The sequence below is a fragment of the Tauraco erythrolophus genome, chromosome 2 (genome assembly GCF_009769465.1).
Source record: "Tauraco erythrolophus isolate bTauEry1 chromosome 2, bTauEry1.pri, whole genome shotgun sequence".
Taxonomy (NCBI): domain Eukaryota; kingdom Metazoa; phylum Chordata; class Aves; order Musophagiformes; family Musophagidae; genus Tauraco; species Tauraco erythrolophus.
The window spans coordinates 88539122-89115837 of record NC_141466.1 but is presented as its reverse complement, the minus strand read 5'-3'; the positions used below and the strand labels follow the sequence as shown (position 1 = coordinate 89115837).

At 37.2% G+C, this 576716-nt stretch overlaps 1 protein-coding gene across 1 annotated transcript; it reads right to left on the bottom strand.

The window, feature by feature from the left end:
- Nucleotides 1–223535: 223535 nt before the first annotated feature.
- Nucleotides 223536–557485, bottom strand: RYR2 (ryanodine receptor 2). The gene is made up of 106 exons (XM_086626085.1): nucleotides 557396–557485; nucleotides 554437–554556; nucleotides 531367–531471; nucleotides 510084–510104; nucleotides 502977–502991; nucleotides 492479–492553; nucleotides 491652–491730; nucleotides 490422–490534; nucleotides 475418–475517; nucleotides 471917–472013; nucleotides 459720–459794; nucleotides 456159–456315; nucleotides 449271–449435; nucleotides 447626–447747; nucleotides 444409–444592; nucleotides 443575–443710; nucleotides 437639–437734; nucleotides 428176–428294; nucleotides 427642–427775; nucleotides 421335–421576; nucleotides 417619–417811; nucleotides 416481–416697; nucleotides 415104–415208; nucleotides 410952–411055; nucleotides 406819–406902; nucleotides 401303–401466; nucleotides 390552–390698; nucleotides 382970–383178; nucleotides 380873–381047; nucleotides 374374–374582; nucleotides 373130–373476; nucleotides 372172–372286; nucleotides 371139–371299; nucleotides 370293–370452; nucleotides 369939–370025; nucleotides 368970–369196; nucleotides 367264–368065; nucleotides 366517–366717; nucleotides 366288–366393; nucleotides 361989–362132; nucleotides 358991–359264; nucleotides 355995–356109; nucleotides 355272–355404; nucleotides 353985–354088; nucleotides 352459–352594; nucleotides 351590–351776; nucleotides 351042–351147; nucleotides 349658–349778; nucleotides 348204–348373; nucleotides 347000–347220; nucleotides 345588–345678; nucleotides 342258–342398; nucleotides 341278–341441; nucleotides 338888–338966; nucleotides 338151–338240; nucleotides 336876–337013; nucleotides 334631–334708; nucleotides 328840–328915; nucleotides 326937–327063; nucleotides 322595–322710; nucleotides 321243–321307; nucleotides 319105–319226; nucleotides 315801–315850; nucleotides 310729–310789; nucleotides 308838–309076; nucleotides 306464–306545; nucleotides 304456–304586; nucleotides 302395–302715; nucleotides 300785–301025; nucleotides 300282–300369; nucleotides 298587–298679; nucleotides 298098–298268; nucleotides 297085–297144; nucleotides 293768–293902; nucleotides 290704–290760; nucleotides 289072–289184; nucleotides 287380–287476; nucleotides 282909–283012; nucleotides 282253–282304; nucleotides 282062–282115; nucleotides 280327–280350; nucleotides 272917–273016; nucleotides 271906–271985; nucleotides 269798–269874; nucleotides 268391–268464; nucleotides 260302–260382; nucleotides 259212–259300; nucleotides 257454–257582; nucleotides 255919–256023; nucleotides 254245–254326; nucleotides 251808–253111; nucleotides 251356–251420; nucleotides 249367–249514; nucleotides 247707–247793; nucleotides 246673–246891; nucleotides 244128–244258; nucleotides 243438–243480; nucleotides 240675–240808; nucleotides 235754–235814; nucleotides 234256–234402; nucleotides 232295–232429; nucleotides 230384–230540; nucleotides 228465–228529; nucleotides 227081–227181; nucleotides 225523–225574; nucleotides 223536–223631 (listed from the first exon to the last, which is right to left on the bottom strand). The coding sequence occupies exons 1-106, from the start codon at nucleotides 557483–557485 to the stop codon at nucleotides 223536–223538; spliced, it is 14991 nt and encodes a 4996-aa protein (XP_086482211.1).
- Nucleotides 557486–576716: the final 19231 nt, after the last annotated feature.

Sequence of the window (576716 nt, the reverse complement as noted above, 5' to 3'; positions counted from 1 at the left end):
GGATGATCACCACCTGGAATGGAACCATTTTCTGTAAGGAAGGCATGAATTCTTCCCACAGCTGAATTTACTGAGGAAATAAAGACTACCACATGAATTTGAACATTGCTGAGTCTCTTTACTTTAGTGTTGCCTTCTTACAATGTTTTCTGATAAAAAGGTTCACCCCTAAAAGTTTACAGCAAATATCATTTCATCAGAGAGACTATGAGGCTGATTTTTATCTTTGTCTAAAATAGCACAAAGTTACTGTAGATAATTTGTTCTACCACTGGCCCTTTTCTGACAAATATTACTCATAAAAGGTCTTTTGACTACTACTTCCTATAGTATGTCTGGGGTAAAACATTTAAAGTGTCTGTGGCCTAATGCACCCTCACCACCTCTCAATGGATTTTTTTGGTGAGAATCCACCACCTCCTCTCAGCTGCTTTTGAGGGCAGAAGACTAAAATTTACAGAGAGAGGATTTTGAAATTCATCTCTGGAACATAACAACAGGTAACATATGTAACACTTCCTTTAGTCACTTATTTTGGAATATACAGTATATGAGAGCTGTCAGGCCTGGTAATTTTGTTAATCTTGTAGTTCTCCACAGATTTTAGAGGTTTTTTAAATACTGTCATTTAAACATTGTTTAAATAATAACACTGCAGGGGGGAAGGGAATATTTTCCAATTTCTGTTTGCAAACAACAGTCGCCGCATTCTGCCATGGATAGATGGAAGGGGGAAAAGGCAGATAAACTTCTCGCCATGTCAGCCAGTTCTGGGCATCAAAAAGTCTCAATAGCAAAATCAGAGCACAACCTAGATAGAGACAAGACAAGAATACCAGAAAGATGACTCCTCTCACTTCTTCAGTCTTCAAATGAATGTTCAGGCAATTCCCTTCACTGCAAGCTCTCCCCAGCCTGTGCACTGTCTGCAGCCCCTCTCACCAACCTGGGAGAGAGAAAACAAAGCGTATTTCCCCAAAAGAGCATGTGCTTCACAAGCTTCAGGGGATATTGCCGAGGCTGTATTCCCAACCTGCTCAACAGCGATATTCTCTCCAGCACTGCACCTTTCAAACATTAATGAACTGATCTTCACAAGCCCATTGCGAGGCAGGGAATCATTATCTCCCTCCTACAGATGGAGAACTGAGGCACAGCAAGATGTGAGCGATTTGCCTGGAGGAAATCCGTAGCAGAGCCAGAAACTGAGCCCAGACCTTTCAAATCACAGAGCACCATCCTCAGAGCATACAGTTCCAGTCTGATTTGCTGGGAAATTTATCAGGCGTTGTGCCTCTGGTAACCTCACCGTGCTCCTGCTGCAGTTCCCTGCCTCAAAGGCACAACGGAGTCCTGCATCTCTGTAGTCATTTCATTCATAGCAAATTCTGTTTTCGTGATGTTTGCATTACTGATATAATGAACTACAATTCCTTGTCCAAAAAGATAACATTGCAGTCAGACTTCTTTTTAAACAGGCTTGTTAGCCAGCAAATCATCATCTGGTACTGTTAAGCAGTACGGCTCGTTTTCAGAGATGTTTGTCACTGAGGTGATATGAATACATACTTACATGTGTATTAGCAGTTGGGTGACATTTCTAGATGTTACTGCAAACTCTGCTTTTTAGATTTATCAATACACTCAATGATTTCAACATACCATGTAACTTCACTGGTAAACTGCACCGAAATACACTGATTCAGTAACTACAAACTACTAATCCTAGTCTGTTAATTCTCACTGCATGAGAGGCACCACTTATATTTATACACCTAAGCCTAAAGATTCTGTATCAAAGGAGAAAATTAAAAAAAAATTTGAAGAAATAGTATGGTGACGACCAAACTGATGACTCATTTTTTAATGTTAGCATGCATTTGTAATACGTCATAGTTAAAGGACTTGTTATGATTCATTTACATTAAAAAATAAGCCCTTAGCCCTATGTTTCACAAAATAATTTTATTCTTAGAAGAGAGTAAAATGAGCAGTTACCAAAGAACTCTTGTGAAGTTTTAAAGATAGAGGAAAGGATGAAATATTTGAAAGCAAGTCAGGAGGATTTACTGGGGTGATACTTAATAGTACAAAAGAGAAAATATTAATCCTAACATTTATCCACTAGAAAAGATCATTAAAAGTTGGTTGCTAAAGAGTGAAACAATGGGAGCTCAAGACTAGTGGGTAGGCACACATGGGGTGCCAATAGGTCTCATAATAACATTAGTAAGAGGAAATGAAAAAGAATACAAATAAGATGGCAGGTCTTCTTGATCCTTCCTTAAGTAAGAGAGGATGTTCTGGTGCCACAGTATTGGATTGAATATTGGCAAACTCAGGTTAAATTACTCCATGGCTTTATTTGAAAATATATTTTAATGATTTCACAAAACAGAAGAGTGACTCTCTGCTCTTTTAGAAATGGTACTTTATCAGAGCACCCAGTGTGAGAGCAGATGTCAGCTCCTGCCCTTACTGCCTCGGGAGGCGGTTTGAGCGGCATAGAATCATAGAATCATAGAATCGTTAGGGCTGGAAGGGACCTTCAAAGGTCATCTAGTCCAACCCCCCTGCAAGGAACAGGGATATCTCCAACTAGATCAGGTTGCTCAGGGCCTCATCCAACCTGGCCTTGAACGTCTCCAGGGATGGAGCATCCACCACCTCTCTGGGCAACCTGTTCCAGTGTTCTACAACTCTCATGGTAAAAAATTTTTTCCTAATATCCAACCTGAATCTACCTCCCTCTATTTTAAAACCATTACCCCTTGTCCTATCACAACTGGCCCTCTTGAACAGCCTCTCCCCATCTTTCTTGTAGGCCCCCTTGAGGTACTGGAAGACCGCTATAAGGTCACCCCGGAGCCTCCTCTTCTCCAGGCTGAACAGCCCCAACTCTTTCAGCCTGTCCTCATAGGAAAGGTGCTCCAGCCCTCTTATCATCTTCGTGGCCCTCCTCTGGACCCTCTCCAACTGGTCCATGTCCTTCTTATGTTGGGGACTCCAGAACTGGACGCAATACTCCAAGTGAGGTCTCACGAGGGCAGAGTAGAGGGGGAGAATCACCTCCCTTGACCTGCTGGCCACGCTCCTCTTGATGCAGCCCAGGACGCGGTTGGCCTTCTGGGCCGCAAGAGCACATTGCCGGCTCATATTGAGCTTCTCGTCCACCAGTACTCCCAAGTCCTTCTCCTCAGGGCTGCTCACGATCCATTCTCCGCCCAGTCTGTATTTGTGCCTGGGATTGCCATGACCCAGATGTAGGACCTTGCACTTGGCCTGGTTAAACTTCATGAGGTTGGTACGGGCCCACCTCTCCAGGCATCACTGAGCCTGCAGCGATTCTGCCCTGGGGAGACAGGTGCTACCAACCTTTGTGCTCTGCCTTTGCATAAACAAGCATGAAACATTATTTATCATGCAATGCATAAAACATAATAAGTACATATGTCTGCATAAGTGTATTTCTATGTGTTTATACATGTAAGGAGATTTTTTTACATAGTCTAATAGGCATATATAGTTATATTGTCTGCATATATATACACATGCATGTACATAGACATGTATATACGTATACATACATATACACACATCATCTAAAAATATTTTCTGAAGCACGAGACAAAATTATATTCATTATGGTCCTACTTACTAGACTGAAATTTCCCCTTTTACGCTGTATAGCAGTTCCAATAGAAAGGACTGCAGGGGTTGTTTCAGAACAGTCTTTAATATATTTAACTCATGACAGAACATTCTGGTACCTGAGTTTCCCAGAAATAATATGACTGCTTGAGCTATTAGATCAAGGAGAAACATAACTGTCACTTCTTCTAGAAGGCTGGCAAATCAAGACTCCTTTTATTTGCTTTCATTTTTTGGCACTTTTAAGAAAATATTCCTTTTCAAGTTAAATAGAACACTTCATATTAGATGAAGTACCATACCTCATGGTCTTCCTTCAAGAAGAAGAAATTAGCAAAATATCTTTTGACTGGATTTTGTTTTTTAAACAGTTGTTTTGTTTTTACAGTGGAAATGAAAAATTTGTCTTTTCACAGGCTCACTGGTAATCACAGAAAACAGCCAAGTGCCACCATTGACAAGTTAAGTAAGACCACTCCACTCACTAAGAAAAATAGGAAACCTGATCAAAAAAGGGTTGAACAAGGAAGACTTCTTAAGCGAAAGAGAGAGAGTAATCGATGCAATGCAAGAAGAAACATTGCCTGTCATTTGTCTGGGAGGTCAGGGAAAGGATTGACTAAATTAATAGAAAGCAGAAGTCAGTGAGTCAGACTGCAGCAAGACTGCAGATGGAATATTGCTTGTGGGAGCAACATAAACCCAAGTTCACTTGGCAAAAGTGAAAACTGGGGTCCAGGACTGTAAGAAATCATCTCTGTATAGGGTGCTAAGAGATAAAACTACTGCAGGCAAAGCTGGACCACTAAGAAAAAGAGTTTTACTTGAGTTCCTTAACGGCCTTCTGCCTTCATATTCTGAAAAATGTCTCTGAAAAAATGTCTGCAGAATTGGTGTCCAAAAACCTTTTTTACCAGAACTCTGAGACACAAAACATGACATTTAAACAGAGAAACCATGAACATAGAGTCATGTTCCCTTCTTGTAAATAAGAAATCCAGGGAGGATTTGTAATTCATGGAAACAGCTGCAGTTATGGCAGAGCAACCACAAGAAGAAGATATCCTTAAATTGTACATAAAGTTTTCTGACCTCATTTTCATTTAATTAGAAAACTCGTTAGAAAATTTACGAAGAAAACATCGATACTTGGCACATAGACTGTAGCAAAAAGAAAGTAACGTGGGCATGGCAAACAGCCCTGTCAACTTTGGATTTCACATCCCCAACACAACAAGAATGCCTAACTCCTAAGCGCGAGTGCCCTACTCAGCACGATGGCTGAACTGCCCTCTGATCCTCAAATGTTCCTGGAACATTTTTATTTTATATAATCTTCATAGAAGAGTGCAATCTTAAGGGGTTTGAGTTACCACATTCAGACCCGTGCTATCACAGATATCTTGTCATGCAATGCTATTTACAAAGCTCCTTCTCAAAAATCCATTAAGATTTTTTCTCCTGTCCTGTTAGAAATCTTTCCCAGGATTTATTTTGGTGATTAGAAATTCCACTTTCTGTGATCAGTTCATACTAACTTGTTGCAGTTATCCTTTAATTTATACAGTTCTTTTATCTATCTTGGTCCTCCAGGAATCCAGTAGATGCTTTTTCTTCCCTCATATGTACACATGTATTTATAAACAGTAGTATTGATCTGGCTAGATTTAATTTCATGATTGTAAACAAACATTAAACTTCTATATTTCTATATATGTACTTACATCTTTGTTATATCTGTAAGTACACGTTCTTGCATGGCAAGGTCTCCACTGCTATGATCTATCAGAACCTTTCTGCACTTGTACAAGTTTTAAATAATGTTTCTGTGGCAAAGATGAGAAGAGCATAGTGTAAGAACAGCCATACTTGTTCAGACCATTTAATGTGTTGTCCAGTCTCCAGCTGTGGCTATCAGTGGCCAGCAACGGAAAAACAAGAAAAATGTTAATAGTTCTTTCCCCAGTTAAAAGACATTAACATTTGTTAGTCTTTCACTTGTCTTGCACTGCCTATTTGCAGCTATGGTGATTTCTTGAGTAAGTCACCTGCTTCCCACTTAGCAACCCTGAATATACATCGTTCAACCACTATACAGCCTGGTTGTCTCTTTCCCCAAAACATTCGATTTGAAGTTGTTAAGATATATATCGCTGTATCATTGCTTAAAGTCTTATTTCAAAGAAAATTGCATTTAAACATGGTGCTTAATATAATTTCAAGCAAAGGTTTTACACCATTTACATTTATTAAAAAAACACATTTGTATAATTTCAAACGGACTCATAGAACTGAGAAAGGATGACTCAAAATTTAGCCCAAGGTAGCTCAAAAGGTTTACAGAGCTTTTTTGACCCTTCACTGTTCTCCTCCACCTTATGAGTATAAAAGGTAGCATGTAAAGTGTCCTGCTTTCAAAAAATCAGTACAACATGAAGTTTTCCGATAAATAAAAGTCTTCCTAAAAGTGCAAAGCTTATTTCATGTTTTCCTGTCTTTACGTTTATCTCAGTGACCACATCATTAATATTTTAGGGTTTGTTCACTCTTTAGCTACAGCTGTAGAATGAAGATGCAGACAAATAGAGAAAGAACAAAGCTTTCTTTGCTCAGTAGATTCCTAGCAACAATCTGACATGTCAAGACTTTCTCTTGCCCAAATTGTTCTCTAAGCTATTTTTACAGAGTTATTTGAAATTCTTCTAGTGGTTTGTGGATTTGCCGCCGAAGATTTCGGTACGATCTTATATTTCCTTTTTTACTGGTGCCTGCCTGCATTAGAACACCCTTCCAAGATCCAAGGTACTTAAATGTTCTTGGTGTCTATATAAATGAAAAGGGCATAGCAGAGAAAAATAGTTTCAACTTTGCTCTTGCTGACAACATTTGAGCCCTGTTGTCATTACATATTGAGTTTGGAGCCAGCTGTCCTTAGCTAACCACAAGATCTGAATGTGGAGCAAGTTCTGGTTTGGTAATTTTAAAATGTCTTCTGTTTTTTTTATGACTCATGGAAGCAAAAATGGTTGTAGTGTTGACCAAATGATGTTCTGAGCAGAAAATGCCTTGGTAATTGGGGTAAAATTTGCTCTATAGGCTTTAGAGATGGAACTTAAATAACTTCAAATCTATTTGTACTTTGCTGTGCCAAATAATATTTTTTTTTTCATATAAAGCAGATAGTTTGAACCACATAATTAGGAAATAACAAGTACAAATAACATTATTATGTTTTAGGGTCAATGTTCTCTATGTTGAAACTATTCCTAGTGATGCATCTTTACAGTCAGACCTTCAGAGGGCACCTTGTAAGGCAGATGAATTGAAGTCTTTAAAAGTCATCAGTGTCACTCTTTTGTGAGACATTCCTTCCACTTCGTAGTAGAGGGCCCCTGCATCACACCTGGTAAAGAAGATGCTCACAGATAGTCTTTAGTTAACCCCATGACAGCAGTGAGTTCTTTCTGTCTTGAAGGAGGAATTCTCTTCTCCATACCATTATTTTCATCAAATGTGAATAAGAATCCGGTCTGGACAAATCACAGAGAGAGACGGTCAGTGTGAGTCTCTTGGATACATTTGTGAACCTGGGAAGAGGGAGGCAACCCTGGTTATTAACATAACATGGTAATTTTTAGAGTCAGAAAGGAAAAAGGTTACACTGATATTATGTAAAATCTAAGAATTCCATCTTAAAGATTGATACTCAACATGCTGCTTAAATGCTATCAGTGGTAATAGGGAAATATCAATTTTTGAAATAAATTTGTAATACAGGGAAAGGAAGCATGTGAAGTATCCTCACACCTTAACATCAATCCATGTGTAGTGGTTTTAGGCTGATCCAGCAACTAAAACTCACACAGTCTCTCCTTCTCCAGTAAAGTAGAGAGGAAAGAACAGAGGGACCCACCAACCATGGTCCTGGGCAAAACAGGCAGAGCTTTTCTCAAAGCAAAACAGTTTATTAATGATTACTTAGAAGGACAAAGGGAAACAAAAACCAATTACTTGAGAGGACAGAAAGAAACAAAACCAGATCTTAAAACCGACACCTTCCCCCCCCCCTTTCCTTTTCCTCCCGGCTCTACCTCCTCCCCCCAGCAGCACAGGGGGCAGGGACTGGGGGAGTGCAGGTCAGTTCATTCCGTGCTGTTACTGCTGCCTCTTTCTTAAAGGAGAAGGAGTCCTTACACCCTTTTCCCCTGCTCCAATGGATCCCCTATCCACGAGGAAAAATCCACAAACTTCTCCAGCGTGAGTCCAGCCCACTGGAGACAATCCTCCCCACAGATTGCTCCGGTGTGGGCTTTACCACAGTCTCGGGTACTTAGGGAGCTGTAGCCACTCGCTCCGGCGTGGGTCGTCACGAAGACTCCAGATGCCTCTCCGCCTTGTCGTGCACCCCAACACGACCATCCTCAGGCTCAGGCATCTTCTCCCCACGGGCTGCGAGTGGGTCGCTGCTCCACCGAGGCCGTCCTGGTTGCAGGGGGGCAGCCTGCTATCTCACCATCAGCCGCAGGGGAAAGTCGGCTCCGGCACACCTCCTCCCGCTCAATCCTCACTGACCTGCTGTCGATGCGGCTGTTTCTCTCAGATCTCAGTCCTCTCCAGGTGAACTCAGCCCAGTGGGCACCCCGGGAGTGGGGTGCCCCCGAGTTCCCCAGCTGGCTCCTCCGCCGCCATTCTCCGTGGGCGGCGCCGGCCCGACGCAGGCAGCTGCCCGGCCGGGAGCCAGGGAGCGGGGGCAGTGCCCTCCTCCCTTCTCTGCTCGATCCTGGGCGAAGCACCTTTTCCGGTCCCTTTGTCCTGACTTAAATAGGGCAATTCGCAGAGGCGCCCTATTGGCTCAACCCCGAGGGGGATGGCAGTCTGATCTGGTGGCCGGAACTAAGCCTAACCCGGTTCCAAAACCGGGGAGGTCGCAGGGAGCAAAACCCCTCTCCTGCCACCAGAACCACCCCCCCCCTCCACATCAAACCATGACACCATGATAAACTGGAACTCTTCAAAAAGAACAGCAAAATATGAAACAAAGTCAGTAAAAATGTGCCTCCTTTGAAAGAAAAAACAAGATTTCATATTTACCTTTGATATTTAGGATGAAATGGTAGAGATATTCCTAGAATTCAAAGAGCATATACAAAACCCAAAGGCTGCAATGCTAATTAATTCAAGCACTGTTTCTGTGCTTGGTGCTGCTGCTTCTATGCTACCACTGCTAAGTTATGTGCATTTAAAATGAATATATCATTTTCTGAACTGTTTGTTGGCACAATGCATGCAATACCTATTAGTGGTATTTCTTGACATGAGATAGCTGAACATAGTAGTAGCCTTAGCAAAGCACATCTTAATAGAGGAAAAAAGGAAAGAAACTTGAGAAAAACATTGTTATCAAAGGAGTAGTATTTCTAGATTTAATTTTCTTTGAAACATTAAAGGAAGAATCCAGTATAAAGTATTCACATGAATACTGTCTGAAGTTGTCTTAATATTAATACTACCTTGCACTCAGTATTTCTTATGTGATTAAAGGTTGCAAAATCAGGCTACAAATCAAGAAAAGGATAAAAAAAAGAAGTCAAAATGATCTAGACATTCTGTCCTCCTACTCAGTTTCTGCTGTGGTTGATGCCATACAGAAATGAGCAAAAAAATTTCTTACCTTCCAGGAAGGATGACAGAAAGCGAATGAGCTTATTTGCCAAATAAAATTACGAACAAATAGCTAGAATCAGTACAGTCATTAGTTTAGAATTAACGTAGATGGAGCAACCAGTTCTTTAAAGTCTCCAATACCAAACAACTATTGGGCTGACCACAATTTAAAGTTACATTCAAATTCCTCAAATTAACTCCATCTATTACCTTCTAGGTTCAAAGATCGTCTTTTACTGGTAGGTAGGTATCTCACGCATTTTTATAAGCCCTGGTACACCGAAAGAGAGAGAGAGAGATACTTGTATGATTCAGCTGAAGAAACAACTCTAGGCTTGTTATAAGATAGCTCTGGGTCCACATCGGAATTTTTCTCATATCAATATTTTAATGAAAATCCAGTATACATAACAGCAAATTTTAAATTACTTAAAATAATGTATTGTGCAGCTGCTATAGATGATAGGCTAACACCCATGCATCCTTACTACAGACAGCAGTCCAGGGTGACTGATATACTAATTATAGCTACAGTTTTGGAAAAGCAAATGGACCTTGAGCTTGACCATCCTATCAGTCACTCCCATTTTCCTTCAAAAATAGTTTGAGCCTATTCTTAATAATGCTGTCTGCAATTGCAGTTTCATGTCTTAACAGATTATCAGCTCTTCAGAATTTAAAGTTCTTTGACTACTGAAGATCTGTCCTAAATTTTGAAAAGTGCCTAGCCGAATGGTCATTTTGAAGCATTTTGCATGAAGAGATGTATATCAACTGATAAGAAATCTCAGCCACATTTAAATGACAATGGATACAGTGAGGAATACAGGAGCAAATGTTCCTGTTCTTCTCAACACATCTTTAAGGACAACTGACAATCTGCTTTATTTACATATGGCATTTCTTTAACGTATTTTTCATTCTCTTGATTGTCTGACAGTAATTTGTGCTTGATTTATGATATTTTGCGTATATTAAATGCTGAAAAAATAATTTGTATAATGCTTCTTCCTGAATGTTTCTGTGTCAAAATTATGGGACTATTCATCACATTTTCAACAGCATGCTTACTGTGGATGTCATTCAAAATGACAAAACTTCCTTTTTTGTTTTGCTGTTTTGTGATTGTATCTTCTATGTTTCCTCCTATAGACTGCATAGAATGACTGTATGCTGCAAGAAAACCAACCAAATACAAATATCTGTCCTATATGTGTGCATTACATTATATAACAGAGAAATATTACTAACGCGTGAAAATAGGCAGCTAAAAGTTCAGATAATCAGGATTAAGGATGCACGTTTAGTTACAAACGAGTTCTTTTTTTTGTGTAATGAAGTCATTAATTACAATATCACACAATGTGTGAGCCTTGCTTTGCACTGCAATCTACAAGAGAACAAGTGCTAAACCATTATTTTAAAAAGCTGATGAAAGCTCTGACTAAATTTGTGAGTTAATTTAACCAGGAATATGAACTGTAACCATACTTAACAATCTAGATACTTACTGAAGTACTTAGGTAAGTATTCTGATTTTAATTTCCATTGGACATTTACTGTTTGTAAATCGTGCCAAAATATGAATTTTACTCTCAAAGTTTGGTATTTGTCAGGCTTATCAAGTCATTGGAAGTGCATTCACAAAGACAGTCAAATAGAGCATGCAGTCTGGAAACCATCAGCTCCTGCATCACTTTTTCTGTTTTCATGTAGGCAGGAGATATAATTAGAAGACATACAGGAGAAACACGGGAGAAGTGAATAAATTTTTATGTCATAGGTATTAGCTATCAAAATGGCCTGTCATTCTCTGATCTCTACTAAATGCTAGATTTAGTATCTGGAGGTGCAATAAAGGCTAAGATAAATGGGTCCAAACCTTATGCTTTTCTGAAATGTGGAGCAATCAGAGCGGTATTAACCATAAGTGAGTCTAAAAATCACAAAACACAAACTCCACCTGTTGTCTGCATTGAAGCAGAAGTCTGGGAGCAAGGTTTGTGTTTTCTGTTTATAAACTTGAAAACATTATTAAAGGATACTTCTGCTGTCTTGAGGTGCTGACATACTAGGTCTGTAAAGTATTTGTCCAGTTATAAATCACGTAGTTAATTCAAAACAAAATGTTTAACTGAATCAAACACAGAAATAGCTATCAATATGAGCCAAAACTGTTAGACTCTCAGATACTTGTTAGACATGGGATGTGTTAGCTTTTTACGGAATAAAAATCAATGCTTCGTCTTTTATTTGCATTCACACTGGGCTTGTTCTGTTGTCATACAAGAAGGCACTTTGAAGTTATTAGGACTGTTTTTGCATGTTTCTACGTTTGCTGCTCTGGCTTTATTGAACTGCGGTCAGTAAAGTGTTTGACAAATTTTACAGAAGATTTCTGAATGCATAAGGTTCTGGACACACATTTTTATTTCTGGTAAATTTCAAGCAAACATTTTCGACAAATTGAAGTGCTCTGAAAAACCCTCTTTCTTAAGCGTTCAGTTTTCCTGAGTCATATTTGACTGGTTCATATAACCACTTGGAAAACCAAATGATAGAGCACTCTGGACTAGTTGCAGAGTGTGGACCAAATTAATTTTAGAGATGAAAATAAATAAAAGAAAACATGAGACAAGTTACTGAAAGTAACAGACTAACAGGAAAGCACTAAAGAATAGGGAGTGCTTTGCTTCAGAAGCTCTTCTCTTTTTGATGCAATGTATTAAGCAAACAAATATTATGTTACTCATGCAATTGGAAACATCCAGGAACACAGGAAGGATGTGCCTGTGAAAGTTTCATTAGTTATATCACAGTAACCATACTTTTATCATCTAGTGCTTAAAACTGTCTAAAACCATATGTTCTAACTTTCTTGGACTTCGATTTATTTACATATGTATTCAGACAGTGCTGCTTGTTTACTTTTAGGGGATTGTGACTTTCAACTGATGTTTGTGAACTATGGACCTCTCCACTTTGAAATTTTCCTACTAAACACAGTGAAAAGTATTTTCGCCTAATTATATGACTACATTGGTTCTGGTTTGACCCTGTGTCTCTGGACTAAAAGGCCTGAGTCTACCCTCTGTGTACAGTCTTATGTTTTGATCACCATCTGTGCTACGTAGACAGAACGTGAGGAATCTTTATTGCTAAACTATCTGAGTTTGACCTTTAACTTTAATTTTCTCGAGTTGAATTGAGGTTTACTGGAATTTATCATCTCTCAATACTGTGTCTAAGTCTTCTCAATAACAATAATGTATATGTATAAGTACCTATATAAAAGCTTAACACTTTAGAGTATCTGAGGCTGAAATCCTGCTGCTAGTCTGCCTCCAGCATGGACTCTGTCACTCTTTGAGTCCCACTGACTCCTGGGCTGCACAGCTCTCCTAGCCTGGCAGTGCACCAGCTGGCAGCTCCTGTACCTCTGCTGCCATGGACTGACCCACCTTCCTCAGCCTCACAAAGCATATCCCCAACATTATCCCGGACATTTTTTGTCTCCTCAGCTTGGCTGCCTTTCCTTTCCTTCCCTCCACGTTTCTTTTCTTTTTCTCTTGTCACAGACCTACCAATGTCCTAGCTGTTCTTCTTCCACCTTCCATCTTGCCTCAGAGACCTAGCTGCTCTCCTGATTTCTCTTTCACCCTCATTTATTTTCTCTCTCTTCTCACTAACTTCTCCATGTAGGGACACATGAACAGACACACCAGGTTTTAAATGTAAAACAAGCAAAAACTACGCTGTGATAATCTCTCACAGACTAACAGGCTATATATGAGAAACAAAGAAGCCAACTGGCACTTGTTTAGAAATCTGATACGTATTTCCCTCATTCATCGATGGGTAAATTTTTCACTCTGAAGGCCTTGATCCAAGGGCTGTTTCGTTTGGTCTTAGATTTTATAAATGACAACAGCTAGACTTACCACAGTTTAACCCATTCATGCATCCCTGCACTGCACCCCTTCTGTTCTTTACCTTGTCACACCTTATTTTTCACTCTTTTTAATACCTCGTATCAGCCCAGCTCCAGTTTTTCTGTAGCTATCATCCCATCTTTTGTCTCTCACCTGTAAATCTGCTCTAGTCACTTCCCCTGGAGACTTTATTTTCTAGTTCCATTCTAGGCTTTTTCCAATACATTTCAAACTCATCAAAAGCCTTTTTTTTGTTGTTGGAATCTGCATGGATTCATTTTCACCAAACTACAGAACCTGTTCAGCTTCATCCATCTGGACCTGTCAGCTATCTTAGTACGATCAGAAACCTCTTTTTAAAAATATTATTCTGTTGGTCCCCTTGACACCGTCTTCTGATTTTCATTCTCTTCTCTCTCCAACTGTTTCTTTGGCACAGCCTTTAGAAATTCTCCACTGTCTTTTTATCATTTTCATTGACAGCTTCTGGTTCTCCGTCTCTTCTACTTTAGTATTTTAATCCCTGAGAATGTCCAACCACAAAAATAAAAAAAGCGCCTTTATTCTATCTCTGATGTATTATCTCGGATTTTCACCTATTACCTTAAACTCATCATCACAAAAACAGACCTCTGTGTTGGGTCCATCAAATCATGTAGTGAAGGAAGATCTTGAATTTGACAATCACCAAAATAAAACAGCAGAATTTTTAGAATGTGTGTTTATGAAAAATAGGCCAATTGGACTTCCTTTTGCAGAGTCATAATTTAAAAAATTTAAACTGAAAAGTTTAGAAAATCAAACAATTTTTATCTTGTTGCAACACATATTGATGACTGCCAGTAGAAGCAAGAGATGGAAAAATAATCAGCCAGACATACTAGGTGGAATATTTTGAACTTCTGGGTGATGTCAAGCCTTATATTGCACTAGTAATCAGAGTCATGGTGGTCTCTGCAGATGAATCTTGGGAATTTAGACAGGGTAATTTAGGAGGTTGTTGTCCCATCTGTCCACCCCTCCTTTTTGCCAATACCACTGCCTTAACTGTTACGGAGGAAAGAAAAATGTGCCACCGGTTGACGTGTGATCTTTAACCACCAGCAAGGTGGGGATGATAGCAGCAAGACACACAAACACCTCTGCCTTCCTTTCCAACTGATGGTGAGGAGGAGGGTGGGTTACTAGGGGAAGAAGACTGTTTTAAGTCACTGTAGCTGTTTGCTTTCCTGAACTTGAGGCAAAATGTCACCATTTCTTTCTTTCACATCCTTCTCTGCTACCCTCAGATTGTCAGCATTGGGGATCAGTATGGAGGACAAAAAAAAAACAAACAAGGAGTCCATATGTGTGGTTTCACAGAATTGTTCACAGCCTGCTCTCCACCGAGGGGAGGAAAAATGCTGTATTTAGATATTTCATTTAGTGAGACATAACACTTGGAGTGTACTCTGTGCTCTCTGACCCGGGACGGTCCAGGCGAACCCGCATCCTGGCTGTGTCACCATGAGCAGCAAGTTCTGCTCTCAGCCTTTCCAGTGCAAGCAGATGCACGATACAGTCACCAGCAGACTATTAGTACGTAAAGTAATTATTTAAGTTGTATCTTTTACATGGCTTAAAAATAGTAATGACTAGCACACAGCACTAATTAAATCTAATTTCTTTATGTATTTGCTGTCACTAGTGATCACTGTTGAGGAATCTGTTATTTACCTGTTAAAACGGTTCTCCTGTTCTTGGCATAGAGAAGCACCAGATGAAAGGTTAATTTTTGCATGTTTAAAGTTCAGTGAGGGGAATGTAAGCATGGAAATGTATTTTGCCAGTGAGGCAGCAAAGCAATAGCAAATTCAGCTGCATAGCAATGATGTCCTTTACTCTTTTGACTAATAGGAATTCATCATGTCATGTACTGAAATACATTGTTTGAGTCATTCTCGTTAGGTTGTGTGATAAAAGCTTATCTGCACACCTTCAAAGAAGCACAGCGGCACAACTGTTAAAGAGTCCCTGGACTCTCGTGTTAAAGATTTTGGTATGAATCGAGTTCCTCCCTGCCTCCTTGACTCAGTTGTTCAGCTTTGTCTGTGCTAATTAACCATTCACTGCAAAATTGCCTCTGGAGATTATCCTGCAGTTATTCTCTCTCTTTGGCTCAACAGGTAATTAACTATATCATAAGAGTGAAACAGTTTCCACTCAGGATTTCTGCCTCCAAACATATTTATCTCGAATTTCCAGTTTGGCATACCTCCTAGCGTCACCAATCAAGTCACATGTCATGGTTTAACCCGGCCAGCAACTAAACCCCATGCAGCCACTCACCCACCCGCCCCCACCCCTGGGGAATGGGGAAGAGAATTAAAGGGGGAAAGGGAAGGAGTCTTATGGGTTGAGATAAGAATGATTTAATAATAAAAGTAAAATAAAATTAGAAGTAATAATTATAATAATATATGATATTATATAAAATGATAATGATATATACAAACAATGATGCACAGTGTAATTGCTCACCACTCGCTGACCAACACCCATCCCAGCAAGTGATCTCAAAACCACAATCCCAGAAGAGCAGGAGGCCCAAAAAGAAAGCAAGAGAAAAACAGAACTACAAGAGTCAGAGAGAGAGAGAGAGAGAGATCATAGTTCCTAGCCAACCCTCATCTATATATTAGGCATGATGTTACATGAGATTCATAGATTCATAGATTCATAGATTTCTAGGTTGGAAAAGACCTTAGAGATCATCGAGTCCAACCATCCCTAATCCCCATTAAACCATATCCTCAAGTAGATCATCCACCCTATTCTTAAACACATCCAGGGATGGGGACTCAACCACCTCCCTGGGCAGCCTATTCCAGGGGCTGACAACCCTTTCAGAGAAGAAATACTTCCTAACATCCAACCTGAATCTCCCCTGACTAAGCTTATGTCCATTTCCTCTTGTTCTATCACCCATCACTAATGTAAAGAGTCCTTCCCCTACCTCCCCACCATCTTTTCTCAAGTATTTATAGGCCGTAATCAGGTCTCCCCTCAGCCTCCTCTTCTCCAGGCTAAACAGCCCCAACTCCCTCAGCCTCTCCTCATAAGTTTTATTTTCCAGCCCCTTGACCAGTTTAGTCGTCCTTCTTTGGACTTGCTCCAGGAGCTCAATATGTCTCTCAAAGCGAGGGGCCCAAAACTGGACACAATATTCCAGGTGTGGCCTCACCAGTGCCGAGTACAGGGGCAGGATCACTTCCCTGCTCCTGCTGGTCACACTGTTCTTGATACACGCCAGTATCCCATTGGCCTTTTTGGCCACCTGGGCACACTGCTGGCTCATATCAAGCCGGTAGTCAACCAACACCCCCAGGTCCTTCTCCGCCAGGCAGCTCTCCAGCCACTCTTCCCCGAGCCTATAGCGATGCTTGGGGTTTTTACACCCCAAGTGAAGGACTCTGCACTTGGCCTTATTAAAGCTCATGCCATTGGCCTCAGCCCAACGATCCAGTCTGTTCAAATCCCTCTGAAGGGCCTCCCTACCTTCGAGCAGATCGACACAGCCTCCCAGCTTGGTGTCGTCTGCAAATTTACTGAGGGTACATTCAATTCCCTCATCCAGGTCATTGATAAAGATGTTAAACAGAACTGGACCCAGCACTGAGCCCTGGGGAACCCCACTGGTGACCGGCCTCCAGCCGGATTTAGATGGAATATTCCATTGGACAGTTTGGCTCTCAATTCTAAGGTCAAGTCATAAGCTAGAAGTTGCGGGCCCTTTGTCCCAGCCATACTCCCCCCAGCCTATTGTGCACACTGGCAAAACATGGGAAGCTTAAAAGTCCTTGATGTCTCAACATCAACTATAAGCATCAGGGAGCTGTCAACATTCTCATAACAAATCTCATACTAAATCCAAAACACAAAGCTCTTCTAGCTACTCAAAAGAAAACTAACTCTTTCCCAGACAAAACCAGGACACCATGGATGGAGAAGGTAACAAATTACCCTGGCACAACTAAGACAAACTCAGGACTTGGCTGAGCTTTTTAGAAGTACCTTGTGCTCCTCGAGTGCTGATGGGAGATGTAGGTTTCCTGGACAGGGATGCAAAAGTCTGACACAAACCAGTGAGCTAGTAGAGGGAAAGCACAAGGACCCTGCTTGAAGTCTTGCACCTCCTAGAAGAGACACAGGTTGATTCCTTGGAAACCTTTGGACTGGAGCTTCCAAGAGAGTGTGAAGATTGATTGCAAATGTGAGGAAAAAAAATTGGAGTGAAAACCAGCTGCATTTAGACATTTGTTGACCCTACTAGTCCTTCATTTAAGCCAGTGGAATAAACCAATCACCCAGCATGTGAGAAGTGAACTGTCAAGAATAGTAAATGAAAGCATCTGATAAATGATGTGTTGGAAGCAGCAAGCTAATGCTGCAAAGAACAAGGCAAACAACGTGGCTGAAAAGGAGAGCTTAGAGTTGGTCGTGGTTTTGAACAGTGTTTGTGCTTGCTTTCTCCAAGCATGTGTCATTATGAGAAATCAAAGGGTTCTGTTTATTCTCAGTGTTTCCCTTTGGTTCATTTTCGTTGTATCACATGATATTATGCTCATATTGCAGAGCTCCTCAAATAGGTCACACAGTTCAAATTACAAATTTGAAAGCAGAAGGTAGACACTGAAGGGGGTTTGCTATGATTGCTGGAACTTTAAAAAAAGAACTTTTCAGTTTTGTTTTAGCTTTTTTACTTTTTTCTAGTTAGAACCATTAAGCACTTAAGTGCCAATGCAAAGGAAAGTATTTTGAAGTTCAAGAGCTTTTTGATAAATGATGGAAGAGAATATTTAAACTACTCACGCATTTCCCCTGCAATCCAGTGCTGTTTGTACTAAACATATTATAATCACTAATCATGCATACAACCTTTTTCAGTGAGAGAAATCTAACACGCCAGAAAGGCAACATTATGAAGAGACAGACTGACTGTTTCGCATAACGAATGCTTGGCAGCCATTTTACTTACATCTAAAGTAATGTGTGATGCCTTGAAAATGTTGAAAGTGATTTCTTATACATTTGTTCTAGTAAAGATGGCAATATAAAATACAACAACATTAATAAAAGGCACTGAAGATCAAATAATCAAACAATCCACCTATCATGCTATGACTGCATTTCTGATTAGGAAACACAAGACGTGGCATGTGAGCTTTGACGCCTTTCAGGTTTCAACTTCTCTGTTTGTAACAAGCAATTTTTATGCTTCTGTATTACCAAAGCAAAGATGTTTTGACACATTACAATTCATTTTTTTTCCACAAAGCATCCTGAACACTCTTGGCACCTTTGCTTTAAAACTGCTGAATACCGTTATGTTATTTCTGTAGGATGGGTTATTAAGGCATTTTCTTGGTACATGACAAAGACCTTAAATTGTGGATGGGAGTCTAGTGTACAACATAGCTATAGTTGAGTTCACAGTCAGTATTTGTGGTGCCTACATTTTTCTTCAATTAAGTGAGATAAGAGGAGACTGTTTTGAAGAAGTGTTCTGCTTGGGTCTGTTATCCTGAAATTTAGATGTCCATAAAGACTGAAATTGAGCAAACTTCCCATTGCTCACTAATTTTATGCAAAGTTTTGGAGCTCTCTCAATTATTTTTATGTTTCAGTTACACCATAAAAATGGGTTGATGGTCTTCCTTAAATATTGATAGCAATAAAAATAGATAATTTTAAAAAAATAATTCATCTTAAATAAATAAATAAATTAAGCAAGCTTTGAGGAAACTATAACAAAGACTAACAATGGAAGATAATGTAATGTGCTATGTAAGTATCCTTGAATTCTGAATGAACCTGAATTCCGGTTGATTTTGCAAAAAGTAGTCAGCAAAAAGTAAGATCTAAATCAAAAGCAATATATTTTTAAAAACTAGAATATTCAATCTGATGGAACTGGAGTATTTCATTCCAGAAATACTGAAGAGCATCTTGGTTGTTTGCACTGGTAATCTTATATTTCAGTTTAAACTACACTATTCCCTCAAAATATTAACCTAAATAAAAAAAAAAATCCTGAAACAAAATAAAACAATTTGTTTGAAGTCACACAGAAGATACCTATTTTTTTTATAGATGTTACAGATTTTTCATTTCCTGAAGCCATATTATTCAAATAGAAGTAATAATATATTTCAATATATATATATTCTCTCTTCAATCAGAGAAACATCTGATTCAGCTATCTAGCATAAAAAAAAACACATAACAGTACATTCATCTCACAGTGATAGGTAGAAAAATTTAAAATATTATAGCAAAATCTCAGTATTCTGATACATTATGGTAAAGTACTGTCAGCAATTTGAGCATTAGAATAATCCATAATCACAACATGTATACCTATATCAAACAGCTTGTTCCTTGATCTCTAACAAAAAAAATATCACCAGTATTGGCAAATGACTATTTTAACATTACAGTAATGCACGATGACAAACTTCTTTGGTTTGCTCTCGAGTTGTTTGGAATGATTAATATTTTGTTATTTTTCTGAAACTGGGTATCATCATTATAACCTGCAACTTTAAAGAACCCACTACTACTCATCCATTGCATCTTTTTTCCATCATCTTACAAATGTGCAAATTAGAAACCTATAAACTGTGCCAACAGGTGTCTAAATGTCTCAACAGGCAAATGTCTTCAGAAAACGTCAGATGTTAAATGGAAGTATTACAACCAATACTAGTATCTTCGAAGTTCATCAAACTATTATTTGTACAACTATGTAGAAAAGGCTGCAGGTATGGGGGACATTTGTGAAAACTTAAGTATCGTTTGTAGGGGAAGTGATACTGGACAGCTGGAGGAATATGCAAATAGGGCCAATCAAAGGAATATTTCCACTTAAGAGTGGCTTGGAATGCCCGAGTAGGCCGAATCCCAGTTCAAAAGTGAAGACAGAAAGATGCAGATTTAGTCTGTTCACTAAACAGACCCACCTTAATCAGCTTTTTACTGAGCTCTGAAAAAGACGACATCCTGCAGACACTGTGCTCTTTTGAGTGCAAAGCAGATGGCCTTCAAACTTTTATTCAGACATTTATATGAGTAAGATTCATTCCCCAACATATTTTGTCTCTGTATTTTTGTTAGGCAACAGCTATATACAAGGAGAATCCATAGAATTTTATGAGGGAGAATAGGTATACTTTAGGTATTTGATGGGAAATAGGAGCCTTGTAAATAAAAAAGTCAAGGTTGTACAGCAAATTTAACACTGAAGTGGTCATAAGTGTAATAATTGTTTGTTTTCTGTGTTTTTTAAGTTTGGTTATGTAAGTCTGTGTCAGTATCTTTTGCACAAGCTAATACATAGATGAAAGAAAATAAGTAAAATTCTTTGTAATTCAAGTACAAGTCTCTCTTTCTCTGCAGCCCACCCCCACATACCTTTTGATTAATTGTGCAGAAAGAACACACACTTTACAAAAGAAAAACGTTGGCAAGCTCTGCCCTCAAGCTTTTCAGCAATTGTAATGATGATTAGCAGAAACATTGCAGGTGCATGATTCATGTGAAAGCATTAAGCAGCTCTCTGACTAGTAGTGCTGGAAGATTGGCCAAATCAATTCACTTATTCTCACACATGAATGATATTTTTATGCCTTTTTTTTTTTAATTTAGGGAGCAACAAACAAATCAGTAGTTGTTCAACAGAATAAGCATTAATATGTTACTTACAGAGAGAAGATTAATACTGTTGGTTGAGATTTTGTTCAGACAAAAAGGCTGCTGCTTTTTGGTCAGTCTGTGCGTAAAGTTATATACATTAGGGCAAAGAGAATTTTCTGGAGGGTTAGCTTCCTAAATTAACTCTTCCTTTTGAAAATACCTTCCTGTGTTCTTTTTAAATGAAATGAAGACTAATAAAAATACAGAGAGGAATTTAAATCCAAATACACTAAAATAGTTCAGTAGCAAAACCCTGCTAAATTCAAGAGGAATTATGTGCATCATTGTCAAGTCGTTGTTCCTATTTCCATTAACAGTCAAACCCTGCGATGACTTAGTGTTTATAAAAACAAAAAAGCTAATGCAAAAGCTCATACAGAAACTTTATAATCTCTCGTATAGATAGACTGACATAAGGGGAGAAACTGCCATTAAAGCTTTAATAAATGTTATATGGTCACATTCTGGGTTTTGACAAGAATGAAACAAACACCCTTAGGGAATGCATTATTGACAATCTTGAAGGGTATATGAAAGAATTATGAAACTTCCCTCTTTCCTTCTTTACTTTCATCAATAATTCAGATTAAGATGCCATGCCTTGATGCCGCCTCAGCAATATATCTAAATGCTGTCTTTATTTGTATTAACTTATTTTCATATTTGGCAGAACCTCTCAGCTGTGTATTTCTCTGCAGATGACTGAGATCTCAGCACACCAGTGCCATGAGATTTAAGCTGCAGAATTTAAACTTCCATCTTGCTGCCTAGACATTGAATAAGAGTTTGCTTCATCCTTAAAATGTCAGAAACCTGCCTGTAGTATGCATTCAGAAAGGATATGCTAGATGCTTTTCTAAACCAGCAGAAGTTAGTGCATCCTAGGAGGTGCTCTAACCTGCCAGGTTTCCAGAACTGTTCCCACCTCTGAGAGTTACTGAATGCACTCAAGCCTGAGTAATTGATTTAAGAAGAATTAGAAAAGAAGAGTTTTCTACTTACAGGAGATGAGCAACAGTGGGAGGTGACTACAGGACTGAAGAAGGTCCTCCTATAGATATAGGTTCCTCCTATACTTGAGGAATGTGGAAGAGGAGGAGCAATTTGTAATGTGGAAAAATGGGATGAGGAGAATTTTCTTTCCCCTTGCACCCTATCAACTTTGCCAATCTCTTTATATTGCCTAGAAATCACAAAAAAAACAGTGCGGCTGCATCCTACTACACTATTGACTTGTATCATCTACCCTTTACAACCCCGTCTTGTTCCCACTGAGTCCTCTCAACTATGCTCTCTCACTGCTTTACAGATAGAAAACTGAAAGTAGTCTAAGATGGGAAAATTGAAAACCATCTACACTTCTGCAAAGCTTCGAGGTAGCTGTGAATGCTGACAAAACAATTTTGCAGGAGCAACAGAAAAATACAGCAAGCTAGTGGTGTTTGGTTTTTTTCCTACAATCCCTGTGAAAAAGAGAACATCATCTTTCAATTTCATACAAAGAAATAAAAAAAGAATTCACTTTCATATTCACTTGAAGAGGGCAAGGGCATAAAAAAGTATCCGCATGATTAAAACCGTGAAGTTTTACAGAAACCTGCTGTGAAATGCAGATAAATTGCCTTATTTGACATAAGCTAAAAAATTTTGTAACAAAAAGAAAATTCACAGCAAAACAAAAATAAGGAAGCAGTCAGAGATGCCCATAGTTCTTTGAATATTCTTGCCTATTTTGATTCCACTTTTTCCACTGACTTAAATCCAAGTCTGTTTAAATTAAGCATTTGAATAATCACCTTATTGTCTTTATATTGCTGAGGTGAGGAGGTAAAAACAGATGAGTTTGTTCCTCTGCAGCTGATGTGCTCCCAAGCTCTCTGCACCCTCGTGTTCATCTTCAGGGTGAAAAATTCAGCATCTGCAGAGAAAGAGCTTCTTCTAAGGCTATAGCCAAAAATAGGCTTGAAAACATTGCTGACAGAGGGACAGTTAAGTATTGCTGACCCTCATGCTGCATGCTGTGATGTCTAGTATTACTCTAAAGCATCAGATATGCCTCATCAGAAATGTCATTTGTTCTATTAACCCAAGATATTTCTATTAGTCTTTTAAATCAATACCAAATATTGCATTGACTGAAATAATTTTTTTCAAGTAAAACTTTAATTACTTTAAGTTTCATGTTGTCCTTCAGGTTTTTGACAGAGCATCATACTGTTGTGGGACTAAATCTTCCTTCTGTCCAGCTGAGTAGAACATGAATTTAAAATTCCTTCTAACTACATAAATCAATGTTTTACTGCTCAAGTACATATTTGTAAGAGTAATAGTTCATTTAATGTTGAAAAGGCTGATTTTGACTCTGCTTGTTTTGGGTAAACTCTCTCCATCAGACACGCATATGCTCTGATCTCAGATCTTTAATGATTTAAACTTACATGTATTTGCAGAAAAGCTATGGGTTAGGTAATCTAATAGAAAGAGGCTTCACTTCCGAAAAGTCAATTTCCAGTCTAAATTTTCTTCTAAAACACATTCCACCTCCTTTCTGAATTTACCTATGAGAAAACATTTTTTTTTTTATAATGGAGTCATATTTTCAGTTATCACTTATGGTCATGGATGATAGTCACAAACAGAAATATACTATATAATTATTTTGAAATAGCCTACAATGGATGATATTATCAAAGCTTTTTTACATTTTAAATGTTTGAGGTTTGTCCACTTGGCTACTACATCATACTGTGATTGCAAGCTGAACTGTCATAATTTCTTCCTTTTCTTCTTGGGTTATTAATAAATGTCCCAATATCTGTCCTCTTCAGTGATAATGTAGACATAGAACCACTGTCACAGCTGGGGTTGAAACACAGGACCAAATTTAGCCCTTCAGCTGGCAAGAGTATGTTCTAGGTCAGGTCTGAATTAGGTCTAAACCTTTTATTGTAAGTCATAATGGGAACACTTATCTTTAAAAATAACAGAACTTTTAACTAAACGTGTTTCAAATAAGCCCTATTTTAGTTGCAAGACAGTGAGAAAGTAGTTCTCTTCTTTTTTTCAAAGACTTTCCACATCCAAGTCCAACTTTTCCTTAGCAAGTATGATACAAAACATGGAGGGGGAAAAAAAAGTGTAGGATTAAATAAATAATAAACCAGTGTTTTTTCTGACTTTCCTATGCCCTTTGTGCAGTTATTTTGTCAGTTCTGCACCTACTCTTTCCATTTTGACCATATGTCCCCAGTTCACTTTCGAGAGCATTAGGGAAGACAATATCTAAACTCTTACAAAAGTTGAGAGGTATGACATCTTCTGTGATTCACAAAACCACAAGTTGAGCAGTGTCACAGATGGAAAATTGATCAGCCCTCCGGAACTTATCTTATCTGTGTTGATTTTTAGACAGCTCCTTTTTTTGTTCTTTTAGGCATTTCTCATATATAGGCTATACCTCAAAGGTCTCTGACTGGAAAAGAAATTACTTAGTCTCATTCAGCTTGCAACATAACAGCTGAAGAGTGAACCTATTCAGAGGGAGATTTGCAAAGGCATGGCTTTCTGCTAGATAATAAATTCCAAATGTTCTAAACCAACCATAACTATCCACAACTTCAGTGAAGCCATTGTCTTGTCAAAAAAAAACATATTAAAATCTGTTGTAATTATTTGCAAGAATAAAACACTCCTATTGATTGTAATTTCATGCTGAGAAATCCTGTAAATGACGTACCGTCTTCCAAACAGCAAAACATTTCCACTTAGTTTAAAATTACAGATGAAGGTTCCAGCTTGAAAAAAGGACTTGTCTATTAGATAAGCTTCTCACATAATGAGATGGCATTTCTTTGAATAAATGACTTTCTAAAAGTGTCAGTAGTATCTGTCATTCAGATAGGTTGGTTGATGAAATATTCATGGGCATTTTGCAATAATCCTTAAACTCTGTAAGCCTTTTGAATTTGCAGTGGGTCAGCTACTGTATTCAGATTTGCTTGTAGCACTCACTGACTTCTTCCTGGAAGGGCTACAGGAAATGCTAAAGAAATCATGCCATTGGTAAGGTTTCATTATTAATCTTAAACATTGCAAATTGTCAATTTTCCCTAGTACATTTAACAAATTTATTTCTACCTCTGGTTTTAAATGTAAACAACCAGCTTTCACAGATCATATTGGCCATATTTTGACTTCTACATAAATTTACCCAAATATTCTCTGATAAGTCCATTTCAGACCATGAAATAATAGTGATGTAGGTTATTATTAATAAGATTACCATATGCTAGAGAATCTTGATGTTAGTAAAAAAATAACTCCTAATGTTAATAATAATGTTTTACCATAAAAATAACTCCACAGAAAGCTATATGCCATCCTGCTAGACCTTAAATAATTTTCTTATAAATCATTAGCTATTCAAATAGATGACCATTAGAACAGAAAATATACTTGCCTGTAGACCAGAATGGTTTATTTTTAAAAGGAGACCTGAATGAGATTGACATTTAAGATAGATTTGTACTGGAAAACTGTGTCTTGTTAAATATGTGTAACAGTTTATATTAGAAAATCTGGTTTTAATTTGCTTATAATTTAACCATAATTTAGTCATTAGATTTGACTTTTGTGTGATGGATTCTGAATTTGTCACCTTTCAGCATAAAAAAATCACACAGAAAATAGTACCGTGGGAAACATTGTTTTGTGCTCTCTTAAAAATTGAAGCAAATAAAAGTTCTGATAATCACTTCATCGAAAATCATCCTTTAGATCAACATATTCAAATTTGTCAGCAGGGCCACCTGGTAACGTAGGTATATGTGCTTTTTTACCCCCTGTTCCCATAGACACTTCAAATTAAGGAAAGGGTACAGATTCCTAAAGATGTGGGTTACTGTATAGTCACGAGGTGGGCTCCATATCCACACCTGGCATAGCTTCTCCCTGGACTTGGTAGCCATGACTATACTGGTAAATTAAACATGCTCATAACCATTCTCTGCAGAAGAATGTACACTGCAGAAGTGCAGAACAGACGAAATCCTGTTGAGCAAAACCTAATTTTGATGGCCAGACACTGTCCTCGAGTTCATAGAATTACCACTTGATCAGACTCTTGTGTCACCTCCATGGCCATGCTGGAGTCTCTTCCAAACTTACAATTTCCATTCTGGCGTGACTTAAAGGAGGTCTATTAGTCAACCGAAAGAATAGAGTGTGAATCTGGGGTGTACAAGACTCTAAACATCCTCACAACGCTTTTTTCCTGTAGGGAAGTTCATGGTAGCAGAGGGCTATGCACTTACAGAATTAAATAAGGAAAACTGTTTGGTTCGGGCGCCTGGGAAACCTACTGTCACATACCGAAAGCATTTGCCAAATATGCTTATTTTATTAGTCTACAATAGTATTGAAATAATTCGAGACACACATACCTGAACCTCCTTTCAAGCAGTCACAACTTCAGAGAAATTATATACTTTGCAGTCTTTCATTTGAACAGGTTCTACCTGTGAAGGAGGAAATACATCGGACTTGCAAATTCTCTCTTTTGATGGGGATTGTTGTAAGCTACCCTTTTCTGCCCAGAAATCATCATTAGAAAGGCAAAAAAAAACTTTTTGGGTAAGTATCTGATAGAAATAGAGAAATGTTTGTTCTGTGTCTGAAAATAGTTATACTGCAAAAGACATTATTTTGCAACACTATTTAAAACTTAACTTAAAGCAACTTCATCCCAGGGTGAAATAGCATAGTTATGAACCATAAATGGCTGAGTAACAAGCCTATATAAACTCTGACTTGTAGAAAATAAAGAGGTTTTAAACAATACATATATTCTCATAGTGTGCAAGTTAGTATGCTAAATTTACAGGCATTTTCCTTATAAGTGTCAGAACATGGCGAAACCTCACCATGTAACTACCATGTAGATGATAAAACTCAATTCTTATTTGATGCAAACTAGTGAAAATCCCTCTACAGTTGAGGGTCAAAAGTTAGCCTTTTCCATATCTGATGGAAACTTAACTTGGCTTCTGGATATTTTGTTCTTTTTAATCACAAGCTACACTCACTAGCAAAGTAAGCAATGGGTATCTCCCTCTCTGTCTCTTTTAAAAATAAACATCCATGATTTCTGTATACTAAGAATCAACATTTTTTTTTGCAGATTTCTGGCAATGTGATCGTGTTTAAAACATTTTGAGCCAGTAAATGTTTAGCAATTTTGGCTTTCTAAAACTGTTAGTGCAATTTCTCAGCCTTGTACTCTATACTTTATAGGCAAATTGACCAAGAAAAGTTTTCCTTTTCCTGCCTCACAGGTAAATAGAAAAACACTACTCCAGTTTTGAGGCATTTTGTCAACTGTTTTCCTAATTCATTTCCTCCCAGAGTCAGGCTGCTGTATGCATTACCAGTCATCCAGCTTCCAGCACTGCCTCCAAGGAAAGCAGACTCCTATCTTGCTGTCGCATCACACTAGATGGTCAGCTAAAATGACATGCAGCCGTGATTCTGTTATTTTCCCCTCTTATCAGTCTTTTAAAATCTTTCTGCTTAATAATGACTTCATGCATAACAACCTCACTGATATCACTTTGTAGCCCAGAAGTTAGGCATCCCTTACAGTTTTATTTAAATCTCAGAGACAAGTATTCAAAAAGACCAAGCCTCTGACACCGCTCTAAAGAATTATCAAACCTGCTTATTTCTAACTAAGTGAATCTCCTTTGCTTGTCTGAAACTTTAAATAAAGATGACTTTCAAAGTAAAAACACTTTGCAAAAAATACACATTGACAACTGAATGATGAAAAGCCCATTTAAGAAAAAAAAAAAAAAAAACGAAAAGAAAAGATCACAGTTCACTTGCTTTTTTATCTATTCTTCATGACAGAGATTTTGGCCAGCTGCCATTTGCTTTTTCCTCCTGTCCTGCAGTGACAGCAGACTTGCAGACAAACTGATTAGGCACAGCGAGAGATGCTTCTCCAGTTGCTCCCATTTTTCTTTCCACCTCAGGTGGAGTAGGAGACAAAGAATAACTTTAACAGGCAAGTGATGACACTGCTCCTGTGGCCCCAAGGATAAATCCTTTGCACAAGTCCCTTGTGCTACTAACCTATCCTTGAGGACTTGTTCAGCCATGTTTCACTTAATTTGCAATATTTTGTAGAACCCAAGGTATCAAACTTGAAATCTATGATGTTTTTCCATATTAAAATACTAATTTAAAAAATTAAATAGAGATAAGAGAAAATGGTTGTCAGAAGGAGAAAGGAAGTGAGGGAAAATACCTTTATTTTCGGGAGACCAAATTCTTTCTCCAGTTTCTGACAATATAAGTCATCGCTGGGTTCTCTAGAACATGATATAACAGAGAAAACATTTCTGAAAACACATTATCATTTTCTGTAGCACCAGGCAACTATACCTTTCAATGCCAGTGGGAGATAAAGGTTATCTGGACGAAAAATGTGTCATGCGATTCGTTTCCACATTGCTTTCTGTTTTTAAGATCTTACTTTCTCCTTCTGGCTCCTCTATGCCTATATAAGAACTGTATTTTGGATCAGATCATTGATTGTTCTGCATTCCAGAAAACAGAAACAAACGTCTTTCAGGAGTAGCCTTTAGGGATATATGAATGCCAATATCTTTCCAAATAAACTTCTGTAGTAGTCAAGCACCATATTTGCTGTTAGATGCCCTTCTAGGTCCATTTCTTTGTTCAAGTTATGATGCAAAATGGCTAAAGTAAGCAAGATGTATTCCAGGCAAGCACCTTGCATCCTTTAAATCTTGAAGGAACAGACCTCTCAGCAGTTTCTGAGGTTCAGTCGCATCAATGCCTTTGCCTCCATGTTCATTGCGGGTTTTCTGAGACAACATTTATAGGGAGAAAGACCATCTTTCAATAACTGGAAAATGGATAAAACTGTCCTGAGGCATTGTTCTACTATTCCATATTATACTAGCTCTCCTGTTCAGCTATAACTTTGTTGCCTCATCATCACTAGTTGAGTCTGACATTGCTTTTCTGTGTTGCACAGTGCTTCAACTCTACACTCAGAGTGTTTGGAGCAGGGATGGTCCTTTTCCAGTATTATCAGCCATGGTTCCTGTGGAGATATATTGATAATACAGCTATACACACTTAGGATTATCTTCGCAAATGCTTCTTGGAGTTTCACAGATCTAAATACAACTGATTACTTGGACACGTTTACACAGCATTAACTCATCTTCCAGACAGCTATCTAGGACTTAAAACAAACCAACCCTGTTCATTGCGGCACCACATCTCTAGTCTCTGGCCAGAGGAAGAGAAGACAGTGCCTTTGAAGACCATCCTCAGTGATGTGATGAGAGCAATCATTCACTGTGTGATGACATTTGTCATTCATTACAAAAATTGCTCAGAGTGCAAATAATCCCACAAAATGGGGAAGTACTTCATTATTCAGACCTGCTCACCCTCTTCTGTGAGTAGAAGTACTTAAAAAGTGGAATTTTTCTTCCATAAACATAGGTGCTTGAAAATTGAAAGTTCACCTCTACTAGTCACCCACACCTCCTCATTATTTGGAGGAGAGAGACAGGACATAGCAGCCCATCTCAAGACAGGCCCCACAGCAGGCTAGATGAGTTACCACCTAGGAGTAAGTTCCTTTCCCATGGCTACAGGCAGAGCATAGGATAATTGGAGTCTGACCACAGATGCCTTAATAACATGTCTAAATTAGACAGAATTGGACTGGACCCTAATCTCTTGGTTCATTACTTGTGTCTAGAAATGCTACAACTGTACAGAAAGAGAGCAGTAAGCATGTCCCTGCTCACAGGCACACACAACCAAGGTGCAGAATGATATTCAACAATCATCTGTACAAATAAAACCAACTTAGCTGTGTCACCCACATCAAACTGCAGAGAAATAACATTTGTGAAGATTCACAGAATGTTTTTGATTGCTGGTAAACATCTTCTGATAATTATTCAGCCAAATGAGAGACTAGATATATATAAAACTGTAGCTTATGAATGAAAAAAAAAAAAGGCAACTGTCAATTTCGGGAAACTTTAAACAGGAATTGCATTTTACAGCTGTAAATTGCATTTATATTATTTGAAAAGAGTTTGTGCCCTTCTATAATTGGGGCATGATTCAATGCCCCAAACTCCTCTTTCTGATACCTCACTAAAGATATCTTCTAAAAGAACTACTCAGCCAGTCATTACATAAAAAATATCTATTTAATGTGCAGCACGTTATCAACTAAATGTTTATATGATCACATTACTTCCTTTGTACAACTAGATGTACACAAGAGATGTGTGCTTTGAAACACTTGTCAGGAGCAAGGAGGGAAGATTCATTTGGAGTCTAAGAGCTAAAACTCCCTGAGACACCTTACCTCTACACTGTTCCACATGAAGAGAATGTGTTAATCTAGAATAACTATATTAGAATAATTATTCCTGTATATCTATTTAGTATTCTCCTAAAAAACAGCTTCTAGCTTTTCAGGTCTCCAGAGGCTTTCATTTATGTCCTTTCTCCACTCTGCCTCTTCTGTATGCATAGAAGTTACCTACCTAAGCAGTCTCTGCCACGGCACAGAGGCTATAGTCTCTCTCTCTATTCAAATGATAAAATAGCAAAACATTTCAGAATTTGGTCCACTTCTGCAAGAATTTTCATATCCTCTACTCTTGCTGGGTTTCACTTTAAATAAGTCAATAAATAAGTATGCTTGCTCACATTTTCCCTTTTCTGAAAGGACATTTCCAGCCAATGTGACAGATTTCATTTCCAGCTCTACCAACTCATTTTTGAGGTGTTAAAATTAGTGATTGCAATATTACTAATAATACTATAATAAGGGACATTTTTATTTAAATATGATCATTTTATTTTGTTAGTGAGGTTTGTTGGTATCAATTCAATCAATTCAGTGTTGGTATCTCACCTCTAGTTCTACCTCCAAGTACGATTTTATGAAATAACTATTCTGATAATCATCTACATAGCTTTGGCACTTTAACAACAGACAGACCAAGACAAAAGATACAGTACGTATCAGCAAAATAATTTCTGAAATGTCTAGTTTTTCAGGGCTTCCAACTAAGTCCTACTAGAACTGATTAAAGAAATAAAAAATGCTATTCAGATTATTTTTAAATACAGAAAATATACATTTTTTTCCACCATGCCTTGTTGAGAGAAAATAATTAAATGACTGCTGCCATTTACTCCTCTTGGTAGTTAGAATGTTGCTAATGTGAAAAAGGAACTTTCTGATGTATTAGAGCACAATTCTCAGTTCTGAATCCATTGAACTTCCTTTGGATATATAATTCTCCTAACTGAGGACTTAAAAACTAAGTTTATGATAGGATTCCAGAGACAGCAAGAATTGAGCCTATGTAATATTCCATATCTCATTTTGAGCCTTTTTTCCTCCCATGTTAGCTGTTAGCAGTGATAAAGAGAATTTGTAACCTATATTCAACTCTCACATGCAAATTTTATGTGATTAAATTTGAATTATGCAGAAATTTTCTGCACAGTCCTGTGAGATTCAGTGACAATTAATTAATCCCGGGAAGATATCATCCTTTGGGAAAGTATCACTGTCAAGACTACTTAAATAGTCAACCCATTTTTAAAGGTGAATGAAAAATATTCAAGCTCATGTAGGTTCTATTTAGATTTCTTCAGTTTACAGGAATAAAAGCCAGCTAAAAGTTATGAGTAAACATATAAAAACAGGTTTTAATTCATCCAGTCTACTTATAAACTTATTTTCTGCATTTCTTCTAGGAGAAGCACATCTAGCTAAAATGTTTAGCAAAGCAAGCACATGGCTAAAATATGGGGGACAACCTGTGGGAAAATAGCAAAATTTCTTGCTTTGCAAAGCACTCAGCTTGAGCCTATGTTTCCACTGGAAAAAAAAAAAATAAAGCTGGATTTAAACACATTCTCAGAGTTAAGCACTTGCTTGAGTGCTTCCCTGAATTGAAGCCAAATTGAGGGATATAAAAACCTAATAAAGAAGGAAACTCAGAACGATTTGAAATCCATCTAGCATGCACTCCTGGAGATTTTACGAAGCCTCATTTAATACCTATGTATTTCTGACACCAGTATGGTAACACCACAAAATAAACCTGTGAAAGTTAGGAAAATGAAAGTCTAAGACATAGATTGAGCATCTGAACTATTGCTTACTTCATAACACAGAAAGCCAAATCTGTCTCACGTGGGCTAGAAAAATCAGAATAGAAGGAGGAAAAAGTTGAATAGGAGATTTCACGAGAAGCATTAGAAAGAGAGGTTATACACCAGAGATGTTATAACCCATGAAAATGAAGTATTTCTTCTGTTTCATGGAACAAGTCATCTAATGAAGAAGTACCCATGTGATAATGACAGCTGATTTAAAGATCTGTGTGATTTTATGTTAGTTCATGTAATCCTGGTTATGTGGCATAATTTATTATTTTAAATATTCTGTTGTCAGCTAGAACATCTGCTGTCATTTGAAATGGCGTCTGTCCAATCTGAAAAGTTTGAAGTAGATGGAAGCAGCACACATCTTCAGCCACTTTCTGATACCAGCTTAAACAATTTTTTTTTCTCTCAAAGCAATATGCTGCCATGATGCTGCTTCACAGCAGGCCAGACACCATAGACAGCAGGCAAACAAAAAGAAAGAACACAATTGCTAAATTGTGAATCTCATGTTTATCTTTTAATATCCATATTTTACTGGTCAGTCACTGAAGGAGCCATAATTAAAGTTGTATAATCTCTTCCACTTCCACTCCCATTGGAGTTACTCACTTGTTTCCTAATGTGTCATCTCACATGGTAGAATTTCACAAGTTCTGTTTCTTTTGAAAGATTGGAGCACATGCTAAAAAGTACAACAGCTGCTGACAGTAATGGAAGTTGAGGGTGTCTGTTTAAGTTGGAAAGAATACAAACAAAAATACCTCTTCAAAAGTCATATTCAGTTCACAACCTGAGGCTAAAGCCAGAACTTGCAAAGCCCTGTAGGATCTCTAAATGCTTCCTAAGGAAGCAACACAGAGCATCTATGTTTCTTTGTGGATATCATGACGTTAGTTCAATGAATTATTATTCTGCATTTCCTAGGAATTAGAAACACTCCAGTAAAGATAGCTGTGCCAGTATTATACATTGAAGTTACAACCCCCCCCCCAAGCATATTACCTTCTTTTCAAGATGATGGTAGATATGATAGTTGGACAAAAAGTGTAAAAGGAATATGGTCAGCAGGTTGTGAAAATGAGTGTATCAGCAAGCACTAGGAGTGGCATGATATTTTCCCTCTTTCTAGGAAGATAAGAAGACATTTTGGGAGAGCTCCCATTCTTTTTCACAAGCTCATCTCTAGCATCTCTGGCTGTACTTCTGACACATTGTTGCCTGTCACAAGAGTCTTAATTTTACCAGGCTCCTCCTTGAGTTCAGAAAATCCCCACTGACATGGGCAGAAGAGATGCTTTTTTAATGCGAATCCAAACATTTCCATCTAAAAGTGCTAGCTGTGTGACCAAGTGCTTGTGCATTTGGGACAGCTACATGATGAACCCTGTGGAGCCATGGGCCAGTGGCCACTGCTGCAGGCATGGTCTCAGAGCCTGATCTCCGTCACCTTCGTGCACAGAGGGGTGCTGAACAGCACCCACGGCCATGTTCTCCTCATCGTGATACAGCTGAAAACACTCCACTTTTTTTGTGGAAAAATAGCCACATCAAGAATGAAAAATCACCCTCCAGCCGTACCAATTTCCCACTGCCCGACAGACACAGGGCAGTGTGAACTGTGTGGATAAACAAGCTCCAGCTGGGACTGGCTGAGCCCCTCAGAGTCCATCGTGACATGGGACTGAAGGCACAGACACTAAGTTAGTTTCTCAGTGAGTTACGTCTACACGCAAAATTCAGCATTATAATTAATGTTGTGATAGGACAAGGGGTAATGGTTTTAAAATAGAGGGAGGTAGATTCAGGTTGGATATTAGGAAAAAATTTTTTACCATGAGAGTTGTAGAACACTGGAACAGGTTGCCCAGAGAGGTGGTGGATGCTCCATCCCTGGAGACGTTCAAGGCTAGGTTGGACGAGGCCCTGAGCAACCTGATCTAGTTGGAGATATCCCTGTTCCTTGCAGGGGGGTTGGACTAGATGACCTTTGAAGGTCCCTTCCAGCCCTAACCATTCTACGATTCTATGATTCTATGATTATTCCCAGTAGCAATGCTTTCGCCCAGCTGGGAAAAGCTCATTTTATTCCAGGAAACTACTGCTAAACATGGCGCAAAGCAGCAAGCATAAAGGAGCATATCACACTCTGATTTCAATGGATATCAATCCCAAGTTAAAAGGGAGAAAAAGCAACTTTGACTGCGGTATAGTCATGATAACAATAAAAGACCATTCAATACTGATAGCAGTTTATACTAGATTGCAAGACACCCTAGAGCAAATTTCTTCGTGCAGCTTCAAATGTACTGAAACTGTACAACATATTTTTAGAAGTCCAGGAATATAAATACTTCTGCTCAAGAGAAATATAAGGAAGACTAACACTTTACAATGATTTTAAACAACATAAGAAATACTTTTCTTGCCACGCACTTTCACCAAAATATTTACAGAAATTTTTCTTTCTACAAACCTAGTTAAGCTTTTCTCCACATTGCCAGTATTCGAAAGGCTTTAAGGACATGTCACTTCCTGCAAATAAATTAGCTCCGTGAGCAAGTCAGAGAAATGATTAGCATCAAATAAATACCATGCTGTTCTCTTGATTATAGGGAAATCTGAATGAATTCATTTGAAAAGTCTCCTTGTGAGATACAGCAGGGGAGCGCAGCGGCAGAAATATGTTGAATAGCAGTAGAACAAGAGAGCTTTTGTGTTCCCCTGGAATATACATCATACCTCCAAAACAACCTCCAGGACAAGTTTCTCTATCCCTTTTAGTAAGCCATTAAGAAGATATTACAATACTTGTAAAATAATAATAATAAATGTGCATGAAATGGGGAAAAATGGGATACAGTCTAAAATAAAAAATAGTTCCTTTCATCCTTCCTTCTCTCTTGCATATTTTGACTAAACTAATTTGCCAATCGTAGTTTCTTAGCTTATACCCAAAAATATAAATCAACATATGCTGAAAAAGCTCGTGTCCAAGGTGAATTACACTGCACCAGTGCAGATTTATTCCTCATCAGCCTTAGCATTACTAAACCCTCTCCAGGAGGAGCTGTACTATATTTAATCAGAAAACACTCCAGAAGCAGATCTGGGGTGTCTGTGGTCTTCCAGGTATGTTTTAGTTCATTCAAATGTTCTTGCTGTTTCTCATTCTGTAAGAGAATTTGCAAGAGAAACATAAAGTCCTCTGCAGGTTTTTTTCTTGCTTTTTTTGTTTTATGCTGATTCCTTTTCATGGTCTTTCTTTGTTGTAAGAAAGGAGTGGCCAGAGACTCTCCACCTCTCCTCCTGGACTATGTAGCCCTTCCTTCTCCCCCGGCTCCTTCAGGTAAAGCCATTCAACTTGAAGAGGTGAAGTGGGTGTCAGTGAGACACAGAAAATCAAGAGGTTTTACAGACTCCATGGCTGAAAGAAGTTTTGCTCTACAAGAATTGCCTCCCTGCTGCAAAAAGCAAAGATGCTCTTTAGAAGGAGCTTGGGCCTCAAAGAAAGACCTGAGTAAAGTGAGAAGTTTTATGTAGCAGTCCATGGGTTTTTTTGTATGCTTTGGTGTCAGTGTCTATGTAAGAGTGAGTACTTTGTATACCAATCTTTGTATAGCAATCTTTTCTGACCACACATCCCGAGTGATCCCTAGTGGTTGTGACACTAAAACGTTTTAAAGTATACATATTCATGATTTCTTTCCCTTACTGCTACTTCTCAGCTGTTTTTGAGATAAAGCAAACTGAGCAGAGCCAAGATCAACCTGAGTGTAGCATGCCGAGAACTGCAATATTTCTTTTTCTCACCATTTGTTACTGCAATCCAAGGATAGAAATTACAAAGTTAAAGAATTTTCCTCAAAAAATAAATAAAAAAAAAGTAGATTACCTCACAAAAACAACAGTTTCCACAGATCTTTCATGCTCTGCCTGAGGAAAATCTTACTAACCTCATGGCAGAAAGGGTACCAGGATAGTAAAAATGACTCCATGTGCACAGTTCCTCTCCTTTAACTTCTGTCTGGGTTCTGCAGCTGAGCCTGGTCCCCTGGTAACAGCTCTAGCACAGGTCATCTGTACCAAGGGGGATGACAGGGTTGAAAAAGACAGGAGAAATTTATTAAAGACTCTCTAAATATTGCTCTTCTTTGTGAGCATTTGTAAAATGTCATGGACATGTTTTGCAGTCACCACTGGGAGAAGGCAGGGAGAGGAGAGGCTTGCAATTAGAAATGAGAACAAAACAGAGGTCTTCATGGCCTTGTTGTAGAACAGAAGCCAAAAAGCAAGAATAGTCCCACTGAACTACTTACAGAATAAAAATACTACTATGCTTTAATATTTCTCCATTTCATTTTCTTCCCAGTAGGAGCTGAAGAGCAGTGTGACAGTGTACAACAAGGAAAATTCTGTTTCTCTTGTTATTACGACTACTACATAGTAATTGGATGATAAGATAGAAAAGGTAATAGATATGGCAATGAAGAACACAGCTGTGGCAAAACAACTTCAGCATCATTTTGACATAAAACAATAACAATCTCCTCTTATTTATGATGTCAACAATGAATTATCCCTTGGCACAATTGTTACAAAACCAAACAATATTTTTTACTTCAGCTTCAGTTACTTGCATAATACATCATTATTTGCTAAGCTTGTCAAGTATTTTATAGGGACTAACAGTGATTTATAAATGCATCTAGATTAAAACAGATTTAATGCATTGAGCTAAATAATTCAGTGTACTCCATTTGCGGGTAACTAATATGAATTTATTTAAAAGAATCTCAAAAGGAAAATATGTAGAAAACCAAAAAGTAAACGAATCTAAATCTTGTGAATATTATATATTATCAGAATGCTAAATTAACTTGGGATTGCATCCTCATGTATAACTGTGGTTATGTGAATATACAGTGTGCTACATGCTGTGATCTGAAATCCTAATGCTTTCTGACCCCTGGATAAGCAGCAGGATTCATGCAATCAGGTGAAAGAGATGTAGTAGAGGAAGACAGCAAATATGAACTTTGCAGGGCTTTGATTTTTAAATGATGTAAAGCTTTGCTGTAAGGCATTCTAAATTCATTATTTCCACAGTATTCTAAAATTACCAATTGCTTGTTGGAGGCGTACATCTAGAATATACCAGGAGGTATGTTTGCATGATTCGTAGAGAAGGCCCCGGATAGGTGCAGCTGCGTGCCAGCAGACAGCTTGCGAGAGATCTAAGGATGAACTGAAGAGAAAGAACTTTCTTTTCCTCCTCTTAGTGCAACCTTTAAGCTGGTGTCCTTTTCTGGTGCAGTCAAAACCTCCTTTTTTTCAATCCACTTTCACCTGGGCTGTCAGTGAAATCTTCTCCAGGACCAGCTCCAGGTCTGACAAATGTTTGCAATGAGGACAGCCTCATTTGCCTTTGCCAAAAGTATTTCTTGAGTTAGATTCTCCCCAAAGCACTCGCTGAGGAGGATATTCCTCAGCTGTCACAAAAGGACCCAGCCATTCTGTTGCTGAATGGGTGGCAGTCACTTCCAAAAGAACAAGTGACACCATTTGAACCAATGAAAGAATTGCTAGATTTTCTTTCCCTTAAAATATTTGAAATATAAATATATATACAGATATATATACATCTCCTTCTCTGGGGATGTTGAAAACTTGCCTGGACGCGTTCTTGTGTGATCTGATCTAGGTAGTCCTGCTCCGGCAGGGGAATTGGACTAGATGATCCTTTGAGGTCCCTTCCGATCCCTAACATAATAATAATACTGTAAGAGATGCTTTTATTTGCTCTCTCTGTATGAAGTAAAAATTTACTTCAGCAGAATTTCAGAGGAAAGTGACAAAGACCTGTGGGGACAAGACGGAAGCACATTCAAATTCAGGTAGAAACATCTAACCAGGTTTTACTGGCAATTTATAGTGTCTCATCAGAACTTGGTGGCACTAGAAGAAATAAAAACTTTGAATCCTACCCTTTTAACCACTTAAATTAAACAAAGAAGCCCTTTGGGGGTTTGTAGGAATTAAAACCCTGACACTGAATTCATGTTACTGCAACAGGGTTTGTGGTATTGATTTTAAGGAAATAGGATTAGCCCTTGTTGCTTTTAAATGTTAGCTCTGATTATTAAAGCACAGGTGAAAAACAGAGGACAGATGAAAATATATACTAAGTATTTCTACCACAGTGTATTTGAAGAAATTTACAATTTTGAACTTTTTTTAGGCTTCACTTCAAAAATGTGGGAATATGCTTAAAGCAGAGATGACAGACTGCATCCCTGAAGGTAAAACAAGAGATGAGCACTAATGCATGGAGGTACTCAGTTTAGCTCTTCCCTCCACTCATGATGTGAAGGCATGGAATATATTTTGATTTTATTCTTTTAAATCCTTACAATATGGTTTGACCACAGCACCCTGAGCTTCACCGAGCTGCACAGGCTCAGAGACAGTAAAAGTCAGAAAGCACTGCTATTGTGCAATTGCATCTTTGATTTACAGACTGGAGAGACCTATCACATTTCTTTGCAAGGGTAAATGGGCATTATATTACCGTGTCCACATGAATATTCGTTATCTATTGCCTGGTTCCTGGGTCTCTCTTCTACTTGTGACCTCCTCCTCCTTCCTGCCAGGCTGGCTCTGAGCAGGGCATGCAGGCACGATGCTGTCTGGGTACCCAGGGTGGAGAGTACATGGGCACTTCAGACAAATTACAGAAATGTTTTTTGAAATTCATTGTCTGGAAATGTTTTCTCAGGAAACTGCAAGAGCTGGAAGTTTGTGAGAAACAAACCCAAAGTTAATGTGAATGTGGATGAACAGAATTCATTGTAATCTAATAGCTGTGGAAATATTTTGGCTATGTTCACTCAGTCTGTCAATCATCATGTCACCCAGATAAAAACAAGCTAATAATAAAGCCTCCAAAGAAGGAAAACATATTCAACAGTCTACACTAGTTTCAGAGACCAGTGTTATACTGTATTTCCACTTATTGTATTGTTTTAAATTCCTATTCATAAACTTCCTTAACATATGAAGGTTATAATTTAATAAGATGAATTTCAGATATTTGAATCCACACATGTGAGCATTTTGCACTTCCAGTTAGATTGTTGCTTTAGGCAACCGCTGACTTTCCCAGTGCCTACAGCATAAGCTGCCCATGGCTACCAGTAGTTGGCTGTGCTGCAGTTTCTTTGTTTCTATGAAATAGCAGTTTCACAGCAGACAAATCTACCTCAAATACCTACTTGCATGATTTTCTGCTTGTAGATGAACTTTGTAGACTAATTATTAAAAATGTTAAGGATGTATTAGTGCTATACAGTGAACTAGAATGATAAGCTGATGCCAAGTATGAATTGAGAAAAGTGATCTGACTGTCCCTCAAACAAGTGTCTTAAGAGTCCTGTATCTGCCTTTCCCTCTCTGGACTGTTCTGGAGTATAAGGTCTGGTCTTTGCCCAGTCCAGAGAGCTAACACACTGGGAAATGAACTGAACATGTACTGTGGCAAAATTTACCTGGTGGATCATAAAGGTCTTAGTTCAGTTCCTGTATCTTCTATAGGTCATATAACTCCTGTGTAAACAGGCCAAATAATCTATCTCATATAGTTCTTATACTCTGAGGTAGTGCAGCAGGAGAACTAACACTTTTGGAAGTCACTATATTTATGATGAAGATTTGGGCTGTGTTGTCAGCAAGGCTAAAAGATTTCTAATTGTCAGGGAAATAGGATCAGCATTATGCAGAGGTTTGCTTCTCCTATTAAGAAACAAGTTATAAAGAGGCCTTGGACAAACTGAAACACTTTAAAGAAGGTAGTATATGTGAAAGAGAAGAGAGAATGCTAAAGAAAAATGTTTTAGCAGTAGTGCTTTCTCCCCTGATCCCAAGAATGTTATTTCCAGAGAAATAAGAATTAATACACTATGAGCAAATGGTGAGACTCAGTCTTACATGGCAACAGAGAGGCAAGCGCTAGGACTTGTACTGGGCACTTCTTGTCTCAGCCCTTTCCCAGGTAACACTCCTCAGGAGGAAGAAGCAGACCAGTTCAGCTCACCGCAGCAGCCCATGCTCCACAAACAGGCACTACACTGCACCAGATGACATAGAAGTCAAGTGGCCACCACCCAGATGGCTCACTTTACCATCACAGGTTAGGAGCCCCTCCAGTTGGCCAACACAGACAAATTTCTAGCTGTCCCAGTTCAATTTCACCTAGCAAAAGGAGGTGGGATTTTTACTACATGAAGGCATTAAGGAGGAACTTCGGGACATGGTTTAGTGGTGGACTTGACGGTGTTAGATTTACAGTTGGACTAAATGATCTTAAAGGTCTTTTCCAACTTAAATGATTCACTGATTCTGTGATTCTATAAAAGCCTGCAGCAGGAAACAGGCAGAAATGTCTCAGCAACCTGAGCCGCTGCAGCACATCAAATGTTTTCTGTTTCTGAAGCACATTAATGCCCCCTGTTCAATCATCTCCCTTGAGAACTGCAACACTTTCGCTCTGCGGAAGCTCTGATAAGGTGCTCTCCCCGAGCAAAATACCTCTGTTGATGTTTCTCTGAAACGCATCAAAGAATAAATACACTGTCAACTCATTTTCACCAGGGCTCGGTGTGAAGGCTGACTTCCTCTCCCCCAGCTTAACTATGGAAAAAAAAAAGAAAACAGAAAGCAAAACCAAAATAAACAGACCCTCTTAGGCATGACTTTCTTCACACACTGGTACCAGAAGAATGAATCATAAAATAACAATGAAACCAGTCACAAATTGTATACAGTAAAAGGTAATGTTTGTTTATTTGCATACATTATGTAGTAATACCAGAAATAACTCCATTCTGTTTAGTTGAAAATAAGCCCCAAATTTAAATTTTATGGAGCCAATTAATAAGTCACTGATCAGCACACAGCTGGAAGCAAGATCTGTTGCCCTTTACTGCCTGTGCTGCGGTCAAGACACTCAATCAAACAAATGTTTATGAAAATGGCACTTGTGCAATCAAGCTCTCAGAAGAACTTCTGAAAGCAATTTCTAATGTTTTTGTTTATTTTCTGAAGAACTCTTTTATTCCAGCTCCCTCACAGAGAGCATTTTTCAGCCTTTAATGATTTCTAAACATCAAGCAGTCCTTTCATGTCTGGAATCTGTCTCAATTACTGGTCAAATCTGAGGCCTCACTAGGTCATATCTCACCCTCCATTTTCACTAACCAGCAAGAACAAAACAAGAAATAAAATGAGAGATATAACATTCTTGTCTGTATGCCTATAAAAATACCAACGCATATCAGTATCTTTGTTATCCTTGTGCCAACTACAACAGGTAGAATTAGATTTTCTCTATTTGCCAGTTTTACAGGGCCTGAGCTACAGTGTGATCACTTCCTGAATGTCCATGGTAGGTCTCATCTAACCAGGATAGTACTGTGTGCATTATAAAACTGAGTTTATGAACTTATGAACAGATGTAGAAAAAGTGGTGCTCTTAAACACAATACTTCTTCTTGTAAACCTAAAAGCTAAACAAAATGATCCAACTAACTAGAAAAAGTTTTCATAAAATCTCTTAAACATATATTCAGGTATCTGTTACAGGAGATGACACTATGGTTCTGATTAAACTAAAATTCCCATTCTGGGGATTTGCTTTGCAGTGATTCCAGGCTCTCTTGCTCCCCTAGTCCTAATACAGTTACCAACCATCCCTGTTATTGCATTTTTTCAGCGTGATTTGACAATGTTTTCTTCGGCTCTTCTCTGTGTGGAGGCAAGTTAATATCAAAGGGATGACAAAGAAATAATCACAGGCAGATTTTTGCTTGATGATTGGAACCGTGTTGCTTGCCTTTACTTCTTTTGGAGCAAGGCTTTGAATCCCAAGCAGCAGCTGGCGGCTGGCACGGTGCAGATGACCAGATGACAGCCTGTGCCCCAGAAGGCTTGCCGAGCCACTGTACACACATTGTCTTCTGGCCAACATGACGGTTGAAGAGGCTAAATCTCCTGACTGACCTCAGTTGCAAGATACTTTTAAGCCACATCTGCTGACCGACCTCTCTGAGGCAATCAGTCCACGATTTGCTTTAGTCCAAATGAGTTATGTTGGTTTAAGCAGTGAAAGCATAGTATGTACACAAGCAAAATCAGCTGAATTGGAGTGATTTTTAGAGCAAGCACACAAGCCACTCCAATGGCAATAGTGATTTCTGAGAGAAAACCTGAGCAGCTAGGGCAGTAACATAGATTATAATATTGCTGTCAGTTTTAATTTATATAAACAACTGTAAATAACCACAAATTGCCTTTAGAGCATGCGTGTGGGATGCAGCAGACTGAAGCTGTGACTGAGATGTCACCTTTGCCTCGATGTGTCAAGAGAGATCAGTACTTTCAAAGCAGCTAAGCCCTTCCCAGCCATGGCTTCAGTACCCGTTAAATTGACATTTCAGGGACTGGCACAGCACTTCCATGTAACACGCAAATCACCCCGTGCCAGGGGAACTCCCACACGCAGCGCAGAAAGGGCAGCATAACAGCAGGGACTATAGCCTGAAATTAGCTTACCAAATCCAGGGATCCAACTGCTCCTTTCCTGGCTATAAGTCAGCTCCACTTGCCTCTGGCCGCTTGCAGAGAAATGGTGAATGGCAGCCCTGGGTACAGCCTGTGGCTGGACACTTGTTACAGCAATGATGCTCAAGAGTAGTTTTGTTTCACATACCTGTAGCAGCCTTTGAAAGTCAGTCTGTCGTATCAAATTGACTATAAAGCAGGTGTCAGCTTTGTGTTGCTTGATGATAATGGTGGGGTTTTATTTTTTCCTTTAAAAATAATAGTAATAAAAACCTCATGCTGGCCCAGTTTCTCTCGTAGCTCCTGGCTGCTTTCTGTTGCTCCGACAACACAAACCAGCTGTACATTTAGGGAGCACCAAGCAGCCAGAGCATACCGATGAATCCGATTGCAGTACTTGGTCTGCTCTCAGTAAGGTATTATTTTCTATTTGCCAAGACTAACCTAGCCATAAACACAGAACATAACCATTTTGCCTGTGCTGTGGTACTTTTTAATCTTTGATCACATCTGCACCAGAAAAACTATTTTCTCTTCTTCACAGGAATCATTGAATCTCATATGTCTGAATTCTCTCATCTCCCATGTAGTTGCGTGATTATTGAAGAAGCATTTTACATTAATATAATGAACAAAGATTCAAAATCATAGCCTGAGCATTTTTCAATTAGCGGGGTCCAGGAGATCAAGGTTTCAATAGTTTGGCTGAACTGTTGAACCATAAACTTCTGGCAAAGAGATATATGCTTTCTTTGCATTTTTTTATATATATATATTAAAAATCTTCTAAGTGCACAAAAAAAGGAGGTCATTGGTGACAGCCAACATGGCTTCACTAAGGGCAAATTGTGCCTGACAAATCTGGTGGCCTTTTACAATGGGGTTACAGCATTGGTGGATAAGGGAAGAGCAACTGACATCATCTACCCGGACTTGTGCAAAGTCTTTGACATTGTCCCACAATGAGGGTGGTGAAACACTGGAACAGGCTGCCCAGAGAAGTTGTAGACGCACTATCCCTGGAGGTGTTCAAAGCCAGGTTGGATGAGGCTTTGAGCAACGTGATCTAGTGGAAGGTGTCCTTGCCCATGGCATGGGGGTTGGAACTAGATGATCTTTGAGGTCCCTTGCAACCCAAACTATTCTATGATTCTATGAAAATAAAATTAACATTAATATCTTGTCAACCAGCAGTCTCCAGACTTTTTGCAATAATAACTTACAGCTAGTCTAATACTGCTTAAACAGGGTAGATCATCCAATGCTTTTTTCTGCCCAGGAAGCATCCGACTTGTGCCATTTGTTCATCATTCATTTTGGACACCTCTGTCACTCCCTCCTCCCACTTTCCTACAGTTTCAGTTATCATTCCAATTTACCATCATCCCTGTCCTTTGTTCCCAGCTGTTTCTGGGCTCCTTCTCTTCCTGAGAAGTCACAACATCATATCCCTTTTCCAGAAGCAGCAACCTTCTTTCAGAGGGCAGGATTTCAGCTGTGATTGTGCTCGCCGTCTTCTTTCTGCTCACCCCCATTAGCCCCTGACTGGCCCTGTCCTTCCCATAGGAAGGAGACAGCTCCCTTTCCTGCTGGACGATACTACAGTTTTCCAAAATACCATGGAAAGGTAGATGTTTAACAGGGCTGCTAACTTTTAATGGAATTTAAGAGTGTAACTTCTCAGAGTAACTTTGGAAATACAACCCTGGGATGGCCCTATAGCTTCAACATCAACAAAGCGTTGTTTGATCTGATGTTCTGGTTCAGCCTTATAGTCTCCATCCCTGGAGAAGTTCAAGGCCCGGTTGGATGAGGCCCTGAGCAACCTGATCTAGTTGGAGATGTCCCTGTTCCTTGCAGGGGGGTTGGACTAGATGACCTTTGAAGGTCCCTTCCAGCCCTAACGATTCTATGATTCTATGATTCTATGACGTGACCGCTCCCTCTCTGTAAAGGCTGTGCTTAGAAGTTTAAGGAAAGGTAACTTCACAAGCTGAAGAGATCTTGGTAGATACTCGAAACAAGCTGCCTCACTATTTTTAAATAGTAAATATTTCAAGATCTTAAACTTTTTGAAACAGACAAACACACAGCCTGCCACCATGACCAGGGAGAACCAGCCATAGATTTTCTTTACCAGGAAGGTCAGGGTGGTTTCTGCTGCCAGCCATACAACAACTTATCCATGGAACAGCTGGATCCTACCCTGGCTTTGTACATAAAAGACATAAATTGTGAAGGAGACCAAGCACAACTCAAAAATAGAACAATGATGTTCACTTGCATTGTTTCTGCATTAAATAAACCGTGCTTTTAGACCCATGAGCTAAGTGTGGGGATACTCACCATTTGAACATAACCAGCTGGGAAACAGAACAGTCACAGTTTGCAATAGGCAAGAGGTTTCTCTTAGCTCAGGGGCCTCTTAATCCCTTGTACATGTCTTCACAGAGTTTCTGTAAGTCATTGCCCAAAATTACGATTTCTTTTCCATTTTGCACTTAGGTTGCCACAGCACATCAATGCACAGCCATAGCTCTTCCTCTACTAGACTCTGGTTTGCACGAAAGAGATGAGGTCACAGATCCTTTTTCCCTGAAGAAATAAGGCTATTAAATCCTACCCACATCTAGCACAGCATGTCACTGACTCAAATTAACTGTCCACCGCAAACAGTGGCTGAGACATCTGGCCATCTGGCCTCTGTGAGCAGCAAGTGGAAGCAGCTACTTTTTTTCTCATTTATCCTCTCCAGAGACCACCAACATCTTCATAGAGGAGGCGAGTGGCACGTCCTGCGTTCCACGAGTCCTTCCAGATCATATCTCCGTTATACCAACTGCAAATCTGTAAAGGGAGGAATTATTTTTGCAATTGCCATGAAAAGCAAGCATAAGTAAAAGAAGAAATTTAAAATATGAATTAAAGCAATTGCTAATGCAAGAGTAAGGAAATAAGTCTGCTTTCTCTGAAGTATCACACTTCTTTACTTTAAAGCTATGTCTGAGACACATCTTCCTCGATAGCAGACAATGTTGGACAAAAATTTTCCAGTTCTTCAAACAAGGGAATTCTTCTTATCAATGTCAACCTTAATTCAGTGACTTGGACTTAGGATAAAATACATTTGATCGAGCACATTTAACACATTCTTTATCACTTAATAATACAAAAATCTTGTTTCTGTCCTTTAATAATATATATCTAGTGTTTTTTCCCAACCATCTATTCAAGTTTCAATTACTGACTTAGCAAGTTTCACATTCCAGTCTTCATGTGTCTTAGTAAGATACGCATCACACTTGGTCTTTCATGGTGGGTCTGCTATTGGAAAGACCATTATCTCGGTTTGTTCAAATATGTCTGGATTTAGTAGGTGCAAAGACTTGATCATCCTTCCTCTTGGTCATCGTGCCAAAGATTGTCTGCAGATGCACTAGAACACACTGGGAACTTCGCAAGTCTTTGACTCTACTTTCCTAAGATATACAGGCTAGAAGTGTCAGGTGGGGCAGGATTCTGATGAAGAGGACGAAAATAAGACCTATGCAAGACCTTTAATGTGCAGAGAGTAAGCAAAAGTCTTACGTAAAGATGATGATCATCCCAAGCATACTTGCAATAAATCATGGAGTGTTGCAATATAGTTTCTGCTCAGAGATTGAATCCCAAGCCAGATGAATTAATGGACACACTTCACTAGATTAAGACCAGACTCTCCTTACTCGCGAGTGCTTTGGACTGTACCCCAGTTAACGTCTTTCTGCATCCATCATCCAACAGTGACACTTAGCAATGGATTTCTCAAAAAATCTCCCCTTCAGCAAAAATCTGACAAGCATTCTCCCCAGAGGGAAACTGTGGGAGATAAGAAGAGCAGCCTCCACATGTAACTGCAGCTGGTGAACCGATGAAGCTTTCCAGACTCACGACATAACACTGACCTGCCTTTTCCCTCCATTCATTCATACTCAAAATGGAAGGAACTTTGAACTGTCTACAAACATCAAAAACTTGTAAAATATTTTTCCATTCACTGCAGATAACTCCCTCATATGCCTGCCAGTGAGTATCCCATTGCCAGACGGATCATAGCTAGGGAACAAGGCAGACAGAAAAGCCAGTGTCCTGATGATTTAAGAGGGTGTGAAATACAGACAGATTAAGAGAAACTATCTCTCCCAAAGTGTTCTGACAAAGAGCAGGCATTGGAAGCAGCTTGGCTGGCTTGTCGAAATGCTGACAGTCCATCCCAGAAACAAAAATTACTTTAATGCAGTAATATTTGATGACATAATTGCACCAGAAGCAGAAAGCATAAAACACAAATAATAACTCAAAAGTATAGAGCTAAACCCAAATACAGTTAACGGGTAATTTTTATACTCTTTTCTCTAGTCCACAGCTTGTAAATTACAGTTATCTCTACTTTTCATTCTATAGCTTAAACAGCCTTTTTTTTCCCCCCTTTTTCTTTAATTCCTATCCCATTTCTAGAGCAACCTGTCTTCTGCTTAGCTTCATTGTTTGGTTTTTCATGGCTGGACTGTGCTCCAGGTCAGCATAGTAAAATCAAAAACGAATGCTCAGCTAACTTAAAAAATAATTTTCTTTGACTCAACTATACTCCTGCTGCTACTGTGGCCAGCAGCATAACCCCTGAAGACCTTGCCCAGCAGTAGCAGTTTCCTTATGTCCTGCTGTCCAATCCATTGCCAGTTACCAAACAGTATCACACCCTACCTGCTGCATCACAGTCTATCTAGCTTCCTTGATCCCAAGGAGCGTTTTTCCGGCTGTACCAGTTCTTGCTGGGAAACAATCTCTTGGAAGCAATACTATGGTGATATTTGTCATCATAGCCATTCAGCTTCCGTACTTTAAACTGGAGGGGCACTTTGCCAGTTGCTGATTCTGACCCAGTCCTACTCTAGTACCAAATAATTTTTAACATAGCTCCAAATCTAGACTTAAATCTTTCCATTCTTTTCCTAAACTTGCAGCTATATATTAACATCAGCACTGGTCCCATGCTTTGGCAATTGAACCTGAAATGAGTGAAAAACTCTATTTCCAATTCTGACAGTCTGTCTAGTTATTTCCCTGTCTCTGACAGATAATTTAGAAAGCCTGACTTACCTATTCTCTTTCTGCTAGGTAAACGAAAGGCAATTGAGATGAATCAGAATGTCAGAATAACAAAATCAAGGGAGAAGAAGAAACAAACCTTGAGAAAATAGAAAATTTGAGTTTCTTCAAGGAACTGGTCTATGAGCATGACCATCTTTACAGCAAATCCCAAGCAAAAGGGCTTTCCACAATTTCTGCTCGCTGGTCTATTACAGGCTGTGATTCACAGCTCCTCTTCTGGAGATTTGACATTCTCATAATTTTCTCATGAGCCTAATGTGTGAGAAATATTTTTTTGAGTGACTGTTCTATGTTTTCAAGGTTTGAAATGCAGCCTGACTAGACAGTGGGATTACTTCAATTCTTCCTTGACCTTTTCGGTTTTTTTTTACCAAAATATGTTTTTAAGTTGATCACTGCTTATTTTTTCTATGCAATTGCTGTATTGTTTTATTTCACTCCTACAAGCAGGCTGCTATGGTTATATTACTACAATACATCAGAAGCAGCAACTTGATTTTTTCTAATAACCACTTCAAGTACTTTTGGAAAGGAGAGTCAAGGAGGACTCTGGTTACAGAGACAGGTTCAACCTACTTTAACAGAAAACACCTCACAAAAATGTGTTCTGTGTAAACCAGGTTGCATCATGGAGACAGTTTTATGATAAAAACTGGGAAGAACTACACAAGCACATAGCAATATTTATCACTGCAACTTGGGAGTCAAAGCAATCAAAGCTATTATATGGTCACTACAACACATTTCACATCATATTTTAATCCATACTACTTAAAATGAAGTAATTTCCTACACACCTTATTGGCTAGATGGTGCTGTAGCATCCTCTTGCTTCAAAAGACTTCTATCTATTCATCTTTTTTATTTTCACCATGGTTCTCTTGTATGCGATAGTGGATGGACAGTTTTGTAATAGAGGAGGTCCTAATCTTGCATGGCTCTGTACTCTGTTGTATCTGATGCACACCTTTTACATTTGGCAATGCTGTCTGCACACTCAGGTAGGATAAAGAAGTGGTTTATGGACATGAATTTGAATTCTTGAATCTACTACAGTGCCTTTTGTTAGCATCTTCCCATCAGTGGACCTTCTGGAAAACAGCTTTTATACCACAGCCTGTACTATGTCATGGTTTAATATTTTAGAAAGCTGCTGTAACTTCCCTGATATTCATTACTCCTGACTAAATACTCTAATGAATATGCTGGATATTGTAACAGCTGTTTTCCCTCTAGTCCCTTAAAAAATCATAAAACAAATCTCTTGTTTATATCTTGGTCATTTTCCCTTCAGATTTCCAACTTTTAATTGTCTTTTTCATCCTTTCTTCCTTCAGCATAAGATTACTTTGCTTTTCTACTCCACCTTTGAGTATTTCCAAATAATCTAGAAACAATTTGTAATTGTAATACTAATGGTATGTTTTCTTTCTTCAGTGAAGTCATTATATCTCAGTCATTACTTTGACAAAAACAAATGAATAATCCTCTTACTGAGTCATCCAGCACAGCTCCTGTGTAGTCTTGCATTATGAAGAGGATGTTGTTATAGTGGTAACTTGATCCATCATACGGCATCCTCAGAAAACAAGCTGTTTGAAGAGCTTTACTTCTCTTAAAGAATTGTAGATAAGCTCAGCATTTCAAATGTGTATGAAAAAAATACCAACAGAAAAAAAATAACAAGTCAGAGAAGGGTAAACAGTTCTTCACATCCTTTCACAAAAGGTACTAAATAAGTTGGGGCAGCCTTTGTGTGAACATTATACAGTATACAAAACCTATACCTACAAAACATACGCGTGTTATCATTGATGTTTTGTGTGACCTCTCCCTTATCCATAAAAACAACAGGGAAAAAAAAAATCTTTTAGTAGAGTCAGTCCAAGTATGAGCTGATAAACAGATGATTACCTTCAAAGAAGAGCTGCTTCTCTCAGCTCCTGATACCAGTGTGGATTTCCATCATGCATCTGTCAGCAAAAAAGAAAAAAATAATCCAGACACCATATAATCTTCAGGAAATGCACTGCTATCTATTTAAAGTTATTTTGATCATGATGTGTTTTCATAAACTTGCATACGAAAGAAATATTACCATGTTACCCTAACCGTAAAATAGGTCTAGGCTGCTGTTCCTCACTTACATCATTCAGTGAAATGTAGTTGTTTTACCTGTCTGTAAAATGAGGGAGCATTTTTTAGCATATCTGTCTGTGTGATCACAGCCTCTGAATACGTCACATTTGTTCCAAACTATATTCCATCACATACTTTGTCAGCCTTTCCAAAATTTGCCTTGAGCTTCTGACATATAATACAACTGTGAAAGTTATTTCACTTTATTGTCTCCAGTAGAAGAAGAGAGAACAGAGCAAATCTTCTTTCATTTTTCAGTATCTTTGTGCGTCTTTAGAAGGTTGGGATAGTAGGTTTGGGGTCACGTCACTTTTTGCTTTTTGTTTCTGGCGTGCCGTGTTGCAACACATGATAGCAGCTTCATCAGAGGGAAAACACTTCTTAGATTAGCAGAAAAATTAGTAGAAGAATCAATAAAAATATGAACAAAATCTGTCTTCATTATGTTATTAAGTAGTCAGATATTTCTTTATTTTTTTTAGTTCTGTCATTATTTTCTCTTTTACCATTTTTTAAACTTAAATGAGTCTAGCTCTGTAAAAATGCTTTTTTAAAATAAGCGAGACTACAATGAACTTTTACTACAAAACACCTTTTTTACAAAATACGTCAAAACTGTAGAACTGTGAATTTTCTTGTCTTGGTACATTCTCTAGGAATTATTTGTTGTCTAGTGATAACATTTGTGCAGCTTCCACGATTCATAGAGTTTACTCCATCAGGCTATTTTTATACATAACAGACTATCACAAAACAATTATTTAGCCAAAGGAAACTAAAGTAACTTCTATTACAAAGACTATCTTCTAGTTTAAATGTTCTCTTTTGATGCAATTTTGGTTTTCACTTGCTTTGCCCAGTGCTGTATTATAGCTGTGAAACTAATATAGGTCAGGCTGTTTACCCAAAGAGAGGTGGTTCTCCTGAACAGCTCAACCATTAAATAAATGCCATGCAACCTTTAGTTTGCCGCAGATTTTAACACTACAATTTTACAAAGCTTGTTGTCTTAAAGACAGTGATTCGGTAAGCTATTCTTGACCAGTCCAACTGATACCGTAATTTAAATGTAGCTCAGATTTTATACGATACCAGTTCTGTAAAGGCTTCCAAGTGCCGTTCAGCTCACAAGATAGGGCAGGTAAAACTCTACAACGTACAGTATGATGAGCTACCATGGTAACAAACATAGGGCAAAAACCTGTAAAAACCTGACTTTGAGAGGTTGAGTATCTAAGATGCAATCATGAAGAAAAGGTAAGTACATTTTCAGCGTATTTTAAGATTCAGTTATATGTCTTATTTTCATTTTTGTTTTACAATTTGACTTGGAATTGAATATTTAAACTCGTAATAATGACAATTATAATCCAAATAATTGAGATTAATCTTGGAGAAGGTCCATGTATATTGAATATTTGAGTAAAGCTACCTGATAGCAAACTCTCTGAATCTATGGAAACTCTCTGAATATATGGAATATTTTTCCCATGTGAAATGAATCCAAGTCTGCCTTGTGGCATGTTTTAAACTAAATATAATAGCATCAAGACTATTCTGAAACTTTCCAAATACTGAATGACTGAATATACAGCTCAATAAAAAAGTACTTTGCAGTGATTTATGGCGTCAAATCTTTTTTAGCTACAGTATTTTTTTTTACAGGAACAGATCATAAAAAAAAATTGCTTCAGCATGTATCCATGATTCAATTTCTGGCTGCAGCATTTTTATATTCACAGAAGGAAAAAAAAAAGTTATTATCCCAAGTAAATAGTAGTTATTGCACTTCAAGTTGATATTTATTAAAGCAGGATTATTCCTCCTTCTCATTTGAGCAATTCTCTCTACATCAGTGGTAGCAAGGTCCAATAATTTTCCTGGTGAACAATATACCTGGTTGACCATGCCTTCCAGTGGGGTTTAGGGCCCACTTATTACAACACAGTGCTCCCAAATCCATTTGTTCATGTGTGGGAAGAAACAGGAAAGTTCACAGATAATGATGCATTTGGTAAACTTACACTGAAAAAACAAGCAGAATAATTCATTAAAACAATCTCTAGCTGCAGATGCAAAGGTAGTACTTAGTAATTACATTTAATTTAATTCAGACTGGTTTATGAGTCAATTACTCAGAAATCCGGCAAGGAAGAGAAATTGAGGTGATATGAAAGAGAATAATTCCACAAGTCTTTGCTCTTTTCTCTCATTATGGAATATATAGGATCAAATCACTAAACTGATATAAATTAGCATAACTTCATTGAAATCAGTGGCCTTATACTCACTTGCATCATTTGAGCCTGGAGTGGCTGGGATTTATCAATGCACTGGAACTAGCTACGTTTACAGTAAAAGTGTGATTTTATTCGTACAAATTGTTTTCGACATGTATAAATCAGAACATTGCTTCTTGGTTGTATGGATCACAAATCAAGTTACTGAAACATATAGTGATATTCCTGAGGACAATTTAAACAAGGTATTTTTCTTGATACTTTAAAACATAATTTTTCCAGTTTATAAAGGCAAGAAATTGCTTGCCATAATCCCAGTTGCTTTAGTGCCTGGGACTCTATTAATATTTAGCAGTCATTAGGGTAGTTTCAATGTTTAGCGACCTGGACTGGGTGCATGTCTATTGCACTCATGGTTATACAAAACATACTGAAATGTGCTTCCTATAAGTCCTCTAACAAGACAAGTGCACAGTTCAGTAGTGACTGTAGCCAACAGGAATCTCATGTCCTTGGGGTCAGTTCTTAATTCTGATACCAACTCAGTTTTTACATTTCTGAAAGATTTTATCCTCTCAGGATTGCTCCAAAGGACAGGTCTGAGGGAAGTCTTGCATATTGCAGGGAATATTCAGCACCAGCCCAACAGCTGATTCTAAAAACTTGACTTTTGCCCTTCCATATATGGGCTTAAAGAAATGCCCCATATAGCCTCATCAACATTTGAGCCAAGAGCCAGTAATTACTTTTCCTGAGGAGCACAGTCTCATTAATACTGAATAGTACTTCCCTTCTTTGTCCTGTACGACAGTGAGAAGTACAAATACAGACATGTTACAGCAGGCATCTCACCCACTTTGTAGGATGACTACAGCTCAGACTATATCCCAACAAGAATTTCCTCTCAACCTAACATTAACGAAATTTCAAATTCCTATTCCAGGAGAAGACATGTATTTCAACACTTGCTCTTTACCTAGACAAAATTTAGAATATCAAATGTTTTAATACAGTAAAAATTCCAATAGTCTTGGTTCAAGTATGCTGAAGTGTTTCATTTCAAAAGTGCGGAGCAAAAGAAAGCTTTCAGTTCAGTCCAGGACTGATGCACAACATTTCATTTTAATTATGTTAAATTGCAGTGCTTTATAGGAGTTGAAGTGCAAGCTACCTCATCAAACAGTCTCTCTGTAATTAAGCTCACCTCAGAGCATATAACATGACATTGCTCAGAAGGGAATTCTTTGTTATGTCCTGGGCTGTGTAGTCCTTTGGGAGTTCAGCTCTCAGGGAAGAGTGCACTCTTAAATAACACCCTGGGAATTGTTGGGAAATACCGTTCGATGTTAAACGTTTACAATTAACTAACCAATTCTTCTGATTTCGGTTGAAACAAAACAGTCCTTTTAATTTTCATAGTGTAAAAGCTCAGACTTTAGCAAAACTGCTATTGCTTTTTCCATCTTTATTTTTAAGAGAGAGCGTAACAATCTTTACTTCCTTCCTATCTATTTGGACATTAAATTACATTATCGAGCATGGCATCATACTAAACATTTAAAGATGAACAGATTTCAAAATTGACCTTTATTTTTCCCAGTTGGCATCTTAAAGAAGTGCAATGAAAAAGTAATGCAAGTGAGGCATTTAATTTCATATAGAAGAGACTATACAAAAAACACGCTAGAAAAATTAGACCTCTGAGCTAAAGAGCTGATTCACTTCCACTAACCCTATTCTTAGAGTACAATTCTATTTTTTTTACAGGCAATTTAAATGAATTTTGTTATTTTGCCTCTGAACATACCAGTCGTTTCTCATGTTGTGAGGAAAGAGGGAAAGCTGTATCTCTGAGGGCACCTACTCCCTCACAATATGTGTAATTTTGTTGTGAGACTACTGCTTAGCTTAGGACTTTACCAGCTTTTCAGGTGGAGGTAACTCTTCGTCGAGTTTGCAGCGAGCACAGCCTGATGGCTGCAGAGACTGATATGGATTTAGACACTGACAAAGACAAATAATGTGCCTCGTCAGCGAGAGCGCTACAATATAAAACAGAAGGTCCTTGAAAATCAGTCAGTCCCCAAACCCCAAGCTCCACTTGAGAGCTTTGACTTCTCTAGGTTAGTCTTGACTAGTTAAAAAACAATTGGATTATTCGTTCCATTTTAGTTTCTATTATATTGTCTATTACCATCTCTTAACCTTCGGTGCACATATCTGTACTACCTGACCTCTGTTTTGATACAGACAACTTTGTGTCGTGTTAGTTCACTGTCATGACATGCTGCTGTTGTGGTTTCCAGGTCTCCCTTTTCACCAGGGTCAGTAAATCCTGGCCACTGGGGAAAACTGTGAAATTACAGGAAGTTTCTGACAATTCCCATGGAATATTATTGAGCTTGAAGAAGAAAAGGTGTTCCACTCCATTCTCACAGGCAGAAGCACTATAGATTATACCTTCATTGATAAATGCATTTAAATTAACATGACACATTTAGCTCTGTCTCAAGGAGCATGCACAGTCTTTAACAAATAATCACTTCCTCCTGAAACAGGTGATTCATCTTCTGAATTTACCCCTCTGTAAGAACAAAAACTGAGGACAATGTACCAGTTTTCAAACTAAATCAGAAGGAAAAAATATTATTTCAAAACACTATGTTATTTAGCAAAACACTAACTAGAAACTTAGGTTTCTAGATCAGATCTGTGTTTTCACAACACTGACCTTCTGCTAGATAGAGCTTTAACAGATGAAATTTGGAAGCAGGCTTTCACAGTTTGTTCTCACCCTTGAATTCAAGGTAAGTAGATGAATAGTAATAACACTATCCTTTAATTTTTTACGCGTTGTTATTTGCAATCTTGAAGCACTTCAAATTTTATGTGGATTTCATAGTCCTGTTTTTTCAGCTGGAGATGTTGCAGTAAAATGTAATCATCGTGTATTTAACAACAGGGCTACATTTATGGTTCAGGTCTCTTAACTTCCTCTGACACAAATTCGTACTCCCAGTGATTTCCTACCTAAAGTAACATTAATATGTTACTTCAAAGAACTTGTTCTCTGAACAAATATTATGTTTTACGAAATTGCTCAAAGCACTTTTACATTTTAATGATTTCTAGCTCATATCTATTTTAAATAAATTTACATGCATTGCCAGGTAGTTATGACAATTACAATAGTTAGCTTTTATAATGAACAAAAATAACTTTTTTTCTGCTTCTCTTTTCAATTTCTTACATTTGACAGAAGAAAATAACAGAAGTTTTCCCCAAACCCTTCACATTTCTGAAAATAAGAAATGCTGATGATGTTTCAAATTACAAAAGAAGGTACAAAATTGATGAACATTGTTGCAGTTATTGTTAGTTTTTCTGACAGGAAAAAAAAAGAACTTTTGCTTAGGTTCAGTGTTTTTATCACTATTTAGATTACAGTGGGTGTAGTATAATCATGAATCAAACTCCTAAAAAGACAAATATAGAGTACAGCAATAAAATGAGGACAACACAGTAACTGCATAGCAATTTTTTAAATTTTCCTGCATTTAAATTTAAGTTTCTGTTACTCTCTTGACCATGTCTACAGACTTTTCATTAGTAGTAAAATGCAATTCATACCAATACCTCTGATCTTTTGCTGACCTTGTTGTGTTCCTCAACTACTCCCCTTAAACATGCCACTAAGTAAAACAGTACAAATGTCTGTATACTGTCATTTCCTCAAAGTGTTGTGTTGCCATTATTATAAATTAATACAGTCATGAAAATAACTATATAAGTTCCACAGGACAAGATACATTTCTATACTGAATATCTTCTTGACAGACTGAATGTATTTGGCTGTAAGGCAGCAGTAGATGTGCTTTACTGTGTAAGTACCTTCTCAATTATTTTAAGAGATAAATAAAACCAGCTCCATTAGCACCCGGCTTCAACTATACGTTCCTGAGACTCAGAGAAGCTTCCTCTGTTTTAAGTCATCCTGCATCTCACTTTAGGCTCTGTCTAATGTAAAATCAGCAGACCAGAGTCTGTTGGTAGATAGGAGGACTTACAATACTATAAAATATATCAGGGGAGAAACATGCTGTCAAGAAATCACTGGGAGCAGAGAGGGTGGTGCCTGAAAGAAGGTAGCTGGGATGGTCAGAGGGTGGAGCTATCCAAGCATATTTATGACTGGGAAGAAGTACAGATATAACAGAAAGCAACATCTGAAAGAGCCCATGCAAACTCCAGGTTCCTCCTTATCTCCTCATCATCTTTAATCACTGCAATTTCCCCTTTCCCCCAGTGCAGGGAGAGACAGATCCAAGGGCTCCCACCTTCTCCAAGAACCTATATCCCTGTCCTCAACCCTGCCTCAGCCACCCCCTCCTCCCAAAGAGCTCCAGCAGCTGCCACCTGAGATCCCGGCCCCTCTCCATGCTCTGGTCCCCTCCTTTATATTTATTCTGTTCTCAGTCTTCAGTGTGTTTCAAAATCTATAGAACACTGAACTTGTTAAGAAAAAAATTACAAAGGCTTAGTATCTGCTCCTCTGCCATTGACACTTTTGGGAAACTGGGTGCATATCTGCTTGTAACAATGCCTCAAGAATTTCAAAACCTGTATCAAGTGCCTCTCACGTACCTTACTGCCTATCGCTGTCACATAGCACCTTTCATGAGATAGCCACAAAGTACTTCTTAAAAGAAGAAAGAATTGTTTAGTCACTGTTAAAGGAAGCACAGTTTCTAGTCGCTTCCCTTATGTTCTGTTCTGGTTTTGACAGCAAGGTAAAAATTTACTGTATACAAGTGAAATACAATGGCGTGCAAAAAATTTGTTTCATTAAAATACCAGAATGTGAAGCTCAGAATGGAAACAGGAACTAAGATAAAGTTAAGGTGTCTTCACAGATGAAATCTGGCATTAAAACATCTGGTAGCCCCAGGAGATTGCTGCTGATGAAAATTACAGTGGAAGCCTGAAAGAATTATCACAACTCGCTACACAGCCGTAAATAAAAACTCATAAAGCAGAGCCAAACAGATGTTCTCTTCCTTCACGTACTTGCAGTTACTATATATCCAAATGTTATTACTAATACTTAGAAAGTAAGGATTACAAAGCAGCATGGAACGCAAGAATTCAAAAATAATTCCTTTGGCTCAGGATTATGCAGTTGAGCTCTGTGGACCATGTGGAGTTTTGGACCTGCTGCCCATGGAAAGGCAACAGGGCACAAATGGCCAGAACATGACAGTAAATCAGGGCACATATAGATCTTGCCATCAAGCCTGTGCGTCTACCATAAACTAGATCACCATTCAAACCAGTAGGCTACCACAAAAAGCAGAAAGTCTGGCATATTTGTTAAAACATGATTTAAAGATGTATATATCATACTAAAAGAAGAGATCATGAATGTAAAGAAAATAATAGAAATTATGTAGCTGGTGATCAAACATATTCACCAAATATTAGACTTACTATAGTCTCTCTGTTGCAAAGCACATTAACAGAGGAAATGAGTAGCTACATGCATTGAAAGTGTTCAGTCTAAAGCACTAAGCAGGAAAATTTATAATCTTTGTCACAGGCAAATGCTACCTGTTCTGATTTTAAAATTGTTGAAATGGTTGCTAACTTTTAACAAAAAGAAACAAGGAAGCAGACTGTGGTGCTTTGTTTCAAGACTTGTGTTGTCTATTATAAAGTGAGTGTTATACAAAAATTGCTAGGTAATCTTCTTGCAGTCCCTCTTCATTAGAGGGTGTACTGGTCAATATTTATCAGTACTGATTAAGCAAGCATTGAACAGTGAATTCTACAAAAAATCCATTTATTTTATTTCTGAAGTATGCTTCTAGGCAATGTGTCTTTGTTTTCCTCACTTGTTTACCTCTGCAACCTTTCTAACGTCTTTATGCCAAGTAGGAAACAAATAGCCTTGTTTGCAGATGTTGCAAGTCATCTTTATATATATTATCATTTAAGCAATTCCACTGAAGTAGTCCAAAGTTCTTTAATGTGCTGAATTATTATCTAAAGAGCACTGGGAGAACTTTGCAGCAGCAGGTATTAACCAGATGTAGCCTGGCAGAGCTTCCTCAACATGATTTGTGTCAGCTGAGCATCTCTTCCACATGTGTGCTTAAAAAAGGCTCAAAAATCTGAAAACATGTATTAAGGGCTTTTCTTACAATGTGGATCCACTTTTGATCTCATTGAAGTAGAAGCAGCTTATCTGATCCTTCTGGATCTGCATAACAAGTTTTCTCATGAGGCTTCCCAGCTCCCCAAACATCATCAGTGTTATCATTAGGAGCACAGCCTTTCTCACAGCACTTATGAACTTGCTTTGCTCAAGTCAGGAAGGGAGGTGCTATGAAAATGGAAAATAACACAAAATAGGGAAAGTGACTCACAATATATGGAGTTCTTAAAAGATCCTAGATGAAATAATAATAATAATATTAACCTTCACTTTCCAATAACTCAACCAAACCTTTTATTCAGGCTCATACTGAATTTATTTCTCACAAACTGGCTTCTGAATCACTGAGAATCACTGCATCTGCTATAATATGTCTTGCCTGATGACTTTGCTATGCTATGGAAACATATACCTCCCTATAGAATTTCCAGAGCTAGTGGAGAAAAAAAATAAAATCAGCTAAAGTAGAAACCACTTCAGTATTTCTTCCATTCTTTCCTCAAATGTGGCAATGGACGTCTCTTATGGACTTAAGCAGTGTAAATTCAAAGCTACTACTTGCTTGTCTTGTTTTCATATACAACTGTGTTGAGAAGATCAGGCAGTAAGGTTTTCACTTTCTTTTGATAGATATGTTAGCTGGGTTAAAGACATGAAGAAAGCAGGTAGCTAGAGACCACAAAGATGTAGTTAAATACTGAGGTGTCAATTATACTATTCCATATCAGTTTGTTTTGTTAATCGGTCACTTGCAACATTTCATTGCAGTGTTAACGAAATTTCCTGTAATATTTATTCTAACTGAAATTGTGCTCTCTCACCTGAATAATTCATGTGCAGATCTAGAGTTAAATCTGGATAAACCTGTAATGGGAAATTTCCAAGACAGTGAAGCTAGCTAAGATTAATATTCTCCTCTGTTGCTGCTGCAACAGCTTGTATCTGGTGCCTTCAAAAAGAGGCAGACCCAGGCAGCCAGTTTTGGAACAATGGTTTCCAATACATCTTTTCTCCCTGAGAACAGAGTTTTCTCCTTGTTCTTTTGCTCTTTTGAAAACCACAATGCCCTAACTTTCGCAAATTGTTAAGGAGTTCAATGCATTTGAAAAGTTTTTCTATCTTATTCTAACTGCAACTTACTACGCTTAGGGAAGATAAAACAGGTAGCAGATCATTGAAGCACATGCCTAACTTTAAGCACAAACCATTCCCTGGGACTAAAGGAACTGCTGAAAGATATAAATACCTGTGAGTGCCCTGAGGATTCAGGACTTGTGACCTCCTGCCTGGAAGTGCAGAGACATTTCCTTCTCACCTGGCAGGGATGCACAGGGACATATTCAAGAGCATTTGCAATCAATCCATTGACTTCAACGAAATGGCTAATGCTCTAAATTAGCTATCAGCTTGAATTCCTCTGTTGAAATGAGGCCAGACAAATTAAGAAAGATCTCTAGAGTATTTAATTAGACACCTCCATCTCTAGCTGTGTAACTCTTACAATTAGCTGAGCTACTGTGAGTGTCAGAGGCCTTTTCCACATTATCTACGGAGGGAACAAAGAGTGGAGAGTTTGAGATGTGGCCAAAAAGGCACACACACTGAATGCACATCTGTTTAGACCCAGACAAGAGGAGACAGGAGGCCCAAGGATGCGTGTTTGAACTCCTGTCCCTCTCACTAGGAAGAGGTCCTAACTCAAATCCAGAAATCAGGTGCACTGGAGACCCAGTCCATGGAGCCTCAAGGCCCAAGTTGAGTGTTAGACATCCCTGACAACTGCTAATCTCCAAGCTTCACCCATCTGTGCACTCAGCCTGGCACAGGACTGGAAATGTTTCGTGTGATGTTACATGGAGGTCCAGTAGGGGCGGGAGACAGTAAGAGCTGTGTCTGTGCAATACCTACCACAGCCGCCCCTGGGACGGTGCCTGCGGCTCCCAGGCACAGCTGTAACACACACCCACATCTGTTCTGCGCCTCTGTATATCTCAGCATGGAAAGCTGAAGTGTGGCTCTGTGTTTTCCCATGGCAAACTCAGCTGTATCTGTCAGAGCAGTGCGGAACCTGCAGTACTTTGAAAAACAGCAAAAGGTAGGAATCGCAAGAGTCGGCACTTCTCATATTTCTCTGACAAATTCCATCAATCATTCCATTGCCTAAGCCTTAAGGATTTGCTGGTTAAGGAAGAAAAAATTCTAGGGTGAGAAGATGACAATAAAGGAAAAAGGTTCTAAGTGGGGGAGAAAAATTGCATTTAGAAGCTAAAATAAGCTTCCTTCTTGTGCCTTCTGGGTCAGAGACATTCCTCTTCTGATCCCTAAGTTCTAGTGGGTTAGGGCCAGGCCATGAAATATATATTCTCTCTCCTCTCTTCCAACTCCCATCTGTCAGTCATCAAAAAAGAGCTGCAGATCAATTTCACTTACAGCGCTGCTCTTTAGCTTTTGAGACAGATCCTCTGGAGGATCCATACCCAAGGGGATGAGGAGGTGTTGATACCTGCCATGTTGCTTGCACAGCTTGCTTCAGTGGCCACACTCCAGAGTTCACAGTCTATCTTCCACTTCTACAACCTCAGAGGAAAGAGGATGGGATGCACAGAGAGCCCAGACTGTAACCGACTTCCCACAATTGTCTCATCCTTTCTCTTCATATCAGTGATATTTTTTAGCAATCGAGAACTTTCTAACACCACTTCTGTGGTTTAATTAGTGTTATGGGGAGTGTAAATGCCAACTTTTTGCAAATACAACAAATAGTCTTTCGATATTAGTACCATTTGTAGTGTAGAAAACTAAAGAGAATGGAAAAGTACTCACAGGAACTGAAATCTGTAATAAAATAGTAGTCGTTACAAGTTCTCATACATATAAATAACCATACTAATGAAGAATTTAATCCATATGCTTTCCTTTCAAAGTCTCATGCTTTGTTTGAAGCAGAATGAGCAACAAAAGAAAACTGGCAGCTCTTATTATGGCATCACATGTACTTTGTGAAAGAGGTCCAAAAATTGTTTCTCTATCTCAAAAAAAAAAAAAAAAAAAAAAGTACAGGAGGATAACATTTTATGAGTAATAATAATAATGGCCACCTATTATACTTTGCTTTTCATCAATAGGTATCAGTGTCAGACTTACTTTTCCTGTTTTCCAGAGGAGAAAATAAGGCACAGAGAGTAGAGTGACTGCCCCAAGTGATCCATCAGGCTGACACAACTTTGGAAATGAAATCCAAGTTTCCTGAATCCCAGCCCAGTGTTCTGTCCTTAGCAGTAAATGATTGGATATCTTAACCACCAGAGGACAACTTTACCCAATCATTCACACATCTCTGAAACGAAAGGCCCTCTGGAAAACACAAGGTATTTGCAGTTCAGCAGTTTCTGCAGTGTCTGACACTCCAAGTGTTTGCAAAGTCATTTTTTAGTACAACTTAGTGGTAAACTAGAGTGAGAAATGGCTGACCTCCACATGTATCTAGCCACTCTTTTACAGGCAACATTTTAATTCAATATTAATATTTAAAGTGCAACAACAAATTTGACAAATTAAGCACCTGTGTGAAATACACAAACTAAATTGTACATGAGAAATGCAAATCTGAGGCTGTGTGAGAAGAGATTGTAACAACAGTGTGATTTCGAAGATAGCACTGTTGAATCTTTTGGAAAAAATCTCTTTCTTTTCTTCATGAAAAGGTAACTTGTAGGCAGATGTCTCCACATTTTTAAAATCTGGAGACTCAATTACTTTACAGAGTAATTACTAGGTAACAAAATTATAATCACTGCCTGGACCATTAAACTTTGGTAAAGGTGACTGAAATAATCTCAGAAACCAAGAGCTTGTTTAGAGCACAGATATTAAGCAGCAGTAATTAAGTAACACAGTGGGAGTGTGAGTCCCAGGAGAAAACACGTTACAATGACTATTTTATTACACATCTTAATTACTTGTTACTATGCACTTCAGTTTTCTGCAGTAGAAGTCTGCCACCATGTCTGATCTCCAGAAGGCTGAAGCACTACACAGATGTCCTGAGCCCCTTCTCTGGTCCTGAGACCAGCTATCACAGTCTGGTCACATCCACCCAGGAATTGTAAACTCTTCCTGGAAATAGGACGGCCATATCCAAACTGCATAGAGTTAATAGCTCTTCCTAGATTAATTCCCAAACTGTCCCAGGATTTACGCGGGAGACTGTTAATTAACCACAACTGTGCATGGGGCTGTTTGAACAGTTTAACAGTGCAGACAGCCTGCTTCTGCACCTCTGCCTGTGCCCTGGCACTGTCTGTTTACTAGTCAAGATGGAGCCAATAATGACCTCCAGCAAAACCAAGATGTTTCTGTCAGATGCAAGGGACAAACGAAAAATAGACAAAGGATGGACAAAGAAGAATGACACATGGAGAGGAAAGATATGGCCAAAGCTCTTAACTGAGAAAGCAGTGAGTTAGCAGCATTGTAGATAAGTATGAGCAGCACAGAATGTAGAAGAGAGGATGCTGCAATAATCAAGTTAGGAAAGGATGAGGGATGGAGCTAGCTGGGCGGATGGAGCAATGTCAGCATTTTAGAGCTATTGGGCAAGAGGAATCTTTGATGTTCACGGACAGCCCGGGACAGGGGCTCAGCTGAAGACAATGCTGAGGTCCAGGGAAGGTGGTGCTGTTCCCAGTGAGCAGAAAGGACGCCATGGGGAGGGCTAAGGAGACAGTGTACTGTTGGCTATGGCACCACTAAGCTGGATCCCTGGAAGGCAGAGGCAAGCTGTGTGTTTAGCTTTCACACATGCCCTGAAATTCTTCTGTCCAGACTGATACCTGAGCAGCTGACAGAGAGACTTCAGAGGTGGTGAAGTCAGCAGCTAGGAAGGGAACTTGCAGTTTATCTTCCAGATCATCCAGGATGTACATGCTTCAGTTAGAAAGGAGACATAGAGGTCAAAAAAAGAAGCAAAAGTGTTTAATGAAGCTTCCCAGATCAAGAACATCACCCCAGTAAGGCACAATAAGCTGATCGTCTCCCTGTCCTGCTGATGTACTGGTGAGGCAGAGCTTCAATGCATCCAAGCTCAGAAGGATATAGTGGATGCTAAAATCATTAAAGCTGCTCTCTTTACCAAGAGTTTGGGGTGAGAGACTGTAGATTCTGCAGTCTCACAAGTACTGCTGATGACAGAAGCTATCAGGAGCCCCAAAAAGCCTCTGAGAAATGGTTTCAGAGGAGTCCCTCCACCTAATCATCATCTAAAGGATCGTGGAGGAAGGTAACAATCTCTATTACAATGGTCTAGCCAGCAGGATAGAATAACCAGAAAAGAAAGAGTCTTGTTTGTGTGAGCAGCCAAACCAGAAAAAATTTATAGATCTCAGCATAAACGCAGTCACTCTTTCACACATATATGACAGTATATGTGTGTGCATGCAAACTTAGATATGACTTGCATTTTGGAATTCATTTAGAAACCTGCATTTTCAAAGGCATCCAGCTCTGACAGGATACTTCTAAACTAGTAAATTCAACAGTGTCAGCATATTGGTACATAAGGGTAGCTTCTTTACGGCATAACCGCTGGAAGGTTATTACCAGGGTTTTGAATCAGGGGTGACTAACTCTCAGGCAGCTCAGAGACAATTTGAGTTTTCTGATGAGTCAGGGACTATCTGGGTACAGCCACTCTATTTTGAATGATGATAACATAATTTAAAGTATGGGCACAGGCAAAACATTTCAGTTGGTTTCAAGGCCAGGGAATGGGTCCTGGGACTATTCAGCATACTAGTCCAGATGTATACAGACCCACTCTCCTGGGATGAATAACAGGTTTGCTACTAGCAATTCTGCCGTATTTCTCAACAGAAGTCTAAAGCAGACAAACTGCATATTGGTGGCCAGAAGCATCATCTAGAAGTGTGATGCCGGTAGAGAAGAGTAGTGATATGATACATTCAGTTGGCCGACAGCTCACATTTTTCAGTTCTATGAATACTGCCATACACATGTAAACATTTGTGGAAAAAAAACATTATGACATTAAACTTTGCCTGGCAAAGTATGGTGCAAAAAATTTTACTCCCTTTCCCTGTAGTGATAGATAATCACATGGACAGGCAGCATGCTGGGGATTTCATTTGTCAAGTAGAGTTGCTAGGGAAAATGATCTGAAGGGCTGAGAAACTCCTGGAAGCACTTCATGCTATGGGGTGCCAAAAGAAGACAGGAGACTTAACAGCTGGATCCTGAAAGGGTCTGAGCCGGCGGCCAGCACATGACTCAAGGCTTGCTGTTATCTTTTCTCTCAACATGGAAATAGAGCATTCATGCTCTACTAAACTAGAAGTAACTAATGGTGTCTGTAATACTTGCTTCTAATATGTGTACTCTTTATTTTCATAGAATCATAGAATGGTTAGGGTTGGAAGGGACCTTAAAGATCATCTAGTTCCAAACTCCCTGCCATGGGCAGGAAAACCCTCCACTACACCAGGTTGCCCAAAGCCTCATCCAATCTGGCCTTGAACACTTCTAGGGATGGGGCATCTACAGCTTCTCTGGGCAACCTGTTCCATTGCCTCACCACCCTCTGAGTGAAAAATTTCTTCCTTATATCTAATCTAAATCTGCCCTCTTTCAATTTAAATCCATTGCCCCTTGTCCTATCACTACACGCCCTTTTAAAAAGTCCCTCTCCAGCTTTCCTGTAGGCCCCCTTTAAGTACTGGAAAGCTGCTATGAGATCACCTGGAGCCTTCTCTTCTCCAGGCTGAACAGCCCCAACTCTCTCAGCCTGTCTTCATAGCAGAGGTGTTCCAGCCCTCGGATCATCTTCGTGGCCCTCCTCTGGACCCACTCCAGTAGCTCTATGTCCTTCTTGTGTTGGGGACTCCAGAGCTGAACGCAGTATTCCAGGTGGGGTCTCACGAGAGCAGAGTAGAGGGGCAGAATCATCTACCTCGACCTGCTGGCCACGCTCCTTTTGATACAGCCCAGGATACGGTTGGCTTTCAGGGCTGCAAGTGCACATTGCCAGCTCATGTTGAGCTTCTCATCCACCAGCACTCCCAAGTCCTTTTCCTCAGGGCTACTCTCAATCCATTCTCTGCCCAGCCTGTACTTGTGCTTGGGATTGCCCCGACAATTTTATTTTATCTTGATACAGCTGTTTACCGGCTATAGCCACCAGTAACGACAGGAGTAACCGTGGCCTGATGCTCCCACATCTAAATGAAAATATCTACAAGTATGTGTCGATGGTAATAATGTTTCTGAGGTTGGAAAGTGTTGTAATGCATATGCATATAAAACGCTTATGTTCCTGCATGCCACATCTTTAAGCCTTGAAGGGCTCTGCTCTCTGATAGCTATTTTCCATGCTGTTTAGTACCAATCACTTTGCTATAGAGGAAAAACAGACACACTTCGCTTTCCTGGACAAGTCTGTGCTGCTCTGAAGTGTTTCACAGTCTCTACATACCTTCCAAAAGAAAAAAAATTTGTTTGCTTTTTGTCTCTGGAGAGGCATAAAACAACCTGATGGACAGACTTTCAAATGCCATTGATTGCATCAGTGTGTGTTTGTGCTTATAAATATCTGCAGCTACAAAACTAGAGATTGATCTGAGCTTCTCTTCAGAAACTGGGAAAAATTAGGATTAATCTGAATCTTACAATAAATAATGTATCACTTATTATCCTTTAGGAAAAAGGGTGACTTTGATTCAAAAACCTCATGTGTATTATATGCTTTGGTCTAAGAAAAACACTGTTATTTATAGAGCATTATGAAATAATGGTAATACAGAAGCTTTCAGGTGGCCAAGGAGGGATTTTTATGGCTCCAAAGCTTATTTATAATAAATATTATTTATTGTCCCTGTAAAAAGCTCTTATATTGTTACCATGCCTGATTTTTCTCAAGGATCAACATAACCATAAATATTTTTTTCCCTTTAATGTGCATTTGGAATGAAGTTCCTCCAAATGCAGATACTACATTATTCTCTCAGTACCCTTATGCTCCCTGTCCCCCACCCCTTCCCATCCCTAGATGCCCGATTGTGCATGCACAGAACCTTGTCTGTGGGCTGTCTTCCTCACTGGAGAGTGCTTCGGTGAGACAGAAATGTAGGAGCATACCAGGGAGAGGAAGGAGGCAAGTCAGAAAATGGGTTGCAGTGTTTTGACATGGCTACGATAAGTGCTCACACATGAAATGTAACAACAGTCCTGCAAAAGTCTTATATTCTGATTTCAAATTTGATTTGGTTTCAACTACCTCCTTCCCAGGAAGTTATGTGCCAAAACATTCTGCCAGCTTTACACGGGGCAGGATAGTTAAGCCTCTTTGTATTTTGAAAAAATAAAGTCATACTTATAGCCACTGCATGGTTTAACATGTAGTGAAATGTTCACCTATGTTTTTCTAGAGATATAATTCCCTGCTTCAGTAACATTTTTTTGTCCAGTGTGGGAGAACAGTCCAGCCTTCTCTCCTGTCTATACTTCATATGACCAGCTGGTAAAGTGATGAGAATGTACAGAGTTAAAGTACGCTGGTCCAAATCCTTTCCCTAAAAAGCCCATTGTCAGAGGAGAAGATAGGGCGAATACCTGTTCACCAGCTGGCAGATTTTTTTCTTACTATCTGCATTCAAAACATAATCTAGAATAAGAAAACTTATGTCTACCAATTGTGTGGCTATTTACAGGTCAAGGGCAGTTCCACTATTAGCCATAACATAACAGTCAGAGCTTTCCATACTCCAAACTAATCTCTTGCTTGGAGCAGGAGAAAAATCCAAATAACTGTGTCACAGCAGACAAAAAAAATCCATACCAAGACACCAAAAAAACACAGTGACTAATAGAGAGGAAAAAAATCTCTAAATTCAGAAACTATGTAATCTCCTAGTTGATTCACTGCTATCTTGGCAAACTTGTATGTTTGTTTCTGGTTATTTACATATATTTATGACCAGAAATTAGAAAAGCATGAGAATTATCTGGGAAAATAGACCTGCAAAGGACCGGGTGAGTCACCATGCTTTGTCCCATAATTAAAAGAAACAATGTCATAGTTTTTAAGTCCATATAGGTAGAGAAGGATAGCCATTCCCCTCACATACACACAAGCTACAAATGGAATTCATCATCCACAGCATGAGAGTCAAGCCCTCAGTGACTGCAATGCACAAAGGGAAGAGAGATTCAGAGGCTGGAGTCAGGGCTGCTTGCTGCCGGCTGCGGGTTCACAACTGGCCAACTCTGGAGGCTGCAAAGTGAGATGAGGCATCACCTCCTCCCCAGCACCATGCCTTTCCCAGTCAGGAACTAAAAATAAAGAAATCTGATAGAAGAAATGTTGTGTATTCCCGTGGACAGATAATTACTGCTACCACTGATGGAGAGTAGCAGTCTTAAGTGGGGACAGACATTTCAGCATTGCTGACAGGGCTAGATTTAGCATGAGCTATAGCCATTACCACCTAAACGCACCAAGCTGCAGAGAAAAAGAAAAAAACAAAACCCAAAAAACTGCAAAATCCTCTACAGAAATTCCTTGGTGTTGGAGCACTCGATTTCTCTCTTCCTCTTTACTGTCAGCCTAGGTGGCAACTTGTTTTGCAGAAACTTGAGGTACTGATCAGAAGTCAGGCATCTTTCAGGACTGAACACAGGTTGGAACATATAAATGACTGCAAGAGGTAAACAGAAGTATAAAGTTGATGTTCAAACCTGAAGGTGAGCCCCTGGGGACACAGTGTGAGGTGGGGGAATAGAGAAAAGCGCAGGCACTTCTCACTACCCAGCAGGTGTCTCCTGGGCTTTCCTACAGTTGCCGGAGAGACACAGGAAACTCCAGAGGCCCATTGAAAGTATTCTGAGTTCTGACTCTGAATTTCTCCTCGATATTCTGGGATACTTAGAGAGAACAATCATGCCATGGAGACCACGTTTTCTCCTGAACAAAAAACAGAAGTAATCCACCGAAGCCTGGAGATCTCTGGTTGTACCCCAGTCCATATGGCTGGGGTGCCTCACCTTCCTGCCAGGGAGCTCCTGCAATTCCCTGAACTCAAGAATTACTCCAGGAAGCAGTCCTGCAGTATTAGACCTACACATACAGTGTATGCTACTCAAAACATTAAGAGATAGAAAATTGTTTTTATTTCTGTGTTCAACAGCTCTCTGCATAAAGTCTATGGGGATGCAAGTGGGTTAACTTTGAACAAATGGAATGAAGCGGAGCCACAAACACATACTCCCACCCAATTTTAATGACTAATTCCAGTCCTTATTTGTTTTGCAGTCACAACCTAAACTGAGGAGAATTACAGATGGGGTGGCACCTGTTTGCTGGGTTCAAACGGCAGAACATAACACTATCCACCGGTGTTCTAACGAAATCTCATTCATTAAGTGTTCTCATTCCCAGAACTTGCAAAACAACACACACATAGATCACCTTCAGATTGTGCAAAATCCCCTGAAAGATATGTAACAAAGATATGCAAATATGACAGCCAATGAAATGACACTACTGTCTGAAAACAGATAAATTAACATAGTCTTTGGCAAATCCTCTTACTTGGGCAAATCTTATTTTTCAGACAAAGGAAATATCTCCTGTTGTTTTTTTCTTGAACAAAGGACTATCTCCAAAACCAAAATGCCTCTGCAGGCATAAGCACAGTATTTTTTTTAGCAATTGTAGCTAAATTTATTAGAGTCTTTTCTCTTCTGCCACATGTGCCAGTCATCCTGGCTGTTGTGACAGCACTTGGGGGCTGGAGAGACACACAAACTCAAGCACATAGATTGCTTTTTCTTTCAACTCAACTGGGTTGTGAATTGCTTGACCAGAAAATTGTCCAGTTCAGAAAAGAGGAAAGAAAAGAAAAAAAGAGACCCTTAACAGCCTCAGAAGAGAGAGAAGAGAATGCAAATAAAAGGTCCTTTCTAATAATAAAGAACTAGGGGGAAAACAAACAAACAAACAAACAGTTGTTTTCACCAGCTAAACTTGCTGCACACTCTCTGTCTTGAGGCAAAGCTAAGGGGTTCTGGTTTCATCAGGTTTTCCTAAGTGCCTGAAATTGGAGATGCTTCAGGAACAGACCCAACCCAAGCTAAAACAGAGGGGGCACAGAATCAGGGGACTACATCTGTATTATTTGGTGCAGGACTAAGTGATGAACTGTGTCCAGGCTCCCATTTTAGTGTGATCCCCGGAGTTGAAATATAAGCACATACACCCTGGAAAAGTACTGTCAGTAAGAGTGCGATTGCCAGAAAGCACTGGACTTGCTATGCCCGCACCAGCCTGGTTAAGCCTTTGTCTACATTGCCAATTAGTCTGCTTATGGTAAGCATTTGCTGGTACCTCTGCCATTAGCTGACAGTGAGCTGACTCATTCCCAAATAACCAACTTCAATTTCTTCTATCCAAGCAGCAACCTAGCCAAAAACAGAGGATAAAGGTAGCAGGCAGTGCCAGTGAGAAGGCTAAGCAAAGCCTAATGGCCATTTTCCTTCCCAGCTCCTGAGAATATCCACATCCAAAGCCTCTAACACTTGGCAGAAACCTTTCAACCAGGGATTTTATGATTTTATGACTTCCCAAGGAGTTTTGCCACTAGGTCAGTTTAATCTTATACACGCATACACATAGAAAAGACACATGTATAAACATACATATTTAAATAAAGTCAGGGCACACTGTAGAAGTTATTGGAGCTTTTTTATTATTTATTTATTGTCCTATTTTACTCATATCTAGTTTTATTTGATCACTTAGTCTTGAAAACGCCTCACTTTGTTGAAGACATACCATAATACCAGCAGTATGATACAGCCTTGCACTTTCTGCAGACATTCTATGACCTCGAATGTCTAAAAACTTAATCATCATATTTTAAAATGAACCCTTATCATGTGAAGAATTGCACAAGGAAGCAGTCTGCACACTTCAGATCTGCCAGAGAATGGTTATTCCAGGTTCTTGAGCTCATTTTGGGCTGAGAGAGACTTTAGAACTGGTCTATGTGATATCTGCTTCTGTCAATTATAGGTAAGAGGCTACATCACTGTACAAATTTCTTTCCCTTACCAACAACTTTCATTAAAATCCTTTGGTTTGGTATTAATAACATTGCTTCTACCTTCTTATAAAAAACCTATATGACAACAGACAAAACAGAAAGTAAGTTGGAAAAAATACAGAACTGCTTGGTTCTCAAAAAGCGTATTCTGGAAGTTCTTTATTAAGAAAGATCTGAACTAAGACCTGAAATGAAAAAATTCAAAATCTTCCACAGATACAACCTATGAAACTTTCTTTAGAAGAAATTAGAACAAGTTGTAATGGTTCTGCCATCTTTGTTGTTGCTATAGATCTGAAGGTCAAAACCACCTTTGTTGTTTCCTTACAGTAAAATGTTACACTAAACCTTCACCCACTTTGTTGATGCATGTAGATCACAAGCACTGAGAGCATAAGATGTAGGTCAGGCCCCAAGTGATCTAATCTGAAGTGCAGTTAGGTCAGTAGACCTACGTTCTTTGCCCTTTAAATTTGTAAAAATAAGACTATAAAATGAAATACATATATGTATACATCACTTTTCTAGAAGACACAAGAAGATCTAAAGTAATAATATTTTAGAAGAAAAATTTTGTTGATGAATAATAAAAAGAAATACTACTAGAAAGAGAAATGTGGTGGGAAAAAGGGTGGTTTGTGTGTGGAATGTCACCATAGGTGGAATAGGTGCTATAAGAGAAGATGTAAGATTAGGAGGAACTTACACGAATGGATTCATGTAAAATATACCAGACTGGCTGCATGTTCAATATGTCATGTTGAATCAGGCCATAACAAGCTCAGATTATGTGTTCAAGTAGAGACAGGGAATTGCAGTGACTAGAAGTAGAGGATAAGAAAGAGCAGAGACCTGACAGGACAGAAGCTGGCAGCCAGCGAACGAGTGTTGCTGGCAGAGAAGGCATTTGAAGGCAGGGCAGGTGGTTGGCATTGAGAAGACATGGAGGGACAAATCCATTACAAATTTTTATTTGCATTGTTTTGGATGCCTCCTTTGCAATATTCACTTTTCATTTACAAGGCTTTTGGGACTTGATCATTTCTTCTTAGTGTTTATGGGTTAGTTATTCCTCCCTTGAGCAATGCGTTTCTAAACTTAGTTAATTAGATATTTTTCCTGTTTTGCATGGTGCGTACTGAAGATAATAAATGACAGAAGAGATGCTGCCTTTAAAAGGAAAGCAGAAAGAAGAGAGAAAGGAAAGACGATGCAAAAAGAGGCAGTTAGTGTCATTGTCAGCGGTGAAAAAGAATAGCATCTAGAAAATCTATTTTTATCTGTTGTATAAGGTTCTAAATTTTCTGCAGTATTTTCAAACAAACAGTACCCAAGTTTTGGTGAGAAACTCATACTTAAAAAGCTATTGCATCTTATGTTGTAAAAAATGCCCAGAAGGGAGTATACATTTTATGAAATATATGACTGAGCCTTTAAATTTTTGAGTCAAAGAGAACAGTTATCAGAATCTCCAGGTAGTGAGATCAGTCTAGCATTCGTTATTTCCGTACAGTCAAAATATAACAGCAGGATAAAAATGAATTGGAATGCATTTACTAATGCAAGTAAATCGAGGTGAAATTTTGTGAATAGAACATAAATATTTTGTTTTCTTCATGTTCTTGATTGCTGCACTCAAACCTCACATTAGTAACAAATAATTTGATTCACTATATTAAATTTTCATTTTTATTTTCGCCATCTGGGAAATAACATTTTATTTATCCTAGTTTAGAAACTAGACTCAAAAAGAGAGTAAGAAAGAATCTTAACTTTGAAGCTATTTTTCCCAGTCTCATTCTCTTTTTGTCTCATATATCATGTTGTCTTTTCTTCATGTTCTCCAAAGATTTTCTGAAGTTTAGAGATCTCTTGTTTTTAGTTAATAATTTTGTTCCCACATGTAATAAACCTTTAAATTGAACTGAACTAAATTTTTTACAAAGATTTTGTGCACAGTTCATAAATAAATGTAGTGGTAGCATTCTTGCTTAAGTTAATCTTCTTGTCCACATAATTATTTTGCTTAGTATGGTCAAATCTAAACTAAATCAGCTCATTTAAGTGAAAGCAGAAAAATAAAATATTTACTTATTTTGTTCAGGTTAATAGATTCATGCTTATTTGAAAGAAAGCTTACAAATACCTAAAAAGCTAAAACTTGAATGACCAAGCTGGATTGTATCTACTTTAAAGTAGTGAGATTTGTAAGAAAACCTGCTTACAAACCAATGTCTCTATATGGCCCTAGTGAGAGAGTTTAATGCGATACAAGGCGTGTTATTATAAGTGAAGAGAGAAAGTTATCAAATCTGGACTGTGCAGCATGTAAAAGAAAATCTTTCTGCTAACAAGAACTAGTAACTTGTCACAGCCTTCACACAATTTGCTTGGCCAGTTCACATAAAACAGGGCAAACAGCAATGGTTAAAGGAAGGATCCAGGCCTGCATGCAGGAGGAATGTCTTCAGGCTTTCAGTTGAAAAAAAAAAGAGTACGATATATCTGGTTAATCATGTATTTGCCAGATAACCTATTCTTCTCATTCAGTCCTCTGTTATGTTACTGAAAGTTGTGAACATCATTTACTATCTGATCTTTTTTCACTGGAGCTTAGAATACTAAATCCACAACTAATCCATGTAGTTAACAACATCTATGTATACAGTATTGTACACCTCCTAAGTGATACTGTAAATAACAGAGCTAGTGTTGCATGAGAAGTTCTTTCCTTAAGCTAAGAAATCCTCATTATATATTAAATAGTCTCATTCCTCAGGCAAATTATCTACTGCTTTTGCCAAGTCTGTGACAATTGACCTCAGTGCCTACACTTACATTATTTTCATGCCAGATTACGCTATGTCCATAACATCCTCTTCCTTTTTCTTCAGGGAACATGTGGAATATGAAAAAAATTGACACATTATCAAAAACTGTCTTAAGGAAATGGGTCAAAATTCAAAGAAGAAATTGCAGATGAGAGCTTCCAACAGGGAAAAAAAAAGTATTCTGTCTAGCAGCAATTTAAAGAGAAGCCAAATTATCAGCATCCTTTCCCAAAGAATACCTAGTCTGAGCAGAGATCCATACAGCAATATAAATTGTGTTTCCAGTTGGACATTCAGGAAATTCTAATTGTTTTTTAATATAAAGGAGGTTATTTGGGGAACAAAAAACAAACCCACAATATTTTAAGAATATTTATCTTTGTAACAATGTCAAAACCAGTATTTTCACTTTTCTGTTTCTAAGGAAATACAGGACCCTTACCATTCACCCCAAGGATTCCTCAGAATCTAACAGCTTCCAAGCTGCTTAAACAGCAGAAAATTTCCTGTTAGTGTTATGTTTTACATTTGCGGTGTCACTGCTACTTGACACATCTGGCCAATGTCAAAGATTTCTCTTTCTGATATCCCTTGAAAAACACCAATCTGTGATTTAGTAGGTAAAGTACCTATAAAATGACCAAACTTCACTAAACAAGAGTGAAAAAGGATTTTGTGGTGTGTGCATACACTTGTCAACACAGGGAACAAGATATACAGCAGTTTCTTCAAGACGAATCACAAAAGTACAGGGCAGAAGAAAAACAAAGGATCTAAACAGAGTATCACTAGAACTTGGAAAAGCTGAAGTTGTCGGTACCATCTAAGCAGTATGTCAGCCTACCTTTCACCAGCTTTCCACGTCCTTCAGATGAGATGAGCTGCTCCAGTGGGTGGCTGATCTAGTTTAAGGACTGCTCCCAATGTTTCAGTGGGAATTATGGTATGGCACCCTATGAAACAGGTCAGGGGTTACTTCTCTGTCACCACCACTTTGGGTACACCAGCCTAAGTGTGCTTTGGTCTGGTCCCCCCAATTCTATGAAAATGAGCTGAGTTTAAAAACAGAAGTTCTACCATTCCAAGTGCTTAAATAATCTGCATTATTCTCACAGATCCTTAGTCTCTTAAACTGATTCATCTGTGAAGTACATTTGAGTTCCTTTTTAATCTTTGGTGAATTATTTCTTGACCACAGATTTTGGTCAAGAAATTTCTTGGATTTAGCAATTTTGAAAATCTTATGGCTAATGGCTAGATTTGGGTACTCTAGCAGAAATATTGTGCAAGCTGTCCTTATGAAATTTCATCTATTTACAACAAGGGAAGACGTACCATTCTGCCAATGCCAGTATGTCCCACTCTTTGAGGACAAAATATACTCTAGTGAAATGTCAACTGCATCAGAGCCAGAATATTAAAGAAAAACATCTATTCCACAGTTAAGAAGAGAAAGATAAATTCCATATATTCATCCCAGATCAGTCACTGATTCTTTTCATAAATGTGGGTGCTGTTGCTGGTTCGCTAGATGATCTATCAAATGGCCTGGAGCACCTTCCAGCATGACAGTTTCCCTCCAGCAGACACAGTGGCCGTGCAGCCCAGTAATGCAGTAGGAACAAGGCTGGTGCCTCCGGCTCTGCCCAGAGTTTGCTAAGGCTCAGTCCCGAGGGGCTCAATCCCAAGGGGCTCAGTCCCAAGGCTTGAGCTGGCTCTGTCTGTGCCAGCCCGCAGCTTCACTGCAGCTTGGCTTCGCTGTAAAAGCCATTCTCCATATGACAATCGCACCTATAAAATTCACCGTGTACTGTGCAATCAGAATGACCTGGACTTCCAGAGCAAGGAAGAAAGAATAGGGTGTAAAGTTTCTAATGTGTAAATCTGTGTTAGAAAATACATAAAAATGACCCCAAGCAGAATCTAGAGTGAGGACAAGGAAACCATCAACTTCAACACCATCTTCATCCCAGCAAAGGGCTCAGGATGTCGATGACTCGCAGTACTCCCCCAAATACACCCTGTCATCAACCTTAGAACACAGAGGGGCAGCAGAAAGAGAAACATAACACCAGGAAAAGGGTTAGATAAAAGGAAATATACAACAATTTTAACTTAATTTTTATTGTTGAAACCTTTTCTGTGCATTGGCATTCATTCATTTTTTTTTCTTTCTTTTGCTTAGATTTGCTTTAGTAGTAGTTATTTTATTAGAATGTTAAGGTTTCAGTTATATAAATTTTTAGCTTTATATGTAAAAGCTTTTCCTTTTTGACCCTAGCAAGACTTTGTGTGCAACAGCAGGTGAAAGAGACTTTCTGACTCAAATAGATGCTAACTAAAATTAGTAACACACCCTTTGTTACATTCATTGATTTGAGTAATCTGCCGTGATCTGCAAAGCAGGACTGCATTAAACAACTGTTTTCAACACAGATATCAGTCTGAATCACAAACTTATTTCTAGATTATTCCAACATGGTATTATGAAAATCTCAAACTGAAATGTGGATCCAAATCAACTGGCTCAAAGAAATGCAGATGTGTTGTGTGACTCAGTCAGCCCTGAACTTCACAGCTCAAACTTTCACTCCAGTTGTTTAATGTCATCATTTATAAGCTTCTGGATATCAGCACCAAGCATAGCAAGTGTGGCTATACTATGCTTAAAATAAAGGACTAAATCATCTGATGAAATGTAAAATTATAATTATAGTTAAGCAGTTTATTAGCATGAAAAAGTAAAATGCTATTGACCTTACAGAATATCAGAAAAGTAAGGTTTGCAGTGATAAACATTAGATAATCTCAAATAAAATCGACTTTCTCTGTCAAATCAACCTTGCTCTGAAGTGAACATAAACCATGAACTTTCCCCATCACCTTTTCAACCTCCTTCAGATAAATCCTGAATTTTGTTTACATACTATAATTGAATTGAAGACAAGTCCCTTTCTTGTATCAAAACAAATATCTCCTGGGAGCAATTAATGAGCAATCAGTTGCAAAGATTAGTGTTAGTTCATTTGTTACATGACATGACACACAACTCCTTACAGAAACCTATTGACCAACACACAGCGCTTGAGATCAATGCAACCTTTCCTCTTCCTCTCCCTGTAATTCCCAAGAGTGCATAGCAAGGACAGATTCCCATAGAAATCAGTTAGTAAAATAGCAGGCAGGATGCAGTTGCATTCTTTCTTAACAATCGTCTTTAGGAAAACAAATCTTTCAGCAGAGAAGCCTTAAAATATAGATCCTCTTACTGCAAAGGAAAACCTCAAGGTCTCTCCTCTTACAACAAAGGTCATGCTCACTCACCATTCAAGCAATGACAGCCAGGATTTGTTCTACTGGCCTGAGCTTAAGCTGGACAACGTGATCTTAAAAATGCCAGCCTGACCCAAAATCAAACCTCAGAAATTCACTCCCGGAGACCCTTGACATCCCATATCTTTGCAGCCTCTGGTTTCCAAAAAGCATGACAATAAACACAGATTATGGCACCTACCAGCTGTGTAGCACATAGTACCTCATTATTTTACCTGCATCAAGACACGGCACCAACAGACACCTGCCAGCAGTTCAACAGGCGTGGCTAAGGGCTGCACATCCATGCACAGCTGGACACCGCGCAGGTGGCCCTACACCTCTGCCCTCATACAGGCAAAACCAGGGCCCTCTCTCACCCTCTCCCTGAGGCTGCGTAAGTATCTTTCATGAAAAATGGAGACTGCATAGACCCCAACCACCACCTCTGATCACCTTCCAGTTCCAAAGAGACAGAGGTGAAAACTCTGGGGATGGGAAGCCGGCAGCAGCAAAGGCGAATAGCAGGTCAAAACAACGGATCCCATCCGTCTGGCAGTGAAAACAGCAGAGGACAATTCTTCTGTCTTTGTCATGTTACAGTGGCATGGGAGAAGTATTTAGCAGCAGCTTAGGGGTTTACAGCAACATCATGATTTGTAGCTATTTTAATGTGCCCAAGATTAGACCTTTAGACTGGCACAAAGTTTATACTTAATTGCAGCGGTATAAACTCCACCGATGGCACTTCTGTTTGAACATGAGGGCAAATGTTCAGTCTGTGGGGCCTATTTAAGTGTGATCTCCAGCTATGAGCTGGAGGTTTAGCTACTTGAGAGTTTTCAAGAGTACAAAGCTTGAGGAAGTAATAATGATGTTCTAAAGAGCAATGATACCCTCGTAAAAGTGCGGACCATGTGCTAATGAAATACCAGGCAAAAACCCAGTGCCTCAGGTCCTTCTCTAGCAAAAAAGAGCACAGTTACATTGATTTCTGTAATTTCTTTTGTTTAGCTATAGCCATTTACATCAGCTTGAGAAGCTGTCAATATAATTAATGCCTCTTAACTTCTTAAAGGCTGATTGATTTTCATGCAGTTTGTAAGTATTGAGCACTGCAGAGGCCAAAACAGTTCATTTTAGTGTCTGACCTTAGATCGGTTTTCAGGTCTTATTGTACTAAAGTTCACCGCACAATGGATCCATCTAAAAATCTGTCAATCCTAAAACCAGAGATGTTAGTAGTCACAACAGTATATGATAAAAAACACCCACTCATTATAGGTAGACTGGTGATTTTGTGTTAATGTCATTGTATGTAGGCTTTTGAAGAGGGACACCATAGAAGGAGCAACACTTTTAGAGCACAAAGACTGTGGATTGATGGAGCTGTGTAAAGTACATGGGAAAAAAGGAATGCCTACAATGTTGTAAGTAGAAAGCTAAACGCTCACTGGGCAGTGACTATTAAGCTTTACAAAGACAGATAAGCATCTTAATGTCTAAAAAACCAACTTACTCAGATATGTGATTCCAGGTGATTTTCAGAAACTTTTAATTATCTCTATAATACTAATTCCATAATCCACAGTTTAAAATATTTAGAAATTCTTGACAAGAGGGTTTATTTTATATAGGTTTTGTCATTCTTTTATAATTTTGTGATTCATTTCTCTTCTTACATCTAGGATTGTTACAGTACTAACAATCCTATAATACATTTATCCTGTGATAAGATTCTCAAGACATTTCTTATAAATGGGGATGCTGTCTATGAGAGAGTTGTCACAAACACAGGATGTCATTTGATAATCCCTTGATCTACGAAATTATCATTACGACAGCTTTCAACCACACTCAAATAAGTGAATATTTTTAAAGAGAAAAATAAAATTAATAGAAGACATTTGTCCTCAAAGATTTCTAACAGCTTATTAAAATGTCTTCTGTGTCCTGCTAGTCTTCATTACCAATGAGCATCTTGATGAGAAAGAAAATGTGCAAAGGGCATCCATGATGTGGATTAAATATGCTCAGGCCAAACCATTGGAATTAATTTCAAGAGCTTAAACGACAGACAACTCAACTCTGTGAGGAGTGAAAGATGAAAATAACCCTATCTGTAGTCTGCATTTTAAGGTAAAAATAAAAGGTTCTGTGGTAAGTCAGACTGAGTTTTTTGCCAAGTAGTGCCTCAAGCCTTCCACATCAGATCTTTCTGTTTCTCAGCCAGTGGAAGGAAAATAAAACAACTCAGACTCTACAGTACATTTCATTAACAAGTGAAATACGTACACAAATCAGCCCAAACAGTGCCACTGTTATTACAGTATCAACTGTTTCCCCAATCCAATTTATTTATACTCAATGAGAATTTATTGATCCTTAGGAGCTGTTTAACATGTGAACAAATCAAATGATCTGTTAATTAACCCAAACACTCTTAAAAATTCCAGATTACAGACTCTGGTCTAACTAGAATTAATTTTCTGAGCAGAGAGTTGTTAATGACAGATTATCTATAAATAAGATCACAAGTTTAAATAAAAGAGAGGTTACCCCAAAGTACAAATTTGCAAAAAATTGGAAATTCAAATGCCACATCCACAAACAGCAATGATGATCAGTACCTTGCAATTCTGGCATTCATCCAGTATTTTGTGTTATTTAAACAGAACAGGCATCTTAATTAACCTATTTCTGGTTTCCCTAGCACAAAGTGAACCTTGGGGATCATAAAATGGGAAGAGAGCATACACCAACATAGAAACACACCAGTGGCTATTTAAGAGATTGCAGAAACTGGCACAAGACTGTTCCCAGAAATACAGGTTTAAAAGGATCCGTGTCTCTGACAGGAATCAGCAGAGACCCAGCCAAGCTCTCCTAGCCCCACCATGCAGAGGGAAGAAAAGTAATGGTTCCAGCTCCAAATAGAACAGGGTTTACCAGAAAATGCTCTCTCCTTTTGGCATACAGACTCGTACTCAGTTCCCGTCACTGCCGTTTCTTTCTCTCTTGATCCACACAAGCCCTAGTGGGCAGTGGAGGCATTTGGCGTAAGGTCACTCTCTGCATCCCAGGCTTTCTTTCCAATGCTATTTTTGTTACCTTCGGTTTTTTAGCTTAAGAAAAGGTTTGTTTACACTCTACTAAAGATAGAAGAATATTCTGAAATAGGCAATGAAGGACATGTTGTGTTGGTCTTATCAGGCTTTCCACAAAGCATGGTGCTAGATATCAAAGAGCAGTGTGAGCATTATTATGTTTTTAATCAACCAAAATTCCAATGTTTTTCAGTTACCTGTAAAAGAAACAGACCTGTCAGGGTTATTTTAACCTTTAAGAACAATTAAATTAATTCCCAAATGTAAAACGTCCCCTTCAGATCAAACATTTGAAATCTTACTTAGCTTCAAAATTGGAACATTTCATCCAGGTTTCTTCCCCCCTACCTACCCTCAAAAACTTGGTGAAGTGAACCCCAGTTCACTAAATGCAAACGCATGTTTCTTTACTAGGAAAGTGCCACCTTCGCTCAGTGCCACTGCTAATTTCCTTGGAAATCTGGTTTAAAATGTCACATAAGGAGCTGCTGAATGCTGAGCTCCACAATGTGGGCTGAGCAAATGAGAACCTTCTCCTATGCACACAGAGGTGTCTGTGTATCATATGCCTGTGTTCACCCAAACCTCTGGGTTCTCTGTCTCTCCCTCTCTTGAGCCTTATTAGCAGAACTTTTAGATTAGCTTCAGCATTACCTGCCAGCCAAGTTTCTGTACATGTTTTTTAGTCCTCATTCAGCCTGTCAAAAAAAGGAAGCAACACTGAGAACTTTTGGGCTGATTTGAATATTCAAATCCATCATGCTTGGAGGAGCTTAAAAGTAGGCAAAAACAGTTGAATCTGTCCGCTTTACATTTACCATTAAAAACTGTGGGGCAGATCCTGAGAGAATGACGATGAAAACAACATAATTAGTCAGATTTAAACAACTAAGGGAGAAAACTTAAATGAGAGAAGAAAAAAACAACAGAATTAGTAAAGTTTCTTTTTGTCAGTAGTTATTCAAAACAGAGTTTAGCCATTTAGGTAGAACAGTAGAAGAAAGTTTTTATGCGTGTGTTAGCTCTTCTATGGATTAATAATTGGCTTCATTTTTCACAGGTATCCTAATATCTTTATTAAGCACTCAAAGGAAGTTTGGATGTTGTGAAAGCACCACTGCATTTCCATACCAAATGCCACTCCTGACCTTTGCTTCCCAGAAGGAAGGGATTTCTGTAAGTCACATAAAGGGCATAAGATTACTGTCACTTTTTAATTATCCAAGGAGGTGGCCAGCTGTGAAAATTGGGAAATACAATTTCTGAAGTGGGTGCTCCACAGAGGAGTAAGCGCTGTCCTGCAGCGCCAGTGGTGAATGCCACTAATGGGATGTGTGGTGGGATCCCGGGTTTTGCACACCTCGCCGCATGCAGACTGTGGTAAGGAGGTTTGGAGGTCATTGCTGCTCGACTAAGTGCCTCTGTACAATTGGACATTTTTCGGGAACAGGGAGATAAGCAGGTGGAATGAATAGGTTTAACTTTAAAACTACCTCTCTGTGTGTTTTCCATACGTCCTTTCTTCTGATGAGACAAAAATGAATGGAGCTGGCACATTTTCTGAAAGGCAGAAGACTGGAAAAAATCACGTAAAACTTCTCTGAAAGTTTTTAAACATTGGCACATTTGAAAGAAAGGAGAAACTGAACATGGTTTAATAAGCACCAGGATGACACAGCTACGTTAAACACTAGCAAGTCTTGCACCCCGGTAAGAGAAGATCTAGAGACAGACAGAAGACAATGTCAAATTTCCAAGATCCTGTTGTCCATTCTTCATGCATTTCTGGGGCAAAGGCATTACTTCAGATTAGATTTAATCTGACCCTTTTATCTGAATGCCCATTAATGGGGCACTTCTAGCTTAGTTTAACCAAAAGAGAACTCATTTGCAGACTTTGAAACCAGTCCTTGATGTGAGCCAAAATACCACAAATGGGGGAAAATGTAGAATTTTGTCTCCCCAAAAAATGTAGAATTTTGTCCCAAACGCATTTTTAATCCAAACTAAAACGCCTGTGTAACACCACTGAAACTATTCTGAGTTTTGCTGCTAAACAAGAATGAATGTGAATTACCAAACATAAAACCTACTTTGGTTTCTGCTTGCGTCACTGTTATTATCTTGCCTTATGACAGAAAATCATTATCAAGCTTCAGTTTTTACCTACTTTGCTGGTAAAATAATCTTTCCAAACTATAATAGCAGGTGTCACTGGGATAGCAGTACCTGATCAGGCCTCTTTCAACCTGGTGGCTATGTCCTAGTAAAACTTTAATCACTTTCCCATAAAACTTTTGCTTTTGAAAGGTATTAGCACATCAGAGATACAGCAGCTCTAAGTTGGCATTACTTCACTGAATCAAGGACAGATAAGAAGCTTGTCCAACATCTCCAGAGGATGTCACTCAAGAAATCTACCTACTCTTCAGTGTGGTATTGAATATCATTAATCATTTAAATAATTTCTATTATAAATGAGTGTCAATCCAGTGAGGAGTTATTTCATAGATCTAGGAAGAGTCAATATATTGTATCCCTCTTGCAGAACATTAATAGCTGCTACCAAAACATCGTGAACTCTGAAAAATGCCAGCACATTATTTGTCTCTGTTTAAAATTGTTTTGTTCGAAAACTGCTGACAACTGACCTATACCACTCACAATAAAACATTCATGTACTAAGTACCCCAGGACTAGGACCAAAAAAAGATACAGAGAAGACTACAAAATTACTATTGCCTCTTGCAGCAGACTTGATTTGTGCTGGCACTTTTGTCATTTTATAGTCAAAAAACTAGCCTGATGGCAGTGATATCGCCACTGACTGAGTGCTTTTCTAGAAGCAGCCATCTGTAAGGCATGTGAAGGCCCCAAGTAAATTCCCAAGACACAGTGTGATTAAATCCTGTGGGCAGGAATGCAGATGTACCTTTCCCAAGAGAAAATTATATGATGTACCAGCAGGCATCCCTAATAGTGACTGACAAAACCTTGTGTGCATAACAAGAACTGGCTTTTAACAGCAGATTTTGCAAATTGCACCAGTTTTGAATAGGTGCCATCTGTGCTTCTGTGCATGAATTCCGCTACTTCCCTATCCAAACGGTGAAATAACAAGATAAAATGTAAGTTATGGAACAAAGACACTAAGTAATCAAAGAGGATGAATCATCCTTTGACCTGTTATGGTTTTAATTAACACATCTTGCTAAAAGATGACTGAATTATATCTCTGACAGTACATTATGATAGAAAAAAAAAAAAATTGCTTTCCTCCATAAAACACATCATGTGTACTTTGCAGTAACAGAGTATCAAGGAATATTTCAAGTAAAAAAAGCATTGATACTTTTGCAAACAAATCCTTTGGGATTCCTGGGTTCAAGTTGGAATAACCAAACAGACTTGGATAAAATCGTCAACATGGAAGTTTGATTTAACTCATTTTGTTTATTTAGGCAATCTAAACTCAGTCATTTGATCCTTTTACCTCCAGTCTTATGCACTCATAAAAATGCAGGAAAAGCATGCAGACTGCTGTTATTCAAGACATTGTTATATATTGCCGCTGTTAATCCAGACAAAGAGATCAGTTGGGAAGAGGTTAAAAGGGAGATCATCCCCAGGCTCAAGGCCATACCAATGGTTAAGAGCTACCAGGGATTAATTTGATCCTGTGCTCTTATCACAGCAGTGCTGATCCAAGTTACTGTCAGAAGACCTCAGTTTCTGACAGGGATGTTATAAGCCACACTGAGCCATGCTGTGTAGCTACGAGTCCTGCACGACCCTAAGTTTATGCAAAGAGTTAAATCCCACTTTTTTTGGTGCTTTCGAGTCTGATTGATCTTGCAAGAATATAAATATTTTATTAAATTTTGCTATAGGAATATTGAACTGATTAAATGACACTGCAATAACAATAAAACCAAAAAATTGTAGGAACATATGTCCTTGCAATATAAGTATCAGCATTTGGATTAATATTACAGATAAACAACCAAATCATAACCAACATATAGAGTAACATAACAAATAACAGTGAAGGAAAACACGTGGACTGAGAGCAGGAAAATACAAAAACAGGTTCCAAAGTTGATACTTTGGCAGAGAAAAAAATAGTCCCCTCTAGGCAGTGTCTCTCTGGCACTCAGTCTGTCCCATACCAGATGAGATCAGTTTAACAAATGCATGACTACATGAACAACTGATAAGATTTATAATTATCCTGCTTACGGTTTTGTTAATCGTGTCGGTATCATTAGCTGTTATTTCCCAGATATGGAGGCTATAACCTGTTTCTCAGAACATTTTAACACTATTTTGAAATAATTTTTAGAGCTAATCATAAATGATACCCTAATAAATCAGTGCTGAAACTAATTGTAATTAATTCTAGTGTCATAAAGGTTCTTTTGTCCCAGGCTGGCCTTGGTGCCCACTAGCTGTGACACAAGGGGCTATGCATAGATTAATTGCTTCATTAGGAAGATTGCACTCACTCAGGAAAGTTTACCAAAAATCTTCTGGCATATGTTATGTAGAAGAGTTTAAAGCTAATTAGTAGAATGAATTGTGACACATTATCTTTTCTTGTTCAGTAATTTGGCTAGTGACTTCTCATACTGTTGATAAAGGTTCATGCTAGAGTGGAAGCTGCCTTCAGAAGCGCTTGTGCCTGTTGGGCACGTGTCTGAGAAGCTGGCAGCTCATTCATTAGGAGGTGGGTGCCTTGTGAGCTTTCCAAAACCAGTGCAGAGCAAACATTGATTTTCTGCAGTTCTTATAACTTCACAATTGTTTTTTTCTTAAGACATTAAATTATAGTATTTTTTGCCTCAAATTTGCATTCTTCTTAGTAACATTTATGCTTTATGCCACGTTAAAAATATTTCATTATAGTAAAAAGGGAATAGAAGAGCTATCTAAAAATAATTCAATAAGTAGGCCACACTTCTGAACTTACAAGCTGTACGCTCTTTCTTCCAACACATCGACTGCCAACAATTCTGGGAAATGTGTGCACATCTCATTTAATACCAAACCCTTATCTTAGTAATTTATAATAGTCAGGAACTAGAGAATGAGACATTTTCATAATATGCACAAGGATTTTAACTCGAATTAAATAATGGTCACAATTTAAATTTGCCTTCCTGTAAGTCACATTTAAATCAAAACCTGGCCACAGCAGAACCACGTCACAGCTGGAGGTGCCCAGATAGGATTTCCAAAGGGAGGATGGATCTCTCAAAGGTCTGAGAGAGAGATCTCTCAAAGGTCATCTGATGTGACCCCTTCAGCCGGTTTTTGTCACCCATGCCATGCACCTTAGGACAATGACATGGCATCAGTCAGTTATCGCAGACATCAGCATAAATTACAGCAGTTCACAGAGAAACTTCAGAAGTTGCAGCATGAGAATCAGTAAGTACCTTCTTAATAACTCCAGATACAAAACAGTGAGAAGAACTAGAGAACTCTACACAGGCAGAATTCTGGTTCAGCTGGTAGAGAGGGGAAAAAAAAAAAAAGAAAGAAAAGGGAAAAAAAAAGGCGAGGGAGTCAACAAATCTGAATATTCAAAAACTAAAGGCATGACAGCACAGACTTACAATGACACCACTCTTGCTCTCAGAGACCAGTAAAAAGCACCAGCTTACACTGCATGGATAACAGTGGGAGCTGTCAGCCTATCACCAAGTGGAAGAGAGCAATCTCCAAGAAACTGCCCATCGCCTCCAGTGATAATTTATTTTTAAAAAACAGCTGGAATTATTTCCTGATATACTTATGCAAACGTATTAAATAATCTTATTCCTGAGGCTTAATCCATGACTATGTTTTAGGAAGAAATACAAATCTCAGATAGGTCAAAACACACAGTATATCATGGTGAATAAATCTCACTGTAGAGCTACTCAGGAATATGGTCGATTCATTCAGCCCATCCCTCTAGCCTGCTGAAAGGTCAAATAAATGAGTCAAAAGCTTATTTAAAATAAATCTGTAAAAAAAGCCAATAGTGACACAAAGTTATGCATCAACCCCAGCAAAATTTTCAAGTCAATGTAGAGCATTACATTTAGCTTCCTGATTTTTTTTCCCCAAGTTTCCCACAGATGCTTCACACAGCATGTTTAGAGGGCTAAGTAGAAGTCGGTATAAGGCCGGATTCCCAGTCCACAATGTGGGATATCTGACTTGATAGGGAATGTCTGCCTGCGCATTTTCCAATCTCCCTGTCACTGTCATTAAAGGGACTTTCAGTGTTAAATTGTGCTCACAGGACCAAATTCAAGGAGTTCAGGAGTCTTTCCAGTAATTGCAAAGGATTTTAGGCCAAACATTTTGACCTGCACTTTTCAAACAGATTTCAAGGGCTGATTATTAGTCAAGCACTGGATATTTACAACAGAGTCATCCTACCTTCTGAAAATCTGACTCTTTAACCCCATGTGGCTCTAGAATTTAACCTCTTTTGAACAGTTGCTTCATAACAGGGATCTATTTTACTGTTCCTTATGTAACCAAAGTATTTCTACCTAAGATCGAAATGAAAAACATTATACATTTTGCTGAGTGCTTACCAGACCAGCAAGTGTCTCATGTCCCAGAAGTAATATTGACCTCTTCCAGAGCTGCATTTTCTATCTGCACAGCATGCTTCTCATGAATTTTGCTTTGTAGTTGAGTACTGAAATTGCATGTCATCACTACGATTCTTCCCTATAGAATGACTTTCAAAACAAGTAATGGAAATCTTCCTTGCAGATAAGAGACCCATAATTGACTTAGAAGAGGAACATTTGTATTTTACCCTTGTACCTGGTAAACTTCCTGGCACTTTTTGCTTGCAGCATAGATAGCGCAGTGATAGGAGCTGTTTCAGAAATCCAATGCTTCAACTTCAGTGCTCCCGTGTGGGATTTCATAGCATTTATGTCAAGCTGGTTGAGAGGTAGTGGCAGCTCAGCAGTTATTCTAGAAAAATATTCAGGAGGACAAAAAAATTATGCAATGGGGAAAATCTCTCTGTAGTTTAAAGCTAGGGTTTTGATTTTACTCTCATTTGCATCAGAAAAAGTTTTTTTTAAAGTGGCAGGAAAGTCGAAGGAGTGACTTTGCTATAAAGCTACAGTCATCCATTTGAGTTTCCACACAGCAACAATCCCTCATGTGTTCCTGTGATGGATGGTATTGGCCCAGTGCTGAGTATAAGGGAAAAATGGGGAACTAGGACAACACATTCACCAGCTGAATGACCTGAAATCCACCACATATTTTCAATGAATTAAGCTAAAGATTAAATTATATATATTTACTTCAGAAATGTGAATATGAAACAAAGCTATAAAGATTTTGTTTAGTTTTGATTAGTCGTGCACTGTCAATTACTTTTCAATACTTTGTTTGTTGTAATTTAAGATATTTTTACTTGCTGATTCTCACTTATTTTTAGAGCAGCATAAAGAAATTCTGATTTTCATCTTTTGGCAATGTATGACCAAACCCTGCCACGGTGCTTCACTCTTAAATTATCACCAGTCTCTTATCTTGAGGGACACTCCTTATTTTAAAGGACATCTCTCTTCCCATTTGTTTCACGTGTAGCAGGAACTCCCAAACAGTCAAACTTTTGCAGAGCCAGCTGAGTAATCACTGATTGCATTTTGTTTCCCTGTTTTCTCAGTCTTTCCACAAAATCAAACCACAGATAGATAAAGCAGTGAGGAGACAGAATTTCCTTCTGCGATTCCTAAAATTGCATTGAATTACATTTCTGAAATACAGAGTGAACATACCTGCATGTAGCCACATGTCACACTTTAATTCAGACCTCTACTTTTAATTTATATTCTAAGTAAGGTAACCATATTCCAGGAAAAAAGAAATCTAAAATGTTTATTAATATCTATGCAAACAGCAAAGACTCCCACTTACAGATATGACCACTATATGCAAGTTAGATCTTTCAAACACAGGGACAAAGCAGCTCTTTTGAGCAGAGACTAAAGCTTTTTAAGTCTAGTCCTCTCTGGGCACTTGAGAAGCCATCACCCAGGACCTGTGGGGACGTCAGACATGCAGGGCTTCGCCACACTGCTGCACTGGCTGCTCCAAACCGCAGGGAGAGAAGAGGGAGGGCCTCAGCATCAAGCCATGCAACCGGACAAAGAATAAGAAACAAGGTCTGTTTGACCTCTGGAAGAGGACAGGGTTACAGAGATCACCTTAAAAAAGCAAAATCTAGATCTCCTTAGATTCTACATGGAAAGGTCTGTGGGAGAAGCCACCAGTCACAGCAAATAACAAAAATAAAGGAAACATTATTTTTTAATTTAGAGGCTTAAAATGATCAGTCCTGCACATGCTGAAGTTTAGGACATGAAGCATCCACTGAAGAGCAAGGTACAGCAGAGGACCTTTACAGAATAAAAGCTCTTATCTAAAAACATGCCACGGAAAAGCAAGAGAGACAGAAAGAAGTATCATGCGAAGACATGCATTAACTCTTAGTATCTGACTGCACAGCTGTATTTCTAAATGAAGTAATCCTCAGCTGGTTGAGATGTCTTCTCTGAAAAAAAAAAAAAAGAAAAAAAAAAAGAAAAATACGATGTTGACTTTTAAGGCAACGCAAACTCCACAGAGAAATGAACCTAAAGGCTGGCTGTGGATGATGTGCAGGAGAGCTAGGAGGCATTCAGAGATCAACAGAGGTTCTGTGGCTGAACAAGGTGTCCCCATCAGGAAGGTGGCTCCTGCAGGGGCCAGCCCTACCCAGCTTGACACCTCCATAAGGAAATCCCCTGCGGCAACACCAGCATAAGCCTCAGCTGGATCTTCAGGTGAGGAGCACTCAGGGAGATCACATCCAGCCACTCACTCTCCCATAAGCATCAGCTCCTGATCCACTTCCAGCACTGGAGCTGCACCTCATCTTCCCACAAACTCTGTGTTGGCCCAGGAGTCTCAATCCAGTTTCACGCTCTAACTTTTTACATCCACAGCTATGTTGTGTGCAACTGTAGAAAGTGTCTTTCTCGTGACGTAAAAACACCTGAATAGCATGCAGACAATTTTTCAATATTGATTTCCTCCAGGTTCAAAATAACATCCGCATTTTATTTCATGTCAAAGCGTTGTTGTTTGTTTAAAAATCAAATCAAAAATGCACTGAAATGAAGCAAAACTGGTAAGTGCCACTTGGAATAATAAACTAGGTTTGTGATAGTTGTGTGTTTAAGGATAGCAAAAATATTTACTTTCAGAGGAAAAAAATCTGTTCACACTAAATGTCACTTGAAGTAAAATATTTTACTTTACTTTTGGTTTATTTTCATGGCTCTAATTCCATGAGCCCTTTTCTCCTTATATTCCAATTAGTTGGTTCAAAAGTATCTCTAAGTTGATTAAAAAGCAATCTCTGAGGTGCTGCTGTGTTGTGTCTGCCTTGTTAACTGACAACTGGGCATATAGAGAGGTATCGAAGGGGGAAAGGAATATAACATGTATAGCTACCTGCAATTCACATTAAAACTCGTCTATTTTCCATATAAAATTTCCGAACATCACTCTTAATGGTGCAACTCTAACTTCATCCTGAAGAAGAACAGGGAATCACACAGTCTGCATTCTCAATACAGAACATGTTTGCCCCCAAATGATCTTTTACTTGCTGCTTTCTTCGGCTGTATTTGCTGTTCGTTCTCTCCACAGTCCTGGCGATCCAGCTTCAGATTCTGTGAGAGTAAAATATTGCATGATGAGAGAAAACAATCTTTTTAACAACAAAGTGCACGTGAAATCATCGTTAGGACCTCTGCGGGTCTGATTCTCATCTCTGCTGACTCCAACTGAGCAACTTCTGCTGGTGCAAACAAAACCGAAATCCAGTAAAGTATCTCCGTAAGATACTTGAGATCTCCGTAAGATACTTGAGATCTCCGTAAGAGATCTTGAGAGCTCATTACTTCGGGATATGATTTGTTTTCCCCTGTATTGGACTAAATTAGCAAGCCCTCTTCCCGCAAATAATTTGCCTGCCTGTGCTGAGTACACAGGAATTGCTTGTTCCCCCTCGTGGGCCGTTAACATTTCTATGACAGCCTACATCGTGGTATTTTAATTTGGATAGCATTGAGCTGAACACAAGGCTTAATACTTGTCATAGCATCCCCAGCAGAACTTGACACCTACCTCCACTCTATTCTTGTGCCTTTTGGCATTTGCAATCAATATTTGTCTTGTTTGTCAGCCTGCTGCCATCAAGCTCGTTCATTACAAATCCACCCTGTAAAGAAACATTATGCAACAAAATTTGCTGTGAGTCTTACTTGTCCTAACAGTGATCCGGTAAAACAGCAAACCCAGTTTGCTATAATTTAGATAGGAGGGATGTTTCTCCTTCTAATTTAACAAACTTGAAAAAGTGCGCAGACTTTTGTTTTCCCCTTCAGTCATCTTCTCTTCCTAGTTCTTATGTAGCAGCAGAGAGGTGCCCAAACTTTTGCCCAAGTTATGCCTCATATCCTCTCATAAGGGCTTTCCAGAAGCACACAGCACTGCCAGTTTTCAACTTGTGACCAGATGTGTGCTTGTCCCAGAGCCAATGAGCACTTCTGATAGCCATTCATCCAGCCCTCATTGTGACATACTGTTATCTAATGAGCTGCTTGTTCATCTTTGAATGGTACAACTGCAACGTGGTCATGGGGAGGTGTACGTGTTGGGTCATGCTGCCATGGGCCACTGAGGGAACAGGGCAGAAAGGAATCAGCCGTCAGACAGCTGAACTGTTTGTGCAGACTGGATTTCGACCACTCTTCCCAGCAGCACAATGTCAGGTCCCAGTTTTGCAAGGAGAGAACATTTAACTTCTTGCACACACTTCTTCTCAACAAGCCACTCCAGGTGCCTCCCTAGACTGCTTAAAGAATGTCCAGAAGGCTTCCCATGTGGGCAGCTATGAGTTAATTGCCTCAGCGCAGAGGGAGGCTTAGCTATTGAAAATAAAATAATCTAAAAAACCTATTAAAAACTGGGAAGAGGAAAGGGCAGTTCTGCATTGGAGACTGATTTAAATATATTTTATTCTCTGGAGCTCAGCCACTTGTAAAGACAATACCTGCTCAATCTTTCCAAATTTAAGATACTAATCCTTACGAAAATTATGGGTATCCTCATAAAAAACTATACATCAGATCCTGCCCTTCTCTAGATTGATGTAGAACCACTGAGGATCCATATCATCTTTGCTGTACCCATACATCTTAAAAAATCATGTTTTACCTCCTCCTATACTGTGAAACCATACATTCAGAGCAGTAGTTGTCTCTCATGTCCTCCCACTAGTCAGTGTGAACGTTTACCACTCTCAACCAAAAGCTGTAGCTATGAATGCTATCCTGCTGCACCAGTGAAATCTTCTGGATCAACAAAACTCATCTCAAAAATGTGAAATTCTGCTTTTGTAACAAATACAGCACTGTCGAAAGGATCAAAAAGCAGTCAAAGATTAGAGTGAAAGACAATAGCATAGGTAAATTGGAAATGTAGTAGACTCAATAGTGAATTAAATCCCCTTCACCTCCTCCATTCTTTCCCAGATAGGTGGAAAATAAGAAGAGCATATAACAAAGCAACCATTGCTTCTTGTAAGAACCAAAATACTCACAATGGTGCAGCAAAACTGCAGTGCACCGATACTGAAAGTGCAGAAGATTATTACTATATACAGAAAGAACTAGTCAATCCTGAGGGCTGGCATAAACTGTGAAAGAACCTAATGTGTGTTTGAAACACACAGTGAGAACTTCTGCTGTGAGCTGCAGCCTTAGCAATCGGAAGCAAAGAAAGAGGAAAAGAATCTGCATGTAGTGATCAAGCACAGTGAAAACCATAAGGCTTCAGTGTGATACGAACTTGGAAAGATCAGTTCCAGAAGCCATTGCCAACATGTGCAGGAAGAGGAACCTTCAACTAGAAAACAAGTAGTGCATGTAGAATGAAAAGGTGGATAGTGGCTTTAAATTAGCACTGAAAACTGGAAGTGTTTCTGAATCACTGACATTTTTGAATAATTTTTCAATAGAATATGTGAAGGCAAAAATGGAATAAAATAAGTATTTTTTAATATGATATTGACCAATTTACAGAAGCAAGGTTCTTAGTTTGGATTCAAGCAGTTCTGTCTGGATGCCCAAGGTTTGTAATCAGGAAGCTTTGTGTTAACAGAAGAAATTTTTTCTCCAAAGCACCTGTAAAGTGGGTTGGAATGACTCAGTTCCGCACTTTTGTTACTCAGCCAAAATTCCTTTCCCTCTCTGCCCCTTCATTCCTTTGTGCTGCAGATCTGTCACATGGGGCCCTAGGGATGCAGAGGATACCTGCAAGTGACTGAGGAGCAGCTAATGAGATCCGGGTGGGGCCAGGACCAACAGCGGCCCAGCCACACTTATAAAAGAAGCCCATAGGGAGAGCTAGTGACCAAGAGGTAGTGTGTCAGCAAGGGTGTGGTGTGGAAGGGTGCTGAAGCTCTGCCAGCTCGACCAGGGAGCAATGGTACATTAGGAAACATTTCTTCATGGAAAGGATTGTCAAGCATTGAAGAGGCTGCCCAGGGAAGTGGTTGAGTCACCATCCCTGGGGGTATTGAAAAGGCTTGTAGACATGAGGCTTAGGGACATGGTTTAGTGGTGGGCTTGGCAGTGCTAGGGTAATGATTGGACTTGATGATCTTAAAGGTCTTTTCCAACCTAAATAATGTTATGACTCTCCGATTCTATGAAGTGCACTCACTGCAGTACATGCAGGAGTCAGCCCATATCCAGCCTGGTAAGAAGTTCTTGCTGTAAATAACTGAAGGGATTAACGACATGGAGTGTCATGCTCAGCAGTGTCAGGCTTAGACCATTAATCTAACACATGCTTCACTAAGACATGGAGCCTGTTATGGGTAAAATTTAACGTGAATATTTATCGATCACTGCAATACTTCTGTATTATTTTTAATTGCTAGTTTTCTTTGCAATTATAGTCACTAGAGCTGTGAAATAAGAAAACAACTAAGTAAAACTGGAACATCAGTTCAACTAATTAAAGTTTAAATTAGTGCCATCTCCGTGCCTTTTGCAGTTATTTACCACTCTAATACCTACAACAATAAAATCAAATTTAATCCATGAATCACACTGGATTATCTAGTGATAATCACAGCAATAAAGGAAAATGATACACAGTGGGAACTTGGTTCTCAGTACCAAACAAGCTATCAGCAATAAAATTCTAATGAATAATACACTTCATTACAGCCAAAATGCTGCTCCCCATCAAGAGTGCCATCAAATTATACATTACTGGCAATGGTATCTGAAAAGATGTATAATGGACATGAAATTCCAAGAAAAAGGTTGAGTTATTATCTGTATGTTGTTATTGCTGAAACATGATCATTTCACCTTTAGAAAGCAAAGAGCTCTACAACAGCAAGACTGAACTCTTTAAATAGTTCCCTGCATGTGGGAAAGTAAGTATAACCAAAACAGTGGATGATAAGAGTCAGTGTGTCGTGCTGGGTTTCTTCTCTTTCATTCATATTTAATTTTTCCTTTTAATTCTGGGATAAGTCAGGCTTCTTACAGATTTTTCCTCTCAACATAGAGGCCAAAAACCAAGCCTGCCAGAGGCTAAGATAATCTCTTGGCAACAGTGTCAGACTCCATTTTGTTCATTCTCCAACGAGTCCCATTATTTAGCAATTTTGAATGGACTATTTCCTAGCTTCAGCTAGACAGGATGAAGGTTATCCCACTGCCTTATCCCCTACTTTACTGCCCAGAGGTTAGGGTGTTTTTAACAAAGACAAAATGTAAGCCTCTCAGCGCTGGAGTACCTGAAACACCGCAGTCCCCATGCTGGGAGCTGTTTAGCCCTTGTTAACTTATTTCCAAGTGGATACTTCAGGACGTTTGCTGATTAGTGTGTATAGTCTTCAAATCATCCCTGAGCACTTAAGTCTCCCCATGCACATCCTGAAAGGATGAAGACACTTCCAGAAAAGGGATGAGATTTGTCACATCCTTTTGCATCGTTACTCCAGTAGCTACTAGCTTTAAACAAGCTCCTTACTCACCATACATCTTTAGGTCACCCATCTGAAGGGCTTAATTTTCCAGATGCATTGCAGTCTGAGTTTTGAATTCCACTTGAGCTTTTTTTTTTCTTCATTGGGAAGTACGCTGCAAACAACTGTAAGACAAATACAAAGCACTTCTTTCTTATCTGCTATAACTGATGTTTTATGACAAAGAAATGAGCAATGTATCACTCTTTAGACAGTTAGCTAAACTGGTGATGGAACAATCTCCATGCTTATAAGGAGGATTTGACCTCAATTAATGAATTATATTTTAAGCCATTACAGAACACATCTCCTACTGTGAATTACCAAACTAATGAGGTGCAAAAGTGACAAAATCTTAATTATCCCAAGAGCTGTGACAATTTTAATGAGGCAAACTGAGCACAGAGGAGAAGGCAGTATCACATGTCTTTCCTCTCTCTTTTGGGAATTACCTCTTTCAGGATCTGGCATAAGAGGAGTGATTGTGCAGATTGTTACACTGTTGGGTTATATTCTCTAATCACAGTGGGCATTTGTAGGAAGTTAAATTCAGAGTAAGAGAACACAAAAGCTGCTCATTAGGAAAATGCCTGCTATGCCCTTCATGTAGGAGTTAAGAGAGACGAGCACAGAAACTGCTATGTATATCAAATCCCACTGCAGAACACTGCCAGCCTGCCTGCTGGGGAAAGGGTCCTATGGCAACACCTGGCTGCCTTCTCCGGTCCATTGACCGCAGAGAGCTGAAGGTGGTGGCACTCCTCAGGTCCAACAGCTGTGTGGAAGGACTTGGGTCACCTGCCCAGCTGGTGGGAATTTATAGTTCACCTCCTGATTTACCCTGATTCCTGATGAGTTTGGCAAGTTTCTTTGGATGGGGCTTTGAATGCAGGGGAGGTGCATGTGGTAGAGGCTGAATATCAACACGCTGAAAAATTGCTGCTCAGCGTGCTGGGTTAAATCATTCTCCCACTTAGAACTTATCAGGAAAATCTGTATTACTGTAGAAAGTTATTTATTTGGCAGAACTGAAAGGTTCTTGTGTAAAAATATGCCAGTTTTTATGAAGAGAGTTTTTTTCAGGTTCAGCAATGGAAAACCAGGGGTGAATGAAGACCCAACTCCAACAGCGAAAGTTTAGAGCTGACTGCTGGGACGTACAAGGCTGGATCCCTGCCTCAGCCCCTCCAGCCCTGTTCAAAGAGACACACACATCTCTCTCCACTCCTTGGGACTCAGGCCTGCGCCAAGCTTCACCCAAGGTTTCTTCTTTGTTTTGTGCTGACTTCATGCCAGCCTTATGGTAATTAGGGACTTAGATTTCTTTTTCTTTAGGGCTGTTCGCATCACATTTTGCCGAACTAAGTATCAAAGTTGGAAAGAACAAACACCAAAAAAATGAAAGGGTGCTGAATTTCTTTATGTACTCAAATGAGCAAGAAGTGATTTTCAGACAGAATCTGTGCTACATAATAAATAAATAAAATAATATTTCACTATAGGATTATATTAAGGAAAAGAACATGCAAAAAGCTCCATATTTATTACTAAACCAGAAATATTTCTCATGTGTTCCCTAGGGAAACAAAGTATCTTTATAGTTCATTCCTTTATCAGAAAATTGAAGCAATTTGTAACATAAACTTACCCACTCTGAAGATTTAACAAGACTTTTGTTTGTGCATTTTCTTTAATATAATTTCTAAAACCTACATGTACCATACAATTTATACAAATAGCTCCTAGGGTTGAACTCATTTGATCAGCAAAATGAATTATCACATGCAAACTGAGAGAAAACTTAGTTGCTGACTGTAATCACTCTGATTGATAGTGGATTTCAGTCCTGCTATTTTTGCTAATGGTTCTAGCGTACATAGCACAAATGGGCTGATAAATGACAGATGTTTAGATAAATACTCCTCTATCAGACTAAAAGCTTAGCCATTGAACTCAATTAGAAAGAAAATATATCCTAACCTTCACTCTTAAAAACACAGAACCAAAACCTAAAAATACATTTTGTCTGAGGAAGAGATTTAATTCATTGTTTGATTTTGGTTTTGTTTCAATCTCCTTGACTGTTATAACTATAAAAACACTTATCATAACTTAACAGGCAAAATCTTGAAGGAAGGGGAAAGTTGGGAAACTGTCAATTGATAAAAATAAATAGAAAAATAAAAGAAAAAATCTAATTTTTTAAATTCAATCTAATATAAAGGTCTTTTCTGAACCTTGTGAAACAAAACTCAAAAAAGTATTTGCTAAATCCTTTTGCAATTTCAAGGCAAAGAAGATGCACATCAAAGACAAAGATAATCTCTAATTATCACAACTAACTTTCCCAAGTCTAATTATTCCTGCTAAGACAACTCATTACTTCTTTTGATCCTCTTGAAGTAGTAGGGAGAAAGCTTAAGATATATTGTTCTTTATCAAAAAGGAATTGAAATGTAATTTTCTTGATCTATTCCCAGTGGATTGAGAATCAAAACTAAAATTCTCCAAGCAACATACAATCTTAGAGAGCAATGTCATCTTGTATCAGAATTTAAAAAAGAAAAAATCATCTAAAAAGATTACAGAATTTCACTGCATTGTGTTGTTTCAGAGCCAGCAAGGTGGTGTCCAGCACAGCAAGCCAACATCCTTTTCCCCTTGCTGGGGAAAATACCAGAAAGCCAATCAGCCCGGGACACAGCTAAGACAGACTGCATACACTGCTGCTTTCTGGCTACTAGTGCAGGTGGTCAGCAGAGCACAGAATCTCAGGCATAGGCCGTGATGGAGCCTCCTGCCTCCACAGCAGCCCACCTGGCTGGGAGCAACAGGGTAGAGGAGCACCAAAACTTCCCCACGTAGGTGGAGAGGAAAAGAAACTCCAGGAAACCTGGGAAGACCGGAAACACATGAGGCAGTGGACAGGGACAGGGCACCTGTCTTCTCAACTGATTTTATTTGAAAGTTTGGACAGAATCAATAAATTCTCATGAAGCACTTTGGTTTTATCAGATTGGTATTTTTCAGTGAGCATTGCTGAGGTAAGGAAAACATGCAGGTTGAGCAGGAAGAGAAGTCACCACGGGCTGTGATATTCTTATAATGCTTTACACAGTTTGGCAGAGAGCATGTTCTAACTCTACTGCCTTAACAGTGAGTCTCCAAAAGAAAAGAAATATTCCTCTTTACATCCATTTGACCTCAGTTTGTGACATCAATTACAAAGTGAGGACCGGACAGCATACATATGTACTATCATGCCAGTATCTTTGAGCATGAGCCAAGCTGGACATTCTGCTTACTTCTTGCAGTCTGAGTTTCATATTGGCAGAAATGTCATCTCTCAGCTTCCCTGGAGAAGACAGTGGATGAGGAAGGAAACAGAAGGTAGAGGTGCCTATCAAGTAATATATATATATTTTTTTTTTTTTTTTTCAACCCTGAAAGCAAAGTAACTTACCCTTGTGCTGGTGATAGCTGCTGGTTCTCTCCTCTGCCAATATCCTGCCCTCTTGAAGTCTGTCAGCTTTGGGCAGGATCCTCTGCAGTCTGTCCTGTGGCAGGGCGCTCCTATCAAGCCATGGGAGGAGGCAGCAAGGGACTACAGATCTCCTTGTAATGTCAGAATTTATTTTTCCCTAGTGTAAAGTCTTTATAATTAGATCTAAACTGGACATGTCAAACTTGCTATAATAATTAAATCAATACAAGTACTCATCAGGCTTACTGTTAGGATCAGTAATTTAGAAAGCTTAGTATGGATACAGGTGCCTCAGTTTAGGAGACCTGTAAAGGGAAAGAAAAGGATCAGCACACATTTTCCCATGGTAAATAAAAACACATTCATATCTAAGAATACCCATGAAATGCCATAGATTATTACAGAAAGTATGCAACCCCTTCATTAATACATGAAAAAGATTCTTGAATTTGTACACTAATCAAGATAAGTACACCCATGTGAAGTTATTTTTTACGTATGAAGAATATAACATCAGATCATAATTATTCAGGGGCATCTCACAGTTCATTTACCTTTTGTGACACGAAGAAGAAGGTAGCCTTTGAGTTTATGTAAATATACACAGTCACTTACAAAGAGACTTAGCAGGAAATTTAGTCTAAACCCAGCACAAGGCTACTACTCCAGTGGGTGATGATTACCTCATTCTGAAGAGCACTTCTGTCCTCTGGAGAGGAAAAGTGCTATGTAAATAATATCATTTTATGATGATGGTTCCTGTTTTGTAGTAACAACCAGTCTTATTTCTTTTCTTTTCATGTAATCATGTGTTTTCTCTGTGTGAGCTACACAGCATCTGCAGATTCTAACTTTGAGAGGTCAGGGATTTGACACAGTCTGCTTCTGTGGGAGGTTTTTCTCAATTTGCATATGCTGGTATTGGCCTTTTCCTGCAGCCTAAGTAAGTGAGTCCAATTAAGGAGCCCTGCTGTGATCGATAAACACTGGAATTGTTGCAAGCATTTGGGGAATGAGATATGAGGCTTTCCAGCATGGAGCTTGTTTGGAGCTTGTTTGAAATGGAACAGAATGCAGTTGCTGAAAAGCCTATTTCTATAAAGGAAATGTCTGTTTATTAAAAAATATTGTGACTTGGGACTTTTTTTTTCTTTTATCATTTGAAAGATGTCACTCTTATGGCTGATGAAAGACTTTTTCAGTGCACTGTATGTTTGTAACAAATCGGGAACCAAATAAGAGGGCATATTAAAATGAGCTTGACAATAGCTTTTGGAAGGCCATTTAAATGCATTACCATATCCTCCAGTGTGAAAAAAAAATATTTCTAGCAATCATCTAACCTTTTTTGCTATTTGTTTTAACTATTCATTATAGCTACTAGCATGAATGGCATATTATGAAAGGACCAAATTGTTCAGCAATTGTAAGGATCAGACTTGTGTAAAATAAAGAAGGATAAGATTTTTTTCTTGTTTGTTCAAGAAAACTAAGTTCATTAATGTAATCCATGTTATCCTATGAAAAGATAGTAAGCTACATGGCTATGGGAGCCATATTTTCACTGTATTTTCAAGATATAGATTGCCTTCAGAAAAAGTCATAGCAGAATCATAGATTTGTTGGAACTCTGTCTGCACTGTACTTTTGGGCTTATGGAGGGGTATTTAAATTACCACATCTTTAGGTGGACTCTACACCCAAACCCTAAAGTCAGTAAGGGAAAAGATATGGCTGTTTTTACTACCAACAGACATATTTTTTAGATATTTAAAGATACAAGGCACAGAAATCAAAAGTAGAAGAATTTCAAGCAGCACAGAGCTCCTCTCAGGCCCCCTGCAAAGGATCAATTAATCATGCACAAATTCATACAGAATAAGCTTAGTTCAGCTTTTAAATTAATTCTAATGTTTTGTACACCTCCATCTACCTACCTGTGCATACATCTTTTCAAACTGCTTCTCCCAAGTGCCTGTGTATCACCTCCAGTAATGACATCAATAAATCTCAGAGATGATAGTTAGGAATCTCCCTGATGTCACTGTAAGTGATTCACTCTCCAGCAAGGACTGGTAGCCAACTAGCTGTCAAGCTGCTGCTGATTGCTTTAGCACAATGGAATAGGAAAGAATAAGCTTAGGAGAAATGGTTTAAATAAATCTCTTAAGTGTCATGAATACATTTTGCCAACAGATGACAATGTAACGTATGACAACTAATGGCATTAAAGAAATTGCACTTCAGGAGGCCAGATCCTCAGCCTTGGTGCAGTTTCTGTAGAGCTTTGATAGTACTGAACAAAAAAATTGCCTGAAGTGCAGTACATGCTTTTAGCAGGAGGGAGTATCTCTAGCCAAGACAATGCTGCAGTAAGTCCTTTCAGCTTTGCTATTTAGTTTGGAAAGTCCTAACATGGCATCTTCAATGTAAATCTAACATAAATCAGTCAGACCCTGGTTATCATCATTCATCTGACTGAGAATCTCAGGCCATTTTCCTCGGGTTAGTGTTGTTCTTAGTCACCTTTTATGGAGTGGGAAACAAATGCAGGGACAAGTGTACAATATCCCCTCTGGACCACAACATACTTTAGAAATTATATCCAGCTTTGGTTAAAAACACAGCCCTCACCCTGCTCTAACAACTTCGTTCCTTTTCACTCCCACTGGACAAATGGCTTGAAGTGTTACCAACATTATTTATTGGGGTAAATATTCTGTTATAGCTTACAAACCAAGTTCTGCAAGACACATCTGTGAACTCCGTACAAGACCAGTGTCATCCTGTAGATCAATTATCCAGCCACCACCGATCATCTCCCGAGCAGAGAGGTAAATTGGCTGACAAAAATCTGACACAAGCCTTTTCCTTGGTGCGATGCCATCACCACATCTTGTTCAGTCAAGGAAGACGATCATTTGCTGCTCCTGAAACAGGTGAGAGAAAATAGGCAGAGCAGAACTTAATTTCTTGCTCTACCAGCTGGTCAGCCCTGTCAAAAACTGAGACACCTGTGGGCATATTGCAGCAGAGCCTGATCTCAGCCAGATGGACTCGAGATTAGCTGCTTCCAGAATGAATTTTCACATAAATCTTGACCGAGTCCCATTTTAACCAAACAAGTCCTAAACTAAAATCCCCTTATGCAATCTAGGCCAAGACACCCCTCCTTTGGGCAAGAAAAAGTAAACAAAGCACGGCTTCCTTCACTTCCATTTTGCCAAGAGAGAGCTTTCTCCTTTGGCAGCAGCTGAGCACAACCGACTCTGGCAGCACCGCGGCCAGGAGGGCACACAGCTCGTGACCAGGTCTGCTGTGACAGAGCAAAGCACTTCTGGCAGGCATCGTTATCCAACACTCTTATTTTTCTGGCTGCATATTGCAAAACTGATACTTCTAAGAAGATAGACTGCTAAACAGCCCAGGCTGCCTACAGGAACATCAGCATCTTATGCAAGGGAAGGAAGTAGCTACAAAACAGCACCCTAACTACTGCTAGAAAAGCCTGGATGGGGGGTTTTGAAGGGAATATCTGCCTGGCCCTAGTCAGAAAGACTGTATGTTTGGGCCGTGTGAGCACTGGAAACAATGTGAGGACTTTCATTCAGAGTTCTGCCCCAGCTATTCCGCAGCACTAGCAAGGGCAAGAGCTCTGTTCATTCAGCCATGATTTGGAGCAGATTTTAAAGACTTCCCCTTCTCCATCACCTTCTTCCCTTTATTTCACCACTCTTCAATCACTCTGACAACCACTATTTTTGAGACTACGTTGAGAGCCGTGAGAGAACCCATCCAACTTAAAAATAACTTTTTACTGTTACTGCTTTGCTGTTATTTTTCAAACCTGGAGCAGTTCCCAAACAGATTCTTTGATTTTATTCTTATTTAAAAGTTAGGCTACTTTTAACTTTTTATGAAGATAAAAAATTAAGATAAATGCAAAGTAATTCTACTCTCAAATCAATATAAAATCAAAGTCATACTAACAAATCAAACACATTACTCTTGAAGTTATATAAATGTTGAGAAAGTAGCTCACTGTAAATAACAGTTAAAGAATTTAACTAACAGCTTAACACTGAGGCCAAAACTATTATTTGATATCTAAACCATGACCTTATTACCAATTATAATGTTTCAATTTGCATTCAGTAACTAACCTTTTCTTGCCTATACTCCAGCCTTCTAGTGACATAATGTTCACTTTGACAGAAGGCTCTTGATAAACATGCTTGATAACTCTTACTTGTCAGAAATTAAGGATGACAGATTCAAGTGTCTCAAATCCTTAAGCTATAGCAAACACTTCAGTGAATAACTTTTTTCAACTACTTTCAAGCTTTTCTAAAACTGAGAAACAATCTCTCAAGCAACATCTTCCTTATGGAACATCAACATTGAAAGCAAACTCTTGTTAGAAGCTAAAATGCTGAAGGGAAAGTGTGCCTTGAATATTCTGCTCAGCAGATTTCCCTATTCTCTCCCTCCTCACAACACAGGTATCGAGTTTGATTTGATCCAGTGCATTTCCAATGAGATATTCCCTGGCCAGGGATCAGTGTAGCTCTGAGCTGACCATGGGAGCTACACATGTAATGGAGAAGTGTGTGCCGCACTGACTGTTACTCACCTGCCTGGAAACCCACACCTGCCTAAGTCATTTGCAGCCTGAAAAGTCTCATCTAAGAGAGTATTTTTTAAATTTTTTGTTATATATTTTTAAATTTTTTTGTTATATATTTTTTTATTTTAAAAAGACTATCTTTAAAAGATATGGTGTCTCAAAACAGAAAAGGTCATACTAAATAAATTATTAATAAACTTTAGTGGAAATTGTCACAATCTGTGATCTGGAAACAAGCTATTCTTCATTCTGCATCCCCACATTGCCACAGGCCCTGTGATCTGCCCCTTCCCTTCCTCTGTCCAGGTTAAATTCTTCATCCCTTTGCATGGCGCTACTATACTAACACTGATAGAAAAAATAGGCACAAATGTGCAACTCCTTATCAATTATGTGGTAGATAATAAAAGTCTCTACAGCCTGACAGAAACACTAGACAAGTTAATGGAAGAGTGTGATATATGATATAAAAGCAACATCATCAAGCTCAAGAATTCTAAGCTAGGTGAATATCAGGAGAGAAATACACTTGAATTGCTCTTTATATTTTCTAGGTATCAGATTGCAGCTGTTCTTACATTCTTAGGTTACGTTCTCATGCGACAGGTCTAAGTAGTTAAATACTGGTTAAGATTGTGAATACAGAGACCTTGATCTCCTTTGTCACTAGAAAAAATAGTCAACAGCATCTATTATTCTTGTACTAAGCTGCAATGAAAGAAAAGTATTTCATTAAAGTACTAAATCTGCTTTGCATTTTAACTGTACATTGTGATTCCCTGTAAGTGTTGAAGCAGAGAGCTGGCAGAAGAACAGGACTTTCCTGCGCACTGTTCAACGGTGCTAGGGATGACACTTCAGTGGAGGAAACAAAATGTGTAATATCTGCTGTGTGCTTCGCTTATTATTGTCACTGATGTCAAATCCGGTTTCCTTTGGGAAAAACAGAGAGAGAAACACAAAGCATAGAGAAAGCAATGCCAAAGATGACAAAGCAATTTCTGCCTCTTAAACTGTGATATTTTCAACAGAGTTTTTGGAAAAACCTTGACACAGCACAGTTTTAGCAGCCTGCAAGACCTGACCTGACCTTCCCTGGGTCACATGGGTGCTGTTTAAGATATTTTAGTTGTTTACTTTTAGCTACTTTTATGGCCACAGGTTTAAAGAGGTGTTATAAACATTTCAACTCCCATGAGTGCAAAAGCCAGATTTTTTATTAAGTCTACAGTGAGCTTTAGGTCAAGGTGACCAATTAGGAAACAGATAAATCGAATGACAGGTCAAAGGACAAACAAGGGCAAGGACTCAGCTTTCACTTACGTGTGCTATTCGGGACTCTGAAGCAAATGGAGGGGGTAATCAGCAGCGTGATGCAGAATGAAGCAGGCTGCGGCTTCCTGAGGGGTGGAAGAGCAAAGACACACAGTTTTCAGCCCCAGCTCTCTTAGCCTTTCCTCCTATGTCAGATGCTCCAATCTCTTAATCACCTTCATGGCCTGTCACTGGACTCACTTCCCTAAGTCCATACAGATATGTCTTGTACTGAGGAGACCAGAACAGGACCCAGAACTCCAGATGTGTGTCACCAGTGCTGAGCAGAGGTGAAGGATCACCTCCCTCAACCTGCTAGCAACGCTAAGTCTAATGCAGCTCAGGATACAGTTGATCACCCTTGCTGCAAGGACACATTGCTGCTCATGTTCACGTTGCTGTCCACCAGGTCAGACACACGGTCTTTTTATGCAGAGCTGCTTTCCATCAAATAAGTGTGTATAGTTGCATGGGACTTATTCCTCCCCAAATGCAGAACTTGGTTCACCTGCATGACGTTCCTTTCAGCCCAATTCTCTAGCTTGTTGAGGTGCCTCTGAATGGCAACACAAACATCTGGTGTATCAGCCACCTCTCTCATTTTTATATTATCTGTGAACTTGCTGAGGGTACACTCTGTCCCATTGTCCACATCATTAAGATGTTGAACAGTATTGCCACAGTATTGACACCTGGGGAGCACAGCTAAGGACTGGCCTCCAGCTTGTCTTTGTGCTGCTCATCACAGAACTTCTAGCTCCACAGTTCATCAAGTTTTCAATCCACCTCACTGTTCATTTCTCTAGTGCATACTTCATCATTTTTTGAATGTTACACAGACTTGTGCATGTCCAATTTGTTTAAATGCTACTTAACATGGTCCTCTTCCAACAAGAGTAGCAATCCTTGTTCCAGGATCGTGAATGTCACCATCTCACAGTCACTGCAGCCGACGCTGACCCCAGCCTTCACATTCCCTACCAGTTCTTCCTTGTTTGCAAATGAGAGGTCCAGCAGAGCATCTCCCCTTGCCAGCTTCTCCTGCTATATTAGTAAGATGTCCTCAATGCACTGCAGAAACCTGCTGGATTACTTGTATCCTGCTACGTTGCCCTTCCAGTGGTATCAGCACAATGATAAAGTCCACGAGTTGGCTGCCATATTTTCCAGTTGTTAACTACACATGAATTTAGGCATATTGTTAAGAGATAGCTGTGTGTCAATTTGTTTATATAGCCAAGCCCTCTCCATTTTCCTGACTTCTTCAAGCAATTTCTCCCATTTAAAAAACAAAAGTCCTCCCAAACAAAGCCTCCTATATAAGTTCAGTACATGTTGGAAAGAATTTAAAAGTTTTTAGGATGTATGCAGTGATGCAGCTGCTGCATTGCTCCGACATGTATTTAGTCACTCATGATCTGTGGAATGATTTCTTCTTATGGCAAGACAGCTTTGATAGGTCAAGCACATAAAATAAGGAATTGTTGAGTGAGTGTTTTACACCATTTCATAGTTCTCTTTGATTGCTTTGAAGTCTGCATGAATATGACCCAAGAGATGGTTTGAAAATACTGTCAGTGCTGAAATTTAAATAGTAACAATTAATCTCTGTTGCCTGTTGGATAATATAGAAAGCTTACAGTATAGAAATTGAATATGTTTTCATTAATGGAATTCAAATATCAGTCAACATTGAGGCAGTAGTGCTTAGAATTTTGAATTACGCTGCTTACCAAGATACTTACCATTGCAATTCAGTCACATAAATATTTATATTACAGGAAATATTTATTTTGTACTCTTTGTAAATCTACCTTGCTGCTAATTAAAGGATGAGCAAAATAGTTACAAAAATATAGTAAAGCCACCAGCCATTCTCCCAGGTTTCAAGGTGTGTTTGCTGAAGTGCAAAATATTTTTATTGTTGTGCTAGTTTTGGCTTGGGTAGAGTTAATTTTCTTCGTGTAGCTGGTATGGGACTATGTTTTGGATTTGTGCTGGAAACAGTGTTGATAACACAGGGATGTTTTAGTTACTGCTGAGCAGTGCTTATACGGAGTCAAGGCCTTTTCTGCTTCTCACACCACCCCACCCAGCAGGTAGGCTGGGGGCTCACAAGGAGTTGGGAAGGGACACAGACTGGACAGCTGACCCCAAGTGACTAAAGGGATATTCCAGATCATATGACATTATGCTCAGTACATAAAGCTGGGGAAAGAAGAAGGAAGGGGGAGATGTTCTGAGTGATGGCGTTTGTCTTCCCAAGTTACCTTCCAAGTTACTATTACAAGTGATGGAGCCCTGCTTTCCTGGAGAAGGCTGAATGCCTTCCTGCCAATGGGAAGTGGTGAATGAATTCCTTGTTTTGCTTTGCTGGTGTGCATGGCCTTTGCTTCACTTATTAAACTGCCTGTATCTCAACCCACGAGTTTTCTCACGTTTACTCTTCTGATTCCCTCCCTCATCCCACCAGGAGGACAGTGAGTGAGTGGCTGTGTGGTGTTCAGTTGCCAGCTTGGGTTAAACCACTACAATTGTGCACCACTGTTTCTTTTGGTCAGAAGTGAAAAGAGGAGAACTTTATGGAATGTTTCTGGGCCACTTGGATTTCTGGCCACCACCCCAATTAGGTCTATGAAGCTGTCACTGGCTCTTAGCCTCCACCTTAAGGCCAAGCTCTGTGCTCCTGGTGATAAGCAGCCTTCTGCCCTCTGCCTGCCTCCCATGCCTCAAGGCTTTTCGACAATGGATGCTTGGAGCTACACTTACCTGTTCCATTTCCAGGAAAGTGCTAGCTCTTGTAGTTTTGTAGAACTCGAGGCACTCACTTAGGTGAGGGGAAAACTCATGCGGCGTATCAGTTAACAACTCTCTGGGTCCTCTATGTGATCCAGCCGACCAGAAAAAGACTGTTTCCTGGCTCCTTGTGCACTGCTGCTCCCAGTGGTTTTGCTGCTTCACTAACAGAACTCACAAGGCAGAATCTCATCACCAAAGGGACTGCTCTCACCATGAAAGTAGAAAGAGACAAAAAGCTAAATAAATTTATTCTGTTTTCTTAAATGAGGTCAGGCAGTCACAGTCATTAAACTCAGCCAAGGCATTAAAAAGAAGTGAGTTAGTCTCACTGGCCACATCCAATAATGAGAGTTGTGTATAACTAAGATAGACTTCTGAGCCATTTATCACCTTGAAACCTTATCACCATGTCTGTTAAAGTAAAGAGAAACTCCTTCAGTGGCTGTCAGTGAGGCTGTTGTCAACACCATTCAACAAACCTACATCAGCTTCCGTTTTTATTCCCGTCACAAGTTTTGTATAGGAATGCTGACCCAAAAGTCAAAATACAGAAATGACATTTAAGGAAAAAAAAAAAAAAAATCTTATGTCCTGTTAAGCTTTCTTTTTGACCATTATCTTCTATGTACATATTCTTAAGGGAACTTTAAAAACTGGATTTGATTCTTCTATTGAAAATCATAACAAATTGGTCATTGTTCCCACTTACATTTTAAAATGTTATAAAAAGATCTACCAGTAGTAATCATGATGAGTTTCCCCCTAGGCAATCAATCAGGTTTGCAATATAGCTACCAGCTGCTGGAGTAAAAAGTCTTGCCTGCCAGAATGGTATTTATTGATCTGGAATGAAAGACTATGTTCCCTCCATACGTCCTGAAGTTGGCTGATTAAGGACTTAGAGAAGAGAGACTCCTGTTGACCTGGCATCTCTACTACCAGCTGTCCCTCACTGCTGTCTTGTCTCAGATTTCTTATGGGTTTAAAACCAAATCACACCTACTTTAGACAAGTTACAGGCTAGGTTTTGCCTTTTACAATATTTTCCTAGCTTCTGAGAGACTTGGAAATAAAACAAAGGAAAATGAGAAATTACGTTTGTAGTGCAACCTGTCTTGTCCTTTTCAGTAGCATATTAGGACTTAAATGTCAAAAGACTGGACATTCACATATATTCTATAGAAACCATGGATAGCTTCCTTTACATAGTGGATTAATATATATGGTTTAGTACTTTCCACTAGCAACAAGGATGCAGTTTTTCATAGTCTTACTTCAAGATGTTCAACTATGAAAGTCAGCAAAACTGAACTATTTTACATAGTATTTATGTGCTCTGAAGTCCAAGCAAACATGGAACAAAAACACACCCTGAACATTGACTGCTGGGTTCCTGAGGTAAACATCTGGTGTCATATTAGACATGGCATATTTTGTTTAGACTCCAGTTCCACTCAAGGCAGACACAGGTATCTATAAGTCCTGAATGTCTATATCTGGATGCTTGAGTGTTAGCCAAAGGTTTTGAATAATGGAGAATATCCCAGGTGACTCTAGACAATATGTTTAAACAACTCAGCCTCATCTCTTGATTTGACCCACTACACCCATGTCTTGTATTGTTATTATTTTTTTCAATAACTCAGAATGATATAATATAGAATCGTTAAAAGGTTTTTTTTTGCTTCCTACACAATACTGTACAGATATTCGAGGGAAGACGAGTCAAAAATATTTTTTCTTGGCTACTGTTTTCTATTCAGAGACAAATTTCTGGGAATACAGCCATAGTACCTTATTAGAAGAAGTCTTATGCACCTCCTTCTAAATTTCTGTTGGAATTTGTCCAGGTCACAACTGAGAAAGAACTGTGCAAAAAAGGATGTGATTTTTGTCTATTAATTTTGGATGCCAAAAAAATGCTAACTAAAAAATAAAAGCACCATTAAATCCTACAGTTCTGCATAAATATGGCAGGAAAATAAAACCAGGGCTTTTTCACTCTGCCCTGACAACTATTTTATCCAGTACCTTTCTTATTCTGTAACCCAGATGAATCTTCTTGTCTCTTGGGTTCATGCAAAAGTTTTATTTTCTGCAGAATGAAGGCAACTATCTCCTTCCTTGTAAGGCAAAAAGGATTAAAAAAAAAGCAAAAAAGCAAAAAAAACCCTCACTCTTGTTACTGCACCTCAGTTTATGGTCTTTTTCCTTTGAAGGACAGAGATAAGGGGAGTGGATACCACTGGGGAAGAAGAGAAAGAGCTACAGCTCAGCAAGTTAAGCCTGCTGGTCTCCACCATCATGCCTGATGTACCACATTTCATAAATTGCACTCTCAGATCTCCATTTTTAAATGCACTTCAAAAAGCTCAGGACTAGAGCAGAAAGAGTAGAAAGAAGGTAGACTAGTTTGAAACTCATAGTTAAAATAAAAATAAACACTTGCCTAACTTCAAGCCTTTCCCTCCTTCCTGTTCATTGCACTTCTTCATGACAGACACTGTTTTTAAACCTTCATTGCACTGAATTCAGGGAAGTCTCCCCACTTGACAGCAGAGTCAGGATAAAGAGCTACCAAAATATATGTAGGTAATTTTAAGGTATTTCATACCTAGAGTTCATAATTGATTTGGAACATGGGTTCTCTATTTTCTCTTGACATGACAGGAACAACTGTGAATTTACCTCCCTACAAACAGGTCACAGGCACACAGGCAGCACACAGAACCCAGGTCTCCACGCTGAAAAATGCGGACTGTTTTCTGTCAGGTTCTAAAGCCTTCCACTTGCATTGACTGCAAGGACTGACAATCATCAGCATGTCAAAGAATTAACCCCAACTCATCACACTTTTTTGCATTCAAACTTTGATACTTCCACTCAATTATATCAGAAGGAATATCTAAACTTTACTCTTCAAAGGTAATGGTACTCTTATTTACAGACAAGACGGGTGAGAAGTTATTACATTTTAACATTCCATTTGAAAATTATTATTATTCATGGGCTTTAATTTAAAAGAATCTTGAACAAAATCAGAATAAGGGCTATCTAAATCAAATAAACTGCCATGTTGTATATATTTGTAGGGCCATACGTTCTATTGTAATTGCAAATTATTGCAAACATGTCTTCAGGTTACAGAAAGGTATTTCTGTAGGAAGATAAACTGAAATAAAGCTAGATGCAGCTAGAACAGTCCTTGTTTTGTTGTGGATTTTTTTTTTTTTAAATAAGTAAAATGCATCCTTCTTTATTGGCAATAATAATAATAATAGTTCCGACAGTGAAAGTGTAATTCAATTCCCAAAGCATAAATTTTTCCATTTAAAAATAACTGCAACAATTTGACTTCAACACAGGTCTGACAGAGGATTTGGGAGAGGCACATGACCTGCCAGAGTGGAGGCTGGAGGACAAGTAGGATGCCTTCAAGCCATTAGAGTGGCATCAAACACAGTGTTTAAGCAACTGAATTCCACTATGCCACTTAGTGCATCCACCTCAGTGGGAAGGGCTGCTTAAAATATAATATCTTCTCTGAGGTTTGTGATAAATAATAAAGGATATTAAAAGTCCATTAGAAATGAATCAGTGAATTTCTATTGACCTGAAAAGGCATTGAGACCATCTCATAAAAGTCATTGGTGGGCCATATTTGTTGTATTCTGATGTTGCTTCTTAGATTCATTGGCAGAACATAGCTATTTGTCTATATTGCAAGGAACCATTTTTTTTCAGCTGAGTAAATACTGAACAGCTTTTTGTACAAGGGGTTTGCAGACATGAGAGTAGAGGGTTAAAAAACCATGGCTACCAGATTAGATGATCAATTTTCAGTTATCTCAGATTAATGAACAAAACAAATTGGCCAAATTTGAGCATATATTTTCACATCTCTCTATGTGCAAGAATCTTTGAATCAAGGCTGGAAAGCGCAGCTAGTTCACCTTGTCATCTTTTAGCATTCACACGTATAATAAGAAAGGTAAAAAGCCAGGTTGATTTGAAAGAGGCCTTCTCCAACTGTCTGACTTTATCTCCTTATATTACTTTGCATTTGTTATACAGGAAAAATCATTAAGTATTCCCCATATAAATGAATATAAACCATAATCTGTAAATGACCAGAAACACTGAAAAGCATTTTTTTATACACACACCAAAAATTTTTGTAAAAGCCAGGCTATGAAAAATATACGTTATAATCTTTCACAAGTTTTACTCTGGTGCAATTATCTCCAAATAATATTTATTCTTAAAAGTTGAAAACACATACATTAAGCAAGAAACCTCATAATTTATTTCATATTTTATTAGGAATAGATTACTTCAAACCATTTCTTGATCTAATTTTGAAGTCATTGATTTGACAAATGAGTTTCATTTTGTGATGTTTCATAATCTCATCTCAGAATACTAGAAGAATTGCAAACCACTTGATACACAGGCCCGAAAATAACCTAAATACAATGCTTTTAAGAGAGGACAGTGAAAAGAAAATATCACCTGAGTGGTTTAATAATAATGAAAACAAATCGCAAAGCCCTCAGGAAAACTGTAACACTTTGCTCGCTGTTAGTCTTCTGTGTCTTTAGGACTGCAGGAATATTGTATTGGCTGAGAGTAAACATTAACAGTGATCCACTGACAATAGAATAGCAGGTGTTTGAGAAGAAAATGAGAGAGATGCTATCCCGAAGATATATGGTGTAATTTCTCTGTATGAAAAAATTTATTTTAATCCTCTTTCATTCTAGTCCAATAAAAAACCTGGAATTGCTTATATTGTGACAATGGAGGAATACCTCTTGAATACCTCTTCTAAACAAGTGAACTTACTTTATTCTCATGTTTAAAGCTGTGAAATGTAATTATGGCCTATCTATTAATGCTCTTTTTTTTTTTTTTTTTGAAACTTATTAAGTGGGCTAAATTATACTTGTAGGGAAAAGCAATTAAGCAGGCTAGCTACTCATGTTATGAAAGCATTTTCATTGTTCTATTGATTCTGCTTCATTCTATATTTTCTAGTAAAATCAGCTAATTTCCAATATTGCCAGTACTGCCAGCCTGAAAGGTTATCACTACCAGATGATTACCTTCTTTTTTTCAGTCCTTTTCCCCACTATAACCAGTTATCTGGGGAATCGTCTCTCCTCTTTGCCTCATTAAACATTTATTTTTTAAAGAATATAATGAAATATTTATTAAAAATAACATGCTCTTTGCTCTTTTCTTATCTCCTGCAAAGAAGATTCTTTTGTTCTCTTTTCTGACATGAAAAGCACAAGATGCAACTCAGTGGAAATTAACAATTACTCTAGTAATCCCATGTTGTTCTGTGTCACAGGGCTTTGACCTGCAGTGCTCAGTTGACCTTTTCCTCTGTGTTGTCTCCACAGTGAGTCTAAGTGTTACTGATCACATGGCTGGGAAGCGTCAGGTAGAAAGCCGTAATGAAAACAGCATCAGCTCTTTGATATTCTCTTCTCCTACGATGCATAAGCTGTGATTTCTTCATTGTACTCTCAGGGAGCACAGGAATGCTAGAGAAAAGGAATTTCCCTTTCCTCTCCTCTTCTCTCTTCTACTCTCCTTATGTTAACATTTTACTGAATCATCAAATGGAAAATCCAACATGGAATATACCACGTTGGCAGGGTTGGGATGGAATTTCTTCTAGTTGGATTTTGGTAAGATCCAAATTCTGGGACAGTTACAGGGTAATAGTTGAGAAAAGAAACATGGGGAAACTGAGCAGGCTCAGGAAAACAGAGGTGGCCTGCTTGCCTGTAGTCACAGCATGAGGACAAGGAGTAGCTAATCACATGTACTTCTAGCAAAATATCACATCAGCGGAGGAGGCAGAGCAGCAATGAACGTTTCTGCTGGTGGTCCAGATCCCACAGTATTATTCCTTTCCTGATCCCAAGCCTTCAGCTAGGTATATTTGCAATGCTATTTTTTATATAGTTTGGATTTATATGTCACCTCAACAGATTTCAACTAAACTCTTCCCTTTTTGAAATCAGACTACCCCTAGGTAGCAGGAGTAAGGTAATGCACAAATAGCCATCCCTCTCTTCAGTTTCAAATCCCTCCCCTCACTGCTACTTCAGCCCTTGGTTTGCCCAACATGCGAAACTTGAATTTTCTTAGACCTTCCTACAGTCTGTCCACTGCAAACCCCAGGTTATCCCCTCCCAGGCCATTTTTGCAGCCCTCCTCCTTTTGGGAACCTCCCTATATGCCCACAGTCAGTAGAAGAGGAATTAAAAGATCAGGTAGAACACTGTGGTAGTGACTTCCTCCTCAGCACAAAACACCTTGTTTTCTTCCTTTGTAGCAAAATCTGTCTCAGATTTTATCTGTCAGTCTCAGATGTTCATCATAAGTGGTCAGTACTGTCTAGGACACATTGGGTTGGTTGATCAGGAGTGCTTTTCTGAAGTAAATCTCAGGAGCTGGATTCTTTTTGGATTAAACTAACTGGAAAAAAAAACATTCAATACAAACTAGCTGTTAACGGGTATTCTATCCACACCTCCCGACTAGTGCTATTCCAAAGCAGAACCCTTGAAACACAGATATTGTGGACATTTCATTCTCAGTATCAATGGTATCACTTTTCTAATCTGCTCCTACTTGTTTACACTGCCTGTGAAAGGAGACACAGACAAGGTCTATGCAGAGTTTCAGGGCTGTAGGCTAAACAAATTTCTCTTTACTTCAAGAAGAGTCTCGCTGAGGTGGCAATAGATGGAGCGATGAATCTCTTGCAGAAACTGAATGTGTTAACGCTCATTTTTGTGGTTCGCACAACTTGCTAGGAGAGGAAAAGTTGAAGTGTAAGAAAGGAGTTCAAAGATCTGCAGTAATCAGTAACAAAAGCACAAAGTTCAGAGGAACAGTCCTATTGCCCCTTACCTGGGCACATTCAAGCTGTTGGAGAGTGACAACTGTGCTCATCAGCAAAATAAGAAATAGTTCATCAGAATCCAGATTACAGGGAATTCATTCCTTTTCATTTAATACCTAGAAAATCAAAGCAGAAGACTGAGGTTGTCTTTAAGGGAGCTTATTTTATGGGAATAAGACTGGCTACGGAAATCTTGATCTGAGAGCTCCTATAGTGTCAGTGATTACTTTCATTCCAACATACAAATGTTTATGGAAAACAAGATGGTCTCTTCCTCACATTTTTACACAAGACGAAGGCACTCTATGAATTGGCTACTTTTTACAATACAGCCCCACCAAAATCACTAACATTGCTTTCTGCCAATTCATTTCCCTCTGCTGTTCTCTTCACTCCAGCTTTGTTTCCATGTAGTCAGCATGTTTCTCTTCAAAAATCTAGTGTGACAGTTTGACCACGTCTTAAACAAGAAGCATATGTTGTTGAACCTTTCAGCACAGGCAGTAGTTAGCTAAAATAGATAATGTGAAGAGAAATAGTCTGTGTTTCTCCAAGGGAGCTAAGAAACAATTAAAGAGCCTTGACCCCATGAAATTAAAGCATGATTCTTTTCCATTTTATCTGCAGTGCTTCATCTACCATGACCAGATGCTACCATTCTAATCATATGCGGAGACTTAAATCGTATTTGAAGGGGACAAAAAAGAGAAAGGTTAGCCAAAAAGTTAAACATACTAAGGTTATCTTGATTTTAACACTCATATGTTTTGAAAGGAACATGCTATACCACAGTCAGCTTTGGAATTAAGTGTTAATTTCTACAGTTTTAAGGCAAGCAATATAGTAAATGGCTGTTGTGATTGGTCTGAAAGGAAAGTGAAGCTTTAATCAACTTTAAAAAATGAGCTTTGTGTCTACTCTTAGGTGAGTGTCTAAAACTCAAGTACAAAGTGAGCCAAATTCAAATGAAAATGTTATAAAATACTTCTAAATTCAGAACTAATTTTTGGAATGCAATTCCATGTCCTACAATGTCATGAAAGAGGACTATAACAATACTAAGTTATTAAGATTAGATAGTATTAAATACATTTTTCAACAGATCATTTTCCTAACAATGGTTACTCGTGTTCGTTTCCACAAAGTATACGGTAAACATCCCTTCTATTAGTATTTCTAGATCATTAATTCTATACAAGCTGTCTTATTCTCTGTGCAACACGACTTTTCTCATAAGCTTTATGTGAATGTAAGGCAAATATAATGCCTAGAAGATTTTAATTTGTCTCCAAAATGTTAATATCTACACAAATTATAAAAGGTCCCTTCATAGTACAAAACTCTTAAAAGTGTGCTAAACATCAGTGTTTTTAATTGGGCAAATGAAAAATAAATAACGTTTTACCTTGCCAAGTCTCCCTGGCTATGAATGTTAACATTAACACTTCTAAATCAGAAGAGATTGTTAGTCTACAATTGAGCCCACTTACCTCACAATGCAGTAAATAAATTGTGAAATAGCATGCATTATTAAGCTACAGATGGAGAGAAGCTCGTTGATATGGGGCACAGTGGCTTAATAGGTACTTTTGAAAAATCAGTACAAAGCTTTCCAAGTGAAAGATCTTTGCTTCGTTCCTTTAATGAGAGACAAAACTGAATTTCCACCAAATGTCTATTTCAGTTGCTGCATGCACAGGTCTCCAGAGTGCCGGCCTATTACCTCACGGACCCAGAAGTCTTTTTTTCATTAGTCAGCCTTGTCCTCCGAATCCCTTTCACGTGAGCTCAGGGTGCACTCTCTTTAATTTCAGTTTTCAAGTTAACATACCCCAAAGTGGTCTTCACAAAAGCTCTATTGAGCATCATTACATACTTGTACAGAAAAAAAAAAGTCTTCACAGAGTGCACCACTGCTAACAAAACTGTTCCTTCTGACTCTGGCGTCTCACAGCATGATGCCCTGGGGATGAACTGCTTCCTGCAATGCTCAATTGAGGTGAAAGCTATAGCTTAATAGGTTCATGAGAAAGTTAACCATGTATAACATCACAGACACACACTGTGGGCTTTGTAAGCACTTTAACTGCCTCTTTCCTTGCAGAGTTTTTACTGTTTATTAGGAGTTATCTCTGTACAGGTGGAAGAGCACTTGGGCAGATCACAAACGACTTCACGTCAGCATACATGACACAGACATAACAAACAGGGCTGAAGGAACTTCTTTGTGGGAAACAGTAACAATAGAATTCCGTACTGAGTCTTCAGTGGAAATGAGAAGTTATCCACACACACACACATAGAGTAGGGCTCTGCATGTTAGCATCACCCATCTTTGGTCACCAAATTTCTTGGTTAAATTTTTTACTAATATTTCTATTTAGTCAGTAGAAAAAAATATAATCTCCAGAGAGCAATTCCAAGGACATAAATTCAGCTCCTGCTTAGGTTCACTTTCAGTAAAGATTTACCCTTTCTATTGACCATCTGTGCAGTGTTGACTAGCCAAAACACTTAGCCAGCAAAAAGAAGGTGATATGAATATGCACAGCTCAGTTGCATCTTTCTGTACACACCAGATAGCAGAGTCTAGGGGCACTGCAAGAGTCCTGATGGCCCTAAAAAGAAGGGAGAGCAAAATCAGATGTGATCAGAAATTAGCATTTCTTTATGAACTTTTGCACTAAGGAAAAGAGGACTTGGAAGCTGTCTGGAAGATATTCTAATAATCTCCTCCCTATTAATCATCTTTATCATAAATAATGAATCAGAGTTTATTCTTTCACCTGGGGACCTCCTTCTATGAAATCATTAACAGAAGATAAAGTTGTTGCTTGCAAGCAGACAAAGAAGAAGTCTCAAACTAATCCAGTGCCTTATCAGGCTTTCCCTAACAACACAATCTCATTTTACAAAGCCCCAAATCCAATGCAATTCCTCTAAATGCACCCTGTGAAACGTTTCGTTTTCGTAATTCTGCAAGTCAATAAAAATGCAGACCTATCTGGATAGATGGCTGGTAGGGCCAGTCCTATATTTCAGAACACAGAAAAACCCATCCCTACTGCGTATCAGCTTCCATACTGTATCTTTGCCCTTACTGCTACTAAAAACAACACTTCAACACGTTTAATTTGCTACTTAAAAATACAGCTAGAAAAAGAAAGACATCAAGATAGATTTTTGATTGTTAATTACTAGTTTGAGAAGTTACCATTTAATTTACTGCTTGAGTTTTAAATGACTGGAATCCTATCTAATCTCCATTGATTGTGTAGCAAGGTATAAAGAATATAATTTCTTTCTACATTTACTGTTTTTTTTTAATTTTAAGCTAAGGACACAACAAGTGGAAAAGGGTTTATGGCGTGCAGTTAAAGTCAGTTTTCTCTCTTTCAGTGACTATTTAGTTGATACATAAGAATGGCCTTATTAAATCCAAAGAAACCATTGGTGGGTTACAGCTTGATAATGTTCAGTTTAAATTGACTGCTTGATTTTAAAATTAGTTAGCACTTTTTTTAATTTGGAACGTTTGGTGATTGAATGATGGATTGATTGATTACTGGAGAGAAAGGGTCACCCTACCGCTAACTTTTTTCTTACATTTTACTGTCATCCAACTTCTCTAGTACATGCTGTCCCCACTGACTTCTGTGTTTCCCTGAAGCATTGCTCTCAGGAAAATTCTCTATTCAGTAGGCACTGAAGATTTATTTTGCATTCCCTCTGATCTTTCTGCACTATTAAGCTCATGACAGCCATGTTCAAAACAGGAAAACATTGCACAGACTTCTGGCACAATAAAGAAGTGTTTTGCAAAAGAGGTAAAAAATCCAAAAGAGGAATAACTGGATAAGCAACACATTGGAGACCATTACTCAGTAGATGTCCTGCTTCTGGCTACAGGCCACTGATTGCCCTTAGAAATGCACTGGAGAGCTGTCCCTTGCCAGCAATAAATTCATGGCCAAGTCTGGCAGCTCAGCAGAAAGTTTCTGCCATTCAGTGGCCATTAGTCATCCGCCAGAAGATGGAAAAAGAAAATGCTTTTAGCATTGTCTCAAATTGTCCTTATGGCTCACAAGATCCTCACCAATCTTGCTTCAAAATAGAAGAAAAATGGGAAAAAATACGCTTCCATTCAATAGCATGGCTATGAATTTTCCTCCCTGTTTCCTGCCTTCTGAGTCACATGCATGTACAAATGCAACTCAGCCAAAAAAAATGAGCAAACAGGTTTTTCAAAAAACAAATCTTTTTCAAAGCAAAACATTTTTTGTTGAAAACTTAATGTCAAAAACATGTAATAAAGTTTATCTTTTTGTCACAAAATTTTTAATTTTTCAGATTTTTTTGTCTGGATCAATAGTTTCTATATTTAAGAGTATGTGTGTGTGTGTGTTTATAATACATACTATTTCATTATGATAACATAAATGCCAAATCCAAATCAAATGGTTTAGTTAAAACATTTTCAAACTATTAAAACAGAATGATCATGTATGATTAGAAACCACCATCATTGCTTAGTTCTTATTTTCAATTGCAATCCTAATTTTTCCCCCAAGTGTAACCATTCTAGGTCACACAGTGATTCCAGATGTCAAGCACCAATGTACAAAAAGACACTAGTAAAAAAAAAAAAAAAAAAGACCAGTAGAATTGTGAAGCTTTTTCTATGCTTTATATTCCTATTCATTCTCCACTATCCTGCTGCTGAGCTTGTATTTTCAAAAGCTGGAGAACAAGAAAACAACTGTGAAGAAGTTGGCCTTAGCTCTAAACAGCCAACTGCTGCACTTTTTGTAAGCACCAACCACAGTGTCTTTTTTACATGATCATCATCAAAAACTAAGATTAAGCCAAATGAATACATTAACTAGATGAGATTACTTATCTCCTTTTCATTAACAATCCAAAAAAGAGGAAAATAGGACCAGTTTCATTCTATGCCAAGCCTTAGCAATGTGCTTTTCTCTAACCACCATCGTAATCTACAAGAGACAAGTCAACTTGACCCTCTGATGAATAACCAGAGATTTCACGATGAATCAAAGGCTAGGGTTTTATTACAGCTGCCACGGGGGATGCAGCCAAAGCAATTGCTCGAGTCAGCTATGGGAGCTACAGAGCAAGAATATCGCCAAGAGAAAAATGCCTCTCTTGAGGACATCTGTTTACTGAAGCTCACTCAAGTATATACCAAATGTACTTGGATTTGAAAAATTTTGAAGACATCTATATTGCTGCTAGTATTCAGGTGAGAAAAAAACGCTCTCAAACACACTGTTCATTATTGATAGATGTAAGTTTATTTATTTTTATGAGGATAATTAAATGCATTACTTATAAATTCAGGAGGATGTTATTCGGAAGTTGCTTCCAGGAATTCTATCTATAGGTCAAATTTTCCTCTTGTGTATTTGTATTAATTTCAGTGGAATCAGGTTTGAATCTATCCCATAGATTTCTGGAGATGCAGTTTAACCTTGGTGTATTGAGGTCTTTGAATTTTTTCAGATATTGCAGATCAGTAATGTCAGAGTTGAAAAACATAACAGTGATGCAAAGCTGATTTCATTATATAAATGTCTGAGTCAAATCTCTTATAAAGTCTCCAGTGGGTAAGCAACACCAAAGGACTCCTGAAACAGATCTGTTACACCAGTGACCAGCTGCATTTTACCTTGTGCTATTATCCTATATCTTATGATGTGTCTAAGAGAATGGGGCTGCTTCCATTATCTCTTACCATCCTAAAGGAGCTAATTTCTGCCACATCTGTTTTCTGTCAAATGGATCCAGAAGGTAATGTTTAACTACATTAACAGGGTGACCAAGTTAAGCAATGAACAGAATTGAGTTTTCGGGTCTCAACCTGTAGAAGACGTTGAAGAGCAGACTGGCTTTGAGAGCTACAAGGTTCCACCACGAGCAGAGGAATGTATGAGCATGGCTGTACCCCTCTGACTACTGCCAGTTCAAGAGGAACATAGCACGACAGTTAACGAGAGAGAGAGAAATCTGATATAATCTTACACATTTTTGGTTATTTGTATTATCTAATGTAGCACAGGCATAGATATCTAAAAAAAAAAAAAAATCTTATCTGAAAGCATGAAAGAAAACATATACTAAAACACATTATTTTGGATATTCTGAATAAATCTTAATTCATCTGTTCTCCTCAACTTGGCCTATGTGTATGTTAACCAAACAAAAACAAGGCATTCCTCACACAAAGGTTTAACAAAACTACAAACAGGCAACTATGACACTGTACCTGATCTCCTCAGAACAAGCAAGACGCTTACTGAAGGTAATGGACCAGATGTCCATATGAACTGCCCAGGCCAGAGAGAGAGCAGTAGCAGCGTCAGGTGGCACAGAAATGTCCTTCAGAGGCTGCTGGTAACACCTGCCAGCTTTCCAACCTGCTGTAAGATGTTAGAGGACAACTATGATGTTCTTGGTTTCTGTTCTTATGATGTTATTGCTGATGTCATGAACTAGATTAAGGTTCAATGACTATCATAATTAAGCTTTACATACAAATATCAGAACACTAGCACTGGTTACAGTTAAGGTCAAATTCCACAGACGTTTTTGAGAAAAAATAATGAAGGGAAGATATTTTGATAGCGTCAAAGTATTTTGTTTCAGCATGCTGAAAACAACATGCTGAATTTCAGCATTTCTGAACACTCTTGTCATTCCAATGGAAGTTCTCAAGGGTCAGAACAAAAAATACAGTTCAGGTTAAACTAAACCTGTCAGGGCGACCAACAACTGCTCTCTTTTAACTCAACTCCCTTTCAGCACAATGTAAACAACATTTGGTATGTTAGTTGAAATAGAGCTTATCGTCATTCAGATCTATATATGAACCTGTTTCTCTGTGAGGCTGGATCCTTCTCTGCTCTGTGTTGCAGTACTTGCAGTGTATCACAACAGGAGAAGTGATGAACTTGGGCAGTGTAGTAAGAAAGACAAAAATGAACTTATTTTAAAGCTGTTATAATGCAATGTGTCAGTTTTGAAGTTAAATCAGAATTTTAACTCGATGAGAGAGGAATGGTTCAAGTAAAATCGAGTCTGTATAGGGAGGAATGAACGTAGGGAAAAAAAAGGTAGAAAGCTGTATTTTGAGTGAATTCAAAATATTTAATTTAGACATGAAAGAAAGAGGTTGCTTTCATTTCTCTGTTATGTAACTTATTTTCCCACCCTCATCTTTTAATGGAGCTGACTTCAATCAAGTTTTACATGAAAGATGCAATTTCTAATGAAAAAAGTAATTGGCTCAGAGCTGGAAGGATAAATATTTCTATTTCAACTGTAAATTATAGCCTGTTTTCATTCCTTTCCTATAGACAAGATTATTTTTGTCTGATTCAGAACTGCAGAAAAACAGAAATGCTGAAAGAGAATAATTCCCTCAAAGAACCTGAGAACTCCTGGCCTCCTTTTTCTACAGCTTACAACCAGCATGGCATTTGCATCCCATACTAGCAGTTTGTCTGCTGAAAATCATTTGCTAAACCTACAGGTTTGCCTTTCTTTAAAAAAATCACAGGTTTATTGCTTTTGGGAGGGAGAACTGAGCAGTCAAGAATGCAGCAGCAACATGGTCTCTGTATGAGTCTGAAGGCTGAGTGAATGGAAGCCCCTTATCTCTAAACCCTGGAGTAGCTATGTGAAGAAGCTCCTCAGTATACTGCTTGCTCAGTCTCCTTCCTCACATTGCAGAACTCCGAGCAGACCCAAGATACCGTTGTGCCTCATTATTTAATTTAAGGGGATTTTTTCTCTTTTGTTTCATTTCCACAGTAACCTCCATAATATTTGAAGTCTCAAGCTCTTGTTTTCAAAAAGCAAGGTAACACTTGATAACAGAATATTCAATGTTCCTTCTTTATTGTTAGCGATGTTCACGCATCTGGGTCAAATCCCAGAGCCAGAGCAAAGGAATTGCTTTCAGAGGACTTGAATTTCGGCTTTTGAAGAAATATTTTTCCTATAGCAGCATTTAATTTCTTGACAGGCTCTGTAAGCCTTTGCTCTCCCAGCTTGAGGAATTCCTCTGGGCTGCTACATGACTGGCTGATGCAGAAGTTGCTCAGTTTTCTCATCCTTGCTGGAAGAAACACAACCCATGTTTCCAGCCACTTTTTAGTTCTATGGATTTGGTACCCTTTTAACTTTTCAGTCCCTATGCACCCTGCTATTTCTGCTTCTAAGATGAACAGTGTGGTTTATAACTACTGGACTAGACGCCCAAGCACAGCAAAGTAGCTGGCAGTATATCTTCTGGAAATAATATATAGGTTGCTGCAGACCAGTTCACCTCCTCCCTGTAATCTCAGCATATCTCAGATCTTCCCAGATCCTGCTAGATCAAAGCAAAGATGAATGCTGCACTATAGTATCCCTTCCTCACACTGCCAATGCTGGAAGGAAGACCTGAACCACCATGACAGTTGTCAAAAGTTTTGCTCTTTTGGGAGAGACTCACTGTAAATTGAAGGCAGCTTGAAAACTGTAACTCCCATAGCATGAAGCAGATACTAGACTTTTTCATGCAGCACCAGTAACACACTTGAATGGTAAGACAACAGAGTTTGTTGTCTTTTAATGTAAGTCACTCTTCAATACATCGTCACTTTACTTTCCCTTTATATTTTCATTCATTATAAGAAAATGTTGCTGTAAAATTGAATTTTTCTTTCCTAGCTGTCACCACTAGCAAAAACCAGTATTGTAGGCAAATACTTGCCAGCTCTTCAGAAATATTTCTATCTGTAGGACATTAGTCTCTTTAGAACTGCAATTGAAAATGTGTCCAACACCATGCAGATGTCAGCATACAAAATATTCCTAAGTGGTGCTATAAGGACAATGGGCTTAGTAATACCTCAGCTGTTTCTTTATGGGAGAATTGATATAGTTTATTCAATTGAGATTAAGGATTTTACACAGAATAATTTTGCTAGGTGGCTTATTCTTAGTGAAATTACGGATTCACAGTTTAATTATTCTAGTCTTTGTCATTCACAACACTTACAATTAGGTTCCCTGACAATTCCCGTTGTTGAACTTTGCTTTCAGGTGTTTATCTTTGCCACATTTTAGTATTCAAGCTGGGTGTCTTGTTTTAGATTAAAAATTTATGAAACGTCTTAACTGAAATCACTTATCCGTTTCTAAGGAAAGTGATGAAAAATTCTTTCAAGACTTTACCTTCAGTAATTCTCCAGTCCATTCCTTAGTTTCCCTATGAATTAATTTTTTCTACCACCGGTTGAGCTTCAGTCACTTCTTCCACATGTAGTGTCCTCTGTGTGTGCATGAGGGAAGAGAGAGGAAACATTATAAATATAAAGGTTAAAGTTGAGATGACACAGAAAAGGTGTTATCACAAAAAAAGAGTGGTTAGGAAGTTTGGAAACAATCTTAATTTTTTTATCTGAAAAATCAAGATTTTAATTCTACGTAAACTTTACCAGACCCAAGAGAAACACACATTTTATTAATTTTCTATCTTATAGTGTAAATACTACTAACCAATTCTCTTCATCACTCAAAGCCATGTAATTTTTAAAGTTTTGTGTCCTCTCTTTGGTAATTAAGACATATGTCAGGGATCTCACTCATTTCTGGTTCACCTTCCTAGAGATTCCTTTCCCATCACAACTGACAGCATCACGTACTGTCAAATCTTTCATGGCTGTCTTTGAAACTGCTCTGCTTATAAAGGGAAGTAGTTTTATCCTAACATTGGTGAGGTACAAATTTATTTAAAGTTCCTGAATTGCTGTGTTGAAATTTACCTCTATAAATTCTCAAAGTCAAATAAAATACATTGTTTTGGGGCAGTAAAGAAGAAACTGACAATTTAAAATTAGTTACTCCAAACAAATGTTAAATAGTACTTGGAAAAGGAAATATTTTTCTTATTTCAAGTGTTTATTTATGTTTCCAGAAACTGTTTCTTTGGGATTTTCTTGTGCATTACCATTACTTTAACACCTGCAGGCCTCAGTTGTATATGTGTTTCATTGCACTCAAAATTGCTCAAAAAATTTGTGGATGTTTGTGAATGTGAATGCATGTGAATGTGTATAGAACTGAAAAAACTGGTAGGTGGAGAGAGGTGAAGTGTTCTTCCTTGGCCATATAAGTTTTATTCGTAGTGTATCCTTGCTGTAGCTCTTATTATTGTGCACTAGCCAACTCTAAGCATTTAAAAATCATTAGCCTCAGACTTTATGTCTTGGAGTCCTTTTGCACTGTGCACTTTTGCTATAAATTTGATTCTAGGTAACAAATATTGGGTGAGGTTCCCTCAACAATTGACATCAGAAGTTGCCACATACTAAGCTAGAGAGAAGAAAATGCACTGAAACCCTTAGAAAATATTTGCTGTGAAGATTAAAGCACAGAATTTTCCTAGTCACATATATTTTAGCTTTTCTCAGCAACTGGAACAGCTTTGAAGGTGGATAGCAAATTGTATTTGGATTAAACTAAAGGCAGATTCATGATTTCATTTACACTTTTTAGTGCTTCAAGATAACCAGAAACTCTCTGTAAGTAGGATATCTTTTCCAAAGAGCACAAAAGAACTTGTGTGTACCAAAACTCTTTACCTTTGGGATTTTTGTGTGCATGTCCCCATAGACCATGAAGGAGTCAGCACCCTAACAAACATAATGACAACAAATCTTATGCTTTCTAAATTATTTGGATCACTTGACTGGTCCAAATCTTCTCAGTGCTCTTTTTGTCTGCATTTATCTGGTATGCATGGATTTGTTGGCAAATCTGCCAAGCCATCCGCACATCCTGTCCTTTATTTACACCGTTACATGCAGACCTAAGGTCAGGTCCCAGGTGCCAGTATCACCAGTTGTCTGCCAATTCACATCAGCTCAAGTTCAGGCTTCTAATTTTCGTTTGTTTTCAAAAGGATAAAGGAACTTGGATTTGGAAGAGGAGTCTGTTTTCAACGAGAGACAAATACAATCTTTTTGACTGCTCACTGTTTTGGAAGAGTTTGGGCTCCTTGATACTTGCAATAAGCATTCCCAAGTGGCCATAACCCCAGGGCACACACATTAGAGACAAGAGGAAAAGCAACATGACTTACAACTCCTACATAAGCAGCTTCCTGCTCTTGTGCTCTTCCTGACACATGAACTAGTTCTGATTTCCTAGCCCCAAGGAGGAAGGTTAACACTGAGTTTCACTTTTTTTTTCCCCTAGAACTGTAGCTCATCTTTTGTAAGTGAGGCCACTGGCAATTTATTGCTCTTGCTTGTGAAAGGAACCAGGATGATTTTTTTTAAAAAAAAAAAAAAAAAGCAAAACATCCTACTCTAGTAGCTTTTCAACTAATTTTCACAAACAACTGATACCTGATCTAAGATCAGAAATAAAATTCACTTACTTGCTCTGAAACTGACACAATATTCCATTTACAGCGCAATCTTTCCTCCTTACCACCAGCTGATGAAGTTTATTTCCCTCTGAACGCTTACACACAGATGAGGGAAGTAAGATATTTTTAAATGCATAAAGGAAAAGCTCAAAAAGTAGTGAGCAGCCTGAATAATGAAAATTAATATTTTAAAACATAGACTGGATTTCTTACTGAGAGTGTTTTCTCTGATAACACTAAGTGATTTCAATTACCTGTGATCTCTGCTCTGATTTCATTAGAAGTTCTGCCTGAATCTCAGATGAAAATACACCTTCTTGCTCTAACTTATTAAAGACAGAAGCGCAGAGGGGAGAAGATATTTGATCACAAGTAAAAGTGAAGTGAAGGTCTATCGACTCTTACTATCCAGAGGATTAGTTCAAGGGGAAACATCCATAATGGACTTGTCTTGAAGCTGACAGAACATTTTATGGAAAATACTCAAGGACAGATCACTAGACCGGAAGCTAAAAGATTTGAACTATAGCAAAGCTAAACCTGAAATTTCTGTCCTGGAAGAAATTCTGATATTTCAACTTTTGTTTCTATCCTACACAAAAAGGAAAAGTTTTCATTGGACAACTATTTGGTGGCAGATTAACAGCCAGTTCTTGTTAGACTGAAATGCTGTGTGATACTGGCTAAACCATCTGCCTTGACCATGAAAAACTCTACAAGCTGTCCTAAAGTTTCACTAATGCACAGTAAAATTTTGTGTGTCTCAGTGGCCTTGAAATAACAACAGTGCTAGCAGTAACACTTGTTTTCCAAAAGTAGTGAAAGAATTTAAAAATATAACCATTTGTGGAAACCGAAAAATAAGTAAATTCAACACTTCTATCTTATAACATAAGTGAGGTAATAAAAAATATAGTAGAATTGTAACTGAGAAATGTAAAAGAATATTTAAATCCAGAGCAAACTCAGGTTTGTGGTCCACCTAAGTCAGCCAGGAAGCCAAAGGCCAAAAGAGAAGAGGAGCTTTCCCAATGAGTACTTGAGAATGGGGTGAGGGAGTGTCACAAGGATAATCAAGAACATACTGGGAAAAGACTTATCATTGGGGATTAGTTAAAAGGTCCCAGCAACAGTGGCAAAAACTTCAAGAAAGCTGCAGAATGTGCCTATGGCTAGGTAAGCCAGGTAAGATACTAAACAGAAGACAGTAAGAAAGGAAAGACACTAAATTCTAGATTTTGAGGGATAAAAACAACAGATCCTTTTCTCTCTGCAGACAGGGCTTTGAGAGCTAGATTTGCCACAGAGTCCCTCAGAGCTCCAGCAGTCACCACCTAGTGCTACGGGCAGTGAGAATCAAGCCAGACCTGGAGGAGTGTAGTGTGGTAAGCACACAGACTTTGCAAATGCTAGGGATTGAATCTAAGTTTATTTTTCATTTATCAAATTTATAGCATACAGAACCCCTTTCTAGGCTCCAATCAAAGGTAGAATTGTTTATTCCTGTGTTTTTAAGTCTTACACAGCAGTCCAAGTATGTACACAGCCCTCTGTTTATGCCAGGTGTTCTTCTCATGGCATGTGCACGGCTTTGATGCCAACCTGGCTGCATGTTTCTTAGTCTCTGGAACATCTTGATATTATTGCGGGGCTCAGAGATGAACAACAGTCGTGAGAACCCTGTCTTTTCACAGAGTTCAGAATCCTTTTCTCTATCCACAGAGGAGAAAGGGGATGAGATGTATATGTGAAGAAATAAGGAAGAAAGGAGGAAAGTGGCTCAGTTATTACAAACAGTTACAACATTGCTTTAAAACATTGTCTTCACAAAGCTTTCAAGAAGGGTGAGGTTTAAAAGTCTTGTGAAATCCTTTTGTGAATTTTCGCCTCTCCCTTTCTTTTTCCCTGCCTTTCCTTTTTTTTTTTTAATTTTATTTGCTGATTTAAAAGGGAATGGCGGAAGAGGAAAAATTAAAACTGGGACAAAATGTGTTTCACTTTCATGTTTCATTGCAAAGACACAGCATACTGTTCTTTTGTTCTTATAACCAATGGTGTGAAAAGGAAAAAAACCTTTTCCATCCTCATACAGTTATGCAGCCTGTTTTGTCAAGGGCTGGGAAAAGAGTAATCAGTATGCAAAATGAATGAATTAGAGAGTAGGTCAGGACAAATGCATAATCATAATCAGATGCTTCAGGGATCTACTTCATCAGGGGAGGGACTTCAACATGCTTCAAGAAAGTAGACAGTACTGTGACACAGGAAAGGAGATAATGTGTTTCCCTAGGGTTTCAGAAAAGCAACTAGAAAGATAATAGGAAGGAATTGAGGAAGACAAAAGTCAGAGAAGGTCAGAAAGAAAATTAGACTGAATCGGGAAAAGAAGGAAATGGATCAGGGATGTGAGGTGCTTGCTAGCTAGGGAAAGAAGATCATTTGGTGTTGTTTCTAGCAGAAAAGAAAAAAAAAGTTAAGCCAAAAGTTAAAAAAGTTAAGCCAAAGAACAGAAAAAGTGATAAAACCAAGGAGTCCTATGAGTAGTGCAGAGTAACTCATTATTTCAAGGCTGTAGGTGTCAGTGAGGAGTCAGACAAGAGGCGGAGTCAACACAAGAGAAATGGCAGGAGGCCATGGGAGAGGGGATAAATGGAAGTAGGGACAGCCCTGTTTTGAACGCAAAAAGCTCTTGCATCAGTTCAATTGCACTGTTGAAACATATCTAGATGTACAGTTGAGCTACAGGCCACAGAGGATGTAAACAGTCACAAGTCTTCAAGTAATAGATCCAGTCATTGAGCAATCTTTCAGCTTGAAATAAAATTGCTTTCAGAACACTTGAAAAAAACAGGATGAAAGATTTAACCCCTGTCGCGGTTTTAGGCCGATCCGGCAACTAAACTCCACGCAGCCGTTCTCTCACTCCAGTAGAAAAGTGGAGGGTTGAGACAAGAACAGAGGGAGCACCCACCAACCATGGTCCCAGGCAAAACAGACTCGGCTTTCTGAAAGCATAACAATTCATTAACAGTTACTTAAAAGAATAAAGACAAGCAAAACCAGTTACTTAAAAGGATAAAGAGAAAACAAGGCCAGATCTTAAAAACAACACCTCTCCACCCCTCTTTCTTTTTTCCTTCTGGCTCTACCTCCTCCCCCCAGCAGCGCAGGGGGACAGGGAATGGGGGAGTGCAGGTCAGTTCATCCATGTTGTTACTGCTGCTGCTTTCCTAAAAGAGAAGGAGTCCTTACACCGTTTTCCCGTGTTCCAGTGGATCCCCTACTCGTGAAGAAAATCCACAAACTTCTCCAGCGTGAGTCCTCCCCGCAGGATGCAATCCTTCCCTATAGGATTGCTCCAGTGCAGGTTTTATCACAGTCTCGGATTCTTAGGGAGTTGTTGCCACTCGCTTCGGCATGGGTTGTCACACAGACTCTAGATGCATCTCTACACAGACTCTAAATGCGTCTCATGCTCTACCGACTGAGCTATCCAGGCATCTCTTCTCCAGTGTAGGCTTCTCCATGGGCCACGAGTGTGTCTCTGCTCCACCAAGACTGCCATGGCTGCAGGGGGCCACCTGCTGACCCGCCACCGGTTGCAGGGGAAACTCAGCTCGGGCACACCTCATCCCATTCCATCTTCACTGACCTGGTGTCTGTGTGGCCATTCCTCTCAGATCTGAGTCCTCTCTGGGTGAACTCAGCCCGGTGGGTGCCCCGGGAGCGGGGCTCTCCCCGAGTTCCCCAAGCGGCTCCGCCGCCGCCATCCTGAGCAGGTGGCACCGTCCTGGCGCGGGCAGCCGCCTGGCCGGGCGCCGGGGAGCAGGGGCAGCGCCCCTCTCCCTTCTCCTTGCTCCTGGGCAAAGGCACACACCTTTCTGGTTCCTTTGTCCCAACGTAAATAGGGCAATTCGCAGAGGCGCCGATTGGCTCAACCCCGAGGGAGATGGGAGTCTGATCTGGTTGGCAGCTGCTGCCACCAGAACCTCCCCCCCCAGATCAAACCATGACAACCCCCTATAAATGATGACACTGTGCTTAGACTGGCTGCGTAATCAACAACTGTATCTAGATATTTAGCATGCTAAGTAATAATTCTCCTGCATCAGTCAATTAAAGAATCCCCAAGTTCACATTAACATAACCATTACAGTGTATCACATTAATATTCAACAGTCTAATGGCTCCCCAAGCAGGCATTGTCAGGATACACCCAAAGGGCCTCACTGGAGCTGTTACAGCATCCTGTATCCAAAATCTGTGGATTGATGTTTAATAGGCTCCAATGTGAGACAATATAGCAGATACTGCCCATAATGTCAGTCATCCGTGGGTAATGGGAGAAACTAATACACTTCTAGTGGAAATGAGAAACCAGATTCAAGCTGATGGCAGCAGCACAATCATTCTACCCGTTCCTTTCAAGGACTGTAATGGGCACAAACTTTCCTAGTATAGTCTAAATTAGATAACTAGTTATATTATACTTAAAAATTGCAGAGAAACCACACAAGAAAAAACAAAAAACTATGCCTCAGAATGATGGAGAACTTGACCTGAACCCTCAAAACCAAAAATTCCTAATAAATGTAGCCCTGTCCTTCTGCCATAATTTTGTGGAACACATGATGGTGAAAGAGATCATGATGTATTGTTTCCCCCAATACACATTCATTTGCTTTCAAAAGCGTGTTCACTTTCACTCAGAAGCTGTTTAACTCACAATAATGGCTTCCAAATGTCTCCTGTGTTTGCCCCAGAAAGGAGATGCTATTTCAGAGGGTGTGGAAATGGTACAAATGCAAAACACCTCAAAATAAAGTTTGAAACCTTCTGTTTTCCACTATTAATAATTTGGCTCTCTCTACAGTACTTTGAAAATTATGCTGTTCCTGTGACTATATATATATTTGGTCTCTTATTACTGCAAAAACAAACTGCAAATTGCTGGAAGTACATGATTCTTCTGAACAACATTCAGAAACTTCAGAGAGTGGTTTGAAAAGAAAAGAGAAAGAAGAGAGAAAGAAGAGAGAAGAAGGAAATGGCCCTTTTCCCCAACAATACTTGACCTAGATGAAACGCATAATAGGAGTTACAATGCAGACCTAAAACAGTAGCAATGTAACTGTCCTCAGTCTACTCAAGTAATCTCACTGCTAGTGGTACTGTAGAAATTGTTGAAGTGTGATGATGCTTCTTTGGCAACAACAGCAGAATTCATAAAAGATCAACTTCAAACTAGACTGCGGAGTGAAAAGCATGTTTCTAGAGTTCTCTTTGTTCATGAGAGAACTGCTTCAGCATTAGCTTTGCCTATTGCTGAGGACCATGGTTTTCATGTAGCCTAGTTAAGGTCTGCCAGCACAGCCACGTGACCAAACATATATAACGGAGATGGAATTAATCCTGGTCAAAAAGTGTTTTTGCTGTCAATAATTCATATTAATCAAGAGAGCAAAATCCACTATCTCTAGAAAAAATAGTTGAATCGCAATAGAGGAAACGTTGGCTAACATGTTACTAATATTATTACAGCAGCCAAAGCTTCTAGTGTGGAAGTAGCCCCAGAAAAGTGAAGTTGCAGGATGGTGGTTTCAAATGATTGCAGTGATCTAAGCTAGAGTTGGTGTCTCTTTCCAGCCACCTTCGTCAGACAGCCATTTTTCCATGAGGTCTAGAGAGCTGCCATTCCAACAGCTCTTTTAAACATTTGAAAGATGCACTTTGATACAGAGAAAGAGACCTACTGCATTTAGAATTTTGGGTCAGATCTTCAAAATGTATCACGTCATATACGTTGAAATCTCATCACTCTTAAAACCAGCAAAGTCAGATATTTTCTTTTTTTTTTCTCCCGAGATTTTAGAAATCAAGATTTCCAATTACTTTGTACAATTAGAAACACATTTTTAAAAAAAAAAATATATTCAGAGTCCCACAAAATCACATCCTTCCAGGGTTCAAACCCCAAGCATTATGAGACTGATAAAACAAGAAATGGCAATCTTGTGAACAGCAAAGCCCATACTTCTCTGCTCATTAGGTGCTTCAGAGATCTAGATAGGCTGTGTCTCACTTTTTTATCCAGATCAACAAAAACTGCCTGCAAGCACATCTCATGGGACCTACATACTGCATTAATTTTTCCATTCACTTTTCCATGACTTCCCCAATAAATGTTGTTTGTTTTTTTTTCCTTCAGTTTTACTTTTGTTCTCTTTTTTTAACTAAAGAGTTAAAAAGGAAAAGGAAGTGTGACTGTTATCTACAATTGAATATATTTGCACAGACTTTATGCTGTAGGACTACACAGCCAGGAAGTACTAGAAATGCCTCCGATAACTGTAGCACAGTGGTATTTATTTCGTTTCTGTTTTAACCAGCCTCATCCACCAGTGCTTTGAATTTCCTTATGACTTTTAATCAAGCAGTACCTATAAGGCATGTCACAGTCAAAGGAGGCAGACTGAACAGCAGCTTTTTTTTTTTCCTTTGGTGCTACAGCAGCCTGTATCACTTCATGGGAAAAGAAACTTTTGGGCATTGAGGTTCAATTTGAGCTAATGTGAGTAGAACTACTTGCTTGCTGGGTGATCTGAAATAAAAAAATCTTTTTCCCAACTTTGTTCAAGCAAAAATAAGTTTCAAATATATATTTTCAAATATAAAGGAAGATTCATCCTGTAGGCTCCTACCACAGACAAACTATCCTAGGTAATAAGCACATCTATAGACTCCAATTGATTTGTGAATGCTAAACATTTTCAAAAGTGAGTAACTTAGAAGTCTAAGTCACATATTTAAAAGACAGTTTAGGCATCTTGGCCCACTGATTTCTGGTGAAACTCAAGATATATCTGTCTAAATTAGTGTTATCTGATGCAGAAATATCAGCTTGGTCAAGCTTCATTCTGCTCTGCCTGGCCCTGCCTCTGATCACACCCTCTGTTTCCTGGCTAGAGTATCCTTCTTCATCTAAGTGAAGCCCTACTGTGATCTTCTCTGAAAATCCCTGAAACCTGTCCCTTTGTCCAGAAAGCTTAAAGGTATTGCAAACCCCCTGTAAGTAATTCTGGACATATCAAGTTGCCTATGCAAGTTTCTGTAAGAGATTTCCCAGGCTGTAACTGGACAAAAGCCTGTGAGCATACGGTGCCATGTAGATATATTAGATGAGGTCAGAAAGCTGAAGAGCTATGTCCCAGTTACTCTGCATTGTGCAAACAAGGCTATGGTACTGCTTTGACTACAGTCTTATTCTGTAGCCATTTTGCGTAGCTCTTGTTCCATGATTTGGATATACATTGAGAAAGAATATATTTTTAAACTTTCAAATAAAAATGTCTACAGCTGATGTCACAAAAATATCAGAAAAGAACTTTTCTTCTTTTTTTTTTTTTTTTCCCCCAGGAAACTAACACAGCTGTCTGAGGGATACTTGATAACTTACACACTTTATAACAGCTGAGAGGCACCTCAACTGAATGGGGAGTCTGGACTTAAAAATACTTCATAACCAAAAGAAGCAGTTTTATATTGTGAGATAAAGAAGAATCCTCTCAGACTGCACTTTCCTCTGAAGACTGCAAAGACTTGACAGCAGAAAAGAACAGAAGCCTCGATTCTCAGCATGCTTTCCCCCCTCAGCTGTGTACACAGCTATCACATCTCCACTGGGACGCTAGAAGCCAGAAGAAGGTTATCTGCTCAAACGTGACTACTGATTTTTCTTCAGAAGCATTGCTTAACCTTTATTTTCTGCAAAATGTCTTAAAACTAACACTTCAGGTCTATCACCACGCCAAAACCTGCCAGATATTAGCAGAGAGTCTGAGTCTGTACTAGCTAGAGGCAAAAAAGTGAATGTGTAACTATAATTTCTTTCATGCTGGGAGCAAGGGTTATTCTTTTCGAACTTAAGGTCTCAGTTCAGGTCCTACCTGGGAAGGCAGCCTTACATGTGGTTGAGGTTCATGCACAGCCAACCCACAGAGCTGTCACTGCTTTAAAGTCACTAACACTTTCCAATACTCCCCACAGACCAAGATCTACGGCTATGCTAGTGTGGCTGTCTAAGTAACAGAAATAGGAGAAGTAGAGACAAAGATAAAAGAAATAGTTTCCCATGCACTGAAAACTGAATAGCTTTCAGACTTCGGATTCTTCGTAGAGTCCTTAGTAACACCAACAGCTCCAACACAGAAGACTTCACTGCTACCAGCTGGCAATGCAGACATAACCTCATTTGAAAGGATGCAGAAAGAGAAACACATTTTCTGCATACATATCCCAAGAATTGTGGAAATGTTCTTACTTAACTTCTGCATTATTTCGGGGCGGGGAGGGGGGAGGAGGAAGAGGAAGACCGTCAGAAGAGAAAAGGAAGAGAACTGACTAGCTACTTTTGTCTATTTTTTCCTAATAAAAATTCCAAGACTTGAAAGATTGATTTTTAAACATTTTTGTTCTCCCCTCTCCCCATTAAAAACTCAGAAGTGAGGATAAAGGAAGGGAAAACAGAAGGGCAGGACTAGAGTAAAAGGGGTGAAGAAACAAAGGAATTGATGGAACAAAAAGTAGATCTGAATAATTCTCTACTTCATGGCTATCAAGTTACATGAGTAGGAGCAAGTTATTAATCACCTGTTACAAAGTGACATTTAAAATCATCAAAATTTCTTCAATGGTAAATTTTGATCACTAGACATTGACAACCACAAACCTCCATAAAGTTAGTTAAGCTAAAAATGCTTCAGACAAGCAAAAGAGACACAAGTCAAACTTCAGCTCTCCCACAGAAGTCCTATGCAAATAGCCTGAAGCTCAACAACCCCTAAGCATCAAAGAGGACATGTTCACTTTCTGCACCTTTCATCTTCTCTATACTTCAGATGAGCTGCTAGTATTTTTTTTCTTCTCATCTTTTTCTTCGCATAGAATTTGCATTTGAATCTCTGAGGGCAAAACCTACTGTCGCGGAGTACGTACAGTACGGATGTGCTACGGCTATAGTTGTGATTGGGATTTGTGTAATAATAAAGTAACCAAGGTTTTGCTTGGGTACTGCAGGGCAAACGCTGCCCATGTATTAGCCTGTTGTCTTGGTCACTGGGTCTTGAAAACTGTAGGCATGTTAAAGTACCAACATGTTTTTCTTCTAGCCTATGAACACAGTTTTACTTCTTACAGAAAACAGGCTGCAACAAGCATCGGTGAGGATATGACATGACCCTCTTATGCTGCTCTGTGATCAGTGCTACAGCACAGGCATTCGTCAAAAGCGAGCCTTGCCAAACAGCATCTCTACCCATCTGGTTCTAAGGTATAATGGAGGAACAGTAGAATGCTTAAATTCCCATGCAAAAGCTAATGATTTTCATGACTTTTTTTTTTTTAAAGCAGAGAATTTGTGGTACAATTTTGAACCCCATCTTTGGCAAAACAGAAAAAGCATGCCTAGGTTTTTGCCTGAGTAGTAAATGATTGTTACTGCTGCCGAAATATGGGCACAGCAGAATAATGGCGCCCAGACCAGCTCCCAGTGGAGATTTCTGCCAGTAACAGATGTGTGTGTGAACATGTAATGAAATGCCTAGCAAGGGAAGCCAACGGTACAAATGAATGACAATAAAAATAACAAGCAACATCAAGAGAATTATGTCCCACTAAATGATGTCAGATGGTTGGTGCTTAAGCCATTTATGGGGCATCAATGGAGTTGCCTGGTGATGAGATTTAAGGGCTTGCTTCTCAACTGCTTTGTGGTTCACAGTGCTGCTATTGCCTGCACAAGGCAAGGATGACACAAAGCTATTGTGACTTGATGGCATTTTTCAGTTGTAAAAGAAGATCAAAACTCTGACCCAAGAAGCTAGCCACCACTTCACTTCTGACATGACTGTGCTGAGCTAATCGTTTGTTCTGTCTCTGCTTGTTAATTGCAGAAAGAAGAACAACGGCTTTGCTCCTGAGAGCTCTCTGCCCAGTTGGCATCAAAAGCTCACATGAACACAGCAATGTTTGATGATTATCCAGAGAAATCATGGCAAGGAGGGTGGAAAGCAAAACACTGCTATTGTTACTCATCTTAATTGACAATAGGGAAGGAAAATTGAAATACTCAAAGGAGGAGGACAACAAGGCTGCCACTTTGGAAAAAAAAAATAAAGCACAAAGCTCCAGATGGTTGTCACTTCACAGAGCTGCCTCAGCTGTTCGTGACATGCAGCCTGCATTAGTGCCAAGCTGTCAGAAACAGTTTGAAATGGTCAACCAGAATCATAAACGGGGTCCTTGAACACACACAGTGGAGTGTCAAATACAACCTTAACACTTCCTCTCTTGAGACAGCAGTCTAGTATGTCAAAATACATATGTACAAGTATTTCCAAAAGGATTGAAAAGGGCAAAGTATTATTCAACCCACAGGAAAATACACATAGGAAAACTGATCTATCTTATTCACAGAATATACATCACTAGCCGTTTTCTCTGTGCTCTTATTTACATAAATGTTTGCCTACATGTGCTCTGGCCCTTAAAGATTTAGCGATAATAAACCTCATCACAGCTCTCTTCTATTTTATACAGATGTTTTTTTCAAACACTTAGCTGCGACTTTTACACTGTTTTAAGAAGTGCAAGAGAAAGTAACAGACATACCCAATATGTATTGACTGAGGGTATCTGCCAAGAAAGTATCTGCAAAGTGATTAATCAATGACTTTCATTCCATAATGGAAAGACCTGATCTGCACCATTAAGAGAATAGTTCATCTTGAGCATGTAGGACAACAGCTCTCGGTTGTGTGAGTCACAGCAGGGGTTTTGTCAGGAATAATTACCCAAGAGACTAGCCGCAAAAACTAGTCTCATTTCATAGAAGCCACCAAAGGATAATCACCTCGCAGTGAATTTTGTGGACTACTCAAGCAGAATGAATCTAAACAAGCATTCCAGTTGTAAAAGGCTCTGAAAACTTGTTTCAAAGCTGCGAAGTTAACCAGTTTTTCAGTCAGCTATAAAATGGCTCTTCTCATTTTCAGCTAAGGATGCAAAAAAATAATGAAAATTTTGAAACACTGCTATATGCTTATGGAATTTCTAAAAGGTATTTAGGATCTGGAAAGCGTGGCAATTAATATGTTCAGAGAATAAAATCTGCTAATTCCGCAATAGCAACATTTCTGAATAGATCACAGAAACTCAAGGGTTGCGGAGAAGGGATTTGGAGAAGTACTGAGACGACTCAATATGAGTTAGCTGCAGGAAGTCTCGTTTATTGCGCAGTTCTTATTGCTTATATAGGCAGTATTTGCCAATAATCCTGAGACCACACCTTTTCTACACCATTATTGGATGATACATATGCTTGTCATATTTAACAGCTTATTTCAAACAGGTACCCGCCTAGCGAAGCTCTGCTCTAAGCAAACACTACTCCCTTATCATACTGCATAGTTTTCTTATCCTTAACTTCAAGGGCATTCTGCCCTGAGGCCTAACGTTAGAGCTCCAGTCCTTATTTACACAGGATTTTCTTCGTGCAGTCTCTTCAAGGATCTGCACTCCGACAAATCCCCCTTTCTTTTCTTGCACGAAGAAAACCCTGTGCACTGAGACCTGTCACCCCAGTTACTAGCATGTTGTTTTGGTACAGCCTTGCAAAAGCAGTTTCTAGCACACTACTTCCCTTTCTGAGGGCTTTACTATTTCCGCTATATCCAAGATTCCACTGAGCAGGAGGGTGTCAGTCGGCAGGGTCATCGCAGAGAAGAGAGGCAGGCACGGCACCTTCAGGGCGTCCCCTGTTTATCCACACAGTGTGCTCTGCAGCCTCCTTCCGCTCCGCTCTGAGCCATCCCTTTTACACCCTCAGCAGAGTCTATGACAAAGGTACTGACACGGCGTTGCTGCACGCGTGGCCAGTGCGTGCGACAAGGCCGCCAGGTATGTGCTCTGCTGGCCAACAGCGGACTTTTGCAAATCGCAACATGTTGTTCAATAACAATCCTCCTAGCTTCTCTTTTCAAAGTTACGTGCTCACAACTAAGTCTAGTTTGTAATTCTTTGTCATTAATTCGGTACCAGTTAATGCTTTTCCTTCCAGTAGCTACGGGTGGAATCCATACACCTTCCGATCGGAGAAAAGACACAAAGCATATATACAAGCAACTTTCACACACGTAATATACTAAATCATAAGAAACATAAAGACAGTTTACATATCAATATACAATCCTCTACCACAATTCTCCCCGAATGCTCTCCAAGCCATTGCAATTGTTTGTGGATGGACTCACCATGGTCACTTAGATTAAAACAACACATGTTTGTGTAACGTGGTTGTTGCTGGCACTACCTACAAATTTTGATCCTAATAAATTTAACTCTTGTGGGGAAATATACGGAAGACTGCCCCCTTTTTTTTTTTTTTTTTTTTTTTTGGTATTTGTTTTGATGTTAAATGAATTCATTCAATAACCACTTGTCCCATAGGTGAATGAGGGATACTGGTAGTGTGCGTCACTCCCCAATCCTGTAAAAAGGCACCATACTGGATCACTGTCTGTCCCGATTTTCTTTGGTACTCCCATGGTTTTCTTCAGTGTGAGCAGTAGCAACAACAAAGGCAGAAAACATATCAACAGTTACATGCACATATTTAGATCGATTAAACGATGGAATATAAGTAATATCAGATTGCCATAATTCATTGGCACATAAACCTTTTGGATTTACTCCTGCTGGATTATTTGAAGGCACAATACGCTGACGGTCAGGGCAGGCGTGTACAATCTGCTGAGCTTGATCTACTGTCTGACCTGACAGAGAGCATCATCTACCACCAATTGACAAACTGTAGGATTATTCATCGTTCCTTGAAGCAGTACAATCCAATGATATTGTTGCGTGGGTCGTTCATTGTTAAGCACTGGAACTGAAAAGGCAAATCTAGGACAATTGTTAGGGTGTAAATAAATAAAAAAGTAAAAAGGTGAAATAACCCAATCTTTTAAATCAATCACCATCAAATGCTAACATTCTGGAATCATAGTAGGATTTGGTACACCCGGTTGTAAAGCACCCATTGGTGAAATGATTGCATTAATAGCTCTTAAATCTTTTAACATAAATCTCCACTTTCCTGATTTCTTTGAGATAACATTTGGAGTATTCTATGGGCTAGTGGAGAGAATTATATGTCCTAATTTGAGCTGTTCGTCGACTAATTTTTGAGCTCACTCCAGCCACTCGCTTTTTAATGGCCACTGATCGACCCAGACCGGCTTGCCAGCTTGAGTCAGGGCTGGACATCAGTGACGTGCTAAAAATTTGAGGTTAGCCTCACATTCCAGTGATTCAACAAAGCCCAACCTCATAATGTATATGGGACATCAAAAACATATGGTTTCAAAATAGCTTGTTTGTTACCTGGGCCTACTGCTAACAAGGTCTGTGCACTCTGCTGTGGGATCTGTGTTCCACCTACTCTGATCACAGCTGCCAGGGCTTGTATCAGAGGCCGAGAGGGCGGCCAGTCAGGATTTTTCACTATAGATACATCAGCCCCTGTGTAAACTAGGCCAGAAAAGCCTTCCCATTAATGATTACTGTTAAAGGAGGCTGTGCAGCTGTGACTGTCTGTGTCCAAAATTCTTTTGTGATAGCAGAGTGACCTTTATTGTTATATAGGCAGCTTTTATAGATTATTACTCTGGCCACGATGTGTCCACGCGGCCCTCACCTAGCTGTGATTGGGTACAAACAATAGTGCACGCACCTATTTTAACTTTACTATTGGCTATGCCTAAAAAGGAGCTATTTTTTACTTGCTAAACTAAACATCATTTTCTCACACACTCTATATCAACTTCCCAAACTCCCCATGTCAACTTCTCACACTCCCTGCCCAGCTGTTCACACTCCCTTCTCTTTCTCATCCTCTTTATCGGTGTTTCCCAACTTCAGAAAGAGCACAGGCTTAAATCATCAAGGTGAAACCTCAACTGTAGCTGTGTGTATGATGCCACAATTCCCCTTTTTTGTTTTTCTAGTGACCATTACTTGATGAACCGTACTCTGTACCGTTCGCTGGGAGCATGACAATAGGCAGGGGATGATTATTACTATGCATAAAAGAACTACTAGCAATATAATGTCTGCTTTACTAGAGATTTTAACCATCCTGTCAATTAAGAGCATTGATAAAGCAGAAGCTGTAGCATTAGTTTGTTTTGCAAGCTAACAACCCAACTTATTCAGTATAGTTAACACCTGTGCCACTCCAACTCCTGGTGCAAATATTGAAGCTGCAATGATTTTAGCTGGTTCCCAAAATTCTGCTCTGGAATCGCACTAGCTATCATAAGCAGGCGTGCTGCAGCTATTCTGGGTGTATCTATGACTTAAGTTCATGGTGGTGTTAGGGAAATACATTCTTAAAGTCCCTATAGTACATGGATCTCCCCTTATATGCGAAGGAATACCCTGCTAAGCTCTATTATAGCCCTGCAGAAGCAGTTATTAGCATTTTGGTGGTTTGTTTTGTTTGTTTGTTTGGCCTTTTTTTTTTTTTTTTTTTTTTTTTTTTTCAGAATCAATTACCCTTGGGAGTACAAACAATCCTAATTTTGTGGTGGATGATCGTCCCAGCAATAGTGCACATAATCCTTGTGATATAAGACCAAAGACACCAGTAGGAATTAAATGCACCAACGTGTCAGTGATTACTGTTGACCAAAACATTTAGCTGCCAATATCTCTGCTTTATAGTGTTCCGAGCCCACATTGTGACACGCCTTTACTAAATCTGCAATCGTTTTTGCCCGCTTTCTGATAAGATCAAGAGCTTGTTGGCAGTCTGTGTTAGCATTTTCAATGGCTAACTGGAATATCAACACATCTGCAGTAGCCGGATTTTCTGTTTATCTCTGAACTGCCATTTGTAGTTGATCAAGGAAATGCTCATAAGGTTCCTGTGCTCCCTGCCGAATGGAAGCAGAGGAAGCCTCCCCTGTCCCAAAAATCAGGGACACGTCTTAATGCTCTCTTAGCCAATTCAGTCAGTTGTTGGAAAGCCACTTGCTGTAACCCTGCCTGTGCCTGATTTTGACATGTGTGACATTTTATTCATCCCAAAATATTTAGCTCTCGATTTAAGAGATTTAACACCTATAACACTTTAGCTATTGTTTCATTGGGAGATTTCCCCATCATTCCTGTTTTAAAAGCATATTCTCCAAAGTACCATGTGCGTATTCTATGATCAGTTGCCCAGTAGGATTGTAAGGAATACCAATAACATGCTCAATACCTTATGATGACAAAAATACATATGTCTGATAAGAAGTGTATGCCAAAAGTTCCTGCGAGCGTAAACCACGAGGATTAACACCATTCACTGGTGGCACGATCGTATTTTGACAGGTACTACACAATTGTACGATTGAGCAGGCTTACTCTCTTGTTATACCAAATTGTCACCTAATGGCGTTAGCATTCTGATGGTAGCAGTCATGCAAGATGTTTGCCTGCATGAGCGAGTTTGGTACCAGAGCTGCACTCGTGAGAGGCTCAGCTCGCCTGCTCCCTTCTGCTATAGGCCCTGGCAGCGTGGTGTGCGCTCGCAGATGTACAATGGAATATGCATGTTTATGGTTTTGCAACACTTATATTAACTGTTGAAATTGCTGGAACAGAAGAGAATTAGTTATTTGCCGCGATGCCGATCGAGACGATCCAAGTTAAGATGTGCTGTCTCGCGGTACAACCTGGGCCCCGGGCCTCAGCCGGGCGGGGGGGCGGGGCTAAGCGGCCGCTCGCCAGGCGCGGCCGACGGGTCGGGGGGCAGCAGCGGCGGGGGGGGGGGGGGGGGGTGTGGGTCCGCCCTCCCTCGCCTCAGCCGGGCGGGGGGGCAGGGTGGCGATGCCGACCCAGCGGCCCTGTGCCGGCCCCCCCTTGTTGTCGTTGTTGTTGTTGCCGCAGCTCCGGCCGCTCGCGCTCCGTAACCGCCGCCGCCCCCTCCCGCCGAGGGACCATCAGCTGCGAACGAACCGGCGCAGCGGGGCCCGCCGCGCGTCTCCGTCCCGTCCAGCCGCGGCTCGCTCCGCGCACGGGCGGCAGCGCCGAGGCAAACGCCGCCCGCGGCCCCGGCCGGCAGCAGCAGCGGCGTTCCCGGGGCGCCGCCGGGCGCGGTGGGCGGTGCGGCGCGGGGGTGCCGGTGTACCGACTTCGTTGGAAGAGGGGGAAAGCAATAAGTCTGTCTTTCGTTCGGGGCCCTGGATCAAAAGATTCGATGATGACTTTTCCAGGCCAGCAGCATCCCCACAGGTGGCTGCACGCCAAAGTTTAACGTCTGTAGTGTCCCAAGTCCTTGTCATGTATATATTTGAAGAGCTTGCCTCCGGTACATGGGCTGATACCCAAACCAGGAGTACCGGGAGTTTTATCAAGTCAGAACTGTTAATAGTGCTGGTTTCTCTAGCACTTTGTCAACACTTTAACTACAGACTTATGTTCTGTTAAAGCCATGCTTCCCATTGTTCCCAGTCGCTTACCTCCTCCTGTTGAGGCAGTTGTCGCTTTTTTTTTTTTTTTTTTTTTTTCTTCAGTCGCTTACTTCTTCTTTCCTTTGGTTCCTAATTCTTCGTGTTTCCCGATAATATCTTTTGCATACCCCCCTGCAATCAGGGGGGGCCAATATCTTTTTCCAAGTTTTAATCCACGCTTCTCTAAGAAGCTTCCCAACAACGACAATGCAACGTCCCGTTCCATCGTCTTACCGCGACAGTGGATCCTACAGATCTTCCGGCTTTCCCCTATAGGCCGCCTGTATGCAGATCTGCACGGCTTTCCCCGATGGGCCGCCTGAATGTGGATCCTGCGGATCGTCGGCTTTCCCGTATAGGCCGCCTGAAGTAGATCCGCCCGGCTTTCCCCGATGGGCCGCCTGTAGGTCGCCGTCCCTTCTCCGCTAAAATAACACTCGTTCAAAACAAGTAATAATGTCCCGAGTGAAACGATAGTGAGTCCAGCTCATTTTTTTCCCGTCCCTGTTCGGGCGCCATAATGCGGAGAAGGGATTTGGAGAAGTACTGAGACGACTCAATATGAGTTAGCTGCAGGAAGTCTCGTTTATTGCGCAGTTCTTATTGCTTATATAGGCAGTATTTGCCAATAATCCTAAGACCACACCTTTTCTACACCATTATTGGATGATACATATGCTTGTCATATTTAACAGCTTATTTCAAACAGGTACCCGCCTAGCGAAGCTCTGCTCTAAGCAAACACTACTCCCTTATCATGCTGCATAGTTTTCTTATCCTTAACTTCAAGGGCATTCTGCCCCTGAGGCCTAACGTTAGAGCTCCAGTCCTTATTTACACAGGGTTTTCTTCGTGCAGTCTCTTCAAGGATCTGCACTCCGACAAAGGGTAATATACCAACATGCCAAGGTAAAAAGCCCTTAGAAAAAAAGAGAGAAGTCAGAAGACAGCACATCATCTACTTCAACCCTTAGACTTTGCCAGGGAGCAGCAAAGGTTGACACTTCCCCACCTGGCTGATGACTGCCTTCCCAGCAGGAGCTTGCCCTGGGTTTGTGTGCACAGCAGTGTCTCCAGTTCAGCCACTATGTGATAGGCAAGAGAAAAAAAAAAAAAAAAAAAAAGTGTGCTTTTAGTTTGGTGTCGTGGTTTAGGCCCATCCAGCAACTAAACTCCACACAGCTGCTCTCTCACTCCTTCTCCAGTGAAATGAAGAGGAGAAAAATATAATAAAAGGACTGAGGGTCGAGACAAGAACAGAGAGGGAGCACCTACCAACGATGGTACAGACTCAGCTTTCTTAAAGCAAAACAATTTATTAACAGTTACTTAAAAAGGACAAGGGGAAACAAAATCGGTTACTTGAGAGGATAAAGATAAAACAAGGCCAAATCTTAAAAACAAAACACCTCCCCACCCCTCTTTCCTTTTCTTCCTGGCTCTACCTCCCCCCAGGCGGTGCAGGGGGACAGGGAATGGGGGCATGCAGGTCAGTTCATCCCACGTTGTTACTGCCGCTCCTTTCTTAAAGGAAAAGGAGTCCTTACACCATTTTCCCATGATTCAGTGGATCCCCTACTCACGAGGAAAATCCACAAACGTCTCCAGCATGAGTCCTACCTGCAGGATGCAATCCTTCCTCATCGGATTGCTCCAGTGCAGGCTTTACCACAGTCTCGGATTCTTAGGGAGTTGTTGCGTGAGTCATGCCATGGACTCTAGATGCCTCTCTACCTTGTCGTGCCCATGCTTCACAACCATCCTCAGGCTCAGGCATCTCTTCTCTGACTTGGGCTTCTCCATGGGCTGCAAGTGGGTCTCTGCTCCACCGAGTCTGTCCTGGCTGCAGGGGGGCCGCCTGCCATCTTGCCACCAGTTGCAGGGGAAAACTCAGCTCCAGCACACCTCCTCCCATTCCATCTTCACTGACCTGGTGTCGGTGTGGCTGTTTCTCTCAGATCTTAGTCCTCTCTGGGTGAACTCAGCCCAGTGGGCACTCCGGGAGCAGGGTGCTCCCCGAGTTCTCTAAGCAGCTCCGCCACTGCCATCCTGAGCAGGTGGCGCCCGCCCAGCGCGGGCAGCCCCCAGCCGGGAGCCAGGGAGTGGGGCAGAGCCCTCCTCCCCTCTCTTTGCTCCTGGGCAAGACACACCTTTCCAGTTACTTTGTCCCAACGCAAATAGGACAATTCGCAGAGGCGCCGATTGGCTCAACCCTGAGGGGGATGGGAGTCCAATCCAATGGTCAGAACCAGGTCTGACCCGGTTCCAAAACCAGGGAGGTCACAGGGAGCAAATCCCCTCTCCTGCCACCAGAACTCACATACACACACATCAAACCATCACATTTGGGTATGATCCTCTTTACAAGAGTAAAACGTGCCCAGATGAGTGTGATCCAAAGAACTATAGGTTTCAGTAACAACAAATATCATGGCTACTACCCTTTTTTCCTCTCATGGTAAGGACTGAATCCTACATACTGCTGAGCAGTCTGGCTGCAACCCAATAAAGCACTCAAAAGAACGCTGAGCTAAAGTCTATGGGTAATCTACAAGGGGGTTATCTGCATACTTCCTGAAAGTAGGCGATTAAGTGTGATGGAGGTAACAGTCATCAGTGATTCTTTTTTCCCTGCAGACTTGAAAGCATGAAGTTTCTCATCAGTCTGACTAACCTTTTTAGCTTAGAAGCAATACTAAAAATGAGGAAACAAAATATAAACTCTTCCTGAAGAATTATATATAACATATACTTTTTCTTAGATCGTCTACGTAAGTTAGATCCATCATAGAATCATAGAATGGTTCAGGTTGGAAGGGACCTTAAAGATCATCTAGTTCCAACTCCCCGGCTGGGATGGGGCAGCCACAATTTCTCTGGACAATCTGTGTCAGTGTCTCACCACCCTCAGAGTGAAGAACTTCCTTATAGCTAATCTAAATCTCCCCTCTTTCAGTTTAAAGCCATTACCCCTTGTCCTATCACTACATGTCTTTGTGAAAAAATTGTCCCCATCTTTCTTACAGGCCCCTTTAGGTACTGGAAGGCTGTTAGAAAGTCTCCCCAGAACCTTCTCCAGGCTGAACAACCCCAACTCTCTCAGCCTGTCTTCATAGAAGAGGTGCTCCAACCCTCGGATCATCTTCATGCCCTCCTCTGGACCCGCTCCAAAAGGTTGTTGTGGTTTAGCCCAGCCAGTAGCTAAGCTATACGCCACTGCTCACTCATTCCTCCTCCTCAATGGGGTGGGAAGGAGAAAATCAGGAGGAACGGGCAAAAACAGTAAGTTGGGATAAGAGCAATTTAATAGAACAATACCAGAAAACCAAGAAAGATAATTAAGTACAATAATATAATTACAAAACGATACAAAATGATCACTACAATTGCTCACCATGCGGAACCTGGAACTAAGCCCACTCCTGACCCACGAAGCAAAGTCGCTCCCACCTGCTAGCTCGCCCAATATGAGAGGGAGCATGACATCACATGCTGTTGAACAGCCCACTGGCCAGGCTGGGTCTGCTGCCTGTGGTGTGTTCCCTCTCAGCTTCCTGCAAAGAAGTTAACTCTTTCCGAGCCAAACCAAGAACATAGGTCCATGTCCTTCTGATATTGGGGACCCCAGAGCTGAAGGCAGTATTCCAGGTGGGGTTTCACGAGAGCAGAGTAGAGAGGCAGAATCACCTCCCTCGACCTGCTGGCCACATTTCTTTGGAAGCGCCCAGGATACGGTTGGCTTTCTGGGCTGTAAGCACACATTGCTGGCTCATGTTGAGCTTCCCATCAACCATCACCCCCAAGTCCTTTTCCTCAGGGCTGCCCTCGATTCATTCTCTGCCCAGCCTGTATCTGTGTTTGGGATTGCCCCAACCCACGGACAAGACCTTGCACTTGGCCTTGTTGAACTTCATGAGATTTGCACGAGCTCGCCTCTCCATCCTGTCAAGGTCCCTCTGGATGGCATCCCTTCCCTCCAGAGTGTTGACCACACCACATCATGTTTTTATGGTAACCTTTACAGGGGAACAAAACAGGAAAATTATATAGAGTGATATGTACTTTGCTACCTTCTAGCCACACTTTGGTTCTGGTTTAAGTTCTAGTTGGTAGGTCTGGTACTATAGCAATACAAACCGCTGATATGGAAAATAACACTTAGTCGGGCATTGCAACACAGCAAATAGTTTAGTAAAATACTGAAGCTCTGTCACAAGCAAGAATCCTATAGATAAGTAGCCATCTAAAGCCATCTAAAGCCATAAAGGTAACAGGAACTGTTACCGGTACCCTATTGTCTGTGAGTAACGACCTTAGACGGAGCAGATAAAATAATGGGAACTGTTAACGACTATCTGGTGATGAGTCATGTATGCCTTTGCATTATAAATTGGTTCTTGTTTTGCCTTATGTTGTGCACGTTTGTGGTGGAGCCATCCCCGTGCGCCTACGCATAATGAACATACCTACTTTACAACTTTCCGAGTTTTGGAGTCTATTTCCTCACGTCACCACAGTACATACAGAAATTGTACAAATAATATCTGACATCTGTCAGACTGGAGTGCGTTCATCACATAAGCCCAAACAGCTAACACTCAGGGGATAAGAAGTATTCACAAAATCTTTTTTAAAGAAAAATCACTGTGAGGTCAGGATTCAGAGTTACATGCCACTACAAAGTGGACTATCTGCTCCATACAGTAGGAGAAAAACTGGAAGGTATACATCAGAGAATAAACATGTTTCTGCAGGAGATTGCACAGGATAACCTGACAGGGCATCTATTTCCATCAGTGAGTCTCATTTGTTCATTATCTTGATTCATGTGGTTGTCCTGAAACCTGTGCTGAACCTAACACCTGTAATTTACCTTGAACTTAAACCCTGGGCTTTTAAAAAGAAAAACCTTTCAAAGAAATTGGCTTATTTTCAAAAGACAGCTCCTGGATTTTTAATCTAGGAGTCTTAAAAGGTTCCCTGAGCTTGTGGAGGACCAGGATTGTGCTGAACTGAGTGTTCACTACTTTCCTTAGCAGAAGAGTTGGTATTTTCTCCAGTCTTGCTTTCTGCAGCACCTGTGTGCATGCAGGCATGCGTCTGTGCATGTACGACTGGAAAAATATTTCCAACTTAAAAGCATTTTAATTGTATAGACTTCTATGGCATTGTCATTCACAACTTGATATATTCAGATCAAAGAAAAAATTTTGCTGCAGGAAATGAAATTACCTGAAAAATCAGGAAAAGAGGAAAGAAATAAAGGTGAAATATTAAAGGGCCTAATCTGTGGAGCACAAGCAGTCTTACTCTGCTAAGAAGCATTAACAAATGGTAGCAACAAATAAAGATCAGCTAATTGGGAACAACGCATTTGTTATTTCTCAGCTGCTAGAATTGCTGGACATAATGAAATAAACCTATAGATTAAATGAAACACTAGCAAGGAAAAACTTTCTAAGAGGTGAAATATTAAAGCATATGTAACTTCTCAAAATTTCATGTGCTCTCCCAGATATCTAACCTTTGCCACTTTTGAACCATTTTCCACATAAATTGTCAGAAGCGTGTCAGTGAGGTCTGATTTATGGTCTTTCACAAATCAAAATTTTTTTAGTTCCTCTGCTTTGGGACATTTGCAATACCTTCATCAGGTTCCTTCTCTATCTTTTCCAGCTAGCTATTTTTTTGTGGCTAGCAGACTGGATCTCTTTTCCTCTACCTTGTTCTTTCTTTCCTTTCTTTTAGTAGAAAGTATGTGATGGGATTTCGTCTCCACTTCACTAGCATTTAAAATTCTTTTGTCATTCATCCCTTCTTAAGCTTTGAGGCCTTTCATCATCACCTTCTATACTTGGTGAGATGGTTTATAAAAGATAAAGGTCTATTGACTACTCCCTTACTGTTATTTCATACGACTGATTTCTACTGTTACAAGACTCTCAGATACTGTTCTGATGTTATAACAAATTCAAAACTTTGTAGTTTGCTTTTTTTACGCCTTGACTGAATAAACCCTAGCTTCAATTACACCCGTGGCAGTTTAGAAAAATCAATGGAAAAAAATATTTTGTCCATCAGCCGGTTTACCTGTTGCTTAGAAGTATAGTGTGACATTATTTTGTGTACTAGAGTTGAAATCTCATTTCAAAGAAAAGGTATAAAAGGATTAAATTAAAAAGAGTATTTCAGTAAAGCACTCAATTATTTTCAAACCTCTGAAGGCCTTTTCACTATCATTATATTTGCCTAACGATTTCCAATTCAAAAACTAAAACATCTACTATTGATTCACTACATACAACTTAAGGTAGAGAAAACATTTGGGTTTATTTGATTTTATGATTACCTATTGAAGTACTGATTATTCCAAGTGCTTAAGGAAAGTAACAATTTTTGATGCACTTAGTGAATAGTCTTCTACTTGAATCAAACACTCCTGAAGCATACAGTTTCATGAACTTCTTGATCCTTCTAACCAGGACAAAGATCTATGTTCTACTGCAGCAGTTTGTGATTATCTGGCGCTTATGCTTTGAGACAGTCTAATCAGACATAAACGTTAGATGATAATAAAGCCTCTGTGAGCTCTTTAGAATACTCAAACATCATACTGTATATAAAAGATCCCATGTCATAATACAGCTTTTTAAAATTATTTTGCTTTTATTTTGGTATTCAGTCATCTGATTTACCCTTGACATTGGTGTACATGTGTCGAAATTGAACTGATTTCATGCTGCTTTTATGTCAGTGTATCCTCACAGAGCCAGATTTACTGCCACCTTGCAGTTGTTTTGCTCTACTTCTGCAATGCAAAACAGCTTTTAACCCCGTTTCAATAACTACTTTAACAGAGTTTACAACTGCCTTGAATGAGAAAGCCACACAAATATGCATGCCAATGGCACTGATGGAGAGATCGTTGGTGATTTACATCAATGTGAACTAAAAGTCGTATCCTTTAGGTTCAGGCTTACATATATGATGTGATTTGGTAGTGAAATTTTTTGGTCTCTATATTACGATTTTTAAACGCAGTACAATTCTCTTTCATTGTTTCTTATTTACATACTACAGATTTCTCTGGTGATAACTGGAGGCTGAAATCCTGACTCCCTAAAATCAAAGGAACAGCTCCAGTTGCATTCAATAGGACTTGATTCAGAAATGAGACAAATATTCAGAAGCAGCCTTGCAAACCTTCCCAAAATGTCTACAAGTGGTATCTTCTTGTAAGAATGCATAAACTATATAGAGAAAAGAATTATTTGGTTTGTTGAATCTGACCCAAATTCTTAGACTGTTTGGATTGCAAATATAAAACATGCTATCTGGTGACCAGGTGGCAGCATAAACTAGACGTTCTGCCTATAAGGATATTATTTATACGGCTACAGAAGTTTTAAATAATTTATTTATTGTTCTTTTAGGTCAAAGCAGTCGCATATTAAGTCATAACGAACTCAGCACAAATAGAGCAAACAGAGCAAGTTGTTATTCATCTACACTAGTGCAACCTCAGTGATGCCAAAATAAAAAGACAAGTACTTTCAAATTGAATCAAAGACTAATCTAAGTCATACTAAGCGCTGAGTTCACATTCAAAGTGCCATTTTTGCACACTTGATAATAACTGCAATGTCCATAAATAATTTTGCTGCAAAGACCATAAATAATTTGTCTCAGCAGCCTCTATGCCAGATTTACTCAATTATTAATAGAATTCTTCATTTGATAACTGTCACCCCTGCAAAGTCACACTCAGGCAACAAAAAGTAAAGGCATTGCCGTTTCTGGCTGGTGAAGAAAGCAGAAGTGATGAAAGTCCTGAAGGACCAGGTTAAAATTCCTTTCATTACAAAAGAGGTTGAATTCAAATTGTCAGAAAACATCATATTGTCAGATAACCATATGATTGCAGAGTTCAGTGCTTTATAAATCAGGTTCAGAAACAAAGTACAGCTAAATTTATGTCTGCAGAGTAATAAACTGTATATTCACCCTGCTTCTGACACAGTAAATAATTCAAAACAAATAGCTAGCTCTTAATCCCATAGCCACAAAAGCAGAGAATATAGGATGACTAGCAACATCTATTGTAAGTCACATGTTTAAAAAATGTAATCCAGCCACAGTTCAACAAATCTGGTCTTCAAACCAAATAGGTAAATGAATGCTAGCATGTGCTAGTTTATGGTTTGCTCCATTTTTGACAACAGCAACTAGTTTAAATTCTGCTTATTGTTCTCTGCCCTGCAGTGGGAGATCCATCACAATAAGGGCGGGGGGGGAGGGCGGGGGCAACGAAAAAAAAATCTAAATTTATATATGTAAGAGTATTAGTCCTACAACAACTAAACAAGAGCGAGCTACATTTCAGTTCTTACTTTCAATACACTTGCCTGTTTTCTTTCTATGGAGTTGTTATCCTGTCATCACAAAATGTTAAAGGGGAGAAGGGGAAAGGGGGTGTCAGAAGGAGTAAAGGCTGAAGGAAGGCTGATCTTTCTTGTGGGTTTTGGAAGACAACTTACATTTTGATCACAGCATGACTCAGAAAACGTTTTGGATCTTGTCTGCTTGGAGTTAAAAATTGCCTTCTGTTGATGGAATGCTGCTCCGGAGGTGCTGAAATAGCACAGTGGCAGTCACCCTAAACATAGAGTACATTAATTTTTCACTGCTTACTCACAGACTCTACCATATTTTAAAAATGAAAACATCCATATGTTCAAGAAGCATATTCAACTTGAGCTTGAAAAAGCTTACCCTTTTATGCTTACCCTTTTATGCTAGAGTATAGAATTTTAATGTACTGAAAATCCTCCCCTATTATTTCATTAAAAAGAAAAAAAGAAATCAGTGTGATTTCAGAGCTCAATGAGTGGTTTTTTTATTTGTAAAGTGATTTTCTTTTCTGTCTATTTGACTTTGCTCTTTTCCAGTTTGATAATTCATACAATACGAAACTCAGGATGCCCAATCAGATACATATTTATTTAATGGTTTATGAATACCACATAACTCATGAACATGTTTGAAAAGATTTAAAATATCTGTTCAGGAATCTGAATAATGAGTAACACATAATAGGGTATAAGAGGCTCTTAAGCAAAGGAGAAAGTATCTCCTGTTGACCATAGCAGAAATCTGATTCACCATTTATTTTGTTGCTATTACTGTTATACACATTTAATTGCTCCCCAAACTTGGATTGCCTAACAGTATGTTCCCAGAAATATTACAGTAATATATTACATAGAAAACTTTTGTCGGATTGAGTTACAAAATCTAGACATAAATTTTCAAAATACTATTCTTTGAATGCATTCAAATATGGAATTTTGGATCAGACAAGGAGTGTGAGAGCATTTCTATAATTCATGTTTTCTCAGAAGTTGCCCAACTAGCACAGAGTCAATTCAAAACACATGGCTGCTTGGTGCTTTAACACCGAACATGGCAAGATTCATATACAACACAAAGTATTCTAAACAGGTTGTTTTGACTTTCTTTCCTGTAGCAGACTGTGAGGTTAAAACTTTCGGTTATTTTATTGCAATTATTGCCGTTATGTTAACATTTGCCATTCACATGTTTATCTAATAGGTATGAGTGAGTAGGTCACTTCTTATTATATGTTGCAAAGACTTCCCATAAAATATAAAACATATGGAACCTGAGATATTCAGAAAGTCCAAATGTTGGTATTTGCACGCCTTTGCAAGCGTTATTCATCTAGAGTCCAAAATGGAAAATTGCAGCTTAGAAACATTTCAAGTTTCTCAGCAGTGAAGGTAAAATGAAATTTTGTTGTTTGAAGGCTAAAGGACAAGTGTACAAAGACCAAGCTGCCTGTGCCTTGGAAGGGAGTAGAACTGATATCAAAACCAAGGAGAACATCCCAAAGAGCAAGGCCAGCTCTTGTAGCCAATATAGGAAGAAACATTATCACAACCAACCTGATTTCTCCTTCACTAGCCCTCCAGACAGCTACAGAGGTCAAATAGGCAGAAAAAAAATAACAATTTTGCAATGCTATATGGACCCTGCCACTGTAGGAAATCTCTTATTTTACTTACTATTGATCTGGATCTAAGTTACCTAAGAAAAACATCAGAAATCATCCAAGTTTTCACAAGACTATGGCTTATTTTTTGATGAGGAAAGGTCAGCCCGGCAACGGGGCAGGGGAGATAACAAAACTTATAGTAACTATATACGTTAAATACTCTGATCTATTCCGCGTGAGGTTCTACTTACAGCAACATCAACTTTATAAAGATGAGATGTCAAAGGTGATAGCGTCTTGATTTCAGGTCCTTAGGAGCTCTAGCCAATTGCTGATGGAAAGGAGAAACTGTGCTTTAACAGATTGCAATGTGAACCCGTCTCCTCCAAGGAGACCTGAGATGTTTCTCCACAAATAAGGTAATATGAGCTATGAAAATAAGGATCATTGCATGGGATGACACTAGCCATTTCTAAACTGCAGATTTCTGCCAGCTAGGCCAAGATGTCAAAAGGTACATCACCTGCTCAAACACACACTTGTACCAGGAAACATGCCTCAGTGAGAAGTGCTGACTCTGTTGAAACTACAATTTCCCTTCCGGAATTGGCATGAAAGGCTGAAATAATTTATCCTGGAAGAGCTAAAAAACGAAAATGTAGCTCTGTCCTGCTTTTCAAACCACAGGGAGAAGGAATAATGCACAGGAAGAGGCATTGGCACATAATTGATCAGATTTATTAAGGATGCTTTTGAAATCTCAGGTTACTGACAGCCCTCTGTATCCTTCTCAAGCCTGTTTTAGGTCTACTGCTCTATTTACTTACTAAAGAAGGATCATCAGTCTCTTAATTCTTTTAACAATAATTAGCTTTTTATCTTTGCTGATGTTTTAAACCAGAAATTATTGTAAATCCAGCAGTAGAAAATTTAACCTATAACATGCATATAATGTTTAATATAGAAATGGATTAAGAATTTGCTGAAACTACAGTTTATATGTTTGCATACCTAATAAGCATTTACCATGAGCATGGATATTAATAAGCTAACACATCTACAGCAATGAGATCTGCTTAATAAGCTTATATCACTGGGCTTTATCAAAACTGAAACTGTAACATTTTACTTATACATATTTCTATAGTATCCATCACTGTAATTTGGGGGAATTTTTCAAGTGGGATCATCAAACATCTGTGAGATACCATATCAAGAAGCTGCTCACAGTTCAAACATCTTGCCCACTATCTCATTAGAGAAATATTCTGGTCAATATTTGTTACTGGGGATGCATCTCATATAACCAGAACCCAAACTCTGAAGCAGCGTTGGCAGACTAAAGAAGAGGTGCACTTTGTAACATCTCCTCTGATCTTAAACAGGGCTACTACTCATTACTCATGTGGATTGTTTCTAAGCTTACCCTTTCCACTGTCACCTTTCATTCATCAAACTCCTTGAAATAACTCTTTTGGAAAATATTTAACAGGGATCAGTATGCAGCTACAAAAAAAAAAAAAAAAAAAAAGTGTGCTTTACTGCTAACTATACATCTGATTTAGATCAAGACATTGCTTCATGTAGCTAAAACACTGTAGTAATACTTACCAAAAACAGCAGGACTGTTGTCTGATGTATTTTATTCACTGAACAGCATTTTGATCTGGGGACACTGTTGTTTTTGTTGAACTGCCTCATATCTTTTCAGCATTTAAAACTGAAGACATTCACGTAATTCATCACTTGTCCAGACAGTAAGCAAAATCCTTTTCTGAAAACCAAGGCACGAGCCCTTACTACTTAATTCTGGCAGAGAAGAAACTGCTTTCTTCTTCATGAATTTAATCTTTGACTTAACGGTTCCCTTGGGGAGAGGAAGTGTTCTAGTTCAGTACATCATAGAAAACTACTGTTTCATATTACCAACTTATTTGAGAAAGCATGATTTGTATTTGTAATTTATAAATTTCATACAGAACTATGGATTTAGTTCACTGCTAGCTCTCAACGGATTAGCTATGATGATAACTACAAACATCAGGGATGAGAATAGCGCTTGGTGAAATCAAAGGATGCTGCAGGCAGGGAGAATGAATTAACATGCTGTCTTTTATACAAGGGAAAACTGAGGTACAAGGTAGTTAGATGTCTTGGTTATGATCACGTCACATGGCAGAGGCAGGAAGACATGACAAATCTTCTGACTTTAAGACGTATTTCTTCATTATGGGAAAAAAACTTGGTCTTTTAAAGGATAATACAGTAAATGTGTCTTCAGAAATGTACCTCAGATCAATAGTATTCTATAGAGATTGTAAAAAATATTTAGGGACTCTGTTGAAAACTGGTATTTGAGCCATAATAAACTAACTAACCTTCTTATCAAATTGAAGACAACATTTTTTTTCTTCTGGTTCAACTATCTTGCTCTCATGTGTACTACTCAATTCCCAGTCCAACAATGAATAGACAACAGTTTTTTCTTTCCTGTAGTTCAACAAACTGCATTTACAGTATATTCAGCTTATGCATGGACATATTTTCATTGCTCATTCCCTTGTAAACTTTCATTTACATCATTGCTTGCAATTTTATTCTAAAAATCTCATTTTTAGAAAACTCTTATTTGGATAATTCTGTCACATTGAAAATAATGAAAACTTTGTTTCACTCAGGGCTAATAAGAATGATACACTATTCCTCAATTCTCAGAATCATGACTTTGTCTTTGCACTAACCAAGACAATAAGAAAATCTTTAATTTTCTATATACATTCAGTCTCCAGCTTTACTTGTCAGCTAAGCTGCGAATTTGAATCTCTCTCTGTTGGAAAATCTTAGATTTTCATTTTCTAGCATGCCCTCTGGATTCCTCTAATTCATATTCTGATAGACTCTGGTTCTCAACACCCAGGCTTCAGCCTGGAGTTAATGGAAATGAGCAATTACTTTGTAAGGGCTATTTTTGCCATATGTTGCCAAAGATACTTCCTTTTCAATGTCCTATTAACTTCAAAGGCACCTTCCTCAGTTAATCCTCCTCCCAGCTGATCTCATTCTTGGGTCAAAGAGCTAATTTTCACCTGCATGTATTGTTTTTCTTCCCCAGTCTAACAAGATAGAGACTACTGGTGCCAGCTTTTCCATCTTAGACTGTTTAGGAGCAGGAATTAATTCATTGTAATCAATAATGTGTCACTGCAGTGCATACATTCTGAAATTTTATTTTGGCTTCCTCCAGCCACCAGTTTACCTACTCTAAACATGTTTTGAACCTGAGATGTCTAGCTGCTATTGAAGCATCACACTCCTGTGCTTGCCATCCTATCCAGGCCTGAGAGAAAAGTTATGTATGGCTTTTGTTTTATTTTGAATAGGTGCGGCAGGACATACAGAAACAGAACCTGGCCTCCGATCCACCCACAACATGCAGCTAGAGACATGCCTCATTGCTGATGGTCTAACACTGACTGTGTCCCCTCCACAAAATAAAATTATTTCCACTCCAGTGGGAACTGCAGATGGAGCTGAAGCACTCAACCAAAGAACGGTATCTTAGTAATAACTCTAGCTATTATAAACTTTGCAGATTTATACTGTGCCTTGGATCTCTTCATTCCCAGTTTATGGAAAGAAGTACAGAGGCACATTTTACTCCCCATCCTGGCACCTGCCAGGATAGTCAGACAGTTACAAGATCTGGCTCAGTTACTTATAACTTCCATGATCCCACAGGAGACCAGGACATAAAAATAGAAACACATCGGCTCCTCTCCAGGCAGCCGTAAACAGAACTTATCAGACAAGTACGAATAGGTTACACATCTGTTGGACATCTATTGATTCCAGAGGAGGGCCATGAAGATGATCCGAGGGCTGGAACACCTCTGCTATGAAGACAGACTGAGAGAGTTGGGGCTGTTCAGCCTGGAGAAGAGAAGGCTCCAAAGTGATCTTATTGCAGCTTTCCAGTACTTAAAGGGGGCCTACAGGAAAGCTGGAGAGGGACTTTTTACAAGGGGATGTAGTTATAGGACAAGGGGCAATAGCTTTAAACTGAAATAGGGTAGATTTACATGGGATATAAGGAAGAAATTTTTCACTCAGAGGGTGGTGAGGCAGTGGAACAGGTTGCCCAGAGAAGATGTAGATGCCCCATTCCTGGAAGTGTTCAAGGCCAGGTTGGATGAGACTTTGGGCAACCTGGTGTAGTGGACGGTTTTCCTGCCCATGGCAGGGGGATTGGAACTAGATGATCTTTGAGGTCCCTTCCAACTCTAGCCATTCTATGCTTCTATTCCTCATTAAGATTAATAGATTCAAAAGCTAGAAGGGAACAATGTTATCATGTCCTCTGATCTTCCACCTAACACTCGGCCTTTTGCTGAGTTCATCCTGGTGTCAAATCTAATCGCAGTTCTTTGATCTTAATTTTTAAATTTCCATTGACAAAGAATTCATCAAAAACCTATGTGAGCTGTACCAATGGTTAATCAACTTCTCAGCTAAACACATTGTCTGAATTTGTCTTGTTTAGACTTCCACGCGCTGGATCTTATTATGCTTGTCTTTGTGTATGGCATCAAAGAGACTTCTCTTAACCATTTTTCTGTTTCCAGAACAGCCTGTGCATACCGTGACCAATTCACTACTTAAAGTTCCCTCTGAAAAACTTGATTTATTTAGGTCATCTAGTCTGTCACTTTAAGGTATACCGTCTATATTAGTTAGCATTGGAAGTTCATGCAACTTCTCTTTGAAATTTTTCTTGAAATGGGAAAACCAGAGCTAAGCATAGAGTTTGGTAAGATAACAAAATGTAGGGGGACCAGAGCTCTCTGCTCTGCACTCCAGTCCTGCAGATCACACTGACGTTCAGCACTTCAGGGGTATCTGCATTCCTACTAGTGCAAAACAAAGAGGGAAATCAAACACGCAGAGGTTTGATTTCACACACTTTGTCATGGTTACAGACCTGCATGTCCACAAGGCATTTTTACCAGCAATGAAGTTAAATTTATTTGCCAACCTTAGGCATTTGCTGCACACATACAGAGTTAAATGCTTCAGGACTTTGTGTTGAGATTACAAGTGAGGTGCTCTAGGCGATGCCCTCAAGTATGAATTCAACCTTCCTTCCACCAAAAGAGAAACTTGACTGAGGACAGCAGTGATGTCCTTGGGTACGTACATGAAGACTCCAACTACAGACATGAGGTAAATCCACACCTAAAGAGTACCCCTCCAGCTTACAGAGTCACTAATGTATATGCACCTGGTACGATCCTAGGTCTCTTTCTGAAGCACAGATTCCCCAGACTGAGGCCTCCATTCATTAAATTGCACAGAAATGGAGATTTATTTAAAGAAAACCTGTTAAAAGTATCCAGTCCATAAACAGCCAACTGTACTTCAAACACTATCAAATACTATCAATTAATTCACCTCACCAATAAAAAAAATCCTTCTTGATTGGCTTCTTGGTCGAGGTTCTATGAAGCAACCCCCTTCAATTTCCTCCAGCTAGCAAGAATTTAGTTTTGATATTGCAGTAAACAATTTCAGGCTTCTTAAATTCCACTGGTACAGTCACATCTCCTCCCTGCAAGAGGCTGATGAACAAAGTGTTGGCATTTTTAATCATATTTTATAAGGACTTGGTGAATTGAAAGAACAATTTATTCTATTCTTTAAAGTATGGACAAGGTGAATATACATCCTATGGAAGCCCTGGAAGTTATGGGAAATGTTAAGCTGGATGAGTATGTTACATTAATCAATATTACAGCCAAACATGTAATTTCAAAAAGGTCTATTGTGAAGGAGCCAAGCCACAATCATCCTCACTCCCAAAATATTGTTTATGCACTAACCATAGTCTTGGACTTGTTTACTTGTTATCTGATTTCTTCTAAAAAAGATAGTTTGTTGTCAAAAAATCTTAAAAAGATACCAAGTTGTTACCTTACATAGTCTTAGCAGACTGACTACTGACACATCTTTAATTAAAAGGAGTGAAAAGAAAACAGAAACACAGTTCCTCCTCCTCTCTAGAAAAAGTGGTAAATGTTTAAATTTGCTGTAGTTAAAGTTTAAAAAAATTACTTTCTAATTTTATGTTATCAATCAGAGGCAAATGGAAAAGGAGCACTTGTGATCTACTATACATACAAGTAAAAAGTTGCTTTTCATCAAGCCTGAGTCAGACTTTATGGTATGTTGTATAACCTCTGGGGTGCAATCCTACACAAGTTTTACAGCAAGGTCATGCCTCTGCCTTCAGTATGGTTATTCTTCTCTTCCACTGTAAGCCCAAAAGATATTTTGTCATTCATTGTGTTCACAAACCAGGAATAAATCACATTATAAAAATGCCCACAATGTCTTATAGCTTATACAGAGATTTATTATTTGAAAACTGGTTTGATTTTCCACAGCAAATGACTAAGAGCAGAAATCTATAAGCATAATGATTGCCTCCTTCCTCAGGGCCAGTTTGTATTTCATACTCACACAAGTTCACAAAACAAGTCCAAAAGAACAATCAACATTCTTCTTGCCATGCAAGAGCTAATCACAGCCACAGACCTTTTCTCCAATAAAGTACCATGCGGAAAAAATGTGGTGTTTAAAAATAATGCATGACATAAGAACTTTGAAAATTAAAAAAAAAAATCATAAAACTCAAGATTTATTCTATCTTATTTTAGTATTTCTTTGGTGAAATAACAACATATAAGTTAGTACGTTAAACTGGTTCAACTTCTACTAATTTTAGAAAGTGAGGCAAAATGAAGCAGCTTTTACATGTTTAATATGTCTCTGATTCTTACCTCACACAGCTCAGGAGGCAGTTACTGTAATACTCAGGCATAGCACTGAGTCACTTCAAGTGTTTTTCAGAGATAGAGCTGGTCTGCTATGCCACCAAGGAAGCACCGTATCTGGAAAGATACAAACTTTGTTCTGGATTTTAATTTTAAGCTTAAAGGTATTATAAACTGTTCTCTGGTAGTTACAATACCTTATGGTCACAGTGAACTACCTTCTCATGCGCCAGTAGTTCATGCACACCATGAGTTTCACACTGCTTTAACACAGCATCTGCGCCCTGTTTATCTGGTAGCGCATCTGTCAAGAGCTCACAGCAAAATGTTTTGTCTTTAGTGCCCTGTGGCTAAATTACTAAGTATTAACTAAATAAAGTACAATTAAATTTTTTACTAGTAGTCATTGCATATTTTCATACAACAGTGTTACAATTTTCTTTTGAAATTTGGAGGGAACACTATATAATCACAAATGCGAGGAGGTATGGTCACTTAGGCAATCAGTTGGATGGGAGGTGTCTAGGAGACATTTTGTCCCTTAAAATGCAATCAGTAAATTACTGAATAAGCCACCGCTCTAATCATCATTTTTGTCACATTGTATTCGTATCTAGAGGAATAGATGCTCTCACAAATACAGAATGATGACCGAAGGAGCAGGCAAAAGCGGCAGCTGGGCTGTGAAGGAGAATATTATTAAGAAACTTGACTGCCTGACATCGCAATAATACAAACAATGATTGCTTCAAGGAAATTACTTTCTGTAATCATATTTTCTCATTGTAAGATTACTGTACCATGAAAGTCTCCTTTTCAGGGAGCTGGGTATAGTCCACATTTTATTTTTTCTTTGGCCATGCAGGGTGGAAGCTACATACTCTCTCTAAACCCTAAAATAACACATCTTCCCACACACTGACCCAATCAATCACAGCAGAACCCCTTCTGATGTAGCTTTCTAGGGTCAAAAGATTTGCAGGATGGAGGAGATGGGGCAGGGGATGAACAGTGTTGTACCAAATTCTTTCTTATTTTGGTAGTGCATTGATTAATGCATATAAGGCTTTCCAAAACCGTATCATGACTGAGCAATTTCATTCACCTTTGAAAGAAACACTTTCAGCAGATGTTCAGCGAAGGAGGAGTGGACAAGAAACTGCAACTATTACAAGAATTTCTAATAGGCTGTGAGAAAGCATTGTTTGTCTGGTAGAGATCATTATCTCAGTGAGCGGGCATGGCTTTATCATACTTTAAGTATTATCATACAGCCTCCAAATTACTTTTTGCCATAGTGGTAACTTTTGAATAATAAGGCAGAAGGAAAGACATCTAGAACACCTATAGTGGAAGCCATAGCAACGGTCTGATCATCAAGATCATAGCTAGACCAGATGCTGTATTTGTCAACATGTATCATATCTGTAATAGTGATTTCTGCCATTTTACCTAAAGCAACAGAAGATAAACAAATCAGTATTGTTCAGTAATCAAGGCTGAGGATGGCTGTTAACTACGATAAAAAAATCCAAAGTATTTATACCAAAGCCAGCCTTACCAGATTGGAGCTTTTCTTCTCTTCAAGGAGGTAAGAGGACTTGAAGACAATTCAACTAAAGGAGGAAATATTTTTTCATTGAACCTTTTTGCTTTTGTTTTTTTTTCGTTGGGATTTTTTTTTTTTATATATAGCCAGAGCATAACCAAGTCTCCTGGGTGACAGCTTCTAGAAATTATGTTTGTATTTTATAAAAAACTTAAGAAAAAGAAATGCTAACCTTAATAAAACATTATTTGTAGGTAACAATGTATTGTCTCACTTTTTACACAGCAATAACCTTTCATCTTTCTCATGCCCTTAATTTTAATTTTTACAGAATACCTTCATACCACTTGGATCACCAAAGCAATACTTTCAGCCTGTGAAGGTTTCTTAGCCTTCACATTTGTAAAAAGATTTAAATGTTATTGGTCTTATTTGAATGCAGTCCTACTACTGTTGCAGGACTCTGCATATCTTTTGAACTTTCCTTAATGTCTCAGTTGAAAAGGTTCCTTTCTGTAAGTTTCATTACATTTCTCCCTGTAAGTTTTTATTACCTTAGAGTTGTTCTCTTCATTTTCAGTGAGGTTCAGAAAACCTAAATGGCAGATTTGAGAAAAAGTATGTTCCAAACTTCACAGCTCAAAAAGTTTTTTTTTCAGTTTCACGTACCTCTACTACGTTACATGATTAAATTCTCCAAAATGCGGACCCCATGCAGTCATTTACAGTTGTGCAAAGCTCAGTCATGCTTTTACATCCATTTGTGTAAATCAAAGTAGGCATGCCAAGATGAATGACAAAGCTGGTTTTGTCTATGTTTAATTCACCTTATCAATTATTTACTAAAGGTTCTTGTAACAGAAGTGCCCAGAGTATAATTTAGTAAGAAGTCCCGTATGATACCAGAGTGCTAACATTTATGAAAGTTCCTAAGTTCTCTTTTCAGAAAAGCTGATACACCTGTCCAAAAGAAGAAAAATCATTTCAGAAAGTTAATATCACAGAATTCCCAAATTTAAGATATTATGCTCCTTATTTTCTGTGTAAAGATATATATCACATCTGTTATGACTTACCCTCTTCCATGAACAGTTGAATGAAACTAGATGAATTTTTGAGGGTTTGATATTTAACTAGATGAATATTTGAGGGTTTGATATTTAACTTTTCTAGACATTTCTACAAACTCAAAAAGGAGACATGCTTGTTCAAAACAAGCTTCATTTTATGTTGAGAACCCCATAAGAGTAAATGAAACAGTAAAATCTTCTGCAGTGGCTCAAATAAATCTGTCTCCTCTTCAGAAGGCTCTTGTCTCAATATGACAGCTGTCATACAACAGAAATGTTACATTCACACTGCATTCACACAAGTGTTATTTGCAAACACATACAGGCATAACCACATAGAGAGCAAACACATTCTAAAAGTATAAAATTATGTTCCTTAAGGAAAAAAAAAGCACACAACATGTAAAACTAGAGGAAGTATCTTCAAAACCCTAACAAGTACCTCTGCTCTTCACTAAATAGATACTATCCTACTGGTATCACTGCTCTTCAGTAAACAATGCATTTGAACTTCTCTCACCAATAGCAACCAGAATTAAAAACTCAGGTTTTACTTTTACAGCTACAGAAGGAAATGCTATCATTCATCGCAGCAACATCCATGAGCATGCCTGGTTTCATACACTGGTTTCATACACTTCATTATGTTTAAAATAGGGCACTCGAATGATTCCTGAAATTAAACAATTCTTTACATGTTTCACTCTCTATTCTACACATATATTTTTGTTGCTTGGCAAAGCTATTTTGAGACCATAATCAGATTAATTTTATTCCAAAACTCTACTAAAATCACCTATATTGTAAAACTGCAACTGATGAAACCAAAGGTGACATAGGCTTCTAGTATGTGTTCGACACACAGTACACATATTCCACAATGTGTCCATGTACTTAACCTTTATGTGATTCTTATTCCCTCACACTGGAGCTTGTGAAGGAGGTGACAAACTATAGCATTATGGAAACATACTCTTGCCAGATTTTTCAGGTGATGACAAAAGTATATGAAATTTGTCTCCTAATTCATAAGATGCTGGAAGCGTCAATGGTCTGCCTTCACATGGTGTTAAGCACATGCACTCCATTGAGTAGCACCACCAGTATGCCACGTGTAATGCAAATAACAAAGATAAAGAACATGCCTGTTTTGGAGAATACAGCTCAGCCACAGGTGAAGTATATTGGGAGAAAAAGGGATTGGTTTTATATGAGATTTCCTTTTTGCATTTAGAATGATCCTCAAATTCAAATAATTATAAGCAACTATTCTAACTCTCAATATTATACAGGTGTTTCCTTCTATATCCATTACTCCTTGTTATCACATCCACTAGGCTAATATATTTATACATTTTCATCTGAAGTTGTGGTATGCAGGGAAGCAATATTTAAATTAAGTCATTATACCATTTTTCCTTACAAAGCCTTTTAACTGGAATGAGCACAAGTCAAATCCCTCCAATGTTTTCCAAGTTCAGACCCAAGGCCAGATCAAACCACTGAAGCCAATCTCTCAGATTAAAAAAGGTGTTTGCACAAGCTAGATGTGACAACCCTGGGAATTTTTGGAAGATCAGCTTTTGACACGATTACAAACAACTTTGCCTCTTCAGTTTTTCATATGTCACTTCTCAAATATACTTCCTTTCAAGAATTTGTATTGCAAAGGAGGAGCTGCTGGCGACAGACGGAGTACACCTGTCTCAAAAGGGCAAAAGGATCTTTGCACAGGAGTTAGCAGGCCTCAGTGAAAGAGCTTTAAACTAGATCTGAAGGGGGAAAGAGAGAAAATCAGGCTCACTAGACATAAGCCTGTGGGCGGCACATCAAGCTTTGAGGGATGGTGTGCTAGCAAGGTCCTTCTGTCTACCATCTCAGTGGAGGTAGGGGATGGTGATCCATGCAGCAGCAAAGACGCAATGGTTATTGATGTGTTAGAAACCACAAAAATGCCTGAGAATGGTCACTTAGTAATTAAGGCTTCTCCCCTCAAAAAGGTGGTGGGATCAATAGTCCAACTGAAGCACATCTACATCAATGCACGCAGTATGGGCAACAAACAGGAGGAGCTGGAAGCTATCATGCAGCAGAAAAAACTATGATATAGTTGCCATCACGGAAACATGGTGGGATGACTCACACAACTGGAGTGCTGCAGTGCTCTTCAGAAGGGATAGGCAAGGAAGGAGAGGTGGTAGGGTAACCCTGTATGTTAGGGAGCATTTTTATTGTCTAGATCTTAATGATGGTGATTATAGGGTTGATGTCTATGGGTAAGAATCAGGGGAAGGTCAACAAGGCAGATATCATGGTGGGAGTCTGTTATAGACCACCCAACCAGAATGAAGAGGTAGACAAAACATTTTATAAGCAGCTGGGAGAAGTCTTACAATCGCTAGCTCTTGTTCTCGTGGGGGACTTCAACTTACCAGATGTCTACTGGAAATTCAATGCAGCTCAGAAGAAGCCATCTAGGAGGTTCCTGGATGGTGTAGAAGATAACTTTCTGACACAGTTGGTGAGGGAGTGAGCTAGGGAAGGTGCCCCACTGGACCTGTTGTTTGTGAACAGAGGAGGATTTGTGAGTGACGTGATAGTTGGAGGCTGTCATGGGCGTAGCGATCATGAAAAGGCAAGTTTTTGATTCTTGGAGAAGTAAGGAGGGTGGTCAGCAGAACTGCTACCTTGAACTTCCAGAGGGCAGACTTTAGCCTATTTAGAAGCCTGGTTGACAGACTCCCTTGGAAGGCAGTCCTGAAGGGCAAAGGGGTCCAGGAAGGCTGGGCAGTCTTCAAGAAAGAAACATTAAAGGCACAGAAGGCCATTCCCATGTGCCGAAAGACAAGCAGGTGGGGAAGAGAGCTTTAGCTAGAACTCACAAAAAAAAGGAGAGTTTATGACCTTTGGAAGAAAAGGAGGCAGGCAACTCAGGAGTACTACAAGGATGTCATAAGGTTATGCAGGAAGAAAATTAGAAGGGTCGAAGTTCAACTAGAACTTAATCTGGCTACTGCCATAAAAGACAATAAAAAATATTTCTGTAAATACACTAGCAACAAGAAGAGGGCTAAGGCAAATCTTCATCCTTTATTGCATGCAGGGGAAAATATAGTGACAAAGGATGAGAAAAAGGCTGAGGTACTTAATGCCTTCTTTGCCTCAGTCTTTAATATAAGACCAGTTGTTCTTCAGGTACCCAGCCCCCTGAGCTTGAAGACGGGGACAAAGAGCAGACTGAATCCCCCATAATTCAAGGGGAAATGGTTAGCAACATGCTACACCTCTTAGACATACACAGGTCTATGGGGCTGGGCAAGATCCACCCAAGGGTAGTGAGGGAGCTGGCGCCTCGCCAAGACACTTTCCATCATTTATCAGCGGTCCTGGCTAACTGGGAGGCCACAGTTGTCTGGAAGTTAGCAAATGTGACACTCATCTCCAAGAAGGGCAGGAAGGAGGAGCTGGGGAACTACAGCCCTGTCAGTCTGACCTCCGTGCCAGGGAAGGTTATGAGATCATCCTGAGTGCCATGACACAACACGTACAGGACAACCAAGTGATTTGGCCCAATCAGCATGGGTTTATTAAAGGCAGGTCCTGCTCAACTAACCTGATCTCCTTCTATGACAAGGTGACCTGCTTAGTTGATGAGGGAAAGGCTGTGGCTGTTGTCTACTTAGACTTTAGTAAAGTCTTTGAAACCATTTCCCACCGTATTTTTTCAGGAGAAACTGGCTGCTCATGGCTTGGAGAGGCGTACTCTTCGCTGGGTAAAAAACTGGCTAGATGGCCGGGCCCAAAGAGTTGTAGTGAATGGAGTTAAATCCAGCAGGTGGCTGGTCACAAGTGGTATTTTCCAAGGCTCAGTATTGGAGCCAGTTCTGTTTAATACCTTTATCAATGATCTGGACACGGGGATTGAGTACATTCTCAATAGGTCTGCAGATGACACCAAGTCGAGCGGTAGTGTTGATCTGCTTGAGGGTAGGAAGGCTCCACAGAGGGATCTGGACAGGCTGGATCAATGGACTGAGGTCAATTGTATGATATTCCGCAAGGCTGAGTGCCGGGTCCTGCACTCAAGTCACAACAACTCCATGCAATGCTACAGGCCTGGGGAAGAGTGGCTGTAAAGCTGTCCAGCAGAAAAAGATGTGAGGGTATTGGTCAATAGTCAGCTGAATATGAGCCAGTAGTCTGCCCAGGTGGCCAAGAAGGCCAATAGCATCTTGGCTTGTGTCAGAAACACTGTGGCCAGCAGGACCAGGGAAGTGATTGTTCCCCTATACTCGGCACTGGTGAGGCTGCACCTCCAATATTGTGTTCGGTTTTGGGTCCTTCACTACAAGAAAGATATTGAGATGCTAGAGTGTGTCCAAAGAAGGGCAACAAAGCTGGTGAAGGATCTGGAGAACAAGTCTTATGAGGAACAGCTGAGGGAACTGCATTGTTTAGCCTGGAGAAAAGGAGGCTGAGGGGAGACCTTATTACTCTACAACTACCTGAAAGGAGGTTGTAACTAGATGGGTATGGTCTCTACTCCCAAGTAACAAGCAATAGAGCAAGAGGAAACGGCCTCAAGTTGCGCAATGGGAGGATTAGATTGGATATTAGGAAAAATTTTTTTACACAAAAGGTTTATCAAGCATTGTAACAGGCTGCCTAGGGAAGTGGTGGAGAAAACATCCCTGAAAGTATTTAAAAGACATGTAGATTTGGTGCTTAGGGATATGGTTTAGTGGTGGACTTAGCAGTGCTAGGTTAACAGTTGGGCCTGATGATCTTAAAGGTCTTTTCCAACCTAAATGATTCTATGATTCCATGATTCTGTGAAATTAAGAATGTTGTAAATTGTAGAGCCGTAATGGAAAGTAAAAGCCACATTAAAATTCACAGTGCTTTTCTACGAGTATTCGTAGCAAAGATTTGAGTAACATAAATTCACGCGTGTCTGAACGAAATTGATCTCTGCTACACACCTATCCTTTACTGCGAGGGAAAAGAGTTGTGCTTAAATAACACATAGGGATTTCACAACTCCTCAGGACAGAAAGTGGATACCAATGCCAATCAGTTCAGTTTTCAAAAATGAAGCCAAAATTGTATAATTTCAAATCATAGTTGCATCAGAACAGCAGGACTAACCTCTGTATTGAAGTGAAGAAAAAAGTTCAAAAAAATGCAGTGGACCATGATGAATCCTCAACAATGCACCAAAAATCAAACCACTTGACATAAGCAACATGAATTGCATTAATACTAGCTCATGAGAATAAACTCACCTTGTTACAGTAATATATGCCCAGTGCTCAAGAGTTCTTTAACTCAGACATTGATTGAACTTACTTTCCTTATTTAAGAACTGGTCACTACGTCAGCATTATGGAAATGAAAGAAAATAGGAGAAAATACATGGAGCAGTCTCATCAAGAAAGCTGCTTTGTTGTAGTGTCCCAGTGGTTTGTGAACTTTCAGTAACCCATGATTTTTTCATACATTTCTCACCTTTTTATTCTCCTTCATTTTTCTTCTGCTCCATTTCGTTCTTTTTCATTTCTCCTTGCTGTTACAGAGCAATCTGATAGGAAACAGTTCTGCGTGACAGGAACACAAACTGCACAAAAGTTAGACTCAGCCATGACGTAACATCATTCCACAGATTTCAGAAACCTTAAGACATGAACATTATTTACAGCACAACCATGCCAAAACATGAAGATCAATAAATGAAGTATGGCTTAAAGGGCAAATAATTCAAAATTAAAAAGTTCAGCACAGAAGTGAAAGTCAGGGCACTATTGGAAGGCATATAAAATTGTCCACAGGATCTTGCACGGCAATCAGACCAGTAAGTATGCTAGCTGTCTCCAGCAAAGGACTAGGACTACTTCATACTGGGAAGGAAGATAAGACTACGTGTCCACACCAATCATCTAGCCATCATCTGTGCCAGAATGAGACCTTTCATGAATTCTCAGTTTATGCCCTGAAGCGTTACGTTTGATTTCCCTTATTTCATTCTGAATAATTTTACTGATAATAAAAGTCTACCATTTTTCCAAATCCAGTACAAGTATTATGTTGACCTCCAGTGGAAAAATATTCTAGATTCATATTGTACACTGTGTGAAAATGATGATGCTTTGTAAGATGGTATATTTGTTACATGTATATTCACAACTTTGAAATCTATCTTGAAGATACACTTCACAGATATGATTAAATTACATACATTATACCTCTTTTATCCTCTTGCTTCCTCTACCTGTAGTCAAAGTTTCCAAGACACATTTTATATTTCAAATTCTGGACAGCTTCAAAGAGCCATCCTTATAAAATGCCTTTCTGATATAGATTTCTCCCTCACTATATATGCATAATACTATACATGTGTAAAGAGAAAAGAGAAGATAAAACATGTGGTTCACATACACCAAGTAGTAAAGCTTCAGGCCTACCTTAATACTTTCAGTTTCACCCATCAAAAGGCGATGTTGCTACTATCACCCCTGTAAAAACACTGGTATATTGCTATTAATAAACTAACTTAAAATAGCTAACAGTAAATGTAGGGTACTTAAAAGCAGATTTTGCTTGTGGTTGCTAAGAAAAATGCTATTCAGGCTTTATACCTTTTCACATCCTTTCTTGATCCAAAGATTACACACTTCCACTGACTTACCTTAAGACATGTTGAAATACAGGGTATTTATGGCCTACAAGAAAAGTAGGGTGACAGCTCTGAAAAAATCACCTCTCCTTCCTGCCCAAGGTCACAGATAAGGTTGAGAGACTCTTCACTGAGGTTTGTGAAAGCTTATTAAACGATGCCTATTTGCCTTTGTCAGTCACATCTGCATTAAAGAAAAATGCAATGGTAATTATAGTCCCTAGCATTCTGTAATTTCTATGCAAATTAGACATAGGGCTTCAAGTTGTTAGCTGAAAAAGGCTTGAAATTTTCTTGCGTTTGTGAGTTCCTGTGGCAGGTGTCATCCTCAATAACCAGGGAGAAACTAGTCTCTCCCAATTTCTGTATTTATTTCTCTTACGCAGTGGGACGAAGCTTGCTCTTTCTCTCTCTTGCATGCTTTATTGTTTACAAAACTTTGTTTCTAGAAACTAAGAAACAAATTGCCACTGATTATCACCATTTCTTACACATTTAAGGGAGATAAATAACACCTTCACCTTTTTATACAATTCCTCTTCTTTAAACTGTTAAACTGTGGAAAAGTGGGCTGGCTTTTTTAACATCTGAGCTACATAAACAAGATGTTATTTCCACTTGGAAGAATAATAGTGTCTTTTTGTTAAAGAGAGGAGTATATGATAAAACGAACAATAATTATGGGCTTGAATAGGTCAGGAGCAATGGACTATTAATGGTTTTTATGCCATATGTAATTTTCAAGCAGACAGCCGTATCTGGAGGCTCTCTCTAGTGCTTCTGTTCCAATCTGTTGAAAGCACATCCATCATCTCATAAAATTGTTATAACACCACATGCACCTTCCCACTTACCCCAAGGCAAAGAATGGACAACTAGTAAATCATACAGAAACCCAGTAGCATTGATGTAACTCCTTAAACACTGACAACCTGAGGCATTCAGAAGCCACTCCGCTCTCCTTCAGCACAACAGAAAATCAGTTCAGTCACCTGAGCGAAATGTGAATATCTGCAACAAACATCCACAAAAAATTAACAGCAGCAGCTGTTTCTAACATGGTTGGTGGTCTCTAGAGTTTCAACCCTTATTTCTCCATTCAAGAAAGGCAGCTGTATTCCCTGGGTTGACCTGCAGGACAGCAGACAAATTGTATCTGGAAGGCCCTGTTGTCACCCTGCGCACAAGCTGCAAATCTGAAACACTCCACTTGCTTTAGACAGAAGCAAGAGAGATCCTTTGTCGTGAGCACAGTGAGGCTCATCAGTCCAGCTTATCACACTGGCTCAGAAAGCCCACACTCAACATGTGCATAAATGGAAACCCACACTTTGCAATTATCGAAGGGAATCCCACTCAGCAGATGTTTGTCTAGTAACGTCTTACTGAAAATGTCCTTTGATTCAGAGATTTGCCAATCCTGATAATGAAAGCGACAAAGGAAAGAAATATCTCTTCAATTTTGCCCTAACAAAACTTTAACAATCCTATAGTACTTAACAATGGAAAACATTCTGAACAATTACTTGCTGGTAATATTTAAGGTCACCTCATGTCTTGCAGTTGTGAATCCTACAAGTTGGTTTAATGAGAATTTCTTTTTTTTAAATCTTCTTTTCTGTTTTAGTGAGGTACTCCTTCCAGCTGAAAGACCAAGAACATGCTGCTAATGTATCTGATTTCCAGTATTGTTCTCTCACCTTAAAGGAAAAAATTCTTCAAAACTCTAATTTCTGTTATTTGATACCAACAAACAACAATACTTGTTATTTCTTCTGCAGCTTTCCTCTGAATACATCTGAATACATATTAAGGACACATTGTGCTTTATATCACCTGGGAAAAACACTTTTATCATGTTTTAGTTTTAAAAGCTAGGACACTGAGGCCACAGGTTTTGGAGCTGAATGCCTACAGCTGGACATCTGAAATACGTGTCCCAGTCTTCAGAAAGATTAACAGGATTCTCATACTGAAGCCAAAGGGAGTTGAACACCTCTTATGACCAGCTCAATTTTAGATACTTTGGCCATCTAACATTAGATAACTAATGTAAACACACTTTCAGAGTCAGTGAGCAAGCAGAGAATCTTCTCAGGCTCATTCTCTGTAATTTTCTTATACAGCCTGAAATGTCTTGAAGTATAATACATGAACTCACTAAGAAAACTGTTTCCATATTTTCAGCATAAATAATAGGGACAACTCAACCCACCATCATTACTGTCTCCTGATGTACTGAAACATGCAGTATCATTTCAAAACTAAAGCTGGGGCAGCAGTAAGAAGGGAAGAAAGAGACTTCTCATGGCAGCTAATATGCTTTATTTCCTACAAGTTTAGTCTTATGCCACCTAAATTGACTCTGCTATCACAAATATGCAGCTTGTCTACATACTGCATAGGTCTCCATCCTATACAGTAACTCAGTCATCTCTCCTGTCCCTTACCCCACCCAGCAGCATCTCCAGTTTCTTCTCAGGTTCCCCGAGTTGCAGGAGCAAAGGCCAGCAAACTCCCTCTTTAGGAAACCAAATTAAGTCTAAATCTGGTGCAACAGCTGCTCAGTTAGAAAAATAAGATGCAAACCAACAAATGGGATATCCCAGACAGTACAACTCTCTTACCTTTTTCTGGTTTCTAGAGAGCTGTTTGTCCTGAGAAGATATCCAGATCGCACACAGCAAAGCAAAATAAACAAATATACAGGAAACTTCATGCTGCAACAGGCAGCCTGGACAGAGATAACCAGAAAAAAATAAATGGCCAGGGAAGTAGAATTATTCACTACATCTGTCGGAGTCAGAGGGCGAGACACTATCAGTGCTATTCACGCTTTATCTGACCTTTTAAGAAGGGAAACGGGCTGCAAGTCAAATCAGATGTTCATTTTCCCTTAAATGAAGGGGACAGGGAAGCTTCATAAATTTATTGGTTCTGATCTTCCACAAAGAAAATAAAATATATAAGGTCTAAACATTGAAGTTCATTTTTTCAGATCTGCTGTTCTTCAGAAAACAATAGAGCTTTCTTCATGTCAAAAAGCAAGCCTTTTTTGAATCATTATAGATTAACACGGCTTCAGAAAAACTGGGGGAGGGTAGGCAGCAATAAAAAGCAGTGTGTTGCTAGGAAAGGAAAAAGGTGAGGTTTGGTAATTATGTCATGTTCCTATTTTCTGTTCTAGGGGGAAAATTATATTTTGAGTAATAAACTGAATTATTAAAAAGAGCATATTGATTCAGCCTGCCAAAAAGACACTGCAATATTCATTTTTCATTAACAGCTTTTTTAATACACTGTGTGATGTATCCCAGCAAAGGTGTTTATCAAATCAGTGCCAATGTGGGGGATTTTAATAAGGCAAGACTTTAGTATCTCCTAGATTACATACATTTGTTATCTAGTACCTCAGCCAATTTGAGTCTCAGATCCCAAAACAATCTGCCTCCAGCTGTTATCCAAATTTGTCCTTGTAAAATATTTTCATCAATCCTGAAAAATTGTGAGAAATAAGTGAAAAAATAGTGTTGTACCACGAGGATAGACATGATGAGGAGGAGAGAAAAAGGCGTATTTGTAGCACACGTAAGGTAGGCCTTTTCTTACCAAAGTCCTGATGTAGATATCAATACATTTTACTTTAACTGTAAACACATGCTTAAATTACAGTGTCTTCAGCAGGACTTTATAAGCTACTTACAGTTAATAATAGCTGAAATATTTTTCAGAACACAACTGGTTTTAATCATATACCCCAGTATTTCACCTGAATCAGGGTTGTAGTGTCTCCGTGTGTTGTTAAAGTAAATACCACTCATTGTGTCTTTCTCTTTTATCAAATTGAATCCATGCTAGCCAAAATATGAAAAGAAATAGCCTTTCTTTCCCTCCCCCACCACCCCCCCCATGAAACACAGATAATTCCTCCAGTCAGTTTCAAGTACAAGATTAAGGGTTGTATGTTTTCAACCGTAATAATTCTAGTAGGGTAATGACTTTGCCTATCCATCCCTTGTCAAGATGGCTTTCTCTGCCTTTGTTTTACGTGCACGCATTTTTACATGGACTAAGTAAACTAAAACTTGGAGCATTTCCCATACGTTCATTTTCTTTATTCTCACCAAGAACTTCACCCAAGTCTTGCAAGCCATTGGGCCATACTTGCTGTCTCAATAAAATTCCTGCTTTTTTAGTGTTTTGGTGTTGTTTTGAAACAATTAGGTATGGACGTAAGAAACTGAAGGGTTCCATGGAAGCTTCTTCTTAAGCCAAGTTCAGGAGAAAGTAGACAAATTTCAAAGATGACATTTAATTTCCAGTCCATTTTTAATTAATATTTTTGACACTGCCTCTGTGGTTGAACCTTTCGTAGAGTGTTTTCAGGTTCTGCTGTCTTTGCCCTCTGCACATGCCACAAAGTAGCCACAGAGGTCAAAACTTCCCCTTCAACTGTGATGAACAGCAGAGGACCTCCTATCTACATCATTTACTTAAGAAGCTGATTACTCTTTATTACAAGCAAATCTAGGCTCCCCTTTTAATTCAAAAAGGGAAGGGGAAACATATAAAAAGTTAAAATTAAATTAAGGCTCACAACTTCATCTATAATAGAATTTTACTAATTGCAAATACATGCTGATTACAGCTGGATATCATCTCCTCTCTCTTTTATATCACACAAAGACACAGTGAGTTCACCTTTTGGCAGGTAGCAAAAGTGTTGATTTTGCACTTTGGGAGGAAAGGTAAAGGGATAAAATTTGCATGTGGAAAGATAGCTCACAGCATGGATTTCTCTTGCTGGGAAGAAGAATCCCCTTATCTCCATCAAAGAAAGGCCAACCTATGTAACTATTAATCAAGCTGAGCTCACTGACAATACTAGCAAGAGTAAAGGGTCGTGGAAAAAGGACATTGAACAAGAGTATTCCCATACTCAAAAAAGTCAGTTTTAAGGATGACTGTGTTGTGCAGATCTGTTCTGCTTATGTACTGTTGTGGTCCTTATTTACATCGTCATGCTACTTTTTCCCCTGAAGTTTCTTTGCATTCCTTAGTGCATTCCATCGATGATACTCACACAATGAGCAGCTATTAAGTATTTTGATTAGTTTTGGTGTTTCAATGTGCTGCTCTCCATGCATTGTACTCGAGTTCTGCTCCTTGTACAGAAGTACTCACCATGAGTTTTCCAGGGGTAACCCCATATATCATTAGTTTTTTCTATCTTTGGAGATTTCAACTATAAAGGTCTAACAATTGTCTTGTAGGCATAAATGAACTCCAGCTCAGTGTGTTGTGGTCTGGATTGGCTTTGCGAGTCCGTTTTCTGACTAGTTTCCCACCACTTCTCCAAAACACTGTATATCAGGGATCTCTTTTTGGATAGAAAGGCATTTCTCTATATTATTCTTCTCTGAAGTAGCTAAATATTTTTAAAATATTTTCATAGTCTGCCTTGGACAGTCACTTAGCTGGAAAGTTTCAGATCAAACTGCTAAAGTCTTATTAAATTATATACTACAAAATCATATGTAACACAGTATGTGGTGCACAATTACAGTTACCTACTTCTTACTGTAAGACTATTTCTTGCAAGGAATGCTTGGTGATTAATAGCTGCATTCCTCCACCAGACTGTGGCTAACATCTCAGAAAAACATTGTTATTGCATTCCATCATATTGTACTTTCTTCATTCAATATGAAGTCAATGTGGTCAGCTGGTACCTTGTTTTGTCTTTCAGATGACACTTGGAATTAACTTTGTCACCACTGATGGTCATTAAGGAACATGCAAAGATATCTTAATTTTTGAAGGAGAATTTTTAGCCTTTTTCTCTGATCCAAAATTTCCTCCTTTAGGGCACTCGACAGAGTTTTATTCTTGTAGCGTTGAATGGTTTATTTCTGGAGGGAAAATTCCTTTAAAAGTATTCTGGTTTAAAAATTTTCCTCCGAGTTTCTCTTCCATTTAACAGTTAGAAGATTTTTAATGTTGAGGATTTTTAAATTCTTTTTAAAATCTATTCTCAGGGAGTTAGGCAGAGCTGCTGCTTCCATAGAAAAATTAAGATATTCATCTTCTGAAGCAGTGCACTCTATATCATATTGTTCATGAAACACTGCTTAGAGCTGGCCAAAATTTTGTACAGGATCTTTTTCATTAAAACATGTTGTTTCTTAAAAGCCAGAAGGTACATACATTTTAACATAGATTTAAGTAGTCTCTAGCTGAAGTTTTCTAAATTCCTCTATGAATATAAGACTGAGTGAAAACCTGATTTGTTTATTAGAAAAAAGATGCTTCAGCACATTTTTTCTGCAAAACATTCTAGAGATTCTGATTTCAATCCAAGGCAGAACAAAAAGAAGTTTTTAAACTTCATAAGGTATCACAAAATGGAGCAGTTCTCCCACAGTCAATTCCAATGACTTACCATCTGGGAAGAAAAATCAGGCAGCCGTTCTAAAGAAAAAGCACTTATTCCTTCAAAATATTTGGCGAGAAATATAGACCCAATGAGAGAGAGCTACAAACTATTTGTTTTGTGGATTAGGCTTCACAGGATTACAGGGGGACTAAATATGAACCCAGAAGGAGGAAAAAAAAAAAGGAAGAAAGCAAAAAAGGCAACTGAAAGTGTGAGACCTTTAACATCCCAATTCCAATACACGGATGATAAATGAAAACCAAACAGCTGCAGTGAGGCTGGATCTCCATATCCAAAAGCAATAAAACTGAAAACCTCCCCATCAGATGATAAAGTTAATGTTTCGCAGTAGCACAAGCAGGGCTGGAGTTTCAGCTGGCGGGTGTTTCACTGGATCTGTACCTCTGATTTGGCTCAGACAGGTCCTGGTCCTTGGTTGCTCTCCAGTTTCTGTGCAAGGTTAGAGCCTGACAGCGTTAGAGCACGTGAACCAAGCTTTGTGATCAGAAAAGGTGACAACAGGCAAACATCGAAAAAATGATGCAAGGGAGACAATCTACACATACACCTACACATCTCTCTGTTTATCTATGTGTCTTTCTACACATAGATAATGTGTTGGGGTTTTTTTCACCTCTTGTAACATCTGAGGTAAATTAATACAGTGATGCCTTTCCTGCATCCATGCATTTTATGGCCATGATGAAGGCACCAGAAAAAGAAAACAATTTGTTCTTTCAACACAGTCCAATGTCCCTGGTACAACACAGAACACTGAAAGAGAAATGGTACCAGAAAGCCACTGGTGAAAGATTTGGCCTCTCATTGCCATGGCTAAACAGGCAACTCTGCCTTCAGTAAATTCACTGTAACATCTACAAAGCCTTTAACAGTTATATATATATAATTAAAAACAGATTTGTGATCTGGTGCTTTGTGCTTTAAATAAAACAGCATATTCACGGCACTGCTATTTAGGCATTTAACATTTCTAAAAAGGAGATAAATACTTTTCCTTGAATACATAAACTCTTATCAAAAGTCCCATGGGTCAGATATTCTGACCAATTAATGAGAAGGTTGGAGACAATTTTTTTGTCTCTGTATCTAAACATGTCTCTATGGTAGTTAATTACCATCAAGCAGTTTACTGCTTTCTAGGAAAGGCTATAAATCTTTTCCTATTGAAATCAACACCAAAGCTCTCCCTTGCTTGCAAGCAGTCTATGCTTGGAACCGCTGAATAAGTTCAATCAAGTGGTTAGCAAAATTCAGGTTTCATGGATGCCTGTGAATAACTGCTGATTCCTTTACACTTAACTGAACTAAGACAGCATTTTAACAATCTGAACGTGAGAATGAATATCATGAATGTGTGCATATGGAAAACAAGGTACTTATTTGTGTTAGTAGACTCATCAAATGATTCTTATTAAATAGGATCCAAGGTCTTCATCTTTTATGGACCTTTGAATAGTCAGAGTACACGCATAAAAATAATGTATTTACATACAGAGGGAAAATCAGTCTTTTAATGTCCTGTTATTTAATTCACGATTTAATGTCATCAGCTAGTTCCTTCCTAAAGAAACAAAATATCAATAATAACCAACAAATAATCTAGATTTAGTTGGAGACAGCTGGGGTTAGAAAATTCAGTGGTAGAAGGGAAATATTTGAAGTATGAGAATTACATAGAAAGCACAGACATTCTGACCTCTGCAAATATTAAGTAGAGACTTCAGACCGTGAGAAAAAAAAAAAAAAATTCATACACGCAGGTACTAGGCTATCAAAGAAAGTAGAAACTAAGGGGTAAAAAAAAAACCACACCTCTGTTTTCACAGTCCATGGTTAATCAGCATTTGATTTTGAACAAATCTGTGATCACTTCACCTACATTCCTAACCAGATGACTAGGGTATGATATATACAACAGTTCTCCTTCTATTCCATTGTTTTTATCAGTTCTGAACTTTACAACATATAGTCACTTCCAGTTACTGAACATGTGCCATTTCTTCCTATCTGAGAAAAGTTGATATTGCGTTGTATTTCTGGGTTCCAATAAGCAAATCACTTGGCATTCGTGCTCAGAAAACCATTACTTAAATAACTTTCAGCAATTTTCTTTTGTGACAATGGCTTCTTTGAGCCAGAGTCCTCTGTTTAGTTGTAGAGGACACTCGAGAGTGCGTGTGTATGAAATTGATATAGTGACCTTAGTAAAAATTAAAAAAATTCCCCTACTAAAAGCTTCACAAAAACCAAATTGATATCATTCTCTCAGGATAATTACCTGGTTGCATGTGGTCACTCATTCATAAATATTGCTTTTTTTTATTTCCTCAAGACATGTATATTAGAGCAATATTAACAATCTGAATATAATTTTTCTCCTACCACAGTCCTTTTCAATCCCTCAATTTGCATAGAATCCCCATTAAAGTAGTTTTAGAGTCAGTATTTTGATAACAGGTTTTTGCTTCTGAAATGGATGTGTGGAATTTTATTTCTAGAGTAAATAACACTATTTCGATTTGTCTTTTTCTGGTATCTCACAATCTGCAGAACTATCCGACAGCCAGGCGCCCATAACACATGCTTATCAGTGTTAAAAAAGCGAAATAAAAAGTCAATTTCTTAAATTTCAGACAAATAGTACCAACAAATTAAATATATGGTTAGATATCTGTTCAAGAGCCAAGTAAGATGAAGAAACTCTCTAACACAGTAAGAAATCAGTACAGTCCAGAAAATTTCCAAAAACCTAGACCAAAGCAGCATGGATATTGGGATCTGCTGGCAGAGCGCAAGGTGAAGAAGGATATATGCTACAAGGAACCAAGGCACTACCTTCGTGGCGGAGGCAGCCACCACCTTGCACGGCTGAGTGTTGCTACTGGGTTCTGCTTTTGTGTGCCACGTGAGGAAGAAGCAGAGGAAGGAACACGGGCTGTCTTGCCTGTGCTTTGCGCAGAGTTAGCTCTAGGGAACATGAACAGCAGAGTTTGTAATGGTTTTCCCTCACATGGCCCTTGCTCTGCTCATTTTGCATAAACGAAATGGGCTCAGACTCATTAAAGAGGCCCTGTTCCCTGTTCCCAGTCTAAGTTCCCTCTCTCTCCAAAGCCTCATCTGAGAGGCAGACAAGTCGTTTCACTCTTAGTCTTGAAGATACAGATTTTGCTGGAGAGCAAAATCCTTTTTCAAGCAACTTGCTCCAATAATGTCACATTTCAGAGGAGATCCTCACCAGTTTGGGCAGAGGGCACTTTCAGCTGGGAAGGGAACTGTTCTTTGCCATGGTGGATGAGTTTCCCTTTGGGGTGCTTGTAGCAAGGGGCACTGCCTGACCCTCCACAGACACTTATGGACAGAGCTGCCCAATTTTCCCCTACCCCTTGAAAGACAGATGTTCCTCCACCACCTGAAGGACAAGAGAAACACCGCATGCGAAAAGGTCACCCAGCTTTCACCAAAGAACTGCGCAGAGAAGACAAGATGGAGGATCCCTCTGATGGCTAAATTACTGCAGCCACACTTTTTATTCTGTTCCAGCTATCAAGCACAACAGAAGAGAAAAATATGGCCATAGGTTGAACACAGACCACCAGAAACTGAACTTACTCCATATCAGAGATAGATACTGTAATACAAGATCATTAGTAGAGGGCTTTTCTTTACCTACTCTGTCAGCTATCAGCTTCCAGATCCCTCCTTCCCCACACCCTACACAGGTACTTTTCAGGTGACCATAAGACCTCTCTTTCTGTACTTTAGAGCACTGGCACATTACTTGAATCTTTCGCTGAGGCCAAATGAGGAGTGTGTCAACCTGAGCATCACATATAGACCCCAAGAATCTGGTACAGATTCCAGCAAAATAAGAGACAGAGACTGACCTCTGGGAGTAAATAGAGCAACCACCTCTTAAAAAGAGATGGGCTCACTAACATCTTCTGAGGGACAAGTGATAGAACTAGTAACCTTGCTCTGAATCAATGAAACACAGGTAAGATTGTTTTCTGGCCATGGAAAAGTTAAATGTTTAAGTAAAGGATTTGCTTGAATCTGCTAAAACTTAAGTTAGCAGCCTGCTCCCGTGTACTTAGATAAAGCAAATATGTACATAATGTTTGAAACCAGGATGATCATCTTGAATTGTCAAACCATCCTTGAAACAGGAACATCCTGGAAAAACATGTATTGATACATAAATGGACTAGACTTTGCTTCCTTTAAAATAATGAGGGCTAGCAGAGGAGCCTTAGAAATATACACCATGAGGAACACATGAGTCTTTGTAAATCCCAAGCATCTGGCAACTGTTAACGACACTGTTAGCTGTTCATCACAAAAGAAGGAGCCAAAGCAAGGACTTCAAAGACTGTTAGGGAAAACATCTTGTTATGAGAAAAGGTTAACGAGATTGGAAGAATATCACAAATATTAAGTAAGTGAGAAACAGCAGTAACTGGGAGAAAGGTAATTCCGGCAGGGGGAGATCGTGACCTTCAACTCACAGACCACCTGCCCTGAACATACCCCAGACTCAAAAGAAAGATGCAGAGGCAAAGGATGGAGCATGCCAACTAATTTGCATGCTAGGCAAGAGAAAAATAACCTATTGTCTAAAAGAATAACACTGAATATGTAAATATGCTAATACATACTGTATAAACGTTCACTGAATTTTGGAAGAGTTGTGCTGTCGGGACAGGCACCCAAACTTGCACAACTTTGTAATAAAGCAATATTTCGGCTCAGCATGCGGACTGGTTTAATGGACACTGGTCAAATGAACTCCAGTTTTGGGGAAACAACATCACATAGAAATGGATAGTATCTGTGTTGAAGGAGAAGACAATACCATGGGTCTTAGCTATAATTTCAGGAAAGCTGAGTATAAGACGTAGTAAATGTCTTTTCAGCCTTCTTTGCCCTTATCACCTGTTCAAGTCTTGGCATGCCATAGCAGGAGTTGGATCAAACCTTATGGATTCTTGCCCAAACCTTTCTCCAACCTACTTCCATCATTATTGCATTTTTCCTCTCTTTATGCACCTCCAGCTTCTTCCTGCTTAGCCTGTCTGAATTCAGGTTCTCACCTGGTCCTTGTCCGTCTGTCCAGCCTGTTGTAGCAGAGGCTCCCCGAGATTGCCAGCCAGCACAGGATAACAGCCAGTTCCCCAAGGCATTAAGCAGAACATAAACGGTCATTTACAAGTCACGACAGGATCGTAACATTGAGAGCTGAGCAGTTTTAGGACATAACAAAGAGACCAGAGAACAAATATCCATAGAGTGGGAAACAGCCTGTTTGTGACAAAAGTACAAAGAAGAGAAAAACTACAAAGACAGTCCTCTGAGGATGAAGACAAAAGAAAAAGAGGTAGGTAATGTTTCCCTCAGGTGAGGACATCGTGCTGATCAACACTGCTGTGCACATGCCAGCAGTCCTTAACTCACCTTTGAGAGGAAAGAGAGATTGTTTTTTTGATTTGCTACTCATTAGATTTCATCAATCTAGACTCAGCAATCGTCTATAAAAGTAACAACTTTTACTTATAAATAAGGTGAAGTCAGAATTTTATGGAATATATGCATGTTTATGTTTTCTGCTTCAACCTTTAAACACACCATGATAGTGGAGACTGTAGCAGTAAAAAGTAAACTTTCTTTCACCTCCCAACACCATAAGTCAAACCAGCTTACTGCTCCCAGTACAAAAGATATAAAACTCCAAAGGCATCAAGTCTTACATTAGCAGAGGCAAGCTGAAAAGATGTTAAAAATAGAAGGGTTTAAGCAAACAAGGGTAAACATTTCAATAGCAGCAGGTATTTCTGTGGGTTCTGAAAAATATTTGAAGATTTCTTAAAAGTGTATAAATAAGTTCATTAGTTTATTGAGTTTCAATATTGTTTAACATTTAGAAAGTCAACCGTTATAAAGATAAAAACAAATTTTAGTTCCACTTTACACAAAGAGTGACTACTGCTCTCTGCTTTAGAGCCAAAATCTGTGCTTCCACCTGCTTGGCAGCTCTCAGCACCATTTCCTCTTCTCCATCCATGTGTCTACGTCTAGCAGTTACGAAGATAAGATATTGCCTTACCTGAAGGGGCCTGGTTTGGGTGCTGTTTTTTTTTTTTTTAAATATAGCACTGGTCTGTCATATGAACACATCAGCAGAAATGTGTTCTACCACAGCATGCCTGGCAGCAATTTCCCCAACGGGTGCTGTACCAGCAGCAAGCGGCAAGCAGCAGTCCAGTGGGACGGGTAGCAATGTTCTGCTGGGACCTGATGTTACATCAGCCAACAGGCAAATCGCACTGTGAGAGCAAATGTAATGGGATTGAAACCAAGTTCTGTAAATTGAGAAAAGTAGATCTTAAATATTTTGATAATAGAATCATAGAATCATTTAGGTTGGAAGAGACCTTGAAGGTCATCAGGTCCAACTGCTAACTTAATACTGCCAAGTCTGTTACCCATTTTTTGGGGGGGTGAAGTAGGCAGTGTGTGTCATGTATCTTCTTAGAGATTTCCTTTCCAAAGCAGAGACTGTCTTCATTTTAGTTGCTGCGCACTCATAGAGCTAATTCCCCTAATAGGTATTTTCACAAAACAATCTCATTATAAGCGGAAAGAGAGTATAACCAGAATTGCAATTTCTGTAAAACAATTTTAGACTCTTCCTACTTTTCTTCAAACACCACTTCAATATATTGACTTTCTCTGCAGATTGCATTTATCCTAGTACAGAAGAACCAAATGACTTTTCTCAAATTGTTTGTGTTCTTTGGGTTAGAAAAGATAACCATCATTTTTGCATACAAATTGAGATTTTATATCATCAAAATTTACTACTTCATCTTAGAGCTACCTGAAGCCAGTAGACCCTTATTAAACAGGACTTACTAAAAGTTGTGGTTTTATTTATTTATTTTAAGCCCAAATATCTGCATGAGCCTTGATGCTGCTAAGCATGTCTTCATTTCTCTACAGAGACTAATTCCTAGAACTACCAGGTGAGTACCTGCGCAATACATGGTTTAAGGAAGAAAGGTTACTGTTGCTTCTGTCTCCTTTGCAGGTCAGCAGTTATTTTTCCCCAAAGACTGGAAAGAGACCTTGAACCTACCTGAGAATAAATGTCACAATCATTACCTACTCTGTTGTTGGGCTGCTCTGTCCCTGTTATTGCAGGTTTCTACCTTATCTACCTCACTATTTATTGGACTAGAAAAAGGAGAAAGTACAAGAGTGATATTATAGCCTAGTGATGAGATCTACCAGCAGGAATATCGGAGTTGAGATCCTTCTGTTGAGTCAGTCTAAGAAAAGTGCTTACATAAATACTGTAAATAGGACCGTGGAGCTTCACGGTACATAGATGCCATGTAGTAAACCTGCAGTAAGGTACTTAAGCCCTAGTGAAGGTCAGCATTTCATAGTCACTGCTTTAGGCAGTTGCTTTCCATGTTTGATGGGCCACTGTCCTCTTATATTATACAGTATTGTCAGTTCACAGAATTCTCTCCATACATTTCATAGACGGCCTATCTCAGGACCCCATGGTATTAAACCATATAGGCACTAAAGTGCCTGAAAACTAGGTGCTGTAACAGAAACCTTTTGTAACTGAGCTCTAGTGTTCAAATCCTGAGGATGAGAGCATAGCCTGAGGACTTTATTCTCTATCCTACAGCCTCAATGAAAAGGTCAACAACAAGGATATTTAAAAGTCCACCTGGAACACAAGAGGTCAGAGATAAAATGATGCTGTGAACCAGTATTTACATCACTCTGATAAGATCACACAGGTGAAACCCTGTTCCACTGAAAGTCACTGACAGTATCACCATTTCATTACCTTTGAGGACAGAGGCTCAAACACAGCCTTGAGAGAAAAGAAGAAAGCTCTGTTACTGTGGTTCTGAAGACAAGGGGCAACAAGGGTAAACATTCAGATGGGATGAGGAAAATGAAGACATCCATGAGTTCTAGTAAACTAACTAACATATATAGTACATATGCTCTGTGGAGTAAGGAGGCCCTATGCAGACTATGCTTACCCATGGTACATATATGAAAAGATGCTTCCTGTATCCTTTCTCAGAGCTCCTCATAGAGGACACACGAAAAGCTGTTTCACTCATTAAGATCAGGCTGTAAAAGTAACACTGGATAGCTACAGTACCTGTTCAGAGATTGGATTTAATTGTTGATGCTAGTGGTAAAATCTTTCTCCTCTTAGCAGGATAACTTGAACTCTAGGTATAAAACATTTTTTGAAGCATTTATAGACTGTCATTGCTTCAGCCAATTGTTCCCTTTTATGTAACAGTTGATCCTTGAAATTACATTAACATACCATTAAGAACACAATTAATACTGATATCTTAAAACTGAAATGAATCTGTTGTGGTGTAGAGTTCCAACAAAACTGCACTTCTCAGCGTTAGATGTGTGGCAGGTGAGATAATGTAAAATCCAGTCTCGTGTTGTGGCAATGTGATCATCATACCAGTAACACTGAAAAGATTGTAAGCATGAGACTGTGCTGGATCAAACCGGTGATTTATTTAGTTTAATAGCTCTGTTTTGACAGTGATTTCCAAGACAGATGCCTGTTCACCTATGTATGTTAACACCTTTTACTAAAATTAGCCTTAAATTAGATCTTGATTAGGATATTTGCTTTGTAGGAAAATTACCAACATGTTTCAGAGGAAAAGATATGAAGTCACATCCACAGGCAGAGATGTTTCCTAATTCTAATTCTTTGGTAATCTGCAAGTGAATATAAGCACTGATGAGTACATCTTAGTATACGCATTGATTAATACATTTTTTACAATCTAAGAAATTTACCATGGCATTCCTTTTGCCCATCCAAATATCTCACCCTCTGAAATAATATTAAACTTCTAATCTCTAAACTGAACTTCTCAGATTCCTTTTCCTATTGAGAAAAAAAAAAAAAAGCAATTCTTTTGTTACTTTGAAAAGGATTGCCTTTAAATTTCCTTGGATAACCTCTGATTTTAGCCTTTAGAAAAGGTCACTACTGTTAATCTCTTCTTGAAAAATCTATTACTACTCTGATTCCTGTCTCTATCCCCTTTTTTTCCCAATTTTATTCAATTGCTAAAGATACTCTTCTAAAAGCAACCTCTGAAAAGCACTATCAGAAAAAGTCAGACAGTTCAAATAAGCCAAATCAACTAACCCTCCAGTCAATAACAAACGAGGAAGATAAGTCTTCCAAACATGGAGTATGCCTTACTGTCTTTTCTATAAAGTACTGGGTTTTGGCAAGCTTTTGGACATTGTCAGAATAAGAATCAATCGATTGGGGTTTTTTTTTGCTACGGCTGATCGACAGGTGTTTCTGTTGTACACAGATGATCAAGTTTTTTCTGAGTATGTGAAAGCCAAGAACAGAAGTTGGAGCATAGCATACCCACTCCAACCCTGAAGGCTTCAGGTCCTGTTATGAGACAAAAGACAAGTCTGGGGAAGACAATTCTCTTGGAGACATGCGAAAGATTCAGGAAATAGCAAGCCTCCTTGACTTGCTTCCTTGTTAACGCACCAATTACTGTTTTCAAGAATTGCAATAACCTTCAATATTTCGATGAATACCAGAGACAATACAAGAGAGATTTCTATGCCTGCCTTTCATTAGATTGTGGTTTTGGTGGAATAAGTGACCATTTGTAGGCAGCTTCCCCTTTGAAGTCTTTCAGGAGAACTGGAAAGAATTAGTCTTTCACCCTGAAATTTATACTGGACCAGCGTTATTCAGGAAATGATCCATCCAGCCCTTTTGACTAACAGAAGCATCATTTCACTCCTTTGACTCTATGAAATGTCTCTGTGTTGAAACGAAGTAGTATTTCATGTATTTAACAGTAAATAGATATTTTCCTTACCTAAAGGTAAGATTTCCTTCCCTTCTTTGGTAATTCGTGTTTCAATGTGAAATTTCTCTTACATTTTGTAGTGCACTTGATAGTACTGAACTGTGTAGTCTGCACATTAACACATAGACTTGATTTCTAACCTCTAGGTGAGATCTATTTTTCATAGTCCATCTTTTGACTGGTACCAGACACATCAGTAATTGACCAGTTTGGGATGAAAACGGATTAAATGGATTTGAAATCTTTGCCTTCACCTTAGTATCTTTCTCCTGAGCTCTATATAATACTCAGTGTTTCTAGTTCTAAGGTGATACTGTGTCCATTTTTACACCAAAGTGAAATTTGCCATCTCAGCTGTATTCTGGAGCCACCTAGTGGTCCCCAGCACTCCTGAGGAGTCTCTAGATCATAGAATCATAGAACGGTTTGGGTTGGAAGGAACCTTAAAGATCATCTAGTTCCAACCCCCCTGCCATGGGCAGGGACACCTTCCACTACACCAGGTTGCTTAAAACTTCATCCAACCTGACCTTGAACACTTCCAGGGATGGGGCATCCACAGCTTCTCTGGGCAAACTAAGCCAGTGCCTCACCACCTCAGAGTGAAGAATTTCTTCCTTATAGCTAATGAAAATCTATCTTCTTTCAGTTTAAACCCATTTCCCCTTGTCCTATCAGTGCATGCCCTTGTAAAAAGCCCCTCTCCAGCTTTCCTGTAGGCCCCCTTTAGGTACTGGAAAGCTGCTAGAAGGTCTTCCCAGAGCCTTCTCTTCTCCAGGCTGAACAGCCCCAACTCCCTCACCCTGTCTTCATAAGAGAGGTGTTCCAGCTCTTGGATCATCTTCATGGCCCTCCTCTGGACCTGCTCTAACAGCACGTCCTTCTGATTTTGGAGGCCCCAGAGCTGAATGCAGTACTACAGGTGGGGTCTCACGAGAGCAGAAAAGAGAGACAGAATCATCTCCCTCGACCTCCTAGTCATGCTTCTTTTGATGCAGCCCAGGATACGGATGGCTTTCTGCTCTGTGTGTGCACATTGCCGGCTCATGTTGAGCTTCTCATCCACCAGCACTCCCAAGTTCTTCTCCTCTGGACTGCTCTCAATTCATTCTCCACCCAGCCTGTGCTTGTTCTTGGGATTGCCCCGACTCAGCTGCAGGACCTTGCACTTGGCCTTATTAAACTTCTTGAGGTTCACATAGGCCCATCCCTGCCCTGGATGGCATCCCTTCCCTCCAGCATGTTGACTACACCAAGCAGCTTGGTGTCATCAGCAAACTTTCTGAAGGTGCACTTGATACCACTGTCCATGTGGCCAACAAAGACATTAAACATGTTCAGGAGTTACAGATCAGGGGCTTTCTTCACTGGTCTCCAAGATTCTGTTATATAGATTGGATTAGATGATTAGAATATTAGTTGAAAAATACTGGAAAGCTGCCACATGGTAGAGGAAGGATTAGATGGGCACGTATATTTCCCTGCTGGTTTAGATCAACGTGTATAAAGAAATGTTCAAACTTGCAGAAGTTAATAAAAAATAAGAGCAGCACCTTTATAGACAGATATCTCATCTGGAGGGAAAGTAACAATCAAGCAGAAATGTTAAGCACAGAGGAGCAAATCACTGCTTCAGTATAGTGGGTCTATTTGTCACATTTACTGTGGGACTATCCAAAGCAGTTCTATCAGATGCCAACAGGCAGTCTTTTGAGCCATTCTTTTGATTCATAGTGTTTGCAATGCAAGGACCTTTTTTCATAATGAAGACAATGATTTCACATCTCTCTAGCATCTTTCATCTAGGTGAATGACAAATCACTTACATTTCATACTACTTACACATATTGCATATAGAAATCGTTTTGCTGGCCATTGAAATAGGGCCATTATTTCTCTTTATGCCAAGAGAAAATTGAAATGTATGGAAAAGCCAGTTTAGTAACTCTTTGATACAAATCTCTGTCCTCACTCTATTATATAGTAACTGAATTGTGAAGTCCCTTCTTTTTGTAAATAATTTCTGCAGTTCAGCAAAGTAAATATTGTAAGATATTTTTCTTGGTGAGTCTTCTGTGGTAAATTTTCAGCCATGACAGGTGCACACAAGCTGGCAGAAGATAAGACATGCAAATGTTTCTGGTTTTTCCTCCACTATATACCTGAGATCAATCTCCTAGAATAACTTAAAACAACCTGCAGTAAGTCTGGGCTGATACTTATGCTTGAGAGTCTAGAATACAGATCTATATCTCTTATATCCTCAGAATTTCAATAAGCATTACTTTTCCAATTTTTTCTTCACATCATTTCAAAGCTTGCTTTCAGATCCCATACCTTATTGATCAAACAAGCCTGAGGCACACAAGCTTCCCAGTTCTTTTTCTGACTTTTATTAATTGGATAAATGTTTACATTTTCTTTTTCTGTAGTGTTTTCCTTCAAATTGTATTTTCAATTTTTGAGCTTATTTCTTCAAAATAAGTCCAAAACCATATGGATTTGGGTTTTTTTCTGCCATTCTACCTACCTAAAGAATTACTCATGCTAAAATAGCAGCCAAAGGCAGGTAGTGTCTGTTAAATTTGCAAGGAAATTTGCTTTATCATATTCCTATTTGGCAACTCACGATTGTACCCCTGAACAATAAGGGAGCTCATTTCATAAATCACTACAAAATACCCCTTTCAGATAGTTACCACCTAGGTACAAATATCACAGACCTGTCTTGGATTCTTTGCCAGTCTTAAAATCATAAAAGGTCACCTCGAACCTGACTTCCATCATGACAAGAAGCACTGCAAAAGGCCATTGCATCTAATGAAAGATACGTAGAGCTGCTGAACTTGGATTTACTTAATGGAACTGTAACAACCCAGGAAAAATACAGGTCCAAAACGATTTACACACAGTCAAAGACAGGGTTGAAACAAAATCATATGTTTTGCCTTTGATCATTGACTACAGCAGGATATTGATTAACAAAAGCCCAGCAGAGATAATCAGCCTCTAACCTCACGAACCATCACATACAAATTATCTCATGCTTTTGTTACACTTTAGGATGAACTTACAGCTGTTTCCAAACAAACAGGGCCAAAGTTACTCCTAATTTAACTGCACTAAATTCTGCAAAATTAGATGGAGAATGAGCTAAATTAATTGAAGTCAAAAAGACATCTAATTCAGTTGTTGTTGAATAAATGTATTTCTAATCTTTAACCTCACCTGGAACTTCCAACAGGTGTCATAGCTTTCAGGAGGCATTTTTCTTATGTTATTTTCTTATGTTTCCTTTTGTGTGGAAACATAATGGCATGGAAGGATATTGCCCCCATAGCGGATGTGGATAGTTCAGTTTGGGGAATCCAGAAATTTCATGTAGCCTTTTTTCACAACTCTAGGATAAAGTATCCTTATATCAAATTTGATCTATTGAATTTCATTAGCTTTAAAAATTTTTCTGAATAACAAAAAGTTACAATATCTTCCAAGATAGTGCTTCTCAAAAATGTAGTAGTTTTATGTTATCAAATACCGAACAAACAGAAAGAAAACCACACACACACAAAAAAAGTGCTGATAAAATCTGAGAGTGATTTACCAAACTTAACCATCAAGAGCCTTTTTCTTAGTTGAATCTTGTAAGCAAAGACTTGCCAACAGGGAATCACTGATGAAAATTAATCCAAATTATCTAAAGGTGTTCTTTTATAGTGGTTTTTATATACCATGTTAGAGACTAATTCAGAATTAAAGTGGTCTTAATTAAATTTAGCTTTATTATTTTCAAAGTAAATTCAAGCAACTAGCATTGCAACCATTTATATTCTGACTTGGAACATCTATACAGGCATTCAACAATTCCTAACTAATCTACTTAGAAAACTTAAGGCTTAATTTTCCTGGATGTTCTCTCCTAAATAGGCTCACAGATATGTACTGAGTAAATCCCAGCACGTATGAAACATGAAAGTGGAAACACAAGAGTGGAAATGCCTCCACCGTGTTCTATGACAGCCAGGAAATCAGGGATTGATGGTTGCAGTCAGCATCGCTTCAAAGAGATGAGCAAGAGATAGTTTTTAAAAGCCAGTTCTGCTGAGCCAGACCAAACTGTCTCCCGTTCCAGCCTGCCTTTTCACATCCTTCTGTCAGAAAAACAGTAGGAAATTTTGAATCAGAGCTACGCTTCTAACCAATTTCATTAGTAAAGAGGAATTTGAGACATGACTGAAGGCTATCAGGAAAGTAAATAACAAAATTGGATAGGTTCAAAAAAAGTAGAAAGCATGAACTGACATTAACATAGACCTCGCTGCTAGGAAAATGGTCAAGAAACTTATTTACCAAAAATGGTAGATCAGAGTATGGACTAGATTTTCTAAGGCACATAATAGAAACTCGGTTTTAAATGAGAACTGGAGAGACGTGAGGGGAAGCACACAGCATGAGGGACGAGATTTAGAGACCTGCAGATGCTCGGGCTTTGATAGATTGTGTCAAAATCTGATGCCTTAAAAAGCCACTAATTCCTTGAAAAAGAGAGACAGATAGACTGACAGACCAAGGATAGTAAGCTAAGCAGAAATAAAGCTTACAAAGAGTGAGCTTGAAGGAAAAAAGTGATTCACTGCTAGCAGAAGTGGTCTGCAATGGACCAGGGTGAAGAGAAACCATATTCATAACTGAGAAGTTACTATTGAGGATTAGGGATGGACTGTATCATGACAATTTGAAGACAGTCTTGCAGTAACAGTGTATTGATTTTCTGTGTTCAGAATGAAGTATCCTGCTTATGGGAAAGAAATACAATAATTGCAGTAGAGTAGCTGTCGTGCTGTAACATCAAACGGAGCACACAGAAACTTTGGCGTAAAACAGAGTAGAAAGGAATCCCTTGCAGCCTGAATACTGCTTTTATTTGAGGTCGTGGGGTTTTTTTTGGTGAAAGTTTGAAATGCAAATTCTAAATTCACAATTTCAGTTTCTTTATCCTCAGTGGGATTCTTACATACAAGTTTGTAAAAATAACTCATTCCCAAAATCAACCAGACAGTTACAAATTACAGTAGCTCTAATTCTGAAGAATAAACAACTACTCTGAAAAATGAAAACAAATATACTGTTTTGGATTTTTTTTCCCCTGGTATCAGACTGAAAGTATAATTAATGAGATTGGATGTGGCAACAAAAGGTAGTGTCTTGAGATATATATGTATGCAAATATTTATATAACAGATATGTTAAGGTATTACACTGTTCCACAGGAAAACATTTCTACTCTTCCTAGTGATCATATGACCACACTGAGATGTGTGAAATATTACTAAATTATCTCCACTATGGAAATGAAACGTTTGGAGCTGGTGCAGATCAAGAGCTTTCTGCAACCAAACAAGTTAGCAGAACACGTTCTTTGTATTTTTTGTAAGTGATAAGACGCCTGAGAGAGGGGTCTCTGAAAGGCATAAAACATGCAGTTGGAACAGGTTTCTGCATAAATGGCACTACTTTATCACAAGTTATGGGTTTAAAATGAACAGCAAACTAATCTGCTATAAAAAGAGAGAAGGCAGATGACAAGCATGAGCACCATCATCTATGCTATGCATCCACAGGAGAAATGTAAGATGAAATGAACATTTCATCCTATAAAGAACTTGAATGAAGAAATTAAAGTTATCCAAAGCATAACAAGGAATTGTACTCATTACTATTTTATGCTTACTTTGCATCTTAAGGTTGCATTCGTTTTCTTCCACTTCCTTTATTTTCTCAAGTACTGTAGGAGTGATTGTGACTCACACTGGTTTGCAATGCTAAAACAAAATCTCATCCAACACAAGGTGATGAAAAAGATGTTGTTTTCAACAAAGCTATATCAGCTTATTTTAACTAGGGATTTAAATTTGTAACTTCGTTAACTTCAGCTGCTCATTTACACATTTTTAAGTTAAATGAAACAAAACTGGGCCTATATGAAGACATTTTCTTGTTTGTTTTTCTCACTTGGCAGATAGTTCTTTGAGAGTTAGATCAACAGAGAGTTTTAAGTATCTAAAATGATGGGCACAAAGCCTGAGCCTGATGTTTATACGGCCAAAACAGCCACTCTTTGGCCACTTAATCATAGGATCATAGAATGATTTGGGTTGGACGAGACCTTAAAGATCATCTAATTCCAACCTCCCTGCCATGGGCAGGGACACCTTCCACTACACCAGGTTGCCTCATCAAAGCCTCATCCAACCTGGCCTTGAACACTTCCAGGGATGGGGCAGTCACAACTTCTCTAGGCAACCTGTGCCAGCAACTCACCACCCTCAGAGAGAAGAATTTCTTCCTTATAGCTAATCAAAATCTCTCCTCTTTCAGTTTAAAGTCATTTCCTGTTGTCCTATCACTACACACCCTTGTAAAAAGTCCCTCTCCAGCTTTCTTGTAGGCCCCTTAAGGCACTGGAAGGCTGCTAGAAGGTGTCCCCGGAGCCTTCTCTTCTCCAGGTTGAATGACCCCAACTCTCTCAGCCTGTCTTCACAGGAGAGGTGTTCCAGCCCTCTGATTGTCTTTGTGGCCCTCCTCTGAACCTGCACCAACAGCTCCATGTTCTTCTGACATTGGGAGCCCCAGTGCTGAACGCAGTACTGCAGGTGGGGTCTGTAGACTTCCTCCTCCACCCTCAGCCATGGTTTTTAACCATTAAAGTTAAAAAGTCCTAGCTTTTCCCTGTTCAAAGTAATCCTAACCATCTGGAGCGAGGCTAAAATTCATTAAAATGGAGAATAATAAATTTTAAGCTATTAGCATCACCTATGGATATCTATTATCCAGACAAAATGAAAGTCAACAAACAAGATTCAAAGCATATTACTTTAAATCTCCTCAGAATCAGAGAAAGAGGGATATTTAGAAGTAAAACGTAGAAACACAATCTTTTCAGAAACATGCAAACAAATACGTATTTCACAAAATCCAGCTTTTTGCTGTCTTCTAGGAGAGAAACCTAGTTCAGCTCTAACACTGATTTCTACACACAGTAAAAGATGCCTAAGAAAAGACCATTAAATAAATACAGATTTAGCTTTGTTCTTTCTAAAGGAAAATGACAGTTCAGAAGCAATAGCAAGTGGTAAAGAATGGCAGCTTTTTGTCAGTCATTTATCTTCCAATTTTTCCCTTAATGACTCAATTTTGAGGCAAATTTGCAGTAAGACCAGAAGGCCCAACATAAATCACCTAAGCTCTTTAAAATTACATTGACAGGAATGGAAGAAAAAGAAAGAAAATATATTAAAACTGCTTCTCTGATTTTATCATCAAGATATACAAGGTTCCCAAGGTCCAGTAATAGACCAGCTGGTTTTAAAATGAAATGTTTTTCTATCAGGCATTCCTCTACTCTTTAAGGCTAATTGGCAGCATGCACAGAAGAATTATTGAATCTCAAATTAGCCACTTCTGATGGCACATCACATCTGTTTGTCTGTCATTCTGGTGATACACTGGGATTGTTGAATAATTTGTTTACAAATAGGAGAACAATCTGTGCTAAAAGTTCTGCAGATGAATAGGTACATCTGGAGAACAGCAACATTGCATGGATTGTCTCAGAATAGCCCAGACATACTGAAAAACATCCTTTGCAGATCATTAGTCTACAAGATGGCTTGTCTTCACAGCTCTGCTAGCTCAAGCTATAATTCAAATGATGTCTCAAACTTCAAATAATGGTGGGATTTTTTTCGTTTACAACTAGTGATTCCTGTAGTGTCAGTATATTTTTTCTCAATCTCAGTTTCTCCCATCAAGACTGATTTTGATGAAACTACCTTGACACAGCCCTTTGAGTAACCTTTGGAGGAAAGATGCTGAAGTACGTTTTACTGGAGAGCTAGCTCAGGGCCAGTAAGAGATAAGAGCTTTAATAAGAAACCTCTGACATTGGGTGGAGGAAAGCAAGCATCAGCCAATCAGAGGGCCGTCACTGCTGAGGGAAAAGAAGCAATTCTGTCTAGGCAGAGAAAGGAAATAAGGCAGTGATTTCTATGTTTTATCACTTCTTACTGTATTAATCATATATATCTTCTGTCTTCAATAATTTCTTACTGTAATAACCCTAAATGTTACAGCCCATCACTTCATGGATCTTCAAAAAGAAAGAATATTTCAGTATTACTCCTTTAGCCAAAGTGTTTCCTTTAAATGGCAGGGCTACTATTTAGTGAAATTAGCAGCAACAAATCTTTTCGGTTACAGTAAAGTTAAAATAAATCCCAGAGCCCACTGTGCAACTTTAGTCATTCAAACAGACTCTGTTAAAATCACTGCAACTCTTCAGCTAACTAGTAAAGAACAAAAATCTAATAAGGAGTGTGCTTGTTATTAAGAAGAGATACTGCAGTATATTTACTTTCAAATTCCTTGAAATGCTGAAGATTTTTATACTTGGCTAAAGCATGATTTCAGAAACGCAGAGTTTTCTACCTCATTCTGGTACACAAAGCACACTGTACAATTAGTCATTATATCCTGAGCTGGAGAAAAGAAGCACGTATTCCTATTTCTTGAGGGTTCGGTCATACATGAGGAAAATGAATGCGACCACCCATGCTCGTCAAGGTCTCCTACGCAGGACTCTGTACTGAGAAGGTGGATATAGTGGAACTCTTCACGACTAATTTCAGAATTAAGTTATATCAAATTTAGAAAAATGCTTTATTTTTTGAAATACATGATAGTTTCCCCACAAGAACTAGATGAAATTTGAGTAGTAATTATTAGATGGGGTGAAGGTAGTTGACATGTATCAGACAGAGAGTGGTGAAAGACAGCAGGGAAAAATGAGCCGAATTATCAGGAGTCAAATCCCAGATAATCTTACATTATTGCCAAATCCCACGGTTTTACAATACATCATTATTAGACATTATCATATCTGAACTCCTTTCTACTCAGGTCCCTGCAAGATATGGCTATTTTGTTTACCTCTATCTGTCTAGATGCTGTGATTTTACTAACACATATCAGAAAATTTTGAGCTATAATTCCACTGCTGCCGACAGGAATAAACATTCTGAGCATGATAGAATAATGTTAAAGATTCACAAGACAAAAATAAAAAAAAAATAATAAAAAACTCAGAGCGACTAAACTGTTCTGGGGATGTGCCACCACAAAATAGAAACATGGAGCTGGTTAATGAACAGGACCCCATGCAGTAACAAGAATAAGAATACAGGTAGATTAACGACCTAAAGATTCACAGACTGAGTTCATACGGTAATGTTTTATGTGTAAATGTTTATACAGTACAAAAGGCTGCATGTCAAAAAAAAAAAAAAAAGAGAGAAAAATCTCAAAGTCTCTCAGGTAACTTCTGCAAATCTAAGATACTGCTGAGCCGAGTGAGCTCCTGTTCAACAAACAGATCAAGAAGTCCTCTTCCCTCATTTACAACTATATATATGAAAGCAGATCCAATAGGTGCTAATGCTTAGCAGTGTGCCACCTAATCAGCTTCCTCATTCTAGAGGTATCATCAGGTACTGAGATTTTTATGCTAAGGACATTTTGAACATTCAGAAAATCATTATTCTTACATTGATCGATGAAAAAAAATAAAGCAAGGGCAAAAAGATAAGCAGACAGATGCGAGAAAAGGGGAAAATAGTATGTAATTCATATATGTCAACCTGATTCACATAAAGCAGCACAACAAAGGCAGTTATAAAAAAGTAATTTTTCATAAACAGCTGAGATGTCTTTCAAATAAAATACAACAAATTCTCTGGTGGAAGGATACTGACAGAACAACAGAAATGGAGGTGAAATCTACATAAAGCACTGTAAAAACCTAAAAGGAACAAGGTGAAAGGGCTAAGTCACATGTAGGAAGACTGTGGTTTTATAGTTACTATGGATAGTAGCTAATATTGATAAAGGAGAGGAAAGATACAAAGGTAATGAACAGAAGGATCTGGACGATTGCTTGTAAGGATACTCTAGTTTTCTCAAGTTACATTGAAGTTCACAAAACATACTCAAGAGCAGACACTCAAGAGACAGGTTGGACTGCAGGCCTGAACAGAGGAAGATGAGGCAGCGCTGGAGAAAGATTGTCAAGTCATCAGTGAGGAGAACAGCTGACCAAAGCTACCTGAGGATAAAGCGTGAGAAATTGTTGCAGAAATGTCAGCAGCAGAGGACAGAGTTGGAGGATGCTTCCAGTGGAGCTAGGCACAGACAAGGGATATCCTCTGAGGTCACACAAGCAGCCAGTCTGGTTTCTGCGTGTTCTTGCTGGTATCTGACATGAATGCAAACCACAGTATTGACACCCACACGTGTCTTTCTCTCCTTGCACAGCTGCAGCACAGGCCATTCTGCTCCACTGTCAGCCACTCTCCAGGCACAGAGCACATCTGGAGTGAGTGGCTGCCTCCTTGCCATGGACCTCACAGGAACCAGTCTCCACAACCACCACCAGTACAAGCCTGGGAGAGTGGAGCTGATGTTGTCCATCAGGTTTAAAAAGGGTACATCCAACTTGCAGTGGGGACTTTTTAATGAGTGCAGTCTTTAACACCAAGTTATTGTTTGTTTGAGACATAGAAGTAAGGAAGGTACTGCTTTATTCATGCAGAAAATACTGCAAAGTTACCATTACTTATCAAATAAAAAATAATTGACAACCAGGGCAGAATAAGATACTTTCTTTGATCAGCAGTACTCTATATAACTGCTAGCAACATTTCCTTTAAAAAAACAAAGCAGTAAATAACAAACTAACATCAAGAATCACACCAAGAATACAATTACCTGATGAACAAATCCTGCAGATAAGCTTATCGGACAACTATCTTATTTTCAGGACAGTGCTGGTAATAAACAATTGTTACAGACAGGTATGATAATTTTAAAGACATTACAAAACCATTTTTTGCTGTGAAACAAATGGGATTTACCCATAGTGCAAATAACACTACTAAGGCTGAACAGTCATTCTCCACACTAAGAAAATACACATCAATTGAATTTCACACACATATACATTAAATTAAATGAGAACTGTTCAATGAAAAAAAAAAAAAAAGGGCCTATTTTTCCTTTCCAAAACAGCTCAAGACGATAGAAAAGTCCCTGCTAAGGTAATACATTTTTCTTGGTGCTAATTACCAAGAACAAAAAGAGCTACTCACCTTAGTAATTATACAACTTCCTCTAGTGAGAAAGGCACAAAAAGTCTCAATCTTGTTTGCAAAAAGCCACGTTTCAACCCTGTGCCTTTGAAAAGATAATTTGCAACTGTTTCAATGCCCTCTTATCCTGCTATGTATATTTGAGTAGGCTTAAATAGAGAACATTTCCTTCGTTACAAATAACTTCTTAAATTTCTGTGTACAGCTGGACAAATCACTCTGCCAATCTATACTATAGTTTCTCAGATACAGATTGAAGACAATTGCAGTTACTTAAATTTAGGAGGAATCTTGGAAGGTTCTTTTAAAAGATTTTTATGAATGTCAAGCAGGAAATTTGAGTAAAAAGGAATCTCCATCTCACAGAAGCAACATAAACCTGCATACAAACTGAATCATACTTTCCACAGCCTGTACCTCTCTCATTCGTTTGTGGCAAATCGGTGCGTGTCTGTCTGCAGCTACTGCAAAATATACAGCTGAAGAGAGAGACAACATAAATATCTCTTTTTGGTCCATTTACGCAAAGATTGCTTTTCAAAAAGGAACGTGCATTTGTATCTCCAAATTATATCCTTATCTTGCCAGCGGCTATACTCTTCACCCAAATTAAGCCAGGATTTGGCACACTAATAATCAATAATTAAGTAGCAAAGATAATTATAGAGCCAATAGGGAATTTAGAGAGAGGAGTTGTTAGTTTATAAATTGATTTGCATTCTAACGAGAGTTTTATTACAAGGCCTGTGTAGCTGTCAGTAGCAGGCACCTGGAACATGGTCCATGGCTTTCTGCCACCCTCAGATTTTAGACCATTGCAAAGCAGAACACTTGTTAGGAGGTGAAGAAGGAAAAGGCAAATTGTTGTCTTTGCTAACAAGAGCAATTTCCAACCAAGTGTCAATTTTAGCAGCCCCACAAGTGACAGAAAAGCGTAATGAAGCCAGAGAAGCAATGCTGCCCGTCTTCTGTTTTGCCATTGTGAGTCATTCATTCACTAGTATCCTGGGCTGCAGCTGCCTTGTCTAATGAAGCTAATGAACTATCCGCTGCATCTCTGACATTACTGACATACAGAATTGAATAACACAGCACCACTTGGAAAAAGTAGATGCAAAAATCTGTTGAAGTAAATGAATCTGCATATCTGAAGGAGCACAGCAGGCATTGTGTTCATTCCCCTTCTCATTTGAGCACGTCTTCTTACAGGTTTCCAAAGATTTCACTTGCAATGTTTTTCAGTTTCTCATGTTGTTATTAAAGATTTCTTTCCTGTCCAAGTTCCCATACTATATCCTTCACTGTAGGATCCATATCTTTGTATAAATGAGTAAATAACTACTTATTAAACAAGTCTTTAATAACAGTGGTCATTAAACATTCACCTCAACCCAGCTTCTTCTCCTGCTGTTGAAAAAGTTGCAATACTTTCAGTGAATATTTTCATAGATGTTAATTTCTTGGTTGGTAACTCAGTTATAGGGCAGTGTGGTTTCTTGTAGTGCAGAATAAAAGGACAAAGACAACTTAAAAGACACTTAAACTTTCAGATTGATGATTGTGTGAAATTGAAGTGACAAATAGGTTTGGGATTAGTATTATGAGTCTTCTCACTGAGCTGAGTAAATTGGTTACAACTGGAAGGCTACTCCGCTGAGAGGGGAAAAGTCCTTGGGCAGGTTGTTGAACACCACCATGGCTTTTCCTATCTGGCCTGCCTTGAAGTCTGTCTCCCCTCTACTCCAACCACACAGAATGAAGAGCAGAAAGACTAATCTCAGTGAGATCTCAGCTGGTACAGAAGCGAGCAGGACCTGCAACATAGTCCTTTGCAACTTTGTCTATCTGATTCCCAGTGAGAAACCACTACAGTTAAGATTAACTTTTACAATAAATTAATTTCCAACTTGATCATAACAGCAATAGGGATGTTTGCTCAGGACTCCACTAAAATGAGCACATCTGATCTGTAAAGCCGAGATAACAGCATAAAAATGTTATGTGTGGAAAAAAAAGTAATTTGAAATACCTGAATATACCCAGCTAATCTAGCTAGCTCTATCTCCGTTTAAGGGCAATAAATGACTAACACACACAGACTAACTCAGCTTCTACTGAATTAAACAATATGATCCAATTTGCCTTCAGTTAGTACCAACTGAAGATATATTACCTCTGACCACAAAACTAGAACTCTACTGCTATATTTATATTTGTAAACTCACTGAAAGGGCATTTATCTAAAGGGCACTATGTCAAACTCTCATTTTAAATTATTTGTGGACCCATTTTGTTACAGAAGAAACCCGACACACTTCCACAGAGGAAAATAAACAATATAAAATGGGGAAAACAAGCTTCTGGTTGAAGAGAGAAGACAAGAGTAAATAAATTTGACAGATGTTGATGAGTATGATTTGACAAACATTCACCCTTTTGAGATTCTGAATAAGTAAGTAAAGCCCAGGGAACACAAACCACACAAAAGCATTTTAAGACAGAGTAACCTAACAAAAAACATAGAAAAGAATGAGCATTATTTGAGCTCTACTGTTATATTATCGTGCTATTGCCTCAAAACATACCATTACTGCACACATGCAATAAGGTATAATAAAGTAAGGTACTGTATTTCCTGTAATTTTTTTCCCTATTTCTTTTTTATTTTCCACTGAGTTAAAAATCTATGCTGAAAGTACAAGCTATGGTGAACTATATGGACTGCAGTGACTGTAAAACCACGAGAGAAAAACAGCCTTCTCCAGAGGACAGACCAGATAATCTAAAGGAAGCTCCACAGATGTAGCCTACCGAAACCACTTGGCTTCTGTCACCTCAGCTAACGACTAAAAGTTAAGCAATCTGAAATGCTATTTTTAACCTGAGTAATGTAAAACTTTAGAAAGATATAGTTAATTCTCAGGACTTGGACTCCTGGTTTCGGTGTGTAATATTGCAATTGGATTCCAGAAGAGTCTGAAATACCTGAGTTATTCTTCTGTTAACATGTTCTGTTCTTCAGCTTGCCCCTGAGTTAGGTTTTGATCAGCTCCCAATGAAATCAATGGATACCCAGAGGAACAAGTACCCAAAATCTTAAGGCACACTTTAGAGAAAGCAGCATCTTTCACATGCTTATGTCTATCTTTACATACAAAAATAACTTTTAAATTCTGGCCCTTATTTTCTCGATTTCTCATATAAATTAGTTTGAAATTAGAATAATAATTACCCATCTTTCAAATGCTTTGATATTCTCAAAAAGAAACCTCCATGGAAATAAAAATTCTTAATGTTTCTCAACTCTTTCGCCATTGAAAGCAAGTATTTTATTAGCATGACATATCCCCTGGGAGCAATCACCTCTTATGTTTCATGATATAAGTAATTAATGTTTTAATTCAACTTACCCCAGCCTGTGAATAGTATTTTAAGTGGGTTCCACCCTCGCTTACCTGGTATCAACCATATGGTAGGAAGGAATAATTACTGTTTATTAAGTCTACATTAAACTTTTCAGAGAACAATTTTATGAGATGCCATAAGGTTGTATACTTACTGCAGTCATTAATCTTCTCTGGGCATCTTTAATCAAGCAGCTCTGTCGGAATCATTAAATGGTGCTAGGCCTAAGCTCTTTAATTATTACGCAGTTTTTTATTTTTAAGTAACCAATGTTACTGAATTGTTTTCACATGTGAAATTGCTCTGTTTCAAGCTCTGGATGATCCTCAGAATCAGCTTCACCTTATAAAGTACATTTTTATGAACGTACAGTGAAAACACCATATGACCATGACATGCTCATTTTAGAATTACAGTGAAGTATTCATGTCAAGAGGTCAGGAGATGGATATCACATTTCTAAAACAAAGAAAAATAGGAGAGATCAAACAAGTCACATTTAAAGTTGGTAGCCAAAGGTTACAGAAGAGATAAGTACAAATCTAGCTACAAATAGGTAAAATACCCTCAATACATTGAGTAGAATGCTTTTAGGGGCTGTTGGCATTGCTGCATGGTACTTACAAAGGAAGCCAGAATAAGCACAATTTTCACTCAGATTAATGACATCACTAGTTAGATAACATTTAACCTTTCAATCCATTAAGGATTCTCCTAAATGAATCCTGGGTCCCTAGAGCAGATTATACACTCATAAAATTTCCGGTCCCCTCTTAAATACTGCAGGGCCAAAGCAGCTCTTCTTTGACATAATCAAAAGTTGCTCAGTGAGAAATGACAATTTCTTTGTAATTACACATCTGCAAATAAAATATATGCATTACCTTAGCACCTAATTGAACAATAGAGTCCTGCAAAGGAACTGAACAAAGGCAGAAAGATCCAAAATATGACAAATAAATCCACAATATATTTTCAATAAAGAATGAAAAAATATTTTAAAATATTGAGGTTTGTGGAAGAAAATAATATTCATAGCAACTTTTAAAAGACCCAATCTTTCAAGAGATCGTAACAATATTAAAACATAAAGAAAGCCTCTTGAGTATTTTTTCCAGTTGTCTGCTATAAAATCTGAATAATTACTTCAATATATTCACAAGAATGAACTTTGCCACTCATTATTTCCAAGCGCACATGAAAAAACAGACATGTGCTTATTAGTGTTACTAGCACACGACTTCAGTTGTTAATGTCGATGATGCAAAATGCAACTGTTCATAAACATAGGATCTAGAAAGGGTGTATTGATGGTGCGCTGTACATATTAATTCTGACTCTTTTTAAATTGTCTGGGCCTTTTAATGACAAAATTTTTCTAGTAATAAGAATATTAGAGTACCTTCTGGTAGATATCCATGTTTTAAAATGCTAAGAAATATGAAAAGTGCTCAGGAAAATTTCTTCCATCTAAATATTTCTAAGGAGAAACTTGAAGTTTTTTACCTCAAAACCTTCATCACTCCATTTCCTTTCCCCATGCACACTTTTCAACTTTATTATATTAAACCTAACGGCACTTCACTTTTAGGTCTTTAAAAATTACTTTGTCAATGATGTTGACTTCTCAGTGTTACAACAAGAAATCTCAGGTAACAATATGGCTACACTTGGTAAGAACTGTGAAAAAGTGGGCAAAAGTAGGGACAAAAAGTGAGATATCACATATCTTACTGTTTGAAACTGCAAAAGTATACAGGCCTTTAGAAGAGCCCTTTGGTTTTATAATCACTATATGCAGCCCAACAGTGTTTTGTTTTATACACTTATTTCAGTCAGTGACTGAGAGTATAAATACTCATACCAACTGCGCTCACAAACCTTTTTATCTTTACATAATTTTTTTGAATTACAGCAAAAATCTCTCCCCATAAGTAGTTTTCATTCTAGTGTAGTTAAATAGTAATCTCACTAATATTGGTGAGGTTTAGCAGGGTGACTTTCTTTCAAGATTCACATCTTGAATTTTCCTTTGGCACAAGGAAATGAAGCTCCTCATTCTGAAATCCAAGAGTAGGTTGGTCCTTCTGAAACCAGCCCAAGGTGGTGTGACCTGGTTTTCCCCTGGCCAGAGGGTTGGCACACTTGTTGCCAAGGACATGTTCCATCTCATGCTTCCCACAGCATCCCTCTAAGTGCAACCATAAACTGCTGTGAAGGGAAGCAGGGACAAGGCTACTCTCACTCCAATCTGCTGTGGGAGTTTTATACTGCAAAGAGTATATAAGCACTTGAGGGGAGAGAGAGTAAGGACAGAGAATGGAGGAGGGAACACTGCTGGCAAGGATATTGATGGCACCTCTGCAGTCCTGAACAGAGTACTACAGATGTTGACCTCTGTGCCTTCCTGCTACGCTCCACCACAGGCGAAATTTGGCAGAAGATAGTTCTGTTATAACTTATACGTGGACATTATAACTCACATGTGCTACTCATGAGAGAGCCTGGTGGAGGCAGGCAGGCCTGGCACTTGGTCATACACTTTATCCCACAGGCAGCACTGCCTTTCCTTAACAGGCTGCTGTGGCTGCTACACTTCAACAGGGAATTCATCTGGTGCCACAAAATATCAGCCAAAATATCAGTGCAGCTAAATACATGGGAATTAATTTGAATGGAAATAAGAATGATGGGCATCCAAAACCAAAGAAGAAATTAAATGAGTAAAAAAATCTGCATTCCAAATGTCAGCTAAAATGTCTTTTCCTCTGGGCTCCTTAAACATTCTAAGAGGAATTCAGAAGGGGACAATAACAGATGTCAATGGAGAGATCTGATCCTTTGAAGAGAAAGTGTCATCAAAAGAGGCAAAGTATGGCTCCTATTCATAATCTAATTTTTGAAAGTGCATATTCAGTCCCTTTGAAGAAACTCAACTAAGTGAAGCACCCTTTCCAGGCTAATGAAGTTCCTAGGGCTCCCAAAGTTTAGAAGTCATTACCAAAATGTCATTCAAAGGTACAGGAACCATACAGAGACCATGCAGTACGGAAGAGAAAGTTTCATTTGGCTGAGAGACACGCCCTTGCAAGTGCTGTCTCTTTACCAGAAAGGTCACTGGTGGAAGAGGAGAGCAAAAGGAAAAGAAAGGCAATGTGGGATTCCAAGGACTCCCATGGCTGTTGGGATGGGGCATGGAGGGGTCAGCGGACAGGATTATGCTGCCTAAAGGATAATTGGGCCAGGCAAGGTGGGGAGTTGTTGGACTGAATGTTGACATCCAAAGGTTTTTCAGATCTCTGTAAAAGACTGATTACTTGAATAAAAAAAGAGTATAAATTATTAATGATTTTCCTTTCATAAATTATTAATGATTTTCCTTTCACAAATTGACCTGGAACATTTTCTTGCAACATTTTAGAATATCCAGAAGTGAGAGGCTTCCGTAAGGGATTCCACAGGAATCAGCGTTCGATTGCCAATAGTATTTCTACTGGAAAATATAGGTTAAATATTGTTATCACAATGCAAAGGCTACACAGCTCAATAACTCTTACACAATGACAGCAGGACAGTAATGAGGAACAAGACAGTCATATAAGGTTTTGGATTTTGACTGTTTGGTCATTTTGAATAGTTTTAAGTCACAGATTCATTAATAAGGAATTCCTTACCCTGGAAAGCAGTGGGTTTGGAAAAGATGCAAATGTTGTATTTGTCAAGCAGATATATTCATGTTTTCAGCATGATGCTTCATCAAAAAGGATTTAAAGAACCACTAGCAGCATAAATAAATCATATGAGTGCTCACTTGATTCTTGCTGCATAAGAGACTAGATAGAGATATACCACCGTGCTTCTACAATGTATATGATTCTGCTGCCCATGCTTAAAAAAGTATGCTTTTCAAAACACACAGTTAATGAGGTCTGAAGAAATCATTTACCAGAGAAGGATGTAAAGAATTCAGCGCACTTGATTTATCAAAAGAAAATGGAGAGATGGCTCGATAGAAAAATAAACATCTTTTCGGGCATGAACAACAGAGTATGAAAAAGTGCTTCAGATAAGCAGAGAAAAAATACTTTTTGCTGTACTTGATGAAGTAACATTCTAAATAAGGTTTTAATTTTTATAATTGAGGTTGATTGAGCATTGGAACAAATAAGGCAAAGTCTGTTTCTGTGTAGTCTACTACCTTCAGATCAAAAAAGCAGAGTTTCTGAGAGAGATGATTTCTTCAAATACAGTTTGTTATGCACAATTTATAACAGTCCACACTATACAGAAACTAGACTGAAATATTTGATATACACTTTTTTGCTCTTAAAAAAAATGTGAATGAAAGAGAATTCAACACTATCAGGAAGTCCTTGTTCTCAAGGACTGAAATCAGAGTAATCACACAAAATTCCACAGCCTTTAAAGCTGTCGCTGGTCTCCCTAGCTATTAAATGGCTACAGAAGGTTTATGTATGTGCAGTCCTGCTTGAATCAAAACAAACAATTGCAGGAGCCCACTACTGTGAATGCATAAAATAGTCAGAAAGTTTAAGGATATTTAAAAAAATATTTGATAGGGACAGCATATGAAATGTAAAGCCCAAAATCTGAATTTTATTATTTTCATGATCAACATTTATGATTTCTTTTATTATTTCTAAAGTTTTTTTCATATTGAGAACTGGGACCTCAGTTCCATGCATAAGAGAAAACCCATCCCACATCAACAGATCTGGAATTTTTCCAAGTATATTAAATGAACATTAAATAAGCTTTCATTGCTTTTATACTACATAGCAATCAATACTACTGAGTTAAATGAACCATGAAAAGATACTATGCAAAATAAGCAAATTTCTGTCCTTTTTTCTTCTCTATTGTTTTTTCTGAAGCATGAAAGGAATCTTATAGATGTAAATATGTCTAATTGGTTTATATTTGAAGCTTGAAGTGAAAATGTTGTATAAATAACCCTATACAGAGTTGACACTAACTGAGCAGGAAACACTAGACTCTACTCAAGAAGTGTTTTTATTGCAGCTGTATGTATGTGATAACATTCAAACTTTAGTGGTTGCTGGAGGTAATAAATAATTGGGAATGACATTGGATTATTTATTTGTAATTGCATTCTCCTCTTTCATGTCTGATACATATTACATTAATTAAAGTGGTGTGTATGTTATTCTAAAATTTTTGTTAGAAAACTTTAGTATCCACAGAGACTTTAGAGATTATTGAATAACCAAAAATATAACAGAAATACAAAAAAAAAATCAGAAATGAGAAAAAACAAATTTTCAAGTGAAAGAGTTGAAATTCTGTGTTCCCAAAAGACAGCAGAACAGTCTTGTGACGGGCAGAATCCCCAGAGGAAAAAGGTTAACCACTAACCCAGCAAAAACATATGATAAAGGAAAAAGACTTAGCATTTGAAACAGTGAAAAAGGATGGGAAAAGAAGCATTTGAAGCAAATTCACAGAAATTTGCTATGGATTTTCAAGAAAAGCTAGGTAGTTCTGAATAGAAACCTTTTTTCCCCTTTTGATAGTCAAGAAGTTATTTAGCAAAACTATTACAGGAGCTTCCACACGTTGAAAATCAGTATACAGGAAAAAAAATCAGAATCTCTTTGCAGTTTGTAAACAGTGGGAAAGGGTTTCCAGGCAAGGAACAGGGAGAAAGTAAGTATTGTGTAGCTACTTAGACAACGCAGCTGTATATTGCAATGGTTTCATACATACTTAGAGTCATGCTGCCTTCTTCCATCAAGCTTTAGGTAGCATGCATTTTTTGGCCTCCAGTACAAGAGCCGCTTTTGTAGAATGATCCACATGGGATTCGTAAGTATCTTTCTTTAAAGTTACTACAATAGGTATAATAGTGTTGTCACATAACACAGCTGAACACTTTGCTGTGTAAATCCATTCTATACCCAAAGATGATAAAGACAAAGAACCTTGTAAGTAGTCAGCACTCAAATTAGCCTAGGAGGAAAGCAAAATTTGTTGCTCAAGAAGCAGTGCACAAGAATGCCAACAGCTAAAACCCTTCCTGCGCACACAGAGAGCACACAGACATGCGCTTATCATTAACTCTGATCAAGTAGAGACTGACCTGAGACCTGAGCAGGAGCTTCTGGCCATCAGTAAGCTCGGGCCATGGTATTTTGGGGAGGCGGGGGAGAGGGAATTTCTCTTGTCCATTTATGTTTTCTTCTCTCATCATTATCTTATATGTTTCTGCTTTTTCTTAATTTCTTGAAATCTTTTCCTATAACCTGTATATTTTAATTTCAGTTTATCTCTTCCCTATCTCATTTTTACTTCACATTATTTTCTCCCGAGGCCATCTGTATGATATTAGAGGAGGAAGGGGGACTTTAGAACAGTGTCAAAAAACTTGCTCATCATTAGTAGTACATTATCAGGTTGCATTATAGCCTCTTACCCTTCAAATTCAAACTAAAAAAATAAGAATTGTACCCTTCTGTTCTGAGACAGACAACTGACAAATAAGCCAACCCAGGACTCTGAAATGAATTCAATTCTGCACTCCTTTGCGGTTTCAGAGTAGGATCTGGTATTCAACAAGCTAGCTGGTTCATGCAGTACTGAACTGGTAGATCTGACGACAACAAAACAAGAAAGGGGCAAACACGACCTACCTGCATCTGCCCTTGAGAACGTCTTTGGCTCGGTAATTCTGAAAGTTGTTACATGCTTGCCATTTTCACCAAAGAGCTATTTTCTTCAGCAACCAAGAAAGCATAAAGTCTGCTTCACTTGTAAGTACTTGGAAGGTAAAAAGTTATACCATCAACTCTAATTGTCCTCTTGTCCAACTTGCAATTGTTTTTAAAACTGATTTCTTTCCGAAACGATGGAGGAAAAACTAAAAGCTGAATAACTGTGCCGCATTCTGCTCCAGTGTGATGAGGTGTTCCTTGTTTAATGTGCCACATTCATCTCACTGAGTTGTGCAACACCTACACATCAGGGGCCCCAGCAGACCCTACCCAAGGGCCTTGATTATCTGCAGGCACCAGGCAATGGTGCACGCCTGGGTCTCAGCCTGAGCAGAAGTTCAGATTCAGCCAAGCACTCACATTCTCTGGGAATCAGACATTCTATGAGCCAAATGGAGTAGATACAGACTGAGGGGAAAAAACAAGTTTATGGGAAGTTCATAGAATAATGAAAGAGTGTAAACCTCCCACGTCCCGTGGCACTGTCTAAATCACATTTCCTTAATTTTAATATTTTGATTAATATTTTGTCTTAAACACTATATCATCTAAACCATGCCTTTGGAGGTTAAAATCTACTGGTTTTTTTTTTTAAAAAAACACTGCTATGCTTTGCTTTAGATCTGCCTTAATATTAACCAGCATTAACTTCACATGGATGTGATTGAAATGCAAAAATTGATACAATCTATACTGTTTTGTTTCTTTTAATGGAAATATTAAGTACCTGGTGATTTTATGGCAATTCCTTTTCCTTAAAAAGAATATTTTTTGTCTCTCAGTCCTAAGACAATAATGATGCCATTAAAAGGACTGAGGTTACTAACAAATACCCAGTTTCAAATATTAGATACACTAATTATTTATTTTTTTCATTATTCTTAGGAATCAGAGATGCCAGTCTAATATTATATTATCTTGTATTACAGTGTAAAGAAGGAAGTTTTTGGTAGGAAGCATTCACCAGATTAATAGAGAAAAGTTTCTTTGTCCTTTCAGAAAATAAAGATGTCTTCGTATACTTCTTACTGTCTTAAAAGTTAGAGGTCTGTCCAAAAAAATCTGTAAGATGTGTGGAAGCCTTCTACTTTTCTAGCTTTATTCCAGAACTTTAACAGTGGGGCTGCAGTGGTTCAATTATTTCTGGTGTCATTTTGGTTACAAAGCCTCCAGAGTTCCCAGAGGGTAAATCCCAGTAATAACTGTTCTACCTGTGTCTGTAACAAGCCAGAGAAGCCGAGAAGATCACATCTATGTCTTTAATACCCCACCAGTCAGTCTTTGCTGCATGCCTGACGATTGCACAAAGTCAAGCATATAAAAGAGGCTAAGTATTTCTTGGCATGCAGGCCAGCTACTGTCCAGCCTTTGAATTGCTTCAGCCACAACCAGAAGGCACACTAGAATACTTCCACACAAACAGTGCTCAGGGATATATCTACCCTCTACCAAATTCTCACATTTCTAAAATTGTTGCAGCACAACCATTTTCTCATTGTATTCTAGTTTTATTTTGCAAGTTCCATTTAGCTAGAGGTTACTCCTCGTTCTGCTCAAAAAGACCCATTCCAAACAAGAGTAATACAAACCTTGTATTTTAAATGTTTTTCCTTAGGGCAACAATTACATCTCAGAAACTTTACTACTTTATAAATGAGCTTTTGGTTTTGATTGCTTTTCTACACTTGGGTAGAAGACATCTAATTGTCTAAGTAAATAAATACATATTTTCTAAGACATTCCCTTTTTCCAGAAGAAGTTTTGATCGCACTTACTTATCATCTTTCTTTCATTGATTATGATTAGTTTGTGGATCTTGTTTTACTGAATTCATCTACTTATTTCTGTTACCCCATGAACACTTAGACTGCCGCCCAAGACAATCTGTTCTTATAATGTGAACACTCATAATTCATGATTCCTCAATGCAATCAACCAATCTCTGAATTAGCACTAGAATAAAATACTTTTCTAACAGCTTCTTAAAAGTGCTAATTTCTTGGAATTGCAGAATAGCTAGGTAAACTAGATGTACTAATAGGCCTTTTCTAGAATTGCTATCCATTCACTTGACCTTAGAAGGAAAAACAAAGTATTTTTCATGAAAAGGAATTGTTAATTGCTATGAAATGTGACAAATGAAGACATCACTGTAGTAGTATTTTCACTCCTTGAAAAGATAAAACTGCAAGAAAGCAATAAAAGTAAGATATTGATGATGGAGTATTCAGACCAATTAAAATAAGGTTGAATAGAACATAGCCAAAATGAGAAATTACTATGGAAAATCATTAAAATGGCTTCATTGATAGGGGGATAGGTATAGGAGTAGGCATAAGACTACATAAGACTATATTAGCTATTATTTCTATGGATAGGTATAAGAATAGGCATAAGACTGCATAAGACTCCGGGAAATACATAGCTCTGTGAAATAGCTCTGTGAATTGTTAGAAGTTATCAAACACTAATCCCTGCTTTGAAACACTAACTACCCGAAAAGAAGGCCGGTAAGAGAGAAAAACAGACAAAGAGGAGAGATAAGGACTAAGAACTAACATTTGTCTTCAAACAATAACAAGTAGGAGACAACCAGGTGTCCACTCAAGGCCAGGCCAGGCTGGGAAACGGTTTGGCTCTGCAAGCCCAGCCAAAACAGGAATTTTAGGCAAGAAGTGAAAACCCACAGCGAGGCAGACCTACGGCCTTCATCCTAAAGACCCCTGCCCATGACCACCAGGAGGCATGTCAAGGAGGAGCCTGAGGCGGATCCTGAGGCGGGGGCTATGGAAATGATCTCCAGGGAGAGACTGCCCTTTTGGGGAGGGGGTTATGAGTATGTCTGTATAAATACAAGAAAAACTGCTACGGCAGGTGTGCACGTTTGTGGTGGAGCAATCCCCCGTGCACCCAGCGCTGCAATAAACATACCTACTTTACAACTTTCCAAGTTGTGGAGTCTGTTTCCGCACATCATCACAATGTTAAAGAGATATTGCATGCCTTTAAAAGGATCAGAGAATGGTTCTGTTGCACCAGAAATTAATTCAAATGGCTTACTTCAAATTATTTTAAGAGAAACATGTCTTTACCATACAATAATCTAAAACCCCTTTAATTCACAAGTCCTGAACTGGAATGAATAACAGAAAACAACATGTTTTTAGTCATGCCTTTACAACACTGAAAAGGGGCACACAATCCTCCCCCCTTCCCCTCGTCCTGCAATTTCCCTTCAGCAAATCTGAGGCAACACATCCCTTGGCAACAGAAACTGAGCAGAGTTCAATGTATTTTCTTCCAGTTGTGTTAGGGAAGTTTTAGGGGTATCCCACATCCCAGGGGTTCTCCTCCTGCTAGTACCTTAGGGAGGGACTCCACAGCTCGAGGTAACTTGAGTTATCTCAGCTTCAGCAGCTTCAGTGTTTCCAGGCATTTTCTCTCTCTGCTTACTGACCATCAATAGTCCTGACAGTACCTTACAGCTAATGCTGACAGTTTCAATACTGGAGGCATTTGCATTTTTCATGAGTGCTCAAACCAAAGAACACTGAATGCTGAAGTATCCACAGCACTGGCTGTGAAGAGATTCTGAGATAGGTATTTATAATTGCAAAGTTTATATTTAATTTACAAGTATTAATAAAGTTATCAGATTTTTGGTTTCTAAAGAGATGCAAGAGCCAGCTGTGAGTCACATGATGAAAGACACAACTTGCTTTTTTTTGCCACAGTGCCCATATGTATTTCCTTTGGAGGAAAAGGGCATGTTTACAGGATCACAGTTTAAGCTAAGGAGATAAGGAGAACTAGAATAAAAGCAGGGTTTTGTTTTGGTTTATTTTAATTAGAACCCTATACAGCAGAGATTTCCACTCAGATGAGGATAAGCATTTTCATCTTACATTAAATTCCTGCAGAATATAACCATAACACTTTGCTGCATGCCAATGCAGTCATTATAGAAGAGTAGTACTGTTTCTGTTCTTTCATTCTATGACATGTGAGAGGTATGCATAAGGCATAATAAATTGCACATATACTCTCTAAGGCGTGGCCAGTGTTATAGCCCTTATAGCAGCTTTGTTACATCCCAGACATTTTGAGAACTTCATCAAAGTCCAAGAACTCATTTTGCAGAATCTGTAGAGCATTCAACAAAGTCCTCAGTGTTGCTGAGGACCGTGCTATCAGTGTCTCCATCTGTCCTTCCCCATGCAAAAAGTCTGCCACTTCTCAAAGTATTTTTTGAACTTTTATAAGTAGTTAGTTTTATTGGAGATAAAATACAAGTTAATATAAAACAAATCAGTGTTTAAAATATGCAAAAATAATTTTAAGTGAATTTTTTGTATGAACATGTTTTCTAACCTTCCATCACAGAATCACTTGGCAGCTTACAGACACAACTGCCTTCATAGCTTTTTTTTTTTTAATGTGTTATCTACAAGCATGAAATAGGAAAGAAGAAAGGAATGAGAGCACTGAAATAATTTAGAAAATTGTGTACATGCTTGGCAGCCCTCACTGATCTTTCGAGTGATGTTTTGGTTTTGGCTGGGATAGAGTTAATTTTCTTCTTAATAGCTAGAACAGTGCTGTGTTTTGGATTTAGTATGGAATTTGGTATGAGAAGAATGTTGACTATGATGGTTTTTGTTGTTGTTAAGAAATCAAGGACTTTTCAACTTCTCATGCTTTGCTAGTGGCACAAGTAGCTGGGAGGGAACACAGCCATAGCAACTGATCCAAATTGTTCAATGGGATATTCAGTACCATGTGACACCCTGCCTGGTATATAGATAAGGGTTGGCTGGGAAGCACTCTCTTTCTCTTCTGGGACTGCAGTTTTGGGATTTCTCTCCTCTGGGATCGGTAGCCAGGAACAGGCTGGACATTGGTCAGCGGGTGATGAGAAATTGTACTGTGCATCACTCGTTTGTATATTCTATTATTATCATTATTATCATTGTCACTATAATTATTATCATTTTCTATTTTATTTCAATTATTAAATTGTTCTTATCTCAACCCACGAGTCTCCTTACCTTTACCCCTCTGATTCTCTCCCCTGTTCCACTTAGGGACAGGGGAGGCTGAGTGAGCAGCTGCATGGTGTTTGGCTGCCTGCTGGGTTAAAACCACAACAGTGACATGCTAAAACCACAACCACTAACCATTAATGAATGAAAACTAAAATTGCTGACTTAATAAGCAATGAGAGAATGCAGACAGGAAAAAAAGTACATCCAAATTGCTTAACATTAAAATGTCAATTTCTCTGATATTTTTCTTCAGAATAAGGGTTCATCCTTGGAATTAGTCAGAAAAATTATTTCTTTCTGTTTTTAATATGGAATCTATACTTTCTGTTAGTGTACACATTTAATTAATTTAAGGAAATACATGATACTGATTCTGAGTTGTTTAATTAAGAGTCGCTTAAAAATATTGAGAATAAATATGTACTGATGTCAAATTATAGTTAAATTCAATTTATTTATTTTCTAGTCTTATGCCTTCAGGAAATACTAACAATAAATTTTGAAATTAATTCTTGTCTACAAGAAAGGTTTTCTATCTCATAAAACTTGTTTTCACTGTAGGACTCTCATAAATATACTTGCAAGATCAATGTCTGACAGTGTTATTTACAATGAATCTTGACAAGGTGACAATTTGCATCTGTTAAAAGAATACTGGACATTTTAGCTGGCTGTTCTTTCCAGATATAAATATAAACAGGGTTATCTATCCTGTGATAATAATGTGATAGGTTACAGGAAGATCTTTTGGGAAACAGAAAGGTAAAGGGCATGACAGCTGACAGGGAGCAGAAAAAAACAAAAATGAAAGTAGATAGTCAAATTTTTTTCATAACAGCCTTCAGTTAGAAGCACTAACACTTCTTTTAGCACTACAATCTCTAAAACAGGCACGAAACCACCACCATGGCTTTGTCATGTAGAAAGTATATACTCAGATTATTACCTTTCAAGGGGAGTCGTCCTGTTCCTTCTCATGGATGAAAGTCTTAAAATTTAAATCTTAGAATGATTTTCAAAATTTTTGAGAACTTAGACATTGATTCCAGGTAAAAAAAAATTAAAATATGTTACTCCAGTGCTTAAAGTCTTTCCTATTTCCATTACTTTTCTAAATCACAGTGTACTTCTGAAAAAAACCCAAAACCAAACAACAAAAAACAAACAAACAAAAAAACTCCACCAAACAAAAACACAAACAAAAAAAACCCCACAAAACCAACACCTTATACAGACTTTTAGGGCAGATATTAACATACAAAAGTGGAGTGAGTGGAGTGGCTGTACTATGCCTGACTAAATGGTCACGAAGCCCAGAAATCTGTATCCAGAACAAATCGTACCCAACACTGGATGCTTAGGGAAGAATAAGAACACATTTGATGTCTCTGTCTAACAGAATCAAAGAAATCTTGCTTGGATAGGACTTTTGGATGTCATTTAAGTCCATCCTCCCACCCAGAGATGAATTCTGAAAACCACCACGGATGAGGGTTCCTGGATAACCTGTTCCAGTGTTACACCCTCCTCCTAGGGAAAAGGTTTTGTTTAATGTCCAGAGTAAACCCCAGAATCCACTATCTAGTCCCTTTGTCCCTTGTACATAGTCTAGCACAGCCAATCTCCATCCACTCTCACCAGGACATTCATTATTTTCTAGACTTCTATCAGTACCATATCCTTCCCAAGTAACCTCTTTTATAGACTGATGAATTCTACCCAATGCAACTGTCCTTTGTACAAAGCTATTGTAAATAGCTCAGAATACATTTAATACCTGCAGTCATCCTTGTTGCTCTTTTGTGAGCCTTTTCCAATTGTACTACATTCTCTTCAAGACAAGAGGATTAGAACTGCACACAGTATTCAAGAAGTAGACAAACTATGGATTTATATAGCGGCATAACAATGTTCTCTGTTATGTTCTCTCTTTTATTTCCACTTTTGTAGGAGAAAGAAATTTATTTGGTCTTCTTGGAATGTAGAATTTTTACCAGGAAAAGTAATCACTAAAAAAAGAGCATTTAAAAACCACTAACATGTTCAAAAAAAGAAGTATATTTTTAGAGAAACTCCACTGAGTATCTCCCACAGAATGGGAGCCAGTGTCAGTAATCTACATAGAAACACGGAGAACTGTTAAGGTGTTTCTATCACACAAACTATGACTGCAGAACAAGCCTCTACAGAGATTCTATCACATACAGAAGCTGAACTTCATTCAGAGAAATTAAAAAAGAGGGTTATGAAACCTTTAAATAAGCATGAGAAGGGATTATTATTTAGAATTTTATTATTCTGTCTGGAGAAAAGCAGAAATACTTATCAGACCAATACTGTCCTCATGAATTTTTAGAAATGAAGACACCGTTTTCCTTAGAAATTCATTAACTTTTGAAGTTGAAACACGTAATTGTAATCATTACTCCCAAGAAAATTTGGGAGTTTCACTTAAACTGTAAACAGGTATGAGTTTTACAAGACTCAAAATGAATAAACCTTTCTTTCAAATGTTATTCTTAAACTTATTTTATGCCTCCAAAGTAGACCAGCTTGATTAATTCATATCATATTAAGAATATAGCAAATTGCAAAAGCAGTATACAGAAACATCAACCTTTTCAGGTTCAATTTTGAGTAAGTTAATTTCATTTTGAATATAAATTTAAGAGGGTGCTGTATAATTTCACCATATAATAACATTAATAACGTATCTAATTGTAACTGTATGCATCAAACAGGCTCCTTTTCCATTACAAAAACTGTTAATTCTTCTCTAATTAGGATTTACACCAGAATTTCCCTTTTCCAGCTAGACAGGCCACACAGACTATTACACAGGTAGGAGTGTTTTCACTGCAATGTAAAAAAACTCTGCCATATATGCATAGCACAAACAGTCAGAATACATAAAGTAGGTTTGAGACGTCCCTAAACCTTGTCATACACATTACCTCTTATATGTGTCTCAGTGTCTCAGTTGTCCTTGGGTAAGCATGTAACTAGAATAATCATTTTGTGAAAACAATTCATTTTGCCTACTCCTGGCCATTTACTTCGCCGGGGGCCATCCAGGATTGTGTGAAAGTTTTGTAGGTCAGTTCATTTATTTGTTCAGGATTGCCACCTCGTGCCTGGTATATTTGTTTGGTTGGAACCCTTCACTGCTGCCATGCAACTGGACTCTGTCCATGTCATGTCCACAGAGGAGATGAAAGGAACATGTAACCTAGCAATATGGCACCCTAGATCCAGCTGCCTGAGCCAGAATTCATTTTACCCCAAGTTCTCCACAATAGCTTAATTCTGGTGCATCACTTAGGCCCTCTGGCTATATAGTCTTGCGCATTTCTGGAGCATATAAGAACGTACATATGGTAAAGAAACAAGGATCTCAGGTAAGAAAAATAATTCAAATCTTGGGAATGCAAATTAAGCCACAAAAAGATACAATGAGCATGCAAAGGCAAAAAAAGAGGGATCAGAGAGCGTGACTAGGGCTCAAGGACATCTGAGTTTCATCAGTCTACAGTGGTAAGATCACAAGCATAACAAATAAGTTTGTCTACTGGTTCTAGGTCCAAGTTGGTCAAAACAATGTCCGCATAGATGTTTCTATGTGCAAATCATGGTTAATCTGCAAGCTGGATAATTGGACCACAGTTCATCAAGAGTGGATCATATATGCAAAATGTTAACTATAAAACAGCCTTGTACAATAAGTCCCTTTCACAGCTCTAGTTTTTGTAGCTTACATTGCCCCACTTGATGAATTAAGCAGCAATTAAAAGGAGGAAAACTTAATCTGAATTAATTTCTAACAGTTCTCCCAGGCAGAAGCACATTATGAGTAGTATTATTCAGGTAAGGCTCTCAGAAGTTTATTTTAACCAGTCTTTTTTAACTCTGTTGGATTCCTATGGCAAGAAATTCATAGCCAGCATAAAAATCATGGGGGTAAAATGTGCATCTTAGTCTTACAAGCATATTAATTACCTTGATTTTTTAAAAAATAACTCCAGATCAGAGGCTACTGCAACTACAGTATGCACAGGGATTCCTTACAAAATCCTTATGTCAAAAAAGTAATTAATTATAAATCAGTTCCATGAAACATATACAAGCAATATATTTATAGACCATAAATTATATACTTTGGAGATTGCCATGAGCACTCAGTACTGGAAAGTCTCTAGCGATCCTATATTTGCATGCTATTTAGATGTTAAAGGGCCACCCAGACAGGTAAAGATTTTTAAAAAGATAAAAAGAATTATTTCCATCTGGATATTAACCATAAAAGTCTGTGACACTCCAGAGGGAATCTGAAATCACTTGTAGAAGCAAAATTTAAACAAGAAATAGGCTGCTTAAATTGCAAAAGACTAAGGGTTAAGAAAATTGTATTATATTGTTCTCTGAAATAATCCAGGATTATTTTGGCTTTTTTATATAATTACTCCCAAGTACTGCAAAGTATGTGATATTAACCTTCTGATATGGGGCAGAAGTCTGAGCAAATATGAAGCAAACTTGCCTCATTACAGACAAGAATAATGAAGGCTGAGCCAGGGACAAGCAAATTCTGAGTGATAGGGCTCTATATAATATAAATTATTATTAATTCTACACTTGTCCAAGCACAAAGAATCAGTGAGAAAAAGAAATTCAGTGTCTGTATTTCCTTTCTCAAGCTCATTCCATTCTGCCATATCTATTTGAACACTGAATGGTTTTCCAGATGTGCACAGAACACCATAAACCACTATTTTCTAAAACATTGTGCTCCAGAGAAAGATAAATAATCCTTTTACTTATCACTTGAATCGGCTTAAAGCAGGGCATCAAAGATAATAATTCTTTTAATAGCTAGGAATTATACTGAGTTTTGGATTTTAACATTGTATAAATATTCAATAGCAACAACTTGGTTTATTAATACCCGAGGGTAACATCATGAAGCACTTAAAAACAGCACAGCAGTTACATCAAATCTATGAGGTGACTTACTCTAATATGGATTGTAGGTACCTAAAATGTCCACAATATTTTATTTAGGGTCTTAAATTTTAAATCAACTGCCTGCTATATGGTCCAGTAATACTTTTAGTTTGTTTCCTAGTCAGTGGATATACTTCTTTCCTTCCATTAGGACAGACCACATGATAAAAGAATATGCCTTGCTGTCAGCACTGAGCAGCTGCCTAATTAATTTCATTTCTCCTTATGAGGTAGTGTCTGCAAGTGTCTGTGTATCAGCAGTTATAAGCTGTATGCAGTCTGCTGCCAGAGGACAGAGCCAATAATGCAACTGAGAAAACACAGATGGTCAGCTGTCACCCTTTCCCTGGTACTGAGGTAGACGAGGAAGGGGCTCCTTCAGAACTGGATGCACTTAGACTAGCTTGGGCATGCTACCACAGGATAGAACAGCAGCCTCACTGGACGCCAGTGTCTAAGCCAGGTGTCATCCATTCTGCTACCTTCCTGCTGATCTGAATGATGGGCACAGTGTGGCTCAAAGCTGAGAATAACACTTTCTTCACAATTACTGCAATGTATTAATTTCTAAAGAAATTTAACAACAGTTCAGTTACTTCTTCCATTTCACTCACGTCATGTTTTACTCACTAATAGCTTTTGCAAGATTTGAATCATTTCAAGCCTTTTCTTTTTATTTTTCCATTCCTTAAACTGCAGGAAGCATACAGCTGTGATGTCTTCACAAGATACAAGGTGTCCATTTACTAGAAGCTCCTTAAAGACTTTGATATTCCTGGCTATTACCTAACATCACTATCTACTTTATCACAGTAACATTTTATAAACACTCAAAAATCAAATTATCCACCTTTTATTACAATGCATACTTAACTGTAACACAGTGAAGTCAGTTCTCAACAGCTTTTCCCAGTCAATTCAACTTACTTTCACAGCGCTGCCTTTTCTTTACAAGACCTTCAGGCCTATTGACATAATTATCACAAGATAAAGTAAAAAAACCCTCATACTTTGCTGAATTCTACCTTCTGCCACCATGTGTTACAGAAGACGAAGCTGCGGGAATCACAAAATTTTAGTACAGTAATTGCTGAGAGAGAAGGGAGTGTGACAGATCTGAGTTAATGTCCAACATCCAATTTTAAAGCAATTCACAGCATTGTTCTCACATATGTCAAAGGCTGAGCAGGAAGGAGAAAAGATGTTAGTGCGAGTCAGGTACTTCTTTTGCTCATGACTGCAGAACGGTTAAATAGCAGGATATTTTTCCTTCAAAGACACAGAGTGAAGAAACAGTTGAAACATCCATCTTCACCCGAAATTCAAACATAGCAAGCGACAAAAAAAGCTAATGTTTTCCAAAATTAAAAGCAAACATATTTTCTAAATCTCATATACTAAGAGAATATTGATTAAAAATGAAAAAAAAAATTGTAATTAAATGGAGCTTGAGGGATTTTATGCAACAGTAATTTACTAGAGGGGAAAAAAAAGAATATACTTCAAAAAAGCTTGCTATGCGTAAGGTCAGCTGACTTCTCCTCCTACAAATGTTTTTTCTTCTCAGTTATGTTGTTTGCAGACAATCTAGTAAGTAGGCAGTTGATGAACTTTTCACCATTACTTATTCTGTTCCTGATATTATCCTACTATAAACTTGAACTTTCCTGTCCACATACTGAATCTGAGTATTATCTCTCATCCTTTGCTCAGGCTTTCAGCTCTTTAAGGCTAGAGACTATAGTTACCAATAGGTGTGGCAGCTGACACATTAAGACCTTAATTCTTGGTTTGGATCCTGAAGCTCATCTACAGCACACAAAAAAAATTTAAATAAATCATGAAATGAAGTTGCTAAGCCACTATCCATCATATTTCAGAAGTCGTGGCAGTCTGGTGAAGTTCCCAATGACTGGAAAAAGGGAAACATAGCCCCCATCTTTAAAAAGGGGAAAAAAGAAGACCCAGGGAACTACAGGCCAGTCAGTCTCACCTCTGTGCTCGGCAAGATCATGGAGCAGATCCTCCTGTCGACTATGCTAAGGCACATGGAAAATAAGGAGGTGACTGGTGACAGCCAACATGGCTTCACTAAGAGCAAATCCTGCCTGACTAATTTGGTGGCCTTCTATGATGAGGTTACAGCATTGATGGATAAGGGAAGAGCAACTGACATCATCTACCTGGACTTATCCAAAGCATTTGATACTGTCCCACACAACATCCTTGTCTCTAAACTGGAAAGACATGGTTTTGATGGGTAGACCACTCGATGGATAAGGAATTGGCTGGATGGTTGCACTCAAATAGTTGTGGTCAATGGTTCATGTCCAAGTGGAGGCCAGTGACGAGTGGTGTTCCTCAGGGGTCAGTACTGGGGCCAGTGCTACCTAGCATCTTTGCTGGTGACAAGGACAGTGGGATCGAGTGCACCCTCAGCAAGTCTGCAGATGACACCAAGTTGTGTGGTGTTGTGGATACGCTGGAGAAAAGAGACGCCATCCAGAGGGACCTTGACAGGATGGAGAGGTGGGCCTGTGGGAACCTCATGAAGTTCAACAAGGCCAAGTGCAAGGTCCTGCATGTGGGTCGGGGCAATCCCAAGCACAAGTACAGGCTGGGCGGAGAATGGATTGAGAGCGGCCCTGAGAAAAAGGACTTGGGAGTGCTGGTGGATGAAAAGCTCAACATGAGCCGGTGATGTGCGCTTGCAGTCCAGAAAGCCAACCGTATCCTGGGCTGTATCAAAAGAAGCGTGGCCAGCAGGTCAAGGGAGGTGATTCTGCCCCTCTACTCTGCTCTCGTGAGACCTCACCTGGAATACTGCGTTCAGCTCTGGAGTCCCCAACACAACAAGGACATATTGCTGCTGGAGCGGGTCCAGAGGAGGGCCATGAAGATGATCCGAGGGCTGGAGCACCTCTGCTATGAAGACAGGCTGAGAGAGTTGGGACTGTTCAGCCTGGAGAAGAGAAGGCTCCAGGGTGATCTTATTACAGCTTTCCAGTACTTAAAGGGGGCCTACAGGAAAGCTGGAGAGGGACTTTTTACAAGGGTGTGTAGTGATAGGACAAGGGGAAATGGCTTTAAACTGAAAGAGGGGAGATTTAGATTAGATATAAGGAAGAAATTTTTCACTCAGAGGGTGGTAAGGCAGTGGAACAGGTTGCCCAGAGAAGTTGTAGATGCCCCATCCCTGGAAGTGTTCAAGGCCAGGTTGGACAACGCTTTGGGCAACCTGGTGTAGTGGGAGGGTTTCCCTGCCCATGGCAGGGGGATTGGAACTAGATGATCTTTGAGGTCCCTTCCAACCCTAACCATTCTATGATTCTATGACTCTATGAAAACCTTACAAATAAATCTATATCCACCTAAAACCATAAAAACCTTGCTTTATAAAAATTCTTATAGTTCTTACAGAACATACAGAACTTAAAAATTCTTACAGAAAAATACTTACAGTTCATAAAGAGTTTAACAGGAAATACAGAAGTTCCTTCACAACAGTTAGTGCAGAAACAGAACTCATGAAAGTTTTCATGATGAAATTTCACTTCTCAAACGATGGAAGAAATATCTTTCTTTCATATTCTTCAGTTCTCATGCTATTGTTTTTTCATCTAGTCATTTTCATTTACTTCAGGACTTTCCATGCTCTAATCCTCCCTGGGTGACTATTTTTTTCAGCGCATTCAACTCATATAGTTTCCTCTGTCCTACTAGCACTATGTAAATAACAATTAATCAAAACATTTTGATTTATTTCAAATCTCAAATTGCATGATCCAGCATTATTTAGCCACCTTTCAGTGTTCCAAAGATCCTTATTTAACATATATTTAAAAGAGAGGCATTTAGTCTATATAAGTGCAATTTCTACTATGCTACATCTTGCATGCAAACTTGGAGCATTTACACAATGGATTGATAGAAAAGTCCTTCAGTTTGTTGTAACTGGATTTTTGAGCTTTCTCCAGGAGAACTTCAGCTTAGATCTCTCCATCCAGCACCAAAATGTATAGGTCAAACCTTTGTAACTGCAGATCAGCCCATGGCTATGTTATTACAAAAAAGCAACCTGTTCATATACAAAATTGCCTCAACTCTTGACCTCCATTGGCATGGCAGAATGACACCATTTGGCTGCCAGAGATCTTCAACAACTGCTGAGAAGGGTCTTCTTTACCACCTAAGAGAGACACATCCTTTTGCCCAAACAAATATCCAAACAAACAAAAAGATAATTGTGAAGAAAACTAGATAGAAGAAATGGCACAGGTACGCTTAAATCGCTATGCAGACAACAGAGAAAACCCTAATCCTGAAAACACACAAAAAGAGCCTTCAAAAAAAAGAAGAATAAAAAAAGAAATGAGAAAGCTGCAAAAAAGCGCTCACCTATAAATGGATATTTGTGCTTTAATATCTTGCAAATCTTGAGTAAGAATTAACTGTAAGATGATATAATTTGAAATTCTATTTGCAGCCAAGCCTCTGTAGTTCAGCATAGCTTTAGAAAAGCTGAAGAAAACTGAAAAAGAACCAAGTAAATATACAAATAAAAGTGGCTATAACTTAAGAACAGAGATTGAAAGAGCAATGTGTATGAGTGTAAATATTAGACAGATTAAAGAACATACCCACCCTTGCTGTCTGTGACAGATCTCTTATCCTTTAACAGAGGCTGTTCTGGACATTACAGTTATATTTGTTTTGACTAAAAAACAAAAAAAAAATATTACACACTCTACTTTAGCAAATAAAAAAACCTGAAAAATATTATGTCCTATGAATAACTTACAGGTAATTGTGTAACTAAAGGGAATTACTCAGTGCCTCTGAAGATGGTAGGAATGTTGTCAAAGGAGTTATAGAAAGAAAAATAAATGGAATTCATAAGCCAAATGCTATTATTCATTAGTAAGAGTCCTGTAACTGTAGGAAGACACAACGAATGAAAATATTTAACAACAACTTAAATAGCACATTAGTGGCCAAGATGAAGGGATTAATCTTGTAGTAATGCACAGGCCAAGGATATTACAGCATCCTTTTCTTGTCTTCTATTATCTGTGATTGTCTCAGCAAAAAACACAGACTCAGGCTTCAAAATTTTAGGGAAAGACATAAGAACAGAGTACTAGAAGAAGGTGTAACACATGTCAGGTAAATCAGTTCTAAGTGGAATATATAAACGGGTAACAATTTCCATAAATGAATCACACCTCAACTATTCCATCTTACTTTACTTTTCCATTGCCATTCATTCCTCTGTTTCTTTGATGAAATCAACGTGTATGCACTAGGATCATCAGTTTTAGAGCTCTTCTCAATTCTCTTGGCATTCCAAGGTAAACATCAAGAGTTCTCTCTCTGTTATCTTCAATAAAGGGCAAAAGTTCCTCCTGAAAATCATAGTTTTACTGACACAATCAGTAAATTCAACTAACAGTTGAAAAAATCTTGGCATACACAAGTACGCGTGCAAGTATCATCTTAAATATCACATGCATAAGCAGGATAATTTAATTTCTTGGATTTAAAACTGCCATTTTCAAGTGACATATTATTACCTGCTCTTGTGCTAGTGTACGGGACATAGTGTCAATGATAATTTCTTTTGAATCAACTATTAAAGCTGTGAATTGTCTGTATTGGTTGGCCGTGTTCATATGATCACATTGCTTATTTTACTGGCTTTCACAACGCAAAAATTTGAAGAAGTTGCATTTGTCTCAGTAAGTTCAGTAATTTTTAATAAAACCTAAAAATTCACTTCAACTTTGCCTAAACAATATTAACTCAGACATCATAGTCTGTATCATGTAGCATGTGGCCTGCCTGAATAATATTATCCTGTTAAAAGTGTACATTGGTGTCAGAAACAGTATGAGTTACAGGAATCACATGCTTTTAAAACAAACTACTCTCCTATGACATGTAGTCTTATTTTTAATTTCAAAGTGAGTTTCTTTTCTTGAATTAGTTAAGTGTTAAGAAAAAGGCTCTCAGTGGCATGTTTTGTGCACTGAATGAAACTGGAGATGCTAAGTTTTGGGGACTCACAGAAAGTCTACAGTCATTGCAGAGGGGCCAGCAAGAACCAGGCTCTGAAGTTCTGCCAAAGGTCTGCCAAAGCCAGCTCCATCTTGAAAACTCTCATGAACCTGTTCTTAGTGGTAGGAATTTGCTTCTGTGAAAGCTATAATTGATTTATTAAATGAAGATTTTTTTATACTTAAAAAGAAACTTTTTGCATCACCATATAATCAGTAGATCTCATCCTGAAAGACTAGTGTTTAAGTGTGGCTTCATAATACGTGTTAAACAGCATACCGGATTTAACAGCAAGGATGTCGCAGAAGCTTTGTGACATGGAAGTTAAGGTTAGAGAAATATGTCACCTTTACTCTGGCATTTGCCTACAAAGTCAGTTTGAATTTGTTTCAAAGACAAAAGGATCTTGAAATATCAGTCAGAATCATTAACTACATATTTCTCAACAAAACATGCAAAACCAAAATAACGTGTGTGCCTGTGGGTCAAACAACAACTGTTCTCATGTTATACACCCAAAAGGAACATCATTGCAACCCCTCACTTCTAAACCTTATGTGTAAATCCCAGAGAGGCTGATTAAAAGTGTTATACAGAGTTATGCCAAATAGGGAGGAAGCAAAACTGGAATGAACATTCCAAACTGGGTGTGGGTGATTTAAAACCTGATTACAAATTGTGGCTACTGTAGCTTCCTCTCCCACCATCACCAGCCTGCCCAGTCTGTGGCCTCAAATACTGAAGAATTTGAGAGAATTTTACCAGAATCCTCCTCAGGATGCCAATTTCAGAGTAACAATATTCACAATCTGCTAAACCGAAAGCCTGGCTTTTAAGAGTACAGAATTGGTATTTTTAAAGTATTATTTCTTTAGTCATAATTTTTCTTAGTTATAACTGAATATTGATACAGCCAATTTATTTTATGACAAAACTGTGGCATGTAAAGAAATGAGATGGAGCAACAGAATAGCAAGAAGTCCAGAAGAAAAAACAAAAACCAACCCCAAAACTTTCATCAAGGAAACAGTAGCTTAATCCTGTTTTGAAGTGGGTGCAATTAAGTCAGGGATTAATAAAAAGACTCCATAACAAAGACCTCAAATGCTACCAAAACCAGCTTGTTTCCATTTTGAATCTCTCTTTTTATTTGTAAAGACTGGCATTACAATTGAAAAGGACTCAAAATGGAGTGATTTACACATCATTGGTGTTTCATGATGCAACTGATGGAGTCCCTGAATGGATATTGCTTCAGCTTTGCTTTTAAAAAATAATTTAACAAGAAAATCTTCAACTCCACTATCGATCACAGGTGGTAGAAATGAAAGAAAGAAAAAGAAAAGAAACCAAAACTACTGTCAAATTCATAACATATACATTGTTGGCTGATGACACTTGTTCCAGATGTACAATAAAGCCCACAACACTTTATTACTATGGATATAATTATTGTGAATGTTTTTTGATGTTGATCAACTTGCTTCTGAAGGTTGTTTTTTTTGATTGTTTTAAACTTGCATAATAAACATGCAATGAAATATTTCTTGTTAAAGTGTTTTTTGCAGTTGTCTTGTTTTCATACAAAGATTTCATAAAGTTGCAGTGTTGTATCAGAGCATTACCAAAATAAGAGCAAAAGCTAAAGAGGAAGGTAAATGTGAAATGAACTTGATGAGCATAACCTAATCTTATCCTGAGACACTCCAGTCTTATTAAAAAGATGTGCACAATCAAATCCCTTCCTCCCAAACCCACCAAAACCATAAAATAAATATTAACTTGGAAGAAAGAGAAGACATAAAAAAAAAATAAAAATGATGTCATCATGCACTCATCTTCTGCATAGCTCAACCCACATATAGTAAGGCACTATTTCCCCACAACTTAGTGTCCACAACAATCTTTTACAGTGCTCTGTGAACTACATATAGTTCCTTCCAGAATGATGAAATAAACAGATTGAATGAGTGTTGCTACCATGTCACCCCATGTGTGATCTTATAGACAAGGGCATCATCTGGCAGTTTCAGAAATAAGCTGTCTCAAGTCTCTTCTTGTGTGTGCATGTTATGTATAGGGATATCTTTTGTGTGTGCAAGTGGTTGGTTTGTTTTCCAGAGTTGCTGTTATTTTTCATTGTTCTTTACTCCAGTGTTCTCAAAGCAAATACACAATAAAATAAAAGCGCAGTTGGGTCATTAAAAACAGAGCTTTGGTGCTCCAAAAAGCACACAGCTTTGGGGATTTAAGAAATCTGTTGGATATTCCCAAAAGAGTTGGGAAATACATAGACATATTCTCATCAGGAAATCCTCATCTTTGCTTAGTTGAGCTGGTCTTCATATTGTTTTCGGAAACAATCACCAGCAGGGAAAAACTCCCAGCACCGCTCTTGATACATTTTCCATACATAGGATTCCTGAAAGAAACACAATGCAAATAATTTGATTCAATGAGAAAGAACCAAGCATTACATTTTCTCCCCCTCTTTTATTTATATACTGCTTCACTTTTTTGATTCTGTGCATACCAGGTTGTTGTATATTAATCTACAAAATCATGTTAATGATTTTGATCAGTTTAGAGCAGCTTTCAGATTTTTGTCACCTAGTCAAAAAGCACTACGGAAACACATAGAAGAGGACCAAGTAGTTTAGTTCTTATTGCACATCCAGGAGCACTGTAAAGCTCAATTAAAGCTGGTCACAAGACAAATACCAGGGTAAGCAGAATATTTTCTGTCATAGAAATTTGACTGAATTTCTGCATCAGTCATTTCAAAACACACCTACACAAAACACATAAAGCAAAATGGTCTTTAAAGGTTTTTCTTAGAAAAGCAATATGTTCTGAATTAGTGGTGGATTGTTGGGGTTTTTTTTCTGATTATTTGTTGAAGTAAGGCTCTGTCTCTAGGCAGTCTGGAGAATAGTAAAGGATATGCCAGTTTATTTCCATTTTAATCACACCACTTAAATGTACTTTTTATTATACAAATTCCACGGTAGAAAGGACATGTGTTCAGTACGAGGGTGGTAAGACTTTGGAATAGATTGCCCAGAGAAGCTGTGGATGCCCCCTCCCTGGAGGTGTTCAAGGCCAGGTTGGACGGAGCCTTGAGTAGCCTGGTCTAGTTGGGAGGCGTCCCTGCCCATGACAGGGAGGTTGGATTAGATGATCTCTGAGGTCCCTTCCAGCCTATGCCATTCTATGATTCTATGTTACACAAGTTATAGAATCATAGACTCATTCAGGTTGGAAAAGACCTTAAGATCATGAGTCCAACCATAAACCTAACACTGCCAAGTTCACCACTAAACCAAGTCCCTAAGAGTTATGTAGTATGAAGTACTCTCAATTTTCAGATTATCAACTAACAGTATCAAAACAGAATAGTTAGTAGAAATCTGGCTTCAGTGAATGTAATATGGCAGCCTGTATGCTAAGGAAAAAAAAAAGTCAAATAAAAAAGATTTTAAAAAAATCTCATTTAATATGAAATTCTCAAGTGGCAAAGGGATGTTCGAAAATAGCAAAGCAAATACATAAAATCTGATGCTGGACGAGACTGAGAAGATCTATGCAAAGAAGATGATTATAATTGCCCAGTACATACATCCCAGTTCAGAAAAAATAAGCTGCACAGATTTATAGCAAATCACCCCTCTGACCCAAATCTGTAGGGCTATGTACGTGATGCTCTTCATGTTTTTTGTTTTCTGATCAGCTGCAAGACTATCACTAGAAAAAAAAAAAGTAGTCTGTAAATTTGATACAATTTTTTACTGACTTTAAATATACTTATAGGAAGTTGAAGGAAGCATCGGAAGTTTGAAAGAAGAGCAGCAAAGACGAAACCTCTAGGGAAAACTTATCTCACAGGTTTCATATACACAAGCTCTTTCATTTGGATTTATCCAGGAATGTAGAAATAGAACATAATATATAGATCATAATAAAGGATAAAGACTATTAAAAAGAATCAACAGGGAGAAACTAAGAGTGCTGCTTAAATGTTCTGTTTCTCTTATTTTTGTTCATAGTCTGTATTTACATTTTGTGAGAGTTACAATTTAAGAATAATAGATAAGTTAACAAAATAGGAAGAGAAAGTACTACCGAATTGATACTCAATCTAACATTGAGCAACCAAAGTCCTAAGAAGTGTTTAGAAGAATGAAAATTAAGTTACATACCATATAAGGAGCTATTCATTAGAATACTCTTAGTTTTGACAAACCTGAAAGACTTTTATTTTAAAATCAGTATTACTTAAGAAATGTTGACATTCATAGAGTTGTTCAACCCACCTGTCCTGTATGCTCTGTTTCATCTTTGTTAATAAGATACATCAAAAAAAACCTACAAGCAAAGAAACAGCTATTATGAATACAATATTTGGAAAGATTAGGCAACCCACAGAGGGATGGATATTTTTCAGCATTACAGCGATAATGCTGTTCATGGACTTACAAGTTCCAGGGTTCTATTTATGATAATATTCCCAGACACATTAAATAGACTTTCCTAAAACTGTTGACATTCACTCAATGTTCAATGAATAATATGATAAAATGCAAGAGATTCAGTCTGATTTAGTGTAAATAGCAACTCAGTTTAAATGAAGATTTTCTAAGCTCTCTAATCTGAAAATTATAACAGGCATTTTCTTGCCCATGAACACCAACTTGGAAGTAGACAGAGAATAGTCATTGGAGCTTTTTTTTCCCCTTTCCTCACAATGAATAAGAAATGCTGAAGACGATTAAGAGATTTCTCTTACTGATATTATAGGTTGAGGATATTTTACTAGCATTTGTAACTCTAGATCAACACAAGTAGAAAATAGTTTGTCATTTTAAGAATATATTAGTCTTGGCATTTGAGCTATCTAGATGATGATTTCAAAATTTCACTTGTAATAGACATTCTCTCCAAACATATGTAAAAATATAAAACATGATCATGCAGAAAAAATATCAAAAAACATTTCCTTAGAATGCACTTAGAGTAAGTATGTGATAGTATATTATTTGTGTAATATTTTGTAAGCGGGACCAAAAATCTCACAACAGTGCTTTTAATGTATTTTGTTTTCACAACCTATTTTTTAGGTGTAAGTTCTTTATAGGGATGTTTGACTTCACAGCCTCATTATTTTGTGCACATACAGTGCTAGTTTATAGACACAAAGTCACAATCCATCCACTGCTTCATCCTGACAGCACTTGTATAAAATACACTTTGGCACTGCATTTTTGTATATATTTGACAGAGAGGAACAGTATGCTACAGGGATTATGGACATGATAAATAGTTTTATTTCCAGATTTAGAAAGACCGAGTTTAGTGGTCACTGATGCTCTGTTTGGATTTTTCAAAGGTGGACCTGATGCCCTTGATCTGATCCCTCCCTCTCTCCTCATTCCAGCTCCTCTACCTCCCCTTGTCCCAGGTTCTTTTAGTCAGCCTCAGCACTGCACTCAGAATATTTTGTCCAATGTAAGCTTCCCCTCTTTTGCCTTACTCCTTTGCTTGTGCACTCTCTCCATCAGTCTCTAGGTCAGGTTGTACTGTTCCTCTGTACCTTACACAACATATTCAGTTTTACATCTCCACAGCCACATACTAAGCTCTCGGTTTCCATCTCCCAGCTCACATAAACTTGGTGTGTCACAGTCAAGCCAGAAACAAGGTAATGAAAGTTTGTTCATTCCTTGCTTTCATAGCCACAGAATTACATATTCAGACAGCATGAGCACACATCAAAGCCAACAGTACTGACACTTATGCAAGAGAGCTAATCAGGTACTTGCAAAGGCTGCAAGGGTCATGAGTTAGCAAAGAGTTCATTTTTACTGTACTCACAAATAATTGGCCAAGTTGTGCTCCTGTAGCGTGTGTGTTTCAAAGCCATGGGGCACTGTATCAAAGTAGTCATTTCCTATTCCACAGATAAAACACTTCGTCTAAAAGAAAGCATATAGAGCATTTCAACACTATAAATAAAACCACCCTCCTTTGAGAAAAGGACAATAAAAATATAACAATTTTCTTGAAAATAGCAGTGCATCACATATAATATATGCTGAACAAAAAGGCTTTTCTTTTAATGATTAGGACTGGATACCTCAGCCTAAACACTTGTATAGAAGTTTAATTGCCATCAAAATAGCTTCTTACTGTTAAAAAAAAAAAAAAAAAATCTTTGCCAGCAGTAAAGTGAACAGGTATCATGAGAAAGAACAGTGAACAACAGTCAAAGCTGATTTTTTTTTTTTTTAACACTGTAAGTAGCGCTCACTGTTGCATATGGCAATATCGACCCCAATGCATGTTGTACTTGTCCAGCTGAAAGTGCTCAAAGTTTGAGCTGAATATGCTCAAAGTTTATATTACAAAACACAGAATGTTTGCAACCCTTTTCTGAGTTCTTAAAGTCATACTTAAATGACAGAAATGAAAACTACCAAATATAAAATACATAGATTAACCAAAGAAAATAACATCTGAGATTGTTAGAAACCTCTACTCTGAAGATCCAAAAGACTTACTAGCCACAGACATGTAATTCATTATAATATACAGCAATGTAAAAAGATTTTTGTTGTTTACAAAAATGAAGATACAAGGATTAGTCTAAACTTCAAAAAGCCATGAGAAAATAAGCTGTTAGGCTTTTTTTTCTGAATTTTTGTTAACTTATCACTGACAGCAAGAATCTGGTCGCACTTGATCTGGAGGTATTAAAAAATCCATACTAGGAACTGGAAAACAAATCCAAAATATGCTTAGAGCAGAGTACCGGTTTAGACAACCTGAGTTTGTGCCCCATGCAAAGAGACATGCAAGGTAGCAGCTAGCACCTGTCAAAGCATAGCACATCTCTCACAGGAGGCAGCAAAGAGCAGTAAATGCTATTCAGAAGCTGGATACTAGCAGAGTTTTCTCTTCATAAAATTGCCTAAAAAAAATTTATTGGGTACTAACAGAGTTACTTATGTCAGTTCTTCTATTTTAATAGATACAAAAAAAAGTAAATAAAAAATTTCTCCGTTATTATTTCCATCTCAGGAACACAGATGTGAGAGTAGAATCTCATCCAGGACATTGCATGATACGGGACCATGTACAGAACAGTATTTTCCTCTTAGTTTGAAAAACTATCCACTAGCTAGATCACATTTTGACTGAAAACAGACACTCATCAAACCTGAAAATAGGACATGGTTCAGCAATTGGATGTTCTTACCTCCATGTCTTCCTTAACTTGCTCTTGCTGATCTCTTAACTCACCAAAAGCATCAATAATTAAACCTAGGGTTTAAGTTAAAATGATAGTTAATATTCAAGAACAGAATGGTGACAAAGAATGTTTGGAAATCCAGGGATAATGCTGACAAAGAATATTAAACAAGAATCTTGTGCAGAAATAATAGAAGCCCATATAGATTCCAAAGACCACAAAACCAACTCAATACATGAAGAAAAACGAGCAAGTCAAAGAAAAAGGCTACCAGTAACATAGCTGGCAGTATCATTTGGAATTATAAAATATGAGAAGTAGACTTCTATTTTATTCACTGTGCTCTAATCTTGACTCGGTACGTGAAGACGCATGTGGTTTTACAGTGATGGAGGCTTTACAACAGAAAGAATACTACTGTACGTTTAACAGAGAGTTCAGGGATTTATTCCACAGCAGATGCAGGGCCCAGAGCTCTGAGCATCCTCTCTTGTTATGGTTGTCATGTAGTACAAGGTTCCCCTGTCAGAGCTCTACAGAATTAAGGGGTCATTTCAGGGAGATACAGAAAGAAGAAAAACCACCACAGGCTCTGTGGCTTAGATTACAAATTCTTTATGATTCTCCCTTCACTTACACCAATACAAATATGGACTAACTCCACAATCATTATTGACACTACTGTGCTGTAAAACTGATGGAAATAAGATGAGAATTAAACTCAAATCTTGACAGCTAAGGCCTCTACTTTTAGCCACTCACAAAATGAAGAAACAAACAGCATGAAGTATGTCACTTCAGGCTAGACAAAATTTTGCACCCTCCCTAAGCCCTTTCAAAAACTTGTTGCTTGAGTAAGAGTTATAAACCATTTACTACAAGCTCAGAGTCACCTTCTAAACTTCCTTGTACGAAGTGAGAAAGCATCCTTACTGCTGTCAAAATCACCCACTGTTAGCTGACAGAAAGCAATAAGGTATCACTATTTGTAACAGCAAAAAGTCATTACATGTTTTTCAAAAATGAGGAACGTACTTCTGTTAATTTGTGCAAACTTTAGTAAAAGATGATCTTCTGGGCATTCTTGACAATCTTTGAAGGTATAACATGTAAACAGATGGGGCTTTAAGTAATTTAGGTAATAATATTAAACATTAATACAAACATAATAGAAAAATTCTGACTTCCCAAAATTCACTATCCGCTATCCAGATTACAACAGCAAGCCACACTATCAGTCAAATAGTTCCACTCAAATTCAGAAGCTAACCTGATGGCAGCTGATTTTCCATTGCCATTAACCGGGATATACTAAAGCTGTTTCATATCAAGCAGCTTGCTTTACTCTTTGACATTGTTCAAGTAAGCAGGCATCACATCAAAGAGAGGATTTTATGCAACAAAAGATTAAAACTCTTAAAGCTGTGTTCCAATTTTCACACCACTACCAGCAATCTTAAGATAGGCAACAGTCAAGAACATTAGATGCTGGCAGGAGGAATACTTGACAGCACCTGCTACTGATTTTGTCAACATAAGCTACAAAGGGTGAGTTATGCTGACAGACAGTTTTAAGGTATGCCACAAGATTTCTAATCACTGTCTAATCACTTCTCTTGCTGATTATTTACAGGAGGCTTTTAGAAAGGGCAATGAGAAGATGGAAACTGTCGTAACACCAGTATTCTCACGACAAAGGGCTTTTTGTGTTTCCACTGATCCAGCTATAGCCTGTTCATTTTACAGAGACTAGGAAGAACAGTGTATGGATAAAAGCCAGCTGAATGTGATTTACTATATAAATCTGTGCTTCATGATCTGCCCTGGTGTCCTGGTTGAATGTTAGGTGTATGATTACTGTAGCACTAAGATCTTTGTACTGCTAAATAATGCTTTCAGTCTCACCATGGGTTAAAAACATATACCTTGAATAATTGCAAGCAGGATGACAATCACAAAGAAGAAGAAAGTGATGTCAAAGATAATCCGATAGATTTCATATTCATCTCCTGCTGGATCCTCTATTTCATCACCAATGCCTCCACCTGCACGTACTCCAACATACATGTGAAACATATAGCACTAGAAAAGATAAAACAAAGGGACACAAAGTTTGTCTGCAGCTAAAAGTAAAAATACCTATTGTTGCAAATTCAGTAACTGGCAGAACTGGTTTATGGTCTAGCAACTATACCACGTTAAGTCATCTTTTTCTCCCCTTTGAGGCTATGTGTACTTTTGAGGGAGGTGAAATGCTGCTGTGCAGCTGAAGCTGTAGTATTTCATCTTCTGTCATTATTTAGCAGTTGGAAAAGATCAAGGTTCAACCACCTTAAGCCCAGCAGCACACCATGATTCATGCATAATCGTTTAAGTGATACGCAATTAGGAAATACCATTACCCCCATACCCATCTCCTTTTCCAGCGTCCTAGCTCAAAAGTGAGTGACTTTTGCCATCTTTCGTGTTTCAAACCAAAATTTAAAAAAACAAACCGAACAAAAAAAAAATCTTTGAGAATGTTTGTGCAGTGGACAGGCTATTGATGGACAAAAATCTGAGTCTATTACTGTGAAACTATGATCTGAAAACTGGTGTAATAGGTCTCTTGGTATAATTATGTGGGATGCTGACAATGTAACATTTCCAGTTTATCATGCTAAAATTTAATAGAAAATTATGATATCACTCTCAGATATTATTCTAAGTTATTCCTATACAATATTATTGCCTTTTTCTAAGTGTATTTCCAAAGAATTACAGCACAGGTCAGGTCAGAAGGGACTTCAGGAGGTGTCTGGTCCAAATCCTGCTCCAAGGAGGGTCCACTATAAGCTCAAATAAAGTTGCTCTCGGCTTTACCCAGTCAGGTTTTTGCCGCCTCCTAAGGGTGGAGACTGCACAGCCTCTCTGAGCAACCTGATCCACTGCTTAGCTCTCCTCAGTCAGAACACCTTTTTCCACTTTATGTCCATAGTCTCCTGCCATGCACTGCTGTAAAGAGCCTGGCTTCATCTTCCCCATAACCTCTCTGCAAGCACTGGGGAGCTGCTCTTACACCGCCCCCCACCCCAAAGCTTTCTCTTCTGCAGGCCAAACAAACCCAGTTCCCTCAGCCTTTCCTCCCGGGGCAAGCACCTGACAATTTAGCAGCCCTCCACTGATTTATGCTTCAGTTTTTCTGTGTTTTTCCTGTACCGAATGTCCCAAACCGGACAAAAATATAGACACACTATTCTGCTTCCACAGTTTATCTAATTATTGGGCTTCTAAATGATGTCAGTTCTCTGGCAATGACTCATATTTCATAACATACTGAAATATATTTAACTTTGTTGCAGATGATTGCTTCTAGAAGGATATTAATGGCAATACATCTTATAAATTCTTCATGATTTAAGCTCTACCTACCATCCACAACTGCAAATCCTGGCACTGTCTCACCGAGTACAAAATATTTTTCAATGGAGCACAGGAGAGATTTCAGTAACAGAACTGCCATTTGAAGATAATCATGGCAATTCATACTAAGGAAAACTGATGGATTTCCAAGCTTAAACAAGCACTTCAGCACCTAAATTACTTGTGAAAGTCCTTGTCTATAACTGACTCTCCTGAATGGCCTGTAGATTCAGAAGTATTGCCCCTTAACTGATGTATTAGTTTAACACACACAGGGTGTATCTAGTTGTTAGGGATGTTCCTCCTTTGCCTTCAATTATAGTCTTTCCTGTTGCTGGTTAATGATACAACAGAATGAATAGGTATTATATGAAGGTCAGGACAAAAACATAGCAGTTTAAGAAAAAAAATCAAGAAAGCAAAATAAGACTTACCGTTAGCATATCATCACATTTCATGTCTGGCATATCACCATCTTCGCTCTTGTTGTAGAACTTGCGGAAAAAATTGAAAGCCACTACTGTGTACAAGTATACTACTACTGCCAGCAATCCTACTGTTAGAACAAGCTGGAAGACAAAATTATAGAATGGCTGTAACACCACCATGGAAATACGCTATACAATTTTCTTTGAAAAAAGAGAATGAAAGTAACAATAATCTATCTGTACTAGCAGAAGGAAAACTTTCTTTACTTTGCCTCTTTGCATATCTTTGTAATATTTGGTAATACATATGTATGTTTTCATGCAAAGATTGTGTATTTCACCCATTTTATTTTACGGGAAACCTATTCTTCAGAAACATAACTACAAGGACATATGTTGCAAAATCTAGTGGATATATACACACTCAAACAATCCATTAGAACTATATGAAAACCACACAGTCAGACAGAAATATCTGAAAGTTTACTATCTAATAGCAGTAGTACTACTATTTAATATTGCCTATTTCATTATTGCAATATGGTATTTCTAATAATTTAACACTGAAACAATTTTGTTTACATCTATGAAATCACATATAAAAAACCTGTTCCTAATATTTAATATCTACCTCAGAAAAGCAGCAACAAATACCCCACTGCTCAACTGCATCATTAAAATTTTGCCTTGAGCTTTATGGAAAGCAGCTGGAAATGAACTGCAATATCCTTCAAATTGATATTTCACTAGAATAGTTGCCAGACCTACAAAGTTCCTTATCATAAATAATGCCCCCTTACTTCATAGATAATTTGGTAAAACTTCAGGACTATTTTTAAAAGGTAGAATACGTCACTTTTTTTTGCTTCTTTGTTCTTTTAAGAAATCAGAATTAAGAATTTTAGAAATTCTGTTCTTTTAAGGGCAAAGGATGCAGTATGTTATTTCTGCAACTTTTCAAGACACCATTTTTGTTACACAAACTAAACGTTAAGTTTGCCACATAAATTAAAACAAATAGTTTGTCACAGTGAGTTCATACTTAAGAGTCTTCTATATGTCATGTGTATTACTTCATAAAAAACGTTGACAAGGACAGTGCATTTGAAGGCAGAATTAAATTTGCAAAAGAAAGCATCTCAATCACTCTCTGCATTTATAAAAAAATCATTGCTAATGATTTTATGTTTCTCTAGTATCAAACTTGCTTAAAACAAAAGAAAATAAACTCAAAACTCCTGAAAAATAATTTGCTATTGATAAATTTCAAAATGGCACTTGTCACCACACTTCTAAAGCAACTACATTATATAAAGTCAGAACTGAAGTTCCATCTTACTAAAACAGCAGATAAATATACGCAACAGTGAAGATCTTACGTTACCATTCCCAGCCCACTTGAATAAGAATTATATTAGCCGTCTTGTTGGAAGATCTAAGCAGACCAAAGATGGCTTTTATATCATTAAAAACTGTTTACAAAGGTCCTTTGAACTAGGAAGGCAATCAGATGTGAGGGACATTAAGTCTCAGGTTACAAGAAATGCCATTCCTACAATAGATCTCAGTGGATGAAAAGCCTTAGTTAGTTATGTAATTTCAGATTTTATAACTTCTTTAAGAAAACATTGCTTATTATCAAAGACCTGAGTTTCTCAAACAGTCCTCTAACAGAGAGAGAGTAACTGGTTCTCAACTGGAACTTTCTTTAGACAAATCTTGAAAAAATTTTATACAGCTATTCACAACACAGTTGCTCATAATGGCTAGAGACTTCCATACATCCTAGTCTCATCATCTTATGCTTATAAATCCCATTGGCCAGTTTTCCCACTGATCCAAGTCCTAAACTTCATGACAAAAGAATAATTCTGTTGTCAATCTGCAGATCAGCTGAATTGAGTCACGAAGTGATCTTTCCTGTGTACTCCTTAAGTAAAAAGCTGAAAAGAGATGACAGTTGATACCTGTTTTCCATTGTGGGTCACTGATGACAGGATGGTGCGTAATGTCTTGAATCCCATTGCAATGTCAAGGAGATGAGCAGCAAAGAAAAAATTGTTGTAATGGCCAAGGACTGACATGGTCATGTACCAAGCTAGGTAAAGGAAAGACTAACAAAAAAACCAAGTCCATTAAAAAATAAAATTCGTGGCTATTATCTTTAACTTAATTCACAACACTAAGCAAAGGTACAAATTGCTTGAATGTGCTCTTCTTTCACCAGAAAACAATGATTTTTTTAGACAGATTTTGCTAGAGATCTTTGAGAATTTTCTCTTTGTGCAAAAATATTAAATCAGCAAATAGAGTTCACAAGATAAGGTCAAAATTGACATATTCTGAATTTTAATTTGTACAAACTAATTTCATAATTGCTAAACTATTCTTCATTAATGTTTCTAATGTAAAAAAATTTCTGATTTAAATGACTTTTTCTTTATGAATTTCTAATAATTCCATTCAAATATTACAGCCCTAAGGCGGTTAAGGACAAATGAAAGGACTCTATAAGCAACAAATGGAATTTTATAATTAATTCAAACTACTAAAACAACTACCTAAACATCTGAGTTTTATTTAAGTAGTTTACTATTACTACAAATGTTAATTTCATCTTTTCCTCTATAATCTAATTTTTATTGGAATAAAGACAAGTACATATTGATAAGAGAAATTACAGTCCCTCCTTTAGAAAAAAACCTAATCCTGAACAAACTCTTAACTCTTTACAGATCATGCTGTCTGTAGATCGGGAGACTTAATCGTTCCACTCTTCCTGACTAAAGTCAGATTGCACTTTCACTCTCCAGCAGTCCTAGTTCCAAAATCTTTTGTCCCCCAACCATTTTTTTTCCACTAGTAAAACAAGCTGAGTTAGGTAAATAATAATCATGACTATTAATAATCATATTATTAATATGACTTCTGAAACGGCAACATATTTTAACAATATTGTTTATCGTTTCTTGTCTATGCTTGTTTTTAAAGACTCATTTTTTTCAAATTATTATAATCATCAGCTTCATTCTGTGTCACATCCTACTGCTATTTTCAGTGATAAAAATTTTAGTAATTCTACATACACTAACTATACCGATCTGACTGTGTTCCAGGAATATTAAGTGTTCATAAAGTTTATGAACAATATGAAAAATGAAATCTGAATTTATATAGTCTGTTTTCTAATTTTACAGCACAGTGCTTGCTTATTGCTCCTGAATAAAGCATATCAGAAGGAGGGGTAGGAATTTATTGAGGTTCTATAGGCTAATACTTATGTAACTGGGAAAGATTTTGTCAATCTCGTTTTAAGCCTCCAAGATTTTCTTCATCTATATAGTAAATTAAATGTAATCCAAAATATTTCATACCTCCCTTTGAAGTACTTTGAGTTAGCAAGCATATTTTGCTCTTTAGAAGGTGAATATATGCATATATCTATATACATACTGATAAACTTACATTATCAGTGAAAACAACTCCCAGTTTCCACATCTGATATTTAACATCAATGGAATTTAGTCTGTAAAAATAGATAAATAAACTGCATTTTATATCAAAACACAATAGAAAAATATGCAACACAATCTGCAGGAAGTGTATTGTCACATAAACACAGGACACAACAGCTGATCTATTTTTCCAAAAGCTGAAATATACCAGAACTTTGTTCTAATTCACACTTTTACTCTGGAATGAGCTTGTCCAAAAAAAAAAACAACCAACCACACAAACCAAACAAACAGGAAAACAAATTAATAAATACTAGTTTAGATTCATCAGACGTAATGTTGATTGATGTTTACAATGTAATAATCTACATACAAGTGAAATGAACTGTCTTTATAATCCATGGACAAAAACAAGTTTGTTTTTTTTTTTTTTTAATTGGATCGATCTAAGTCTGAAGTAGCTGTCAAAAAACGTCAGAGAATGTGCACCCCAAAATGCCAATGCTTTACTATTAGATATGACACTATATCTTGGGTGATACAATTAGATGACATTAAAGACAAAGTGAGGTAAAATGAATCTCAGAGCTTGTGTCCTTTGATTTTCCCACCAATATCAGGAATAAGTACGAATGAAAGAGACATGTATATTAAAACCTTTTGAAGAAAAAGACCTGGAGTTCTTGGTGGACTGCAAGTTGAGCAAAAGTCAGCAATGCACCCTCACCGCAAAGAAGGCTAATAGTACCCTGGGGTCCATGAGAAGGAGCGTTGCCAGCAAGTTGAGGGAGGTGATACTTTCCCCTCTAACTCAGCACAGTGAGGTGAGGCCACACCTGGAGTCCTGGGTCCAGGTCTGGGCCCCCAGTTTCTTCCACAGTTTTTGTTATTTTATTATATTAGCCAGTGAGCTTCTTCTACTGCACTCCTCTCTTCAAAAAACTTTATGTTGTACAGACTGATATTGTAAACTATTCTCCCTAAGTTTTTTCTTTGTATTTCTTTAACTAATACCTTTAGGTATTAATTCTCCTCTTACTCTATCAACATAAATAAATGTCTCAACTCGAGGCTACACTTTTTACACTAGAATTAAACCCCTTAATTTGCTTGAAGCATTTTTTTTTTCCTCTATAGAGAAATGATACAACTAACTTACCAACAAGACATATACCATTTTTGCTCATATTACTCTCTAATTTTTGATTTTGTCTTTTAGGAAAGATTTGCATCATCTATACTATATTGACACACTCAAAAAAATCTAAACTTAGAGCACAATTCAGGAACAAATATAAATAATAGCATGAAAAAAGTAATCTGTCCTACTTTTATCCTTAAAATGTGAGTGAATTTAGTGTTCCTGAAAGAGAAGAGCTGGTGACAATGACTAAGCAAGTAGAAGTAATGCTGGCAGATGTCGTACACCTGCCATATATGAAAGCACATAGTACTTCTGTGCCAGATGTTTATATGGAATTACCTACGGCCTTAGATGGAATACCAAAAGTTAAATCCTGGTCTAAGCTGAGTTTAGTAACAGTGAATGATGGCATAGTGTGAGAATGCACAACATGACTAAGTGATAGGAAAATAGTGAGAAATTGCCTTTATTACATTTGGCTGCAACCTGCACTAGTATTTCATAAACTTCAACACCTCCCAGACTTTTTACAGCTTCTTTCTTAAGGCCTACTCTATTCAGATGTTCCAAGTATAATGTAGTAGGTTTTCAAAAGTTATTCCTTTTCCCTGAAAAAAAAATCTGCAGGCAATCAAATGATACTAATGTTAACTTGAATCAGAAAATTCTGAACTTTTCAGCCTGAATCATTGTAATGTTTGTACATCATAGCGGTTCAGAGCAGCTACTAGGCATTGCCAGCTGAGGAATAACTATCATTACTTCACGTTCAAACTGAAAAATAGCCTTGCAGCAGCCTTTAACCTTTTCCAAAATGACAAACAAACTAAAGCTGGGAAGAGTAAGTTTTAATTAGTTAATTCTTCACATTAACTTTCTTAGCAGGCACTGAAATTTTCTGTTAAAGGTTCTTTCAGGAGGCTCATCTAACAGCGAGAAGAGTTCAGAATGACGATCCATCTTTCTAAAACTAAGAAAAGTCATTAATGAAATGATGATCACTCTTACAAATTAATGAGTTTAATATAGATGTTTAGGAAGATCTTCTATTAATGGTGTTATTTGTACAACAGAAAGCATCACATTAGATTAGAAACATTCATTATTTATTAATTGGTCAACTGGGTAGGAAATAACATCATGCACTGTGTCGAAATAGTGCTTGTTTTTCACTAGGCACTGAGCCACATCAATAGCTCATATGTTATAGAGAATGGTGCCAGCTGATAATTACGGAAAGAAAGCATTGAATCAAACCAAACCAATGAGTTCCTCAGTTTCTTCAAGTTATCTGTCTGCCTTGGATATACAGCACATAGAATAGATTACTACTTTAAGGTATCCTACACAAAGCCTCTGCAAGGATCCACTAGGGTTAAGATTCTCAATTAAATAATCAAAGGTGAAGGTATCTTACGTTAGCATCTGTAAGTGGAAAGGCTTGAAGTTGAGTTTCGCACATATACATCATTCCTTTCAATGGAATACGCTGGGAATTTGGACAGTATACTTTAACGGTAACTATGTCTGCCTCTCAACCATAAAGGCTTAAGCCACTATCCACTTGCAGGTATACACTTCTATTTGGTCAAATATGCATATCCACAGGTTTGTAAATCCTGTGGCAACATCATATCAGGTATAAACCTTGTGACTTCACCTGTAGAAACTACCAGATAAAATTCTGTACTTTTTCACCAGCCGTTAAGGGCAAGAGGCAGGCTGTCACCTGAGGGAAAAGTCTGTGAGTTTATCAGAGACAATACAATTCTCCAAGATACTACATTACCAACAAGGGAGTTACCTGCTTCAGAATCTTTTGAAAAACTAGGTTATTGTTTCTTGTGACAAGGAAGAATAAGACCTTTTAACCTTTTTCACATTCTGAGGCCAACTGCACTCATTCTTTGTACACTTGACATTTGCACACAGGAAAGGGGAAGAAGCAGTAGGAGATTGGGGTCAAGGATACAGAAGAGAAACTTGGTTTATTTGTATTAGGATGGAAACGCTTCATGCTGCATTTCCCTTCTGTGTTGAGAGAGACATCGGTATCTGATCTGGCCTCAGTCTGGGCCACGTCCTGCTGGCACATGCAGAAGCAGAGGCTCCAGAGCTCAGATCTGCACCAGGTCATAACATTCTCCATTTTTTTTCCTAAAACTGGTGCAGTAAGCGTTCAACTCCAGTGCTTTTCCCACCTCTCTCTGCATTGCACTGTAAATATATTTCAACTATTGAATCTGGAATATGCCTAAATTTTAGTAGCTCCACTAGCATTCATTTTTGAAACTGGTAAAAAGCGGATGCATGTACCTTCCTGGAGTGCATGAATTCTATGCAATTGGTTCTCTAAATTTCTGTCATAGTTGTTTAATTTCTCACAGCATATTCATCTGTTATAAGTATGGAATGATTTCTCCGGGGAAAACATGAAAGACAGATGAGGTTCTAATTTATTATTTTTTTAAACATATATAGCATGGATTATATATTAGAGATGTAACAAAAAAATGGCATCCTTCAGGCCCAATTCTGAAATTAAGTATTTCATCAGCCTTTTCCAACTGCTTCATTTTGGTGTGTTTTTTCAAGAGTATTCACAGAAACATTACTTCAAATTTCTTCACAAATATGAGTCATTAGCACATAGGGAAGGGTAAGTAATTTCATTTTCTTTTTATATCAATAATAAAAATCATTTTTTTTTTTTCTAAATTCAAGCATGGGTCCTACTATAATCCAGTAGCAAAACAGCAGGTAAGAAAGTATTCTGGAAAGCACTTCTGCCACAATATTAAATTTTATGTAGTATTGCAATGCCACAGAGACCTTGGCCACTGTACCTGACTGATTTTTTAGATGGACTCCAGGTTTATTTATCCATCTTTACAAAAGATGGATATTAAAGATCCATCTTTACAAAATTAGCCCTTTCTTTAATGCCATTCTAATCTGCTGGTGGTCCCACTGTCTACCTATAATCCTTGCAAATCCATTGATAAAATGTTGCTTTTAAACAAAGCTATCAATAAATCCTTACATTAGAATCTCTGTAGCATTAAAAGTCCATTTGTTAAAATATCTTCTAGCTATTTTAATATCTTTTTTTATAACACAAAACTGGAAAAAACAGTTTTGCAGTACTTTACAAAACCATGTCCCTTCCCTAAAGTGGAAGATGAATGCAATTGTTCTGAATATCTAGGGGCTTTTTTTTCAGGTCTTTATCTCAGATGATAGGCAAATGTACAGTTTAGGGAAAACAAAATATAAAAAGATGTGAAAACTAATCATCAACTTCCCATATTTTTCTGGTCACTATCACAATCAGTTAAATTTATTCCATCATTCCTTTATAATCACAATACACAGTGCCAATTTTGCCCATTCTTTCCAGCTGAGCTGAACTGAGAGAACGATGAAAAGGAGTTTCCAGCCCAGTTGTAATGACGCTATCAAAACAGTGGGAATGTGATATATTCAAGCAGCTGTGCACTAAACTATATTTTCATACATAAAAACCAGTGGAGTCCTGCACATATGTTGTCTACAATGTAATAAATTCACTATATTATTCAACTCAAGAATCGATTTGTCTTATACAGCTATACATAAAAGCTATACATAAAAGAGCAAAATAAAATTCATAAAAGAAATTCTAAAGCTGAATGACAACCTTGAACGCTTAATTTTAACTTACAAAAAACTCAGAAATAAAAAACAAACAAAAAACAACAACAACAAAAAACACAATCACACAAACAAACCAGAAGCAAATGCTTACACAGCAGATAAGGAGCTATCCTTCTTTGGTTTCTTCTTTTCTCGAGCATCACTAAAATCGAGAGCAGCTTTGTCCATTCCTAGTAACTCACTGATCCTGTCACGGCCATAGAACTCACCATATTTATCCATGACCTAAAGTTAGGAGGAATATTCAAGAGAATCAGTTGCGTAGACTAGCTGCTTTTTAGCCTGGTTTCTGAAGATAAGAGGTTCAACATACACAATCTTTTTAATTTGTTTGTTTCCGTCTGTCTATCATATCAGTCATTAATATTTTTTTTTTCTGCTCAGGTGCAATCCATTAAATAGAGGCAAGAGGTGGGTGTCAAAGATAAGATGCTACTACTCATTTAGTGAAAACAAGAAGAGGAAAGTAACCCAGTAGAAGGAGAATAACTATATCAATATCATCACTGACAGAAAAAAATAATACACTGTGAGCTGACATAGAAAAAAAGATATTTGTATATCCTAGTTATGTCAAAAGCTCTGATTAAATAAGATTTCTCAAAGACAGTATTCAACCCTTACTAATTATTCCTTTAAACAAAAAAAAACCACACCACCCGCACCTTATTTATTCTGTTTAAAAACTTTTTTAAATAACCTGAATGTCTTGATTGGGAATTTTGGATGAGGTTTTGCTTTTCTGTTCTTTCTTTTAAGTATTTCACATTGAAATAGTCATGAAAAATGTCTTCATTTATTAACTAATGCCACTGTATAATTTTATGATCTTATTTTTGTTAGTTAATAATGCAATGAAACTATAATTCTCATAGAATATGTAGGAATCAAAAGATCTTGAGTAGAGAGTTACAGCTAAAAATTATTTCAGTTAATTCAAACTCTCTTTTATATCTTTCTCCCAAAATTTAACATGTTTCGTAAGACACTTTTCTGGAAATGAACATTTACTTGCTCTCATTCTCACTGAACACACAGCTCCTTCCTAAATATTATATGTCTCTTCTCATTTTCCAAAGAATACTCAAAAAACTCCCAAATTTTGGATAACAAGATCATAACTGAATGATTCTTGCAGACGAGATGGTATTTTACCAGCTTTCTAATAAGCAATACTTTAAACCTTTATTGATATTTTTGCAGATTTTTAGAGACAAGCCTTCTTTGTCATATGCCTAAAAACAGTGCTTCCCGACTGTAGATCATTCACTAGACTGGGGATTTAAGTACATTTCTATATAAATATATAGAAAAGAAAACATTATTTGAAAAATGCTGTATTTGAAGGCACTTAAATATATGCAGAGCAGTTCCTCAGCCGAAGACAAAGTACCAATTTAAAATCATGCTTTTTTGCTTTTAATAGGAACCTTCCTTGACCTACTAGATTGACAGAAGCGATGTAGATTTTTTTTTCTGAGTACTCTGTGCAAGCTATTTCTCCTCTTTGCTTAGATAGACAGATAGAAATAAATATCTAACAACTTCAAATACGCAAAAAAATACTTTCAACAGCAAAATGAATACATAACTCAAAGCATTTTTAGACAGGTTGACCTAAAACCGTTATGTAGTAGAAGAACTACTGGTATTTAAAAAGACATGTTTCCAAAACTGTGATTCAAGACCGGCATTAACTGGTGTGAAGAAGGGGTAAATCTGATCCAACAACATAAACACCTTTTTCAGTTGTGACCAAATGCACTAGGAAGATTGTTCTTGATGCAACCTGTGGTACACATATAACATTTATTTTCTAAGAGCAAGCTGAGAAAACATTTGGCATAATGTTCTTAAGAAATGAACTTCAACAGTCTCTGCTTATGGAGGACTATTTTTGAGAGACAGAGATTGTTAGGTTGTGTGACTAAAGCTCACCTGCACATCCACAAAGGAGCACAGAGAAACAATGGTTGGGGGAGAGTTCAAAGAACACCCTGCCCAGCTACCCTCAGACCCATCACAGGAGCCATCAGCCCATTAAAGATCCATTTCCTCAAGCCTAGGGGAGTACAGAGGCACAATGGCAGGCAGGAATCCAAATTACAGACTCCCAATGAATGGACACCCTGCCTGGTCCTTCCCAAGGCTGTCCCAGGAGAGCCTCAGCCCGGGCACCAAGGTGTGAAACCCATCAAAAGGAGTCATTTGGATAGCTCTCCGCATCACCTCTCAGATTAAGAGGGTTGTCGCCAAGAGATGTGGGATACATTACATTAGGAGATGGTGAAGGATGGGGAGGAAGCAAAGGGATGGATTTAGGTGATTTGGGGAGTAAAATAGAGATGTAAGTGACAAAAATGACCAGATGCATGTATATAGTTTGCGGGTCAGTACAGTTGCCTGACTATGCCCTGTGCCTAAACATCTCAATCTGTCCTATCTTCTTATTAAATTTCTTTCTAACTCTTTCCTGGGTAAGAGACTCTCTAGTCTGTGTGCACATATGTGAATACAAAAACACACACAGACAAAAAAATTTGCATATGTTGCTATATACATACAAGCATACCCAGAAATTCTCCACAGAATTTCAAGAATGTATTTGAATTCCTGGTTTATACAAGTTGTATGTAGAAAAGGTTTGAAATAATAAATATTCAAGCCACATAAAAATAGTTGTAAACATGAGGTGAGTCAGGAATTCTGTCTATTTTAAAATGATAAATACGGAAATCTACCCTGAATCAAAGTTATTTTTCAAAGAAGTGTAGTCCACATTTCTTCAAACATAAAAATAAACGTGTTGAAATTTTACTTTAACCTCATATACATTTTTAAAAATAAGCCTTACCTTTCTTTTCACAAATTTGTCCCAATAATTGTTTGGAAAAGACCTGAAAAACACAGATAAAAAAGACTACCTTTTACACAGTCATGAGGAGATGCAGTAGTTACTAAGACATGATAAAAATGACATGCTGATTTTGCTTCTAAGATGCTCTTTGTTGTTGCTATTGCCAGCTAGTCGTTTGTGAAGTCACTGAAATGAAAATTGCCAAATGGCATTCAGCCTACCATGTTAACGTGGCTGGGAAAGAGCGACAGATTTGATGCCTGCAGACAGGGTTCTAAAGCAGCTGGACCACACAGTTCTATCAGGCAGAGACAGGACTCTAAGTATGTTCCCAAAGGAGAGCCTTCAAGAAACACTAAAAGCATCTAAAGCACAGTTCAATGTGCTTTTTCATTGCAAACTGACAGCAATACACAGTCATTACTGCGTTTGCCAAAAGAAATTAATCACTTTTTTTTTCCTTTTATGGAACAGAAATAATTTTAAAGCAAAAACCTGGGAATGAAGAAGATTAAAAGTAATACTAAACACTAGTATTACAGGTACCTGAAATATTAGGTATATCCTTGCTAGAAATATCTGCCTCATGACTATTTCAGACAAGCTGGATGATCACTTCTATAATTGTGGAGATTAAAGGGCAATTCTTTGCAAAGCTATAAAGAGACCGAGTAGGTAAAAACTCACTGTGTGTTGATTACAAGTCTATCCCACTGTCCCTTAATATCGTCTTCTGATGGCTGTTCAGTTATATACAGCCCATCAAATTCCAATTTTCTTGCCACTTCCTTTTCTCTCTTAAAAATAACCAGTGGAACCTGCAGTTGGAAAAAAAACAATCAGGAATTATTTAAAAAGCACTGACATGTTTGAAAATTTTTAAGAAAAGCTGGTTGTGATGAAAAATTAAGTAGGAAAAATGAACAAAGCAAAAACAGTATTTAAAAAAATTAAAAAACTTCACAATTGCCCACAACACTGCGAAAGGATAGCTGCCCAAGGACCAGGTCATTCAGGATCATGTAACTGCAGTGTACCGCAGAGTTGCCCAGAGAAGTTGTAGATGCCCCATCCCTGGAAGTGTTCAAGGCCAGGGTGGATGAGGCTTTGGGCAACCTGGTGTAGTTGAGGGGTTTCCCTGCCCATGGCAGGGGGGTTGGAACTAGATGATCTTTGAGGTCCCTTCCAACTCTAACCATTCTATGATTCTATGACTCTATGAAAACCTTACAAATAAATCTATATCCACCTAAAACCATAAACCGCACAGTTGTGAAAAGATGGCCAAAAACCCTGAAAAGGGATCCTTCAAATAAAAATAGTTCTTCAGTGCTATGGAGATATTACAGCTAGTCAATTGAGAGAGAGCTAAGAAAAATAATTTTTAAATCTCTTGGAAATTCTAGTTCCAAAATATTAATTTGAGATTACACTGTTGGATTGCATCTTGATGCTCAGAGGTGTTAGATATTGCCTTCCATTTGTTAAAGAATTCTTGAGGTTTCACAACAGAGAGCAAAGAAAAACTGGAAGCTGTAAAAAGTAAAATCCTTAAAACACATGCATATTCCATATACTTGCTTTGTGCTCTATACTTTTTTTGCCAGCAGCCTGGACACTTGAGCAGTAAGGACCAGGCTTTTCCTAACACTCTTTCATCAGCTGGATGACATTCAAAAGTACATTCCAAGAAGGCAGATGGAACTAGTGATCCTAGCAGAGTAGATTTTTCTTGGAATTCTGTTCCAAATAAAAAACAAACCCTACTCTTCCCTGGAATTATTTCACAGGTCCACAGAATTCACCCACCCTGCAAGGGTGACTGTATTACTAGTCAGGACTGGACATGAGTATAATGAAACAACAATAATCATAAAAATGAGACTACTCAAGCAACATGGTGATTGTATTAGATTCAATACTAATAGTTCTAATCTTATCTTCAGATAGCTAATTAAGAAAAATTTAGCGGATTTCATGCAGAACAACCTCCAGAAGCAAACATATCATTCACAGACCTGCATTTATGAAGATTCTTAATTTTGAAAGCAGTGTATCTTGAAAGACAGAGACTGAAACCATATTTGGTCCTTTCTTCAAGGTTTCAGAATCGGAAAGAAGGGAATTCATTATGGCAAATAGTGATGATAATAATGTCATTCTCTTCTAGTCAGAGAATAAATACAATTTCAAAAAAAAATGTGGGAAAGTAGCATAAAAAGTCATAGCGGAAAAAGAGCTATCAGACAGGAGAAGAAGACATGTCAAAAGCTTGAAATCTAAGCTTTAAGGCTGCGTGCCAACCAGTGAAACAGGAAAATGTGTTTTAGTGTTTATTGACCTGAAGAGACACTTAAGGTAGAGATGAAAATCAATCACCTAATGAGGTGGTATGATGACAATTTGCCTCAACTACAAATGAAGACTGTGTCTTTTTGGCATAGAAAAAGTTAAAAGAGGAAAAGAGGAAAAGAAAAATAAAAGAGGAAAAGAAAAATTAAAAGAGGAAAAGAAAAATACCAAGGACCACATCAAAGCTTAATAAAGAAATTATAATTGTAAGGACAAATGAGTGGCCATACTAGATTGTAGCAAAGGTCCATTTAATTTAGTACTATCTGTCACTTCGGTCTATAGTTTCTGCCTTGGGAAGAGTGTAAAAAAGGGAGAAATACATCCCAGATATACTCTTCCCAGTTCCATAGATTTTTGGCATTTGGTCTTCCTAAACCAGAATCAGCATTTTGCCAATAAAGGTGGCACCTTTCTTTCTTACAGCCCTAACAGAGATCTGCAAGATATTCCTTTAAAAGACACTTAAGTTCCTGTCAAAAAACAATCACCAGAGCGTTTATGAAAAGCAGGCGTTGTCTGTGGCTGCCACATGCAGTAGCAGTAGTCCGAAATACTGCATACTTTTCAAATGACCCAGTTGACAGACTAGTAATGTAGACACCGTAATCTACCTTCTTCTGGCCACGTGCATTCACAGCTTGTCTTTGACAGTCACAAGCAGCTTCTGATACCGGTTACTGCTGTAATTGTCTGGCTGACATGGTAACAGTGCAAATGTTGATCCCATGCTCCAGTGTCAGCCAAGCAAATCAGGCTCTGGCCTGTAACTTCCTGAATTCACACGTCACCTAACACAAAATTTCTGCACAGCTCCACTGCACTCAATGGATAAAAAAGTTGGGAGCTAAAAGAATGCACAACATTAAGCTTTTCTTACTTTCAAGCAGTAATACCCTATGATGCAGAAGAATGAGATGACTGTGTGTAGAATGGCCAAAATCCGCAGCGTGGGCTCCATGTAGCCACTGCTTTCTTCCAGGACATAATGCACTGCAATGACTCTCTCGTTGTCACTTTCAAGGATGTTCAACTTGGTGCTTTCACCAGCAGATACCACAGGAACTTCCTTTTCTTCTGTCACAGCAGAGGTGGAGACCTGTTTAAATCACTTAATCTTAATGTTGCAGCTGTATTCCTTTGACAAGAGTTTTACACTACTACAAGCTAAGTAGTATAACTGAAAGCAATCATATCATGGAAAATATAATTGTGAGGAAATTACTTTTTGCATAAAAATGTCCACAGACACCCTTCCATCTTGTTACACCGATCTGTGATGGTGTGCATTTTCTTTTTTTTTTTTTCACTCTCTGTCCGTGGGAGCAAATTTGGGTTCTGCTGAATTTATCACCTCAAATTCAAGAAAGGGCATAGCCCTCCTGGAATAAACCCAGTCAACTCCTGACATTCCCACATGTAGTCTTTATCTCTGCCAGAAAGTGATTTGAGCCTGAAGACTCTAGAGCTGTATTAATGATACTGAAATCTTGACAAAGAATATTATTGATATTCTAGCCATCTTAAGATGATGTAACTTCTTGCTGTACACACCCTCTCAGGCGAGCTCGATGGCGTAAGAAAATATCTCAGCTGACATGCAGTAGCTTAAGTTGCCAGCGTAGGTTGGGCTTGGCTGAGTTGCTGTACTGTGAAACGGAGCATCCGTGGCATGAGTACGCCTTTCAGTCTGCTGCCTCTGTCGCAGCACAGAACTTTGTAAATAGCTATTTGTGCACTCGAAGTCTATTATTACTTCACACAAACACTTTAGCTCTCATTGTGCTAGATTTCTGAAGTGACAATATGAAGCAGGTACTTAAGCTGTTAGGCTAGGCAGTTTTACCATAGTGTATTGTCTACAAAATGTTTTTTCAGTAAACAACTTGAAAACTAAGATTTTGACAAGTTTACCTTATAGAAAAGCAGGATGAAGTTGATGGCAAAAGCAACAAACAATGCCAACATCCTCATGTTGTAAAAGTTTCGCGCAAAATAATTCTGAAAATAGAAACAGAACATAAATACAGTTTGCCTAATAATGATACTAAAATCATTATTAGGTTGTTGCATGGGTTTTTTTGTTTGTTTTCCCTATGGACCTTTTAAATAGAATTATAAATAGGAAAAAAATAATCAAACATTTTGACTGATGTATCGTACAAATTCTTTCCTACTCCATATGTGCAATAACAGACCTTTTGGTTCACTCTATACAGAAAGGGATGTGATGCTAGTGGAAAAGTCATGTACTACATGAATGAATCTATAAATGCCTCTTACATCTTTTTCACTATTCTCTGAATACACTTGGAGACAACAGGGAGACATCACAATGTAATAGTAATGTAATAGTAATAGAGAAATCTCTATCTTCCCTGTATTTCAATATTCTTGCATAAGCATTTTACACCCTAGCAAATTGTTGCTTTAGCCAAGAAGCAAAAATGTCTGCATGTAAGTTTGTTTTAAATCTTTTTCTATTCCAAAATCAATTGTGTTTTTACCAGATCAGCAAAAAGTTCCTCTGTGACATAAGTAACATGAGTAGAAAGCTTCTCTCACATTATGATGCTATCACAAGGATTGCAGAAATGTACCTTTTCCCTTCCTGACAATTCACAAAACTTTCTAGCACACATTTTGAATGCTTTAACTCTCACATGGGAATTTCTCCATTTTTCAGACCTAACCATAGATGACTATTAGTGAATTATTAAATGAGACTATTAAAAGAAAAAATAAATTAAATTTGCATGACTGCTACATAAGTAGCCCAAAAAATGAACCCGAGTTCAAAAGTAAAAGTTAAACACCTAATTCCTTATTAAGACTGTGACTGCAGTTTTGCAATTTTTCTGTTTCTCATGTTAGAATTAGGCTGCCCCTACACAATTCTATCTACTAGATATATAGCAAAAGTATATTTCTTTTTGCTTTGCATTTCAGCTAGCCTCACAGAATATGTGTGGCATCTCCTAGCTTATAAAAGCATGGATTTAAAATAGTTCTACAGCAGACTCAGGGGTATCGTATTTTACTGCGACACTCTCAGATAGTTATACTATTTTAATTAGTCTTATTTTCCACAAGTTTTGAGAAGTTTCTTAAATATTTACTTGCTATTTCACAAAACCAAAAAACCTCTGTAACATTCTTTCTTATAAGTTTTAGGCTAAGCATTGTATTTTAATAAATTCTTTTTACAAGAGAGCTTGTTATTTCCCAAAGTTGCCTCTCAGGGAAAAAGAAATCCTACAGGCTCACAAGCTGCTGTGAAAATTGGAACATTTTATTCACATAAAAATACATGGCTCTTTTCCAATGATGTTCAGGCATCTCTGTTTTGGACACAAATTGTCTTTCTAAGAATTAATATCTTGTCTATTAAGTTATTTATGTGTGTCTTTTCTATAACATTGCAGTTAAACCTTTGCCTTTATGTCCTTTTTATGGACGATGGCAGATAGAAAAATGAGGTTCATCAGACACAAATGTTGTCTTTACATTAGTAGAATAATATGGTGGTACATATCCCTGCCAATAGCTAAACACATGGTCTAGAAAATCTTACAAGAAGCTTCTGTTGGTATGCAATGATTTTCTTCCAGAAAGCTGATTCCTGAACTTCTGGCTCTCCATATCTGTGAGTATGAACTTGTCTTAATTTCTGTTTCCCTTTATCTTCCTTGGCTTTCTCTTCTTTTTCTCCATCTTCTCCTCTTAGGATATGAATGAAGCCAAAATAATATGTCAAGTTAATAAAATCACTAAACAAAAAATTAAAACCATGCCCTGAAAGAGGCCATTGCACCTTTTCATGAGGCTCAAGCAGTCATGACTCATGCAGTTCACACACATGAATAACAAGGAGACATATTCCTCTTCAGCCCAAAGCGCTAGCAAGGGTGACAGTCTGGTTAAGCCTACAGACAATTAAACTTACTGGTTTGGCACCTTGAAGTGAGGATGCTAACTGGTAGAGGCAGGTAATCAAGAATTTGCCAACCTTATTACCTGAGGGTCTGTTTCATAATTGTGCAGCTAATACTTGTGCTGACAAGTGTCTAAGCTGTCAGCTGAATGTCTGTATGAGTGCCTATATGTCTAAGTGCTCCCCTCCAACCTCATGAACTTGAACTATCTGGTTCCCACAAAGGTTGAAGAAAACTTTAGTTCTTCTTGCATTTGCAAGCCAAACCTCAAGTTTTAAATTCTGTATTTCTGCCCACCTGAGGAATTCATAAGTACTCACTCCAGGAGGAGACAGGAATAAGAAAGTTTGATAGCATTTGATGTATGATTATCATCATGCTGCTCGATTACAGAAAGTCATAGTGGGCTGCCTTCTCCAAACACGATCTAAGGAACTGTGAATTATCTTAGAAGTTAATTTGACCTGACAGCATGATAGATGAAAGGATCATAGAAGACCATTTGAAGCCAAACCAGAGTGAGAGGCAACTTACGAGTTACATTATTAATTTCTCTCTAGCCATCTACAAACAGAATAACTGATGACCTAAGCTGCTTTTCTTACTAGAACACACTCAACAAATTTTCACTTGAAAGTTTGTCTTATGTTAGGAGTGGCTTCAGGGCAGCTAATAGTGCCAGGCATTGGACTCCTCACAGAGGATACAGGTGTCACTGCCATTCATACAGTCAAGCAGAGCAATCAACAGTGAAGAGACCTTCAAAAGTCAGCAAGACTCTCCTTCACAAAATTATACTGGCTGAGTGAGAAGTTTGTTGTAATGATTAGGAAGAGGAGTTTTTGTTACTGGCAAGTGTTTGTCATCCCAGGAGAGCAATAAGCACAGAGCTTAAGACTAAGGGACTCACTTAGAATTTTGACAGTGACGTATCGGCTACAGGAAATGTACACATATCAAAATTGTACACATATCAGGAACCATAAAATATAAGGATGGAGTACGATATTTTTTACTGGTTAAAATCAAGCACTATGTTTTGCTTTCCACTATTTTTATTCTGAGCTAATCTCATTAACATTAGATTTTAACATAACCTAAAAAGATTAAAATGATCATTTATCAAACGCTAACATTTGTTCTTCATAAAGATATGAGAGTACCCAGTAATTCATTAAAATTACATAGGAATATTAAGGTTTTGCAAAACCTAAATAACTCAAAACAGGTCATAACAAATCAAATGGGAGTAAACATACAGATTCAGTCTCTACCACTGATGGATAAGTCATCACTGGAACCCTGGTGCTCCTACAATTTTCCAAGAGATTTTCTTCTAGCTTTCAGACTTGCCAAGAAAAAATCAATCAAACACATTCTAAAAGAAACTAAATCGACATTAAAAAGGATGCTGCTGGAAGAGGGAAATGCACAAAATCTTTGAGTGAAACTATTTACATGGCATTTCCTTGCAAATGTGCACAGATCTGGAAGATGGTTAAGAAAATCCCAACTGTGGAACGTGAATGGACACAAAACCAAAGGCAAAGAAGTAAGTACAAATCAAGCCATTTTTTTCAGTGAAACAAACCACATTCCATAGAGTCAGAGGTTAAAGCAATACATACTCTGCCTTTTCAGGTTCAGATTTTGATTCCTCCTTCTCTTCCTTTTCATCTTCTTTCACCTGCTCCTACATGAAGTCAGATTAAAAAAAAAAAGCGTCTAAACACTATTATACACTACAGAGTTAGTTAAAAGGATACACAGTGTGCAGAATGTTAAGCTTTTTTAAAAAAAAATAAATAATTGAAACCCTGAGAGATAATCCTTCAATTTACATTAATGAAGAGACATTTTAATACTGAATTAAAAGCAAACCAAAACACCATGTACTTAGAGCAGGCTATGGGAATTCAAGTTTATGATGTCGGAGAGGGTAAATACCAGTAATAGTATGTGATTCCTTAAAAAAAAAAAATCATAAAACCCAGAAAAACATAGATGCAAGTTTTGTTTCAAGACTATATTTAACATACGAAAGAGAGAAACATACAGCAGAAACAAAAGATACAGTTACCTGGATTTTTTCCTGCACCTCAGGCATTGGAGCTAAGGAGGGAGTGCTCAGTAAATCACTCAAACCAGCATTTGGATTGTGAGGGATCAATTTATACTGTCCACCTTCTCGTTTCAAATCCAAACCAAATATATCTGAGAGTAGATCACTCTCATCTGATAAAGTTCTCAGATCTGTCAAGTCTTCTGTAGGCAACACAGCTTCAGTTGGCTTCCTCTCCCCCTCTTCTCCTTCCCCACGCACCTCATCCTGAGTAGGATCTGGCATATTAGCTAATAGTTCAGCCACCTTGATTTTCTTTGCTCCTTCTACTAGGCTTCCTCCAAGCAGCAAACTGCATATGATGCGAAAGAAGCCCCGGATGACACTACAAGCAAAATGTAGTAAGCCCATCAAAATGCTCCAATAGGAAGAAAACAAAGCCATGACCATGTCCTTCATGGTCATTTTCTTCACTTTTTTCATCTGTTTCTTTAGGCTTTTCATGCTGAGCATTTTCATAAGAGTCATTAAATTATACTTGAGAGCTACTAATGCTGACTTCATGGTCACAAGAGAGAAGAAACCCATTCTAGGATCCTGCTCCTCAGGCTTATCCTTCTCATTCTCCTCTTTATTTGCAGACCTTTCATTCAGGTCTGACTCAGAGATCTGGGCAGCAAGTTGCATTTCAAAGATGGTATCCTCACAGAAGTTAACAAAAAGCTCCATCTTTTCTTTCTCCCCACCTTCGTTTACAACATCAAATATAAATTGTCTCTTTGATTCTTTTACCTGAGGTTTCTCCCACTGAGTCCGACTTGACTCGCTTATTTCAAAATAAACTCGTTCAATGCGCTTCGCACTGCCCATGATTTCTATGCGTCCAAGGAAAGGTTGAAAGTAATTAAGCACACTCTCTGATAGTTCAAGAAAAGTTTGCAAGCGGGTATCATGAGGCATGTGTTCTGACAGATTGGTCAAGAGAACAGCGACATTGAAACCAATGTCTTTGGCAGGTTCATGGAATCGTTTCACAAACTCCTCGTAGTCCAGAGTCTCATTCTCATCCGTTTCAGCACATGATAGTAGAAACTCAGTTTCAGACTGAGTGTAATGCTTATGGCTTTCCATTGCCTTGTGAAAATCCCTCTTTGAAATTATCCCTTTACCATCAGGATCATATTCTTTGAATGCATCAGAGGAAGTCAAATCCTTCAATTTTAAGAACATATCGAAAAACTTCAGAATCATCTCTACATTGTTGGACGATTCCACAAGCATATCAACCATCTGCTTGCCAATAGTTCCATTCACAACATTACCTAGATGTAATGACATGAAGTTAGAGATAGTGATGGCTGCAAATGTTTTGGCAAAGAAAAGTGTATAATAATGTCTATGAAACTACCAAACAGTAAGAATGATAAACTACTGGCTAACACACTCACGTGACAAACCTAGCTGTAAAATCAGAAATCTTTTACTAATAACACTACCCTAAGACTTGGAAAAAAACATAAACGACTAAGTATTTACCAATAAAGAAGGGAAGAACTAACAAGACCTACAGAGAGTCATCTGTTACATTTAATATAGAACTAAACATGAGGCTGCATACTATGAATTTATCTATAGTGCAACGTAGACAGAACTAGTGTCACGTTATTTAGGATGAGAAGCTCAGTAGGTTACTCATGAAGCACACCTACAATACTAAGAATTTACTTTGCTTCTCAGTGACCTTCTATAAGCAAAGCAGTAGCAGCTGCATGCTACGTTGCAATCTATGCTGCTTTTACTGCCCTCCCAGTTCTCTCAAGAAAATAAATGTGACAAGATACATGTAAGAAGCAAAAAGGAAAAAAAAAGATCTTTGGATCATCTGTGTGTACATCTTGTTAGTCTAGTATTGGAAGCACTAATACAATACCGTAAAGGAGCTAAAAAAACCAGGAGTATTGCTTGACAATGATCACATTCTCTGGGGAATCATAATTTCAGGTACTAGCTATACAGAACCTTGAACCTAGTCACTAGATGAAATAAAGCCTGTTCTTTATGGCTAAGATCACTACCAAAATAAATGCACAGGGAAAAGATTTTAATAAAATGACTGATAAATGGTTCAATTCCTAGAACTCAGGATTCCAACTTCAATAGTTAAAAAACTTTTTGCCTAAGCCAAAAAAGAGAAGTCAAGTTCATGGAAACAAAGTATACTGCCAGAGCTGGATTTCATACAATTCTGACATTCAGAATTAGTACAAACTATATTAACTACACGATAAAAATCTCCCATTCACTTTAAGACCTAATAACTCTTCTCACAATTGAGACGTGAAAATTAAAAACCCAAAGGAAAATGGAGTATCATTTCTCACATGAAGAAAATAACAAAGGTAAAAACTTTGCTAGAACAACTATGAAAGAGGATTTCAAATTAAATTTTGACTACCTTCCAGCATAGACAGCAACATGACAACCATATCCTTCTGAAGATCCATTAATTCCTTCAGTAATTCAATTTGACTGGAATCCTAAATAATGAACACAATATATATAATATCTATTGACTTCTTTGACATATATATATGTGCATGCATATTTTACCCTGTAAAAATGAATCTTAGAAATTAAGAAGCTAGTAGTGTCAAAGTTGGCAATACAGTGAAAATATAGTCAATTGCTGATTCCTTACAGTACATTTAGAGGATCAAACATTTACACGATCATTTGTTTAGAAGACAGTAACTTAATAAAGACAAAGTGAAAACTGAAGGTGATGAAAAATTTAAAGCAATAACTGGGTATGTCAAGCTCACAGATGATGCCTCTGTAATGTTTCATGTCAGCTAAAGTATTTCCACTGTTGGTGTAATCAAGTTTACAACTAGAAAGACTTGTAAAAACAACAATGGCAGCAGCACATAGAGCTCAAAGTATAACATGATTCAAAGTGAGTGATACTATTCTAGGCCATCAAACTTTTTTGAGAGAAAGAAAAATTGAAATAAAATTTCCAAATATATATTAATAAAGTTGCATTAGTATATCCTAAATAGACATATTGATTGTTTTATCCATCTTTTATACCATTCGGCTTATCAAGTTTACTATTTCGCTTGCCAATGATTTCAACCTGGAGTCTGTCTGGATAGATTCATTCAACTACTTAATTTCTTCCTCAGTGATACATTGTTGCATCTTGTCATTGATAAGTCATACTTCAGCATTGTCAGACTCAAGGTACTTCATGGCAACTTGGATTGAAAACAGCACAAGTTGGAAATAATTAAGATTTCTACTTGATTTGTCTCATAAGTTTTCATTATAAATCTTACTTCAAAGTCACTTACAATCTGGATGACCCTTTTTTATTTAGATTTAAAATTTAAAGTTTCTGCCTTACAGAAGCATTACCGGTATCACTCTGTTGCTTCCTAGTACAAGACTACAGAACGAAAATGTAAAAAAAAACAACAAACAAAACACCAAACACACACAAAAAAATCAAATTATGTAGAAAATTTGGAATCGCTACATTCAGTGAAGATGTGTAATTCTTTTAAAAAGGAAAGAAGTTGAAAAACACACTGCTTAAGGATAGGATTCTTCTCACCTAATTTTCACAGCCTAAAGAGCTGTCTGTGCCAGTCCTCTACACTATCTCTGTAGTTTATGAAATGAGTACTCACATCGAAAAGCAATTCACCCATTCTAAAGGCTGATTACTCTCTCTCTCTCCCAAGAGTAGAAAAGGCAGACCTGTGTTGAACTAGAGTTCAATAATGATGAACTAGGGTTCAATGCAGGACACATCAATAAAGACAGGTCCTGCATAAAAGACTCATGCAAAATTGCAGAAAACCCAGTGACAAACTGCTTCATTTGCAGCTTGATGTAACCAGCTTTGTGCCTGTGGTCAGTAATCCAATTACAGGCCTGCTATTCACAACCACTACAATTTTTTAATTTTCTACCTTGACTCTATGGTATTCTATTCTATCACCTCTGCCTTATTCCTCACATTTCCCCTATTAACCATTTTTATTAATGACTCAAACATATTAACAAGTCTATATATCTTCAGCAAAAAAGTTAGTAACTTAGAAAGTAACCAAAAAGATACCTGAGACAGTTTCATTTGCATGTGGGCAAACACATGAAGAAAGCCAACTACAGCATCCCATAGCCTGCTGTGTGCCAGACTTTGCTGATTCCCAGTACATGGCCCCTATTGTTCAGGAAACAAAAACAAACGAAAAAGAAAAGCAGATTTTATTTGCAAGACACTCAACAAAAACAGGAAGGGAGATAAACGGGCAGTGCGTAGCTTGGGGCTGTCCTTTGGAAACTACTATGAATAATTAAACATATATAGAATTATCTATTTAATAACACCACTAACTGTAAGCAATTTCTGTTGGTAATAACCATTCTCCTTCTGTTTTAGCCAAGTCCCAATTTACTAATTCAGAACTACAAAAAGTATACCTGCTTACTACAACTTTAAACTGCAAATGCTAAAGGGATACAAATCTTCAAGCTGATTCTTTCCTGTGCAGTTCTGTAAATTAAGAATAACTTTACAGAAGGTTAACGCAAAATTAGCATAAAGAATTAGAGAACCAGACATCTGATTTTTTTTCCCCCCAGTATATTCTAGCTGTTGTAGAACACAGTGCTAAAGAATATAAAATCCAAAAAATTCCAACCTCTGAAAAGCAGGACTACAAAATCTTTTGAAGCCTCAAAGGATAACAAATAAAGTCTTTACCAGCTAACAATGCTACTTGTGATTTGCCAAATATGCATGCATTAAATACATGTATACACACATATATAAGCTGCCTCTACTCATTCAGTCCCGTTCTATCACATTTCATCCTCATGAACTATAAACCACTATTTTTGTAATAATGATTTTCATTTGAATGAAAATAATGTAATAGACACCTAACAGTCTAATGAGATTATCTCTAACCTACTTATTATATGCAGAAACAAACTGTAACATTGTTGACTGCATTACATGAGGAATTAATTTAGAACTAAATTACACTAACATATCATGGAAGAACTGCTATATTGTCATTTTCACAGAATTGATCCTGATCTTATTTATTGCAGAGTCCACCTCAAGTACATCTCTACAATTCTTTAATGTAACGTGTGACTTCAGTATTTCAAAGTATTCAAAGTATTTCAGCATTGACACCTTAAACCACCCTTATTCCTGACAGAAAATACAATCTAATGTTCTGTTGACTAAATAGCAACTATGTTTTGCATTGCTCTTAGTTTCTTAATTGATTGAAGGTGAAGATTTTAAAGTTGGTAACACTGCTGCAGTCTAATCCAAATTGAATAAAACCCCAGAAGTAAATAAAACAAACTCACTCTGCTATCTTGCATACACTCGAAGGACGATTATTTACTAATAACTGTAAATTTCACTAAATTGCTATTCAAGAGTAGTAACAGCTATATAAATATTTCAAAACTTCACTTCATACTTAAATAAATGCACTAAAATAATATCAAAGCATAAATGCATCTATATTATATTTCTATCTATATTATATCCAGCTACACTACATTGTCATGCCAAAAGTATGATTAATTTTCTTTCAAATCCCTCAAATTCCAGCAAAACTAATTTACCTGGATATATTCTGTAAGAGTATTGAAAACTTGTTTTGCAACCTGGATAGCTTTGGAAAAATTTCGTTGTCCTTGCTCATCAATAACATCCTTCCCAGAATAATACCAATAGAAATCACTAATGGATTCCTAAAAAATGGTTGTTAGAAGAACAAAGAGATTATGTAATGAAACTGCTTTTAATCTGTTATTCGTCAAGATAAGAAAAATAAGACAGATAGTATTCCAGTTCTGAAAAGTATCTAGTTTAGAAAGGTTTTAAATGACCCCGCAGTGATTCTCAAGTATTACTTCAAGAATTGTAGTTTCATCTCAAGGGAATCAATAGGAAAATAAATAAATGGAAATAAATAATTAAAACAAACCACAGCAAACCTTGAAATAAAATAATAATTAAAAAACCAGATCTATTGGTATCTGCTTTCAGAAACACAACTGTCTGCGTTCTGAAAAGAAGTACTCAGTAGTATCATCACACTGCACGCTGTTCATTAAACAATCTCTCGTTATACTGCATGCTTGACACCTAGTCAATCGTGAGAGCAAATGTTGCTTTGTGTCCATGGTTCCTCTTTCTGTCTTCCCCAAACGTGAGCTTATTAAAGCTTCAGCAAAATAAGCAATAGAATGAAAATCATTGTACTGTCCCTACGACTTTTACAGAATGTATAGAGATAAAAAGCAACATTAGTAACAGCAGCAACTTAAAACCCACGAATATTCAAAGCCTGGAATTCTCAGATCCAATAAATAAATGGCTAAAGGGAAAACTTAACTTAACTAGATAAATTAAAAGAAACCACACAACAAAATATCATGCACAGTGATTTTCAGAAAGATAAGAATAATAGGTAAAAATTATTAACATTTATCACAACATATGTTTATATATCTTTCACATGCTCCAGGCTGGAAACAAATCAGATTTTTTTTTTCATTACTTTCTACCGGGTTATGACAATGCAATGTTTTCATATTTAAAGACTAGGGAGATAATTCAAATTAGAGGGTTGAAGAGTTTGCAATCTAGCCTTCTGCTTTTGTTTTTTCTTTTTGCCCTTTTTTTTTTCCCTCCTTCAAAAATGATGCTCTGTTCCTTTGCTTCACTCCATGCCATCCCGTGACTATCCATACAACAGCCCAGTATTCAGACTAAATCAGAACACAGATGAAAAGGCGGCTGACTGAAGCTGAACTTGAACAATACAAACACTTTTCAGTCAGAGAGTAGTCTCAGTCAACAACTGGCTACGGATATTCAATGATACACTTAGCACGTATCAAACTTCTGCCTGTTCTCGTTGGTTAACAGACTCCATTGTGTATCATGGCTGAAATCCGTCCTTCACGCTTTTGTCACCTTTGACTCTCACAGGACAAACAACTCTTAAAGAACTGCAACCAGTTCTTTAAGAATTGCAGAGTTACAGAATTACCAGAGAATTACAGCCTCTCTCATCAACATGGGCTACAGTGACCAGAATAAATGTCATGACAAATAAATGTGCTCCTCTAATAAAACTGAAGGTGTTGTAATAATGACGAAGTTTGATTTTGCTGTAAATAGAACTTTTGTGGCAGCAAACCATGCATTGCTGAAGGAAATTCAAGAGAAATTAAGAAATTCAGAGTCTCTGCGTACAAACTTCTGCCTTATGATCAAACACAAGAAATTAATTTGAAAAACTAAAAAGGTAAATATTGTATAGATGCAAGTGATTATTACAATCTACTTATATACTAATTAAGTTAACCTACCTGAACTCTTAACAAGTAATCCACAGTGGAAATGATAATATTAACAGTTGTGTTGTTACCAGTCTGAGTTCTCAGGTAATTCTGAAAATCTAAAAATTGAAATAAAAGTTTAATTTAAATTTATTTAAGTGTTAAAAACCTACAGAACTACTCCTGCCAGTTAATTCTGATTTAATATGATCTAGGAAAGTACATCTTAATGGAATGGATTTTATGATTGGTTTTTAACTCTTCTTTTTTTGGAGGTAACAAACCATTTTAAGAGTTTCAGTATTTTATTCCAGAGATTACATTACAGTGAACTTCAGAAGCCAGAAACTTGGTTATCTGTTTACTCTGTGGAACTTTAACTTGGTCTTATTTTCACCTCATTTATGCCTAATTTTACACCTCTAGAACTCCATTAATATCAATATAATTACACCTAGTATACATTTTGTTAAGTAAGAGCAAAATTAAATTGGATAATTATACAATTCCTGATTACAAAGTCATAAATACGGTCAACAGCTAAAAAAAAATTATCATTTTTTTGCTTTTCTTCCTCTTCTTCTTCCCTAATAATGACACAGAGAACACAGGGAAACAGACTTAATAATAAAAATATGCTTGATATCACATATTTGTTTAGTTTGGTTTTGTATTTTTAAAATAGATACTACTTCTTCAAGAAAGGTATTTTTGTACGTTGTTGTAATTTCACACACAATTCTGACATTAGTGCCAAATAGCACACACCACAAAGCATACAAATGCCATAGAACAATAAACATACCTTCCTGTTTTCTCCTCTGAATCTTCACTGACTGTAAGTTATGAACCATGTACATTTTCATATATAAATTTACCTTTCCTAGTAGGTCAAGATCCCCAACTCATCATTTCGGAAACCATTATCTTTGCTACAAAGTTAAAGCTGATTAAAAATCCTGGCAATTTAATTCCACATAAATATTTTTCTTTCACATAGAGTCTAACAGCTACTCCACCTTTCATATTTTATGAAGGCTGCCAAAACTTCAGCAATGAAAAGCTTTTATCTTTGGTTACCATCACCTTGGCTCAGCTGACTGTCAGCCTGCCCACAAACCTGAATTATGTCCTTCACAAAGCAATTGAAGGAAGCGGAAGAGGTCACAGGTGAACTCATCATCTTGCATCACCTTTTCTCCTGTAGAAAGGCCAGATGGAAGCAGATTATCATAGGCTGCCAAGTAACACCCCACAGCCCCTGAAGAAAATCTCCACATTTAATTTTAAGAAAGAGAGAAGGGGAGAGAAAATTTATAACCACCAATCTATCTGAAGCACATACGACTTGTGCTTGGCAGATAGTTATTTGATTTAAAAAAAAAATAATAAATTATGAAACTTAACTTTTGATTTAGAAATATGGCAGCATGAGCTTGGCAACATTTTACAATTAACTCGCAATTTACATTCTTGTTTGCCTCTGCTGGGTATGAATGCTGCATTACAGACGAAGGTTAGGATTGGATTAATTTTGTTCCCATTTATTGCAAAACAAGGTACTTAAAAATACAGAAAGAGATTTAATCATATAGTAATGAAAATCGCTCCTAAAATAAACTACTAGATTTTAAAATATTCTAAAATAACCCATGAAATTTATAGCTGTGTGCCTTCTCAAGAATCATCTAGGCTGAAATACTTGAGGATTTGTTCCTGTCTGCTGCTGACACAAAATGGATATTGGGCATTTGTCTCCTTTGACAAAATAAAGCAATAAACTTATGATGAACTAGAACAAATGCCAATGTGCTTTACTAAATTAGGCCATTCAGTTCATTTTTTGGTAAATAGCTAATATCCAAATGTATGAAGCTTCAAATTATTTTCTTGATTCTTCACAGGAAACAGTATAGTAAAAAGCTCTCAACACACCATAATTTCAACTACATCAATACATACAGTTAACTTTGTACACTGACTTGTGAAGAGGAGAAACAACCATTCACCCTGGAAAACACTCATGACTAAGGAAAATGTAGAAAGGCTAATAAAATGACACAGGAGGACAACAACATAGGTGTTCAAAACAATAAAGGACACCTGTTGAAAGCAAGCAAATTCCCATTTAGGACTTAGGAAAAGTATTTGGAATGTGTGTGGCAACAAAAACGGAAGCCATAAAAACTTCCACTTTTTAAGAATATACATCATTTGAATATGTGGCCAAATGCTATTTGCAAACAATAAAACTAAAGGAGATAAAAATGTAAGCAAACTGCAAAAGAATTTGGAATATTTTTTTTAATGGGGAGATATTTTAGTCTTTTATCTGAACTTCATAATCTCATGTACACAAAGTGCGCGAACAGAAGGAAACCAGAAGAGTGACTAAATGAATTAAAATTTAAAATAACAAAAGCTTTTTTTCAAAAAAGTTATAGACAATAATAATCACAATAACAATTACTGATATACCATTATATTGGTGAATAACTCTATAATGTCTACATTTACAAATTATTATATTATTATAATTATATTAATACAGCTGAATTGTAAACAGTATTTAGTATAATCTGGAATGTGGCCAGAAGTTTAACTTTGCATAAAATCATGGACAATTATGAGTTCAAGCTAATGGACTTATCAATCCACAGCCTGTGAATTTTAAAGTTTAAATAGTACAATGGTAGGATGATGAAGCAAAAGCGTTTTGAAAACTAATACGAATACTTTAAAACTAAAGAATTTCACTCTTTCCCATCGTCATCAAGACATAGTGTTTGGTATTAAGAGCACATATCACCAAAGTATATGCCAACACGTTTTCTTGTAACATAGGGAAAGATAAAATGCTCTTCCTCTTAATTGCAGATGCATGCTTATGGTAAGGGCAAATGATATGCAATTCTTTCTCCAAGAATGAGCCAAATAGCATAAATTACATTCTATGACATTTTTCACCATCCTAGATATAAATACCAGAGATACAGTTTTTCAGTCAGAGAGGACTGAAAATCCTTTCTGTTAATTAATCAATGAAAAATAAATGACTGTTTCTGTCAGTGCTGATTAATGTATACATAAAATATATGTTTGAGAAGGTAAGTAGGCAAAATCAAGAGGTGCCTCTGCACTTAAAAGTATATTATTCAATATCATATGCAAGTTCAGCCCTGCAAGACACTTTCATATGTTGCTGGCCAAAGGCCAGACCATAGAATATCCTGCAGGATTAGTCACTTTTTAAAAATTTAACTGAACTCCTGTCATGCTTAAAGTTACACTTGGAGTCACATGCTTTGTTGATCTAGATGAATATTTATATTTTGCAAGTTATTGCAAAATTCTGCAAAATCAGAAGGTGTTTAGGTGCATCATTTCACATAAGCTGAAAGGCCCATTACTTTTGGAAATAGTTTTACGTATTTCAAAATGAAGCAAAAAATCATATTTCAAACAGCTTGGCCACACTAAGATTTAAAATAATCTTGGTTTTCAATTTCTACAGCTGATCAAAATCTGACGAAAACCAATGTAGGTATTGACAGGAATTTTAATTTTCAAATGTTACTGACTGCAAGAGGTGTCTCACTGGCAATTACAGAACTGAAGCACAGATCCATTTCTTTCTATGAAATCTAAGAGAACAACCTTTGCTGCTGTGCACACAAATTCATGCCAGTATACACAAAGATTTGCACAGATAATGTACTTGCAAACCTACATACTGCATACAGTATGACTTAGGTTGTCATGAAACCATGTTCTTTAATTTCTGTTAATATGATGTATATTCTGGCTTATATTTTCTTAGTTGTTAAAATGCTGCCATTGCTCATGCTGTATGTAAATGATGTGGCTATACACACATGAAGGCTTTATGCCCGTAGTTTTTGCCAAGCTGGTAGCTTGTGTTTGTGGCATACAGGAACAAAAGTATTATGTGTAGGAAATGAAAATAAGATTGAATGAAAAATGAAATAGATGATTTTTTTCCCTTGAAAGTGCATGTGTCTAAGTTTAATAGTTTAATCATCCTCTCTCTTTTTTTTTTTTTTTTTAAATCCTCAATGGAAAAGAACTGACCATTATTACTACTCAGAAACATTGGTCTGATGCAACATATTACAGAAATATACAAATACTTTCAGCTTTCAAAAAGGAACAAGGCTCTCCCACGGTAAACTAAGTGAATTTATTCTTATCGCAAGACCTGGGCAATATTGGGTTGGACTGTGAGTGCTGCATGCCTTTGACTTCTCAATAATCTGATTCAAATAAGAAAAGCACTTATTTTCTCACCAAGTGATGCATAACAATTTCTCTGAACTGAAGTTCCCAATGTAGGTTACAGTAGATCACACAGAAGGTTGCTGAAGGATGAAAGCATATTTATTGATTTCACATTATTAATGGCTGAAAATAGCCCTGATGTGTATTGTCATTATAGCTATTGAGAGATGGGCCTGTGCAAACCTCATGAAGTTCAACAAGGCCAAGCGCACATGGGTCAGGGCAATCCCAAGCACAAATACAGTTTGGGTGGAGAATGGATTGAGAGCAGCCCTGAGGAAATGGATTTGGGGGTACTAACGGATGAAAAGCTGGATACGAATCGGCAATGCGTGCTCGTAGCCCAGAAAGCCAACCGTAGCCTGGGCTGCATCCAAAGAAGAATGACCAGCAGGAAGAGGGAAGTGATTCTATTCCTCTACTCTGCTCTTATCAGACCCCACATGGAGTACTGCATTCAGCTCTGAGGCCCTCAACATCAGAAGGACATGGACTTCTTGGGAACGAGTCCAGAGGAGGACCACGAAGATGATCCGAGGGCTGGAGCACCTCTTCTATGAAGACAAGCTGAGAGAATTGGAGTTGTTCAGCCTGGAGAAGAGAAGGCTCTGGGGTGATCTTATAGCAGCCTTCTAGTAACTGAAGGGGGCCTACAAAAAGGATGGAGTGGGACTGTTTACAAGGGCATGTAGTGATAAGACAAGGGGCGATGGCTTTAAACTGAAAGAGGGGAGATTTAGATCAGATACAAGGAAGAAATTCTTCTCTATGAAGGTGGTGAGGCACTGGAACAAGTTGCCCAGAGAAGTTGTGGCTGCCCCATCCCTGGAAGCGTTCAAGGCCAGGTCAGATGAGGTTTTGAACAACCTGATGTAGTGGAAGGTGTCCCTGTCCATGGCAGGAGTGGTAGACCTAGATGATCTTTAAGGTCCAAGCGATTCTATGATTCTATTTACTATATGGCATGTGTACCACTCACAGTCAGTTTAACAGAAAGTCCTTTAAAAGCTACTATCACATTACATTTCATTCTAAACCTGTGTTTTTTAAAAATAAGTCTTCTGAGAACTTTTGGAGAAACAAAATGATGCTATGATACAATATTAAAAGATTAAAAATAAAAACAGAGTTTTCCTGACAAAAAGAAAAAAAAAAAAAGGTAACATAATCTAGGTGTAAACTTATTATCTTTAAGTTTTTACTTCATATAATAAGTATAACAAGACTCTCTGAAAGAGAAAAACATTGCACTTTCAAGTTTTTTGTGACTCACAGTGAAATAGCATAGAGTATGAGTGTGAAATAAAAACTGAAAAACCATTGCACTATAATAAGTATTTTTACACGTCTTTGGTTTTGAACTCCCCCTTTTTTGAAAAGGAAACAGAACAATCAAAACAAAATACATACAGAAGAAACAACATTGAGTACATCACAAAAACAAGTAAGAAACACATTTGCTAAAGAACCATCAATGTTGTTACCAGTGGGGGTTCCAGGGTTTGGAAAGGGAAGGTAGTACCAGTCAGAGGAATATCAGGACAAGGAGCTTACGATGAGGACAGCACAAAGAAACAGTTGGAATAGAGTAATAAATCTCACATCCATGTTGACTCAGTACAGGGTTTTCTACCTATTGCCAAGGTTGACATGGGAGCAGAAACAAATATTGCTCTTGAGGAAAAGTTGATTCTCTTCCTGTTAGTGTCAACAGCAGTTTTTCTTTGACTTGGCAAGAATAGTTTCAGGCTTATAGGTTGCAAACTCAATGACAACTACTCATTAATATGCTTCTGCATCAGATTCAGATATGAGAAACATTTTACATCTCGTCATTCCCTTGGGAATCAATAAAATGATCTTTAATTGAGGAGCAATTAATTACTCATGGAGTAAGTATCGCCCTCGAAAAAAGGAATAGGAGAAAACATTTCCACATCTTTGATACTTTGTAGCATTTGTAGATGGTTATTCATAGGATTACAAACAGACATATGATCTCAGGTATCCTATAAAATCTAGGATACTTCGAAATTTTTCACTATAGGAGTTTCCCCACAGACACACTGGCTGGGCTTTCATAATGCTATCAGGTATTAATACCAGTACCTGTATACCTCTTATGTAAACTGCTTTTCAACTAATTGAAAAAGGTGTGCTTCATGATATAAAAAAATCATTATTATTTGAAGGCAGTATAATATCAAGAATAATGTAACCCTGAAAAGCAAAAGTATAGTCTTTTTTTTGGTTTGGCTTTGCTTTGTTCTGTTTTCTTCCATTTTCAGTAGTTGGATATTAATACATAAAAAATGTACTGTTAGCAAATATTATCCCTTTGTGCCAAGAAATCTTTGACAAAGTGTGATTACTGTATCGTGACATTTCTGGGGCTCAGTAACAAGGAAAATGAAAACACATGACCCTAAAGTGTAGAATTTTGTTAATCTGCCAAATAAAATTTTCCACTGAGAAAACCAGTAAAAATCCAGATCATCCCCCTCCCCAACATTTGGCTAATGAAAAGACATCTGCCATGTTTGAGCTTATTGTTTCTGCTGAATGAGAGACACGCTTTGTATTTTGAACTTCCATTTCTCACAGCAACAGGAACATCTCATGGCAACCGCTCCTACAAAGCTCTTCCTTTACTTGAAGTAAGGGACCTTTAAGGTACAGGAACCTTAACACATCAAGTAGCTTTCAGAGCAAAGAAGAATCACCTGTGAACATTACTGATTCCTCTAAATTAGCCATGCACCACCTCTTTCTTGTATCAACTCCTGACTGCATTAGATAAACCTAGCCAGCGGCAAGTCTCCTCCTTACTTACCACCCTCAAATCCTCACTGGATCCACCACTGATTTCCTGTGCTTGCACAAATCAATGCAGCGATAAAGCCACATTCAATACACAACATAAATACTAAAGGAGGACTATAGCACAAGGCTTTGTGCATACATTTGTATATATATATTTTTTTAACATTCATCCATTGCAAATACTGGGCTCACTAAAATGAAAAGAAATAAAAAAGAACAGAAAAAAAAGTCTAAAAAAGCTTGCTGCTCTTACATCTAGTGTGCCAGTTACTGTGCAAATCCTGAGAAAGGGAGGAAGAACAAAGTGAGGAGACTTGACATGAAAACCAAGAATTTTGGAATACGTAATTGTAGTAATAATAGAAAAGAACTCACTAGTTTAACAGTCTTACAGGAACAAAAAATGTAATGGTGTTCAGGAGCTGTACAGTGCTGACACAAAGCTAAGAGCAGGAAAAAAAGAGAATAGGCAGTTGTTTTTAATAATTACCACGCTCATGAGTGATGACTGAGGAAGGGAGGACAGGACAATTAGTTCAAAGAAAAAGAAACAGGGAAAAAAGAAAAAAAAAAGGTTGAGAGATTGTTTTTGCAAATATAAAATATAATTAGTATTGGTTCTGGCAAAATTAGTTCTGTGCTCAATGAGAAAGATCAAATAAATAGGGAAAAAAAATCCCTCAAATGAGGAAGCACAAAAATACTCTAACATAGGTAGAGTCAATTGTGCAGCATTTAAAGATTTATATTTGCATGCAAAATCAAGCATTTCTACAAATAGATGCAGAGATCAAAAGAAAAATGAGCCAATATCTTGACTGTCCATTTCAAAAATCCAACATTATAAATAATAAATTTAATAATTTAGTAGTAGAAATGTTGTCCAAAAGAGTAAAACATTTTTCAGAATAATCTTCAGTAAAACATGAAAATAATGGCCAAAACCTTATATGTCAGATAGTTGCACCAGTTCTCATTCCACAATCTTGGGACCAAATTTTATCCACATGGATTCATTTTATTTTGTTTACTCATATAACTCTAGAAGGATTTGATCTACAATTTAAACTGTGGGAGCACTTTCAGAGAAGCAGCATTTATGATTGGTCTTGAAGTCATTCAGTCATATTTAATAGTTCATGATTTTGATTTGAGACAAGCAGTTGTATATTCAAGAAATATGTCATATAGAGGAGGTACAGGCACAAGGGCCAATGAGATATGCAGTGTTGCAGGTATGAATTATGAACCCTCAAATGCAACAATGATTATCTAGTCAAGCTTTTTTACCTTGCATTTAAGATAAAAACATGTTAAAAGATTAGGTCACTGCAGATTTAAACATAAAAATGCACTTAAAAAATACTGAAGATAAGGGGAGGAAAAGTGCTTTGGTAGCTCTATTAAATCACATAAGAATGAACCTAATGTTTCTAGACAATCACAGTAAGAGAGTAGTAGAACTTACTGTCAGACAGGAGAAAGAAATTGACAGTGAACTGACAACACAGAGAGTAGAAAGACAAATTGGTTCAAAGTCAAAAGTAAACGAAAAATTTTGTAGTATTTCTCCGAAGACAAACAGAAAAGAATTATTTGAAAGAAAAAGCTTTCCCAGCAGACTTTTTCCAAACAGCAGATATAGTTTCCTCAACCTGCAATATTTAACTTAATGACTTAACTAAATTGTCTGTTTTTCATTCCAGTCAAGACAGTTTCAGAAATCAGGTGGGAATTCTTAATTTCATTTTATGCTGAAACTGATTAGGGACTTCTGAAATGTTTTATATGCATAAACACTGGTGTTTGTAACTAGAATCCATTTTCAATTTTACATGTAATGTCTTCACTTCTTCAGAATGATGGGTAAGAGTCCTCTGAGACCATTCTGAAACTCAGCACATGCTAGTGATTTACTATTGACAAGCATGGGTTTAGGTAGGTCAATTAAATACAGACCACTCTTAGGAATTATATTTTACTTTCAGCCTCTAGATATATATTTACAAGGTTCTTTCAAATTCAGCTTGCTTCTGCAAAATGTAAAAGAGAAAGTTCATAGATCGTTTCTGTTAAATCAATAGTACCTGATCCCTCTTCAGTCACCATGCCAAGGCCTTCTGCTTTGTTCTGACGTTCAAATGCATTTAGGTCAAGAACACTGCAATGAGAAAAATGACATTCATCCTGTAACTAATTAAATATATGTTATATTTCATTTTGTGAAAGATGGAGAAGGATTTGTGATTTCATTTAAGTATATAATCATACTAGTGTCAAGAAGATACATTTCAGTAGCTTAATATATGCGTCTGCTACAAGATTATAAACTTGGCTCTACAGACTTAACCTGCTTTTGCCCTGCAAATGACAATAGAATTTAGCTTTTTACGATTGATCAAAAAAAGAGAATGTTTGTGTTTATGACATAGATCCTCATTTTAGGGGTTACAAAGAAGCTATATTATTAAGTACTTTTATACTATAGCCCTGTTCATCCCAAGTAGCAAGGTCCATTAAGAAACGATGTCATTATTAGTTCCACTCAGTGTTCCTCTCCCTCTATATTCCGAAAAAATTGAAGCTGCCAAAGGGGAATATGTATTCAACTAACTAGATTTAAGGAACATGCACTCTTAACATATTTCCATTTGTGAATCTGTGAAGTTCTGCTTCTCATGGCTTAGCATATCAGCTAGCCATGGATAACTTTTGTTCATAAGCAAGAATGCTTATTACAGTCAGGCATGTAGATGAACTACAGCAGTAGTTCTACTGGCAAGAAACCTCACTGATTTCAAAACAAAACTAGGCCAAAGACAGTGTAAAGAAAAAAGAACATAACATGGTACCCTTCGCATAACGGAAGACTAAACCGCTTGATCCAGGAAGACTCTCTTAGTCCTATGTTTTATTTTCATTTATACATTATTTATTGATATGGTTTGTTCTTAGGAATTACATATAAAACATTTTTATATATATTTATATACATAAAATCAAAATAAACTCTCAATGGACAAAAAAGTCACAGTACTTCCACAGTTCATTTAAACACAATATTCCATTCCTTTTTCTGCCTTCTAAACAATCCTTTTAATATTTCTAACGATGTTGGGTTTTCCCAAAATCTTTATGATTACTTAACATTGATCATTAATCTGGCCTCTGCAGGATTAGAGGATATCTCCAGAGTTAAGAATTCACCCCTGAGGAATGCTCCTAACTCTGGAGTTATTTTCTGACATATCTCAAGTAGACAAAAATGCCATAAATATTTGTGAAAAGAGCACTTTTACCAAGGTAGATCCAAATCATATGAAGATTTTCATACCATGAGAACTACCTTTTTCTACTACTACGCCCAAATCTAGCACATCACAGTCCCCAAATGCTGTTTCCAAAGTATGTAGAAGATCTTTTCAAAACCATAAATCCTGTACAATAAAACCTAAATACAAAATAATAATTTTTTTAAGTAGATATTTGCTTACCTACAGGACTGCATAAGACCAGCAAGGCTCTGAAAGAATCCCACATCCTTTTTATCCTTGAGGTAGTCAAGCATTTTCTGCAGTAAACACAAATAATTTATACAGAGAATTCATATTTATACTATGTGTTAATCTATTTAATTTAACACTATATGGATTCTAGATTACTAGTGATGCTGGTGTTTTGAAATATCTCTAACATTTACAAATTAGATAAAGGAGTCTTGCAGAGAAAAATCCAGGTATCAAAAGTAAAAAGAACTTTTAACACTCATGTCCCTTACAGAAAAGATCATCCATTTTGGATATTCCTTCCTAAAACATGGAAAAGAAAGCCAGTAACTAAAGTCAATACAGCCAGCAGAATTTAATGTTTAATATAAAAACAATCTTGCCACTGCTAGGCCACAGATTTGTATTGCCACTACCATTTCAGCACTGGACTGGGCTTGTCATAACCTCAGTTTGGTTTAGATTATTTTAGCTGCAACAGCATTTTAGTAGTCATGTGAGTATTTCTTAAATTTGTTTTAGCTTTATTGTAATGTGTAATACCTATTTGATAATAGATTGCAATAACAAGAAGTTATTCAGTGGTGTGAACTCTGATTCTAGAATGCAATGTGTTGTTAAGTGATGACATACAATGATACCTGAGGTCCCAGTTGTGAGCAAAAATCACAATGCTCAAAGATCAATCTTAGTAGAAATGCTACAAGAATTCACATTGTGAATAAGGTAAAATATTTTTGCAAATAACAAAAATAATAGGAAAAATGGATAATAAGTAACGTTCAAAATGAAGGTGCACATAAGCAGACAGTGTTAACAAAACATATCAGCAGAACCCCACGGAGAACCAAGATCACAGAAGAAGAACACCCTCATCAACACCACTGTACTAATCAAGGCAAAGAACTCCAGAGGATGATGATGATGACTTTTCAAAATCACTTCTGTACCTTTCCCCCCACCCATACCATTCTTCACAAGAAAGACTGAAGAGTTGATATTAGGTCCTAAAGGAAAATTGGAAAGGTGAGTATAACACCAGAGAAAATGGGTAGAAATGAGAACTAAAAAAAACAGCAATTCTAACTGTATTACTAATGCTTCTATGTTATAAGTATGTAATTTAGACTAGTAGAATTAGTGTTATTGTAACTGTACTAATAATTGTTTCCTGAATTCTGATTAGTTAAGACTTTATCAAATCATCAAAAAAAAAAAAAGATTTTAGTATTACAAATTCAGATTAAATAACTATGTACAAATAATGTCACGATTTTCCGGAGCAATTTAACACCATGACAGCATAAAGAACTGTCAACAGTTAAAGCAGATACTTTTCTGCACAATTTGCAGTCTTTCTTGTCAATTCCTGGTACTGATAGCTCCTGAAAAGAACATTATTTTTGGCTGCATTCAGCTCCTTCAGTGCTTGCTTAGCTTGGGACTTTAACGGTTCCCAGTGGTCTGTGTTCTTCAAACTGTCCTACAGTAATGTAGTAATGGCAGGCATGAGGCCTTCAAGACTTGGGAATTTTCAAGTAGTACGAAACACTGAATGTATCAGGCACTTCTCTTCAACAGTGCAGAATACCGTTAACATCTCAGACTTGTCCATTGCTCACCACATTATCTTACTATAGTTTAGTAAATCAAGTTCAAGTTGTCTGCTTTTATCACCAAGACTCTCCATGGCATATGCTAAGGACTTCTGAGGTTGTGTGATGTTTTTTTTGGTGAAGACTAGGGTGAGCAATTTTGCTCTAATAGCTACAGGACAAAGGCAATCTCCCAAGAAATCCTTCCCTCCCATGGAATTCCTCTAGAAGTTAATGATTTAACATAAAATTTCCCCCTTCCAGCTGAAGTGCAAAACAAATTTCTTTTAGCCTTGTATTCGGTAGATTAATTACATGTACAGGAATAAGAAATATATACCTAGCAAACAGGTACTTTCTTACACTATTTTCTTCTGGGAACGAGAGTAAGAGGACAAACAATATCTGACAAATAGTCACATTACTTAATGCACTACTACAATAATAATGGTATAAAGATCTATACTGACTAGGATGGATGAAAATGAATTAGTACTTTACCTGTTGAACGGTAGAATTTCCTCCATTTAAGATGGCAATTCCTAGCTTTAAGGTAGCTGCGACCATTGGCCCCATCTCACCTTAAAATTATTTTAAAATATACTTTTAAGATCATATATAGAAATAAGAATGTTCTACTAATCTATCCATAAATGGTAATATATCAGGAGAGACCTTTTTGTTTCTCTTGTAAAACAGACCTATTTTTCTTTCATGTTCTCTAGTGTGACTTACCACCTTCCTAAGTGCCTATAGACATAGTGTAATGCATACACAGCACACAAAAGAAGCAAGATATAAGACAGGAAGAACTGAGTTCAATGAATACAAAACCATTTTCATTTGCTAGAGCATGCAACGTTTGACTTAAGGCTGGGTGCACAATTTTAAGCTAGCTTTCAAGTTTAACAATGTGTCTCCTCTGCATGTCAGTCTAGATATTTTTTCCTGTTTCTTCAGGAAATGAAAGCAATTCAAAGCATTTAGTTACAGTAAATGAAATTTGTAAACAGGAGTTTTTAAAACATCACTACTATAGAAACAAATCACAGAACAGACAATGAAAGCATCAAACCTTAGAGTAAGATGGTGTCCAAGGAACAAAATCATCATTTACACTTCAAAAATGTTTTATCAAAGTAGTTTAAAAAAGTAGATATTTGAGGAGTGAGGAGAAAAAAAAAAAGGACCAAAGTCTACACCTACTTCAGAACTATACACATCCCAGAATTTGGGGGTCTTGGTCATTGTATACTGCTAAAGCTATGAACTTTTTCACATTTCCACTCAATCATCCCTAGAAAAGTTAACAATAACAACAACAGCAACAACCACCCTCATGATAATTATTCATCATACTTTTCTGGGTTAGTTGTCAACAATTTTTGAAACTTCAGATGCATTTTGAAAGCAATCTTCAGTGTCAAACATCTGCAGGTTTTGCCCAATAAGAATTACAATCATTTCAAAAATCATTAGAAATAAGGTTTAATCTATACAGTAAAACATTACCTTTACTAGCACTGATTGTCTGCAGAACCATCTCAGCAGCACCTCGGTCATGCAGTCTGGCTTGTTGATACAGAAGTTTTTGCTTTTCCATTTCTTTTTCCTGAATAAAAATTCCAGTCATTTAAGATGAGGACTTCAGTTACTATCAGTTCTCCAAAGGTTTTCGTTTTTCTCTTAGTATATGGGCTCTATGGCAACATCATGGACCATTTTAATACATACAATGCTACTGAACAGATATTTAACATGTGCAAGTAATATTCTCCCCTTGATATTTTTCTTTAATATGCTTTTAGCAGTTTATCTGAAAAGAGTCGTCTCAATTGTAAATCATTACGTTAGTTCAAAGCCCATGTTCATCATATATATACTACGTATATCAAACTTGCACTTTTGTGCCTTGTTTTTTGTGGAACAGTTCATACTCTTAATAATCTTCTGTAGTCTGACCATAATAACTTCATACTGCTCAGTATGTGGCTCTTGAGTTGCAAGTTGCTGAATACCAGAGTAACAGAAGCATCTCATAAATTTTTGCAAAACATATAATCATATTACAATGTAGATCGCCCACCCTACCAACAGAATATTTGACAGAATACACTGTGCTTTTATATTTTGCATTCTCTAGCGGCAACAAACAATACTGCATGGCGTTGCTTGAGCAATGGTGAAGTTTGTTCTTTATAATTTAAACTACTACCGAAAACATAAAGAAGAACATAAAGAGCAAACATAAAGGCACAGTTAATTCCAGCTGAGTTTGAACTTTCACGAAGTTAATTGAAGTTTGCTGGAGAATTGAGGATGACTAAGCAGTATAAGTTGCAAAATAGAAGTTGCATAGAGCCCTATGAAAGTGAGTCCATCGGATGGCGTGGTAAAAAGCTTACTCAAAAGGAACATGACACAATCAGTATCATGTCCAAAAACACAACGCCCAAAACATATGTATGACCTAAAAGCAGGAACAGCTGCAGCAGAAGTAGCCAGAATGACAGCTTTGCTGCCATAAACTTTCCATCCAAGTTACAGAAAAAAGACATTGGAAGATGGAAGAGGTTTAAAAAATGAAGGCTTGCTAAATAGAGAGTATGAATAATAAATTAAAAAAGAAGAGGTAAAAAAGAGAAATATGTTCAAATGAATGAAAAAGAAACCTTTAACTCAAAAGCAAACCAACACAGACATTTATGCTGTTACCAGAGAGTTCTCGCCGAGGCTGGCAAATTTGTCTCTTAAATCTTTGATAATATCGTGCTGCGGAAACAAAATTCATCAGGGTTGTTGTTTTTTTTTTTTTTTAACACTATTAGCTCTCCTGTGGTTAAATTGTATCTTTCTTTTTCTTTAAATTACGTGACAGATCTAGATGGAGGCACAAAAAGGAAAAAAAAAAATGGTAGCTTTGCTTCATATTTAGCCATGCTAAGGATTGAAAGTTTTGCCTTCATGTTTAAACCTCTTCCTGGGAGTTCAACAAAAACAAAACAGAAACATACACACATACACACACACACACTCCCCACGCTTAAACCAGCAGAAAATCATGACATCACAGGTTCAATATAGCTACAGCAAAATATTTTCATTTGCTTCAGATGCCACTGAAAATTTATCAGTGCTTCTTTTTTTAAAAACTATTTCCTATTTCTAGTTAGTTTCAGTTTTAGACCCAACAATCTTTCGTTTTTCTTCCATTGCAAGATTTATTATACACTTTTGTTCACAAGCCTAACATCAGCTATACTACTTTCATTACACAATATTTTTTTGATGAGTTTATAAGAACGCTTATAGTGAGGATGCATCTGCATGATCTACAGACCAAAAGAACAGGTATGCACACTTCTTGCAATGACACTACAGAAGAACAGTAGAAACAGGCATTGCCAAACAGCTTAAAGTGAGAAGAGCATTTTCCATGGAAATCAAGCTGTTTAGGTAACTAGTAACAAAGCAGACCAAAAAATAAAAATAAAAATAAAATAAAAATAATTCACTAACAAAAAACCCACCACAAACGTTTCTTTTACAAGCAACCATTCCTTTGATGATAACCTCTAAAGATCATGGTTCCTTCTTCAGCTTGACAATGCTTTTCACTGTTGCTTTCTCCATGCAATGTTAATACATATACATATATACATACGTATGTATGTGAAGGCGGCACTGACACAAAGTAGGCCACCCATTGCATACAAAGAATACTAAATTAATGCAGCCAGTCAAGGTATCCCCATTTCTCTAAGATGTGCTTACTACTAACACTGTTATCTGTACTATCAGCACAGATTTTTACCCTTTGTTATGCTTGCCAGTTGATGCCAAGGAAAATACCAAAATAATTAGCCAGTGGCTTGAATTTTCTGTCATTCACAAAATCATCACAACGATAGCAAAACTACTTCATAGTAAATGAAACATTTGAAAGTAATTAACCACAATTAGAGAAAAAAAAATCAAAATAAAACCAAGTCTAATTTATCTTGGGTGGTTTCCATCTATATGGTAAAAAGCTGACCACTTAGAAATGTATGTACATGTATTCTCACATTATAGACTTTCTTCAGCAACCTACCAAACCATGGAAACATTTCCATCATACTCTTTGAAAGCAGAGACTCAAACATTTTCTACTTCATTCTATTTTTTTGTGTGTTTTAAGTCATTACAAGCAACCACATGCTTGTACATTACAAAAAACCACATGCTTGCACATTACAAAAACCACATTGGGCAAACCCCCAAGTTTTAGCTTGAATTTGTAGGCAATATACTTGCAAAAACTAAATAGGAGCTTTAACTGACAAGTGTGCCACTCAAATTGTTTATTTTCTCATAATCGATACAAAGAATGATTCTTGGACTCTTTTGGAGCTAAGCCATATGAAGAGGTTGGTTTGCTGCTACCACTAAGTTCACAGCCATGGAGCATGGGCATATGATCTTACTTCCACAGAACGGGGTTTCTTGTGGGGTTTTTTTGTTTGTTTGTTTGATTGTTTTTTTTTTTAATACAAAATTATGAAATAGTTAAAGAGTAAACAGAATAAACAAAAAACATGGAAAGAGAAGAAATCACTTTCAACTCAACTATTCTAAGATGAATGTTTCTCTTTTGAATTGTCATCATATTTTATGCTTTTCAAGACCTCTGCTTAGTCCAGACAATAAATCCTATTAGACAGGTCTTACACTGGCAAAACACTTGTTAATTTCAGTGTCAGGCATGCAGGAGTACAAGCTATTTATTAAAATATAACATCAAGTACTTAAGTAGAATATCTATATATATTTTTATATAAACGTTGTTTTATATATTAAGCCTTTAAGCTCAATACATGCTGTTTATGCTCTATAAACAAATTTATATCTTTCCTAAATCACTCGTTTTGGACTTCATCAGCTCTAAACAGAGTATACACAGAATGAACACATAATACATTACAATTCCTGGATATTAAATATGTAGGATTTTAAGAGTGTTAGAGGAGTTCACTTTATCAAATATGCCTTCCATATTACTTACTTAGAGAAATATTTCAATCCCTGCAATTTCGCACTTATATTTCTGCTTCTGATGAAAGTCTCAACCCTAAAAGATTTCTTTTCTAGTTGAAAAGTATTTTTTAACTAGCTAATAGGATATCCATTATTATACCTCACTGAGTTGAAGTATCTTTTCTATATTGAAAACTGTCATTGTCGGCCACATGACAGTGGGATCGAGTGCACCCTTGGCAAGTTTGCTGATGACACCAAGTTGTGTGGCGTTGTGGACACGTTGGAGGGAAGGGATGCCATCCAGAGGGACCTTGATAGGCTGGAGAGATGGGCCTGTGGGAACCTCATGAAGTTCAACAAGGCCAAGTGCAAGGTCCTGCACATGGGTCGGCGCAATCCCAAGCACAAGTACAGGCTGGGCAGAGAATGGATTGAGAGCAGCCCTGAGAAAAAGCACTTGGGAGTGCTGGTGGATGAAAAGCTCAACATGAGCCGGCAATGTGCGCTTGCAGTCCAGAAAGCCAACCGTATCCCGGGCTGCATCCAAAGAAGTGTGGCCAGCAGGTCGAGGGAGGTGATTCTGCCCCTCTACTCTGCTCTCGTGAGATCTCACCTGGAATACTGTATTCAGCTCTGGAGTCCCCAACACAAGAAGGACATGGAGCTGCTGGAGTGAGTCCACAGGAGGGCCACGAAGATGACCCGAGGGCTGGAGCACCTCTCCTATGAAGGCCAGCTGAGAGAGTTGGGGTTACTCAGCCTGGAGAACAGGCGGCTCTGGGGACATCTTATTGTGACCTTTCAATATTAAAAGGGGGGCTTAAAAGAAAGATGTGGACAAACATTTTTGCAGGGCCTGTTGTGATAGGACAGGGGTAATGGTTTTAAACTAAAAGATGGTAGCTTTAGACTAGATCTAAGGAAGAAATTTTTTACAATGAGGGTGGTGAAACACTGGAATGTGTTGCCCAGAGAAGTGGTAGATGACCCATCCCTGGAAACATTCAAGGTCAAGTTGGATGGGGCTCTGAGCAATCTGATCTAGTTCAAGATGTCCCTGCTCGCTGCAGCAGGGAGGTCGGACTAGATGACCTTTAAAGGTCCCTTCCAACTCAAACTATTCTATGATTCTATGTACAAATAACTTATCCTGCAGTTGTAGAGAGTGAAACCACGTATTAGGTGGCATCCTTTCCATTATGGGAAGGAAAAACTAATGAGAAACACATTTTTACATACTAATTGGAACGTTTAATTCCTACGAATTGATACATCAGTCATGGAATCTGACCTTGATTCATATCATTCTTTAACAAAAATACTTACCGTAAATACATGGTATAAGGTCACTCCGTTTATGCAGGCTTTGTGACAGAGATAACAGTGACCATCTCCAATGGGCGTGAACCTTAAGAGCTTGCATTATTTGTACATACTGAAATTTGCAAGTCTTTCTGTGTCTGACATAAGCCAGGGCACAATGTATCATTTTGACAAAAATCTAGTGGATACAAAAGTCTGTCCACAAAGTTTCTACCAGTAAAAGGATGAAGAAAATTGACATAGGAAGTTGTACCTCCCATTTCTTTTCTTCCTGTGAAGAGCCAATTTAAACCAATTTAAATAAATTGATTTCAAAAAGACGAGCTAGGTTTTAATTCCTTTTTTGACTTCACATCCTACATGTATTTAGATCACATTAATATGTAGCAAACCAGTAGAGTCAGTGACTCAAATGCAGAAATTTATTTGCATTCAGCTAATGAAACACTTTGGGAAGAATTTCCTATCAGATAGAATCAAGGGGGACAGTGACACCAACTCTACAGGGAGCCAACTGAATATCTGTTCAATATGAGAGAAAGTTAACTTAGAGACAAGGGCAAGGAGCGAAGATAATAATACTAATTCAAAGCAAATATTAGCAGGCAAATGCAGACAGGCACACAGTAACTCTCCGACAATTTTATTGTGGTTTTATGTTGTGACCTCCCTACTGCTCACACAGTGATCCCAATACAGATTATTTGTACAAAAATGACACTACACTGCACGAGATATGGACACGAAAACTGTCAGTAAAATACACTCATCATTTTTACCACATTCTAAGCTCGCCTAAAGGTTTCTGTTGCTCTGACTGTGAAAAGATAAGGGACTTCAAATATCACACATTTTTAAAGCCTAGAGGAGCAACAGTGTTTTATTCCCATACAAATCAAATAGTCAGTCTTTTCACATGCACACAGAGCATGGAATAAAAGAACTGCCTTAAATATTGAAATTTGAGATCGGTAGATTGACAGACAAAGAAACACACAAATGGACACACAGAGCTGGTATATATGGTCTCATATCTTTACAATTGTTTCCTGTCATGTATGCAGGAAGCAATGATTATTTATTGTTGTGACTTTTTCCTTTTTAAAACAATTCTCAATCAGAAAGACAGAAAGTTTTCTATGGAGCACATAGCGCTTAGTGTACAGTAACCAGGTAGGCAGTGATAGACATGTAGTATTCGAATAGCTGAATTAATGGAAAAAAAAAAACAAAGAAGAAATTATACTAGTAGGTTGCTTATATATTTCTTTTGGGGTTTTATAATGTGTACTTTGTGTTTGCAGTAATCAAAATACCTTTTAAACAATGTTTTGAGAGTCTGTGTAAGCGCATTCATCTTCCAGGATAATGCCTTTATCGTATGAAGGTGGAAGAGATTTGTGCAAACTTTTGAAGGAGTGAGAGTGAAGTCAATCCTGGAATACATCTTCTCATTCCCTAGTTGCATGAGAACCTCTTTCTTTTGTGAACTGAATGTTAATAGAAGCACTAGCAAGCAAAACATCAAAATCACCTTGCTCTTTTCAATGAAGAAGGTTATAATTGTTCCTCATATTGCCATAGGCAATAAACTTTGAAGTTACTGACTGGAGTCTGACCATCAGCTAAATCTGTGAATTCCCAATCTCAAGCAAGTCATCTCTACTAAGTAGTCTAGCTGCCATTGGCCACAGCGGAAATAACTATGTAAACATCTCAGAACCAAAAATAAGCTACCCCAAACACCATACCTCCTCTCAGAATATTGAACCTTGCAGCGCTATCAGCAAGCAGCCTAAGTCAACAATGGGAACTAAGACTTCTACTTGCATGAAGTAGGCAAGTAGGCTGGTGCTTAAGCCGTGGGCCACCTTTTAGAAACAAATGGTGAAACTTTAATGATGAGACACAAAAGACTGTAGAAGAAATGCAGTCAATAAAAAAATTAAGACTGTGAAATTTCAGAGCTATTGCCTCTATGTTTTTAGAGAAAACATGGAACAACTAGGTATCACTTCAGTTGATGGAGTGACTAGGAATCACTCCACTTCATGGAGTTGCTATGGAGTTTCTATCAAATACTATCACAATGAAGGCTAAGGGCTCTGGATCATAGATAAACTATAGTAGTATAGATGCTCTCTCTGTGACAAACATTGGAAACAGAATTCTACTACTGTATCACAAATGCATATTTGCAAAGATACAGAAGAAAAGTCCAATTGCTTTCCCTTAAGAGCCAAAGAAATTATTTTAATCATTCAAATTAAATTATAACTAGAAAGAAGATAACTGATACAAAAAAGGCAAGAACAGCAAAACAATATGAACAAGACAAATGACACCCTGTTCTCCCCAAAATGGCAATGTAATTTTATATGACATATTTTGCATCAATAATTCTTGGAGTCTTTAAAAAGAGTTTGTGCACAAGAAGGGTTTGGTAGAGATGTCATGCTGGAACTGAAATATTAAAAACATTTTCAAGACCCTTTATTTGAACTTATCCAAGATGTTGGGCCTAAAAAAAAAATCACAAAATTAGACCCAGACAAATACACACATATTTTTTTGTTTTACCTTGCTGCGTTGTGATCCTGTCACCTTAAGGAAGGGCAAGGACAAGAAGCGAAATAGCAATAAGAAAAAAGAAGTCCAAATTTTTTTTCTGCAGCTGACTGACCAAATACATACACAAAATTGACTTTTGAACAGATTAACACTAATACATTATTTGAACGTTAAGTTTCATAGCTACAGAAAAAATAATAATGAGAAACAAGTGAATAGGATCTTCTCTCAAAAGATAAAGTTGAACACTGAACAAGGAACCCAACACAATTTAGGTAAGGAGCACTAATAAATCTCTTACTGATAAATTTGTTCATTCATCTCAATTACTTCTTATTTATAAATTTTTACATTTATAAGAACAAAACGTTTGATATCTAATGAGCATGCATGGGCTAACTGAAAAAAGCTTATAGAAATAAATGTTCTTTGTTTAGTTGATGATAAATCATACATTGCATTTCCAAGAAAAAAATCAAACCAAAAAAAACCCCAACAAAATAAAAAAAAGCACTGAAATTTGGATTCATACTTAAATATTTAAAAAGAAACAGAAATTTATATATTGGGTACGTTAGTTGTAACTCAACTGGACTAGAACTTCTGAGTAACTGTAAAGAATTTGCTATCAGTACTCTTTCTGATTTCTGTACACAGTCAAATAGAGAATATGTATTTAAATAATTGAGTGCTATCTCATGCAGCATCATGTAGAAAACATACAGTACATCTGGTGTACCTCCAAACCAATGGAAGTAAAAGTAAACGTGCCCCAAACCACTCCTCAAAAATCAAAACACCATAGGTAGTTTTATATCTAATCAGTCAGTATATTTAAAATATTTTAAAGAAATAATAAAAGCATTTATTGCATGTTCTATGTTTTAGAAAAGACATTAAATATAAGAATTGATTTGAAAGATATAAAACAACTTTTGAAAGATATAAAACAACTTTTAATGTCAGTTACAATACACTAATATATATAATATTATAACTATTAACATTAGTTAATAGCTAATTCCTTCAGTGCCCCTCAGAAGAGACAGATTTCTTGTAAACTCCATTTTATTAATGGAAAAAGAGAGACAGATCCCAGAGCTTACATATGAGAAAGACTCATCTCTTACTCTTGTAATCAACTCATGTAAGTGTGTTTCCTTATACAGTGACGATCACGAAAAACTCAACATTAAATAACATTTATGATTTCCTATTAAAGATTTCCTATTCTCAACATAAGAAAAAGCTTGGCAATATTGATGAATAAAAACTCGTCTTTTACTGAGAAGTACTAATATATATGTGAACATAAAAATACTGTGCAAATTACTCATACTGAATGTAAATGACTATTGCAAAAAGCAGTGTTATCTCAGTATTTTAACCACCCAAACTGAAGGTAGGATGTATTTTACAAGATACAGTCTGTTAGTACCAGAGTTCCAGAATAAGTTAGTACCTATATTTCTCTTCAATAACTAAAAAATTAAAGTCAATCAGATAAACATGTAAGATCTATTAAAATACTCTCTATATAATCTTACATTATGTGATACTATTCATGTTTTTGTTTTAATACTATGAATCTGGTGACTCGTATCCGTCAATCCAGCTTCTGACATGCACTTCACTGGCATAATAAGCTGCAGTAAGCCATGAACTAAGAAACATAAATGTCAGTTTGAAGCTATGAAATAATGTCTAACATGACAAGAAAAACAAAACAGAAGTATAACCTTACTTCAAAACTCTTTACTTCTTCTTCACCATCATCATCTTCTTCATCATGGCAGCTCTGACACCATGTAGAAAGAAAACATGTACTGATAAGTCGAGGGGGACTAAGCGTTCCTTCCCTTTACACATAATTTCTCTTGTTTTTCATTAATTTTGTTAAAACAGAAAAGATGCAAAGCATAACAAAAACGTTACCTTTGCCATAATGTCAGCATAAGCCATATACAGGAAATCCTCTTCCAATTTGCTGGTTAATAGAGAGAGGAAAGGGTAAATGAGGAAGATTAGAGCCACTATAGTAGAATGGGAGGACCAAAACATTTTTAAGTACCTTAAAAATATTTTAAAAGGATTTTTATACTCATAACTAATTACAAAAGTCTTTTTGGATAATGAGAACTTGATTCACTAATACAAACTGAAAAGTAGAGCCAGCTACACACACAGTGCTCAGAAATTCATAAGCACCTTCCAATTAAGAAAACATAGTTAATTTTTGAATAAAATCTAGAATATATATATTTCACATTCAAAATATAACTGTCAACAAGGAACACAGACAGAAGAGAGAGGTGTAGTAAATCCTGAAAACAGCATCCATAACTGAAAATGTGTATAGAGGCATATCTTTGTCTCTACAAAACTCTTTACATCTAATTATCAATCATGTTAAAATCTTTACATACCACAGGCTAGAGAGGTTTGAGTGTAACTCAAACTTACCATATGTACATACGCACATGTTTTGGCCTAGCCTAATGCAATCTCACTTGAACAGACATGTTTAACTTCAAATAGAGGAGTAATCTGAACATCTGCATACACTCTGCAGTCTCTCACACCATCCCTACCATTTTTCAGTCAAGGCTGTTCGACTAAATAGCAGAATAAGTTGATGTAAAGGATCAACTCTTTTAAGGCTTTCATCTTCTTCCGGTGGTTCCTCCCCAGGTTTCTTTAGGGAAAAAAAGATTTTAAAAGTATATTCAATTATCTATAGTGAAAAAAGTTTTACTCTGTGCAATCTGTTAAACATTGAATACTCACATATGTAATTTTGATTTGGACAATCACGAAGAAACAAGTCCCAAGTAAAGTATGAAAAGCCTGAATCCTGATTATGTTTATGACCACGAAGTCTTACAAAGATGACACCTTTTGCAAAGCTTTGGATTTCCTCTCCTCATGAAAATTAACACTCTTTCCTAGATTCTGAAAATAACTTCAATCTTTTACTGCTGTTATCCAGAAGAAGTGGTAACCAGATGCCATCATTTGCTATTATATTGTCTGTTACTCTCTATGTTAAGAAGTTTCATCAGCTAAAAATTAGCATCCTCTGTTCCAAGTCTTACGCCAAGTATAATGTTTGCTGAGGAATTCCGAGAGGCTTTGAGGGAGAAGAAATCCAAACTTGAAGCTCACCAATAGTTTTAGACAGAAACAGTATCTGCCAACAATAGTAATGTTGGCAGGATGTAGCATTTTAGAAGATGAAAAATCATCTATGTATAAAAATATTATATAGCATTTGATAACATATATGCACACAAATAGTTCTTCTCATGTTGTTATTTTGCTTTCAGTTTTAGACAGCTCTAGTTAGCTGACTCTAAAAGAAAACGTAGTCCTAAATACTATAATGGCAAGCACCAAAGCAATGTTTTGAAAAGAAACAACACAAACAAAAAAAACTACACAAAATCTATCCTCTGACTTCTTGTCTTTTGCCAAAAGACACTTCAGAAAGTAAGTTTTGCCTATCAAGTTATTAACAAAATTGCTTTCTCCATACTTGTTTTTCTACAAAGCATCTGGTAGCTCAAAGAATATTGGTTGCATAAATTATGCCCACTCTTCCTCTTTGTTTTCACCCAGCAGTATACACTAAAATACAGATAAAAAGAATTCCATGCATTGATAAGACTGAACAAGTAAGAAATTATTATAATGTCAAATGTTATCTGTTAGCAATAAGGAAGTGTTGGCCACATGACCAATACAAAGAAAATGGTTTTTGTTGCCTATTAAGAAAAAAATTGTGTGTGCTAGTGTCAAATACATTCCTGTGGGAACACTTCTAGATCTCTATGAGTACCACACTTCATATGTGCCTGTGAAGTCCACCTTTTCCACACAACTGTACCAAACAAGACTGGTTGCAGCTGACAATTTACTTCAGTTGACTTACATGCACGATTGCTTCACATGCTACTCGATGATGGTCATACAAGGTTCATTTCACATTCTTCAATATGTGACAATATTTTCAGTATCAATAACAAGATGTGAAGAAAGCAAATTATAAGTCTAGTTATATCTCACCTCTCACTAACATTATGGAGTTCTTCCCTTGTTCTTTATTTCAATCTCATTTAGGAAGCTGACCTTTCTCTTTTTAATTAAATGGCAGCATTCTATACTTGGTAATGTTATCACCCAGAATACCTCTCTAACGTTATCAAAATTGATGAAGAGAAAAGGGCAGAAGTTGTGTTAGTGTTTAATACAAGTTTAATACAAGATTTTTTGTAGATTTAATACAAATTAAATAGAGAATCAAATTCACCAATGACTGAGTTAAGTAGAAGTCATTGTTAAGCATAGCATGAAGATTAGAACCAAATCATTTTCTGACATTTCTAGGAAATAAGTATTCTTAATTTTCAGTGTTTTGAGACATTTGCCCTATAGTTACGTAAGCGTAAAATACAAAAGCTTTAAAAACAAATAAAACAAATAAGTTGGGTAAGTTTTATTTGACATTTCTAAATGTTGAATATTTAAAAGATTTAATTTTTATATAAACTAATAGTTAAATACCCATTAAACATATTATTCTTATAAATTATTATGTCCAGTAAGGCCTACTAACAAAACTAATCAATAATTTTAGCATATAAGCTTAAGTGTTCACATAACCTATTTAATTAAAGCAGAAGCATTTTAACGATTAATAAAGACAGCGCTGAATATCCTATGATTTTAATATCAAACATTAAAACCTAGTTCTCTCAGAGACTTGATCTGTTGAATCAGAACTAAGAATCAGCAGAATTAAGCTCCTTATATTGAGGGCTTGTGTATACTTTTTTTCTTATGGTATACAGAGGTGCAGGAGCTAATGCCATTTTTGTAAAATAGAGTTAAGGACAGAAGAATCAGAGAACAAAACTGCTAGTCCAGTTCTCTGCTTTAGGGGATGCAAATGCTCATCTCCCACATCCCAGAAAAAGCCCTTACCACAGGTCTACAAATTGTTTGGATTTTGCAAAGTCAGGTAGGAGGTAGTTTTAACTTTAAACTATTTTTTACTTAAACTATATTTTTTTTTTTTTTTACTTTAAACTACTTTTACTTAGCAGAAAAGAGAGTTCAGGATTCTCGGCATTGAGAAAGAATGTGCCACAGCATACAACATTGTAGTTTACTGACTGCAGACAGTTAAAGAACAGGAAGTCTTGGCTATAGCTTCGGGGCCCTGGATTGTGCCTGTTTTCTCCCTAATATACAAACAGTTCAGAAACTTCAGACAATCCTTCAAGCATACATTAGAGAACCCAAGGCTCCTCCTTTCTGCCCTTCCTGATGAGTTCTGCACCCACAGGCTGGGCTGTGATTCCATCTTAACAGTTCAATAAATCTTTAATTCCTTGCTACACCAGGGTATAGTTTCTTTAAGAGGGACAGAGAACCTTCCCCAGCATCAAAAGCACATTTTTCATGAAGTCCACACAACAGTCTGGGTCAGCTCCACAGAGCTGAACAGTTAAACCTCAAACTCTCACCCTCCAGGAGAGTGCTCTAAAGCAGCAAGAATGTGATAGAAATTTATTTAAAAGACAGATAGAGTTTTGTTTGTTCTTTTGAATGAAAGGTGTAATATATCTCTCTTTAAGAGAACACTGGAGACACACTTATATGTATGCTTGAAGAATTACAAGGGACTACCTGTAGTCCTTTACTAAAAGATGATATAACAGACAATCCAGTCTGTTTCTGTCTTCTCTAAGACAATTTTTCACGTAAGCTACCTACTCGCAAGGAGTTCTTCATAAACATGGCAAAGATATGGTTTCAAGGAGAAGGTAAGGAGACAACCCTTTACATTAGAATGTAACCAAATGACCATGCTGGCTTATTTCTTCACACATACATACCTGCACATACACACACATGCGAAGAGCTATGTTGTTCCACGTTCCATATCTACACACACATGCCCTCAACTGCTGAAACAATTATTTTTGGCACTAAGTCTGCATTATTTCAAACATTTGCAGTGTGTTGGGACACAAGAATATATCCGTTTAAAAGGTTGTACACAAAGCAAGCGTTTGCAGAAGTCTCTTGCTTTTTCACAGTGTTTGATCATACAATAAGGATGCCACAAGAAACGAATTCTGCATGAGTGCAGGGAAAAATGAATTTCCATAGTCTGCTTGTGTTGAGCTTATTGCTGTTCATCTTCCTTTCACTATTTTGACCCTTATTTTCAAAATTCTGCAGGACACTGGTAGCTGGTTTTAAGCATAAGCTTTAAACAGCAAAAGCAAATTATTGGATTTTTTCTAATAGCAATTTTCCAGTTAGCTTCTTCTCTCTACTGCAGAGAGTAGGCATTCCTTGCAATAAAAATCAAAAATATTGATCTCAGACTGTGTTCTGTTGGACTTACTAGGGACTGAATCATGTCCTAGGTCTAGTTCTTGCCCAATCCCTGAAAGAACTACCTTTCTTAGAGACAATTGTAAGGGGTGAGGACACAAGGTTTTACTGAAAACGATCCCGGGGATCTACCAGGCTAAAGACATGGCTCTAACATTTTACTGCTGGGAAAAATCCTCACCCCTCTGACAAGAGGATTCTCCTGTGAAGAAGCAGCAGATTCTGCTTCTGAGGGGCTGATTAAGACTAGAACTCTAATAATTTCATATTCTAACCTTTTGACTTAAATGGCTTTCATTTGGGTTATGAAGTCTTGAAATACATAAAGGTTAACTGCAAAGAAAGAAGGGAATAGGCCATTTCCCTTCTCCAAAGGGCAGCAGAATGACAGTAGCTGGCACGTAATTTAGATAAAAGTTTAAAAAGCTTCATAAAAGGTTACTGAAGCCGTGAAGCAGACTGCCTGAGGGGATTCTGGAGTTGCCCTCGCTTGTAATTTTTAACACCTGTCAGAGTGACTTGGTTATAGCTCACCCCTTTGAGTAGAGGTAGCTTAGATCACATCTTATGTATCTCACAGACTTGTAACTACTATTATACGAGATGAATGCTAATCCATAATACGTTCCCACGACCCTTTGCACCCAGACATACTGCTAAGTCTTCTATCAGTTTGTCTTCAAAATAGTGTTCTTCTGTTTCGATCCAAGATTTATCATAGCCTTGAAGAAAGAGATTGACAGCTCGGTGCCTAAAAAAGGACATTTAAAACAAAAGCTGTAAACTTTTAAAGAGAAGATCTAGTCAATATTAATTTCCTCTAGCTTGAAGAACTGTCCAGTCATCACAAATACCATTTAAAAGGAAAGCAAAATGTCTATAATAAAAACTGCAAAAAGCATCTATTTTAAAAATTAAATTTACATTAAAATGCTCTATTCAAAACTGTTGCATCAACTTGTAAAACTGATATTAAAATGTAATAATAATGATTTTAGGAATGGATACTAAATAGAACTTCAAAGAAATTGAAACAAGTAAGAAATAAAATCTATTACTTTGTCACATTAATGACTTTTATTTTTAATATAAAATATTTTCATATTATTTTATTTTGAATATTACAATAACCGCAATAGATAACTTTGGATTGTGCTCAAATAATTGCATTTTTTTAATGTTCAGGATTAGACTTGCATATCTAAAATAATAAACCATTTTTCTTCCAAACTCCATGAAATTAAAATGGATGATGAGGCTAGGGGAATGAGGGCAAGCCAATAATAATGTTTACTGGTTTGTTTTTTTTTTCTTGAAGATTCAATACAAAATGGACTGTGCGACAACCAATTATCTACAAAGAATTTTATCAATCTTATTTTTTTAAAAAAAACCTGCCAGTCTCATACACTGAAAAGGAAGAAATAGAATTAAAATATACAAGAATGCTAGTTATGTGCAGGTGACCTACTTGTTAAAGTAAGAACAGCTGCAGATGGAAATGTCTTTGTTCTATTTTCAACTGTCACAGCAGCCTCATTTCAAGCTAGTATGATTCTCATACCCTTGTGCTTCCTGGGACAGCCTTTAAGATTCATTCTACTAATTACAGTAATAGTAATAATATGCATACTTTGGGGAAAAACTGAGAACATTATTATGTTGAAAAGTTCAGATACAAGTATTCTGGAAATTATTTTTAGCAATTGCATGAAAAAAACAGATGTGTCTACTTTGTCTGAACATTCATTCCTTTCAGAATCTCAGGATTCTGAAACTTGTTTGACTACAGATCCCATTCTCTATTGAAGAAGAAAGAGGAGGAAAAGGAGCCACAGGAAAGGATGTGCACATATTTCTTGTCTAATAGAATGCTCTTCCCAAAAGTTCACAATAAATAGTGAAGTTTTCAGATAAATAGTATCAGTTTATTTCCTGCATATAGAACATTTAGCATCTAATAATGAAGGTAACTCCACATTTCCAGAGCTATACCATGGCTTAGGAGGAAATTTATCTCTCAAGATGATATTACAGTGACACCAATCTCTCTGTTTCTGCATTTATCTCCTATGAAAGGTGTCTGCTTTTCAGAAAAGAAAACATATCAGGAGGAACAGGTGAAATAACAGCAAGAGGAGAGAACCAGAAATTTAAAACTATACTTTTTGTTATTCTTTTCAGGAGATATATTAGAAGAAAGTAATCTGATCTATTATGAGAAAGTAATGTACAAAGTACATTACCATGCAGTTTATCAATTACTGGTCTTCCTTTTAATCTCATCAAATAGCATTGTATGAATATAAATGCATTTGTGAAAGATAGAACAAATATAACTCTTACCTTGGCAGATTATACAATGGTGCCATTCTAAAGCAGGCAACTACTGCTCTTTTCCTCTGTTTAGACAGCAGCTTATGCCACACTGCTTTTTTTGACCGCTGGGGATGCTCAACCTGTTACATAAAATACACATGGAAAAATAAACAAAGTGGCAATGTCTCTACTGTGTGGATGTAGTAATAATAATAAAAATGTGAGATAATAGATAAATCAAGTGGAAAGATAACAGAAGAATAAGAGAGAGGAAAAAGTGTTCTAGACAGTGTTCAAGTGATCAGTCAAATTGTAGATTGGAATTTAGAAAACAAACTTACAAGCAAAAATCTCCCTTTCCTTGTATGATGTAGATATTATCCTTTTTTACTTCATCCTACTTCTTACATCTTTTAGATAGAACATTATCATCATTGAGTCCAACTCTCAGGAAACCTTAACTTGTAATACAAAGAATCTTCACTCTTATATATAACTCTACAGAGGTACAGGTATATTGTACACCTTCACATTGTCTCAGACAATACTTTTAAAGGAATTGTCTTAAATACAATCGATCTTTTATTTGTAATATTTACTATGACCAGCTACAATGGAAAGGAATTAACTTCAAAAATGAGACAGAGGCACAAAGACTTAGTTAGGACTAAATCACTTCTTTGAATCTGCATAGCTAGAATGAACATAAGATATTCCAAAACAGTTCAGCTACATTTCACAATATTACAGCTCTGTCTTCAGATCTATTCTCTTTCTGCATCCTGGCTCTACAGCAGTATGAGATGAAATTGAGTGTGCTTCATCCTCATCTTCTGCTCTTTCAGTTTCTTTTTTTCCACCTTCCATCCTTGTTTCCAGAAGAAAATTACTACTGCGGTTCAGAAAAGCAACTGCATGCAACAGGATATAGCTTGACTGCATAACTGGGAACTATGATTGCAGGCTGTGCTACAGATGACTCCTTTCCCACAGACGATTCACAGTTCTTGTGATTTACTTCACACCTGCTCCGTAAAGACTATATAATTTGATTTAACTTACACAACACTTCTAGAGTTAATGGGATGAATGTCTTTTGTGTGTAGTTGTTTGGTTGTTTGTGGGGGTTTTGTTTGTTTCTTTTACGAACAACTGTGTTAGTGGAATAGTAGCTCCTCTTTCTCTCAGCATCATCAAAGGAGTCAATGAAGTTGAGAATCTCTACTCTGAAAGACTTAGTGATTCTCCCTTGTAATAAAATAAAGCATTTTATTTAAAATATGTAGTGATGACGATATTTATGTAGACTCAACATTCAATCCAAACATAGTTATCCAAAAAGACTTTTCCAGTTTAGTGAAATATGAAAAATTATTCAGTTAAATGATAAACATTTAATTAAACAGACTAAAATACTGCCAAGCATTTGGTGAAATGGATTATTACACTTGTAAGATTAAATGGTGACATTCTAAAACAAGTTCCTTCCAAAACACAAAGTACAAATCAAAAACATTTATTAAGAGAAAGGATAGAAAAGTGTTCACTGCAAACATATTTGTGACAAACAGTCACAAAACAAAGTCAGCACTAATAATTTAGAAGTCAGACAGACCCAAATGTGACAGTTAGGTAATTAGTAACATCTTCACAAATAACTATAAAACTCTCTATACTTTCCCAAAAGAAATAGCCTCGGCCTACACAAGCAGATCTCTGTAAATAATAAAAACAAAGAAGTTAGCTGTGCATGGAAAGAAAATACAAAGAATGAACTGATCTTTGCCAGTGCAACACGGAAAGCATTCAGAGTATGTATATATGGAGAAGAGTACTCTTTATAGCAGAGCAAGACTACTATAAAAACAGACCCAGTGCTCATATATTCATTATTTTTAAAGACATCGAATTACCTGTTTCAGTAACAAAAGCACCTGAGCACTTGTTTACAGAAGATAAAGTAAAGCTGTGGGGCCAGATCTCTAAATAGGTGCAAAGTACCCAGAATAAAAGCAGCCAGCATCTACTTCACTACTAGTCATTAAGTCTAATCAAAGGGATTTATTTAAAATGTCAATGGGGGAATCGACATGGGAATCCATCCTGTTCTGTACTACTGCTGGATTCTATACACTGTGAGATTGATCCTATGACAGAACATGGAAAACACACAGATCATACCTTGGGTTTCACTCCCTAGGAACAATTTCTCCAAACTACACAAGCTTAACCAATTTATATACATGCTGGTATAGCTAAAATGCCAAAAATCAAGAGACTGTATATGCTGTTTGAACTCAAATACAAGAGTCTAATGCTGAATTATGAAACTCTGTACATTCCTTTCAGCTCAGTTAACTTTGATAAAATGAGGATAAGACAAAACCTTTTACCTGCCACGTCTTTAGCTTTCCTCTACGCTTCCTTCTTCCTCAGAGCCACCCTATATCCTTTCAAATCAACACCTGTTCTCCTGTCTATCTCTCTACTAGGCTAACTGTGATTGTCATGGATTTACTTCCACATTCTATCACTTTTTTGCTTGCTCCATACATATTCAAACAGATAAAATTTAGCGACTCCTCTTCATCCTCTTCTATCAAACTGTGTAAGGCTGCTGAACTTGAAGTCAGTTAATATTAAGGCAGGCAAACTACATGAAGAAGAGTTATGTGATGCAACAGCCAGGACACAGGTATTCACATCAACACCCTGAACATTCCAAGATCTCTTTTATCAATTGAGTGCTGCATGTGTACATACAGGCACTTTCACATACCTCTCAGATTCCTAAGTGACTGAATCAGTGCCCTCATCACAATATGGAAACTTCCTGACATGGGGTCTGAAAACCTGTGCCAATCTTTTGAATGAAACCAATCAATCTAATGAGAGAGCAAGACAGTCTTGAATTCTCAAATGTTCTTTGAAAAGGAAAAAACCATAAACTCTGAGCAAATTTTATACACAGTCAGTTTATAGTCTATGGTGTAACCAGCAGCATTCATCTCTGCCACTAGGAATACCCTTCAAGTTAATGTGCTGTTTCTTCAGTACATTTTAAAAAGAAAGCCTAGAAAACAGAACAAATCTGAAGAGCACAATTCAGTAAGTAAAAAGGGAAAACTAAATTTATCAAGTAGTCTTTGATTTGTAAAATGTATCAAAACAGAGGATTTTTTAATTTGAAAATTTAAAGAATTAAAAACTGAAAAATCAGTAATAGATCTTGTCCTGAGGGGAGGAAAAGATCAAAATCAACCAACCAACACCTAACTTCCAACATTTATTCTTGGTTGGCCTATTTCTGGGGACAAGTTTAATCACAGAGACAAAAGACAAAATTCTACCAGTGCTAGTGGGGAGAAGGACACAAAATAAATTACAGAATTTTTTTAATGAAAGTTACTGTAGTGCAGGTCACATGGGAAGCTCATATATTTATGTAAAAAATATTAGATAAAATAATACAGTTTCATGCCAGATTCTTAGAAAAGTTAAAGATTCTGCCAGAACTTTCTCAGAAAAATCATTTCTCCACTCCACTTCTACTATTTTTTGAATAGAGGAAGTTATGTTTGAGGTACCCAAGTTAACCCTGATCCGTATTCATCGTTGCACCAGCATCAATGAGTCTGAGTTCACATATGCAAGCAGTTTTCTGGACCACCAAAGAGTAATCTTGCTAAAACTTTCAGATTATCAAGAATTTTCTGAATTTCAATGCTAGTTTTATTTTCCAAATGCGTATACTCTTGTCCACATTCACACAAACTTCCATACAGATTTTGTCAAGTGGACATAGTAAATAGCTTTCTAAAGCTATCACTAGAGAAGCTGTGTATCAAATGATCTGACTGTTCTATTCCATACAAGTACAATATGCAGCTTCTAACCAGATATTTTGTAGGCAGCTTTAAGTTTCTTGATACTTGAATAATTCAAGAAGCTCAACTGAGGAGAAATACCTTGAAAAAAGGCAATTTCACAGAATCATAGAACAGTTTGGGCTGGAAGTGACCTTAAAGATCATCTAGTTCCAACCCCCCTGCCACAGACAGGGACACCTTCCACTAGATCAGGTTGCTCAAAGCTTCATTCAACTTGGCCTTGAACACTTCCAGGGATGGGGCATCTACAACTCCTCTGGGCAACCTGTTCCAGTGTTTTACCACCCTCATTGTAAAAAATTTCTTCCTTATGTCTAATCAAAATCTACCCTCTTTCAGTTTAAAGTCATTACTCTTCGTTCTACCACTACATGACCTTGTAAAAAGTCCCTCTCCAGCTTTCTTGCAGGCCCCTTTAGGTACTGGAAGACTGCTAAAAGACCTCCCCGGAGCCTTCTCTTCTCCAGGCTGAACAACTCTAACTCTTTCAGCGTATTTTTTCAATAACTAAGTTGGTTTTTAATCACATGTCATGGTCCATGGACAATTCAGTGATTATCTCCTGCTAGCTGAAATGCACCAGAATGAAGCTAAAACACAGGTATCACTTTCTTAGTCTTTTTCCAAACAAATGACTGTTGCAGGTGCTGCAAACACACTGTGTGATTGATATGACCATGATATTGGATTACAGAACACAAGGCAAACAAACGGTAGTCATCAGAAGAAAGTAAAAAGAATATAACACTAAATACAGCAGGTGAAAGTACAAATGAAAGCTGAGTACTTTTGTTTAGGTTAAGAATTAATGGAATCGGGAAAACGGGTCTAACCTGTTCCAGGTGAAACAGTACATTAGCTATGTCAAGGACCCTTTCCACAGTCTTCTCTGGGTCTGAGGAATCTTCAGTCCTGTTTGGTAAATCTTTGTAAAGTGCCATCTGCCACCTAATGGCGGGATCCTCAAGCTGCAGGAGAAAGATTTTGCATGTCACCAAGGTAAAATGTTCCAAAAGTAGGGTCAACCAGTTTAATTAGTACAAAAACTGCTTCAAAGGACAACAGAAGCACTTTGTATGGGTAACCCACATCTTTATATGGCTAACCCATACAGTGTCGTCTACACTGACTGGGAGAACAAAACTAAAGACTGGTTTGTGCAATGTTTCTTGAGACCTTCCAGAGGACTACAAGTCTAATAATCGTACAAAGAGCAAATGGTCATGGGCCAACAAATAGCACTGGCACCAGCAATGAATATATTACTTGACGAAAATTAATGAATATGAGGTAGACAGACATAACTTTGTACACTCACTTTCCAGTTGTTACACTAAACAATAATGAAATTGGTGCTCTACTAGTTGGGATTACTTAGTTTTCAGCCATGGAAAATAGTAATTTTAGTCTTATTTATGTCTAATTTTTTTCAATTTACTTTTTTCAGTTGTTAGAAAAATCTTAATTTTACTAATTACTAGCTGAAAAATGAAAAATTAATTTATGAAAAATGAATTCAAGATGCATTTGCTTATTAGCCTGCAAATTATCAAGAACTGTATGAAGTAAAATGTTTTTTCTTATTTTTCTCTTTAAATTTCATTTTTTCCATCTCAGTGATCTGTGATTCTCTGTTTTACCATTAGCAATCTCTGTTTTGATTTGTTTCCTCAGCGCTTCTGCTAATGAACACTGATGCAACACACTTTGCAACCATTTTTTGTGCCAATTGCACTGAAGACAAATGCAATGCGTAACCCATTTTACTGAGAGCAGTGGCCAGTGATCATTCCTGACAGCAATTTAGGTTTAAGTCACACTGGCCTGGATTCCTAGAGCATTTAGGAGCCTAAACCCTAAAGATTCAAATAGGGCTTAAACTCAACACTTGCTTTTCTAAAACATTTTTGTGGATCCAGATTTCAATTTGTGTCTAAGATGAGACAATAATGCTAATTCACCTCCACAAAATATCTTATGATACATAATTTACTGAAGTTCCAGAAATTATTATAAACTTACACAGAGTCGCTCAACGATAGCTTATTACAACCTAGAAAGCCACAATTGGCAGGCATTTCTTCTACCTTTTGTCTTTTCCGTTCCTTAACATTTCTCACAACCGCAGTCTTTGTGTGAGCATAAAAAGACTGCATGAATTAAATAAACTGCTTATGCATTAAAGCATAAAGCAGAGCTTTTCAAACCTAGTAAAGCTCTATGTACCTAGCTATAAAATAAAGCTAGCTACCATAGCCATTTAGTTTTTTGTTAGCTATGTATTATGTGGTTCCCTTTCAGAATGTCATCTTCCACTGGGAATTCATTTTACAATTAGGAAAATCCAAAGTCACTGCTGAAAAGTTGTAACTTGTAATTTTCCGGTTGTAACTGGAAAATCCATCAATGGTACTTTGGATTAGCTAAGATTACTTCCTTTTAAATTACAAGGCACCGTGACATTTCATCAACATAAATTTAAAAGCACTTTTATTCTTCTGTGTTATAAGCAGAGGAGGTGACATGTTGCTGAACAATAGCAAAGGAAGTTTCTGAAGACAAAGCACAGATCAAGGTATTAAGAAGTATCATTACTCCAAGTCAACAAAGCAGTAATAGACAGAAATTGCTTAGTATGCAGAATGTAACCCTAAAGGAACAAAATCGAAACTGAAGTATTTATAACAGGAGGACAAGTCCTAAGAAGCAGCATGAAATGCCAGGCAAGACTTACAACTGCGTGGCTCACAAATTTGCAACAGACACATACTGAAAGCATCAAAATAGAAATAACTATCTTCATAATTAAGAAAATATCACTGAAGTTCACACACAAGATCACAACACATTTAAGGTTTCTATGTTCATGGCATGTATATTGCTTAAGTACTGTTGCTCATGAAGATCTTTATAAATGCTCTTTTCTTCCTAGTACTTTGCCTGTGTGATTTCTTCTGCTTCTCAGTATATAACAATATTTGCTATGTATGGGTAAGCATTTCAAGCTTTTTTTAGGATTTAAATATTTTGTTTTCAGTGGCAAACTTTTCCATGTGCAATCCCTATAATTTAAAGCTACTGGACTTTTATTTGTAATAATTTATGAAAAACGCTAATAGTTAGCTTTGCAAAATGATGTATCCTCTAGTAAGGTCCCAGAAACCCTAATCTCCATATAATCTTGATTGATATTGGAGTGATATACAGAAAACATAAAATGGAAGAAAATTAATCTTCAGCTATTATTCAGGAAGAACTATTCCATTACCAAGTCATTTTTAAAAAAAACAAAAAAAAATTATTGCCATGCACTGAATTGCAGTGGAATCTAGACTTTTGGAAGATTCTTAACACTCTTTCAGAAAAAAAAGCTAGATTTCCAACTGATATGTTTATTCTCTTGTAATCATTTGATGAGCACAGGAAATACTAGTTTTCTCCTTGAGATGAATAAAACCTGGGGTGGGGGGAGGAGGTAAAGGACAATCCTAAACAAAGCACCATCAATAGGTCTGATTCCATCTTCCTTCAATAGAGAAGAAATGGACATAATTTTGTTACACTGCTGTATTATGGCAGCTTCTTTGCCATTATTTGAAGCATAGATAAGACAGTTCAACTACAGTGGTCCATTTCAGGATTTTTTCCCTATGGTTATTCATCTGGCACTAATTGGAATTTGATAACAAAAATACATGCTTTTCCCAAAATACTTTCTTTTCCCCAGGCTGAAAGACAGGAACAAAATTGAGGAAAGTGAAGATTTTTCACTTCACAGAGTATGCCGAAGTGGCAGCTTCCTTTCCCTTTACACTTCAAACTGATAAAAAGCAACTGAACATTTTGCAGGTGCTATCCCGAATAATAGATGGTAGAGTTTAAACAGTGATAGACCTTGCTTTCATCTCCAATTTCATTTATAATGGTGGAAATAGGCAAGGATTTGAAGGACCACATGTTATTGTATATAATGCATATATAGACACATTAAAAAACTAACATTTAACCATTGATGTGATCAAGTTAATTAACAGAAGAGAAAAAGAGACTACAAGTTATCCTAATGAACCAAGGCAGGTTGTCATTATGTGGCACCAACAAATTAATTCAAAGGAAGAAAAATCATACTTAAAAACTGCATATAGATTACCTTGCCCTGGAGATGAAGATTACTGCGGATGATATCTCGTACTTCATCATCAGTATCTTTCTGTCAATAAATTACAAATCATATAAATTAGGAATAGAAGGTAATTAAGAAAAGATATTGTTCATATAAAAGTCAACCTTGGGCTTACCTCAAATGATGAATAAAACTGACAATGTGGCAGATTGAAGAAAATCTCAGTGGCAATATGTCTTTTTATGTCAGGCCAGAGTTAGTCATATCCAAATTCACAGGAACAAGTTCTGGATGGCATTACTCATATTTGTGCGTAGTAACAGACTAAATGCAAGTCTGAGTTAAATTTACTGGTATATACATACATACATAATTTAACCAAAGCTTGACGAAATGAGACCGATATCATGAACACAGCCTTCTCTCATTTGATTTCTGTTTCTTTTAGAGATCTTTCGTCCTTCATAAACATTCAGTTCAGCTATTCAAATGTCATATAACCTACTAGAGTGTATAAAGTATCCTAGTTTGAGAAAGGAGTATATTCCAAATCACAATCACATTATTGCACTGCGAGTCTACTCCTAGAAGAATCACTTTAAAAACAGTCTATACCTACAGAAATTCTTGCATTCACATGAGAGCGATCAAAAGGAATCAATTATGGTATTTGGCACAGAAGTTAGGAAACATCCAGTTCTTCTATGCATTTCCAAATTCAAGCTTCATAAAATATAATAAACACAGTTTAGCATTAAAAATTAAGAGAGAAATAACTGTTTTAATTTAAGAACGTCATTTCTATTCATATAATGATCATTTAGAAAATACGTATGTCCAAACTGAAATGTTTAATGCCCTGAAAATGAGAACGATATGTAGATTACTATCTACCATAGTGTCCCATTGTGGCTTTATTTAACAGAATTATAGTCTTGGTTATTTTTGTCACTCTGTAACAACGAGCATGGCAGAAAATATTCAAAGAATTTCATTAGTAAAATATTTCTACCGTTTAGAAGTTCAGAAAGAGCACCTACCATACTGAATCGATTTTTCGCCAGTGCAATTAGCTCTTGGTCTCCAGGAGCACAAATGTTTAGGCCAATGGGAAGCAATCTCTTCAGTGCTGCCACAATGAGAGAGGTCTGCATAGAGTACCGGTCACCTTTTCTCTTCATCTTCTTCCTCTCTTGATCAGAAACCGCTGCCTGCAGCATAAAACAAAGATGAAAAAAAATCCAATATTAAATAAACAAATTGTACTAGCAACTTTGTACTTGTCTCTGGTTTGACAGTTTCCTTACTATCTATACAGCTGCAACTCTATCCAAATTAATTGCCATTATATCATTGTCAGTATTTTGCATCAATATCTTGAACGTCCACTGTGTTTCTCAAAGGACTATGCCTTGATTCTCAATCCTATGTTTTCAACAGATATCACTACCAAAAAAAACCCCAAACTCTGGAGTCCTCCTGTCTCCTTCCTCTGTGCAAAGAGGAAAATACAAAAATCTTTACACTACCTTGGACATCTTAGATTTGGTGTCGCTGATAAGGAAAGACATGTTGTTGATTTCATTTTGTACCACAAAGTTCTGCTCTTCCCGTTTGAAATTCTGGAAATATATTGAAGAGACATATCAGAAAGTAGCACAATGATATATGAAGAATCTATCTAAGTAAATCTTAAATAAAAATATAAATTTACTAGACATTTGTAAAATCCACAAAAGATAAGACAAAGACAGAAAAAAATCATGGATGATGAATAATGGCCTTGAATTCCAGCTTTGTTTACATGAAATAGCTCATAGGGTTGTGTGTTTTGGGTTTTTTCCTACGTTAGAGAGAAAGAAATGTTTCTCTGGCTATGAAACAGCTATGATAAAAATCTCACTCTTTCTCTAATTCAAAATAAAAAATATTGTTTGGGTTTTCCCTTACTAGTAAATCATCCATCCCATTTTTTTCCCATTATAAATCCCACTATATTCAGATACATAAAAACCTTCAAAATAAAAGACTGGACTTAGGAATACACAAGTAATTTGATGATCCAGTATCTATCTACTGTGCAACTAGTTTCTTTGAAACTAGAAATGATGCTTATAATGAATCTTACAGTCAAATTCAGGCACAAGTACACAAATAATAAGGTATTTTGTTTCCCAGACTTGAGAGAATTGAAGTTACAGCAGGAAAGAAATTTAGTATAGACCACAGTCCATACAGAGATTCAATGCCTGAAAGTATTTAGTCTCTTTTGTTGTTTTTTTTTTTTTTTTTCTTATTTTTGTTCTAGTAGTCACATGAATCGTGCTTTATTTTTATTGAAGCACTATCAGTGATGGTGCCTGATAAGGTCTTAATGCAGACTGCTTGGTACTAGTGTATGAACCAGTGGAATCAGACCTGAGAACCAAGGGTAAACTTTGTAGAAGTGGAATTAAGAAGAAATGCTTAACTGGTAAAATTTATGAAATATTAAATAGTATAATCTAGGAAAAAAATATTCTATTCAGAGAATTACTTGTAAGATATATTTGCTACTTCCTTGCTCGTAGAACACTTAGTGACTTTCCTTCTTTCAATCCAGCTACACACCAAGGCTTAATAATTGAATTATATACCTTGAACTTTTATTAAAGAAATACAAATCTATACTGCAACACAAATTAAATGACTGTAAACAGAGCTGCACATTTCCTTCAGGAAACCCTTGTTCTACTAGTTGTGTTGAGGACCTTTCCACTTTATCCAATTTTTATCACAACTCTTCCAAGAAGCTCAAGTAGACAGACTGTACAATTTAGGAAAATGGACTTTAATGAGACAACTGCTACTAATTTAGTAGCTATACATCCTCATTATAAAAAAGTTTTCAGGGTGAAAATAACTGATTGGGGAAAAAAAGGGTAAGGACATAGTCCTCAACGAGCTTAATAAATATATAAACCCCCCACAAAAACACCACCACAAACAAACCAGAATTTATACAAAAAATATCTACTAATCAGTGCTATTATGATACAAAACACCCATCAACTCCCCTAGCTATTCAGGCATTTCAAAAGTGTTGGAAAACAAGTCATTAATACCTTCCCATCTGCATTTTCAACTCTGTCATTAAATGTGTCTTGCCAAACACAACTGCTAAACAACTGATCTGCCTACTAAGAAACCTAATTTAAACAAGTATTTAACAAGGAATTACTTACATGAGACTTTGACCAGTAAATGAAGACCTCAGCCACCATGCGGAACAATTCTTCCGCTTCAGGGTTGGGCTCTTTCAGCCATTTTGCCCTAAAATTTGGTAAAAAAGTTGGTATGTGGGTGATCCTCACTGGCTTTATTTTTTTATATCAGTTTTTCAACATTTTACAAGGATACAAGCCAAGAAAACCAAGCATGCATGCTTTTAATCTTTTCTGGTAGCAGTGACTTTTTGATGCCCTATTTCAAAACCCTTAAAATCCTTTTACATGAAACCTAGGTCTAATCCAACAGATTCGGATTGCTTTTTTTTTTTTCCAGTTTTCTTCTGAAAAAGACCCCAGCTCCTCCTAAAAGTCATTAAGCATCTGTTTGAGCATCTTCAAGATAGGCTGGCAGAGTAAATGCTACTTTAATTCAGTGCTAGGCATATCAGGATATAGGAGACGGTATCGATAAAGAGGAAGATTTTACAAGATTCATTGACCTATTCCTCTCCACATACCTGTTATAGTCCACAAATCTAATCAACAAAGGGTAGAAGGCATAGAGGTCCCGTGCCAAAGTGGTGAACTCATCTAGGATGAGCAGTTCAGCCTCCGACATGTCACCTCTGCCTTCTGCTCTTAGATGTTCTTCATCCGATACAACCACTGCTGCTTTTTTCTTTAGTTTATCCATCAGTGGCAGGAAATGTGTCTTTAAGAGCTGTGGCTTCGCTTTGCTTATGATGGGCTGGGAAAACACTATTTAAGGCAATGAATATTATAATATATACCTAGCCACAAAATATAAATAAAAACTTTCAAGTTTCTCCTCTTTCTTGGATCTTATTTCTAGGCTACAGAATAAAATCCTGCCCCCATTGAAATCAGCAGAAGTTTTGCCAAGAATTAAATGTGGTCAGGATTTCACAGTCATTTCACTTTGTCACTATAAGGGCAGAAATTACAACTTCACAGACTAAGCTTGCAAGATCATAAAACTTGAAATGCCTCTTTACTGGCATTCTGTGAATATATTGGTATTTGCCTGCATAATTTTATTGAGTAATGTAGGAGTTGCTTAATGGTATATATGGATGGATACACACAAAGCTAAATAGGGCACACACGTTTTCTCGGTCACCGGCTCCTCTTTTATACCTTCCTTTTTAGCTTTAGCGATGTAGAAGTGGAAAGCATGCTCCAGTTATCTGCACACCTACTGAAACAGCCTGCTTCTATTTCTTATACACATTAGGACACTGGAAGGCTTGTGTGTAGACAGAAACACGACTGCTTCAACCATCCATCAACCAGCCATTTCAGACTTGTTAGCACAAGCTTTTTGCAAATCTACCCATAAAAATGAATATGTAAATTAGCACTTCATCTGGGCCCATTAGCGCAAAACCATTTGTAAGATATCCATTAGACTACAAAAAATTTTAGGCAGTTACGGCTTATCCTCAGAATGTGTTACATTACTAACCTTCAAAAGACTAGGAATCCAGATTGCTACCATGAATGAAACCACTGCTACAAGAAGTACTGAAAAGTCATAAGAAAAACTAAGAAAAAATCTGAATTCACAACACTGAAGTGACTTTTCCTTACAGATTGTAACATTGAGACTGTTTTTTGAATAAATTTTAAGGCGTTATCACAATGAAGTTAATGTAAGGATTACTAAAATGACATATGCATTTCCACATTTCATCGTAACAGATATGTTAGATATACAGGTTCTAAACAATATTCTAAGGATCCAGCACTCCTACAGAATAGGAAGGAACAATGTAATGCCTGCAAATGAAAACTTGCTATATAATGAAAATGGGCTGAGTAACTATGTTATGTGCATATTCTGGAGAAAAAGAAATAGTCTAATGTACTCATATTACTTCTTGAGAGATTAAAACATTCTGTTTACACTGCTCTTTCTTTCGACTTAATATTTGTGGTTCATCAAGACCTGTATTGTTTAAAAACATAAAAATATGAGTGATGTTCTACTCCAGCTTTAACAGGGTAAATACAGTAATTCGGAGTGTGTGTGTGTGTGTGTATTTATATACATTCTGAATATACACACACATGCTTGTTTGTTTACCTATTTATTTTCACATCTTACCTGCCAATCTCTTCATCCAGGCTCCTTCATCAATACCAAGGTTGTTATAGATGATTTTCAATATGTTACCCAACAGAGTGTTCATGTGCTCTGACGTCAAGGCTGTGCAACACATTTCGGCCTTGTCAGGGTTGTTTTCTGGCCCATGCTCCCACCAGTGTGACATGTAACTACATAGCATGGGCAATATTACTTCCATGATGTGTGGCATTTGTGTGTAACGAATACCAGACTCTGCCAGTTCCACAATTTCTTCCATTAGCTTCACCAAGGAAGGAATATTTGGGCAAACCTCTTCTACACTAGTAGGCAAATTGAGAACTATTGAAAAAAATAAATCCAAAAATCAATTAACTAAGTCATAGAAGGAAAATAATTCTTTTCAATTGCTATTTCATATAACTTTTGTTTTCTATTTATTCTCTTCTGATCTAAGGGAAAAAAAAATCAAACACAACAGTAGAAAACAGGTACTTTCATACCATTGAACAATAATCTGTTTATATATAAGCTTCAATAATAAAACTTTCTATAATAAAAATAATTTCTATATGGAAGCTCTACAATGTAACTATTATGGAATGAATTCAGCAAAATCAGATGCAGTTTGCCATATTCAAAATAAAGCTTAAATTTTGAAGCTTGCAACATAAGCCTTGCAGTCGAGGAAACAAATTGATACAATGAAACATGTCTCCACAACACATTAGATGAGACCTGGAATGTTAATAGAAGAAAAAAAAAAAAATCATTGTCTGACATGATGAGTAGAGCAGATTCTGATAAACTGACTTCTGGAGGTGAATTTCTGACTTTAAATGTTTACTTTTCAAGTTATTTGAATTAGCAGTTTCTTCCTCTGAAAAGGCACTGCAGTTGCTTTTATCTTTCTAGGTAGTTTCTTTCATCTATAAATAAATACCTGTAAGCACAACTATTAGCTCTTGAATGTCTAACATCCCAATATACACAATGTGATATACAGATATCTATATATTGAAAATTTAGCCTGCAATTCGTGAATCTAAATGTTTGTGCCAACATAGCCTAAGGCTAGTCTTTTTCCAAAAACAGTCTCTTTTCCAATTTAGACCCAAATACATTTTACATAGTCATCACAGTCTCCTTAAAGCTTAATGCAATTTTGGAAAATAAATTCAGATTTCTATTAAAAATAAATGAAAATGCAGCTGATTGTCTGTCTACATGTATTAAAATAGCTAGAATATATATGATAAGTAAGCAGGACTTATGTTTTCAAGATAAGGTATTACAGCTCTCTGAAGAATAAATCTGGTATGATCCCTCTTTCAAAAATGAAGATGAAGTTATAAAATGGATGTCGTTATAAAATGGCATCTTATACACTTCCATCTATACATATCTGTGATACAATTCACACTCAGCATATATGCTGAGTTTGTAGAGTTCTACTATAACTTCTATTTATCATGAGAACACATAGTGCATATGACCTTATTGAACAACTACGTTTTAGCATAAGAAAGAGTTTCAGAATGGAACAGTAGTTATATGCAAAATAAACATACATAATTTTACTGGAAAGTATCTGTACTGACTTGTATTTCAAACAAAGAAAAAACAATTTTACGTAAGGCTCTGCAGTGTATTTACTTTCTAAGGATATGTTAAGTAATTAATACAGGCAAAGGTATTTTGCTTCAATTGTAAGTATGTATGTTTTAGGGATCCAATATTGCATATGAAAACTGAGGGCCTAAAGTTACTGATTAGAATACATAATTTTATCATCAAATATATAATATCTGACATGCCAAAAATGTGCAAAATCTCATCAATAAATTTATTCTGAAGTATATTTTGAGAATGGTATCTCAAAATAAAACCATCAGTGTCTTTAGAAATATAAAATAATTTGTTTTACCAGACTTAGGCCATTGATTTAGGAAAGAAATACAACCATGTGACTATAAGAAAATTCTTGCATACAAAATGCATGTAAAAATACATGTATTAAGGCAAGCAGCATTTATAATGAAATCATGTTTTCATAATCATCATGCACGTTTCTGGAAATACCTGCTCTGTCTCTTGCATTCTTGGTGTTGTAAATTGAGTAGATATTATGTTTGTTCAAATGAGTTTCCAAAAAAGCCACTGGAAAGGCACCTGAAAAAGCAGCCAAGCATTCTCCTAGTGCTGATCGTTGCCTGTGAATTAACAAACATCATTAAGTACACATCTTTGATGACTGACTACACCTCAGGGTAGTTGTACACCAGCCTTATTTTTATTCTAAGATGAGTTCATCTCAAAGAGATAAGTCACCACATTATTAGGACCTTCGACACAAGAACAGGTAATAGAAACTGAAGTCCAGCAGCCCTCTGCTAACATATGAATGAAATGTTAAGACATAAGATATCAACGGTGGCCTACTTAGCTGAGAGCAAATGAGGAACATGCAGGGAAAACCCAAAGTCATCATAACAATGCCTTTTGTTCTATTACTTTCCTCTCAGTTTTACTGACTTTATAATCTTTACTATTAAGAAAAAGCTACTGAATGGACCAAGAGACTAAATACAACTATCATTTTATTTGATGGATATAATTTCTTTTTTTCTAAGAAATAGTAATAATAAGACCTTGGTCTATCATGAAAGTCAAGTCCTTCAAACAGTGGAAAATTGCTTCTACAGATCAATAACTCTGAAAGTTTTGCACAAAAACATTGCTCTAATCTCTTCAAATGTATGACAACATTTATTTCATATTAAAATTCCTTAAGTGTGTCAAAATTCTAAACAGCCTGTCTCTAGGAAGGAGTAATCCCCTGTCACTTCACTTGGGTCCTTCAGGGGACATTTAAAACTATTCTTTCTGATTTCCAATTCAGTTGATCAGAGCATATTTTAGATATGTGAGAAATCCTTAACTGCTGAAGATGAGTCACACAGGTGATAGAAATCCACAAGTCCCATGAACACCAAACTAATCTTGTGATTCATCTTCAGTCTATATTTTATCTCATTTTAGGAACCTACATTCTTTCTAGATCTAACTCATTAAACTTCATTTTGTAAATTCTAACTTCATTACCACTATTATTTAGCCTGTTTGCTCCTTCTTCCTTTTTTTCCTTTTCATTAGGTCCTCATGAGAAAAACAAGAAGATATTCATCGCATACACCTACAAAGAGCATGCTATGTGCCTTTCACTTGTGATAATGGCTATAGAAAAACATATACAAAAAATATCACTTACAATGACATATTTCATCTTAACTACAAAGCTCACATCATTTAATTGTCAAATACCAAAACCAATTAATTTTATGTCCCTTATGCAATTAATGAGACCTGGTTTTCCACAGATATGTATTTTGTTACTTAGAAAAATTGGTCCCCACCTTTCTTCTTACTGTTTCCTATGATACTGCCACCAAGTAAGCAAGGGTATGTCACGGGGCTGGTCTGGAGTTATGCACAGGTTGATTTGCTGGACAGTGTACAGATATATGAACTTCCTAGATTACTGCTGCCAATATCTGAAATGTATGAGTTCTGTAGAGTGTTCCCTCAGAACAGTGCTAGTCACTATAGGACAAACATTCAGTTTTAAGAACTGAATTATCTAGGTAACTCTTCTTTTTTGGCCGAATATGGTTTACACAGACCCAATGTAACTTGGAGGGAGGTTAGCAGATACACAGATGCACAAAAAGGCAATTATAAAGCCTTATTTCCCCGGGTAACTGAGCTAGAAAAGAAGTAGTGTTGTATGAGCGACAAATCAAATTTAGGGTAATGAGTAAGAAATATACATCACAATTAAACAATATATAAGGAAGAATTACAACAATAGCTCAGCTGAATATATATGAAGAAATATATTTTGACGAACATATAGTGCAACATTTTAAGTGTATTATAATAAATGCAGCTGCATTCTGCTTAAACACATTTTTTCTCTCAAGATATCTTTCCAACAGAATCTCTTCCTAGATTCATTTCCACATGGTATATTCATGAAGCCAAATATAAACACAAATATTAAAAATAGAAGAACATTTTTTCTTCTTACCGCTCTACATAGATACTCTTGCTGGTTCCCAGAGCATATAAACTGGCCAATATTCTATAACAGGAGACCTGAACATCTTCCACTAAAGAGAAGAAGAAAACAGATTTTTCTTTGCAATACATTTCTGTAGAATTAAAACACATTTCTTTCACAATAACCGAATTAATAATATTAAGCTACCAAAGGTAATTCACAGAAATAACTCTCTAAATACAGAGTCTTCTGACCAGAGTGCTATAGTTTGAGTAAAAACTTCCATTTACTTCAATTACAATTTACCAGCTGAGACAGTAAACATATTTCACTAGCACTAACTTTCTAAAATTAACAGCATACCAAACTCTTTACAGATAACATCTAATTGCATAATATATGAATTTACTAATTTAATAGCTATAAAAAATATGTCAATGCATCTTTTCTAGTTTGTAGCACTTAATAAAGTTTCATGGCAAATCAAATTAAGTGCTGAAAGTAAAAAATAAATAATTAGAGAACAAATTGATTTGCAAATGTAACACCACTGTATAAAATACATTACAAAAGAAAGACAATCCTGCTAAACAGATATTTAATTCTTTCAATCACAGTTTATATTTTTAAAAATTTAGACACAGGTAACAGGTAATAGCATGTACTTAATTTACACTTCAGACTGACAAAGGATTAAAAAAATAATCCTTTAGTCCTTATGAATACTTCACCAAAGCCAGTTTTGAAATTATCTCACAAAAATGTGAGAATAATGCTTTTCCGATGTAAACTGCAGTAACAGTGTAACAACAACCTAAGTACCAACAAGAAGTACAACATTCTCATGTTTTCCATATATCTTTTTTTTTCTAGTCTTCCTCACAGTGCTAATATCTTCCCCCACTATGCAATGAAGCATTGAGAGTAAAACAGAACTAAAACTTAACAGGCTGGGAGGGCCTACACGATATTGCATCACAGCTACATAACCTGGCTCTTTACTGTACCATGATTTTAGTTTTGGATCATCTCGGAGTTGAGCATTTTTATGAAATATGAGTATAAGGTACACTGACCCACCTTTGCACATGATCACACCATGGAGAACTCTGTACACATAGTAATACTCTTAGGTACAAGCACCAGGTCAAGATGCTTGTCATCAGAGCCGTACAAATAAGACAATCTTATTCTTAACAAGATGTAAAGAGAAGTTGTGTGTAACAAATATTAGCCTTTCCAACTACGCTCTAGACAAAATAAGTAGGAACAATTTAAATTAATTACTCTTTTCAGTTTATGAATTCTAAATCAGGTGTTTGACATCAGTGTGATGTAGATCAATAATACCAACTTTAATAAAGTATCAAAGGCTTATTATTAAGTTCCAAAATATGGAATACCAGAGATCAAAAATTATACGAGGCATGAAAATGTTGATGCCTGAAAAAGTGGTTTATGATGAACAAGTGATGTATATGAACCCCACAGATAACTTTTTCTGGATACTGTCACAGACTCCTGAATTTTACAGGAATAATTTAATGAGAAAAGTAGATGTTTACATGTCATCACATTCAAATCCATCAATACAACTACAAATTTTCAAAACCAGTTCTCTTAATACTATTTTAAATAATACTTTTCCAGATTCTAAAAAGAGAAAAAATATAATTTGATATTCTTTTTTTCTAGGTCCTTCCTTCACTCAGTTATTTCCATAACTAAGTCAGCTATACAGACCAGAATTGTCTCCTTTAGTGCAGTCTGGACAGCAGAATTCCTGTAGAGCTCCTAAAATATATAAAGTTTTGTGTTGCAGACTGCAAAATTTTGTCTTGCAGGGACTCGGTTTTGGAAAATAAAGGATACTGAATTTGCCATAATCAGAATCTCTACAGAAATCTCATACACAAAGTCTCATACGCATTCCCTTCTCCAGTGTCTGAATTCTTCAGGAGTTCCTTCCACTTTTCCTTAGGATCTAAGATGCACTCACTCAAATCTCCTGCTAACTGAAACTGAGTCAAGGTGCATGTAGGATGGAATAACACCATTTCTCACAGTATAACCTCATTTATACACAGAGCAAAGACAAATTAATTTATATAAGGCAACTTCTCAGACAAGAAAGTCATAGTATATCTACGGTAAATTTATAAACCAAATCAAGCCTTCTGACTCTCTAATCATAACCACACGTGCCTTAACATTTACACAAAACGCACTAAAACCTGCAGACTCTTCTAGGTTGATTGCAGCAAATGTTTGATTAAATCAATGACAATTCTGTCAAAATGACACAAGATTTGTCCATCTCTAATAGAACTGAGAGTCTAGTAATGCATACTACATGACACTACAGATATTTTAGTGGCATGGCACTTTAAATAATACATACATATCAAATCTTCCCCAAACTGGTGCTGTCCAATATGCTCAAATAATGAAGATAGCACTGGCAGGAGAGCAACTGTGGTATAATTAATAATTTGTGTAACTCCCTTTGGCTGGTTTCTGCTGTGCGTAAATTGGCCTTGCTTAAGATTTTCCATTGTTTTCTCCAGATCCTCAGCAGCGTTGTCCAAAAACGCTCTCAATGCCATCTTAACAGTTTCCAGACCAGTTTTCATCACAGTCCTGTATATAGCATGCAAAAAGAATAAAAAAGAATATGTTATTAGACAAGGATGGAATAAAGTCTAGTCTTGCTTATATGAAATAGATAATAGAGATCTGAAGAAAAATCTTTCATCTTTTGATATTGTAAAATCTTCTCATAGCAGAACAATCTACTGAAAAAAAGTTTCATAGGTATCCTGCAGAACACAAGGATATTTTATCTGGTTTCCCATTGAGAAAATAAAGTCCTTTTAAATTTATAAATTAAGTAAGTGATTCATTTGCCTTCAGAGGGGAAAGAAAAAACACCTAACAAAAAAGAAGAATGAGTAAGTCTGCAATTTGTAACTCTAGGAAGAGAAGAACTATCTCAAGTTAGAACTCAGAAAGCCTTCCCAACCACGACAGTCATATTTCTGCCCCCAGAATAGGATATCAGAAAGGAACGAGTGTAAATAACCAAATCTGTTTAAAATTAAATAATGTAACTATAACACCATAATCAGTTACGCAATGATATAATGCAGGAGAATTATTAGCTTATTAGTTTTAACTAGCTCAATTACAGACATCCTTTGTTTAAGGAACATATCCATTTAGGCATGTGTGAAATAAATGCAGGTGAAATTCTTCTGTAAACTGAGCAACAGTCCAGTTTTTTTTTGTTTTTTTGTTTTACAGAGTGAATTCATACAGTTTCAATGGCAATATTTTTAAACGTTCATATAACCTCCATGAATCCCTTAATCCCTGTTTGGAGCTATTTTTACATCTCTACCAAGAGCTGAATTGGTGACCTCCACTTGTATCTGTATTTCATTTGTATGATTGCATAGCACATAGACAATTTATGACAAAATCCCAAGATATTGCAACCTAAAGGATTATGATGCAACAGCTGAGCTATATTAATCAATCGTGACTCTACCCCATAGCAAATGGAAAGTAAAATTTGTTCATTTAAGCCACTGTGAAGATATTGAGAAAAAGAGCCATCTGCATGTAATCCAGTCTATTCTTTGAGAGTAAATGCAAAGTGAAAAAGTTATCTTAAATAACCATGGTGGCAGTTTAAACGATCATGTTTTGTTTCACAACTGCAAAGATCTAGAAGTCAACTGTCATCACAGACAGTTGATTGTACACAACGAAAAGCAACACATTACTGTCCAATATTTCAAGATTGTCTAATCCATAAACCTCACAATGGCACAAGTAGCTCGATTTAAATTAAAGGCACCACTGAATTTGATATAAGGGAATTTTTTTTTTTAATTCAAATTAGAACCTGAATTAAGTTTGCAACAAAGGCACTTTATAAGACAGATTTACTGCACTCCTGAATTTTTTGATTAAACAGTGTAAGAAAAAAGCATTAAATATTCTAATGTTATTGTGATTTTGAGACAGTCATATGATTAAAACCAGATGAACTAACAGACAGCAGTTCCTGGTCACTGCAGATCTGAAGTTGAAAGTGTAACCTACAAATATTGTCCCGCCAACCCCTAATAATTAACTAGTAATTAATCCACTTTGCAATGGGAATTCTTATCAATACTATAACTTCTTTTGAAATTCTGTAGCCTTACACAGGTAGCCCAAATCTGACTGCATATCATTTTCTTAAGAGATTTTCTTCATACTTTAGGAAATATATTTAGCATTACCTCGCATCCAAGGTCTGTCCCAGTATGTGAAGACAGTTGACTATTGATGTTGCATCATTTCCTAAACAGAGAGGAAAATTATCCACCAATTAAGCTGAGCATACTCTATAGCAAATCCACAGTCTGCTAACTGTATCTCTGGTTTTAATGAAAGAAGCAGAAGAGCAATTGAACTTCTGCATAATTTTAACATTCAAGTTGAAAAACATGCAGTTTGTTGTCTTAGCCTTGTTTATACAAATGCAGCAACTAGAGGCAGTAAAGCATCTCTCATCAAATAGCTGAGGCAGTCAAGATGGAAGCACTTAAATGTGGGGTTAATTAGAGCTGCAGTGTATTGTCTGGTTTTCATTTAATTTCTATATATTTTGCTTTAATTGATTCAAGTTTCTCTGAACATTTATCTTCCCCCTCTCAGTAACATAAAAGTTCTTTAACTTTTGCAAGCTGCTATTGTAGGAAGAGAACAGTTATACACACTGTCATCAAAAAGGTTAGCTCCCTGGTGTTAGCATTTATAGCAGGATCAGACATGGCCCACATGAATAACAGCCTCTGACATAATGTGCATCTCCTATAATCAATTTTTTTTTTCACACTTACATATGTAAAAAGAGAACTTACACACAACATGCCTTGTACGCATATGTACATCCCAAGATGTTGCCATGTACAAGCCACCTCTAAGTTTACTTTTTAAACAGAAGACAGATTTAGGCTACACAAATTTGATCCACAGCTTATTCAATATTTTGATTAAAAAAAAATATCTCTAAATATCTGCAAAAATGGAAACATCTTTTCTTGCTTCTCTACAAAGTTTCTCAATTCAAAGAAAAAAGAAGAAACAAGTTGAATGTTTAAGATAAGATAGATTTCTGGAAATACTGTCGTCTGCATACAGTGTACTATACTTTCTCACTGGTGGTTACTTGAAAATATTGGCAAACATACAACTAAAATTAGTAACCGTTTCAGTGAAATAGAGATTAAAAAAATAAATTGCAAGGAAGGAGTGAGAGGTTTATTGCAGCACTGAGCATGTTGTTCTATATTATCAAATTAGAAGGTATGGTAGTGGTGTTCATCCACAGTAGATGGATGAAACAAACCTGAATCACAGCTTCCATAGTGTCCCCTAGCCAGGCAGCCCCACCCTCTTTGGACTGGCACTGGTGGTCATGCAAAGAGACAGCAAGCAGATGAGAAAGCTGAGGTGGCCTAAAAAAATCCTACAAAGAAAAACACTGCAGAAGATAAAGTTTTCCGTCAGCTCCCATTTTTTTCCTTACTATTTTACTGCTCTGGTGATATGAATGCCAGTGCTGATGAAGAAGAGAGTGCAAGACTGTGCTAATGACAGCAGGGATGGAGGGAAACATTCAAAGTAACCTGAATTAAGACTGTGGATTAGACTGTCATGAAAGAGTATTTCAACATTCATCTTGCAGATGTGTATACGCTGCATGTTACAGTGCAGCACAGAGATGCTCACTCCAGTTCCCTGAAAATTTACATTGGGAATCTGTTTATACTATGTCGACAGGTTTCAAGAGCCATATATTTATTTGGAATCAGGTACTTGTATGCTGCCACTAGATGGAAAGGTCAGAAATTAATCTAGTTATTCTGAAAACCAGACAAACTTTAAGCATATTCCTGTAGCGTACACTGCAGTGTAGTTGGTTGCACAGACTGGGGTATCAAAGCACAACTCGGTGACCATGATAAATACAGCCCCCTTCAATATAAAATGATTGACACACTAGAGTTTGGTCAGTTTTATCCATGTAACGTTAAAAAAAGACTTTCAAAATTATCACAAAACTTCTTTTCTAGAATGTGTCCTTCAGGCAGGATTTGTTTCAGAATCTTAGAAAATGTTTGCTATGAAAGATAGGTTTAGGTTCAATGGAAATTCTGTGTCTTGCTTTTGTTCAGTGTCATGAATTTAGTTGTTTTCACTGTGTTTCTAAAACAAAAACCCACAAAAAAATCTTTTAAATTGAATGTTTCAAGAATCAGTTTGCTTCCAACTTGAGGTCATAAGTCAATTTCAGAAGGCCATCTTTTTTTTTTTACACTGAGTTATGAAACCTAAAATGAAGGATTTTCTAATGAAATTACTTTTATTAATATTGCCAATATTTCACAGTATATATATATGATCTTCATTAAATTACAAATATTCTTTTTTATTAATTAAAAATGTTCTTGTTTTTCATAAGTCTCAAAACTAGATATGAAGCACTCTGATGTAGAAATGAAAGTGCAGTATATAAAATTCTGTTATATCATGAAAGGGGAGCAGGTGATAAGTACAATTCAATAGGATAAAAACTGAAACCAGAGCTGTTCCTTAAAGGAACTCTTCACACAACTCAAAATAATAGAGGGTGAACATACGCAAATGCTAAACCATGTGACTTCAAGAGGTTGTAAGGCTAGAAGTACCCAAGGAGCTAGTATAAATATTAGATTGATAGTTGGATCACTGCTCAGCATGTATTACACATGCTGCTGATCTCATGAACTGCATAACTGAGTTTCTGTAACAATCCGAGGAGCAGTCCTACATATTTTAGAAAGCTGTATTATCATATCAGGAGGGAAGAACTGTTGCTGTATTGCAGAAGCGCTCAGGATGTTCATTCCAAGATGCCTCACTGGAAGGACACGTACAAATTATTCAGGGTGTCATTAGGCAGAGAAAGCCTTGTTTCCTTTTAGGAACTCCTCTGATTAATTTCTCTAAGTTCCCAAAATAAGTGAGCAAAATCAGGCCTTTCTTATCTGATATCTTCCACAGCTAATTTTTGTTTCAGATTACACGGATCTGTTTTACCAAGATGAAGGGTTTTTTTTAAAAAAATACTTATAGAGAAAGAATCCTTTTCTGGAGATTTAAACAACATAAAAAGTGAATCAAACTAGTCATATTTTTTTTTTTAAATTGAGAAAATATGAATTCAAATGTTCAATTCACCAAAACTATTCACTGAAAACTTTCACATTCAGCCCATCAATAATAATGAAAGTAAATCAACACAGTCTTACTGATGCACAGTTACAGCTCTTAAACAGTAGATTATTGGGGTCAAAATCTACTTTCACAGTGTAAAGAAATAATAATTTCATGCTGAATTACAATTTAATAATCTCAGTGACACTCTTAAATATCAAACGCAATTAACTGTTTAAGATCACTCTGGAAGACTCAGATGCTTAATTTTCCATTTTATCAAGACTTCCATATACAGCTTAAGCTACATGACTTTTACTAACAAGTTTCATACATGCAGCTGTATTTTCAAAAGAACCATTCAATTTCACTATAATATAAAACACCTATATAACAAAACTATATAGCATTTTGCTATTTGTTATAGCAAACTCCTCACTATCCATAAAGGTTATTATCAAGCAACTCTTGCTCATTCAAGAGCCTCCAAAACACACAAATAACTTTCTAGGCCCCAGCTGTGCTCTGAGGTTGTCCTCACGAGCATTTTTCCTCTCTTCTACACAGTCTCTGTCTTTGCTGGAGTATATGCAATTCTTTTGATCAGGTTTTCTAACATGTCACGGTAAGGCAAACTGTAAGGTGACTTTGACTTGAGTTAGTAGGTCCATAGTAAATGACCATACTCGAGAGTCTTATGGTGACCTTGTCATAACTCATGGAAAAACTACAGTACGCTTCTATGTTGCCATAAAGATTTTGTAGTCTTAGTTAATGCACACTAAGAAAAGAGTTAAAAAACAAACTGTAGCCGCAGTGAATACTCAACTAAACCCATCTGACTTATCTCCTTCTACCACTTGAACCCAGTCAAACAATAGGATATAAGCAAGCTGAGTTGTAGAATGGAAAATATCTTTTCTTAAGTACTGAAGAAAGTTACATTGACTTAGATTTTTAACTTTAACTTTTACTCATTTTAGAAAAAAAATCACACAATAGTGAATAAGATTTACAAAATTTTAATAGTATACCTGAGCTAGTTCATTCTTTGAAGGAAAAACCTAGGGTATAAACCAGAACTTATGTGTACATTTGTGACATACTCTACCCTTCAGGAAAAGCTGCAACAATGCCACAGAGCTGCAGGAATAACTCCATTCCTCCTATGATCTTTTGGCTTTACAGACAAATTCACTCAGCTCATGCCAAAACATATTTAAAAGCGATATCTCAAAATAACTTCTGATCTTTCTTCTCAGTTTAATGGTTTTCAGAATGGTCTGTAAGCTTTTTAAACACCACACTGCTGCAGCAAGTGAGTTCCTTCCCTTCAAATTGAATGAAATATGTAGGAATTGAGTTAGATGCATGTTATCTTAATCAATATCGAATTGGCTAATTACCCAATGTTCACAGATGCTGAAGTTTGCAATACATCCATCACAGAAGCTCTACATGCGTAGGATGTACTATTTCAACCACCATATCGTCATGGCATAAAAAAAATTGCAGAGTAAATGACTGTGCCAAACATCGCATATAATATACACACTTGATACAGACTTCAAATTTACTTCAATTAAGTGATTTTCACATGGCATAAGACAAACACCGAGCTCCTGCTAGATTTGCATAATACTAGAAAGATAGTACAAATGCATATGTGGAGTTAAGCACATCTGGGAATATTTCAGAATTCCACAGAAAATAACTAAGCATTTAGCCCACTACAAATTCTCCTTAATGACTTTCCAATACAAATGTACAGTTCTGATGTCCTGTTTTTCCCAAATGATTTAGAATAAAACAACAAATTAGTAATTATAATTAACTCACAAAAATTCTTTGGTAGGATAATGAAATCCAGATATTAGTTAAGACACACAGAAAATTCAACAAAAAACTCCAAACTGATAACTACAAAAGCTTTTTATTTCATCTAATAAATTCTGTGATCTACCAGCCTAAACAATTAGTGGTCTGTGAAGACCATGCATTTCAGCCATGCGGCCATGCAGCATGCAACAAAGCAGCACGTAACACAATGCAAAAATGGCAAAGAAAACCAAGTGATGGCCATGCTAGTATTTGTCAAGGGTCTCCTTACCAAACAGTGAAATCCTATGCCTGACAAGAACTCCAAGTTTGCAGAACAGGCTGAAGACAAGAAAAATAAAAGAGAAGAGAAGGGAAAAGGAAAAAAAAATAAGGGGGAGGGGAGAAGAAAGAAAAAATAACAGCTGATATATGAGCAGGAAAAGCAACATGATGTCACGCAGAAAGAATCAATTATCTGAGCAGAATGTGGGACAGAGTACTAAAGAAAGAGTCTTTAAGTGCACATCCTTAACAAACATGGTTAAATAAGCACATATTATAATTAAAGAAACAAAAAAAAAAAAAATAAAAGCAAAGCTAATTAATACAAAAGCATCCTCTTATATGATAACCCACAAATAAATAACCATCAAAGCTTTAAGAAGTAAAATGTGATCAGGGTGCTATTCAGGATACCACTGACAATTTGAAAACAAAAGATAAGGAAATCAGATTAATTGAAGTGTTTGATGGCAAATGTTTAACTAGTCCAATTTGGATCTTGTCATCTTGAACACAGTGAGAATTTCTTTTCAAATACATTGCTTTATAAAAACAATTAACATGAGAAATAGCCTGTTGCATGGTTAAAACCAACAAAAATATGATAGATGATTTCATTTCACTTGTTTGAATTACTTCCTGTGCTGATGAGCAGTGACCCTTTCAGAACAATGAAGTTTTGTGTTAATCCATAGAAGCAGGAGCACACAGCCCTACCCAAATTGACCTGGCTCTCAGATTTAGGAGGGATTAGCTGAATCTTCATGATCCAGTTTAGTCTGAGAATTTTCTCTGAGAGCAACAACAATTTTAGTGTTATTTTTTATGCTGCAAAACCTTTTATCTGCTATAAATGACATGAACAATATCATGTCATTTTATTAAGCTACTTAATTATTAGGCACATAGGCTAGTTATCAACCTCTGATTTAAAAGCAAAAGACATCGTAAGCATGTCTGCACAGTTTATGGATGAGATCTGAACATATTGTTCCATTGACAGACAGGAGCACCACGCCAAATGGAAACATTTATGTCCAGAATCAGAACAGCCAGGTTAATGTGGTGTTTAATCCAGCTAAGTAGCCAGTGCACAGTGATCCACTGTAGCAACAGCAACTGCTCTGTTTTAGAAATGAGTCTGGTTGGTGCATGTTCAGGGACCTCTGTTCACTCTTTTTTCCATGAGGAAGTCTCATACTCTATATTCTTTTATGAGGATCCTGGTTCACCTAGTCCAACGGAAAAGCTGTACAGAAGCATGTTAGCATCATAGAAATCTTGTGTCCATTCTAACAAAGACATGAAATAGCTCACAATCTATCTTCTCTTCTAACATATAAATGTTACTCAACTGACAGTAGTATTCAGCAGATGCTATGTTTTCACAAAGTCAGACTGAACCTATTATCTCCAGTGCAATTAGTTTAGGTCAAATAAATAAATAAATAAAAACATTAAAATGTTCAAATGGCCAGTACTTAGATTGATGTCCAGAACTAATTTTATACAACTGCAGTAGTACAAGGTCTTGTAAGATGGTCTAATGGATGAGAAGTGCAAAAAGCCCAATCCTGAAGAGTCTGGTTACAAATAAAATGGAATATAATGACACCATATTTGAGAAGGAGTTCTGATCTGTATTTGCCTGTAAAATAGATCTGAATTTAAACTATTTGCTGAACATGAAATTGTTATTGCAACTTGTTAACATTGTCACTGCATTATCAATACCCCAAATTATACTCTTGTTTAGCTTAATGAATGCAAGGTTATCTTCATTGGAAAAAGAAAGCAGTCAGGAACTGTCCTTAGCTTGAAGAAAATCCTGCGCATGAGTTGTACTCAAACAAATCTAAAGGGAAAACTCAACAGAAAATCCAAAATTCAGCTTTGGCAAACTCCCTACAATATTGTAGGGGGAGGGGAGGAAAAACCAATAGGAAAAAATGTTGAGAATCTATTAAAATGGCCTAAAACAACTCTTCAGGAAATGGATCATATAATGCAGTTTCTATAATCTTTGTGTCTTGATAATTAAGAAATTGCTCAATGGCACTAGTTATAGCTATCATTCATCCAAGGTTTCCTTGCATGTGTTTGCTTCTCTTTGGCTAACACTTCTGGATGGCAGGTAAATCAATTAAGTATGGCAGCAGCTCTAATCCTTTTGCTGGGCTACATGTTCAGGAATCTCACACAGCTAGACTGCATTTGTGCAGAAGTCCTGAATCGATGCAGCATGTATGCTGATACATCCACGTTTGACATATTGCAGAAGTATGAGGTTTCTTGGCATGACTTAACTACTGTGAAAATATGGTATCCAGGATGTTATAGACAGCAAAACAGCAGCTCATAGAGTGGAAAATTATCTAGATGCATGTGTTTTGATAGAGTTTTTTAATTCTTTTAAGAATGCCATTCAGCCAAGTTGCCAGATCAAATTAGTCCATGAGATGACACAGGATCAAGATAGCCATTGCTTACTTATCCTTAGCATTGTTGCTAGATACTTCACACAATCTTGCAAACCCTGCATGTCTATATGCCTATCACTTGGCTGTCAGTCTCGAAGAACAGCAATTCAGTTTTGCGCGGCTCACTACTCAGCCAAGAAGGCAACCATGACACCTGTACATTACAGATATGCAGTACATCCTGTGTGAAACTTGTAGTCCACCTTACTAAATGGAAAATATGGGCTTCAGTTCAATCAGAAGTGAAATTAAGTGAAAACATATCTTAAAGAGATGGTCTAAAAAATGAATAACTGCAGTTAAAGAATCAAGTTGATATTTCTGTCATAGTGCTACCGTTAGTACTGCAAGTAGTAACAAGGAGCAGAAAGAATGCAACTCTCTCATTCTTACTTTTTGTGGGGGACAGTAATAATGATACTTACTTAAACACAGTTATAAATAAGCTTGGCTTTTAAATCAACCACAAATTTTTTCAGGAATAATGATTTCAGTATATACCTATTTCCAACAGTGAAAACTGATACACAATTGTGTATCTGTGTCACGGACTCTGCAACTGATGTAGTGTTGCAAATAATGCTAAATTTAAATTTCCTGCATGCTGAAATCATCACCACTACATTTAAAACAGCATATAATCATAACTTTGTACTGCTCTCTTCATTGTATACAACGAATTTTCCTAACAGGAAAAGAAAGTGAAGAAAGTTTAATTTGTATGTTCATGAAAATATGTCTCTGCCTCCTATTTCTCACTTTCCCACAATCAACTGCTGCTGTTTAAAGACACACACACATATGCATACAGATTAATATTTTAAGTTTTACCTTGTCACCATTTCTTTCTCTTTATTAGAGGCATGACCTCCACTGCTCAGAGGTCTACTTGCTGCAGATAAGAAATACAGGCGATGATTTTTAAAATACTGATCAATCAAAGGGAGCACAACCTGAAATTACATCAGAAAGAAGTGGTTATCTCAGGGATTTCTTTACTATGTTCTGTATTGATCTTTGTAAGGCACAACTAAAGACAGGAGATTTCAAATTGTTTTCTGTTTTAAAACCCCCACGTATTTTTTTTCTTTAATGTCTATTCCTCTTTGAATTTATTTAGTATTCAAGACACTCAAAACATCATCAGGAAAGGCAGCAGAAAAAAATTTACATCATCTCTGGGACTTGATCTGTGTTTTTTAGAAGGAGTACAAAGCAGAAAGTATAATTTCATTTTATCTCACAATTTAAGATTAATCCAGTACCACATACTCAGACACAACTATTGCTGTTCACGTCTTGTAAGGTAGGTTTAAGAAAAATTCACCTACAACTGTCAGTGCACTAACGGCACTTAATTCTAGATACCATCAAATAAAACTCCCAAAACATCCTCACTCATTAAGGGCTTGTCCACAAAAGTTTTCTCATTTACTTCATGTGGCAGCCAGTACTCAATGTCCACCGCAGGTTTCAGGCAGGAGGAAATCCAAAATAAACAGCCAGTAAGAAAACTGGAAATCGCTTCCTTTTTGGAGCATTGTCAAAAGAAGGTGGAATGCTAGCTTCTGAGTCCATGAACTCGGCAAATAGTACCACACGGAAGTACTTTAAGGTATCGAGATTACAACTTACTGCAAGGATATCAGGGTTAGAAAATGCTGCAAACAGCTGCCTTTTCTTATTCACTAATGAATTCAAAAGACACTTTGAATATGCAAACACCATACAAGCTTTTAAGTGTGAAAGGTGTAAGAGCAGATTTTCTTAATTTATAAGGTGTAAAACCTTCTTGACACAAAAGGAGAACTGGCTGACAGGAATCTCATGACTTTCAGCAAGGGGAAGTGTAAAGTCCTGCATCTGTGGAGGAATAACCCCAGGTACCAGTACGCACAGAGGGTTGACCATCTGGAAAGTAGCTTTGCAGAGAAGGACCACGGGGTCTCAGTGGACAGAAAACTGACTATGAGCCAACAACACATCCTCACTGCAAAGGTGGCCAACAGCCTCCTGGGTTGCATTAGACAGAGCATTATCACCAGGTCCAGGGAAGTGATTCTTCCTCTCTACTCAGCACTGGTGAGGCCACATCTGAAGTGCTGTGTCTGGTTCTGGGCTCTCCAGCACAAGCGAAACATGGACATACTGGAGAGTCCAGTGAAAGGCCACAAAGATGATGAAGGAACTAGAGTATCTTTCAAATGAGGAGAGACTGAGGGAGTTGGGACTCTTTAGCCTGGAGAATAGAAGGCTCAGGGAGGATATCATCAATGTATATAAATATCTGAAGGAAGAATGTAAGGAAGATGGAGCCAGGCTCTTTTCAGTTGTGCCCCATGACAGGACCAGAGGCAATGGGCACAAACTGAAACACAGTGGGTTCCCTCTGACCATCAGGAAACACTTTTTTTACTGTGAGAGTGACTGAGCACTGGCACAGGTTGCCTAGAGAGAATGCGGAGTCTCCAGCCTTAGAGATATTTGAAAGCCATCTGTACATGGTCCTGGGCAACCTGCTCTTGGTGACGCTGTTTCAACAGTGAAGTTGGACTAGATGACCTCCAGAGAGCCCTTCCAACCTCAGCCATTCTATGATTCCATGATGGAGAAAACAGCATGGTTTTAAAACAAGGAAAGAAATAAGGAAGATGACAGTGATAGATACTTAGCTGTGTTAATTCCAATAATTATTGCTCACATTTGTCTGCCTGAAGATTGTAAATGAGAAAAATCTTCAGAATTGGACTAAACAGAAAACGTAGGGAGGTTATGAATAACATCATGTGAGTAGCTGCATATCATGGAGAAAAGAAATAATGTCATGTAATTTTTTCACATCTACACTTCATCCTACAGTATTTTCAAGCTGTTTTTATTACTACTGTAATAATCATGTTCACTAACAAATTCTTTCTCACTTCAACTACTTACTACGTTGACAAAGAATAAGCAAAGATATACTGTACTTTGGCAAAAAACTTGATTTCTTGTTCATATGGGAAGTGCTCTCCTTTGCCTCTGCTGCCACCATCTGCAGAGAGAAGAAAATTAAGCTCCTGTCATATATCCTAATTACAGTCTACTCCATTTATCTTAGAATGCATACACTATAAACAAGTAATACTGCTTGTCTTTAGATGTAGATTTAAGATATCACAAACAATATACACACTAAAAGTGGCATTTTATGACTAACTCATGAGAATAAAAGTTACAGCAAATAAAATGTGTAAAGAATAATTGTCCAAATCTTCATAAAAACATAGATATCTTGTAGTTCAAAAGATATGGATATTTTTGTGAGATGAAAATCTGGTTCTATATTTGGGTATTTCTAGATATTGGTGACAATTTGGAAACCTGAATCCAGATTCTAATGGAACACCTTTCTCCAGTCATACCCAGGAGAAACAGAATTATCAAATTTTTACTACTTATTTGTAGACTTTGTCTAAAGAAGAAAATTAATAGTTAGAACTACCCACCCGAAAATAAAATTGCTTCACTTCCCCCATTATATAAAATCAAATACTCTTTACAGACATAATCCAGTACAGCTCCCAGACTATTTATCCTTAATTTATTATCTTCTTTTTACTAATCCATGGGGGACATGACTAATCATGAGGGACATGGACGATATTTGTTCTACCAGTGTTTCTAGTGTTTCAGTATTTATTCATTATGATTCTTGTAGCTACGTCAAATCTATATAATTAAGTAGAATGAAGTCATGATAATCAGTCATTAGCAGCAGAAGCAACCCAATTTTAATCTTTAAAAAAGTAGATCAAGTTAAATCCTTTCCTTCATACCACTGTTGACAAAACGCATGCTGGGTGTTTGTGAAAGAACATTCTCATTGGGGGAGTTTGTTAAAGAGGTTTCTCTAGTCAACTTCCTCCTTCAGAGAAAATTTTAGAATGGTAAAAATAACTAGTTTAATTTGCTCTATGAAAAAGGGATTACATGTGAATAGAAAATATTAATGTGCACATGTGAGAGATTATCAATTTGTGTATAAATATAAGGCAGCAGCTAGTTTTCTTTTTCAAAGAATGAAAGTCATTATATATTTTGGCTGAACACTTTTCATTTGATGAATGAATATGGGAAAGTGGAATGAATATAGGAAAATGGAATGAATATGTGAATTACAGAATTTTCTAAAATTCACCATCTTCATCAACTATAGGAAACTAGAGGAAATACTGCTAGTCCAAGAATGTGTCATTTTAAAAAAAAATTTCTAGTTGTTTTTAAAATATCAAACATCTTATTTAACAATTCTTCAGAAAATGCACAAGAAGTACTGTACCAAACTCTAGAATGTACTGATGGGCTTCATCCACATATCTTATAAGTTGCTGAAGGAAACTGTAGGCAAAGCGTTTCTCAATGGAAGGTGTGTCTAATTCCAGGTCCTTAAGTCCTCTGTAAAAAGAAGCAAGTCAGTTTTTACACATGCAGAAGGACTCTTAGTAGTCTTACCTCTCCATGTAGTCTGAAGCCATTTTTTTCTAGTAAGGATTAACTGCTTATTAACATAAGAATTGTTCTGTGTTTGAAGTAAACAATACTCTTACAGCTATTTAGGTTTTGAGCAATTTGTTAAGATACAACTCAGATTTCCCAAGCAGAAGGTTACGGAAAAATGAGACTAATCAATCAGATTAATCCAGTATCATGGCAATTTCTTTCCCTTACTTGTAAGGCATATATGTCTTATATTTCCCTCCAGGGATTGATTCTCATGTGAGGGAGTTTTGAAACTGCCAAAATACTTTGATTTAAACAATCAAACCAGAAGTAAATCTAGTCTCTCTCATCATGAGTTTTCCCCAAAAGTCTTGAATGGAAAAACTTTGAATAGCTATGTATAGTTACTAGTCTGAAATGAAAAGCATATTTTCTTTCAACAAGTATGAAGCTGCAGAGAGTGTTTGCCTGATGTGGCCTGATGTCTGCTAGCAACAAGTTGGCAATGACATAAGCCTTGATTCTGCAGGATCAGAACTTAAATGACGGCACATGAAGAAGCTATGCTTAACCAGCAAGGGAGTCAGTCGCTCCACTGTCAGAGGCACCAAGTACATTAGTACTCAGTTATTTTGCAAGTTTTAAAAGCATACCTACTGAATAGAACTGCCTGGGTAGTGCACGTTTTTGCTTTAAATTAGAACATTGATGATGGTAGAGTTTAGTTTCAGTAAAAGAGACTCTGGAACTAAAACAGCTTTGTCAGCTGATACTTGTCAGGGTACAATAGCATCTACTTCATTAAGGTTATCTGATCAAGGAGAATCTCAATGCAGAAGAGAGTAAGATGAGGGAAGCCATAAACAAGAACACATAGAAACACAAACCTGGTACACAAAGGATAAAGGAGACAATGCTGGAGACGAAGTCTCCAGTTACTATGTAATGGGACATTAAAAAACTTCAGAGACAACTTGGAGAGGATCACCTGGATTTTGTCACTCCTAAGAGGGGACCTGAAGAACACAAGGATATGGAATATTCAAGGTAGGTCAGTGGAACTACATAAACTAATGACGGAATGTGCTCAGGAGGAGGATCAAGGAAGAGTAAAGGGGGAGGGAAGACAAAAAGGGGTACAGAAGGGGCGAGTCATGTAAACTGTGGCCTGTCAATGCATTGTCTGACTGAGCTGTGCACCTCACAACTAGTCTGTCATATCTTCTTATTAAATCCTTTTTATCTCTCTCTCTCTGTGCAATCTCACTCACTATCCCATGTGTATGTGTGTGCTGTGAGGAGTAAGTGCCAGTTTTGGCAAGACCGGTGTGAGAAGACATTAGCCCAGAACCTGCAGTCAGATTTGGGGTGCAGGTGCCCCCCGGCCCGTGGTGCTACCAACGGGAGTGAGTAATGGTCTCAGCATCAGTAGTGGGATAGGCCATACCTTTAGCGAATGTCTCTATGGGGCTGACAGACTTTGAGCCCAGAGTGTCAGCTCCTGCAGCAGCCTGGCGTGAGTGGAATTGGTGCTAGTCATGGGAGTCAGAAAGTGGGCAGGAGTGAGGCACCCCTGCTCTGAGGTGTCTGCAGCTGGACCGAGAGGGAGTCCCAGCTGCCAGCCACTGGGGTGAAAACGCTGTGTGTCTCTAAATACAGCTGATGTGAGGGGGCAGTGTCAATAAGGTGAGTGAGGGGCTCAGCGCCCGCAGCTGGAGTGGGACCGTGGGTCACAGGCCATGTGCCTGAGTGCCATGTACTTGGCAGGGGGTGAGTGTTTGTGTCTTCCCTAAATCCGGTCTGCATGAGGGTGCACTAGAGTAGAGTGGTCACTGCCAAAAAAAAGACAGGAAAGAAATGTGTGCAAGTCATATGTGGCAGAAAGTCAAGTGGCAGGTAGACCAAAGGAAAACACGAATCAAGCGCTTGTTTGTTTAGACAGCACAGTGGTCACAGGAGCAGCAAGTACATTGAGTTTAACTTGATAGAAAGACCTGCGTTTGACTTAGCACAGCAGGATGTAGATGTGGCAGGAACTATTTAGTAGATGACTGGTGTGTCCAAGTTAAGAATTATTTTACCATCCCTCTTAGCCTTCCACTCCTCCAAAAACCAAAAGCCGCTTTTCACTTTTGTTTAGGTTAGCTAGAAATAAAAGAGATTAGTCAAAAAGGAGCATGTAACCTTGAGTAAGTGTCTTTTGTCGTTTTGACAGGAGATGAGACAAGAAACCTTTGCTGACTGCCATCCTTCTTTGTACATCCTACTCCACTGAAGGGAAGTAAATTGAATTATTCCAGCTACCCTGACAGATTTTACCTAGAATTATTAGATTAGCTGTGGGAACTCTACAAACGGCTGAATTTCATATGTGATATAAAAAAAAGAAAGCAGGCAGATTTTGAGTAGATATTCTAGGCTAATTAATTCACAATGATTACTTAAATCCATCTCTGTGACTAGTTCATTCACTTATTAATGTGCAAGTCATACGAATCTCAGATATGCTTTCATCCTTTCCTAGTGACTCACATTTCTTAAGCCCTGCTGATGAGGCAGACAAGCCTCCAGTTTAATTAAAATTTTATTCACACTGCATTTAGTAGGTAAATACGTCATATTAAAACAAAAAGGAATTATGTGTGTTATTCTGCAGAGAATAGCATGTATATGTACTGAATTATGAATTATTCTAGTTGATAACTACATCTATTCACTATTAACTTCTTTGTCGGTGACATGGACAGTGGAATCGAGTGCACCCTCAGCAAGTTTGCTGACAACACCAAGCTGTGTGGTGTTGTGGACACGTTGGAGGGAAGGGATGCCATCCAGAGGGACCTTGACAGGATGGAGAGGTGGGCCTGTGAGAACCTCATGAAGTTCAAGACGGCCAAGTGCAAGGTCCTGCATGTGGGTCGGGGCAATCCCAAGCACTAGTACAGGCTGGGCAGAGAATGGATTGAGAGCAGCACAGAGGAAAAGGACTTGGGAGTGCTGGTGGATGAGAAGCTCAGCATGAGCCGGCAATGTGCACTTGCAGCCCAGAAAGACAAACGTAACCTGGGCTGCATCCAAAGAAGCGTGGCCAGCAGGTCGAGGGAGGTGATTCTGCCCCTCTACTCTCGTGAGACCCCACCTGGAACACTGCCTTCAGCTCTGGAGTCCCCAACACAAGGAGGACATGGAGCTGCTGGACAAGATCCGAGGGCTGGAGCACCTCTCCTATAAAGACAGGCTAAGAGCGTTGAGGCTGTTCAGCCTGGAGAAGAGAAGGCTCCAGGGTGATCTTATTGCAGCTTTCCAGTACTTAAAGGGGGCCTACAGGAAAGCTGGAGAGGGACTTTTTACAAGGGCATGTAGTGATAAGACAAGGGGCGATGGCTTTAAACTGAAAGAGGGGAGATTTTCATTAGATATAAGGAAGAAATTTTTCACTCAGAGGGTGGGGAGGCAGTGGAACAGGTTGCCCAGAGAAGTTGTGGATGCCCCATCCCTGGAAGTGTTCAAGGTCAGGTTGGATGAGGCTTTGAGCAACCTGGTGTAGTGGAGGTTGTCCCTGTCCATGGCAGGGGCATTGGACCTAGATGATCTTTGAGGTCCCTTCCAGCTCTAGCCATTCTATGATTCTATGATTATTTCTTTTACATTGCGGATTGTTTAAAAAAAAACTTTTTAAAAACATCACTTTTGATCTTTAAAATATTTTAATAACACTATACTCAGTTGAAAGAAATGATTAGTAGATTTTAGAAATAAAACTGTCTGTCTTATCATAGCAATTGCCTAGAAATTCCTATAGGGCACTACATGTGCCTGACCTGTAATGAAGACTTATTAATTCTATCACTTGCAGAAAATGTTTACTAACGTTTGGATGTATGGAGACACACCAGAGAGAAAAAGCATGCAACATGCTGCAATGTTGAGAGGAGAGGCAGAAGACACCCACAGATTCTGAAGAACTCTGTTAGTGCTTTCCAAAAACCCTGCTACTAACTCCGTAATCTATTTCTTCCATACAATGTTTTCTATGAAGTTGCTCATTCTTACTCTCAGGTACTGAAACCTTAAAATGATCGTATATTTTTCTTTAAAAAAAAAAAAATACTCCTCCTACTGAGGAGTATTAGACATATTAGACACTAATACTATAACACTAATACTGAACAGACAATTACCTGGAGACAACATATCCATTTATCTGTAGAAATTTCAAAATATCCTGTGCTTTTTCTCTGTCCTTGGCTTTTTCTTTGGCTGTGAGTGTATCATAGGGAACAAGGAGAGGATGGTTGCCTCCTCCTACTACGGAACATCAAGAGAATTAAAAAGCAGTTAAAGAGTTATCTGTTGACATGGTAAGTCCTGGTGTGTAAAAGCCATGTTATAATAATACACAGCAAATTACAGTAAGATCTAGTCTGAAATAACAACAGTGCACTTTTTTGTTTCTTTACACAAATCTAAAAATATTCAGATAGAAACTTTAGATGTGGCTCCAAGTATGTTTGAACACACTCAATTGCTGCAAGTACCAGGTAAAATGTTGAACCTACTACAAAAGCTCTTAAAGAAGAAAAAAGTGCTTAACTGTTAGAAATGTATATTATAATTACAAAGAAATGAAAGATTTCAATAAATAACACATCATTTCATAAGAAAACCAAGATTAAACAAATTTATAAACATATAGGAGTCCTGCTTTTAAACATTCTGTTGACAGCAAAAAGGGTTCTTGGAGTTTAATGAGATATATACATCTCTAAAAATATATGAAAGTGATACAGTTCTAGTATTATAATATATACCATATATTATATTATTATATATACTAAATACTATTATATATAGTATATAGCATAAATTAAAGACAGAAAATTAAAGTACATTATTCAAATGTGGTCCAGACAACTACCCAATCTGATTAAAAGAATGCAGCCAAAACAGAAATGCAAACAGAATAAACTGCATTTGTATTGCTTACAAATAGCTGATGTATTGATATGTCTCTGAATGTAGATAGCTAATTTGGCACGAAAATGAAGTTCCTATTATTAATATAAATATCTCCATAAAAAGCAACATTCTTAAGATTTTACCTTCTACAATCACTATGACATAGCAGAACACAGTAATTTTCTATTATAATTGCTATGAAACCCCAGGAAATTGTAAGGGTAATAATCAGGCTTATCTCAGAAAAAATACTACAGCAAGTCTTTAGTAACAATACTTAAAAAAAAAAAAGAACAAATTCCCTCTAGAAAATATTGGAGACATACCCTTAGGTGATTTTGTACACCACATATTCTAAAATTTTTCATTAGTCCTGTCTGAATCCATTTATGCAAAAATGCAAAATGGAACTTAGTGGGCAAGTCTGATGGGATTTTTTTTGTTTGATTTGAGTTTTTTTAGGAGGTACAGCCTTTAGCATCAGGATAATTGGGTTTTATTTTTTTGTCACAAATGTGATCTAATTCCACGTTATTACAGCCAAAGATAGATATGCAAAAAGGCATACAAGCATAGTAAGCGTACATGCCCTCTCTGTAGAAGTCATTAAGACTATAATAGATTATTCAACTACAATTAATACACGCAAAGTGTTCAATGAAGAGGAATGACACTTGCAATTTTCAGTTGGTTAACATACTTGTGTATGTGAAAAGCTTAAATGAATAATTGGAGTATTCTGTATCTGAAGTCTGCATTAGTATTCTGCTCTTCAGACATGTATAAAAAAATTTTTCAAGACTAGTATATGTATATACTGAAGGAAAAATAAAACCACACTCTTGAGGGCCAGGTTTTGCTCAGCTGACAAATACATCTACTTTTCACACAAAGAAACTTTGTCAGAAGCCTCTCCTTCATTCACAAGAACTGTTACACTGAGTACTATAAAAACATTCAGATACTAAAAATCACAAAATATTTACTTAAAATACTTCGTTGCTTCTTCTTTGTCATTTTAAATATACTGTTCCTTTTTTTTTCCCCAATCTGTTTTCTCAAATACATGACCTAAGCTAATCATATAGAACTTATAATACTGTAAATATCTATAGTTAATATTACCTTTTGCTTCAAGCTCCATTTTCTTTTTCTTTGCCCATATGTTATGGTAGTTTTCGGCCATCATCTCAGCCATAGCCTTAGGAAAACGGAGAGCTTAGTGATATGTGTTGCAATAGTTAACCCTCAAATAGGACAAATTTCTGGTTGATATTAAATAACAAGTTTTTGTCTCTGGGAAGTTCAATACAATTACACTGTAATGGTTCACGTAAAACAAGAGTTTTTTATTGAAAAATTATGATACAGAATTTGAGTAGAATGGCTATATGTATTGGACTTTGGAACCTGGTGCCGAAGAGAAAGCTGCTACTATGAAAAAGGAGGAACCACAAAGAGGAGTATAGTCTGAAAAGACTACTGGGGTGTCAGATGGGGACTTGATTCTCAAAAAAAATGTCAGTAAGAACCCTGTGAAAGCTCTGGTAGGGGAAACAAAGAACAGTAAGCCAGAAAATTGAATCAACATTGTTCCTGCTGGCTGCAGCAGACTGACTATAAACATATGGATATAGCCTGGTTGAGGTGGATACTTGTTTGTGTGAGCGCACTGTTAAAAGCACCAACCATTTTACCAGGGACTCCACAGATACAGCCACAGTTTCTTATTCATCATGAGATCCTTCCCCAGTGTGCATAACAGATAAGTAAATTCTTCCTATTAAAAAAACTCTTTCAGACTGGTAAACTAGAAGCTAGACCCCAGACTAAGCAAAATACGGACAAGCTCTCCAGTCTCTAACTATTAGGAACTACTATTTCAACATGAAACAACTCCTTAAACCCACCTCTCCTGTCCTCCTGATTGTATATCCTCTTGTACGCAGTCGTAGAATTTATTGTAGATGTCACTTTTCACTTTCATGGACCTATAGAAACACTCTTCTCACCTTCAGAAACGGTTCTGAGTAACCAGCATTTCTGAATATCAACTTTATTTGGGAGAATGCTCTTGAATTCAGATAACAACTTGAAACTTTTCAGCCATATCTTGTTTGTCTATAGGACAATTTGTTTCATAAACTTTCTTTCCAGTCGATACATTATTACATATGTCCCATATGGCAGATGTCTTCTATCATACACACTCTGGTCCTGGTGTTTTGATAACCCAGTTTAGGACCTTGGAAGAATATACTGCGCTCTGTTTTTCTTAACTTGGATACAAAGATGGTCTCAGAGCAAGACCTAGCTACTCATGGAGCCAGGATGTGACCAGGTGACCACTTAAGGACAAAATGAGAAGTATTTCCCAGACTTACAGTTTTAGACATGGTCATGATCAAAAGATGAAGAGAGACATTCAGTGCCCTGGGACACTTGGTAAGGGAATCTGGAGCACAGGTTATTTTTTCTCTCCTTCTAGTTGCAGGCAGTGACATAGGAAGAAATAGATGTATCCAGTCTATTAATATATGGCTCTGTAGCAGGTGTCACCACCACAATTTTGCTTTTTTTGATAATGGGATGGCCTACATGGCACCAGGCTTGCTGGCACCGGATGAGATTCACCTTTCTCAAAGGGGGACGAGGGTCTTTGTCCATCATCTAGTGGGGCTCATTGACAAGGCTTTAAACCAGACTTCAAGGGGGAGGGGGATAATATCAGGCTTGATGAAGACACACTGAGAGCAAATGAAAAGCAGCAGAAAAGAATTCCAGCCATTCCAGCCAGTAAGTCAGCATCATCGAGGGTCCAAATTAAATGTTGCAATGCAAGCGCATGTAGCATGTGGAATAAATAAGAGAGATGCATGCACGATTGCAAAGCTATAATGTTACTGGTATCATAGAGATGTGGTGGAATAAATCCTATGACTGGAGTGTTGGAATGGAAGGATACAGGCTTTTAAGGAAGGACAGGCAGGGGAGACGAGGAGGAGGTGTCACCCTCTATGTCAATGACCAGCTGAAGTGCATGGAGCTCCGTTTGAGAATGGATGAGGAGCCGACTGAGAGCTTATGGGTCAGGATTAAAGGAGGGTAGGGAGGCCCAAAAAAGCGGGTTAATATTCAAGGATCACCTCCAAGTTCAGGAGCAATACATCCCAACAAAGAGGAAGTTGGGCAAAAACGCCAGGAGGCCTGCATGGATGAACAAGGAGCTCCTGGGCAAACTCAAGCACAAAAGGGAAGCCTACCAAGGGTGGAAGCAGGGACAGGTAGCCTGGAAGGAATACAGAGACACTGTCCAAGCAGCCAGGGATCAGGTTAGGAAAGCTGAAGTCTTGGTAGAATTAAATCTGGCCAGGGACATCAAGGGGTAACAAGAAAAACTTCTATAGGTATGTCAGTGATAAAAGGATAAAATGTAGGCATTCTCCAGAATGAAACAGGAGACCTGGTTACCAAGGATATGGAGAAGGCTGAGGTACTCAATGACTTTTTTGCCTCAGTCTTCATTGGCAAGTGCTCTGGATGCACTGATGAAGTCACAGAAGGCAAAGGCAGGGACTGGGAAAATGAAGAACTGCTCACTGTAGGAGAAGATCAGGTTCAAGATCATCTAAGGAATGCGATGATCCACAAGTCCATGGGACTTGATGAGATGCATCCGCAGTTCCTGAGGGAACTGGCAGATGAAGTTGACAAGCCACTACTCATCATATTTGAGAAATCATGGCAGTCTGGTGAAGTTCCCACCAACTAGAAAAGGAGAAACAAATCCTCCATTTTTAAAAAGGAAAAAAAAAAATGACCCGGGAAACTGCAGGCCAGTCAGTCTCATCTCTGTGCCTGGTAAGATCATGGAAGCAGATCGTCCTGGCAACTATGCCAAGGCACATGGAAAAAAAGGTGGTGACTGGTGACAGCCAGCATAGCTTCACTAAAGGCAAATCATGCCTGATAAATTTGGTGGCCTTCTAGGATGGAGTTATAGCATTGATTGGTAAGCGAAGAGCAACTGCCATCCTCTATGTGGACTTGTGCAAAGCATTTGATGCTGTCCCGCTTGGTATCCTGGTCTCTAAATTGGAGAGACATGGATCTGACGGATGAACCACTTGGTGGACAAGGAATTGGCTGGGTGGTTGTACTCAAAGAGTCCACTCAATGTCCAAGCGGAGAACAGTGACTAGAGGTGTTCCTCAGCAGTCAGTATTGGAACTACTGCTGTTTAACATCTTTGTTGGTGACATGGACATTGGGATCGAGTGAACCCTCAGCAAGTTTGCAGGTACACCAAGCTGTGTGGTGTGGTCAACATGCTGGAGGGAAGGGATGCCATTCAGAGGGACCTTGACAGGATGGAGAGGTGGGCCTGTGAGAACCTCATGAAGTTCAAGAAGGCCAAGTGCAAGGTCCTGCATGTGGGTCGGGGCAATCCCAAGCACAAATACAGGCTGGATGGAGAATGGATTGAGAGCAGCTCAGAGGAGAAAAACTTGGGGCTATTAGTTGATGAGAAGCTCAACACGAGTCAGCAATGTGCGCTTGCAGCCCAGAAAGCCAACCGTATCCTGGGCTGCATCCAAAGAAGCATGGCCAGCCAGTCAATGGAGGTGATTCTCCTCCTCTACTCTGCTCTCATGAGACAACGCCTGGAGTACTGTGTTCAGCTCTGGGGCCCCAAACGTCAGAAGTACATGTAGCTGCATGTACTTCGAAGTACATGTAGCTGCATGTACTTCGAAGTACATGAAGTGAGTCCAGAGGAGGGCCACAAAGATGATCTGAGGGCTGGAGCACCTCACCAGTTGGGGCTGTTCAGCCTGGAGAAGAGAAGGCTCCAGGGTGATCTTATAGCAGTCTTCCAGTACTTAAAGGGGGCCTACAGGAAAGCTGGAGAAGGACTTTTTACAAGGGCATGTAGTGCTAGAACAAGGGGTAAGGGATTTAAGCTGAAAGAGGGGAGATTTTGATCAGATCTAAGGAAGAAATTCTTCAGTCTGAGGGTGGTGAGGCACTGGAACAGGTTGCCCAGACAAATTGTGGCTGCCCCATCCCCAAAAGTGTTGAGGGCCAGGTGGGATGAGGCTTTGAGTAATCTAATCTAGGGGAAGGTGTTCCTGCCCATGGCAGGGACTTGGAACTAGATGATCTTTAAGGTTCCTTTCAACTGAAACCATTCTATGACGCTTGATAGCACAATATATGAAGATGTAAACATTAAGTAGCACCAATTCTTACGTACTAGCTAAAAAACCCCAAATAACTAACTTTGTTCAAAACAACTAACTTTTCCCAGAAATTTAAAGCATCTAACCCTTACCTCCAACTTTAAAGATATTAAACATTAAAAAAAAATGTTCAAAATTACATACAGTTCATTTTTAAAACTCATATCTTATTAATATCTAACATGTTTGGATATTTCCTGAATGACAGTATCAGGACAATTAATACCTGAAATTGCATTTCAATTAAATTTGCTTAGCTTTTAAAATTACAGAATTTGAAGCTGGTTTCAGAGAAGACTTCACTTCATAACTAAGGACAAATGAATCATAAAGCAAACCAGCTCTGCTTTATAGCTAAGGGCTACGAAGGAAATAAAATTAATGACAAATGTTAGAGGGTATAGCATAGAAGAGTAAACAAGGGAGGAACAGAAGTTCTAATGCCATTTCTTTTGTGGTTTGTGACAGGATGGTTACTCTTTTCTGGGTTTGGTTTACTGCATCAAAATACTATGATGATGCTCACATCAAGAGCTTCATGAACATTAAACAATTCTGCACAGTCTTTTGACTATGCTGATTCTATACAAATGTTAAATGATGTAATTACAATGAAGCCGTTCCATCAGTCTTAAGTTAAGAGTGGAATGATAGAAGTAGTGATATTCAGTTATCAATTTTATTAACTCTTTGGAATGATCAGCTATCTACTGAATGTTTTAGCTCAAGTGCGATAGTTAATTGGCAGCAAATTCTCACTATTGTAAAGCTAGTCAGCAATCTACAATGGTTAGAAATATAAAACTGGAAACTGTAAGATAAGAATCAAGGAGAGGAAATCCAGTGTGAGAATTTGATCAGAGGCACAGTATAGTTTATATTGTACAGTTAGCCAATTACTTTACCATTGCTGTTTGTTTCACTGCACTATAACAGAGTTCAGTATGGGTAAACTTACCCCTGTGTTTCAGTTTTTTGTAGCCAGTTTTAAAGTCCATGTTGTCATCACTGGTAGAAACACACTAACTAATTTAAAACTATCTAGTGTATGTCTACATAATATTTTAATGATACTCACAGTAAACTAGTAGACTGTAAAATCTAGCACCATACTCCACCAAAAAGTACGAACCCCCCCCAACTTTCTAAAGACAGAAACATCATTTGCTTATCAAATAAAAACTATTGTTCCAAATAACAGCAATTACTGATAGATCTGTCAAAATCCTACCCCAACTTCTTCATTCTCTATTCTCATAATATTTGTTGCAACAATGGCTCCTGATTCTTATTTCTTCAGTTTAGAAAAAAGAGCAATGATAAAATGTTTTGGGAAGATGGTGGAGAAATGAATGATAAACAGAAAAAAAGCTGATGCTGCAAGCTCTTCAAAATGACAGATGTTCACAAAGAGAGCTGGGAAAATCAATCCAGGACTAAAATAAACTTTGAAACTTTTCAACATCAACTATGTTTTTTAAAGCAACAGAGGATCAAAGAGCAATGATGAAAAAGGGAAAACAAAACAAAACCAAAAAGAAACCCCATCAAACCAAAATCAAAGCATATCAAAGAAAGTAATATAAGGCACCAAATTTGTACAAAATAAACTAGCTGAAAAGAAAAAATGAAATTGCATGAAAAGGTAGGCATGTTAAGTGTTTCTGACTTACATGTAAGTCTCTGGAGAGAGTGACATTGCTCATATCAATTGCTCGAGGAGCGTAACCATGGGCTGTATCTACAGAGATCTGAATGGCAAACGTGCAAAATGGTGGAGTTACACAAGCATTTGATACAACAAAGTTAACATTAACAACATACTGAAAGTAACAAAAGAACTTAAGGAAGAAATCACTTGTATACCTCTATAGAGCAAAAGGGTCCTATGTATCCCAACTGAAAATACATCCAGGGTGGTAAACTTAAGTGAGATTTAGGCAAAGGTCTAAATATTTTGTTTGCAAAGACAGACAGCCATCAGACACAAATCCCCCTCATTCAAATGTAAATTTCACTTGAACTTGTTTAAGATTTGAACTCATTGTGGATAATACTGTACTTAAGTTATGATTAAACCTCTGCATTTTCTAGAGATTTTTTTTCTCGGCAGGTGAAATCTCAGACAATCTAGTTAAAGGTGAATTCAGGTTTTGAATTTGGCTTTTCAATCCTATTTCTACATGTAGAAATAGAATCTACTGAATACACATCTTTTTCCTTCTATCCCTCATTCCTGCTCAGAAAATACCACGTTTGTCATTCTTTCTTTCTACCACCCAAATTTGTTATAAGTTTGCTCGTTACGTTGACACAAATGTTGGAAGAAGGATAAACAATGACAGAGATTCCCTGGATGGCAGGCCACTGATGTAAGAAACATGTCTAGAAAAGGGGCATTTCTGGGATTCCCTCTACAGATTCTGCTGTAACAGATATATGTACCCCATAGGTACATCTTCCTTTAAAAAGAAAGTGTCCAGAGTTTTGTCTGGTATTATATTCATATGCATGCCCATGAGCATGTACAAGGTCTAGAAGTTCAAAGGCCTCCTTTCAAAAGACAGGTATTTTTAATAGAGAACACCAAAAAGAACATACATGCAGCACACAATAAGGAAATACTGATAAAGTATTGTTTTCTAAAGAAAACAATGCAAGCATTGATTAAACATACTTAAAATTTCTCAGCTGAACATAGGAAAATTCTAGTGTGTGTGTGATGACAGCGCAACACATTTAAAACATAAAATATGAGTATACTCTGAAATATAAAAATATTTTCAGCTTCAGAAACTCTTCTAGAAAGTTATATAATTTCAGTATAGTAAGGGAAGACTGTAACTTAGCTACAAAAGCTGTTTTCATATGGTGATATAATTTGAATCTCAACTATAAAGATATTCATTCTAATGAGCTCCTTATGCTTAAAGTATATACAAATATCTCTGTCAGTATAATCTTTGGGGCTGGTATTACAAACATTTAAAAGTCAGGACATTTGTAAGTCAAGAATTTTGGAAGGCATTTATGGTGTGCAAACTATAATGTTCAGTTTAGCCTAAGTACCAAATCAAACCACTTGATATACACTTTTTAGTGTCTGCAGAGAGCGGAGAGGCAGGTTCACAGGCATATCACCACCCACACATGTAAATAGTGCAGAGCTGAGTAGAGAGAAGAGGAAAAGATTGTTCTCTTCCATTTTTTTTCCCTCACTGGTCTTGCTCCACATGTGTCCATGTGAATTAGACAGAGATTTTTCTCCCCTCCCCAGTTTAATTGCAAAGTATATGGAGCTCTAAGAGAATATAGTGCCAATATTTCTCTATTTTATCCTTACAGCATTTTAATTTAAGCAGGCTATTCAAAAAGAAAAAAAAACAACAATCTTTAACATATTCAGAATTTTGGCTGTCTATAGATGTAAACTTTATGCTGCATTAACACTGATGTTTGTATTAATTTTCCTTAAAAAAAGAAATAAAAATAATTTATATATGCACTTTTCTTTATTTCTTTACACACTTAAAGGCATCCATAGCCACCAAATTCCAAAAAATAACAGACTAAAATCATATTAATACTCACTATTAATGCAGAATCACCTACTGATGTAAATGATTCCCCTGAATAATTACTGTAGTTAACTTCAAATCCAGTAAACAAATACATTCCTATTTAAATTTTTTTCAGATTTTTTGAAAATGTTTATTAATATATTACTTTGGAATAGGGAAAGTTCCAGCTTCAGTGAACAGAAATCCAAACCAATATTCAGATTTGTACAATTGCTTGTGGAAAATGCTTTCACACATTTTTATGCTACAGGCCTATTTCATCGCTTGTAAAATCGAAGATTGGACAGCAGATTTTGAATGCCTTTGTTAAAAATAAGTTTTTGATAAAATGGCTCACTTGACTGGTTTGAGATATGCGACGCGTCCGATTATACAGTGCCATGGAATCTCCCTCCCGTGTTCTTTCAATTCGCCATCCCCATGCCAGCATAGTTTTTAGTGATTCTTTGATTGGCCATCGATAAATTTCTTTCTCCTAGAAGAATGCACATGCAATAATTTCCTTGTTTATTACGTAGCTGTACAGAGCAAAACATAACTATTGGGCTTTCACCTGGTTATACTGAGGTGCAAAGAAATGTACTGAAATCAGCTCTACTGGCCCAGGGATACTGCAAAGAAGCAAATAAATAATATAAGCTATTAAAAAGTTTATTTATCATATAAGAGGTGGGCAGAAGATGATTACAGGGATAACCATGTTAATAGCATGCTCAGATTATGAACTCAAAGGTGGAGCAGTAATTATCAAAAGTAATGCAGTGTTTTGTCTGCTACACGAAACAAAAAAAAACCACCATAATTAAAGAATCATAAAAAAAAAAAATCTATGTTGGAATGGACCTCTGAGCATCATCTGGCTCAACCTTCTGTTGAGGTCAGATAAGCTAACTTGATCGGACTATCAACAGTTATCAAGATCAGGTTACCTAGGGTTTGACATGTCATGCCTTGAATATTTGCATTGCAGGTGATTTCACTGCTTCTGTGGACAGCCTATTCCCATGTTTGAGTTGTCAAGATAAGAAGGATTTCCAGAGAACATTTCTGCTGAAGCAACTTACACCCATTGCCTCTTGTCCTGTTACTGTGCATCCTTGTGAAGGGAAAATAACCATCTTCTCTATAACTAGCATTTAGGTACTGGGAAAGCCGAGGTTATATCCCCATCAGCTTTCTCATCTTTAAACTGAACAAACTCAGTTCCTTCAGCCTTGCTTCATTTATCAAATTCTCCAGTCTTCTAATCATTTTGGTGGCCCTCTGCTGCAGACCAGGCAAAGCCTAAACCTAAGTCTTCACTAAGCAAGTAGGCATTCCTGCATGACCTTACTGTAAAAATATACTGGGAATTTGACACTTTAGTTTCACCATTAGTTATGCTATGTAAATTCAGCCACGAGAAAAAACAGGTCGAGTCGCCTATTTATTGGAAAATATTGTAAAAAATTGTAAAATCTCTTTTTGAAATTTTGAGGAAGGAAACAATCACACAAAAGCTGACATACTCTAAACAAACTTTTTAAAAGTGACGTATACACCAGGTGGTATTTTCACAGTGAATGAAGTAATCTTTCAATCACCTTGGATCAAGAAGGAACAAATTCCTTACCTTTTCAGACAATAACTTATACTGTTTCATTAATGGTTGCACTTTTGCAGATTCAGAATATGTTTCACCATATGTCCATCCATTGGCAAACTACAAACAGTAATAATAAGAGAGGAAAAAATGAAGAAAGGAAAAAAAATATGAAAAATTTTATTTTTACTGGTACAAAGGAACTGAATAATGCTTCTGCAAAGCTGTTTTCTTAAAATTTCATTTCTACTATTTTCTCAACAGTTTCTCAACCAACATTTGTATTATCTACACATAATGAAATTATGTAGCATGCCATCTTTTTGAAAATTAATGATTACACAAAGCTAACACTTCAATACAGTTTTCTTTTAGATATTATATAGAGCAGAATACTGTGCTATAGTCGAGGAACTATTTTTAATGCTGGACACACAAACCGCACAAAGGAATAAAAATCCTAAAGAGGTTTTTTGGTTATAAACCTGAAATTTGAAGTCAATAAAGATCTTAAACAATTAGCAAGTATATTTACTCAAAAGTCAACAATAAAAATAATGAAATTATGAAACACTATTTTGAAATACTCATATGCACTTACAGAACTTTCCCCCCAAAGGCACTTCAAGCAAATATAGGTTTATATCTTACTTATGTACCAACTTGTAGTGTTATGAAAAATAATAATATTCTGAATAAAATGTTTTAAGATGAAATGGATTCAAATAGAAATTCTGATTTTGCTTTAACAGGAATATGGATTTTACCTTTTCCATTGACCATTTGTCATGAGAGTGTTCTGCATATTTGTTAATGAAATATTCTAGCTTTTCAGGGATTGTAATGCTGAAAGTGAAGAGAAAAACAGTCATATCACATATGCTGAAATGTGAATGCTTTTGTTTTGAAGAAAACTTTCAAATACATAATTAGTAGTGCATACATCCATTCAAAGCATCTTACTGTGCTCTGTTTCCTCACATACAGTTTGCTCCAAGCCCCAGTTCAGTTAAGGAAAAAAAAATCTGAGTTACTTAATGGGCATTGAATGAGAATCACAGCTGCTGTAGGAATTCTACTTCTTTGACACATATGTGCAGGGAAAAATCAATAATACTACTGAGCACTCATGCTTTTTGTCACATATTTCTATTATTAACATTCATTTTCTTAAGAGTAAAGATGTAACTATGAACCATGGTTTTAGAAATACAGTGGTAACTTATTGCACGTCCATTATAATAAACTAAGTGTGCTAACAGTCCTTTTCGAAACTCATTTTATATATTTATGTCTATTTGATATATTCCTACAAATTTTATCATATGCTTGAAGCACTATAACTTATGACAACTCAAAAGTTATATGCTCAAGGCTTTATTTTCCAACACTCCAGTGAATATTAAAAATATTAAAAACTATATTAAAAATAGAAAAAAACACAAATAAATACACTAGCCCTTCAACATGTGTATAAGACAGTGCAGAAGTTAAGGTTTCTTAAGCAGTAAAAGAAAAGCAGCTCTCCTTAACTGTCAAACAAGCACCAGAGAAAGAATTCTCTTCCAAAAATAATTTATCAAATCTCAGCGTTTTTCTGCATCTGCACGCCTACAAATGAAAGGCAATAATTTCTTCTTGGTCACTTACGAAATAGCAAAATCTTTCCCCTAAAATGAAGAATTTTGGCAGCAAAAGTGTTACAGTGCCATCTACTGCAAAGCAGAAGAATCTGGTTTTTAATCTTCAGTGGCAGGGTGGGAAAAAGCAGAAACGTAATAATGAAATTATGTCAGAGTAACAGTTTGCAGGAGTCTAGCCATATACAAAGGCCAGAAAACATTCATTCAGCATGCTAATCATTTTTTTTTATTGTTTAGAAATGTGTATTTCGAGGAGAACTCTACTAATGGTATAATCCTTTGAATAATTTCAGAAATGCAATAAATTGACAAGTACAATAAGGTCATATTATCTACAGCTTCATATAAATAGGTCTAGGACTACTAAGCAGCGTGATGCAGAATTTCCATGTTAAAAGAACATAGGATAGGTTGGAAGTCACACTGATAAAAGTAGTGCTTTCTTTGTCTTGAATCATCACAGAACTGTTGACTCTTATGGCAACACGGTGAGTGGTAATTCAGGTTGTGTTAAGTAACATTTTCTGAGTTTTCAAACATATTCTGGCTATCTATAATTTTCCTTTGAAATTACACCAGATAAAAGTCATCTTCGATGAGTTAAATGATAGTATAATATCCTCACTAAATTTTGTTAAATCTTCATAGATCTTAAATACACCTTAGAAAAAACAATTTTAATGGTCACTGATGTGATTTCTATATTCCAGTCTAGACTATGGCTTTTACTACCATATTTTAAAGTGCCTACATGTACAAGCATGCTGCAAAAAAAGGTATCAATCTACTGACGGCATTCTGTGTTCTGAATGTTAACACAGACAGAATGTTTACAAAGGCAATTGAAGCAAATGTCTTACAAGCTTCATCATTTTTCAACACACAGTGCATAACCACACTCCTGTAAGACTATTCTATACAAAAGATAATGGAGCACTAGCTGTAGTGAAGAATCAGGACACAAAAATTCCATTCAGATATGCGTTTTGTCTGGCTAATGTACTTAAAAGAGCATGGTCAGAGTCTGACTGCCTACAGACAATAAAGATCTTTCTGCCCAATTCCCCATTATTCATAGTAAAAAGAGATTATATGAATGCCTGATCATCTTCATTTGTATTCATACACACTGGAATTAGTGTCTTGGCACATGTCAATAATGACAGAGATGATGTAGACTAATCTATTTTTTCTGCTTCTAAAAACACAGTTTGTCTGCAGCAGATGTACAAAGGTAACTGGACAGTTCTATCGTAAGGATGAAAATGTATTAAAAATGTTCTAGATCAACCAAGAAACTAGTTATGCAACTGAGTATTTATTGCTTTATATGATTAAAAAAAATACATTAAAAAAATTACGTTAAGGTCTCCATTTTATCTAGAAGATAAGTGTTCATAAGAGAATAAAAGCTGTAAGTTCACATCATACCCAACAATAGACTCCATTTGTCTTTTACACATTCACAATAAAAAAAAAAACAAAACACTAATTGCAACCAAGTAATTACTTACTTTGATGTATCAACAGGTTGAGGATTAAAGTTCCCATCTGAATCCATGGAAGACTGTTTTTCCATCATATTGACGTAATTTGATTCCATATAGTCTGGAGGTAAGGCTCCTGCAACTGCACTCAAACAAGGCAAAGCCAATTTGAACAATTCTTGTTCATACTTCTGTGGAACACAGGGGATAGAACGTGAGTAGTGAATGGAAGCTATCAATATCACTGCTGAAACTGATACAGCTGTATGTGAAACCAAGTTGCCACAGAATGGCTTTCTTACTTAGTGTGAAAATGATTTTTTGTTCTGAAAATAAAGGAAACTGACTGTCCAAAGCATATTATACACTATAGATATAGCAAGTCTTGCCCTTGCTGAAGTAAATGGCAAAAGTGTGGGCTTCGTTGGGAGCAACATTAGGCATTTTTTAAATGCCTGGGAAGAAAACTTAGCACAGGAATATGCATACCATTTCTAAATACCTAGATTTGAAAAGAAACTCATGAAGTTTTAAGCAGGTTGGTTACAAATACTGATAGAATGAACAATAAATGCATAGCAAGTTGTATTATTAAACTGTTGCCCAATATAGGATTGAGTCAAGGGTGATGAAACTAGAACTACTAAGCAAAGGACAATGCTCTTGGTTTAAGGAAGGATAGTGCTTGAGGTAGAAAAGTGCAGTTTTCAGTCACTTGCAGATGCTCGAATTTGCTTTTAGGGCTCTGAAGTAGCTGACCTTCACAGATACACCTCAAGATTACTTCATTTAGCTATATAATTTTTTTTTAAATGAGCAGACAAAATAGTATACCTACATTAAAGCAGAAGCTATAAGAGGAAGATTTAAATTTACTAAAGTCTATGTTTTTTCCTTTAAAGTGGATAAGACAGTGTTGATAAAAGCTGGGTAAAAATGACGGGTTGAAGAAAAAAAGTTACACAGTGAGGATTTTACAGTAGCAGATGGATATTAAAATGAATTACCTTTTGAGACAAAGCATCAAAAATACCCCAGAACAACTTTCTTGATAAATGAAGTTCTTCTTCTGATGCAGCACCAAAGTTACCCCATCCACCTGGCAAACAATAATACTTCCAGCATCTTTCATAATGATTTGTCAGCAACTAAAACAGAACATATTTTGAAAGCAAATAAAATATAACTGTTGATGTTCTTCCATTCTGGCACTCGACCATTACACAGACACTGCCAGAAAAATTTCCAATTTTTATCAAGAAGTTATGTTGCGTATCTCTTCTTTAAATCATTGTTGGATATATACACAGAATGAGCAGTTCTTTCTTTTAACATTAGTGACATATGCAAAAACATGTGATAGGATAATTTTCCCCAACACCACAAGAATTCTTAACAGCTCAGATGAAGACAAGAATTCACCTCCCTCTGTGTGTAGCCATTTCAAACACTCCTGCTTGGTGGGTTAGATAGTAGAACCATGATTTCACCTAGTTCCCAATTATTATTTACATGTCTGAGAACTATTCAACAATAACATCCAGCGTGACTCATCTCTTCCGTGAGTTGTAAAATCTGTTATCAGTCTACCTTCCTGTCCTCTATTACAAGTGGCAGAGGAGCTTTATCCTCTCTCCCTCTCTTTCATTAAATACATATTTCAGGGATACTTTCTTCTTAAGTGGTTACAAGATTTCGGATTATCAGGGACTGAAATTGTACAAGGACCTGCTACTGGGTATTTGTCAAACTAAAACATCAAAAATATTGCTCTTAATGTGTGTTCTATGTCCCTGAGTCACAGAAAGGAAGAGGAAAAATTAGTTGTACATCTGTCAGTGAAGACAACACAAATTGAAGAACAAATTTCTGGCAATTACAAGGTATGAAAACCTAGTCCTACTCAGGGGCAGATTTTCCTAAGACACAGAATGATCTTTCTAAAAAAATTTACCTGGAATTTTAATTCAGAGTTTATTTTAACAGTTTCTCAGAGAAAAAGAGAATTGTTTCAACATCACTCTGCAAAGCACATTGGCAAAGTGTTACAAGTCACAGTCAGTGAAGAAATGACAGGATTCCCTTTTCACTAGCCAGAACAAATGCCAGGATGGAAAAATACAGAAATTTGTAACATAAATGTGCAGAAATAAAGAGAGACATTAAATAAAAAAATAAAATCAAAACTCTTGATGCGTACGAATGAGGACTTTGATAACCAAAAATGTAACCTCAATACTGTGCAGTTTTGTTACACTTCTCATGGATCAGAAAAAAAAAACCAATCCAGATAATGCATTTGTATATCTTCAGACTTAAATACTCTATTATTATCCATTTACTATTTAAATTGTCAGATGATTAAAGAAAAAAGGGAAAGAAGAACTTATGTATATAATGTAAAAAGACAGAAGATTTATTATTCGTATAGAACAACAAAGGTCTCAGAAATATAGACTCTAATAGTCAAAGATGTATTTGAAAATATTTTTTTCAAAATAAATTCTATTACACAATAGCTAGACTTCAAGTTTGCTTTTGGACAACATGTCAGTGCTAATATATATGTATGTATTTTTAAATCTAGTCAAAAGTAAAGGCAAGTTTACTCATAGAGAAGTTCATGATGAAGCACTGAATATGATTTAAGAGGCAATAAAACCAAGGCAGCCCTATTCCAGAAAGCTCACACCAAATTATACAGGAAAAACATCACAGATTCAAATTCACATGCTGCCTAAACTGAGGTAATTTTGAATCGTAGAAACCAGCAAAGGTATTCACAGTAGATAGCACTCTATTCTGATTTAGCCTTCAGGATTTCCTCCTCTCTTCCCATTCAAAACTACATTTTCAGATGCATGACTAACTTGTAAGTGTCTTTTTAGAGTACTACAACCTGTTTGCTAGCAGAAGTTCGTAAGGAATATGCATGGTACTTTCAAATCAGAAACACATTAGTAGATATAAGTAAGAGTTCCCTGTTAAATTACTGAAAATCAGTTTACAGTCAGTGAAACCTTTGAAAAGCTCTAGTTCTGTCTTCAGATAGAGAGTTCGCTTTCCTCAGAAAGCTCCTATTACTTAAGTGTCAACGGAAAAAAACATTTGCCAATGCTAACACTACTGTTCTCTTCACAGCTATATTCTCCCAAAGCCTGACTTGCCAAAAGGATCTAATTATTATCTCCTTCCTGTTCAGTTCAGCAATATGGGAAAGTCACTGCAGTCATGACCCTCAGGATCAAAAAACCTGTGGTCCTAGATGAACAGGTCTCAGGGAACTAGGTTTATTCTCAAAAAAAAAAAAAACCTGAAGAATCATAGCCACGCAGGGAGAGCCAAGTTACTATTTGGTTTTTGCAGCACATAAAACATCATAATGCACTAGAAAGGTCCCATTCAGGGTAGTACAAGAATGGCTGTTCTGGCATCTTTAGTTTGACTAAGCACTTCTCAGAGTGGGAGCAACCAAATTATGGGGAAAGACCATGCAGCAGCAGGTCCTGGTTTTGAGACTAATGATTTAAATTCCTCATCTGAGGTCAGAGACTGTAATCTGGCTATTAAAAACCTGCATAATTCTGAGAAATATTTTGGCAAAGAAATCAGATGTAAAATGCAACTAATTCTGATATGTGGCTTTTAAAGCATAAATAAACATTAAATAAGAAAAGATGAAATATCTCTTTCAAAGTTGTGGTGAGAAAGCATGAAAAAGGACTGCTGAAAAACAGCAATGGGTAAGGTGGGAAATGATACGTTTCTTAGAATTGCCAATGAAATCTGGAGAATCTTTAAGGAATGTGTCATCTCAAAAAGGAAAAAACCACATTTTTCTTGTACATTAGGAATCAGAACCAAAAATATGAAGAAACCTTTTGGGGTTGCAAACAAAATGGAAGATTATTAAAAAACATGTATTGCTTAGATTTCCAAGCACAAACCGCAGAAAAAGTCCATTTTCCAAGGGCAGGGAAAACCAACACAGAGGGCAGAAGTAAGGGTACATAAACACTATTAACTGTCATCTTCCTTCACGCACTGGATTCTGACCCCCGCCCCCAAAGGGTTTTCTATTCTGTGTCCATATCGACTTAAAAAAAAAAGAAATAATTAAATAAGAGGCAAACATTAGACATGGACTTCATAATTCCATATGGATGGACGTAAATTAAACTGAATTTCTGCCAAAATAGCAATTTAAGAACTATGGTCTTAGATTATTGCAGAGTGGAGATAAGGTAACAAAGAATATAGAGAACAATCTTCATGTAAGTATTTTCTGTTGTATTTTGTTACAAGGAATGCTGTTGAATATTAAAATACACTTTTACCTTGAGAGGCATCTTTGCATGTTCATTTAATAGAGGAACATCAAATACTAATCTTCTCAGCAAATGCTGCATCATGGAAGGCCGCAACTGCCTAAAAGCAGACAAACCATTTCAAAAGGATGTACTAGCATAGTTTCATGTAAATAATTAATAGACACATTAAAGCAACCTGTCAGTTCTGTGCCATTAAAATTCTTCAAATTAATAAAGTAACTGGATTTTGCTTATGGCACTAAAAAAAACGTGTCCAAAAGAAAGCAAACAAGTGCATACCAAAGAAAATCTTCTGAATAAACTGCAAATCAAATGCTTTAAAGAAGCAGAGAAAATATCTCATCTATAGACAGAGAAAATCAGGAAAAAAAAATACTGAATTTTAATATTGTATATTATGATCAAAATGCCCATGAGAAAAGCCTATAACATTAATTTCTTCTAATATATCTCAAGGGCTCTTAAAATGAAGACATAGGAGCACTAACTCCTTAGATGTACTAAGCAAGACACGCAGCAGTGCATATCAACTGGAAGAAGAAATAGGTACAGCATGTATGTTAGAATGGCATGGACATTAAAACTTTGCAGATCAATGGCAAAAGCTGGTTCATTTTATTGGTTCTTGTCAAGACTATATATATATGTATATATATATATAAAATGGTCAATGTGATACATTTTATAAAGTAATGGTATACGGTACCTTTTTACAGTACTATAATATAAACGTCTGTAATTTCTGAACACATTTCCACATTATGAAACAAAAATATGGCAAAATATTAAAAAAAACTCCGGTAATTTGAAAGTCTATATGTTGCTAACTTTAATTACAAATGGAATTCGTAAGTGCCCAGTCAATTTCTGATAATTGAGCCTGTAGGCTTATAAAAATATTGGATAATAATCAACTGGTTTTGAGACTGCAGATAGCCAGAAAAAATTTTTCCTATAGGTGTCAATAATGACATATAACAATACTAGTAATTGATGAGGATTTCCAGTGTAACACAACATAAACAAACACAGAACTGTACAATCTCCATGGAACTGTACAATCTACTGATCACCAACAACATTGGCAATCTGTACAGCTAAAAGTATTTAAATGGCACTTCAGTGTATGCACAATTCCACATTTCCAGAGCTTTATCTTTTTGCAGTACATCCTCTTAGTTAATCGCCAAGGTTTTAATTTAAAAAACCTTAGTAACAGCAAAATAACTGAGGACTGCATATGAATTATTTATAAAGTTGCAAACTGAATATAGTTATTAAAAAATATTACAATCACCTGCCGGGAAAAAAAAATCTGAATTATACTACTAGGGCCAGAGTTCTGCATTCCTGTAGTATAAATATGACAGGTCACTTTATCAATTAGCATTCCTGTGCAGCCAGGAGAACTTTCTTACCCACAGATAGACAGCAAACACTCTTCAATAGAATCTCGCTGAGCTTTGGTAAGAGAGCATCCCTTTGAGAGTCTGTACACAGTATGTAATAAGGAATCGATGAGAGAAGCATGGTGCTCTGTGCCAGCAAAAAGAGGAGCACATCTGGTTAACAGAGGCAAGACTGCTGTGCAAAGGTATCGATTCAGAGCCAAAGCCATATCCGTAGCACTTAAAGCAGCCTATGAATTAAATGGGACAGAAATTAGACTCATCTCATCAATGTTGTTACAAATGAAAATAACTTCTTGTTTGTTTTTCTTGTGTAGTAGTTATAAAGAGGGAAATTTGCACAACACATGAATGAGGATTTGATACCTACTGGAAGCTTCTTGCTTCTACAGTCTTAAAGATGGCTTTTGTTTTGTTTTTAATGAACAAAAACATAAGCACTGTTTCAAAACCAAAACAATTATCAAGACTATATTAAAAAATGTCATAGTTAGGTAACAGAACACTCCAAAATCAGGTAATACCAGTCAAGTCTGCATTTACAAAACTCGATATTTTTCTGTTATGATCAAGCCCAAACTCCAAGTGAGGAAAAAATCCTCACCTGCTCTTTCTTAAATAACAAGATAATTATTTTCAGAAAAACGTTGACAGAAAAGGTCAAGTAGGGAAATCAAAGTCCATGTCTTAGCCCTCATACAAGTTCTCTAAATCTGATCTTTCTGGACCAAGCCAGCTAAGAAAAATTAGATGGTAATAAGACTGACAGAAAAAAAGGCAGCAATTTTGATGGCGAACACCAAAAATTTAGTGATGTCCTAAATAATAATGTAGATGTCCATAACAAATGCATGGAGACGAAAACTTCCTGTATATCCCTGAAAAGAGGCTCTCAGTTACATGTTACATTGAGAGATTATTTGATTTTGATTCCATAGTACAAGCTCAGAAAGTCTCCTGGGGAAAGGCAATTGCATGTTTTATGGATATAGGTATCAAGAGGAGCTCTTTATAAAGTGAGCATCATTCTGGAGAAAGCCTCTTCACTGTTCTTCAAGTGTGCTCAAAGCTCAGCAGCAACAGGCAGCTCATCCAGCATTTGAGAAATGCAGAAGACAACATCAAGAAACAAAAAATGCTTTTTTGAGGAACGAAAAATGCTGCAGTGTTCAATAAGATAACAGAACCAAAGTAACAACACTTAAACCCTTACCGTATCTAAAGAAGCAGCAGCACGAAGATCTGGCAGAAAGCCAACTTCAAGAAGGTGTAGAAGAAAATCCTGGTCCTCAATTCCATAGACCCTGTCAAGGAACAAAACCATGGCTGCCTTGTGATCTGGGCAAAACCCCGCAGACATGTCAGGTTCCACCACAGTACCATCTAAAAGGAAGAAATAAGACTTCAATGACAAGGATCATCCTTCACCAGCAGACTTGGCAGTCATGCTACTACTTGTAAGAGGTTTTGAGTCTCTGTTAATATCTAAGCATCTTTCCCATGGTTTTGTTACACAAAATCAAAACATCTGTAGCTAACTGAAAAAGAATGCATACGGCAAATTCTACCCAGATAGACCTCAAAGTCCATACATGCTTTACTGTTCATGCTTTGTGTATTAAGGGATACTTATCAGTTGACAGTCTAATACGATAAGTATCCAAAACATACTAATTCATCTACAGAACCACCTAGTTCTTAGAAGAAGCAGACAGAAAGTAAAAAATACAACAATTCTACATCAAACACCCCAGGAGCGTGCAGCACTGGTATGTATATCTATAATGTATGACAATGAATCAAGATTGTGCTAAAAAGTCTTCTGTATCTAAAAACTTCTGAAATATCTGTAAGGAATTCATTGAAATATTTTTAATTATTGATACTTTCATTTTCAAAAGCAAATAAACAATTCTGTATCCAGGAGCTTTTCTCAATGCTACTGAAATATCACCTATAGATCTATCACTACTTGGAATATAAATAAATAATGGTGTAACAGAATGATTGATCTTTTTATCTCTTCTACTGTAACCTATTGAGCATTCTTGTGCTGTATGTCCCTAGACAATCCATTGTGCAATTATAATGTTCTCTCTCCAGATACCCAAAAAAGCAAATGTAATTCTTTTCCCTTTTATATTGATGCTCACATAGGTCCCACTATTGCAATCAACTCTATGTAGGCAGAGAACACAAAGAAATGCATTTGCACACAGATGTCACACCTATAACTTCACCATAGTTGCTGAAGAACAACTCTGGTGTCTTAGTAAGATCTGGTAGAAACAATTGATAGGGTTAGAACAGCACCAGCTAAGGATTATGTTATCAAGGAAAGAGACTGCAATTTTAAGAAATATTTTAGAAAAATATAAAACATAAGGTTTTAAATTTTGTTTTAAAGTTGCAATAGATTTTCATTATTCAATTTAAACGAATGGGATTTACACCAGTGATTTAAGTGTACACAGAATTATTGCCTATAGCACACAGAAAAATTTTTGAAACATGTTTGAAATACAAATGATTTCTCTTTTAATTCATAAAATAATTTAATTTCTATAACATTTTTAAATACTGAGAGAAGTATGAGTATCAATATGTCGTTAAATTACGAAACTTAAGAATGGGATGGGAGAAAATGAAGTAGATTAATTATCTTACCTTTAGCTATGGTTGGCATGTGGAAAGGAATACTAATTACTCCCACCAAGTCTTCCAGTGGAATCAAAGACCGTAGAATTGATCTGATCCTAATGGCTTCCCCTTTACCAGCATGGATTAGCTAAGGAAAAGACAAATAAAAAATTAACAAGGTCTTCTTTTTATCTTCTGTATGTGTTCATCTTCTGGAAATTTCTTGAACCATAGATACACAAGAATGACTGTCCTCAAAATTACATTATCATAATAATGTAAATTTTACACAAACTGTATTTGCTGTATTATGGATGTAAATGTGCAAAGTCTAGAAATCTACTTGTTTGATTATTAAATAAGACTAAGCTCACTTTCAGGATGGAATACTAGGTAAAATGGGTGAACAAAGCATTAAAACATAGCACATGGAGGCAGGAGAGGAGGGAAGCAAAACTAGATTTTCAGATTAAAAAAAGCCAGTTTTTCTCTCCTTGCCAAATAACACCACTTTCAGGTATGCCAGTTGTTTTGGTTTTGTTGTAAAAAAGGCAGCAAGACAGGGAGAAAACAAGACACTTTTTTATTCAAACAAAACAGATATTCATTCACTGACCTCACTATACGGATATCTCTCAATTTATCAATCTCTGCACAAAATTGATACTGATCTATATGAATTAGGGCACATTTCAGGATGAAATGAGAAATTATGCATAACCAAGTAGGATTTCTGAAGAACAGTAAGGTATTTTGAATGATAAATAACAAATATATTCTAATAGTTTCAAACTCTTCGGAATTAAGTGGTAAGGGCTTGGGTTTTACAGTGGGAGTGTCTAATTCTTTGTATCTAACGCCTGAAATAGTGACACCTTACTTTTGAGAAGGTTTGTCAGTGTGAATAAACATTATGAGATATCAACGCATATGCCCAGGAACAATGCTTATTCCCACGTTTTAAAAGAATGTCCTATAATATCTATCCTTTTATATGCAAGTTAAACAGTCTGTTAAAAAAAAGAGAGTAATTTGAAGAGAGTAAAACTATGTTAAAAAAAAAAAAATCAATCACTCTACACCATCACAACAAATAGGGAAATTTGAGGAGTTTGATTGTCACAAGGAACGATCAAAGAATATTCATGAGAGAATGTTGTTGAAGATCAACCACAGGAAACAGCAATAAGAAAAGCAATGGAATATGTCCTTTAAAAAGAACAGTTTCAGAGTAGTTTACAGAAATTCCTTGCAAATTACCAGATGAACACATTATGTACATTAAGACACTATGTAGCCGCACCACTGCTTCAACACCTGTTAATGTGTTATGAAAAATCCAAACAGCAAACCACCAACCAGTAAAACAACTATGACTTTACTTTCTAACAGATGAAGACATAAAACTTACATGCATTTCAGGGGCACAACGTCCTAAGAGATCAATCAAAGCAGAATAAAAGGTCATGATTGCATTTCCCATGTGAATAGTGTCATCTTCTTGTTCTTCCATTTCACTGCAATTAGTCAAACGTTAAGGAAGTTTTTACATTAGCAAAAAATAAAGAAAATCTGCTCATAGGTGTAACAGCTTACACATAGTGGCTTCCTGTTAACTAGTGGACTTTCGGGAGACTTAACACAGAATGGAATTTGTCCCTAAAAGATTGTAGTGACATCTGCATTGTTACCATTTATCTGTCTCATTTTGCTTCAAGGGGATTGATTCTTAACTGACTGGCAAAGAACAAATAGGATTTAATATTTAGAGAGAGTTACTTAAATTAACAGTGCAGAGGAAGCACTATTTGGTAGAAGACAAATCTCTACCCTCCATAGATTTCAAGGAAGAATCCAATTGATAATTCCCATGTTGAAACAAACAAGTCATTTCATGACTAGGATTATAAAACAAATAAACAAAAATGATGGCAACATAAACAATTCCACTGCACCTACAAGGTTTTACTAGATCCGTTACTTGGGGAAGGTCCATCTCTTGTTGGATCTTCTGATATTTGTATTGCTTCCTCCATGGCAGCAAGTAACCCATTGCCTCCTTCTCCTCTTAGAGCTGGACCAAAACATTCAGGTCGACGGATAAGCAGTCTGACTACAACATTAGCATTCTCCTCCACACTCTCTCCTACCACATAGAAAAAATATCAAGACCAGATTATATCAAAAAGACTTCTGAAATATAATCACAAAAAGCTTCACAAAAGTGCATAACGTACACATCAGTAAATACTTTTAACTACGAAAAGATTAAATATCATGACAAAGTTACATAAACACACAAACCTACTATATTATTGCAACATAAGCTATGAAATAAAACGTGATTTAATTAAAAATTAGAACCAAAGAAGTAACTATGTAATAAAGGATGTTCAAAGCATCGCTGAAGCTACCGATTTGTAGTAATGACTCATAGTCAAGTGAGAGAGTTAATGAGGAGACAACACAGCTGCTAAACATTAAAACTGGACTGTCTAAATCCTCATCAAAAACGGGGGTTTGGCTCTATGTCTAGCATGAGTTTTAGCATAAAAAAATTTAGGACTCTCTGCTCTACTTCCAAAGGAGATACAGGCATTTCAAAGACTAAAGATGGATAAGAAAAAATGGGGCATAGGCTCGCAGGACTCTATGTGACTTGTGAAATGGGTATCTAAGTTACTGTGTATCTTGCATAATTCTACTCTTTCTACAAATTGTGCTTTAAATTTACAGTAACTTATCAAGTTGGCTTGTATTACTATTTTAAATGACAAACTTATTTGAACATTAGAGGAAGTTATAAAATTTACAGGCCTCTACTCTACCATTGCAAAAAACAGCAAAACGAAGAAAATCCAAATATCGCTCTCCTTCAACTGGATTCCATCCAATGTCTGGGTAGCCTTTACAAATCAACAAAGGACAACTCTGCAATCCACATCCAGCCAAGTAGCGGACCACCTAAAAGCAAGGTAAGATGAAAAAGATATTAACTGTGAAAAAGAAGTGAAGTTTCAAAGGGAAGCATCCTCATACGTTGCCTCGGATATGGTGTCCACATTCTACTATCCCCAATGAAATCATATCATATTTTGGGCAAATGAGAAGAGCAGCCACTTTCTTAGCTCACTTTCCCACTCTTTTCCTACTTCTGCCATGAACTGCAAGACCTTACTTATTTCAATTCCATTTTACTTCTCTTTAAATCACTGCTTTGCTATCTATATCTCATTTCTCTTGCAACCCTGAGTGTTGCAAATTAGGAAATTTTGTAATATTCCACAACTACACACTATCCATACTTGAAAATACTTCTTCAAATATAACTCATAGGTCTACTATTTTATTTTAACCTTTCCTTTTCACTTGCCTTTTTTTTTCCTTTCTTTTTAAACACACAGTAGAAAGACTCCCAGTAATTCAGACCTATAGTCTCAGTAGTAGTTTTCAGTTGGCCCTCTCCTTTCTGAATTATAAGAATTGTAAGCATATTCTTTATCCAATTTAGAAAGCTTCTTTTTGCTGACCATTCATAAGAATGATGTCTCAAAATGTCCTTTTAAACACACATAGTCCATCTTCCTGTTCCAAGAGGGGATCATCTATGCTTACATTACTTCTAACAGATGCTTTCCTACAAAGGTTATAGCATCTCCAGAATTGGAGGTCTTCAAGAACAAATTGGACAATGTATTCCACTGCCTTACTTTCCATTAGAAAGTGTTTTTCAATGTCTATCTTGAATCTGTCTTTCCATTATTTAAGCCGCTTTTCTTATCCAACACTGACATAGTAACCATTATTCTATTTCTCCTTGCAGCAGCAACTTGCATATTCTACACAATTGTCACATGCTCTCTTGATTTTTTTTATTCTTTAGTCTAAATAATCTAAATTCCTTCAATCTTTTTTTGATACAGGTTTAAATGTTAGGAAAAAAATACAGATATAGATAGATAGATATTCCTATGGAAATCTGTCATAGATTGTAAGTTGCCACAAGGCTTCTAGTAAGCCCTAATGCATTATGCCACCACTGCCTGTCACCATCAAGACAGAATAACAAAGATTTTAGCAATGAAGTTCTGTTGGGTATGGATCTCACTATTCCCAAAGTAAGAGTTGCCCTTGAGGCAATACTTTTTGGTTACATCTATGTATGTAATAACCATAAACTCAGTTCAACTATCCAAATCACTAGCAGAAAGAACAATCAGATCCTGATAGTCTTCCTCTGAAAAATACGCGAAACTCTCATATATCTTATAATCTTGGATTTTGAATACTCCAGGAAACAGGAATCTTCCTTTCTCTACAGGGGAAAAAAATGCTTGATGAAGAAGCTACCAACCTTCTCCAGATCAGGCTCCCTTAAAGCTAGTGCAAGCTCATTGTTATCCATCACAGAAGCTGCTGCAACATCTAAAGGAGTTGATCCTCGCATAGAAGGAGAGGCTGTTAAAATAACATTGAATTTCAACACCAACTTAAAACCCAACAAATTCATAATACATTAATAAAAGTTTTTTTAATAAAATACAACATTTTGTCACAAGGTAGCACATGATTATAAGCATATCATTATACCACTCAGTTTATAATAAATCATCACGTAGTTGCATGAAATTTGACACTGATAAGAAATCAAAAGTACATGGTAGATGTTTAGACTAGAAACAACTTTTCTTACACATTCCTATTCTCATTACATAGTTTGTTTTAAGATCTCATTCTTTCTAATTTTCCTGACACAACTTTGTATTGAGGAAAAGGTAGCAGGGATTTTGTATCTAAAACACTGACATTTTATCAAACGTATTGAAATAGAAAATATCTTTAAGCTTTAAAATACAAGATTATATATTAACTATTTCTTTTAAAAATGGCAGTCATTACTGCATTAGAAAAAGCTAACACTTAACACTCAAAATGCATTTTATTTGGACATTTTCTCTTCAAAAAGATTTTTAGCTTATGCTTCTGTCCTGTAGCGATACATTAATAACGAATTTGTGATCATTAAAAAAATTACTATGACAATTCTAAATTATTATATATTCCCAATTACAAACACTAAATTAAATAAAGGATAAACAGATCTCCTTTATAGTACTTCAGCCTAGAAAAGAAAAGCTTACATTTTAAGAAAATTTCAAGGTTCCTTTCTGGGGATATATATAAGCAAATGAGCTCTGTACTTCCTCCACTGCCATAGGTGTATACTGAACAGGAACAGTTTACAGAAGAAAGTGCAGGGGAGCAATTTTGAGCAGTGAGAAGTAAGCCCTAACGAAATGCTGCCTACACTTATCTATGCTTCTCTTCATCAAAATCAGGATTTTATTTTGTTCCTCAAAATGTGCAACTAAACACTGACTCTTAATGTCCAGGCACGTAAAAAAAGCGTATACTAAATTACCTCAATTTAATGCTACTGTCAGGGATTTGTTTGGAGTTGGCAAAACAGTCAATGCAGATATTTTTGCACTGGGTAAAGGAGAAACTTCAACATGAATAGAGGGCACAAACAGAGGGATGCAGAAAAACACAGGTGGTTTTATATAAATATACATAAAAATCAGCAGAAATTTTTAGGATTTTGGTTTAGAATCTCAAAAGCCACACACTTATTACTTACCAAGGCCAACACTGCTGTTTTCCAATAAATAGCTAAGATGATCAAACATAGCTTTTTGATTCTGCCTGCTGATGCGGCAAAAATAACATAGAAAACGACAGCAGTTTGCCACCATTTTTGGGAAAGTGATTTCCTAAGAAGTAAATAAAAACAGACTGAAGCTCAAACTCTAAGACAGGCATGAAACTTGCAAAAGATCATTTATGTAATAGCCTTTTAACACACTATCATTTATGCATTGTATTCATTGCACCTCAGCGAAGTTAACTGTTAATGTTTCACTCTGGAATCCACAGGGCTTTCTCAGCAAGTAAATAACTCCTTAAGGCTCAAAGATCAAGGTATAAGCTTGAAAAACAAGAGCTGGGTTCACTCATAAATTCTAGATTCAAACACAAAAGAATGTGAATGCTCAGATTCACAGAGTAATACTGAATTGATTTTTTATTAGTTTCTAAAAAGATCTCTCCCTTAAAACCCAGTAAGCATATAAAGTACTACTCGCAGTTTGTTCTTTAAAGCATCTGAAACTACAATGCTAATTATATCTTCCTCCAGAATGGAAGGGTACATTCTTCTAAACGCTTAGTCAACTATTGTGCTAATGGAAATCAGTGAGAGGTTATGGTCTCAGTATCTCCTGTGACTGCTCAGTGCCTTACAGGATAAAACTTTGAACAGCTATATTCCAAACTCTGTCTTCTATTCAGTGAATTGCTTTACCTTGGATTCTCCTCCACCAAGCACATTTACCATCACTTCCATGACAGTTTCATGCATGCCTAAAGCTCTCATGAGATTTGGATGTTGGTAAAATACTTTATTATTCATGATGTCTCTACAGGAAAAGAGAATAAAAAATTGGATTAAAATGTTATGGACCAATAGTTTACCTATTACGGTACTTGCAAAGCTGATTTACCGTGCAATTCTTCACTACCTGAGGTGAAAAATTGTCTCAGGGACCTTTTTCAGGTTGAGTGTCAATCTCTCCTGATAGTCTATTTTTCTATACACATTGTGGAAGAACCTGACCTTTCTTTTCCCGTATTACCGTTATTTCCCTAATCACCACTTGATTACACCAGAGTAGGATGCTCTTCTATTTCCATTAGAAATTCTAGTCCGGATCTAAGACTATTTTCTTTCAAGAGTATGATCAAAACTGCTATATTAGCTTAAATTTTAAATTCAACTAATCAGTATTTTTGAAAAAGCATTCTTTTCAGAATATCTCAACCTTGAGACATTTGACATCTGACACCAGAACCAAGAAAAAAACAACTGTAGACGAAAGAGAATGCATATCCAGCTATTGTCTAAGCATCAGAAACAGAAGCTGCATATATATTAACCTAGTTCATCACTTACTGCTCAAAAGAACTCTTCTCTCCTATGTATTTCAGCAGAACAGATTTACATACTTTAAAACCAGTCCTGGAGATTATAATGTTAATATTTTATTGGACATAACATGTCCAATAAAAATGTTTGGTTCAAAAAGTAGTTAAATTTCTAAAAACTATAATTAGTCTTGAAATCACACACAACCCATAAATAAATGTGAAAGCCATCAGGTCATATGAGAAAAGGACTAGCAAATCACTACAGAAAATACTGTTGACAACTGTTCAAATGTCATTGTACGTTTTATAGAAGTTTGGGGTTTTTTTTTCTGACCTAAAACTCCTGCAATCAGGCAAGGTAAATTTCAGCCTTACAAAAGATGAGATGTGACAGTTCCATCGCTCTAAAAGCTACAAATCTGCAACTATCAGTCATGCAACAAAATGCATGCAGTATGTCCAATGCAGGTGGCACTATCAGAATTTTTTACTCCCAGTAAGTTCCAGAAAGATTAGCTAACCTTTTTTTCCCCAAAGCTTACAACCAGACTTCATATCAGAGATGACAGAGGATAGGCTCTCTGCCTCCAAAAGCTATCTATACTGCATCTCCTTTCTGCACTAATGCTCAATGGTATCAACCTGCCAAGTAATTCAAAACTCTTCTTTGTCTACAGTAGCTTTCTTTTACACAAATACAGTACAGAAAGTCAAAATGTCACCTCAGTGGCTGGCCAGCAATAGTACACTACTTTGGAAAGTACATCCACTTTCAATGTCCTGTTAAACTGTGGACTGCGTTACAAAATGTCACACTTAAGAAAAAAAGCTTTAAAGCATTTATGAGGAAACAGAGTTTTTAAGCAGGAATGAGTGACACTTCAATTTCTCAACCAGAAGAAAGGAATACTTTCCACTCGCAGCAAAAAACTTGGCATTTCTAAATAGGTGCTGGAGTCTGGGGTAGGTTATAAAAGGTGCAAATGGCACAACTGGGCAATCTAAAAGATAAACAACACTATGATAAAGACTACCAAGAAGGGTGATAAGAATAGGCAGTGAGAACACCAGCTTAACAGAAAGTACTCTTCCTTCCTTACACCAGATTTTCACATATCACCAAAAACTTTGTTAAAATTAAATCAGATTCATGAAATCTTAGCTTTCAATTTGTAGCAGAAAATGTTGAGGAAAAAAATGTAAAAGAACAAAAAGAAAGCAGAACATGAATGGAAAACCTTCTGAGATTGGGTTTTTTTTTCCCAAGTGCAACAATACCACAATCCAGTAATCACTGACTCGTTTTAGACTTCATTAGCTGAAGTGTAATGTAACAAATTTGAATTGTAACATTTGAAGTACAAAGGTGGATTTAGAAATATCAGTATCTGTGTCTCTTGACAGTTGACAAACTTTCCCCTTTGCCAAAGACTTAGCATGAGTACATGGAACATTGCAACAATCAGGGAACATTCATGAGACCTGCTGGCAAGCTAAAAAGTAGACATTGTTCATAACAACACGACAAAATTATGTACGGACATTATTTGGATATTTGAGGTTTTCAGTAAGATCAAATAAAAGAAAAAGGTATTTTGCACAACACAAGCTTCTCTTCTCCTGGCATTCCTGGCATTCTTTACATAATGCTATTTTTGGTTGTCATTGCTCTTGCAGACTGGGGATTTATAATAGATCACAGCTGATGTTTAATCTCACCAGACTGTCTCAGATGGTAACATTTCTTCAAAAAAAGTGAGAGAATAACCAAAACTCTTTGCTAGTAGGGACGCTTACGTTTTCTTACATTGTTTTCTTCAGTTATACTGTTTATTAGGGTATATTTCACTATTATTAATCACATAATTAGGAAAAATAAGACTGAGTGAACTACTTCATAGTTCAAATAGTAGCAACTACATTCAGTGCAATAAACAGATAGCATATATATGGACACATGTAGACACAACTCCATTAGCTGTCTGCTGGGGGAAATTGTATGTGTCAACAGCTACCAGTCATTGCACTCATACAAAATGAACAGAATTCTTGAGAGGATTCTTCACAGCCATATTATTTAAAATATGGTAACATGATATATTTTGTAATATCATAAAACATTATATACATGTCTTCATCTTTTCTCACAAGAAGTCTTACAGATGTAATTTGTTTCTTTTCGAAAATGATGCATACAACGCTGCAAAGGCTCTATCTTACAACTGAAGATACTACACAACTGATACCAGTGTCTGCATTTACACTCATTTAAACTATCCACATTCAAACTTCATGTATAACCTTGGCCATAACCATACAGCAAATAACAACAAAGATCTGTAACTAAAGAGATGTTACACTCCAGTTATTTACCCTAATCCACGAATCATAAGTTTCTCTTCCTCCTTCCCCATTCTGACACTAAGCAAGGAACGGATTTGGCCGAGGGATGCCAGAAGATTGATTGTGTCTTCCACAGACACACTATTAATGGTGTAAGTCTTCGGTAGGGCTCGAACCAGGCCACCAATACCATCGTATTGGCGATGCAGCAACACAAACATGGCCCTCACTAACTCTGGGTCTTCTATCACCGATTCCTGGGCCCAGCGTACCATTGTGTCTGAAATCAACTGCTGAAGAGTAGCTGTGAAGAAAATACATAAATCACAAAATTACCATTAATTGCTCATCTCTCTACTGGTAGTCCCTCAGAATCCAATATGCAACATGAAATAGAATTAATTCAATTATTAAGAACCATTTTTTTCTTAGTATTTCTTTAGCAGACTATCACAGGAAAATAAAATCACACAAGAGAAGCAGAAACATCTCAAAACCAAAAGCTTATATTCAAAATTAAAATACAGAAGATAAATCTGATAATATAAAAGATTATGAAAACATACAAGATGGTCACTAAGTCACCAGATTTGTTTCTACATATTGTTTTCAAGATTTTCCCAGGAATTCAGATCTGAAGGTTTTTCTTACATATTGTGAAGTAAGACTGGAAAAATATTCTAGTAGCACATGTAAATACTGTATTATTTATTTACATGTCTAAGCTCTGTATCCACTCAAAATTTTATTACAAACCAGAATAATTTTACTTAGTCCTTTGCCAAAACCAAAGGCCCTTCAAAAGAAATGGAAATTAAGAGATTCCCATCAAATAAATAGTAAATCATCATTTGCATATTTTGAATTCAGTCTAGTGAAGCATGAAATCTATATCTGGTATTCTCACTGACAATCTTTATTAGTTGGGATATACATATTTGGAAAAGTCACATGTTAAAATAGACAAGCTATATCAGGTTAGTTAAGATTTCAGACTACTGTTTAGAAAAATTATTCATGAACTAACAATCAAGACAAAGTTATTTGATAAAGACGGTTAAATAATGTTCTTCTTCCCATCTCAGGGAACTTTCATTCAGGTTTGCAAGACTTTGTCAGATCAATTCAGGATCCTCTTGAGACAGTTGTACACTAGAGAATTTCACCTTTAGTACTCACCTAACTAATCAATTTATTTCCAGGTCAAGCAGATAATAGTGAACGTTTGACAAGGGAAATTTGATAATCCCTCCTGAAGTTAAATAAACTGTCTAATAAATACCCTGATGTTGAAGAAAGTGGCTGATGCTTACCAAACATCAAAAATATTTTCAAATTAGAAATCTATGTGTTGACACAATGACAGGATTTTGGAGTAAACCAGATGCAATTTTAGGCTAAACTCAAACAAAACAAACAAACAAACAAAAGTAGAAGTACTTAAAGAAAGATACTGAAGGGACAGGAGCTTACAGAAAAGAGAATGTTTAATAAAGACAAAAGTTTGTGCTAAGATGTGCTAATACAGGGTAAGAGAAGAAAAGAGCAATAGTACTGTATTTTATTGTTACTGTTCAAACACTGTACTATAGGTGTTTCCATTGTCACACAGTGGCATTTATTAGAAAAAAACACACTTTAAAAATAATTAAAAGGATTAAATGTGTTTGGGCTGATATTTCAGAAGGACTGATATAAATAATAACAAGAAAAGACACAATAGAAAGTTTCCTTTGTTTTTTAAGAAGAATCACATGAGCAGGTTGTCATTTAGCTCCTGTTTTGATAACTGCAATATTGCATCCCACCTACCTGTGGGTCTGGTTGTTAGCTTGCTAGCAATGAAGAACCCAAGCAGCCTAGCCACCATAATACTGAGTTGTACGGGTGCTTATTTGCTCTGAAGGGTTGTATGGAATTAGTTTGATATCATACTGCCTTTCTACTAACATGAGAGAGAAAGAATTAGATTTTGTAGAGCTTTAAGCTTACTACAAGAAAAAAAATAATTAGGAAACCATAGGATTCATCACCACATTCTGCATAGACCTAGCCCCTAATTATAACTGCCTGATAACTGAAATAACAGTTATAAACTGCAAAGTTAGAAGGCACACTTTTAGGAGGACAAAAATATTTCCACTTAAAGAACACTAAGCTAATACTAATAACTGGCAGCAAAGAAGCCACCTCACTATAAGTACCCTGAGGAAATTTTCTCATCCCATAACTGTAGGCACTTCCATTAAGCAACCAAGTTAAAAGTCAAGTCTCCCTAGGAATTCTGTGTAGTCAATCGTGGAAACCGACACCTAAACTGTGTGCCCAGAAACTAATTCCTGCTGGTAGGGTAGCAGCATAAAAAATTAGGACATTTGAAAGTGCCATCCATCATAATAAAGGCAAAAAAACCCACATAAAAATAAAATCAGCATTGACAAGTAAAAAATAAATAAAATTTCATAATCAGTTGGCACCAAGAGCAGAACACGGCAATAATTCTTATCAAGATGGAAAGGCAGAAAGTGTCAAAAAAATGACAGAGTAGCTATCACAATCAGCAAATCTTAAATTTTAGGTTGGGCAGGGAGGCTTCTCCTAAGTACTGTAATTTGCAAAGCTGTATAATTGCACAGTTTTCTTTAATTTGGTAATCTTCATGCAAATACTGATTTGAAGCTGCTGCAGCTGATTTTATGAGTAAGTTCTCATAACCCAGAGCTTGCTACAATTACTAAGTCTGCATTAATTCTACAAAAAGCAAGATACATTCTGGAAAAAATTTTACTTGAAAAAGGATCAGGGGCGAAAAAGCCAGTAGAAGAAATTTTCCATTACAACCCATTGGGAAATCCACCTATCATAAAAGTTCCATCTGAGTTTGTTTTGAGTCAGTGCTACAAACTTTAAGGTGCACAGATGTTTTAACTAAAAATCCACCCTGTTTTGACTGAAAATATATGAGGAGCTTCCTCCCTTGCTTCTTTTACCATTTGGAATTAGGATAAAATAAACTGATTTTGCTTACAGGATGTCTTAGCATCATCGTCAACTGGTTTCTCAGCTTGCTTCTTCTTCAGATACGTAACTTTTTCCATAAGGTATAGGAGGCGACCCCTAATGGTTAAATCACTGTTTCCATCCAAGGTTCCGTCTTCATCTAGTTCAATTCCTGAAATAAAACATATATACTAAATAATAAAATAATAAAATTAAACAAGTTACAGACATTTTTGTATTTTCTATGTACAAACATAATCAAACCGAACTATCTTGTTCTGCTCTGTTAGAACTACAAAATAATTTGATATCAGGAAACTGCAGATAAGGATCATGTAATCTTATTAATTTATTGTATAAATTGTGTGTTATTAAATGTAAAATACATACTAAATACATTTCTGTGGTCAGCTTCCCCAGTACGCATGTTTCCGTGCTGACACTGATATCTGTTTTGGACATACGTAGCTCAGAAGTGTAGATATAGTCCCTACTGACACAGTATGGTTCAATCGATACTAGTAAAGACTAGGAGATTTTTAGATCAAACATATCATATAAGTGAAAGAACTAAAGTTACAATAAATATGCTTTCTAGTGACCAGTCAGAAGAAAGTAGCTACCTTCACAATACAGTGGCTGTTTCATGATATTCCTGTAACAAGCTATAAAAATGTAAAAAAATGGATGTGAGGCTTTAGAGAATCACAGAGCAGCTGAGATTGAAATGATGCTTTAGAGATTGTCTAGTCCAGCCTCCCAGCTCAAAGCACGTTCAACTAGAGCAGGTTGCTCAGGACAGCACCCAGTCAGGTTTTGAGTATCTCCTAAGGTGGAGACTCCACAACCTCTCTGGGCAACTTGTTCTTGAGTTCTATCCTTTCCATGGTGGAAAAAAAAAAAAAAATAAACCACTAAGCAGAATTACCTGTATTTTAATTTGTGGCCATTGCCTCTTGTGCTGTCTCTAAGCACCACTGAGGAAAGTCTGGCTCAGCCTTCTTTACTCCCTCTACCCAACAGGTATTTATAAACATTCATACAATCCCTCCATAAGCTTTCTCTTCAAGTTAAACAACCCCAGCCCTCTTAGTCTCTCCTCGTACAAAAGATGCTCCAAGAATTTAAACATCTTTGATGGTCCCTCCCCGGATTTATTCAAGGTGTGTTCATGTCTCTCTTGTACTGGGGAGCCCAGTTGTTGGCTTTTTTTTGCCACAAGGGTCCATCGCTGCTTGTGGTCACCTTATTGTTCACCAGTATCCCCAGGTCCTCTTCTGCAAAAGTATTTTCCAGCTACTTCCTAGTTCAGCCCCTACGCCGTCCTGCTGCATGGGTTTACTGCTCCTGAGGTGCAGGACTTTGCATTTCCTATTGCCGAACTTCATGATATTCCCATGAGCTCATTTCTCTCATGTTTTCAGCTTTATTAGTTTAAAATCTTGGCCTATACCTATTACTCACACTAAAATAAGCTCGAAGTAAAAGCTCATTCAACTATTTTTTCTAGGTTTCTTAGTTTCCAGTATAAGTTCTAAAGTTAAGAGTTTTGTGAGGAGTTTTTTAGCAGTCTTGAATTTTATATATTGTTTCTTCACGATTTTACATCATTCTTCTCAATTCATTGCATCTGGTTTTAACTGTCTGATTTTTTGCATTAAGTACAGTTCCATTTCTAAGAAGAGTTATTTTGTAACATTTTGTTCTAAGTGAGTAATTGACACTCAACCAAGCAAGGATCATCAGTAACACTGAAATGTCCTATCAATTAGAACACAGAGATGGTCTGAAATTACTCAAATGGAATGTCTTGTTTTCCCACATTTATGCTGTTCCCTAAGCTCTAGGTGTACTTTCTGATTTGCAAAAACGTCAATATAATTGTCTCTCGACCATTTCACAAGATGTGAATCCCCAAATGGTGGCTGGCTCATCAACCAAGCATAGGACTCAGGATGTGTAACTGTTTTACCTATTTCACAATAGACATATTTGAACACACAAAGTAATTAATTCTGCTCTACTGTAATGCATCCTCTGACCTACAAAATTAATTTTCTACTTGTAGATTATGCAAATTACTACTTCCTTGTAAAGAAAAGAAAAATTACAAACCTAGACCAAGTAACTTGAACAGAGGAGAATGATGGTAAAAGACTAAAGAAAAACAGAAAAATCAAAGAGAAAGATAAAGATAAAGCCTCTTCTCCTTTCCAATGTTATTTCTAAATTCTTTATTTCATGTCAACTAACAGTTTACTTTGAATTTTCCTTTTCTTATTTTATTTCATTTTTCATTTAAAATAAAATAACTTCATTTGAAGTGTCATAATGCACCTTCATCAAGTTTGTGGGTGATACAAATTGGGAGGAGCAGAAAACACAGTCAAGGGCAGGAAGCTCAAGAAGGTAGAGGAATGGGCTGACAGGACAAATGCAGTTTTGCAACATGGACCAACTTGATATGACAATACAGGCTGGGTATGAACTGGTTTAAAAAACATCTTTGCCAGAAGAACTTTGGGGGTCCTGTTGGACAGCAAGCTAGACACCAGTCAGCAGTCTAACAGCAAGGAGAGCTAAAAATGCCCTGTATTAGTAGAAAAATAATCACTAGCTCAAGGCACTCATGGGATGACATCTGGAATACTACATCGAGTTTTGGGTTACCCAATACAAGAAAACCATTGAAAGCTGGAGAGCATCCAACAATGGCCCATCAAGATGATCAGTGGCTGGACCGATTGTCCAACAAGGAGAGGATGAAGGAACTGGGTTTGTCAACCTGCAGAAGAGAAGCTTTATGGTGGACCTAACAGCAGTTCACTAAAACCTACAAGGAAGTTAGCATTAAAATGCAGCCATGCTCTTTTCTGAAGTGAACAAGGTACAGTTGCCAAAGTAAAACAGGTAGGGTTCCAAAATGATATAAGGAAAAAAGAAAAAAATCACCATTAGGACACTCAAGCTCTGCGACACATTGCCCAAAGACATTGTGGAATCTCTGTGCTTAGAATCTTTCAAGACTCAAGTGCAAAAATTGTTGAGCAATCAGATCTGATTTCAGTGTTGACTCTGCTTTGAGTCAGAGGCTGCATTAAAGACTTTCTGTGATTTGATACCTTAATAAATCTGTGATTATTTTAATAACAAATATCTTTGACATGGACCAATCTAACCAAATTGTTTTGTGATACACAAGGATATCAACTGTGCTTGCGTTACCAAGAAAAAAATTTCATGCATTATGAAGTCAGATACTGATGGCATGTGTTTATTTATTTGAATATTTTAAGGTAATGAAGTAAAAAGTAAACATGTTATTTCCAGTTAAAGTAGGATCAATAAGGAATGCAATTCAGAAGGAAATGTGTAGAGATCTTTGTGTCCAAATCTCCTTCCTTGGCCAAAGTATTAGTTTAAAAAATATCATTGCACATCACTGCATTAGCTTCTTCTAGCTAATGAGACATGTGAAAGTTCAGTTGCTTGTCTGCTCCTGCTATCTTCTAACTGTCTCTTTTACTTATTATTTTAAAATAGTGTCCTGAAGTAAAATGAAGGGACGAGTATCCTCCAAACAGGAAAACAACAGTGTCCTCAAAGCAAAACATAAGTAAGCATGCATTCGGAACAAAACTACTCTATAACTGAATTCTCAGTATTCACGGGTATGGCCTGGTGCTTCATTTTTTATATTGGTATTTTTGTACTTAAATTGTCACATGACACAGAATTTAATTGTTTTTTATGAACTAAAGTGAAGAAATCAAAACCACAGAAATTTAACTGCTCCCTTTGATTATTAGTCTATTTCAATAGATAATAGACTTCTATATCTTCATTCACATCTGGGAAGAATCAGCAACTAATGTTATGTTATATGGTGTATATTAACACCATATAACTCGATATCGAGTGACCATAGTCAACTCGATACAGCAATGACCTACACCAACCTATGCAAGAGAATGCAAGGGAGAGGGAATAGGACAGAGGAATCCCTTGAATAATAAGTGAGCTACAGGGTTATCCAATACATTAAGCCCAAAGAAATTCCCACAGAGTTGTATGGGTGAAAAAAAAAAACAACAAACCTTTTCCTTCATGAAGCAAAACATACTGCATTCCCTTCTAATTTGACCAGATACAAGGATAAGAACATTTCCTTGGTTTTGACTACAAGCTTTGATCTTTCTTTGATACTTATAATTGATTTAGTGTAATCTATAGACTACTTGGCATTTCTTATGTAAAATTATTTAGAAAAATTGCTTCTAAAGCTAATATAATTTAAAAAGTAAAAATATTCAGTAACAAGCCTTACCACAGTGTGTCATTAGGTCTTCATGGAAATCTAAGAGTTGATCTCGAATTTCTTCAGGGCAAGGACAATCATTTTTATCATCTTTAAAGTTCAACAGCATGTTAATCTTAAAAGAATACAAAGGAAAGGGAAATGACACTGATCTCCAAAAGGAAAAACTTTGATATCAAACGGAACTTTGCCATACACAGAGCACAACAAAAAATAACTTGTCCATTGTAATCTGTACCTGCTCCTGAGGTGGCGATCGAAACTCTTTTGTTTTTCTAGCTGTCAGGGCAGCAGACATGTTCAAGGCCTGCATCACTTCATTGTACCGGAAGCGTTGATTCTCTTGAAGTTTGGCCACAAAGTCATCTGAAAATGCTACAATGGCTTCGATTCGGTGTCGTACTTGGCAATCACACAAGTACTGGAGTAGATGACACATCTGAGAAAACAGTATCATAAGAGAAAGATGAGCTGGCAAACTAAGAAATATCTTCTGTATATTATGCAAATAAGGACGGATTCCTTACAGCAGCAGTTTCTATCAAATAAAGTGACTTAAACCTTTAACGCTGTCATCTACTACATGCGAAGTAATCAACCAGCAATAACCAGCAATATCTGGCATCTGCAAGAGATTTATGTGCCTCAGACATATAAAATGTAAGACTTTTATTAAAGTTATAAGAGAATGGATTTACTCCTTGCTTCTAGAGAATTTCTTTTCTGTCTGGATCCATATAAATGAAGAATTCCCTGGTTAATGTCATTGAGAAAATAATTCTATTTAATGAAACAACAATTGTTTGATCTATTGTGAATAACTTTATATCATCAGGAAGATGATAAATCTTGTTTCCTGTAAGGAAATTACTTCTCTATTTAACTACTATTAAAATGCTGTATTCCTTGAAAGAGAAATTACCAAGTGAATTAAAAAGGATCTGTGAAAACATGGGAACAACCACTATAACAGCAGTATTGTTACCTGTAATTTAACAGGTTCTGGAAGTTTCATCTGAAGGAGTCCTTCCTTTGGTACTTGCTCCTCTCTGGTTTCTTCCTCTCCTTCTTCTGACTTGAGCTCATCTGAACTCAGCTCTTTCTCTGAAAAATCAATTTCATCCTCCTGGCTCACTGCTTCTTTGAAAACCCGGGGCTCAATCAACTGCAAGATGTGTTTCAGATCCCCATTGTGGAAGATTCCCATAATTAGGAGGGTATAAAAGAGCTTGATGAGAGGGACAAATAGAAATTCTGTAGAACCTCCAACTGGATCTCTGACATGGAGGCTGCCCTCCTGAACAGCTTCAGTCAGCATCTCTATGGTTTTGGCCTTTAGGATTTCCAGAGGGAATTCAGGACTGAACTGAAAGCATTCACTGCTAATGCTTACAAAACTCGGAGATGAGAACTGCATTCTTGGCCTTAATGATGTGCTAAGTCCTATACCAGGGAGGCCATGTTTTTTGTTTTCATCAGGAAATAACGTAATACTCTTGGTCTCATCTGTCATTGGAACTATAAATTCATTATTCATCATTAACCTGGCAGTTGCATAGGTATTGAGATGGATGTCAATGAGTAAGTCATAATATCCGGCACGTAATAATCCTGGCATATATTTATTCTCAATAGCATACAGGAGCTGAGATTCATCCACATGGCTACACATAGCGTGGGCCACTCGGTTGTTGCCTAAAGCACAAACAGCTGAATATAATCGGAGGGTATGGTAGTGAAATTTCAGCAATTCTTCTTGTTCTGTCAGCTCTAAAATATCAATTGTTCTGCAGAGAAAAAAACAATACAGTAAATGTCATATCAGTGCAAAAACTTAAGTGAATGAAGGAATTCAACCTTTTCCCTAAGGATAACATTGGCATAATATCAGTTCTAGGGATGGACTTTTTCACCGTTTCAGCTTTAATGTGAGAAACACTGTCAACCTAAGAATCAAGGACTAAGAATGAAGTTTAATCAGGAATTTATTCAAGTCGCTCCTAAAGTACAACTTCAACTACTTTCAGTGGGGAAAGATCAAAATTATTTACTTAACACAGAATTTGGATAACTGAAAAAGAAGGTTTTAAAACTACTATAGGTTGAGATACTTATATCATTTATTGGTTTTGAGATCTGGGCCTGCAAAACTACAACAGACTAACCAGTTCATTTGCAGAGGATTTGGAAGAGGGGTTGTTTGTTTATAGTTCTTATCTAATTTTTTAGTGATTTCATTTTCAATTTTGGCACTGGCAAAATTCTGAGACATATGAGTAACAAGGAAATCATGAAGTTCAATTTCTTTAATTGTTTAAACTAAATTTAGGAAAATTGAAGTAATGGAATAATTAAATCGGTCACAAATCTTAAAGTCTCTGCAAAAACAGATCTTTGCCTATCTTATGGATTATCTTTAATAATTTATAAACAGAGTTCCTTTCATTTTTATTCAAAACTTATGTATACTATTAAAGAGTTTGGCAAGAAACACAACGAATGGGGGTAGATTTTAAAACATCAAAAAATAAGGTTAATTTTTAATATTAGCTAAATCAAAACACACTGCCTTTATTTACATGTGCTATAAATACAGAGAAGACCATGGGCTTTTCTTATAGAAATTTCATTACATGTCTAGTTTCATGATCGCAACCTAGGTCTGATATACTTCAACACACAAACATGAACCTGTTTTCTTCAGGAATATGAAGGGCCATGAACTGCAAAGGATTCAGGCACTGTATCATCCAGCCTTGACGTTCACTGATCCGAGAGACATCAACCTTCAAGAAGTGATTTGGCACTCTGCTCCAAAGCACATGAGTCAGAAATTGGACATGGAGACGTGGAGGACATTGAGAGATCGGGTTTTTGTGTTCGCTTTTGAATAAGCCAGCAGATAAAGGCATTACATTCTGGAAAATTCCAACAGAGGAGACAACCAGTTTCATCATCTTTACCAAACAATGAATGTACAATATTTTTCAAGAAATATATTCAACGTATAATAAAATACAGTGCAACAGGAAATTAACATTTTCAGTAGTTTGTAAAATCAGCTGGGAACTGTTGGCAGATTAACAGCAAGAGAGCATTGTCCATAACAAATTTTCTAAAATCGCTAAATTCGATATAGAAACTTCAATGAAATATGTCGTCACTTCCTTGGACCAGAGATCTGAACTCCACTCTTCTTTTACTTCTTCTGATTTCTTAGACATCCATGTATCCAAAGCAAGGAAGTAAATTTCAGTTGAGTTTTCCTGAGTGTACAGTTCGAATGTACTTCAAAACTATTTTAAAACCCTAAGCTAATCTGCAGATACACTGGTCATCCATGCTCAGTAGAATAAAAGATTTGCCTTACTGACCACAGTGATTTCATTTCATCATGAAGGATGGGAGTCAGAAAATGCAATATGCTCTGCCAATTCTAATCAGTTACAACCCTTCTTATCCAATGTATTGTATTTTAAATACATGAAGTATTTACAACTGAATTAAGAATAAAAATGACAATAGTGCAAACAGTTAGAATCATAAAAATGCACCCAATACCAAGAATACATTGCAGGCAACAAATGGGAAAAAATACCCAAAAGATTATTTGATATAATATATTAGCCCTAAATCTGTAAAGACCCAAGCATTATTTACCTTTATTCTTCCCAATTCAAACTGGAAAACATTGGGACTTGTAGCTTGAGCAAATACAGCAGGAAATAACTTTGTACTTGGTTCAACCTAAATCAAAGATGCATAAATATATAACCATTAAAGACAGTAAAACATTATTACCTATTAAAAAAACTCCTAATATTTGTATTGACAGTCAACAAGTGCAAGCCTTTGAATAAAATCCCAGAAAATCCAAATAAGAGGGAAAAGCCACTGTCACAATAGTGACAATTACTTTTTCTTCCAATCTTACACAAAAGTTTCTAATAAGATGCAGTCTGAGGATTCGCTTTCCCGCTTTCCCACTGGAAGGCATTATGAAAAAATACTGACCTGATAGTAGGTGCCTAGTTCCTTGCCGTTAGCTGTGAAGGTCAGCAGGCCACTGGCAGCATCAACCAAGCAACCAATCTCTAGACCATTATTATTACGTCCTTGACCAGGGCTCATGCTCTCTCCTGCGCACACCATATAGCAGTTGCTGCGTTTTATACTGAATGTCAAAAGACAAATTTATTTATGGATGGTGTGTAAACTCTATGTAGTGGACTAAGAACAACTTTGTATGGCTGCAACCAACAGGGTCTTGTGGTTGAAAACAGCAGATCCCACCAAATCAATGCCAAAATTCAACGAAATCTAGACTTTATAATTGAACATTTGAAAACAGAAGATGACAAAATATGAACAAGCTCAAGTCTTTTGTAAAATTCTAAGAGACAAAACTGACTTTGCAAGTTAATGTATTAAACCATTTCATGTTAAGTATAACACAAAGTTTCTGGCATGGATCAAAAGCTGAAGTGCTGAGAGGAGCTGCTGTTGTACTAATTTTGGCCTGCTCAAAGCCAAAAAGTTCCAAAAATACTACAAGGTGTTTTGTTCTACTTTTTACCAGTTTGGAAGTCAGTATTTACAGGATCATGGTCTGAAACTACATGGAAAATCTGTGCTATTTTCCTTTTCAGTGCCTATTGATTTGATTAGATCATTACTCCACTGTTTCTTCACAAGAAAGAGGAGAAAACAATTAAAAGTTATGCTTTCTCCTACTACTTGTTTGGGTTTTTTTTTAACATCAACTCAATTTCACTAAACGGGGTGGATTTACAGTTTACAAATTGTTAGTTGGTTTTATGGGTATAAAATATCTATCTGTTTAAGAAAATTGTAACCAACCTCTCATGAACCTTCCCTTTTTCATCTCCCAGTGTAACTGTGACAGTACGCACTCTGTCCAAGTCAAAGCTTGTGTCATACTGGTGAAAATCAGATGTAATCCAGCCCACCCAGACATTAGCAGGTTCTTGACCAGGAAATATTCTCACTGAATAATAGTACTGAAAATAAAAAAGTAAATACAGTAAATGTTAGTGCTTGGTTTCTGAGGTATTAGTTTGATTCAGAATGAATTTCTTGCTCTAAAATCTGAAAATGTGTCATCTCTTCAAAAGTAGCATAGGCTTTTTTCAAGTGCAATTCATAAGCAAAGCAACAAAAGAATATAAACACAAATCAAAATACAGTCAAAACACGTACATTAAAAAATGGAAAAGACTAAAGACATGGCTTATACACTTGTATTGTAGGCTTCTGCACCATAGCATTATAGGCTATTTTTGTACTGCAACTACAATTTTTATAATATAAGTTACTCAGTTTCTAGTATCCATTATCTTCTAGAAGGAAGAGAATACATGCAAAAGAGAAGTATTTTTCCCTTTAGACATTGCAGAGTGAATGCTCATGGAGCTGACCTCATCAGAGAAGGATGCACAAAATGTGCACAAAACTTTCACTGGGAATTCCATGAAATAAATGCTGAGTAAAATTAGTATAGATGTTTTCAAATGATCCTGAACATTGACTTCCTAGTTTAATGTACTTTTTCTACTTCTTTCATTATTATAGAACTATTTATTCTTCCTCTTTTATGTTTGGTGTTATCAATCGTAATTTAAAAAATGGATTCAATTAATTTATGGCTTTCCACGTGGAAATTGATTTAGACTGACAATAAAGTCAAAACAAAAGGAACGCAGTGGTCTCAACTTTAGTAGTACAGGACTACCACAGACCTTTAAATTAAAAAATTTTGCCTGAAAATTACACTGCTTCCAAAACTCTTACATGCAAAATTATATATTAGTTTTATAAAAAAAAAAAAAAAGAAAAAGCAAACAGCTAAAATATCAATCCTATGTTACAATACCGTGGAAGTTTGCATCAAGTAATCATAGTCATCCCTATCATCTGCCAGCACATCCTCAGTAAGTCGTGCAGAGTGACTCGTGCTATAATCTGGTTTTGTCCTCCTGAGCATAAATCTGTAATAAAATAAGTAAAATCAAAATCTATGTGAAAATCTCAATATATATACATAAAAGGAAATTTACATTGATAAATTAGCCCTAAATGCATCACATTTATTATGCTAGCCCTAAATACATAGTATTTATTACATTATTGATACATAACACTAGTTAATTAATTACTTCTGTGCAGATTAAAACAAAATAAATTATTCAGAAAAGAGACAGACATATTTTTAAAAGCACTTAAATGAATTTTGATCTTAAACTATATATTCAAAAGTTACTTGGAAACTAAATTCACATAACTTAAAAAGCTATCAGGCTATTAAACACCTATGGCACTTTGGAAGAATGTGGAACCTTAAACAACCTTCATGCATTTAAAAATACCATCCATACATCCTGATTTATTCTGCAACAGAAATATGTAATAAACTAAGTTTGGTAAAGGGCAGAAAAGGAATCAAAATTGTGTTTGCATCTCCACAGCATCATCGAGTTAGATGTTCTGATCCTGATTCCATAAGAAAAATTGGAGAGAATGAACATGTCAACTAAAGAATATTCTTACTGTTATTACATTTCTAGATAAAGATTATCTAACACCTTCAGCATTTTGGAAGCTATGTGAAAAATCATTCCATTTCAGTTTTCTGCTTAATTTTAATCTATATATTGCATATGATGTAATTTAATCACATGAACGTTAATGGTCCCACCTACTGTGTTATATCCAAATTCAGGGCAGAATTAGGGAAAAAAAATCTCTGCAGATGTGACTGGCATTTTCTTCTATTATTCAAGAAACAGGGGAAAAAAAAGGAAAAAAAAAAGGAAGTCAAATGTGCTACTAACCTTTGTTTAAGACGTGAAGGCTTTTCTTGAACATAATCTTTATGGTTGTTTAACTCTGGTTTTGTGGCATCTTTTTCTGTCCGGTCAGGAACTAGATGACCATGAGCAGTTTTCATTAGAACCTCAAAATCAGAATCAGCATCATAATCTTCCAAGTCATTCTTCGAGCCAAAAAGACCAGAGCCTGGTAACCCTCCTGAAGCTGATCTCGAGAACACCTCAGCACATTCAATGGGCATGCTTAATCGGAAAAACATGACGTCTGTTTTACTGTTCTGTGAACCAAAGGACTTCTGTGTGACCTTCAGGCAGGGACAGCTGTCTATGGTGCCATCAATTCTCATCACCTATCAAATATAAAGTTACAGTTGTTTTGAAGCTGATGCTTTTTCCCCTTGTAAATATTCAATTTATATTTCTAGAATAAGTAGAAAGCAAAACTTGCTACAGTATGCTGTCAATGGTCAAATGTATTGTACTCGTTTGCTGCCATTTTAAGGAGAAATAAATGCTATAAGGAGGGGAGGATTTTGTTGTTCTGTTTGTTAAATAAAGAAAAAAAAACCAACACTTATAAAGGAGTGACCTTTCTTATCGTAACGTTTTGCAATGCTAATCCAAACCTGCCCAGGACAACACAAACTAACTGCAATAGATCATACATGTACATATGCAAGAACACGAATTGTTTCTTAAACACTACTGTGATATACATCTGCTGAAAAAGGGTTCTTATTTCATCAATTCCAGAAGGATTTCATGGTAGACTGACAAGGCATGAATTCAGTTCGATCAAGAGGCACAACTGATTGGGACATAAGCATTGACACAATGGCTAATAAATATTTATTAAAATCAAAATCAATTAGTTATGTAAAATTTACTTCCCAAAGTGTGTGCACCAGAAGACATGGTATCTGTTAAGTAGAAATGCCCTATTTCTGGAAGTTGTTTACAAACATAGCTCTCACTGCACAAGGAGCTCTTAATGAGGACATCTTGTACAATTTGTCTCTGAGAATCCCATGTTTACATACATGACAGATTTCATGGATAAAAAAACCCACTATCAACCAAATAATTACATTTGCAACTCCACTGAATGTAAGAAATTTGTAACAGGTGCAAGGTTCATCCACAATTGGATCAACATATCATATTAAAAATCTTGTCCAGAAGTTGAGATATAATTCAAACATATTCATGGAAGAAGAGTATAGAAACATTTTAATAGGATCACAAACCTCAATATGTTCATGATTTTGTGGCACTGGTAGAAACTGAGGGAGCCTTTTACTCAGCCAAATGGTGATGTCTCTGTTTGTATTAACAGCAAAGGGTTCATACCCTTCCTGTAAGCCACAGATAGTGAAATATTTTAGAGTGCTGACATCTTTTCCAAAGTTCATTCTTCCCACTTGAGATGGGCCCAGGCTGCACACAGGCAGAAATCCTTAAAACAAAATGAAAGAACACATGGGTTGTACATCATGAACATCACAGAACTGCTCTCTTCCATAACCCAATTAAAAATCATTTGGAAAAAAAAGTAATCCAAAAAACCAAACAGTATAAATGCAAGCAGTCAATGATAGCACATCACCTCTTGCATATCACCAAGTACTTATCTCAGATATTATTCTGAAAAAAAAAAGCTCTCTAATATTCATGGATCTCTTCACGCAACACTCAATTTACTTCACAGAAATCTAAGAGTACTTCAAGGAGTCTGACAATGAGCTTTTGGTTAATCTCTCTGCTAAGCTGGTAGAGTGTTTCCAATTTTACTCCAAGTCTTACTACTTTTTACATTCCTCCTAAAATTCTGTTAGTCATGGTATTTTGAGAGAACCTTAAAAATTACTTTAAAAGTAATATTGTGCTTCTCCATACAGCTGTAGTAGTGAAAAAACCTACAAATATGCACCAAATGCATGCTGTAGATTAAAAAATTAATAATAATAATAAAATCAATTTTAAAAATTCATAACATTTTGTGGCTCTGCATAATGAAAACACAATACAATACTGTAGCTTCATGAAACTTATAGTAGTTTGGTTTTGGGCTGGGTTTTTTGCTTTTACTTCTGAATCTGCTTCACGTTTGTATGCATTTGCTCTCTTACTTTTTCACTAGCACAGGGAACTCACTTATGACTCCTCTGCACTTTAGAAAAAAAAAAAATGCTTGGGATTTTTCCTCTCAGGTTAAACACCATAGTCTAAAAGCCTAGGAAAATCTCTTATTTCTTCTGTCCCTTTTCATCCTGATTTTGAATTTTCACAGCTCCAAACCGCTTTGTAGATTCATTTGACCTAGCTATTAAGAAAATGTTTTCTTTTGTATCAACGAGAAGCACAAAGCTCTGTTCAATGATTCTTGTTCAAGTGAATGTACCAGGTACTGAAAGGTATAAGGACAAAATAGAACTAGTTGCTCACTTTTCTTTAGGCTGCCTGGATTAAAAAAAGAGCAGCATATCTGTTCACGATATGTTCTTTAGAGACAAAAGCAAACTCCAGAGCACCATCTACAGGAATGATGGCTCACCAGGTAAAAGATCAGCCTTCAGCATCACCTTTTAAAGATTTTATTACAGATATACAATACCAGTTATCATCCATATGTGTATTAGGTATGATAAATTTAAAGACATACACTATTAGTCATAAGTTCAAGCACAGATTTTTATCTTCATGGTAAGGCTCTTAAATCACAAGGCATCAACTTATCAGATAAGGTGGATGATTTATACAACATGATTTATGTCCTTTTTGCTAGTGTAAATCCAATGACAGATAATAATAAAGAGTATTTTCCAGGACTAAATGAAATAAAACTGTATTATACAGCACATAACTAGGGAAGTTGTATTTGCATATACAGATGTATGCTGTGGTAAAGCCCAGTAGCTCTAGTAGGGAGAATTCACTAGGCTCCCTGTCAAGTTAAATGAATTCATAAGGTGTTGCAAAAGTTTTTAAGCAAAACCAAAAATCAAAATTCTATTTTAAATAGACTTACAAATCTCAGCTTATCACTCAAGAACAGTAACGACCTTCTATGGACATCAAGTTGTTTGACAATGGGTTTTCACAGAAACAGTTGTGACAGCATGAATCCTCACAATATTAACCAGAAATGACATAAGATTTGCTATAAACCATATAGGTATACACAGTCTAAAGCATATACCTTGTCTGTCTGAATCACCTCACCATTTAATTTCCAATTCTTATTGATGTAAAACATATTCAGATGTTTCCAGGATGTATGGCACCTTCATTTAGAATCTTATGAAGAGTGTTGCTTTCCACTTCTCAAAAAGGATATAATTGATCTGAAAATGGCCAACACGAATGAAACTGCTTTCTTATCAGCAACAATTAAAGAAATTAGGATACTTCAGCTTAAAAAAAAATAATATTAAGGGGTTATGATACCCCGTTATGAGTGGCATAGAGAAGATGAACAGTAAATGATTTTTCGATGTTTTTCATTACAGAAAAATATGATCAAAGAAATTGTTTGGTAGCGAGCTTCAAAACAAAGGGAGGAACTTCCTCATACACATCAAGAGTAATGCTGTGGATTTCTCTGTTACATACTATCATTGATGCAAAAAATGTTTAGAGACCTTCATGTGCGAAAGAAAAAAAGCACCAAAACCATTAGGGCTATTCAACACAAACATATCATGTTTGCCTCAGAAAGCTCCTGAACCAGAATCACTGGAGGCTGGGTGACTGTATCATTATCTGCTTATCCTGTTCTGAAATTATCCACAGGCAATTGCCATCCACTGCTGTTGAAAACAAAATAGTGACCTAACTAGACATTTAGTACAAACACTGTTAGATTTGCATAGAAAATATAGAGGAACAAAAGCTTAAAAAAAAAGTCTTCAAAGACAAGGAGGTGTAAACTGATCAGTTGTGAACATGCCACATCTATATAGATAGGTACCTACATGTTTTTATATATTTATCTATTTTTATATTTATATATACGAACAATTGTCTGATGTTTCTGCACAGGTCAAATATTTCACAAAAGGAAGTAGCAAACACTATCTCCAGCACCTTAAGATATAACATATAGCCAGTTCCTCTTACACCCCTAAAATTAAATGGGAAATAATTGGTTTACAAAACAAAAAATGCAATACAGCTAACATTATCAGCAGAATTCAGTAAGAATACATTGCAAAACCAAAGTTGATTAGATAATTAGACGCAGTTCAAAATCCAAGAGATTATCAACCCTATTCATGAAGACTGAGATGGATACATGACACAAAACTAAATCAATTAGGAATACTTAAAATATATAAAATAATTAAAAGATTACTAATATTTACTCTTCCTAAACAGAATGCATATAAACTGTTAATTCTTCTACCTACGCATTTTCGTGTGGGCTTAGGGAAAAAAAAAAAAAGATTTAACAAATGGATTCTTTCTTAGACATGAAGCAAGTGTTTTACATGCATACATACAAGCAAAATGTAAATGAGTATTTGCAAGACTCCCTGAAAGAAAACAAACCAAAACAAAAACCAGAACAAAATTCCTACACAGGTAAAACTCTCATTGATGTTTTTACTCAACCTAGTATTTTCTGACAATCCCATAGCTATAGCCAATATGGAATCAAGATGACAATCTCTCTCACCAACATGAATTTGATTGCAGAACAGTACTATACAAGTAGTTAACTCTTGCAAGTAATAGTAACTATACAGTGACTGTTGCTCCAAATGAATGGACTATAAATACCAGTGCCAGTCCTAATCATGGAAGAACTATCTCTGGTAAAATTCTGCACTGATTTGTCAATAGTATAGTTGTTTCAAGGTGTTTCAAAGCTCTTCCATATCCGGTAAAGATATGGCATCTCATCTTATAGGGAGTGTGCTGGTAAGGGAGTTATGTGTCTTGCTACAGAATAAAAACTAACTTTCATCACCCTTCTCTAAACGGGTATCCAGTTATTTTAGATGTGATAGTCCACAAATCATGTGTAACCCTTGCATGCTGAAGGCTACATAAAAAGATGGTTTACCATGACCTGACTCTTAATCTCCAGAAGCATAACTGGGCTATGGAGCAAAACTTTTATTTTCCTGTATGAAATAGAAAAACAAGTAGAAAGACTTTAACACCACCAACAGAAAAGTAACCCTCTGTCATTGTCTGTCATATGCGGCAAAAACATAGGACTGTAACATCTTTTAAAATGTTCCCTACTTTCAAGAACACAAGATGAACCTCCTGACCCAATTTCTCAAGCACACACTACAAACAGTTCGTGCTCATCGAGATCATGACTTGACAAAAGAAAATTTGAGTTGCACAGTGTACTTGTTCATAATTACACTGTGAAATTTCACTTAAATGAAAGCACAATAATATGCAATTTTGTTTAACAATTTTACTACTGCAATTGTATCTCACAAACAAATTAGTCTGTTACAATCTCAAGGAGCTCCTCTTCTTAGTAGTACAACCTAAGACACAGCTCATGAGCCTTACTAGTAAGCTGGCAGAACGCCATATTCCCTTTCCACTGTTCCTAAGTAAATCAAAACTACAGGACTGATTTATAGCCAGACTGCATCCTTCAAAGCAGGACACTAGGCTCTGACCAGAAATTCTATCTCTTCTGAAAAAAAAAGGTCTCTTTCTCTCTTTCTGCAGTAGCACATGACATGCACATGATTCACTGATAGAAGTGACCTGCAGAAAGGTCTCAATGCTCTAAAGCGAGAGTCATTAACAAATCAAAACTAAAGTTAGCCTACAAAAAAAATGAAAGCTCTATAAAAGTCATATTTAATTTAGATATTTTATATGTGTGTTTGTATACACAAAACATAAACATATAGATGCCCCCCCCCCTCCCCAAATAGTGTATGAAATACCCATAATATTCACAAATATTGATCTGGAGTTATTAAATCTGAGATCAATCACCACATTCCTTTGAAAACAGAACAGGAGTTCTTATTTCAAAGGTAAGCTCTTTTCTGCAAACATGACACTAGCGGAACTTAATGTGAATTATAAGGATATTGTGAAAAATCTGAGGCCCGACACTGACATTATCTTTGACATGGTTACCAAGGCCTTCAGGCTGCTTGTCAAAGCAGGAACTGCTTTATCAGTTTCAGACTCGACAGAGATCTGTTTAAATCTGAACCTGCAGCTAGAAACAAGTACCAGGAAAACTACACCGCTGTGATTTCATCAACTTTGAAATCAAAACAGTGGTTAAACAGGCTACCCTCAGAATTTGATGGAATTCCAGTTTCTCTCAGAATCCTTCACTCCTCAATCGGATTATACTGCCTAATAACTGAAAACCATTATAATTGAATGGCACCAGGATAATTTCATGCCTATATCACTAACAGCAAGCCAATTCATGCATCTGTTTCCCTCATCATGTTAGCAGAGCATCTAAGGAAATCTGACAGCAGTAAAGTAACAGGCATGAGTCTAGAAAATTGGTGGCAATTATCTAATTTCAAATGAAATCAAATTATTCTTAATTCCTATGGTATGGCAGAAGAAGGAAAAAAAAAAAAATCTTCTCCCAAAGCACTCCTAAAAGTAAAATACTCTGAAATCCAGATGAAAGGAAAACGGTTAAAATTCAAGCAGGGAACTGCCTAATTAATAGTTATAAGATTCATATTTCCCCTGGGCATAGCGATCAGCAACCCAAAAGTATCATTTGCAGATTCTACTGTGCAAAAAATTTATCTCAGATACAGATGTATTATTTAACACGTGTAATATAGATGACAATATATGTACCTACAACAAATGAGAGGGAAAGACAAAAGTTTAAAATAACTTTTTTACATCACTATAGTTCAGAAAATTTAGGCAATTATCTACATTAATGTCATTTCTTACCCTTTTATGTACCCTTTATGTACAAGTATGTAACTAAATGTATAAACAAAAATACTCTTGTGGAATATAATCAACCTGGCACCTGGCACAACCTCGCAATCTTTGCCATCTTTAGCAATCTCATAAACTACACTTCCTGGTAAACTAAAACCTGCCTCTGTACTCTGAAAGGTGCACCAAGAACACTAACAAGAGGCAAAAAACTCAATTTTCTGGTTTAGAATTATACAAAAAATTTTGGAGGCTAACTTTGTACCAGCTGGCTTTATCCTGGATGAGGTGTCATTTCTCCTCCCAGAGCTAAAACAAAACCTTAAAGCTGGCTTAAACTCCCTACCATATGTTCTCACTAATTTGACAGAAATTTGGTAGTATTTCAGTACTTGATCTAGATAAAATTTGACATCCCTCCCCATGGCAGGGGGCATTGGACTAGATCATCTTCAAAGGTCCCTTCCAACCCAAATCATTCTATGATTCATTCTATGTTTCTGTTATATCACATGGTGACAGCTGCTGCAGCGCAGATGAAATGTTAAAGGTCATGAATTTGCAATTCCAGACACATCCCTGCAAAATAGTGAAAAGGTCCGATCACAAAAGATGGCTGCAAGGCTCACCACAGGAAAAGCCCTTGTCTCAATCCCACACCCAGCCTTTCCAAAGGCTTGATAGTAATCAAATAGAGAAAAGGATACGGGGTAATTCTCTAGAAGGGGGATAGGGGGGAGAAAAACAAGAAGCATACCACATTAAAGGGAAGCCAGAGCACAAGTTGGGCAACAGCAAGTTAGCAGCACAATGAATTACAGTACTTACCGTCACCAACCTCAAAGTCCTTGAATGCAAGTTCTGAACCTGAGTCATCAAGCAAGATCTCACCATTTAAGGTGAACATCATAGTATGCTCATTCATGTCAACCATACATCCAACAACATCTCCTGCCAACCAAGAGCGGCCAAAATGCTCATTACCTTGATGCCACCGCTGTGCCTGAAAAGGATTTAAAAGAATTTCAGAGTAATAGCGACAATGTATGTGTTCTGCTCTTTCTTAGTGGCACAACTAATAATTAGCCCCCTCAATTAAGGTGGCACTAAAATTAACACGTTCACAGCATATCATTCCAAAACAATACCTGTGAGTACTCCAAGTTGACTTTGAAAATGGAAAGCCAACAATTAACTTCCTGCAATCACCTCTCACATGAGCATTGTAAGATGTTGCTAAGTGAGCTGACAGCGAAAATTTGCTGACAGCTATTTCAACATTTTAGTAACAAGTAAAAGCACGGCTTATTTTTCTGCAGAAGCTACATGAAAGACTTGTAACGAAAATAATATGCTATCAATTACAATGTTAAATAGCTGCCTCACAAGATTTTTTTAAGCAATTGCTTTTATTTAATCTAGTAGCCTATAAATTCATCTCTTCCAAACAAATTTTATTGGTTCCTTAAGTATAATGTTAAAAAATGTTCTGTACAAAATAAACTTCCTGCCATACCAGATTTTGGAAGGAACAGAATTATCTGTGGATGGGACAAGCATTCTGAGCTTCTGATAGATCCCAGAGTAGCTTAGGGCATGATTAATGATTGGTATGACTGACCTTCAAGTCAAAGACTGTAAAGGCTTTGGATGGGGTCTTTGATAGGAATTCAAATAAATTAGCGTCTAATAAGAACTATTGTAACACACATAAAACAAAGCAGCATTAGTAACAAATAGGTTCCCTATTCGTATGTCCATTGCAAGTAGATTTTAACCTCGGTATCCATCCTGAAAATCCTACAAACAAATGAGCCTTTCTGTGTATTCTGAAGGTTAAAAACTTTTCTCCAACCAAGGAGAGATCTCATAAAAATCAAAGACAACAAAATAGCTTTGTGGATTGAGACCCAAAGGTCAAAACCCTACGATTCAGAAGGCAAACTACTACACAGCTATTGTAGTAAAGACACAGGACTTGAATAGTTTACTTAAACCAATCAGATATTTTACAAAAACAACTTTTCGGTTCTCTTTTTAAGGCATCTTCTCATGTAATACAAGCCTGGAAAAAAAATTCAATTCCAACAGCATGAATAAAATACATCTTGAGAGCTTGATCTGACTAGGAACAGCCAGAAATACTGTTGATTTCTGTTACATATTGTAATAGTAATGAAGGAAATTAATTCCAACATCAGATACAAGAAACATTTTGACATGAGTCATCAGTAGCCTTAATAGCAATTACGGTTTGGATAACATTTTGCCTTCATACTGAAATAAAAAGTTTTAATGAGTCATTTAACCTACTCTGATGAAATTCAGTAACATAAAATAGCTTATTTCCTGTATATTTTTACTTCTAGATTTCAATCTGTCTTTGTCTCATGCAGAGTTAGATATGAGCAAAAATTACTCATTCTATCATGCTTAATTTACTCAAACTGTACAGATTTCCATGAAACCTAGGGATATTCTTTCTAACTTTACATTCCTATAAAAAACTTGTATCAAAGTTTGCCTCAAACATTTATTGTCAATAATCTTAACTGTATTTATTCCCTAATGGCACTTATAGAGAGAACAACAGACTAATAGTTCAAAGAAATGATTCATAGTTAATTACAGCTCTGCCAGTATATCCAATTTGAGTAAGTCACTTAGATTTTCAACACTTTATATATACTGTAGAAATACCGTGAAGCTGTGAAAAAATTATAGAAATTACAAACTCTGCTAATAAATTTTTCAGGTGACATTGATTCTCCTTATTCCACCGAGGCTCTCAAAGAGCGAAATAATTTCATAAAACGCAAATGAAAGAAGAGAAGGCAATTAAGTTGAGGCAGTGACACATGGAATAAGATGCAAAATTAAAAGGTTTACAATCACACGTATTATTACAGATAAACATATACAAACCTTAAAGCCATCAAAAACAAAAGCTTCTTCATCTGAGCCAAGTTCCTGATCTGGCAGACAACCCGGCCTGGTCCAGCCAACTCTCATGTCTCCCGCAGTAATTGCCTCAAACTCAAAGTACCACTTCCCGGCTTTCACTGCATAAGTCTTTTCTGTGCGGAAGATCCTGAATTTTTCCATTATCCCACTGCACACATCCAGTTTCATAGCTGTAAGTTTTTTTTTTAAAAAAAAAGAAGTAAAGGAAAAAAAAACAATGCAGAAAGTACTGTATTCAATTACTGACAACATGAAGGTAGTGAAAACAAAAGGCAAAGGAATCCCTTTGAGCACAGACATGAAAAGAAGAAAGTGTCTACAGTCTTATGGGTGAGGAAAGCACCCTTGCCCTTTCTGGGGAATTAGCATGTTTGGATACCTCTCTGAAATGACTCTACACTAATTCATTCAGCATACATGACAAAAAGTAGAACTCGGAAGTCTGAGTGCAGTTACAGAGCTACCATCCTCACTGGGATCACAGAAACATGGTAGGATAACATGACTGGAGCATTGTGATAGATGGATACATGTTTTTTAGGCTGGAATGGTTAAGACAAAGAGTTGCCCTTTATGTGAGAGAGCAGCTGGAATGCATGGGATGCTTTGGGATGGTATAAGACTCAGTTCAGCACTTATGGGTCAAGATACGCAGCAGACCTCAACAGGCTGGAGAACTGGGCTGAGAGGAATCTCATTAAGTTCAACAAGGAGAAATGCAGTCCTGCACCTCGGGAGGAGTAACCCAAGGCAACAGACCACAGTGGGAGCTGAGCAGCTGGAAACAAGCTTAGCAGAGAAGGACCTGAGGGTCCTGATAGACAAGTGGAACATAAGCCAGTAATGTAGTCCCGCATCAAAGAGTAACAGAAGTACCCTGGACTACAATATGGAACAGCATTGCCAGTAGGTCCAGGGAGGTGATTCTTCCCCTCTGCTTGGTACTAGTAAGGGTACTTCTGGAGTGCTGGGTCCAGTCCTGGGCTCCCCAGTGCAAGAAAGACACCAATTTACTGGAATTAGTACAGGGCCATAAAGATGAGTAAGAGGCTGGAATGTCTTTCTTATGAGGAGAGGCAGAGAGAGCTGAGATTGTTCAGCTTGAAGAATAGAAGGCTCAGGGTGGAATCTCATGTGTATAAATACCTGGTGGGAAGGAATGACGAAGAGGGAGCCGGACTCTTCCCAGCGGTGCCCAGTGACAGGACAACAGACAAGTTAAAAACCATGAAATTCCATCTGAGCACAAGAAAACACTTTTTACTGTGAGGGTGGCCAAACACTGGAACAAGTTGCCAGAAAAGTTGTGGACACTATCCTTGGAGATAATCAAAACCCATCTGGACATGGCTGGACAACCTGCTTTAGCGGGCCCTACTTGACCAGATGATCTCAATAGGTCCCTCTCAACCTCAACAACTCTGTGATGCTGTGAACCGGGCCCTCAGTTACTTTAAAAAAAAAAACACAAAAAACCCCACAAAAACCCAAAACCACTAAACATACAAACCCCAACAAAACACATGCCAAATTAATCTTCCAATCACCATAAGAGACAAATGTTTGTCTTCAAGACAAGATTCCTCAGCTGACATCATCTTTACTTAGAGACTGTGATCAACTCACCTAATCTTCTCATTTATATTCTAAAAGTCAGATTTCTTCAGTATGTCATTGCTATAAAAATTTCTTACTATATTTTTTAGCTATTATAATAAATACTAGAAGGAAGGTTGCAATTTAGATGTTTTTGCAGAAGTAATGGAAAACAGAGGATAGGAATAATAAAAATAAGTTTTGCATGAAGCTTTAATAACAACAAAAAAATCCCAATGTAATAATAGTCCTTTTCAGGGTGTGATAGTTTGATGGGGGGGGTGTTCTGGTGGCAGGGGAGGGGATTTGCTCCCTGTGCCACCAGATCTGAGTCCCATCCCCCCCGGGGGGAGGTTGAGCCAAAATGGAACCTCTGCGAATTGCCCTATTTAAGTTGGGACAAAGGGGCGGGAAAGGGCTTTTTGCTCAGGAGCGAGGAGAGGGGAGGAGGGCGCTGCCCTTGCTCCCGGCTCCCGGCCGGGCGACTGCCCGGGCCCGGGCCGGCGCCATGTGCTTAAGATGGCGCCGGGGGAGCCGCATGGGGGGCTCGGGAAGCACCTCGCTCCCGGGGTGCCCGCCGGGCCGAGCTCCTCTAGAGGAGATTAAGATCTAAGAGAAAACAACCACAACGACCGGGTCAGCGAAGATGGAGCAGGAGGAGGTGTACTGGAGCTGAGGTTTCCCTTGCAAATTGGTGTGAGATGGCAGGCGGCCCCCCTGCAGCCAGGGTGTACTCGGCGGAGCAGAGACCCACTCGTGGCCTGTGGAGAAACCCACGTCGGAAAAGAGATGCCTGAGCCCAGGAGAGGTCGTGGAGCAGGGGATGCACGACAAGGTACTGTTAATAATGGGCATGGAAATGCATGACGAGGTCGTGGAGGCATCTGGAATCCGTGGGACGGCCCACGCCGACGTGAGTGGCAGCAGCTCCCTAAGAGGCCGAGACTGGTAAAGCCCAAACTGGTACAATCCATGGGGAAGGATTGCAATCCTGCGGGCAGGACTCACGTTGGAAAAGTTTGGGGACTTTTTTCTTCATGAGTAGGGGATCGACCGAAGCAAGGGAAAAATGATGTAAAGACTCCTGCTCCTTTAAGAAAGGTAACTCCTGTTCAAGGCAAGGCAAGTTACTTTTCAAGAACAAATGGAAACCTAGTCATAGCCAAGGTACTATGTAGAAAATATCATTTAGCTAGTGAAATAACAGAAATAACAAGATGTCAAGTCTGAATTGTGTTGACTATTCTCCTTTATTATCTTTCAAATTGTTGAAAAGATAGTCAGTTGACTACAAGATTTCATAGAGCACCTTAAAAACTGCCACTTCTCACTTCAAAGTTACTGTTGGTCAATTGTCAAGTTAAGATGAAGAAAAATAGCTTGTTCACATTTCTTGTTTAGTGCGATAGAGTGTAAAAAAACCCACAACATTAACATCTGTGTGAAAACAAAAGCTTTCACACTGATTCATTCGGTTATGTATCTGCAGCATGATCACATGTGCTTATCACAGCTTACCATGCTTCATTCCAAAATTCTCTTAATTGCAAGTGATTCATAACAAACTAGTTTGAGTGTTAAAGTTAAAATTCACTTTTTGTCAGGGAATTATAAGTATCTTTTCTCAAATACCAGAATGGCTACATGAAAAGTTTCAAAGGAGGCTAAAATTCAACTTTGACACATTCGACTTCTCCCTTCTAAATATTTTCACCTCTTTCACTCCATGAAAGAATAATGGCTAAAAAAAATACTGAGAAAACATAAGCTGGGTTGTTACTGGCCTGCTTCAGGAAAAGAGGACAAAAGAAACCTCAAGGCAAGCATAAAAATGAAACGTTATTCTATCTGCTTAGCATTAGAAACAAGCTTAGTTTATGCCTCACATTTCTGCTTTATAAAATTTGTGGAATGTATAAGGAAAGAGTTTTAAAGGGAGAAAAAATATGTTGGTACATGTACTGTTTTGAGGCATATAAATAAACCTATTTTCTCCTTTTTGCTTGACAATTAACAAACAATAAAGTTTTGGACTTGGATTTCTAAGCTCTGATTGAACTCTCCATCTATCCCACCCACTCCTTTGCTCCCACTTCTACTCTTTTCCTGTGTTATCCCACTATCCATTCCAGATCAATCTGTTCCAATACAGATGTACTTTTGTTTCTGCCATTCACAAAACCACAAATCTCACCTATTTCTCCAGTTTTCTTCTTTCCCTCACTGTACTGAACACACTGTCTTGAAAAAACACGTTTATTGATTCATCTACGGCTATGTGACATCCATCTACTACCTATGGAAAACGTTCTCAAAAATTGCCTAAGAACATTTACTCATGACTATTACTTGAATACTACTACTCATGAGGCTACTTGGTGCCTTGGAGATAGCCATTCCTGACGTCCTTTTAAACATTTTTAATCCTACCTACTTTCTTCTTTCCTTCAGCATTTTATATCAGTGAGTTTTCCCTCACTGAGCTACCTTTCACTACTCTACAGATTTTCTTTATTTAGTATCTTCTGCTAAAATAGTTTCAAGTACAGCCTTGTATGGTGAGTACATACAAATCTCCTCACTGTTCCTTACTTATTACACAGTCCTATAGTCTGTTTCTGACCCTTCTTGCCAAGACTTTATTATCAACTCAAACCATAAGGTAGCCTGAAATGACAAAAATCACACTTTAAAAAGATGAAAACAATTTCACAAAGCATGAGAAGTAATGATGAATTGAACTCTATATCTTTCTTCCTTAGGTTTTCTTAACTACTCTCTTCTCTGGTATTTTATACAGTTTTCTTTCCATTAATCAAATCACACTACTCAGGGATCACTCCGATTTCTTTTTTGTTTTTTCTCAGATTAGGAAAAAGAATGCCTAAAGCATTCTGGATCCTTTTCCACAAATTTGCAAATTATTAAAGTCTGTTTCAGCCTTTGAAAGATCAGTATCGCAGTCTGATCACTGTAATTCCTCCTCTTCCTGAGTTTGTTGTAAGAGCAAATATGTTTGCATCTACCCGTCTGTTTGTTAGTCATGTTAAGAACCTCCCCCTTTCTCTTCTGTTTTCTCAGCCACATCACGGTCCACATTTCCAATATTATCTTGAACACCTATGAAATCACGTGCCTCTGAACTTACTGTCACTTCTCATGCAACCAAATGTCTGACTTCAGTTAGGTCAGGCTCATTTTCTTGTAAGCAACTCTGAACTACCTCCCACGTAATTCTTCACCAGTAAAATCTTCTCTTTGATGGTCTACACAATTTATGTCTTAAAAACAGGTCTAAAGTTCCTCGGTACCTGACTTATATAGGAGAGGAACCACCACAAAGCTTGGGAATCAAGAATTTGCTCATTTTTCAGGTTCTGAGTAACCTAATACTTTCTACATTCTAAAAAATCCCAACAGCACAGCTGCTGTGGGAAACTAGGAAGTAGTAAATAATAATAATAATAACAACAACAACAATAATAATAATGTATAAAAACAATGCTATAGAGCTTTGTAAATCAATTTTAAAAACAAAATTAATGAATGGAGATGCAGAACACCACTAGAGGGCTCTAAATCCTTTAATAACAGTATGAATTTTGTCTGATGAAAGAGGATCCCTATAACATGTTTTATGCATCTCAAAAACTTTAGAGGCTCATAAACTGTAAAATCTAAATCCTCAAAATGAGTATAAAAATCTTTTGCTGAATGCAATTCCAGTCTTTGATTAAGAAAGACCAGTTTGTGGGACACTGTTCTGCAGGTCATTTCCTCTGGGAATTTTGCAACAGGATTGATGACACCTTTCGGATGCAAGGACAGCAATTGTGAATTGTGTTTTTTACATTTCACTAGTAACTCCATGCACAGAACTAGCTCAAGGATCTCTGCATTATAAGTAATAAATAAAATTTTCCAGCAATTCATTCCCACGTAAAGGCAGAGGCACATGGTAAATGAGGAAAGGGGATTAATATTGTTCAGTGGGACGTGGAGAAGATTGTGGAAAATAAGCGTGCTCTCTCTCCTTCTCACCCTACACCACTAGACAGCCCCTCTATCAGCACAAAAGGCAAAAGCCTTCTGTACCAGACAATCCACCTTCTCGGAACCAACAAGAAGCCATACTTGCTCACTCTGCATAGCATTTCTTTCCCATAGTGGGAGGAGAAGAAATTCCAAGATTATGCAGCAGCCTTAAATTCTCCAGACCAGGCATAGGCAGATTTATCAGTGAGGCTATGGCACTTTGCCCCCATTGTTTTGCCCCTTCAGCAATGCAGTCTTGTTACACTTGATACTCATGTTATCAGTGATGCCTCATTTCCTTTTGAAAGGGATGCCTTTCAAAGTACAATTTAATAGCAGTCTCTCATAAAAGCTGAAGATCAGAGCATGTATGTGCTTTAGAAAAGAAATTTAAAACGGCAGGTTCCCTGTGTACACTTTGAGTATGAGTTACACCTTCTGCAGAAATGCTTTACTGAGGGTCTATAGTCTAAATATGTTCAAATTTACATAGCAGGAAAAATAATCATTGATAGGATAAGGCTTAGACACATTTCTCAAATTTTCCACACTTTGCTGAGATGATAAAGATGTAAGTTTCAATTTTGATTTGATTATTCTATATTCCATATCTCTAAGTGAACTTTTAGAATATGGTTGCTGAGGAGTTATATCTATTATGTTATAATTTCCTCTCTATATATGCAGTTAGTGTTCCAGAATGATAGTACAGTACCAAGAATATCCCTTTCTTGTGTTCTGTCTTACAACTTGATCTCACCATGACAGAAAACTGTTGCTCTAAAAGCCAAAATCTATAAGAGAATTTATTTTATTTGTATGTTTTATCTCCTGATTTCTTTTACTTTCTTAACATTTTATATACTGCAGTTACTGAGGTAAATGTTGTGTACTGTTTATTTAAAACTTCTTTATTAAAAGTTTTTATAGTTTTCAATTTTTTTCCTGTTTAGGGTTTCTCAAACTCAAACTATGCATGCTGAAAATACTGCCTGCAGTATCAACAAAACATACAATCTGGCAATGACGGAAATTCAAAGAAAACATTTGCAGGACGTGAATTAAAATTTATTTACCGTTTATTCAACTTCAAAGACCTGAGAAAGTCCAGGAAGCTTAAATGCTCTAATAGACTATCTAATTCCAGACTTGCATTTTGACACTCACAGAAATTTGGTTTGTAGGCATTTGTCTTCAAAAATTTCATCTTGTAGCTTTGAGTGTTTAAATACAAGATTGAACATGAAGTGTAGAATTCGTCATTATTTAGAGTTAAAATTGTAGGAATACAAGATTCACGTGTACTGCATTTACGTATGATCTTTTTCTTAGCAATTTTGCTATTCTGTCTTGAAACAACAATATAGTACTAATTAAAAAGTTTTTAATTAAAAACTTCATTTTAGATTGAGGAACTTCAGGTATTTATACACATATTGAAACTGTAATCATACATTTTATTCCCTGGCATAAGACCATATATTGAGAAAGACAACAAACATGTTGGCCCGATATTTTGTATTTTAGGGTTGTGTCTTGTAGTATTCAAAATCCTGATCTAAATTGTTTAAGCTTTTAATTTTTATTCATCTGAACTACCAAATCTACAAATGTTTCATTTTACAATTCTTCATTTGAGGCCACAGGATAAGAAAAGGAAACAAGAAGGAATGTAAGATCAAAGGGAATATAAACAACAGAAGATGAAGACAGGGAGGTTGGATTAGATGATCTCTAAGGTCCCTTCCAGCCTATGCCATTCTATGATTCTATGAAGAAAAGCCACCATTAGCTTTGGAGACACTGTACCTCTTCAGATTTTTTTTACTGGACCAACAAATTCAGTAATGGAATCAGATATTCTACTTTTTTTTTTTTTTTGAGACAAGTACAAACCAACAAAACTAATTACCATGATCTTGATCAGGAGCTTCCAAGTTGTATCCATAGCCTAGAAGAGTGCGGACTGCTTCCCGAAGACTGTCTTTGTTTGACTTCTTTGTCCGATCATCCAAAAGAGCATAAGGTACAAGGCGAGGATTTCGTCGATTTTCACATCCTGTGTAAATATGGGAAATCAATTCAATATCAGAAACAGTGTTTTGTTTTAAAGATAAAATTGTGCTATAGCAGCAGTATAAAAATTACTATTTATACCAACCAAAATCATGGAACTGCAAATACAGCAAGGATTCAAAGAAGTTGCAGTAGTCTAGAAACTATTAACAACACTGAATTTACCTAAAAGAAGTAGTAATGCACAAACGAAACTGTGTGGCTTTATCTGCTTTCACTTTCCATCCCGTTTACTTGATAGGATAACAAGGCAAACAAGAACAGGGATAAACGTGAAGAATTCGACTGAAAAGTCAAAGGGATTATTCTTTGTACACTGTTCATGAAGCAGCTACCACAACAAGAAGCTAGTATGTAACTAAAGCTCAGAGACATTACTGTACCACACATATGTATGTTTTTTTAAAATTATAGCACTAAACAAGATTTATAAAAACCCCAGAGAATAAACAAAATATAAACAAAAGAACAAAACACTGCTAATAAAAAATGATAAATTAATAAATAATAAATATATAATAAACCTGTGCCTTACTCTGTTAAATACTTAAAACGTATTTTTTTAAAAATAAAGGGTCTTGTAAGAATATGATTAAATGTGCTTCATGTGCAGATTTTTCGTAACAGGTAATTTAACATAACCTCTCCTCCAGCTGAAATTAATGTATTGGTAAGGTTTAATCTTTGTATTTTAGGTTTATTAACACAAAATTGATTAGGTTGTCTTCTAGTGCAAAATTATCTTATTTGAAAGCATTGTTTAACTGGATTATTCATATGGCTAACAGAATTTTTAGTGACTAATAGAATTGTTCCCTTGTCTACACTTTCTTCTCACATTGTGTCAGCATTTGTTGGCAGTGAGAAACCATATAAAGAATTCTCCATGTTCTTCCTAATATCTTATTTAAAAAAAATAAAAAAAAAATAAAGACTAGACATATTAAAGAAAATGCTATTTGTTCTCTTGGATACAAATACCAAAGATATCAAGAGGGTTTTATGATGGGTCAGACTCATTAAGAAGTGCAAGGATAGTGCCTATTATTTTAGAAAACAGTGCCTGCAATGAAAGTATCTTACTTCTTTTACAGCATTACATTTCTACTTTTAAGAATGTATGTGGTTTTCATTATGTCTTTTCAGGCAGAAAATAAAGGCACATCCATTCTGACAAATACTTGCAAGCATCTTTTGTTGTCCTTTCAATGTTTAGATATAAGGCTATTTGCCTTTTGCCTTATCATGGTGAGTAAATACCAAAGTGTAGTTATTAACCAGTGCTTGATTAAGTATGGTCCTACCAGTGATCCTTTAGAAGAAGAAATATTACGGGACAAGCATTACCTATATGATAAAAGGGGTAACACAAAGATAAAGATAATTCATTGCTGGGGATACAAATTACTACACCATATCAGCTCTAGTTATATTCAGTGAGAAGGACAGTGGCAGGGCCAACATTAGGACCATTTGAGGGGAGTACTTGCCATATTTATTTCAAATGCCAAAGTTGACATCCCCCTTTTTCCAATACTTATTTTGGTAGATGTGAAAAAGGGCTGCTTCCAGAACAGAACGGACAAAAAAAATGTTGAAGTAAATGTTGTAAGGAATTATTTGATATAAGAACATTCATGTTAACATCAGAGATGAAACAGCATGGGTTTAATTATTTGTCTTGGAAAGGACAAAAAAGAGATATAATTTCATTTGAAACACTGTATGTCCAAAAGATATTATGTAATATTGGCTTTAAAAATATGAAACACAAGTTTGGAACAACAATTGTGTAACTTTTTATCCATGATTTACAGTTAGACTAATGCACTGGTAATTGCCATAGTAACCATCAACATACATTAACACACAGGCAATCAGCTGATAACAATGTATGATAATGAAATATAGTATAAGTGCTTTTAAAAATGCCTAAGTCCAAAATTAGGGTGAAGGAAAAAAGGCATTAAAAAATCTTAAGTATTGAACAATCTAGATTTAGATTTTTTTTCCTTGGGTCTAATTTTATTTAATATTGTGACCTTTTTCACCTATTCAAGACTTTGGCTACTTTTTAAAATATGAATATAAGAAGGCATTTTTCTTTTAATAATTTTGTTCTTTTTTTCCCTATGATATGCCTATCTAAATTTTGAATGTTTACTTATTGCTGAATTAAGAACTGTTACTGTTATACTCATCATAAGTTTTTGTACTAACAATCTTCTGCACCTCTGTGGTTTAAGTGTAGCTAATCAATCGAACAATCCTACATAGTGATTGAGCTTCGCACAGTCACAATCAAGTCAACAAGAAAACTGATTAGCTAAGAGTGGTAATTTTTATTGAGTACATTTGCAATTCATACATAGACTTAATTCTTCCTATTCACTACAGAAAAGTTATGGCTTTGTAGTGTAGACTGTTAAAAGAAGGAAAACTCAGCCTAAGTTTTTAATTTTTTGCCAGAAATTTCCAGGTTTGACATCTAGTGCTTCATCAGAAGACTGTGTTTTTTTATAATTTTTCTGGCAACTACTTGTTCACTGAGTAATTTGAAAGAGAAATAAAAGCAGATCTTCTCCAGAAGACAAAAAAAACCACCCAAACTTAAGCTTATTGACAAGATTCTATTTCAAGTGGTTTGAGCCGAGTAGCACATATGAATTTGGTCTTGAATTTAGAACCTCACATATCACAGAAAAAAAAAAAAGAAAAAAGTTATATATTCTATTACACAACTTTGTCTTCATTTAATGTAACACAAACATTGTGCATTAGTCATTTAGAATTTAATTTGGAGTTCCTTAAGTAAAAGAAAGCATTACAAACATGAAAAGTAATAATACACGAAAACTAATAATAAATAATGTTAATCTTGAGTGATGTAACACTGACCATGAAAGGTCAGTATTACTTTATATAGTGTACGTTACAGATTTTGCTATGCACAACAAATGACAGAGAAAGAATTTTTTAAATCAGCACACGTATACTTATTTGTAGGCTATAAATGGATTTGAAATAGGCAATAACTGGTCAACACTGGCACTAACTGAATATAGCTCTTAATAGTAACAGAAAAGAACTACAGAAAAAATACCTAAACAAACCCATACGAACAGATATCAACAAGCCTTTCAAAACTTCCATTAAAGGTAATAAATACTGCTGCAAAATAATTCACAGAGGAAACACACCGGGAGCTGAGAGGTGCAGAAGTGCGTTCAGTCATTCAATGAGTATGTGACATGTAGACAACTGATCTAGTGCACTGGATCTAGCAACTGGTCTGGCAACTTGCATAGACAGGTGTCATGTAAAAGTCAGAACGAAACAAGAGGAGTGTCCATGCTGTCTACAGCAGCATAGAAAACCATAGTCAAATTCTATAAGCAGTTCCTTAAGAAGAACCTATTAAGAGATACAGTGCGTATCATAAAGTTGTACTCTTCAGAAGTAATTCAGTAACAAAAACACAAAGCCTCATATAAACCTCTAAAAGACATCTGAAATGATAAAGAATAATATAGTTTTCAGAGCTATAAATGTGATACCGCAAACCTGTGCACTCCTGGGCCTTCCCAAAGCTCTGAGAAGTTCAGGAACAGCACAGATCACTAGACTAAAAGGAACAAAAAGACACCAGAAACATATATAAATAAGTGCCTATCAAAAAGACAGGAAAAGACTGAATAATGAAAGCATAGACTAAGAAGAGTGCAGGAAAAACACGATAATAATTTAACGGGATCATAACTTTGTGATTTAAAGCATTAGAGCTGCACAGATACATATTCTGTGTGGTACTGAAATGATTTTGTTCTCATAATCAAGGCTGTTAAATGACAAGCACAAAGCAAACGTATTTCAGTACAAACTCAGTGAGACAGACGTGCTGTTGTTTTCCTAGCTTCGTCTGCACCATTAGGAAACACTTATATCACAGCCGCAAATTGATTCTGCTTGCTGCCGTGTCTGTGGATCTTGCACTTCCACAAAGATTTCTGAGCAGTTGCCACAACAAACGCTACTGGTGGGCTTGCCAGCAATGCTGTCAGAAACCCAGCTCAGTGAGTCACTGCGTCAGTGTGCAGCACATAAACTCTGAACAGCATCATTTACCTACACCGTACATTTCATATCTTGCTATCCACTGGTCTAACTTTTCTACATTTATCATGGCAGCTCGTGTTTAACCATTAACCATTAAAACTCAAAATTATTTTATAGGGGAAAAGGACAAATACAATTCTAAATTGGTATTTACTAAATAAGTAATTTCAAGATTCCAGAGTCATTGAACAAGATGGAAAGCACAATAAAGTCCTCATAAAGCCATATTCTTGGCAATGTTAACAAATACCCTAAATGTATCCACCCAAAGCAGAAGTTGTGTTCCAACACTGTCATACTAGCAGCTGAGTTCTGTCCTTGAAAGCATATGTATCCTCAGAAATATATGTCCAGCTCTACCATCTTCACTGAGGACCGTAGTCATATGGAATGCCTGGCTGCATGTGCCCTTACTATAAATGGAATGAACTAATATATCAGCACAAATAATGCAAAATGCGAAAGTGAGGTAACAAGTAGTTTTTACAAGGACAAGATGTCATTTTGTATCTATTTAATGACAAAGTAAATGACAAGCTTTCCACTTGTGATTTTTCCCACACGATCACATTTCCTCAGTCTGAATTTCCAGAACAGTGCCACTCTTGCATTACAGCACGAGTCAGTTTGAGAAGACCAACTCCTCATCAAATAATGATGTCATATGCTTTCTACAAAAATCTAAAAAAAAAAAAATTAGATCCTGACTTAAAAAGATCAAACTGTCTTGCATTTTAGGCCAAAGAGAAATCGGACTTGGTAATCGCTTCACAGTCCTGACTAAATATCCTAGGACAGGAAGCACAGAGCATCTTTTTTAAGATATTCTTCACACAGTGGGAAGAACTTTTTAGGTCACTGATTTTTATCACCAATTGTTAAAGCCATGGATTTTTAAAACACTGTTTTTCTCAATATAAATGGGGCTTCTGATTGCTAGGTTCTTCAGCCACAACGCACAATACAACATGAAGAAAAAGCACAACACCCTTTGACTAAGCTATCTGTATATGTGACAATACATACAAGCAAAATGTGAAAGTCTGAATCTTTGGCTGTGATGTCCGCAATCAGTGAGGATACCTAAAAGTCATGTATTCAGGAAGACACAGGGAGCGGTTAATATACTTGAAACAATTTTCATTTGCTTTCTGTCTCTGAGAGTCTCTAAGCTTGACTCTTTTCTCTCCCTTTCTGTCTTTTCTTTATGTATAAAAAAGTTAGGATTCTCCTGTATGCATGACATCACCGTTTTATAAACGTCAACCAATATCGTAAGTTCATGCATAAACTTATGTGGGTTCTGAATATTTTCCATTTGATTGTGAAGATTTAGCAACAAATGCATTCTTTAATACTTCAGCAGTATTTTTCCATCAGCTTGTTATAAATAATTCCTTAAAAATACCCGAACAAAAACCTCAGGTAATTATGATAGGACATAATGTCAAAATCCTTACATGTAAAAAAAAAAACAAACACCAAAACCAAACTCAAACAAAACAAAACCCACAACCCTTCTCATAGCACAAATGTGATTATTTCCTTGACTTACACCACGTCTATATTACTCCTTTGCCTGGATCTATCTCCCTTATCTGTCTTTGATCATTTACCTCTTCCCCAATTCTCAGAAGACCAACCTGCGGACAATCACATTCTCCCTTAAAGGGACACTGTCAAGTATCTTCATACTGATTTTGTGCTTGTTTTTTCCACTTACCCTTGCTGTTTAATAAGGTTTTTTTAAGCAGAAATATGTATTTTTCCTACCTGTTTTGTTCATTCTGCTCCTTTCATGGAGCAATAAGCTACTGTGAGTCTGTACAACTAAAAATACTTACTTGTTTGTGATCAGTGTCATCACAGCTGTCAGCACAGTTCTGGGAACAGGATTTATTAGTTAACTTGTGCTCCCTCTGCTGGCTGGCTGGTTGGCTCTGCAGCAGCAGAACAAAAACACTATGTATAGTCATGCACAAAGAGCAGCTATCTCTTGTTAAGAAAAAATCCTGACAAGCATTGGTGGATTTAGAAGAAAAAATCTGGAACTTGGAAGGATTTTCCCCACCAGTTTATAACAGGAAAGAAATGGTTTATACATGAACTACTTGACAGCATCCCTTTAGTTTTTCGTATCATATAATCCCAAAATGATGAGGCATTCATGATGGAACAGACCTGCTAGATCATCTAATCCATCCTACAGCCACAGCATGATTGCTGTTTATAACATATTTCCCAGTGATTAGTTCATCTCCTTTCAAACATCTGTAAGCTTCTTTCCGTTAGGAAACTATTTCATAGCTCTGCAAGATCTGTTATAGCATTATACAGCATAATATCATGTCACTTTAATGCAGTACTGTAACATGTCACAGTAATATGATGGGATGAAAAAATTCAGCCCATGAAACAAACCCATTGTTGGAGTCAAGCAGAAGCACAAAGCAGTGTGGACAACAGCTCACAGCTTGCCATGCAATATGTACGTCAGCTGAATGAGAAGCATCTTTACACTGCACCCAGAAAGGAGCACCTTGCTATTCTGCTCTCTTCTTTTGACTTTCAATTAATTGGTATTTGTTATCGGAACATTGTAAGCACTCTTGCAACTCAGTTGTCTGTCTTTTCTCCAGAGAAAGAAAAGAGAAAAATAATTGAATTAAGAGGAAATCAATATCCCAAGCATGGCAGCTTCTACAGGACATGCTGTTGGTGGGAAAGTTTCCCAGGACATACACCTGCTTAACCGTACATGAGACTACTGTAATTTGCCAAGAATAAGGAATAAAGTGTACTGCTGATTTTGTTGATTTGTTTCCTGAAGGTCATGAATATGTCTGAGCTCTTGATGATCTTTAACAACCATCTTCTGTTGAAAACGTAACTAAGACACTGTTCATTCTCTACAACAGTGCCCCACTCAGCACACAAGTCTTCCATCAGTGTGAATGAATCAGATCCAACAAAATATTTGGATGTTCAGAGGAGAAGCACCCAAGACTGCAAAGCCCCGATTAAATGGCTTTCCAACTCTGAATGTGATCAGTTTCATAGGCACTTAAGCTTTTCACTTTCAAATTCTCCAAGTTCTTCTCTGCATGCCTATAGTCGTCTTTTCCTTGGTAAGGAAGAACAGTTCAATACCGATCACATATCTAAGCCCAGCCAAGATTTAGAGCAGAAAAATTTGTCTAAGTCTTTTTCGGAGTGCAACCTGCTAGTTAAAATCAGAGCTTGATTCATACTGATTGCTTAAAACAGCTCTGAAAACCTAACTAGAGGCTACCATTTTATTTTAAAACTTTGCAGGTCTAAGTGATAGTGATAACCTCTTTATATAAACAACTTGTCCTTGGCCATCAAAATGGATTTAGATACCTAATTCTTAATTGTTCAGTTACATATCTGTGAGGATATAGGTGTCAATTTTTAAAACACTTATGGAAAACAGGTAATGCACAGTTCAGTAACTACAAGACTAAAGGCTTCAAAACTATACCTCTATCTTCCAAGAGTTTTCTCACATGAGACTATAAATTGTATTAAGTGAGCACAGATTTAATTGGCGTGTTCAGCTTTGTCATCCAGTGAGCAGGTCATTTATTAAGAAGGGAGTCTAGGGGAAGCCTGAGTCCCAAGGCTGGCCCTCAGAACAGCATTTTAAGATCAGTAGATAAAATACAGGGAACTGTTCAGTGAGTAGATCACCAAGTCCTCCTCTTTTCCTCTGCTCTCTCCTGGAGAGCCTCAAAATATCCCTTTACAGGGCCACAACATTTTAGATTCAACAGTAAGGTCAGTCTTTTTTCCCGGGCACAATGCTGAAAACATGGCTTTAAACTGAAAGAGGACAGATTTCGATTAGATATAAGGAAGAAATTTTTTACACTGAGGGTGGTGAGGCACTGGAACAGGTTGCCCAGAGAAGCTGTGGATGCCCCATCCCTGGAGGTGTTCAAGGCCAGGTTGGATGAGACTTTGAGCAACCTGGTGTAGTGGAGGGCGTCCCTGCCCATGCCAGGTGGGTTGGAACTAGATGATGTTTGAGGCCCCTTCCAACCCAAACCATTCTATGATAACATACGACAGATTTCATGATTCTTCTGACATTAAATTGACGTGTTTAATTTTAGGTTACATCTCATACTAGATTTGTCTAATCAATGTTTTTATTTTATTTTTTTAAACAGAAGTTATGGCCTGGGGCAAGTCTACTGCCTTTTGGGAACCATAGTAAAACTAATGACTTATTACTCTCACATTACGCCTCTTCAAAACCAGAATCTTCTGTACCAACAGGCACATCAAAACTTACCTAAAGACAGTGTATAAATACATCATGCAGATGTAAAGGAGAAACTTTTTTTCATTGCTACCCACTCCCACTACATCTTTTATTATCATTCCCAATCCAGTAACACTGAAAAACTCTTTGACAGCACCATTCAACTGCCTTTCTTGCTTAGTACATCACTAATTCAGAAAACATATCATTTAACTGCAAATTCACTCCAATAAATCCAGCAACATTATTTGTGTTTTTTTCAAAGATATACGGATCCACAAGGTAGGTGAAATTATCTTCAAGATCTAAGAAACTCTATTCACTACATATGAGTTGCGGGTTTAAATTTTCCCGATGCTAGTTAGAAACATAATTAGCTAAGAGATGCACCTGATTCCAGAAACTTCTTAACTTCATCTTAACCAATAAATTCTGTTTCAAAACTAAATTTAATTTTGGAATATGTCAGGGTTCTATCAAAGCTGTAACTATTTCCCAACATCCATTTATTTCAAATCTCCTGACTGGCAAGGCCCTGTATTGAAAATGTTTGGCTTCTGGGCAAATAAAAAATATGGGAGGCATGGTGTAAATTATTGAATGTATTCTTTAATATATCAGAAATACTTATTTTGACCATCTAGAGATATATGGAATCTCATTCTAGAAATAAATTGTGCACTGTCTCCATAAACACAGGATTAAAATAGTTGGTTCAATATGAATTAATCTGCTCCACCTACCTGACAACAGAGAATCATCACTTCCAACACTTCTCATGATTAATATTCCATCAGAAATGTTAACAACACTTCAAAGGGCCACCTTCCCCTACTCAAAGATGCAGTATTAGGGGAAAATTTAACTCTGTTGTAAGCAGGGGAGTTGCACCAACACTGAATTATCTTCAGTGTCTATCTAGCAGGGGATATTACATACATTACAGTCTGCAAATATAAAAATTGTCTCATTGTCTGCCTAAACTCAAATACAGAACAGATTTCCTAAATAGTTCACAAAGTAACAAAATGAGAGCCTTAGAGTAAGATATTATAATGGATAATGCTGAAATGTTATGCAGCACATATTTTGTCACATAAATGTATTCTGTCAGTATGTGATGAAGTGAATTTAAGTGCCTAACTTAATACATGTAAAACCAGATTTATTTTATTTTATAGAAAAGCTTCCAGTCTTGCACAAAAACAAAATTTGAAATGTGCTGAACTGAAATGTGTAACTTGAATTTTTGTCAAAATTAAAACCACTGCTTGTAGGTAGGAAAGAGCGTATGCCTACAAAACAGCTGTTTCTCATTTTCGCAAAAATAATGATTTTATGTTCAGCGCAAAACCATGAAAACTCATTTAACCAAGAGGTGAATTTTCCTAAAGTTTCACTGTGATATGCTACCACACATTTATTAACAGACATAAAGACACTTTCCTTGATACAAAATTCACAAATAATGACAAAAAGAACAGAAAATATGACTCCTAAGGGAAAATTAATATAGTACCTGTCCTGAAAAATAATAAATTAGGCTCATTGTATACTCGATCGATTTTTTTATTTTTTTTAAAAGAAAACAAAGACCTCGAGTTTTGCTGTTAACAATCCACCATGTTTAATTTTTACTCCTCTTTCTTATAACACATTGTGATACCTACCCAAAGCATTCCTATTCACTGAGACAAAACCACTAAAGCAGACTGAAACTTGGAGACTGACTTAGCTATTCTCAGTTAAAGACAGCCTCTGCCAGAAATACAACGCATTAGCAAAGTGGTTACTAGAAGTTTATATTCTGATTTTCCTGGATAAACAACATTATTCAATTCCCAGGACTGCAAACATTTAAATGATTCCTCTACTGAAAGTCAATGTTTACATTTCCTTAAATACTAGAGCATATTAGCTTCCTGCATGCAATTTTCGCACCCTGAGACCTAGATAGCATACCGGAATATACCATCATTTTTTCAATACTGCTTGTAAAGAAGAGTCTCATACTGCTGCAAGATTTAGCAGTATTGCTTTAATTCTGCATTGTTTGTATCTTTGACTGTCAGACTCTCATTCACTAGCTGCTTCTTCCTGCTTTTGTTTGTCCATTATTCCTGTTGAATTGTGAAATATCTCAATAGACACACGCTTTTTCAGGTGACTGAACTTAGCACTTACCTGCTGGATACCGTATGTCCAGCCTTGCCTTATACGGTCCCTTGCCCACACATTGTGAGCATTCTCTGCTAGTTTATCCACCATAGCTTCTTGAGAGGGGGTCAGTTTGATAAGACTCAGATCCATGGGAGCAGGCTTATATCCACTCAACAACTGGTAGCTGACAAAAAACACAGAACTTGCAGTTACTTTTCAGTAAGAAAAATTAGTAGAAACTGCAAAGGAAAGAAGTGATATGTACGCAATAAATTTATATAAATAATCTGTCTGAACAATGTACTGATATTGATTTTGTTCAAATCTAATGAAGTAGCTGGTAATGAAAGCTATCCAAAATGGTGTGAACTAAAAATGTTTTTAAAGTATTTTAGTACTTTCACCTATTTAAAGTAGTATATTAAAATGTTGCTTATCTAAATACTTACATGAACACTATTATTGTTACCTCTGAGCATTTCACAATACTTATTAAATTCTATCTACTTCCTACTGAAGCATGAAAATATATTCTTCCTATTACATCTAGGGATATTAGAGACAGAGCAGGTCAAATGCCTTACTCAAGATCATATACGAAGTTCGTCTAATAAAAGTTTGTCCTTATAATACTTTATACATTAACTATCCTCCAAATCATAGGAGCAAATGTTTTAAAATTTAAGCATGACTATAGGACAGAGAGACAGCTTCCTCGTTATTTTTAACGCTTCTAATCAAATTAATTGTAGTCATCTCCCACTGTACTTATGACCAAACCTTCTTCAATAAAGGACGTTACGCACATGGTGATGGATGCAGCGCAGCAGGACTTCCTAATTTTACAACGCAAACCTACGACACTACGTGGCACCACCATGGTGGTGGACATCGCCTCCCTGACCTCAGCGTGCAGGGCGAGGGGAGCAGGAAGAGCAAAGCAGAGGGCAGACAGATGGGGTCTGTATGGGGTGTCCGTGCCCAGGCGCTGGCAGGGGGCTGCAGGGGGCTCTGTGAGGAGTGACTGGGGCTACCCCGTGCCACGCACTGCCACTTCCAGCCTCCTCCAAAAGGGACCCACCACTGCCCAAAACTGAGCCCCTCAGCCACACAGGTGACACCTCTGCGAAAACATTTTTAAGAAAGCGCAAAACACTGGACAAGTAGAGAGGAGTGAGGAAAAAAGTGTGAAAATGTGAAAAACAGCCTTGCAGAAACCAAGGCGGGGCTGGGGAGAGCAGTGGCACTTCAGGTGCCAGAGCTTCTCTGCGGCCCCAGGAGAGACCAGGATGGAGCTGGCAGACGTGCCCTGAATATCCCTGAACATTTCTCCTGGAGCATACTGACAAAACAAGCGCTATTTTGGTCACATTGAGAGGGATCTGTGGAAAATAACAACAACATTCTCTCACTGAAATTATACATGCTGGGGTGTTTAAAGAATGGCTAGTTTAAATAACTGTCTAATTATTTTCTAAACAACTTTGGCATTTTCTTGTTGTTTCTTTGTTTGGACTGATAGAGAGAAATCCAGAAAAAGAAACAGTATTTATCCCCATTTATATTCTAAAATATTCAAATACTTTACAAATCTTAATTAATTCTCTTCTGTGACAACTACTCTAAAAGCCATTTAAACAAATTATTGGTTGAAAACAAGAATTGAAAACAAGCAAATATTTAAGGAGGATTATGATCTATAAAAATGAGGGTTGGACCTTCCTTCAAAATTACCACATTAAAAAAAAAAAAAAATAAGTCTGAAAGAAACAATTCAAAACATCAATCCAAAAATCAACCATCCATATAGTCATCAATCGGCAAGTTTCTACTGCAGAATTAAGTAAGCAGTTGGTAGTTGTGCTGCTGTCTCCCACGTGCTAGCTACTGCCCTCACCGTCACATCTTCTCAGGTAGCTGTGAAGTCAGTGAGATGAGTAAAACAATCAGTAATGGAAACAGTGAATCATACAGAATTAACACATTCGTCAGGCAATTACTGCGTTCTTTCCTGTGACACCCCCCTGCACAAGTGTTATATTGTGCATATAAAAGCTATGATAGTCAGCTATTTTGATATAAAAGCAGGGTCAAAGAACCAGGGGTCTCAAAGGATGCTCCGGATTTTGTCACAGAGAACGTGCATAGCTTATTTCAGGATGCAAATGAATACTCGTCAAGGATAAGTATCACGGATACTAAGGAAAATAACAAAAGCATCTGGTATGTACAGATCCATGTTGCAGAATTGTCTTTAGCCACAGACTGATGTTACTAGTTGAAAGAGGTTGCTAAAATCCCAGCTCCTGCCCGGTCATCTTCTCATCAGTGTATTACTGGCCTTACCTTGCTCAGTATCTCTGCTGGTCTTATACTGATAATTTTGATAATATAATAATTTTTATAATAATATAATATATTGATAATTTTTTTAAGAAGTAGGTAAGTAACGTGGAATAATATTTAAGTTGAAAATTTAACTGCATCAACAGCACATTATCACTACCATATTGATCTGCCACTGATTTATAACAAGTATTATGGAATTTTTATTTGTGCTACCACCTAAAGTTACAGAAAAAGTGGTAGATATGTTTTCAGGTGATCTTAGTCCATAGTCTGCTCTCTTGATTAAAGATTTTCAGCAGTCTATGTGAGTTGTTTTACAAAATAAAATTCAATTTCACAAAAGTTTTTTCTTTTTAATTTTTTCTTTTCATTCCGAGAATCGTTTTTTTCCTCTCCTAGTTAATTTAGACTTTTTTTAAGGCACAGAAACAACACATTCTAAATATTTAGAATCTATAAAATAAGACTTTGAATATTTCAGGGAGGTATTTTAAAATAAAAACTTATTGAAAGATGCTTTATTCAAAAACCTAAAGTAAAGTTATACCAAGAAAAAGCTTCCTAATAGAAAGACATTTTCCAACAGCAAAAGTTGCATTTATAGAACACTTCAGCTAGCTGTTCAAAACGGTCCAAAAAAGCTCTTTTGTGGAGTGGTTCTGTATTAGAGAAGGCAAATTTGTGGTACAACTGTCAGTTAAAAAAGTTATTTTCCCCAACTTGTAACCAGTGTGGCTGTGATGCCAAAATTCCGTGGGACTGACAGAAATATAAACTTGTTTTTAGCATTTTACAAACTTCAGTGTTACAACAGGATGGCGGAAATGATGAACAAAGAATATACAAAGTAAGGTGTTGAGAAATTTATTAGAAAGTAAAGCTGATGAGCTAATTATATTCAAGTGATGTCTGTTGTTTCTGTTTTTCATAATAGTATAAAATGTTTTTGTCAAGCACATATAAGAACTTAATAAATTACCATGGGAAAACTGACAAAGTGTTGGGATAATGCGTTTGTGTTATCTACAGGAGCAGAAATAACTAGTAAACACACGAAGTGACATCTCTTCTCCCATCAAAAATTTAGCTTTTACACACTACCTCCTGTAACTTCTTGGTTTGGTTTATTTTTTGTTATGGTTAAGTCTAGTTTAACTGTGAAAGAGTAACCTTTCTTCTCTCCAGGACTGTATCCCACAAAAAAAAAACGTGCACAACTGGATCTAGATCATGAAATCTTAGCTCCATTTTTCCTTAACAAATATCTGATGTTATTTAGAATGTAGCCACATTTTTTTTCCCTTTTTACTTTTTTTTTTTAATCTATTATATGTGAGGTATCAAAATTCTGATTTGGTATGTATTGTACGATCTTAGGTTTCTAAAGTAATGACTGTTAATGACATTAAAAGACTCAGCATTATCACTCTTCTTAAATTAGGACGTATCATTTCATTAGACTTGAGATTTATCGAAGAATCATAGAATGGTTAGGGTTGGAAGGGACCTTAAAGATCATCTAGTTCCAACCCCCCTGCCATGGGCAGAGAAATCCTCCACTACATCAGGTTGCCCAAAGCCTCATCCAACCTGGCCCTGAACACTTCCAGGGATGGGGCATCCACAACTTCTCTGGGCAACCTGTTCCAGTGTCTCACCACCCTCAATGTAAAAAATTTCTTCCTTATATCTATTCCAAAGTCTCACCACCCTTGTACTGAAGAATTTCTTCCTAAGATCTAATCTAAATCTGTTCTCCTTCAACTTAAACCCATTTCCCCTTGTCCTATCAGAGGAGACTCTTGTAAAAAGTCCCTCCCCAGCTTTCCTGCAGGTTCCCTTCAGGTATCGGAAGGCACTAGGAAGGCAATGTGGAACATGGCAAGATGTTAAATAGCACTGGTCCCAGTACTGACCCCTGAGGAACACCACTCGTCACAGGCCTCCACGGGGACATTGAACCGTTGACCACATGTAGCTGCAGTTTTTCAAAAGCATCAAATCTAATTCACTTGAACAATCTTGCAAACGCATATACATTTCTGCCCAGGAAATTCAGAACAAAAATACAGAAGACCCTAGACATCTCTTCTTTTTATTTTTTATATGCAGTTACTTTGGAATACAAAAACTGAAGAACAGTTTTGGGGAATTTAAACTAATCCCTTGCTTTTATTGTCATTCATCCTTGTGAAGCAACCACATCAGGGATTCTGAAACTGTGATATCAATGGCATACAAATCAGTGCAGTGTGGTATAGATGAAAGACTTGAGGGTCCAGGTTCTTATAGCTAACTTGTAGTAAAGTATTACCTAGAAGCCTGAAGGAACCTTGCCAGAATGTGACATGTGCTTTTGGCTCACAAAAGGAAAAAGGAAGGCATGCTTTATTTAAACACAGGCTTGGGGTTATTATACCAACCTTAGGGATGCAGCATACGGAATATGAAGGTATGAGTCAGTGAAAGACGACTGTGAACAACAGAGATACACAATAGCAGAAAAACATCTATTTCTGCACAGAGCACACCACTGCAAAGAGCTGTGAGTTGCTACTGGTGGTATTAGCACTTATCATTATAACCAACAAAAATAAATTACTAATTTAAATTCAGGAATAACAGAACACATGGAAGCTCTCTCATACTGAAACTGTGCCCTTTACTTTCTGGTTTTAGACACATTTTTATCCTCCTTTATACCCCAGAATTTTATACCAATCTAGACAAACCACGGGCTCAAATGTATGTTGCACCGCAGGGCTGTCATGTGCTTATCACCAAGTACAGTCAGGCAGCTATATCAGTTCTCTCCACTTCAAGTCATTAGATGGCCATTCTAGGACTTTCAAAAGGTTATCTTTAAATATTTGCAGCACAGCAAAATATATTTGCTTTAAAATTCATCAAGTTTCTGCAGTACACTCCATATATAAAAGAACTATGTCACAACAAATGCCAGACATTTCAATGAATCATGGAAAACCTAGACTTTGTCTACACATCAGATCATAAACATCTAAAAGAAAAGGTGTGGATAAAGGTATGTTTAAATTGCTGACAATTTGTATGTATACATGTGTACCCAAGTACCAATTAAACTAGCAATATAAATATCAAATTGTTAAAATACAGTTTGCTTAACTCACACTGTCTGATAAAAAGGTGCATTTGAATTTCAACTTACTTCTTTGGAAGTTTCATTTTTTTCACTTTTTCTTCAGCATGTTCATCAGCAATTCCAACATGGCAGCCTAATGCCAGCAGGGTTCTAGGACACAGAAAGCACAGAAAAATTACCACCAGTGTTTCTATATTCATAGCTACTGCTGAATATATAAATGACACTATACAACAAATGAGACCTATGGGAACGACAGCAATATAATATGGAAAGATATCAGCCTTTTTTTTTTAATGTAATAAGCTTTCTGACAGTGTTAAGAAAATGCTATGAGATATTCCTAAAAATTTTAGTAAAAATATGAGTGGGCTATGTCAATATGGAACTGTCATACAGTCTATTTCATCTATATGAGGCATCAGCTGAAAGATTCCCTGCCCTTGAAATGTATAATTCTGCTTTATATACTTATTTATACTGCTTTATATCAAACTCTTTTTATGTTATGTTATTTACTTCGAAGCTGATGAAAGGAGAAAAGCCAGGAAATATCACTTGTTATCCTTGGAATATATCTTCTTTACAGAGAGAGGTTGTTATTAAGAGATTTTAATTGGATCTGGATTTTGTTAGGATATGCTACGGAAGAGAGGACTGACAGCAGAATGCATGGTAAGCATTAGGGCAAAGCTGCCATCTTAATGGATGTTGCACATTAATTCACTTCAGAGAAAAGGACTGAAGCTAGACACGGCGTGCTGTGTACCACAGGACTTCTACCACAGAGCGACTGACCCAGACAGCTCATTCTGGCCTGACTCGGAAAGATGCAGCTCATTTCAGAAAACACACACTCTCTACATAACCTTACAACAAGGTCAACAGCATTAAGCAGGTTTCTGATTACTTCAGACCTCTTCCTGCCCTTACAGTCATACTATCCAGCAGTATAAATCCTAAGTCTCATTTGTTTCCAGGATTTGATCTGTAACTCATCAATTATTTGTTCCTGCACTTACATTCAATACTCAGTCATCAAGTCTTAGTTTCTTTAGCCTAGGTGAGTTACTAAAATATCAACACTGAAACGAAAAGAAATCCTGGACAAAAGTCGGTCATTTGGAGTCAAATCAGAAGTTTCTCAAAATCTGAGGAAGACACCTGTATCTCTGATTGAAACTGATTACAAGAAGAAATCACAAGCGTTAACCTTGGATTCCATTCCAAATTTTCCCAACGTGGAAGAAAACTGGAAAACAAGGTTTTAATCTGTTCTATGTTAATAGATATCATAGTTAAAATGATATTTTCTAGTCTTACTTTAACTGTATTTACTCCTCTTGAACTGACTGCAGAAAAAAAAACAGCATAAATATTTCTCTAGCAGTATTTCTTTTGGCAGATGGAATAGTATGTTTCAAGGAGATTCTTACAGTATATCTTTAGTGCCAGCTACATGAAGTAAGTCCTACTCTTACGGTCTGTGAACCTAGATTTAAAATTAGACGGTAAAATCAGATACAAGGAAACCAACACGCAGTGGTCACCTCCTGCAAAACACACTACCTGATAAAAATACTCCATGCAGCTAAATTTCAATTGGCGTAAATCGTATGCAGCTATCACAAGCATAAGCAAGAGAAAATATTTAATGTTGGAAAGTATTACAGAAGACCTAATCCCTATTAACCTCAATTTTCTTGTAATGTAAGATGGGAATTTGAACCCTATATTATCTCCACCCAGATACAGCAAATTCAAATCAGAAAGCCACAACAGGATAAAAAAAGCATGCCATACTGGCAGAACCTGAAAGACCCCTAAAGCACTTCAAAGCTAAACAAGAAAACTAAAAGTGGCAGAATGCAGCCCTCAGCATAATATTGATGCATGTAACTATCACACACAACTGAATAAATAGGTAGAAATGGAAAAGTCAGTCACAAAATAGTGAGCATGAAAAAACTAACCAAACAAAACCCCACCAAAACCCACAAGATTAAACTACAATATATACATAAGAATGTGCAGAAACAGTATGAGCAAACATATTTTAATCCCATGATATTTTCAGAGGTAACTCATTTCTGAATCTTGACATTTCATATACTATATTTTTTTTACAGCTCTTTAACGTATTCAATCATATTGGAAAATATACAGAGATAGCAATATATTGAAAAGAAATGTTGTGTCAGATAATATGACTCAGAACTTCCTTGTTTTCTGCCTCTCTCATCTAGTAGAGCTGGCAGCAAAACTGGCAACAAACCAACAAAAAACCCAATTACAGTAAGAGTTATTCTTGATGTCTTGCAAGTGCTTCAAGTATGCAGTACGCAGTTTGATGCAAATTGTAAAGCATAGAAATGACTAGAGGAAGTTTTAAAAGAATATTTTTCTTTTGCTCTTCCTCATTCTCCCTCGTTGAAGATGACTGCTAGTAGACTAGAAACATCTAGTAAAGAACTAGTCAAAGTAGCTTACAATTCAGCACAGCATGGATCATTTAGAATGGATTAGTGTACTGAATTTTCCACCTTCACAAGGTTGCAGAAATGAACTGAGTGGGACACTCATATTCTAGTCTCTGAACAATAGATATCTACAGGATAAATACAACATATGGCAAAATTAGAATTGTATACTTCAGAAAACAAAGACTAATTCAAGAATGAAATGAAGACTGAGCCCAGTAAGCATACAAATTTTGAAATCCACAGAAAGACTGAATGCTTTATGGTTTAGATACTATCCATTTAATGAAAAGACTCTCTCTAGAGTAAGAAATAAAATTACTAAAATAAAAGTAATCTATAATTTATATGTTTATAAAACAATTTTTTTTTGTCAGGGTTAGATTTAGAAAAGTATTGGCTCCTGAACCAGTAACCATGTAAGGACTACTAAAATTTGTTTAATATTTAGTGAAATGTCAGGAGTGTGCATTTAATTCCAAGAGTATGATTTTTATGATGCCTTAGTTATGTTATACAGATTATTCTAGCAAAGATCCAACTGTAGAGAAAGTTACTGATGTCATCTGGAAAGGAAGAAGCTATTCTGGATTCTTGCCACATCGTTGTCTTGACAGGGGTCTCAAAAGCTTTCCTTGAAATTCTAATATCTAGCTGACAACAAATATGAACTTATTTTCTTGCCTCCAATAGAGTTCCATTTATCTCTGAATGCTTTATCTCTAAATAATGCCACAATATCCCTCCAGAAACTGTTTAACACTCGTTGAGTAATTAGCTTACTGTGGGAATAGTGGATCAATAAATAGTGCAGAGAAGATGATCAGAGAAGGAATCTACAAGAAATTCTAGGAGGAGTGCTCTACCTAGCTTTCTGCTATGAGGACATAAAGTTCTTATATTACAAGTCTAAATGCTATAGTGCATTTTCACTTTACATGGCAAATTTTTTGATAATATAGTACAAATATTCCCTGCAAAGTATTACCATGCACAGATAGTCATCCTTTGTTAATGCTATGAACAGGAAAAAGCAACTATATGTTAACAAGATAAAAAAATAGATTTAAATGGATTGCGAATTGGAGTGATTGGAGAACCACATCTACCACTGGGTATTTACGAGTCTGAGAAATATTTTAACATGTTAGCTACATGCAATGCTACATATAGAAGAAATTACTTACACTAGTAGATTTTAAATGCATTCACAGCAAACTAAGATTTCACACCTGCTTGATTGACAAAGCTGAGATGAGAAATTGCATCTCTGTGAGCTAGATAACTCAATTACTTGAACAAACACACACAAACATCTCACTGAAAGTCTCAAAAGTGATTGATTTTCAAACCGTGCTTTATCAATGAAGAAAATTAAAAGCAATTAAATGAAATTGAACTAAACCAAACAAGTGAAGATTTTTTTTTTTTTTCAAAGCTTGGATCTGTTTCTCTCCAAACTAGATGAAAACTGCCTGAGTTGTCATTTTATAATCAGCATTACCACAATAAATCTAAAATTCCATGGATATTGAAAAGACTATCAAAGTCATTTTCAATGCCAAATACATCATCCATTAATGTATCTTACTCCCTCATTTTCATATTACCACCCTCACCAACACATCAAATTGTAATTCACATGTCAAATTATAATTCCGGAAACTGCACCTCCTTAGGAAACTCTCACTATAAGCTTCAAAAGTTCTAGAAACTTACTTCAGTGTTTCAAGTGACATTTGCAAGTTATAATTTCTTTCCTGCTCTGGCAATTTTGAGAACTCCACTAAGCATGGGTGTTGTCTTTTGTTGTCATCTCTAACCTGAAAAGACAGTAAAGAAATAAGTTTAATGTGTCTTAAAAATTAGTCCAAAATACGAAGTACTTAAAGCTGATCCTGCCAGAACTACTGAAACTGAACACTTCAAAACAGAAAGTATTGTGTATTCTCAAAGCATGATTATTCTGCTCAAGTAAGGCAGAATTTGCATTTGAAAATAAACCTCAGATTTGTAGATCTCAAGTGGAATAAATGCTAATTCGTACTTTTCATGATACAGGTGTTCACAATAAACACACAAAGTTCAAGAACAGTACAATCTACATTATGTTTTGACATATAGCCATAAAGCAACAACTCCTCTTCAGCACCGTTTGAAAAATTATATTAAAAAATTTGTATAAATAAGTTTATATGAATAGTACTGAAGTCCTTACCCAATGAAAGCAACAATATAAAGGACAAATCAACCCTACGTTTTAGTTCAGAAAATGTTTGTTAGTTATGTACAGAAGTACACACGCAGAATGCAACTGTTCAGCAGTCATAAACGATTGAAACATTAATTTACTTTTACTGTAGTGACAGCAGGGTCATGAAGACTATAATTTACAAAATCCTACATTTTATAAACTTAAAAATTTGATCAAAAATATTTTTAAGATGCATTGTTTCTATACAGTTTTAGTCTAATACTGGTCATAACTAGAAAGGGCAACCTGAGAGGCTGGGATAACTTCTAAATTATTTTAGCTAAAAAAAAGATCAAGGCAGGAATTCTCAGTGAAGTGGTACCATTGACCTGGACATAATCTATTCTCAACAGCTTGATCAGCTTTGATGTTTAAAAAAGGTAAGTCAGTAGCATATAAACTGGCATGAAATTTCTGACTTTCTCTCCTGAGGGGAGACTCAGGTTGGATGTTAGAAAGTATTTCTTCTCTGAAAGGGTTGTCAGCCACTGGAATAGGCTGCCCAGGGAGGTGGCTGAGTCCCCATCCCTGGATGTGTTTAAGAATAGGGTGGATGAACTACTTAGGGATATGGTTTAATGGGGATTTGGGATGGTTGGACTGGATGATCTCTAAGGTCTTTTCCAACCTAGAAATCTATGAAATCTATGAAATGAAATACAAAATGATTGCTTGCCCTGCATATTGCATCAAATGAAAGAGTTTTTCTTTGGATATTTTAATGTAATTGACTTAAAATGAAAAAGCTCTAGCATCATGGCAATAAAGCCGTATACAGTATCTAAGATTACACTTAAATAAAATCCTAATATCAGGACATAAAAACTGTGTGTTAGAGCAGGGGAAGGAAAAACAGTCACCTGCAAACTGTAACCTATTTATAAAGCTTGTCTAATTTCAAGACCTGTGTGTTAATTATACATGAGTATTCACAAAGTGAATACAACATGAATTACTGATAACTGAAATTTATTTTTCATTTGTCAAATTCTATTTTTGTCAGTTCTGTGTTTTCCTATGACAATAACTAAACTGTACATGACTACTCAATCTAGTTTATTCAATCTCATTTAAAAATATCTCACATTTCTCTATAACATTTCCAAGTAACATATGTTTCCATTTCGATGTAAGTACATAATTATCAAATTGAACAGCAGCCATTTGTTTGTGGTTTTGACTGAAAAATATTTACAATCTCCAGGAGATATTTATCTTCATTTGATGGGATTAATGTTCTTTGGACAGGCAATACAAGCAATTCAATTGTCAAGTCACTTGATCAAAATCATTAGCAGCTGAAATGAGAAACATCTTTTAGTAGACACTGAAAATGTTTATTTGCAGATTTCTTTTAAGACCCATGGTAATTGCATTAATAAAGATTCACCATAGTCTCCAAGAAGGACTACTTTAGATCTGTGTGTAGCTAATTTAAATCTTGAGCATCAGGTGTTTTCCTCAGAATTCCAATGTTAATTGCATTTCCCCTAGTGACAGACACTCTTTTCACTTCTATTATAAATTCAACATATTTTGTAGCTTGTCTTCCCACTCCCCCCCTTTTTTTTTCTAAGCACCATATAAAAATCTACTGCCTTGCAAATATGTTATATAGGTGGAAGAACTCATGACACCTATCAATTCTTAAATTTTGTGTTTAGTTTTAGACGCACAGTGAAGTTTAATAGAAACAAAAATACGCAGATGCATCTGATGATTTCAAGTTGGACACCTAAATACCACTCATATTCAGACTTATAACAAAGCCAGCTAACAAAAGTCCTTAAATTTGTGACATCAGCTTGTTGTTTTACTTTGTTACATGTATAAAATGCAGTATTAATATCACATGCAACACTGGATATGACTTTGGTGATACTACACACAGATATGAGGCAACAGTTACGTAGGAGAGAATATAAAATGCAATCTACAGTAGACTTTTTAAATAGATTTATTTATTTTTTTTTATTTTATAAATCTATAGATTTATAGATTTAAATCTACATATTCTCTGTCTTTTAGCCTTTAAACTTTTTGACTTAGTGAAAAAACATCACTAGCTACTATATATATAATGCATCTTGCTCTGAATTAAAAAGACTAAATCTAAGATCAGAGGATTCACGTGTGCATCTAAACCAGCTAATTTCTGTTTCATGCCTTCCCTCAGTGCTCATTAACTGCAGGGCATCAATTCAGATAACTAGAATTGGCAACAGTGTCTTAAAGCGGTAAAATCATCTGTGAGAAACCAATATGATAAAGGAGTCACTCTCCAGAGGATGATCAGCATATAGAATCATAGAATGGCATAGGCTGGAAGGGACCTTAGAGATCATCTAATTCAATACTTTGCCACATTCCCAAAGTAAGCACATCCAACCATAGAACACTAAAGCTAGAGAGAGAAAGCTGAATAAATTAAAAGATTTAGCACCTGGTTTCATTCTGGATATAACGACTTTTATTGCTGCTTAGCTTGATATTTACTATATATTGTTTAAATTAAAATAGTGTTCAACTGTACAATTAGATTCTCAATGGCAAGTAATAGTACACTAAAAGTTCCTGCAGATTGCTTCACAGCTGGTATGATTACACCACAATTACAATGTTTTGACACATTAATTTAACTGAGGTTTTGTGTTTGATTTGGTGGGGAAAGCAACAACAAAATCTAGAGATCTTTTCTGTTAATCAAATATTTTTAAATACTGCCGCATGCTACACCAAATAAAATACCTAATTTATTTACACTAAATCTGTAATCTGAACTCCTTAGAAGACTTTTAGTAAAAAATCTTTTTAGTACTAAAATCTTTTTAGTAACAAAATAGAATACATATATGTTTCTATATGTATACACATATTTTCCGACTTATACCTAGTATCTATTTTACGTTTCTAGATATTCTTCACAGCAATATTTCTTCATGAACACCACCATTTGGGATCAAAATAACTAGCTTGTACACTTTTCTAATTACTGATTAAAAAAAAAATCCAATTCAACAAAACAGACTGCATTTTGTATGAAAGCCATAAGCCACATATTTTTTTTCTGTCATACTCCATGAGAAGTAGGAAAGAGTCAAGAAAATTGCTATGTGGAGCACTTAATACAGATATGATCCAGAGGTGAAGAGGAGGAAGAAGAAAAGCAGATCTAAGGAGGAAGAAGAAAAGCAGATCTAATGGAATTTCTTAAAGGAAATACTTATTTCTGATGGAAAATAAGTTTGAGACTTCTGAAAGAGTTATGTCAGTCGGACATGCGAAGAGAAGTAAGAATAACTGCTTTTATTGGTTTACTCCACCAGGCAACTAAACTTATTGCCTAAAGAACAAACAGAAGGTGAAAAACCCACTATGTGCTTTCTTTGCTGGCAGATAGACTGGCTGAAAATATCAGCAGCAAACAGCTTTAATACCAGGAATTTAGTTCAGAAATACACAAGCACTGTTGGTTTCCACCTGATTCTATTGGAAAAGGTCTAAAACCTTACTAATTTTGGAAGGATGGAAAAAAATGCAGTCTCATTAGCACACTGAAACCAATGTGCTGAATAATACTAAGTAATTAACAGAAAACGGAGTTGAAAGGTACATACTGGTCCATACTGCCAGCCAAGTTCAATCTTATTCATAACCCAAAGTTCGTGGATGTTTTCTGCTAATTTTTCTCTAATCCTTTCCAGGTGGGGAGGCAAAACGATCTAAAGAGAGAAGAAAGAAAGAGGCTATTATAAAAAAGTTGCTTGACAGTGCCACCCAAACTTGCATAACAGAAATTTTGTACAAACCAGATTCCTCAACTAAACCTAAATTATAATTCAGTTCTTACTGACTAAAGTGAGAGAGATTTCTTAGATCAACAGAAACACTTTAACCTATGCACTTGCAAGTTCCAGAGTTTGACCAGCAAGAGAAAACAGTTTTAAATTCAACATCTCCAAATGGCACAGAATTCATTCCTGGCAGCTAGCTAGAAACTACTCAAGCCAATGTTATTTCTCAGCTGAAAAAATGCTAAAAATCTCAACAACCAAGGTAATGTTGTGAAAAACACTTCAGAAAAATATAAACATTTAAGAACAGAACCTCATTTAAAATAAAACTAATAAAATAAAAAAATCAGGTGATGATAAGTGAAATCAGGAAAGCACATCACTCTACCTCCAGAATTTGAAATCAAATCTGCTTTACCTCAAAAACAAGAGACCTCAAACATACAGTGCTGTGAATCATGATAGTTACCCTAATTGTTGGTGTTACGGAACAATAGTTACATGACAAATGTAGAATGCTGTAGTGTATAATGGCAACAAACTTACAGGTTTGTCCTTTTTTATATGGGTTTTTTTCAGAAATGAGTTCCTAAATACAGTAAAATCTGAGCACATAGTGCAAAAAAAATTTGTACCATCTCAAATTATAGTCAACTGTAAAATGAACTCGTTATCTGTGGTCAGAGACTGAACTCTTTGGCATCAAAGAATTACTGCTCTTTGCAATTATGTAAAAAATAAAAAAAAAAAACAAACCAAACTATAACTTCAACACATGCCATTTACTATCCACAGTGAGTCAAATGCCACTCTCAGTAACTTGCAAGTCCAGAAGAGAATGAGAGCTGAAGTTAAAAGTCTAGAAGTCTTACCATAATTCAAAGTCTTCGGTAATCGTAATAAACAGTAATAAAAATGTCTAGTAACAGAACAAGAAGTTCAAATATTCTTTTTTGCTACTCTAATATTCAGGATAAGACATTATTTATTATACTGTTTGTGAAACGAAATAGATGAAATTTCTAGTGAGCACTATAAGGACTTTACACACCATTTATCAGCTTCTTGCAATGAAATGTACCAATGAAATCCCAAGAAAAACAAGTATGAGACAAGCTGCAAATTCAACCAAATGTGAAATAACACAGGCCTATAACATATGTGTTTAAAAATGAAAATGCAGTCTTTCAGTTTCCATACCTGGCTAGTATCTACAGGAACTGGAGTGAAAGCTGCTTGCGACAGAGAGATAGTGGGACCCAGCAGGTCTCTTGTATAGCTTCGATCCTGCTTGTACTCTCGGCTATGCTCCACCTTCAGCTTCTCTTTCGGTAGGACAGCTTCAAAGCAAGGGGCATATCCAGGTGGAGGAAGAAACTTGAACTCTCCATGGCGACCTCCAAGCAAGAAACGTACCCTGTAAACACCAGAGTTACCTTAGATAACTGAGAAACCTCTGGTGTCAAACCTAATCAGTTTATAAGCCTAACAACTATTGAATGCTATTTTTTAAAAAAGGAAAAAAAAAAATAATTCAATGTTGCTGCTTCTTCACGTTGTTTACTGTTCCACTTTATCTAACTAGTGCTGGAGTTTATGAAGTAGGAGGTGCAAAAAACAAGGGAAAAAGTAAACAATTCTTTCTTTTTTTTGCAACAGATATCATCTTTCAGCCTTTACCTCTGTCAGACCTGCTAAAGTTCCTCCCCCTGCTGGAACACTACACAATCTTTTTTAATATTATAGTCTCAAACTATTCAATACATGGAAGCAGAAGTCTGGCACCTCAAGTGTGACTCGAAATTTTACAAAAAAACAGTACAGCAACCTGAATACAAATTGAGTGAATTCATACTCACCCACCCTGCTGAAAAGAAATTGTACAACCACCATTTCTTAAGGTAAGTGCAGATAATGCATCTTTAAATAATAGTTACTACCTCATAATGAATAAGTTACAGTAAATATATTTTTGATATAAAAGACTGATGTTTTTCTGTCCATATAGGCAAAATGCTGTCCTGGAGTGAATGTGTAGCAATGTGTCAGCTACATTGCTGAACGTAATACCAGAAAGGATAAAGAAGCTGTTTCTAAGGTCTATCTGCAAACCACCTGAGTACACTAGTGTGCTGAAAAACAACAGATGCATCTCTTCAGGACTCCTTTGTACCTCTCACTATCCAAGAACTGGAACTGTGCCAAAGAAGCAGATGTCAGAAAGGGAATTGAGAGCAAAGACAGCCAGGGAAATATTCAGCATATTCACATATACAGGACAAAAAACAGACCGGGGGAAAAAAAACAAGCAAACAAACAAACTACATGGAATGCTAACTTTATTCCTGCAGAGAAGCTGACAACTGGAAAGAAGAGGCCATCTATATTGAAATTCTCAAACATTCCTTGAACCGGCTGACCATTTATCCGGAAAGAGATGCTGGGGGCACTCAGATCCAAACAGCAGCTAATAACATCATCAGTTCTTAACAGATGTTGGTTGGGAGAATTTACTGTTCGTGCTACACAACCTATGGAAGTAAAGGAGACACATTCAGCAAAACTTCGGAAAATCATACAGCTTTTCACAGCAGCCTAAAAAAGGAGAAAGAAAACATAGCAATAGAACACAAACATGCTAATACACAAATATCTAACCTATAACATCCAATACCTGATTTTAAGCTTGCAATATAGTGAATAGAATCATATAATTGTATCTACAAAGCTATTTATAATACAATTAAATTACATTTAATGTAAGTGAAAATAATTACTGATACCCATATAATCAGTCAAGTCCAAGAAAACGAAATTTTGTTCCTCACAGTAGTAGAAGTGCAAATTGAAAAACAATTATTAGTATCTAAAATGAAACCTAGTATACTTTACTAAAGAATGCTTCATTATTCAAGATAAGGACAAATATCGTCTTTTAAATTATTTAGAAAAAGTAAGGTACTTCCTGTTATTAAGGCCCGCATCACGGTACCTTCACAAACTCGTGTAAGATGATACTACTGAGTTTCATAGTCAAACCGTAAAGCAGCATTTTTCTGGCATATACAAAGGCAGCAGCAATTTTGAGGCATATATGTTCAGTAATATTCATATTTTTCTTTAATAAGTTTTATATGAATTCTAAAAGATCATTCTCTCTTGCATCAAATTGCATTTACACAAGCACACCTGCTTCTCAAGAGAAATAACCTGTAGAGTACAGAAATAGAAAACGACTGTTTCTGAACTTTACTGCCATCTAGAACAGAAAATTTATGGAAAACCATGAAAGTTGTATGCAAATATCTCTAGACACGTTTTCCAAAAAAAACATATGCAATGTCTGCAAGAGATTAACCATAATGCATATTAAGAACAGAGTACTAACTTTTTAACTATGCAGTCGAATTTCTGTAAACATGAGGGACTTAACTAAAAGCACTATATTTCCAAAAAGATGAAGATAGCATGTGTTTTTAACAGCAGCAAAAATAACAAAAAAAGCACCTCAATAATTCTTCTCCAGATAAGTTTTCATACACAAACCACCTCCATCTCCCCGAGGGAAAACAAAAAACACCACTTCTAATATTCTGTGTATGGAAAACGACGTCCTGATACTGCCACATAATCTGCAGACTGTAGGACAGATGCTTTTGTGCAACCTGCCCGTCTTGATAGGGCAGTCAGCAGTATAGCCAGGGGGGGAAAAAAAAAAAAAAAAAATCACATGCTCTTGCTGCTTCCCTACACCGTTTCAAGACAAAATGTCCTTAGCTTGGTTGCTGTAAGAATACTCAGTTCCATGAGAAAGACAAGTGAATGACTCGGAGCAATTCTGAGGGCCACTCACCAATCAAGAAATCTATGGGAAACACTGCTGAGACACAGAGTAGCAGTCACAGTGTAACGAATAGCTTGCAAGGAAACTACCTTCTACCAGCTCTACATCCCAAAATTCACAGAGCACAGTAGAGAATAGCAGAGAAAAACATCACAACAGGTGAGGGTTAGTTTCAAATAAATCACTGAATGGGACAATTACTTAATGGCAGGGCTAACTATACTCTAAAAGAGATATCAATGAAGAGCGGATGCTTCATCTCCTTCAGGCATACTTTTTGAGATTAGATGCCTTTTTAGATGTTGAAATTTAGCCAAATAGAGGTTTTTGAGATCAACGCAAGGCTGAATGTTAACAGAAATATGTCATTGTCTTCAATGAACACATAGTCAGACCAAATGATCTGAGTGCCTTTTCTGGCCTTCGACTTTAAAAATCTATGAGTTTTGCCTCTGCATATTAGTGAAGTAATTACAGGAATGAAGAAACAAATGTAAACTAAATGTGATTCTGGTAAAGGCTTGGTCCAGAACAGAAACTCAGGAGTAGAAACCAAATCTACCAGTTGCAACCAAAACAGAGATTAATATACAAAAGTTGCATATACAAAGGTGGTCTGACTTTTTTTGACTGGACTGGATTATTGACTTGAGAACGACAAACAGTTGTTCATCTATTCTTTTGTGACATTTCTGATGAAAAAGTTTCCGGTGGGTAAAAAAATCATTTTGATTTTCAGTAATCTTTTGTTTCGTCTCTAAAAGGGACTCTAACTATGAAAGCTATTTCAGTTGGCTCATTATTTTCTGGCTCTTCTGTAATAAAAGTTTCTCTGACAAACTCAGTTATGACACAGCTTTAATGACATCATTAATTATGCATCATTGTTCCAAAGTAACTCGCACCATATATGAGAGGCAAAGTGGTAGCTATTTTCCTAAAATGCCACTTCAGTCGATACATTATTACTTAATAATACCATCCATTGCTATTTTGATTGGAAAAGTCTTTTGAAATGGAAAACTGTATTCTTTTCCAAGTACCAAGCCACAATGCCTCAAAACTTCAAAGACCTTGAATGATACATACAGCTGACTCACTGAAACATCTCTCTTGTCTGCTAAGGAGCTTTAGAAAATTTGCTTATATCTTCATTGTGGCAAGAACTGCCAATCCAATGAGTCTAACCCAGTTTGCAGTCAGTTCCTCAGTTCACCACTGCCCAATAATCACTCAAAACCAAAGGAAAAAATTTTTCCTCAACAAAAAGAAACAACGGTAGCAACTTTTTTCAAGAAGTTTAGGACTATCCATTCTAAATGATATCTGGGCATCTTCTCACAAAAGTTAAATTATGTGAAAAAGATTAAGAAAAAGAGATCAAGCTTGCTTTCTTATTATTCTGATTTTGCTGCGCTAACCCAGTTTAAAGACAGAATAAGGTACTGACAGAATAAACAGTAAATACAAATACTTTAGATCCTCGTTCAGCTTCCTTTAACACTAGAATCTGCATACAGCAATTACTATTAACGAATAGACCCAAGCTGGGCCAATAACATTTTAAAGATGTTTAACATCTAACCAAACACACCATATGCAAGCTAGGAATATGATTCTGCAAGTCTTGCAATAAATGGTCGGTCTTAATGTATGTAAATAAAACATCACTACAGAAAAATATCTGGTTTTAAAATGTATGGCAAAAAGCATACTTCAAAATCTTCTTCACCTCTGAAGTATTTCTAAATTTCTAAACCAAAGATCCATATTAAAAATCTGTGGGGTTTTTTTTTTTAAAAAAAGAACAAAAAAGAAAAAAAAAAGAGGAGAGTCCTGCGAATTAAATCTCTCAGGCTGTTCTTACACTATCACTCAGGAATTACAAGTCCAGATGACTGTTTGTCAGACTTCATTTTTTGCACCTTTGAAGTTTAAACAAATTACTATGAAAAAAAGAAAATTCCCAGGCTGAAACACAAATTATTAGTCTATCTACATTACTTTGTATGAAACAATTTTTTTTCAATATGCAATGTGAACTTAAAACATACTCTGATATAAGGTACTGTTTCTGTATATTCCTAGTGTTAATCGAAACATCCGATTCACTTTGCTGCTGTTGAAAACAAATTCACCAGAATTGCAAACAACATTCTGGTATTTAAAATAAAACGAAAGAAACCCCCCCAAAAAACCCAGGAGAATACCTGACCACAGACGCAGACCATCGAAGCCATAGGAATACAAGTCATCACCAACACCATTTCCTCCCCATTCAGCTCCTCCTCCTGGATACGGTGAGTAGCCCTCTGTTGAAGCCCAGCCCACTCGTAGATGAGTTGATTCTGCAGTCACAAAAGGCTCTAGATGGTCCACCATAAGTTCATAGTACCATTTTCTGTATTGAGCGGAGCCTTCACTAATCCCCAAGAAGATGTTGGGTCTCATGCTTAAACAGAAAGAATAAAACTGATTATTAAAAACTTATCTCAAGAACATGATGATCTATTGCAGACTTTTCATTAAACTCAAATTTCATTATTGTTTTGTGTGATTAAAACAATAGAAATAATTTTGTTTCGTAGAATCATAGAATATCAGGTTGGAAGGGACCTCAAGAATCATCTGGTCCAACCTTTCTTGGCAAAAGCACAGTCTAGACAAGATGGCCCAGCTGAATCTTAAAAGTGTTCAATGTTGGGGATTATTCCAATGGCTGATTGTTCTCATTGTGAAAAATTTTCCTCTTGTGTTCAGTTGGAATCTCCCCAGGAGTAACTTAGACCCATTACTCCTCATCTTTTCAGTGTGAGTCCTTGTGAAAAGGGAGTCTCCATCTTCTTTGTAGCCACTCTTTAAATACTGGAACATGGTGATAAGGTGTCCCCCTAAGCCTTCTTTTCTCAAGGCTGAACAAATCTAGTTGTCTCAGCCTTTCTTCATATGGCAGGCTTCCCAGTCTTTTGATCATTGTTGTGGCCCTTCTCTGAACCCTCTCCAGCCTGTCCACATCTTTTTAATATAGCAGGGACTAAAACTGAACACAGTATTCCAGGTGTGGCCTGAAAAGCGCTGAGTAGAGTGGAATAATGACATTTTTAACTCTGGTGGTGATACCCTGGTTGATGCAACCTATCATCCTGTTGGCTTTCTTTGCCACAGTAGCCGCACACTTTTCACTCATATTGAGCTTGTTGTCCACCAGGACCCCCAGGTCACTTTCCACAGAGCTACTTCCCAACCAGGTAGATCTCAGCCTGTGCTGCACTCCTGGATTATGCTTTCCCAAGTGCAAGACGTTACACTTGTCCTTGTCAAACTTCATAAGGTTCTTGTTAGCCCACTCTTCCAGACTATCCAGGTCTTCCTGCAGGGTGGTTCTCCCTTCTGAAGCGTCCTTTTCCCCTCAGTTTGGCATTGTCAGCAAACTTCAGCAGGGTAAACTTGATCCCATTATCCAGATCACTTATGATGATACTAAACAGCATTGGGCCTAATATTGATCCCTGGGGGACCTCACTTGTGACAGGTTGCCAGTTTGAAAAGGAGCTATTTACCACCACCCTCTGGGTGTGGTCTGTCAGCCAGCTCCCCACCCACCGCACAGACCACTTGTCTAGACCATAACATATCAATTTCTCTAGGAGTAGGCTATGGGAAATCATATCAAAAGCCTTGGAGAAATCCAGGTAAACAACGTTCACCGCTCACTCCACATCAACCAGCAGGTTACTTTGTCACTGGAGGTAATCAAGTTTGTCAAGCACAATTTGCCCTTGTAAATCTGTGCTGGCTTTTCTCACTCAAGTGCAGCATTTGACTTATGATAGACTGCAGGAGGATTCATTCAGTAACTCCCACGGACTGAAGTAATACTGACGGGCCTATAATTTCCTGGATCCTCCTTTAAGCCCTTCTTGTAGATGGAGGTGACATTAGTCCTCTTCCTGTATTCTGGGATGTCCCTCAATCTCCAGGACTTCTCAAAGATTATGCAGAGCAGTCTCGCAATGATGTCAGCCAGCTCTCTTAACACCCTTGGGTGAATAATGTCAGGGCGCATTAATTTATAGGGGTCAAGCTCCTGTAATAGTTCACATACCACCATTTCCTTCACTGATGGTGCATCTGTGTTTGTATCAACCTGGCGTTTTGTTCCCAAGGCCTGGGGCCCAACAGCGCTGGTAAAGACAGAGCTGAAGAAAGTGTTGAGAATCTCTGCCTTTGCAGCATTGTTGGTGACTAATTAATCTCTCCTGTTTAACAGCAGGCCAATAGTTTCCTTCTGTTTCTGCTTATTGTTTATATTCTTAAGAACCCTTTCTTGTAGTTTTTGACATCTCTAAATTCCAATTCAAGCTGAGCTTTTACTTTTCTAACTGTATCTCTGCACACCTTAGCAATGCCCTGGTAGCTCTCAATGGGCATTCGTCCACTTTTCAATCCCTGGTACACTTCGCTTTTGGTTTTGAGCAGAGTCAGAAGCTCGCAGTTAAGCCAAGGGAGTCTCTTGCTCCACTCGCTTCCCTTAGCTTTAAAGGGGATGAACTGTTTTTGTACTACCAGGAGAGCGTTCTTTAAAAACTCCTGGCACTTGTTAGCTCCTTTATTCTCCATGGAAGCTTCTCATGGAATCACTTCCAACCGAGCTCTAAGTGAGTTGAAGTTTGCTCTTCTAAAATCTTTGTCTTAGCACTAATCTTCAGCATGCTCAGCAGGATTCCAAACTCCACAATATCATGATCACTACAGCCAAGATTTTACAAAGCAGGTTTTCTTGGTTTGTGAGTGGCAAGTCCAACAGTGCCTCATTCCTGGTTGGAACATCTAACATTTGTATGAGGAAGTAGTCCTCTACGCATTCCAGGAACTTGACAGATGACATGTGAGCTGTTGCATTGTTCTTCCAACAAATCTCTGGGTAGTTGAAGTCACCCGTAAGAAGCAGGTTCTGTTGACTCAAAGCTTGCTTAAGTGACTCAAGTATTGCTTCACTGGCCTTATTGTCTTGGTTTGGAGGTCTGTAGAAGATGTCTACTATAAGATCCCCCTTGGAGATAACCCCTCTGATCTTGCCCCAGAGGCATTCGATAGAGCTTCCACAATTGCCGTAGTTGACTTCTGTACATTCAAGGTTCTCCTTAACATATAGCATGACGACTCCTCCTCTTCTTTCCTGCCTGTCATTATGAAACAGCCTACAGGCATCCATCACAATCCTCCAGTCATGTGAGTTGTCCTACTATGTTTCAGTTATTCTTACAAACTTTCTGACTGGGCACGGAGCTCCAAGTTCCTCCTGTTTGTTCCTCAGGCTGTGTGCCTTGGTATACATACACTTGAGGTGGCTGGTCTTCTGGTTCTCACCTTGGGAGGCAGCTAAGGAATATTTGTCACTGCACTGGTTGGCCTGGCTTATTCCCCAGTCAGTTGCAATGGCGTGAGCTTTGCCACTTTGGACTCTGGCCCCCAAGTCCTTCAGTTTAAAATCCGCCTCACCAAGTTGGCCAGCCTGCTGTCAAAGAGCCCCTTGCCTCTTCTAGACAGGTGGATCCCATAGTCTAGTCCCATAGACTATCCCATAGGCTATAGTCATCAAAGAATGTCCTATTGTCATAAAAGCCAAAACCCTCACGACAGCACCAGTCACAAAGACAAAAGTTGATTTGCATTATAAGTCTATTTTTGGCTGCACCTTTTCTTCTAACTGGTAAAATGGAAGAAAAGATAACTTGGGCACCAATTCTTTTCACTTGCACCCACAGGGCTTTGTAATCTTCCTTGATGCTACCCAGGTTCTGGCTTGCAGTGTCACTCATGCCCACATGAAAGAGTAGCAATAGACTGTAGTCTGTGCTCTTGACAAGTTGTGGCACCCTGTTGACAACATCTCAGACCTTAGCTCCTGGCAGGCAGCATATTTATTTATGTATTCATTCTGGTGAAAAATGCTCTATACGGTTAAAGTAAAACAGCGTTTGTTTCAGTAACTGAAAAACTATTCTAACTCAGATACCAATAATAATATTTTATGTGTTTGAACATTTAACAGAAGTTAAATCCTATAAACAAAAGACAGTTATTCACCAGTTACTAATAGAAACATAGTAAGTACACACTGCAGGCTTAATTTTACATAACAAACTATATTCTTATAGCACTGATTATCCGTTCAAGAGAATAACATTCACAAAGATACAAAAGTAAAGTGTCAATCTATTTCAAAATTCTCTTATATCTCTTCCTTCTTTATTCCAAGTCTTGCATAACTCAGTAATTTGCAACAATTGTACCAGTTCTTAATATCAACATAATGTTCCTGCTGCTGATGATTTTAAAGTACTCCACAAGCATACTTGAAACGCAGAACTATTACCGTGCTTATTCAATATCTTGTTAAGTAGCAATATGTAGAGTCATACATCTAAAGGTCATGGGGGGAAAAAAGGAAAGAAAACTATGCTTTTCTCATCTGATTTTTGGGATCATACTGAATCTAGAATCTCAGCCTCAAAAATTCTGTCTCCAGACAATCATTACTGTGTCAGCTTTGTACTAAGAAAGCCATCCAATACTGAATTAAAGCCATAGAGTACAGAAGTATCCAAAATCAATGCTAGGTATATTTCTTCAATGGTTGGTTACCCATATTGTGAAAAATCTTTTAGACTTCTAGGCTGAACGTATTTAGTTTTCAACTCCCTCCACTGGTTTGGGTTATAACGTCTATAAATATTTTCTTTTTACATACAAGCTGCCTAATCAACAAAAAAGTAGCTCTAGGTCAGCCCCAGCACACAATATGCCTTCCGATGTAGCGAATGCAGAGGGAGGAAGAAAGGTTGATATGGTCTGTTAAATACAAGTCAGTGTAAAAGCAGACTTTACTGATCTGAATGCTTATAAAATAACTTGTTTTACCACATAACACTAATGCATTTTCCTTCTAGAAGTATAGGGGCTGTCTTTTGCCAAAAGTTTAAGTATACAAACTCTTCACTTTGTTACAAGTCAAAATATAAACAAAACCTGTTTGACAGAAGTTATCTTCGAGAAAAGTCAAATAATTTGTAAGGTAATGGTAAGATCATCAACTGAATCTTTTCTGCCTGAACACAACATCGCTTTATTATGCCTTTCTCCAGACTCCACAATTTAATCAACCTAATCATACAACTTACTCTTTTTAAATAGAGGTTTGTGAATAGAATTTTCCAGTCCCCTGGAAAACTATGCTAAACAGTAATATCTTAGAAAGTCCCTGTGCCAATTATTTTTGGTGCAAGATATGCAAGTCTCAGTCTATCAGTAAACATTTTAAATGTTTCATTATCTTTCTGACTTTTGAAAAAAATAATCTTTTTTTCCTTATAACTGCAAGAATATGAATATTCTCATTCACAACTTTTAATGCAGAGCAAAAGTATGTATTAACTACCTTCTCAATGTCTACAGCTATATTTGGGAAAGACAGCTCTACCATCCCTTTACAAGATCCAAAGTCAGTTCAGAAGCTCAATCAGTACCCATACACTTAAAATTCTCAAGCATTTTTAACAGAAGTTTTCATCAGTGATTTTAGCTTATCAGTTGTTCAAATTTATTGCTGACATGGAATGATTCCCACGACACCATCTTTCCATGTGTTATATATGTTAGTGTGTTACTGGATGTGTTGCAGGAAGTCAAGTCACATGTGGTTATGAAAAATATAAGTGAATGTATTAGCTATAAAATTGTTAAGTTAATTTCACTTTTAGATTTGAAAGGTCTTGTTATAATATACAGATGTGGAATTTTTTTATGTTTTTCAGCATCTAACAAATCCTATGAACTCCGAATTATAAGTACTATTTCTGTGTTTCAACTTTCATTCTCACATAATGATTAAGACTTTTAAAAATATGTTTAAGACAGAAGAAGATCTCACCAATCTTCACTAAATGCTAGATTCTTTTGCCTCAGTATAAATTCAAACTCCAGATAAACATTAACTTTGTAAATATTACTTTGCTAGTTTAAAATGTTATTAGCTTCATCTTGCTATTAATGTTTGCTGGAAGGTAGCTTCTACAGCTTTGACAGTGGAAGGAAGGGTGAGAGCACTCCCTAAATATCCCAGGCACTAGTGAAGGTGTTTGGCAACAAGCTCTTGATTTTGACCAAAGGTGGTTAGGAAATCCTCACAAGATCACAAACGCAAAGGCAACCCCAGGACACTGGCTGACAGTACTTTGAAAGCACAGCTAGATTTAGACAAGATTCTTTAGCAGAGACTACAGTTTCACAGACTTAAAGCAGTTTAGACCAGCTCTAGTTTGAGGCAGCTCTCTCTGACCCATGTTTTGATTCTAATCAATACTGCAAAGAGTATTTCAAATCCTAGTAAGAACAAAATATCTCAACAAAAGTTTTGGAAATAAAACAGGTTTTCTGTAGTGACTATTTTTTTTAACCACAAGTTCTATTCTGCTTTGTTCATAGATACAGATTTTTTTTCTTTTTTTTTTTTACCTGCTCACATGGTTGACAAGGCGTGTCTGGAGGAGCAGATCTCTTCCTGGCAGGAGATTATCACAGATCAGATGTTGATTAGACCGCACAGCTACTCCATGACAAACACAGAGAGAACACAAAACATCCAAAACCTGAAATAAAAAATAGATTATTTTCATCTGTATTTTTTCATAATCACTGAGAGTTACTTCAGGCAATATAATCCTATATACGTTGTTACTGGAAGACATGTAAGGTTATGTAATTCACTCAACATAACAGTTCTATTTTACAATTCTGAAATTCTCCTAACAATATTAACATACATTCTTCCAGCTTCCCTTGAGAATTGGTGTGTATCAAAGTTTCCATCAAAAAGAAGATAACATTCCGTTTTGCTTCCTCGAACTGCTCATATGTCTTTGAGGAAAAGCTTCATTCCTAATTATGAATACAGTATTGAATCATTTGAAATCTAACTTCTACATGGAACAATGTGTTTGCTTGGTTCACAAATGTTCACTTAAATATACTTGTCTCTTTTCTGTCTACCTTATGGTTTCTTCCATGTTTGTCCAAAAGACAGATGATTGATTTAATATGTCCTTCCTTAATAATGTTTAGAGCTTCCGGGCTTTCCACCAACACACAGTGTAAAACCTCTAGAATTCCTAGGAATAAAAAAGAAAAATTATTTATTCAAAGTGCATATAAAATCATAACTGCACATACTACTTCCTAACATAGTGCTCAGCAACATGGAATAGTTTCTAAAATCATTGTATATGATACACAAAACCAAAACAGGATTGATGTACTTCCAGATTTCCCAAAATAAGTGAATGCGGTAAAAATCATAAAGGACAGGAAAAAAAATCCATAAATTATTTTGAAATTTTAATAATAAATACGTGATGATCAACACTCACAAATTCAAACAAATGAGGTAGAATACTCACTCACTCACTTCAGTGAAGAGGTGAAGACTTCACACTACATACATTTTATATACACAAAACATGGTCTCCATATTTACAGTTTCCTGCTGCTTACCTTAGAAAACCATGTGAACCACTAGTGGAACCATATACCTCTGAATTAGAGAGGAGAGGCAAATTCCTAGTCTACTAGCCCACTGTGTGTAATTTTCTTTGTGTACATAACAACTACACTGGGAGCCACAGTGATGTTCTTAAGAGCAAACAAATAGAAACTAGCATGAAACTAGGATGTACAAGGAAGTATGAACCACTAAATCTCCACTGGCCCCACAATTAAATGCCATTCCAATCCCAGTAAAGCAGCAGTCATTACCATCAAGAATCATTAGCCTTAAAATGGTTCTCTGCAATGGGACAGTAAAACAGGCTCCCACGGTAGTACTGGATCAAGTCACCGCTTGCTATGGGATGTTACACATTTGGCAAAGACAAATATTACACATGTACTTTGTCATTATCAGTTGCTACAGTTGTTGCCACAATGAGAATAATCAGAGCACTAGGGAAAGCTGAGAAGCAGTCTTAAATCTAGAGACACACAATTCCTTTTTTTTTAAAAGAAAAGCTGAAAACCAGAAACTCTGACCAGAATTTAAAGTAATGAGCATAAAAAATTGTTGGAACAAATATATCTGTTTCTGCTAAGATTAAATAAGTAATAACACTGCAGATTAAATAAGTAATAACTATGAAACAATCACAGACTGGTATTAAACCTATTATTTATGAGGAATATAAATAGACAGGAGTTCCAAGCGTAATCTATTGTCTTTTATCAGATCAGCAGATAATCCCATCTGGAGAATTTCCCAAGGATCTTATTGAGGAAAGGAATATTAAACGTCATGAAAAACTTAGAGCAATAACCTACCTATGCAAAGATATGCATTCATGTTTCATTGTAATGCACCAGCAAAGTCAAAAATACTTTCAGTTCATAATTTTTTTATTATTATTATTGCTAATTTCAGACCAACTTGTATTATGCTTACTTGCATTTGGATCAAGGTGTAGCTCTATTAAAAAAAAAAGTAAAAGACCAATACAACCAAAGAAACTGTAGACATTCTCATAAAGAAAAAACAATTAAAAAATGATCTTACAACAGACAGAAATTAGGCTGTGCAGACTTCTTATAGAGAGATAAAAAGATGTGAAGAAGGTTATGAACCTCTATTATAATAATATTTATATTTATATTTATATTTTTTCTTTAATCTTAAATGATAGATTCCCATCCTTGTTAAGACTGAGTTACTCTGCCAGAAGAGACAATGGTTAGTTTTAAATTACTTGCTATTTGAAACATAGTTTTATTTTTTATTTTCCAAGAAAATCTGAATTAGAATGAGGATTGGAATTCCCAGTGACTTCAGTCATGGCTGCAGTCATCTGATTTTATTCAGATCTCTTTTTTTCATCTTGGACAATCAACAGCATCATCACCTTTTATCCCCATACTATTTGATGTTTTTTCCAGGGATCTGGAGGAAGATACGCTGTCATCACTAATCAAGTGTACAGATTACTCAAGGACCAAAATGTAGTAAAGGTGGAAGACAAAGGATACAGTGACAATTTGATTTATCTGGTAAACAGGCATCAAACAAATTGTGTGTTTTAATATGTTTGAAGATGGAGTCATACATATGTAAACAGAAAATGCAAGTGACCCCGTACAGATACTGGAGACAATTTTCCTATTCTGTGCAGCGGCTCCAAAAAAAAGTCACCACAGTATAATGAGCTAGACATGAACTCCCAAAATGATTCTGTCACCCTGAAGGTATAAGCAGAAAATCTCAACTACAAATAAGAGTAGATATTAAACCTGAATTTGGCAGTGGTATGATCTGGGCTGCAATAGATGTACACTTCCAATACTGACAGTAACAATATTGATTAAAAGGATAAAAACCTAAGAGTCACAAGAGCAAGCTAAAGGAGTAAAAGCCCGGTAGCAATATGGCAGGAACACAATCTACCCAGCCTGTCAACTAGACATGCAGGGGCCACTTGAACATGGTAAAAGTACCTAGGGAGGTATGAAAAGTGTTACAAAAGGATCCTCGATCTGTAACAAGACCAAAACTTTATTATAGGCCACAGTGATCTGGGAATGCAGGGACATCACTACTTTCAAAACTGTAATTTAAAGTTTGCCACCTCTCATTGTAGCACTGAAACATACTTTTAAAAATATAAATAGTAAACTAATATGAAACGATACCACATAATGGAAGTGTGGTGACTATAACCTTGGCATTTTCAGATTTATGGAGGTAGATTCATAATCTTAATAATAATTTTGTCTTAAAATAGTATACAAGGTTCATTTTCTAGTCTTAACCTTTTCAATAACAGAAGTAAAAATATTTTGAAGATGTAAGTATTCAATAGTAAATGAATGTTATCAATTAGGACTAGCTGTCACAGCCACTTCTTCAATCACTGTAGCACCTGAATGCTACTTATCAAACACATTTTGTTCTAAGGGCAAATTCCCTCTATTTCAGAAAAAAATCACAAATTAATGTACAACGTGTGTTCAGACTGATCCACTTTTAGATTGTCTACATCAAAGACAACTGGACCTGTTTCAATATCATTGGAGTTGCTCAAGGCAGTAAAGCAGGAAGCGTTCAAATTTAGTACAAACATCACAAGCAGTATGATACAAAGAGTTTATGATAAAGATAAGTGAAAATCGTGATGAGAAGACAGATGAAAGGACAACATGTTGACTCCTCTAGTGTCCTACTGTAGAATACTAGAATAAAATGCATGCTCTTAAAAAAAAAAAAACAAACCATACTCAAAAACTGGTATTATTTGGTTCCAAAAATTTTCACTGGGAGGATATAGATTACTAACTTGCCCTATTCTATTTTTTATTACCTATGTTTTAATGCCTTTAAAATTTTAGTAGGACTAGTTAATTCCATCTGGAATATACTTCCGAGTGAAAGACTAATTTAATCTTAATTTATGCATTGAAGAGACAGCTGAAGCATTTGCATTGCATTATTCACTCAGCGTCTGTGATATCTCACTTCTAACATGGTCTGCTCTCAGACATATTTATACTTGGACAAATCTTCATTTTCTTTCTTTTGCTCCAGTGAAGATCAGGAACTGAATCAATTCCTAAACTAATTTATACAATCAAATCACAATTGCTGTTTATATATTTAATGCCTTTATTCTGTTTTCAAAACATTTTTAGTTCAAGCATAAGAAAAAAGTGCAAATAGGAATCTTATTGATAATAGTTTATGGTATAAAATCTTTATTGTAACCCATTCAAGAAAACACCTGCAGGAAATGTAGCTGACAACTTCGTTGTTGAAGGTGAACTTAATATTGATGTGATTAACAGAGCATGGTGTTTCTTCCTCACATACACTCTACATTAGAGAATGAGTTAATTATTTTAGGTGAATATATGCAGCCCATTATTCTTATTTAAAAGGTGTAATATAATCCAGTATTTCTCCCTATTGTACACCTACTACTGCAAAATAAAATGGTGAATATTCTCACCCCAATCAAGCCATATAAGGCTTAAAATCTGGCAAGCAAGTGTCCCTTATAAAATCACAAAAGCACAAATACATACTAAAAGCTAAACCTACTGTGCCTCTCGAGATAACTAAAGCACAGCATAATTAGCATCTTGTATAACTGTCTCCCCCAAAACCAGAAAAAAATCTTAATTATAAAATCAGTTTTGGAGGCAACATGGAAGTTACGTTACCAGAACATATGGGGAAGGAGTTCAAGTGGCCTAGTTCCTAGAAGAAAACTGAGAACAAACAAGCATTGCAAATATTAGTACCTTCAGAATTTTTGCAGCACGTCATGAGGTTCATTATGCAGTACAACTACAACGTTGGATTACTTTGCAGTTTACAGAATTCATCTCATACCTTACTACAATATCATAAGACATAAACATTTAGGTTTTAATTTTCAAACCTTATTTTTACTTTGAGATTACTTTTTAAAAATACATACATACATAACAGAAACCATGTAACACAGCATTTTTAGAGCTGTCGTAAGAAATTTCATCTTGAAGTTCCAAAAGTTGAGCACAAAGTTTTGCATTATTTCTAAAAATCTTAGCCCTGAGAGTTTCAGATGTAAAATTAGTTCTCTTAGAAAATAACTTCACCATGAACAACTCAGGAAATACATTGAAATTAAGAAGGTTGCAGTCAAATCCCATGCACCTGCATAATTGTGAGAACATGCTCTTCTAGATGAATGCTCTCACACTAAAGGTGGACTGTAGCGGAGAATAGATCTAGCCTTCAATTTTAAAATGCTTCTTTCAGTTTAAATTATCTATTACTCGAATGTCCATGAAAGATGATGATCACAGCAAATGCAGAACAGACTTCCCTAACAATAATGTAAACCAACATGAATGTTCAGCTATGACATCTATTTGGTTAGGATCTCTACAAGTAATATACTAGCTACAGTGACAGGATAATCAGCAAATCTCTAGACACCAGTGCTACGAGCAGCTAACCGTCTGTAACACAAGCTGAGAACTATGACACAAATCTGGCCTCACATGTTCCTGTTGCCTCATACCTTGAGCAGCTCAAGGATGGAGAGCATAAACAAACCATGGCTCAAACTGATCAGGTGCATGCCAGGAGCAGGAAATAACAGCTTAGTAAAACAGCTCCTCTACCCTAAAGCCATAGTTCTGCAGCAAAAACATGTAACAAAATTCTGCAAAAACACTTCTATGAATCATTGCTGACCTGAGGGGCTGACATGGGCAAATGTTTCAAACTCTTTATACCAACCTCCACCCCAAGAGAAGAATAAATGACTTCTAAACTCTCTGCTTGCCCCAACAGTTGACAAAGGAAAAGCTTCCAAGAGGAGAAGCATCAACGTATAACTGCTCTTCACAACTGCAATCACCCACTGCAGATCTTGCCAATCAGCTAGCAAATGCCATGGCAGTTCACCCTTGGCGCTGAGAGGGAGAACACATTTGACAATATTTTCCCATGTGGTTGGTCAGTTCATCTCAGGAACAGATTTATGGCAAATAAACAAAATGCATGTCAATGTTTAATGACAAAGCTGAGTGGAACACAAACACCTTGTTTACTATAGAACACATCTGTTTTCAAGGCTGCTGGTGATCCTTTGAAGACTACTGAGGTAAGAAATTTGATAATATATGACAAAAGGTGGCCTGTGGCTGAGACAACTCCAATTTTTACTTGGGATACTCAGCAATCGCAGGATATTTCTCATATATTAATGGCACAGTAAAGGCTGATGACAACAACTGTGTTATGTCTATGACATTCCTTTTCAAATGTCCACCAGTCTAATATAAACCAAAGAACTTTTACACTGAGGGACATCTTCTGTTCCTGGCATTCCTCCCTTAAGATGCCAATGAATGCAAGGACATATCTATCTGCAGCAGAAGTATGATTCAGGAGTGGGAAGAACAGGATGGGGAAGAAAATTTTAATTCCTGAGAACAACTCAGTAATCAATGAAAAATTATTCTTGAAAGGAAGATTATTATGTTCCTTCCAGCTCATGAAACAAAACACACACTAAATTAAAAAGATGATGGGAATAAACTACAAATATGTAACCGGAAAGCTGCGTTACACTGTTCTCACTGTTATAACTATTGGTCGGACTACAAACCTTCCTGGTTTTTTACTTCAGTGTAGCACAACTACAGAAAATAAGGCTTGAAAGACTTTCAAGAGGCTGGCTTCCAACAAAACAGTAACAACTGCTATATATAATGCAAAATAGTCACAAATGCAACTGGAAACCATTTCTTAGTCTGTAACTCTGAAACGACTCCAGCTGGGTGAGAGCAGAGAACAGAAGAGAAGAGGGAGGGGAAATTATATGTATTACTAATAAGGGCAAAGACAAGCACACATGAACTACAGAGATATGAAAAAAAACAGACAAGAAAAGCTTAAAACAGAGCAATCACTACGCACTGAATATTTTTCAAATTTGTTGCTCTTCCTGCAGTGGATTCAAAATACATTCCATGTGCTAATAATAATTAGCTCCTAAAATCCACCTTGATACACTTACTGTGAAAAGATAAACATGAACCAGAAACAGAAGATCAAAGAATATCAGACAAGCAATATCAATCACAGTAGCTAGAACCAGGCAACAAAAGGGAGACAGGTTAAGACAAGTCTCTATCTGGTATTACAGTAAAACTATTATTATATTTAATTCAAGAGGTTGTACTACATTGGTTGGACTACAGTTCTCAGCATTGAAGACTAACATAAATTATAAAGGACATCACAAATATTTACACCAAAATGTTCCTACACCCAAATTATAAAGAAAAAATATAAACTAGAGGCATATTAACATTAACATTCATTTAAAAAATGAAACAAACTATTGAAATTAAGATTGCCTGTGGTAGCACAAGCATTACAAAATTGTCTTTAGTTTCTTATGCCATTCTATGATTCTATGATTCTTGGTTGCTTACAATTCTCTATTTACTCATTATCAACTTAAAACATAGAATTTTCTCAACTTCTAAACTAGAGGGTATACTCCAAACACATTTCTTACAAACATCTAGTGGTTTCTCCTAGTAGCGCAACTTAAGATTTGTATAATGGCAAAAAAACCCACCACTTCTCGATTCTGTTAATGAACTATAAAAAAGTTGGAATGTCTTAAACCAAAATTGCTTTCAATGTGTCATTATTTCATATGTTAATATTACTGAGCATTTCATGTACAACTTCTCCAATTTGTATTATTTATATCTCTTTATTTCCCTCTTCACTTTTAGTTACAGAGAGGAATAATTTTAAAGGCAAATTCCTTATTAGGTACAAGAGCTTGATTTAGACTTTGAGCTCCGGCTTGCTGTTTAGCTTTCCTGTCCAGTGCATGTGAGAAATAAAGCTTTCTGTAAGAAGCTGTTCACATTTTTCTTATTTCACCTTTTTCATAATTTCTCTGTTCTCGTGTCCTATGATTCACTTAATTGGCAAATCAGATATGAAAAGAACTAATCATATCAGATCGATGTTTTCAGTTATTGCTGTAACCTGTAGAATTCCAACAAGTACTACATTGGTAAGAATAAAATTCAGAACACAGACCTTGCACTATGCATGTTTTTTTTTTTAAATCCAATAAATACTCTTACTAATCTTGACAAACAAGAGGAAGGGGGATCAGGCTCCAGTGACATTTCTTACCAACAGTGTTACTTTGTTTTTGAGCTTTCTGTAATCACAATCATGAAAAGCATGGTTGAAAGGAGTTAAAAAAAAAAAAAAAAAAAAATCAGTCTTAAGAGTCCAGAACTAATTACTCTATTTGAATCTCATTTCTGAGCAGCTGGGTCCAAGTTTTTTTACTGTCTACTGTTCAGATAGCTAGACAACATCATTTTGGCATATTTTCATGGTGAAAAGAATAGTAATTAAATCTTCACATAAGAAAAAAAAAAAGTTTGTATTTGTATCAGTAAAATGAGGCAAGAGACTCAAGTATTATCCATGAAATCAACACTATTAATTGCAGAAATGCAGTCCTAGTATTTCTTCAGTAACTTTGAGATACACTTAGCAGAGGTTCTTTAATGCAATGAGATTTGTCTACCCTCTGTTTTCAAAATCAAACGACAGTGCTACATTTCAAACACATACTTTCAAAGAAAATAGAGTAGTATCGTTAAAAAAACACAAAATAATTATTCTAATAACTACTGAAGGCCATTTTTTTTAAACAAGTACATATCGAATATGGTAAACCAGATAACCACCTTTAAGGTCCTGTTAGACTACAATAATGTTAATAACTACATTTAAGACAGTAAAGAGGTACACAATAGCAAGCTGTCAAAGCCAATATGAATCATATATCACCACGAGAAATTCTTAATATATTATTTATATTCTCCTAATGTGTGGTGTTCACACTATTTATTTCTTATTCTTCTCAAAAAGTATATTTTTCCAATATAGTCCAGTTTTTTTCATCAAGTTTAGTTGCAATATTTTGTAAAAAACTCAATTGGAATCTTAAAAATACAACGTATTTGGTTGACAGAGTAGGTTTACGGAGAACAGATTGCTTCCAAGAAAACAGAATCCAGAATCCTCATTTCAGTGAGAAGTACAGTACAGCTCAGTGTAATATCATTTACTTTCACTTTGAGCAACACAGAGACTAATTGCATCTCATAGATGCTGAAGGGTTAACATAGTGGTTCAGGAGGAAGATAAGACACTAGGTAACGACAAGGAAAATAAATGAGGTAGCTTAAAGAATTTGAATCCAAAGGGAAACAGAATTCCCAGATTCTTAAGTCATAAATGTGTTTCAGACATGCTCCTTCTTGTTAACTTCACACAAAAAATTCAGACCTCAAGACCTCAGGAGTGAGGAAGGTAATTTAACAGGGAATGTATGTGTATTATGAAGGCAACACTGTTGCATGCAAACATATAGGTATTTTCTGAAGACCCATCTATTACACAGACTCAACTAGAATACATGAACTTCCCTGCATCATCACTATAGTCCTTCAAGAAGAGACAAATTATATTCATTCCCTATGGTCATTATTATATTCAGTTTTCTGCAAATCCTGAAAAACAGGCAGACTTACAAAGAGAAGGGAAGGGAAGGTACTAGAATTACAGAGAAAGCAACTTAATGCAACTGAAACTGCAGAACAACTGTTTCGGCAAACTGTTTCTTTGCCTGAATTAAAAGATAGCATTACAATCAATTAGCCAAGGAAAACGAAAGACTGACAGAACTAAACATAGACCTACAACTGAAATCAATATGTAAAAATGCTACAAATATAAATCTCACTTTACTAATACAATTTACTTTCTCATAGGAAGAACTTCATGATAATTAGACTGAACAAGTGTATCGCCAATTTTAAACAATGAAAAACTGGTGAAATAAGGAAGTTAAAACACTAAAAAGCATACCAGAAGAGGCTTCCAGTCTTTCTAATCTGCTGATCAACCAATCAAGAGATCCAGAAAATTGAGCACAGTTTTTACGATTCCCTCGAATCAGAGCCGCTATTGGAAAAAGAGAGAGAGAAAATAAAAAAAAAATAAATCACAATTATTAGTTCATTTAAATTCAAAGAATTCCTGTCTTGTCTTGCTAGGAAGGATCCAGTAAGATAGATTCTTAATCTTTTATTATTGATGTTCTCAATTCAAATTTAATTAATGTGAGTGATAGTTAGACTTAAGCACAAGAAATACCCTTGGCATCAAACTGACCTTTAAAGTATTTGAATTATTTTGGCTTTATAATCATCTCAATAATCCCTGAAAAATGCTCTACATTAAGACACTACAAAAGTCACCTGCTATTGTAGAAATAAATTTATGTGAAATAGTATTCTTGTAATGACAGGAAATATTGGAAGAGCACAATGTGAAGTCAACGACATAAGTGATGAATGTAAACTATTTTCTATAATATCGTTGTTTGAGAATAACAGGAACTAAAACAAGACAGATGTTGAGAAACTGTCATACTTTCGACAGGTCTGTAGGGAGGAAGTAACTGTTTTCAAACTGTTTCACCCTCATGCTTTAAGCTGAAGATTGAAGTGGACTGAATGCATGGTGGGTGACTTGGTGGGTAAAACTGACCAGAAATCTCACTGAAGACTGCAGGCGTCCACGAGCCTGCCCTGTCCTGGAACAGACACGTTTGAGCGCATGTGCATACACAAGGGCTCTCAGAGAAGAAATTTCTATGGCTATTTCCAGCAGCAGGGACTGTTGGTCCTGCCAACAGGCAATGGCCTCTTAAAATCTATGTTTTATTGCTGCAGAAATTCACTGTATTATATTGCGACTGTGTTTTTATGCTGTTTCACTTATAAAAGGTTAGACTTACAGGCTCATGACATAAATGTGATATGAAACTGTATTTGCAAAGGAGAAAAGCAATCTTGGGGTTAGTTTCAAACAAGTCACTGCACTGACAGTTCTGCATCGTCAGGAAAGAAATCACAATCCAATTCCTTCATAGCCAAAAAAACCTACAAACAAACGAAAAAAACCAAACAAACCCCAAAACCAACCCTTAACAAGCAAAACAAACAAACAAATCCAAAACTTTATCTTGTTGTATTATGGGATAAAAAAAATATATACCCTGAAATCTTACATAGTTAATTAATCATTATTTGAAATCATAAGAATCATAAGAGGAGGGGGTATCTTGTTAAATTTTTGACACAGATTAGAACTCAGGAACATCTGTTTCTGAAAGCGACTTTTTTTATTGACTGTAGGCAAGCCACAATCTCACTGTGCTTCAAGTATGAACATAAAATGAAGTCAGTAACAGCTCATTGCTTAACATGACATCAACAAATTTAACTTCATTAACAGTAATAAGACACAGATGACTTCATAAATGCAACTGAGCAGAAGTTTGTGAAAGGTTAGTATTCAGTGGTAAAAGCTGTGTTGTAAATGAGGCGCGCAGACACTTAAAATTGAAAACAAAAAATAATATCCAATAGTTGCTTCTTTTATTGCCCACTACTCTGAACAAGACTCGCATCCAGGTTTAAAGAAATAAAAAACAGGATGTGGTCAGTCAGACGTTAAAGTCACATTATTACGTACACTCCTGCAAATTTTTTGGTTATACAAAAGCATCAAATACAAATTCAGAGTGATTGTATGTATTTGTAATAGGAGGACAGATGTCTTAGTAGATATATGGCAATCCTTTTAAATTGAAAGAGAGTAGATTTAGATTGAATATAAGGAGGGAAATTTTTACTATGAGGGTGGTTGGCCTTGATGATTATTAAAGGTCCCTTGTGACCCAAACCATTCTATGATTTTTATATGCGACAGTATCCAGCCTCAATTCAAAGTCTGTAAATGTCTCCATTCTTGTCACAGTGAAATATATCACAACATCAATAACGTGACAAAAGCCATCAATTCTGGCATCACATTTTACTTTTATTTATGTGCAGACTCAAAAACAAAGTACTGTTTGCTGAAGTAAGACTGAGCAAGCAATATCCATTTGTCATCCACACAATTACAGTACAGCTCCAGCATTACTCGGAACACAGCAACGTACAAATTCATTACAGCCAGATCAAAGCCAGGCTTCTAAGCATTAGCTGCCAGAAGATAATGCAGTTAGGGAAGTAACATAAGTGCAGGAGGGGCACGGAGACTGGGAAGTCAATAAAAGCTTGTGCGCTGTTCTCTTCACTAAAAGTCCATGGAAACAGTACATGATACAGGACAAGCAGACTCTTTCAGAAGGAATTTTCTGGCCTCGTCAACTGGAAATTTCAGACTTAGAGAAATGATTCAGAGAAATCAAGCCACTACTTCTTCCAGTCTGAAGAAGTGTGCTTAGTGTAACAAGAGATAAACTAAACTGTGTCAAAAACTTCAACACTCCCCTATATCCATGAATAGCCCAACCTCAGACTTTTATATTCCATCATCTACACTCTAAAAGGTCACCAGTTTATTTCATTGAGACATTAACTCTCTGGACCTAGTCTACATACTTCTAAAAGTTTATAATATCTGCCATAACTTCTTTAATTGATTCTTAATAAATCAAATAACTACCATTATAGTATACATTAAATAATCACCTGAAAAAAAAAAGCCTAAACTGGATTCACTTTACTTAGTGGGCATATATGAGCTGAAAGATAGAGATGTAAAATTTTTACCAATGTTCCTTCTAAATGATCTTTTAAGCTCAGGGTTGGACAAGCAGACATCTGTCAAAATCACATTACACTATGCCACATTTTCAAGCATTCATACAGGCATTAAGGTGAGTGAAAATATAACGGTATTACTCCTGTAATGAGAAGCTCACACTAAGATTTAGTATAATTTTCACTGTGAAAGCTCAGTTTAGTTTCATGCATCTTTTCCAAATTTTAACCGTTAAAGATAAAATTTGCTACCCTTTCTGTCTGCCAATGGTTGAGCTACCTGTAAATAATTCAGACTAAACAATCTGGTTTCTTACAAGTGTGAAGATAGCCAAAGCTATACGAGATTATTTTGTTTTGTCGAAATACAGTGAAAACAGCAAGAAACATTTTCTTCATTTTCTGTAACAGACCATTGAGTTCAGAAGGCAGGCAGACATTGGCAAAGTGAAAAATGGAGCAGTAGCATGCAAACAAATGTAAGAAAGGCCTATACTAGCTTGAAAAACATAAGACATGAGGAAAAAAAAAGAGGGAAAGGATCTAGACACTCCACTCATTTATTAAGAACCTACAAGATAATTCATGTTGCTAAGTCATAAAATTTCTCAATCATCAAATATCATAAATCTACCAGTAAAAGCTCGCATCTGCTTCTGAAACAGTTCTTCATACAGAATTACAATACAAAGGACAACAGTGTACCATCGTTACAAATTACTGTTAGCTGAAATCAAAGCAGTCTGATGTATCTGAAGTTTCAGTCCTGCTTTTGGCCCACATGCTGACTCACTCACTTGTCACTAAGTTGCAAGTTACAGCACTGGAGACAGGTATATAGAGCGTGTGTTTAGCTTACAACTATAAAAATCATGGATATCAAAATCAAAAACATTAAAATTACCTTCTAATGTCCATCAAATCTAGCAGCCTAATGTTAAGAAATCCCACTTTTGGTCATGTATCATGTTACAATCTTCAACTACATAGAGGTGGTAGATCTCAGCAACTCCTCCACCAGAATCACAGCCACAGGAACCACCTTCTACCCTAATGGCCTGTGGTTAGGTGACAGCAGCCACTGTTCAGCTAGCTCTTCCTTCATTGTCAGAGATCATGGCAGAGGGCTTCTGGTTGTCTCAATGATATTTACTGTGTCAACTTCTATTTCCCCCAACAGAAAAGGTAGTGGGCCAGACAGAAGCACCTCATTGGTTTTATCAAGGGCTGTGCACCATATGCTGGATATCTCCCCCCAGACCCCATCCCAAGATTATGATGTTCTTCAAGAGCACAAGATGATGAACCTATTCTGACTATGGAAAAGCTTGTAACAGTACTATATACAGAACTCCTGCCTCAGTTGCCTCACTTTACTGTTTGGTAGTAAGGAGAGTTTATGTGAAATGAGGCATGTCATTAAAATTTCATTTTCTGTGCCTTTGAATTTGGAGGAATGTAAGTTTTCAGTATGCCTTGCACACATGAAATACTGCTGAATATTCTGAATAAAGGTCAGATCCCACAGCTCTTAATTTGGGAACTATCATTCCAGAGAACCTTTTTACCTAAATTTATCTCTATATCTGTTTCTCCAAGCGAATAGGAGATAAAACCTTCTATTTGCCTTATTAAGGAAGTTTCCAACAGAACACTTGCAAATAGTTCTAATTATTACTAATCATAAATGGCACAAAAAAAACTCCAAGATGATAGCTTCCTTTTCCAAACATGAATTAAAAGACTCACAATAAATAAGGTTCAATGCCACACACTGAGCAGCACAGAGAAAACCAAGTATTTTAAGTATCAATAATAAATGAGCACTAAATAAGGAATGGGTCCTATATAAAACCTAGCCTGTGATCACGTTTCACAATGCATACTCACAAAACAACAAATTAGTAACATACACACAACGTTCATCTGGGCACTTCCTAACCACTTGACTCACTTGGTTTTACAAACTCAATACTCAGTTGTGGAGCTTTTAATGGAATTGATGTATACCACCACATTACTTGTATACCTTTTCAATACCAAACTTTTCATGAGTGAGAATTAGTACAAGTGATACATAAAATACTTTATGTTTTACTGGAAAGTAAGATAACAATCCTGCGTGAGGACTTTGTCTAAACTCAAGTTTTTGGCAAAACACGTGCAAGTTTAAAGGCAAGCAGGCTTCCACACTAGAGCGGGTGTGTTACAGAAAGAAAGCAGCACAGGCACACATACGCAGCCTGCACATAGGACTGCTTAACAACACAGACACATTACTGTCCTCAGCCACTTAAGGTCAACGTTAATGTTATCATTAAAACTTACTTATGGCCCTGAGAAATCCTGATGACAGAGGAGCAAGGAACTGACAAAATGTTCTCTTAGGCAGAAAAACTTTCTTTTGTGGACAATTAACAACTCAGCAGGAGTGAATATGCAGGCAGCTATAGCAGTGGATTAATAACCCCATATAATGAGTCATAGTAGAATATAAATAACATATGCAATTCAAATTGGTGAGCAAACAAATCGGGCAATTAAATGCTGCTACCTAAACAGAAATTTGACCAGGACACCAACTAACACTTAGATACCTACAGAAGGTATTATGAGCTTTTCAGTGACTGCAGGTGAACACGACCTTCACGATACACTACATCTAAAACCATGTACCTTTCTATAGCACACTGTATCCTAGTATAATGCTGGAGTCACTAGTCATTACTGACTAATAAGAGGGTCTTGGTTGTAGAAATTTTAGATTTACGTTGTAGTTCTGCAGACAGATGTGTGAAAAATCATAGACTTCTACAAAACTGATCACAATGTCATGGCTCTAACACAGGAATGACATTCATATATATTTTGTTCACACATTTTTGGGCAGTATACAAGATATATCAGCAATATGATGATATTAAAAAGCAATCAATCATTTAATTGACGTCAAAAATGTTATTTATCACTATAAATATTATTAGAAAAATCATGTTATTTGAGCATTTTCAGTATCTTTTAACCTTAAGCAATGCAAGGACCTAGAAATGCAAAAATCTTGTTTAATTTGTATCCTAAATTTTTACACAGTGGAAATTCTTCTATATTAAAATAAGTACGTGTTTCTTTTCATCTGAGAATAATTTTGAGCTAAAACGATCCAAGTAATCCTTAATGTCTTACCTAGTAATTCATACAAAGAATTCAGAATAGATTTCCATGCTTCTCCAGCTTCCTTCCCAGCTACATCTGCAAAATGAGCTGCACTGCTGTATACATTCAAGCGATCAATACATTCAAGAACAAGGTTGATCATACCCTAAAAATGGAAAGGCTCAGATTGTCAGAGAAAAAAAAAAGTATTGTTTAGGTGCAAACACATAAGATTCTCAGAAATCTAAGAAAACAAAACATGAAAGGCAGGATATGCAAAACACAAGAATATATACATGGTGTCAGACAAGTGGAGTCAAAAAAGCAATCCCTATGGAAAAGCTTTCCTTGACTGTGTTAATAAAAATTTACCATTTAGGACGGTCAAAATAAAACAGACAAACAGTATTCCAGACATAATTTTAGGCAAGTTTCTATTCTGGAAGGCCTTTAGACATCTGACTAGGTATAGGCAACTATCACTACCGAAGAAACAACAGACAATAACAAATTAAATATTTGAAGTATACTTATTAAACCAAAACATCTTTCTGCATCAAGAGATGGACATATAAAAGAATAAACTGATTCACACCAAAGGAGTAAATTACAGTTAGAATTCAGGACATAAGGTCATATTAGTATCTATGTTTTTTTCAAAGCAAAAGGAAGTAAGGCCTTAAATGCATTTCTTTAAATACACAGATCTAAAGAGATTATAAATGTAGCAAATAGTTTGACACTCACAGGACCAAAAAAAACACTGCAAACATACTCCAGATTAGACATCAACGCTACAGACACTGCGGAAGAATACTTTCAGAAAACACGGTGGAAAATCAGGAGTAAAACTGAGAGAAGTACCTCTTCCTGGAAGAGGTTCTGGCGATTCTTCAGTGCTCGGAGTCTGTTTTGTTTGTCTTCATGCTCCAGATGTTCATCGGGGGGGTGAAAGTAGCCAATCAAGTCCTGAAGGCTCAGACTGACTGACTCGATAGGCAAATCAATGGTGGAAGACTTCACTTTCTTGCTGAGAGCATCAAGGCCTCTACAAGAAGATGCAAGGTCTCCTGAGTATTGCAAATTAATTTATTTTATCGTTTAAACTCTTTATTGGTTTAACATCAAAGTCTGTATAGATGACAAAGTTCAAATCATTTTCTGACAACTACGTAACTTCTCAAAAACAATTTATGTCTGCTCCATTCTCCATTAATGATCCACCCCTCCCTTCCCAAACATAAACTGGAAACATCAAAAACGCTTTTTCTCTTAAATTTTTTTGAAATCCAGAAAACACATTTTACTATTCTACCGTGCATTTAGCAGTATCGGAAGCAGACCAAAAGATGAAGAGAAGTTATAGTAAACCGGTTCAAAGCATCATGAGGCTGGAATGGACGGAAGTCAAAGAACCAGTCCTGCAGTGCCGAAGAGGGCCCAGCCAGTCCATAGTGGCTCCTAAGCATATCTCTAACCTGTTCTTAAGCCATCTTCAGTGCTGGAAGATGCAGCTCTTCCACACACCCTGTCCCAGCATTTGATTGCCTTTTTCTTTCACTGACACACAACTCAAGCTTGGCCTTGCCGTAGTTTATGACCATCGTCTCCTAGAAGTGAGGGGCAGACTGTTCTCACCCGTGTTGCACCTGCCCCTCACTTAGCTGAATCCTCAAACCCCAGAATCCAGTTTTTCCCCAGCACTGTGCTTTCCAGACCCCAATATTCCTTTCTCCTCCATTTAAATCTCATCTTTCTTGAGAGGTGGCTGTTGCAGCTGAGACCTCGCCAGCACCATGCAGCATGTGGAAGGCAAGGGCATTCCCTTGCTCCTCCCGGCTCCCCTTGGGAAGGCCATGGTGGGCAGGGACAGGGCAGGGGGGCTTCTCCAGCCAGAGACTGCAGGAGGCCCACCAGAACCTTCTGGAAGGAGCAGGAGAGACCATGAAGGGCAGAGAAGCTGGGGGTACTGAGGGCCTGCAAACAGAGCACCCATCCTTAGTGGGGAGGGAAGGATCCAGAGGATCCTGAAACTCTGCAAGAGCCAGCCAGGGCCCTGAGGCACTGGGAGAGGAGCAGCCCTGAAAGGAAGAGCCCGTGCTGGTGGCATGCAGTGGGGGAAAGCAGGAGGAGAGAGCTTATTTGACACTTGGGACTTCTCTTTTGATTTATTCTCAATTCTGCCATTGTAAAAAGGATTTTTACTAGCACATTTTTGAGTAAAACCCTGCTACATAGCAAAGAGGTCCCTTTTGTTTCTACCAGTGCTCCATTTATGCTGACCTAAAGACCACTGAGCTCCAGCTGGGGGAGGAGCCTGCCATGTCCGCAAAAACACCCTCCCAGCCCCGTGTCCATCCCTCTCTCTTCTTTCACTAGAAGCACCAAAGGTCCCTGGTCAGGCAACCTGATCCATGACTGTCTTCACCAGCCCTCCTCCCGAGCTGCACAGCACCCTGCTCACTTCCAGGATTCCTCTCCAGGCCACAATATGGACTAGAAGCCCGATTTTATACTTCGTTTTTTTCTGGATTAAGACAATACTGATAAGTATTGCAGAGGGGAGGGGGCAGAGGGGGATGGTTGTTTATTTGATCGTTTTGGTTTAGGTATTGCTTTTTTTTAACTGGCATGTCACTATTTTCATCTCAAATGGTGAACTACAGCTAGAAAACTGAATTTAGGAAACATTATTAATTCAGTAGGAATATTTACTGCTGAAGAATAAAAAAATCTTAGAATAAACAATGCAATGTTGGAAAAAGATAGTTACAAAAGTTATCTTTAAAACTTAATTTTTATTGTGAGCATGTTATCCAAACTGCAATTTTTCTACTGACTTCGTGGGAAAGAACTGGGGCACACACTTATGAGAATAATTTTAATCCTCTCCAATTCAGCTTTTTCTTCTTGGAGTAACATCCTGCCAAAACTAAATTGTTAAACACTACCTTGGACTCCCTGCGCACTCTGCAAAAACCTCCACTGTAATTTAGCAGTACCTAGATTTGTGAAACCTTATCATTAAATTGCCTTTCTCTGTCCTTATCTTTTATGACATTCTTAGAAGCTTCTAAGAAATTTTATTATTTACAAAGTGACCTGGGCTTGCACTTCTTTTGTATTTTAAATGTCATACAGTAGGCAACTTTCCTGACAGGTGTTTTTCTCTGCTGTTATTTAAGTACCTGGGTAGACGTTTTTCAGCAAATTGACATGTCTATGTCTTCAGCTGTGCACTGATTTAGGACATGGTTGCTTCAGGTCACCATCTCCCACATTGTCTTTTCTTATGATAAATGAGTTCCTATGAAATTCTTATCATTCCATATAGTCTTATTGCATATCACCCTTTTTCTAATACCAGTTAGAGCGATGAGAGGGGACTTTCATCAATTACCGGTCATAAACATTTGAGAATTACCATTTTATCAGCGTTATTTAGGAGGATATTTGGAGTAGGAAGATAAATGCAAATTGCACAAATCTGGCAGTATTTTTAAATGGCTAAAATACAATAAAAATATTTTATATGTTGCAAAATAGTAAAGAAACAAGAAGCATTTAAAAGGGAACAAATAAGGAAAGTGTAACTTGATACTTTTAAGAAAAACTCTTTCTTGAGACTATGAACTTCTTCAGTATACATGTGTCTTCTACAAGTTTCTAGTTATATGGTTATCTCCTTCTTCCAGGTTTTTCAAGGAAGAGCACTTTTAAAAACCATACTTAGAAAACAAAGAGCTAAATAATGCACTGCATGATTTAGAGCAAATTTTGCCAAGGAAAAAATTGTCTTTTATGATTTGTTTGCATTTACAGTATGTTTATGCATTCAAATGAAGGTTGAACAATAAAGCAATATTAGAAGACAAAGAAAAGAAACTGACCAATACCTCTCAAAGTACATACATCTCTGCTGATAACACATAAAGAACTGGCATAATGTCTTGTCTGAGAAGTATTCATCTGTTTTCTCTGAGGGCTAAATTGTTCACTGTTGTGTTAATAGTCACTTTGAATAAAATAAAAAAGAAAAAAAAAAAGGAAAAGGGATGAAAAGATCATTTTAAAAGCACACCTTATAAACCTGTTGAAAAGGAAGACTGTACTACGGATGACACGTGCTGTACGGGATTCTTCATTCTGAGATCTGGACAATGTTAAACCATCATCCATGTGGCCTTCATGGTGCATTATTGCCTGCAATACAAAAATAAGAAGCAGTCGCTGCTAAATGAAACATTATTCCCAAATAAGAAGTATGAAAACTCACATAGTAAGGCAGGAAATGATGATATCACATACCAAAAAAAAAAAAGAGTTTAATTCCAAACAGATACTCTCATGTTCTACTTCCTTGTGTCCAAGGAGACACTTGTACTGAGCCAGTAGGTTCAGTGCTATAATAAACTGAAAGTCACAGCTTCTATAAACAATATACTTTATTAAAAAAAAAATATCAAAAGTCTAAAGGTTTTTGTTTGTTGTTTATTTCTGTCAACTTCAAAAATAGTTCCCTTGCACAGCAGCAGATCCCTGAAGTACAGACAAGGTCAAAACAGGTATTCTTTCCCAGTCTTGATTTCTAAGGATGTTACTGACCTTCTTTGCTGACTATGCCTTGAGTCGCTACGGATAACTTACAGATTTCATGTTTAGTTATCATTGCTCTGAAGGCATTCAATCCAATCTACATAAATATTTTAAATTATTTTAAGTATTTTTTCATACACACACACACATATACATACACACACAAATTATATTACTTATATTACTAAATTATTCAATAATGTATCTTATGTTGAACTATTTTAGAATTATTTATTAAAATTGTTAGAATTATTAATTATATTAGTATTATAATCACTAAAAATTTACATGAATATAACACTGATTCCCAAATATATATTATGTATTTATAGAATAAATACGTGTGTGTGTGTATACACGTATTTGATACAGATAAATTTTTTATATATATATAAAATTCTAAAGCCTGACCTCCAAGAATACCAGATGTTGCTCTAGCTTTATAGTTCTGGCATATAAAACAGTCATAGAAAATACTTTAGTATGGATAAACATCACATTTTATTTCATTTTTAAAAAGAATGCTAAAACATTTCTTTCCTTGCTGAGATATAATCTCCTGCAAAGTTACACATTTACATTAAACACTAACACAATCTTAGCTTCTGGAAGGTATGTTAAGTAGTAAAATAATCTTTTTCCTACTTTATAATGCTTAGGTAGCATTCTGCTTGGCCATGGTTATTCTTTAAAAGAAGAAATCTCTCATAGCGCGAGACTTGAACATTCCAGCCCAAAAGGTAATATGCTTACGACGTGGAAAGAAAAGACTTTGAACTAAAAGCCTCCTCAATCCAAACTACAGCACACTGAGGAAAGAAATTTTAGCATATTGTACACTACTACTAATATTTTAGTTTGATGTCAAGTATATCCAGATTTACCAATGTCTGTGGGTTAATGTCTATACGCTAACACGTGCACTTTGTTTGGCTTTCAGTTTAAGAATTCAGTACACGACGTAACTTTTCAATATGTGACTAAAAAATCCAAACCTTTCATAATAAAACAAAGACATGCTTAAAATATTTGAAACCCAGAAATTAGCTGTCTCCTGTAGTTCCCTTCATTTCCCCTCCTGCCCTATCAAACTGTGACTGAATGAAAGGCATTCCTATCTATAGTCTTACCTTCCGCTGCACAGAACCCATTCTTACAGACTTTGCATCAGCAGACTGATACGTGAGCCATAAGCCTGTATCTACATGTTGTATGAAGCATATTGAATCCCCATATTTTATTTCAGGTGCTCCCATTCCATCCACCTCTTTTCTCGTCCCTATGTCCAACTTTTCCTGAAGAAGAAGGAAAAAAGTATACAAGAATAACAACCAACATGTTAATATTTGCATAAAATATTGAATACTAGGCAGTTGTCCAGAACAGGACCTAAAAGAATATTTGAGATCTTGCTTTAATGAAATGATTAAAAAAATGGCACAAGTTTAACTTCTAGTTAAACATTTAGGGAAAAGATGGAGAGAAAGATCTCATCCACACAGAAACCTAGCTTATTACGCTAGGTAAGTCAGGTGTATTCATTTCACCTGCCTAGGAAAGAACTAGGATCGTAATTGACAGTACATGACATTGTTAAAACATAAACAGTTTTAACTGTTTGCTGAACCAGGCATTAACCTCCAGAAGCTTTTTCTTGGCGATTTTGTTGGTTTTTTTTCCCAGCCTAGAAAAGATGAGCACCTCCCTGCAATTTATTTCCAACTATCACAGAGAGATGGCCTTTAACCTCTCACTGCCCATTACTGCCCAACAATGGGCTCAGTATTTCCTGAGAAAAGAAATCCATTTCTGTTTGTTTGTGACTGGTCTGTTGACATGCTGTAAAAGAACAATGGCATGACCACGTATCAGTCCAGCGAGTGTCCTAGACAGCAGTCATTTCAGGAGAGGAAATTTAGTATTCCAAACAAGACTATAGAGTTTGTAATTGTAATTTGAGGTGTTCCCTAATATTTAGCTCTTCTAAGAACCTGCTCTATCCCCACAGACATCACTTTGTTAAACAAACAGCCTATGCATCCTGGTTCACGGCAGGTCATCCATTTAATTTCCCCAAAAGCATATGGTTCAACTGACTGATACAACTCTTGTCCGCCCGCATTAGCAGTTAAATCCAAAGGTAAGTATGAAAAAAAACACATTGCAAAGGATCAGTATGTATCTTGTTAACTGTAGGAAGGATGTCAGTGTAGTTTTGACCAAAACCTCTTGGGGGACTTTGACCTTCTTCACAGCAAGTTGGACCTGCCTGTCCCTGAGGCTGTCGCCATGAGCTCCATTTTAGGCAACAATCTTCCCCATTGAGAGTAACCAAAACCACTTTGACTCATTAGTTCCGGTTCATGTGATTAAGTTGTTGACACAGAAACTGTTCATTATTCTGGGAGGAGGAGGACTACATCACAATTGTGGCAGTTGAAGTTGAGACTACTGTAATACCACAGTAGCTGTTTCGCTCTCCCTTTCGCAGCTTCAGTGGTGCTGGCAGGTTCTCCAGTGCAGTAACTCCCTGTATTACATGCTTCTATATATGCTCACACAGGCCCACATGAGAAGCTGCTTAATTTTCACCACTGTTCAAAAAAATCATCTGTGCAAATTGCACACCCATACTAGGCCGTACATTCAGGGTGCAAGACGATCCCCTTAACCAAAACCAGCTTCAACCTTCTCTGCTTCTGATCAGCAGTATAGGGCAAGCCGCTTCCCTCAGTTCCTCAGAGTAATGTTACAAATAATGAGACAAAAACCTCTAAATGTTCTATCCTACTACAACCTGGAAAGATAAGGAGAATGATTACACCATACATATGTGCCTGGACAATTTGGGGAGACAGCTTCACAGTAAAAGATAACAAAGACTGGCTTTTTGAAATGAACAGAAAACAATCTCTAATTTATTGAAGGATTTTTTAAAAGCATTTATTAAGTAAAAGGAGATGTCATGTAACTAGATTTTCACCCTACAATTATGAATGCATTTTGAAGCACTTAAAAAAAATAATTAAATACTCTGGTGAAATTCTTATTATTACTTTTCATAACACTTGGCTTCCAGATATAATATGTTAATCAATTCAGATTATTAAACTGTTTCTGGATACAGATGTTAATTTCACTATCTTATAAAAGTCTCATTCCTTAAGTGCTGAAATTAAAATCTTGTCCATTGATACATGGTAATAACTGATTTATTAATATCTCTGATGCCAATTACAGAGGTATTGAGTGCTTCTATTTCATTATTAATATTTTTTTGTTCATATAATTTCTCTAAGTGTTATATTCAATTCTTTCAAAAGCTAGCACAAATAACCGGAAGGTAATAACAGTTGGAAATTGAAAAGCTACTTATAATAGGACATTACACGCAAATGATGACACAGGAAAAAATAAATTAGGTCCTGTTATCATCTGAAGAACTGACAGCCTGATTTCAAGTTCCAGTCTTCTAAATTATCTTCATAACTAGAAGATAGTGTGAAACTGTGAACACACTGTTTTTTTATATTGTAAGATTTTTTTTTCCAAATCTTTCTCCTTGCAACAACCTTCTTAAGATATGAATATATAAACTCACAAGTTTTCTCATAAAGCACTATCAATAACATGAGAGATTATTAATTTAAAATACTATTCCATACTTTCTTTAAAATCTACTGACTATAACAGAAATTAAAGAGGTTTGATATCGAAATCTTCATTCCAATTAGAATTAACATTAAATTTACTTAGTATAAAAATTGTAGTGCCAACAATTTGCCAAACAAATTTGTCCTCACCTATCTGTCATCTGTCCTCACCTATGTAAGCACACTGACAACTCTGCGTGTAGGTTTTAGAGCCCAGACTGAATTCAATCACATTCAGTTGAGCTCTTTCCTTGCAAAATAAACATAGCCAAAAAAGTTGGATTAAACATAGGACAGAAATAGAAAGCTAGGGGATGGTGTGGGGGCAGCAGGCATTAGAGCATTCATTTGGGAGCTTCAAGACATTGAGCTTTTTTAAGGAGTGAACAGGAATCACAAATTGTTTATAAGGGGGAAGATTTGAATGGAGTGTTGGATTCACGCCAATATACAGCAGGTAGTTAAAAAGCACATGTAATGAATCAATCTCGTTATCTACTGTAAAATAGATCATCAGTGAAAATCAAGATCTGAAAAGCATCAGAAAAATTGCTTTGTCACCATTTAATAATTGCATATTGCTATAGACATTATATGATGCAAGTTTCCAGCCCACTACACTCTTGTAACCTGTCATTACATAACCATCTCATAATTCTTCCTACAGCATATTTACAAATAAAAGCTTCAGTTTTATTTGCAATCTAGGCCCATATTCAGATCAACATTTTTTTTCTAAAAAAGATCAAAAATCTTCATTCATTACACTGGAACGAACAGAAAGAATTGTTTTTTGCAAGTCTGTAAAAGCAACAAAGTCTGTTGCAAAGCAACAAGAATGCATTGGAAATGAACAGCGTTATTGAACAATACACTGGATTTTCTCCAGAAGGATGTGCTCTTCATAAACAGTTTTTATTCCATGCATAAAAGAATACAAGCTAATCTTCCCACATTTGTTCTGGGCTAAATGGACAAAATAATTTAAAATGGTTTTATCTTAATGTTGAAAAAAATTATTCTGTGAAGCCTCAACTTAAACGTATTATTTCACTGTAATGTTTCTGTTCAATTTCTTATAGCATTCCAAAATAGATTCCCACGATTAAGGCTCCTTTCAATTTTATGTCTTGTCACCTGACCCAACCTACACCTTCTGTGGCACACTTTCAAGACTCACATTTTAGTAGATCTCACTGACTAGGAGAAGCTAATTCACGACTGCTTTTTAAGCTGACACTAATTTATTTCCTACTAAATTTTATTACAAAATACGTGAATATATAAAATTACAGGCCATACAATTTTGTTAAAATTGATGTATTTCTGTTCACTGGAAAAGACTGTGGACAGGGAAAGCAGACTTTGTACAGAATGCATGAACATTTCTAAATTAGTAAAACTACTTTATTTCAGTGGAAAAGTGATACTAAGCTGATGCTTTTTATCAAAAAGTATCAATATTTAGCAAATGTGAGAGAGAAAAAAAACCAACACAGAACTCAATCACTACAAACTCAAGTTTATAAAAGAGCCATTTATTTGGGGAATAAACTGTAGATTTCTGTGGACATCCTGTGCTGTGTGAAGTGAGACTACAAAAGAGAAAAAACAATTTTCTGAATTTTAGATGCTTGAAAGGCTAATATAATTCTCCTTTAATAATAATTATTAGGGTAATGTAAAATAACCAGAGTATAAAGCTCAATTCCCAGAAAAAAAAATGAAGAGACTATTAGCTTTTCAGAATATTCATATCTCCTGAATGCTGTTTGGCTTGTCATGTTTTTAAGCTTTCATATTTCTTTATTTTGCCAAGATATTTAAAAAATGTTAACACGTAAGAAGATCTTGATCTATTTTTTCAACTTCTGTACCAGAATGTTGTATTTTGGGGGTGGGGGGGAAATACATGTTCGTGTGTGTGTTTTACTTTGAACCGCTGAGAAAAGTATTTTGATTCACATAAGACATCTTATAAAAAAACTTCCACTTTCTAGTTCTCTTCCACTTTTTTAAACGCAGTACTGGCAAGATAATGTGTTCAAAATGACTTGCAAATAATATGGTTAAAAACAACAAAAAATGTTGAGCATTTACATTTGCATCAACCTCTGGATTTACAGGGGGGATACATTTTCAATATTTTCTCTGCAAACATGAAAGCTGCTTTTCATTTGGAAATTCAAATTATCACCTACCCACATGCCTGAAGGAACCAAGTCTTTAACACTTCAAATAAAGATATTCTTCCCACATATCTGGTTTTCCTTATTTAGAGCTAATTTATCTATAGCACAACAAGTGGCATCTTCATAATTCTTCCTTCCATCTCCTTAAAAGTAGTGGAAGGAAGAATTCTCCACTACTTTTCAGGTAGTGGAAGAAACGATTATGATTGTGGCAAAAAAAGACCAAAATTGTTACAAGAAAGATCGAGCCATTTGACATACTCCCAATTATTAATGCTGGGTATTCAACAGAGAAGATCAGGGGCTGCCTCTTATCCAGAAGTAATTATTTTGGGCTAACTACGTGCAACAACACAAGTGAAAGGTTGTATGCTTTGTCCATACATGTTCAGGGGAAAATAGACCTCTAAAGCTGCTTACCTTCTCTACAGAAGCCTTCCTAAGACTGCTATAATTTTGAAATATGTATTTAATGCTCTTTTGTAGGCACCTAAAAATTTTTAATGCATGTATCCTAATAAAGTGAAACATGACACTCTTTTAAGAAATCCTAAGGAGGAGTCTGGATTCATCCTCAGCAATGAAGAGCAAAGCATATACTCCTCTCCTGTGGAATCTCCGTAATTCTTTCCAAGTAAATCTTTAATTAAAATGAATGTTGATATCCACAAAATTAACATCAAATATGACATTTCAAACTTCCAATTTCTTTGAAAATCCATTTTTAAATATTAGCAAGATGTCACACGCTGATTATCTCATAGACCCCTCTTAATAATGTTATTTCAAGAATTGTTTCTACATGCCTCAAAGCCTTTTAACTCTGCTCTGCTCAGCATAGAATAGATTTGGTCACTTTGCAACAACTACATCAAAAAATGTTAACTTTTTATTCTGAACATGGTAAACAAAACCACTTCAAAATATAAATCCTCAAAATACTTCCAAACAAGACTTCCAAATTCAGGTTGAAAAAAAAACCAAATACAACGTTGAAAAAAAAAAAAACAAATACAACATTGTCTAATCTCCAAAAACAAGTGTATACGCTCCTTAGAAAGCGATGAACTACCTTCTCCATATCAACAAAAGATACTCTCCGTATTGATAACAATTCTTGCCTTCTAGTTTTTTTTGGACTAAATAATCCATGTAACAGTAGAATGCAGTATATTGTTCCACTCTTTTTGCAATAACCCCCAATGAAGACTTCATCTTGAGAATCAGTGAATGAATTATTTTATCCCTCTTGCTTGAAAGAATAACTGTTGAGATCTATAGTAACTGCAAGAGGAATTCCCTAATATAGTTGCACTGCATTGTCCTGAAATATTCCAGTATTTCTATGGTTTTTCTAACTGGTTTAAAAAAAAAATACACTATGTGGGTCTGAAAACAGTCACCTGAACTAAAGTCTTTACTATCAGAGTGCAAAAGTCTATATACTTGCTTTCAGGTAAATATTCATTTATTATCTTCCCAAGTAGACAAATAAATAAAAACATATAAAGTAAATGCTATGGCGAAGTTTTGAATAGTTCTGTTTATTATTACTATATATTTTAGAAGACAATTTTTTTAAAAACTAACATTATCATTGGAAAATTTTCAGCAACATCATGCTGCAGGTGAAAAGTATAAGAAATCAAAGGATATTAAAGAATTCATCATAGTATTATTTTCAACTGTTCACCCACTACACAAAGTACTGTTTTGAACTTGAAATGCTTATTAAAGGTGTCAAATGAAAATTCAAACTATTGTAAGCTTAAATTAGACTACAATAAAGTATCTGATGAAAGAAACCCCAATTTGCCAATTCAAATAACCCACAATACTATAAATTTTTCCTATGTCAGTCAACAGATAGAAGCAGTGAAGTACCAGGGAAGTTCATCAGAAAAACAAATAAGAAAAGAGGAAACTGCTGAAAAGTGGCAAGCAGTACAAAAAAACCCAACTCACCCACAAACAAACAGCCAGGTACCATTAACCAAAGAAACTACGATAAAAGAAGCTTTCTAGATATTAATTATACTGAGTTTTGGGGTTTTTTTAATTAGTTAAAAGGTAGAAGGCTCCGATAATTCATGCAATAAGAAATATCTAAATCTTTCCTACCAAAGAGATTGGAATTGCTACTAGTTTTATTAATACTGCATTGATTCCATACCTTGGAAGACCGAAAACAGAATGCTGTAGATTTTACATCCGCTTTCTCCTTGTCTGTAAGAAGAAGACTCTTGTCATCCAGGAGACTTAAATATTTTCCTGTTGTTATATGTCTTAGTCTGAATGGCTGTCCCCATCTAATGTGGCTGCCACTCCACCTAAAAAGTTCATAAGAAAAAATTAGTTTTATAAAACAAAACATATGCTTTAACTACTGGCAAAAATATTTTAAAGTACATTACATCGCCTAGTAGTAGTGCTAGTCAGTAAAAGGATGAAATTCTCAATGTTGGATTACCAGCCAGAAAATGGCTACTTTGTGGTTATCTCCTATAAAACCATTCTGATAAATAATCTTAACCTCTTCCTTTGCACAGGCTGCCTTGGTTCAGACTGAATTCCTCTTGAGAGAAGATACAGACCGCCTACGGAAAAGGAAGCTTATGCTGTACACAAAGAGCTTAGATCTGCCAGTTCTCTCTCCAACATTTCATCTGCTAGCAGCAGGATTTGTTCACTCTCCTAGAGCACTTGTCTTTCAGCAGTCAGCACACTCTAGGTATACTTTAAATAGTGTGCAAAAAGAAAATTGTTAAATAAATAATGAAAAATAAAAATCCTTCCAAAATAAAATTTAAAAATTTTTAAGACTGACTCAGATTCTTCATATTCTTTACGAAGAAATGAAGGAAGAAAGACGAAGATTTTCTATCTAAGCTTCCCAAAAACTCCTCAAGTTGAAATATAGGTTTGCAGGTTTTTAACTTCTTGTCTTACACTGAAAAGTCAGCTCTTCTGTCCTTCCTGACAAAGATTAACTCCTGAAGATAAACTTGTGTAGGGGTTACTAAGGAGGATGCATTCACAAAGCCTTTTCAGAAGGCTTACTTGAATATTCCTTAGACTGGAAAACTGCCACAGCTAGGATGTTTTCCTGGATTTTCACAAAACTTTCTTCTGTCTTATATCTTCAAAAGTTTACACTTTAGATCTACGTGCACACTGCTTTTTGGAGAGGAAATCATATATTTATTTTGCGTTTGCAAAATACTAATCAAAATGGAGTTATGACATACTACCGAGGTTCTGATGTGCTTCCACAAGTGCCAATAATTCTCTATGCTGACTGTGGCTTGAATAGCTTAAAATTGTCAATAAATGTTCACATAATATCAATGAAAGGTACAAACACACCCTTATGAACTTAACCTGATCATAAACTTACTTCCACATCAGGATTTTGTATTACTGCAGCGCCTCACTTTCTTTTAAAGTATTTCCAAGTACAGCAATTAAAAACATAAAAAGTTTTTATGCATATGTTTTATATATATTTATGTATGAGTCTGAAAATCCCTTAAATTAGCACTTACACAGATTTAAGTCATTTTCATTTTCCCTAATGCATACATGTAGCAGATTAAAGCACTTACTTATTCAATACAAGTATCCATTTGTTTAAGCATGGCTTCTTAAGAGTTGGCCATACTGTATGCAAAGTAAGCAAAACCCCTTTGGCAGACATTTTTAAAGTGCAGGAGTTTTTAAAATGCAAGAGTAATACCTGGCTTCTGTTTTCTAACAGGATTTATCACATTTCATCAATTAAACTTCTAAATTTTTTAGCTATTGGTTTTAAAGAGGCTAAAAGAATGAAGAGGGTTTTCCCCTCAACTATTTTCTTTTCTAAACAGAACAGTCTCTTCTGTTCAAGTCAAGGGGAGAGGATTTGAAGGAGGAAGGATATATGGAAGCTTTATATCTTAGCAATGCACTTCTTTTTTTCTGTCTTTTACACAGCAAGGTCAGTATACTCCACAAAAGTACATCTAAGTATCAGTGTTCTAGCACAACTTCTGCTTCTCAATTAAGTAAAATGTCAGGTCATGAATCTCAGCTATTGTATTGCTGGGTCTGGTAAAGCACATCAGCTCTGCACCTGTCATATTAGGGGCCATGCTGGGAAGCTGCCTTTTCTCTAGTCTCATTCAATTTTCTCTTGGACCCAATAGCTATGGACCATAAGAAAAAGAAAATAATAAACGCAGTGCAACTGAGCCATGCCCCTAGTTCATGCCTGCAGCATAGGAAAAAGAACAATTCATGTGCACTTATGAGAAAAGTCTTTTGAGCAGAGAGTATCTTGTGAACCCATTTCTGACTACTAAAAATTCCTTTCTGCAATATGAGAATATGATTCCTGTCATCTTTTGTGAAAGACAGCAACATCGATCAATAGTATCTGGCATCCCATGGCAGGGCATCCCAAGAGGCAGTTTGTACATGCAGACTGCCCAAGCAATTTTTATCAGAGTTCTCCATTAACAAGGAGAGTCCAGAAACACTGATTCCTTGAGAATCACACAAAATTAACAGAATTAATATTATATCTACAGTAATTCCAGGAAGGAATAGAACTGATGGAAGACTTCAGGCATGCATATACTAAGTTATAAGTAAATTGAATAATATAATATAAATAGAAGCATTTGCATGAATAGTAACGTGCCTGCAATTCAGCAATGAATGTGTATAGTTACTAGAATATCATACAGGAAAATAGAGAGGTGAGAGACTTGGAGAGAGTGTTCTTGTTGGGATTTTACTGGAGTTTTTTTTTCCCAGTAAGTCACGTTCCTTCAAAAGAAAGATTACTGCTGCCTTTGCTTAGTTGTTTTGACAGTTCTCACAATTTCTCTCAGTCTTATATGTTCAAATGTTTACATTTCAAAAGCTTGTATACAATGCCTATCAAAGTGAGATATATGACAGCTGTAACAGAAACTAGTAATTTCTCAAATCCCCATGTTGCTCCAGTACCACTGCTTATTAGAGAAGTACATGCAATGAGAAAAATAAAAAGCCAGAGGTCCTTCCACAGTTTCATTGTTGTCACTTAACCACTCTCAAAGTCAAAAGCAAAAAATCTCGCTACCCTATCAATGACATTTAACATCATCTTATTAAACAAAATGCATTCACAGAAAACAGCATCATTAGAATTTAACCTTTTCCTAAGCTGCTCTGATTTAATCTCTAAAAAGCAATCATTTATTAGTCACTAGAAATTTTATCACAAGTACTTATTGTAATAAAATTTAAGTGTAATTTTATGGTGCAATTACCTTAATGAAGAAGACACAATTCCTTACTATCATTCCAACACTTCCAACAATTCAAGGTAGCATTTTTTCTGCAAATTTTTTACTTTAAAGACTTCCAAATGGCTTAAACAAGTTAGGGGGTGGCACACACGAATTATTATTTTTAAGGAAAACAGTTCTGATTTTCACATATATGTGTTAAAAATATAAGCTGTGAACTCACTGACAGCTATAACAAGTTCAAAAAAAATACACAACATGCACAACATGTGTTAATACGCATTCTCTACAGGAAGTTGCTTTATTTTTCATGAAAGTGATATAGAGTGCTCTTTGAAGATTATTTTGGTATTATCAGTCTGGTTTTATAGTTACCAACATGATTTTATAGGAACACTCTTATTATAGAAAAAGTGCCTTGCCAAATGGACTTCTTTTTTTGAGAGACGTTTACTTACGCAACTCTTAGAGTCTCTAGTCGCCAAAGGGAACGAGCATGAATTGACACAGCACCACCTTCATAATGGACAGTTCTGAAAACCAAGTAAAGGCACAGGCTAAATAAATGCTCAGCTCTGTTGGAAGAATTCATCATATTTATTTGTTCATTTAACTGCATCTCTCATTTTAAGACTGTCAAAACAATTATTGCAACTGTCAGATTTAAAGGTATCAGAGTCAAAACTAGCTTTTATCAATTAAACGTTCAGACGTAGTTACTCAAATTTCCTATCATTGTCTTTAGCAGCTATTATTGTGATACTCATTACAAGATAAGATCTATACAGTGTTTGCTCAGACAGCTTTATTAGTGTTTTAAGGATAGAGAATCCAGGAAAAAAAAAAAAAAGTCTTTCAAAAAATCAATAGTCTGATAATTACAGTATTTCTAGATCTAACAAAAAAACAAATATCAAATGACGATAAAGATTCGTGATCACTGCATACATCTCACAAGAAAAGTAGTGTTTTCTCAGAGCTTATACTATTAAAATAACCATGCAACTTATCAACTGAACTATGAAAATTCACTTATTTGGCACTGTATTGTATTATCATAGCACCTGAAGTTTCACGACCACTCTGATACAGTCTTCACACATATCAGACGTTAATAGCTCCCTATTTCCAAATTTTAATATGTCATAACCTCTCTAGTTCCTGCATATATCTAGGAATCAAAGTGCTTCTAAAAAACAGTTGATTAAGCCAAAAAAAGGGTTGGAGGTTTTTTTCCCCTCCATTACTCTACACATAGATAAGGGATCCATATGGGATCCACAAAATGGTTTAGATTTATGGTCACCAAGAGCCCTGAGTATAACCTGGCTTCTCTTCAAAGTAAACACTAGGAATGTGGTCAGCATTAAGCACTGCCAATCCAGATTTAGGCAGCCGTTCTTTGGACTGCTTCCTGCTTGCACCTTTATTTCTGCCCTAAGACACTGCCAAAATTTTAAAACCTAGGCCTTTCCTTTGAGAAAATGAATAAAGGAGTCACTTATGCAAAGAAGTGCTGTCACTACACTTATCAGATCAAGCATGTCAGGGAACACTGACAAAGAATGGCCTAGTTTTATGGATCCTGGAGGAGCTTACGGATTGAGCAAATGTTATGATCTTCAGCCAAGATCAGGCACTGCCAAAAATAGCCAGAGGCGTAACTTTAGGGAATATTAATATTGAAATTGTAAGTATTTCCCATTGTTAGAAGTAATTTTTTGAGGACCACAACTTTGGAATCAGGTACCTAGTACCTACTAGGTTTTAGCTTTCAAAGTCCTCCTGTGGATATAACACAGAGGAACTGAATGCTTAGCACAGAGGAAAACCCAGCATTGAAAGAGATGGTTCAAAACCAAAAGAAATTACACTTCTCAGTACTGTTAACAATACATGAAACTACAGATGTGCTAAAATTCATTTTGGAATATGCTAAAAAGTATTAAGGAATTAAACACTCCTAGACATGAACAAAGACAAATCATACTGGGGGGGGGGGGGGGGGGGGGGGGGGGAGTCAAAATACAAAATAAATATTCCTCACTACAATTACAGAACCACTCACACTGAATATTCAAGACGTGTATAAATAGAAACTCTGGCACATGCTTCAAGTACATAGGTGCATACACAAACACGTATGAAATCCTCCCCTTGAACTTACATCCAGTATTTTCTCCACGTAGTATCTTAGTCATTTGCTGCAATGGTTGTGGTGCCAAGGAGCAGCTGACAAGTATTAATAAGTCTCTCATATCTCTCTCACAGAAGAGAATGAAATTCAAAATCAATCTTAACTTTTATTGAAATTGACCTTCATTAGTATAGCAAAATGCAAAGGCTAAACAATCTTGCATTGAGCTAGTGCTCTGTTCAGACACTCTCTTCAGGCATTTGTTCAAATTTTTGTTCTGCAACTAATAGATTGGGTTTATGTTGTAACATCTAAACAAAAACAGATCAGATGTCACCCTGGTTGGTTTGTTTGGGTTGGGTGTTGTGAGGGTAGGTTGTTTGGGGAGTTTGGGAGGTGGTTGGTTTGAGGGTTTTTTTTAAAGTCAAAACATTCTGATTACATCCTGGCTTATTTCAATATGAACCTCACTGACAAAAATGCATTTGGAATTCTTGCGTTCGCATAATACAAAATCAAACAATTTTATTCAGCAGTTTTCAAGTCACTAAATATATGAGAAATGGGGTGGAAGCAAAGGTTTAAATTAATCAGAATATTTCATTTTTATGTTTGTACCTTGTTAGTTTTTAGAGATGAAGTTCTTTCTCACAGCAGGAACCCGGAAGCTGTCACCAGATTCTCAGTCTGAGGACTCTTTTGAAGTTAGCTTTGCATTACACATAGCAGCTAGATCAGTGTAATTTTAAACGTCTAAAAAACCTTCCATTGTGAACATAAAAGAATGGCTTCTCATGGGTGAGGGAGTTTTCTTTTATATGACTGTCCATCCATTATCTCCTTTCTCCGTTCTTTCAAAGGAAGCTATCAGCCTTGGAGTGGTCACGTAAGATGAGAAAATGGGAAAGAGATGGAAGGGAAGAAATCCTAAAGAAATCCTAATCTCTCCAAGTGGAGACTGGTCACGAGTGGCGTCCCTCAGGGGTCCGTGTTGGGCCCGGCCCTCTTCAACATCTTTGTCAGTGACGTGGACAGTGGCATGGAGTGCACCCTCAGCAAGTTCGCTGATGACACCAAGCTGTGTGGTGCCATCGACACGCTGGAAGGGAGGGATGCCATCCAGAGGGACCTCGACAGACTGGAGAGATGGGCCCGTGCCAACCTCATGAAGTTTAACCAGACCAAGTGCAAGGTCCTACATCTGGGTCGTGGCAATCCCAGGCACAAATACAGACTGGGCGGAGAATGGATCGAGAGCAGCCCTGAGGAGAAGGACTTGGGAGTACTGGTGGACGAGAAGCTCAATATGAGCCGGCAATGTGCTCTTGCGGCCCAGAAGGCCAACCGCGTCCTGGGCTGCATCAAGAGGAGCGTGGCCAGCAGGTCGAGGGAGGTGATTCTCCCCCTCTACTCTGCCCTCGTGAGACCTCACTTGGAGTATTGTGTCCAGTTCTGGAGTCCCCAACATAAGAAGGACATGGACCAGTTGGAGAGGGTCCAGAGGAGGGTCACGAAGATAAGAGGGCTGGAGCACCTTTCCTATGAGGACAGGCTGAAAGAGTTGGGGCTGTTCAGCCTGGAGAAGAGGAGGCTCCAGGGTGACCTTATAGCGGTCTTCCAGTACCTCAAGGGGGCCTACAAGAAAGATGGGGAGAGGCTGTTCAGGAGGGCCAGTTGTGATAGGACAAGGGGTAATGGTTTTAAAATAGAGGGAGGTAGATTCAGATTGGATATTAGGAAAAAATTTTTTACCACGAGAGTTGTAGAACACTGGAACAGGTTGCCCAGAGAGGTGGTGGATGCTCCATCCCTGGAGACGTTCAAGGCCAGGTTGGATGAGGCCCTGAGCAACCTGATCTAGTTGGAGATATCCCTGTTTGTTGCAGGGGGGTTGGACTAGATGACCTTTGAAGGTCCCTTCCAGCCCTAACCATTCTATGATTCTAAACAAAATGTGCAATTTGTTTACCAAAGGAAATAAATAGATCCTGGGACTGTCTCTTATTTCCCTATGAACGAATGGGTACAGTAGCAACAGAGGGAGTGAAGGCAGAAAGACAGTGATGCCACTTTAGAGATAAAAGTCAAAAGGCAGCAGCAAAGCCTCAGCGAAAGAATAAGTGACAGCAATCTGGAGGGGGACTGAAAAAAGGCTGAGGAGTGAAGGGCTAGGGATCAAGGATCCCTACAGGGGAGAAAAACTAGAAACCCAGAGATTGGAGTTTAGCAGTAAGAATAGAGCAGTAAGAATTTGTGCAGGCAGGAAAGAAGACACATGCTACAAAACACCAAGGTGGCACAGAGCACTAGAATAGGGTGTGAGCTTTTGTCTTTTTAGATAGATACTGTATTCTCCGCAGAAAAGATGGTAAAGAAAAGGTGGCTTTGAATAAAAGATACCTCTTCTTCATTGAAGGACAAGTCACTTCGTCGTTACCATAATAGTATAGATAGTAACCACTGCCCCAGAGCAGCTGAATAAATTCATAACCTAGACCATCTCGTACATTTTTATTCTAAGAAATCTAAAGTTCATTTGTAACTCCTTTCATGAAAATAAATGTAGTAAACTGCTCTGAGATTGCTGAAACCAGCTTCCTTACTACTTTCTCTACATAAAAACGTTATTTGACAGGATGCACCTCATTTCTTTTTATACACTCTTGACAACAGTTGAGTTCTGAAAACGAAGCACGATTCATAACATTTTAATCCTTCCTGAAACTGACACTGGTGAGCCATATCAGATATCACTAGCTGAAATGAAACATTGCTTTTAATGATGTGTGAATAACCCATAAAAATTCTCTATCAGAGTTACTATAGATTTATATTGATAGGATGGAAAAAATAATTTTGAGTTGTGAGGTGCACAGAAGATGCACATTATCTGCCAAACAGTAGAGAAAACCTGCAAATTACAAGACCTTATTATGAAATTATAAGTAATGTAAATGTATAACGAAAGTAGAAATAACAGTAGAAAAAGAGAGGACAACAAGAGCTACAATGAGTGTCAGTCTTCCCCCAGAAAGCTCGGGATACCTTATACCTTCTGAGCCATATCCATAATGCTAATTCTTGATTTTTTTTTTCTATTCTTCCAAAGCACTTTCTCTGCATAGTTTACATCTATGGAAGAAGGATATTAACCACTTTTACTTCAAATGAAAACACCTATAAGGAATTTGGAACCTGTAAGAATGTTCAGTTCATCTTTATTATATATCTTAATCTAGCTAATTAGTCAGTGCAATGAGGTCACTTTTTTGTCTGACCTACGCCTGTAAGTTAAATCGAAAACATCATTCTTCTCCTGAGTATGTTGCGAAGCTAATTAATTCCCCTTAACAGAAAGAGTCACTAGAGCTGGAACCTGCCACCTCCTCTGTCCTGTGGTGCCCAGGCTGGGATTATAGCACCACGGACTGCGCAGCTGTTCCCACCGCCACGGAGGGCCACTTGGAACTCGCTCCCTCATCCTCTCGCTCGCTTATTCCTGAGGTGTGACGTAGAGGCAAAGCGACAGCGAATATCAAACAGAAAGCTTAATACCTGAATCGCTCATCTCCAATTACAATAATGAATTAATTACACCGGTTGAAAATAGATTCCTGTCTATCAAAGCCCCTGGAGAATCATTATCAAATTCATATTCTTATTAAAGTATTGTTGAGCAGAAAAAGGATAATCATTTCAGTGAAATTCACTGACTACAAATGGGCATTAAATGAGGCTAAAATAAATTACACTAAATGACAGTGTCTTGATACTGCTGACGTAGTCTTGGTTCAAGAACCTGTAAATCCTAAGTTCCACAGCAAGGAAATAATGGAGTAAAACTCAGTAACTTGGAATGAATCATGGTGCCATAAATATAGTATAAATAACACAATAATATTGTTCCTGGACTACGCACAAATGAATAAATTCAAAGAAGATGTCGAAGTTCAAGTTAAATTATTCCATTCCCTTCAATGACAGGCACGGCTGTTCTGTTTTTCATTTGAAAAATCAACAACTAAAGAGCTCTACGGATTTTTTTGAGATCAATTTATAAAAGTACAAACATTACTATTCAGGGCTCGTGGGTTGTTTCGGTTGTAGGGGAGAGGTTATTGATTCATGCTGGGTGAAAACTTTCTGAATTCACATTTCAGTCATAAATCACCCTTGACACGTGCCAGATCCCAGCCTTTCTGGGCTACAACAGACCTCACTAGTTCACAATGCCGTATCAAAGAGTATATGTTATCTTTCTAAAGAGAATAGCGTGGAAACGAAAGTGAAAGGGAGCTGGGATTGACTAAATCACACTGATTTTGACATTCATCATCACTTTATAACCCTGTCTATTCATTTCTGAGACTCACAAAATGTTCAATATACTTGTTCAATATACTTTACAAAACCTTTAACATAATATGTTTAACCCAAAGAAATTCTCAAAGGCAGAAATGACAAAACTGCTTCTGGAAATTAGGCTACACACATACATTCCCTCCTGAAGGCCTATTCTGACTGCAGGGTTTGAGAAACTGGAGTCTCTTCCGCCTCAAGTGATACTTTTTAAAAGCCAGGAGCACTTTGCTCCCTCTCACAGGTAATTTCTTTCTGTAACGATATATTTCTGAAGGGTCAAAATTGCACTGCAGTCATCACTTCAAAATACACATTGCAAATCTAAATGCAAATCAGTTGTGATGGGAACATTCATGGCCCCCTCCTACACTGGGAACTATGAATACTCACAGGCCTACTTTTATGTGGACTTCAAGTTATAAAAGAATATGAATGACGGAGGTATGACAAAAAGGAAGCATCACAATCCAATTAAAAAACATACAAAAAAAACCCTATTACAATTTTGATTGCATACTTGCACTGCTATCTGCCACTAGTTTTTTGGAGACTTTCAAGTGAAAAACATAAAAAAAACCTGGAAAGTAATCCAAAACTTTCCAGTCATGCAAAGTACTGCATTAATAACTAGCTGACATTTTTACAGGAAAATAAGAATGATACACAATGTCAAAAATGTAAAATAATTCCTCTTAATTGAACAGTAAAAAAAAGGAAGGCTGTTGACTGATTCAATTATGATGGGGAAAAACAACTCAGCTTGTTTATTACAAAACTTTTTAAATCTTTGCTGCACAATCTGAATTTCTTATGAACACTTCTTGCAAAAATTTTAATTAAAAGAGTGAAAAAAAGGTAAACAATTTCACTGAAGCACTACCTGCTCTAAATACCAATTTCTGCCATAATTGGAATAAATTTATTCATTGCTTTAATATTATAAATCCACAAGTGAAGACTCAATACTATAACTACCAAATAAGGATTAAAAAAAAAAAAAAAAGAAAAAGACTGTCACCATTTCAACAGGAAAAGATGTCAAATGAAAGCGAAGACCATTTCAACTTACCTGTAATACAAACAGTGATTTAATCTTCTGCTGAATAATTGTGTAAAACCCCTCTCCCCAAAAAGAAGTATTGAAAATTATAAATAAATTTCTCACGTATGAAACAGGAGGAAAAGGGTGGGAAAGGAGACTATGCGATCCTTTATTTCAAGAAAAAAAACAACAAACAAACGTAAATCAAGGAAATCCTTGTGAGTCTGCCTCATTCCCATACAGACAACCAACAGGTCACTTCTGTCAGCTCATATGATGGCAGCCAGGCCACAAACCATGTGGGCAGAGAGTGGAGGAAACGGAGTCGAGATAAACACCGACTCCCAGCTACTGTGCTGCTGCAGAAGTTTCCCTTGACTTTGAAGATAAATAGAATCAAAGTAATCAGCAGAAGAACAGCAAGATGATTATACTATACCTTCTCTCATGTAACTGTAACTATATTTATTTTTTAATCTACTTGGAAATGCTTCTAAAATTTGTATTGAAGTGCTGCAGAAACAACACCACAAATTTAGTTCTAGCTTGCTATAGATGATGAAGACATTTTAAATAACAAAAACACAGTTTAAGGATTCTATGCACAAGGCTTTAAACACTGTCCTTAAACCAACAACATACCTAGCTGGAATGTATAGTAAATAATATTTAATTTGGTGAAATTGCACATACTTAACCTCTTGCCTGTTCCATTTCTGTTCTTCATCTGGGTCAGAGTGAGTGAAAACTACCAGGGTCATGCCCACTTTGTCTGTGGTGTTTTAAAAACATCATCACTAATTTTTTTTCTAGTGTAATATCAAGTAAACTAACAGATTACCACAAACATCTCTATTCGCACTGCTTCCAACTGTACTGTATTTCAATTACAAAAGTAGTTCAGGGAAAACCTACTTGAAACTGGAAAAGTATATTTCTGAGTGGATAGGAGTCCCCAACCTGGAGATTTCTGTGTGGTAATTTGCCCACTACAATTATTAAATCTTGGTTTAGGGTTTCCGATTCCAGCTGGATCTTTTTGGGGAAAATTAGTTCAGGTAATAAAATTCTATTTTACTATTTTTCTTACTGCAAGAATCTGTTTAAATAAGTCCTCTGAGTCTCCCACTACACAAATGCTCGAAGTGCTGTGTTCAGTTCTGGGGTCCCCAACACAAGAAGCACATGCAACTGTTAGAGCAAGTCCAGAGGAGGGCCACGAAGAGCACCTCTGCTATGAAGACAGGCTGAGAGAGTTGGGGTTGTTCAGCTTGAAGAAGAGAAGGCTCCAGAGAGACCTTCTAGCAGCCTTCCAGTACCTAAATGGGGCCTACAGGAAAGCTGGAGAGGGACTTTTTGCAAGGGCAAGTAGTGATAGGACAAGGAGTACTGGCTTTAAACCGAAAGAGGGGAGATTTTGATTAGACACAAGGAAGAAGTTCTTCATATGAGGGTGATGAGGCACTGGCATAAGTTGCCCAGAGAAGTTGTGGATGCTTCAACTTTGCAAGTGTTCAAGACCAGGCTGGATGAGGCTTTGAGCAACCTGATCTAGTCGACGGTGTCTCTGTCTGAGGCAGGCAGGTTGAAACTATTTAAAGTCCCTTCCAACCCAAACTGTCCTATGATTCTATAATAATGTCTCACTGTCATTAAATGCAGAGTCAAGTCCCACTACATAAAAGGCAGCATTATCAGAGACAACTCCAGATTTCCCAGCAATTTTGACCAAATTCAGCTGGATACTACCAGCAGACTGGTTCTTCCAGGTACCATCTTCACTGGGAATTTAAATGCACCAAGACACAACAGACTTGGCAATAGGTAGCCCTGGCACTCTGCCTCTGTGCTTACCCCCATCGTATGCCTGCATCTGCTGCTGCCGGGGCAGGAGTTTATGTACTACTGAGACGAGACAACACAATAACACTGCTTGCAGGAGGGAGGAAGCAAAGGAGGAGCCTCTGCTCTAGCAGCCTGCAGCCTCATGAGAGCTCCCCTCTCCTTCCAGAAATGAAGGGCCATGGTCACGTACTGACAAGGCAGTACAGGGTGGACTGCGCATGCAAGAAAGCACTGCTGCTACTCAGTACAGGCCAAAGGAGCTTTCTGGATCTCAGTTCTTCAAGGGAGGGAACACCACCGTCCTCTTGACCAGTCTCTCACCATAGGCAAATATCTGCTTTGCCTGTGTCAAAGTCCAGCCTGAACACTGCTCTCATTCCACTGCTCATCATGTAATTACATCTCACCACTCAATACCAAAGCCCTTCTTTCAAAAATACAATGATTCCATCCTTCTAGCGACCACGACAGGACAATTTAAGGACCACATGGAGGGACACACAAGCTCAACAATTAAGCAAGGAAACACAGTACATGTTTGGAAAACATTGTGAGACACAGAAGAATATTTTATAAGCCTTTTATATTACTGTTCCTCTTATAGGCCTCTTCCAGTGCAGACTTGGATGAGCTTGCCTCGGAGGAAGCTTTGTTAGGTACTGTAATCATGAGCACAGTATCTGCACTGTCACTGTATGGTAGGTCTCCACTGTGCTAAATGCTGTTCCACAAGAGTATGAACAGTTTGAGAACATGTGTTTTATTTTGGACTTCTAGTCCAAGTGTTTCTTTGAAACACTTTTATACTCAAATTTATGTAATGGTACCAATGCTCTAAGAATAGAGAAAAATGGCAGCTATTTTTAGAAACTGCCTAGGAGGATCCTTCACATCAAAACAATGTGTTCATTTCCAGGATTAGATACCAGGTGACATTATAGAATAGAACTGTTATTTTAGAACTGTCTGATCTTTTAGTTATTGTAAAAGGTATAAAGAGGAGGTCTTTGCAGAAAAATAAAAGTGTGACTCACTAATTCCTCTGTCTCAACAGAGATGGAACTTCTCCATGTTCCTTTACACTGCCATTCTGCAGAACTGAGCTGCTCTTTGGGTACATGCCAGAATAAAACAAACCACAATAAATCTATCACCACACTCTTTCGAAAGGCAATGAAAGAATAACATGGAATTATTACACTCCAAATATATCATACTTTACCATGCCTTATGTGCAAAATTTACGGAACTTAAATAAAAATGAAAGAAAACTATTTATTTTGCAATTTTCTACCTGCCAAAATTACCCATATTTTTTAATATAATTCTACCAGCAGTTAAACACCACTCGTCAAAATAAGGTATGCATACATATTGAGAACTGAAAGGAGCCACAAGTTATCCTTTTAGATACTGTTTTAAATAGGCAAAAGTCCTAATTAAAGATAGAAATATAGAGGGTTTAAGCACTAATTTTATTAATAATTTAAGAGGCGAAAGTGTGAGGCATAGAGCAATTATATCCAACTCCATCAAATTAAAAGTAATCATAGATCATATTCCAGGTTTATAAGTAAAAATCATTTTAAAAAATTCAGAAAAGCAATAGAAGAACTTCAGAAAATAAGAATATGAAAAAATATTTTTATTCTGTTTGTTTATTCAAAGAAAGCTTCCGAACAAGAAAATTTCAGAAGCGCAAGTCTGCTTTTCATGAAGCACTGAGAAGCAATGTTTCTCAGTATTGCTATCAGGAAATATGAAGGCAAAGACATAGGTACTACTTGTTGTCTACTAACTCTTCTTTTGGGGAACTAGACAGATAGCTGAAAAGGTAGACACTGCAGAAAGAAAAAATAACTATCATCTGGTCTGTTTACAGCAGTGGTTCACAGCTTAAGAAACGGACCCTATTCTTATCCTGTTACAGGACAAAGGATGCATCATGTGAATGCACAGGCAGATCAAATGGATTTTTTCTTAACTTGCAACTTTGCACTCCTTTATTGCAGTTTATATATAATATTACTTTTGTTGTAAAAAGACAGGTTTCTAGTGTCTTCTTAAGTGTTAAAGTTCAGTAATGAAGTGCTTGATCATCATATAAATCTGCAATTACACTGCAACTACAATTTTTTAAAAGGAATTTTGCAGGATTTAAACTGAAGTAAGAGTAAACACTGTAGGATCTTATTTATTTATCATCTAATCTTTTCATCACTTTCAGAGCAAAGATAATAATAATAGCAATAAACTCCAAGCTGTAATGGATATATTACTTAGTAACTAGAATTAGAACACACAAACTGATCACATTTTAAGTCTCAGCATTTTGGAAACTCTTCTGTGTTCAAAAACTATTTCCTTGTCTAAAAATGAGAAACAGTCAGGAAGGGTTGGTTAGCAGCTGCAAAACTCTAACAGTTTTCTCATTAATATTTAAAAATTCATAGAAGATTTTTGCTATATTTTATGAGAGCTTCCAGTGTCTTGTTCTGTTCTTTACAAATGAGAATAAAATAGAATAAAAAACACATTTCTATTTGCAAACCAAGAAAACTCATTTGGAAATGAATAGCACTCTCTTTGTCATGGAAACAAGGCTACCCAATATGCTGAACTAAACAAACTATTCCAAAATCAACATTATCATTTGGCAATTTCAGGCTTAAGGTAGGAAAAAATTATATTACACTGCCCTACTTAAAAGAAGCTTACCGTGTATTTTATTAGAGCAAATAAACAGGGCTTTGATTCACCCATGTAATCACTCCACTGAGATGCCGCTTTCAGTGCCAGTCTTCTCACTATTTGGGTTTATTAGTTAACAGACAGAGACATGTACCAATCTGTCACCACTTCTCTACTTCTATTCTAGGATTTCTTTAGTCAAGAAAATAACCATAATTAAGTTCTAAACTATTACGACAGGTACACCTGAGATAAATACCCACATTAGTAGCCCTGAAGGACTCAGCAGAAATCTTAACATACCCTGTCCTGAGGAATTTTTTGTGATTACAGAAAAAAACAGCAGTAAAGAACCCAACACATTTAATTCACAATGGTTTTAAATCAGTAAAGACGAAAATAAGCTATCAAAAATCACTATTGCTTTTATGCTTGATAAGTGAAAACAGACTTGAACAATACTGAAAAGAAAATGCAAGAAAATGCACCACAGTATCCTTAAAGATCTGTACTATCGGTAACACTTCATATTGATTCAGCAACATTTGTTATTATTCTATTATAAGCTGGATCCCTACCTTCTTTGTTCTTCTCCGTGTTCACCCGAGGGGACTGTCAAACATTCATCCATGTGACCGTGCAATAACCTCAGAACATCTCCTCCTATCAGATATCCTTGAACACAGGGAGAAATTCAAGTGCATTTGTCTGAACGCGGCAACATGTAAAACTCTATTCAAATTGTAATAAATACTACCAGTTTTATTTCATTTTTTTCTGTTGGTATTTTATGTTACTTTAAAAAGAGAGTCAGAAGAAGGGGAAGATATCTTGTACCCTGGGGAGCCAGTTGAACATTACCAAGTGAGAAAAATTCCAAGTTAGCATGTAGAAAAGGGTGGATCAAGACAGCCAAAGTCAAGGGATCGTACAGAGTTATTGCGACTCAGAAAAAGACTGATCCAATGGAAACAAGGAAGCAGGTACTTCCCTCCCAGAGTACAAGAGAAAGTGGGACACATTTCCATTTTACTTACTCACTTTCGAGTTTGATTTAAATCACGTATTCCAGTTTATATACTAACAAAAGAAAGATTCATATATTTATTTATTTAACTTTAAAATCCTTTTTGGTGTTTTTTGGAAGTTTTCAGTACAAAAAACTTCTGGGAAGATCCACTGAAAGCTCTGCTTGACTTAAGATTCCCAACCTACAAACACAATTTATTTGGACTACAAAGGGAAAGTACTATATTGCCTACACTACCGCTGCACACACAGGTTCAAAGCCAAACACTTGGCTCTGAAATATCCAGGTGTACATGTTCACAAATTAAGGCACAGAGCATACACACAGCATCACAATATTTGATGAGCCAGGACATTGCAGCCAGAACTCTGAAAACAAGGCCATAATACTAATCAGTAAAGATATTAACCAAATCGTTACTTTTTCATCATCCTCTTAGCATCAGAGATGCCACACTAAAAATAAATTTAATTTTATGTTATCCTGCAAATATTGTATTATAATCTATTAACTGAACATAGTAGATAGTGCAATTCAATGGTATTTTTCCAGTCTGACAAGCTAAGTGTTTATGTTTGTTTCCTAAACTTCCCTTCTTGCTTGAATTCACTGATACAAAATTCCACATTTGAGCAGGACGTGGGAACATGATTCCTTCCGTTTATTATTCTAACAAAAAGATTCTTTAAAAAATATTATTGTAATAATATTTCGAAGCTATGTCTATATTAACACATACTGCTGTGCAGTAAGACAGATCTGTACAGGGAAATGTGCTACAGATCCAACAGCACACTGTACACATTTCATAGGTGTATTTTGAAGCTATGGGAAATCTTTTTCCTGAATGTATATCAGGGAATATTTCAGGAGATTTTTTTTTAAACTCTTGAAATCAATATCAAATTAGTATTTATGTGGCAAATTTTAGAATTGAATTTTTAAATGCTTGATTTTGACACAGAGAGGTATGTCCAGGTAGCAGTAGTTAATATATATTAACTGTTACATGGACCTATGTTAACATAATTCTGGAGATGTTCTGCCCTGAGTAACGTTTCTGTTTATTTTGTTTTTAAAATGCCCCCCATCCACTTCACACTAGAGAATTAGCAGAATTTTTTGATCTGATTCTAAAGCTCTGTTTTGACTTAAACAATAAACAGACTTCTGCATAAGCCAGTTTTGCAGAAATACATGTAAAAAGAAACAATTTTCTTTCAACTAACTACCTCCAATATCCTAGTCCATTTCACGAACTATTTACTATTTTCCCTTCAAAGTAATTTCATTTAATGGAAGTGTTTCACTTATTAATCTATTTTTAATAGGATGTTTTGATTAAGAAATGGTATTGTAGTGTAGTTATTCCTGTACACTAACTTTTTTTTTTTGTGAAGATGGAAAAGCATTTTGCAGATACTAACAAAATTAGCTTTATTTTCCTAATCCCTTATTTTAAGGTAATTTTCTCCAATTTGTCTACAGTTTTACTGAGGCATATAGAATTAAGTCTTACACCCTAAATGTCAGATTCACTCTACCTTCAAACAAGACAACTTAAGAGTACAGGAGCATTTGCTGCTTTTGCTGGAATAAGGCCTTTGCTCTAATTCTTTCTGACACCATCCAGCTGATCTTCTCTAGAAAAGACACTGCCTAAAGATAATTAATGTCTATACCTGAGAAATGTGAAAATTGAAAGGTATAGCACCAAAGAACAAGCAAATATGCAGACAAATGCATAGCTGCTAAAATCATGCTTCATCATTTTCACATGATTTCCTCTAGGTATAACATGACACTATACTCTGTCATTGTGGACTTCTGTTTCCCAAAGAGGTCTCACTAGTGAGGTTCACCAACCAGAGAGATGCAGAGCAGCACAAATGTGAATCTCAGCTCATAAACTGTACTGAGATGACTAACACTAACAGCAATGGAAGGACAAGGACAATGGAATTTATAGGAAGAGGCAACAGGCTGGAGAGGAGGTGGTTTTCTCCTCTCATCAACAGGAAGAGTTTCTCAATAAAGTTTAGGACACCATTAAGCAATGCACTAGCATTTTTTTTATAACAGATTGCTCGAGATACCATGTCAAAGAACCTGAACGTGCAGAATAATTCTCATAGTCTAAAAACACAGCAAGGATATAGAGAGGAGGTGTTGGCAATGCTGTCCCTGAAATCTGAATGAGCAAATCTGCAAGAGCATTCCACACTGTGTTTTAAAATATGTCAGATAAAAAGAACTGATGTGAAATTTCAGTATTGCCTTTTCAAAAAATAGAACCCAAAATTCCCAGGCAGTAAGAAAGAAAGGACCTGCAGCTTTAACCTTCTTAAGGTTCTATCACAATACCTACTCAAAACAATTATTCTGTAGGAAACTGGAAATCATTAGGACTTGCATTATGACAGACTTTTCAGAAAAAGACAATCTTTTTTTTTTTTTCTCTCTGTGAAACTAGCATGGCATAAATTCAGGGATCCTTGTCCTTTCCTGACAGAAGTTGCATCAAAGAAACTCCTTCCTAGTTCCTAAATAAAATAAATAGTGAAAGTTGTTCTAGCCTGTCTCTTTCTGTCCTTCCCCTCCTTTTGTTCTTCTTCCCAAGCATATAGTCCCCAAAAAAACATTCCCAGTCTTAACCCCTAGGATTTTATATCCTGCTTCCAGTCCTCTTGCCCATTTTTTACCCAGTCTCAGGAACATGTAACCATGACTGCATACATCAGAACAATCTGAGACAATATCTTAAACCTGGACTAAAAGCCTTTAAAAAAAAAAATATTGATGTTATTATATCTTTAGCTAAATGAGATTTGAATGAGCTGTCCAGTATTTAGAAAAAAATTCTGTAGAAAACTATCAATGTCACTTTCAGTATAACTTTCCCTCTGTATTCAGAACATTTGTGTATTTATTGATTGGATTGAATGTTTACATAAGAGAAACCCACTCCCACACTTGGCAGAATAATTTGATTTTTCAGATATTTCATTTACAATCAGTCTTTCAATAATTAAAGTTGAGTTAATCTTACCTTGGGCAGCTTCACTTCCTGAACTGATCGGTGCTACACTCCAGAGCGTTTGCTGGAAGGCTGCATCAACATGTAAGCTACCATTGCCGTAAGAGAGATGCTAAAACCGGGAAAGAGAGAGGCTTTTATTTGGGGTTAATTAAAAATCTCATTACATTATACAATAACAGTATCAAACATTCTCTTGTTTCTTTCATACATAAATTGTTCCTATTGACTGTACAAGTAAACACGAAGTTAGACCTGGGTACTCTTCAAGGGATATTAGAAATAAAGCTGGAATAATAACAGGATATTTTCCTCAGAGACACATGCATCAATGGCACAGAACAGTCAGCTGTTTAGGGTCTTAGACCATAGCAAACGCTCTGAAGAACTGATTATTAAATGCTATGAGGCTCTGACACTGGTCGTCTTCTTTCGATACGCAATAGGATTTTCCACAAAATTTTCATGTTGAGATGTGATGTTAATCTGTATTTCAAGTGCAACTCACCACTTCATTATTTCTTGTGGGCCACTGGCTTTCTAAAACGGCCACCAGATCAAAGAAATCTTAATCAAGTAATTGATTTTGTAAGGCACTTAAGAGACTTCCCAAAATATATTCTTGTACAAAGTTGTCATGATTCAAGCAAACCTGAAACTATCTTTCTCTGAAAGGCTCTCTCCCTGTCTAAGCATTCAATGGATGCTCCTCTCTTACTGTCTTACTCCCTGTCTTCTGCCAATGTTGCAGGTCTTTACAGGGAATGCCACAGGTGCTTTCTCTTCTCAGAATTCTTCACACACGTGTGTTCCAACTAGTTCAGTGACATTATTGTCTCAGAAATTCTAATCTCAAGGCATATTACATATTGCATCCATACAAAATCCTTAGACCCACACCATTAGTCAGTTCCACTGATACACTGCTAGTGCCAAACAACGTGCTCTTATATAAGATTATGAAATCAAGTATTCTATAAATAAGCAGCTGTTTTGAAGTATACCGTTTATCCTACCAGGTAATAACTTTTCAAGTAGATTAATATTTAGACAACTTACCAAAACTTTATTTTAAACTACTGCAAAGTAACTGTGTTTATACAATAGTATTGGTCTCTGTTTCTGGGTACATCTTCTGGGTAAAATTATGAACCATACAACAGACAAAAATGGCAACGGAGGTCAGGAAGGGGTAGGTGCCCAATGACGTGTGGAGGTCTGTCTTCCTGCCTGCACATCTTCTAGCTGCACATCAGCACAAGAAATAGTGCGTCAGCTCATTTAGAAGGCTCCCATAACAGCTAATGACATACAAAGTAAGAGATCTCACCAAAGCCTTGTTTCCACTACACCAGTGCCATTCAGCACATGTAATGGAAGACATTCAATGAACAAACCAAACCACTGCTTCACCTCTTATTTTCACCTTATCGCAGTTACAGAACTTAGTCAATGGCAGATCAGGCTGAGAGACTACAATCCCCAGCACACCACCAGTCTCATTCCTGCCCTATGGGCCTTAATTTTGTTAGATTTCCTCTGAGATCACTACACAGATTCCAGTTAGGGACAATGAGCAATTCAACCAGTACAGTGAAGCAGGAATATTACTTTTTGAGGAAAACAGGCCATTCAGGGTAGGCAAAAGAACAAGAGGATAACTCCTCTGTCATTTAGATCTGCCATCAGGAGAGTACTTCTTATAACTGTGTGCTTTGTACATGTTAATGAACTTATTTTCACACACAATGGTATCAACAGAATTAGTGTTCCATTTTATAGATAGGACACTGAACAAAAATATACTGCTGACATCTCTCTTCAGAGCACTTGTTATTTTTATCCATTCACTTGACTCCAGTTGCAACTCAAATGTCTCAAGCTGAGTCACCAGAGAATTATACCCTTACAAAGTATGGTTTAAATGACCTAATACAACACATAACCACCTGTCCTGGTTTCAGCATGGACTAAGTGAACTCAACGGACATTTTAGAGGAATGGCCCAAAGACTAAGAATTATATCTTTGTGTATATATCAAAAGACAGGAAAGGTGGTGGTGATTAATTGGAATGTATTGGAAAGTGTAGAACCTGGACATGACATAGATGGTATAGAATAAGGATTGGATACTGTCCTGGTTTCAGCTGGGATAGAGTTAATTTTCTTCCCAGTAGCTGGTATAGTGCTGTGTTTTGGATTTAGCATGAGAATAATGTTGATAACACACTGATGTTTTAGTTGTTGCTTAGTGCTTATACTAAGTCAAGGACTTTTCAGCTTCTCATGCTCTGCCAGCAAGGAGGAGCACAAGAAGCTGGGAGACAGCATAGCGAGGACAGCTGATCCAAACTAGTCAAAGGGGTATTCCATACCATATGATATCATGCTCAGTATATAAACTGAGGAGTTGGCTGGGGCAGCAGGGACTGCTGCTCAAGGACTAGCTGGGCATCAGTCAGTGGGTGATGAGCAATTGCACTGTGCATCACCTGTTTTGTGTATCTATTATTATCTTCCTCTCTTTTTGTCTGTCTTATTAAACTGTCTTTATCTCAACCCAGGAGTTTTCTCATTTTTACTTTTCCGACGCTTTTCCATTCCACCAGGGGGAGTAAGCGAGCAGTTGCATGGTGCTTCGTTGCCAGCTGGGGTTAAACCACAGCACCACCATAGCAGAGAAATGGAGAGTATATCTCTGCAATTCACTTCTTTCCTTCACTTCCCTAGATTGCTCGCCACATCTTTCAATTTACAATTGAAGGCAGGGGTCCTGACATTTACAATTCCATAAGCTATGATGTTCATCCCCTGGAACCATCCCTAGCAAACAACAAAATGAAGCTTTGACCATGTAGAGAAAGTACCCTGTCAATGGATATTCAAGGATTAATTGTGTCAAATGTATAGAAAAAAATCCCAATGGATTAGAGATGCTAGTCTTAACCCTGGCATTGCCTAACTTTTCAGCGCTATACTATATAGTCTCAATGTTGTTTTAAAGCAATCTGCTGCCTGTCTATAATTTATTTGGAGCTTATCTGCTTGGTTTTGTACTTTTGTACTTTATCTTCTGATATAGGGTAAAATAGTTTTAGGGCAGCCCCACAAAATACAAGTTAAATGGAAGTGCTGAGAATACTGAAATAGTGGTGCAGTTCTAGGCCATCCTTTTCCTTTAGTTTCTGTTTTTATTTTTCAGAGAGGCATCAGCTGGAAATGTAGCAAGCAGTTGCATTTTGCAGGGCTCAGATGGTTGTGTTGTCCACTCCTGGCTATGCTTCCATGTTGTTTTCATGGTCACTCGCAAAAGATTCCTAGGAAGTAGGTGATGGACTTCTGTGGCAATAAAACTATCAAAACTAATCAAATTCCATAACACAATGTCCAGGATGTGGACATGACACGCACACTGACGTTGAACAGCCTCCATACCTAGTAAGTAGAACTTTGCTAGCTGGCATAACAGAGTATCTGGTAGAAGTAGCAGGTTGCCATCATCAACGAGGACCACAGGCGTTACACATGTCTTTCAGGTATGCAGTAACAACATTTGCAAAGCAGAAAAATGCTGGGTTCAGTAATCCTGCTGTCTATTCTAATCCGGGTATGGGTTTGAACCATTACAGGCAGGTCCTTCAGTCTCTGTCTCACCCAAACAATATCTTTTCTGCTCTGGTGTCCAGGCTCAACCAAAAAGCTAGATTTGTCTTCCCTACTAATAGACTAATAATCTCCTAAACCAGCATTTAACCTGCCATAGGTTTTAAATCACTTTTGAGAATTAAATTATGGTATTTTATGAATACAGGTTAACACTACAGTCTACTGGCAGCTTCTCAAGGGTAAACTCCAAGACTCAAATCTCCCAGAATACTACAGTTTCCCAACTGAATTTACCATCAAGCTCACTGGAGAGCTTAGGAATCAGATGGTAATTTCCACAAGAACCCTTCAGTAGTGATTGCAGCAGTATAGCTGCATTTACAATAACTCCAAATAATGACATGATGTATTTCCAGTTTCACAGTCAGTCTGCATCAAAGTTTCTGTTCTCCAAAACATGCATGTGCGCAAAGAGAAAAACATAAAGAAAGGAAAATTTTTGCTTCAGGCTTCCTCTTGACTAAGGTGTGTCAATGCTGACATCTCATCTAGCATTATCTATTTCTATCTGCACTTAACATTATGGTGTCTCTGCCTTCAATTTCAGGCCATTCCAAATAGCAAAAGAAAAATAATAAAAGTTTATTTTCTGGTACATTTTGAGAACTGTGTACAAAGCAGAGCACTTCCCAGAATCCTTAAGTACTGCACACCACAACAGTATCAACCACACTGCTTCACAAGTTAGTAGTAACTGGTGCAGAGATGGAGGCTACAGACATGATCCAATTCAATCCATTTCTCTTCGGTACATGGAGACTCTGACAGCCCTTGCTATTTACCCTTTCCCCCTGTCTTAAAATCACTACAATGATCAGGACAGAGAAGCAGTTTCATACCATTTAGGCATCTACCCTCAGTGACCCAAGAACCTCTGAGATTTTCCAAGTCTTGAACAGACACCAGCCCCCTGGCAGGTACACAAGTGAGAACGCATGCATCAGAGCGAGAGAGAGAGCACTTAGAATCATATAACAGTTTGGGTTGGAAGGGACCTTAAAAATCCTCTAGTTCCATCCTCTTGCCATGGCCAGGGACACCTTCCACTAGACCATGTTGCTCAAAGCCTGGCCTTGAACACCTCCAGGGATGGGACATCCACAACTTCTCTGGGTAACCTGTTCCAGTGCTACAATACCCTTACAGTGAAGAATTTCTTCCTTATATCTAATCTAAAACTATTTTATTTCATATGCTTCTCTAGTTTTCCTTAGTCAGTCCGAGACCAGGCAAAGGAAAATTGGAAGATGTCCATACTAGAGATATTTCTACGTTAGGAAATAAGTCAAAAAGTATGTACTTGTATCTGCAACTAAAAAAAATAAATAGGAAGGGAAAAATATTTTCCGTTAAAAAAATGACAAATTAGCAAGCTTCAGCAAAAATCCAAATGTTAAACTAGATGCACTGTCTCTAGAATCAACAGATAATCACTTGTTACCTTCCTACTTATCAGGTGTGTTTAAGTTTTGACTCAAAGTAGGTAAAGCCCAAGAAATTTCAGATGGGTTTAAAGCTCTACAAAATCCTGGCTTCTTTGCATTTCTCTGAAGTGGTTTGAACAGTTGGCCAGCAAATCCACAAGCAAAGAGAATTGCCAGCACTATCCTAACCAATTCCAGCCCCTCCACTCAGCAAAAATGTACCTTCAGCAAAAGGAGAATAGTAGCTAAAACCCATAGATACACAGAAATTACTGTTACAACTCAGCCATCAAGAGTCATCTAGTCCACTATCGAATAGCTGACAGCAGGTAACTGCAGATGCATGTCAGGAAAGCATAAGGATCCCACAGAGGGTAGATGGGGGTAGTCTCTTTATGTTAGCTTGCTTTCTGCACCATAACCATGAGAAGACTGAAGCACATCAGCTGCTATGCTTTCAAATTATTATCATTCACTATCATTAGACACAAGAGCTTTCATTAACAAAATATTAATTTTACAGAAGCAAGCACCAAAAGTTAGGATATGTCAAACAAAGTACCCTAAGGAGAAAGAATGCCTTTTGCTGAATGCATCATGTTACAGCCGTCAATGGCACGATCCTGTACAATTTTTTCCACAGGTGCTGCCTCATTGTATATACAGGATAAAGGAGCTCACTTCATGAACAGCTGCTCAGTGCTTTGTTTTCTCCTCAGTCTTCAGTCTGCAGCCTCATGCTTTATTCAATATAGTCAATTCTTCAAAGCTTTGAAAAGAGAATTATTAATTTCCTCATAGGCTTTTCTCTTGCTACCAACAATTACAGCATTTCACAAAACATAGCAAGTATTAATGAATTTGTTTTCTCAAAACTCCGAAGGATGCCCAAGTTGAGGTGACAAGGATCTGTTTCATTCCCACTGTAGACTGCATTATATGCAATTTTAACATTGAAGGCACATCTTCCATTCACCTCAGTTGCAGGTATCAGGACTGAACAACACTGGGACCTCAACCTCTAGCAGAAAGGTTACCACAACTCAGGTAAGGAATATTTCTGGTAAGGGATGAAGAGTTAGTGACCTCTTGAAAGCAAGCCTGGTATAAAAGATGACCTGCTCAGCAAATTCCACAGCAGAGTTTGGTACACAATCTAATTCTCCACAAAAATAATTAACTAAGCATTATACCACCAATTCTCCACCTGCAATTCCCAGCTTGAAATTCGATCTTCAAAGTTGCTTCATTCCATGGCTTCTCTGCTACTCAGCCCTGACACATCCATCAAACTTTTGTCAGCACAGCGATACCATTCCATAAAAAGCCAATGTGACTGTATATTTAAAATATTTCATAAATATACTAGTGTCATAATTTTTGTATTTTCTAATGCCTATGGTTTTTCAAAATTTAAGAAAATTACTTTTGCGGTATAATTTATATGTAATTTTCCTATATTAAAAAAAAAAAACACACAAAGGCCAAAAAAACCCACAGTTAGAGTAGGTGGGATCACACTGACACTCATACAAGACACAGGTAGAGGAGGAAACTTCAAAACCATTTTTCAGACATCTGTCACCTAAACTAACACAAAATCACTGACAGGAGTAGACTGTCAGCAAACTGCAGGTGACTGCTGTGCCTTAATACCATGGGTTCTCCCCAGCCAGCCCATTCTTTCTCTACAGATCTCTCTTGTGGTCCTTCATTCCCAGTCCCACTCACTGATTCTTCTTTCATTCTCCCTGCCAAAATGGCACAAGTTTTCTGCCCCAAATTGCTAACCCAAATTTAACCAGCGGGTGCCCACTCCTCCCTTGTCACCAGCTTCTTGTCCCACACGATTTGTCAGTCCCTTGCTGCCTGCCTTCCTTCAGCTGCCAACCTTTTCAGCCAGTCATCAGGTCCCACTCAGTTTCCCTCCTTCCCACGTCAGTCCCAGGCTCCTGTTCCTGCTATATCACCTGCCTTTTGTTTCTTCTACTTTCTCATAGCTTCCTCCTCCACATATCTTAAATGACAGCAGATCACCGACAGCACGTAAAACACTGAGTTCTCAGCTGTCAATACAGTGCCTGACTTCATCCATGCCTGGAGCCACCCTTTACAAGGAACATCTGGTTCCACCAGGGTTGGGCTGTATTTAATTATTCGCTGCGGAGGGAGTTTAAACAGTTCATTGACCTACAGGAGGTGCAAGAGGTCTAGCTTCTGCAAAATAGACAAAGTCATAAGACTTTTAGCTACTAAAAGAAAATTTTAAAAATCTTCCCTGCGCATGACCATTCATTTCAGGTGAATGTTTCTTTACTAAGTTTAATCCTTTCCAATTTCCTGTGTTCATTACAAAGCATGGGATGCCTAAAATTTTCAAGAAAATGAGATTAATTTTCATAATGATGTAAAATTATTTTTTTCTTCCCTGTCTTCAAGCTGATTGATATCTGACCTCTTCTGGATGAACTAAATGAAAAAAAATGATCTCAGACCAATAAAAAAAAAAAACACACACATCAAAACCAGAAATAGATGCTACTATTTCTAATATTTTTTTTTTTTTATATTACAAGCAATTGATTATGAGTACGTGGAAGCAGGATTTTATACGGCAGAAGAGCTTGACAACCTTAACTATCAGGAAGATCTACCAGGCTCCACAATAAAATTTCAAATTGTATAAAGACTCTCTGGGAACCACATTACGATCAGTGTAACAGAGCAGATCAACACTGCCTTCTTCCACTAATTTCAGGTTTGTTCATGCAGATTCAATCTATTTTTAAGAAAAAACTTTTGTACTATTTTTCAGCAAAAAATAAGTGATGGAATTGTGAACTTAGAAGAAAGCAAAGTTCAACTACTGAGTTTCATACTCTCAAAAAAAAAAATGAAAAGGGAAGAGAATAAAATTTAAAAAAAAATAAAAACAATCATACACTGCTATTTTCCCTGCAACTATTGCACCAACAAATGCTAAAGATATTTAGAAGCTGTCCCGAGCACTTGATAACTAATAAGAGAATTAAAACTAAGAGCTGAAAATAAACAATGTATTTGATGCAAGAAGATGCAGAGCGAGGGTCTTTCCAATACACAGCAACCTGTCCTCCTGTTCAGGATGAACGACAGATATCAGCTCCATCTTTCAAATAATTTTATCTAATTTGGACAATATTCTTTTCGAAAGGGAACTCTGACATCAGTAAACCATGGTAAAAATCTTCACAGAAAAAGCGTACACTTCAAAGGAAAGTTTCAATTAGTTTCATAATAGTTTCTAATAATCAAAAACAATATAAAAAAAAGTCATTTAAGTCAAAGAGGTAAACCTCAAAGCTTGTCACAGATCTGCATAATGCAGCTGCAGATCAGCATTACAGTCAGGACAGCAACTACATATATTTCACAGTGCAGAAATTGTTGCATTATACTGAAATCTCTGCACTGTAGATTCAAAGTTGGGTTTTTTTTTTCTTCTTTCCTGACTTCTTAGCCTGAATAACACTGACCTCATTGATTCTAATTTTTACTTTAACTTCATTATGCATTTTGTATTTCAACTTCATGTCTAAGAAATTTTTCTCAAATTATGTTTAAAAGACTAAATTACCCAGAGGCTTCATGAATTTGAAAGAAATTACAACTAACTGAATTTCTCAACTATTGAAAATTGACAATTTTGAAAGCAATCGTGGTACATAATTAACAATAGGCGTAGGCAAACCTCAGTGCAGGAGTACATGCTAACGTGTAAAGGTGCGGAAACATGCTGGAAATACTGTATCTGTTCATCAGCCTGCACTGCCTCAAGAAAGGAAACAGAGCAACCCTGGCTTGAACTTAAATGGTAGTGATATTTATAGCAGAACATCTTTTTGCTCTATGCTAAGAGGGTTCAGCAGAGCCAAGTTTCCTCTCTGATGGATCTGGCACTAGCGCAGCTCACGTATTATATAATGCCACAAGCACTTACGTAAGTGCTTTTCCTCAGAAATGCTACACAGAAAAATAAGCATCCAAAATCCCATTGCATAGGTAGGGATAATGAGACTCAGAGCAACTAAAGGACTTACCCAGGAATGTTGTTGTGAGTCAAAAAAACCCAGCCAAAATCCACGTGTCTGGACCTTTAGCTTACTATTTTAACACTAAACTTCCTATGAGTTTAGCATTTGTTCAGTGCAATTAAAAAGTTGACTCTTCAGGGCAAAATCACAGAATAATAGAATGGTTAGGGTTGGAAGGGACCTCAAAGATCATCTAGTTCCAACCCCCCTGCCATGGGCCGGGAAACCCTCCACTACACCAGGTTGCTCAATGCCTCATTCAACCTGGCCTTGAACACTTCCAGGGATGGGGCACCCACAACTTCTCTAGGCAACCTGTTCCAGTGCCTCACCACGCTGAGTGAAGAATTTCTTCCTTAGATCTCATCTAAATCTACCCTCTTTCAGTTTAAATCCATTGCCCCTTGTCTTATCACCATATATCCTTGTAAAAAGTCCCTCTCCAGCTTTCCTGTAGGCCCCCTTTAAGTACTGGAAGGCTGTAATAAGATCACCCTGGAGCCTTCTCTTCTCCAGGCTGAACAGCCCCAACTCTCTCAGCCTGTCTTCATAGCAGAGGTGCTCGAGCCCTCGGATCATCTTCATGGCCCTCCTCTGGACTCGCTCCAGTAGCTCCATGTCCTTCTTATGTTGGGGACTCCAGAGCTGAAGGCAGTATTCCAAGTGGGGCTCACAAGAGCAGAGTAGAGGGCCAGAATCACCTCCCTTGACCTGCTGGCTGTGCTTCTTTCGATGCAGCCCAGGATACAGCTGGCTTTCTGGGCTGCAAGTGCACATTGATGGTCCAGTTAGAGGCCTGTATCCAGTGGAGTCCCTCAAGGGTCGGTACTGGCACCAGTATTATTCAACATATTCATCAATGACTTGGATGAGGGAATAGAGTGCACGGTCAGAAAGTTTGCTGATGACACTAAATTGGGAGGAGTGGCTGACACACCTGAAGGCTGTGCTGCCATTCAGAGAGACCTGGCCAGGCTGGAGAGTTGGGCGGGGAGGAATTTAATGAAATACAACAAGGGCAAGTGTAGAGTCTTGCATCTGGGTTTCTTACCCCATGTACCAGTACAAGTTGGGGACTGAACTGCTGGGGAACAGCACAGGGGAAAGGGACCCGGGGGTCCTGGTGGACAGCAGGATTACCATGAGCCAGCAAGGTGCGCCCTTGTGGCCAAGAAGGCCAATGGCATCCTGGGGTGTATTAGAAGTGGTGTGGTTAGTAGGTCCAGAGAGGTTCTCTTCCCCCTCTACTCTGCCCTGGTGAGGCCGCATCTGGAATATTGTGTCCAGTTCTGGGCCCCTCAGTTCAAGAAGGACAAGGAACTGCTTAAGAGAGTCCAGCACAGGGCCACAAAGATGATTAAGGGAGTGGAGCATCTCCCTTATGAGGAAAGGCTCAGAGAGATGGGCCTCTTTAGCTTGGAGAAGAGGAGACTGAGGGGGGACCTCATTAATGTTTATAAATATGGAAAGGGTGACCTGTCATGAGGATGGAGCCAGGCTCTTCTCACTGGCATCCAATGACAAGACAAGGGGAAATGGACATAAGCTGGAACATAGGAGGTTCTGCTTAAACATGAGGAAGAACTTCTTGCCAGTAAGGGTAACAGAACACTGGAACAAGCTGCCCAGAGAGGTTGTGGAGTCTCCTTCTCTGGACATGTTCAAAACCTGTCTGGACGCATTCTTGTGTGATCTGATCTAGGTGGTCCTGCTCCGGCAGGGGGATTGGACTAGATGATCCTTTGAGGTCCCTTCCAATCCCTAACATTCTGTGATTCATGTTGAGCTTCTCATCCACCAGCACTCCCAAGTCCTTTTCCTCAGGGCTGCTCTCAATCCATTCTCCACCCAGCCTGTACTAGTGCTTGGGATTGCTGTGACCCATGTGCAGGACCTCGCACTTGGCCTTGTTGAACTTCATGAGGTTCTCACAGGCCCACCTCTCCAGCCTGCCAAGGTCCCTCTGGATGGCATTCCTTCCCTCCAGTGTGTCCACAACACCATACAGCTTGGTGTTGTCAGCAAACTTGCTGAGGGTGCACTCGATCCCACTGTCCATGTCTCCAACAAAGATGTTAAATAGCACCGGACCCAGTACTGACCCCTGAGGCACACCACTTGTCACTGGCCTCTACTTGGACATCAAGCCATTGACTGCAACTCTTTGAGTATAACCATCCAGTCAATTCCTTATCCACTGAGTGGTCCATCTGTCAAATCCATGTCTCTTCAGTTTAGAGACAAGGGTATTGTGCGGGACAGTATCAAATGCTTTGGAAAAGTGCAGGTAGATGATATCAGTTACTCTTCCCTTATTGACTAGCACTGTAATCCCATCATAGAAGGCCACCAAATTAGTCAGGCATGATTTGCCCTTAGTGAAACCATGTTGGCTGTCACCAATCACCTCCTTATTTTCCATGTGCCTTAGCATATTCACCAGGAGGATCTGCTCCATGATCTTGTCGGGCACAGAGGTGAGACTGACTGGCCTGTAATTTCCTGGGTCTTCTTTTTTTCCCTTTTTAAATATGAGGGCTGTTTCCCCTTTTCCAGTCAGTGGGAACCTCACCAGACTGCCACGACTTCTCAAATATGACAGATAGTGACTTAGCAACCTCATCTGCCACTTCCCTCAGGACCCACGGATGCACCTCATCAGGTCCCATGGACCTGTCCACCTTCAGGTTCCTTAGATGGTCTTGGACCTGATCTTCTTCTACAGTGGGCAGTCAATTGTCCCAAAATCTTAGGCAGGGAAACTATAGTAAAGTCTTGACATTTTCTTAATACTTTAATAGTGGTTGCCAAACAAATTAGGTCTAAACACTAGTCTACCGACTACACTGAGATCATTAGTCACAAAGTCAATGGGAAAAAAAAAATTAAGTGATTAAGCTGCACTCACACAACTGGAAGACAAACCTATGAAGCTAACGTAGTTCTGCTCTCCCTTTGCATTTTACAAAATAAATTAAGTTCTGACTACATTTCGAAAAAGCCATGCCCTGTGAATGAACTCTACTCATCTGTTATTTTTACATACGCATCTTTGCCCCAGGATTGTTAACCTGTTTGTCTTAATTTGGAGATAATTAGTAAGTTGCTTGAAAACATAGAGCAATATTGCAATGTAAAAAGGTGACATTCCAACCCTATTCCTAACAGCATATAGACACAGAACATTTGACAGAAAACTTACCTTTTGCTAAGGTTTTAACTGTAAGTACACAATGTACATAAACCTAACTCTCAGCATACTGCTGAACATCACTCGCTATCAAGGGATCTATCTGAGGAACCCCTCACGCTTAGGAAAAACATTCCTTGACTGGATTCAATAGAGCCTATTTGGTCTCACAATCCAAATGGATTCATAAAAATAACTTCATCTCACCACAGTCCTAACTATTGTATAAGGTATCAGTTGCTACATTCCTTTAAGTGTTGTTGAAAACACTGCACTGAAAATTAAAATACTGTGAGTATTTTCAAAGGCACATCCTTTGAAGTTATTTTGTAGATGGCCTAATGGAATAAGATTAACAGTTTAAAAAGGGAGAGACAGTTGTCATGAAAAATATTCACTCATTGGTAACTGGATTATTTAGTCTTTACTAACTGTTTGAATTTTCATAGAAGTATTTTTGCTTTATTTACAGTGCTAATATAACTACTGAGTAGGTAGCAAAAACATAAATATTTTAATGACTGTGAAGGTACATAGCTCATCAGCTCTTAATTTAATCTAGAAAAATATCTGTTCATAAAAATATGGGAGTGAGTCCATGTAAGGGCAAAATTAAATTGCTGAATCCTTGCTACTTCTTACTATCAAGCCAGAGCTGAATAATTGAAATAGGTTCCTATTATATTATAATCCCTATAGCTATTCATTAAAATCTAGCTCTAAATGATTTTAAGACTATAATACGGAGATTAAAATATCAAGAATATATATTTGTGCTGTTTCTCTCTACATTGAAAATATAATTTATTTTTACTATATCGATATTTTGCACAGAAGACGCAGTATAGGCATTAACACTGCGTGCTGAGGAAAATCAGACTCTGCAGTCAGCATCATATGACACATGACGGCCTTGAGAAACAACAGTTGAGGCACAACTCCAAGTAATATAAAAGGCTGAGCTGATTTACCAATTGGAGGGCAGAAAGTATGCGTTCAGGCATATAGAATCATAGAATTGTTAGGGTTGGAAGGGACCTTAAAGATCATCTAGTTCCAAACCCCCTGCCATGGGCAGGGAAACCCTCCACTACACCAGGTTGCTCAAAGCCTCATCCAACCTGGCCTTGAACACTGCCAGGGATAGGGCATCCACAACCTCTCTGGGCAACCTGTTCCACTGCCTCACCACAGACACCCAATCTGGAGCAAAATTCAACTTCAGCAACCCAATTCAGCAATTCAATGAATTTCAAAGAAATTCAATGTTTTTAAACAAAACGTTTTCATGAATTAGATTTACATGAATTTTGTCCACAATAAATAGCTTTTCCAGTATGTCTAATTACAATTCTCAAGAAAGTAGTTATTAAAAATAATTTTTACATGTAAGATTATTGGAAAGTTGTCAGATTATCTACTTTAAAAAAATAACTCATTAAATGAGTTACTGAGCTTCTAATTAGAAGTTACAATTATATTCTAATAATTATATACTCATTTTTCTATGTGTTTCCAAAAGAAGGAAGAAAATGTTCAATTTTATCAAAAAGAAAAAAAATATTTTAAAGTCTTATTAAACTATTCACTTCTTTTTCTAAATACTGTAAAAAACTTTCAGAAATAACGTTTTATAGCATAAAAAAAGTGAATCATAGAATCATAGACCAGTTAGGGCTGGAAGGGACCTTCAAAGGTCATCTAGTCCAACCCCCCTGCAAGGAACAGGGATATCTCCAACTAGATCAGGTTGCTCAGGGCCTCGTCCAATAATACAGAATAATACAGAATAAAGTTTAATGTTATATGCAGATCTGAGACAGTCCTCTTGACAAAGCTAAAAACATTTCCTCTTTAAAGATCTCTTTTTTAGTTATAGCTACATTTGCTGAATCACTGGGGCTGATTTTACAGAAGCTTCTAGCAGATTGATTTTCTTATTTTCCTCAGGTTTGTTTGGGTTTTTTTTCCAGATAGAATAGCTAAGGCACTTGGACTAGATGATCCTTTGAGGTCCTTTCCAAACCCTAACACTCTGTGATTCTTGCAACACCAAGAATACAAAAAGAAATTAATCTTTAAGCGTTGAAGAGTTTCATTACAGAACAAATGGGAGAAACTTTGATAAAGAAGAAAGCTATTTAAACCAGTGATAAAAAGCAGCTACCATATAAAGTTTTAAAATATTTTAATTATATTTAATTATGACATGTCAGTAGCTGTATATATTACACTGTACATAATCCTAAGAAAATATGAACCTTTTAAAGCCCACAAAATGCTATGTACCTAAGTTAAACATGCCAAAATTTTGGTATAAAGTTTTCATATGTCAGTGCTGCTAACCTCTGAACACTCATAGAGACTCAATTATAAAATTTGGAAATCTTTCTTTTTCTTTATTTTCTTTCTTCTTCATTAGTAAATTTTTCAATTTCTATTCTACTATTGAAATGAACACAAATTAGATTAATCACATATCACTGTCACACTTTCCAGAACTTCAGTGTCTTGGTTTGCAAAATGGTATCAAATACAAGTTTAAACACCTTAAGCAATACTTTTGTGGAATTTGAAATGTAAACCAGACTTTAGTATAACACTTTTATTAACAGGGTTTCCTATAGAGGAAGCACCGTACAGATATTCTTGCAGAACTTACCAAATATCTTTCTGAAGAGACACTGACTAAAATAAGATCATCTCCAACACGCACTTTTTCTCCTTCTGATCGTTGCTTGGAAGCAGGATGTATGGTCCACCAGCATGCCTCACCTATATGATTATTGAGTAACAGCAGATAAGGAAATTAGAAAGAAAATGCCCAACATTATTTCCATTACTTTCACATTTATCTCAGTCTGAAAGTTCTGACCCAGTTTTCAGTTGGGTAAACCAAGTGTCCATGTTTTTTCAATAACTTCTATTGTTCTGCACAACTTTGTCAGAAACTCAACTGGGAAAAATACACATACGCAGAAGAGAGCAAGACCTCTGGAACAGTGATTCCAGAGTTGAGTAAGGAGGTAGCTCTGTGTGTTCTCTATGAAACCTGGTCCAGGCTGCTTTTGCTAAAGAGCTTCACTGTCTCTTTCATTTCAGGTTCTGGGAAAGACATCAAAGAACATTCCACCAAGAATTAGGACAAAGAAGTGGAGCAACCCATCACTAAGGGCAATAAAAATAAGCATCTACAATATCACTTAAAAAATATTTGAAAGCACTTATAAATCCAAATTCAGTTATATTCTTCCACTTCTACCAACTTGCTAGTGTCTCTAATTACCCAGAATATTTATAAGTATTACAGTCACAAATTTTGTTCCCATGATAGACCTTGCTTTCAGAAACCGAAAAGCATGCTTTTCAGAAAAAAATCTCTTTGATCTTGGAGCAGTTCAATTGTTGCTGTTATTACTCCTACCTAATGCAAGGCTTTAAAAAAACAATCAAACTTATTATTTCTAATTAAACAATTACACGAAATTGATGACATTGTAAGAAGCTGTATCAGTCTTAAAAATACAAATAAATCCAAGTCATCATCAGTTCTAAAACTGTAACAGAAACTTTATTTAAAATAATACAATTTTAGAAAATTTTCAGCAGAAGGCTTATACAGGAATAACAACTTGAGAATATTCCTTTACTTATATTCAATATATAAATTTATATTTAAATATCAAGACATGTTTATATTTCATAGAAAATAAACTACATAATCTGTTACAAAAAGTAAAGATAATGAATGTGTAAACCAGAAATATTAAGTTTTGTTTCTTTAGTTCTTAAATAGTCTTAATTTTTACATGATTTATACGTATTTATAGGTCTCTATTCTGATTTTCAGACTGAAAGTATTCTTCATTACATATTTTAAACTGGCGTTTACCTGTTGTGTCCTCTTGCAATCCTACATCAAATGCCAGCTTATCCATCGAAGATCGAGATGTAGAGAGGCAGCATAGATACTATCAAAAGAAAAAAACATGCCTTACTAGTTCTGCTTACATCTGATAGTCCACTGAAATATAGAAAGCCATCAACCTACTAACACAGGATTAACTGTTCTTAAATTATTCCCACTAGTTACCAGCAAGAACATATATGCCTGATAAACTGAATGGCACTCAAGGAGACTTGACAAAGATACACGTTCTAAAATAACCTCTCAGTCTATCCAGGTTACCTTTCCACTAAGATGGAATATTGAGAGTGGAAATAAAGGAACTGGTTGCATCAAAGATCCATGAAGCCTCACTTGCAGCTAAGGAGTTTGGAACCCATATAATTCATTAGGGAATTGAATACGAAGGCTTCTGTACAAAATACATGCAAGAAGGAATTTCCTCTTCCACTCAGTCTCCAACATATGTTCAGGTTGCCAGCCAGATGCCAGCTGTGGATTCAGTCACAGCTTATGCAATATGTGATATCCAAGGGAAAAGAAACGAGAAATCACCAACTCAAAATAGACTGACAAACCGAGAACTCATCACGATGGAGCCAGACTTTAAGCACTTAACCCAGATATGACCAGTTTGGTTTCATATTTCCAAGCATCTACCCTCCACAAAGGTTTCCATTAATCACGGGTAAAATGCCTCTTTGATGTGAACAATTCTTGAGATATTAGTAAATGGCAGTAGTTTGGGCACTTTCAAATATAACTTTAATACAAAAAATAAATCATTGCTGCTATCAGCTCCTGTTACATACCATGCCGCTGTAGGAATGGCGCAGCAGGATTGCATGCCCATAGAGTAGTGTTCGATGACCACCACCTTGTGCAGACTGAAAGATAAAGAGAAGTGATATACTGGTATGTTGTAATGAAAATCAGACCTTTCGAGAAAGAAAAAAGAAAAAAGAAATCCTCATCAATCTCTGAACAATCTGTATTTGCCCTGTAACAGAGAAGTCTATATCTTGATAAAATGCTATTCGGAGATTAGTTCAAGAAGGTATTTTTATGAACATGCCTTCAGTTTCGAATGGGTCTTAATATATTGACCTTTAAAGTCCTTGAGGCAGATCTCAGAATTTGAACAGGCGAATCTAGAAGCTACTGACTTTTTCTAATAGAAGTGCTCAATTCACTGATGAAGGAAAATGGTGTACTTTGCACCATCACCAATTTGGTATAAAGTATGTTCTAGAAGCTTGAATCCTTCTTTGGGTGGAAAGCATGCAGCCTCTAGAAAAAAGCAGCTTTGATATGCGTCACACTATCCTCTACACCCTTATATATTGTTAAGTTTCTCCATGTTCATTCATTTTCCCTCCAAAGACAGACTTTTCTATACAGAAAGTATGGAGAGGGAGTTTCTGGAGTATTGTCCCTGTTTTACCAGAAAGTATTAATGATATATCAACCACACTGACAATCATCAACTTCCAAACTGCTTGCCCCACAGTTTTTAGATACTATCATCAGACACAATTCTTTATCTGCTTAGCCAGGTAAGTGCTCAAAGACATCCAAGCTAACTCAACAGGGTTGAGGGTTCGGAAAATTCAGAAATCATGCCCAAGTAAACGTTCATCTCGAGAAATGCAGCATAAATCTTGAGTGAAAGAAAAGTAAATTAATAAAATTCACTCTAATTCCAAGAAACTGTAACCATTTTTTTTTTACAATATTTTCATTACTGTTTCTATTTATCTATAATCGGTTTAACCATTCATGAAAGAATAAATAAAACTTGTTAAAGCATGAACAACCTTTCAATTTCTGCTGAAGATTTATAAATTCCTTAGACTGAAGTGCATCTGACTAACATTGGTCAGGAGCAGAGACTGTCAGACCAGACACTGTCAAGAGCCTAAGTCCATATTCCTCTGTCAGAACATCTCACGTAATATTACTCACATCACACTCTTCAAGCAATATCGATAAATACATATTTTTGAGTCTATAAATGTGACAACTCCATAAGCAGCATTATTCTTTCATATAGGACTCATAATTTGATTTCTTATATAGAGCATTTATACCCTTTCTTTTATCACAGTAGACTGACCTTCTGTCTGACTGGAGCATTAGATTCATTATAGAATAAATTGGAAACAATCATACTATGTTATCTCTCTGGCAGCTTCATTTCAGTGCTGAAGATCATTTTAACTCAAAGGCTGTGGTGGCAAAACACAATTATTTCCTCTCCTTGTTTACTGGTTGTCCTTCCTTATCTTTTATCAATTAGCACAATATTTGTTGATCTTTGAGTTACTTAGTCAAGAAATACATAAAGACAAACAGGTGGTGAAAAAGCAAGAACTTAAAAAAAAAAGTATTTTTAGTACTTTTAAGAAACTGCCAGGAATTTCTGGCTTTTGTCTTTACTAAGAGAGCATCTTGATGGACACAAAGTATATTTTGACTTTCAACAAACTGCATAGCAGTCAAAATGCAGGGAAGCACATTCTCTAATAATCTCTCTAGAAGACTGAATGACATGAATTTTTATTAAGAAAGAATAAAATACATGGTCTTTGTCACAAACACAGTTTTGACAGTAAGACATGATTTAGCTTTGAACTACCATTACTATCACCACTTTTTCCAGAGGCACGAGGAAAGAATGACACACTTGATAATGTCAATCCTGTTGTGCCAAAGACAAATGATGAATTTCTGCTGCTCATCTGCTTCCTCATCACGGGAAGAAGGGAAAAACTACTGTGAGCCTTAACAAAACTTCCAATTTGCCCAGATGCTTTATCAACAGCAGGCATAGCTACCCAACCAACAAAATCACTAACATGGACAAAGTTTGAAATTTCACTGATATTTTTATCAAAATTATTCTGTGCTACTAGTCATAAATTTGATATCTGACACACAGATTTGGTTGCCTGTTGTACGAAAGATGAGAGGAATAGTGTGATCAACAAAATCACAGCTATGTTAGCTTGCCCTTGTTTTGGCCATATTGATTTGTCTATCTAGCGTATATTTTGTTAAATGTCCATTTGTGGCTGAACAAGAGAAAGGTTCAATCACATTTGTGAAAAATGGAGGACTGTTTTTTTAGATAATTTTTTCCAAGACTATTAAAGTACTTCTTTCTAAACAAAATTATTTTGTCCATTAAAAAAATGAAGCAAGTTTGCTGTTTCTGTTTCTTAGACAGAAAACAAAGAGTTACAAAAAACATTTCAAGCATTTTCCACTTAAAGGTTTCTGAGATGCAATTATAATCAAGCCATCCACATGGAGGGAAAGTGAAAAGATGAAACATAGTAAAATACAGGAGAGACTGGAATAGAAAGCTGGTACTATGAAACTCCCTTCCCTTTTGGAGCCTGCCTTCCAAGATATGTACATACCTATAAGTTTATTTCCTATTTTAAAGACTTGTTTCATAACTAAATACTCATCATTTCTCTTTATGCCAGAAATTGCATAGTATGTAGCTGTTGGGCCATGATTGTCTACTGAAAGAGTCTTTGATTTTTAAAATAATCCATTCCTACCTAGAATGTTGTAGAGAACTGCAAATTTTCCGTGTTAAAAAAAAAGTAAAATAAAATAAATTTAACAGCTATCATCAATTGGACTTCCATGGAAAAGATGTAATATTCCAAGATGAGGTGTTTTACCAAGTTTCTAGTAATATTCAAGCAACATTTCAGAAGACATTGTAAGTAAGACTTCTTGGAAGCCACAATGCTGACTAATTCAATTGGTAATGCCTATAGATTTTTGCACAAATATATGAATGGTATTATAATGCAAGCAAGTTTCTAACAGTTCTACAAAATACGCCATTCAGAAGAATCAACTATATGAATGCGAAACTCTTCTGCTCATTTTATCCTCCAAGAATTTGAGACTTAGAAAAGGAATTGAGAAACCTTCAGAACTCGTAAACACTACAGTCAATAATCAAGATTGAAATCATATAGGGCAAATTCACAATGCTTGTGAAAATTTCATATAAACTGTCCACCTCTGGTCTAATATTTCTGCAGCTGGTATACAAGATTAATTTGGAGTCATTTCATTACCCAAAAGCCATTGCCGAAGCAAAGGCAATTTAGAATATAACAGCAACAATCAGAGCTGAAGAATTTAGTATTCAAAACATCTAAACCATTTTCAAGTCCAATGCCTTGTTAGACCAGGCAATAAGAATAGACTACTAAGATCTGAGTTGCTTAATTTGATGTAAAAAGTGTTATCTTGAAACAAAAATAAAGAAGGAAAATAAGTTAAAGTTGGGAAATATTTCTTTTCCTTGCTTTCTTAATAGAAATAGGATCAAATTGCCAAAAATAACTTAAAAACTACAATCTACAAACCATCTAGTAAAATGTACAATTGATGGAAGCAGCATAACATGAAATATTTACCATTAGATTGAACAAAAATTTATGTATTTTACTTTGAAAACAAATCCTGCAGTACCATGTTACATGTAACCCAACAAATTCTTTGTATCCGTAGAACTCTGTCTATACACAACTGCCATATGTACAGACATGCGATCACCTTACAGATTAAAACAGGTATTTCATTGATGTTAATTCACACAGTAGCACTTGCACCACTGTGCCTATGGCTGCATTGCTACACTTGTGGCCATACACGAGATGCTGCAGGAAATTAATCATGGTGACATTGAACAAGTGTTTTGGAGTCATTTATGCTTCTGGGAACCTCACTTACGATGAGAATTTTTAGAGACTAGTGAATACCCTGTGGCATCCAAGGAGATTTTGAGTCAAATAGCCATTACTTTTCCACTCCTTTCAAGAGAACAGCCTTACTTCTACTAGAGAAAACATTTCTTAGACCAATACTGCAAGCAAATGTCAATGTTTCTTTGCTCACTTTTCTTCACAGGTCTACACAATCTTCAAATGTATGAAAATAGAAGAAGCTATGACCTTTGGGCAGGTACTAGAGAAAGATAAACATGTGCAAACATGTAATTAAATAGGATAGTTATTTCAGTGGTTTGTGTGTGTGTACAGACAAAGCTTTCATAATATTGTCATTATTCAGAAACCTAATGCCTGAGAAAGCCTGACAGCAATTGCATTTAGCATGTGACTATTCAGACAATTCTAGTCATCCATGAAAGCAATTTAAAAATAATGAATGTGTCACAAGAACACAAGGACTGAAACACACTCTCTAGAAAACCATACTAGATAACGCAGTGAATTTTTAAAAATAATGTAATGGCTTTTCCTTCCTCATTCCATGATGAGCCCATAAGCAGAACAGAATTAGTGGCACATGCTATAGGGAAAATGACAGCATAAAAACTAGATTGTAAGGAAATACAGTTTCGATGCACTTAAAAAAAAATAAAATTAAAAAAAAAAAACTCCACAAGTGAAACAATAAGCTACAAGACATCAGTAGTAAATTCTTCAAAAAAGTAATCCATAATTTACAGTAATGGTAAATTATGACCTAATTGCAACCAATTGCTTAGCCTGGTATTTCATCTGTGCCCCAGAACCAGCCACAGGATACATCAGCCCACATAGCCTAGATGGAACTTATGACCACTCAATATTGCTCTGAATGGGTTTCTGAAAAATATATTACACAACTATTGCACTGGCATTAGAAAAATTTTAACACATGAGAGCAGTTGTATAGTAAAAGAAGCAATGAGCTCCCTGTTTTTCTTCACAAATATTTTCCAAGGCAACACTGGAAGATAAGGTTAAAAGTTTCAAATATGACTTTTAGTGGCTATTTTCACTTGTACACTGGTGTAAAACAATGTCCTTTAAAGCACTGAGTACTCACACTTTACTAAAATAGAGCGAGCCCCTGAAACAAAGCCTAAGTTAACACTTTATTGCCAAAGCCAACTGGGAAATCAGCGCCTACTGAATTTATTGTTGACACAAACTTAAAATGCTAACAGCAGCTTAAAAATACAACATGTAATAACAGAACAGTGATTTCAAAACACACCAACTTGGTATTTAAAAATTTAAAAGAAAAATATTGTCAACTTTCGTATTTACACATCATTGTGACACGTTTGGATGAGGGGAAAAGCTAATTGGTTCTACTAAAGATGGCCATTTTACACTTCAAATAGATGCTGGAGAACAACAGCCTGGCAAACAGAGGACACTTGGACGCCCACAAAAACACTTGCAAATGTAAGTGCAAAAGCATTATTTTCTCCATCACATGTGTTACAAGTTTAATGAAATTCTGTAGTTTATTTCTAACTTTTAAATTATTAGAAAACTACGGAATGAGGAAAAAAAAATCCTATCTCTAAATCTAGACTCTTAGTTCAAATGTGTAAGAAGAAGAATATAACTAAACATTAAATATCCTAAAATTATCTGCTTTGAACCCTTTTAAATGAAAAACCATCACCACCACAAAAACAAACCAAGCAGGAAATCGCACTCACCAGTGATGGAAGCCCTAAAGAGTTTATATATAAACAAAGCACATACTCATCCAGGGATGAAATCTTCTCAAAAAGTCCCTTCCCTGGGACTCACGTTGAGGCTGTCAAATGTCCCATTCAGGACTAGTCATTACATTCTGAAACTGTGGGTTTGATCCATTAAAAAGATAAATCAAATAGGAAATGTTGGTCTGATCACAAGTATTGGCTTGAAAAGAATCGACTACCATGCATTCTGAGTAAAGGTACATTTAGACCCTGGACTATGCTGTTCCCAGTCAGAAACTACCTGTGTCAAGATCAGAGATGTAAAGCTGTTGGCCTCAATGCCTTGTTCACGAGACTGATGAAAGTTTTTAAACCAGCAGGCTAATACAAGTATTTAACCTGAGCTGGTTCTTTAGAAAGAAAACTGTGAGTTCACAACGAGGAACATATGCTTTGTTTATATGCAACTCTTTAGGGCTTCCTGCATTTAAACAAAGGCTCCTATTTAGTTTATCTGCAAGATAGAACGAAAAGTACTGAAAGGATGTGGAATAACTGTAGATCTTGAAAGTTTTTCAGTCCTTAGTGGAGAAGGAAAACTCCATGATGGCAGAATTAGCAATTAAGTGAAATAAACTGGAAAAAGACTAAAAGGAACTGGGAGGAACAGAAAGGAATGATATCCCACAGTCTAAAATTGTCTCAATATGGTTTTACACGTAATATTTGCATGATGCTACAACCATTTCTGTAGAGGAAAGGATGCTCAAAATGATGTTTCCACAGCAATGTAAAACTACTCATCTATTTTATTATTAATATGCAATTTTTTAATCCGTTCTAGACCAAAACTGATAGAGGCCAGTATTTATCTAAAACTAGCAGCGATTATGCAATCCTACAAGATGATTAGAATTGGAAACCACCACAAGCAACTAATTGATGAGACCTCTTACTCCTCACAATTATATCACTGTCTAAATTTTTTCCACACTGAACACAACTTCAGATGACTAACCAGAGCTTCCATCTAATACTAGGCAACAAACAGCTGGAAAACACAGGAAGGCTCATTCTTTTAATACCAGCATGATCAGTAACAGCTTATGAAAAGCTAAAAGAATTTCTTGATGACAAAATACAAACTCAGATTAATTTAGCCTAAGGCAATTAAACAGCCAGAGGAGAGAAAAAGGCCCTTTTGGTCAGTAATTGAGCCCACTTAAAATCTGAGCAACTCTTTGAAGATACCTATGCTTCTGTTTGTGGTTACACAGGGAGCTTAGGATATCCATGCCTCTAAATCAGGCATTTCAGATTTGTGGGATGAATGCCAGTAAAAGAGTCCAGAAAACCCCAAGCAGTGGTGAAAACAGAATGTGTCAAAACAGGCTGAGTCACTGCAGAACTTGTGAAGTAACCCTGGAACAGAGCTAGAAGGCTTGTGAGACAAGCTTAGTCAAGCAAAACTAAACAATTCACACTTGGAATAGCAACGCTGGGAAATTACATCTCCTGCAGCATCAGAGAACTTGAAAACGCTGCAAGCAGTAAAGATTACAAACAAAGCTACAGAGTGTGAGCCAAGGAGTTTTACATATTCTTCTTGCTCACAAAAGTACCCATTTTCTTTAAAAATCTTGACACAAAAAAGACAGAATTTTCTCTCCAAAGTAACAGCATCCAGGCCCAAAAGCCTTGAATTCTTCCACCAAAAATCAAAAATGCTCATGAGACCCTCCTGCAATTACTGTGCTCTTGGGCTGCCATTTCCAGTGGTTGGCACCAAACTCACAGCATTTAGTTGCTTAGAATTTAAAGATGCAAATTAAATCAATTCACTGACTTGCAGCATTGTGGTAATATATTCTTTCACCCCACTCGTATCAATGGTAATACATTGCTTCACCCCACTCACATCAATTAACGGCAACACCCAAAGAGCAAACTCAAACCAGTCTAAAACCTCTTTGTCTCGCTGTAGCCTACGTATGATATTATTCCATTGTAACAAACAGGAAGTTGAACCTATCAAGACAGTATATGCTATACATATTCTAGTTTTTACACCTTACTTTTAAATCGCTATTTAGTTGATTGACTTTTATTCATGGAATAACCATTAATTGTCCCACACAACACCTCTGTAACTAAATTGGAGAGACATGCATTTGATGGATGGACCACTCAGTGCATAAGGAATTGCATAGATGGCCACACTCAGGGGTCAGTATTGAGGCCAGTGCTGTTTAACATCTTTATCAGTGACATGGACAGTCAGATCGAGTACATCCTCAGCAAGTTTGCTGATGACACCAAGCTGTGTGGTGTGGTCGACACACTGGAGGGAAAGGATGCCATCCAGAGGGACCTTGGCAAGCTTGAGAGTATGCAAACTAGATAGGTGTGCGAACCTCATGAAGTTCAACAAGGCCAAGTGCAAGGTCCTGCACATGGGTTGGGGCAATCCCAAGCACTAGTACAGGCTGGGCAGAGAATGGATTGAGAGCAGCCCTGAGGAGAAGGACCTGCGGGTGATGGTTGATGAGAAGCTCATCATGAGCTGGCAATGTGAGCTTGAAGCCCACAAAGCCAACACTATCCTGGGCTGCATCCAAAGAAGCGTGGCCAGCAGGTCAAGGGAGGTGATTCTGCCCCTCTACTCTGCTCTTGTCAGACCCCACCTGGAGTACTATGTACAGCTCTAGGGCTCCCAACATAAGACAGACACAGATTTGTTGGAGCGGGTCCAGAGAAGGGCTTCAAAGATGATCAGAGGGCTGAGGAACTAGAACAGGTTGCCCAGAGAAGTTGTGGATGCCCCATCCCTACAAGTGTTCAAGGTCAGGTTGGATGAGGCTTTGAGCAACCTGGTGTAGCGGAGGATGTCTCTATCCATGGCAGGTGGGTTGGAACTACATGATCTTTGAGGTTTCTTCCAACCCAAACGATTCTATGATTCTATGAATTCACTACAAAACAGTAAGTTCCAGAAAAATTCAGATACGGAGATGATAATGATGGTCACTGTGACAAAAAACAAAAAACAAACAAAAAAAGATAAAAGAAACAAAATAAGCTTCTTTCACTGACATGATCAGCAGTAACCTTGTATTTTATGTGTAGTGCCAAGCCAAAGAACAGAAAAGAGTTTAAATAACTTATAGGTTTCCTTAGGATACCTTGCTTTAAAAGCTGCAGTACAATTTGAAATTATGCTTTATATAAATATCATATCAAAATCTGAACCTGAATAAGTCAACTGGCTAATAAAAATCATGAGCACGTCTTATTCAATTAAGAATACAGAGATATTTTACTACCTGTATCAAAAAGATTAGAATCATTGATAATAATGATAAGCATTTGTACCAGCACCATGCTAAATGATCCCAATTTTACTAATATTGACCTGTCAGAAGGCAGAATAAACAGCCACATAATTAGAAACACTTCAAATATACCTCACGATTAATATTTTCAACACTACGTTTATGTTATCACTTGCCCATCAAGGGGAAACTTCACATCAATGAAAAGCAGATACAGCAATGAAAATAAATAATAATAAAAAAAATTGATATCTGTTTCTAGCCTTCTATGCAAAACAAATATTTATATTTATAGCTGAGGCAATACTTCCATTACTACTTTCAAGCACTTTCAGCAGTTTATTAAAAAAAAATTGCCCAAGAGGATCAAATTTATTGAATTCTTCCTTAGCCTAGTGAAGATTTCTCTTCCCCCGTACTCCTCCTCCTTCACTGTAGAGAAAATGGAAAGAATTAATAAAAATCTTCCCGGTTATTTTAGAGCTAAATAAGTGGAGGAGGCATTTTTCACAGGTTAAGGATCATGCCTAATCTTTTTCTGTTGCTGTATGATACAAGGAATGTGAATCATCCTTGTCACTTGAGAAAGAAACTCAAAGAATAAGACAGCCAGCCAAGTGGGAAGAAAAGATGGATCAGCAGAGGAGTCATACTAAGAAAATTCCTCTGACATCATTAAACCCAGCTCTTAAAATAGCACTGCTTATCTAGCCCAGAATTCCTTCCTTTTTGAGAGTGACAATGAAGCAAGACCATACCATAGAAGAAGAAACTCAGGGGATGAAAATCAGCAAGTAAATAATTTTTAAAAATGAATTGGGAATAGATATTGATAACCAAAGGAAAAAGTCGAAAACAGATAACCAACACATCTTGGCTAAAATCACAGCCAATTGTTCAAATGTCAGTTACTCAAAATGTTTGAATAAGTGTTTTGTCATAGTCTCAATACATTGAAGAAAAAAAAAAAAAGGCACTGAGAAGAACTCCTGCACATCCTTACTGACCTGAAGCAGTGAAGGGCCAGTAACTCCCAGGCCAAGGGCTCCCCGCTCACCCCACTGAGACACCACACCATCAGAACAGCACTCTTGAAACAGAAGAAACAGTGTGCTGTCCCCGCTTTCCAAAATGCCCAAATGTTTTACTGCAACTTTTGTTATTTATTCATTGTCTCAAGATTTCTTATTTACAAGGCAGTGTTCCATTCTCACTGAAAGGGTGGGGATAAGTTGATAATTAGAGAACCCACCCCAGCGTCCTCTTCCCAAAAAGGTGCCTGCCTTTGGTCCTTCATGATGTAAATAAACCATAACCCCAATACCAACTAGAGTCATTGTGGTTCTTAAAAGCAGTTTTTTACAAAATTCAGTATGTGGTATTTTAGTGAAGGTAAGTTTGATGCTGATGTTAAAAAAATAAAGAAAAAGAATGAATGAAATTAAATTGTAGGAATTCACAGAAAGTATAATACTAAATCTTTAACTTGCTTACCTTCATCATAAATTTCTGTAGAGCCACGAGAAGGGGGAAAAAAAGAGAAAACATGAAATGAATATTTGCTTTCAGGTGCTTAAAAATGGGATTTGTTTCCCCTGAAAAAGTGAGTGGGATACACAGAACTACAAGCCACATTTAAAAGGAACATTTATCATTGCAATTAGCATAATTATAGCTCGTGTTAGAAAGCAAAACAGCTGCTCAGAACAAAGCTTCATCATTTTTTAATGCAATAGTTTTCTCAGATTTTTTAACTTTAAATAATATAGCACATTAAATACTGCTTAAAGGTAAAACACAGTACAAGTGAAACAGGTACCATGCCTGATCATCTTAAACAATTTGCTCTGCAGATAGTTTCTAACTAAGTACAAAGAGAGTTGTAAAGTCCTGCATTTGAAGTGCAGTGCTGGAGAGCAACACCACTATTGTAGTAACATATTGTATGTAAATACAATAAATTATGAAAATTAAAATGTCACTAGTATTTCATGCACTGGTTAAAAATTAATTTAGTGCCACGTGACTGATGACAGAAGATTGTGGAAATTTTGGGGTTAATTTTCATGAGGTGCTCAAGAATAAAAGGAGAGTGATATATTATGTCGCATGCAGTGATTTTGTTTTCTTTGTTAGAGTTCTGTGGCCACCTTTTCCTCTTTTGACCTCATTAGTTCATGTTTTGCTATCGCAAAGTTTGAAGTTGAGGACTGAAGTTTGGCAGCAAATCTCTATCTGACATGAAAAGAGAGACTAATGGGAGAGCTTCCAAGTAAGACTGGTTGCTTTCATTTCATACATGTTTTTAAAACAGAAGTATCTATTCTCAAAGATGTACAAGATGTTCTAGCTAAAAAAAAAAAAAAACAAAAAACAAAAACCACAAATAAATCAACAAAAAAGTATAATCTAATGCTCTCACAACATTCACAGACTTCTCTCCTTAAAAGTCTTCCAGGTCTATTTGGTAGTTAGACATTCAGAAATAAATTGATTGAAACTAAAGATCATACACTCTGTCCACCATCCCCATAAAGCAAGGACTTAAAATCCAGTATGATCATTTTGACATTATTATTCATCCCATTGTCACCCCAACATTTTGCTTGCTTTTAACTAACTCTTGGCTGAACTGTCTACGTTGGGGATGGGGTGGGGTGGTGGTGTAAATTCATTAAGTTATTTACATGATTAATTGATTACTTCTAATATAACCTTTCCCATATTTGCCAGTGCTAAATTTCATGTGCCATCATACTGTCAGTTTATCAAGGAGATCAGATCCATCAAAGACCTCAGTCACTTACAACTGTCATTCATCTATGAAGTTTTATTTTGAGAATTACGCAACCCTACTGCTTTTTCCGTATTACAAGTACATTAAACAACAGTCCTTTTGTGAAACTTTCTGGTTTTCTTGTTGATAATTTATTTTAACTGCTTGATTGTAATCTCTTAACTAGCTTCAATTTAAAGTGAATAGTTTATCTCTTTCCTTGATTACTAAAATGATACAGCAGCTTCTCGTGCTGGAGTTTTTGGAAGACCAGATTTAACAATCCATTCTCTTCAGTTGACATATTAAATGCACTATAACAAATGAGAGAGAAACAATAGTCATCTATTTGCATCTGTCATATCACGTTCTTTAGAGTTACTCTGGTTCCTTAATAATTTTAAAGATGATTTACATGTCATTCTTAGAGACAGAAAGTGCCATGAACAGTCCCCGTCAAGCAAAAAAACCTCAAAGACAACAGTGGGTGAGGGAATTCCGAACATATCCACCTACTGCTTCAAAATCACCAAGGGAAGGAACACTCTGAAACTTCATCGTTGTAAAAATGCTTTCTCTTCATGGAAAACACTTAAATGCACGTTATGTCCATGAATGTGAAGAGAACGGCCCTGTGGAACTTCAGGCCAAGCCTGAGAAGTTACCTGCCATGAACTATGACAGCCTCAGCTGCCCAGCTGCTGGCAAATGGCTGGGGCAGAGGGTTCAAAGTACTAGTATCACATCCTTCTGCAATAATGTTGATACAGTCACTAAGTACAACAAATAATTCTTGTACACTTCAACACTACTCAGCTAAAAGCAAAAGAGGAGATCAAATTGTGATGAGGTTATTTTAGTTATACACAAAGCATCAGTGGAGCTGCACTAATGATAGTAGAGCTTGGTCACATTTACATTTGAAATGTGACATTCTACACACCCTAACAAACCATACAGATGTATGCAATATCTAACATGAAACATTATTTAAAACAAGCTCAGTCTTAAGAGTTATTAAGGATGAGATTTATCTGCACTACGTAGATTTCAGCTGGTTTTGTAGGCTTACTTCACAGTCAAGGAAAAGACAGTCATTTCTAGAGTGCAATTCATCTGATTTATTAAACTGACATTTTTGTAGGACAGGATTGTTCTGGTTTTAACTGGGACAGAGTTAGTTCTTCTCTTTAGCAGCTAGAAGAGCTCTGTGTTTTGGTTTTAGTCTGGGACTCACTATGAGGAGAATGTTGATAGCGCACTGATGTTTATAGTTGGTACTGAGATTCCAAGGACTATTCGGCTTGCCGTGTTCTTGCCAGTGTGAAGGAGCACAACAGGTTGAGGGGAGCAAGACCAGAATAAAGGGTCCACAACTTCCCCTATGAATTAAACTTAGACATAGCATTGAGGGCGAAATTGACCAATAAAGTAGTCCATATCATGCATTAGTTTAAATTATATTAGTTTTAAAATCCTTTTAATTTAGAGATTATCTCCTGACTGTATCTTTCGTACTATTCTTGTAGTATTGTATTTACTTACATAGCAATACCAGATCTTTACACTAACCTAATCAAGAAGTATGGAAAACAAGTAAACTGAAAGTAGACACTTTGCTGCAATTCACAGTAATTAGTATTGATACACTGAACACAGCTCGAAGTCCTCAGATCTGTAATACGGACTGAAGGAGAAACACCAAAGAAATCCTAGTATACAGTGGGAAATAATACGATTCTATTAAAATAAGTTTCAGTCAGATTTGCACACAGATTTCTTCCAGAAAGAAAAAGTGTATTTAGAAAAAGTTTGTATTACTTTCTCTTGATGATGTGAATTAGATTCGGGCTGCAATTAGCATCCATTACAATATACAGTACACTAAGGACGGAACTGCAGAAGTGGTTGAAACTATAGCCCTAGGTGTGGCAGTTTAAGCAGTGTTTCTGTGGTCACTCCATTTCGATATGCCTGTTCATTTTAACATCACACAATGCTATCTCCTTGCATTTTCCCCTCAAGATCCCTGCGAGAATAAGTGAGTGATCCTATGTTAACACTGCTAATATTACTCCCTACATTAAGTCACCTCTGCAGTCTATGTTATATCCAAAATTTGAATGCAAATTCTTTAAAATCAAATATTTGTGCACAATTAGCATATTTTCCCACCACAGTAATCTGACAAATAAATCCACATTTAAGTAAACTAACTTAGTGTGAACAAAATATTCTCAAAAAAAAAGTCCTTATTTAATTCATTTAATGATTGAAAAAATCATACTGATTATAAAGCATGGATGTGCAACTAATTACTTTAATGGCACTAGAGACATATTGCTAAAACCGTTTGTCTTGAAGCTTTGTTTTGTGGCTCACTCCAAATTCTACAACAAATCTAGCGTGTTTCCTCTAGTCAAAATCCACATGTTCTTTTTGTGTTTATCCAGTCCACACTATCCTCAAAGCCAGAATTTATTCACTTCTGAACTCAGAAGTCTCTGTAATGAAAGTAATTCTTCCGAAAAGTGTCTAAAGTCTGTTTCCTTACTCAGCAAGTTTCTTTTCTCCAAAGAAACTGAAAATTAGTTTTATTAGTGGCATAAAACTGAGCAAATACAATAACTATTTGAGGGGAAGATAAAAAGATTTACCATTACCTACAGCAGAAGAGATTCCTCTGTCTACTTAAAAGTTGCAGACAATTCTACAATGTTGTAGTTAGCACGGCTTTGCCATTAGCCAATGTAAGGATGAAAATCCTTGTCCCTTGCATTCTAAATTTAAGAACCAATACACTTAGTTTCCCTTCAGGTAAAAAGATCTTCAAATGCCAAATTTTCAAAATAATTCACCAACCATATGTAGGCAAATATGTTAAAAAGGCCCTATTTTAGAAACCGTAGATGCCCTAGTAAATTCCCACTCCTTATGCTGAATTCTGTTACAGTGCTAAGCAGTTGTTTTGAAAGTCAAGACAGACATTCAGGTGCTTTTATGAGAACAGAAGTCCTTTAAAAATCAAACCCTTAAAATATTCAACACCCACCTTGAAATTTCAAATTTGCAAACAAACACCAATAGTTGCTAATTCACAGCAAAAGACACTTTGAAATTATTTCCTTTATTTCATAAATATACTAAAAGAGAAAAAATGATGAGCGATTGAAAGGAATTCCTTTCACTATGCATTATTCAATTTCAGCTTATTTCATTACTCCTATTTTCTCTGTAAATAAGATATATTCAGTGTTTTCTAACTTTCAGTTGAAATTTAGTAAATACCTTTGATCAGATACTGGGGTTTTCCCCCCTTGGCAGTTTAACTAAAAGCAGAAAAGCCACTTTCAAATATGAAATAGGAGCTGGGATGGGAAGGGTAAGTCTTACTTCCATTAGTTTTTATGTTTGGTGAGATGTCTTTAATCTGCTTGATTCTGTACTGAAGCAGACCTACAAGCCCTCACAGTCACACTTCATGAGAGAAAAAAGGAAAACACCAAAGGTACCAGGAATGTCTTAAAATCATTTAATTCTTACCCAGCTTCAACTGCTAGCACGTGTCTTACAGCAGAATAAAGATTTTGGAACAACAAAAAACTCCAGAAAAATGATAGTCACTCAACAGGAGAAGCACAGCAGAACTGGAGTAATTCCTTCCAAAATTTTTATTAGCACACTTTACAGGCTAGAACAGCTCAGAAGTGGATGACTTCAGCTTATCCTTTGAACAGCATGAAACTGCTTGCAGCAAGGTTCAGTTACTAATTTGGTCATTAATTTGGCATGAAGCTTGTTGAACTTAGGCTCTGGGCTTGGACTTCAAGGTGTCCACAGATACTTAGACATAACTGAATACACTTGCTTTTATCTTGAGTTCTACATTGGAAAACAGCTTATGAAGAAATATATGTATTAGAATGAGGTGTTTGGCCTCAGTGATCATGCAGCCGTGCAACAACCAGCCTTCTGCTGCATTAATTCAGTATGTCCATCTGCAGTCCACCATAAGATCTCTGGTAACACTCTGGAACTACAGAGAGGGGTTGAAAGCCGATTTACAGGGCAAACTGAGGTCCATCTGAGAGAGAATAATTTCATATTTGAAGTAAAGCTAGCATCCACTCCATCCTCATCAGACAGGACGTTGTCTGGATTACAGAATTGGTCTATTAGGAAAAGTCTTTAGCTAATGTAACTCAGAAGGAAACATTTAGCTCTGCTGTCATGAGAACCATTTCTTTTTAAAATGGTTTGACACATTTCTGTGAAACAGTCTTTCCAAAGCATATGATTTTGATGTTACTAAATTCTGAATTTATTTAAAAAAGAAAAAAAAAAGGCGGATCTGACTTGTATTTATGCAGGTAATACTATATTTTCCAAGAACACACTCTTTGAATACTTCAGACAAAAACAAGCCACGTCAGAGTGTAGCAAATAAACTTCTGGATTATGATTTTTCATGCATTGTGAAGTATGAGGCCAGGTACCTGTATACTACTGACCTTCCTTTTTATCGTTGTTTTTCTCTGTATAGCAAAATTCTTCACAGGAATAAAAACACAGAATCTAATGATTTAGAACCAAGCCCTCTCACTTATAATAAAAAAGGTGGACAAAATCAGAAGATAACCTGGCCATTATTATGGTTTAAAAACATTCCCAAAAAATCCATATAAAAATTTGCTGGTTGTCACAAATATGAGATTCACAGAAGACGGATAATGCTGTCATACTGATATAATTAGCTAAAATTAATACTTAACTGCAGCTATTGTTTAATAAATATCATAAACATCTACATATATATGTCACATGACATAGATAGTTGGGAATGCATGAGTAGAAAGGGTGTTGAAAAGCCTAAGACACCATTTAAACAATGTACTTACCTACAGGAGTCTCAAGCAAGCTTTAACTTGAGTCACTACTTACTACAAACATGTCAGAATCACAGATTAAAATTCTATAATGTCTGGCTGAAATAAAGTGAGACCAGTGCTGTAGTTATGTTATTGGCCATATACCAAAGGATGTCTGAGGTTGATCCTGTTCATGTGCAGCTCAAATTAAGTGTTAAGAAATCAAGGAGGTCTATTATGGTCCAAACTTTCAGAGAGGCTTTTAGCTTTTTACATGTAAACAAACAATTCTGCGCACACTTTTATGACCACTAACTCATATATATGCAGATGTTAGAGATTACATTGGAGAACAACATACATAAATACGTCCCACATAGGGAAGTTATATCAGATGCCCAAACAAATATGCATGGTATACACAGACACACTAGGAAAGGCCTTAAAAACACATTCAGCAGAGAACTGTGCTTTGACTTTATTTGCAAAGATCTACGAATGATCTTTTTTATTCTGTAGCAGCTGTTCTCCATCATTAAATATTTCATATATATATTATTTGCAGCTAGATGCAGCATCACACATTATTTATCAGTATTAATTATCTTACTGTCATGCATTTTAGGATTACAGTGTCTATACTGGAAAAGACAGGATGGGTTACAGAATGGAGTTATAACATTAGACAGCAAGGCTCAAAACTGACAGGCAATAATCGCACATTTATATTACACAATTCCACGATCAAATTAAAAGAGAGAAACGTCATTGTGGTAGCATGAAATCTGGAATGACAAGTCAGGAATACCAGATCCGACGTGACCATACATTCGCCTCTTTTTTTGAGCCATGCAAGTTGAAGGGTCATGAACACAGAGGGTATCAAAACAGACAGGTTAGACTCAGTGGCAACATGAAACATTTGGGATCAAGTGAATAAAAGACAGAATCACATACCCATTTTTCCACATCAACTAGCTGTAGAAAGAAAAAGCAAGAAATCAGTAAATCTCTTTTCTTAAATACAGCATATCAAAGTCTATTTTGAAGTTAACATTTCACATTTTCGGAAATGTATCTAGTATGAAAGAAAATGTATAAGTAGAAGCTATTCTTCTGGAATCTCCTCTTTAAAATGCCAATACCTTACTTTTTGTCTCTATTTTACAGGAAGCATTTCAAATTCTAAAAGCCCAAAATGTCCATCTAAATTTCAGATGATAGGCAGCAAATGAAGACGAATGCTGAATGAATTCCACATTGTATTCAGTACCAACCAGGCAAAAATACAGCACAGTTTCCCACAAAATATTTCTCCATTTTCTCTTGAGTAAAGCTCTGTCGTAAGTGAACATTATTCACTTGAAAAGGTTTAGTGGCTGATATTCAAGGTTTGCCATTTTAATGAATGCCATAACTATGAAAGGCAAAATTAGGGCACAACTGTCAAACCCTGACCCTGCAACCTACAGCATAAGAGAGTACCTTGCATAAGAACAGAGAACAGCACACCAAAATGTCATTCATTTTTCCTATGGGGAATCATAGAGAATCACTTTGAAAGCTTAAGGTTCTGTATTAAAAAAAACTGTTTCAAGGTTCATTAAGGAAAAGGATTTTAAATTACTTTCTCTAAAAAGTCTTCGAACCATTTTATAGTCTCGGAAAGGATTGAGCATATCTACTAGAACACATTTCAGATACTGGAAAGGTTTGTATGGCACTAACTATTCAAAACTCAGCTGGCACCAATAGTAGTATATCTGAAATAGATTTGTCTCTGCACTTAGCATAGAAAATACTGCAGTATATCAAGCCTTCTGTGGTTTTACTGCATGTACACACTGACCTTTTGTTAGAAGATGCCACATAAAAAGTTTAAAAATAATTTAAGATAGCTTAGTGAAAACTATGAGCAATTTTCAAAACCAATAGTACTTGTATTCCAGCTTACTTGTGAAATTACTGTAATAAAGGGCAATGTATTTAGTTCTCATCTACAGAAATTGTTTCATTGAAAGTAAATTTTCTCACTTTTTAACACACATTTCCACTAAAATGGAGTTTTATATTTTCAATATTGTTCAGTCCTGCTAGCACGTAAAGGTTAGAAAACACTATATGACCTGTCAACTAAGTAACATGATAAACTTATAAGCATTTGTTAATCTGTCAATTCCTACCTCTCTTCTGATATGACTGTGTTTAGATTTATAATAGAAATTCTGTGATTTGCCTCAATTTTTTTTTTTGTAATCTTTACTGTGACTTTAGTTATCAAGCACAGCTGCAGAAATCCCTCCTAAAAAAACACCTAAAGTTCTAAAATAGATGCAATATAAGGAAAGATACAATAAGACATTGATAAGTTAGAAAAGCAGACAATGGTTTAAATGCAAACAATACAACTACATTGTCTTAAAAAAGGAGTAAGCAATAGCCAAGTTAGATTCATGTGCAAGTCCTTCTTGCTTTTGATAGATCTTTTGTTTTGTTAAAATTGTATATGCACTGAGAACATAGCATCACAAGCAATTTGGCTGTGATTGGCTATGTGACAATGCTAAAAAGAGCTGAATTGATTCACACTTTACTGCCTTGCTTTGAGAAGTTCTTGCTGTCCCAAAATTTAAGTGAACAGGGCAGCCACAATTGGAATCAGAAAGAATTCACTCAAAACTCAGCGTACATTATCAGTTGTACAATCAATTGCTTTATAATTCCTGAACTGTCCATTTACTTTATTTTAATGGACACCAGTTAACTTCAAGAGTCAAGTGAACTATTTGCCAAGTATTTATAAACCGTACACACTAAATCTGCATTGATATACCCATCTTTAAATAGATTTGTCAACAGGCTTTGCCATATGCCAAAAGCACCTATATTCAGGAGTCTCTCAGGACAACCACTTAAACTGCGCAAACTTGTCAAACCCTTTTGAGTTTGACACGTACATGATGGTCATAAAGGAAAGACTACAAAGGCATGCAAAAAGTATGCAAACTATTTTATTTCAATCATACATTATGTTAACCATGGTCTGAAAGAACAGTATAATGATTTATTTCATAAAGCACAGTAAATTTTACCCTGTCACAGTAAATCCAAATCCACATAATTCAATAACTATTCCTCTTCTGTCTCACCTTCTCTCCTGATCACTAAGTCATATTGTTTGGAAAAAGAGAATTATTGGATAGGTATATACTAATTTTCCTCTTTTTCTTTATCTAAGACTATCTACCTTTACAATATTTCCTCCAGTAGAGAGAATCTACCTTGAATCATATATACCTCAAATGCAGTTAGAAATATTCCTTCCACAGCTATCAGGGTACTCAGAAGACTTTCAGAAGAAAAGAACACAACACTGACTAACATTAGATATCAAAATTTAGTGGGTTCATTGCCATCTGACAGTTGTGGATACAGGAAATTATTACTTTGCCATGAGAACACCAGAGTTACCAAAGAGGTGAAGGATACAATGTCTCTAGAATTTATTTAGTGATTGTAATTATAATAATTAATAACTACAATAATTAATCATTTTACAGAAAGCCACTAACTTCAACTTCAAAGAATTATTTCACTACCTACTGTTATCAAGTAGCCATCAACATAAATAATGTAATGAGTAAAAAATATGACACTTAAACCTATAGAGTAGTGCTTTTCGGATACTAAAATGGTATGGCACCCATACATCTATACATCTAAGGTGTAGAGGTAGTGCTATAAGGAGAAAAAACAAGGATGCAAAATTCTATTCTAAGAATCGAGCAAAAGATCAAAGACAGCATTTAAAATTACAAAGTAATTTCTTGAACTAGATGAGAACACTATACTACAGAGCCTTAATACTTCCCGTAGAATTTCATATAACTGCAGTAAGAAGCCATCCATGAAGAACATACAGCTATGACTTAATCATTTACTGCAATGCTAATCCAGAAACTTCAGGGTAATCTGCATTTCCTGACTTCTCTTCAGAGGCATGTAAAATCTCCAATCTTTTCAGCCAAGCTTTCATTTTAAATGCATTTAATCCAAACTGGAAGGCTGGTTTTCAAATATTTTTTTCTGAGCGCTGCACACATCCAGCACTACATTAATCAGACATAAAAGTCAGTTAAAACAGCAGGATTATAGTTCCGTTACCCCTATTTTCTCTTGTCATAAGGAGTCATGAACTAGATGAAGAGAAATAAAGAGGAATCTTTTCATCATCATGAGTAGTCACTTTTTAAATCTTGATATAAAGCAAGCTCACAGAACACGTGCTGAACATCCACTAATACAGCAACATTAATTACCAGTGCACAAAGATGGAAAGTACGCTACTTCAAAAAACAGCCTACCATTCCTAACTCTGGCTTCTGTATTCTGTTTTCTTTCACCTGCTTGAGCAGCACACAAAAACACCAAGGAACTTTATTCCACACAGTGTAAGAGAATCTTAGATGTCTACGGCTAAACACATTCTCTACAACCATTTATGAAAACTGCAATAGATATACTGCCACGATCCACAGATGGGACTGTGACCTGAAATGCCAATGAAGCAATTCATTCTAGCTAGCAGATGTTATATCTTCCTCTACACTTATACTCTTTTTTTCTGAACTGAAGCAAGAAAATCTTATTTAAAAAACAATTATTTTTTTTTCTGTTTCTCAGTTGAGGAAACTGAGAAAATACAGAAAAACCTCTGTCTAAAACTCTCTAACAGAAAAAAGCAAGATGAGAATAACCAGACAGATTGAAAATTGAATCATATATTCGTTTCTGTTACAACACTTGATTGTCTTCATATACACCTTGGTTTCCTGAACTTATTATTCAACAAGTTAATTGATAGTATATCTTCTCTTCCAGGCCAGGGTTGTCTTCTATTGCAGACTTTTGTTTTCAAGATGCTTCAAGAGCTGTACTTTCATGTCCATTTGGTTTAGTTCCTTCTCTGTATGCAATATAGATCAGAAAAATTAAATGAGAAGAAATAAATTAAGTTCTTTCTCCCCCAAAGTCAGTTTTTACTGATCATAATCCTAGAAAGAAAATTTTGAGCACATTAGAGATCCAGTGGTCATGGTAAGGCTGGAAAAAAGGCCTGCCATCTTCCTCCAAAATAGGAAACCTGTCTAGGATAATAAAAGTGTTTGCTTTTATGCCATATGTACTCATACATTCTCATTCCAAATATGGCACACTCAAAAGAAAAGCCCATGTGCCAGTCTAGAAATATTTGCTTGTCACGATTTTGTCGTTTCAAATAGATAATGATTTTATTCCTGTCCTTGCCTGTCCCTGAGGATAAGCAGAACGCAAAAGTATTGCGCCTGCACCTCTTGATTTTTTCCAGTACCTACATTCGATCAAAGTGCAGTTGATCAAAGCCAAGTCTTTTTGTGCCCTACTTGAAATGGCCTGCTAACAATCACTTCTGATGCTAAATAAGGTGTACTGAGGAGAAAATGAGGGTATTTATCTGCAAAAGTTTAGCGTTTTTTTTCCAATTATTTATTTCCTGTTCTCCTATTAGCACTGGAGCATCTCTAAAAAGGCTGAGAATAGTCAGGATTTTAAGTAGATTAAGTCTCTAAACTATATCATCTTTTCATAAAGTTTTCCACTGGTGACCAGTAAGTCCATCTGCGTGATACAAAGGCCCACACTGCATGAAATGCTTTGAGCTCCACTTTTTTCTCTCTCCTCCTCTCTCTTCTCTCTCTCACTTTCTCTCTTTGCAGTAAGAAGCATTTAGGTTATGCAAATTCAAGGTCTGGAAGGGCAGACCTTGCAATAAGTACAAGTTAGCATTGCTGCACATAATAGCTCTGACTCTTTTCAAGAGACGCCATTATCTGATGAAGACTTATACAAAGAATTTCTGAAGAAAATTACTGCTGCAATATTTTGTTACTTCCATGAGTTAAGCCTGGCACCTGTAGACAACCCTTAGACTAATGAAAACAAAATAAACTACAGAAATAAGCAGCTATAGTTTGGATTTTTCCTCAAAAGGTTGATTTGTAGAAAAAATTTTTTCCTTACTGCACCTATGACTTATTAAAAGAGAAAACTTTCTGATCAGTGCTAGGAAATTGAAAGAGCTCTGGTTTGTTATATTGAGACCTCTGTTCCCTTTCTGGCTCTTCCTACATGTCAGGCTCCTGCTAGCAAACCTGAAAACGTTTTTAGCCCGTCATATTAACAACTGCTGTTAACTTTCAGATACGCTATTAACTAGGCTAGTGTAAATCAGAGAGCTTAAATTGTCAAGAGTGCATCTAACTGCCAATTTTCTTTTTTTTTTTTTTTAAGGAAGTACCTTGATAACTTGGCTTATTCATTAATACACAGAATACTTATTAAAAGAAATAGGGACTGTTACGTTTTTCCATTTGTATGAGGGATGAAATTACTTTCCCCCTCTCCCCCTGCTGAGAAAATGATAAAGCTGCCAGCTCTCCGTGTTATCTTGCTGCTTACTAACACAAAGTAATTAATGAATTCAGAGTTCCACAGTTGGAGATAGATGACTTGAATGTTCAAAAACCCACCAGCTACAGTTGCATTCCTGTCCCAAAATGCCTCCATTCCTTCCCCACAGCACAGGAAAGCTTTTTAGCTCTGTGAGGAAATACAAGTTTTCCCTAACCCTTAAACACAGAAGGAAAATTATGCATGCAGGACACTTGCATGTGATTATTCCTTCACACAAGCCCTTTGGATCAGTGGAGGAGGGCTGTATTTTGCTCCATTCAGCAAAGATTACCCCACACATAAAATTTGACAGCAGTTTGCTGGTCAGTGGCACAGAAAATAGGTTTTATTAAAACAAGGCGCCAGAAGAAGTGATTAATCAGCCATCACCATATGATTAGATAGGCATTAATAAGCTCATGATGCAATTTAGCTGGAACTCTGCCTAACTGATGGGTATCCACAGACAGCATTTTCCTGAAAAATGAAGTTGTCAAATACTGGAGTAGAGGTTGTGAAATTAAAATTTTTCATATTACAGAAACAGTTTAGCTTAGGATGCACACACAATGTGTGCAATCAAATGCTTTCATTCTGTTAATAAGGTCTGACATGGATTTATGAGTGCCCAAGTCTGAAAAACTCCTAGTACTAATTACAATGCTTTACCACAATATAACTGAGACTTTTAAATAAAAGTTATGGAGATATTTGTTTTATGGCTATTTTCTCATGTTGTCCAGGAATGATTACTGTCTGTATTTCAGTGCTTTTCTAATGTAATTGGATTGAGGAGGTAGTGGGGAGTCCATGACATTTAGAAGAAAACAAGGACGTTCTGGAACTAATGTTTATTAATGGAGGAAAGAAAAGTCAGATATTATTGTCAGTAATAAGGCTGTATACTGATCAACCAGTTCTGCTCCAAAGTTAAGATCTTCTGTCAGTAATAGGAATGAAACAACCATGTATAAAAACTATCAATCCCACACATGTGGAAAAATATGCAGCAGATAAAAAATAACAGCATAAACAAAGGAAATAAAGGCTATCCAAGAAATTGAATAAATTAAAAAAAAAAAGGAAAAGTTATTCCAATACAAAAGAAATAGAAACCTGTCTTTTACTGCTGTACTCTGAAATCAGTGCAAAAATCAGTGTCAGGTTTACATTGTAAAGATAATTAATTCAATGCATACCACTCTGTTCATTAAAAACACACTGAACTATGCATAGGGGAACAGAAGTTGGTAATACCAAACTGCAAAACAAATGAAACTCAGCTAAGCATTTCATCACAGACTGAAGTCTTCACTTAGACACAAGTGAGTGTTATGTGTTTACATTACTCTCTTCAGTCATCACCCTCCCGATCTCATTTTCAGGAAGCTCTTTCCAAATTCCAGCTACTGTAGGGGTCGTTCATATTTGGCTCTCTGAATCTCACTTCTTGATTGCCCACAGTCTGAACTGATCCAATATGCCAAAAGAAAAACAGGAAACTGATGGAAAAGAAAAATCCACCACCCAGAATTAATAAGGAAAAGTGCTGAAAGTTCCCTTCACGAAATGCAGTTAGAATATTTAAAGCAGATGGCTATGAATCAAAAACTTCTAACTGCTTAAAATACATGCAGAATAAGCATGAGATAATGAATTTCAAAAATGCTTCCTGCTGTATTATACTCAAACTACCAGCTATATTTGTAGCCTCCAAATCCTCAAGAGATTTGCATTTCAAGTTACAAGGAAAGCCCCTAAACACTATTCTATCCACAAAAGGTTTCAAAGAGTGGCCTGTGGTAAAAAACAGTCTGAACAAGACAATGCTGGGGGGGGAAGGGAGGTGGAGGGGAGGAAAAGAGGAGGGAGGAAAAGAGGAGGGAGGAAAAGAGGAGGGAGGAAAAGAGGAGGGAGGAAAAGAGGAGGGAGGAAAAGAGGAGGGAGGAAAAGAGGAGGGAGGAAAAGAGGAGGGAGGAAAAGAGGAGGGAGGAAAAGAGGAGGGAGGAAAAGAGGAGGGAGGAAAAGAGGAGGGAGGAAAAGAGGAGGGAGGAAAAGAGGAGGGAGGAAAAGAGGAGGGAGGAAAAGAGGAAAACAAAGGAAAAGTCAGAAATGCTTTCCCAAATGTTTTAGCATATAACGAGAATTTTTGTTTTTCACTGATAAACTATATCAAGCAGAAATGATCAAATTTTCCTGTGAAGATTAACAAATCAGTTTATTCCATTAATCCCTTGCTTGAGTTTTTAAATATCCTAAAGAGATCTCTGTGTTATTTTTTCTCTCTACCATTTTACATCAAGTCAGAAAAATATTGAAATTATCTACTAAAGTAACGAGGATTTCACTGGAAAAAGTAGGAGAGGTCACTGGGATTTCAGAAGAAATCTCAGTACAAAGTCTCTCACATGGGCCCTTTCTCCTCGCAACACATGCCACTGTATTCGTGAGCTGAGAATGGACTGGGCAAGCTGGGTAGGTGCAAGACATCTGAGCTACAAAAATGCTAAACAGTGTGCAAGGTGTGCAATATTCAATTGGAGCAAGTATGTGTTCTAATTGTCATTTCCACACAAAGGTCTCAGTTTTGTAATAGAGTTTTATTTTCCATTTTGCAGCTTCTTGCAATACTCAGAGTCACAAGAAACACTGGAGTCTCATACTTCCTGCAGTAATAGCATATAAGGATGTTTCCTATATGTTATTTTCCTCAGCAGAGAAACACTATAAAAAGGCTACGCAATGTCAAGTCTGTCTATAAAGAATGTAGGGCTACAACATCAAGTCAAATGAGTGGGTTAGTTGTAGCATTCACTGCCTGAAATACGTACCAAGAGCCAAAGAAATGTGTTAGCATCTTCAAATATGCAGTTATGATATAATCAATTTACAGGTCTTACACACTTAGCTGTGAAACTAGTTTTTGTTTCTGTGATGAAACAAATAGAAATACAGGACTATTTTTCCTATCAGAACATCAGTGCAAATAAGAAGAGTTCACACCAAGTTATGTAAGTTTAGTTCACAGCATATTCCTCTCAAATTAACAGAAACATTGAGAACTTTTTCCTTGACCTTACAAAATTTGAACGAAACTACAGAATATTCATCATTCCCCAACAACAGTACAAGTTACTTGAAGAAGAAAATAAAATACTAATGAACATATTTCACAAAATTTAGTGAACTACCAAAGTAATCAGAGACAAGAGTATTTTTGATCTGAAATGCATGATTCTCAATACCAAGATACTCAGATTATTGTGTTTAAATTCTTGAATTCTGTGTAAAAAGCTCGAAAAATATTTTAGCATTTATTAAGCTATCCAAAACACTGCATTTGGAAGTGGGGGGTGGGGAAAGTAAATTCATTTTAGATGAAGCATTTAAACATTAAGTCAATTTGCCTCGAATTTTCACTGGGAAACACAAATGGCAGGATTTCAAAAACCTGCCAAACACCATTCCTAGAAAAATAAGAAACAGTAAAGTCTCTCATTTGTATACTTTAGATAGTTCAAGGATTTAGGAAGAAAGACCTGCTAAATATTGAGTTCAAAAGGTGTTAACTCGAGTTTCAAGCCAAACTAGGAAAGGACTCAGCATCTTGCGCCCTGTGGGATCACTACAGAACAAGAATTGTGATCCTTCTTCTAGGCAGAGGCAAATTCTAGCTGCCTAATATGTTCCTCTGAAGATCTCCAAACCCACCAAGTTCTTTCTTTAAAATGAAGGCTTTGTACTTCACTAAGTAATGTACCTAAAAATGAGTGACACATGGCTGAGGAGAGAGAATAAGAACCTCACCTGAAATTCGTTGGAAAAGCCAAAGGATTTATCAGTTATTGACATTATACAGTTTGGACAAATGCACAAGTTCTTTTGAAGAAGTAGAGCTATAGACAGCAAACTGCTTATAAGCAAACAAACATCACCTGGAAATGGCACTTTATAAAAAGAGAAGAAATGCACAAATACCCAGTTAACCAAAAGAGTCTACTGCTAAATGACCTACATACACACTAGCTTACGTGAATCTACCACATTAAATAATCACCTCTAAAAAAGCTGTGAAAAAACAGGATTGCCAAATTCGTCCCTTTCCCTCTGCTCTGTATGTACCGTTATATTCTGTGACTCATCGAATATTTTTTAAATAGAAGCTTCTTTTAAGAAAAGTAAGTGTTCTGCATATTTATCAACAGACTGTTGGCTACCAAAGGCTGCTTCAGGAGTGGAAGCCGCGTGTCCTGCCATAATTACAAGCACATTCCACCACATCAGCAGTATCTGCACAAAGCAGCATTAACTACAAAACTCATCCACAGGACTTCATAACCCAAACGAACTAAGGCTAAGGCAGATAACAACACCTAACCAAACAGAAGTCAGGACTCCTGCTAGCAGCCTGAGTGCCCCGTGTTGGAAGTTTCTCTGCTTTGCTCTGCCTATTGCAAAGAATGCTGTCTCCATAAAGAAAAGTAAGGAGTGAGCTTTTACCACCATCACATGAAAAAGGAAAACAAATTCTTATCTATTTATGCACAAAGAGAGGGACAATTATTTGAAGGACTAAAGGGCAACTGCCTGTCTAAACAGCAAACAGTGGAAAAGGCTGCAGCCCAGGTAGAAAGAGGAGAGTGCTAGGGAAAGGAAGGACAACCTTCAGAGCTCAGTAACTGTCACATGTTTATCAAAAAGCCAGTTATGGATCAAGATGAAAGGCCTTACAAAAGCAATGACTGAGGGGATTATCCTCCCCTTCTCAGTTACCATGTTGACAGTACTCTAAAGCACAGGTTTCAACTTTAATTTGAAAAATAAAGCACAGATACCTACAAAGAGCTCAGGAAGAGTCAAAAAGAGCATTCTCCCTTTTTTTAACCTAAACGCGTGTGTGTGTGCGTGTGTGTGTATGTATATTTTACAGGCATGCTTTTGAAGGGAAAGGAGTCAATCCAGCCTGCCCGCAGGAGCTCAGTAGGAACCTTTACGGCAGCTGAGATCATGCAGACACTCCAAAGCGGAGCCTGCTGGCACAGGACACCCTGCCCACGGCAGAGACAAAATGCGGCTCAGCAGGGCGGCCGCACTGGCTGCTGTGGTGGGCAGCTGCCTGCCCGGTCAGGGCTGCCCAGTAGCCTGCGGTCCTGCTCCCGCTGGGACACGGCTCTGCCTGGAGAGCGGCAGCTCAAGTGCTCAAAACTAAAATGCAGGTTTAGGAGAGGCTGGGTGATCCTGAGGCACACTGAGGCAAGATCTTGGTTTATAGTTCCCATTGAGTTCTGAGCTCATCCCAAGCCCTGCTACCTTGCTGCTCGGAGGTGACTGATCGTGCCGTTCAAAACAGCAAGGCAGTGTTCCTGTGAAGAGCAGGGGTCTGTGGCCTCCGCTGTGCTCAGATCCCAGCCCAGGCTATAAAGCAGGCACCAGGAGCCCAGAGGGAGAATCTCACCTCTGCTAACAGAGCTGCTCTCTGTTCTCAGCCTCTCTCTGTTCACTTACACCCCTGGTCCTAAACCCCTTCATTGCTTTCACTTTCCTTCCCCCTATCCCAAACTCAACAGATGTTGCTGTCCTCATAAGTAAATAAAAAATGCTAACTCTCTATGATAAGAGAGAAAGAAAAATCAAATCTGCCTGTGACCTTTACACCTGGAGTAGTGTAACACTCACACTACAGTGGTACTTAAACACTTAAAACAGACCGATAGACTCACCTGCTTGAAAGCCTCTGGTTTTACTACTGTTATTGAAACAAAACGTTTGATCGCTCTCCAGCATGACCTTTCAAAACCAGAAACCGTATCTCCTCAGTGAATCAACATGACCACAGTCACTAAGTAATGGCATCGAATCATTTTTTCCACAGACAAATAGTTGCTATGTGTGAAATAACACCTGTTCTCACTGGACTTGTCATTTTTGCTTATACATTGTAGATTCACTCTGCGATGTAGCTACCATGGATTAAAATTTCCTATTGCCATGTGGAGATGCAGTTACATACATGCAGATGTATCCTCATGCGTACAGTACCTATTCAGAACTGTTCAGCAATGACGTTCAGTGACATCCCTCAGGAAACCATGCATGTTTATCATCGACTCTGACACACCACACAAGCAATACAGAGATGAACGCTGCTCCTCCCCAAACTCAGTTCCTTCCCATTTCTGCTCAGTCCTACTCAGTCTTGCAATCCTAGCTCTATCTTTTCTCTTCTTTTAAATGCTACCCATGTTGCTGCCATTCAAATGCTACCCGTTTGGGGATGACTGTTCACATCCAAACTTGTACAATACAAAAGTCAATGATGCTTGTACAGCATCATTAACATCAAAAGCATCCCAAGGTGGTGAACTCTGCAAGATAAGGAGAGTTAGAAACAAAATTGCAATAAGAAAATCTTGACTGAACTTGAAGATTAGGTTGGGTTTTTTTTTTTAATTACCACAGAAGGTATTGGTACGGTACCTCCTGGAGGATCAGCACACTAAACACGTTTCAAGAGGAAGAATCTCCCGTGTAATCTTCCAGCTGCAACTGCTTTGAGGTCCTATGGAGCTGCCTGATAGAGGACTTTCTTGTTACGCAGTTCTGCAGACATCATTAACATTTTCCAGAGTCCCAGCCTATATAGCACTGCTATGCATTTCCTACACTGACACCATTTTGCACCAGTCACCTAAAAATTCTTTGAATTTGCTATCATAAGCCACCAAGATGAGACAAAGGATCCCTCTGTTTTTGAAATTTTGCATCCACCTAGCCAAATATTGCAGAAAGCTACCCCTACAAGAAACCACTATAACACAAATGTAGATTTGGATAATTTTCATATACACTATGAGATGTTTACATAGTGTTGTAAACAATCTATTTAAAAATACTGCATAATTCTTATTTCCATTCTCGATATATGACTTGGCAAAAATGAAAGTTATAGTTTATTTAATGTAAGGTCTTCAGCTTTACAAGTAATTCAGGTTACAGTTGTGTGCATTGCAAAAGAAGAGGAAAATACAATGTTTGAGCATCACACTATCCTGACTTTACCTCAGCTGTGAGGTTAATATAAAGTTGCACTTTGTATGGTCAGTAATAGGAGAGCTGCAACAGACAAGAATTATATCTAAACCATGAATAATTTATTTTTCAAAACACTTTTTAACAAGCTAAAGTATCAAGTTTTTGCCTTCTCAAAAGAATTATGGTATTTTTTAACAAAAAAAAAAGTTAACGAAATTAAGGCAAACAGTAAAAAGACAGAAAGTGACAGAAGCCACCTATGCAATCTTAATTTCAGTCTGTTCCTGTCAATGTCTTTCAACATAGCCTTCCACATGTCCATTGCCTTTTCAACATCAACTCTGTCCCATTCAACACGTAGAAGAGAGGGTGGTCACTTACTGTTGTACTTCATCCAAGCTCAGTGTGCAACCATTTTGGTGAATATTGATAAAAATAACCTTCTTCTAAAGATATAACTACTAAATGCCATCATCAATTTTATGACGTTCACTACAGCAACGATAATCTCAGAAATATTAATTCAGTTTTCACAATACCTTAGCCATACATTTAAACTATCTAAAACATGGATCCATTAATGTTAAGGAGAGAGTTCAGTTTAAGATGCCCAGGATCAGATTTCTAACATTGTTTTACATTTTATGGGTAGCTTTCATCAGCTACTGTCCTCAACACCTGCACAAATCAGTCCTGAGGTAGGAAGACATACCAAACCAGAAAAAGTACAACTAGCAATCACTGCTTAGCTTACTAATTTAACTGCTTAGCTAGACTGACCTGGTTTAAAAACTTGGTGTGTTCATAGCTTTGGAGATTCATCTCGTAGCATTAAGAAAATGAGGGATTTAAGAGACTATCTCGGCTTTACATAGGATTTTGTAGCAAAACTGAGACTCTTCAGCATTCTGAAATGGCATTTTAATGTGAGAAGTTCAGCTTTTTTTATCTTTTTGTCTTGTATTATGCCTAAATATCATTCAGTACATAATTTCCAACAATTGCAACAGATTAGTTTTGTGGTTCTAAAGACAAATTTAACTGCACCATTTTCAATTTCTCTGTGCTTAAATGTCATTAAAAATAAATTTTAATAAATAAATAACAGCAAAAAAAAAAACCCACACTCAACTCTTCCAGGACTAAACTGGGAATCTTACTGAATGGCATCAGTATGTTGTCATCCTTTATGTTAACTAGCTATATTTTATGGATGGCAAGAGGATAATACCTATGGAACTGACTAGTAAAAAGCAGAGAAACAATCCCCTTATTTTCTCATCCAGGCTAAAAGCCCCACAGCACACCTTGAGTTCCCCATCCTAATCTCTCTGCCAGTATTTCTCAGCTGTCCTCATGGCAGCTCATTACATCAAAGTGCCAGTTTCAGTGACTTCCACACCAGTCATTTTCAGTCAGCAGCTTTATGTCCAGCTATTCTCAGTTTCTTTCCTAGGACTATAGGGAATCTGAACCAATTCTTGTTTTAATCCTTGTGTCTAGTTCACTTTGGAGCTGTGCAAAGCTGCAGTCTCAGAGAAAGGTTAGGTCATCTCCACCATAGCCCCCTTAAAAGCATAGCTTTTCCGTTCCATTTCACACGGTAAATTGGCTCTGGTTCTCCCTGCATTCAAACCCACTGCAACAGTGCCCAAGTCTTCGAAAAACATAAACTTGTACATTAATTTTCTGTTTTCAGGACCAGTGTCCAGTTTCAGATGGGTGTTCTGAAAAGAACACCCAAAAGGATCAAACAGCCTACTTCCAGCTCTGAACCTCGAGCTCTCTGAGAATGGCACAAATGCAATCAGTCAAAGAGTAGGTCTAAGAAACTCCAACACATCTATTTAGCATTTCTTATAAGTGCTTAAATGTCTTTACTGAGAAAGAAAATGTGAAATAAATCCTTTGTATTTTTTTTCCTCCCATCCCCCCACACCATTTAAGACCATCCCACAGGAGTTCATAGTGGCATTGATAGAGTTTCACATCTTCATTGTCAACTAGGAGAACAGGATAGAGCTTCCAAGCACAGAAAATCTCCATAGCATATAGTAGTAGAAAAGCACAGCTGCTGAGCAAATGCTGGTTAAAAAAAATGAAGAAAACTGCACATAGAAGTGTTTAGTAAACAACATGGAAACTAAGATCAATTTGCAGGAAACTAACAAAGGAATTAACCCTACATTTTATTTTCATAAAAGTAAACAAATTTCAAAATACATTAAGGCAAATGTGAGCCAATTTTTTCTGTGCAATGAAGTCTAAGAAGACAAATAGCAAAAAAAGACTTCAAATTTACTCAGTTTTTCAGTCAGAAAGTAAAGAACAAATACAGTGTGAGTTCCTGAATAAATGCTTAAAATCATCTCAATATAACTGCTAGAGAGCCCTACACTAACCTGATGTATTCTATTACGTACTGCATGATGTCATTCAAAACACAAAAATTGTAACTACATATACATTCAATCTCTTGCTACAGGTGATATGTAAAGAAATCCTTACTTATTTCAGTAGTATATTTTTTCTAGTAAGCATCAAAAATGTGACACTTGATGCAAAAGGACACAGAAGCCACTGAGAGAAATCCGCCTGGTTCCATATAGGACAAGTGAATTTGGTGCACCTGTCCTGCAAGAGTCATTAAACCATAATTCCAATAGAAGCACACTCCAAGTGCAGGTGATTTTACTAGCAAGCAATTCATATAGCATGAAGCCTACCCATTAGCAGAGGAATTGAACTTTCCGCCCACTATGCTGATAAAATTGCAAAAAAAAATGAAACCCCATAGCAGTCTCATACTCTTCTATATATACCTGAACAAAAAAAGCCCATGCACACACCTCCTGTGGACAGAACAAAGCAGAGATCAGCATCAGGAGCTCACCAGAATAGGTGCCTCTTACTCTACACCCTCCCAATGAAATGAGATTTTGCCACAGATGGACGGTACAATGATAAAATCAAGGTAGCTTGACACTTGCTCGTCTTCTAGTAGACCAGAGTGAAAAGAATGTTTTACCACTGCTGACAGCAACAACTAAAGCTGCTGTGAAAGACAGTTTACCAAGAAAGAGTTTCACTGAAAAGGCACAGTTCACAACAGTCCTCTGCATGAGATGTAACATCTCTCATCCAGACAGACGCACACCATACTGGCAGGTGAAAGCAAGTCACATACCATGTGTATTTACACGTCACATATATATATACACACACACATATATATATACACATATGCATATATACACAAAATTCATCCACTAGGGTATGGCATGCAACATACAGTCCAGAGTCTTCAAATTTCAATGGCCTCATTTATGATAATTACAGAGGACTATAAAAGACATCACAAGGCAAAAGAGTAGTATGTTATTTATATCATGAGACTGCTAGATATATTTCAGAAAACCCCAGCAAAGCAAGCGCAACTTAAGGAATTACAAGTTCTTATTGGTTTCAAAATAAAAGCAAGTTTTTGTTCTAGCCAATATAAAAGATACGTGACTTTCTGCTTGTTTGCTTACAGTAAAATGCCCTTTAAATGTCAAGCTAATTTAATTTCCTGTACCTAGTCACTGTACCCAAAACTTTTTTTGATCTCTTTGAAGTAATAAATGCATTAGAATACAATAAAAGTTCAAACTAGCCACTTGTTATATTATACAGATAGCAGCAGCGTTTTGAATCCTCAAATTCTCCCTTTAGAAAAAAATCATTTATATTGAAGCATATGACACAAATACCTTTGAAATGTATTTCAAATAAGAGCTAGTAGCAATAGCTTTTATGAAGGTTACCTTACACTTCATTTTAATATGTGTAGCCTCTTGGTGAATTTTTATTTTAATAGCTAATTTTTATGCAGCATATTCGCTTGAGGATGATTTCAAAAACCTTTCAAAAAAAAATCCAAATCATTTGCTGAGGCAACTGATGCTAAGAAAATATCTGATGTTTTTCCCTGTCAAATATGTCTGGATACCTTTTCTTTTGGCAGCTCTAGAACTGTCACATAATAGAAAAGCGACTTGGTGGAGGATTTTGTAGAATCTGGAAAATTCACCTGTATATCGTCAACAGAGACTTAAAGTAGGTAAGTTTGCGCAAGAGTATGCATGCTGGCCCTGATTCTGGCCAAGAAACTAGCAATAACCAGCCTCATCACCTACTTCAGCTATCATCAGCTATATATCACGGCTGAAATCTGTATGCTGGATCTAAAGGTACCGGTCATTGGAAGATTTTTCATGAATTGTCAGTAGCAGCAAGACAGGACATACTGAAAGTAAGAATTAAGGCAAACCCTGCATATACAGGCAGGACAGTCCAAGTAGGACATAGGGAAATCATTTTCCTTGTCATAAAAGGTGAGACTGGTTAATAGCATACTATGTACAGGTCTGTTCTCTAACTTTTATGAAAAAGAGGTTTAAAACTCAAAACTGAAAGAAGCCATAAAATTCTAAATCCCTTCCTCACACCTGAAACCTAGCAACTTCCTTCCCATGTATATGTGGAACCTCTTCTGAGCAAAAACCAGCAGTGTAGAAGGTACCCCATCACAAGAGCAGTTGATGGTAATGTAAAACAGTCAACTTTGCCTTGCTTTCCTCTTACAGGGACATAAAGTTAAGTCCCTTTCACCTACCCAATATCCACCACACCTGGAAGAACTTAACTATCTACCCCTGTTTCTAATATTGTTTATATTGTTCAGAAATCTCCGAAGTTATTGAATGCAAGAGTACTAACAGGAAATTTAGCCTGGCAATCTATCCAAGAAAGTTAGGAAAAATTTCCAGGAACTGATTTAATTATGGCATCTCAGCACTTTCATAAGGAGAAAGAACTAAATGTTAGAGCTCTTGAATCTAGTAAAGGAAGGTTTGATTTAATAAATAAATAAATAAGCAAACAAAAAAAAATAACAAAGAATCAGTAGCAAAATACAGTTAAAACATCTTAAGTTGTTGTAATTATTCTAGAAAGCTCTGGATTTGCTTTCTCAGGATCATTCAGTCTTATAAGCTTTAGTGAAAAACAAGGCACTGGGCTCCAAAGCGGGCTCACTGGAAAAATATAACAACCAGTCTAAGAATAAATGACTTGAAAGCTTTTTCTGGTCTTAAGTGTTTTATAAAAACATAAGGATTGCCATTTTCATATTTCACCTGCTTTTTTAATAATAAAAAGTTACGCTCAAAATCCAAGTAAAAATAATTACAAAATAATACTGAGGCTGTTGGCCTGTCTAGGACAGAGCAGCTGTAATTGCGCTTGCCTAAGAGGCCAGAACCCAGACTCTAGACACACATGTAATGATAGTCTTCATTTATACCATTATTTACTCTTCTCTTTCCACAGTATTCCTCCCTTTTTCTGGTTCTTTTCTGTGAATGAACGAACAATTAAAGTAGTACATGCATATAGCACTCAAGCCCTCAGCAAAATCAAAAATTTACCTGTTTAAAATGAAAAGCGTAAATAATGCTGCCTGAGCAAACAAACAGGTTGTGGTTTTACTTTTTAAACCAAAAGCATACACTCAAGCTATGAATTTCTATGTTTTAATGAACTGCCAGAGCAAAGCATAGTATTTGAAAGGGAAATGATAAAACTTCAAGTCACAAAGGAACTACTCAGTGCCTAGGGCCAGAAGAAACAGAGCACTACACACATTCTTTCTTATGAAACTTCACTCAATTTCCACTGTTGCCTTTGATACCAGCATTTAGCTGATTCAGGAAAGAGAAGAGATATACGTAGATGCATCACTAATCTCATGAAGTATGGAAATTCTCATTTTCAGATTCTTGCACTAAAAAGGTAGGTATTTATTGCAGATGTAATCTTGCACGTTTAATACATACTAATTGAGAATTAAAGTTAAATCCAGTATAGTGCACGTGGTTATTCTTTCTTAAGCACAAGGAAAGCTGTTTATTGTTCTGACTCAAGTCAGCATGAGATTTTTTGTTCATATTACTCAACCATTTCATTATTTCTGACTTATCTGCTATATAATAAGAATATCTATTATATAAACATAGCATTCAAGAGATTACACACCACAAAAAGCAAAGAAGCACAAGGAGACCACTTTTGAACACAGTAGCCTTAATGATTTCTAATGTAATGAAAAGTAATTGAGGACTGAAAAGATCTCCCTTTGCAGGATTCCTTCCATTAGAAAACTGAGGTCATATTGAATCCAGTTTATAGTAACAATCTCTCAAGAAATTTATACACTTTATTCTCCTAAATGAAGGAAAACTCTATTACTCTAAATAAAAATTTGATGCTCCTCCAGGAAGATAATAGCACTTCAGATGTATGCACAAAATTACCTCTTCTCATAAAATTTAAAGTAACCACATCAGTCATTAAATGTCAAACTCACACGTTCTAACAGTTACTTCAAATGAATATGAAGCTGCCTACATAAGTACCTACCCTATGATAAACACCTAGAAACGCAAAGGAAAACTTTAAATATTTTTCATAGAAACTACATACAGACACCAAATGTCAGTTCTGTGAATTTATCAGCAAGTACATATTCAGTCATTTTATTATTATTATTGGCTTCCAGAGACTAATTAGAAAGAAAAATAATGACACTGACAACAATATGACCTTGTTCATCCACAAGCTGCTATTTTTGAGATTATTCTCTTCTGATATCAAGATATCAGTATGCAAGAGACACACAAGCAGATTCCTAATGCGTTTGCACAGAAGCCAGACAAAATTTGCAGTAGAAATATATTCAGTACTCAGTGATGAACAGCTATCTGTGTTGTTATAGCTATAGCTCTGTATCTTCTGCTAGTGTTCGGATTTAACAGGTGTAGAGAGTACAGTAAACTACTCTGTAAAAAAGGTAGCAACCAGATAATAATCACACTCAGACTTTGATTTACCCTTCTCGTGCGCATCTCAGAAGACCCGTGAATACAGAGCACCGTACATCAGTACAACTGCCATCACTTTTCTTTACGCATGGATATGAATGCCTAGAACTCTGACCTTCATGGTTATGCATGAAAAACATCAATAATTTTTTCCAGGATATACCAGATTGCCATCAAACATGGTTCTTCCAGCCTGGAGTATGTAGGTCCCATCAGTCACTGTGCCCTACAAAAGCCTTTTTCTGCTCACATCTAGCACAGAAAATACTCCAGAACTAGTGCAAATGTTCCACCTCAGACCTCTACAAAGCTCTCCTTAGCCTGCCCTCTTCCCAGCAGAATCCCTGAGCTCACATTTTCTAACCATTCTGCAGAGAACTTAGTTCTTTATCCCATGTTCTCTGGATGTGATCTCTGTATTAAGAGTAAACTTTCACTTAACAGTTGGCCCCAAGACTTTGCTAAAGACAGCCCAACAGAAAATCTATCAATTAATGTTATGATTTTTAAAAAAGTTTCAATGCTTTCATTCACCCTATTCTGCCCTATAGCATGACTTTAACACGCACTCCCCTTCACTTTTGATAGTTTCTGCTCCTGCCCACATTTGGTGGTAATAAACAGCAAGAAAACTGTTGCTCTGTTTCACACATATGGCCGTACACAGTTATCGCTGTGGATTTGCTTACTCTTGATTTCAGTATTTACAAACTCAGGGAAGAGGGGTTCTCCTTTAGAAGCACAGATCTGCTTACTTTGGTATTATCTCTTCTCCCAGATATGCTTTTCATTCTCTTGCTGTTGGAGTTAGTCCTTGAAACAAATTCTCACTGACCACCCACGCTTTGGGTCATCCATGGGACTTCATTTCTCAAATACCATTTTCAGTCTCAGTGCCTGGCATTTTATGGGACTAACTATTTTATGTTAGTTTAAAGTTTGCCTTCTCAAGGCATCCCCAGAAATATCAGAGGCATGCTTCTCTCCAGCCAGCTTTCTTGAGTGACAGACTTATGGCTAATCCCTACTTCTCTTTTATCTGAAAAACTCCTGAGCCTACAGTCACTCTTCCTCACTTACAGTTTATAGGATTTGAGTCAGAGCATGGCATTCAAATTAACCCTCCAGGGTGTATATGGAATACTCAACTACATCATAACAAATCAAATTAACTACACAGCAGAGAACATTGATTACACTACTATGATTTATTTGTAAATACCTATTTGCTAGTCAAACAATTAACATTATTTCTATATCCTTCCTCTTCCAGACTGCAAAAATATGTTAGTTAGTTCCCATATTTTTTATCCACAGAGACACAATAACATTCTATTCCACCTCTAAAGGTGAGTTATAGGACATTTCAGCTCAGGCCGCACAGAACAATTTCATTGCTTCCAGACAAAAACAGAACACATCCAAGTCATTTTAAGACTACTTGACAGTCTCACTTGATACAGTCAGAAATCCTCAGAAAGCTTATCTGTTCTGAAGAAGTGATCAAGCTTTTTATTTCACGTTATGAGATCTCAAATTAAAACATTCTTGTAGCTCTATGCTGATCCACAGCACATTGAAATTGTGGGGAACTTACAACTCTGGCAAGCTTCAGTGAAAGCTGCAAGTGCTTAGAATTTCTCAAAATCAGACCTTTCTTGTAGCAAAGGAGGTAAATTAAACATAAGGAATTCATGATGCCATAAGCTTATGGCGGTCATGAAATCTGCGGTACAATGGGAACAAAATTGTTGTATTTTGCAAGATGAAAAAGTGAATATTTAATAACTTACCCCTTCTGCCTTTTCTTCTGTGTTAGCCAGCATTTCCTGAAGGGCTCGTACTGACAGAGACTGCTCCAGCACAAAGGTGCAGATGGACAAATCAGGTGGAACATTCTAGGTGAAAGAAAAACATGAAATCACATTAGTGACAGATTTGCTGAATAGCACTTCCCAGTGCCTCTATTTCCCCTCACTCTCCATGAATCTGAAAGATCTGCTACATCCTTGAGGCTGCGAAAGGCAGCCACATCCTGGGCTGCAACAGTTAAGGCTCAGCCAGCAAGCGAAGGGAAGTGATTCTTCCCCTCTGCTCAGCATCTGCAAGCTGACACCCAGGTACTGTGTCCCACTCTCAATGAAAGAAAGAAACCAATAAACTGCATCACGTTCAGCAGAGGATCACCATGATCATCACCCTGTGCGGCTGAGGGAGCTGAGCTCGAGCAGCCTGGATGGAGGAGAGGGAGGAGAAGGGGATCTCACGGCTCTCTTTACCAATCTAGTAGTGACTACATGGAAAATGGAGGCAGATTCTTCTTGGAGGTGCTCCTTGACAGAAACAAGAGCAGCAATACAAGTTGTACCAAATTATAATCAGATATTAGGGAGGAAAATTCACCCTGGGAGAAAACTCTGTCAAAGGTTGCCGAGCAAAGCTGTGAAATCTCTGCTTGGACATTAGCATATGGAACACATGTCTGAGACATTATGCTCAGATACTGGGAGAAGCAAAATTCATTCTTTAGGCTACTGGTAGTATCCAGGCCTTATCCTTACGATGATCTCCAGGTCAAGATGAATTTGCTGTGGCAGAAATATTGAACACTGAGTATTAAGGTCAAGCCAGTAGCTTCTCAGCCTTGCAGGGCATCATGCTTCACCATATTCTGTTCTAAGTGAGATAAAACTAGAGTCTTATAGAAATAAATATTTAACTTGTCATGACTGGGGAAAAAAAGAAAAAAAAAAAACCACGAAAACGAGCTATCGAAAAGCTAATTTTCCAGACTATCATAAAAATTTGTAATAAAATTGAAACAGGTTTGTAATAGCAATGTCTAAGTTACAAAGCAGCAAAGCAAAATTAGACTTTATGCAGGGATCTTTTCTTCTGTTAAAAGAAGAACATGCAACTCCTACACACTTTTTGTTGCCTCCAGAAATTCTTTCATGTTCCTTCTCTTTTTCTTTTCACGTTAGTTGCATATTTTAGTTTAGGAATACATCTACTGACTATGGGAAATTGGTTTTATACGCCATGAATGCTTTTACTGCTAAGGCTGTAAAACTGCACATTTTTTTGAACTGTGTACAGTTTGAAGAGGCCTCTTCCAAGGTCACAAATTTAAACTGTAAAAGGTAGTTGCAAAACCATTTCATTCCCTCTTTTTCAAAAGTTAGTTTACTCAGAATATCTCACACTCTTAATAGCTTATTAAATTTCTGTTCATCACTCCTAACTACAGTAATTCAAGTCTGTTTATTAACTAATAGATCTTTTATTACCTTCCACTATTTATATTTCAGTAAAACTAATGTAAAGTGGTATTTTTAATTAAAGTCTAAGCCAGATCAAAAAGCATTAACTAGCATCCTCTTTTGTATGGGATTTTGACCGACTTATGCAATGATACTTAGGCATAAAATATTTTAAGCCAACTCTTTTAGAATCAGGCCTCTGCTTACTTGTCAGTGTTCTTGTTATCATTTTTCTTTTGTAGTTACTCAGACACTACAACAGTCTTTTTCATGCCAGTATTAGGCCAAAAGACAACCAATTAGATTATCTTCAAAACATCTTTGTAACGTAAGTGCTATCATAAGCCCTTCTTTTACAAAGCAGGAAAGAGAGCACTCAACAATCACAGGTTGCAAGGTGCTGTTTCTGCTCAGTAAACACGAGCACAATTTTCCATTCTAGAAAGCCTCACAGAAATGAATTGCCTGACAGTCCAGCTCACTCTCAATTCTCCCCAGCGAAGACTGTCTTGACAAACAAGAATCTCAACAAAACAGAAAAAGATGATCCTTATATTGTGCTCAGCAAAAAGCCAAGGCTACATTTTCTGTATCTGTTCAGTCATAAGCAAACAATGTCTCCTTAACATTGTTCCTACTGTTATCAGTCATTTAAAGCAAGATTTTTTGCTCACAGAATATGATGCATGCATATAATTTTGTGACCTATCAAAAGTTTTTACTATTAAACCTATCCTACAGGTTATACACTCTGAAATATGGAAAATCCTGCATCATTTCACAGAGTGATCAAGCCAACATAACTAGGACACTCCTCCTTCATCAGTTCCATTCTTCTTTACATTCAAGACAGCCATAAGCATTTTCTTCTCGCCCCATTAGAACTGAGGAATGACGTCCCAATTAACATTTTTCAGCTATTCTCATAACAGATGAGTAAGGCACACTTTGAGGAGACAGAGAGTAATAAAGATGAGATGTATGAGAACGTCTTGCTTTATTTAAGTGAACGTTGCACCTCATTCTTATAGTCTAGCAAAACGTTAGAACCAGAGCACATTATCCTGTCTCATCTCTGTTGCATGAATGTCTGGACACTCAGTGGCCCTTGGAGAGCAATGAGTTTTCCGTAAAAGCTGAAGGAAGATGCATCAAAATGCTTGCAGTGAGCATGTGAATCGGACTCTTCCTCTCTGGCAGTTTCTCATCCAAATCTGCTCTACTGAATATCCAACAGGTGTGGCTGCACACAGTGTACAACAATCACTTCATGGACACACGTGGGACAGACGCAGAACTGCCAATGTACTTAGCTCAGTTACAGCTCCGCTCACCCCTATGCAGTCCATTCTAATGCTGATGCTTTTAAAAGCTCTCAATTTAGAACACAAGGCTTCAGGCTGGCATATAGACACAGATTGAAGGTGTCTGTTCTGAATAGCCTCCTCCAAAAAATAATAATTCAGGTAATTTCTAAACCCTCATTTAAATATACTAAAAATTTATTCACAGTGCATCTTCTGTCACTTCAAAGCATAAAATAAAAATGAGGAAGGAAAAACACAGACTCTTTGCCAGTCCTCTGATTATTTACCTTATCTCTCATATTACCTCACACACAAACAGAGGAAGGAATATGAAAAACAAAGGTATTCTGTGCTATATGGCAGCCTAACAAATTGCAAATTACAAATTGCAAATTATCGAGTAGTTTTTAGTTCCCAGTCTGGAAAGTGGCAGTATATTCTAGGAGTTGCAAGGAAATTCTATAGCAGTTTGAAATATCAGGCTTTTTTGAGGATAGGTCGAATGTGTAGGCAGATATTTTAGTGATTGCTTTGCTAGACTATGAATACAAGATTAAATAAAAAAGAATTTTAAAGAAAATCTTGTGCGACATGTCTAACAACCACTCACAAAGGCACTTTTAATGAATACCAAAACAACCTGTAACTAGCTGGAAATTTTCAAAAGTTTACAGGTAATAATAAATCTTTAATTTGAGAGCAGAACACAAATTAATCCTCCATAAAGGATCAGTGCTCAAAAGCAGACGTCTCAACAGACATATAAAACCATATTGGTAATCCTCAACATTCTTTTCCATCAATTTTTATTGTATTCATCTTTGCTGCAGTAAATTTCTAAATGAAGGCATAGAAAAATAGTTCATATTCCAAAAGGGGATTGTTTTGTTTCATTTTGTGACAGCATATGTAATGAGGTCCTTGGACAATCCAGGGAATCGTATCACTTATCTTTAATCCAAAAGATCAGTGGAAAACTCTGATAAGCAATGGCAGTATCCAAACCAATTTATTTTCAATTTATTTTCGACACATATGTAAAACCAATTATATTTTAATAGTTTTTAAAATAAAATATATCTAGTGACTTAAAAAGTAGCAGCTCCAGTATTTCTCAGGGCTTTAAATATTACTGATTTTCTCTGCTAGTTTTTGTTTACAACTTGTTAATTATTTGTGTAGACAATCTAGTCAGTCATAATTACAACGTAATACGCAAGTAGCTTGATAAAAAAAAAGATTATTACACAAATAAACTAGAAATTATACATTAAATTTCAAAAGGAGATTAAGTACTACTAGGAGAAAAATAATAAATTACTATCAACTTTTTCTATTGATCCTTCATCATTGTTTGTAATAGCCCAGTTAGCAAAAGTAGACAAATTAAAATAATGTAAATCTCATCTGCAATTTTAAAAGCATATCCGTTACTGGAATAATTGGTGGATTATTTAGAAATTTTGAGAATTATTTCTTCTCCATGGCTATAGTTCCAAACGATACTTATTGTATACACTAATTTTCTGTAGTAATATTTGCATAGGAGATTATGCTTTACTCTGTAGGAGGAAGATTTGCAAATTAGTTAATCATACCCTTTATTAAAAAGGTGTTTCAAGTAAAGCTTTTGAAATGCTGTTTAAAAATATCTCTAACTCTAGTCCAGCCCACAACTGAATCATGGATACCGGATGTATTCATTACACACTATTTCAGGTTTTAGTGAATTATTATTTACAAGCATACCATACTCCAGTGCGATGACAATGAAAGCATGAGGCTGAGATGCACAACTCAGTCTCGCTGTCATTACTCTGATGATCACACAGTGCTAACAAGCCACAATAACGTGTGACCTGCTCGTATAATATGATGCATATAATCTTGTGAATGTAAATTGAACTTCTGCCTCTCATAAATATTAGTACAAAACTGAAGAATAATAAATCGCATCAGCAAACATAACTCTCTCTCCAAGAATAAGCAGGTTTACTTCAGCTTTATTTCTTTTCCTAGTTATTTGCAAGCTTCCTAGCTGTTTTCTTAGGCTCAAGGTTACTGTTATTTGTCTTCTAACCAAATTCCCAATGAAATGGACTTGCAGGTATTTAATCTCTAACTGTATACGAAATATGGATACATCAGTGCCTAGAAAAACACCTAACTAAGTAGCCTGATTTACAAAGCATTCACAGTTTGCATCATTGTCAAAAAACAAGATGTGGGTGATCATAACCGTTTTAAAACCAGCACATTTATTCGGTGCCTAACTTTGAGAATCCAAGTAGGAGGATTCAGAAAATTAATTTTAGTACAGAATTTAAGCAAAACATCTGTAGTCCTATTTATGAGAGTAGCCTGAAAGAAACAGAACCCATCATCTATTTTCAAGTTACATTTAAATTTATACATCTCAGTCCTTTCTACTTAAATGAGATTCTCTCTCTGGTAATGGTGATGAAACACACTGAGTATTACCAAGTAAAAACATAATTTTCTAGGACTCTACATAGAAGGCATAGCTTTTCATGTTTTCAAGCTTGTCATCGACAAGACGGACCCAGTACAGAAATACATGACTTTGATGACAAGTCTCGACAGGCAAATAAGATGAATCATACTCACCAAATCCCAAAACAAGAAAAGACAGAGTATGAATTATGAGCCTTACGGTTTTCGTTCTAGAAGAGAGGACCTTTCAATAACAGTGTCAAGCTCCTGCGTGTTTGTCATTAGCAGACCATGAAGGTTGCCTCCTACAAAAAACTAGCTTTCAGTTCCATATGACTGTTTCAGTCTGAAACCGTCACTTTCTGCATGAGGTATTTATAGGATATTCCACCAAAACCAGTTGTTTCCATCAAAAGCAGAGAAGTTTTTAACATGCAAAGCTTTTTATGTTATTGAATCTAAAAACTGTAATGTCCTCCTGGTTTTGGAAGAGCAGTTTGACATGGGAGCAGCCTTTTGTCACAAGTATGCTGTTCATTTTTTCTAGGAAAAGCTTTGAAAATCCGGTCAAGTTCTACTTCCTGAAAAATGTAATTTTTCACATAATTAAAAGTTTCTTGTTAAAAACTAAAAGCTCTAAGGATTCCTTGTGCACAGGACAGCTGTTTCAGGGGATAAAATTGAAAACACAGGAATACCAGGAGGATGAAAACAGAATAGGTTCCAGAATAAAAAAAAAACACACAAGGGAAATGGAGACCAACACAGGGGAAAACAGCTAGTGGTGGAACTCAGGTCAGACCCAAATACGCTGCAATCAATTAATTTTCAAAGCCTAGGACACAAGACAGCTCCAAGTCCTCAGTGGTTCTTTTGAATCATGTTGGTTGCCTATGCCACTACATGCTGATCACCTGTATTATAACTTAGATTTTTAATCTGACCTGAATAACTGTTTTAATTTTTTAAAAAGATTCTCTTCTTTTGGTCCCATATACAAAGTTTCCTTATTTTATCTACATTTCCGAGTGCAAAATTGTCTCATAAATGAAGTGTTAGATTTGACAAACTCAGCAGTGAAAAAACTCTTGATGCACTGAGCATACTTTCTGTTGCTATATCAAAGACAAACATGCGTTTACAATAGACCATGTCTTATCACAAGGAGTTACTAGTTTTTATTCCCAGATCTTAGCACAACAGTGACGACCAAAATCCTTCCCTACCCTTATTTCCAGACAGTGAATGTCATCTGCTGGTCACAGTGGAACAGGTCATTGGCAAAGAAAAATGCATTACCTGAAAATTAAGCCGTACAAACTGAAGGTATAACAACATTCAAAATGAAACTGCTTCTTGGGCTTTTCCCCTCTCAGAGTCTCCTTTAAAAAAATCCATAAGAAACCTGTTTCTACTTAGGCTGTTGTTACATAAGTATAATTATACTCTTCTCTTTCATGCTTGCAAACAGCGTTAAAGTTTTATGCTACAATTTTTCAGTTTCTGCTCCTTGGAAAAAACTTTGATACTGAGAGCTGTCAAGGGTCATGAAGCTATTATTATAACAGAGCAGACAGTCTTAATTGCTTGAAAGTTATAATTCCCAGTATGATTTTTATTTTCTTTACAGATTCAGGTCCTCATACATTCCATCTCTAAAAAGGATAAGTAAAGAGGGGTTTTTTTTCCTCTTATCCTTCATCTGTCCCTCTGGTCTTCTTTCTAACTATACATAAGCAACATATCTACATTACTGACAGCGGTTTCTCTGTTTTATCTTTTCTCTGAAAACTTAAAACAGCAACAGATAGAAAGAATATCGGGTAGGAATTCATACAACTACATTTCAGCCTCCATGCATAAACCAGGTCAATCAACTCAACAGCCATTACAACATACACTGCTGTAGCCAGAAGCTTAGATGAACATTATCTAGTAGTATATCACACTAACACAGTGCAAATGTGTTAATTTTTAAGGTAATTAAGAAAATTCCATGCTAATTAATAAAATAAAAATACTTATAGGATCAACAGTGCTGCAGAGGTTCTAGGCACACATCTAAATTAACAAAACATTTTTTGTTTAACTTCATGCTGATCCTGCAAATTCTACCTTATTATGCTGATCCTATGTGTATTATTCAAAGCTTCACAGTTCCCTTTTATTCTTAGAGATTATGTTGTATTTGTAGCTACTGCAAACAAGCAATGGAAGAATCTCAGATATTATCAATTGGGAGGTCCTACTGCTTTAGAACCTGGAGGGAAGCAGCTACCCTTTGATTCTCGCAGCATCAGAAAGACGATCTTTCTAAAACACTATTTTGCCCCTTTCTGGAAAATATAGCAGACACCCAACAGGAAAATCTTCTTAATCTCTGACCAGATTTATTTTAAACCATGTGTATTACAACAATCATATTTCAAAGTAGGAATCCTATAATCTTTTACAATCAAACAAGTAGAGCAAATGTACATGTCTTTTGTGGCTGTAATAACTGGCATGGCCCTGTCTCAGTAGAAATCTAACCTCTGCATGACAACCAGTAGAACATTACTTGCAGATATTCTCTTACTGCTAAATTTATCCCATAGCTGAAATATTCACAGTGGAATTCTAACACGTAAAAATGAAATCCGAATAAATATAAATATTAATCTTTCCAGAATACCCTACATCAATGCTAACATGCAATTCATTCACTTTGCAGTGAACATGAAACAATATGCCTGAGAAGCAAAACCTGCTTATTTTTCTCATAAGCTGTCAACTATAAAATGTAATAATGGACAAATTTTAGCATTTAAGGATTTTACTGTAAGTTTTCAACTATTATGGCTTCTCATTTTACGTCGCTGAAATCAACGGTCAACCTGTGTAACTAGGAAAACTCGTGCTTTAAAATATTGCTGGAATGGGGGACAGGAACTTTATGCTCTGAGTCACCTCCAACTTGTTCCTAATGAAGGAAAGCAGACGCATCATTAGCTCGCCCCTGGGCAACACAGTTTAAAAGTAGCAAAGCACACAGAGCTATTGAAATTCATTTGTGGCAAGATGCAACAATGCACTTAGGCACTTACAGTACTAAATTGCATATTAACAGGTAATCTTTTCTTTACATATATGTAATATAAATCAGGTTTTATAACTAAAATGAATAATACATACATTCTAGTTTGAGTCCATACTCATTCATGTGCTTAATTCAATTTAAAAAAAATTACTCAAAACAAATGAAAGGCAACCACCCACAGATTTTTCAGTCTATCCTGCCAGTATTACAGAAGCTAGATGTGTTTTGTTCAATTTTAGGTGTGCCAGGCCCTACTGGCTGGCAAAACATCAACAAATTATAAAGCCACTTTATGAAGATGAATAGTATACCATACCTCAGTTCTTTAATTCATTTTGTCCCTCTTATTATACGTCTTTTAAAGGTAATATGCCCATTCTGATTTGGCCCAGACATAATGTTCCCCAGATTATTTTGCACCCCAGACTGTTTTGATCTGATTTACTTGATTGAAAATAATAATCGTATCAAAAATTATATATTTATCTTAAAAGGTATACACATCTGTATCACCTCTGTAATATAAAACAAATCAATCAGAATGATATATTGAAAGTTGTTTGCTCCAAAAACAAAATCTATCTTTAATCATTAAATTCTTGCAGTCTTAGAGAAACTGCAGCAGATATTCGGGTCAGGGACAGAAAGACTTAATGAGTCCTAAGAGCAAGGACTATCTGCCAGGAAATTCTTCATGGATTTAGAAACATACAGTAGCAGTTTCACTGCTTATAAAAAGTGCAGTAATTCTTTCAAGCATAAATATCTATTTAAAAAAATCTCACCATGTATACTCAGAAACTGGCTTATCTGTAAATGTGTAAATGTATAAAGCCCCTGCTTGACTGTGCATAGGATTGCATTTGAGCACACACTGCATGACGTAAAAAATAAACACATTTTACTATGCACCTTTATTAACTACAAAATCAAAAGCTTGGAAGACTAGTTAGTGATTATTTGTTCAGCTTCTTAAAGATTTAATCTTTGTCCTTTTTTGTCTAAGGTGCCACAATACTGTTACTAAGCTGTTAAACAAACAACTGCTGCTTTAAAGGACTCTCTACTTATCATTCAGTAACATACCAGCACAAAAAGCTGCCACAAAGTACCATCTAGACAGAAATACTCACATGCATTTTGCAGCAAACAACCCACCTTCCTCAGAAGTGAGTTATGCAAGAGGCAATAAAGCAAGAGGCTTAAAAATTCAGAGATGGGAAAAACAGCTTTAAGGACCTGGCAAACTATGTGGACTTTTACTCTTTTCCTACTCTTGAATACACAATCAAGGAGGGAGTGTAACAAGAAGTTTACAGATACCACCCCTGCGTGTAACTATCGCATTCATTTAGAGCACTCACCAATCTGGAGTTTCCTTCTTTACCATATTCAAGTTCTTCCTTTTCAAAATTTCACATTTGACATCACATAAGATATTAACTACAGAATCAAGACCTTTGCAGATACCTATTACACACAATCACATGTCATTTTCTAGATGCTTGTAATTTTATTTACCAATATCTCAATTTTCACCTGACCAAGCAAAGATGTTCCACTCCTCTACTAAGTTGCATGTCTATGCTGGGATTTAACATAATATTTCAAATGCCTTTGTTTGGTACTGCTTTATTTTCTAAAAAAAAAAAAAAAAAAAATAATAATAATTCCACATTGTTGCAAATTTTCCAAAATAACCAGAGCTTCTCTTAACTTACTCTCCTAAGGGATCCACCTTTTCTATAGGAATAACACAATTATAATAAGAATTACATGGACAGTAACATGTATGTGAAAATAAGAGCTTTAATGAAAACTATAGATACAGCTAACCTCCATGATAAATAAGCTGGAAACATACACAATGGGAAAGAATTCTTTTGCCATTTTGAATTTACAAAGTGAGACTTTTCTAGACATTAATCTGTACACATACTTGCAACTGCATCAGCCCAAAGAGGCCAAATTAAGTGTTAGTGTACTACTGACCAAATCACGTATGAAATATGGCACTCAAAGCATATTAAGCTTTATTCTTACATGCCTACATTAGGCATGTTTCTTATTTAAAATAACACTTCATCGCAATTGTACTTCATTTCCACAGACCTTTTTGTGTTGCCTAATAATTTATACACACTGGAGAAAGAAATTCTGTATTACTGGGCTTTCCAATTTATTGAATAATGGGCACTCAAATGGTTTCTCGGCAAGTCCGTTCATACTTCATATTGCACTGAGAGGAATATTTGTTTGCTTTCTAGGACCTCTATTCAACCTTCTCACACAAGTCCTGTGCTGTCCCTGTCTCTCTCTCACAGTACTCAAAATGTCACACGCAGAGCTTCGGCATTTTCCTTCATATAGAAATAACTTGTCCCTGCTGTGTCTTTTAATCATCAATACACATCTTGGCCGTTTAAGGCATCCTAAACTACCTAAACTGATCAATCCTATATTATCTAAAGCCATGTGAATGATGGCTGTTACTGATTTTAATTCACATTTCCCTTGACTATTGCCTTACCACCAGCTATAAACATTGTACTGTGCAACTAGAACTGGTCAATACTCTGAGAAACACTGGGAAACCCTGAAATTCTTAACTCCCTGCTACCATTAAAAGACATTTAGAAATGGGAGAGAGGTAGAGTTTGCAGGATTGATAAGGGAAGACTACATCAGTCTTTTGAAATCAGCCCACTGACACCAGTTTCCTATGCTTTTTTTAATAGGGTGTAAAAACTCAGTTCTCATGGAAAGGCAATGTTTTTGTAGATGATATCTTTGCAAATATGTCAAGAAAAGAGTACAAATATCCAGAAGATGGAACAAGCTTCCTACTCCTAAATAGATTCTTTATAAAGCTCAAAAACATTGATTAGTATTATTCACAGGGACTCACTATATTTACATTTATTTCTATAAGACAAGAAAAACTATCTCACACTCAATTAAGCAGAACATTAGCTTCAACTCCTTCTAGTTCACACAATTCAACTAGCAGGTTGAAGGCAGAGCAAAAGTAGACTGTGCACAATCACTGCTTTCTAAGATCCCTGTACTGAGGCACAGAGAACCGTAAAACTTTTTTGGCTCATAAATGGTATTTGAAAAGGCCAAGCCAAAAAAGACAGGGAGGAAGGACATCTTAAGCTATTAATCATACTGTGGGAAACCACAGTATTATTCCCATCCTGCAGCTATTACAGACACATTGGTGTGGTAAGAAAAAACAGACTGGAGGTGTCAGTGTGGTTCACGGTTCACGTATCCACTGCATGCCCATCTCGTGTATCTACAGGTTTTCAAACAAGCAGTAAACTTTCAGCAATTATTCAAAAATAATTACATGCCCAGGAAAAGCAGCCTGAACTCTGACCTTCAGCATTTATGCATGTTCTTTAAGAATATAATCACTTTTTTTACTATCTGGCCTCTGTCTTTTTTTTGTAAAACAAAGCAACTGTTCTTTTTTTTGTGAAACCAGAAAAAGTTGTGCTTGAATTTGTATACGGCAAGCCCCCTGCCAGCATTAGGAAAGTTACTAAAAACCACTTGCATTTGAGTTTCAAGCATAGGGACACAAAACATGCATCTTCAACCTCCAAAGTATTTCCACTTGCCCAGTTTCCCCCTTCCAATTCATATTCTTTATAAACTAAACCCCTCAATTTAATGTTGTAAATACTCTTGTTGTGATAGCAAGTTACAGCATTCCTTCTGTGTTAAAAAAGCACAGATCTTCCTCATTTTTCATGGGGAAGTAACCAGCAGAAAAAGCCTAGAATCTTGAAAATCACCAACCAAAAGATAAAACTTTCAAAAAGTGGTAAGAAAGAAACTAATAAACAAAGTCTTTGATATTCTTTTGGTTTGTTTTGTTTCAGATATAATTGATATTACTTACCTCAAAGAAACACATAGATTCATTAATAGGCCACATTTCTGAGATTTCCTAATTTCTGAGGGCCCATTGGGCAAGGATTGCTCACAGGAATCTGCTGAGCCAGATTTAGCCCAACAGTGCTGAGAAATACCGAGTACAAAGTAACAATACCATGACTTTTAAGTGCTGCGCAGAGTTGCATAACCATTTGAAACTGCTCCTTTAGACAAACCTTCATCTAAAGGGCTTAAAATAATCATTTGCACTTTCATATGTTCTTAGCTTGAAACACATAGATTTATGAATCTGTTTTTTTTCAGGTTTTCAGATGTGCAGCTACGCTACATATCAGCCTAATTAAAACTCAGATGACTGCTTTGTAACAACTCTATGTGTGCTAATGAAGTACATTCTGCTATTAACCCAGTAGAGAAAAATATGTAAAATGCTGAGCTCCAGAGGACTTAGCAGAGTATGCCATTGTGTAACCTTGGGATGTTCTGTTACCCAGGGTAATGCAGTAAGTCCAGAGCTGCCGGGGCTGTGCTGGCATTGAACAGCTATTGACTGTAACTTTCATCAGGCACAAATGTACAGCAAATAAGAACTCCCACCTCAAAATATTCTGGCTTTGCTCTGTGCATCACTTTATTTCTCTTTGAATGACTTTCTTATGGTATTTTAGTACAGTTAGTGTACTTGGCAAAAATAAATAGATTAATTTGTTTCCAGTCCTTAACACCTAGCTCTAAGACTTCTATACTAAATGGAGAAAAAAAAAACAAACCCAGTCACCAAAACCCATCAACTATGTAATTGTGTGAGGGCATTGCTTTGAACACAATGTTCAAAATACAAATAGATAAACCCATCATGCAATCACAGCAATTCTCCTTTTTAACAGGAACGGTACCAAAAAGGGTAGGACTCAGAAGCTAAATCACAGCAAACTGGCAGGTTCTCAGAAGCCTGCAGAAAACTCACCAAACCAATCATAGGATTGTACACCACATATCTGACCTTCTTACATCACGGTGGTTGTGTCACAGCTGTATCTCAGATGAGATTTTTCCAGTATAATATCTGCTTCTTATTATATTTTAATCTTTAAATAATGACAGGCATGAAGAGTTACTGGGATACATAGTTAAAAAGGAAAACTGATTTAATGGGATTTTTCAGGTCATCTTTTTTTATGCCAGAAGTTTAATTCCTACCTGTGTTTCATTAAAAAAAAAAAAAGCCCACACAACAACAACAAAAAAAAAATAAAAAAAAACAAGAAACAAACCACCGTCATATGTGTTTCTGCACACATTTAGGGTTGGTTTGTTTGCTTTTAACAGACATTTCGATAACGAAAAAAGTTGCAAACTACATATTGGACTGGAGAAATTACAACTCATGTTTTGTTTGTTAAATTACACAAACTATACAGCTTTGGGTTCAGTTTCTTGATTAGATGGCCTTGTTACTAACAGCATAAAACAGATCATAGAATCATAGAATGGTTAGGGCTGGAAGGGACCTTCGAAGGTCATCTAGTCCAACCCCCCTGCAACAAACAGGGATATCTCCAACTAGATCAGGTTGCTCAGGGCCTCATCCAACCTGGCCTTGAACGTCTCCAGGGATGGAGCATCCACCACCTCTCTGGGCAACCTGTTCCAGTGTTCTACAACTCTCATGGTAAAAAATTTTTTTCTAATATCCAATCTGAATCTACCTCCCTCTATTTTAAAACCATTACCCCTTGTCCTATCACAACTGGTCCTCCTGAACAGCCTCTCCCCATCTTTCTTGTAGGCCCCCTTGAGGTACTGGAAGACCGCTATAAGGTCACCCCGGAGCCTCCTCTTCTCCAGGCTGAACAGCCCCAACTCTTTCAGCCTGTCCTCATAGGAAAGGTGCTCCAGCCCTCTTATCATCTTCGTGGCCCTCCTCTGGACCCTCTCCAACTGGTCCATGTTCTTCTTATGTTGGGGGCTCCAGAACTGGACGCAGTACTCCAGGTGAGGTCTCACGAGGGCAGAGTAGAGGGGAAGAATCACCTCTCTCGACCTGCTGGCCACACTCCTCTTGATGCAGCCCAGGATGCGGCTGGCCTTCTGGGCCGCAAGAGCACATTGCCGGCTCATATTGAGCTTCTCATCCACCAGTACTCCCAAGTCCTTCTCCTCAGGGAGAAGGATCATTAATCATTCAGATCATTAATATTAAAAATAAAATGAGCATTTTGAAATTTGCCTTGCACTGGTTAGTTGATAACATAATGTATGCATACGTATCACATGTACTACTCTTTCAAACAGCACTATCACCTGGAGTATTATGCTCACCTAATTAGTTCCCCTTAATTACAAAATTATTTTGATTCTACCTTTCAGCTTCTGGTGCTACAATTTCAGGTTACACGTCATGACTCTACTAGCATATTTAGGTATTTGGGGCTCTCCTTCGGAGGTTTGTTTTTTTTTAAGTGCTTTATTGATAACAGTCTCTAGCATTTCTAAAATGTATTTTGGCAAAAAAAATACCCTCAGGTACCCAATACATTTTAAGCAATATAATAAAACCCCATGAATTCTGAATCACTAATGCTTTAGTGTTTGCTGTACAAGACAAAACAAGCCTCCAGATCTTATACTCCGGAAGACAAATGCAGAAAAGTGGTTTTCTCCCAGAGGTGATCAAAGTACAGGAGTTCAGGCCTGTATCCCTGCCCACAGTTCAGAATGACACTCTTCTCTAGACATATCCATATAGAATTTGACTGTCGGCATGGAAACTTCTTGTGTAAATACAGGAGAATCACACTTTCTCGTAAACTTGTCTGTGCCAAGTGAACGTCTTTCTCTACCCTCGTTCCCCCCATTCTCTGCTTCCCTTTCAGTATAGCCACCTATCCAGCTCCTGCTGATTCACCTACTTGTTGAAAACAGACCAAAAAAAGGGCAAAGAAAAACCTCAAATAATTGATATTTCACAGCACAAGAAACAGTTTGCCAGTCTTACCATCAGGCTTTATTTTCAATCCCCTCACACAACAGTAGCAGCTAGGGAGCAACAAAGAATGGAGCATCACTGGAATATGTAGCTCTGGGTGATGGAGCAGTGAGCCTCAGCCAACCAGTCTACACCAGTCCAGCAGCAAATCTGCAGAACTTTTCCTAGTGTTGCAATCATGCCCTTCCACAGGAGAAAAGTAACTCTTCAAAAACCAAAAATGGAAAAAAGTTATCAAAGTCCTACCCTCATGTGAAGATCTTCCTCACTTTACAGACAGAATTATTAAAGGTATAATAAGCTTTTGGACTCCTCTTTCAGCCTTGTAACATATTTTATGTAATGTAATGTAATTCACAGCTCAGTGGAAGGTTCAAACCATAGGATCACACATTGCACCACCTTCTTAAAAAATGGGAGGGGAAAAAAAAAAAGAGTTGGGAAGATTTTTAGATCTTCAAAAAACCCTCACTGTTAACCTCTCTCTCAAGTCCAAATTGCTGAGAGCTCAAGAGAAAAAAAAAAAAAAAAGAAAAAAAACACTAAAACATCTTTATCAGTCCTTATCAGTCCTTATTATAATGATGTAAAGCAGTTGTTCTATAAATCAGAGCATCATGGAATTAAAGTATGTGAGTTTACCACCTGCCATAAAACCAAGAGAAAAAAAAAACACATCTTACACCGTTAGAAAAGCATGGTTCACAAGGGATCAAACCCATATTTGTGACTGGTCCAGAGCTGACTATTTTTAATTCTGCACCACTGATCAGTATAGTTCTCAGGAGTTGTTAAAAAACAGCTCCAGCTTGTTTGCTTTTCAACACTCTAGACATTCCTTAGGTCTAAAGAAAAAAATCACTCAATAGCAGACAGTATAATCTTTTAACGAACCGACTTCCCTCATATTAGCAATTTGTTTATGTATAAAAAGCAACAATCTAATTTTCAAATGTAAAGAAACAGATCTCACTAGTCATTAAGATAATATTCATAAATCTTGTTTTAATAAAAGGGATGGTCTTCCACACAGGAATAGATTTAAAAGTACAGAAAACATTGATGAAACAAAATTACCTATATACCACTGTAAAAAAAGTAGTTTATGTTCTTTTTCGCTTTTTCTCTTACATTTATCCCTTATTTTCTTCTTTTCACTTAAGACATTACAGTTTCTGCTATAGATTTAACAGGGTCTGCTGGAGAAATCATGGGATAAGATGAGGAAACTAAGTATTTTAAACTGTGTTCAGCATGTTTTCTTGGGTTTTATTATTTTTGGTGTTGCAACATTTGAATGTTAAACAATTTTGATGGTTTATTTATTTGATATTCTTATACATTTGGAATGTGTAACCTATCCCTAGAATAAAATCTATTTTGAGACAGATCTGCTTTGAAATTGATAGAGATTAAAATGTAATTAATTTTCATTTGAGCCTCTACACCTCTACAGATGAGACAGTCACACATTTATCTTGTAACAACCTGATTGTTTTATACTCAGAACTCTCTCCTGTCAATAAAACTACATGTAATTTACAATTGACATCTTGTTTATCTACTATTTTATTCTTGAAGATACGTGATTATTTGAAGGAATCTGGTGACATGCTCTGAGCAACAATCAGGAAGCTGCTATACTCCATAAAGTAGCAGATAAACTCTATTTACAGAGTAAGTGTAGCAACTAATCTTATTTGCCTTCCCAAATAAAAATAATGAATGAAAGAAAAATAGCATGAAGTACAAAATAGCTTTTCTCTTATTATCAGCCAAAGCTACAGAATAGTCTCTGGTAGAACTCAAAAGAACTGTTACAAACACACATCCCTGATTTTTTGAAGGCTATCACTAATTCAGAATCTAGTCCCTCTGTGTGTCCTTCACAACCACAATCCAATCCACTGGCTCAAATAACTCATTTCAAATCGGGAATACATTTGCTGTACAAAGATGCTATACAAAGACCCAGCACCCTCTGACCCAGTCTGGGGTCTGACTGCCTGGGAGGCAGCTTTGCCGAAAAGGGTCTGAGGGCATTAAAGTGGGCACAAGCCCACAGTGTGCCCTGACAGCAAAGAAGAGCTATAGCCTCCTGTTCTGTACTAAAAGTTGCGTAGCCTGGAGTTGTTTTTCCCCTTTACTCAGCACTTGCTAGACATATAGAATCATAAAACGGTTTGGGTTGGAAGGACTTTAAAGATCATCTAGTGATAATCCCCTGCCATGGGCAGGGACACCTTCCACTACACCAAAGTACACTACGCTCAAAGCCACATCCAGCCTGGCCTTGATCATTTCCAGGAAGTGGACATCCACAACTTCTCCGGATAACCGGTTCCAGTGTCTTGCCACCTTCACACTAAAGAATTTCTTCCTAGTATCTAATCAAAATCTACCCTCTTTCAGTTTAAAGCCATTACCCTCGTCCTATTACTACAGTTCCTGACAAAGGGACCTTCCGCATCTTTCCTGTAGACCCCCTTTAAGTACTGGAAGGCCACCATAAGGTCTACCTGTCACCTTCTCTCTTCTTTAGAGTAAACCCCAACTCTCAACTCAACTATCTTCCTGTAAGAATGACCAAATCAATGCACAAAAACATTCATAAACTTAGAAATATAACTGTACTTTGAAAGGTGATTCCATAAAACTCCAGTTTGTGATAAGATGCATTTCTTCTCAGAGTCCCATACCAAATCTAATAGCAAAAGATGTCTCTCCAGTTGCTACAAATAAACCAACCTCAAGCCTAAAACCAAGCTGTAATGTAGCTCCAAATATTAATGAATTCCTTATTTAAAATTCAAACACCTTATAAGATATACAGAAATAAAACAGATTTGATGAACTAAGAAATAAAGAGGATATTTTTGCTCAGTGAAGTGATTTGACAAGCATGAATTGCTTTCAAAAGAAGTGAAGAAAGTGGAATTTGTAGACAGTTTTCAAATGTGAACACATGTGAACTTATAATGCTTATTAAAGTGTTTGCTAATCTAGCCCAACTATCATAATCCATCTTTTGTTAGTATGATGTTTTCGACATCTGCTGCTCTCCTCTGACGCTGAGGGAATCTACATAACCCCCCAAAGAAACACTTGTGTTGTAAACTTGAACATAAAATAAAATTCATTAAGCCATTTTCATAATGGGACTGCCAGTTGTAATGGGATAAGTATTAATAGTCAGTAGTTGCCAAAGTATTCTATCAACATATACTTTCAATTTGACTGTTAATTGTGTAGCGTGAATTATTCACTGATCCTAGGGCGTGAAAGTCCATGCGAATGAGATATGCTAATAAATCATCAGCTACACCACTAGGAGTCACATCGTAAAGGATATTGAAGAAAAGCAGGGGATCGTATCAGGCATTCTCAAGAAGGCAAGTTCAGGATGATAGCTGAGATTTATTACTTGTGTTTGGCCTATGACTGGCACACGGTTTGGCACCATCATCTTTGCCTGCATTAAAGTGCATCACAATCCCATTACAAATGGAAAATAGAGTTAAGGATGTGTAGAAGAATTTTTTAACTGGCTCAAGAACTCTCCTGAAACCTCTTTCAAATTATCATATGCCTCAATATTTTCTATGCACTTCCTTATATAATGCAATAGTAACATTGTATAGACACTGGCATTAGTAAGAAAAACATTTTTATTTACTCTTATTTACAGTCAACTTTGCTTTAGGATTTAGTAATTTTATGGCTCCCTCAGTATTTATATCTCCAAATGACTTCAAATGAGCTCATCCTAGTAACTGTCAGCCCTTAAAAATTAAAACAAGGATGAACTGCATGGGTTTTCCTTTGTTTGCTTTTTTCCTCCCAAGCTCATGCAGAATGAGTAGAATAAATATTGCTTCACAAAACATGGAGAAAAAGCAGCATCAACAAGCAAGCATAGGAAACTGATACAAAATTTACACTGTATTCCTTAAAGACAAGAATGTTCAGGAGTTTTATATCGCGAGAGAGACACTGTAGATTTAATATCCCAGCTTACTGAATGATAATAAATTCATTAAACAGATATTTCTGGCTTTACAGGCAACTAGCACTGCAACCACATCCATCCTTGCACATTTTTATTGTTAAAAAGCTTCACTTAAAACAGAGTGGCATGAGTGAATTCATCAAGATCACTGTTATTATAATGAATCATTAATATCCTAGTGAAAAATTTATTATTATGAATAATACATTCAAAATGATGAGATAGAAAATGAAGCATTACTCCACAATGTATCAGAGAGAATCAAAGTGATGTTATGGAAGCTGGCAAGATTAAAAAAAAAAAAATCATTTTTTGTTCTATATCCTTCTAGATGTCTTTCCAGATGCTTTACCTTTATTTTATTTTCTCATCAAACATTTATATGTTAGCTGAAGGAAAAAAAATACAATAGGCAACATTCTTCCCTTCATATAAATAAAATGTTCAAATATATCCATTACTTTGGTTACAAAATCAGTTCTCCTCTCAGAAGGCACATTTTTGTCTCCAAAACATTTATTTGAGTATATGTGATAATGAAACAAAACTCCTTCTTTGCAACAAATAGGAAAGTTAATTTTTCAAACTACTGTATCTGTATCTACTGCATATATAGCAGAGTTATAGTAGGTGGAGATAACAAACTCAATAGATGAGATAATTTTGATACTTGCAATATTACTCAGTTAGGGAATTAGAAAGACTTAAAGTAATAATCATGTCAACGTAAATGTCACAGAATAAAAAATTATCAGAAATAGATTCATAGATTCATAGATTTCTAGGTTGGAAAAGACCTTAGAGATCATCGAGTCCAACCATCCCTAATCCCCATTAAACCATATCCTCAAGTAGATCATCCACCCTATTCTTAAACACATCCAGGGATGGGGACTCAACCACCTCCCTGGGCAGCCTATTCCAGTGGCTGACAACCCTTTCAGAGAAGAAATACTTCCTAACATCCAACCTGAATCTCCCCTGACTAAGCTTATGCCCATTTCCTCTTGTTCTATCACCCATCACTAATGTAAAGAGCCCTTCCCCTACCTCCCCACCATCTTTTCTCAAGTATTTATAGGCCGTAATCAGGTCTCCCCTCAGCCTCCTCTTCTCCAGGATAAACAGCCCCAACTCCCTCAGCCTCTCTTCATAAGTTTTATTTTCCAGTCCCTTGACCAGTTTAGTCGCCATTCTTTGGACTCGCTCCAGGAGCTCAATATCTCTCTTAAAGCCAGGGGCCCAAAACTGGACACAATATTCCAGGTGCGGCCTCACCAGTGCCGAGTACAGGGGCAGGATCACTTCCCTGCTCCTGCTGGTCACACTATTCTTGATACACGCCAGTATCCCATTGGCCTTTTTGGCCACCTAGGCACACTGCTGGCTCATATCAAGCCGGTAGTCAACCAACACCCCCAGGTCCTTCTCCGCCAGGCAGCTCTCCAGCCACTCTTCCCCGAGCCTATAGCGATGCTTGGGGTTTTTATACACCAAGTGAAGGACTCTGCACTTGGCCTTATTAAAGCTCATGCCATTGGCCTCAGCCCAACGATCCAGTCCGTTCAAATCCCTCTGAAGGGCCTCCCTACCCTCGAGCAGATCGACACAGCCTCCCAGCTTGGTGTCGTCCGCAAATTTACTGAGGGTACATTCAATTCCCTCATCCAGGTCATTGATAAAGATGTTAAACAGAACTGGACCCAGCACTGAGCCCTGGGGAACCCCACTGGTGACCGGCCTCCAGCCGGATTTAGCCCCATTTACCACCACTCTTTGGGCCCGGCCATCCAGCCAGTTTTTAAGCCAAAGGAGGGTGTGCCTATCCAGGCCAGCAGTTATCAGTTTCTCAACCAGAACACTATGAGAAACTGTATCAAAGGCTTTACTGAGGTCCAGGAAAACTACATCCACAGCCCTTCCCTCGTCAACCAGGCGGGTCACCCTGTCATAGAAGGTGATCAGGTTTGATTGGCAAGACCTGCCTTTCATAAACCCATGTTGACTGGGCCTGATCACCCGGTTAACCTGTATGTGCTCATTAATAGCACTCAAGATAACCTGTTCCATGACTTTGCCCGTCACCGAGGTCAAACTGACAGGCCTGTAGTTCCCCGGATCCTCCTTCCGCCCTTTTTTGTAAATGGGGGTAACATCCGCCAGCCTCCAGTCCAGCGGAACTTCCCCAGTGAGCCAAGACTGTCCAAAGATAATGGACAGGGGTTTGGCAATGACATCCGCCAGTTCTCTCAGGACTCTCGGGTGGATACCATCAGGCCCCATAGACTTGTGGGCATCCAGCCGAAGGAGCAGATCCTTGACCCGTTCCTCTGGGATCACAGGAGCTTCAATTTGCTCTCCCTCCCTGCTCTCAGACACCGAAGGCCAGCTCACCTGGGAACTACTGACCTTATTATTAAAGACTGAGGCAAAGAAGGCATTAAGGACCTCAGCCTTGTCCTCATCCCTAGTGACTAACGCACCCCCTGAGTCCAGCAGGGGCTGGAGGTGATCTTTAGCCCTCCTTTTGTTATTAATATATTTATAGAAAGACTTTTTGTTGTCCCTTACGGAGCTGGCTAGTCTAAGTTCCAATTGGGCTTTTGCCCCCCTGATTATCTCCCTACATGTCCTAACTTCCTCCCTGTATTGATTCCTGGATGCCTGCCCATTCTTCCAAGACTTATAGACATCCCTTTTTCTTTTGAGATGTTCCCAAATCTCCTTTGTCATCCAAGCTGGTTTTCTACCCCGGCAGCTCGACTTCCGGCACACAGGGACAGCTCGCTCCTGTGCCTCCAGAATTTCCTTTTTGAATAGTAACCAACCCTCCTGCACCCCCTTACCCTTGAGAGCTATCTCCCATTGGACTTTGTTAATCAGACTTCTAAACAGCCCAAAGTCAGCTCTCCCAAAGTCCAGCTTGGCCGTTTTAGTGTTCCCCCTTCTAACTTCCCCTAGAATTGAGAATTCTATTATCTCGTGGTCACTATGCCCCAGGCGTCCTCCAACCTTCACATCTCCCACAAGACCTTCTCTGTTCACAAACAGCAGGTCTAGGGGAGCACCTTCTCTAGTCGGTTCACTGACCAGTTGCGATAGGAAGTTGTCCTCCACACTCTGCAGAAACCGCCTAGACTGTTTCCTGACTGCCATGTTATACTTCCAACAAACATCAGGTAGGTTAAAGTCACCCATAAGGACAAGGGCTAGTGAGCGCGAGACTTCCCCCAGTTGTTTAAAGAATAGCTCATCAGTTTCACTGTCCTGACAGGGTGGCCTGTAGCAGATTCCCACTACAATATCCGCCTTCACAGGCCCCCCTTTGATTTTCACCCACAGACATTCTACTAGGTCATCCCCAACATTTAACTCTAAACAGTTTAGACCTTCCCTTACATACAGGGCAACCCCACCACCCCTTCTACCTCTCCTATCCCTCCTGAAGAGTTTGTAGCCATCCATGGTAGCACTCAAACTCTAGAATAATCACTCTCCTTCCTGTGGACTTAAAAATCAGAGTAATCAAATACATCTTCGAGTTGCAGCACATAAAAATTGCACTGTGGCTTTCTACAACTGAGTTTGGACAACCGAAACAACAAGCACATTACTGAGACAGACTTCTGTAGCTAACTAGTTTTACCATGAGCCCAAAACAGAAAGCAGAGTCTAGCCAAAAGGCCATACCAAAGGAACAACTAAACTTCAAAGGGGGATTAATATTCCTTATATTATTGATAGATTCAATTTTTCCATTCTTCTAGACAGGTTTGTGTACAGTACATCAAAGCAAGCAATATTATAACTATATCCGTGCTTCATGCATGACACCTAAAACACTCTGCAGTACCTTAGAATTTGATGTGGATTCCAAAAAGCAAAGCCGGTTGCCAAATCCTTCCGCAGCAAGACACAATTTCTGTTGCTCCTTGTGAACAGTTGCAGTGCACTGCAGAACCACTTCATCATCCTACCAAAAAACCAAACAAAAACAGAAAAGTGGTTATGATTCTGACCCAAGAAGATCTGGGGAAGCATTTACAAAATCATTGCTAAACTCAGGAACAGTTATCTCTGAACACAAGCAGAATTGATTCTCAGCATAATTGTTATTCTCAGAGTTGTTAATGTGGGCAAATCAAGTAAATAATTATAAGAAATACACATGTGATTTTCCTGTTTGCCTAATCTTGTAATGAAAGTCAGTATGTACGAAACACAAATTTTATGGGACTAAATCCTTGTAGCAATATAGTCAAAGGAGATGTTGTCAACAAACCTGGAAGAACTGAAGCAGACCCTTATTTAAATCCCAGTTCTTCAAAGTAACATAACCATGATTTGGAGAATCCCTTTGCAGAAATATGGTTTAAGTTAAAAAGGAAGAAAACATTCTTGTAATGAGTCTGTTTTCTAGCAAAGGTTTTCTGCTTAAGATCAAAAAAAAAAATCGTACCAGCCTATGCATTCTGCCTATTTATTTATTAAGCAAAATTACAGTTTCCGATAATACATTTCACACAAATGACTACGAAGAGGTCACATTTAACTCAGTAAATAAAATGTAATACAACATAAAAAAAGGGAAAAAAAAAGAAGACCCAGGGAACTATAGGCCCATCAGTCTCACCTCTGTGCTCGGCAAGATCATGGAGCAGATCCTCCTGGTGAATATGCTAAGGCACATGGAAAATAAGGAGGTGATTGGTGACAGCCAACATGGCTTCACTAAGGGCAAATCCTGCCTGACTAATTTAGTGGCCTTCTATGATGAGGTTACAGCACTGGTGGATAGGGGAAGAGAAACTGACATCGTCTACCTGGACTTATCCAAAGCATTTGATACTGTCCCACACAACATCCTTATCTCTAAATTGGAAAGACGTGGTTTTGATGGATGGACCACTCGATGGATAAGGAATTGGCTGAATGGTCACACTCAAAGAGTTGTGGTCAATGGTTCAAAGTCCGAGTGGAGGCCAGTGACGAGTGGTGTTCCTCAGGGGTCAGTACTGGGACCAGTGCTATTTAACACCTTTGTTGGAGACATGGACAGTGGGATCAAGTGCACCCTCAGCAAGTTTGCAGATGACACCAAATTGTGTGGTGCGGTTGACACACTGGAGGGAAGGGATGCTATCCAGAGGGACCTTGACAGGATGGAGAGGTGGGCCTGTGAGGACCTCATGAAGTTCAACAAGGCCAAGTGCAAGGTCCTGCACGTGGGTCGGGGCAATCCGAGGACAGGCTGGGCGGAGAATGAATTGAGAGCAGCACAGAGGAAAAGGACTTGGGAGTGCTGGTGGATGAGAATCTCAACATGAGCCGGCAAAGCGCGCTGGCAGCCCAGAAAGCCAACCGTGTTCTGGGCTGTATCCAAAGAAGCGTGGCCAGGAGGTCGAGGGAGGTGATTCTGCCCCTCTACTCTGCTCTCGTGAGATCCCACCTGGAATACTGCATTCAGCTCCGGAGTCCCCAACACAAGAAGGACATGGAGCTGCTGGAGCGGGTCCAGAGCAGAGCCAGGAAGATGATCAGAGGGCTGGAAAACCTCTGCTATGAAGACAAGCTGAAAGAGTTGGGACTGTTCAGCCTGGAGAAGAGTAGGCTCCGGGGTGATCTTATAGCAGCCTTCCAGTACTTAAAGGGGGCCTACAGGAAAGCTGGAGAGGGACTTTTTACAAGGGCATGTAGTGATAGGACAAGGGGCAATGGCTTTAAACTGAAAGATGGCAGATTTAGATCAAATCTAAGGAAGAAATTTTTCATTCAGAAGGTGGTGAGGCACAGGAGCAAGTTGCCCAGAGAAGTTGTAGATGCCCCATCCCTGGAAGTGTTCAAGGCCAGGTTGGATGAGGCTTCGGGCAACCTGGTGTAGTGGAGGATTTCTCTGCCCATGGCAGGGGAATTGGAACTAGATGATCTTTGAGGTCCCTTCCAACCCTAACCATTCTATGATTCTGTGATAAACTATAGGATGAAGCATGCAACTGGAAGCAGAACACAAAAATGTACGCATTAAGGCAGGCATGTTTACCAAAAAAAGTTGTTCTTACTGGCAGGTTTTTTTCAGAAAAGTACATGAAATTAAATAAATGTCTGAATTTAAATAGAACCGAGTAATTCAAAGTCACTTGTAAACACCCATGGTGAATTAAACTGGCCTTTTAGTTGGTTTAATTTACTTCACTCTAGTAATTAAACTAAACTAAATTAATGCATTTAATTCTGAAAAGAACAGGAGATTAAAAAGAGCTTAATCATACACTTTAAAAATTAATCTATGTTACCTTTTTTGAATTGTCCCCATGTAACAAACCCTAAGCTTAAGTGCAGGTAACTTGTATAACAGAAACAGTACCCAAGCTGCATGTCACTTATAATCCACAGTCAATTGTAGAGGTAAAAAGTAGTAACTGTTTCCTGTCAGATACCAGATCCAGAAATGCAATATTTTCATATGTTATATGTTCACAGTGTACGATTGTAATTAATGAAGAAAAATCCCTACAGGCCAAAATCAAGGATCTAGAAGATCAAACAAACATGCAGACCTAAAAACTTTGCTGTGTACTCTTTGTAAAAGTAGCATCTATAAAACCCAGAGTGATTTTTGTGAGGGCTTGAAGGAGAAGTGCGTTGTTAGGGTTTTTTTTTAAAGTGCAAAATTAGTATTTCTTCATCTTAATCATTCCTGATTCAAATAAAAGTTTATTTTCAGGTAAAAAATAGTGATGTTAGAATGCAACTATATAAACACATTCTCCTTCCTCCTTCTTTTCCTATCCCTTCTTCCTAAGTAAGCACACCTGCAGAATGGAAACTCCAGTAACCCTGTCACTGTCATACATTGTGCTAGAGTTGTCTCCAAATAGGGTCACTAGAGAAGATGCCAACATCGTACCTCATAGCCAGGGGCAGACAACACAGCAAGGCTACTTTCTACTGAATGAACCACCAGTTTCATTTTGTCCTACATCATTCTCTACTATTGCACGCTGGGCTGTTAGAGAAAGTCTCAAAAGCGTTCTACATAGTTGATCTACAAAAATCACTCTGTGCTGACAGCAGCAAAAATATAAGTTGATCCTGGTCAAATCCCTGACATAATTTTAACTAATTATCTAATGCATCATATCCTTCCCTGCAAAGAAATTGTGTGCAATCACCAAGCATAGAGGTACAATGTAGATGCTGACTGTCGGAGGATTAAGAACAGACATAGCAACTGCTAAATTTCCTGACACACAAACTTTCTCAATTCATTTTGCAAACATTTTCTCTTCTTTTGCTATACAGTGTATAAAGTACATGGCTTATTTTGTTAAATTCATAGCTCACAAGTACAGACTGATTTATTAAAAAGATGCTTTCTAATTAATGAAAAAATCAATCACTCTTCCATGCCCTTGTCAAAAGGGAATTCCGGGGCTAGCAGGACATGCTCACTGAAACAACAAAGCAAATCACAACTCTGCTTTCCTATATTGTTGGTTTGTATGTAGATGGTTATAATAAATGTTCTCTTAATTCTGACACAGAGTCAGAGTGTTCTGAAACTTCTTATTCTAGTCAAGGTGGGGTTGATGAAACTGATGAAGGGGTAAGAAAGGTACGATGCCATTGTCAGATCAAGTGAAAGGTGATTACAGATAAAGCTGTTTTATACACATCCACCTCTAAACTACTTCGCATTTCTGTGCATGTCATTAGAGAAGAATCTAATACGAATTCTACTCTGGATTCAGTCTTTCGACATTCACTGACTACACATTCTGAAGATTCCTATAGATATGCAATTTGATTGTGTTGCAGAATTATATTAAGATACATAATTCCACCCCATTTCTTTAGAGAAGACTTGTAAGTGGGTAAGCATCTCAGTACTGCCTTTCTAAACTTGTTTTCAAGTCAGCAAATGCTATCCAGTTTCAGTATCAGGAGACCAAAAAATGTGTAATTTCCTTATTTGAAGTCACACCTCCAAAGAGACCTTCATTGAAGGTCACTTTGCTCTTGTATGAAGAAAGCTACAGCATGCATCGCACTAAACGTCTATTAAAGAAAAATATTTTTCAAATACTCTTTAATTTTGAATTATAAGTTGTCTTAAACTGGGTCATTTCCTCCTATTACCTTCCGAACATTTTCACATCCATACATTATGCAGATGAGGTTTTAGATCATCATAATTTTTTCTGTCAGTCACTGTCAGATTAGAAATTACTAAAGTAACTTATGTTTCAAAAGGCTATAACTGTAGCCCTCAAAAGTTAGGTAAATACATCATTATGTATCCAGATACACTCCTATCCACCTCTTTCCTAACTCTCCTCATACAAGACTGAAAATTCACAGGTAGAGGCAACACGAAGGTGCTGACAAAAGTATTAGTCTCTTTTAAACATCTCTGTGAAATGTTGAGTTACTTAATACCACAGTAAACTAAACAGAGACTAAAATTAAAGAGATTCCAAGAAGTCTTCAAGTACAGATGTCTAATGCTAAAATGTAATCACTCGTAGGAACTTTTCATAGATTCATAGATTTCTAGGTTGGAAAAGACCTTAGAGATCATCGAGTCCAACCATCCCTAATCCCCATTAAACCATATCGCTAAGTAGATCATCCACCCTATTCTTAAACACATCCAGGGATGGGGACTCAACCACCTCCCTGGGCAGCCTATTCCAGTGGCTGACAACCCTTTCAGAGAAGAAATACTTCCTAACATCCAACCTGAATCTCCCCTGACTAAGCTTATACCCATTTCCTCTTGTTCTATCACCCATCACTAATGTAAAGAGCCCTTCCCCCACCTCCCCACCATCTTTTCTCAAGTATTTATAGGCCGTAATCAGGTCTCCCCTCAGCCTCCTCTTCTCCAGGCTAAACAGCCCCAACTCCCTCAGCCGCTCCTCATAAGTTTTATTTTCCAGCCCCTTGACCAGTTTAGTCGCCCTTCTTTGGACTCGCTCCAGGAGCTCAATATCTCTCTTAAAGCCAGGGGCCCAAAACTGGACACAATATTCCAGGTGCGGCCTCACCAGTACCGAGTACAGGGGCAGGATCACTTCCCTGCTCCTGCTGGTCACACTATTCTTGATACACGCCAGTATCCCATTGGCCTTTTTGGCCACCCGGGCACACTGCTGGCTCATATCAAGCCGGTAGTCAGCCAACACCCCCAGGTCCTTCTCCGCCAGGCAGCTCTCCAGCCACTCTTCCCCGAGCCTATAGCGATGCTTGGGGTTTTTATACCCCAAGTGAAGGACTCTGCACTTGGCCTTATTAAAGCTCATGCCATTGGCCTCAGCCCAACGATACAGTCTGTTCAAATCCCTCTGAAGGGCCTCCCTACCCTCGAGCAGATCGACACAGCCTCCCAGCTTGGTGTCGTCCGCAAATTTACTGAGGGTACATTCAGTCCCCTCATTCAGGTCATTGATAAAGATGTTAAACAGAACTGGACCCAGCACTGAGCCCTGGGGAACCCCACTGGTGACCAGCCTCCAGCCGGATTTAGCCCCATTTACCACCACTCTTTGGGCCCGGCCATCCAGCCAGTTTTTAAGCCAAAGGAGGGTGTGCCTATCCAGGCCAGCAGTTATCAGTTTCTCAACCAGAACACTATGAGAAACTGTATCAAAGGCTTTACTGAGGTCAAGGAAAACTACATCCACAGCCCTTCCCTCATCAACCAGGTGGGTCACCCTGTCATAGAAGGTGATCAGGTTTGATTGGCAAGACCTGCCTTTCATAAACCCATGTTGACTGGGCCTGATCACCCGGTTAACCTGTATGTGCTCATTAATAGCACTCAAGATAACCTGTTCCATGACTTTGCCTGTCACCGAGGTCAAACTGACAGGCCTGTAGTTCCCCGGATCCTCCTTCCGCCCTTTTTTGTAAATGGGGGTAACATCCGCCAGCCCCCAGTCCAGTGGAACTTCCCCAGTGAGCCAAGACTGCCCAAAGATAATGGACAGGGGGTTGGCAATGACATCCGCCAGCTCTCTCAGGACTCTCGGGTGGATACCATCAGGCCCCATAGACTTGTGGGCATCCAGCCGAAGGAGCAGATCCTTGACCCGTTCCTCTTGGATCACAGGAGCTTCAATTTGCTCTCCCTCCCTGCTCTCAGACACCGAAGGCCAGCTCACCTGGGAACTACTGACCTTATTATTAAAGACTGAGGCATAGAAGGCATTAAGGACCTCAGCCTTGTCCTCATCCCTAGTGACTAACGTACCCCCTGAGTCCAGTACGGGCTGGAGATAATCTTTAGCCCTCCTTTTGTTATTAATATATTTATAGAAAGACTTTTTGTTGTCCCTTACGGAGCTGGCTAGTCTAAGTTCCAATTGGGCTTTTGCCCCCCTGATTATCTCCCTACATGTCCTAACTTCCTCCCTGTATTGATTCCTGGATGCCTGCCCATTCTTCCAAGACTTATAGACATCCCTTTTTCTTTTGAGATGTTCCCAAATCTCCTTTGTCATCCAAGCTGGTTTTCTACCCCGGCAGCTCGACTTCCGGCACACAGGGACAGCTCGCTCCTGTGCCTCCAGAATTTCCTTTTTGAGGAGTAACCATCCCTCCTGCGCCCCCTTACCCTTGAGAGCTGTCTCCCATAAGGACAAGGGCTAGTGAGCGCGAGACTTCCCCCAGTTGTTTAAAGAATAGCTCATCAGTCTCACTGTCCTGATAGGGTAGCCTGTAGCAGATTCTCACTACAATATCCGCCTTCATAGGCCCCCCTTTGATTTTCACCCACAGACATTCTACTAGGTCATCCCCAACATTTAACTCTAAACAGTTTAGACCTTCCCTTACATACAGGGCAACCCCACCACCCCTCCTACCTCTCCTATCCCTCCTGAAGAGCTTGTAGCCATCCATGGTAGCGCTCCAGTTATACGAGTCATCACAAGTTTTGATCCACTTGTGATCCATCTAAACTCTCAGAAAAACTCTGTTTTAAAGACACGCAGAAATACTTGTCTATGTATTGCCAATATTAAGTGTAGAGTCAAATGAAGAAAATCTAGTCTTCCACAACACAGTTATAGGTCTTCATAATGGATCTAGGTAACGCATATGTTAATAAACCATAGAGGGTGTCTGTCATGTTCAATGAAAGGAGTTTTGCTTATACTTGATCTAATTAAATCTTGATTTAAAAAAAAACAGTATCTGCATTCTGCCATAACTAACAAAAATATTTGCTTTACATTTCATATTCAAAACAACCACAACAGACATAGATTGTACAGAATACAGTATAGTCTTGAAAAAAACTCCAGCACAGTTTAGAAGAAAGGGCAATAGCAGAGACCTAAAATCCCTGCAGACATTTCCACTGCCAGATATTTCTGTTACTCTTGTTTTGCTGAATAGTCATCACTTTGATACACATCTGCCAGTTTCCTCTGTGGAAACTGGAAAATTCTAGTATTTCCTTCCCAATTCACTATCACCAGAGCAGCCTTCATTAGTAAACTCAGATGCTGAGTCAGAAAGCTATTCTCCTTTTCTCCTTCCAAAGTTGGCAAATGAACTTGCTGAAGGCAATGTGCAGCTAAGGCTAATGTAACCAGCCATATACAGTGCTTTAAGATTACGACCAAGTACCATCTTGGAGTAATCCATTAATCCTGATAAATCCTTATGTGTCAGCCAGTACATCAGTTCATAGTTTTAAAAATACTGTATCTTCCAGCAAAAAGACATTCTGCTTTATGTTGACAGATACCTGCAGAGACTCAAACAGCATGAGCTTTTGATAAGCACACTACTGCATTTATCATTCTGATAATTCAAGAAGCATTCTGAAAAAAACAGGTAGATCTTATCTATACCACAAAGCCCTATTTATTTTTCAAACATCCAATTGTGAAAAGCAAGGACAGTTAATGAACAAACAGCAGCACATAGCAGATTCTTAATTATATCTAATCATTATGGGCTACTCAATTATTTTCATTAAAACTTTGTACTCATAGGAACTAAACAACTATTTCAATTATTTAGCTGAAGACCCAGTAACTAAAAATAAAAAATAAAAAAAAATCCACCTTTAACAGCACCATAACAGTTTCTACAGCTAAAAATTACTCCTAGAACTAAAATGCTGCCAGCAATAGCCATAAACTGGCAAACTACATCTCCGAACTGCATTCCAGAAGACCAGATTAATGAGGGAAGAGAACAGGTTTGCTGTCAAGGTGCAATATTAAAACAGCGAGTTCTCAAAGCTCCTTAATAGCACTTAACTTCCATCTACAGAGATTATTTGACTTTTCTGTGAAATCCACTCAAATCTCCTAAGATTACATGAAATATATACTACCCAGTCAAGAAAAAGGTTAGTTTCTCATGTAAAGATGTGGGCATGTTATGTTCCAACATGAAAGTTTTGAATAGGTATATTTTTCCAAGATCATCAATTTCAAATTAGTGCTCAATAAAACATACATATGTACACACACGCATATACACACGTTTCCTTGTCATAGACAGTGTTATTTTGTCCTGTTAAACCTGGAAAACTGATAACTCCTGTGTGAACTCAGTTTTGACTAACCCTTAAACTTCTCAAATATGTTAAGTCTATTAAAGGACTAAAACTGGCTGACTGAATTGCCCCAAGCAGGCTTCATCTACAGTGCTATAGCTGTTAACATCTATTCAATATGGACATAGCTATGATTTTGAGCACAGAATATTTGCATTACGGCATTTTTTCAGGAATCTGCTTGGAGGTTTTTAATATTTTGATTTTTTTTTTTATTCTGTACATTGTAGTACCTTAAACTTTTAGTAATTACAAATACTTTTAAAACTTCTGAATTCACATCTGGTACTGGTTTACTAGGGAGCCAAAGGACAGAACAAGATTGAACAATTTCTTCATTTGCATTCTTCGAGAATGCAAGGTATAATTTCCCACTCTATGTATTTCCCTGTGTTACACTCTATGCCATTACTACCTCCAAGTCTTTTATTTTAACCATGCAAGAAAAGCACAATATTGGAGCTTCTAGTATTGCTAAAAATCTCTGCAGGAAAAAGTTGATGATAAATAAAGTAGCAATACACTACAGGTAACACATTTATTTAGAAACACTATTTGCTTCAGCCCAAGGTGCTTCAAATCATTATGTCATGACCTTGACATCTGCATTTTGCTTCCATTTCAGGACAAAAATAGGCAACATTTTTTAGGTATTTTCCTTGATTTTATATCTTATACTTTATATTTTACTCCTCTGCAGAGATCGCAGGAAATAAAATTTGCTATTACTAATTTAAATAATTTGCTGTGCTCTTCCTAAGCTGACCAATTATACATAATTACTTCCCTTAAAAATGTAATGCTGACTCTGTATTTCTACTGCTGCATGACAGTATACTAATTCTGAAAATGCATAAGGAACAGAGAATGTCACATTTGCAAAACTAAGCATTCAAAGGTTAAAACTGGTAAGTTATGCTTATACATTCAAACTCACTTCTACTACTGTTTTATATGGCAAATACTGCAGTGAGTGGAATGTTTCCATCAACTTCCATATGCTATAAACCAGGATCTCAGCACAGACTTTAATAGCTCAATCTTTAATAGCTTCCTCACACTCCACATATGCACAGTTCTGCTTCACTGCATCCCATTTACTGTTCAGCTGTGCAATTGAACTGTGCAATGAGTATAGGTGCCATACATACTTTAAAAGTAGAGTTACAAATAGAAATTTAGCTTGTACAAACCACTTTCTGCCTAAGGAAATTGTAGAACACTTCTTTACTTAAAAACTTTACTTCAACTTCCCTTTGCCTTGTCAGGATAAGTGCTAGATTAACATGTAGAACAAAAGTTTGTAAGTCCTACAGGCCATCAAGTACACCACTTCCACAATTACTGGGAGTCATACGCTAATAGTTGCCTCAGAGCATCTTTCTTTCTGTGCTTTGGAAGGAGGTAAAAAGCAACAATGCAGAAGTCAAGTAACAAATTAAGATGGTGTTTTTCCTTCTCCAAATCCCTGCTGACAACAATCAGAAGCCTTGACACATAGCATTTATTATGTACATAACATGCAAGAAGAACTATGATCAACAGCGATTAAATATCTTTTCAACAATCCTACGGGAGATACCAACAAAACAAATGCTTAGAGCATAGCATTACTTTAACTGCCAAATCTATTCTTGACCAATTACTCAGTGCCTTCGACAAACTACCAAACTCTATTTTGAAACACCACCCTATTAAGGAGATGACTCTAGGGCTTCTGACATCAGAACGAAAAGGAAGCCTGTAACAGAGGTAAGAAAAGAACCCAAACTTTTGATTACTGTGTCTGAGCTTGAACCACAACTCTACTATCTTCTTGGTAGCAGATGACCGTCATAAGAGTTAATAGTAAAATAACGACAGTAATGTCCTTGGCCAGGAGGAATTAGTGCTCAGACTCTCTTAAGGGAGAACAACCTATAAGGAACTGAAAACAATCCCAGTGCACTGGACATCCCTTAGGTAGGGACACGGGATAAAAAGCAATGAAAGGCAATGGTGCTGTAGAGAAGGATCTGCTGGTTACAGTGAATCGAATGCTGACTGTGAACCAACAACACCAGACAGCTGTATAGAAGCCAAAAAGCTGGGGTAATCGGGAAAGAAGTGCACATAAGAGTAATGACCGTTTGAATTTATAGTCAACGTAAGGCTTCAGCTGAAGTGAAATGGCCATTTTGACCCTTCGTTTCAAATAGAGAAAGGACAGAGAGCAACAACTGATGTGACCTAGAAAAAGCCAGGAAAGATCCAGAAAAACTGTTGGGATGCAGTCTGCTTAGACCGTAGGGAAACACGACAACAGTGTCAAGTATATGACATTATTGTCAATAAAACACGAAATAGAGGACAGGTAATATGGTTCCTCATTGTATTAAGAACATTAGTATTAGATAGATTGGGAAAAGTATTCTGGGGATAGCAAAGCACTTTCACAGACCAGATTAGAAGCTTCATTATTGTAATATCATAAAAACTGTCCAAAGAAACCTCTGTCAGGAGGATTTACGCATAGCTGAACTTGCCTTGAGAAGGGAGATGACTTTCTTCACACAATTCTAAATAGTCTGGACATATTTTACTGCACGTTTTAGTTTCATCCTGTAGGAGGCGTAATTTCCTAAGACTTCAACATTATTCCAATGGAATTATCCTTTGAGACATAAAACCCCATGCAGAACAGATGGAACTCCAGAGGACCAATCTAGCTGATAGTTCTCAATACAGTACTATGAAGCAGGCTTCAATAACCACATTATCTCCTCCTCCTTACCCAAAAATGCTCAAATAATAATGCATCAAAATAATTTTGCAAGATTACAGCAGTCATGGTGATCTGCAGTACTAAAGACACATGACTAAAAAAAAAACAACAAAAAAACAAATCAACCCATCTTGACTCATACAGATTCATATTCAGCACTTGTCAGAAAAAGTCTTGACTAAAGAACAATGATAGAAAGAGCCTGTCAGAAAGCAACCACTATGTACAAGGCAAAAAACTTGTTACGCACCACTTGAATACAGTGATGTTACATGGCAGAGCGGAGTTTATCCAGGATTTGTGCACCAAGACTGAGCAGAGTGTCTCAGGCACAGCGCAAGTCGCAGTGTTCCGCAGATGCCAGAGGGAAACGAAGCACGCGATCAGAAGGCAATGACTAAATATGAATGAGTGGCTCCAGCACACCCAGGTAACACGGGCACCTTCTGTGCTCTGCAAAGTGCTCCACGGAGCACTACTGAGTTTGATCTGGCTGGGCACTGCAGTGATATGGTAGGTGTCTGACCCCTTCAATTACACATGTTAATCACCTCCTCAAACACACTGCTGACTCGTTGTATCAAACATGCACACAACACTGAAAACAGATGTAATGCCTACGTGTAATCTCAAAGCTTCCTCTTCTGGCTCTTTATTCCACTGAGTCAGCATGAAACAATGTCAAATTTGGTTTCAGCACTCAAAGGCCTTGTGTGCACATGTGCTAGTACACTCTTGATTGAGTTCTACTAAAAATATGTCTGCAAATGAACATATTTCCAATTGAGATGACTCATTTTATTATTTCTCACCAATTAGCTTCTGTGGTCCTACAATCCTAAAAAATGCCAAGTTCAGCTTTCAGTGCCTAATAATAAATCTGTCTGTAACCATAGTTAGTAATGGCTAACTCTGCACCTGACACAGTTGACAGAGGAGTGGTGAAAAACATCTGCAATAAAGCATGAATATCAAATTAAACAGAAAACAGCTAGTGGGGTCATTTCAGCTTCTTAACAGCCTCAGTATTTCAAATTTATCTCTGATGTAACTCCACTTACTTTAGGAATTTCACAGGAATTCTACTGCATTACACTCTCACTCAATAGTTCTAGGCTATGCCTCTTCTGCAGTCAAAGGTGTGATTACAGCATGGGACACACCTATGCTATATTTGATCTCGCTGGTGTGAATAACGGTACCAATAAAGACAGAGGTAAGAGCATGCTAGAAAAGGTGTCCACAAGAATCCGCAGGCAAACACAAGATTACATCTATAATCTGAGTCAGGCAGATAACAAGCTGCCTCTAAACAAGTGTTGAATTTCTTATAACCCCATGGTGCTCAGTCCAAGCGAATAAACGCAGGCTCTCACCAGTATCTGAAAATAATCACTGAAGGGTTTTAGTTTTACAATACTTTTCTGAAGAAGAGTTCGTTAATCTCAGTTGGAGAACAGAGGCACATGTTAAAATTAATAATTTGTTTGAGATCACACAATAACTTAGACTCAAAGTGAACACATTCCTTTTTTGTATATTTCTTCTACTCCACTAACAGGTTCCACAGAGCAAGTAGGCTCTAACAACACGCCTCTCTCATGGACAAGGCCCTCTAACTCAGACTGTGAAAACTTCCCCTCTGCATCATCCCTTTCATGCAAAAATCATAGAATGGTTTGGGTTGGAAGGGACTTCAAAGATCATCTATTTCCAAACACCCTGCCATGAGCAGGGACACCTTCCACTACATCAGGTTGCTCAAAGCCTCATCCAACCTGGCCTTGAACACTTCCAGGGATGAGGCAGCCACAACTACTCTGGGCAACATGTTCCAGTGCCTCATCACCCTCATAGTAAACAATTTCTTCCTTAAAACTAATCAAAATCTCCCCTCTTTCAGTTTAAAGCCATTACCCCTTGTTCTATCACTACTTGCTGTTATAGAGCTTGGAGTCTCACAAGAGCAGAGTAGAAGGGCAGAATCACTTCCCTCGACCTGCTGGCCACGCTTCTTTGGATGCAGCCCAGGACACGGTTGGCTTTCTGGGCTGCAAATGCACATTGCCGGCTCATGTTGAGCTTCTCTCAACCAATACCCGCAAGACTGGTATTGACAAGACAAGGCACAAATACAGACTGGGCGGAGAATGGATCAAGAGCAGCCCTGAGGAGAAGGACTTGGGAGTACTGGTGAACGAGAAGCTCAATATGAGCCGGCAATGTGCTCTTGCGGCCCAGAAGGCCAACCGCATCTTGGGCTGCATCAAGAGGAGCGTGGCCAGCAGGTCGAGAGAGGTGATTCTCCCCCTCTACTCTGCCCTCGTGAGACCTCACCTGGAGTACTGCGTCCAGTTCTGGAGCCCCCAACACAAGAAGGACATGGACCAGCTGGAGAGGGTCCAAAGGAGGGCCACGAAGATGATAAGAGGGCTGGAGCACCTTTCCTATGAGGACAGGCTGAAAGAGTTGGGGCTGTTCAGCCTGGAGAAGAGGAGGCTCCGGGGTGACCTTATAGCGGTCTTCCAGTACCTCAAGGGGGCCTACGAGAAAGATGGGGAGAGGCTGTTCAGGAGGGCCAGTTGTGATAGGACAAGGGGTAATGGTTTTAAAATAGAGGGAGGTAGATTCAGATTGGATATTAGGAAAAAAATTTTACCATGAGAGTTGTAGAACACTGGAACAGGTTGCCCAGAGAGGTGGTGGATGCTCCATCCCTGGAGACATTCAAGGCCAGGTTGGACGAGGCCCTGAGCAACCTGATCTAGTTGGAGATATCCCTGTTTGTTGCAGGGGGGGTGGACTAGATGACCTTTGAAGGTCCCTTCCAGCCCTAACCATTCTATGATTCTATGATTCTAAGACATTCTCCTCAGGGTTGCTCTCAATCCATTCTCTGCCCAGCCTGTACTTGTGCTTGGGATTGCCCCGACTCCCGTGCAGGACCTTGCACTTGGCCTTGCTGAACTTCATGAGGTCCTCACAGGCCCACCTCTCCAGCCTGTCAAGGTCCCCCTGGATAGCATCCCTTCCCTCCAGCGTGTCAACCACACCACTGTCATCAGCAAACTTGCTGTCATCAGCAAACTTGCTGAGGGTGCACTCGATCTCACTGTCCATGCCGCCAACAAAGATGTTAAAACACTGACCCCTGAGGAATACCACTTGTCACTGGTCCCCACTTGGACATCGAGTCATTGACCGCAACTGTCTGAGTGCGACCATCCAGCTAATTCCTTATCCACCAAGTGGTCCATCTATCAAATCCATGTCTTGTTTAGAGACAAGGATGTCATGTGGGACAGTGTCAAATGCTTTGGACAAGTCCAGGTGGGTGATGACAGTTGCTTTTCCCTTATCCACCAACACTGAAACCCTGTTGTAGAAGGCCACCAAATTTGTCAGGCATGATTTGCCCTTAGTGAAGCCATGTTGGCAGTCATCGATCATCTCTTTTTTTACATGTGCCTTAGCATAGTTTCCAGGAGAATCTGCTCCAGAATACATTAGAAAAGTTCACCCCCCCTCAGTCTTCTATCTTGCGAGCAGACTCAGGAGGCTAAGTCAGTAACATGACCACCTGCTTGAGTTTGCACATTCAATCCTAGATCACTTTCTCTTCCCTTAATCTTTTTGCAGCAGTATTTCTTGATTCATTCCACTTCAGTGCTCTGCCAGACTGATATTTCGCAGCTGCCCGATCAATCATGCAACCTTTCCTCTCCAATTCCCAAAGACTTACCTGCCACTGTGTTGTTTGTATTTTTGGAGCAAGGTTAAAGATTCATTCTAATCTTCATCTGTTTCAGCCATGTAATGCTCTGTCAATATATTTCTCCCTGCTTTCATTCTGAATCTGCTCTAACTTATGAGATTCATCCTTTCACTTCACACATTTCCCATGAGATGCTTTCTTGTCACCATGAGAAGTCTACCACCTTTCTGCAGTCTTCCTTCTTAGACTAATTCCATTTTGAAAAATTCTCTCATACTGCTGTTCACAACTTCTCTACTGCGCGTCTTCGATTTATGATTTATCCTTCCCTGCAGACCATTAATGAAATTAAGACGAGACATGGTGTCTTCCCACGAACAACTCCAAAAGGGCTATTATCAACATTCAATTTCTACCCATCTTAAAATGCCACAAAAGGGCCATCATACAGCTGGAGCTTTATCATATTATAAAACCCCAAGCAATCGTAACACTGAAAACCCAGTTCCTAGACACTAAATAAGCAAGCACAAAGGAGATTTTCAGCCTCCCAGTAAAAAGACTGGTTGTCCCTTCAAAAAAAGGACCAACATCTAATCTACCCCCACTGTCTCCAAATTGTGCCGCTGTTCAACATTTTTCTCTTCTTAACCTGCTTCAACATACCTAGTTCTCAAAACGACAAAGTACAAAACAAAGACTGTGGCAGTCTTAAAACACTGAACTGCAAACTTTATATATAAACTACAACACCTAAATATCAGGAAATAATTGCATTCTAGAGGGACAGTGCAGCTGAGGGGAAGAACACTAAGTTGAGAGAAGTGTCAGAGGGATTTTGTTCCTGTATCTCCCACCAAACTTTTATAATTTATTAGTCAAGTTATTCCCATGTGCTTAAGCCCTTTTCCACACAGTTTTGGCTGTATTTTTTTAAACTCTAAATTCTCCCAGGCAAGACTATACTAAATTCAGTTTTGAGATAAACCACGCCATTAATAAGTACAAGATTACATGCATGCTGTAACAGAAAGAAAAAACCTTATACATAGCATGAAATGCTTTGTTTGTTGAATTTTTGGGCTTTTTTCCATCAAGAGTGAGTTTAAGCAGCAGCTGCAGACCACATCAGAACCACATCAGCGATCCAGCCACACAGCCTCCCACGAAGGCACTGAAAACTAGCACATCCCAATTTTTACTCAAAAAAAAGAGCCTCCATAAGCACAGTGCTAGAAAAAATATATGATAGAAATAAACTACATACATGTCACAACATAACGTTCAGAGACAGTCCAATTTTTGCTTCTTGTTTCTTTCCCCAGACAAACCCACTAGCTATCATGAGTGAGCTAGTGAAATGGAAAATTATCACCAAAAATATTGAAATCGCAGTAGTATCTTACAACTGCTTCTACTCTTTCACCAGTAAATGTTTCAACACAAAAAATTATGCACAAGCACAAACTTAAACATTATAAACCACAAATTTATATTTATATACTAATTTTTTGATCTTCCATATATGTATTTTACATGACATGGGATAAAAGGTATGCTTCACTCTACTCCCAACTAAGAAAAGGGGGGCAAAACCCAAACATCAACAATATCTCGCCATATTTGTTTATACAGTGGAATTAATGGTTCTGTATTATATTCAAAAAGCACATTTTCTCAAACAAACAAATGTTGAAAGTAGGGTCATCACAGCTGAAAATACAAATTCTCAAACATTGATTTCATGATCATATGTTGAACTCTGTTTTTCCCACTCTTAATTACATTAAGAAATTGTGTCATTGCTTCCACTGTACTTTCAGAGTACTGAGATAGCAAAAAGTATCATGTTATCATATCAGCTGCATCTGATACTAGAAGGCCTCCCAGAAATCTGTCAGAATTGCTACTAAGAGAGCAAAATTAACATTTTTATTTCCAGTATGAAGCTATATGTATAGGCTGTTTTTCACAGGCTGGTCTTTATTGAGTGCCACCCTCGCTAAAAATTGCACTATTACGTTAATTGTAAATCAGAGTAGTCTGAGAAAAAGAACAGGACATTTTAACCTGGAAAGTGGACTCAGAATAATGGTTTCATCGGAGCCAAAGAAAATTAAGGCTGGAATTTTTAATGCTGGAGGGGTATTTTGCTGTTTTTTGCTGGTTTTCTGCATATGTTACATGACTGAAGAGCTGTATTTTAACAATATCTTTTAAATTTAATACTTAACGTACAGTATGTCTAAATCACAGAGCATTATTTTGCCTACTTATTACAGAGAACATCACTTTGCATCACCATTTTTCACTCCTTCATGCATGTCAACTGATGGTTAACACCTACTGTTAAAACACAGGTGTAATTCACAGTCCAATGAAAGCTTTCACATTGCATGCGAACACAGTACATGCACATAACTTCATTTTGGGTCATGATTATATTTCAATGCTTACCTTCTAAATTCACTAATTTTAGTGTTTATTTAAACAACTTTTAAGTACAGCAGCAAAGCTAGGATGGTAACCATCTGTGTATCAAAGAGGCTAAGAAGCATGAGCTCTCACATGTTTCTTTTGGCTCTACTGAGTCCCTTCAGCTCATTGAGCTTCTGCAAGTCATTTAGACTAGGATGCATCACACACAACTTAAGGTATCTAAAAATCACTCACTTAAGTCTTTCTAGCTACTATCTGGCATTTAGTTATCTACATCTACTCAGCCTCAGATCCCTTTATGGCGAATGGCAAGAGATTGATTTTCCAGAAAGTAAGACACCTTCTCGTGAAATCGGAATTTAAGAACTGTCCTCTGCTGGTATCTCCTCCTCTCCTTGGACTCTGCAATAATCAGCCTGGCTGGGGTGACCAACACTTAGGTGCCTCTGTTGAGGTGAGATGAATCTCAGCCTCAGTATGCTCACAGCAGCTTGTCTGATGGTAAAGAGGCAACGGAGAAACACTCATCCTCTGCAGAACAGTCTCGTGTTTCCAGTGAAGTGGCAGTATGACAACTGACTCACAATAGGCTCAAGACCCCAAATTTAAAGAAATTTAGGCAAATTTTGTATAACTATTGAAATTACAGCTATCTCTTAAATAACAACAAAGATATAGCATAGTCTGGAGTGGGGCTTCACATTCTTTCACTGCCCACTGCCTTAGCCAAATTACATAAAAACTGAGGAAAGGAGAACACCTCAGCATATTAATTTCAACCTGAATCACGTGCAAAGCTTGGTATTCAAATCAAACTGTCAACTGGTCATTCAGTCACAAGATCAGCTGCTCCCCAGCTTCTGAATTAACTTACAAGTGTGTGCATGCAGCATCTTCAGCCCTCAAACAGCTGAGGGGTAGCAGGTAGTCACCCTGATGACAACATAAACAAATCCTGAGGCAACCTAGGATTTAGAGAGACCTCGGCTAGCATGAGTCACGAGCCAGGCATCTCTCCACTGCTCTGCCAGCTGCTCCAAAACGTTTAGATGGAGCAGGAAAAGCTAATGAAAATTCTGGGAAGAGAGTGTAAATCGTTGAGGCTTTGGCAGTCCAGCTTCCACATGGCTGGCTGTCCTAGTAAGGGGAGTGGGATTGCTGCAGTCAAACTGTAGAAATCTATGTCCAAGCTAGTGAGTGACATTAGGGTCTGTTTCATGGTCAAAAAAAAAAAAAAAAAGGAAAAGAGTGTTTTCGGGTACTTTCTTGACTAACAAGGGAAACAAGGTGAATACCTCAAACGTAGGCTTCTAGATGAGATGAATCATATTCTAAGCAGCAGACTAATATCAAGAAGAAAAAAAAATAACAAACTGAAAAGCTGGCATAAACCCTGCTGTACTTCTCGTTTTAGGTCAGCATTATCAGTTGTCTTCAAGTCCAATATTTGTGGGCAGGTGTAAGGCGATAGACCCGAGGTAACAGAATCAAAATACAGGTCAGAAATCACTAATTCTTACAGTAACTACCACAGCAGAAAAGGATATTTAATGAAAGAAGAAGCTGGTAAGCCCAAGGTATTAACATTACAGAACACAGATTGTTGAACAAGATTTATGCATACATACATAGACACATAGACATACCCATGTATCAGTACCAAATCAGTATTACCAATAGTTAAAATTCAAGGTTTCTGGGTTTACTTGGCCTCCAGCACCCAATAATTCATCTTAAGTAGCAAGTAGACATAAAAAATTAGTCTTTTCCCTACATGCAGTCATAAATTTTAAGAATATTTATGGCTAGGTAGAGATTTTCATGACCCTTGTTGAGCAGGCTGTTGATCTCAATACTGCAGATGTAAAACAAAATGAAAAAAATCTCTTTGGAAAGCAAGATATATGGATAAGGGCAGATAACTTTAACCACAAACTTTGCTTACATAAACATAGCATATTCTCTACTTCAATACTGACATCATTTTAGATTCATCCTAAAGCCTGTATTCACTACTAAACTTAAAGATGGTGAAAATTAAAGGAGAGCAAATCCTACAGAATGAAATGATACAGGCCTCTCTGTGCCTTACCACTTGAAAACAGTACAGCACACAGGAATTCAACCAGTTTAAAGCTAAAGGTCACTAGCATAGTAGAGGCAACCATAATGAACAACCATCGGCCTTAGTACTTCAGAAAGGAAATGCTGCAACGGTTGTGCGACGATCTGCAAAGACAATCGACAAGATACTTCCCTGTTATGGGTTATACAAATCCATGAATTATGGAAGGAAAATTTGACATCACCTAATAAGAATAAACCTTTATCTTGGAAGGAAAAAAAAAAAGTTACCTCTTTGAAAAATCTCTGCTAAAATAGGTAAAGAAAATCAGAAAGATTAATGTCCAAGGCATCACTACAGAAGTCAAAAGAAGCTTAGCTGCTGTCATCAGTAGGAATGTCTGGTAGTAAAAAACATTAGTAGAGAATTCAGGGCAGCAGACACTTAACACTTACTCAGTAAGCATATAGTGAAGGACCAGATTACTTGCTAAGAATAAAGTCTTTGAAACAAAAAGAGATCTACAACATTTGAAGGCTTGCTGAGCTGTTATCTCCTCTACTCAACTTCGCCAACTTTGAAAGAGTAAATCTTTCTGTACCTGCCTCCCTACTATCATCACAGATTCTTAGTTGGTCACCACTTACATACCAATATACTGAACTAAAAGTTTGTATAGCTTTTCACATGGACTATTGCGGTTGAGGATACAAACCTGCAGTATTTGCATTGAATTGTTCTGAAAGGAGTCATTTTTGAGCTGAAATGCTCAGACTTTACTCAAAGATAAACTTGTAAGGATGTTTTAAGATGACTTTAAGACCTGAAAGCTGAAATCTTTCACACACGTGCAACTAGGAAATTAAAGCATATATAGATGCAGTGAAAACAACATGGAGGCAGAATCACAATCTGCAAAAATAAAATGTGCACAGATGTTCCAGCTCTCATATTTTGCTTTCTCAAGAAATACCTACATTAATAATATATAATTGTAAGACTGATTATATTTACTTCATGACATGCTGAGAGCTTTCTGGAAGGTGTTGCTTTTGACAGAAACACATAGCACTATATCATATAGCTAATGGTAGAACCTAGCAAAACCAGACTTAAATCATTACTAAAGTGGGTAATACCAAATTGAAAGTAATCAAGGTGTATCTTAACAAAACACATTTTACTAAAAAAAAAAAAAACAAAAAACACAAAAACCAAACAGCAAAACAAACAAAACCAACTATTTTACAATAACATGTTTATTTTAGCAGCCTAGAAAATTTCTACTGGTGACTGCATCTCTTTCATTTACCCACATGGGCCTACACATCTGTTCAGCTCCAGTTAGCAGCTTGAAAAAAAGGGAGCAAAGTCAATGATAAAAGCAAAACCTGAAGAGTTTCTGGGATCTCTCCGTGGTTTATGACCTGTACGCAGCCAAACTATATTAGTTTGCTTTTCAGTGGTAGACTTTATTTTACCAAATAATAACACTTATACAAATACAGAATGCTTTCCAAAATCCTGAAGTGTATACCTATGTGGCTTCACCATAACCAAAATATTTTCTTAAAAAAAAAAAAAAACCACGCTTTAGGCTTTACAGTGCTCTCCTCCAAAACATACGATTCAATGTTCATGATCTTATCTCCAAATACCTAAACCAACTTTTTTCAACCCCTCTCTTGTGTTTCTCCCCCTTTTATTCCCAAGTCAGGACACAACATGGGACATATACTTAGTCTAGAGTCTAAGACAGAGGAAAATACAATCAGATCAGCAACATTTACCAGAAACAGAGCTAAGTATCTGCAATTTTAACTAGAGGTGTACTTACTTAATTGTACCATGCTGATCTAAAAGAAAATAGATCTTATGAACCCACTTGGAAGCACAAAGGCAATAAGAATAAAGGTTCCTATAAAGCATATGCTAAGAAATAACACAATAAACTAGTGCTGAACATTCTTGCCTGAAACAGACTGGCACTGTACAGCACTTGCTGCAAAGTTTAATGATGCTAAAGGTACCAGCTTTTGTTTTGTCCTGTTTATTATCAATTGATATACTTTTGTAATTGTTAAGAACCTGTCTATATGCATCAATTAAATTGTAATTTCAAAACAGAAAGCAGCTGGATTGATCTCACCACATCAGATGTGTTCCTCTCTCCAAAATAAGACATCTGCTCATGCTTACAATCCACTCAAGAAAACACCAAAACCTTCATGTCTCCAGCACAGTCAGAGCAGGCAATGTCATGGTTCTCTTTGGCTTGTAACTTGTGCGTCATGCTTGAATCTCTTAGTCCTCAGCTATCCCAACTGACACTCAGTCCTGACTTTCTGAGTAACATCTCTCTGCCACTGCATTTTTTTTTTCTGCACCAGTTACTCCAAGCTCTTGTTCCTTTGCATCTTAATTACCAAACCACTCACTTCTCTTGTCCTAACCAATATCTCTTCCTCCAATTACTATCTTGCTAAAACGCTAATTTAAGAACAATTTCCCTAAACTTTTGCTTTGAACCTATTGTCACCTTCCTCATTGCCTTCCTGCTTTTCCTCATA

Bases quoted from the DNA above. Each gene is read 5' to 3' on its own strand.
- RYR2 (XM_086626085.1), bottom strand. From the start codon at position 557,485: ATGTTGGCATCTTCTCTAGTGACCCTATTTGGAGACAACTCTAGCACA. The intron at 374,583-380,872 runs GTAAGTACTGTA...TTTTGTTTTAAG, and splicing joins GGACTTTGAGGTTGGTGACG to GATTTCTGCCTGTGTGCAGC. The intron at 298,269-298,586 runs GTAGTGTAAAGA...TTTATGCTGCAG, and splicing joins CCAAATCTAAGATGTCCAAG to GCAGCGGTTTCTGATCAAGA.